The following is a 576716-nucleotide window of genomic DNA, read 5'->3' on the forward strand; positions in this document are numbered from 1 at the left end:
TCATTTTAATTTATATATATTTACATATATTAGGGTGGTCAAACATTATTTTTTTTCGCTTGGTATTCTGAAAATTTGGTTCTTAGACAACTCCATGAAAGTCTCGCCAAAGATGAACACCCAACTGTCTCGGCTACCTAAAAAAATAACTAGTTTCGATGAAAATAAAATTTTTTTTTAATTATAAGGAACACGTCAGAAAGCAGAACTTTATGTCTTCGGTGTATGCCAGCAGTTGTACACTCTATTATGAAGATTTCGCTTCTCTTTTCAGCTTTGCAGCTCGAATTATTTTCTCCAGAAGTAGATTAAAGGTTCGCACTATAGGTAGTCGCCTTGTCTGAAACCTCGTTTGGTATCAAACGGCTCGGAAGGGTCCTTCCCAATCCTGACTGAGCTTTTGGTTGTTGTTGTTATAGCGGCAGAGTTCTGCCCAGTTGGCAGCCCTTGGCCGGATAAAAATCCGGGTCCGTTCCGGTTACGTAGACCCGACTGTCGTGGATACGACTGAGCTTTTGGTATTGGTCAACGTCAATTTATACAGTTTTGCGTTGATAACAAATTCGGACATTGCGGCATAAAGGCAGCTCCTTTTTCTGCTATCAAAAGCAGCTTTGAAATCGACGAAGAGGTGGTGCGTGTGCCCCTTCTCACGAGATTTTTGCAAGATTTGTCGAATGGTGAATATCTGGTCAGATGTAGATTTTCGGGGCCTAAAGCCACACTGATAAGGTCCAATCAGTTTGTTGAGGGTAAACTTTAATATTTCACACGGTGCACTCGATAGAAAAATTTCAAATTCCCGTTAAATTTAGTATCTCATACTTGGAGAAAATTTCTTAGACACCTCTTGGAACCAAATTTTCAGAGTACTAAGCCAAAGAAAAAGAAAGAAGAAACGTTAACTTGGGCTGCTATACCCTTCACAGGTGGATTTCTTGTAGTAACTGTGTGTTCAGTTTATATGGAAAATATATGCTATAGTAATCCGATCAGAACAATTTTTTCAGAGATTATGTAATTACCTTAAGTAGTAATTCATGTAAAATTTTGTGAAGATACCACGTCAAACGCGAAAGTTTTTCATACAAGCCCTTGATTCCGATCGTTCGGTTTGTATGGCAGCTATATGCTATAGTAAGCCGATCTGAACAATTTCTTCGGAGATTACATTGTTGCTTTAAGACATAGTCTGTACCAAATTTCGTGAATATATCTTGTCAAATGCAAAAGTTTTATATACAAGAACTTTTTCCGATCGTTCAGTTTGTATGGCAGCTATATGTTATAGTGGTCCGATATCGGCAGTTCCGACAAATGAGCGGCTTTTTGAAGAGAAAATGACGTGTGAAAAATTTCAAAACGATATCTTAAAAACTAGTTCGTATACATACAGACAGACGGACGGACGGACAGACGGACGGCCAGAAAGACAGACGGACATGGCTAAATCGACTCAGCTCAACATACTGATCTTTTTTATATGTTCTTTTTTGAACCACCCCAAAAAGGTAATATATATGTATGTGCGCGCTTAAATTCTGCGCCTTTATTGTTAATAGTAAAATTTTTTTTTTTTAATTTTTAAATTTATTCGTACAAAAGATTGGGAACAGCCTGCAATAAGCTCGTCAGCTTCAAGCACTCGGCTGCTTATTTATATGATAATCTATTTTTTGCACCAACTTTGCATTGTCAACTGTCATAACAAACACACACACACACATACATACAAATATAATTATACAATTTCATATTAGTTTTTTTCGCACAACCATCCCACACATACATTAAACAAACACATTTCAGCTCACTTGTCGTCGCCCGCCGCCGCTTGATGATTTAAAATCAATTTAATTTTTTCTATTATCCTTATGTAAATGATTTCCACACAACCGAAGTACGAAAAAAGAAAAAAAAATGAGCACTTGAGCAAATGCTCATTGAAATACGTAACGGAAATGGAAAAAGCGCTCGCCCAGCCGTTTCGACAACCGTTTGTTGCCAAGCTGACTATCCGCATCGTCAGCTCCGGCGCCTGTGTGTATGCATTCATTTACGCGCATTAGTGTCTGTTGGGGCGTGGGTGTGCGCTGCGTGCAGCCCAAGTGTTGCGCAAATAAATCAAGTTGATGCTTATCTAAAAATAACTGTGAATGAATGTAAGAATTATTTACAAATTCGCAAACACACTCTGGTTCGCACAATTCGCACAGTCACTCGTCACTTTTTCACTCAGTCTGTGCGGTATACGCTATGACCGTACCGCTGAGAGCGTATTCGCAACGTCCAGTGCTTCCGATTTCTTTGAGTTTAATGCGAATATGTGTTTTTTACATTTTATTGTGATTTTCACGCACGAAAATAAACTGAATCCACTTAAGTGTTAATGCGCTTCAAATTATTTTCAAGATTTATTTATATTCTATCAGAGTGACTTTCGAGGTGTAGTGCGGCTAATGAAAGCATTATGTGCTAACTAGCTAAATATGGAGTTCAAATCGTTAAAAAATATTAGTAAAGAATCAAGAGCGTACTAGTGAATCAAATGGATATTTCGTCTAAAACTTGTGTATATACTCTATAACAAAAATGATCGGGAAGGACTTCTCCGAGCTGTTCGATACCAACCTAGGTTTCAGATAAGGCAACTCCCTTTCGTGCGACTTCTTCCTGGAGAAAATAATTCGAGCTGCAGAACTAATTAGAGAAGCTACCATCCTCTAGAAGAGTGTACAGCTGCTCGCGTACGCCGATGAAATTGATATCATTGGCCTCAAGTTAGTTCTGCGTTCTCCATAATGGTTAGGAAGCAAAGCAAATGGGTATGATAAAACCTCCTCTTCAATGACTCTATCTATCAAAAAAAAGACGCATCAAAATCCGTTGAGTAGTTTTAAAGACTTAAGCATACAAAATGTCAAAGAAAGCGACTTTGGTTTATACTATGTATTGATAAATCAAGTACCAGTAATGTTATCGGCATAAAAAATTACACAAAAAATTATTTCAAGGTAAGCAATCTCAATAGTACAACTTTTTGAAAGCGAAATAAAAATGTTCAAGTCCCTAGACACCGAATAAGAAGACCTCATTGCCTTATCTGAGTTTATACCTGTTCGGTCTTTGTGCTCAAAATAGCTAAAATCGGGTCTCACTTTCTCTATGTTCCATTTAACTCAACTTAGTTCTCGCAGTTTGTCAAGAAATGGCTCCAGCAGTATATAGTTATCGATTTTGAATTATCCAAAACATGATAAACTTAACCTACACCTTTGTAAAAGATGATTGATTTCGTTGCTTCATGAAGTATGGCCAAAAACCTTCGAAGACAGTCAATTGGAGACGTTGCTCAAAGACGTTCCGTGTCAAATGCTAGAAGAGCTTGCTGAAAAATTGTGAGTCAACCGCCAAGCATTTCCAAGCTTACATGCACTGAGAATGATACAGAAAGAAAGAACATGGGTCCTTGTGATCTAAATATCAGGCACAAAAAAGGGTTCTGCTGCATGACTACGCTCGCCCTCTCTTTTCTAAACCCTACCTGGAAACGGTTAGATTGGAAGTCCCACCCCACCAGATATATGTATATCACATATATTGCACCGCCTGATTATTATTTGTTACGTTCTCTGGCACAAGGTCTGGCTCAGAAGCAGTTCCGATCACAAGACGACATTGAAAATTTGCTTGCAGTTTTACCGTAAGGTTTTGCCAGAAAGATGGGAAAATGTTGTGACTAGAGATGAGCTATTCTTCGAATAATTCATTTGTAACCATTTTCTTACAACAAAAATGCATTAAAAAAAAATGGTGAACTTAGTTGCGCACCAGAAAATGATCTGCTAATCGTGTTTCTTGATGTCTAAATGCTATTAAATCTGGCCAATGCTATCTTTAACCTCCACATACATATATAATGTCTGGATTTCAAAATTTAGAGTTGGCCAAATTAAGTTATTTAGTAATACTCTAACGACGAAATTGTCATGATTTTCGCTACTCTAGCAGAATATTGCCGAGTATATTCATCAATTTGTGAGTTGCAAAAAGTTATTCCATATGTTTGACTTTTTTACTACATTAAATGGACACAGTTTCATGTGGCATGTGTCTTAGCGCTGACTATATGTAAATGTAATCGTTCTATGATATACATACCTTGATCAGCACCCCATATCCATACTATAATGAATTCCGACTATTTGCCTGATTTTTACCTCAAATACCCAATGCTTTAAATTTATCCCCTTTTAAAGAATTAAAATTAAAGAAGGAAAATTGTTAACCTTCTGTCCATTCACCTTTCCAGTGATTTGTGCATTTCATCACAAAAGAACTGCAAGCTGGTGCAGGCAACTCAGAGTGAATCAAACCAATTTTTGATATTCTTTTCTGATATGAATCGTATTCCAGTGACCATAACAAAGGATCCTTAAAAGGGACAAGTTCTGTGCTCCGCGACTGGTGAGACAATACTTCGCAGTTGCTGTGTTTCAAATAGCTTTTAACCGGTTTGTAAGAAGATGTAGACTGTTGTCGTTATGGAAAATTATTTCCTTTTTCGGTTATCGCTCGATTCAATTTGAGAGCTGTTTTTCCTTAATTCATGGCTTAAGGATGTTTTAGAAATTCGTAATACAGCACACTCTTTTCATCACACCAAATACAGAGAATTAGTACTATTTTTGGATAGGTTTCACATATGAGTTTTTGTGTTTAAGGTTATCGTAATGGATCCACTTTTCGTCACCAGTGTCAATCCAGTACAAAAACGACTCAATTTTTCAGCGTTAAAATACTAGTTTTGACATGTATTTAGATATGTTATATACTGAAAAAAAAACGCCAAAGACAGTAGCTTTCCAACGCATAATCGTTTTTGGCAAATTGAAAGAATACAGTTATTGGTGCCATAAATTATATTACACTAGTCAACAGTGCATTTTTCAAATATTTCTTCGAAGAGACTTTTTTTGATGTAACTGGAAAACTGTACGTGATGTTTTTTTTTACCTTCTAATTCAAACTTAGGAACCTTTAAAGATAACGATGCCCGCATAGCCAAGACAGTTGCATTTTTTCGCTTTTTATTTGTAGACTTGTGTTATTATTTCACCAAGTTTTTAATCAAAATTAATTGAACATGCAGGCCAAGGGTATTCATGGGCTAGAATCACATCAATTTTTAGTCAAAAATTCTTTGGATGGAAAAATGAATGATAGGATGAATTAATTTATGAGTGGCCTAAAAACAACAAAGCATTGACAGTCAATTGATTAATGCCTACACTTAAAGAAGACAATAGAGGCCACATGGTATGGACCTGTCTTTCTGCCGACGGGGTAGGCAAAATTGTGTTACCTGAAGGCAAAGTTAACGTATCTTTTTAATTTATTGAAAGAAGTCATCATACCTGAAGGCAGACGATTAATTGGCGAGGATTTGATACTTTAACAGGACAACGATTCCGTTCAAAGGGTAAAAATTTTTAGTCAACAAATTGCTCGAATGCCCTCACAAAGTCACAACCATTCCCCCCTTGAAAATGTGTGGGCGTGGCTATAAACTAACGTTACTGACAGAATGCCTCGGGGTTTATATTAATTTAAAGATATAATTATGAAAATATGATCAAAATTTTTGTCGGAAAGTGCAAAAAGTATTGTCTTTCGTTGCCGCAGTGCTTGCGAAGTTATCACATATCTTTCTCTACATTTCTTTATTAATTTTTGTTGTTAATAATATAACAGGTTTAATAAATAAGTGGAGCTGAATTTAATAAAAGCTATAATAAAAACAAAAATAATTTCATTAAGATTTCTATTACAAATGTTTACATAATTTTGATTGCAACTGTATGTACATACATATGTAGTGTTAAAATTTTATTTGAGAGCTCAAATTCATGTATTTGGTAGTAGTTCGAAAATTTAAAATCATTTTCTTAGAATTCTTTCAGAGGTAAAAATACTGAGTTAGTGCATCGTAGTTGTATCGGTCAATATAGGACTAGAGTCTTTTGGATGGGATTGTATTTCTTGAACGTGCTTTTTTTATAAATTCTCTTGCAAACATACTTACATATATACTTGCATTCATACATATACATATACATATATAAGCTTGTATATATGTATACGTATGCATGTATGTAACGCTAGCCGTGGCTGGCAGGGAGTGTATTTATTTCGTCCATGTTCCCACTATTTATCTAATTACTCCAACATCTATGTATATATTTTTATTGCATACTTTTTAGCGTTGCTTATCTAAACAGAAGTCAGCTGACTAAGTCGTTGGCCAAGTTCATTATGATGCCCACTTCCAGTTAAGCGAATAATCTTTTCCTCTTTCCATAGGAAGTTCCTTGCTTCAGTCTTATTTTAACTGTCAACAGCTTTGGATGTGTTTTTATTTAGAGACCGGAACTATTGTGATAGTGTGTTATGAAATATTATTTTTTATTGCTTTAAAGTGTTAAATAGTGATATATTTTGTGATGTTAGTAAATAATTGTAACTAAGTTAGATGTTTCTAGTGTAAAGTGTTCGATATGTGTGAAGAAAAACTGTCGTGCAAATTGTATGCTGCGCAGCTTCTTGCAGTTACACGAAATGGCCGCCACAACATCAGTAGTATAAGTTTGGAGAGAGGCAATAATATGCCGTTTACATATATACATGTAGAGAAGAGACTGCGCGAGAGAATTAAAGAGTGAGTCGCATGATTATTTATTTCATTTTATTCAATTTATTTCAAATGGTTTGAAAACTTGCTAATTTCAGGTTTACGTTGTAGGAAAGAACTTGAAGTAGCTGCGCGAACGAATGAAAGGGTGAGTCGAAAAATTAATTCTTTATTTTACTTTATTTTATATTTTATTTACTTATATACATACATACTTATGTAAATTTAAAAAAAAATTTTTTGTGATCTAGAAAACTTTATAAATAAGTGGTTTAACGATTTCGAAGAAGATATTTATATTAAATATACAGAACTTAATCTACTTAACTTACCTGCATACATACTTGTTTCTTACATCGGAAATACCAGTAAAAGTGCTGTGTGATTTTTGTTGAAAAAATTTAGTCGCTATTATTGTAGTCGCTATGTTTTCTAATTCACTTTTCTGGGTTTAAAATTTTAAATTAGAGTATTTGTTCTAATGAATTTATAATATAATATTTTTTGTTGCAAATGAAAGTGATCAATAAATGTCACTTCGCAGCATTTTCAACTCTTATATTTTTTAGCTTCACCAGTTTATAAACTAAATATTTGCCCTTTCTCTATATTTATGTACACAATTATGTATGCTTGGTTTAACCTCACCTGTCATATGCTTTCCAGCCAATCCAATGAATAGCTTTAAAAGTAAATACCGTCAATTATTTAAAATATCAAATGGTTTTGCTTGTTTTAGGTGACTATATTGAATGCACTATGCGCAATAACAACAAAAAGTTGAACGTGCTGAGTTAGATTTATGTGTAAAAACGTTCACGTTACATACGTATATACTAAGCGTATGTGCCATACATTGGCGAGGAAGTTATAGGAATTAAGAATATAAATTTCAGTTAATTTATATATAAAAAAAACTAGGAACTAAATGATTTGGTATTATAATATTCTAAATATGATCTAACTTTGTTTTTTACAAAATATACTTACAATAAATATTATTTTTCTTAAATACGTTTTAATTTTTTTTTACAAAATATACAAAATTTATTTTAAATATAATTTTTTTTTTTAAATATGATACAAAGCTTTTTGCAAAATATATAAATTTAAACTTATTTAGAAGAATATTTTCGTTAAAGAAATTTTGTCTAGTAAAAGGCTGAAAGATGTTTGGTAAAATTATTTATGTTGAAACTTTTTGAAATATTTTTCTCGGACATATCAATGCTACTTCCGTATACGAATATGCAATATTAAAAAAAATGGTGTTATAGTTAGTTTTCATATACCGATCAGTCTGTTCTATAAGATGTCCTTGACATTTTCATATACTCATAGCTTGTAAATCTGAACTCGATTTAGAATCAAGAACGGGTCCGCTTTTTTGTTTGAGAAAACTCAAATCTTTCAAATTACATAGCAATACAAAAGGGGAAAGCTAGTGACAATTTGATTTAGCATATCTTCATCCCTTTGATTAAAGTCTTTCTAAATTCGAAGGCAATTATATTGGCAGTTAAGGGATCGTCTCAGTGTGACGCCCACAAAACACACCGATTTTCGCGATTTTTTTAATGTTGAAATTAATTAATCGGTCCGGTTTTTTTTTTTATAAATACATTCATGACGAATACAAAATGATTTCTTTTTATATTTATATATTAGGTGTATTATACTTAAATAAATTGTTGAAATGACACGTAAAAAAAATGACAAAATTTTCAAAAAAGTTTTTAATCTGTAGGAAAGGCGCTATTGCGCTATGCAAGCTTTTTTGTTTGATATTTGAACAAAAAGTATCGAATTTGGCCCTTTTTTCGACATTGTTTCTTATAAAAATTAGGAAGATTTCAAAAAAAAGCCTCCATAGCGCGATAGTGAATGACGTTAGGAATATTCTCTCCAAATTGGAACTAGATATCTTCAAAGCTCTCCCTTTGAAAGTGGAAACGGGTTTCAAAACACCATTCTGAACAAAACGGGTGTAAATATTGGAGTTGTAGCGTTACCCAATCTGTTGCCTTTCTACACGAAACGCTGTAGCGACCATAATAATTTGAATTTCGATTTCAAAATTTGAGAGAATGTTTATCACTTATTTTACTTTATGTTTAGAAAATTTCACACAGAGACCATCCCTTAAATGTGTTATATCCATTTCTAAGTCAGAAAAAGTACCATTTTATGTGAATATTTGTTATAAGAGGAATTTTTCTTAATAACTAAATTAAAAATGTGCATTCACCGAATTTTATACACTTTAAGTTCCAATGATAAATTTTTCAAAATATTATTATTTGCTTGTTCTCGAAGTCAATCACCAGGGAGACCACCGAAAACAAGTGTCTGGTGATGAGCAAGATGTTTCTGCTTCAAATTATCCGAAATCCAAAAACTTAAAACTAGTATTCATCTTTCTCTGCGAAAAAATTTTTTTGACTCTGGAAACGACGTTTCAAGAAAAAGGCGTTTAAGGTTTTGGAAGCCTATTACACTAACCAATCTTACAAACATTCTCATATCTCCGGATTATATTCACAAATATGTACATATGTATTTGCTATGTATGTAGTATGCAAAAAGAAAAAGTCGATTTTTTTTTTACTTTACAAGTGGATATAGCTCTCTAAAAATAGGTTCGACAGAAACAATAATTGGAAATAATAAAATCACAAATAAATTTTTAAAAGGAAATACTGTTGCTAGAATTAATGGAATTTTTCTAATATCCAATTAGTTGTATTTTTAGTTATTTTTGATTTGCTTAATCATTTTTTCACATTATGGTAAAGTATTCTATTTCTACGAAGCTATTATTTCTTGCACCACTGTATTTACAATGCTGTAAATGTAACAATTGCATACATTTACCCAAAATAAATAGAGTTTGTCTAAATTGCGCTTATTTTCGCTTTTATAACAAAATTAAATAAATATTTGTTTATGCTGCAGCGTTGAGCGAGAGAATAGAGCATGAATCAGCAATTAGAAAACAACAGCAAACAGTCACTAAAAGCACACAAAATCCATGGTGTTAAATTTTCGGGTTCAAAACTGGTGAGTTACGCATTAGCGGCAGTTACTTTGTTGCTGTTGTAAACTAGGTGCAAAAATTTTGATTTAAAGCCTTTAGATATTTTTATTTAAAAAATGGAAGGATATTGCAAAAAAATTGTTAATACAAATCATATATAGTATACCCTGAACCTTGAACATGGTATACTAAATTTGTATCATCTAGAAAGAAACGACGAAGGCCCTATAAATATATAGTCCGTCTGTCGGTCCGTCCGACTGTTTGTCGGTACATACTCGCAATAGCCCCACAGTTTCTGAGTCATGAATCCGAAATTTTGTACACGCCTTTTTCTTCCAGAGAAGCTACTCATATGGCGGAATTGCCGATATTGAACTCTAGCATAGAGCTGCCATACAAACTGAACAATCTTAATCAAGTTTTTGTATGGAAAATTTTTTTTTATTTAATGAGATATTTTTATGAAATTTGAGACTCAATTGTCCAAAGCAACGGTGTAATCTCTGCAGAAATTGTTCAGAGCAGGTGACCATAGCTTATAGCTGCCTTACAAACAGACCTATCCAAATCAACTTCTTGGAATTATTAATTCTAGCTTCGATGCAACCCAAGTTATCGTTTTTGTTTTATTTCAGATAAGATTTTTACTAAATAAATCTCAAACTATGGCAGCGCCTTATGTCAGGAAATTTGTAAAGAGGCATACATTAGTAGTGTAGACAGGACTTAACCTCATTCTTATACAAACCAGTTTGGCAATAATTTCCAAAATAATTCTTAGTACCATTTTCACTACAGGGTTGCACTGTTGCAGCATCCGCATGCATATAAACATTTTACAGAAGTTACGAATACGCGCAAATTAAGCAAATCCCAGTGAGTGAGCGCTTGCATGTGCGCTCGATTGCATTTATTTTATTTATTAATAGCAACTTAATTGTATTTACTAGCTGCTGCAGTTAAAAACCACAATTGTACTTACGTATTTAATAATTCCTAAAATTCGTTAAATATTTTATTGCTTAATACTGCTGACTTTTTGCACTAATCACTGGCGCATTATTCGATAACCAATGGGTGGCACACAACTCCAACACACAACTTTTATTGCTTCCGATTAATTGAATTTGATAGCATGGAATTGAATATTTTGCCGCCAAAAAAAAACATTAATATTTTGCTAGTGAATGATTAGTGTTATTAAATATTAATAATTTTTATGTAATTGTAGTGTTTTATAAATTTGCATAATATGCACTTTTTTTTGGTCTGTTTTTTGGTGTTTCAATTTGTGTCATTTATGCAATCGAAAAAATAAATATTCGTTATGTAAATTGCTAAAATTTAAAAACATCAAATAAAGGTCTAAAGTCAATTGACCGAAAGAACAAATATTAGTTTAACACGTGAAACTTCAAAGTTCTATGTTAGTGAAGTGGTGTGCATTTTTTCAAATCGAAATATAAAATTTTTTGTTAAAAAATTCATAATCACTCATTTTTGCAAGTAAAAAGCTTTTGTTTACTTTTTTGTGCATAATTATGTATAATATAATGTAAATTTAGAATAATTATACGCTATTTTGTGGTTTGCTGCGTTAATGCTCACTTTGTTAAACTTTTGTTGTGTGAAATGATTTTTTGATAATTTATTTTTATTGAAATTGGTCATTCACAATTGAAATATTTTTGAATAAAAATGTAGCTGAGCGCTAGTCACTTGTTACTGGTACTGTCCGCAGCTCTCTCTATTACGTTTTCAATTATTTATTGAGACATATCGGACGATATAGCGTTGACTTCAGTGTAAAAGTTTGCTTTGAGCCTGTCAATGAATTGAGAATGGCTGGCATAGTTCTATCTTTTCAATTAATCCCATCAAAATAGTTTAGCAATTATAAAATCGGAAGATTTGGATAGACATTTTTTTTGTTTTTTTTTTTTTGTTTTTGAAATCAGAAATTCTAAGTATTTTAAAGAACCTATTATTGCACTTGCGAGCCGTGGTAGTTTAAAGCTCAAATCGTACTGAATTTTGTAAATATTAATGCCACCGTTTTTCTAGATTTTCGTTTTGATTTGAAAGATAAACGCTTATAGTGGGAAATGGCTTTACGAGCGCAAACAAGTTTTGGGAATTAAGAACAAAGAAGACTGTATCGCTATCGTGAGCTCACGTAAGTGTTAATAAGAGAACTGATCTCAGTGCTGCTTGAAAATATATCTATTGGCTCAATTTTACTTCGTGTAGAAATTAACTCGACCGAACCCAGCTTCCCTGATTTAACTTGTAAACCAATACATTGTTAAGTTCTGGTTGATCAGACTTCACGCGAGCACCAATCACAAAGCAATATACTTATGTACATATGTACATACTAGGGTGTGCCATTTTGAGGCAACCTTTTTTTTTCAACTGAAAAACAGGCTCAAAACTTTCGAAATATGTAAAAAAAAAGTCACTCAAAAGATGAGCTCTTAATATTAATATTAAGAGGCGCCTCTTTCAAATTTTCTGTTTTCCAAATAAATTACATGGAAAAAAAAATAATTTTTTCGTGGTGGTTTGGTGATTATTGTGCGGAGGTTATTATTACGATGGCTGCCTGTAGGGATGGTAAATGATTGAGAGTGACGTGGGAGCCAAGTCGGGAGTGCGACGACTATTTGTTTGATGACAGGAGATATTTCGTCTTGTCCTTATTCACAACCAGACCCATACGCTTCGCTTCCTTATTTAGTATGGAGACTGTCTTGCAACATGTTGCTACCGATTATAATAGTTTTGTTCACCTAACGGTTGTATGTATCACCTAAAAATAATCAAATTAGTTATGGGGTGATTTATATATACTCGTATAAGAAGAAAAAATAAGAAGAAAAAAATGTATATATTGTATATATATGTACATATAAGTGATCAGGATGACGAAGCGAGTTGAATTCCGGGTGACTGTCTGTCTATCCGTCCGTCTGCCAGTCGGTTCACCTATGCAAGCGATAACTTGAGTAAAAATTGAAATATCTTTCCGTGTTCCTTTTCAAAAAAGTGAGCACTGGTTCGTAGAAGGGCGTAATCGTGTCAATGGCACTCTTACAAAACATTATTAAAGGTAAACCTATAAATTGCCATAACTAAGCACTATCTGTAATTTGGTACAGAGGATGGCAGTTGCATGAACCACTTGTGGGCGGTAATTTTTTAAAAAGTGGACGTGACCCAATTCTTTAATAGGCTTAATGTATATATTTCATAAACCACTAAAGCTTTAATAATCAATTTCGCTTCGGTCCAGTCCATTATTTCGTGAAATACCATATTTCGGGACCTGACCGACCAATTTTGACTAAATTTAATACGTGTCATTCTTCTCATAAATATTCATACCACAGGTGAAAATGTGCGCAATCGGATTACAACTTCGCCTACTTCTCATATTGCACAATTTAAATATCTTATGATTCTTTCACTTTCCCGTACGCAAATCAAGCACCAATCAATTTTTCGGACAAAATTTTGCGCAAATGGAGCTTTTGAAACAATACAGCTGGTGTCTAAAAATTGTCTAAATCGAACCCTCATTGCTCAAGCGTTTTGCTGACTTTTTGCCAAAATTAGCGGTATATCTGTGAAATATGTTTTTAAGATTCTGGGAGATGTTTCTTTGATTATAATACAGCCTTGGGTCAATACTTCCCATTAACCCCATGTAAAGATTTTCGAACTTCCGGGAATTTCGTTCCGCATATATCGGCCAGTATGTGAGTGTGTTAATAAAATTGTGGGAGCTTATTTTTCTAAAAAAATATAGCTTCATACCTAAAATTAAACAAATAGGGTAAAAGCTAGCTCCAAACCCCATACAATGCAGCTGAAGTTATATCCCCGGGTGTGACCCTGGCAACTTGCAAGAGTAGGAAATGTTCGGTTAAACCGGAACCTCCTTAATTGTTTTTAAATAAATTTTACACAAAATTTGGTTCATATTTGATCTGCCAAATTTCGGTTATATAATTCGATAGTGAAAAAAGTAATTCTAATATACGAGCAATAACTTAAGCAAATTTAAAGCAAGTTATTTAAACATGAAAACGATTTGTCAAACTAGAACCTTCAAAACCTCTTCCATATTTATTTATCCCCAGATATTTCTTCTAAATTACTTATCACTTGTCTCTGAAACTTGAATTTCTTTACGTCTTAAGGGAAAACTTTTGAAACTTTTAGAAAATCGGTGATGTATTTGCTGAAGTCTGTCCTTCTTTAGCTTCAGTATAATTAACCAGCATAAGATCAGAAAACACACTTATTCAAGAGCAATAAATTTTACATATTGATTAATATTGCTTTTTTCCCCAAAGATTGCACTTACAATGAGAATTATATAGGTACATATGTATATGTAAGTAGCTAGTTGTATAGAAGTTCAGTTAGGATTCCTAGGTGAATTGATCTTTGTTTCAAAATTTATATAGTTGTCATAGGTTAGTTGTAGGTTTGGTATGTAAATCAAAACATCAAATTATGATAGTTTGAAAATAGTTCTCTAGGAAGATATATTTCATCGTTATCCTTTATAATTTTTTACCATACATGAATAATAGAAGAGGCAGAAAGTATTATCCAAACTATTTTAAAGAATGACGTCGAGCTCCCAGCCCAAAAATCGGGCCATATAAGAAATAGGGTTCGTTTCAGTTAAACAAACCCGAAAGTCGTGGGAATGGCTAAATACCAAAAAGAGACAAAAAGCATTTCAACATGCTGTAATATGTTGGTGGGAAATACAAAGCTGAAATAGTCGAAAAAATATAATTTCCTAGAAATTTAATTTATAGGGTAAAGGTTACAATGAAACCTTCCAATAAAAAAATTTCAAAAAAAACTCTTCGTAAATAGGTTCTGTGTGTGACAATATCAGAATTTCGAAATTAATAACACCCGAGTTTTACAATACTGTGTTATACTACCTTGTACCCTATCACTGCTTACTATCATATTATTTGGGTATCATGCGCTACTTAAAAGCTACTATTCACCCAAACTAAGCTTTGAAATTTTATGTTTTTTTCTTTCGCTGGCGAAACTTCCCACTTTGTAATTGCTTTGTTACGTTAGCCTTTGAGAAAATTTTTTAATTAATCATCCATGCCACGGCATCCATAGACTTATTGTGTACAAGACTAATTAAAACTTTGTTAAATTCATGCAACGCCAAAGGGCGAAACTAAAAATAAATATGAAAATGAAAATCGCTAAAAGCGAAGAATGTCTTTGAGAGCCGGAACTAGTTATTAAAAAAGCGTTCAATAATGCCAAAATAACAAGAGGATAAAGCTTTGCTGCTGCCCTGCGCTGATCAAAGGACATTGAGAGGACTAAGTTGTATAGGTTGGGTAAATAAAAATTCAGAATTACTACTTTTTTTCCTAATTATACCATTATTGCCAGAAATTACAAGAGAGCTGTGTTAAATGTAGTAAAATATATTATATGATACTTATAAGAATATTTATTTAAGTATAGCAAGATAGCTTTTTTCTGTGAAATAATATGAATGATCTATCAAAATGTGTACCGAATTTAAGTGGTGAAAGAAAAATTCGAAAAAGACTGGTTTACGAAAGTAGAAGAAAGCGATAATCTTAATTTAAAATAAAATTATTTTTGTAGACAAACTAAAACTGGATCGTTCACTAAGTTTCTTTCGAAGCCGATGTGGATAAAATAAACTCGTTGTTCGAAAACTCGTTGTTCGATGAAGATCATCGAATAAGACTGCTGAAATTTTGAATTTGTTTGTCAAACACGAAATTCAAAATCATCTTTAAAATGTGACGAAATTTCAATAGGCAGGTATCAAGTCGCCAGGAAGTCGAACGAAAGTTCTGGTGTATAGAGCTTCAAAACTGGTTGAAAGTCTCAGTGGAGGTAAATAAGAACTAAATTTCAATTGTATTTGAGTATAGATTAACTGAATGATAGACATCGTTTCTTCTGCACAAATGCATACACTAAAACTTTATCTGTCTCTCTCTCTTTTCCTATTTATCTCTCAGTCTTATATCACCACTCCATAAAATTAAGTTGCTGCTTCTCATAATTGATTACAATTATTTAACTGTAACTGCATACTAAGAATATACATTTATTCTATTGTACTTCTGAGAGGTTAACGCGGTTCAGAGCCCCAAAAATGGCACTGGTACGGTAGGTAGGTAGGTAAAGTGGCTATATGACGACGCTCCTAGATCTTTAGGAGGCTCATTGTGAAACCATCAGGACTAAAATCTAAAACTATATTATGCCCTCTCTGAACCATCCTGTGGTCCTGATGAAATTCATCAATGCAAAACATTTTATATCTGTAACTTCGGAGATTTCGTCAATAAAGCCTCTACCAATAATTTCACAAAAAACTCTTTTAAAATATTTCATGTTGAATTCGATTGCTTTGATCCCAAAAATTATTGTTAACTTTGCTGTCAATGCAACAACCTTTTTAGTTCACTAAAAATACTCTTTGCAAAAAAAGGAGTCTTGATTGTTTGCAAATCATGCACTACTCAAGTCAGTTAGTGGCAGAGTGAATATACGAGGAATTCCTTGATATAGCTTAAGATCGAACATCCATGATTTAGCCCCAAGCAGAGTTAACTGACACCTATATTTGCATTCGTCTATTATTTGTTGCTTCGTATTTAGCTGAACTGATTTAAAATATTTTTTAATCTGGCTTCAATAGGTTATTTAATACCCATCAAATGAGTACTTGATTTAATGAGGATTCGGAAATGTAATACTAAGAATTGTGAATATTCATATTAACTATAACACAACAATTGGAAAGTCCCCGGCCATCCATAGCAAAACAAATTTTTTTTGGCAAAATTTCTTTTTTTCTTCAATTCAACATAGTTTCCTTCATGAGTAAAATACTGATTATAGCGCGCCGCCAACTTTTCGATTCCACTTTTGTTGTAGTAAGATTTGTTCTTTGCTTCGAAATAGGTCTCAGTTCCGGCGATCAGCTCTTTATTCGACGAAAATTTCTTCCCAGCGAGCAGTCCTTTAAGGTCTGAGAACATAAAATAGTCGCTTTGAGCCAGATCAGGAGAATACGGTTAATGCGGAAGCAATTCGAAACACAATTTATGAATTTTCGCCATCACAGACTTGTGACACGGTACATTTTCTTCATGAAACAGCACTTTCTTTTCCTTCAAATGCGGCCGTTTATCGGCGATTTGTCCTTCAAACGGTGCAATAAAGTTATGTAGTAGTAACTCCTAATGGTCCTTACTTTTTCAAGGTAGTGAATAAAAATTATTCCAAGCACATCCCAAAATAAAGACGCTATAATCTTGCCAGCCGACCGTTGCGTTTTTCCACGTTTTGGAACGGGTTCATCACCTCGGATGACTGTCGATTGAACTTCGGAGTGGAATGATGTAGACATGTTTCATCCATTGTCACATATCGAAGCAAAAACTTGACTTTACTATGATTGAAAATCTCCAAACCCTGCTCCAAGTCATTAACTCGTAGCTGTTTTTATTCAAAGGTGCGCTCAAGCGACACCCACTTTGCTCAGAGCTTTCACATACCCAAATATTCCTGAACGATATAATGTGGATGTTCAGGTGATGCCTTTGTAGTGGTTTCTATATCGAATAACTTACTTTACGTTCTTCCAAAATTATTTTGTGGATTTTTTGAGATTTTCTTCGACAACAACCTCTTTTGGACATGCAATGCGTACACCGTTTTCGGTACTCATATCAGCACGTCTAAACTTACCAATCCTTGATGATTGATTTTTCTGAGGCAGTGCCTGGAAACTCGTCATCAGGACAAGTGTTTGCTTGAATTGTATGTTTTTCCTTCAACAAGCTATATTTATCAACACAATTCACACATTCTTAACAATAACAAATTAATGATCTGACAGCTGTAAAATGTTTTTATTATATTATATCATGTGTCAGGCCGGCGACTTTTGATTAAGACTGCTAACAGGATATTCGGCAAAAATACAATAATGTTAAAGATAGACTTCACCTATTCCTATTATTTTATGTAAGTTAAACAAATTATAACTTTCAAAAATTATTTAATGAATAGATCTGATTCTTGAGAGTATGAGAGTACATATGTACATAATCATTCGGTAGTGCTGAACTCCGTTCTTCTTACATTTAAATTAAAATTTCATAGTTACCGCCTTTGTTCAAAACACACTGTACACAGCTCAATCTCACTTGAGAATCGATTTGAGATTTCGCAAATGGATTGTACGCTTTTTTTTGTAAACAAAAGAAAAACAACAATAACAAATAAACACAAAAACTCATATAGAACAATCAATACTAGACAAATGTAATAAAAATAGCTACAAGCGAAAGAACAACAAATATAAATAATAACAATAATAATAACTACAACGGCACAGCATTGATTGTAGAGTACTTGAAGCAAACCACATGAAAAGGGTTCTACAGACAACAACAAAAACACCGAACACAAAGTCTGCGAAAAGTGGCGGCACTTGTCAAGGGATGCGTTGTATGAAGGATATAAAGGAATAAAGTGGGTGCAACTGTCACTCAAAACGCTGTACAGACATACATACGCACACGCGGACTGACAGATGGGATACGTATATACAGACAGCAAGACGGACATGCAGACATCAAGCCAGACACACAGTCAGTTCAAACGTCAGACGTGAAATAAGTAAATCACAACCAATAAGTAAACAATTGAGTGTGGAATGGAGTGAAGCAGCGCTGCAAGCCTGACTCACACCCACACACACACATAGTTAGTCTATGCTAAGGTGCTAGCATAGTGCTAGCGTCAGCGAAAGCTGTGCGAAAGACGCCAATTGGCTGACTGTCGTGGCTGAGTGCTCCCCTGTTGGCGTAATAACTTTGACTAGCTGTCTGCCAATTTACTATAAACTTGCCTGAGAGCTCAACTACAAATGCGTGTGTGTATGTGCGTGTGTTAAAATAAATAAGTTTGTATATTCAGGCAAAAATGGAAATATAAACAAATCTCCAGTTGTAACATCATCATTCGGGGTCACTTACCAAACTCAAGTTGCACGTCGAACGAGCGGAGTTGTTGCTTTTTCGAGTGTGCCGTTGCATTTATTTTTATATATGTATGTATGTATAAATGTTTGTGTCTCGCATACTTTTAGGGGTGCAAACGTGCTTACTCCAAGTGTTTATTTATTTGCTACTTTTCAATTTAAACTTTTCATCGTTTTCTTTTTTTCTACGCTTTCGTTATTTACCTCGGTACACGTGACGCGTGCGTCGGCAAATAGTAATAAAATTTGCAGGCTGTCAAAACTTTTTCGGCACAATTAAGGTGGGATTGTGACTTAAGTTGAGAGCGAAACGCACGACGTGTAGTAATAATTGAATGTCAGATATATTTATTGTCAATTTATGTTGATTGTCGAATATAGAATTTGCTGTGGTGGTTGGAATATCTGGAACATGTACAAAGGTCATAAGGATATTCTTTAATACATACATTTATTCTACTTTTCTTTGATATTTTATTTAAAAAACACATAAAAATAAAATTGTCAAATCATAAATTTTTAGATTTTAAGTAAAATACTAAATCATAACTTAGATTTCTTTCTATTAACAAAGTTAAAAATTATAAAATTATTTAGGAAATTTCACTATGTAACTTTGTCAACAATAGTTAAGATTGGATCATTGTTTCTTGGATGAATGGTTTGCTTATCTGACCATTATTTATGTTTAGTTAAGAACTCTAACCTCTGCAACACTTCCTTGAATAATTTCTTCTAGACTTTTTATTTTGATTTTATTACTAAATTCTCGTTGGAGTTATTATGAATTCGCATTGTATGTCAAACTAAAAATTTTATTTGCCATATGATCAAATTTGACCCGGACTGACAAAAAAATATTGCTTTCAAAATAAACTCCTGAGTTAATACACGCCTATCAACGATTGAACAAATTTATCATACTCTTATTAAAAACCTTAGCCGGAATGGCCTTCATTGAATTTAGCTTTTTTCGATTTCGCAACATATTTAAGTGATAACATGGGTTTTTTTGGGCTAAAAACAGCCTTTTTTCAACAATTTTTTTCTCGTATGATAAATCAAATATTTTATTAGAATTTTATACTGTTACAAACATGCACTATTAACCAAGAAATTCTGAAATTTTTAGAAAAAAGTATTTTAAGCGTGGCTAATGGCCACCTTTTCCGGTGACCCCTCGGAATCCGCGTTGACTGGATAACTCCTTACTGGATCATATGAAGCAAAAAACTAAATGTTTTAATTAAAACCTTAACATTGAATTTGGACGAAAAAAAAAAATTATTTTTAGCGGACATTTTTACAAAAAAAAAAATTAAATTTCAGAAAAAATGTTGGGTGATTTTTTTCAAATAGTTGTAATCCAAAAAATTTTTCATCCAAGTCTTTAATAATTATATCTCAAAGGCCTGTGTAAAATTTTATGAAGATTGGTTTAGTAGTTGTCGAGAAGTCTTACCAACCAGCTTCAAAAAAACAGTTTCGAGAAAAACGCGTTGAAAGACGGCGCACTTAGCCTAGCTAGCCTCTAGTGCGCAAGTTCTCAAGACTGTATCGTAAAATTTTAGAGGTATTGTAGAATTTAACACGATAATAAAAATTCGAGTTTTTGAAACCCGTAAGCTCATGTAAGCTCTTAAAGCATCACTCGTTAGATTATGGACTGTTTCTACGTCTTGTTCATAAGCCCATGTCTTTTCTACTGCAGTGATACGTTTGATGAATGTAAGATCCGCAGCTAGGTTGTAAAGCATCTCTTTAACGACGTCTATTGGTCAATTCATATCCAAACTATTAACCAAAATGTGTTGAGTTGATTATACTTAATAATAATAAAAGGTCAATTGAAGAAGAAAAGTCTCCGACCTGGAGCTACAAGAATTAAATATCTATGATTTTTAGTCAGCCCTAGCTTTATATAGGAGTGTTTTGGATCTTTTGCTATCTTTTGTATGCTAACACGGCGGTTTTCCAGCCCTGTTCCCTTATCTCTTTTGATGTTATCTTCTCAACGGACGACTAGTATGAACTCACTCTCAATTCAAGACATTTTCTGAATACTTTGTGAATTGCAAATAGATGTGTTCGTAATAAAGTGGACAACCAAAACACTCATTTCAGCAACATATTTCAACATTTTTTTTCTTGATAGAAGTCGCCCTTCGCGTCCTAATTGGCAGCTGCCAAAAACATACTAATTGACATATAGGTCAAACTTCACACGAACTCAAGAAAAGATAACTTCCTTCTAGAAAAAACGTATTTATTGATTGGGATTAGGAACAACCGAGTCAATAGAAAGCTGAGGTCTACACTAATATATTATTTAATACTTACAATAGATAAACTTCATGATAGCAAAAGTATTCAAGAAATTTATTCATTTATCCGAGAGGTTATAAGACCTTGCGGATAGTGAGTTTGGCATTGATTTGGAACGTTGTGATTCCTACAAATAATCCCTTATTATTCTCTGTAACATAGCGCATTGCAAAGGTATTCCAAATTACTTTGCTAACTGAAATGGTTGTCCAATAAAGCAGTATACAAGAGCTGATCTAATTTTGGGACGTTACGAATACAGATACAGATGAAAGATATTTTAGGATGACGTGATAAACTTATCATTTTCTGATGTGCGATGTGAAGCTGAACTGTTGGTGCACAGGATAATTATATTGGATTTTCAAAATGTCTGTTAATGTATGTCAATTACTCTCTTCGTTTACAATTTAAAAACGAATATTTCAATAGTTGTGAGGTGAGAGGAAGTCTTCTGTCGGTATCTCTCAATAAGCTCTTGTGCTTTGACTGTTACACCACTTTACTGTCTTTCAAGCAGAAGTAGCAGGCATCAAAGTAGCATCAGATAGACTTCTATAAAGTATGCCTTCTTTTAGGGATGCTCTAAACTCGCTGACAGAGTATCAAGCTACATCCATGTTAAACTTGTCTTGGTGCCTGATCTCTGCGGTATAGGTAGAAATTGTAAAGCATATGAGATTGCAAGAAAGGCAGCTTTATCCAAATTCCATCAAGATGGAAACGAGCTTGCGCTCCCCCGTGCAAACGTTGGTCAGCAGGCAGCAAAGTTTTCTGATTCAGAATTGAAGGCGTTATGCAATTATGTATAGAACTCGATTTCTTTTACATGGCGGCCACGGGCACGTTTGCAGAAGTCCAGACGATGAACAAAATTTTCGACGGGTTTCAAGCATAAATCGACCGATCCTGCTGCAATTTCACGATCAATATTCATGCGAAGTTCTACAATCGTCACTGGCTTGTTGGCATAGACCAAAGACTTGACCGCCGGCTCTTAAACGACATCAAAATGTAATTTTTTCGGAATGCAATGGTGACTCATTGAGTACGTGTGGATTGTTGCTTGACCAATAACGCATATTTTGCTTATTGACGAATCCCAATTCACGAACATATGACGATTCTGGTGGTCAAGCGGCTTCAGTTCTTGCGTCAGTTTGATCTTGTTACAGAGTTGTTACACAGAGATGCCCAACGCTTGGCAACGACGTGTGGGAGACTGATTTGGGTCTTCATCGATTGATGTGCCAGCGGCAGCAATATTCTCGACACTTTTAATAATTTCGACTAATTGTTGGATCGTATATCTCTTCATAGTAAAATGGCAAACCTTACTGAAGAGAAGTGGCGTCGTCTGTCGCCTATCCGTTTACTTTTGTAGCGTCCCTATTGAAAAAACCGTTACATGTATTGCTGCCATACAAATCAAATCATCGTAAAATTAAAAAAATATATATTTTTTTTATTGAGTAACCTCAATTCGATTCGCCGGACTAGTTGAACTTATGGCTTTTACTGCTTCCAAACCTGTTTATAGCAATGTCGGTTGATGCCACTGCGAGATGTAAACACCGGAGTGTATGTCAACAATTTTATGCAACTAAAAATCATTATCTCATAACCAGCAATGATTCATCAAAAGCATCAGCCATTAAAACCGGCAAGATTTACAGCATACTTAGTGTAATGCCTGGCGGTGACCGAAGCTAATAAGACCCAAAAGGGTTTCCAAATCAACTAAGGGATATTAAAACTTCAGCCATGCCACATACTTAGGATTTTCAATTAAAAATGTCATAAAACACTTTGAAGCGGTAAACATGTGAGTTCGTATGTGTGAGTGCGACTTTAAATCTACTTTTATTTAATAATAAAATACAAACGTTTGTTATGAAGAAGAACTTAATTGCATGAGTGTATTTGTGTGTGAGTGCGTTGCAAGGGCAAATGTGAATGTTGTGCGGCAATAAGTTAGTCTGCAAATGACGGACGGCACACAAACGCACTGCATTCATAAATGAAGTTTACGTACTACACACACACACACACTCACAGCAGCACAAATGTGTTTTGCGTCTGGAAGTGCGTGTGCGGCAAAGTCTGCTAGCAGGAAGCTTGTTGCACGTGTCTAAAGGATTTAAAAGTGGGCAAATATGAACCTAAGATTATAAGTAATGCTGAATACATGCATCAAAATAATGTACGCGCGTTTGTGTATGTGTAGATAGTTACATATATGTATGTGTATTTCAGTATTGAAAAGGGGGAAGTTGTTTCAGTCTGCACGAGTGCTTTGGTGTTGCAGCAAATATTTGATTAGCTGGACGACTTTTTTCAGAAAGCAACCAAACTTTGTATACAACGAACAACAAACAAATATAGTGTTGTATATTGCACGAACACACACATAACAGACAAGTGCAGACGTTTCTAGTTTTACTTTATGACAAGTGGCTGGGTGGCTGTTGAGGGTGCACTGATTCGAAGTTGGAGCACTTTTGATTACGACACTGACAAACAAAGAGTAAATTTCATTGAGGAGGAAGAAGTATGTGCTTAGATGTCACGTGATTTCGCACAAAGACTTTGAGGTAACCCTTTCAAGGCGATTATGAAAGATTGACACTAGGAAGTGCTCGCTTATCATTACTATAAAAGTACTTCGTCGATTTTCCTTACCCTGAAAAGGGTATGTTGGGTTTATCAGGAAGTTTATAGCATACAGAAGGAAATCTCTGAGAACCTATAAAGTGTATACATAAATGATCAGCCTAACAAGCTGAGCCGATTTTGTCTATCTGTTCATCTGTATGTATGTACTATATGTATATAGGCGTACCATTTCCATAGTTTGCTCATTTGCTCTGCTCATTGGAATTGGCGGAATCGCTGATATCCTTGTATGGCAAATATGTACTAGATATTGTCTCCAAGACAATGCTATATTTTCGGAACAAATTGTTTTAGTGGCGTAAGTAGTCGATTTTAGATTAGATTTACTGTGCTTAGATATATGCTTACTGTGTTAGAAAGAAGACACTCTCCATTAAGAAAAATACATGAAGTACTATAAAAGCTCAGTGTCAGCGGAGTGACAACTTAATATTGTTCGGTGCTAGCTTGAAGAAATTTAAAAATAATATGTTTGGTTTTGAGTTTAAATATTTTCAGGTTCAACTTTTGATATTTCTCGAGTAGGAATGAAAATATTAAATACTTGGGTATTTTGGCGCCTGACTTCGTCTCATAAAGACTACCACGAAGCATCGCTTGCCTTAACGAAAAAAATTATACCACCTTTCGTATTCAGGAATAAGAATAAAATTTGTAGCCGAAACTGTTGAATATAGTTTTACTAGAATATGGAGCGATTTCGCCTAGTTTTTGAAGAAACTGGAAAAAAATAGAATTACCGTATACTTTGTTGTGTATTTCAATGGCAATTTTAACACTTTAATTATGTATTTAGTGTAAAATAGAAAATCCGTATGAGTTTGCTGAATTATGAATTAGGAGAATACGATGTTAGTGGAATTATATGATTACAATGTTTGCCAAAAAAATCATTATGATAAAGGCACAAAGAATTGTTCGCCAGTAATTCCGAACACGAAAAGCCAGACGAAAACAACGCTAAAAGCTCAAATAATATTATGCCCAACGAAAAAATTCATAGCGCATCACACCATGATAATCACCTCCCCTTACTTTTTGATCACTGTAGTACAAGTAGTACCTCTCTACCCTAAAAAATTTAGGCTGAAATATAATGTATTTAAGCTAATGCTAGCTGTGAGTTAATCCAGTTATTAATAAAGTACATTTTTTTTGTTGGCAAATTTCGTTTTTTTTTCATTCAACATATTCATTCCATTCCATTCAAGGGTGATAAACTGTTTATAGTGACCCTCCAACTTTTCGATACCACTCTTGTAGGACGATTTGTCTTTTGCCTAAAAATATGCCTCCGTTTCGGTGTTCACTTCTTCAAGCGGCGAAAATACCTTCCCAGCGAGCATTCCTTAAGGATCTGAGAGCAGGAAATAGTCGATGGGAGCAGCAGATCTGGAAAAACAGTTTATGCGGAACCAATTGGATGCTCAATTAATGGATTTTTGTCATCGTTTCCACTGACTTGTGACACGGTGCATTGGCTTGGTGAAACAGCACTTTCTTTTTCTAAAATTGTGGCCGTTTTTGGTGATTTCGTCTTTCAAATGGTTCAATAACGCAATGTAACAGCGACTATTGATGGGTTTTTTCCTTTTTCAGTGTATTCCATATGAATCCCAAAATATAGGCGCCATAACCTTGGCAGCCGACTGTTGCCGACTCCAAGCTTTGAAGAGGGTTCATCGTGCTCAGTCCACTCGGATTACTACGGATTGGACTTCGGAGTGAAATGTTGGGGCACGTCTCATCCATTGCTCTATATTGGCGCAAAAACTAGGGTTTGTTACGCTGGAACCTCTCCAAAAACTGCTTGGAGTTACCAAATCGTCGTTGTTTTTGGTTAAAAGTGCGCTTGCGCTGCTTCCATTTTGCACAGAGCTTTCTCATACACAAATATTCGTGAATGAAATGATGTAAACGATCAGTTAATACATATCTTTGGAGTGCCTGCTTTCTCGAACAACTTCATTTTACGGCCATTAAAAATGATTTTGTGGACTTGTTTTGTATGTTTTCGTTGGTGATAATCTCTTTAGGGCACATATGGAGTCTTCGGTACTTCGGTGCTCACTTCACCACTTCTCAACTTAGCATACCAATCCCAAAGGGTTAATTTCCCTGAGGCAGTGTCCAGAAACTCGTCATCAAGCCAACTGTTTGCTTAAATGCATTTTTCTCTTCAAAAAACAATATTTTATCGAAACACGAAATTCCTTTTTATCAATTTTTTTTAAGTTGTTTAACTCAACATGCTATAGTTCACAAACTAATGGTCCGACAGCAATCAAATTTATATATGCGTCTTTTGAGAGTTAGAACTAACTGAAACCATAGAGTTTTAATTCTAGTTCATCTATGTGTCATGTCGGGGACTTTTCAACTGACTTGTTATTGAGCTATACCTAGAAGCTAACGAAGTACTTGCTTAGACCTATAAGTAATCAGCGCATCAGCCTTTTTCAGAGATTTCAAAATCCGTTTTATCTTTCGACTGTGTGAACTCATCTATATTTTATTTTTAGGCTAACAGTTTATTTTTGAAATTATGAAAACTTTTGCTATAAGTACTAAACTTTAAAACATTATTTAATTTTAAAGTCTTTTTTAGTCAACTTATTAAAAAAAAGTTATTAACTATTTAATTAAATGTTTATATATTTCCCTGAGACGCTAGGAACAATAACCCAAACGTTTTTCAATTTTAGGTACAAAAAGCTCGAAAATTCTTTCGAATTTTTTAGTAAGGCAAAAGCTGTTCCATAGATTATATTATATTAGATATTCCAATTATTCAGAATCGAGAGGATTATGTTTCTGCATGAGCCGGAAACAGTATTTTAGAAAAGAGCGCATTTCTCTTCTCTCTGAATTTTTCTGAGCTCTGTGATAGTTATACGAGATTTGTTTTAGACCATTAGCAGACTGCTGAAGCGAAAATAATTGCATTTTGAAACTTCTAGATTGGTATTTCTCATCAAAAACTGATTTCAAATCATTCTCTCTTTTTCTGCATACTCTAACGTCGAAATTGTATGAAATTTATATGAAATCAAATAAAATTCTCCTCTTAATACATCGCATTTGATAGACAAGCAAATTTCATATGATTAATTAAGAACATAATTGCTCTTTTAAATGCAATTACCTGCACTTTATGCCTTTAATCAATTATGTATTTCTCATTTGCGAAACAAAATATTTTATTTAAAATGCACAGACACTATAAGCTTTGCCGAAAATTGTGCATCATTACGCACGGACGCGCCGGAGACATCATTTGCATATGACTAAATCGAATAAACCGCACAGCGAATAACGGAGCAAGAAGACAAACAGTGGCGTACGCCACAGAGTAGAAATGTCAAAATGAGTGAAGAAGCCAAAAGGCAGACAGACCCAAAATTTTTACGCCGCAATGTCATAATAAAATTTTAATTTAATAATGCGCGCATGCCGCAGACACAAAGCCGCAAACACACACACACACACACAAACACAAATGTACACACATACTTATGCACAAAGCAAATTTTCGAACATGTGAGTATTTTAAGACTGGCAAATGCACTCATAAATGTAGACACATGCAACACTTTGTCTGCGGAAAATATTAAAATAACTAGCAAGCAACGGTATACATATGTATGTACGTGTGTGTGTGTGTGTGTAGTTATAAGGAAATGAGGATGGCGTACAACGGCATAAATTAAATCAGTGTAATATGGTCGATTCACTACAAAGAAGTGGTGATAATTTGGTTGCAAAGTACAGTGAGGAAACTCCGCTTGACAGACACAGATACTATATGTATATACATATGTACATGAGCATATGTGTGGAAGAATGGGTGTGCAGTGGGCGCATATTCATTATAAGTGACAAGAATGTCAAAATAATTTGCTTAGAAATTTCAGTTGATGAATTAGTTGAAAAAAGGTATGTGGATTCTAACACCCTTTTGAAGAGGAAGCAAAACAAGAAAAAACGTTAAATTTAGTTGCATGGAAGCTATAATGCTCTTCACAAATGCAAAAAGTTCCTTGCAAGAACTCCGATCAGTCAGTTTGTATGGCAGCTACATGGAGTCTAATTGACTTAGTTCTAGGGAAGAATATGACGCAGGGATAAATTAAAATCGATTTATCAAAAACTGAGGGGCAAATTTGAGTATATACAGACGTAAAAGCGAATAGACGGACATAGTTAAATCGTCACTCTGATCATAAAGGGTGATCCATTTCAAAGTTCCCGTCTTTTTTTTTAAAGAAAAAACAAAGAAACCACAAAATAAATTGAAAATGTTTATTAGCATTTGAAAAAACATTATTCATCGTATAAGAAAATTTAGCTTGGAAACGTCGGATCTTCTTGGAACTTTTCAAGAGCTTGGGAAGGTCGAGAAAATTCAGTTCTTGCACAGGCTGTATGTTGGACGCTTTCAATTTAAGATCTCGACGTAAAACCTGCCGACGTTCCATATATCCGTTCGAGTTGCTGCGAACGTCGCCGAATCGACTCTCCGCAGTCTTCGTGTACACTTTCAGCTCCGGCTGCCATATTTTCTTCACTGCGTACTGGACGTGATCGATTCGATTGAATATTATCCAATAATGTTTGCTGGGTCTCAAGATGAGTGATGTTATTGCAAATGGTACGCCGAATTATATTGACCTTTTTGGAGTTTCAAAGCGCATCCATTGGTTATGTCGACGAAATTGCATGACTGTATCAAACTAAACTCTTACTTATCCAGAATCGACTCCGACTTACCACTTCTTTGCATTCTCTATGAAACACTCTGCGTAGTTGAAAGTTAACTGAAACCATTTTTGGTTTAGTGGTTCTCACATAAGTGGGAAAGTCTTTCAAGGAGCATGCCACTGAGATTTCTTACTAATTATAGCGATGTTAAACAGCAATCAATTTCAGACCGTATTAAAGATATGTTAGATCTAAAAATATGGAAAAACCGAATAAATACTTGTCAAATTTTACTTTAAAGACACGAAGAAATGAGTATTTCAACGAATGGTCAATGAAAAATGGATTTAATCGTTAGAGAAAATGAATGATCAATTTGAGCCATACATTGATCGAATAGCGACCATAATAGGCCAGAAGACACGGACAAGTAATTTTGTTTCACGTCAATTCAGCTGCGCTAAAAGCAAAATCTTTTATGGATACAATCAAAATGCTTGGCTGGGAACTACCCCACACCTGCCGTATTCATGACATTTGGCCCCTTTCGATTACCATTTGATTTCATCAATGGGACACATATTGACTGAGCAGCTTTTTGAATCTTACGCAGAAGTCGAAAATTGGTTGTCTCATTGCTTAGCTTCAAAAGGCAAACATTTCTATTGGCATTATATCCAAAAGTTTTTTTTACTTTCCCATTCAAAATTAGTGTTTCATTTTCATAAAAAGACGGTACCGCAGTGGCGTAGCTACAACTTCGGGCGCCCGGGGCCAAGGATGTTCTGCCGCCCCCCTTTATCTACCTACCAACAAGTTTCATGAGGTGGTTCGAACAAAAGTGAATTTTTACAAAATATCTTCGATATTAAGTATATAAAATTTATGAACTAGAAGCCACGCAAATTCTGAAGTTCCCAAATTCTCACAATACGGTTTTGAGGAAATTGATAGTAAATTTACACGACATTCTATTAAAAGTCATAGAAAAAGCTGATTTTCGCCCTATATCCTGTACACTTTTGACACAATTTGCAGGAATTTTTGCCCGAATTGGAGGTTTTAAATACCATTTTTGAAAATTTGGAGAAATAAAAGTATTTGTTACATTCAAAGCAGAGGGTAACTGCGAGAGTGACACGTAGCTAGACAAAGCTAGAGAAGTCCATCTTTAAGTTCTATCACAATTTTTAAGAAAGATATAAGCCAAAAGATATGAGAAAAATTCAAAGACTGAAGAGTGTTCGAGTAAAAATTAATATTTTTCATTGTTATTCAGATTATTACATTGTGAGTGTACAACTCTTTATCTTTTATAATAAATTTTGTAAAAGAATTTGTGGAAGCATTTTTCTGAATATTAAAAACAGCGAAGATTGTTTTGTCGCCCCCCAAGACGTTGCGCCCGGGGCGACGGCCTTCTTCGCCCCCACCTAGCTACGCCACTGCGGTACCGGTTTATCCATAACTCGACGGATATGTTTATATTTTTTTCTGATATGAAACTGGTATATTTCTAATCAAAATCAAGAAATACTACTTTCATGTTCCAAAAAAACTGTCCGATAGTTTGTAGTCTTTAGAAGTGTCGAATTATGATAATATGGTATATAACATATGGGTAGCTTCAATTTTGAATTTAGATTTTTTTCAATTTTGAATACGAGTTTAAGCATCAGACATAGCTCTCACCACACCTAAACAGGTGACTAACAAAAATGTTTCCAAAAATGTACTCCTAGAAAGATCACATCACTCTTAATTACCAGCAGACATATGTATGTATTCACGTACTCACCAAAATAAATATCTGTGGCACAGACAGAAACATGCAGGCAGCAAACACATATGTACATTAGTATACATGTGCAAATGTATGTAAATCCGTCTACTGCGGTTCCGCGTACTTTGCGACACATTTTAACCAGTATCATCATCATCAGCGGCAGCCACCAAATGTCAGCCGTGCAACTTGCAACAACAGCAACAGCAGACAGACAAGTCGCCAAAGCAGTGGCAACAACAACAACTACGTAATGTTGTAGTGTCAAATGTGACAGTAATGCGCGTCTGAGTGTCTTTAATGGGCCTGAGAGTTGGGTTGCCTCTGATACATACATGTTTGTGTAGAAGCATATGAGTAATATTAAGAGTTGTCTGGCGGCGAAATGTGGTGAAAGACTGTAGGAAATACTAGTTGGCTTCGATTCGTTAAAACTTCAAAATGGTATAAATGTACAGAACACGCAAGTGGTATAAATCGGAACTGGTATAAATTACTTGAATGTATAACTTGTATAAATCGAAATTGGTATGTATGACACGAACATTCAACTAGTATAAATTTATTAAACTGGTATAAAAGAATAGAGAATGTATGGAAAAATTGTCGATTACTTCTGGGAAATATTGGTTTTATTTTATTCGTCAGAATACAGGATTGGCATAAATTGAGCGAACACACAACTGATATAAATGGGAACTGATACAAATTGATTGCGCGTACAACTGATATAAACTGAAACTGGTATAAACTGAAACTGGTATAAATTGAAACTGGTATAAATTGTAATTGGTATAAACTGTAATTGGTATAAACATAAACTAGTCAAACGCTTCGAACTTGCAACTAGTATAAATGCATTAGACTGGTATTGTTAGCTAGACAGAGAATAAAAGTAGGTTTTATCAATTCAAAGATATGTATATCCATGCGGACTCTTATAGTCGTGCTTCACGAATTCAATAACTGCTACAGTCATTTTGAATGCTGTCGATAAATTTGTTCATTACAGGGGTGCTTTTCAAATTGTTTTTTCCGAAGAATTTCTGTACAACATTTTTTCAAAATTTTCCACCGGTCCCACGTACAAATACTTAAACAGTTGACATTCCCAATTGCAGCCACTTGAGATGTGCCGCATTGAAGCGAGTACCAACTCCATCAACGCAATCAAACTTGTGCTGCCACATTCTTCCAGCATTAAATAGCAGTAAATGCAAAAACCTCAAGCAGCAGCAACAACAACATCGAGAGCACCAAAAGCAAGTACATAGCAACAACACCAGGAAGTACAACAACAGCGGCAACAGCATCAACAACTTTGTGGTGGCGCACGCAGCGCTCGATTTTCGTACTCATTCCTTTTGAAACAAAGTTGCCACTGAATTGCTGCACGCGAAACGCGTCTAACTGTGCGCAGCCACCCACCACACACCAGCCGGCGTTGTTAGTCATTTGTAGCCCTTTTTTGCGTGCGTTGCGTGCAACTTTTTAATCAAATTATTTGAAATTTTCTTTGCTCGTAATTTTTTGAAACCCGTTCGAAGAAGGGGTAGCGCGTTGGCGCTCAGCGGCGCACTCAGCTATGCACAAAGTTATCAAACATGTCATAATGTTTTTGCTCAGACGCAATTTTAAATTGAATTTTTAAGTTTGTAGAGTGTATGTGTATGTGTGCTCTACAGCAAGAAAAAGATTTTGCGGTTTGCTGGTAAAGAGTTTAGTATTAATTGCATTAGTGTTTGGTATTCTTAAAGATCGTTAAGTTTTTTTTGCTATATTCTTGGTTTTTCAATTCAGTTGAGTACCTTTAAATGCGTATGATTGTTCGGGATTTACATGATTAAATGTTGAAGTATCCCTTATACCTTTTAATGATGTAAAAATTATTTTATTTGTAAATACAACACCTATGATTGAATGCTCCTTAAATTAAATGCAGGCCTAAATTCCGACTAAGTCTTGAAAAAAGATTCGCTGTTGCTTGATCTTCAAACCGTTTATGAGGAGCGTATTAACTTCGTAGCATTATTAACTTCATATAACATATCCGTAAAAGCTTTTTTCGCTAATCCATATTAAAATAAGGCAGATTTATTGTATGATAATAAGAACAAGTCCACGAATATGAAGAAGTGCATTCGGTACCCAATAATGAGGCATTAATTAGTCTTGATCAAATTGCTATACATAGGATGAGTGGTAGTTATTGAATCATGTAACATTTTTGAATATTTATAGATGGAATTGATCATAACAATGATAGGAGCACTTCTTATTCTCGTTTTTCGAGTCCCTTCGATTATTATGTCAAAAAAATTACAAATAATGGGTCTCTTTTCTGCTTCATCTGGTTAATCTCCACATAATGACTGGTGGTTGAATGGATCTTCTACCTTCCTGCTTTGAAAAAATATTTTTTTTTGCATATTTTTGACACAGCCAGACAACAAGAAACATCTCCTATAAAGGATATGATCGAAAGTTTGACTTACGAGATATCGAGATCCAAACCACGTCGCCCAGCCAGCTTTAAACTCGTTTTCCCATTGAAAAAACTATAACAAAGTATTCGAAATCCAAAGGGTGATCCATTTCAAGGTTCATTAAATTTTAAAGAAAAAACACCGAATTTGGCGTTTATTTTTTTAAGATAATACTTTTTAAATGTTGGTTTACGTCTCAGACGGTCCATCCGTCAACCAACAACAACAACAACGTCAAAAACTGCACTTGCAGTTATGTGACTTTTTTCCAGTTTTCGATGACCCGTTCGAACATTTCGACTGGTAACTGTCGAAAGACACGCGTGATCTAATGCTTGAATCGAAGCGAGATCGTCTACATAGACTTTAACTTTACATATTCCCACAGTCCAACGGTGTAATATCACACGATATTAGTGGCCAATTGACCGGCCCAAAACGTGAAATTTTCTGCTTACCGAAGTGTTCTCTCAATAAATCAATTAATTGATGCGATATGTGGAAAGTGACCCCGACTTGTCGAAACCAAATATCGCCGATATCACGAGCTTCAATTTTAGGCATCAAGTACTCGGTTATCATTGACAGTTACGTTTTCACCGGCAGCTTTTTGAAAAAATATAAACTGATGATTTAAGCAGCCCACAAACCACACCAAACCGTTGGTTTTTTCTGGTTTAGCACCTTGTTCTCTCTTTCGCAGCTACCGAATCTCTTTAGGTTGCTCTTCGTCTCAAATGTGACAATTTTGCTTGTTTATATATCCAGATTTGAATCCGAAATGTCGGATATTCTTGGAACTTTTCAAGGGCCCATAAAGTGAAGCATTGTCGCTCAGGAAGGTCGTGTGTCTTCAGTTCCTGCGCAATATGTATTTTGTACGCTTTCTTCATGTACACTCTCAGTTCGGCTCCTGAGTCTCAAAGGGGGTGAAGCTGCTGCGAATAGTACGCTTAGTAGGCCGATTATGTTGACCATAATTTGGGTGAAGTGAAGCGAAACATATTCTATACAAAACGTGACTTTACGTAATAAAGTTGAATGATTTGTAAACGTTGTTCATGTGTAAGTCTTTCCATGAAAAAATAGCCAAAAAATACTGAACATAAAAAGCTTGACAGCTTGATGCGACTCTCGCGTAATCTGTAAAAGAAATGCTTTTAAGAAAAGTAAGGAAGGGTTAAACTCGGGTGCAACCGAACATTTAATACTACTGCAACTTGCAGAAATCAAAGCAAAGAGAATACCTTAAAATGTCGACCAGAGGATCGGAATTCAAGCAATTTTATACATACATACATACATACATACATACACTTTTAGAATAGTATAGCACTGTGTGGTTTTTACGTGTAAAAGAAGGAAACAAATTCTCCAAACTAAATGAAACTGAAGCAGGAGTCTCTCAGAAAAATATCTCAGATCCACTTTTATATATTCTGTATATAAGAGACTTACCGTTACGCAGACTGTCACTTTTGCTGATGACACCGCAGTACTATGCGTCGAAAAAACAGCTGAAAAGGCTGCACTAAACGTGCAACTTGTAATCAATGCTGTAGTTGGTTGGACTAAAAAATGGAGAATAAAACTAAACAGTGGCAAATCTGTTCATGTAAATTTGACGAACAAAAGAATCACTTATCAACTTATAAGTATTATAGACGTCTGAAGACCATATGCAAATACAGCCAACTATCTTGGCATTACGCTCAATGCTAGATTACGTTGTAAAGAGCATATTAAAATAAAAAGGGTTGAACTTAATCTGAAATTGTCAAAACTGAAAAGTCTAATTGGACGAAGTTCAAACCTGTCCATACAACAAGTAACTTTTTTATAAACAAATAATCAAGCCGGTATGGTCATATGGTGCGCAACTGTGGGGATGTGCCAATGATAGCAGTATTAATATTACACAACGTTTCCAAAACAAGGTCCTAAATGCCTTGTAAATGCTCCTTGGCACTGCAGAAATGTTCATATTTTTCGAGACTTGAGGGTGAATACAGTCGGCGAAGAAATAAGGAGTCAGGCAGATGCCCACTACAAAAGGTTTATTGAACATGTGAACGAGGAGACGTGAAATCTCTTCTGCTTCTGGTGGATTTTGTCGAAAAAACCACATAGTTTAGTTGGAAGCTAAAATATAAAGGAATTAATTATATTCCATGTATGTATGTATGGAAATTATGATAAATTTCTATGTATTTTGTTTCCAGTGATATCAAACATTGTTATAGCTTTAAAAATGTTTGTAATCAATAAAATATATACTATATATAACTCATACGCTGACCAACATAATCAGCATAAGGTTTGGTAGAAAAACGAAAATCATTTTATGTAGTACCAAGAAGTATTAGTAGGTCGATACTTTTAAGGTACCTCACACATAATCACTAACCATATGGGGCAAAGTCAGTCGCATGCTCGAAAATCCGAATAATAGTTATATGGTTGAGATAACTCAAGCATTAGACGATATATGCGGTATAAAGTCACCTGGGAGTTCATAAATCTGTATATTAGTTATATGGGGGCTGATAGAAGTTTTGACCAAACGCAACTCATTTCTGATACACAGAATAACTATTGTTAGGAACAAATTCCATCTGAATTTCAATTGCATATCACACACATTGACCGTTGTTTTCGATCAAAAGTCAATTATAGATATTGGGGTCCGCATATTCGGTACCTAGGGGCTTGAACAGTTTTTGCTGGACTTAAGTAAGCACTTTTTGATGATAAGGTGGCGAACTTTAAAATAATTATTAGTGCGGAATTGAATACCATCGCCGGCGATTTGTGGGCATGGCAATGGTCCGATTGCGCCTATCGACGAGCTCGTAAGTTTTTTTGTATCAGGGAACCCACAAATATCAAGGTATCTCAAATTTTTAGTCAAGCTAAAGTTTGCACGAACGGATGGATGGACGGACATACAGACGGTTACAACTTTTCTCGTCATTCTGATCATGTATATGTACATAATCCTATATCTATCTTCATTAGTTTTAGGTGATACGTACAACCTTTTGGTGAACAAAACTATTGTACTCTGTAGCAACAGGTTGCAAGCATATGAAAATAGGCCTGAATTATGGGCCCAGAACTCTTGGTTTTTGCACGACGATTTTGCACCATCGGATACTGCATTGACTCTTCCTGAGTGTTTCGCCAAATTTTCAATCAATATCGTGCCGGAACCACGGTATTCGCTTGATTTAGCTCTGTGTAACTTCTGACTAGTCAGAAAACTCAAACGAGCGCTCCTTGGAAACCGTTTTGAGTCAATTGAAGACATAGCAACTGTTTCGAGCATTGGATGAAACATTTGAACAAGTCCATTGTATCCAAGAGGGTTTACTTTGATGGGGACCATAAAGATTATGAAAAATAAAATAAAATTTTCAAATTATGAACAAAGTTATACTATTTCTTGCTCATAATTATATCAAAAGACACTCGTCCGAGTTCAACAAACTTGATTTATATAAAGTCTTTTATACTATGTATGTTTTATTATATTTTAAAGAATTTAGAAGACTAACAAAATTGAACTTTAACCAAGTATACGCTTCATAGAATGCCGTTTTGAAACCGAATGGATTTTTTAGCTCTACATTAGATTGCTTAAATATTTTCGAGGCTTATCAATTTATATAAACTATATTTCACACAGATATCCAACTCATTGATTTTGCACAGCTCTTTTCGCTCAAAGGAGTTGTTAATTTTTCCGAGCTGTCTATATACGATCACTATAGGACATAACTACCAAACAAACTGATACCAGCAAAATTGAGTTCTCCTACGAAAAACTTTTTGTTCCTGCTCTATTGATATACATAAGTTTCAAAAAAATATATATAACTACTTTCTACCAATATTTCAGTTATTATTTTCAGATTAAGTTTTCCCTAGAATTTTCATAAGCAATAAATTTGGCGCTTGAAAAACGAAAACCACACTTCCAAGCATATTCATAAGGAAATGAAATATGCAAAAACAACAAAAAATATAAGAAATAAGATGAAAGAAAGGAAAATATAAAATAGTGTACAGGAGCAGAAGTAACCAATTTTACGATTAATTGAACCAAAAAAATATTGCAACTATAAAAGTTAGGAAAATTTCCTGCTGATGTTTTCCCTACGCCAACCGACGACTGTTTACATCATCAATGCAAATCAAAAATATTTTCACTTGATTGCATCACTAATGCGTGTGCTGGTGTGCAGCGGTGCACACACATGCAAGCATAAGTATGTGTGTGTGCGCTGCTTCTACGTATTTGCTTATGCACTTGCAACGACAACAACAACAACAACAACTGGCGTCTGCTGTTTACTTATTCGCATATATTTTTCTTGCAAATTTCCTTACAGATTTGCTCCGCTTTTCCGCACCACCAAAGGAAATGCATTTGTCGTTATATTTATTTGTATTGCTTATGCGTGTGTGTGTGTATGTGTGGGTGTGTGTGTGTTTCCGCAAATGCATATGCAAAATATTTGAAATGAATAATTTTAGAATAAAATGCAGTATAAACATATACTTTCACGCACACACACCCATACATACGTAGTATAAACATATACTTTCACACACACACACACACCCATACATACGTATACACCCTGAAAGTATGCTTTATGAATATGCTTGCATTCAAAATGGAGTAATGTAATGTTGCAAGGCAACCGTTATTTGAGTTATTTATGGGAAAAATATATTTTTACGCTTCGATAGAAAGCAATATCAGCGTCTGCACACAAACACACGCATATGCATATGTGCCGGCAAAATTATGCAGCAATTTGTATGTTAAATATTTGCATTCCGTAAAAAAATATATAACGGTATTGACGTTGTCTTTCTAAGCACAGGTAAACATGTGTAGTCGTGCAACTAAGTGCAACTAAAGGTAAATAAAATTTGCGTGTTTAAGAGCGAAGTTCGTTGCATACCCCACACGAATACAGGAAATATGCGTGTGTATGTGTGAGTGTGTTAGTAAAATATCTAATACATGATTTGTGCTTGCAATCGCATCAAAGCGGAGGAAATGATCTACGGTTCAGTGCACAGGAATTTTGATTTGGCTAAGTTGGTGCTGCCGTTGAAGGTAAATAAAGAGTGTCCCTAAAACAAAATAAATTTCTTTGTTCTGCACACAACAAAACATAAAGGATAAAATACACAGGAAACTAATCTTTGGCTGCGTACCGATAATTGAGTGATTTCCTTTGAAGATCCTTTCTAATAAGCATTGCAAATCGGCTAAGAACGTCTGGTTGAAAAACAACAAATTGAAAGCATTTTACTCTACAAATCTTAAGTATTTCTGACAAACAAGATGATGTGTGCAGCGGAGGACCATTAGAGCGGGTCCAGCAGAGAGCCAAAAAATGGAAAAATCGTGTAGACAGAAAATATTCTAAAGACCATTCTGCACAACTGTGACTGATAGATCTTGGCCCCCAATTACTAACTCAACCGAAGGCGAAGCTTTTTAGAGATTATAACAATTTGTTCGCCGGTTTTTGAGATATCAGAATAAAATATAATACGTATGTACATTTATCATACAACCGAATATACAGATTTTTTTAAACTTCGCTTTAAAAAACGCTGGTTCAAAACCGGTTTTAGATGCATAGTCGCTTAGAAAAAGTTGTTCAGAATGATCTCTTAAACATTTACTGCATACGAGACATTATACGTACAGTAAACAGGTAAGAAAGGACCAGGTTCGGCTCCAACCGAATATATTATATTCTTGCAACTTGTAGGATTGAAAGACAAGTAAATATCTTAAGGTGTAAAACGTGAATCAGAGGATCGGAATCCAAGCAATTTTATATATTCATATACTATACGTATATAAAGCTCATACACTGACCAACACAAAAAGTTTGTTAAAAAAACGAAAATCATTATATGTACCTGTAGTATAAAGGAGTTGAGATATTGACCCGACTTTATCCATAAACTATTATCATGCCACTTTCTAAAAAAAAAAAATGTTCCCTGTGTTTCATTAAGGTACCTCACACACCATCACCAATCATATATAGTAAAGTCAGCCGGATGTTCGAGAATCATATTATTAGTTATACGGGGGTTAGGTCAAGTTTTCGCGCATTTTTTATTTTAGGCAAGAAAAAGTACTGTTATAACTAAAAAAAATGTTCTGCAATTTTCATTGAAATAACTCAAATATTCGATGATATATGCAGCATAAAGTCATTACTCAGTTTGAAAATCTTTTTATTAGGTATATGGGGGCGCAGGCGAATATTGACCCGATTCAACCAATTTCGGTTACTGAGAGTTACGGGAAGGGATTTTCTCGGAATTTTGATTGCATATCCCAATATAAACTCAACTACAGTTACAAGCGTTCACATTCTAAACATAGGGGCTTGAAGAGTTTTGTTGGATTTGGACGATTTTTAGTCATAAGATGTCATACTCTGAAGGAATTATTTGTGCACAGTATATCCTATTACTCGTATACTGATTGTTTCTTAATTTGTACATAGGAAAGTGAAAGTTTCAAATCGAATTTAAAATTGTACTATATAGAAAGTAGGCGTGGCTGTAATCAGAGTTCGCCCATTTTAACACTGTGACATAGGAATATGAGAAAAATGTTAAGGAATAAATTTAGGTGAAATCGGACACTTGCGTCCCGGCATATGGGACTTCGCCAAAAAGTGGCTGGTGCCACGCCCGTCGTCTAATTTTTACCCCGTCTCTCTCTCACACTGTCTCGGATGTAAAAATGTATGTCTCTGGCATATTTGTTTATTGACTTAGCCAGTGGCAGATCCAGAACTACTTTAAACATGAAGATTATTATATAATGTAGCCTATGTACAGTTTAATATCATGGTGGAAAACAATCAAATGTTACTTATTTGAAAAAAAGACATTAAAAATCGTGGACTTGTTGGTGACAAACTTTAATGAAATGTATAATACTGTAGTCAGTTCGCGTATTGTGTAGCAAAATTTCACAAATCAAAACGATGCGAGCCAAGTTTTCAGAATCTTTCGAGAACTTCTTCTACAGTGACTTCAATGTCACGTTGCGTGTGTAGCAACGCCAGTTTGATCAATCTATCTTGAAGCATGTTCGTACTCAGCCACGTTTTCATGCGGCGAAATGTCGAAAAAGAGGGTTCAGAGCTCGCATTCGTCACAGGCAGTGTGCAGAATAAGCGAAGAAATCTATGAATTATGGGGTACAGGTCTACATCGCAGTTCTTCAACGTTTCCAATGCAGTAGTCGGTAACTTGTTGTCTTTGGACTTTTGCTTCTGCCCCAAATGACACTGTCAGTGATCAAGTTCATCTTTGAGCTTTAAACGTCGCGCGACGTTGTCATTATCTAAAGGGTCGTTGAATTTACATATCAAGCAACCAATAAGTTTTTCTATGTCTTTGGTTTTCAAGGCACATACTGCCTCCAAAAGCATCAAACTCAAATCCATCCAATACTTCTCTAGAAAAGCTCGTCTTCAAATCTTTACCGATTGCGTCCAATAGAGGAATATACACTGAGATCCTGTAGTATTCTTCGCTAGTTCTCAGCAGAAATTTTCGCGATTTGTTTGTCGGCCACAGATTCTTGGTTTTCTTCGTCAACTTTCAGTTCTGCAGCCATTTTTTTCGTGTCTGAATAAATGGATCGAAAATGTTCCTCAGCTTTTTGTCTTCGATTTCGGAACGTGACAAGCAGCGTATCTAACATATTGATGCCTTTGCCAGATCGGTCGATTCTTTCTGAAGGATCACGCTGAGTGAATGAGTTAGATATAGAATATCACATAGGCAAAAACTGTAATTATAAATTCAAATTTGTACAAGACTGCGATGAGTATCGTTGCTTTTTTTGCTGTTTCCTAATTTTTCTAGGTATTTATTGTTGTTTCTTCAAGATGAAATGCCACAGTAAAAAACACGCCGTAAAATGTCAGAATATTCGACACATAATGGTTTTAGCGGTCAGCTGTTAGCTTATTTATGTTGGAAAACTCGGAGGATAAACCGTGGAGAATGTATCAATCGAACAGATCACAGATAGAGCTGAATGCAGCATCTATTTCTAGATCTCTATCAAGCCGCTTCGCTTCAAATTTAGTAGTTTCAGTTACAGATCTTTTCTTCGCAGTTAATCCCGAGACGATCGATACATTGAAAAATATTATTCAACGCTTTATTGCTGAGAATTGCTGCAAAAGGTGATCGAAAATTGGTCTTCCGGATGGAATTTATTCGATTTGCTATATATATAAAAGAAAGTTGTATTAGTTACACAATTTATAACTCAAGAACGGCTGAACCGATAGATGGTAGTAGTAGTATTATCTATGTATCAGCCACAGTGAAGCGTGGGCGGGTCCTCTAGAAGGTTTATAAATATAAGTATAAATATATACATATATAAATATCTAAGTGTATGATTTTGAATAAGATCCTGTGCAAAATAAAAAACAATTTTTAATGTTTCCCTCAATTTAATTACCTTTCTTTGGATGAACTTTGCTAATTAAAATTTTTCATAACACTCCACTCTTTTTCTTATAGCTCCGCTATCACATTAAACCAATTTGCATTACACTTACTCACACGCAAACTATTTAGCGCTAAGTTTGACCAGCTTGACTTTCGATGAATGACAAATTTTCACCTTACTCACTTCGCACTTTCCCATAAACGCCGGCCGACTTTTGCACTTCCTCCCACACACACACACACACACGTGTACATGTCATTGCAATTGCTGGCGGCCATTAAAAGCATAGTCAGCAAGTCAGTCAGCATGAGTCAGCCATCAACAACATTTCGACGCATCAGTCACCAAGTCAGCCACTAAGTCAGCTGAATGTTGGGCTTATATTAGAAATTTATGAACTGGCAGCTAAAATCTGGAAACTTTCGCACGACTATGCGCCTATTCTAGGTGTTTTTGATTACCATCTCTTGCTCTCTCGCTCACTCACTCGCCATCTTTGTTTGTTTTCTCCGTTATTCTTGCTTTCGTTGCCGAGCTGTCAACGCGTCTGTCACTGTAACTGATATTCGTCGTTGTTGTTGTTTGCGCGCGTTGTTTTTATTGCTGCTAATTACATGCTGCCGCGCGCATTATTAGGTGCCCGACTTTGCTACCACACCGCCCCCCACACGCCGCATTTTCGGTTTGCCGGTTGCAACGTCACCTGCCACCAACTTGAGTTGGCGCCACAGCCAAGTGGCAGCAAATGTCATGCAACAAAATAAGAAAACTTTTTTAATTATAACCTCATTCAGATTGACGTCAGCGAGCGTTGGCTTAAATGTGTCTTGACGTTTCTGTCTTTTTTTGTTTTCTTTTGCTCCGAAGTGTTTATGTGCATATGCTTTGTTGTTGTTTTTTCATTTATTTTGTTGCAAATAGAGTTAAGAATATGTGCTCTCATTTTCTTCGGAACTTAATGCCATTATTTGTTGTTACTTGTTCTTATTCTTGTTGTTGTTGTACAATTGCTCAGCTTTTCACTTTCACTTTGAATTGTTCGCTGACTTTTTGTGTCAGCTTATTTTGTTTTGTAACTTTTTTATAATCATAATTATCTTCCTTTCCGTTTTCCATCTACTAATGCACTTATGTTTGTATAAGTATGTGTACATATGTATATGTATGTACTTTTCATTTCATTTCCTCTACAAATGAAACAAAGCGGATTTCATAAAAGTATTAACAAAGTTTGTTGTAAACAAAATTTAAAGTAAGCCGGAGTCGTTTCCACTGAAATCTATATATAACATAGGATATATATATGCAATGTGAAACAAAAATACTTACTTTTATATATACCAAAAGTGTCTAAATTAATAAAAGTAAAAACATTAAAAGTTTCAAGTTCATAAAACTGAATTAGGAACCTTATTATTATTGACTTCAAGAGCTTCCCGCTAATGTATGAACATTAAGAGATCCATTAGCTCCGTTTATTTTCAATTTAAACAGTGCCTAAATCATTATTTTTTCCTATGTTCCCTAAATAATATAAGTTTTTTGAAATTTTGCATAATTTGTATGGTTTAAAGCTATATTTTATGAAAAAACCCATTTGTGGGGTGGGGGGGGGGCGGGGGGGGTTAAATTTCGTATTGAAATATCCATTTTTCAAAGTTGTAGATTTATTTGCTTTGAAGATAAAAAAAATTTATTACCAGATTGTTCAATAAGTTTTGTCGTTTGATAGGAAAACAAACGGCTGCACCGAAGCTATTATACCCTTCACAGGTACATTTCTTTTAGTAACTATGTGTTCAGTTTATATGGAAGCTATATGCTATAGTAATCCGATCTGAACAATTTCTTCGGAGATTACATTGTGGCTTTAGAAAATAATCTATACCAAATTTCGTTCTCAAATGTGAAAGCTTTCCATACAAGAACTTGATTCCGATCGTTCGGTTTGTGTGGCAGCTATATATTATGTATAGTGGTCCGATATCGGCAGTTCCGACAAATGAGCAGCTTCTTGAAGAGAAAATGACGTACAAACTTAATATACCCTGTTCAGGCTATAAAAAACACACAATTTATTGATTCAAAATACACTTTATTATACAGTATAATCTCCCAGAACATTAACACACTTGCTCCAACGATCCTCAAATCTGTCGATCTCATCCGTGAAGTGAGAATCCGGAAGCTCTGCAAAATACGCTTCAACAGCCGTTATGACTTCTTCATTTGATGAAAAACACTTGCCACGCATAAATTTTTGGAGTTCTGGAAACAAATGGAATTCGCTGTGTTCCAAATCTGGTGAATACGGTGGATGCTCCAACAATTCGAACTTTAATTCATGGATTTTAGCCATTGTCAAAATGCTCTAGTGACACGGTGCATTGTCCTCATGAAAACGGATATTTTTCTTCTGCAAACCGGGTCTTTCTTCACAAATTTTTTACTTCAACTGATCCAAAAGATTGCCATAATATTCAGAATTAATTGTTTTATCAGTTTGCAAGTAAACCACAAACGAAATTCCTGTCGCATTCCAAAAAACTGATGCCATAACCTTTTTGGCCGACTTCCGGACACGAACTCGTTTCGAAGCCGAACAAACAGGTTCACACCACTCTTTAGCCTCTTGTTTTGATTCAGTATCATGGTGGTAGTGCCAAGTTTCGTCCATAGTGATGAATCGACGCACAAAAACCTCTGTATCCTTTTTAAAACGCTCCAAATGTTGCTGAGAAAGTCGCTTTCGAATGTGTTTTTGTTCCATTGTTAGCGCGTGCGGCACCCATTGTGCACATAACATTCTAAAACCCAAAATTTCACTTCAAATATGGCTTACACTGCCATAATAAATACCTGGGGATGATATGATTTCTAAGTGTCGTTTCGGTCATTTTAAAGTGAAATGATCTGTAATTTTTTCATCGTATTTAGTAATGTTTACAATTTCATTATAGAAAGCCATACGCAAGAACAAAGTTTGTGGATTATTAAATTTTATTATCAAATAATCTAATTGCAATTTTTCGTGCGCTTTCGCCATTTTTAGGTCGTAATAATCGTCCAACTGTGCTCGCTGTAGGTCGAGTTAATAAAAATTTCAAGCGCCCGTTTTCGTTACATAATGTTCAAATGCTGATAAGACAATTAACCGCTCAAAGTAATGAAAATATTGCTGTCGTTCAGGCATGTGTTTGGGCTTGCATCCGTATATGATTGTTCTCACTCAAGAACTGAACTTTGGAGCAACTTGAAAATTATAAAGATTTTTTTAAATAAACTATCTTTTCCGATGAATCTTACTTTCATCTGAGTGGTGTGGCAAATGAACAAAACCGTCGAATCTGGTAAGAAGAAAATCCAGAATTTATTCTTAAACAAATTTACAGTTTGGTGTTGTTTTTGGTCTAGTGGAATTATCCTTCCGTACTTTTTTCGAAATGAAACTGGTGACACCATTACTGTCATTGGTGAGCAGTGTAGCTCGGTGATAACTTACTTTTTATGGTCGTAATTGAAAGAAATTAATCTTGACAGCATTTGGCTCCAACAAGACGGGGCTATGTGCCACACAGCTCATGAAACAACGGAATTATTAAAATAAAAGTTTGGAGATTCGATTATTGAATGAACTCCAAGAGGTTGTGATTTAACACCGTTGGACTATTTCTTGTGGGGTTATTTGAAGTCAATATTGAACGACTTGTTTAGTCGAAAAAGTACTCGAAATTTGGGCTCATCGAATTTGTTCCTGCAAAAGAAGTTGTGAAGGCCACTTGAATGATGTTATATTCAGAACTTAATTGTATCGATAGTACTTCACAATGAATAAAATAACATTTGAATTTCCTTAAGAATTATTGTGTGTATTTGCTTTTTAGGAGACATATCACTTTTATTGGAATAGTTATAACAGTATATTATATTACTGATGTGGTTTCCAAGAATCAAGCGCATATTCTTCAACGTTATGGCCAATTTAGGTTCTTTATAAAGTGAAGAATTTCCCAATCATTTAGTCCGTCAGTTAGAAATAACGCGCCAAATATTGTCTTTTAAGACTTCATTTGTCTCTGGTTTATTAGCGTTAAGAAGCGACTTAAATCCACAAAAAACAGTCCAATGATGTTAAATCGTATGATCTTGGAGTACACGTCATAGGGCTACGAAGCGAGATAAAACGCTCACAAAAAGGTCTCTTTAAAGTCGACCACATCAAAATCCTACACTTAAGGCACTATGACGTTTTCTATTTTTGAAAAAATATGGACTAATATGGACTCTCTGACTGATATTTTATTAATGTAACCATTCCACCAACGTTGAACAAAATTGCCTTTTGAAAATCGGGATGTGGATGGACTTCATGGTTGTTCGGCTTCCATAATTACACGATTAAGATTTCGTAAGCCCGCAAAGCAAAATCCTTTCACAAAAAATTAGAAAACTGATGGACACAGCTCCAATTGTTGCGCACAATAGCGAATGGACTTATTCGGATGTTCTTCGAAACTCTGCTCCACAGCAGCAACAGCGTCTTCGGTGTGCACAGTACGATATCTCTTATTATGTGTGTTATCCACTAAAATAAAAGTGGTGCAAAGCCAATCCGTGCTTGCTCGAATTACCCTCACTGTTGGGTGATTATATGTAGATAAGGATCAACTTTGGAATATGCATGCATACATTTTTATTGACTACCTTGAAAAACGAAGAAAAATCAATAGCGACTATAACATAGCATTATTGGACCTTTTGAAGGACGAAATCGACCAAAAGCGTCCGCATTTGAAGAAAAGGAATATGCAAAATCTCATGAATAGGGCTTCGAATTGCTTCCACATCCACACAATTCTTCAGATCTGGTTTCCAGTGACTATTCCTTGTTCTCAGATCTCAAATGAACGCTTGCTGAGATGAAATTTTCGTCGAATGAAAAGCTGATCGCTGAACTGAACTGAGGCTTATTTTGAAGCAAAGAACAGATCACACTACAAAAGCTGCATCGAAAAGTTGGAGGGTCGCTATAATCAGTGTATTACCCTAGAATGGAACTTTGTTGAATAAAAAGATAAGAATTTTATCAAAAAATTCTTTACTATGATAGGCTGTGGACTTTTCAATTGACCTCTTAAATGGAAGGACGAACGGAATTGTTTCTGCAATAAATGCTTGGCACCTCAAAATGGAGGGTCCTTCTTGCAATCGTAGCTTTAAAATTGCTATATTTTATGGTATTTAAATAGAACCTATAATGACCTATAATAAAACATAACCTCTATTTGGAATTTAATATAATTTCATATTAATCATATAATGAATATTAATCTCCGAACGCGATAATTTGACAATTATGAAAAAAAAAATATAAAAAAGCAAAAACAAGTTTTTTTGCCATTTCCCTTAACATTATGCAACTGACTACGTCTGCATAATGTCTGTACTCCCGAACAAGCAAACAATCTCATTTAAACATTCGCAAATTTGCGCTCATAAATTTCCGCCGTCAACACTTTGCGATTCATTTATCGATTAAGCAAATGACGGGCGAGTTTTGATTCATAGATGCGCATTTGAACGCAAAAAAGCCAAATAATAAATAACTAAAACACAAAGCCAAACAACAAGCACACAAAAAAACAACACAGAAACAACAAAAACACAAACAAAAGTGCAACACAAAAGCAACAACAATCATAATCGAAAAACAAAAAACCAAAACAGTCATAAAAAATAAAAGAATTAAAAATCATTCGCACACGAAATGCGCATAAAAACCGTTATATGGTGCATGGTCGACGTTGCGCACACATACACTGACACGAGCGCATTGGGCTGCGTGCGCGTGCAGCTGATGCCGACGATGAGGGCAAACGTAGTCGCAATAACAACAAAAGCAATACAACACTAAAGCAACAACATTAATAACAACAACAGCAATGGCAACACAATAGCAACAACGTCATGCAATTTTAATTACAAAATGGTAGCAATAATTGCTTTCCATGCTGCATGCATCAACATGTGGCGGCAAAGAGGGCGAACGCCAAAAAATATACTAAAAAAATTAACTGCACACATTTGTGCATGTGTGCATGTGTGGGTGTGTGTGTGTGTGAGTGAATATGACAAGAAGGTGGGGAAATGATAAAAACCAACAATAAGCATAACCAAAGCAACAAGCGGACACAAATGTGCTGCTGCTGCCATATATACGTGCATAGTACGTGCCACATGCAACATGTGCGCACATAACGGAAAAAACCGGTTGAAAACCGGAGACAGCACTCGCCCGAAAACACTTCCGCTGACATTTAAATTACCTTCACCAACACTTGATGAACCATCACCGCCATCACCACTAAAAACAACAACAACAACTACAATAACGATAACAGCAAGCAATGCTCAATGTTGCAATAGAAGTGTACGCGGCATAATGAAAAGCAAAACAACAAACAAATGCACAACAACATACACTATCTGGGCAACACCATCAGCAGCAGCGCTGCCAGCAAAACTACTGCGCCACACACACATAAACAGAAGTGTGGCATGATTGGCAACACTGGCTAACAGCAACATTGCCATAGCTGCGGCAACAGAGCAGCGTTGCGTGTATGTGGCAATAAAAATAGTTAAAACAACAAGCTTAACAGCGTGCATAACGGTGGCTGCTAAATGAACCACGTGGTGAATATAAGCGATTTAGAGGCAAAAATGGTTTTTTGGGTGTACAAATAAATTGATTTTTGGACTACTTTTACGTAAGAAATAGCAAAATTGACTTCTCTGTGGCTTAGGTTTGCTTATTTCAAGCAGATATCCTCGATATTAGATATTTTGGACACAAATTGGCTTCAACTGCAGTTATTTCCATTTTGAATTTCTCTTATATGTCCATTTTTTAATTTAATTCAAAAACAAGAACAAACCTTAACTTCACAGGTGCATTTCGGTTAGTAACTATGTGTTCAGTTTATATGGAAGCTATATGCTATAGTAATCTGATCTGAACAGTTTTTTCGGAGATTGTATTATTACCTTACAAGCCCATGATTCCATACAAGCCCTTGATTCCGATCGTTCGGTTTGTATGACAGCTATATGCCATAGTAAGCCGATCTGAATAATTTCTTTGGAGATTACATTGTTGCCTTAGAAAATAATGTATACCAAATTTCGTGAAAATATTTTGTCAAATGCAAAAGTTTTCCATACAAGAACTTGATTCCGATCATAGTTTGTATGGCAGCTATATGTTATAGTGGTCCGATATCGGCAGTTCCGACAAATGAGCAGCTTCTTGAAGAGAAAATGACGTTTGCAAAATTTCAAAACGATATCTTAAAAACTAGTTCGTATATATACAGACAGACGGACGGATGGACAGACGGACGGACAGAAAGACAGACGGACACGGCTAAATCGACTCAGCTCAACATACTGATCATTTATATATACTACTATATACTTTATAGGGTCTCCGACGCTTCCTTCTGGGTTCAGGGTATACAAATTTACCACTGGGTATAAATACATATACAACTCCGTTATGTTGTATGCATCGCATATGTGTTCAGTTTTTGCGGTGCGTGCAGCCACAACAATGGGAAACAATTTTTTGATTAATGTGTCTGCTACAAATTATAAATGGCAGCGTCCAACGAGCTGCCGCCCTGTGGAGAGGTTGCGTATACGCCACCGTCTACCACTGAAATCTGAAGAATATATAATTTTGTATATTCGTATGCATTCGTACAGCAGCGGACCACTGGATTTATGCAAAATTTTTCAAATTTGTTGTGAGACACTTCGATATGAACTCATCCTGTTGTAGTGTTTGTCGGCACAGTGCTAGAATGCGCTTTCTGTAACTGAGCACGTACAGTTATAACCAACATTTACAATATTTTCTTATTCTTAATAATAGTTTGGTTGCGGTTTGCCACATTGTGATGCATATTGTTCTCTCCTCTTTTTTTACACTTACAGCCGGCTTTGATAGCTGGGCCAATCGAGCGAATTCGTCTAGCTAGAACTTCAATAGCGTCGCTTGATATCGTTCGGGAAGCACTTGTTACTCGTATAACAGTGAGCTTAGGGATAGAGTTTATTTGTTTTGCATATGCTTTATATCTAGTGCATTTATTCATATTGGTGCTGAATACAAAATTACGGAACTCATTGCTTTTGCTACTAAAGCTCGCCAGCTGGAACGCACGTAGCCCCGATTGGCCATCATTCTTGATATATCATTATATATTTTGTTTGCTTTATCAGAAGTATATGTCAGGTGTTTTTTAAATTTTTATTTTCGTGTCTAATATTACTCCCAGAAACTTCAGTTGCGGCTGTAAAATAACGTCGCGTTACAGTATGGTGTACCTTTCTTCAACTTTCCCTTTGCTTATGAGCAAAACTTCCGTTTTATGCTCAGCTAATTCTAAACTCATGGTAGCAAACCATTGACGCAGACCATTAATGATATCATCGCATTTGAGTCGCAGGTCCTCCAGATGCTTAGCCATTGCTAACACTATGAGGTAATCTGCATATGAAATTGTTTTCACTCTTTTTGATTGATGTATCCTTAACATCCCGCCGTGCATCAAGTTCCATAGTATAGGGTCTATGACCGAGCCTTGCGGTACTCCCTTCGAGATAATGTAGCTTTGAGTGCCCTCATCCGTGTCGAATAACGTTCTCCTATTTTCCAAATATATAATATTCATTATAACTTACTGCGTATTTAGCAGTATGAGCGACTTCTGTTAGTCCGTCAATAGTTTTTTATAAAGGCGTATTTTCTTTCTGATAAAGCTCAGCGGTTTCTTATTATGCTTTCGTACACTTTACCAATCCAGTCGAGCAGATGGCAGCATACTGCGTATTAAAAATGGGTAAACATTACCCTTGACTCCCATGTACTTAAGATAAATTTATTTGTTGGCGTGGCAGAACGTGTACATCATACCATTCACGAATATTTGGGTATGAGAAAGCTCTGTGCAAAGTGGATGCCGTGCGAGCTCCATAGTACTCACTTTTGACCAAAACCAACGACGAGTTGATGATTCAGAGCAGTGATTGGAGATGTTAAACCCGAGTTTTTGTGTCAATATGTGACAATGGAAGAAATATGGCTCCATCGTTTCACTCCGAAGTTCAATCGACTGTCATACGAGTGGACTGTACACGACGAACTCTCTTCAAAGCGTTGAAAAAACGCAAGAGTCAACTGTTTAGGTTATGGCGTCTGTACAAGGTGTGTTCCAAAGTAAACAGGACCTTTTGAATCTAGCTCCCCCAGGTGGAATTTAAACAAAAAAAATAAAACAAATGGTTTTTTCGGCAAAATCAATTTATTTTATTCAAAATAGTCTCCTTCTACTTCAATACAGCTTTTTACATGGTCCAAAAGCATGTCAACGAGTGTTTTAGCTCGTTGGCCGGTATGGCCGCCAGTATGCCGGTGCAAGCCTATTGAATGGCCTCTACGTCTGCAAAACGCTTCCCTTTCATGTGCAAATGCATTTTTTCGAAAAGGAAAAAGTCGCGCGGTGCCATATCAGGTGCATATACCATGTAAGCCCAAATGTTCAGTCAAAATACGATAAGATTTGGAGATGTTCAATTCCACTTCCATGAATTTCAATGATGACTTCGGCTGATTTGTGATGAATTCAAGCACAGTTTCGATGGAATTTCCGGTGATCACGGCCCACATATTGATCGTCATTTATGTCCTCACGACCACTTTGAAAACGTTGAAAACACTTGTGCACTCTGCTACGGGATAGACAATCATCGTCATAAACTTGTTTCATCAACTGAAACGTTTCGTTAAAAGTTTTACCAATTTTGAAACAAAATTTAATATTGGCGCTTTGTTCGAAGCTCATTTTCGCACCGATAACACAAACATACTGACACTTAAAATGTAATAACTTCACTTCCAATCAATTAAATGTTATGAAATCCTCTCTGGACAATCGATAGAGATAGCAGATTCTTACGTACGAGTCGACATGGCGCCACCAAGAGGCGCTAGATTCAAAAAGTTCTGTTTAAGGTACCACACATATGTACACTCACCAATCATATGGAGTAAAGTCAGCCGAATGTTTCAAATTCCTGATAATAGTTATTAGGGCACTACGTCAAGCCTTCTATTTGATCTACTTTAGGCAGAAGTATACACTGTTATAAGTAAAACACGCTCCTCCATATTCACTGGGATAACTCCCATATTGGCTGATGTGGGCGGCAAAGGTCAACTTTTAATACTGGGGTCCCTATATTAGTACCTAGGGGCCTACACAGCTTTGGTTAGATTTGGACAATTTTTGGTCATAAGGTGGCATATTTCAAAGACATTATTTGTGCAAAGTAGTATCATGTTATATTAATTTCTTCTTGATTTGTGTATTAGATAGTGAGAGAAACAAATGGAAGTCAAAATTGTTTTGTATATGATGTAGGCGTGGATGTAGTCCGATTTCGCTCATTTTCACAGTGTAACATAAGAATTTGAAAAATATAACTTAAAAGTGGGCGGTGCCAAGCCTTTCGTCCAAGCTTTACCCCGGCTCCTCTCATACCATCTCAGGTGTAAAATTGTATGTCTCTGTAATATTCATTTATTGATTTATGGCAAATTTAGTAGTTTTTAACGGTACCGTTATATGAGGAGTGGACGGGACAAACTAAACACTTAGCGGAGTCAATCCCAGTTTTTCAAACTGTTTATCGCACATTATATTCAGTATTGAAAAAAATAAACGAATTTTGTTAAAAAAAAAATTTTTGCTGTGGTACGTCAGGGACTTTTTAACTGAACTGTTATTATAAACATCAAAAATTATTTTAAAGAACTTTTCCATCCAAAACTTTCAAATAAGGGAACAAAGACTAGCAAAAATGAAACCAGTAGTCTTCTGTAAAGAGAGTCGATATATTCTCATTCATACATCTACCTTCCCCTTTAATTATATTACTAATTTGTTGCCTCTGTCGTTTGTTTTTTGCAAGTTAATCAGAGAAATGTCACACAGTTAATTCAACGGCGTTGCGCAGAGTAAACCTGAAGAGCTACTTATCGCCGCCTCTACCTCTCTGGTTTTCAGCTACTTCAGCGGTTTCAATACTTTTTCTAATTTCGCGCTGCTTTTGCGAAAATTGCGAGATGCAAATTAAACATTTAATCTGCGGAACGATTTTGTGCGAAGTGCACTTTATTAAAAGCCAACCGGCAAGCTTCCGTTGCTGACGTTTCCGCTTCCGAGGTCCAAAGGTGACCAACATAGAAAACAAACTGAAATAACTCACAGCTAAAAACGAGCTGTGAGCAACGAGTGCTCCCACGGCTAATGCATTTACGTAACCAGCATTAGCTGCGAAGGCGGAGACCCAACAGCCGGCCCGGACATTGTGTATTGGCGTTGGCTAACCGCATTTGTCCAGCTGTCTTTTTAATTTTAATCAATTTATCTTAATATCGTTTGAAGTGCACATTAACCTAATGGATATACAGGCAAATAACGGAGGAAGTAAAATAAGCAAAGGGAAAACCAAAAACAAAAAAAAAAAAAAAACGATATCTTTGCGGTGGCTTGAGGTAAATTGAAACCCAGCGACTCAAGGGTGAGTGGATAGAGTGAGAGACAGAGAGAGGGGAGAGTAAAGTGAGGAACGCTACAATAGCTTATAAACCACTATTAAAATGTTATACAAAAGCTCAAACCATTCGTCATGTGCAAATGCGAGCTGAGCGGAAGTCAGAGTCCGTGTCGAGAGCAGTTAAAGATGGCAAATAGACAAATCGATGCTCGAATAAGCGAGCGAGCGACGAGTATGGGCGCTAAGAGGCGTGGCGCTACCATAAGCTACATGATTACACTCTTCCCGTTTGGTCTTGCGGTTATGCTCCTCTGCGTGCTGGTGTCAGCTTACCTAGTACGAAGTGCTGCCTTACAGCAGCTGCTCGGCGCGCTCGCCGAAGACAGCGCGACAAACGAAGGTCGTGGTTGCGGTGCAAGGAGCAGTGGAGACCTTTGCCAGCGCAATAAGGATGTCGACATTAACGAAAGTACGAGTGGCAAATGGACAGCTAAATGCTTAGCTTCAGCTACATTTCCTCAACCAGCGTGGTGCTTTCTAGAATGCACTGGCGAAGACATTGCGTGCGGGTTGAAATGAGTGCCACAATACGGAGCAAAGGTGATGCTTCATTTTCACATTTCTCATTTATCTCGTTTAGTGCTTTGGCTAAAGATGAATGTTCTGCACTTTGTTTAACTAGAGGCCAACATCATCTTAGCTTGACTACGATTACTTGTCCAGCTAGCTGACTGGCTGACGGGCCAGCCGGGCAAGTAGACTAGCTGACGGCCCAGCCGGACAAGTACACTGGCTGCCGAGCTAGCCGGACAAGTAGACTGGCTGACGACCGAGCGCTATTGAACGTTGCCTTAAGTCATTGGTCTACAAAGGGAGGGGGTGGCAGATAACACTGTGAAATTATTTGTTGCTTCAGCAAATTATGGGGTTGAAGGTGCTTCAAATTGATGTTAAATGTTTTATGCAGCATCAAGTGAAGTTGGCAAGCAAAATGCTCGCACTTACAGACTCGCATGGCGTTACACACACTGAAATGGTAATGAAGATTTCGGAATTTGTTTATTAATGATTTTGAACTGGCAAGCGACCGTACGACTCACACCAGCTGACCGACGAACGGCAAGCAAGTGCTCTTTAGTTGGCTCACCGTTTGCGGCAAATGATGGACTACGCATTACGTTCTTCCCTCTTAACGCACGCAAAAATGTATGTGTGGGTGTGGGCGAGTTTGAAAAATAGCCAAAGCAAATGATACCCAAGACTCATTATAATCAAATGAGAATTGATGTGCACGGTGTTGATGAGCAATGAACGGCCAAGAGGGCGCATAATGGAAATATGGTTTGATGGTCTGAGTAAAAGCAATGCCCGAACTGGCACCCTGTGGAAACGCGGATGTGTTTCACACCATGCCCACGCCCTTTCTGCTTTTTGCTGCTTTTCTTTCACAACTTTCGTTTATAATTTGCCTGCGAAGTGGGTGATTATGCGGTAACACGAGTGTACTTCGTAGTTTGATTGATTACAGCGTGTATACTAGTATTTAAAAAACTGTGAAATTTACCTAAAATTGCCTTAAAGCATTGCTTCAACTCAATTTCTACGAAACAAATGCAAATTAAGTGCACTTGTACTTAGTTTTGACAAATTTTATTACTTTGCTGCTTATTAAGATTAATTAGATGACAGCTCTTGAAATATTTTAGTAAAAAATTGTGATAGATGTGTTTAATATGGCTTGATCCAAGCAGTATGATGTGTAGATGTCTGCTCGTTTGGGTTGCATAATTTCTGGCTTTTATGTAGAGTTTTTTAGACTTGCAAGGAATTTTTTTTCAGCGTCAAATTTACGTTCAAAATGCTAATGGTCAATCTGTCAAAGGCACACGAAACTCACTCAGCTGAAAAATCATTACCAAAATTTATTACATTCTTGATACTGAACCTTCAGACTTAATTATGAAGAACTACTTATTGTGCCGATGTCTTAAAGACATGCAATATTATTGAGATACTCTTGATTGACCACAAAAATCTTTCTCAAACCATATTATTTAAAGCATGCTTCGCAATAAGTTTTTCCATCGTGTTACATTTTGAAAGTTCATTCCGTTGAAATACAATTTAGACGCATTACTTAAGCTTTACGTAACTAATAATAGCATTCCATTCCATTCTCATTCCGAGCAAGGCTCTGACGGTCGAGTCAAGGAAATATCGCTGCCCTTGCTAGCTTATAACCGGAACTTGACTCTGATGCAGAAGGACTAAACCATGGTTATCTGTAGTACTAGATTCCAGCATAAGAAGATATATCAAGCTACCTGGCTGTATCCGGCTCTAAACCCACCAACCAGATCAATCATGTTGCGCTAGACGGAAGACACGTCGCCAGTGTTTTGGATGTACGTACGCTCGGAGGTCCTACCACTGACTCGGACCACTAACTTGTCGCAGCCAAGATACGCTCCCGCCTCTGTGTAGCAAAAAACGTACGTGCACAAACACAAGGAATGTGCGATGTCAAAAGCTGCAAGACAGCCGAACTATTTTCTACTCGACTTGTACTTCTGTTCTCTGAGAGCACTCGTCAGCAACTCGGTATAAGGGAAATGGGGGACGGCATTTCAAGCTCCTTACGTACAGCTGCAAACACAACACAACACGTGCGGGATGTGACAGATAGCGAGAGTTGAAGAGGGAAGTGAGACAAAAAAGGAGGGGCTGAAATGCGTAAGTACGAAGAGCTTGGCAAGCTGACCGACAGGGGTAATGCTCGAAAATTCTACGAAAAGATGTAGCGACGAACAGAAGCTTTCAAGACGGAGCATATTTTTGCTGAACTCTCAGAGGTTATCTAGTGACTGATGACCAGAGCATACTAAAACTATAAAGGGAACACTTCTGCAGCATGCTGAATGGCGGTGATGCATAACACCATGCGATGGTGAATCTCCAATCGATTACGATGGAGCAGACGTTCCATTGCCCGACCATTAAGAAGTTGGAACAGCAATTACCCGTCTGAAGAACAAAAAAGCGGCGGTGGCCGAAGGATCGCTGACCGAGATATTCAAACACGGCGGCGAAGAACTGACTAAGTCGACTAAGTGCTATTTAATGAAATACTTTTCTTCGTAATGGTACTTTTTTCGAGCATTGAAATTTTGAAAATTCATAAATCCAGCTTAATAATCAAAAATTATCCAAGGCGGACCAAATCTATTCAACCCGTCCGCCGAAACTATCGGCAAACCATCAGCAGCGCCATCTTTCGGACATTATTTTATTCAATAGTTTTCTGGAGCTAAATTCTATTTAACATTAGCATCCTTCGTGGGCGTCGGAGATTAAGTTTTTGCCATCTTCAAGCTGTCTCTCTCAATATCCCTAGTCTAAGTACTAAGTAATTCTAGGCAGGCAATGTAATAGCGCTCACAAGCTCCACTATCATTTGCTGCGACGAATTTGTGTTAACCAAGTCATATAAAGCAGTTGATTCTCCATTTAAGCTGGTCTGCTGCTGCATTTGTATTATAAAATCCATTTAATCTGGAAATTTTAATGTATTAAATTCAACCTATCCCCATTTCCTGTATATTATCTGAACTTAAGGCAAGCAAATTAAATTGTTTAAACATTTGTGTTAACGATAAATGTGAAAATTATTGATTATTCCGCAACAGATATCTTCCTTATTCCCTTACAACATCAACTGCTAAATCCATTGTTGCAGTAATATTTCCAACAATTCCACCAATGCTAACAAAAACACTTTCCCTTGCTATTTACTTTCGCAATTATATTCCCCTTTTGACATGCCCTCTTGCAACTAATTAATTCCACAAATACCTGCAACGATTATATTATTGTATTTTAAGCGTAAATTGCAATTAAGAAAATTACCCTCAGCACCTGTGAAGATCCCATTCACAATCTCAACATTTCACCAACGGCGAACAAAAGACTTTGAAGACGCACTAATTCAGTTGATTTTTTAAGTTGCACGACTGCAATGCAGCGCTGCTGAAATTTTAATATCCTCCTTTGCGCGCTCTCTTCTGGGTGGCAGCACTTTTTGCTGCCATTTCTTATTGTCTAAGGCACTTTGGCACTTCAAATAAGAAATTTGCATAAATCCTTGCACAACGCCCTAACCCTGCTTTATTGCATAGAATAGTCAAAATTTAAAACAATTGTCCTCCATTAGCGTGAGAGTTGAGGGGAAATTCTATTTTACACTTTTACCTGGTCTTTCCAACACTTTGTGTTGTCGTTCGCTCTCGTGCTGGTAGATGTTTGATAAGAAAAGTAAACTTTTGGCGCAAATTTCGCTTTGACGCTTTTGAACGCATCGAGGCTTACCTACCCATTTTCGCTTTCTTTGTTTTATTTAGTTTATTTCTTTTTCCTAAGACGTTAATGTATGTCCTTGCTAAGTTTATGGGGTGTCTAAAGATAACAGTGTTTTGTTTTTTGGCTATAAGAAAAGTAACAAAATTGAATTATATTAATCTGCTTATCAGATTATACTTCCTATAGGTGGCCAAAATGTTTCTGAGACCGGTGGATTGCCGAAATGATCGCCAAAAATTTGGGTTGTTGTAAGGCAGATATCATTGCTGCACTTTTAGCTTTGAAAAAGTATCATTAATCTTCTGTAATTCACTTCTTTGACTAAAAGAAGACGCCTATCGGAATTAAAAAATGATCTCAACACTGCTATCTCTATCTATAATTTAAGTTGATCATTAGGTTCTGCTTTTCGTGGAAGGCTTAAGTCAGTGCTTTAATTCATTTCTTTAGGCCATCAGCACCACCACAAAGGCTTAACCATAATCTTAGGTAAGAAAAGTGAAAAACTTATATAGCTTCGGCTGAAACTAATGGTTCAGTAAACAATCGTTATTTCTGTACTGCTATCCGACTATCTTTCCATGTTGAAATGGCAAACCTTACTGAAGAGAAATATCAAAACAGTAGGAAAGAGATGGCGTCATTTGCTGCCTCTATCGGTCTACTTTTGAAGCGTCCCTGTTGAAAACCCCGTTACAAGAATGAGTTTCTCTTAAAATGCTTGGCAGGTAAACTTTACTATATGGAAGGAAAAGCAAAATAATTTCAATCAACTTTAACAATTTGGTCTAAAACCTGGGAGGATAAAATACTGCATTTTATTCCACTATATACATAGGAATATTGGTAAACGATTAGCGAATGGAAGAAACAAGCCCAGTTGCATAATTCGGAAGCGGTTCCACCAATTTGTCTTTCTTTCAAATAATGTCTGTTTGATAAGAGAGCAACGCTTTGAGATATCGAGCCCCTAAATGATGAATCGAACGCTACAAATATATTTATTTTATTCATAAGAGAGGGGGAAGGTCATGTTATAGTGGCCGGCTATCACTAGAGGTTTTTTTGTGAACCCAGATCAGGCAGAGGTTAAATTTGAGCTGAAAAATTCTTCATTTAGGAAGTCAATGCTTTTCGCAAACTTTGAGTTCGATTTGTTATCTAATTTTGATACTTCATCAAGTCTCTTGGACTGCGAAGCTCCTAGATATCTAATAAAAGTTGCAGATAAAGGTGGAAAGAAGCATAAGAGGTGTTCCAACGTTATCGTTCATAGCCGCAAAGCAGGATTACAAATTTAAAATAGAACGGCTAATATATTACAAGAAAAGGTATTTTAAAAAGGAAAGATAACTCAGAGGTTATAATTGCCGTGATAGACTTCACCGTTTCCAAATACTAAATTCTAAATAAATAGCATATTTTTACCTTTTTGTGTTTCAGCCAGTTGTAGCCTCAAATCACTAGGCTCCTTCTTTACTCTAACGATTAAATCGAAGTGTTCTCCTATCTTATAAGTTTTAAAATTTTGGAATAAAATTTACTATATGCATATTAATTTAACTATAATATTTTATTAAAGAAAATATGCAATAGCTAAATGAAATACAGTCACTGCCCACACTGAGCGCTCGACTCCCCTCCAGGTGTGACAAAGCACACACAGACGCTAATATAGTTTGTTCCAACGAGTGCTGATTATATGCGCGACTATCCGTCCTGTGGCACAGCTGAATAAATTTCGCATAAAAAAGCGCTAGTACAACAACAATGGTAGCTTGTGATTTTCGCAAACAGCTTACTCAAACGACGACCGCCAGCGAGCGAAGACTCGCTGTAGTCAAAGCGAAGCTGCTCGTCTAAGCGCAAAATTTTGTTATTTTAAAGGATTTTGTTGCAGCAGCTGCTATTACCGTTACACTGCTTTTTGCTCTACACACTATCGCCTTAAGGAACGTGCTTTGTCTCCAACCAACGGTGGACCTGTGGCGACCAGCTTTTGTCTTTACTATATCGCAAAATTGTATCTGAATTTTAGTTGAAAGCGAGAAGATGGAAAGTAATGTAAGCGAAGAAAAGCGAAAATCAACGAAATTGCAATTCAATTTGTTCGCAAGACGTGAAGAGCAACGGCCATTTGCCGCTCGAAGAATATTTAAAAAGAAGTTAACACTCAAGTTGAAGGACAATGCAAATCCGCTTTGTCGCTGCGAAGACAACGAAGACTGCTGGTGGTCGAAAGCAAGCAAGTGAGGAAATATCACGACGAACGAACGATAAGATGCAATCAATTGGAAAGTAGAAATGAAAACAAACTGAATGGCAAAATTACAAAATATCGCACGGGTATGAAGAGGTGAATATTTCTTCGCCGGCAAAGGACAACTCATCGTGAGGATAGTCGAAATTTTGTTATGCGCAAATGGGTGAATTAAGTGAAACTTGAGAGTGTTCGATGGCATTCTAAGCCAAAAAAAAACGGCAATAGTTGTCTACGTACTTTTCGCAATGAGTGTTGGACAACGAAAAAAGAGTGAAGGTTAAGCGATAAGTGTTGATTGGGTGTGGTCGAATATCCTGTCATTGAATGTACTTAATGCTGAAATTATTTTACCTTTTCACTTTTTATTAAACACTTGAGTAGTGCAATGGTGCACTGAGTATGCTTCTACTAAGAAATCAAGTATCTATTGTTTTGCAAGCAGAGATTCTTTGGAAGAGTTAACTTTTTGTTGTAAAAAAAAAAACCCTGAGTGGGTTTAAATATTTGAAGTGTCGCGTTAAAAATGGAAGTATGATTTTTTGTCAAGGCGAAGTATTGCCAATAGATCTGCGTGCTGTCTGCATTGTTGGCACATCATTAAGATGAGTACCACAAATCCATATCGCTTTGACAGCAACAGCAAAATCTTGAGGGCCAGTATGAACGACGTGAGGGTGGAGAAAGAGCATTAGCGAGATTTTGAGTCATTTGCAGATATTATAGTTGTGTTCTAGTAGTTTTCTTTGACATTCTGCGATATAAATATAGTATAACTTACAAATACACTGTATATCTGATGATAACGAATAATTTCTGGTTCAACAATCCATCCTTCCATAAAGGCAATAAGACCTTTTTTATATCTTTTGCTATCGTTGTTTTAGACGATCTCTTACACCTATAAGAGTGTACACAATGTGTATAATGTGGAAATTGCGGGGAATTGGAACTTATCAACATGGAAGGTTATCAGAGTATGTTTGTGTTTACTTGCTTGGGTACTTGAGTTAAATTATGTGATGATTGGATAGCACTTTCCTTGTTTATACTTCGGATAGAGAACTTTGGTTCGTTTAGTAACTGGTCGAACTAAACGAGCCTGTACTCTTTCATCGCAGCCTAAATATCTCCGTCTGACTACTCAATTTCAATAATCTTTGTCATTTAAGTGATACCTGGAAACATATTCTCTCTTTAGCGCTGAACTATATCAATGTCGTCATTCATCTCATACAGCTCATCGTTCCATCGGTTGCGGTATTCTCTGTTGCCAATGCGAAAAGGACCATAAATCTTCGCAGAACCTTTCTCTCTAAAACTCGTAACGCCGACTCATCAGCTGTTGTCATGGTCCATGCCTCTGCACCACATAGCAGGACGGCAATGATAGGTGACTTGTAGAATTTGGTCTTTGTTCGTCGATAGATGAATTGTCTACTCAGTCCGGCAATCCCTCGGTCGCCGCTTGATCTCTGAACCTGTTAATATTTTGGGTAATCGTACTGTATAATATGAAGTACAGAGTTTCAGGAGATATCTTTTGATTTCTATTGTGGTTAAAAATATTTAGATGTTGGTTTTGTTTTTTATTGGGACTGTTTTAGTACTGCGATCAAGTTGAAAGGTGAATTTTGTCCACTTCATTTCCTCCAAAGTAATCCCCTCCAACTGCAATACACTTATGCCAACGAATTTTCCAGTCATCATAGTATTTGTAAAAGTCCTCCGTCGTGATGGTCGTCGTGATGCCAATCATCATCTTCTTCGATTCAGCTTTTATATTCTCAATTGAGTCAAAACAGTGTACTCGGAGTGGTCATATGAATTTCCTGACGTTACACGAAGGTAAATCAGCTGATGTGGTGGTTGTTATAAATTAAAAGTTCACCTTTCAATTTGATCACAGTAATATTATCTTCAGACTCTTCACAGAGTTATAAACCTTTGTACTATATTGGGTTAGAACCAGACGATATTTTTGGAATACAAAAAAATAGTCTCAGTGCTTTAAGTTTTTGGCTTAAGGAATACAGTCAACTCAAGTCCCAGCTTTTTCCCCCCCTGTGGCTTTAATGGTAACACCTTGGTATTTAAGGGTCCGCACATAGTACCCCTTGTACACACATCCACCTTAACTTAAAATTTTACACAATGATACAGATTTCATTTAGACTTCAACACCAGAGCTGCAATATAACCAGAAATATACAAGCAGTGGCATAAAACTGAAATTTTTTTCGAGCTATTGAGATTCATGATTCATGATAGTTCTGACAATATTTGATTACCTGATTACTCCCACTGCTAGAAAGCAGATACTCTACTCAATTTGTGTATACCTTCGAAATTTCACAGCGTCAAAAACGAATTAAGCCAAATTTCGGTACCCTGTTCAGACGTGAACTATTTTACAGTACGGCATTCTGCATAAACCGAAACAAATAACATTCTGAAGAGGCAAAACTTCTCATCAGCTGTTTCTGAAATAGTTTTTGTTTGAGGTCAAACGTTGGTCTGATGGAAATTCTATTGTCTCGTGCCTAGTCACAACTTACGGCCGTGTTTCGACAATCGCTCGATTCTATTTTATGAGCTCTTATCGGTAGTGTTCACCACTTAATTTTATCCAGGTTTAGAAGCTCATAGTACGGCACGAGCTTCTGATCTCACTAATACAGAGTATCGCCTTGGCGTCATGAATTTTCTTTGGCTGGTTAGATAAATAACGTTTTGCGAGTAAGGTTGTCGTATTGGATCATCAGTAACAATTCGAAACAAAAACGGCTTTCTTTTTAGCGTTCAGGCAGCATTTCTGGCATACAAAATCGTTTTTCAACGTTTGTTGGCTTCAATTCATATGACCTCTTTTTCATATACATATATATTTTTTTATCAAAATTCGTTTAATTTTTATTCAACATAGTCCCCTTCACATTTATTGTAGCAAGCTTCCAACCTTTCGATACAATTTTTGCAGTACGATTCGTCTATTGCTTCAAAATAAGCCTCAGTTCCGGCGCTCAGCTCTTCATTCGAGTAAAATTTCGTCTCAGCAAGCATTCTTTTGAAATCTGTGAACAGGAAATAGTCGCTGAAGGCCAGATTTGGGGAATACAAAAACACTAGTTTTTACCTTCAACGCTATAAAGTAGTCGCTGTTGATTTTCCTTCCTTTTTCAAGGTAGTCAATAAAAATTATACCTTTCCTGTCGACTGTTGCTTTTGCAACGCTTTGGAGAGGGTTCATAGTGTGCAGTCCACTCGGATTAATGTCGATTGCATTTAGAGTAAAATAATTGAGCTCCGTTTCATCTATTGTCACAAATCGACAAAAAAATACTGCTCTGAACCATCGGAATCATCGTTGTTTTTGACCAAAAGTGGGCTCGCACGTCCACCAAATATTAATGTGTACACATTTACTTGGTATCGTTAGAGTGCTTGCTATCTCGAACAACTTTACTCTACGGTTATCTGAAATGGTTTTGTTGACTTTTTTTGACAGTTTCGTCAATTCATCACGTTATCACTTAGTATACAAACCTTTGATGGTGTATTTCTTTGGGGTGGTATCCGAAACTCGTCATCTAACCAACATTTTGATGTAAATATATTTTTCTCTTCAAAATGCTATATTTTATCAACACGCGAAATTCCTTCCGGGCACACTTCAATTGTACATAATAATCAAGTTACGCCAATGATTGGCAAATCGCATGAAAATAGTTATAAACCCTGAAACTATTTCACCAGGTAAAACCAGGTAAACCTTGATAATTCCGAATTAGCAGCTGTCGTGGTGGGACTACGTATATGTACCTTATGGACTCAACATGAAGGTCTGAACCATAGCATTGAATAGGCTGTAAGAGAGTCATCGTAGAGCTTATGCAAAATTTATCAAATGAAGTAATTTAGTTAGAAACATTTTAAGGCGTTAAAAAACTGAGACTACAGAATACTGCAGTTATCACAAGATCCAAGAGTTGAGTTAATAATTATGGATTTGAAAAGTGATTAAGGTTTAACGCCAATGCAAACAGAGCACAACTTGACAAAAAGGGACCACGAGGTGCCAATTTGCGTGATATTTTAAAGTCTTTAATGACATTTTGCATACATTTTATGTTAATAATTTTGCTTTTAGCTTTATAAAGTACCAATTTAACGGTACCAACCGTCTCAAATATCGTTATACACACACATACATACATCCAAAATAATTATTTCAGAAGCTCACTCAGTCATTAACAGATGCTGAAGCGCTTGTATATTCCCATACTCTAGAATAAACACAAATTCATATGAGAATTCTGTGGTCGCGTGTACCAAATTTGTCTATGTTATGTTTACTGAAATTGCATTACCTGAGAACCGTTGCAATATTGCTTGACCCCAACGCAGCACCTTTTGGCTAACAAACACAGCACTTAAATATTTATGTTTATTGCCAAATATGACCAAATATTGCCAAACACGTACGCATATCCATGCATGCATGCGCAAATATCAATGGCAAATGGAATCATATTAGGAAATCTGTGGTCAAGTGCAACACACACGACGCCACACACCAACGCACATTCACACAAACGCACTCGCCAACTCGAGGCACTTGAGCACTTGGCAGTGTGCGTGCTTTGGCAAATATGTGCAATAAGAAGCAGCCATCTAGCCAAGAAGCAAACAATTTACAACTTGCAACACACAACGTACAAGATGCAACATGCACAACATGCCAATTGCCAATCAAAGTACTTCCACCAAAGCTTGACTCAAGCCATAATTGCTAACTTGCAATTGATTGCGGTTACCCGCAGAGTTGCACTGCCGGTATGCGTTGGTACACATATTCCAATATGTTGTATTTGTTATATATTCCAATATGTTGCATATGTTGATATTCCAGTATGTTGTATTTGTTGTATATGTCAATATTACCAGCGTTTGATTGACTGGCTTGGTTAATAGGCATTGAGGGCCACTACACGTACTCTCTCTATGCAATCTGCAACAAGAAGAAGAATTTCTATATACATATGTACATATATGCATGCGGAGAATTTCAAACTGGTTTATTAAATAGACAGCTATTTAGTGCAGCGCTTCTGTGTCTCTTGACCTTTATTAATGCAAGAGTATGGTGTATTTGCATGGAAATGTCTCATTGACTCAAGAGTTATATGAATCTTCCGAAATGTACCTCCTTGTTAGATGTTCAGGTATTTAACTATTGGTATGCAATGCTCTTGCGTTCACCCAGAGGGGAATCGGAAATTTATTATACATGGAATTTTAGCTATTATGTTCCGTTAATTATGACCCTGACCCCGAAATAATGTAAGTTATATTTATGGTTATTTTATTCTCATATAAACTTATTATTTAAGCGAGGTTTGAGGTGCTTTAAACTTAGAGAGTTTTTCGAAATGAGTGGATTCATAAAGTCGCTTTCATACTGCGGCCGACTTATCCACAGCTACAACTTCGTTGTTGTGAAGATTTTCTAGGCAATGGGTTAGAAAATTAATTTTGTTTTATTTCCGATTCTTTACTCTCTTGGCTCGAAGTAAAGTAAACTTGTTACAAATTTTTTGACTATATTAATTGACAGTCATCGGAACTAAATGAAGCTGTTGGATTAAATTATTTGGTACCACGAAAATCGATGGAGTGCAAATATTCTTTAAGAGATTCTAGACTTGAAGTTGAGAATCGACAAATCAGGTTCGCTATAGACCAAATAAACAAGATATATGGTCTATCAGGAAGCAACTAAGAGTGTCATAATAAACAGAAAAATTTTTATGTATCAACCTATTTTGACAGCTTTAAAACTAAGAAAGTAGCTGATGATTGATGGACAGAAAATAAGTAATATCCTTAAGCTTCAGGTTGTATTATAAGGCTTTACTAAGCAAAGAAATATCCTTACCATAATGAGGATGATGAAAAGGCCTTGGACCTTAGAAACAACATTTTCAGCAAGATATATACAAATAAAAGCTCTCTTCAAAACTTTTTTTAATACTTTGATGCTTAAAATTAAACCGATCAAGATCAATATTATCATAAAAGCTGATCCGATCCCGAAAATACATATTTAACAGGTCCATCAATTTAGAAGACTGAAACTTATACTTGAGTTTGCTTAAAATAGGAGGCGAAAATAAACCCTTAATGTGGTCAAAAAACTTGCCAGACAGCCTCAATAGCATGGACATATTCAAGTTTCATTGCTCTGGAAACGAGTCGACACTCAACTCTGCATCTATAAGGCTCAAGTGAGCTCACTAATCAATAACCAACAACTGGAACTTGAGCTGTGTTTGGAGATCCTTCTGTGTCGGTACTCAACGTTGGATCTACGAACTTCAAATGAGCTCGATAAGTAAGACTTGTGCAGTGTATACCGAATTCCTATTTCATTTCGCTGGTAACAAGTCGGTACTCAACGCTGGATCTAGGAACCTCTAGTGAGCTTGGTAACCGTTGGTCAACAACTGGGACTTCTGCGTGGTTGGGAAATGCTTGTGAATCAGAGTATGACATATAGCATCTTCCAACTTCATTGCTCTGGTAACGAGTAGGAAGTCAACGCTGTATCCATGAACCTCAAGTGAGCTCAGTAAACTATGGTCAAACGCCGTGACTTGTGGGTTTCGAGATCCTTTAGAGTAAAACAAAAAAATTCTACTGACAACTTGTTCTTAACTAAGTTCATGTCGCCGGATTTCTGACTGGACGTTATCTAATAGGATTACAAGTAGGAGGCTATAGATATTTCGGAGTGTTAAATGCCGAAGCTGTATGCCGGAAGTCGAGGTAGAATAAACTAAGCGTTTTCTGCTTCATCGCCAAGCTTTTTCCAAAGAGACATAGACATTCCTACGGCACACCTGATTTCAATTTGTAATAAGCTCCTCAAGGTATTTATGGTATGCTCTAGGCGCTTCGACAGTCAATGAGGGTCCATATCAAAAAATTTTAGGAATAGCAAAGGACCAGAGTGCACAGCTGTCCAATTGACATCTTCGTAACATTTGGCGCTAGGATCGACACTAAAACAAAACTTTATATAGGAACAAATTCCGTCTGTTTGTTAGCCAGCTCCATCTGTAATATATTAAAAAGCCATGGCCCAATGAGGTGATTTTTATTTCTGTCACTATTTCCTTCTCTTTTTCTAACTCTCTTACTTTCTCTCTCTCTCACTGTCTGTCTCATTCTTTCATTTTCTAGAACTTAAACCCAGATTTCAGTTTCATCTGTTAAAACAGAGATATGTCGTGCCTACTCTAGCAGATTTCGGCAAGAGATTACCAATTTGTTTTCTGTTTCTAATCAATTGAAGAACTTAAACATGACACCACATATATATAATATTATTTCACAAATAATTATGCATAATTATCATGTAAAATGCATCATTAATTATTTATCAATAGCACCTCGCCGATTCTACACCAGCGCAGCCTGTTCTCAAGCCCTCAGGCAGCACCTTTGTGCGATTATGTGTGCATGACTAGTACAAGGCCAGGCTATTTGCTATAATTCAAGTCTTAAAATTGCGAAATTAATTACACTTTTGCTTTGACTCAGCCAAGGGGCAAAACAACAACAGCAACAGCAGTTTAAATGTTCTTGTAATGTCGAAAGTTTATAACGGTGTTGGGGAAATTTCACAATTTTCACTTTGTATAAGTGCGAGTGGATGGAAATTAAAAGCGAATTTAAATTGAATATAAATTGAGTGTTGCCATTGCCGAAATTGTGCACATAAATTTGCACTTTTGTCTTAAATATATACGACGTGGTCACGCCCATCAGTGTGAACCTGCCACAGGCTGGCCGCCGTCGCCGCCGCCGCACAAAGGCAGCAAAGTGTAGGCATTCGCATCGAGGAAATTTCAATTTTTTGGTGTGATGTTGGTCGTGGGGTGCTGCCATATTTTCACTTTAACGACGTTATTAGCACGCCAGCGTCACCGTTTCTGCTCGTAGCTGGCGCAGAGTAACGGTAAGAAGTAGAAATTCGTTTCACAACATTAGAGATAACTCCGCTTTTCAACACCAAACTCGAATGCCGAGGCATTCATATGCTTCGGCTTCGGTGGACGCGCACACACTTTGTGAAAGTTCAAATATAAATTAAAAAGTTTTCCAATTTTTTTTTTTGTCTTTTTTGTTTGCTTTTCGCCTTTGTAGTTGCCATCAGTTTTCGGTTTTTACTTTTGTTACGGCTGCAAAGTGAAAAGTTTCGACTGCCATTTCGGGAATACTCACAGTCACCAGAGCACACCTACTTAGTAGCGGCGCATTTTGGCGCTTCGGGTGGTCGATGTGCTGTCCAAGTTTCTTTCATTGTAGGTGCCTTTGGTCAGGCGTTTGGTCTCGGCGTGTTTTTTATCGTCTTGTGGGCGTTCTCACGTCGCCTTTAAAGTGTGGAGTAAATATATGTATTTAAGTATATATGTTGTTATCGTTGGGTGTTCATGTAATTTTCCGATTTATCTTTCTTGTTATCGATTTTGAAACCATTAAACTCCAATACTTGTAATTTTTCGTCAAATGTTTTTGTTAAATTCTTAAATGGTTTATAGACTGTAATATTTACCATAAATATATGCAATTCATATTAAGCTTCAGCACCAGATACTTTGCTAAATATATCAAAAATAAGAAATCTGAGTTTTAGCCTTCAGTTCCAATAAAGAAAACTAACTAAAATTTTCTATCGAGCTAAGCACAAATTTGAGGGATTTTTTACAAAAGTTATCGTTTAAAGTTGTTTCCAACGACTTCGTGGGTTGTAAACTCGAGCCCAAATTTGCACCCTCCACAGATATGTTTTTGTTTTACTAATTCTAAACGCTTTGAATGAAGGTCAAATAAAATAAAGCTTCCTATAAATTTCTCATAAATGCCATAGACAGTGGACGGACCTTCTAATGGCCGCAATCAGGCTATTAGAGCTTGTTCTATGCTTTATAATTGTTTTAATGGTATTATATACCTCTTAAGAGCACATACTTAAATTGTAATGTTTATATAATATAGTAAAAGGGACAAGGTTGAACTAAGTATTAGAACAATTATTATTTTCTGTTAAGAATCCCATAAAATAATTTTTAAAACTCAAGATATCTATACAAAGATTATGCTCATTTACTTGTTCTCTTGCCTTGATACTAAGAGTAGAAAAATTTTATTTAATCTTCTATTTCGTTGGCACTATAAACGTGGTTTGAACTGAGCCGCGAACAAAAAAGTTGCCCACTTAACTTTTTTCCTTTTCGAGGTACCGTCAGACAGACAAGTCACTATGCACTTGGTCCTAACCAGCTAATTCATTGAATTTTTGTGCGCTTACCTTTATCCATGTCGCTGTAGAGCCCATATATGTAGTTCGTGGTTCTATTATCTCCGATATACAGCGCTCACGCGGACAGTTTTATCTAATGCTCCACGTGCCATCTAATCTCGGTTCGTTATTGTTTATGTTATTGTGCAATATAATTGGACCGGAATTCTTCACTTTTCAAATGTGTAGCTGCCTACAGTCACATAGTTCGTAAGATTCAACGAATGTTTATTTGTGATCGCCAGACACTTCGTCTTTGTCTTTCATTTTTTTTAAGGTTGGAAGAGATTGCGCTTATGATTTCATTGTTAGGACAATATCGTCCTCCCTCAGTAGCATTATTCTTGCAGAGCAGACAGTCTCATTGGGATTCAGAATAGCGGCGCGAATCATCAATATTTAAAGGTGATCTATTTCGAGGGTCCCCACATTTGTAAAGAACAAAACGCAGAATATTAAAATTTCATGGTGAATGTTTATTATCATTCAAAAGATTATTCCTTGGTATTTATTTTTCGAAGATTGTCTTTTTTAAATGTTGACCGCGGCTATGTCTCAGATGCTTTATCCTTTGAGTCCAATTTTCGCTGACTGATTCGAGTATTTCGACCAGAATGACAGGCGTCATGTTTTTGCACCAAGGCCTGAATCGTAGCGGGATTGCCTTCATAGAGTTTAGACTTTACATATTTTATCAGGAAAAAGTCTAAAGGTGTGATATCACACGATCTAGGTGCCCAATCGACCGGCCCTAAACATGAAATTATATGCGTAGCGAGGTGTTTTTTCAATAAATCCATTGGCATTGATGCGATATGTGGAAGTGACGTTGTCTCATTGAAACCAAATGTCGCCGAGATTATGCGCTTCAATTTCAGGCATTAAATAGTAGGTTACCATGGCGCGATAACGGTCTCACCAGCATAATTTTTAAAGAAATATGGACCAATGATTCCACCGGCTTACAAACCACACCAAGCCGTTATTTTTCCGGATGTAATGACAGCTCTGTAATCTCTTCAAGTTGTTCTTCGTCCCAAAAGCGGCAATTTTACTTGTTTACGTACCCATTGAGCCAAAAATGAGCCTCGCCGCTAAACAAAATTTTGCTCGAAAATTTTGGCTCGGATGTTCTTAGAACTTTTCAAGAGTCCATAGAGTAAAGTGATGTCGCTTGATAAGGTCGAGCGGCTTCAGTTCTTGCACAAACTGTATTTTGTATCAAGTCGTTGCATACGTCAGTTCAAGTTGCTGCGAACGACGCTGAGTCGACTCTCCACGGTCTTTGTGTGCTCTCTTAGCTACAGCTACTATTTTTACTTCACTGTGTAGAATATTATCCAATACTGAATGCTGGGTCTCAAAATGGGTGATGGTGTTGCGAATAGTAAGCTCAGTAGGCCGATTATGTTATTGATAATTTGAGCGTAGCGCGCGAAACACATTCTTTGCAGAAAGAGAGTTCTCATAATAAAGTTGAACAATTTGTAAACTTGTGCTTTCCTTGATGAGACAAACATTACTGAGCAAAAATAACATGACAGCTTGACACGACACACGCGTGGTCAGTCAAACACGGCTATTGAGAAGCTTACATCTGCTTGGATCTTCACCAAATTTAGTATAGAATTGTTTCTAAGGCAACAATGTAATCTCCGAAGAAATTGGTCAGATCGGTTCACTATAGCATATAGCTTCCACACAAACTGAACACATAGTTACTAAAAGAAATGCACCAGTGAAGGGTATATTAGCTTCGGTGCAGCCGAAGTTAACGTTTTTATTTTTGTTTTATTTCTAAAAGGATTAAAGAACTTTAAAATACAATATTAATTAGTGATTATGTGATATTTCGCAAATATAAATTTAAATTTTTTAGTAAACATCCAGTGTTTAAAACAAATATCCTTAATAAATATGCAAATAAGCTGCATAAGTGTTAATAGGGAGCAAATATAGGTGTCGTAGTATAAAAAAAACTTTTAATTTTTCGATTTTTTTATAATTTGGTTGCGATTCAATAAATATAATATCATAATTTTAAATATCTTGTTTATTAGGGCAATTCATTTAATTTTATGTTTCAACACTTTTAACCCATATTTTACAAACGCATATTATTATATGAATCGCTCACTTAACAGGATTAAATATTCACAAGCAATTATTCCAATTAATTCAACTGGGCAGCCCAGCCAAAAAAAAGAAAAAAATTAAGTGAAAACAAAAATTTCTTTTGCCTTCATTACTGAGGTCTTATTCAAGCTCCCAGTCAGCGGTCAGTTCCATTTATGCCAGCACCAAAAAATAGCAAATAAATAAATAAATCAAAAAGCGTTCAACACGAAGTAGAGCAAACCGAAAAACTGGTTAATTTTTTGCCCTAATTCAAGGCAATTAAACATGTGAGAATGTTAATGAAAGCCAGAAAGGAGAAGCAAAAAACAAGAGAGTATGCAGTGAACTACATAGCAATTTGCAAATTTTAAAACCTGCTGTCATTAAATCAGCATACCAGAAAAACAAAAAAATAAATGGCAAAAAAGCACGCGAATATAATGAGAGCGTATGGCAAATTAGCGTGAGGAAGAAAGAGAGCGAAAAGATGAAAAAAGTGCGCATTGCTGCAAACGGAAAAGTATTTAGTGGAATATAATGCCAACATACATATACACATATATATATATACATTTAGCATAAATACGTGCATACATATGTAAATATGCAAAGCGCCCGACACACATGTGTATTGGTGTGGCATGCTGCATGTCCTTGCAGCACTGCACACGCTGCCGCACAGCCTGCGCCGGTCATAGCATAATTGCATTTCGTGGACAATTAATTTCGTTTCTATTGCCCATTTCGACGTAATTAAATTGCAAATTACTTCCTTTCCGACTTGAACGAATGCGAACGCGAACGCGAGCGCCAGCGTGCGCTCTCTGCAGCGCTTCAAGCCAGTGTATGTCTTCTTCGTGTGATCCTTGTGCTTGCCTGTAAAGCCGGAAGGAAGCGCACAAATCTGTGTAAGGAAAAATGTGTGCGCGCTCGTAACGGGAGCGTGATGCGCCACGTCCGAGTTGCAATGTTAAACATTATTGGTTATAACAAACTACTACACGCGCACACACACATTTACACGCTCATCCTTTATATATTATTTTTCTTCTCATTCTGTCTGTTGTTGCGGGCTGCATTCGGGCGCCTAAGATTGTCACGAAAGCAAAATGAAGAAATTAAGTTTAATCCCTGACATGGCAGCGCTGGGTTCCGCCGCTCGCTCCACCAATGGTCAATCACTAATTGACACTAATTTTCTACCAGCTGAATTAACGTAATCAGTTAGTATTTTCTTTTTTATTTCCTTTCTTGCCGCCATTAATTGCATTCGAATAGCATTAAATAAGCAACTTATTAATGTAGAAACTGGCGGAATTAGAGCAAATTAATGGCATTCAATGGAAGCATTGCCAACTACAACTTCTGCTATGTAATAAAATATGTGCGTTTCAGGTAGACGTTTATATATTTAATATCAAATACTTGATATTAGTTATAAATAGTTATTTGAATTAACCAGCTTGCTTGTTCTCTTTTCTCACTTCGCTTTCTCCAAATCGCGCTTGTTATTTCGTTCGCCTAACTCAAAGGTACTTTTACTTCTCAAACAGGTAATGGGAAAAAGATTATATAGCCTTCTCATATGTTCGTTAAGATACAAAAATATTTTTGGACTGAATTTAACTTGCCTACTGTCAAATTCAATCAACTATCCAATCATTATATACATATATAAATAAAAAACGAACAAGCATTACTTCAGCCAACTCTTAGGTTTGAACCATGACAACGGAGGTTAAGCGTTGTTTTTAAGAAACTGGAAACAGTACTCGATGAGAATTGTTGCCAAACACAAAAAAGCTCGCATCAGCAGATACTCAAGTAGCGATTTCAAAACATTTAAAAGCAACTGAGTACATTCAAAAGAAAGAAAATTTGGTGCGGTATGTATTAAGGCCAAGAGACGTTGAAATAAGATAAGATAAGATTTTTCATGCCGAAAATGCCACTTTAACACTGCAAGAAGAAGTCAGTTTTACATCGGACTGCAATTTTTGATGAAGAATGGATCCCTAAATCCAAAAATCACATGTGAAATCTGAGCAACCAGCCAAATCAATGCCCAAGTCGAATACTCATGATGCCGAGGTAATGATCTGTATTTGGCGTGACTAGAAGAGCTTGCTGTATTGTGAGCTTCTAGAATCTACCTAATGGTTCTACGTATCACCCATAACTCATCGAGAGAGATATGGTTATATAAGGCTGTCAAATATCTCTCTTCCCTAACTTTTTTGTTCTTTATTGAATGCTTTATAAAAAGTGTTACAGTGATCGAATCTGGTTAAAATATGCGCCGTTTCATTCAATAATCTGTTTCAATCTAGACGGCAACTTCATAATACCCCCCTCGTAGAAGCCCACCTCCTAATTTGCGAAGAACTCGGACAGCCACTTTTCACAAGCCTCTTTTGAGTTCAACCTTACACCAATAAGGGCGTTCGCCATGGACAGGAATAAGTAGCAGTCACTTGGCGCTATGTCCGGGCTATATGGTGGATGCGATAAAACCTCCCATTCGAGCTCCCGTAGCTTCTGACGAATCATCAACGAAGTGTGTGTTCTGGCGTTGTTCTGGTTTAACACTACACCCTTCTTGTTGGCCAATTCTGGACGATTCTGGTCGATCGCCTACTTCAAGCCAATTAAGCATCTGGCCATTGGGATAATAGGTCCCTTCCACCTTCCTGGCTGTCAATACCGGCTTGGCCACTGTTTGGGACGGTTCACCGTTTTCGCTTGATATTGTCGTATGTGATCCATTTTTCGTCGCCAGACACCATCCGCTTCAAAAATGGGTCGAGTTCGTTCCGTTTCAGCAGCATATCGCAGGCATTGATTCGGTCCAGAAGGTTTTTTTTCACTTCAAATCATTCGGCACCCAAACAACAAACTTTTTTGTGTATCCAGCCTCCGCCTAAAATGGTTTGGTGACTAACCCCCATCTTCTGGGGGATGTCACGAAATGCCGCATGCCGGTCAAACTCGATGTTTTCCATGATTTGATCGGTATTCGTTGTCACAGGTTTTCTGCCGGCTGGCTTATCTATGGTGTCGTTTTCACCAGCTCTGAATCGTCGAAACCATTCCTCCGCAGTTCGAAGTGATAGAGTACCATTCCCCAAAACACCATTAATCTTAGGGAACGTTTCTCTAGCGGATTTACCTTTAACGAAGAAAAACTTTAAAATATCGAGAATTTCGGCGTTGGTGAACTCCATGTTTACACGTCTATAACTGATGAACGCAATAGCGTAGCGTTATTTTGTAGGAAATGTCATGGTCTTTCAAAGATGTATAGTATATCCAGATACGAGCTCTGTAGCGCTTTATACATAGCCGCAAAATTCAAATGACAAAAATGCGGATGGAAGATATTTAACAACCTAATATATACATACTTGTAAATGATCAGGATGACGAGACGAGTTGAAATCCTTGTGACTGCCTAGCTGTCCGTCCTTCTCCCTGTCTCTGCAAACTGTGACTTGAATAAAAATTAAGATATTGTAATGAAACTTGATACATGTGTGTTTTGGAGGACGAGTTCGTAGATGGGCGTAATTGGACTGCTGCCATGCCTAAAAAAAAAGGCATTAAACGAAAACCTATATATGGTAGTGCCTTAACAAAGCACTAGGTAAGCTAATTTTTTTAAGTGGGCGTGATCTCGTGTCCTAGTACATTTAATGCTCATATCTCCCAAAACATTCAAGCTAATATAACCAAATTCCCTCAAGACAAGTTTTATAAGAACGTCTATTAACAGTGGGAAAATAAATTAAATTAAATCATATTTCCGTTGTTATAAAGTACTAAAAGCTCGATAAACCTATAACCAAATACGCCAGAGCCTTTAAATTTTATCACCGGAATGATATGAGAATGCTTTAGAAGAGCCAGTATAAAAATTTAACGATGGGCATAGCACCGCTCACATTCAGGTGAAATCACATAACTGGGGACGAGCTTGAGCGATATCAACGCTCTTTACATAACATTTTCGTGTTATTCCTATGTTACAGTGGCCGAAATCGCATCAAAACTTCGACTACTTTCCATACAACAAAATTTTAAATTCGATTTAAGTCTTTCACTTTTCAGAATACAAATCAAGAAGTAATGAATATGAAGCGACAAACATTCCCTATAAAGTGATTTGAAGTATTCCACCTTATTACTAAAAATTGCTAAAATCTAAAAAAAAAAATTTTTGATGTAGAAACTTATTTTAGATGTTGTGGCCATACACATAAATGAATATTACGAAATTTGCCAAATAAATTGATTTCTAATAATTTTTAAAATTATTTCAGTCTCTATAAAATTGAACATAATCGAACTGCTATTTATACTGCAAAAGGCTGTAGACATCATGAGAATTGGCAAACTTCTGAGTACACTGGGTACTAAATTTGTAATGGACGTTCATCTGTAGAAAAATGTGAAAGAATTCGCAACATTTTGATTCTGACTTCTTTAAAAATCATTGCTAATAATGGTAAAAAAAACTTAATAAGCTTTGTATATGCAGAGAGTAAGCAAACACACCTCCAATTCCAAAATTAAATATGAAATTGTCTTTTGCCAAGTTTCCAACTTTCCAGACGTATTCACCTTTTGTCCATTTGCAGTCACTTCCGTCCGGTTTTTTTGTATTATTCCACTGTCATTATGACAAATCATGCGATTATTGCGATTTCTAAGACAACGCCAGCGCCGCCCAGTGTGATTATTGCATTGTTTTTGGCTGCGCTCAGCCAACAATCCTTCAACTTTCATCCATTGCGCAAGTCACTGTATAATGCAATGTCAATATTTTCGTAATTTACGCTGCGATTTTTCGCACACACGAAACCCGCTGCTCAAAACCCAAAATGAAGGTACGCGCACATTATAATATACAATATATATATATGTATTTAAGGCTCTATGTGAATTGAAATCCATCAATGGTTTGACTGGTGCGTCCTGGCAGACGGCTGACTGGCTGCTGGAATGCTTTGTAGCAAAAAAATTTTGATCAATAATGCTCTCTAGACTAGAATAATTGTTTTTGCAAATGACGCTGGTGATGCTGATGAAATTTTACTCAGACTCATCATTGTCCCGTTACTGGATGCACCGAAGCTTGTTGGTATTTGTTGTTTGTGTGGCGTCTGCAAGGTTGGCGATGTTGTTGTTGTCCTACTAGAAAAGTAATATTGTAACAAAGCACAGTAGGTGTAAATCGAAAGCAAACAAATATTTTCGTATCAGAGACTTTCACTTGAAGAAAATCATTCAAAGGAGGATCTTCAGAAAGTTAACAAAAAGAAAAGTAAAAGCTGTAGGAACCATTAAAGGAGCTGTGATTAGCTTTAACGGTGAGCAGTGAAACTGAAATACTCGCATATATTGCTTATTCTAAATATTCGTTGAAAGCAGACGTCAGTACTACATGGCAAGCCGGGGCGTAAGATGAACATTTTATTTTATTTTTATTTTATTTTTATTTCAACGGCGGCTTCACTCGCAGTTGATTTTATTTTTGATTGATTTTATGTATTTATATGCATTTTGTGGTATGTAAATATGTAGACGCCTGTTTGCCGCATGTTTGTGTTGCAAATACATAAAAAGTGCATTAGTGTTAAACCGCAATCAAATTGCTGGTGAAAATCAGAAATATTTTAAAAGCATTTAATATTCATTATATTTGCGCTAGTACATGCATTCATTATGCATATAGTTTGGCCATAAATAGACGCATTGTAAATAAACACTAAATAATCAAATGAATTTACTTAAAACAATAGCAAAGTGCTCAGATTTTTTAATAACCTATTATGAGGCATTCAATAAAAAAAAAGTGGGAAAAAGTTTGGTTGCAAAGATTCCAATTTGAAAAAACGAATAACGATCATTCCAAAAGATTAAAAACTATCAAGATCATGCCACAAAACATCACAAAAAATTATTGTGTGGCAGCATCTCGTGCTCGTTTGTTATATGACAAAGTGCTGACCAAATGTAAAAGATGTTTGGAGTTATGGACGATGGAACTTACATTAAATTGGATTTTAAACAGCTTTTTGGTCCAAAATGTTTCTATTCCAATATTCGCGGTGATGAGATCATCTGACGCCAGTAAGGTTCTGGCCATATTTAGCTACATACCTTTTTCAAAAACTGTAATTCAGAGATACAAAGTTAGTGGCATCGATTTCGATTCAAAGGACATGAACGCACCCAACTGCCCACAACTTCGCCCATGACTCGAATTTCTACCACTTGAACTCTTTAATTGACAATTGAAGTCAAGTTTCATACGAATTTTCTTCCATCACTCAAAATCTCCCTAACGGGACATTTTTTTTTGTGGTTTATGGTGATTCGAGTTAAGCAAGTTCAGCTGTATATATGCAGTTATACATATATAATTGCTTGGCTTCCTAACCTCTGGCAAGTTCAGAGTATAAAATGTACGGTTGCACCCGAATTTAGCCCTGACTTGTTTTTTAATGCTTTTTTCTATTGGTTCTTTGGTTAACAAGCTGAGGAAGAGTTGGAAAAAATGTTACGTTAAATACTTTAAAACACGTCATATACTCCTGAAGTATATTTACAGTCTACAGTTATAAGGTCGTACTCGGTATATGGGTTTGGACATTATTTTTTTAAATTTTAATCTTGTTTTGATTGACCTTTCATAAGTTGTGATTAAAGTCCGAATCAACTGTTTTTGGACTATGCCATAAAGATGCTATACATCAAATTTCCTTAATATATATATATATAATATTTAATAGAGAGGTTTGTAACAAGGACCAATACGGCCTATCGAATATGTTACCTGATATTTATGATGTCAATTTTTGAAAGGGTTTTGCATTTCTACAAAATTTTTAGCACAGCTGGAGAAGGCAACGATTACTGCCTAATTTTTCGAGAGTTAAAATTGTTCTTTTGAATTTCGCGGCTATGTATAAAGCGCTACAGAGCACTTATCTGGTAATACTATACATCTTTGAAAGGTCTTGACATAACCTACAAAACGACGCTATGCATGATTAGTTTGGATATTGCGTTCAACAGTTGTAGACGTGTAAACATGCAGTTCACTTACGCCGAAATTCGCGCTATTTTAAAGATTTTCTTCGTTGATGGCAAATCGCCTAGAGAGACTTCCCGTGAGATTAATGGTGTTTTGAGGGAGGCTACTCTATCACTTCGAACTGCGGAGGAATGGTTTCGCCGATTCAGAGCCGGTGAAAACGACATCATTGATAAGCCAGTCGGCGTAAGACCTACGACGACGAATACCGATCAAATCATGGAAAACATCGAGTTAGATCGACATGTGGCATCTCGTGACATCGCCCAGAAGATGGGAGTTAGTCACCAAACCTTTTAAACCATCTGCAGAATGCTGGATACACAAAAAAGCTTGATGTTTGCGTGCCGCATGGTTTGACGAAAAAAACCTTCAGGACTGAATCAACGACTGCGATGTGCTGCTGAAACGGAACGAACTCGACCCGTTTTTGAAGCGGATGGTAACTGGCGACGAAAAATGGATCTCATACGACAATATCAAGCAAAAACGGTCATGGTCGAAGGCCGGTGAATCATCCCAAACAGTGGCCAAGCCGGGATTGACGACCAGGAAGGTTTTGCTGTGTATTTGGTGGGATTGCAAGGGTATCGTCCACTATGAGCTGCTCCCATTTGGCCAGACGCTTAATTCCACCATCTACTGCGAACAACTGGAACGTTTGAAGCAAGCGATCGACCAGAACGTCCAGAATTGGTCAGCAGGAAGGGTGTAGTGTTCCACCAGGACAACGCCAGACCACATGCTACGTCAAAAGCTATGGGAGCTCGGATGGGAGGTTCGCATCTACCATATAGCCCTGACATAGCGCCAAGTTATTACAACCTGTTCCTGTCTATGGCAAACGCCCTTGTTGATGTAAAGTTGATCATCAAAGAGGCTTGTGAAAAGTGGCTGTCCGAGTTCTTCGCAAATTAGGAGGAGGGCTTCTATGCGAGGGGTATTATGAAGTTTCTATCTAGATGGACACAGATTATCGAACGAAGCAGCGCATATTTGAACTAAATCCGATCACTGCAATGCTTTTTATGAAGCATTGAATAAAGAGCAAAAAAGCGGATAATGCAAATTTCATTTTTTACCACCTTAATTACATCTGAGCTCTCCTTGACGGACTCCTCATCAAGAAGAACGTCTTCTAAGAGGACTAATAATTCCTTAGATATCTTGTTCTGTTCCCTACAAAATGATGAAGAGTTGAATACCGAGTAACTGTCTGTCTGTCTGTTCGTCCGTTAGTATTGCAAATAGGCGGAACCGAACCATTGCCATGCCCACAGAATTCCGTTATATGAAAACATACAAAGTTTTAAATAACACAAAAACTAAGATCCAGCACTGTAATTATGTTTTTCCATACGATTTTTAGTTAGCCCTAACCTTTAAAAGTGTTTATAAATTTGACAGCTTTCGAATCATTAGTTTGTGAATTATATTATTATGAGTAAAGCAACTTTCGTTATGGTAAAAATGGATAAAATAATGCTTTTTGAAAGGAAAAATACATTTCAAGGATTAGTACGTACGTTTAGACGTGGTAAAATGGGCAACGAAGACGGTGAAAGCAGTAGGCGCTCAACAAAAATTGTTACAGAAGAAAACATCAATCCACAAAATTATTTTAATGTCCGTAAAGTGAAGCTGTTCGAGATAGCAGGTACTCCAAAGATATCATTTCAACGTGTTATTATATCATTCACGAATATGAGGGTATGAGAAAGCTATGGGCAAAGTCCACTGGAGCTCAATGTTGACGAAAACGAAATAATGACTCAGAGCAGTATTTGGAGATGTTAAATTATAGTAAAGTCGAGTTTTTGCGTCGATATGTGACAATGGATGAAACATGGCTCCATCATTTGATTCTGAAGTTCAATCGAGAGTCATCTGGCTTGACACGATGATCCCGCTCCGAAGCGTGGAAAAAGCCAACAGTTTGCTGGCAAGGTTACAGCGCCTGTAATTCGGAAGGCGCATGGAATATTTTTTATTGACTACCTTAAGAAAGAAAGGACAATCAAAAGCGTAATTGAACTGTTTGAAGGACGAAGTCACCGAAAAAACATTTGAAGTACAAGAAATTTTCAATGCATCATGCCACAATTCAGTGAAAACGATGGCAAAAATCCATGAATTGGGCTTTGAATTGCATTTGTATTCGTTGGAGTCTTCAAATCCGGTCCACAGTGACTATTTTCAGTTCTCAGATCACAAACGAATGCTCTTTGGGAAGAAATTTTCGTAGAATGAAAAGGTGATGGTCGAAACAGAGTTCTATTTTGCAGCAAAAGACAAATCATTATTCAAAAATGGTATCGAAAATTTGATCGCTGTAATCAATGTAGCACCGTTAAAGGGAACTATGTTGAACAAAAAAACGAATTTCGCCAAAAAAACGTGTTTTACTTTAGTAGGCCGGGGACTTTTCAATTTATCTGTTACATCGAGCTAAACCATATTTTTTCACATAGAGATTTCCGATGCTCTAATTGACATTTTTAGGTATACTCTCTATATTAAAGATTGCCCCTTTGTGTTAAGTTTTTATAAATGGAGAGAGTATAAAATATACGGTTAATAACGCTGCCAACAATCGCAGTTTAAAAATTTTAGAAATATTTAGATAATTTCAGATATATTTCAAATAATCTTGTGAAAGTCGAAACATTATCATAGCACTGAATATATGTTGAAAACAACATTCAAACCATGTCAACTACTAAATATACAATTTAATGGCATTTCACTCCCATAATACACTGCAGAGCCATACACCAAGCCGAATGCAAATGGGCAGTGACAATTTTAAAATTTAATTACAGATATAGCGCAATGCAATTTCGGTGGCACTAAATGCGCACCATCAATAGCACGACACCAGTTTTGGTGTATTGGTGCACATTAATGGTGCTGTGACGCTGATTTATCAACGCCAAAGGAAATACAAAGAGACTGTGTGATTAAACGTGTGCTTTTAACCGGGCGACAAATGACAAAATTCAAAGGATATTAAATCCTAATTATATCTGTGATTTGAGAGCATTTAGCAGGACTAAGCGATGATCTTTGAACCGAACGCATACCAGCGCAAACACACATACCATTATATGGTACATGGGACTCTGTAGAGAGAGACAGAGGCACATATGCGTAGGTAGGCACAAGTGAAGGTATGAAGTGACTGTATCGAGGCCTGAATATATACATACATAAGGACATATATACCAGTACAGACATACATACATACTTTGAAATTAATTCGCTTGTGTGAGGCAATGCAATTTCATGCCGTGCATTTAAGACTTTCGATTGCGCAAATGCACCTAGTGAGTTATATGTATGTATGTACATATGCACTTATATTTGTATGCGTTTGTGTGTATTTGCTTGTGCGGCTTATATGGTTTGACTGCTGCTGGTTTGTTAGTCAAAATTTTGTTGGCGCTGGCGGTAGCTGTGGCCATTTCAGAGGCCCTAAAGGCAAACAAACATAAGCGCGCTGGCCACAAACACGCACAAACACACGCACACATATGTACAGAGGCGGCACACTTCGGCCGACCAGCAGCAAGCAAATAAGCGCTGGCAAATATAGGCAAAATACGCTGATTAGAAAACTTCATTACAATGCGCGCACACACAGAGGCACACTGCGCTGCCAAAACGAGTGCGAAGGAAGGGGCGTGGACACGCAGGCGGACTGCTAGCTTTGACCATTTGTAATTGTAGCCGTTGTGTAAATAAGCAGAAATACAAAATGAACAAACAAAGGCAGCAAGACACACAGTAATATACTATTATAATCGCACATACACACATATATGTATATATATGTAGACTTACGTTTGTGCGCGTGCTTGTGCTTGAGCACGCTGGGGCCGAGGTCATTATTTATATTGAATTTTAGCCGTTTGGCATTTATGATTTAACACTTTAAAAATGCGTTTAATAAAAACTACAACAACACAATATAACATTACAACAACAACGGCAGTGAAATTTCCATTGAATTCAACATTTTTCTGATTTTTCAGCAATTGCTCATTTAATCATGCCATATTTAACGCCCTGCTCTTTTGCTTACACACAGACACCTACACATATGTACTCAAAGCGCCGCAAAGTATACATATTTATACGTATGTACATATATGCATGCGTAAGTAGTTCTTACTGCCCCGCCACCCCATTAACACGGTACTCATTTGTTTGTTTATTCTTGCTCATTCGTTTGTCCGCTCATTGTGGGTACGCTTTTCCGGCCCCACAGGCGGTCTGTGGGTGTGTGGCCCGAAAATGTTGATGAAATCGACAGGCAAAATGCTCATCCATTTGCCCAACCCTTTTGTATTTGTGCACAGTCTTTATGCACAAACACACACACATACTTACGTGCATATGTTATGGGCGTACTGTGGTGCTCTTTTACTGCTGCTCAGCTGCAGGCAGGACCTAATGCAATTGTAATTGCGCACTTGTAAACACGCAGTGCAACAAACGTAACACGAGTTAACACAAACACATACACACATACATACAAGCATAACTACACTGGAGTGTGTTAATATCCACATACGCATTGCCGCATTTATGCAGACGCAAATACGCATTTTTACCCGGTGAACCATTGCGTCAGATCATGCACAGTTTTTGTTCGAAGCAATGACCAATTTAAAGATTTCCCTACACAGATTTGAAGAAAATTTAGCCACATTCTGCCTAACCTGCAGAGAACATTTTAAAAGCAATATTAGCTATTTTATTACCGCACTCTAAGAAATAATAGTTCCATTATGTCTGGACATCAACCATCTCTCATTTAAGTTCTGGCTAACTTAACCAAGACTTTCTTAACCAGAACTTTACTGACAGATGGCTGCTGGTTGGTATTCTCTCAATAAATTCAAATGACGCCGAGGTCACGAGCCTTAATTTAAGGCATCAAATACTAGTCGGTTTTCATGGCATCATTTTTGAAGAAATATGGAACGATGTATCCACCGGCCCACAAACCATACCATTTTTTTTTAATAAAATGGCAGCCTTTGAATTTCTTCAGGTTGCTCTTCATCCCAAACTCCGCAATTCTGCTTGTTTCCATACCCATTGAGACAGAAATTAGCCTCATCGCTGAACAAAATTTGGTCTAAAAACGTCGGATCTTTTTAAAAAAAGAGCGAAACGATGTCGCTTGGGAAGGTCGAGCGGCTTCAGTTCCTGCACAAGCTGTGTTTTGCTTTCAATTTAAGAACTCAAAGTAAAATGCGCCAAGTCGTTCCGTACGTCAGTCGGAGTTGCTGCGAACGGCGCCGAATCGACTTTCCACTGTGTTCGTATTCACTATCAGCTACGGCTACTATGTTTTCTTCATTGCGTGCTGTACGTGGCGAATGTCCGGTCGATTATATTGATCATAAGTTGAGTGAAGCGCGCGAAACACATTCTTTACAGAACATGAATTTTCGTAATAATGTTGAACGATTTGTAAACGTTGTTCAGGTGTAAGACTTTCAATGATGAAATGCCAAGCAAAACTGAACAAAATTAGCACAAGAGCTTGACATGACTTACGCGTGACCTGTCAAAAAAGGCTATTGAAAAAAGGCTGCAGGGCCTCGGTCGTACAACACCACTTTTCTTAAAATACACATAGTCTCTTTTAATTACTCAACTAAAATTCAGAAATTTAACTTTCGGTTAGTGGTGTTTTCTACTTTGGAATCTAGGAACTATGTATATGAACCATTCTTTTATTAAATGTGTTACCTTCTTTTAAAATTTCTTCTGTCCGAATTTTGTATTGCCGGCATTCTAAATATTGAGATTTCGATTGTCGATATTAAGTTATACATCCAGTTGGATCATCTGTGAATTGCGTAAAATATTTGATATCGGATTATTAGCCGGTATTTTCATTATGAAAGTATCATATAACGAAATATTACGCACTGAACTGTAGTCGCTTCTAACTATGTATGTTTCGGACATTTGTTCCCTAAAGCTGGAATGCCTATGTTTAGTTCAGGTCAGGTTAGATTTTGTCACTGATTCCTAAGAAAAAGATCACACAAGGGCAACTAAAGACATCTAACGCTTTTATGAACAAAAACCTTCATATGCTGGCTAATCACCTAACGACTAAGAAGAGGTGAACCTTTCTTAGAGGAATATAAGTGCTTGGGCAATTTTGTATTGGCCGCAAGGCACTTTGCTGTTTTCTAAGATCAAAAACAGGAGTCTTATTTATATGTCTTCAAAAAGGACTGCATATAGTGGTTCAACTACGCTCTTACTAGTTCTTAGTTCGATCTCTGGACCAGCCATCAAACCTATGGTATATACATACATTTATTGATGTTATTATTTTTATAGTATTAAAAGTCTCAAAAATTTTTGTTTAGGAATTATTACATTAGCTTGTGTAATTATGATTACTAATTCAGAATTGTCTTTTTTTTTAATAATTTTCAGACTTGTTCCTAAAATTCTGGAACCTTCAAAGCAAATGACGGCGTTATTCGGTAAGTGCAAGGATTGCGTGTTCAAACTTTTTTTTTCTAACAATTTTTTTGTGTAATTCTTATATTAACACAAAAACCAGATATTTAGAATAGAGTCAAATTTAAAATATGTGACAAATGAATCTTCAGCCTTCTGAGAATGATGTTCCTAGCGACCTTCTTGTAAATTATTAAAAATAAATCGAAATCTTTCAAAAGACTTTTTTTGGTAAAAAGATAAATACTTTAAAAATATGAAAAAAATTGAAAGGATGAAAATGTATCTTCTGAAATGATGCAAAAAATCGCTTCTTCTTGTTAACTGGGTGCAACATGAATATATTATATCGATGCATTGGCACATTAAATGTCCAGCAGCACAGTGCTGCGCTTACGCAAATACAAATGCAATTTATTGCAACAAACACACCTGCACCAATGCGCCCACACGCATACACACATACACACAATCAGATTTCACATACAATACTCATTCCTCGATACACTCATGTGCGGACTTAAATTGCCATATGAATGCTGCGTGACAGAGCATTTTTCCAAACCACAAAAGCTTACAAATGAAACCAAACTTAGCCATATGGCTGGCCGGGCCGCCACTCAGTCGTAGAGAGGATATCGGAGCAATTTTATTTTATTGCAAATGCATTTATGCGTGCGTGTGCGTGCCGGAACTAGAAAGCGCACTTAAGAGAGCGAGGTGCGGGCATGACAGGGGAGGGAGAGAGATGTTGATGATGCCCACAAGCATGCAGCCGCACATATGTATGTACATATGCCGTTATTCGCATATTTATGCTTTGGTGCTTTGGTGCACACGTTCGCCAACACTCGATTCAGGCTTCTCCATTACGCACTTGTCTGCCGGCGGGCTTAAACATGCACACACATATGCAAGCCTTTACAAACTGCTTTACTGCACAATACACCAACATGATCGATGCAAATTTGAATGTGTTTATAATATGACTCTAAGGACCAAAAATGACAAAATGCAATATCCTGACCAGCCAAACAGCAATTGCATGAATGTCTATGTGTGTGTGTGTCTCGGAACTTATGTATATGCATACGTAAACGTATTTATATATGGAAATTTGTATTGATTGATAATTTGGCAACAAACTCACGAAGAACGCCACGGTGCATTATCTTGAAGCAAATACTAAGAGTTGTCAGCCCATCATTCCGGCCTCTTTTTAGGGATATCTTGGCGTAAACTACGCAAAACACTCAAAGAGTATTCCTGGTTGGCAGTTTGGCTGGCCGAAAGGAATTCGGAGTGCACCACAATTCGATAATCGAAATAAATGTCAATAAAACCTTGATTTTGACCTGCCTTGACCTCGTTTTTCCGAAATCGGCTTACATTCGGCCGATTGATCGTCGGTCTCCGAGTCGTAGGCATAGATCCAAGACAAATCGCCAGTAACAATACCTTCTACGATATCCTGGTAGTCGGCAAGCATTGTTTCTCATTCGTTAACCCGACTCTGTTTTTCGGAAAAATGTATTGAATTTTGAACCTATCGTGCTTTCACTTTTCTTAAGCTTCAAAATGGTTTTCACTGATCCTTCCGATATTCCACTGATGCCAGTAAGATCTCTTCCCAAGCATTAATTCCTTTATTTTATAGACGTATTGATCATCGGTTGATGTTGATGGGGTTCTTGCACATGGTTCGTCATCAGCGCGTTCTCAAACCTCTTTGAATAATTTGTGCCAATCAAAAACACTTGATCGCGACAAGCAAATATCACCGAAGGCCTTTTCCAACATTCTAAACGTTTCAAGTGCGAACTAAACGCTAATGATTATTTTGATTTGACATTTAGCACTGATATTAACAAAAACAAAAATATTTCCGCGAATCGGTTCCCACGCGAAATTTAAATAAAAAAGTGATATTACTTTTTTCTCATAATGTAACACAATTCTAAACTCCTTTTGATTCTTCCACTTCCCGGTATACAAATCAAAAGCCAATCACAGGAAGAGAGCCTTTGAAGTGAGCCACCTCATGACCAAAAATTGTCCGAATCCAAAGACCAAAGCTATTTAAGTTCCCAGATATTGAATATGTGGATCCCAGTTGCTATTGCAAGCTTTTTACCCAAAATACAAAACAACCATAAGATATACTATTGAAATTTTAAAACAATTTTAACCACTTGTAATTATTGTAAGTTTCGAGAGTAAAAAATATTTGGATAGAGGGTCCGGCACCAATTTACCACACCAATTAAAAAAGCCATAAATTCGGTTTGGAAAATTATTTTTATTTATTTAAAAGTACAAAATATGTGAAAATAATCATAAATTCAGGACCAATTCACTTTTGCTCGATATGACCACCTTTTACCTTAACTATGGTCTTGAGACGGTCAAAACACGAATCGCAAGCTGCCCGAATGTGACTTGCCGGTATTTTGGCCCACTCACGGACAATGGCTTTCTTCAGCATCTCGAGACTGGTGTACCTATTTTTTTACTTCGGACCTTGCTCTCCAGAGAGAATAATTCATTGGATTCGCATCTGGTGAATTCGAGAGCCATTGTGTGGTCGCAATGAAGTTGGGAATGTTGTTTTTCAGCCATTCTTGGTTCACTCGCGCTTTGTAAGACGATGCTGAGTCCTGTTGAAACGTCCATGGTTTGCGACCAAAATGTTTGTTTGCCCTCGGCTTCAAAGCAGCCTACAGAACACTTTCCCAATAATATGACGCATTTACTTTGACGCCAGGCTCGATGAAAACAATTGGAGAGCGCCGCCCATTTGCGGTGACATCGGCCTAAACCATTATTTGTGGCGAGTGCTGCCTCCTGGTGGCCAACCGATGACTTAGATTCTCGTATGAACGGTCAGTCAAAAAAACCCTATCGTTTTGAGAGTTTACAAATTGCTCAATTGGAAAAATTTTCATCAGAAAGCACAATGTTCGGGATTTGACTGCTTTCGGCCAAGCGAAGCAATTTCTTCGCTCTTTGAAATCTTACTGGTTGCTGCTTCGGTGTGAGATCATGGGCCTTTTGGAACTTGTAAGGCTTGACCTTGAGCTCATTTTTTAATACTCCGAGCTGTCATTCAGTATATTTAAAAACAGCTGATTCCAGTGCGACAGCTGTGCGAATGGTCTGAAGTTGGTTGCACTTCGAGTGCCGGACCCTGTACACGGTATTTTTCTGTATAGAGATATTAAAATATAGTACACTGTAAACGCTAAAATCCACTTTCGGACCTAAAATGAATGGCATTATTAGTATAATGGTTCTTAAACTATTTACCTCTGGAGTCATCTGAAAATGAAACGAACATTGTGTTATTTGGCTAATGAACACCTAACCTCATTTCATATTTGGCTGCCGAAATAATTTACTACGTATATACTTTTTTAATATTAAATAGAAAATATTAGAAATATCTCCCGAAAAGTTTTTTCCGTTTTATAGTCGGCGCAACTGGAAGGATTAGTGTGATTAGTTACGTGAACTCAAAATCTGTAATATCAAATTGCCGAAAACGCTCAAAATTTGCGCGCCTAGACAAGAAAACTTCTCTACTACACTCATTACACTTTTTATTAGCTGTGCATATTAATACCGTATACATATTTATCTACAAGCCACCTTTATTCTCATCCCTAACCTCTCTACAATTAACGTTCATATTAGTTTCTACGTTACGTTTGGGTTCCACCTTTCAGTTTGTCTACATTTTGTAGTGTCTTGTCGAAATGGCACTTTTGGGAATTGAGGAATTTCCTCAGTAAATTCGATTCAGCAGCAGACTCGACAAGTAAATTAACAGCAATGAAGTTGCTCTGTTAAGAATAGTATTTACTGCTCTACCCTCTGACATTTGAAATAATTTATTTAATCGATTTTTCGTTATTTCAACGAGTTCGGAATTGTAAATGCTTAGATTTTCTTAATCAAATGAAATACTGGAAAAGTAAACTCTGATGCCTAAATGTCCAAAGAAGGATATCGATATCACTCACTCATACTCACTCTGCCTCGAATAGCTATAAATATTATACCCTAAGTTTCTGAACTTTATTCTTGCAAAAGCACGAGACTACATAAGAAAGTGATGAGATTATTTTTAAGTAGTATATTTTTTGAAACTTCTTCGACACGTTTTTTAGGTTCCCCACATAGTCACCTATCGGGTAATTATGGGTTAAAAAACATACAACTAGCTAAATGAGTACTTTCATGAGGTCAAGAAAACGTTCACCATTCATCAGAAGAAGCCGCTTATGGTTTACCACAATACCCCGAGCTCGCAGGAGGCCCAGATCTTTAGTAATATTCCAAAGGAAAAATAGCGACATTCCAAATCATTCCTAATTTAGGGATATTAAATTTAAAGTTCAACTCATTAGTTGTGCAATTTCCTCCAATTCCACCTTAATAAAATCAGTTTACATATATGTATGTTTGTATTTTAAAATGGTTCTTCACATAGCCATTATTTTTTGTCCATTTTTCTCCGAATCATAAGACCAGAAGTCTTACAGAATTAAAAAAAAAAATTAAATATGTACCGCCAAAGACATCAATATATGAGAATACCAAAAATTCTGATCAGATATGATTTTAGGCACCAACATCATTTTGATTTTATTTTTTACAGCGCTATTAAAATGCATCATCGAAAAGAATAATATGTAATCAAGTTTTTAATTTAAACTATAAAATAATTATATTATATTATATTAGTATAACTAAAGAATTACCAACACACCCTTATGCTAAATGCATTTTTATGCGTACCCTAATTAACACTCAACTCAGCCAGAGAACATTAAACGTTCTCTGAGTCAGCACAGTCCGCTATGCCCAAAAACTCAACAGGCGGCCGCAGCAGAGACCATGCAAAAACATACACTGCATAACTACACTGCCGACAGTTATTTTTCATTGAGTAAACAAAAGCACGTGCAAAGCAATTAGAAGTGAAAATGTGTTAATAAAATGTGAATAATATAACTAATTATAAAAGTTTTATAATAAATTAGTTCAAGAAATATAATTCAGTGGTTAAAAAGTGAAAGCTGTGAAATAATCTCAATGCAATAAATGAGAGTGAACTGTGAAGATAAAGTGTGTATAAAATTATGTCAAATGCAAGTTTTCTGGTGGCTTATTGAAAATTCAGTTGTAAAAGGAGTAAATATAGTGTAATAGTGAAATGTAATAAATGCAATATGTGTATGTGAAGTGTTGTGCAAATTCTACGTTTATTTGTGAGGAGTAAATACAGTTGTTTGTGCATAAAAATAAGTTCATTTCCACTTCTTGCCGCAAAGTGCTGTTGAAGTGAAAAAATAAATCTTTACAAAAGTAAACTTAAAGTTTAATCTTAATTTAGTGTGTTTTTGTGTTAATGAAATTAAAAAATTTGTAAAATGGAGCTGAATTCTAAACAAAGGTGAGTAATATTATTATAAAAATTAATTTAGGGAAAATAATTTATTTCAAAATATTAGAAAATAGCAACAGTAAAAATAATAGAATTATCAGATAATACTTTTTATCAGCCTCAGCAGACCTTTGCTTTTTATCATTTAAAATATTAAGGTATTAATTTTAAGTGCCAGTTTATTTCAAAATTTGTGCGAGAATTACGAGATGATGAGACACCACTTAAGGTGTAGAGGTTGAAGAAATCTTTATGCGGAGAAAATTTTAAAAGAGAGCGATCACCTCTACAAAATGACAAATTGAAATATAGTACAGTTAGAAGTACGAAATTTCATTACAATCTTACATAGGTTAGATTAGTCCGGCAGGCTTTTGAGCCAATTTTGAAGACACCAGATGGAGTTCTGTTACGAAGTTCATAAGGAGTAGTCATTCTTTAGGATCATATTATTAAAGTTTAAGGAATTTTTGCTGCTGTTTGCAAAAAACATGTTCATGTTAAATATACATCGAAAAGATGAAGAAAATCACCAAAGCCGAGATTACCCTGCTGGCTGATTTCCGGTTCGAAGGGATTAAAACGTGTGTAAATAAGCCAAGACTAATGAGAAACCACATTTCGACGAAATGAACCTTCGCAAATACATCTTACCAGTTCCTCAAACAATTTCTGGTAAGCTTTCATATGTTACATTTAAAAAGTGTTCGTACATTCACGGCCACTGCATGACCAATCAGAGTTCTATACATTTCAACAAAGAACTCAGCGTTACCTTTGCTTATAAATGTGCCGGATACAAATAGCTGTGCAGTTGAAGTTATTAAATTGATTTGAATTAAAATTCTCAGGCAACGCTCTAAACCTTGGACGTCGAATAGACTAACAACCTTTTTGACTCACATATATCGAGAGTAATGCTTTGAATTTTGGTTCTCAAAGACTCATATGCTCATTAACAAACATTCTCCAATTCTTATAACACACAGTGAGAAGTATAAGTAATAGAGGATTGTTAAAAAAAGTAAATAAATTCTCTATATTGCTTCGGGAAAGTTTTTATCAGTTTGGAGATATTTTTCTGAAGTCACATGATTGTTGAGAATCATGGTAGTGATTCAACAATTCTTCCCTTCCTCATAGATGGCTTAAATTCAGACCTCAGATCAGCAAATGAATCGAGGCCCATTGATATATCACTCACAGTTATACAATATAACGTATACCAAATCAATTAACGGCTTAAGGTCTATAATTTACTGTGTCGAAGCTTAGTTCTTTGTTGACACAGTTCATTTAACCACCCAATAGGTTAAATATAATTATAAAATATTTTCAGAACTGACTACTATTTTCGTGAATTGACCAAAAACCTTATAACTATAAATACATATACAAATCGCACTTTGAAATACTTGTGTTTAGTCCAAGCGATAATCGAAACCATAGAGTTTAGAAAGCAACAAAACACCCAACACACGCACTTAATTGTTGGGGAAATTGAGTCAACTCTCATGGAAATTCGCATTCACTACACTTTGGTACAAATCGTATACGTAACGGAAGTTGCGCGGGCCAACAATCGGCTTGTTGTCAACATTCATAACAAGGACGAGTGTACTCTTTGGCAAAGCAAACATATAAAAATTGTTGTGGATGTATTTAAAGTCAATTTACATATACTTATAGGGTTTATTTAAAATATACTTATACTTGAAAGTTGCATCCCTACACATATGCTAATCATTAAAACGGCAGCTTGAGAAAATTTTATTTAAGACTATAATTACAGTTTAAAAATAACATCTCATGAATCATTACCGCAACAGATTTTTACAGAAATAAATACGAACTTAAACCGCGTGAACATCCAAAGCTCCGCAGCTAATGCCGTGAAAAAATCTCGTAATCAAACCCGCTTGAAAAGAAGAGAACCACCAGCTTTCTAAAGACATACATATGTACATATTAGCAAAAAGACTCAAGAGCTTGTTTGGTTTAAAATACTTTTAAGATTTTATTACTGATTTTTGATCAGTCTCCATGAGTTTCATTAAAACAGCCTTTTTTTTTAGTAATTTTTCGAATTTCTTATTTTTACAAACATACACTATTAACAAAGGAATTCTGAAATTTTTGGGAAAAATATTTCAAACTCGGCCATTTCGACGGAAAAAACGTGCGCCCGCGTTGATGGGATAACTCCTTGCACGATCATCTAAGGTGAAAAATACTATTGTTTTTAATGTTTTAATGTTTTAGTCAAAACCTTCACTTAGAACTAGGACGAAGGAAAAAAATTAAAATTGGATTTTTGGCAGACATTTTTATAAAAAAATAAAAACTTCAGCGAAAATTTTGCGAATTTTTTTTTAAACAGTTGTAATCGAAAAAACAAATTCTTCGTCGAAGTTTTTAAGAATTGTATTTCAAAGACTTGTATAAAATTTCATAAAGATCGGTTGTGCCGTTCTCGAGAAATCTTGCCAACCGATTTTAAAAGCGCAATTTCGAAAAAACCTGTTTAAAGACGGCGCACTTAGCCTAGCTAGCCACGAGCGCACATGTTCTCAAGGCTGTATCTCCGAAACTCACGATCACTCGGATCAACTTAGAAATTTTCGAAAAGTATTGTAGAATTTAATAGGACAATAAAAAACAATCGGTTTTTTGAAACCCCATGTAACCCCTTAACTTATTAGGGTCGGCCATGCCCACTTTTAAAAATGTTCAAACCTCCTCTTTAAAGTGATTTATTATGTCAAATTTGAATTCTATATCTTAGTTTGCGGCTTAGTTATGGCTATTTATTCGTATCGAAGTAAAGACGCGTTGTGGGCGTGGCATCTACGAACTTTTCCTTACTCTTTTGTCGAGTTTCATCAAGTTATCTTAATTTTTACTCAGGTAACAACTTGCATGGATAGACAGACACCCGGATTTTAACTTTTCTCCTCATTCGGATCATTGAAAGCTGTTTCAACATTTATAGTTTTCGATATTTAAAAGGCACCATATAAGGTCAGTCTATTTAGACATTTACAAAACTTTTGTATATATAACAACTCAATAAGAAACTTTACCATGGCTTTTAATAACCAAAGTCGTTTAAATCGTTTGGCTTTATACAAAAATGAATTGAGCACTTGCGGTCTGAGTACTGTAAATACTACTGCATGATACTAACTATCTTTTTGTATATCCGTCAAATCTTGATCCTCTGGTACTCCTCCTCCCTTGAACTGCCCCCTTCGAAACTCGTCCTCATGGAACTCTATTTTTTTAAGATTTTTGTAGTAAAAATAAACTCATACTTCGAAAACACCATTGAGGAACTAAAGATCTAAAATGTTGGTCTTAATTGCGGGTCAAGCTTTGTTTTTACTTTCAAAAGCTCTTGCACCCAGTCGGTGAACAGCTAAACCAGTTTTGTTAGCTTCAAATTGTTCTTAAAACCTGCCTCTTAACTAGTTAGATGTGAAGGTTGGTGTCTTCAGCTTTAAATAAATGTAAATAACATATATATAATACATATATATTTTAGGGAGTCTTAAGTGTTTAATAGAGATGAACTACCGTCTACCCTCAGCGCGGACTCTGTATAATAGTATGGAGGCATTATTAGAAGATATAACAGTCCTATTTCAAGAAGTAAAGAAATTTTCATCTAAGTGTGATTTCATAACATCCCCTTAACCACAGCTCCTTAGAGTAAACTTTCAACTTGAACTCAGTTCATTGAAAAAGAAAACTCCCTCCAACCCTCCTACAATAAAATATTAAATTTCTCCATCACTTCCAATCAGGTAATCGCAGGGGCGTGCGCTTTCAAAGTCAGAGCCAACTTGGTGACGCGCATCATTTGCTCAGCTTAACACGCTTCACCGCTAAATATCCCCATATCTGTGGTTTATTATACCATAATTAACATTATGCACATTTTCGTTTAATAAATACCCAGCGCTATACATAATCTGCTTTGTAGCGGCGTCCACCACCGCACCGCACCGCAACTCAACCGAAGACGAGCTGTAAACAGACAGACGCTGGCAACCGCAAAAGCGTAAGCTGCTGTTTATAAGCAAACAAGCCAAGCGTTTGAGCTGGCTGCCAGTGTGTGAGTGTAGAGACTGCTTTGGAGTGCCAATTTGAATATGATTTCGGAATTTTAAACTATACTTTGAGATGAAAGACAACGCTATTACTCACAAACATACATACATGTTTGCGTACTTTCCCTGCCTCGTATATATGCATATACTCACATATACTATATGTATGTATATATCCAATAGTATAGTAAAGTTGAGAAATTCAACGTTTTCGTAGTAAGCTAGGAAGCAAGGCTTGTTGTTGGTGGTGTGGCAGTGCCGCTTTTCACCCCCACCAAACCGCATGCCGCCGCCGCGCAGTCGGAAAAGTTCAATGAGGTGTTAAACCATAATTTGCACACCAACACATTTGCATTTTTCGCCTTTGTTCTACGTTTATAACACAAGCCTTAAAACGCATACTCACACACACACACGTACACCCACACATTTATATATGCATGTATATATGAAGATATGTATTTAAATACATTGGGTTCAAGCGTAATGCTTTTGAAGTATGCTTTCGCTCAGCGTTTTCAACGCTGGCGCTTAATTCCTCTGTCTCGGTTGGTATGTGTTTGTGTGTTCGCTAATTTCATTTGTCGAATATTCCGATGCAGCTCTGCAGTTCTGTGGAGTTTATTAAATGCTAACGTCGAAATTTCAAAGTATAATTTTCAATTCTGCGGCATCGTGCATGCGATATTGTCTGCGCTCACTCCCACAGAACCTAGAATTTTCATGTTTTATTATTTTTAGTTTTTTTTCCCCGAAAAACTACGCTATTTCCCAGCTACAGCGCAGTGATGAAGTACGTTGTATATATCTATATATAGAGTATATATATATTATATATAAGTACAGACACACTCGCTTTGTTTGCGCAAAATAAGTTAACTTTTCCCCCCAGTGCCATCGCTCAGTTGCTCACATGCTCGTAGACACTCGAGCAGCGAACAGAAACAAAAGTGAAAACGCTTAAAATTATGCAATAATAAAAAGGTGAAACTCTGGCAAATGTGTTGCATTAAAAATGACGCGCTTGAGTATAAATTTTAGCGCGCAAAGCATTCGTCGCGCTGAATGCATCCCATATACCCAATAGGAATATTTGAGGATGGTGTCTGAGCTGGAACTTTTTTTATAACCGAAACAAGGTATAGTTAGTTTGTGGCCTTCAGATACTTTGTCTTGCCCTCGGCACAACACATGACGTATGACACAGTAGCATTGTCCTGTTAGAATAGACAGTCCCACTTCGCTTCATATTAACGGCATTGTATTGAAGAAGACAAACGGGAGGGAATCACCTTGTCTACAACCTCGATATTGGAGAGACACTTCCCGATTTTGAAGAGCTGATAATAGTCTCAACGTCATTCCAAATATTCGTATGCGTCTCGAAGGGATACCAAGTTTGGACATATGTAATACTAAGAAGGCTTATCCCGCGATAATTAGCGCAGACTGCAGGATCTCCCTTCTTGTGGATGGGTCAGGGTAAAATATCCGGTGTTGTTACTTGCTGACAGTCTTCCCCCACGCCGCTTCAAAGCACAGCGGATCAAATCAATTCACAAAGCCCTGCCAATTGTGGAATGGACCTACTAACCAACTTGGTAGGGTCCGAGGCCCATCTTAGACCTCGTCCGGCAACGGGTTGCAATGCAACTCCATATTTAACTGATAAAGTGTGAATTCGTCCCGTATTCTAGTTTTAATCACAACCACTACGATACTCCCCGATAACCAGTCCGCATGAGCAGGTTGAAGCAAACTCCAAGCGCTTTTGATCCCCGTGGTACCAAAATTAATTCTCCGGTCAGACCTCTTAGCCGAAGCTACTACCAGTTGACTGCTCTGGACAGCGGTTGGACACCATACACACATAACACAAACACAAGAAGCTAACCCTAATACCCACTTCACGTGCAAAGGACCCTAACAGTTCGGCATTCCGACTAGTGGAATGCCACGGTACATTTATACTCCAATGATTGAGTGTGTATTCATCTAAATTAATTTGGAACATGCGCTTTTCCGGCTCCTCTCTGCCGGCTTCAAACAACTTAGCTGATAATTCATTCCCCCGTGGAGTTCTTAAGCCGCCTGTTTTCACCTCGTCTTGGTCGAGTGGTGGGAGAACAATGTCATTGTAGATTGTTAGTGCGGGTTCTTCTTCATCTCTCGCAGCTCTGCTTTTGCCATCTAGCAATTTTGGGAAGGGGGTCTTCAAAAATGTACGCTAGGCGCTTGTTTTCAGGTTTCCATTCCGATCTTTAAAAAGTCAGCCCCAAGCTTGAAACCAATTGCTCGCTACCTTAACTTCTTATAAAATAATGAAACGGAAGGCTGTAACCACATTCCTTAAATTGCCCGCCCTCAGATAGAGTTTCTTTTCTCACAAGGCAGTTGAAATCAAAAAATTTCTGCGTCTGTGTTTGTGGCCACCGCAGTGTATGTGTATCTTTTATTCATATCTATAAAAATTAATCGCCGGAAAATTTTCTTCTATTCAACAAGGTATGCTAATTGTGGCCACGGATGAGCTGATGCTGTCGGAAATGGCATTAAGAGCAACACCACAAAAAGCGAAAAGGTTGGGGTTGTTGGTTGGCGGCTGCAATCGTTGGGGGGAATTAGAAAAGTTGTGTAATTTATGCTCCTGTGGTTGCTGGTGTATTTGTTTTTGCAATTGTTAAAAACTGTAACTGTTGAAAAATTGACGATGTTGAGGCAGTAACGCAAATATTTAAATTTTTACAGTGTGGGAAATATTTAAAGATTCGGAAAAATGAAAGTGTATTTTTGTTAATGTCCAAATATTGTAAAATAGAAGAATTATTAAATAATAAAAGAGCTCAAAATTATTTGTAAAATACAGGGTGCATTATATGATGCCTCACAATATATTTGGTTTACATTTTGAACACATACATATATTCGTGCAGTACCCAGTTTGATTGACCACAACAAATTTGGCTGTTTTTGCCAGCATTTTCCATAACTTTTTCTAGCATCATTTGTAGGAAAGCCATATTTTCGAAAATGATCTGAAGATTGTTAGCGTTCTCTCTTTTTGTCAAAAAAAAAAAAAAACAAGATAGAGTGAGTCAAATCTAAAGATTGATGCAGCCATATGCCAACGTTTTTTGACTACAGTCATCCAGGCACTATATTACAACAAGTTTGCAATATCCTTCGTGTTAGTTGAATTTCATGTGGTAACAAATCTAAATAGCGTTTCCTAAGCAAACGACTGATGGATACTGACAATAATCTACTGGAAAGTCAAATTCAGTTCAGAAGAGAGTTCCTTCTAACAAAATTCGGCACCAAACGCTATAGTGTTACCAGATAATGGCTGTTGGCTCCCACACTATTTCAACTACATTACATTTGTACTGAATTGAAGTTTTCAAAACATGTCTAACTAATTCCTTAGTAGACATTTATTCAATATTTCTAAGCCGATATAAAAATGACGTCCTTTATCCACTCAACAAAACTGCAAAAATTCTTGAAAAAATTAAATATAAGGTAAATCTTGAACTTTATAAAAGAGTTCCTGTTCGTGATATAACCTGAAAATTGTATCTTACTCATAACCAAAAAAGGTGTTAACTTCGGTTGACCAACCTTCTTCTTTTTCTTGGTTGAAAACTTGATTTTGATCGTTCAGTTGGGATAACAGCTTTCAGATGTAGGAATACAATTTGTAAAGTTTTTTCGTTGTTTTGAACAATAATATATGTCTATTCGTGAATATATCCCATCAAGTCAGAAAGTTTTTTTAGAAGATCTACATATATTTTTATCGTTCAGTTTGTATTAGATTTACAAGCTGCAGTTGTTCCTACTGTATAATTTCTACATACATTTCTGCTTTGTCTTGGATAACAATTCATGTAGAATTTCGCGAATATATTACTTTAAGAACCCAAATTTTCCAAACAAGAACTTTATTTTGCTTGTTTTGTTTGTATCTCAGCTTCGGAGGCTCCGTAAAATGATAGTCTCTTTTGAAAAAAATGACATGTGTAAAATTTCAGACTGATATCTCAAAAGAGTTGGGGCTAGTATGCATATATACAGACACAAACAGACGGATATAGCTTAATCGACTCAGCTCATCATACCACATAACATATCTAACAGGTGAATTAAAACGTCCTTGGCTCACCACAGTAAAACAAATTTTTTTTTTGGCAAAATTCTTTTTGTTTTTATTCAACCTAGTTCTCTTCAATGATTATAGCGACCTTCCAACTTTTCGATACCATATTTGCAGTACGATTTATTCTTTGCTTCAAAATAGGCCTCAGTTTCGGCGACCACCTATTTAGTAGACGAAAATTTCTTTACAAGGAGCATTCTCTTGATATCTAAAAACACGAAATAGTCACTGAGGGTCAGATATAGAAAATACGGTGGATGCGATGGTGGATTTTTATCATAATTTTCACTGCCTCTTGACAAGGCGTATTGTCTTAGAGATTTCGTCCTTCAAACGGTCCAATAATAGTCGCTGTTGACGGTTGTTCCTTTTTCCAGGTAGTCAACTAAAATTATTCCCCCAACACTCCCTTTAAACAAAGCTTTTTCATACCCAAACATTTGCGAATGATATGATGTACACTTTCAGTTGATATCATTAGAGTGCCTGCTATGTAGAATAGCTTCACTTCATCCGAATTTTTTTGTTTGTTGACTTTTTTGATGTTTCGCCTTCATCGTCTTGGGTACCTCATTTCAGCTCGTTCAAACTTCAAACTGAGCAAACCAATTTTTAACGGTTTATTTTTTGACGCAGAATTTAAATAATTTTTATTAGTCTGCAATTGTATTTTTCCCCTTCAGAAATCAATATTTTATCAAAACGCGAAATTCCTTTTTTGCTTTTTTTTCCTCAATAACAGAAGTTGCTTTACTGAAATTGATATAATTAACAAACTGATGATCTGACAGCTGTCAAATTTATATACGCACTTTTTGAAGGTTAGGGCTAACCAAAAATGTTATGAATTGAATTCTAGTAGTGCCATCTATGTGTTAGGACGGGGACTTTTCAATTGGCCTGTTATATATTTCAAAGGGTCTTTAATTTACAATGTACGCTGCTTAGATTATTAAAATAGTTTCATGTTTGGTATATGTACATAAAACCGTCTATAATCTGTAAACCTGGATAGTGCGCATGGTCCTCGATGATCCAAAAATTTAAAAAATTTAAGGTTAGGTCTGTCTAGAGTCCTGAAACGGTATTAATCTCACAATTTTTTCTATGAGGAAGAAAAAGAGAACAAATTGATTTTGTTCAGGATTTATTGATCATGTCTTGGCGAGTTAAAAACAAATTGTTTTGAAATTTTAGAACGAAATGGCTTCTGCGTAACATTATCGGCTGGTTCAGTTCAGTTTCATGAAAAACGTTTTTAAAATTTCACGTGATGGAGCTGACTGAACCAAATGCTTCGATAGTACAGTACATTGGATAAGAAAAAAATTTGTTTTCCACTAGTCTACCATTTGAATAATGTTTCTTACAACCAAAAGTGTGCAAAAATTTAGTTCTGCTCTCATCTTTATTACATTTATCCGAACAAAATATAACATTGAAGGTCCATATGACCCATCAGGATTATCGTGGTATTAAGCCACAAACTTCCACTCGTTTACGCGCAGTGTACAGCGCAGCCTCCAATTGGCCCCATGTGCAGTGGCAATCTTACAACAACAAATACAAACCGAACAGCATCAACATAACCACCGACGACAATAAGAATTACTCACCTCGACCACCATTGTGGCATTAATATACAGAGTAATGTTATAAAAATCAACTACCCCACATAACTAGCGCCAGCGCGCCAACTTAGAGCTTGAATGCGCGCATTTAAAATGTTGAGTGAAAAAGCGATGAAACAAGAGGACAAAGACGAAAAAAGATTCATTTTAATTTTTCACTTGGATGAGTGCGAAATTAAGTCATTAAATAACAGTGTTCGCGTTCGAGCATTAAAGCATTGTGCCGTGGCGAGCATTATGCCATAACTGCCAGCTCGACTGACACCGAGGCAGCGACTGAAGACAGCAACAATAGCAACAATAACGCCGGCGATTGTGGCAATATGCGTTTGTCTGCCGCGCAAGAACAAATGATTTTAATATCATATGCTTGGGATGTTGTTGTTGTACATAACGATGCGTAACGCAACAGCCAAGGCTAATAAGTCGCCCCACCATCGAATTACTTTGCCGCCTCCTGTTGCCACACAACTGCAATTATACCGTTAAAGTAGTGTGCGTGTGGATGTGTGGCGGTAATCTATGCATGTATGTGTGTGTGTGCGTGCTTGTGAAAATGGTTATGTGTTGTATGATGAATATTTGACAGCTCAAATGGCTTCATTAGCATTACCTTTCGCCCCCAAGCGCTTCGTTTTGGTCGCCATTTACTTTGCATATAAATGGGCGTGTCATAAGTTGGTTTTTCGAATCACCATAATTATGGTGAAAGCGGATTTGTTTTTATGATGTGGTCTTAGCTAGATATGAAGGAATCATTAAAAGTAGATAGGCTAAATTAATTTGGCTGACAACACGCATTTGCCAGAAAAAATTCTGATTCAGAAAACCTCCCCAAAAATTTGCCAAATACTGTTCCCTCTGATGCTTTAAACGAATTGTGAAAAAAAGCGCCAGAAAGTACAGAAAAGTTCGTATAATACAATATTAATAAAAAAAACTGCAGGAAAATGTTCTACGGATCATTCAATAGGTTTCGAGCCGGCGCTTTTTTTTGAAGATCATCTCTCTTCAAAGATTGGCCGCCGCTATGTCTCGGCTGATCCATCCGTAGGGTTCAATTTTCGATAACTGGTTCGTCTACTGGCGAATAACACGCGTGATGTTTTGCTCCAAAGTCTGAATTAAAGCGAGATTGTCTGCATAGACTTTAGACTTTACATATCCTCACAGGAAAAAGTCAAATGGTGTCATATCACATGATTTTTGTGACCAATCAAGTGAGCCAAAACGTGAAATCATCTACCCACCGAAGTATTCTCTCAATAAATCTACTAATTGATGCGATTTGTGGGAAGTGGCGCCGACTTGCTAAAACCAAATGCCGCCGAGATCACCAACTTCAATTTGAGGCATCAAATATTCGGTTATCATGGCGAGATAACGGTCGCCATTGACGGTAACTTTCTCACCGGCATCATTTGTGAAGAAATATGGGCGATGATTCCACCGAGCCACAAATCATATCAAACCGTTATTTTTTCTGGATGAAATGGCAGCTCTTGAACCTCTTTAGGTTGCTCTTTGTCTCAAATGCGACAATTTTGTTTGTTTACATACCCATTGAGTTAAAAACAAAATTTGGCTCGAAAACGTTGGATCTTCTTGGAACTTTTCAAGAGCTCATAGAGGGAAGTGATGCCGCTTGTGATTGTCGAGCCGCTTCAGTTCTTGCACAAGCTGTATTTCGGTTTCAAATTAAGGTCTTGACGTAAAATTCGCCAAGTCGTTCCTTACGTCAGTCCGAGTTGCTACGAAAAGCGCCGAATCGACTTTCCACGGTATTCGTGTACACTTCCAGCTACGGTCGCTATAGTTTTTTCACCGCATTCTGGAAGTGACCTATTCGAATATTATACTATGTGCGGACCGACATTGAAAACATTTGAAAACACATTTGTATGTTGTGGAGTCTAAGTCGTTCGGACCGACAATGTGTGTTTCGCTGAGTTTTCCCTAACAACTATCAATAGCGGCATTCTCTTGCTCTTGCAAGATTGCACGATGACATAAAATGCTAAAATCCTATACCGAAATATGCAAAGCCAAGAGAGCACCAATTGCAGAATCTAGTGATATATGACGGCACGAAAATAAAAGTGGATTTTGGTCTGACATATTTATAGCCATTGCAAATGATTTTCTGCGTGTGTTTGTTGTTGTACCGTTGCACCAACAGGAAAATTTTGCAATTTCTGCACCGTGAAAGGTTTTGCAAGAGCAAGAGAATCCCCTAATATGAGAATATCAAGCGAAAGCTGTTTTTGTATATGGAATGTAAACAAATATCAAGTGACAAATTAGGGCCGGCAAAATATGTCTTCCAAAAACATCGATTAAACTAGAGCAGGCACCGATTATAATGAATGGAATGTAAGTTTTCAAGTAGTTTTCAGCGAAAACTGTGTTTTCGTTTGACAGATTTCATATGGACGAAAACACAAGTTTTCCTGCGAAAACCAGTTTTTCCCACGAAAACATGTTTTCGTTGTCGGTCCGAACATAGTATTAGGTGATGGTGTTGCAATAAATACACTCAGTAGGCTGATTATGTTGACCATGAGTAGCGCGAATTTTCGTAATAAAATTGATCGATTTGTAAATGTTGTTCAGGCATATACTAAACAAAAACAACTACAACTAAACTTGACAGCTTGACATGACTCACGCATGATCTCTCAAAAGAAGGTTATTGGTCTAGGGGGATCACCCTTTAGTTTAATATCCAAATACAACTATGTATTCAATTTCATTCCGATATCACAAAAAGCGACGAAAAAAATTGTATGATCCTTAGAAAATTTCGCCTTAAAAAGCGCCGGTTCGAAACCGAGTTTAGATCCACAGTCTTTTAAGAAAAGTGTTTCAAAATATTTTATAGAACATTTCTCGCATATGCGAATTTGCCCTTTTTGGCTTCCTGTAAATCGACCCGCTCTACTATATATATTATATGCATTGATCAAAGCGAAATTCCAACTTTTTTATATAATTTTGGCAGTATGTTTTGTCTTTTGTTTTATAAATATCCTTCTACCCACGATTATTCTCGTGAGGTCTCAGTATCGATGTAGCCAAACTCGAAAAAATGGTTAATGCGAACAAGAACAATCCCAATCGAGAAATTTTACATAGTTTTCGTTGATTTGTAACGCGATAAATATACGTATAGATTTATTAATTCACGTTGTACGCTTTCCTTCCATATTGTTGAAATGTCAACTATCTCGTAGAACTTCATTTTACAACCAATAAAAATATTTTTTGGCATTTTTCGATATTTTCACCTGTAACGTAATATCTTTTATAGAACATAGTTCTATTATATTTGTCTAAAAATTTTCTCCTTTTGTTTACTTTCCTATTCTCTTGGTCCTTAGATGTAATTGTTTAGAGCTCGTTAAAATAAAATAAAATCTCCACTGATCTTTCATGTGAACATTTACAAAAGAATAATTTTAAAGGCTTACATGGGTTTCCTAGGGTAAAACACCGCCTGGTTTTCAAACATCTTTTCTCAGAGAAAAAACTAAATATTTCATTAGAATTTTTTATTGTGACAAATACACACTATTCACAAAGAAACTCTAAAATTTTTGGAAAAATATTTTAAACTCGGCCATTACAGCGCCAGTTACTGTGATCTCTCGGAAAAAAGATGCCCCCGCGTTGGCAGCATAACTCTTTACACAGTCATCTAACGGTCATTATTTTTAAGGATTGTATCTCAAAGACCTTTGCAAAATTTGATGAGGATCGGTTGAGTAGTTCCCGAGAAATCTTTCAAACTGACTTTAAAAACACAGTTTCGAGAAAAACGCGTTTGAAAACGGCGCACTTAGCCTAGCTAACTTCGAGTGCAAAAGTTCTCAAGGCTGTGTCTCCGAAACTATGTATTACTCAGATCAACTTGAAGACTTAGCACAATATTCTAGAAGTGTTGTAGAATTTAATAAGACAATAATTTCTTTTAAGCCCGTAAACCCATGTAACCTAATAGTCTATTCTTTGTACCCTGAACAGGGTATAGTATATTAAATTTCCCACGAAGCTTGCAACACCCAAAAGGAAACATCACAGACGAGCTGAGTTAATAAGCCATGTCTGTCTGTCTCTATATACATATGTATATCCGTTTTTGAGATATCGATCTGCAATTCAGCAGATGAGGAGCAGATCTTTTCTCCCCAAAAAATTGATCCTTTGTAGGATTCGATGATATCGGACCTATACCTGCTATACAAAATGGTCGATCAAAGCCAAAACCTGGCATGAAAAACTTTTTCATTTGTCGATATACATATGTATTTACGAAATTTGGATTTACTGCTTTAGGTAGAGGTATAATCTCTCAGGAAATTGTGAATAGCTATAGCTGCATTACAAACTGATCGATCAAAATGCAACTCTTGTATGAGCAGCCTTTTTATTTGACAAGAGTTCTTTATCAAGTTTCGCATGTCTTATTGCCCAAAGTAAAGCTATAATCTCCGCACAAATTGCTCAAATTGGACCACTTTAGCATATGTGTCCATACAAGCTAATCGTTAAACATCAAGTTTCTGTTTCTCTTTTTTGCATTAGTGAAGGGTATTCATTTTGCTAAATCTTGTTCAGAAAGTTAATAAGTGTGGCAACACCTTTGATGTATAATTTAAATTAAAAATTGCGAGAGTAGTTTTTTTATGCATTCACAAAAAAGCATAATATATTAAACCCGTTGTATATCTTCAAAATATATTTTGTAACAGCTGGTAACTCAATAAAACATATTATTTTCTAATATTTATTAAACTACTCCTATGGCTTTGTAAAACTTTTTATAAATCAAAAATAATAATTAAAAACAAACAAAATTTTGTTTTGCTATTTTCCAATTGAATAACCGTTGAATATATGGAATAAAGTATATATGTTAACCTTTTTCAATAGCCTTGGGTAGAAATATAGGATGCTAATTTTTAGGTTTAAAATTTTCAGGAGGGATAGCAGTCAAACCAGCTGACAAAGAAAGCAAAACTTTAACACTTATGCTCATCTTACTTTCCTTATTTTTTATAAACTGATTGATATTGGAAAAAGTGATAATTGCGAGGGTAATATTGTTTATCCAAGATTCTCCTCAGGCCTATAATTTAACACGGTTATTTGTAGTTTTTGGATTATAAAATTTATTAATTTAATATTTTATTAAACTCACTTAACTTATTATAACTTTACATTTAGTTTTTGGTTTATTAAGTTCACATTTTTCACAACTTATTCTAACTTCAATTGTCAGGCAGCGGCTTGTCTGCCACTTCTGACTACTTCTGTACTTCTGTCCCAAGAATGATTCTTGCTACTATGCCCGACTATAGAGTTCGAATATTGTTCAAGTGTTGTTGGAATTGAGCATATGTTCGTGTAGTTTTTGGGCAGAGGTGCATTTAAAAGACACGTCCGCTACGTGTGGACCTTTGACCCACAGGTTCCATTCCCACATGTATATATTTCTTATTATACGAAATTTTGTGAGTTTTTTTGTGCAAGATAAAAATAAAAATCCCAAACTCTTGAATATTCGAATTTGGCACATAAACTTTAAGGTCATGAAAAAAAGCTATCAAGATGAAAGTTGTAGATCCTTTCATTACCTGCAACTTGGCTGTACAACTTTTTATCAATAAAGTAGATATATGTATGTAAACGATCAGTTTGACAAGTTAAGTCGATTTAGCCGTGTCCGCTAGTCAATCCCCAATGCTGTATATATACAAACATTCCCTCAGCTTTCGAGGCATTGATCTAAAATTTTGCGCTCGTTCTTCTCTCACTAATTGTAATTTGTCGGAACAGCCGATATAGAACCACTATTGTATACAATAGCTGCCATACAAACTACAAGATCAAAACCAACTGTTGTTTTCGAAAAATACAAAATTCCGCAACTGAGCGAGCAAAGCTTTATATTTATGAGGAATTAATACGAGTACGTATTTATCATATACATACATACATACATACATATTATACGCACCTCTAGTTTGGTCTTTGTGAGAGGGCTTCACTGTAAGTGCAAAAAATAAAACAGAAAAAAAAAGCTGAAGAGCATAAATGCACAGGCAAATATCGCTTCAACAGATTGCATTGCATTTTCACACTCGATTACCTCGAGCGAAGGGCTTACCGAACGGCTGGCTGGGGTTGACGAGCGACGCACTGCCGCCAATGCTTGAATGCCTGCACGTGCTCAATATGCGCTTGCATAGAATTACCGCTAACACTTTTGCACTTCAAAAACAAAACCCGCACACACGAAAACAAAAATAAAATATGTAAACAAAACAAATAAATACAACAGCAATGTGAGTGCATGCACAACAAAGCCGGCTATAACTGCGGGCCACGGCGTATGAGTAACACAAATGCGTAAATAAATACACGCAGCGCTGCAAATCGATTTTCTCCTGTTATGAAAGGCTGAGGTATGGTATTATATTGCGTTCTTTCTGCAAATTCCTTTTGTTTAACATTTTTTATATTTTTAAAATGTTTTTTGTTCTAACTTTGGTATTATAATGTTATTAGGGGTTACTCTATGGCATCAAAAATCGCCTCCTGACACTCCCACAAAAACAATGAATGAAAAACAAATAGAAACTGCGTTTGGCTAAAAAGTGAAAGTAACGAACGCATGCCAAACTGCTTGTCTAGCTGCTTATGTGGCGCACACGTGATGCGTGCCACACACAAACAAATATATGCTTATGCATGTTTATCGGTAGAAATGCTTTTGAACCCTTGAATTTCACTTTTCTCAATGCCTCACAGCATTCCTGCTGCACTACACTTCACTTCACTTCATATTATCAACAATTTCGAATTATTCAAACTGTGTTCAATTGCTCTGTGGCACACATACTTATATACATATCTACATGGCAACGCACACAATAATGAAAATGTTTTGTTTGCTAAAAAATTCCAAACGTTCCATTGCGACGCAATCACCAGGAAAAGTGCAAATACACACAGTGCACATAGTATGCATACTCACACATACACACGCTTAAAGCTGAGTGTAGCTGCTTTACAGGCATTTACCCGCAGGCGGTCCCAACTACATACCCAAACACTCTGGGCTCACAATCACCACACTCGCCAGTAATTCTCAGACTCACATGTGTGCAGAGGTATTTGCCTCACACCCGGTCGCACATCTTACACCCTCATTCGGCACTTGCCAAGCTTTAATGTGTTTCTGAATGCATTGATTTCGGTTTGTTCATATAAATTTTGGTTTTTGTCTGGCTTGGGGAATGCCTTCCGCTTGGTTGGTAATAATTTTTAAATCTATACAATTCAATAAAGTTTTATTACTGCAAAAGTATGCAATTTTCGATTCGAACTCACATTCATTGATTCATTTTCATATTGCCATTATTTGGCTCTAAATCGGTGAGTTGGCATGCAGTCAGGCATTTGGGCATTCAATTGGACAATTGGCTTTCAGGTTGCAGCTCAGCACAACTTGTGGAAATACAAGAAAGTTATACATATATTTCAAATACTCATAGGTAGCCAATTGAATTTGTTCGTTAAAGCAGACTTGGTGCTTTAGATGTGATGAAGAGAAAACTTTGTTGCTGGCGTGTTCAATAATTTGTCTTTGACTGTCGTTAGGCGCTTTGTTGTGTGCAAAATTTATGAATTTGAAGTGACACACACATTTACTGAAAGCACTTTTACTTTAATTTTTTTCTGAAAAATACTTACAAATAAAGTTTCGAATAGGTTACAATTGTCAATAATTTGGCTTACAAGAAATATTTCGTATGATTATATGTCTAAATCGGCCTTTTATAAATACTAAACAACACGAGTAATCGAGTTTTTAGTAGAAAATTCGCTCTTCGAAGTAAGAAGGTGAAAGGTTATGAGTATCTATGTATATTAGCTGAAGGCAACTGTGTGGTTTGTCGCAAGGGTACTAAGAAGTAAGACTTTATATGTTTCTCAGGTTTTGAGCATTCTTTAAGTGGTTCCAAGACTCAGGAATGTTATAGAGTTATTAGTAATCTAGATTGAACAAGCTGATACAACTTTCGTTATCAATGTTTATCAGCTATTTCCGATTCACCTAGTCATAAAAATATATATTATAGTTTTAGCCGGAGTACATGTTTTGAATGAAACACTTTTCATAAGCATTTGTTGGGATGGCCTTAGCAAATTTAGTTTTATCTCTTCGATGGACTGAAAACGGTTGTCACGGAGCGGCAATTTCAGTTTGGGGAATAAGACAAAATCAAATGGAGGCAAATTTGATGAATAAGGAGTCCAATTTACGGTACTATTTATGAAAAAATTCAACTTTATCAGGACGAGTCGCGTTTTGTATCCAAAATATTTACCAAAATCATGCGAACGGACTCGCGAGAGATGCCGAGCTCTCTTGCCATCTTTTTGACACTTGCCTAACGATTTTTAAGCACCATATTATGAAATTTCTAATATCATTATCAGTTGAAGAGGTTGAAGGGCGTCCAGAATGAGCTTCAACGATCTTTCGACGATCTTGGAAGGCTTTGTACCATTCGAAGAATAGCGCTAGTTACTATTTTCGGGAACTTTTTTGTTATAAGTTACTGAATGTTCTTTGGTGACAGAGTACAAGTATTTAAGCAATTTTCACAAATCGGGTTCTTGAAATGAAAGAATACTGACCAGTAGGTCTGACCTCATTCTATCTGAGGACATATGAAATAACTCTAAACGCCTATATTAGAGACAACCCTTTATTAACTAACTTATCGAAAGCAGAGCACGCCTATACGAAGAGTAGATGAACGGACGCTGCACAAGCTTAAATATAGAAAGAGCTCTAGAGCTAAGAAAGAAGCCAAGGATCTCTTTTTGATACAAGTAGAGCATTTAACAACGTTTCCAATAAGGTAATCGTTAACAGTCTGAAAGAGTTAGAGATCGTCATCAAAATATAAATAAAAGCTCTTCTGAGCTGCTGTAGCAGTAGCTCGAAAGGAATGAAGCCAGATTGTTCAGTCTGGTGCAAGGAGGAACTCCTTAGGGTGTTCTATATATATGGTCACTTGTGGCTATTATGCTTCTGAAAAACTTTGACAACAATAAAACAACTTAATGCTAGCCTATGCAGACGTCATTGCTATAATAAATGGATATACATACATATACTGAAGTGCGACATCCGCAATACGTAAGTCGCTAAAAAGATACACAATAAAATGTCTGATTGTGCTGACAGACAAATCAAGGTAAGATGGAATGCCAAGATCGCTGAGATCACCGAAGAAAAACAAGCCTGATTCTTTACTCACACGGTCTCGAAAAGACTGCAGGACGGTTGTTGGCATTATGACATGTCACAACTTACTGACATCACAAGAAATGCGGGAAATTATGCAAAGAGAGACGCTTGAATACTTTTTATACTTCTGTCCAGCATTTTCTAGAACTTGTCTTATATATCTAGGAGCTTCACAGTTCAAGAAACGTGATAAAGTATCAATATTGTTATCAATAATCAAGTTGCCAAAAGCATCCTGTAAGACGAATACTTCAAGTCAGATTAAAGTGAACCTAAATCTAGTATCACTAATGTATGTTGTGACAGCCGGCAAGTATAACCTTACCTTATGTATGATCCTTGTGAATAAATGTATGATTGTGCTTTTCTTTGAACTAATTCCAATTATTTAAATATTTTTTTTTTAATTTGCGGCATCTCTTCACGCACATTGCTTAGTCTAAATAATTATAGTAATACCTTTTTAAAGATGAATACAGCTTCTTTAAATCTTTGAAGCTAGCTCCTGTATGGTTGCGAGATCCTTATGGTCTTGATTAGATCGCAGGAGACCCACTGAACTACTTGTTGTTAGCAACGTTCATGATCTTACGCGAACGAAGGAGTTTTTATTGGATTAAGTCAAAAGGTGTCAATATGGTAAGGCTGAAAATCTTATGGACGCAAATTGCCAAAGATGTATGGAGGAAGAGGGATGGAAATTCCGGCACCTTCTCCTCCATTGTTCAGCATTAGCAAGATTGAGGTTGAAACTTTTCAGTAATCATAACTTCGGCGAACCTGGTTAAAGGGTACAAATTGATGTGAGCCGTTTCAACAAATTTGTGACGGACTCACTTTGACGCTTTGTCAATTTGTGAGGGTCACTATGATCAATACTTAGGTGTATTTATGTATCACAGTGGACCGGTGTTCTCAGTTGTCTAAGGAAGATTGTTATTGGTCTTTGACACGTCACGATGTCTATTAGAGAACATGACACTGAATAGGTTCAATGAACAGCTGTGACGTGTCATAATGCCAACAACTGTCCTGGAGTCCTATCGAGACCATGTAAGTAAACATCTTACGTGTTTTTCTTTGTTGCTCTTGAACCTGATTTCGGCTTTTTAACCTAATCTATACTCTAAAAATCGGTAGATATCTTTAAGTTATTATTCACAAAAAAATGTTTTACAGTCACTGACACATATAGTCTCTCGAGCTCAAGCACGTAGTAGAGATCTCTTCGAATCTTACAAAACCAACTTTTCATATTTTTTTTTCTTTGTATTAAACTCATTGTTATTTATTTCAAAGCCGCATTCTTTCCTTTCTCCATAAACAAATACTTTGAAGCTATCAATTTATAGTACAACCTACCCTCGATAAAATTCGTCATTTAGTTTTCGTCATTGGAAATTATATTTATTCACTTATTTTCTATAGAGGATTATATATGGTTTGATTCTTAGTACTAATCTCATGAAAATGCTAGACTGCACAACAAAGTGAGTTTTACAAGAAAGCTACAAGATTAATCCATCAAGCGCGAGGGCCACAAATTCGCACATCAAACACCAAGTATATTCCCATCTCTTCGTATAGTAGTTGCGCTTACATATGTAATCATTGCACATGCGAGTGCTGATTATCCAATTCAGCGTCTGGATCAACACTTTGCCACGCAATAATCTTACATTACTTCTTTGCCATTTTACAGCTTTTATTTCAACAACAAACAAGTCTTGGCATTGCAACAGAGCAAAGCAACAGCTTGGCGCCGAATGTGAAATCATTGCAACGCGCCACGAAATCCTTGCCACGCCACGTCACACGCCTTCGCAATACTTAATTGCTGTTGTTGTTTTATTGCAGCTAGTGCCACTGCAATTGGCATTGTTGAAGCATGGTTACTACAACGATGTGCCACAAAATTTTTATTGCATTTTACAAGCGCCAAAAATTGCGTTTATGACATGTACTGTCAGCATGCAGCGTGTGGCACGCCGAACGAGCGCTGATTGCTGGGTGCTGTTAATGAATGGGTGGAGAAAGAGAGAGAACGTGCAGTTCAACATTGCGCGTTGCAAATTTTCTTTACGTGTGGATGATTTTAGATATTTGCTCTGAGGATTATATTATAATTATGAAAATATTTTATAATTATATTTAACTCGAATAGTTCGCTGGCATTTCTTTGATTCTCCTGAAATTTTCGATAATTAATATTTTTCAAGGAACAAAAAACAATTTTTTGAAATTTTTTTGAATAAACCTCCAACACAACTATCGCAACGAACGTAAAACCATACTTGGCGACAGTCAAGCGGCACTTAAAGCAATTTCTGCCCACGATGTTCAAGCTATTGGTGCAGGTGTGTAGAGAGAACGGCTGTCGAACGTAACCAAGTGCACCTTATCTGGGTACCAGGTCACAAAACATAGCCGGAAAGGAACTAACATGGTAGGATCTGAATCCTTCATTCCATAAAGGAGTTGCTCCACAAGGATGAAGGAGTAGACAGAGAGAGGTATTGGCAACAACTCCAAGCCTTGCGTGATACCAAGTTTCTAACCTTAGATGGTTTGAATATGTAATTAACCTCTCCAGAGACAAACTCAGGCTACTTCTCACATTCTCCACTGGCCTCTGTAAACTAAAGAAGCACTTATATAACTTAGGCCTAGTTGCTTGTGCAAATTAACCATTATGAAACAGAGAATCTGTAACTCCAGAACACCTGCTAATGGCCTGCATAGCAGTCTGCAGATGCAGATCCATCGCGTCACAAGCACCTAACAATACATAGGAAATTATCAATATGCTGCGGCTAGGTGGGGCGTTGTGACTTAGGCGAGGTCACAATAAACTTTAGGTCGCGGTGCTGTCCTCATATATTTATCTTATTTACGATTATGAGAAATAAATTCAATCAAAACTAAATTAATAAATGTGATTTTTGAATAAAATATTAACCAAAGAATGGGAAAGCCCCATTTCTCTCCTGAAGAACGAAAATCATTACTAGTAATATACGTAAGCTGAAGTAATTTCTATACTGCATACATATTTACAGCCGAAAGTTCGTAAACCTTTATAATTGGTATATTGGACCTTTGGGAAGTTTTCATCCTGTTCAATCCATTCCTTAATTCCCTACCATTAGGGAATATCATTTTCGAATTTCGATAGATTTGCATTTTGAATTTCGACAGATTGACCGACATTGTCGGTACAGAATTAGCAATAGGCACTGGCGTCCCATATTCGGTATATGGGGGTTTGAATGGTATTTGTACAATTTTGACAATTTTTACACTCTGAGGTATGCCACAAAAGCACTATTTGTGCAAAGTTTTATCTTTATATGATGAGTGAAATTATTCAACAAAGGAGTTCCATTAAATTATGTGTGCGGAATCAAATTTCTGATGCCGAAACATTCAGAATGTTGAAAAGACCTTGAGAGATAATTGTTTGTCGCGAGCAAGTGTTTTTGATTAGTACAAATTAGTACAAATTATTTAAGAGTTCACCAGGAAGGGCGTCCAGAACAACCAGCCACAGCAATGATGATCAACACGTTAATAAAATAAAGGAATTGGTGCTGGAGAATTGACGACTAACAGTCAGAGATCTTATTGGCACCGTTAGAATACAGAAGGATCAGTGAAAACCATTTTGAATGATCCTTTGGGTCTAAGAAAAATAAAAGCACGATTGGTTCCAAAAGCACTAAATTTTTTTGGAAAAAAAGCATGACGTTAACGTCTGTGTAACAATCTTTTCCGACTAACAGAATATCATAAAACGCATTATTACGGGCGACGAGTCTAGGATCTATACTTACGACCCGGAAACAGACGATCAATCGGCCGAATAAAAAAAACACTTCAAAACAGGTCAAAAATCAAGGTTTTGTACACAGTTTCCTTCGATTATCGAGGCGTGGTGCACTCCGAATTCCTACCGACTGGCCAAATGGTTAATAAAAACTACTATTTGAGTCTTATGCGTCGTTTACGCGAAGCTTTTCGCTAAAGAGACCGGAATAATGGTTCGAAAGCTTTTAGTTTATGCACCATGATAATGCTGCGTCGCATATTGCATCGATTCTTTGTGAGTTTTTCGCCAAATTTTATTTACCAGTAACGTGCCGCAACCACAGTATTAGCCTGATTTAGCTCCGTGTAACTTCTGTGATCACTGCTCCGGGGAAACCGTTTTGAGTCAGTTGAAGATATTGAACGTAAAACATTCAGAAAATAGATAAAATTACAAAACAAAATTTTTTGAAATTTAAATCGCAAATTAATATTACTATTTTCTTATCATTTTATAGCATATCTCTCAAAACAAATTTATCAGACGCATATGAATTTAAAATCTGCTGCCGCAATTGATAATTGATAATCTGAAGTATATTAAGATTATTGTGATTTATATTATTACTCCGATAGCACGTAGTATTAATCAATATAAGCGATATTCAATAATTTACGCTACAGTATAAAAAAAACCTTAAGCTCTTCTTCTTCAGTCTACTTACATAATATGTAAAAAAAAACTCGCATTAAATCTAAATTGCAACTTTTCATATTTCCTCCTTTCTATTAAATAAATTATTGCCCACAATTAAATCATCCGTTATTTTTCCAAACATTAAGCAGTTGCTTCTTCCATTGAGCTGCATAACTTTCTTACTCACTTAAGCTTCGATTAACCAGCAATTACCTGTTATTAGTCAGCTAGTATTAAAACGGTATCCACCTTCACTTTACTGCATATTTATCCACATATATTTGCAACAAAAACAGTAAAATGCATTTTTGCTGTTCATTCTTGAGGCGGATAAAGTTAGGTCATATAATGTTCTTAATTAATAACTTCTCAATTGAACACATTTAAGTCTTACTGCAGCTGTTGTTAAAATCTCCTACAGATGCTCCATTACGCTGCCACAGCGGGAGTATATTCTTCTTCTTCTTCTTGCTAATTGCACTTTTATGCTGCTTATAGTTTAGGAGTTGCATTATGCCGACGTTGCCTTAAGTCTTATAGATTTACTCGTGCTTACTTGTACGTTTGTATGAATATATTTGTAAAGGGTGTTTTTTAAGAGTTAGAGTACTTGTATTTTAAATCAGAAAAGTTAATGAAGTTCAAATTTTTCAGACTTTATTAGCTTTGAAATTTATGGCAATCAATTTTGAAAACACTTTGCGGAAATATGGTCACCACGCCTACGTTATATGTAGACCACCTCGCCGAGTATTTTTCGGAAATTTGGAAAGAGTGGACCAGTAAAGATTTCGCCATAACAAATACATTAAAATGTAGCCTTTTTTGGAGAGAATCTTTTCATGCTTTTCGTGTTCCAAAAATTCACTTACTTATTAACCCTTACGTCAGAAATGTACTTCACTACTGCACACGATTTCATCGTAAAAAGTTAAACACAATTTTTCTACTGAGTTTTGGAAATACATTTCCACGATTTTCAAAGACCAGACTTGGAATGAAATGTAAAAAAAACACTTTCTACCTTGACAGCTTGTAAAGATCTAAGTACTCCTCTAAAATAACACCCTGTATATGTAGTAGCGTATTCTGACACTGATGGACTAACAGTTTGTCAATTTATTCGTAAGCAGCAGGAAAGTGATTAGAAGATTAGAACATAAACTGATTTTTCGCGTAACTACAATTTGATCGAATTAGTTGAAGGAACTCAAAGTATAGAGATGATTATATCATAATCATTTAATATATTAGCAATTAGAGAAATTCGTGTGAAAACGTGTAGATTTGTACAGCCAAGTAGACTACTTACAGCTTTTACCTATTACAAACTACAAATTGTTACTGTTACTTCAATTACCCGAAAAAATGAATGAAGAAATGAATGAAAATACAAAAGTAGTATAAACATAAACATTTGCCTCTTTATTAAATCGAAGTTTTTTTTGGAACTTCAGACGAAAAATATATGTATATTAAAAGAAGTAATAGCCTTAAAATCATCAACCTCATATTTGAATTGCGTATTAATATACACATAATAGTCATCCATATACATATGTACTATCCACTCTAATAGTTGATGTCTAAAACTACAAAAGTAGCCGTCTTCCTATTGGCTAAACATGGTGTTTTGGGGGATGGTACTCTATCACTTCGAACTGCAGAGGAATGGTTTTGACGATTCAGAGCGGGTGAAAACGACACCATGGATAAGCTAGCCGGCGTAAGACCTGTCACGACGAATACCGATCAAATTATAGAAAACATCGAGTTAGACCGGCATGTGGCATCTCGTGACATCGCCCAGAAGATGGAAGTTAGTCACCAAACCATTTTAAACCATCTGTAGAAGGCTGGACACACAAAAAAGCTTGATGTTTGGGTGCCAAATGATTTGAAGTGAAAAAAAACCTTCTGGACCGAATCAATGCCTGCGATATGCTGCTGAAACGGAACGAACTCGACCCATTTTTGAAGCGGATGATAACTGGCGACGAAAAATGGATCACATACGACAATATCAAGCGAAAACGGTCGTGGTCGAAGGCAGAAAATCGTCCCAACAGTGGCCGAGCCGGGATTCGTCAAGGAAGGTTTTGCTGTGTGTTTGGTGGGATTGGAAGGGAATCATCCACTATGAGCTGCTCTCATATGGCCAGACGCTTAATTCTACTATATACTGCGAACTGGACCGCATGAAGCTGGCGCTCGACCAGAAGCATCCAGAATTGGCTAACCAAGAAGGGTGTAGTGTTCCACCAGCACAAGGCCAGACCACACATTTCTTTGATGACTCGTCAGAAGTTACGGGAGCTTCCTTTTATCCTTCCACCATATAGCCTAGACATAGCGCCAAATGATTACCACCTGTTCCTGTCCGTGGCGAACGAACTTGTTGGTGTAAAGTTGAACTCAAAAGAGGCTTGTGAAAAGTGGCTGCCCAAGTTCTTCGCAAATATCCGTCTGTATGGAAACAGATTATGGAACGAAACGGCGCATATTTGAATATGAATACAAATAAAGAGCAAAGAAGGGAGGGAAGGGAGATAAAAAGCAATAACTAAACTTCTTGAAAACACAATGAGGATGAATTATGGTAGAATACCATTTATACCTGAGACAGACATGTAGTAACAATACCATAGTAAAGGTATCATGGTTTTCTGTTTACTACGTTGGTGACACACATGGCAATGTAGTAAACTGAAATACTACCTTTGTTTCATAGGCATTAAATATTTCAAAAACATTTTAAACAATAAATATGTAAATGTATGTTATGGAGAAAATTAGTGCAATAATTTAAAATACTCTAAAGTTAATGTATTTTCATCGCAAAAAAGCCATTTGGTTAAAGTCTCCCTAAAATCCTCACATGAAATGAGGCATTTCCTGCTTTTCGGAAGAAAAATTGTGAAAAATATTTTGTTTTCTATTTCAATAATTAATTTTTTAAGTCATTTTGACAGAATATTTCAAAGAGCTTTTGCGTAAAAGCTTTTAGCAAAGTTTGTTACCTGTTTTTTAGCTGTTTTTATACAAATACCACAATGAAACATCATATATATATCAAATATATGGTATTGTTACTACATGTCTGTCTCGGGTATTAAAAAATTAAAAAAGCAGGAACCAATAAAATACAATTTTAAATATTAATTGATCGAAAAGGGAGTTCTAGCGCGTGGTATCTTTTCAATCTTCTACGTGGTAAGCTATTGTCCAGCAGTTGAATCCAAATATATTTATTATTTTACACAAAATCAGTTATAAAGTGTTCTACACTCTTAAATTGTTCAATTGTGCCATGAAACTTTCTGAAGCCCGACTTATTATTCGGAATAAGCTGTTTGTCCCCAATACCGGCAAAGCCTACGTAAAAATGTTCTTTCGGGATAATAACCAGTATACTCTTTGGTCGGTGAGAATTAACCAGATGTTCAGATATCAAAGGTTTAAGAATTATAATAACCTCAGCACATTTCCATTGCGATGGAAAATTACAAAATCTGAACATTTGCTTAAAAAGCTTAGCATTCATGCTGATTATGTTATCGGGTAACGTCTGTCTGTCATAACCTGTTGACATTTTGTTTGTCAATGCTTTGATCTCCTCCTGCACTTTTACAGTATGTACTTCAGCAATCGGAAATACCAGTTGACAAGCATCATCCAAAAAATTGTTGAATGACGCTTTGCTGGATCCGTCACTAAACTCGTTAGGAGCAAACGTGTTGTGGAGGTGTGTGCCAAACACTTCGGCTTTCTCTGCATTGGTGCTGCATCAATGGCATCTGCTGTTTAAAATTGGTGGGCATCTAGATATCGGTTTATTATTTTGTCTAGCCGTATTCCAAAGACTATTTACTGGATCTCCTGATTCACATTTTCCACATTTTCCTCTAGGCACTTGCGATAACAATGTAATGCCAATTTGCCAACATGTCCTGTGGTAGATGCATTAGTAAGCGATAGAATATAACAACGGTCTTAGTTTTCCTAAGCGTTGGAGAGTAGCGAAACGAACAAACTTTACCAGATGCTCAACCTAACGGATAGCACTTATGGTGCAACCGTGAACTAGCACTTACTCGTACTCTCTTGTACGAGGTGAACACTATAACTTCGTAGTTGCTCATGGGCAGTCCCTTCGAATGACGGTTGATTAGACTTCGGAATGAAATGATAGAGCCACGCTACATCCACTGTCACAGGCCGATGCAAAAACTTGGGTTTGTTACTTGAATTGGAGATGTTCATACACTGACACTGCTCCGAATCATCAACTCGTCGTTATTTTTGGTCAAAAGTGAGCTTGCGCTGCACCCACTTTACACAAAGCTTTCTCATACCCAACATTCAGTTAATATTTTTACAGCGCCTACCATCTGGAACAACTTCTCTTACGGCCTTTCAAATTATTTTGAGGAGGTTTTTGTTCTTTTCGGTGGTAACAACCTCTTTTGGGCATCCACTACGTTCACTGTTTTCGGAACTTATGTTCCCACGTGTAAGCCATTCTTAATGGTTGATTTTCCTGGCGCAGAATCGAAATTAATCCAAACCTTTTCCTTAGCGTTTGAGGGCTTTGCAAAAATCGAAATCTTGTTTGTATTAAGTTACACTGTTATTCAATTAGTAGAACACTGAAAAAAATATCCTACGGTCCAATCAAGAGTAATATCTAACAATCAAAGTTAGGCATGTATTGAAGGTTCAGAGCCACTTGATAAAAATTATAATTCATTAAACATAAATAAAAAGCGTGTGTTTATATACATCAGTATGCAATAACTATTTACTCGATACCATAGAAATCATGACTGAAGAGTTTATATGAAAGTTTTCCATAAAACATTTTCATTAATCCAAACTGTGACGCCTAACTATTTGCATATAACGAAACCCAAGGGAAACTAAAATTTATAATACACTTACATATGTATGTATATCTGCTTGGCCAACGGTTACTCTCAGCATATTTAGTCACTTTGGAGCACTCTGACCGACGCTTCACAGAAACTTTCAACAATTTGATGCATGCATGCTAACCAGTGATGAACTCAGAGAATAAAATTATGAACAACAGTTTGGTTTTATTGTTTGCTTACAACATATGCATACTCACGCATGTGTATATACATATATAGTATGTAAATAACGTACTTTGTACCCACACATAAAAGGTGTTGTGTTGTTCTTTTTTTTGCCATTTTCATGTCTTTGGTCATTTTGCTTATGTATGTAGGGACCTTTGGACCTTGGTCTGCTGCTGTCTCCGACTCAGACTCGGTTGGCTGCCCAGCTGACTGACTGGCTAACATGTTGACAAGAAATTGCATAATTATGGGTTTCCGGTATCCGCTTAGATCAACTCAACCGCAACTGGCAGCAGGCATAAATGTCTGTGTAGGCATACATATAGCATATATATAATCGTATATGTGTGAGCTTAAGCATATGGGTTTGTTCGCCTGCAGCTGCGGTGAGTTGTTGGTGCAACAAATACCATTCCTTTATAACTGATGCCGCCATATGTGGCAGTGCACACACGCTTGAGTGTTTTTGTTGCTCATGTTTCGAGAAGATGAAGTTCTTGCAACATGCAACTATGCTAAAAACTAAACATCAGTGCTTGCAGCTAGCGAACAGCATGTTTCTGCAACGCAGTAATGGCAACAAATCGTGGGAGGGAATGGCCTGCCTCCACTACAAGCAAAAAAGTTCAGCACACGCAAGAGATGTGAATGTCATGAGGATGCAACCTACCAACGCATGTACGTACATATACATATATATGCATAAGCTGCTGCGGCTTGGGAGGCAGCAAACAACTATGAAAGCTAAGCAATGCTCGAAGGCAGTAAGCAGTGCAACACAATAGCAAAAAAGCATATGTGTATATATGTATTCACGGACAAAGAGACTCAACAGTGGAGCAACCAATTTATAAAATACGGTTTCTAATCTATATTTTATCTGGATATTATTAATATAATTCAAGCGTATTACTGTAGAATAATACCTATATGTTAACAACGGGAAAATGTGACCCCTAAGCGTGTTAGCTTTACATCGGGAGATATCCTTTCAACTTTTAGCAAATCTTATAAAGTGAACAGATCTATTGAAAGTCTCCGACGTAACACATATACAAAGCGCGTTCCAAAGTCAGCAGGACTTTTTGAATTTAGCGCCCCTAGTCGACTGGTGCATTAGAATCTGCTATCTTTATCGATTGTCCAGTGAGAATTTCATGACATTTCATTGCTCAGAATCCAACATTTGAAGGACGATCATTTGACCAAAAATCACATTTTAACCATTAACCACTTCCCGTATTCACCTGAAATAGCACCGTGCGACTTCTTCCTTTTCGGAAAAATGCATTTGCCCATGAAAGGAAAGCGTTAGGCAGACGTAGAGGTCTTTCAAAAGGCTTGCACCGGCATACTGGCGGCCATACCGGCCAACGAGCTAAAACACTCTTTCGATATGCTTTTGGACAATGCAGAAAGCTGTATTGAAGCAGAAAGATACTATTTTTAAAAAAATAAATTGTTTTTTGCCGAAGAGCCGTTTGGCAAGACTACGCTGTAAGCATCAGCGGTACCCACAGAAAGAGGTACCGATAGAGAAACCACAGAGTCTGTTGAAATTCGTGTCAAGCGAATCCTAAAGAAGACTTCCCCTTATGAACCTAGAAACTAAACTCCATCTGGTACCGCAAAAAACAAAAATTGACTTATCTGGGGCTCATTAGCCTACCAGACCAACCTAACCTAACCTAAACTGAAGTTGTTCCAAATAGCATGCACTCTAAAGATATCAAAAGCAACGACGAGTTGATGACTCTGAGCAGTATTTGAAGATGTTCAAGGGCAATAAACCAGAGCTCTTGCGTTCATTTGTAACAATCAACGAAACATGGATACTGAATAGAGGGCTGGCAAGTTTATGGCGTATGAATTTTGGGAAGCGCATGGAATAATATTTGATTTATTATTAGCTATCTTGAATATTAAATAGTGTTCTTGGAGCATTTTAAGGCTGAAATCGAAGAAAAATAGCCTCATTTTTAGTAAATGAAAGTGCTGTTTCACCAACACAATGCACGGTGTCACAAATTACTGAAAACGATGACAAAAATCCATGTAATTTGTCTTCGATTTGCTTACGCATATAGAATATTCTCCAGATTTGGCCACCTACTTCCTCTTCTAAATTCTCAAAAGATGCCCACAAGAAAGAAATTTTCATCGAAAGAAGAAGTGATCGCCAAAACTGAGACCTATTTTGATTTATTCTACAAAAATGCTACCGAGAATTTATGGGGTCGCAGTGTGTAATCAGTGTATCACCCGTTAAGTGACTATGTTGAATAAAAAAGCGAATTTTACCAAAAAAATTTGGAAGGCAGGTGATTTTTCAATTGACCAGTTATGTTTTAAAAATTATTTCGTGCCCGACGCGGCTAGCTCGACTATATTCAAGTCGAAAGTACCAATCTTCATCAGAGCCGTATATTAGTAACGTGTCGATTTCCTGGTGGATCGATGGCCACCTTGTTTTGGTTTCATTCACCAAAGGTGTGAGCTGTTTATTGGTCGTTCGACTTAAGTTCTTGCTCGAACTGAATTTTTTAAACTCTGAAACCAGGATGCTTCAATACCGATCCCTTTCCCATGTTTCCTCTTTCAAGAGCACTTTTTTGATAGGGTGTGGAACCACTCTAAACTTGGCTCCAGTCGCATCGGCTGTATTTTTTTTCCACATACTATTCATACTTAGATATTTTTGATTGGCACTTAAGCTATGAAAGCCGGTTCGTTGGGTGGCCAAAAAACGTACTCCTAACTGCTTGTATGGACATTCACAGTGTTGTAAGTACCTTTAGTCCTTAAACACCAACTTAGTCGGCTATATTCCAAGTATCTCCTGATTTGGACCTTCAGTTCGGTGACATTTGCGGTATAACTGTACGAAATTGATTATTAAGACTCTGGTGAATGTCCATGAAGTACAATGGGTCTTGGTATACAGCACGTTCAAGAAAAGTCAAACATATTTCACTAAAAACATCGTGCTCCAACCCAAACATCTAACTATAATAATCTTGCCATTTAAAAGTTTTTGTTTTTCGATCAAATCTTAAAATTAAAAAAAAAAACCGGAATTTTGTTGTTCTTAAATTCACGACGGCGCCGTTAGTTCTAATTTCTTCAGACTGGATAAGGATTTGCTTCGCTTCCTGTCTGATCTGATAATGAACGAGGGTAAGACGAAATATCTCCTGTCATCAAAGAAACAGTCGCCGCAATCGCGATTTGGCTTCCACGTCACCTTTGACTCGAAATCTAATGCAGAATAACTCTTGTAAACAGGTGCTACTTTGGACTGAGTACTCGTATTGAGAGGTAAAGTCCTCCCTTGATGAACAAAAACCAAAATTTATGAGTCGTTTATTATTGCCGTCTTGCTATATGGTGCAGAGGCTTGGACGATGACAACAATTGATGAGTCGACGTTGGGAGTTTTCGAGAGAAAAGTTCTGCGGAAGTTTTATGGTCCTTTGCGGATTGCGCATCCGATGGAATGATGAGCTGCATGAGATACACGATGACATTGAAATTGTTTAGCGAATTAAGAGACAGTGGCTACAGTGGCTACACTAGCCAGGTCATGACGTACGAATGGATGAAAACACTGCACCTCTGAGAATATACGACGTAGTGCCCGCAGGAGAGACAGAGGAAGATGTAGAGATCGTTGGAGATTCCAGGTGGAGAAGGACCTGGCTACACTAGTTTTCTCAAACTGGCACGAAATATCGAAAAGGAGAAACGACTGGCGCGTTGTTGTAAACTCGGCTATATCCACGTAAGAAATAGAGGAGTCCACACGAAGTTCGGCCCATTATGTTTTAATCGCGAAGTTATCAGCTGTTATTATTTAGTCAACAATTATCTCATATTCCACCCACAGTACCTACGACTAACTGCAATCCTTTTGTTTCGAGTCCACGCAGGAAGTCGAACAATTGAATTGAATAACATGAATGAGAAATGAATTGGCACACCACGGGATGGACTGAGCGAAAATGGCTTGAATGCTGACGCTTAACCGCAACACCGTTGTATGCGTAGATATGCGAGCGATTACCGGAAACAAGTGCGATGTGTGCGGTCAGAAGAAACTAAGGACGCTGTGGCCAAAGAGCTTTGCCAATGCCAATAACCCGCGACCCACCCCGTCCACCTTTTCAAACGGATACCACCGCTTTCTTCATGCAAACTAGGATGATTGCGTACAAAAGAACCGTGTGGGCGGCGGGGGTGACAACACATCCACAAAACCAAAATAAAAAAGGCAGAAAGCAGAAATGCAAATTTGAATGCGTTCAGGGCGCCGTAACTGTAAAGTTCTCATATTTACATAAGTAATGTGTGCATTAATTTATGCGAGTGCAGACAGGCGTTTCAATGGCAGCGCAAACGAGGCAGGCAGTCAGTGACCCAAAGTGCATATGCCCCTTTATACTTGCCGGTGTGCACATGTGTGTGTGTGTGTTTGACTGCTTTCCGGCCGCTATGCTTGTGACAGCGTTGCATTTGCGATTGTCAATGGCGGCTTTATTCGGTAAAATGTCATTAAATGCAAATCATTTATGCACTTTCGCCATTGCCAGCACACCAGGACACTCATACACCATTACACCAATACTCACGCACGCATATGTCTGCTTGCATTCAAAGCGTTTCCTTTTAATTTGGAGGCTGTGTGTGGCGCTTAGCTTGCTGCCACTCATTCATGCCACGCGGCATTCCTTCAAATGCAACTTAAATATGCGTAAGCGTTGCCACATCGCTTGAATGCCGGCAACTACTTGTATATGCAAACAGCGGAAATCAAATAATGCAATCCTTGACATTCAAAAGCGCCGCGCACCCACTTAACCCGCAATCGCCACATACCCACTCTCATGAAACACTCTCCCCACATACCTCCTCTCTCTACATAATCCCCTCCATATACCTTTCTCTTCAAATTTGCATCTTGACTGACGCTGTCTACCGTTAGTGAGCCTGAGTCACAGTCACACATATGGAAATTCGTCGAAGTTGCGTTGCGGTCGCCGCTGTCGCCTCCACCTTCAGCAGCACTCAGGTGGTTACGCAAAAGTTTTGCGGCGTTATTATTTTAGTCTATCTGTCTGCCTGTCAACACTGAGTTCCGGTTCTGTTGACAGCGCAATGAAATTGCATTTTACGCATAGAAAATTCGTTCGTTACAATTAGTTTGCAACTTTGTTGATTGAATGAGCCGCACCACACAGACTGAGTGTGTGGCATGAGTTGAGTAATGACTGTGCAATATGCATATGCAACAATTTTATTGTAACTTTGCACTAATTGAAATCAGCATGCTTTCAGCAACAGCTTCTATGTATTTTTATAGCAGCAACTAATGGAGTTCTTAGCGGTGAGCCGACTTGATTATGGCTTTTACAAAATTTGCATTAGGAATTGCCATAAAATGCAGAAATTGTTCTCCATTTGTGCAAATATCATGTTTCATTACTCAGAGATGAATAAAGTTCTAAAAAGCTGCAATGGAAAATATTAATGAGAAACCAGAGTTGGTATAATGTTATATAGACCTTCTTCCTCCTCATCTTTAGATAAATTATCTCTGTAGGCAACAAAATAATTATCGAATAAATTACACATCGAAGCTTAAGAGGAGTCTCGTTGGGCAGCTGCATTCATTGTAATTCCTAAAACTCTGGCTATGGATCTGCAGACCCTTATACTTATAGATCGACGAAGCGTTTCGAGCTTACCACAAATTTTTGTTTAAGCGGTTAATCTCAATACCAGATACTTAGCCAGTTTCACCCAAGGTGTGTCTAAGCAGATGTTTCAATCTCAGTATGGCAAAAGCTCCGCCGTTAAGCTTATGCCATATTGAGATTGAATCATCTCCTCAGACACACAAGACAGTTCCATGATGACGCCATTTCGCCTGTCTCCATACAGATTTGGAAATACGCATGTGAGAAAATATGCAACCTCTTCGCATGTGAGTCTATGAAGAGTCTGTGGTCAGAACATTTACCATTTTAGAGATGAATTTGATACTTGTCTTTAGCAAAAGTAGTTCAGCATACTTTTGCCCGATCCGGCCACAGTCGGATCTACATAATCTGCATTGACTCAGAATTTCGTTCGGCCAAGAACTGTTAAACCGAAAACATTTCTCCAAAATACAATCCAAACAACAATAACAAGCTCTTCTGTTCCAGTCTGGACCAGAAGAATCTCACGGCCGCACAAGTTTTGGTTGTTGACCACTGCTTGCCAAACTCACGGATGGTATATGCGTATATACAACGATGGAGCGCAAAAGCACATTGAGGACAGACTCGATGAAATTGGGATATGGATGGCCTTTCTAGCAGGCCCATCGGCCTCAATCCGCTGTGACCACGAACCCAATGAAGTCGAATAACAAAGTTGATAGAGAGCTCTTGAAAGAAGACCTGTCCTATAAACTATAACTAGACAACACTCTATTTCTTATTTACTAAAATAAATACCAATTCCACAACAAATCAAACTGTGTCGAGTTTGACGTTTGGTTTTACATCGTAGTCCTTTCTCCTCGGTCTTTTAGTCGGCCTCAGTGAGTTGCTTCCAACGGACAGCTGCCTGATGGTTGCAATCCCTTCCTCTATCTGGTTTGAGAATATCGAATGTGTGGATGTGAATTTCCTCTATGTTTTTCTTACCCAAAGCCAACACCTCTTTCTTCTTCTGCTGGTTCGGCGTGCAACTTAATATTTCGTCGACCTTGAGCGCCACTTTATTGACCTTCAACCCTTTTTATTGCCTTTTACTCTATCCCTAGTCTTTACCGCCGACGTAGTACTCTTGGCATTCCCGGAGAGCGTAACATAAAATTCCCTTCCGTAGTTTCGACGCTTTCAGCGTTTTCGAGGTTGAAGTCGTTATGGAAAGTGGAACTCTACGTTGCAAAGCGGGTTTGACAACCGATGTGAACTGCTCCTTTCAGAACAGAGGTATAACACAGCAAGTAAACTCGCTTTTTATACTTTTCGAACATGTTGCTACATAGTATAACGGTCTTTGCTCACCTTACGGTTGTATGTATCATATAAAAGTACGCGAGATAAATATAGGGTTATACATACTATATAAATGATCAGGATGGTGAGACTGGTCGAAATCCGATTGACTGTTTGTCTACCAGCCTGTCCGGCCATCCGTCTCTATGTCCGCCCTTCTATCTGTTCGTCCGTCGGTCTGTCCTTGCAAGCGACAACTTGAGTAAAAAGTAAGATATCACACAAAATGAAAATTTGTTGATCCCGACTCCACAACAAAAATCGATTCATTTCTGAAGCGGTAAGTACTGGTCGAATAGCGGTGCGCCAGCGCACATGGTGGCCAAGCCAGGACGGTCTTTAAAACTTCGCTTTTGATTTTTGGTAGATTTGGCAAATCTGTTCTCCTATAGCCAAAATACCGTTAAATGAACATTTATAAAGTGTTATAGCTAATCACTAAATAAAGACATAAAACCGTAATTTGGCAGAGGGTACCACAGTAGCCAAAGGCACTTAAAAGAGTCCCGCTCTCTAAGAGGTTTAATGTATATATCTCGTAAAGTACTGAAGGTAATAAATTCCAACCGACAATGTGAAAATGAATGAAATCGGTTGATAACTCCACTAACTAGCCAAATTGTTCCGCTAAAACCTACCAAAAGTGGGACAAGTCAATAATTAACTACTCTTGAAGCATTGAATTTTACACCTAGTGTGATACAAGAGAATTTTATAAGAGCCGGTATCAAAAATAGACGTTGGATATGGTACCGCCCACATTTCAGCGAAAAGCCATATCTCAGGAACTACTCGATCGATATCGACCAAACTTGATATATTATTTTACCTTGTTATGCCTATATTTCAATGCGGAAACAAACAAAATCGGACTGCAACCACGCCTACTTTCCATATAACCCAATTTTAAACTCCGTCGGACTCTTTCACGTTCCATTATGCAAATCAATCACCAATCAATGTATGAGGATAAAACTTTGTCTGAATACTGACTGCGCCTTAATTGGGCCACAACATGACCAAAATTTGTGTAAATCGAACCAAAACTTTCCAAGACCCCAGATACCTAATCAAACTTCCAATTGCAAGCTTTTTATCGAAAATTATATAATTGGTAGACATTCTTTTCTTAGAATAAGACGCCTATATGCCAAAATGGGTTGAATCGGATGAATAATTTCTTTAGCCCCCATATATGATACTTAATAGAAAGATTTTCGAACTCCTACTTAACTTCATACCGCATATATCGCCTTGAAAGGTTACATGGGATTCCTTGTGTAAAAAACAGCTTTTTTTTAACAATTTTTTCTCGTATAAAATATAAAATATTTTATTAAAAATATTTATTGTTACAAACATACACTATTAATAAAGAAATTCTAAAATTTTTTGAAAAAAATACTTTAAGCTCGGCCATTGCAACGCCATTTTCGGTGACCCCTTCTCCTTACAGAATCATCTAAAGTAAAAAATACGTTTTTTAGTTAAAAACTTAACTAAGTAATTGGACGAAGGAAAAAACTGAAAATGGGATTTTTAGCGCATATTAAAAAAAAATTAAAATTTCAGTGAAAATTTCGCGACATTTTTCTTCAAATAGTTGCAATCCAAAAAAATCCTTCGTCCCAGTCTTTAAGGATTGTACTATATCTCAAAGGACTGTTTAAAATTTCTTGAATATCGTTCGAGAAATTTTGCAAACCGACTTCAAAAACACAGTTTCGAGAAAAACGCGTTTAGAGCGGGCACACTTAGTCTAGATAGCCTCGAGCGCACATGTTCTCAAGGCTGTATATCCGAAACTATTACTCGGATAAAGTTGAAAATTTAGGGCAATTTTCTAGAGATATTGTATAATTTAGTAAAACAATAAATATGGCAATTTTTTGAAACCCCTAAACCTAAGTAACTGCTTAATGAGATTAAAACTTACTCTAGACCTAATATAACTTACAAACCTTTGCACCTAAAGGTGTTTCCCTGGCGTTCCTCCTGGCATGTTTACCTCAATCTCGTTCAGATTCGTCACAGAATCTGGCAGATAAAAATTTTTAAGGAAAATATCGCCAGAGCCATAACAATATACGCGGTTCTATTACCTCAACATCCTAACTCAAATTTCGAAAAATGCCAATTCCATGCATAAACTATAATCTGCATAATTAGTTCAGCGAAATAAACTTTTCGCATTTTGCACGAGTTGTGCGAAAGAAAATTACCATAATGGAATTTTATTTGTTTTCGCATCAATGCCGATTAGCACAGGGCAATACACATGCCTGCGCAATGAAAGCACTGCAAATCCCCATTTGACGGTTTATTTATACGCAATGTAAGCATATTTGTTTGAGTGTGTGTGTAAATCGTATTTAGCTATTTGTACGCTCATTTGTTTACTTGACTCGCGCCAATGTTCTAAGCCAAATTGCCAAAGCGTAAACGGTCAATTGGCGGTGGCGCTTGTTGGTGTACAACAATTTGACTGATGTTGCACATATTTACACAGTCGCCGTTATTGTTTGCCCAACTATGGCCATGTGGCAGTAGTTAATGTCGTTGTTATTGCTGTTGCATTGGTCAGCTAAAATGGCGGCAATAAAAATAAAATAAAATCAACGAAACAATAAATTGTGAATGAGCCAAGTGGCCGCGCTGAAGCGGCTGAAAGCCGAATGGTTTGCGCAATAGTTAAATGAATATGTGTAAATGCGCTATTATTTCACGAGTATACTAGTTATATACAGTTATATGCATTTATATTGGTCGTTTCGCCGCTAACTAGCCACTCGGCCAGTGCATATGTCAGTCACTCAACCGGGCAGTGGAAATTTGTGTTGCCTTTTGTTCGCAATTAATCAACGAAACGGGAGAAATGTCAACAGTGGCAATGAAAGCCACCCGCAAAACTCAAATATTGTATGTACTCGTATGTGTATATACATATACTTATGTAAATATATTTATTCTGGTATTTTGGAGTGTTTGCATGTTGAGTTTCTTTTATAACTAGTGCTCTTAAATGGTAAATAAATATGCTTTGCAGGGAAAGCTGTATTAGTTTGAAACAGGGAAGTAAGAATTGAGTTCCGGAGTAGCCGAACCTTAAATACTCTCGCGAATTTGTCAACCGTTTGAGTTCAGATTCCCTACTTTTTTTTGAGAAAACGCACAGAAACTTCAAATTTAATGTTGAATGTTTACTATCATTCGAAAGACCATTCTTTGGAATTTATTTTTTTAGGATTGCCTCTTTCAAATGTTGGTCGCTGCTATGTCTCAGATGGTCGGTCCATTGAGTCCAATTTTCGATGACTCGTTCAGTATTTCGACTGGTAACTGGCGAATGACACGCGTGAAGGCCGGAATCGAAGCGGGATTGTCCACATAGACTTTAGACTTTACATATCCCAACAAGAAAAACTCTAACGGTGAGGTATTACACGATCTTGGTGGCAAATTGACCGGCCCAAACCGGTGTTTTCTCATTAATAAATGCATTGATTGATGCGTCTTGTCGTTCGCGGTCTTTGTTCACTCTCAGCTACGGCTGCTATATTTTCTTCACAGCATGCTAAACGTGGTGTCCCAATATTGAACAAAAACAACATGACAGTTTGACACGAGTGTTAGCAACCTGCTAGCATTTTATTCACCATAACTAAGACATCAAAGACAGCAAAGGAACTGATTTACACACCAGAAATTCAATCGCTGGGATGAAAGTATGTAGTTTTCTAGGCTACACAAGGGTTGCCGTTATTTTACGCCGTCAATCTCATTCCTTTTGAACGCTGACCTCTCAGTTTATCTTTTACATGCGGAAATAGAAATAAACCCATTCGGTGCCAAGATAGGTCGATGCGAAGGACAACTTATCAAATATATTTTTTCCATGTGCAGTTATCTAAATTGATGTGTGAGAGCTCGCATTGTTGTGGTGAAGAGTGATCCGTCTCCTGAGTTTGGTTTTCCCAATTTTTTAAAAGCCAACTTGCAGAAAAATGGTTGCTTACTAGTATTGACTCAGTTTTTCCAACGAAAGTCATTGGCTTGGAAGAGCATTGTGGGTGAAGAACTTTTGTTGCATTCGGCTTTTCTGGAAACACCCATACACTCGACTGCTCTTTACTTTCGGTTGCCTAGGCGTAAATCCACGTTTTATCAATTGTCAATGTTGATGATATATTGAATATACGCTGCCTACAGTTGTCTCTATCTCAAATAGATCCCATGACAATCATGCAATACCAGTGTGCGCACAACATCAATAGTTTGGAAAAGAACGACTGATTTTGGACGGCCTTCCCGAAGTTTGTCTTGGGGTGTTTTATGACCTCGATTGAATTCACCATGCCATCAGTAAATATTGATCCTTGATGGAGCTTCATGATGAAAAATTTAATAAAGTTCATAGATGCACTGTTACTGAGTTAATCTACGTCAAAAGTTGAAAATAATAATCGTACAAAAATGTTCGCGATTTAATTCCATTTTTTGGCTGAGATAAATATTTTATGTCACTCTAAAATGCAAATAGAGTTCAAAAGTTGTGAGTTGCCAGATTGCCATGAAAGCCAAACATTGAAGAGAGAGTAAGGAAAGCATGTATCGCCTTAGATTGTTCTGGAGGAACGATTGGAAAAGTAGCCATTTCACAAATAGTGGTCTTCTGGCTCCAAGAAACCATAGCTAAGCAAGTGTTTATTGAGGTTGTTGTCTTGTGGAGGGTCCTTGAGAAACCAAGTTCCGAATTCCTTTTGCCTTCTAGCGTTGAACCTATAGTCCTCTAGTCAGCTTGGTAAGCGCTGATCAACTACGAGATGCTTCTTGCCGATATTGAACCATAAGAGGAACTACTTGCTCAATCTAATCTCAGACTAAATATTTTGCAAGTCGCTGTTTGCCAAAACGATATTAAAAAGGCGAGGTGAATTTGACAGACTGAGTGTGAAATATCTTGGTGTACACATTTTCGGCTGACCCAGCGAAATAACCAACTTGTGGTAAGCTCATCATGCAACATCAATCTATGAGGATCTGATGATCCACTTTTACGAGTTTTGGGTAAAACAAAGGACAAATATCTGTCCAGGTGTGAAAGTGAGTCTGGGAGCAACCCTCCGATCTAAACTAACCTAAACTATTAGAAAGTCTGGCTGGTCCATTTGCAAATACTTTTAGATTCCGCTACTGCATAAATCGCTACATTTCATTGCTGAAAATGGGATAAATCTTTAAAGGAAAATGTAGGATATAAAAGATATCTACTATGGCTAAATTCAATTGTTCGGTTGTTTAACTTACGTCACATGTTATCAACATATGGATTAGACGGCACTTGAACTAGTAGTTGTGCTGGAGGCAGTTAAATAAAAGTGGAAGAAGATACCACAGTTTTTAATTCTTTTCCCATTAGAGTTCTAGTCTTAAAAATTGCTTATGACTATCGATCGTTCAGTCACCTCACAGCCCTTCAGCACTGGAGGAAGTGAACATTTCCTTACAGGATGGATTTTTATTAAGATAACGGTAAATGTTTTGACAAAAAAGTACCCAGAAATTGTAAAAAAACGCAAAATATTTAATTATTCATAAATATTCAAAGTAATCCCCATCAGATGTAATACACTTTCATTATCACTTTTTGGGATGACCTTAAGCTCCTTCTGCGAATTTTGTTTCATCACTTCGATCGACTGAAAAGGGGTTCTACGGAGAGGCAATTTCAGTTTTTAAAACAAGAAAAAACACACTGTGCCAAATCTAGTGAATACGGTGGTTGATCGACAGTATTCATTGCGTTTTTGGCTTTGAATTCGGTTGATTTTTTAGGAACTTTGGCGTGGTTTTTTGTTTTCACTTATAATGCTTTCCATGAATAAGGGATCGGAGTTCGCACGATCAAGCATTTCCAGCTTTATCGGGACGAGTAGAGCAAGAACGCGTTTAATACCCAAAATATTCGTCAAAATCATTCGAACGGAATCGCGAGAGATGTCGAGCTCTCCTGCCATCTCTCTAACATTTTCTTGACGATTTTCTAGCAGCATGTCTTCAACGATCTCTCGATCGTATTTCAAAGCTTTGTACCAATCGTAGGCTTGTATTTTTGATAAAACTGAGTTACCGTGAGCCTTTTCCAATATTTGCGACAATTCCACACACGAAATTCGATTAGAAATACAAAATTTGTGACTAATTCCTTGTCGATATTTTTATCCATTGCAAAAGTCCCAACGCTCTACTGAGGTGTACCGATTTTATCAGCTGCTGTAAGCAAACTGGTTAACAGATTACGTTCATATTTGGCATAGTAATTAAGGATAGTCCTACCTACTTAGCAAAATACATTTATTTTTTTAAATATCGTGTAGCTGGGGAATTTAATTACAATTTCCGGACGCTTTTTTGTTACAATGTAGTAAATTCTCCAAAGTTTTTTTCTTCGAAAATCGTACAGTAGAATACAGCAACAATAAAAATACCCTTAGGAGCTTTGAATTTTCCTACCAGACGTATAAAGCTTAGCTGCTTATGGGTAAAGCGCTGTCAGTCACATGTGTGCCATGTTGGTGACCATCAAATTGATGGATGAATTTGGCAAATTGGTAATTTATCAGCATCTATATTGTAAATATGTTTAGCGCACATAAACAAAACACACATACTCACGCATATTTCGACAGTGCATTTATGTGTGTACAAAACAACAGTGCCAAAACGATCAAGCAAATAAACAAGCAAACTTAGTAAATATTAAAACAACGTGGAGGTCAAAAGCAAAAACAAAAACCAAACAAAGCAAGAGATAAAACAAAAATTACAACAACAGCAATACAATTAACGCTAACGAACTCTTTCGCTGCTCGAACGGTATTTTAAGGTGAGCCTGTGGCGGATGTGCAGTGATTATTGCAAACAGTTTTTGCCAGAATAACCCGCACACAAACACACCCTCACTCATATATACACACAAATACAACATAACCGAAAATACGGAGAAAATGTTTGCATGGAACTTCTGAAAAAAAACAAGAATGTGTGTTTGTGTGTACAGTAATCCAAAAAAGCTGAATGCGAATTTATTGCGGCTGCCACCTGCCACTGTCTGCTCGGCTGACAAGATGTCACAATGTTGCGCCGGCTAAAAGCCAAATCAATTGCGCTTGCGTGTGGCGCACAAATCAATAAAACAATAAACAGCAACAACAAACAATCCAGCAAAGGCTGGGTAAACAGCTGTTTCCGCTTAAGGAAATCAAGCAATGATTGGGCTGTGCGCATCTTTGTTGTTATTGCAGAAATGTCAATCAACGATGAGCAAAACAAAAAAAAAGGTGTAAATCAACTGATATAACAACAAAACAACAACAACTGCAAATTACAATGAAAATGTACACAGAAGCAAACTGGAAAAAAGCAATTGGCAACAAACGAACCGGCTAACCGACAAAAAGAAAAAAGCGGAGAAACGAGCAGCGTAATCAAGGCTAAAACACAGGTCAGAATGCATAATTAAATTGGAACTGACAAACGATTTGTTTGAATTGTACGAGGCGTAACGAAAGAAGAATACGGGGAAAGAAATCGATAAATAATTGATAGCTAAGGGGTAGGGGGAAAATGATGTCAGTATTAAAGGTTGTCAAATACATACGTACATAGTATGTATATATAAAGGATGATCCATTTCGAGGTTCCCTATTTTTTTTTTAAGGTAAAATACTGAAACTTCAAATTTAATGGAGAATGTTTATAATTATATAACCGTACTGCTTTTAATTAAAAAGCTATGATCACAGAATTAACAGGATAAGGTTCGAAGAGTCCCCGACCAAATATAGTAAAAATCTATTGTTTGTAAAAATTCGTTTTTTTTTATTAAATATTGTTCCATTCAAGGGTCATGCACTGATTATAGCGACTCTTCAACTTTGTGCTACCATTTTTGTAGTAGATTTGTTTTTTGCTTCAAAATAGGCCTCAGTTTCGCAGATCACGTCTTCATTCGATGAAAATTTCTTTCCAGCGAACATTATTTTAAGACATGAGAACATGAAATAGTTTTTGGGGGGCCAGATCTGCAGAATATAAGGTGGATGTGCAAGAAATCTGAAGCCCAATTCACGAACTTGGCATCGTCTTCCCTGAATTATGACACGGTGCATTGTTTTGGTGAAACAGCTCTTTCTTTTTCTTCCATTGTGGCGGTTATTCGGCAATGACGATCCAATAATCATATGTAGTAGTCGCTGTTGATGATCCTTCTTTTCTCAAATATTATTCCATGCACATGTCTTTAAACTAGGCAACCCATGAGCCATTATTTTACGAATTTTTCCTAATTCTGTTGGAACCACATCAAGTTTTTTCTAACTTTTATATTTCCAATTGAGATATCTTAATATAAGTTTGAAACCGAAAATAACTAATATCATAGTTTTCATAGGTATGCTCCAAGCCCTTTAAGAAGACATGTTAAAGATATGTTAAAGAATTTCGCTTTGATGCGGATTGCGGCTGGACGTTCATCAACCGTCGTGAGTGCAAGGACTCGGCGATGGAGGCATTCTCCCGCATCGAATTTGTGCTTCTTTATATGGCCCCTGTAGTAAATACCACAAGGACTTAGTCGTCTTAGTCCTTGCCTTGTCCATCGTCCTTGCCTTGTTCATCGTCCTTGCCTGTCCACTTCTTAGACGGCGGTGATGTCAGCCTTTACTATTACGAGGACATAAGCTGGGCCGCGATACCTTCCCAATTAAGAGACCCGATATTCCAGGTGCATGCTACCTAATCGTAATCCCTTATGCGTTTGCAGTGGACGTCGGGCGGTCTCTCATCTGAGGCTATTTTCTTCTTTTAATTTTTGTTTTCTATGCGGCGGGTCCCAAACCCAGCGTACAACCCTGGGGAAAGATTATAGTAGAAATTTCAGAAATTAGTCTAATGTCTTTAGAATTCTGCATATAAAATTTTTTTTATTAAATGTCTGTTGACATTCAGAAATATTTCACAAGTCTTTAAGTCTTAGAAACTGGCATGATACTATCTATCTAAACAATTTTTGTTCGTCACCACTTTCCATTCCATTTTCTTCGCAGCCACGTTTTTAAGAAACCTTAACGGTTATACTCTTACTGTCAAAATCGAACTGGGCCGGTCCATATATACTACAGCTATTTGCTTATGACGCGAATGGTTTTTTTTGCCGTTTTTCATATTGTATATTGGGTCAATGCTCCTAAGGTGTGTTCCCGTAGTGAATTTTGAAATTTCGAGAAGTGTCGTGGGGAGCCAAATCTGGCGATTATAGATGTACAGTTGAACTTTCCTAACTTAAGCCGCTACAATCTACAAAAAAAACTTCAATTTAGAGAGACTTCAAGAAGGGAAGGGAATTTGTATGAAATTCTACTTCAATTGCCAAGAGGTTGAGTTATGGAGAAATTCGAGCTATAGAAGTTCGAGTTATGGAAGATCAACTCTACTGAATTAAAAAAAAAAAAAAAATTATTTTCAAAAACTATTATACAATTATATATTTACGAATATATTCCAATTAACTGTGGCAACCCTGGCTCTATATGTACTGTAGCTAGTTATGCATAGCTCCTCATAAAGTTAGTTTTGTACAAAAAAATTTGTTTCCCTTTACCAACAGACAAGAAAAACTGATTTGAGGTCAGGAAATCAAAAAAATATTTAGAAAACACAAAACTCTGCTAACAAACAACAACAACAGACTGCTACTAACAAAAATGAAAGTGATTTTCGGCTACAAAGCGGCTGCAAAGCAAAACACTTTTCCGTTATACAAACAACAACCATCAACCGCACGACTGTTAGATGGCCCAGTTTTTTCGTTTTTAATTTGTGTGTGTGTTATGCAACTGTTCGCAAGCGCTTAATTTGCTAAGCTGCAAAGTAGAAAATCAAACATAACCGAGCGGCTAACCAAAGCTGCCAGCCAGCCGACCAGCCGAGTCGATTGCTCACAAAGTAAAACCCAACCGAATGATCAGTCAACCAGCCGACCAACCGACCGAACGGCCAACCGGCAGGCTAACCAAGCAACCAACCCAACAGCCAGTCAACCGGCTAACCAAACAATCAAACAAGCCGGCAAACAAGCGGGCGCACAACCAGACATCATTCATTCAGCGCCTTTCCACTTTCACACAAACCTACCTTTGGGCTTGGGTGGCTGTGGTATGTGTGTGTGCGTTTGTGTTTGACCAAAAGTCAAGGTGTGTTCGTAAGAGCTCTTACTCGGTCCACCACGACTTCGCACCATACACCTACTCACCGCTCGATTTATTTGCTCTAAATCAACTTTTGCATACTGTTGTTTGATGTTTTCTGTTTCTGTTCCTGTTTCTGTTTTTACTTTTTGTTTCAAAGGAGAAACCATTAAAAGGTAAACAATGTCTCTGCGTATTAGTGTCCCATCAAATGCATATGTGTGTGTGTATTCTGATGCGCTTGTATTGTGCACTGCTTTCCAGCATATGGGTAGCTCTGCAAATTTTTCTTCCCTCCCTCACTTCCGTTATTTACTTGTGTTTACTGTCAGCAAATATTGACCAGCATTGATTGTTGCTTTGCTTTTTGCAATTTTCTGCAGGTAAATTGTTTGATTTTTTTTGGTCCGTAATCGCAACTTGTTTTTGATTTTCCAATGATATTGTTATTTACGCTCTGTGAATTGTTGGAAAATAACAAAGTGTATTTAGTTTATACTTTTTCCTTGTTTTGACTTTGTACTGATTAGCAATTTCGAGTTGCGGAAATGTCAAGGAAGTTCGGTGCAATCAGCTTGACGAGTACTCTAGTAAAATCGAGGTGAAGGTTAATATTTACATATATGTATGTTTAATCTCTTTATGAGCCACATGTTTTTACAGTAATTTTAAATATGAGGAAGAGTGTTCAGTCGGATGATGTGACATTTGAGCACCCACCGTCGAGACAGCATTTCATTTTACAATATACATATATGGTATAATTTTATTGAATCATCATATGGTGTTCTGTTAGGTTAGGTTAGGTTATGAGATCGATCTTAACACGTATCACGCATGTATGGCTTAGAACAACGGACCGAACTGGTACCTAGAACTGCCATAAAATATACCATAAGGCCTTCAAAAACTGACTACCGTGAGTCCAAGCCTCAGTCTTGCAATGGCTGGACAATGGAGAAGATAGTGCCTGGTTGTTTCTACTTCACCGTCCTTCGTACAACCTTGACAACTTGCGTCCGTCAGGATTTTTAGCTTTTGTGTATGAATGATTAAATAACATAGTGTAATAAGTAGTTCTGTAGATCTTTTGCGTTATACTCTAGCCCAAAAGGATCCCAGACGTTTCTCTCCCGTCATTTGGAGACACAAATTTTCTACCTGTTGTTAAGCTAAAATACCTAAGATCTAGAAAGGCCAAATACTGAGGAGAAAATCAGGAGGCAACGGCTGTTTATATTCTTGTAGAGGAGCTATAGGAAAAAAGTGGGGACTCTTCGCAAAACTGATGTTCTATAAGTATTTGTCTGGTGCAGGGAGCTCGCTAAGAAGCTTGACTATGTCTAAAGAGTAACTCTCATCGGCAACTTTGGAGCACTGCGAATTATACCAATATTAGCACCATTTGACAAATAGCTCCCGTGAACATTGTCGGCAGGTGTATTGTTGCGAATTACTCTTTAAAGCTCAGGGAAGATGGATACATGAAAAAGTTTGTACAAGGATACGCCGAAATTCTCTCCTCCTTCAGATGCATTCCTGAAAACTTGTATCACTTCGTCGGATGTGGAAGGAAGCACTGAAAAAGAGGCGCAGTGATCTTTTTCACTGTAAGAAGGTCTCCATCATTCTTTGCTTTGGGCTACCGGACCACTGGAGCAAAGGTTCAGACAGAAGTTGCTAGGGTGGCAGTAGACGCACTGCTATGAAGTGCTTCATTTAATTGGATCTTCATTATCATCTTATGTCCAAATCTTCAAATAAAGTTTTGAAACCCTTTCCTTCTAAAACACACATCTCCAAACTTGAACGGCCCTTAGTTAAAGATTTAACGGAGTCAAAATCTTTGTGACGGCTAGAATTGTGGTCACTTTAGGAGAAAAGTTGCTTTCAGCCTTGGACTAGATAAGGTTAGGTTATGTTATACAGGCTGGTTGTCACGCCATATATAGACCAACAGTTACTTGGTGATAACAGATGGAGGTTCCGTTTAATACGAACGGTGCGTTGTGCAGGACGTCAACGCTTTTTGCGATGTTCAATCGGGACTTGTCTTCTAATTTTGAAATTTCCCCTTCAATTGCAAAGCTTGCAAGTCGAGTTCTAGATAAGACCGAACAGTAGATGAGACGTTCCAGCATCTTCCTCATGCCTACCAGCCTACACCTTATTTCCATTCGGCTCCTATTTGATGCCAGTAAATTGTGACCTGTGACTAGGCCCAAAACCACCCTGCAGTCTTTTTCTCGAGACCGTGTAAATAAAAACAGGCATGTTTTCTTATCGCTCCCTTGCACATGATCTTAGTAATACTACATGCTCTTAAGGCATTCCATCTCACCCTGTTCCGTCTGCCTTTCTTAAAATAAACTGTATATCATTTTTAGTGACTTGCGTATTTCCTGAAACGGTTCGGTAGCCAAGTAGTTTCATCGGCTTCTTCGTTTCTTGGAATACCCTTATGGTGTAGAACTCAGTAATAATCCACGCATCAGCCCGCGGCATTCACTCCACTAGCGAATTTTGATTCTTCCTAGATGTTTAAAGTTCCGCAGGTGAGTCGCGTGCCTTTGCGCCATCCACGCTTTTTTAGTATGACTTAAATTTTTCTCTCCTAGATAAAGGGTGAAGGTATGTGGTCTATATTATCCACCGACCCTCTATTTATCGAGCTATGTCCGCAGGCACTTATAGAAAATTCACTTAACGCTGCCAATTTTGCAGCTGATTCCGCTGCCGAGCTTTCCATTGCAAAGTCAAATATTTGTATGTTCTTATGTATGTTCTTTCTAATGCAGTTGTCGGAATGGTTCTTAGTGCTTCCATTCGCTCATACTTTGGATTAACTTCAAGTAGTTTTAACATCTCAAAATCAAAAATGGAAACTGCAAACTTCCCCTCTGTTACAATTCTACCAAGTTTCTAGTAACGGATCTAATAAAAAGTGTTTGATAAATACTTATCCTTCTAAGATAGTATTTTTTCTTATTAGTTGCCAAATGAAATTTCAATACTCAATCCATTGAGTGTTAGCCAAGCCTATCAGAAAGTATATGAAAATGACATAAAATTGCTTAGGTTAGGTTATTTTATTTTGGTAGGCCAATGAGCCACGCAGAGACCAGTTTTGGCCTTTTGCAATACCAGATGGAGTTCAGTTAGTAGGTCCATGAGTGAAGCCATCTTTTAGGATGCCTAAGCTTGACGCGAATTTTCCCAGACTCTGTGGCCTCACTGTCTATACCTCCTACAGTGTATAATACCCTGGAGGCCCCAGAGGCTTTCAGCGTAGTCTCCCAGTGCGGGACAGGTGCAGAAGAGATACTCCATTGTTTTCCCGATGCCTTTCTCTAGACATTTTCTGCAGTCTTCCGATCTGTTAGCGCCATTCTGCGAGCGTGTGTCACTATCAGATAGTGACCTGTAAAATTGCTTTCTCTAAGTTCCATAGAAAACTTTCATCTTGATAATACAACTGTCATAAAATATAGAATTATATATTATTATATATTAACTTCCATTTGTAGAAGCTAAAGTTATTGGCATATACATATCTTTCATATGGATCGACTGTTATCGCTCCAGCTCTTTCAAAGACTGCTAAAGGAGATCTTGCCGAAGTCTTTGAATTAAAGCCTGCGGATATTATATTACTAGATATTTATTTTGAAAGTTTCTTTCTTGACTTCTGAAGTCCTTTCACACTCCTCTCTTTTCTTTTCAAAAATCAATTAAGGCTTTGTTGGAAACTAGCAGTGCGATATACCAGAGGCACTGTTATGCAAAAAAGAAGTTAAAATTGTATCTGTAAGGTGGTGGTGGTCAAGTGGGCTTATGAGCTTCAATAAATTGGCTGAGTGATTGAATTACCAGCTTCATAAATCTTTACAGTATTTCTGGAATCGCAAATATGCACAAATTAACATAATACATATTTATGGTCGAGAGACACAAGTAATTAACAATAGTGCGAACATTATTCGCGAATAATCCAGCTAATCTGTAGCTGCTGCTTTAAAGGGGAAACTCAAAATAACCCCAAATTAGCATAGCTGTAAATTGATTGCCAGAAGCCAAGTGTGATTAATAAACACCACCGCATTACTAGGGAAGTATCATTCATATATAGAAGTTATTAGTAATAGCATAGAATTGATGTAACCTTGGAAGGACTGAGCATATGTTAGGTGAAAGGTAGCTTAGGTAGATGGCAAGGCGCTTAGGCTTACGCATAAAACCGCAGGCTAGCTCTAATGGCGAGGTGACTAATGAATTTCAATTTGATATCATGTCTAACTGAGAGGTGGGTAGGTAAATATTCTCATAAAAGATAGGGTGTGTTTAGAGGTATATAAATTCTAAGCTGCAGAACAAACTATCAAGTTAGACATTTGTTTGGAGATAAGGCTCTTCAGATTCTGGGTCAAATTGACTGATGAAGACAAAGTAATTGCAAATTTGTTCTATATTTATTTGAAACAAAAGTTATGTACACCAAAAAGTACACCCTTTATATATGTATGTTACTTTGGGTGGAATATATCTATATCAATATTCAATTACATCAGGTCATATTAGCTTATCAAACGTTGGCTACATGCATATAATTTAATTAAATACCAAATTCCTCCGCCAAACTATGAGTGTATGTAAATTCAATGAGCGTCCAAAATTAACGCCCATTGCATCAAACAAGTAACGGCAGTACAGCTGTATCCTTGGATGAGTAGGCAAAAGAGAAGTTTACTAGCGTGGGTCAACTCAAGTACGTTTCGAATGTCCTTTTGAAGTGTCCTTATCGCGGAAAGTTGCTTGTGGCCACGGAGTGAAAGTTAGAGTGCTTGAAGAAAATATGAAGTGCGAATCAAGAGAAGAGTAAATAGAAGTGTCAATAACTTAGTTACATGCCATGCATAAATATATATATTTTTCTCATACTCTGTATGGTATCTCAAAATTATAACAATAACAATAATTCAACAATATACAAATTATGTAGAACAGTGGCAATCAACTTTTGAATGACAGTTTAAGTACTTGCCAAACTAAACACTTTGTGAGTGGCGGTGTTTTTTGCGCTATTTTGCTCTACCCCATTAGGGTGGTTAGTTGGTAAGGTTCACATCATTCGAATGGAGCTTTAGCGTGCAAAGGTGGTTTTCATAATATCTAAATAACCAGAAACTTGAGTTAAATTTATTTGGGAATGAACTTGAAAATTTAAGCTCTTTCTTCATAAATAACATAATAATATATTTGAAATCTTTGTCTAGTGTTAATTTTGGACAGATAACGTGAAGTAAAACCATTCTGAAATATACTCTCACTTAGAGAACTTGGTTAGTTGTCTCATCAAAAGTTCGTCCAGCCAACCAATGGTAAGTGGGAGGTTTGTAAGAAACCTGAAGTCGAAAAAATTTGGACTAAAACGACGAAAAAATCATAAGCAATTTGATGGCATTGTTGCTGTAAAGTGCGGTTCTTAGACACCTGCCTTTTTCTGGTGAGATTAGACCAAACCCGCTTTGATTTTATATTTTAAATAAGTAAGAGTAATATAAAGGCTGAACGATTTCAAGGTTGCCTACCTTTTTAAAGAAAAAAACACAGAAAATTCAAGTTTAATAGGGAATGCTTTTTATGATTCGAAAGAACATCCTTTGGCTTTTATTTTTTAAAGATTATCTCTTTCAAATGTTGGCCGCGACCACTTCTCAGATGGTTCATCCGTTGAGTTCAATTTTCGTTGACTCGTTCGAGCATTTTGACTGGTAACTGGCGAATAACACGCGTGGTGTTTCGTTCCAAGGTCCGCATCGATTTTACACTTAACATATTTTCAGAGAAAAAAGTCTAACGGTGCGATATCATACGGCGACCAATCGATCGGCTCTACTTACCGAAGTGTTCTCTCATTTCGTTGATTGGTGCGATGTGGGGGAAGTGACGACGTCTTGTTGACCCAATGTCTTCTGAGCTTCAATTTCAGGCATCAAATTCTCAAAGGCATCATTTTTGAAGAAACGATGATTGCATCAGCTCACAAACAACAGAAAAAACGTTATTTTTTCTGGATGAAATGGCAGCTCATGAATCTCTTCAAGTTGCTCTTCGTCCCCTAATGCACCAATTTAGCTTGTTTACATACCCATTGAGCCAGAAATGGGCTTCATCGCTGATTAAAATTTGACTCGAAATCGTCAGTGATAATGAAATGACATGTTCGACCGTATTTATTCAAGATTTGACTATTATAACTTGCAAATCTAATATGTGTACTGTTAATAAACGGTTTATATACATATCTTTTCGGATTTCTACATACAAGTATATTCATCAAGGGCAACCCTAATATACGCTCATATCTGTTTTCTTCATTATTAATGTGTATTTGTCGGCCGCAATTGCGTATAGTATGCGCGTACTTTGTGCTCATGTGTGCTTATAAAATTCATATACACATATTTAATTGAAACATCATTTATCATTTTTTGACTGACTCATGCGAACTGCCAAGTTGAGCACGCAAACAAAAAGTTTCCGACAGCTTTTATAGACCTATTTGACTTACGCAAAGTCTGGAAGCACTTACAAACTTACATAAATACTTGAAATTATATGGCTAATCATGCTCACAAATACTGGTGATATTGGTGATAATCGTTTTGGATATTTTAATAAACTCGGGATCTCAGTACCGTACGGGATTATGTGTAAGTCAATATAATATTTTAGTGGAATTTAAGGGATACATGTTTATGAAATATAACTTAAAGGTTTCTTATATCAATTTACTGGTTAGAAAGCTTAAGCTAAAAACGTATGATCATTTTCATTATTACTGTCTAGAGCCCTCAAAATGGAATAAATGTGACAAATTACTCTAGGAACACAGAAAAAAGAATTGAATTTCTGTTTTCAGGATTTATACAGATGTAGTATTTAAAAAAAAAAAAGATATTTACTTTGACACTTTGTTTCAAAATAGCAGATACTGAAGGAATCTACGAAATCACCCTTTTTACGGGCGACGGAGATGCTTGAGAGTCAGTTCCTATATAATAGATCATAAGACCCTTAAAAATCTTTTTCTTTTTCACCATGTCAAAAACTTGTTGAGACGGCTAATACCAGTTTCGGATATGTCCCCGGTTTCGTCGAAGGTAAGACTGCAGAAAAGTTCCATCCTCAGTCTTGCAAAGGCAAGACAAGGTCTGTCATACTTTTACAAATTGAACGTTCGACTTTTTATTTCAGAGGACTTCGTCACAAAATTTAGTATTAAAAACTAACTACCATCAACTTATACCCTTATATAAAATAAGTTTCTGCAACCAAGTCTATTCCTAAAATTTCGAGATTTCCTTAACACAAAACGCACATCAATATCTCCCAACAAAAGCAACACAATCCTTGGCAATTTTTCATAATAACTAAGATCGATTTCTACAACTTTTCGCTGACATTACGCCGACAAAACAACAACAGCAAAACAAATTCAAAAAATGAAGCGCCAATAATTCAAGCGCAGTCAGTTCTCATTTCACTTCCCGAACGCAGCCGCTAAGAGAGCTTGTGACTTGCTTTGAATTTGCCTGAAATGTTCGCCATGGCGCGCGTCGCTTGGGCTGCGGTGATGTGGCATGTTGTGTGGTTGGAGTGACGTGTGGCGCTCTGCGGAAGTTTAGTACTTGTTATTGGTTTTCTTGTTATGCTTTCTTGCCTGTGTTTTGGCTTTTCTTGACGCGCTTCTAATTGACAACTCACGCAGGAAACAAGCGTTTATCCTGACCGTTGACTGGCGTGGCAGGCAATGGCTGTGTGAGTGACGGCGCTCGCCGTACGTCAGCCATGAAATTTATTTATTAAACATCTCTCGAAATTAGCGCCAAGTCATTTTTCTTTTTCTTGGTTTGTGTATATGTGGGATCAGGCCCACCGGGGAGCGCGCCAACTCAAACTTTCACTCTCAATGCCACTTGGCAGCTCGAGCTTCGAGTAGTTTGTTCTTCACTTAAGCGACCTACGTATGTATTCTGAATTCACTGGAAATTTGCTGTATCATAAACTGTGTAATTACTTTGTGTTATTGTTGTAGTGCTGTTCGTTGCCCATTATATTTACTGTTATGATTTGTCAACTTTGACATTTTGCTATTTGATATTAGCAATTTCACTCGTTTACGTTTACATATCCGATGGTGGACAGTTTGTTGTAGCAAAAGCGTCGGTAATTACAGATTACTTTAATCAGTTTGAGCCTTGTACTGTTAGAAATATTACTCCGAAAATTATTGATTATGTGTTGTGTACGAGTGAATGTAATAATATAGTACAATTATATAGTCGGTTTTGGGAAATCAATTGCTGCGACGAAGGGCGAAAATACGGCTAAAGGAAAATGAGATTTTGCTATCTCAGGATTCTCAAAAGAAATATCAGTCGGAGAGTTCCTCCCCCAAAAGATCAAAATTATATATTATTTTCATTATAAGTCACATTCGGCGAAGAAAATGACTCTGATTTGCAATTAAAAAGTTTTATAGTTCGCCCCCAAAATTCTGCTCTGGATCCGCGCCTGCCAAAAATGCAAAATCCAGCAAGTCCTTATCCAACCTAAAGTTGAAGATATGATTTACTTTACTTGGAAAATTAATTTCTTAGCAAACTTCACATCTCAATTTTGAGAAAAATATATATATCAGTAGGTAATTTAACGTTAGCTGTTAAGACTGATCCTCACGACAGATACTTCGACAGTTGCGGACCACTTCTTTTTAATAACTGAAAACTTATAAAAATGAATTAAAATCTTCATATATATAATCTATTAAGGCGACCAATTGCTATTCAAACTAGTTTGACCGGTTGACTGAACGCATGACATCCCTGTTATTTCATCTCATGATTCTATTGACGCGCAGAAAAATTAAGAAAAAGTGAACCTTACTGACGGGAAGGTGTCCAGGGAGAAGAAATTAGCAGTATTATGACCTCCATTCTCAATACACTACAGAATTGGTAATCGCAAGTGGGTCGCAGTTGAATTCGGCGAAAAGGGAGTTGGTGCGAGGATATACTGTCCAGAGTTAGGCGCAAGGCAGCCTTTTAAGCCGGCGAAACGCAGCAGTATATTTTCACAACTATCAAGTGTATAACTTCTTTCATCAAATAAGCCAGAAGTGTCTTGGGAAGCAAACCAACAGTAGAGACTATCGTTAGGAACAATTGACATCACTTCTACTGCGTGTCAGATCACAAAGGCATCGAGGGCATTGAAACATTGGCAAGATTGTTATAGTACTGTCACCCGCAAAAGTAATTGCCATCGGTAAACTCATGCATTGGTCTAAGCTTGGCTGAGTTAGTTAGTCGAAGAGATTGAAACCCAAAAAGTCGTCATCAGCTCATTCTTCTACTTCTTTATTGGCGTAGACACCGTTTACGCGATTATAGCCGAGTTAACAACCGCGCGCCAGTCGTTTCTTCTTTTCGCTACGTGGCGCCAATTGGATATTCCAAGCGAAGCCAGGTCCTTCTCCAATTCGTCCTTCCAACGGAGTGGAGGTCTTCCTCTTCCTCAGCTTCCCCCGGCGGATATTGCGTCGAATACTTTGAGAGCTGGAGTGTTTTCGTCCATCCGGACAACAAGACCTAGCCAGCGTAGCCGCTGCCTTTTAATTCGCTGAACTATGTCAATGTCGTCGTATATCTCTCATCCGCGGCTTGTTGCTTCCTTTCATTGGGGGTGTTTTTTTTACCTGGCGGGTCCCAAACCCAGCGCACAACCCTGCGGAAGGAATGTTTCGCCTTCTCACTTTAGCTCGCCTTCAAACGGATGTTCTTAGGCTACCCAGAGAAAACAGGGTCAAAGACCGGAAGACGTGAGCTGCTTGAGTCATATGTAAAAGAATCGTTTCTGGTCACTCCAAAGTGAATGGCGATCAGAGAACTTTCCTCACTTGCGTGAACTTCTACACATTACTCCATCCTCTAACCTCCAACCTGAATAAGCTGATAATTTACTGGTGTACCGGTATGGAATTTTGTGAAATACAAATTTTGAATGGCATTGCTTTTTGAAATTTTGGCCACCTTTCTGGCTAGTCAATAGACATATTCGTATTTTGAAGCATACTGTAAAGACACAAATTTTTCGACTTCCAATTAGGAATCGAAGTACTGCTCAGCCAATACGTATCCCATCGATGAAATCAAATGGTAATCGGAAGGTGCCAATTCTGGTGAATATTTGCAGACGAGGAAGCAGCTCAAAACTAAGTACTTTAATTGTATCTTACGGCGATTTTTCTTTGTGCCTTCTGCATGATCTGCAGCGATTTTTATTAACAATTTTACCTGGTTTTAGAAGCTCATGATATACCACACCCTTTTAATACCATAAACCCCAAAGCACTGCCTTTTTACGGAATCGATCTGTTTTTGCAGATATGATGGTTGTCTCGGAATAACCCATGATTTTCTACGTGTAGGATTCTTAAAATAAATAAATTTTTCATCGCCGCTGACAATTCCATGCAAAAACCAATTTTGCTTCGTGCTTTTGAAGCAAAATTTCACAATTTTTTTTTTTGGTTTTCCATTTGTCCTTCATTCAATTTATGTGGCACCCATTTTCTGCAACTTTGGATCTTTCCCATAACTCTAAAACGATCTGAAATGATTTGTTGTACAACATATGCTATATGTAGGCTGCCATTTGCTTTTGACTCACGGTAATATCTTCATCTAATATTGCTTGCAGTTCGGCGTCTTCAAACTTTTCCGGTGATCTTCCACGTTCTTCATTTCGCACATTAAAGTCATTAACTCTGAACCATGGAAAACATCTTTTGCATGTTGCTGGTGATAGAGTATGATCAGCATATGCCACGACAAGGATTCGATGCGACGCTGCAGCTCATTTCTTAAAATGGAAACAAAAAATTATTGCTTTCCGCAAATCATCACTTTTTGGTACAAAATTTGGCATTTTCAACACAATATAAAATATGATCTCGTTTATTCAATGATTGCAAGGTTATTGAATATGTCAACCAGACAGGAAAAATTCAAATATAAAGCCGAAAAACCAACTAGCATAAATAAATAGTTAATTTCGAGGGCATAATGGACAATTAAAAGAAGACAAACGAGAACAAAATACATTTCGAAACAAACGATGATTAAGTTAAACGAATTGCAGTTGAAGCAAAGACAATTAAATTTCAACATAAGACACAGACATTACGGCGCATAGTTATTTAATGTCAGCACAGGAAGAGCAATAAGGGGAAGGAGAGACAGAAGACACATGGGGACATACAAATTAATTGCCTGTCAACCGCAGGCGAAGCACGATACGTGTCACTCGATATGTGCGAAAAACATACTTACATATATATACACATATACACGTATACACACACATACAAACATAGATTATCTCACCTACTTATTTGGCTGGCCAGCGGCACTTGTCGACCACTTCGACTGGACGCAACCGCACTCAATCAACGCCGCTATTGCTGCCGCCGTCTTATCAATTTGCCACCAGCGGTTGACCTGAGCAACTCTGCACACGCACACATATAGAAAACATGGCGATTCGCCATTTATTGGCATTATTATAGCAGATGTTACACGGCCTGATAGTGGTTTTTGTTGTGCTTATGCAAATCTTCAGCGCTTGTAATCAAGCGGTGTTTCTAAGGGGCACCTGCACCTCCATACTTGTATGTGTGAGTGTATGTGCGTCTTTGTTTAACTGCTAGCGCACTTGTCACCCCGACGCTAATGTCATTTCAGCGCCGCAATATACACACACCTGCTGTTGTTTATTTGTTGTTGCAGATGGGGGGTTTGTTTGTGTGCCACCAACTAAATCATCATTAAGCTCAACAACTTGCAACATCAGCCGCAAACTGCTTTCTTAACGGTACACATAACACACTTGACGCCTATCAACTTTCATGCTGATGAGCAGTTAGTCCCCTGACAGGCATCAGAAATCTAATAATCACAGAGCTGCCACCTGCCACCGCCACCACCGCTTCTACTACGGTCACTCCGGCTGTGCTTTACTTGGGTTGCAATGCGTTCCATCTTCAGTTGACTCGCCGGCGGCACAATTGTCAGCTTACAAGCAGTTAACAATATGAGCAACACCTCGTCGAGCAGCTGCTTATCCACACATACTCGTACACTGCCATATACCGTTATGGTTTGTGTTGCTGCAATTGCTGTTAACTCGACGAGCCGACGTTGCAATTTGGCGGCCTAATTCGATTGCTTATTCTTGCCTTCAGCTGCTGGTGTACAATAACAAAAATGACAATATCTCGGTCTGCTGTTAAATATGCAAATCTCAGGCCGTTGGGTGTCATAATCAAGCTGAACTAGTGAAACGCAATTGCACGCCCACACTTGCTTAATCAGTTACCGTTAGGAAGGCAGTACGAAAATTTTGAAGTAACCAGCTGCTTTTAAACTTAAGACAGAAGGTAGATTTGAGAGCTTGAAAGCACGGGAGTTTATGTTGAACGGTTTTCAATTAACTAAGAAGGATTTCGGTGGCTACGACCGGTTAACGATCGTGTGTCAGGACATATTTTCTGTTTCGCCATACCTTATTGCAGAGCAATCGAGCACGGTGGCGACATCAAGTTCAGTCTCTTTAATTCTTACATGTGTTTCCTCGGGTAAAAACAGACTTTTTTCAAACAACTTTTTTCTCAAGTAAAAAGTTCAATTGTCAAGTAATTTTCAAGATGATAGCCGGACGGCACTCAATTCAATCTCGTTCAACGAATTTAAGTCGCTAGAACGGTTTAACAGCCTATCTAGTTATAACCGAGTCCGCCCGATTTGGGTACCAAGACACAAAGTTATAGCAAAATTCTTCTCTAAAGTGGTCACATATTATAAAAGTATTATTCCGGAAGGAAGAAAGGACAGAGGAAGAGATGCATTGCCAGCAAGCACCTGGGTTGCGTCAAGCTAAACAACTAATGAGAGAATACAATACAATACAATACTCAAGTAGTTCAAACAATTATTAGACCTCCCTAGAGACAAATTTAGACTCTTCCTCTCAATATACACTGGTCACTGCAGACACCTATGGTCATATTTACATTTGCAATTTATTGTTTCTGTAACATGGAAGACGAAATCCCGGAGCATCTGCTTCAAGAGTGCTCATCAATCTGTAAACACAGGAACAAGGCTTTAGGATCGACGCAACTAAGGCATCGGCACTCCAGCGGTTCATGAATTTTTAACAGCACTAGTCCTGTAAAAGAGGTAATAGCACAATAGATCATAGGTCGCAGTGTGCATATCAATAACTTTCTATACTATCTAATATTTCAATAAGCTTCAATCTATTTAGGCATTCTTCGGGAGTTCTGAACATATTTAATTACGTAACTACCTACTATTGTTAAATCAGTCTGAATACGTGTGCGAAAAGGCGAATTTTGAAAAATCTTTTATTTTGCCATTACACAAGGATTCGGACTCTCAAGGGTTGCATATAATAAATTCAGCATAGAAATAACGCTCAACGCGTTTTTAACTCACATTATCACTTAGTTCTGAAATCATCAGCAGGTCATGCAATCTAGGGAGAACAGAGAGTCTCAGCTTTATTATGTTTCTGATATAAGTGATTAAATACACTCAGTTTTGGACAATGATCAAAATTCCACAATGACGCTAGTTCAATCAAATATTCCCTCATTGTACTGTAAAATTGTTTCAATAGGCGTAAGAAGTCTTGGAAGTTTAAAAGTGGTATATAATATCTCCAAACTGAAACTGGTAGCCGCATCCCAATCAATTTTAGATAACCCTTTAAGCACTAAAGGCAGTTTAAGGTGCGGTAGACATTTTTGACTGAAGGTATTTCAAAGTTTTGATAATTTGTAATAATGTTGAGGGAATAATTTTATCATCGAGTGGTATTGAATTATTTTGATTTCATGCTGGCAGATGTGTTATCATACAACAGCTATTCTACTTAAGTTCATGACACTAAACACACCACGTACCAGTCTATGATTGAAAGCCATGCTCTTCTGCACTCGGCTCCAAGTGACGAACTTAGCATGAATGAAACGGATCGGAGATTTGTCAAGAAAGTAGTTTTAACAAGTTAATGTACAAAAAACAATACCATTAATTAAGGGTCTTAGGTATTGAAGAGAAAATAATAAGTTTCAGAGAAGGTGGCCATATTCATATGCCGCATTGACGTATTCGCTTCACTTGAAGAAACGTTACGAGTTCGCGTATTTAAAATGTAAAAAGTGAATGTTTTTACTTTTGTGCAGACATAGACGATTGTTACTAAAAAATAATTAATTTTTAATCTACCGCTAAATGCAATAACATTAAATAATTTCAATACTATCTGACATAAAAACATCATTTCTTTCACCAGCATACGCTTTAAACTACTTTAATGGGCTATGAAAGCGTCAAACATTTATCGCAAGAAATACGTCATGCATTTATATTTCCTCATTCAATTTCAATTATAAATTAACGACTACAATGAAATATATATTGCCCATTCGCGGTCGAGACATTCGCCGTCGAGACACTAAGAAAGTATTAAATTCGATTAAGTACATTCTCTGACAACGAAATATGTTTAGTAGCTAGGTTTATATGAACAGAATGCGACAGCCTGGTAGGAAAAAGTTCAGTTACCTAAACTAGCGTTCTTTGGAGACATACACACAAAGAAAGCTGATAACATATTGGTTTAAAAAAAAAGGAAGCTTTTTAAGACATATGGTTTTCAGACAAACCCGATCTCATTTTTGAAGAACTTGCTTCCTTCTTGCCATAAAGCACTCTAAACATACACAATATGAGGCTATTACGGCGTGTCAACAATGGTTTGTGTTTTATCATTACTTTAAACAACAATCTTGTTCCAAAAAACGTCGGTTATTTTCCCCACCTTTTCATTTAAATTACCGTTCGAGCCACGAGCAACCTACTGATTCTATCTTCGTACCGATATCTTCGTTAAAAATTCCATACAGTGCTTCATAACTTCTTCTGTTAACAGAGTTTTATGGGAATGGAAACAACTTACACAAAGAAAATCATCGACTAATCGACGACCATCATCGACTCTGGTTAAACCCGGTTTGTAGATTATAAGTGTAGCCTGGTCGTTCTCCACCTGGTCTTTCAGACGGAGTAGAGGTCATCTTCTTCCTCTGCTTCTCCCGGTGGGTACTGCGTCGAATACTTTCAGAGCTGGAGTGTTTTCGTCCTGACAAAATGATTTATCCAGCGTGGCCGCTGTCCCATTAAATGAGATATTCGACGTTGCTAACGCGCAAAGGCCATAAATTTTTCGCCTCGAGAACTCGTGACACCGAATCATCAGATGTTGTTATTGTCCAAGCCTTTGCACGATAGAGCAGGACAGGAATAATGATTGACTTATAGAGTTTGGTTTTTGTTCGTTGAGAGAGGACTTTACTTCTCAGCACGAAGTAACAAGTAGGTGGCAAGAATTATTCTGCGTTGAATTTCGAGTCTGACATTGTTGCTGGTGTTAATGCTGGTTCCAAGAAAAGCAATTTACGGGAGGACTCTTTAATATATTCAACAGTATGTTTGAGAAAGTATTACATTAATATTTAATAGACTATTACCTTGATTGTCTTTAGATCGACGTTCCGTTGGATTCGAATGTGTGTTATTTATTAGATTCTGACTTTTCTACACGAATAAACTAGAAGCTTAGATATAGTCTACCAAACCTCAAGCAATTGCTGTTCAAGGTCATTTGTAATAAGATTTCCGACATACACTTCCTTTTATTTTAATCATTTTCTGGATATTTATATCATTTCCTGCTTTCTATACTATTTTCTACGAACTAGTCAAGAACCAAAAGAGTGCGATACTTCAAACTCATTACTAGCAATGCCTGCATCCAGTGGAGTAAAAACCCCTAATATTTACATAAATGTGTGTAAATTTGTATTCTTCCATTTGCCACTGTTCCCTAGCGCTTAGTTGCTCACTTTGGCAATTTTTCCAATATTTGTTTTTTGCTGCTTTTGTTGTTAATGTTTTTAATCTCTTTCGCAGCGCTGCTATAATCAATTAACAATTTCATTTCCGTTCACTTTGGTAGGGGTCGCAAAATGTCTGTGCTTCGGCAATTTGCGAGAAAGGATGGCTGAGTTTAGTTTGTTGGCATGTGAGCCATAGACATTGACGGGGTCCGGGGTGGTTTGGCGAATGGCGGTTGGCGCCAACAAGTGATGACAGGGAATGCATGAACACGTCATGAAAGCCACTAAATCCATTTATGGATGTGGAAAGCGGAGCGACTGGTGCATGCGCTTGTTGCTTAATTGAACAGATTTTGACGATAATGACGAGTGATAAGCGCGCGGCACAGCGGTAGAGCGCATACTATAGCACTATAAGCGGGAAATGCGATTTGTTGGTAGTTTGTTGAGCAACTTGATAAAATTTTGGACAAAAATCTAATTTGCTAGTGAAAAAAAGTATTTTTTTAGGTTTAGTTAAGATGTTGGAAATGTTTATGCAAATTTTTATGAATAAAATCAAATCCAGTACGATTTTGCTTTAACACTCAAAGCTTTTGTCATCTGATGGTATGCAAAACCTACTTTGCCTTGTTGTTGTTGCTGTTATTATTGTTGTTTATTTTGTTATGATATTTTGTAAATCTTCTTGTTTTTAATATAATCAGAACTTTGTTTGTTGTTGTTGTGGTGGTTTTTGTTTCAAAAAGTGTTATTGTTGTTATTGTTGTATTTTGAAATTTTACCGATTTTTTGTATTTCTGTTGTATATTTTCTACTTGTTTTTGTTGTTGTATATCTCCTTGTTGTGGTGGTTGTTGTTGTTGTTGTACACAATGACATTTGGGACTGTTGTTGTTTTATTACTGTCCGCGCATCAAATTTTCGCTCTATATTACTGTTCATTTTTCCTTTTTTGAAGTTTTTGTATTTCTTTTTGTTGTTGCTATTGCGCACATTGATATTTTTCTAATGTTGTTGTGTTTATTACTGTCCGCGCGTCAAATTTCCTTCCATACATATATGGTTATAGCTCATACATAGTATAAAGCATCCTCACACACATACATACATACATACATACATACATACATACATACATACCATACATACAAACATGTGGCACATTTAAAACGGCGCTGAACTTTTACGAAAAACCGTTTTGATGGTTATTGACTTTTAACAGAAAAATTGATGTAATGCAATTAGTTTTACTGCTATTTCGTTCATGACATCAACGTTTGACGACACTACAACAAAGCTGCAATGGCCGCAACATACGAACACTTGCACACACACATGCACATACACACGTAATAAATGACGAATAAAGTGGCCGATGAAAGATAGCCGATAGATAATGTACTGTTGGGTGCTGGGCATTTCGGCTGAAGGGGTTGGGCGTGTGGCGCATGCCGAGCTTCAAAGTAGAGACCGCCAATTGGCCAGTGTATAGGCGTAGTTTGTGGGTGCTGCATTGGCGCCGTGCACGCGCTGAACTGATGACTAGTTGTCGTGTTGGCTATTTCGGAATTGCGCCCCATTGCCAGATATTGACGTTTTTGGGGTTTGAGGTGTAAATTGATGTAATATTTGAAACAATTTCAGTCTCTATGGCTTTACAAAGGTTCAACGACACGTTTTTGTTTTTGCTTTTGTTGGTTTTTTGTTTGCTGCTGACTTTTATGGGGTTGATTGTAAACTTTGACTTGACTTTATTATGACGCAATTACTCCTGAGTATTAATTAATGTGTCAATTCAATTTTGTCAATATGAGCGTTCGTAAATGTTGAATATAAAAAATTGGCTTTGGAAAACGGTGAACTTTTTCATAATTGAATTGTATGAGGTCGTGTGTTGAAAGGCTTTTTAAAAGTTGTATACCATTTTCAGCCTTTGGCTAAGTCCGATGGCTGGTATAACAAAATTTAAGACTACCTGTTCGCAATAATTTTTTTGATCTAAGTAGATCAGAAAAGCTTCAATTTGTGAGACAACTCACAACGTATGTCTTTTTATATCAGTATGCTCTTTGATGTCACAATATTCTGAATGTTAAACCGAACGAGGAACTGGATTTAAGAATACACTCTTAGAATAAGGTCCATTCTTCTCAAGATAATGGTAGTTTTTTTCCCAAAAGTAATCAAAAAGTCATTGCTGCTCTTCAATATAAGACAGGATATACTTTTAAGATCTACCAATACCATATTATAGTTGATGTTAGTGGTCTGTATATATTTTGTAAAACTTTCCTATAATTAATTATTTATATCTTTACTAGAGGACCCGTCCAGGCTTCACTGTGGCTGATACATAGATAAAACTACTACTACCATCTTTATGATTTCTATTAGTTGGATTATAACTATAAGCTAATGAGGAATAGCATTTTTATTAAGAAACTTGTGTTAGTTTACAAAAAAAATGGATCATAAAGCATTTCGTGCGTTTATAAAGTATTTGGCTTTATTTTTGGGAAAATACTGTTGAATTTGGGCTCAGGGAAATCCACCGTTGAAAAGATATTTACTAAGCTGGAAACAGGCGAAATGAGCAAAGTAGGTGCCTCGCAAGTTCATAATCCAACAAAAACAACGAATAACTGATTCTGAGAAGTGTTTAAGTGCTCTCTAATCGGAATAAAGCCGAAATTTTTCGTCGGTGAAAGAAACATAGCTCCATCATTTCCCACTGGAGTCCAATCGACAGTCATTCTAGCGGACTGCACATGATGAACCGGTTCTCAGGCGTGGAAAAACGAAAAAGGCGGCTGGAAAGATTATCACATCAGTCTTTTCTCTCTCTGTTTAAAATTGTACGCATATATTCAAATGATTCTTACAAACATGAGTTTAGAACAAATGCTTATTATTTGAAATATAGTTTTTGTATTTATGAGTTGTATTAAACTTTCACATAAAGGATAAGGGTATCCTATGTCCTTACCCTGGTTCTAAGCTACATCTCCACCATTTTTCAGCCAAATCGGTTCAGCCGTTCTTCAGTTATAAATGGTTTAACTAACACAACTTTCTTTTATATATATAGATATCTATAGTCCAGTCATTTAAGCTTAAATTAGGTAAGAATCCTACTATATATACTGAACTTACTATAATGACTAGACTATCTAACCTTAAAATCTTCAAGCTGCTCAAGATTTCCGGTCTTCGACCTAGTATCCTCTAGATAGCCAAAAATACATCCGTGTGAAGGCGAGCTAAAGCAAGAAGGTGAAACACCCCTCCACGGGCTATGCGAGAAATCAATCAAACCCAGATATATGTACATTCTCTTTTTAGATCTCACACACAATTATGTTTTTTTGTAAAATAGTAGTTGCAAACACAAAACGCAAGGTGTCGAAAAGCGGAGGATGAGAATTTATGCGAGACAATAGAATAATATTAAATTTCTAAATGAAATAATAAGTAATGATAAATAACAATAATAACATCAAAAGCATTATACTGCTGTAGATGAGTTGTAGGAAAAAGGTGGAAACTGACACCAAAGGTGTTGTTTTGGCTCAACGAAACTCCAATCAAGCCAATAATGTTCTATGGTGTATTTGACTGGTGGAGGGCACCCAAAAGAGCTACACTTGCCCACAGAACGGCTCTTATCGGTATCTCTGGTACACTGCGCTCTGCATCAACAACAGCACTTAATACAATTGTAATCATAGCACCCGTGGACAAAGAATTCTTTCAAAGACCCGACGAAACTCTCTGCACCTTCAACTGCTTTCCTGAAAACTTGCTTCACTGCGTCACAGAGGCTACTAGTGGCGGTTTTTTTCTGCTGAAGTAGAGCACTGTGTGTTCTTTTACGGATGAATCGAAGCAAGGAGGGAAGGTTGTAGGTGAGTTTTATATAAGAAGCTCTCCGTCGATTTTAGCGTTAGGCTCCCAAACCACTGTAGGGTTTCTCAAGTAGAAGTGGCTGCTATTAAGGTGGCACTAGACGTACTGCTACAAAGCGCAGTATTTTTAATAAGACTGCCGGGTGGGTATACTGAGCTCGCCAACTGTACGCTTAAAGCTAGTAAAGTAGTGTCTGTCCTTACTAAAAACCAGCAGCAAACGTCTAGATGCCTGGTCATTGCGGAATCGCTGGTAACCGCAAAGTCTACGACCTAGCCGGAGTGAGCACGCTCGTCCCACTCACATTAAAAAGGGACCGAGTTTCCTCTTCATTGGCGTCTTGCATTCTTCCACTGGACCAATTGATCTCACGTGCGCTTAGCAGGCGCTGATGGATGACCCGTTCTTGTGGCACTGCAAGATCCTTTTGGCTTAGAGTACAACAAAGGACATATTCTGAACTATTTCCTCTAAGCAAAGCTCATATTGCCGCAGGTTTAGACGTTATTACTGTATCGCTCCCATGATAGTCGGGTCTACGTAAACGGAATGGACGCCAACTCGGCAGAACTCTACCGCTACGACAACAACAACTATAACGGGTTCTTATTGGACATGAGGTAAGTCTAAGAATCTTGGCCAAGCATTTATCCTCTTTAGTTCAGAATTTGGTGTATCTATTATATAAGAGTTTTTAGGTAACACAGCGGATCGGTGTTCTGAGCTGTCCGCGTGAGATCCCGTTTAGGATCAACCTCATAACCTAATGATAGATGGCGCTATATCCAAATTTTCGAAATTTTATTTTAGCGTAACCTACTGAATAAATTAGAGCTTAAATTATATGTAGAACTCAGCTATACAAAGAATGAAAGTCATGTTTGAACCAAGCATAATCCGACCAAATCTCATTCACTTTTTGTTTTTTTTTTATACAAACTTTGAACATTGTAAATCTTATTTACTCCTAATTTTCAAACTAATGAGCATTAATGTACTGTTCGAATACCATACACATTTCTCACAGTAACTCTCGCTTCCATGTGTGTGTGTGTGGGTGCAAACTTTCGTGGAAGCAAAGTGTAAATAGTAGGTAATCGGTAGTCAAGGCAAACATTTTCCGCAGCTAATTGGAGGAAAAAATAACATTTCCACCGACTAATGGCTGATGGCACTCATCAGCTCGAGCTTAATGAAGAGAAGAGTAAACAAAACAAAATTTACTTAATACAAATGAGCAGAAGTAAATAACAACAACATGCATGTTGGTTATTCTATTTCATACAGAACAACTGAAAAGCGCTCATAAGTTTTGAAAATTTTCACCACGACTACCATCACTTGCCATTCACCACTCACACGCCTTCACCAAGATGTGGACTCGTGCAGAAATCCATCCAGCGCGCAATGGAACCCCCAACATTTTTGAGTAAGTACGAATGCCTTTCGGTATACAGCCAGGCGAATGCAAACCTGACGAGCATTTTAAACAGCAATTATTTACTTAATTCCAACAATAATAACAAAAACATACAACGAAATCAAATAAGCAATTGCAACAATAACAAAGGAAAACTGAATTGTTGTGCGTTTGCGTGCAACTTTTACAAATTGAAAATTCAGAAAAGAACAATTACAAGTGCAGAGATGTAATACTCCGAGTCGTTGGCATCAACATTTCGTACGCATAGCATACACTCAGGCGCACTAGCACATCATGGCCAAATCAAAAATATAACGAAAGGATACGGTTGGTTGGTTGGTTTTTGGCAAATTTGATGAAATTGATATTGTTATTGTTGTATTGTCTTGTTAATACTGCTCCTGTACATTTCCTGGACGAACATAAACACACGAACACAAACAAACAATGAAATGAAAAAGCAAAAGGAAAAAGTAAAAATAACAAGCCCTCATTGCACTTGCTCTTAGTCGTTCACAAGCATGCATAAAAATATACAAACAAAGCAATGGTCAGCGCTTTCGAACGAAGACCCAAACACACGCTCACCTCTTTTGTCTGGCAAGACAACTCATTTAGTTTCCTCTCAGTTAGTTTGAGCAGCGCCAGCATGCAAGTTTTTCAGCTCAAGTAGTGGTAAAATAAATTATAAGCATACTTGCGGTTACTTAGTGCTTATTTCGAGTATTTGTTTTCCTATTCTTCGAGAGCGTTGGCTTGTTTAAATTGCAAAATGCCCAACGGTAGAACGCGCTTGGCAAATTGAAAGTTTTCTTTATTTTCAATGATATGTGATATGTGCTTCTCCTTTAGAAAACAAAAGCCCTCAAGAGATAAACAGAGAGATTAATATAAAAACAAAAATAGAGAGATAAAGATTGAGATAAGAATAAACATTAATATAACATGCTAAGTTCAGTTGAAATGACTTCGAAGAACTACCATTCTTAACAAAAAAGTTTCTATACAAGAACTTGATATTGATCGATAGATCGGCGGTTTCGACGAATAATCTGCTTTCGAAAAGAAGTGGACATGGGCAGATAAAGATTGACAGCGAAAGAGATAAAGATAGAGTTGGGGTTAAAGTTAGAGTTAGAGTTAAAGTTTGAGTTAGAGTTAGAGTTAGAGTTAAAGTTAGAGTTATAGATAGAGTTAGAGTTAAAGCTAGAGTTAGAGTTAAAGTTAGAGTTAGAGTTAGAGTTAAAGCCTCTAGCTTAGAGTTAGAGTTAGATTTAGAGTTTGAGTTGGAGTTGGAGTTAGAGTTACAGTGAAATTTGGAGTTACAGTTAGAGATTGAGATTGAAACAGAGAAAGGGATAGAGACAGCGATAGAGGTAGGCATTGAGATAGACATAAAGATAGAGGTAGAGATAGATACAGACATAGAGATAGAGATGGATAGGTCTTTTCAACCAGAGCTAATATAATAATACCAATAATACTGAACTTGATATCCAAAAAAAATATATGCAGGCTATGTGAGATATTGTGCAACGCCGAAAATAAATAGATAATATTTAGACACCCTTCTCTACCACTACCTATCATACTAGGCCTGCTAAACATGCTAAACATGTTATCGATAAAATTTTCTATAGATGGCATTGTAAATTATACTCCAATTTTAACCGTCTTTCGAGTTTTTAATTGTAAGTTTTTTGTTGTAAGATTTGTATTTTGCTTCACAATGGATTTGAAATCGAATATACATATCTTGGTTGTTTCTACATTTCTTAGGAGCAACACTTCTTTTAAGAGTTTAAGTTTGGGACTTCATAGAGTTTAATCGAATGGCAAATCGTTAGACAACGGAGTAAATTAAGGTACCACGTTTCTGGGAGAGTGCCGACTGATAATATATACTACAGTTTCACGAAGTAGGCAAGAACGGGCTAGCAATAGTTCGCCTCTAATGTGGTAGGGAGGTATATAGCTAAGATCAGACTTCCTACCTACGTTTCCGTTGCTCCTCAATAGCACAACATATAGACATATTATGGTAGATAGTATAAGAGCTAGAATACGGTGCCACGTGACCCGTGCCGTAAATCAACCGTCTGGAGCCGTCTAGATGGGTCCAAGCATGAGCCAAAATAATAACAAAAATACAAATTTAAAGGAGTCCGAGGCTCCTGTAAAAAAGACGAAGGGAGCTAGTTGTTACCAGAAGACGATCTACAAAACATTCGTGATGATCTCCAAAACATTCATCTAAACCCCGTAGGCAAAAAGTGACTGCGAAGCAGAGGAAGGGAAAAAATTCTAAAAGTGTTGCTGCTGGTACAGTATCTGCCAGAGAATGGCTTAGTTTTAAAGCGGAGAATCAACTTGCTATCTAACCGCTGAAGACAATGTAGCTGCAACCGCCAACCCAGGCGGAGGTAACGAATGTGCTCCAGGAAGCTGTTAAATGCGCAAGAGCAGTCTTGCCAAATTTTAGGCTCAAGTCGCGAATAGTAGCAGCCAAATAACAGAGGTCAGCTAAAGAACCTAAACCATTAGCTAAAAGACCGACAATTAAGGTCGTCATAACAGCAAAATTATTTGCTAATGTGGTCCGGAACCGCTTTATCATAAATGAGGAAGATCCCGAAGGAAGAATTTCCAGAGCCTAATGGTGCAAGCTACGCTGACGCCAGTGGATGGATTGATGCACAGATTTCGGATGGTACCAGGCCAAATAAAGATGATAAGCTGTAATGGCGAGTGATCGGCACAGCTACATAAGGCCACAATAGCCAAGGTTGGAGAAGAGCCAGACTAGTAGAGGTGGACATGAAGTATATGAAATCCCGACCAAGAGAAAGAGTATAGATCGTGGCCACGCCTTCGCAACCGAATCAGATAAGGCAGCTTTTCAGAACCTGCAACCCCAATTTGCCAACTGAGGGATAGAGAATCGCCAGGGTCTGCAAGGGCCCCGCGGCGGAATATGGTGAGAAGAAGAAACGATCCACAATACAGATTCTGCTATTGTTAACAAAAGAATCCAAAGAAGCGCTGACGAAAAGTGGGGGGGTAGCTGGAATCTGGAGGTCGTGAGATATTTAGAATACATTTTCATTTAATCAAAAATTTTCTTGTGGATTTGTTGGACATTTTCGTTCTAAAGGGCCTAATTTCCACTGGGTTCGTCCTCTTAGGTGATCTATATGGTCATAAATTTCGAAAGCTACCACTGAATGGTTCATTAGTGTGGGCAAAGTCCGGATAGCACTCATCTAGCCACATTTTGGTTGAACCAATTGTTTGGCCTATAACTTACCATAAATAAATTTCAACGATTTGGACTAACTATAAAACATATGCATCCAATTGTAATACTTCTGTCTTATATAAACATAAAATTTGCCATGTAAAACACCCTTCCACAACATTTTCGAAGAAACTATATTTTTGGAAATTAAAGCAGAACAAACCCTAACAACATGTAGATACTTTTTCTTCCTTTGAGAAATGCGATAAGTCTGTGGTGAAAATACTGCTGTCGAAAAATCTTATAAAAACACATATACACAAAAAATACAAATTGCTGCTTAAGAAGTACAATAACAACTTCAACGTCCTACTCAATAAAGAGAGCGATGACAAATGGTGTGGGTGTCTCACAGCGAGCCAAGAAAATGAGTTATTACCAATACGAAACGAGGCGAGTTGGCAAAGACAGCGAAACTTAAAAGCAAGAAATTGATATGAGTGTATGTACATATATTTATATAGATGTAAATATGTATATTGAGTATATTTATATGCATATATAAATGAATATGAAAGACTCCGGTGCAGTGCGACTGCAAATGAACATCAACTGTAATATCAATTTCAAATTAATTTTCTTTGCACCAACTTGCACATTCTCCATCATATCGCACACACATGCACCGCACATATATATTGCGCTTTCCTCTGCTTATTTTCGCAGCATTATGCCAGCATCTACTACTTAACGCTTCGCAGCATCCGGGCAAGGCGCGCTCATTATTTTAAAACACAACCCGAAACAGACTTTTAGGCGACAGCGCGTTGACTCTCACATACACATCGATATACATATAAATCATACTATATATATATGCATTTGTGTGCGTTTTTATGCCGTTATACAATTGTTAACGAGATCATTTTTCATATGCGGAAATTAAGAATAATTGCGGCAGCCAACATTGGCACGCCAACGCCAGCACTCACACACACACACACTAATGCAGTTATGTTTATATACATTTGTGTATATTTATTCACTTTAACTGACACTTCCAACTTTCGCAGTTTGGCTTGTCGCTGCATCCTTCAACGCTGCCATTTTTTATTTGTTGCTCAAGTGTGAGTAAGTGCAGCATACTTTTGGGCGCCATTATGCAGTTACATTTGCGTTTGTGTGGCTTTTGCATGCATAATATTATATTTCTGTGATTATGTGTGTGTGCGTTATGAGTGCCGCCTGCTGTTCGCAGTTTTTATGCGTTGTTGTAGGCGCGAGTGTAGTTTATTGCGCAATAATTGCATTCATTTACACAATTGTTTCGTATTTATTATGGTCATTATCTCTATAATACACAAGGCAGCAGAGGCGAAGTGGTAAAGTTTTGTTTTTCTGGAATTTTTTGTTAGTGACGTTTGAAGAAGTGTAATGACTTGTTTAGGATGATTAAAAAAATCAGAGTTTCAAATTTGCTAACTAATATAATTACGGGCTTCTATTTCTTACATTTAACTTTGTTTTGAGAAGCATTCATTTGCAGTTTCATATACGAGATCTAACCACTTTTCTCTAAAATCTATTCAAATATTATATAAATAATAGGTTGTTGAAAAGTCTCCGGCCTGACACATACTTGTGGATGGAACTACTAGAATTAATATGATTCTTAGTTAGCCTTAACCTTCAAAAGCTGCGTGTATAAATTTGGCAGCTGTCGGATCGCTAGTTTCCGAATTATATCATTTTGAGTGAAGTAACTTCTGTTATTGTGAGAAAATGGATAAAAAGAAATTCCGCGTGTTGATAAAACACTGCTTTTGAGGGAAAAATACAGTTGAAGAAAAAACTTAGCTTTAATGGATCCGATATTTCACACCGAAGTTCAATCGACAGTCATCCGGGTGGCCTTCACAAAGCGTGAAAAACCGCAAAAGTCTACTAGGAAAGTTATGGCGTCTGTATTTAGGGATGTGCAGGAAATATTTTTTTATTGTTTGTCGAAATCATCATTGAAATTCATTGAAGTGGAATTGAACATCTCCAAAAAATTGACTTGGAATTTGACCGAACATTTGGGCTTACGAAAGGTGTATGCACGGGTTGTTTCGCACCCATTGACTGAAGACCAAAAATTGCTCAGAATCCAACTCTTGATGGACACTTGTTGCCGACTATTTGACAATCACATTTCAACCATTAACCACTCCCCGTATTCACCTGATATGGCACCGTGCGACTTCTTTCTTTTCGGAAAAATGCTTTTACCCACAAAAGAAAAGCGTTATGCAGACGTAGAGGCCATTCAAAAGGCTTGCACCGCCATACCGGCCAACGAGCCAAAACACTCGTTCGACATGCCTTTGGACCGTGCAAAAAGCTGGAAACGACTTTTGAATAAAATAAATTGATTTTGCCGAAAAACTATTTGTTCTGTTTCGCTCCGTCCGGTTCGGTCCGTCCGTCCGGAACATCAACTTAGCACAATTTTAACATTTTCTGGCAGACTGTAGTGATGATACATGACATGACGGGAATCTTGATTCAATGTAATACTAAGAAAGGATCGCCTCATATTGAAATAACGCGGCGAAATACTGACGTCTTACTTTGAGAATAGTCGTTCAATTGTGTTAAACTAAGAACCATTTCTTTCGTGGCGTAAATATAGAAAATCGTCTTCTTTGGAGAACATTTAATCAGTTTATCACCCTCCAGTTTCGGATTCTTGAAATATTATTATTTTTATGAATTTTTAAGAGTTCAAACCAGTTTATCTCTATTTCCGTCAAAACTACGGTTCTTATGAAAAAAAGTTATAAAGCAATGTTGCAGGTAATGAAAAAATCTATAACTTTTGTAAACGACTTTTTTCACATAACCTCAAAAATTATATGAGAAATTCAGATAAGCCAGTCTTTGAGCCTTTATTTTTATCTCGTTCACGAAATTTGTTGATAACTTACCATCTTATGTTCCAAACACACTGTACTTTTTTAATTTCAAATATTTACTTTTACTTCTTATATTGACTCAATATCGGAAAACCCCTAAATTTCGAAAAAAAATAATCTCAGTACAAATTTCAAACTTTTTTTTGTACATTAGTAGGCTTTATGATTGCTGAAATCTCTTCTCTTTAATTGTACTAAAAATATATGCATTACTATGGAAAAATTTTCATTGAAAATGCAAAAAGAAGACCCCACTAGAAATGCTCGAATGAGTCATGGCAAAGCTGAAAGTGACACAGCTGAAAACTGCGGCCAAAAATTACCATTTCAATTATGTTGTAATGAAAATTTTTTTTTTAATAAATACATATCTGAAATTTAGTAACTTTTAAAGCCAGTTGTTAATTTGAAATTTGCGCCAAGCCAACACATCAGCAAAAAAATGTCCCACCCTGTATACTCGATGCTTTTCGGACGTGGGCAGAAAGTCTAATTGTAATTATCATGGATCACCCTGCATTTCTGGGTTCCCTACTAAAAAAAAAACAAAAACTTCAAATTTAGTGGGGAATGTTTATTATCATTCAAAAAAAAAATTTTTTGAATTTATTTTTTTAAGGTTATCTCTTTCAAATGTTGAACGCGGCTACGTTTCAGATGTTCCATCCGTTCAGTCCAATTTTCGATGACTCACTTGAGCATTTCGGCTAGTAACTGGCGAATGACTCGTGTGGTTTTTTGATCCAGAGCCTGAATCGCAGCGGCATTGTTCGCATAGACTTTAGACTTTACATATGTTTACAGGAAAAAGTCTAACGGTGTGATATCACAATTATCTGCTCACCGAAGTGTTCTCTCCATGAATCCATTGAATGATGCGATGTGTGGGAAGCGGCGCCGTCTTATTGAAATGACGCCGAGATCACGAGCTTCAATTTCAGTCATCAAATAGTCGGTTGTCATGGCACGATAACGGTCGCCATGGACGGTTACGTTCTCGGCGGCATCATTTTTGAAGAAATATAGACCGATGATTTCACCGATCCACAAACCACACCAAACCGTTGTTTTTTCTGTATGAAATGGCTGCTCTTGAATCCCGTTCTGTTACTCTTTAGCCAATTGAACTAAGAATATGGCTCATCGCTGAACAAAATTTGGCACGCAATCGTTGGACCTTCATAAATAGAACATGGAATTCATTATAATAGTAATTTATTTGTATTAAATATGATTTGCAAATACTTTTGTGAATATCAAACAACAATATCTAATTCACTACCAAAATGTGAGCAAACAAATCACTTATTAAACAATTAAGAGGAGAAAACTGTCAGGTTTTTTTGACGTTTTCGCTACATTCGCGCCTCTTTTCACGTTCAATTAGTAACTGTCTGCGCTGAAATCACTTTCGCTGCTTGGCTGACTGCCCATTTGCGCAGAGTACACACACATATACATATATCCACGTACATACATATGTGGTATACTTACAAACGCACACATACTTTGTACGTTAGCACTGTGTGTTCGATTTATTTGCGCCTTTTTTCGTCTGTGGCAGTTGGCTAAATGTGTGCGATTGCTATTTTTGCTTCATATTTACTTTTTGGCTACTCAATGATAATGGGCCACGCCACACAAAAATTGTAACTATGAGTGCCATAGAAAGTGTTTTTGGGCCGATTGAGGCGACCGTTTGGTTTAGGTGCCGTCGCTGACTGCTTGTTTGACAGCGCCAATTTGTAGTCAAATAAAAATTTTTTGGGTGGGTGTGGGTGAGTATGGCATCTGCTTCAGTAAAGAGCTTGTATGCATTTGTGCTGCAACTAATTTGTCTACCTAGTTGTGCGGCGAAATTACTTGTTTGCTCGTTTGTTGCAACGGCTGGCATGTGGCAAGTGATTTTTTTGTTTTTTTTTTTAATTTTTTTTAAATATTTTGCTATGCAAGCAATATTTTTATACCCTGAACAAAGTATATTAAGTTTTCCAGGAAGTTTGTAACAAGAAGATGAAGCGTCAGGTACTTTATAAAATATTTTTATTATATAAATGATCAGCGTGATGAGCTGAGCCGATTAAGTCATGACCATCCGTCTATTTGTCCGTCTGTTTTTGAGTTATGGTTCTGAAATTTTGCATACGTCCGTTTCTCGTCAAGAAGCTGCCGATTTGCTGGAACCGCCGATATCGGACCAATATAGCATTTGGCTGCCATACAAATTGACTGAACCAAATAAAGTTCTTATATGGAAAAATTTCTTATTTGACAAGATATCTTCTCGAAATTTGGCATGGATTATTTTTTAAGTCAACGGTATATTCTGAGATCAAATTTTTCAGATCGGGTCGCTATAGCATATAGCTACTCTACAAACTGACCGTTCAAAATCAAGTCTTTAAATGAAAACTTTTTTATTTGTGAAGGGTATTGTTATATTTCGAAATCAAAACTGCACTTTCACTATATTTGCTTCATTTTTGAGCGCCGGCATATTTTTGCTAAATCTTTTTTTTAACTTATTTCAGCCATTCTATTTCAATACCATACTTTTACGAAGGTATAATTAGTCATGTAAATAATTGCTTTGAGGGCCCAAGAGAGAGTGAAAAGTCACTTTGAAAATAAATAAAATATAAAAAAAGTTAAAAGATGTTTTCTGGAAAAAAAAAATTTAAAAAAAATTATTAAAAAAATTTAAAAAAAATATTTTGTATGAAAAAATTGCAAAAGCGAAAGTTAACACTTTTCAGCATGTTTTGATATTTTAAGGAGAATTTTAGATAATTTTTAGACTACACTTTTCAATTTTCTGCAAATTAAGCCACTCAAACATATTTTAAAGTAATTTTTAGAAAATTTTTTCCACCTTATTTAAGTGTTAGTACTGCCAACAGATTTTAAAGTCACTGTTAGACGACTCTTTAAATTTGTAAGTAAATAAAAATTTTAATTTACATAAAATAACAACACAAATTGAGCTTAACGCCGATTTGGCTCAATTTGTTTGCACAAAAAATTAGCATCATAACCCAAGTGTTCCATAGTAATACGCGACCTACCAATAATAAAAAACTATTAACATAAATAAATAAAAAGCCCAAAAAAATAGTTTCACTCATTGACAATGTATTACTATTATTACAAAAAATTGCTTTGCTACATTAAAATTTCGCCACTTAAACGCGCCAATTTTTCAAATAAAAACCGCAGAAACGCTTACTTTCACATTTAAAACGCGTCCAAACCGCAGTTCCGTTAGTTAGCACAAATCTGCACAGTCCACAGCACTTCAACCTTTAATAAAGATGCACCTCAGCGCTTTCGTAGCAACAGCTAGCCTAGCCATACTCGGCTTGGCTACCCTCACGCGCGCTGCAGCGCCCTCCAACACAGCGGCGGCGGCCAGCTCTACCGTTAATACCGCTAGCACCGATTTGCAATCCGATCTGCGTGATTTCCAGGCGCTGATACCACGTCGCCGCATCGGCTATATTGCCGCTCGTCATTACATTGTCGATGCGCGTTTTCGCAGCGCTTTGGCATTTATACGCAGCCCGGAATTTTCCGCCACTTGGCAGCAGATACGCAATACCAGTGACTTCGCAGAGCTTCTCAGCTTAATGCGACGCGATGCTGGCAGTTTCGATGTTACCACCATCATCGATCGCATACCAAATCAACTGCGTGCCTTCAATATACCATCGAAGGTGCCGGTGAATATGATGGTTCAGCGTACGGTGTCCGATTTTCTCGGCGATGTGGTGCGTGAGTTGCCGCGCGCACGTATCGCCAGCTTAATGGCGCGCAAAGTGCAGGCGGGCGGTGAATTTTCACAGCTGTATCGTACCGTGCGCAGCGAGGAATTCGGCAGCTTGTTGCAGAAAACGAGGGTGAGTGAATTTTGGAGGGTGTAGAATTTGTTGACAGGTTCAGCTTGGCCGGTGCAATCTCGTTCCAATTTAAAAATGTGTACTCGTATTACTCCATTTTATGGGCAAGGTTCACAAAATTGTTTAAGTTTTGACATTAGCAACATAGCAAAACCATATAGATTTTGTATTCGTTTGTTGCTGATATTCACCGATATGGATTTTTAATGATTATAAATCGATAAAATATCGATTTGTTATGAATTGTCTATCGATTGCTTATCGATTTATAACTTCAAATTTTATCGATTTCATTTGTTGTAATTTTTCGTTAGTTACAATAACTTACTTTGTTAGACTGAAGTTTATATATATACATATATACTTTTAATTTTTTATTTCCAATACAAACACACATAAGCATCGATTTTTCAAACCTCTGGCTACCATGTGATATACCGGTAGGCTTTCTCAATATTTTTTTTTGTTTAATTTAATTACAACTTTTTACATAAAAATAGTTATTCCCTAATTTTTAATTTGTATTCACATATATCAAGTTAATTTTGTTATCATTATCGATTTTCTGATTGATAACTGGCAATATTTTTAGAATATATTTTAGTCAATTGATATGGTTACAACAACCTCCGAACATTTAGCTGGTATATTTTAAAAGGAACTGCTTTTACATGTCATATGCTAAAAAATATTATTGTAATGGGGTTTTCTATCGAAAATCGATATTATTTATTTTTTTGATTTGTACATCGATTTTTTTTATTTTTGTCATGAGCTCTTGAAGACAGAATTAAATAAATTTATTTTAAACGAACGAATTTTATGTGTTTGCATAAAACACAACCAAGTTCGGTAAAACGATTATTATTAACGATAATTTTCAACTTCTGTTATCAATAACTGATTTTTGTTATCGATAACCGATAACGTATTTTCTATAGTAAACATGGTTTATGTTTATATTTTCGTGCACGATAACATTATTTGACCACTATAAAACTACTTTTTTCAAAAAAAAAAAAAAAATCGATAAATCGATTTTTATTAGGAACTAAGAAGTATTTATGTTTATATTTTCGTTAACATTATTTGACCGCATAAAATCATTCTTCCCAAGAAACGAAATTCGAAAATTCGATTTGTATTAGCGATAATTTTTAATTTATGCTATTGACAATTTAGTTTTTTATCGACAAACCATGAAACAGTAAATTGAGAAATCTTTAAGTTTACATATTCGTGTACAGCTCATATTTTTGATATATATAAAATTATTTTTCATAAAAAACTATTTCACTAACAGATTTTTGTTATCGATAATTTTTAATTTCCGTTATCGTTATTTGACTTTTGTTATCGGTAATCGATAACATATTATTTACAGCTCCTTCTCGCTCACTTTATATTTATATATTTTTTATTTTATATTCTTGTATCGAAAGTACATAGATTTTTTTATCGGTAATCGTTAACATATTATTTACAGTAAGAGCTTTTTAAGTTCATGTTTCTATTTATTTCTTTATATCAAATTTTTATTATTAATATTGTTTTAAATTATGCTATCAATAGTTGATATTTATTATCGGTAATCGATAACATATTATTTATAGTAAGAATTCTTTATGGTTTATGTATTTATACATTATAAGAAGTATTTAAGTTTATCTTTCTATACATTTATTTATAATATATTTTTATTAGCGATAATTTTTTATTTCTGTTATCGATAGTCGATTTTTGTTATCAGTAATAAATAACGTACCATTTACAGTGAAATATGTTTAAATTAATATATCTTCAAAACTCTTCGCTTTTGACCACATAAAACTATTTTGCTCTCGTTAAATCGATTTTTATTATTTAGAATCGATAACATATTTTTAACATTTTATTTATAGAAGATCGTTTAAATATGTTTCAATTTCAACAATATATTTTAAATATATATACTTTTTAATTATTGCTTTCTTATTCTTTTTTTAGAAATCCTCCAATCTGGCCGCGCCCATTCGTAAGCTAAATCAAAATTTCATTGACGTTGATAATATAATCAAGATTGGATTTAGTGTACTTAGCTGGGGACCATAATTATTTGCAGACAAAGCCGGTTTATTACTTTTTAAACTCTTTAAAAGGATCAAAAGGTTAAATTATTTATTTAATACCCAAGCAAAATAATAAAAGAATTAATAATTTAAGGGATACATATTTATAAGGTGAATGAGACAATTCGACAATTTACAGCAGATATGCCCTAAATTTGTTCGCACCTATTTGGCGTCTTATATTTTTAGCACCTTTTCAGCTAAAATTTTCACCTTCATTATTTATTTTCGACAGTCTTCTTTCATTGTTTTTTCTTGCTTTCCATCACTTGAGTCCTTTTTTACTTAGATTTGCAGCGGACTGCTATTTTATGTAGTAATAAGAGCACGTTAGGCGACAATAAAATTGAGAAAGGAAAAAATACAAAATTAGGGTTTGTGTTTTCTGCAGAACTTCCAGGGGTTCCTTGGCTTGGTTACAGGAAAATTAAGCGAGGTTTTTCTTTAAGACCATAAAAAGGTTATTTATGTGAAAGACATAGCGCTCGTATATTATTTTAAATAACTAAAAATAGAAGCGTCTACAAAACAAAAGGTCGGCTCATTTTTTATTATGTATTTTCTCATACTCTACTCTAATTTTGAACAAAAATAATAATTTTTTTTGCATTCCAAGGCATCAACCGCAAAGGTATGCTTCACTTTTTCTCACTTTCGAGTGTTGTAGTCACAGGTCATTGTGGCTCTCGTAAATTTAGTTTAAGTGAAATTCGTAGCATCAGCCTACTTCAAGCTTTAATAGCCCGGTCTTGCATGGCTAATCACAAAAGTAGGCTACATATTATTTAATACCACAAGTCAAGCAAAGGCATCAAAATGTTGCTGTACTTTCTAGCTTTCCTTCATCGCACGTTCGTCGTAGGAAACGCATTTGTTGAACGACAACGCCAAGCTCGATTGCCGTCGACACTTTCAAAGCGTTGCGCTTCCGCAGCCCAACGGAATTAGCCAAGTGTAAAATTTTTTATATTTTATATTTTCTTTTGCGCACAGCGAAATTCGTCTAAAGTAATGTTGTAACCAACGAATCGTGGCACAGTCTCTAAGCAACCGTTCGTAACACGCCGCTTCCTGCCGACAGCATTTGGCTGAAGCGGGGAGGGCACACATATTGTGACGGGTTAAAAAACAAAGTATGCCTTTAGGCATTACCACTTTCTCGCATCATATAATATTATATAAATTATGAAACTCGTGCGCTGAAATTTACAAGATTTTCGCTTTTCTCGCTTTGGCTTCCACCGTTTTTTGGCACTTCATTTTGTTTTTTGCTTCATTTCTGGGTTTTGTTTGCTGCTTACGTATCATTTCGAAATAGAAAGTATATTCCCCGACCAGCAAATAAATTATTGATTTTTATGTTCGTTATAAAAATGTTGAGCCTATGGCTGTCCGCCATAGTGGTGTGCTTTCGGATGGTTACTTTAATGTTTCCTCGGAATTGAATTACACCTGACATGTGAATATGAAAGTAATGGCCGCAGTGGTGCAGAGCTGCATGCCTGTGCTTGGAGAGTTAACCCGCATAAATTTCTTGCGTAAAGGTATCTTGCAATGGTGGTTTATTAAGGTGATTTTTACATTAAGAAAATTAGATTTTCGACCATTAGAAGGGGCCGATTTGATTTCGACGTGCGTTTATGCAAATTATTCGTTTTTCAAACATTGATTTTCTTAATAGTGTTTCACTTACGTAGAGTACCGTTTAAATATAGTGTTATGTAAGTACAAATTTATTTATGTATTTCAATAACCTTTATTTGTGACATCTCTCTTTAGTCTACTATTATGCTGTGTGGCTCATAGTACATTTGTCTATCGCTGGCCTAATACAAAGAAATTGTTGAGGAAAACTTTTTTTAACCTCTGCCTTATTGAAAATAATGTCTGAAGACAGCAAAAATGTACTTTACTTCTCAATTACCTACTCAGTCCGAAGTAGCACCTGTTGGCAAGTTGGATATCGAGGCTGACATTGCTATTGCTATTAACACAGTTTCCAAGACAGACGAAATTATCGACTGCTTCGACGACTTATGACTGTCAACAATGATGTGGGAGCTTAGTCGCGAGTGCGACGACTTTTTATATGATGACAGGAGATATTTCGTCTTGCCATCGTTCACTACCAGACCCATTTGCTTCGCTTTCTTATTCATTCTGGAGAAAGCAGAACTAACGGCGAGGCGGTTGAGGCCAAAGGTATCCACATCGTAGATAGCAGCAGCTGTACACTCTTATAAAAAATTGTGCCTTCTCGATTCAACTCCGCAGCTCGAATTATTTTCACTTAGAGAAGTTTGAAGAAGCCGCACGAACGGATATCGCCTTGTCTGAAACCTCGTTTGGTATCGAACGGCTCGGAGAGATCTTTCCCGATCCTGACGGAGCTTTTGATATTGCTCACCGTCAGTTTACACAGACGTATTAGTTTTGCGGGGATACCAAATTCAGACGTAGGGGCATAAAGGCAGCTCATTTTCGTGCGGCGGTGAAATCGACGAAGAGGCCTTTTCCAAAATTTGGTACATGGTGAATATCTGGTCAGTTGTTGATTTTCCAGGCATAAAGTCACACTGGTTAGGTCCAATCAGTTTGTTGACGTAGGCTTAAATCTTTCACAGAATATGCTCGATAGAACCTTATGCGATGTTAACGAAGCTTATCCCAAGATAGTTGGCGCAGATTGTGGGACCTCCCTTTTTGTGGATTGGACAGAATACACTAAAATTTCAATCGTAGCTCATGTTTTTGTCCGACCATATTCCGCAAAGAAGCTGATGCATGCTCCTTATCAGTTCTTCGCCGTCGTGTTCGAATAGCTCGGCCGGTAATCCATCGTCTCCCGCCGCTTTTCTGTTTGCAAAACCACCAACTCCTGGTGTTATGCTTTCACTGCCATTCATCAGGCTGGAGAAGTTTATCCTCCATAATTTTAGTATGCTCTGGGCATTAGTCACATATTAAAGTACGAAAATGGGCTAAGCCGTATTATAACAACGCCTACTTCCCATATAACATAACTTTACTACTACTAAATTCCTTCTGAGTATTTTTCTTTCCAGTTTACAAATCAAAAACCGATCAATATATCTAAAAATTCAAAATCATACCATAACTGTTTAAGCAGATACTGAAAATGGGACCCCAGTGCATAAACTGAATGACCCAAAATATCGGACAATGTGTGATATATATAAATAAATTTCGTAAAGAATATCTTTCTGATCTATATGTTATATCAAAACAAAGTGGGTGAATCGTGTCAATACTTCCCTTAGTCTCCACATATGTACCTAAATAGAATGATTTAGAACTTCCGACTGATTTTATAACGCATATATTTGCCAACATGTGGGTTATATTAATAAAAATCTTCGTTTTTTTCTATTAACGGTGTTTCTTTGTGTCCGAAATACATAAAATCGGGGGAAAACTTGACTAATATCATGTTACATATATACAGCTAAATAATTTATGAAAACAAATTCACTATTTCATTTCAATATAACATATCTCTAACAAACGGACATTAATGAAACCGGTTAAATTTAGTTAGCAGCCACTATGTTAATGATGTAACAGAGGAGAATTAATATTATTATGTGTAAAAACAGTTTTCCAGCAGATTTGCTATAGCAGTGATGCTGAGCTGCTGTGCTGCTAACAACATCAATGTTAGCTGTTAACATCAAGAATGTTAATATGGAAACAAACGAACTGTTATTAGCATTTCATTAACATATCCGCTGTAAAATCAACAGTACAAGAGCGCTTCTGCGCAAACAACACACAACAAACAAACTATTCCCACCTTGTGCCGGCAGAAAAGACCAGTATTTCACAAATCAAGCAGTACTCAATACTTCGCCGCTAGTCTAACTTTCTAAGGAAGGCTTTCCAAAGCTCAGTACTGGACGCCACATATGCACTACGAGTAGCGGAGCTAACAGTGAATTGCTCACACATTTTGAACTCCGTAATTGTCAAAGTAGTGTCGCATTCGCAGCAATGCATTGTGTGTGATTCGAAATGCGCCAGTGGCAAATTGACAATCAGAATGGCTATTTATTCATTTACACCAAATTACCACTTGATTTATCGCTAATTATCGGCGCGCATAAATCTAAGATGCCGCGGGCAGCGCTTGTATATCTCTGCGCACAACAACAATGCGCTGCGTATGTGTGCCCGTGCGTGGAGGAAATTGTTGCATGCCGCCTGTGTAATGGCTCCCTTTAGTGCAGTCAAATGCATGATTGATGTCGCGACAGCAGACGATAAAATTTGCCAAAGGAAATGCTAACGCATAGCAAATGGAAAAATGCTTTGGCATTTGTGAAACCACAGAGCGAAATTCAAATGCATTGTAGTAGAAAATCAGCAAAATGGCTAATTCTGCTTTTATTGCGGCAATTTTTGGATTGTAAGAAGTATTAACTGTATCTAAGTAGTACATATACTCATAGATATATGTCTGCTTTTAGCCTCTTTTATTACTACTGAGTGCCATTATTTGTGCTCAGTGATTTATTTTTGCTTCCAAATTTTCTGGTGTGTTTTTAGAAGGTTAGCTTAGTCCGGCTTTAGTACAATTATTTACAGAATAAGAACTTTCATAAGATATTTTTTTTTATTATACATTTATAAATAACTTTGGATGAGCTTCCCTTCTTAGTGGTTAAGAAAGTAAGTCTTGAAGTTATCCTACAATAGGAAAGCTTCTCATGTTTGAGTAGCACTTTCTGATAAGTTTTGCACGATATTTTCATATCGGTTAACCATTTGATTGTTCAATATTTACCGTTCTAGGCTTTTGATCGGCCGTAACTTAATAATTTTACAAAAGGGTTTTATTCATTCAATATTATTTCAGCCATAAAATATTATCTTCCAAGAAACAATAAAGTATCTGGTCTGCGATGTGCAATAACAGTTAACTTATTCAAATATAAAAAAGTTGTTTCATAAAGAAATCTAAACTTAGGCTCACCTGATAATACATCTGATTCATATCGCGTCAAATTGCAGATAATTATTTAAAATAATTTATAGCATAGTGTTTTGGATAAAAATGAAGCAAAAATGTGGTATGATAGATTTTCAGAGGTCTCTATATAAGGCTTTTCCAGAACCAAAGGTTTCTCGTTCTGTTTAACGATGGTTTCGGTCTTGAGCTCTTCAAATGCCACGAGGATTGCTCATGTATATTCTGCTTTTGGAATAATCAAACAAAAAACAAATAAGGGAGTTGATTCTGAATATTGTTTAATGCCTTATCAGAGAACTTTTTCATAGAACTATTATCGGATTACATTAACCAAATCATTTAATTTAGCGAAACTGTTGGCTTTCAAAAAGAATATGTGGTACGATGAGAACTACCGTATCGTAGTGGAGGAAAAGTTAACTGCTCATCTCGCAATATTGCGACGAACCAGGAGTTTGAATTTCGCAGGATAGAATAAATACAGAAAGTTCAAGACTGAATCGAGACGCATAAGCAGTCGAAATACGTGATTACGAAGAGCTTGAGACGCTGATCCACGAGGGTACTGCTCGAAAAATGGAAAATTTCAAGACCGGAGCATACTCTTGTAAGACTCAAAGAGGCGATCTAGTGGCTGATGCTCACGGGAGTTAAATTGTAACAGTAGAAGATTATGAACCCGATTCCTCAATTGATGACGATGGAATTGATATTTCATTGTTCGACTATGAACAAGTTTCGAAGGACAATTAGCTTTAGCATCAGCTACTTTGCAGGATATGATCGGATGAATGCTCGAAGTCCAAGATAGAAAGACCGAGGCTCACGTCAACAAACTAATTGAGCTTTATCAGTGTGACTTCAGAACAGCAAGCCATACGCTAAATCTTAAAAAAGATCCATGAAAAGAAGATCGGCGAAAAGAAGAACTTCTACGATTTAAAGCCGTATTCGATGGCACAAAAAGCAACCACCTTCACACCGTTATGTCTAAACTTGCCTTCCTTACAAGACTTATATTGTAGTGTAAACTGATGTAAAGCAACACTAAAAAATCTCAAATCGACGCCAAACGAGATTTCAGAAAGTAAGACTCCTTATCGTGTGACTTCTTCAGTATTTTACTGGAGAAAATTATAGGAGCTGCAGAGTTAAATAGAGAAGGAAAAAAAAATTCTGCAAAAGTGTTCAGCAGCTGGCGTACGCGAATGAAATTGATATTTGTCTCAATAACCATAAAGTCTCTCATGACTCCCATCCTGCTCTATGATGCGGAGGCATGGCGATGACAACATCTGATGGCTATGATGATCCGTTCCCACGACAGTCGGGTCCAAGTAATTGGAACGAACCTGAATTTTCCTCCGGCCAAAGACTATTAACTCGGCACCATTCCTCGAAATCACTTCAAGAATGTTGTTTGCAGCTACAACAACAATAGCGTCTAGTAGGGCGACCTAAAAAGTTTTTGACAGCGTTTTTGAGGTTGTTGGTGTTATAACGGTAGCTAGCCCACTTTGGGATCGAAAGGGTTAGCCATGTTGTCATCGACGTCATCTAACGGAAGGCTCAATAAACGTGCTGTTTCGACGGGGTCAGAACAAAGGGAGAGGGATGTTTGAGGAGTTGGGTTGGTCGGGCATGCAAAGAGGCCAGTGTCATGCTGAGAATCATTGCTCCTTTGGTTATATAAAAATCCGACTCCACTCCGCTTACGTAGAACCGTTTACCGTGGAAAGTGTAATTCTACTTATCATAACAGTCGCCTCTCGCTTTAATTATCAATCTACGGTAAAAGCTACCTTAAATTCTACTGTAAATATTTCAATACCAATGTTTGTGGTATTCTATGATTCCATCTTTACTTTGTAGTCCTAACACTGTAACTATCCTCATCTGCGTAAAACGTAGTGTTCATAAAAAACTTTTTCATGATGAGCCTAATATTTAACCACTTAAGTTGCGTGTCTCCTATGTATGTGCCGCCAACTCACGTGCCACAATTATCTTTGCGAGATACTCCGCCATTCAATTTTAATTCCAAGGCGTTGATTCGTCACTGTAATTCGCTTTATTTCGCTTTATTTCGCTTAACGACTGTCATTTCCCTTTATGCCGACGCGTTTGTTTTGTTTTGTTTGGCTTAATTACTGTGGCGTGGTTTGGATTTACCACGGATTATTGCCACAAAAAGCGGATAATAAAGTGGGCCAAATGAAATTAACAAATATTTGAGTTTATGACTGGTCTACTACTTGCTTACTAACTTACATACTTACACATTTATGCGCAGACTTTTGGCTTTTCAGCAGCTGTCCTCGACGGTTTATGGTTTGTCGTTTGTGTCTGTGGCTGAGTGGCTCGTGGTTTATGGCAGCGACATTGTGTGTGTGTGTGTGTGTGTAACTATATATTTATAGTTGACGAAAACTTTTGCAATTATTGTGTTGATTAGCGATTTCAGCGTGTTGAAGTTCATATTTTTGCTCGAGTATTTGTTAATAATGGAGTTGTTTATACTTACTTATACATATGTATACATATAAATGAAATATTGTGTGTTAACAGAGTGTTTTATCGATTGTAGTTTAACATTTAGACGATATGGAAAAAATGTTTGCCTATGGTAGATATTTCATTTGAAAAACTTTTAACTAGTAGAAATTGGCGGGCTTGAGTCAACGCCACTGGAAATAACTTGGTTTTATTGAAATTGCAAATGAGAATGGCTTTAATCTGTCCAAGGAGTAGTATCTTCTTAATCTTTATACGTCATTTACAGCTTTTTGATTTACTGACAAATAATTATAGAGCAATTAGCATAAAATATTAGTAAAATCCATTTTTTGACAAGTGGAACCAAAATATTTGCATTTTTATGCATTCCACTTAGGTTCTAAATAAGACTTGACAGGAACACAGCGTCTCTCTTATGCCTACTTGCCTGCACTTACTGCATGTATCGTCATTTCTAATTCCTATCCGGCTCGCATGTGATCCGAGTAAGTTGTATCGTCCTGCAGTCTTTTAGAGATCGTGTGAGTAAAACGAAGCCGTGCTTTTTTTTCGGAGTCTTTAATATGAATTTTTTGATCCTAAGGAACATTCTGATCCGTCTGTCAGCCTTTCCAAGTCAAATATGTACCGAAATACTTGTAGATACATACCCTGTACTGCAAACTCATAACCTATTTCCCATATATATGGATCAGCTTTCCAGCATCGTAATATAATATATTAGAAGATGAGGTAAGGATATATTAGATTCGATGGCGGATCTAGGGATCTCAATTTTGACCACTATATGTAGTTCTATAGCCATATAAATAGAAATCCAGTATCAAATCTTGTAAATCAGTAATTAAGAAGGAAGTGTCTGCACCTCTTCTTCTTCCAAACAATTTCTGCTGGCATGCGGTAAGATTTTCACTCTTACAGCGTGGGCGCCGTTATGTTATGTTAGATGGCTGAACGAAGATCACACGTGGACTGCTATATGTAGAGCTTTGTGAAGCCATGAGAAGAACTTCTGTGTTCGATCTTTTAAATTAGCAAAACGCTTTAGTAGGCAATGTCATGAGTCCTCTATTATTCTGCGAGTATTCTCGCAAATAATCATAATAATTTCCCCGGGTTATCTTAAGAACGCATATGGGAAGTGGCCTCTAAGCAGTTAAGATACACTTCAGATGCTTCTTGATGCTCACTTCCCGAACAATACGTCCTCTGGAGGGATATCTGGTTGGCACATATCTATGTGAAAGGCATTAGACTGGGTTACATCCCGGACCTGGAGACGAGTTAGAGTTACGTTCATCCCGAAGACTGCTAGGAGCTCCCACGTTATGGCAAAGGACTTTAGGCGCTTTTCCTCGTTACTGCTTCGGACGATCTTGACGTTGATTCAAACCTCATTATCAGTCTTCTGTGCGACAAAGTGATTATTATGGAATAGGGCGACGCACGCGCTCCCACAAGGTAAAGTTCTCTCCCCTCCCTCGACCTGCAGGGGTATCTCAGCGTCGTAGATTAGAAGTGGTTTAGCCATCAACCCAAGCCCGAGTTGATTTTATTTAACAGAAGATATAAGATCCCGCATCCGTAATTGAGAGACATTCGTCTGCAACCGGCGGATACAGTGAAATATCTAGGGTTCAACCTGAATAGGAAGCTTTCAGGGAAGCCGACTATCTAGCAGAGAGCAAAAAAGGCATATATTTTCTTATACTGCTGTAGAGAAACCATTGACTCTCACCGAAAGTGGTTCTTTGACTCTACGACACTATTGTGAAGCCCGTTATGTTCTATTGTATATAGTAGTAATAAATATATAATAAGTTTTATTTGGCTCAATGGTAGGGCTACTTCCAATCGCCCAATTGTTTACCATGCTGAGATATCCTTGCGTCGATTTGTTGTCGGTAATATATAAGATAAGGAGTTTTCGCCAAAAATTGTATATTAAAAATAGTTGGTCCGACAAACTCAAACTGTTTAAAATGCTTATCAGTTATTTTTCCCCTTCGTACCATCCTCCCCATGAAGCCATCGCCATTTCAGTTCTATATAAATTAAAATTTTGAAACTTAAGCAATTTATATTTTTATATTTATGTATGCGATTCAGCATGCTTTAATTTTCAACAAATTCTTTAAGCCTCGTATAATCCTTCTTGGCATATTTGGTATGTATAGCGCCTTTAGCCCCAGTATATAGCTCATTTATCAGTTTAATGCCACACATTTGCGCCTTACAACGACTGTCATTGTGACAAATTAAAAATGCACGCGTCGCTTCTTATCCTTACGCACACACACACATCCACGCATGAGAACAAAATAAATACATGTAATCAACTACCACACACAAACATACACGCATGCATGCGCCTGACAGATTCATAACTTATTTTTGAGGCTTAAAGCAGAAAAAGAAAAAGCGCGCTTAAACACAAAATTATTACATGGAAAATACACACACACACATATACTATCGCAAAATGATACACATTGCAAATGAAGTGTGCTGAGCGGCGGCAAAAGAAGCGAATGCAAATGGAGAACGGCGCACGCGCAACGGATACCGCTGGTAGTTGCTGACCACAATGCAGACGAAACACGTAAACGCAATAAAGCAATAAATATCCAAATTTAACGCACTATTGTGCGCGGTAATTTGCTGCATGCAGTCGGCGACGCTGAAGGGCCACGGAGGGGACCTTAGTGTAATTGCAGCGAATCGCAAGGGTTGGCAGCTGGAAAAGGCATAAAAATACAATAAAAACAATAAAAAATGAGGAATGCGAACAAATAAGAAATATAAATACAGAATGCCTCGAGAATGAGCGGCAGCCAACGTTTCATCCACAGCACAACAATAAAAAAGCGTATGTATGTTTGTGTGCGTGTGTGGTTGGAGTTTTTTGTCCCCAGCGTATGGCTGCCCAAAAATCACCACATTTGTCAACGTCATTTGATTGATGCAGCGAGCCATGCAAAAAGCCACTGTCCACTGCCGGCCAGCGCACTCCGTTATAATTTGCGAATCATACATATACACATACACATACACATACACATATACATATACATACATACATATAGATACTTATACAGCAGTGGAAGTACATGGTGTGGTGCGATGCCTCGACATACGCATAATGCTGATGGCTCATAATGATAATGCTGATGATGGTGCTGGTGACGCTGTTGATACGACTGAACGAGTGCGGAAATGCGTGCGCTGCCCAGAGGCCACAAAGGCGACGCTCTGGCTGCAGTAAGGGTGATTCGATTGTAAAATGGCACATAAAGCAAGCTCTGTGTGGGGTATTAAAGTCGCTAGTACTTCACTTTAAAGTCTATGGGTCTACATTTAGCTGCACACAATCGTGTGGATCCAAATATTACAATTTAATTTAAATCTTTTTTGCTTAGTTCCAACAAAATTCGAGTTTAGGGATAGATTCTATAGAGAGTTCGAAGAACTCTGCAGCAGTTCCCCTTTCCCATTGTAGCCATCAGTGAACACTTAAATTAAGTTTCCGTAACTACCATTTGTCTTTTCGCTATTGCTTTGTCCTTCGGCAGAAGAATTGATACTTTGAGTGAAAATTCAGAAATTTTGAAGGTTGGGAGTGAGGTCTCCCACTAAAAGTTATGCCTTGGCTATACGAAACCTTAGTTAAATCAATGCTGTCCTATAGTATAGTCTATTTTTTTTGCTGGGTGGGCGCTCGGTAGAGCCACACTTGCTAAACAGCTATAACGTTTTCAACGAGCTGCTCTGATTGTCATCAGTGGTGCACTGCGTATAACATGATGATACTTAAAACCCTTCTACATATAGCACCCGCAGACATAGCCGGCAAATGCATTGCTGTGAAGGTTACTATCAGACTCGTGAAAACCAGACACATTAAGGGTCTGAGAGAAAGACCTTACGAAACCCTGCCTTACTTCGATTGCACTTCTGATAACTTCGACTACTGTGTCGTGGAAATTATCCAGTCAAATATCTCTCAGGGATTACTTAACTGCAGAAGAGGCGGAGTGAGTGAGCTTAATGAGAAGGCCAGAGATTGGATCTTCTGTCGGAAACTCTCAATAAACGCTTATTTCAGACTGCCTGACCATTATAATGTTTTTCAAGCAGGAGTGACAACCGTTAAGGTAAATGTACTTCTACGAAGTGTGACTTATTTTAGGGAGATATGCATCCACTCAGATAGTATAGCTCTTGTGCAGACCTTCAGCTCGCTGGCATTGTGCTCAAAGCTAGTCAACGGGTGCATTACCTCCCTCTGTCGCATCAAGCTACTTCCATATTAAACTTATCTGGGTGGCTGGCAACAGCGGAATCGGCGGAAACTGTAAAGCCAATGACATCGATAGAAAAAGCACCATTACCCGAATCCCATAAGGATGTGAACGAGAAAAGAGAACATCTGTCTTCGTGCACACGGGCGGTAGATCTATGGGCCATGCTCGAGCTTAGCAAGCGTTGATTAACATCTTGTAGGGTTGCAAAAGCCTTCTAACCCAGAGTGGAACAAAAAGAGGTCCATTTAACTTTAACTCTTAGCACAGTTTACATCGCCGCAATCAATTGGCAATTGTAAAAATTTCAGTAAGAAACATTTAGACACTTTCACATTGGACACTGTTCAGTTTTCGCCAAACTAGGGATGAAGCATCTAGATTGTCATATTTTTTACGAGCGCAGCAAATTGGCTGGGATAAATATTAGCTGCATCAATTTTTGTTAGCCTATAAGCGCTTTCTATATATATGCCATATTTTTTTACTTTCAAAAAATTAGTTAGTAAAATGAAGTGGCAATCCTAAAATATAATAAAAATATTAAACACCTTCACTGGTTTTACGAGCACAAAAAGCCGGTCTAAATTTATTCAAAAAAAAAACAAATTTAATTTACTTCAGCCTCTATTTGAACCTTAAAAGACATTTAAAGTTCTACACAAAAAACTTAAAATATTTTGGGTTTACCTTTTATCTATTTCCAATTTCAAAATGCTAGAAAGAATTTAAAAATTCATGACAGTGTTCAGTGAAGATCGTTTTCTTTAAATATTTAATAATAATATATAAATATTTTTCAGAATATTTAATAAGCTATAAGCTTAAGTCAAGCTTTTAAAATCAAAGTATCAGTAAATAATTAACGTTTCAATTAAACTATACACTCTTACAGCCTAAAAAGCTAAATCAATATGAAATGTACTAACATAACGGTACATTTTAAAGTCATTCCACTAATTATCTATAAGCTTGTAAATATTCCACCAGCCATTTTACTACTCATTTTATTTCTTTATTCACTTTAAAACATAACTGGATAGAGCCACATACCTTAAATGGCTAGCTAAGACACAGTACACAAAAACAACTAAAGCAAATAGCACAGAAAGTAAGCACAAGGGAGAGTAAAAGAGAGAGAAAGTACGGTAAATTCGTAAATAAAAGATTTCATTAACAAGAATTTAGATAAAAGTTAGTGCTGATGTTATCATTTAATATGGCATTACGGCATTAGGAGAATGTTGCCAGCGACGGTGACAGTTCTCACGCCAACACATATAAAACGGCGCTCGCCGGGCGATGGAAAGTCCCTCGCAGGAGGTCGCAAAACAGACCGTAATGAGCATAATAGCATGGACGAATGTTTATGGCTATGTATTTGCGTGGCTTAGTATATAGAAAGGGTACTTTCATTATCTCCCTTTGGCGCTAGGAAGGGTTCATAATTACTTACATATGTATGTTATACTCACATACAAAAGCCAACATGAACATGATTCTAAGCATTTCTACTAAATGTGAAATTTTTGGCCACATTTTGGGTGTAAAATAAGAAATTTCACTGATTTCCGGCAATTAATGATGCTCATGGGGCTCATAAAGTGCCCGACTCGAATGGCAAATGATGGGTAAGGTTCAAATATAAATATATATATGTTTTGCTGTGAACAAACGCCTTAACGGTATTTTGTATAATATGTCGACAGGTATATTATATAAGCTAAATTTGATATCATATCTGAAAGCAAGGGGACTATATTGTGTATTAAATGTTGTTGCTTGCTGGTGAAATAATTAAGTACTTTTAGTACATACATACTCGTACACCATGAAGTAAGCCAAAATATAATAATGTCTAGATTATGGGTTAAAATAAGCCTAAATACAGAGTAGAGATATCCATGAGAGGAAGATTTTAAGCTAAATTTGAAAAGGTGTCGGTAAGTATAGAAAGCTTTTGTAAAAAATCTATTTCATTCCAAATACCATAACTTTGGAACCATTTGGAATAATTGTTTTTTATTACGGATTCTTACAAAGCATAAAATTACTACAAAGAACTATCTCTTGGAGATTTCTTGCAATTCAAAAATCTATATGTTTAAAATCGTTTAAAGTTTTCGTTAGGGAAGAAATTTTGAAATTCGCATCTGATTTTCTCGATTTATGTAGGAAAGAAAGAAAACTAAATGTAGGAAAGTTCCTACTAAAATTAAACTGAGTTGATTTTAGCTTTAGTAATGTTGTAATTTTAGTTGAAACGCTTTTCATTACACTTTATTAAAATAACTCCATTAGTGATTACGATTTAGGTAAGCTGAATTATTTTTTACATATTTGGACATATCATTGACTCCGTTCGGTTTACTTGCATATTGCCCAATCTGCACTTTGATGGTACATATATGTTAACCTTAAGTTAAGTTAAGTTAGGTAAATAGGCTAATTTTTCGTTAGGCCACGAATAATCTCAGCTATTAATTATAGTATGAAGCTGAACTTGGTTAACACTTAATTATCTGTTTATCTTAGTTTAGTCGGGATCCAGATCCTTGGTATGCCCTTCTTGTATTGCGGCTTTATGCAGTTGAACCGACCGATTTGGCCTTGGTACCGGCCGGCAACTGAGCATGACGGTGGCGTTCGCGGATTGCTTAATAGCATCTCCAGCTTGTCAGCGTAGCTTTTACTTACTTCTATTAAGCTCTGATTTTTCCTTCGGAATCACTCGCAACCGCCACTCCAATAATAATGCGATTTCCAGCTATATCCGTAAACACTCTTAATACTCGGCCTTTTGACTGACGGCTTTATCTCTTCAGCTGATCTCTGTCTTCTGGCGTTTCTGGCACTTTTAGCTTGAAATTGGTTTGAACCATTTTGTCATCATCATTAGTTGGCAGTTGCAGCTGTATCCTTCTGAGAAAGTAGGCAGCACGATGCTTCTCCGTATATCTTACCCCAGCTGTGTCATCAACCTTAAAAATAGTTCATTCTTTGACAGATGCACTACTGCCAACTTTTGGAATCTCCTCTCCCTCGCTGCTTTAAAACCATTCTTAGACTACACGGTTCACCTCCGGCTATCGCTGAGGTTATTGCCTTCCATGCGCTAGGCTTAGCTTCAGCTCCAAAGTGTGTATCAACCTGTACATCTAAAAAAAACTTAGCTCCAGTCGAGCTCGTTGAAAATGCGGTTGTCTTATCAGAAAACCTAGTTCCTTTTGGCTTTTTTCGATGAGAGTCGGACTTTTTTACCACCTGATTATTGAACTTGGTAGATATTACGAATTATCAATAACATCGCATTATATTGCAGTACCTAAATGATTTGATATAATTTACAACAACAATAAGTAATGTATCTGAAGATACAAATATATCACAAGCCTTCACAAATACACGGTACACATGTATATTTACACATATGTAAGTATCCTAAACTTAAAGTTGTTCCACGACCATGTGCGAGGGTCACAAATAAGCGATAAATTTGCATTCCAACAATTGACAATTTTCTAAGCTTAAATCTTCCAACCGTTTACCTTCCACATTTAGGTCTTTCAATTGGCCTAACTGCTGCCCACAAGCCGATATATCACACACACACACACACACACACATAGGTTTATGGCGCTACGTACATTTATATAATGTTTCCCTTTTTCTTCTTCATTACACACAATTTTCAATGTTCGGTTGCAACAACTAAGTCCCAACTTCAACTGGCGCTCGGCACCATTTCACAACTACTTGGCACCAACAGCGTACACAAACACTCAACCTCCCTCAAAGGGCAGGGAGGGGTTAGCAAAGTATTGTCATTTTGTGTGCCCCGGAAACGACAATGCTTGGTGGCATTAGCGTTGGCCAATGCTGGTGGTTTTGCTGTTGTAAATACCCTTGCTTTTACTACCTGTGGTTCGAGGTTTAGTTGATATTGTTGTTGTAATACCTCATGTTCGGTCACAATGGCAGCAATAGCGTTAAAACATGCGTTAACAGGCGCACAGTGGGAAAATTTCAAGCGAATTTATTTTCACATGAAAATAGATAAATAGATATTTTGTCGAGAGAACCTAAAGAACGCTTGATCCATTGCAGCATCTTGTCCGACCTCTTTGACATCTTGAATAAAACCTTTAGCAATAGATGTCAATTAGCTAACACCTTTACAATATTTACTTTGATCGGTCAGTTTGTATGGCAGTCATATGCTATAGTGGTCCGATATCGGTGTTGCGAAATTTCCTGGTAAGATCGATTTCTTAAAAACTCAGCGACGAGTTCATATAAGTATATACTACATACAGGCCAATTGGAGATTCTACTGTAGCCAGGTCCTTCTCCACCTGATCTTACCAACGGAGGGGAGGTCTTCCTCTTCCTCTGCTTCCCCCGGCGTGTATTGCGTCGAACACTTTTACAGCTGGCACGTTTTCATACATTCGGACACCTTGACCCAGCCAGCGTACCAGCTGTTTAATTCTCTGAACTATGTCAACGTCGGCGTACATCTCGTACAGCTTATCGTTTCATCGAATGCGGTATTCGCCGTTACCAGTGCGCAAAGGACTATAAATCTTCGGCAAAACCTTTTTCTCGAAAACTCATAACGTCGACTCAACAGATGTTATCATCGTCCAAGTCTCTGCACCATATATCAGAACGGGAATAGTGAGTGACTTATAGAGTTTGGTTTTTGTTCGTTGAGAGAGGACTTTACTACTCATTTTCCTACTCAGTCCGAAGTAGCACATGTTGGCAAGAGTTATTCTGCGTTGGATATCGAGGCAAACGCACCTGTTGCTGTTAATACTGGTTTCAAGATAGACGAAAATATCTACGACTTCGAAGTTATGACTGTCAACAGTGTCGTGGGAGTATAGTTGCGAGCGCGACGATTGTTTTTTTAAAGACTTAAGATATTTCATTTTGCCGTCGTTCACTGCCGGACCCATTTGCTGCGCTTCTTCTTCAAACTGGAGAAAGCGGAATAAACGAATGGGGTTTTTTGACCAATGATATCGATGTCATCAGCATACACCAGATGTGTTCTTTTCATTGAAGCCTTCGATCGGATGTTTTTTGGCTATTCAGAGGATACTTGAGAGAACTCTCCTCACTTGCTTCATCAATGTTCCAATTCATTAAAGGCGTTTCCTTGTATGTGATCTCTAACTATATTTTGTTCAACACCCCAGCAAATCTTTCAAAAACATTGCGCATACTTCAAAACTGCAGTAGAAATTGGGACTAGTTTCCGGAGAAAACTCGAAAAATGTAAAAGAAATACTTAGAAAAAATTGTAGTCTTTATTTTCATGCTAAAAGCCTGGAAATATAAAAATTTCACTATAGAAATGCTTGCACCGACCCACTGTCCTCTGCTTACCCATCAACGCGCATTATGCCCGTTCAACGCAGGAAACAGGTACGAACAACCGAGCGGCCGAACGAGTGAATCACAATAACATTAACTTGGTTAGGGGCTGCCATTGTGCGTTGTGTATGAAATGTTTGTGAAATACTTTCCGGCCACTGCGCCAACAGAAGACAACATTTTACAATTGCAACAAAAGCAACAACAACGCCAACACCAAAGAAATAGCAAACAAGTGACACAAAACCAACAACATCAACAACATGGTAAAACAAATGAACCTGAAACGTATTTTGGGTTTGTCTCTGCGGGTATTGTGTCTTCGCCGTTGCTGCTGTTGTTGTTGTGCTAGTGTGCGGACATTGATTTTGCCTGGAGTGTGCTTGGAAATATTAGTACCAACTCCTATAAGTATACAAGTGTGTGTATGTGTTGTTTGTATGTGCATCTCTGTGCCGATAACGCAGTTCAGTGCGTTTAAACACGGAACACGGAGAACACCTTGACTCACGCCCACCTTTTGTTGTTGTGCTCATTTTACTTCGTTTTTTGTTTTGTTTTTGTCCAAAACATTTCTACAAAAATGTCGTTTTGTCTTGCTGAAGTTTTGTTTATGCGTTTCGGATGTGAAGTGGCAACCGCTAACAATGTTCCGGGGCCAGCATTACACCAACCAGCAACCACACACTCGCACACGCACAAACTTTAGAATCTGGGGCTTGCATGCATAAGAGGTGTACTATTGACAAAAAAAAAACAGCAACAATAATCTATTATCTCTCTACGCCTGTGCCAAGCGGCGGTCAAGCGCGCTAGATTTATGTATTTAGGAAATTAAACATCCTGTCCGCGAACACAAATTCAAAGATCCATTCCAATGCATATGTGTCCGTGTAGTTAATACTCATTTAAATGCATTTTCATTTTCTTTGGCGTTTAAGGTTTTTTTTGGAAATTTTCAATTGGTGAATAGTAATTTCAATTTTCAATTTCAATTCACATAGTTCGTCAATGTTACTCATACGTCATGGTTATTATAAAAATTACTCATACGCCGTGACTTAATATGTTTTAGAGATTTGTGAGGCTTTGAGTTGAATTGGTCAAAATATTAACCTAATGAATGACTGTCTCGCTGAAACTGTTTACTAGCTATTGCCATCATTCATTTTAAATCTATATAAAAGATTAGATATATAAGGTCTAGTAAAAAGAAGTGAGCCGTGTGAGATATCCTCTCTCAGCTGGCTGAAAACCCATGGTCTTCCACGAGCATTCCGTAAAATCAACTTTTCCAATTTTCTGTTGGATTTTAAGAGTAAGTGGCCTGGGATGACCTCTACAAGATTACTAAATTCCCACTCGGCTTGAAGTGGCAGCTTTTTAGTTTGCAAACCATTAAAAATACCTCAAATTAACTTGGTGATATACCCTGTGTGTTTCGTGTTCCAAGATCTGAGATGTCTAGAGTCCATGACTTCAAACAACCCTTGAAGTATCCGAATGGTCTAGCGCAGATAAGAAGAATTGTATTTCCAACTGACCCGAGCAGAGGAACACACGGCCTTTTCATTTCCGCTCCTGTTCCTATTTCACCCTTTGATCCGTAGGTGAAAAGGAAATTTCGCCATTGGAACGGTCGATCACCAAACCATTTGTCCATTCTTCCCTATTGAGGAATAAAAACGTGGTGTTTAATTCCTGTTGCAATGTTTTTTCTGAGACAATATCTTTTCTGCAGAAGTTTCAGATTCGAAGGGCTTTGGACGACCTGCTCTCAATGTGTTCTCTCCAGCTTAGTTTGTTATCTCGGTTAATTCTGAGATATTTGACAGAGCTCAAGAGTATAATACTTTTACCCTTAAAGAGAATTGCGAATTTTTCTTCTTCCGGAGAAAAAGACAGATTTATGTTTTCTATGAGCTACAATTTAAATTTATAAGGCTGGATAGAAAAAGAAGCTCGATGTATGCAAAAAAATTCTTAGACCGGATTTTCATCTGTGAATTGCTGGTGCTGTTTTGATAGTAACTCGACTAAAGCTTTGGCATCTTTGTATTAAGATTCTTAGGCATCCACTTTGTAGCACCGACCTGGCACCAAGTGATTACTATTCATTCCTGTTCATGGTGAGTGACTGTCCACGTTTTTTCCAATATGGACAAGGGAATATATAAGAGTGGTTTTCTGAAGATAAATTCACAATGGAAAAAAGCAGTAATATACCGAATTGCCTTCCCGAAAGTTGTGCGTTGACCCCCTTAATTGGGAATTTGCCGCTGCCCAACTGGTTGAAGTCCTCGTTGGAGTAAAAGTTGATATCACCGCCGTTCAAGAAATGCGATAGATGGGACAATGAATGAGGCGAGTAGATCTTTGTGGAATTTTCTACAGTGACCATATAAAGGACCGCAAGTTCAGTGTGAGATTCGTGGCGGGAAAGAGACTCGATCGCCGAGTACTGGCATTCACCCCAGTGGTTGAGGATGCACGTTTCGCCATAATTCGCAACAAAGCGAAATTCTTCAACATTACGCTGATTTGTGCCCATGCCCCGACTGAAGAGAAGGACGATATGACGTTGAACAATCCCAAAAGATCCGTCGTACAATTTACTGCTATAGAAATGAAGAAAAAGAAGGAAAATAGAAGGTACAATCTTCTATAAGAGTATATAGCTGCTGGCGTACGCCGATGATATTGATGTCATTTGTTAGTTCTGTTTTCTACAGGTAAGCGTCTGGTAGTGAACGAGAGCAAGACCAAATATCTCCTCTCATTAAACAAACAGTCGTCACACTCGTGACTTAGCTACCACGTCGCTGTTGACAGTCATAACTTCGAATTCGTAGATAATGTCGTCTATCTTAGAACAAGCCTTAACACCAACAACAACAACATCAGCCTCGAAATCCAACGCAGAATAGCTCTTGCCAACATGTGCTACCTCGGAATCAGTAGGCAATTGGAAAGTTAAGTAAAGTAAAGTCAAGTTAAGTCTCTCGACAAACAAAGACCAAATTCTATAAGTCACTCATCAACCCCTTCCTGCTATATGGTGCAGAGGCATAGGCGATGACAACATCTGATGTGTTGATGTCCGCGGTTCGAGTTTTTCAGAGAAAGGTTTTGCTTATGGCTTCTTTGCGCATTGGATGAGCTGTACGAGTTATACGACGACATTAACATAGTTCAGCGAATTAAGAGACAGCGGCTACGCTGGCTAGGTCATATCGGTCGAAAGGATAAAAACGCTCCAGCTCTGAAAGTATTCGACGCAGTACCCGCCGGGGGTACTTCGAAAGACTGCCATTCCATTGGAAGGACCAGGCTACAATTATAATCTCCAATTGGCACCAAGCAGCGAAAAGGAAAGACGCCTGGTGCGCTGCTGTATACTCGGGTATAACCGTGTAAACGGTATCTACGCCAATACAGTAGAAGAAGAATATACCAAATTAGCTAATGAAATTAGCTCACCGAATTTTATGTGGGAGTATTACAGCTCAGTACGTTATTTATGGCCGTGAGAAAAGGTGCGCTCGGTCAGCTCAAAGCAATCCATCAGCGCTCTAAATTCATATCCTTCAGAAAATCCCCCTTGTTAGTGGGATACAAATCTTATTCGTCTGAATCTTGAAACCCCGCTAAAACGGCACGAGATTGTGCTGTTTACATAGGAATACCAATACACCAAACGCACGCACACACTCCCACACACGTTCGAGTAAGAAAATTTATGTGCGCTTCACATTTTAAATGCTTAAGATGAATTGTAAATCTTAACGGATGTTTGCACGTCGGCTTCCCAAATTGCAATGAAATTAAAAAGCAAATAAAATCTGTAAAATAAATAAAACCACACGTACCAGCGTCTGTTAAAAGCATTAAATGTGTGAAAGTATGTGGCAACGCTGTTTTCATGCTGGCCGCCACAGCGTTGTTTGCTCAGCAAGCAACCGCTCGTAGAGTTCTCCCCACGTACGCACTTTCACTCTCTAGCCCACTCTATCTCGCTCCCTCCTCGCGCTACTCATTTGCTGTCTTTAATTGGTCGATTTATCAGCGTAAATATTTTCCAGTGTGCATTTTTAATGAGCGGCAACCATGGCGCTCGTCCACTCAGTCCGCTCGTCCGGCGATCCCGCGTTGGTTCTCATATATTACAAATTTGTACTTATAAATAAAAGCTTGATGTTTCACGTAGCGCAGAAGGCATTGCCCAGATTGGTCCTGCCGCAGCAATAAGCCGAGAGGTAATTAAATTCTTGGCAGCAAATGAATGAATTTTACAGTAATGTTTCTGCTTCGTTGTTCGATTCCTCTGGTTGTGCTATCGTACATGAAAATTTCGGCGAATCACGCACACCCCATTTTTCAGACAGCTATCTCTTATTTATTTTTTGGGAAAAAGTTTCAGGTCGAAACCTCATAAAATGAAGGATCAGCTCGAATATATACAGACAGGCGAACTAACTGGCATGACTGAATTGACTCAGCTGGTCATGCTAATCATTTATATACTATATACATACTTTATGTGAGATTATCAAAATTATTGACCGAGTCATTAATATCAGATCCTTTAACTACTGTATCATGGAAGCAATATACCGAAAAGTGTGCTCGAGAATTGTCTTGTATAGTAAAGAGAAAGAAGTATCTCTCAAAATATATTTAGTTCCCCTCGGATTCATAACAGGAAATCTCTATTTCAATCGGGATCATATAAGAGATAGAGCAGCAACAATTCACAATAAAACTCTATGCCAGATTTGGGATCCTTGCCACTAATGGTTCTGCACTCTCTCAACAATTGTTACTTACCCTTACACATCGACAAAGCTCGTTGCTCCTATCCAAAATTGTTGAGACTGTTAAGGTCGGTTTCGGCTATTTCTTCTGGTTCGCCGAAGGTAAGACTGCGAGACGTTGCATAGCCAGAAAGTGCCCGGTGGTTTTCTCCTCACTTTCCTCCACACAATTTTGACAAATTGAGTCCGACAAGATGTTTAGACATTAATACTTATTTGACAATATCCACTACGAACAACTACGATTGCAGCAAGATGATCTCCCGTATTCTACTTCTGGCCGAAAAGCGCTAGAAAGCAAGAAGCTCATGGGTTTTGCAGTTGCCAGCGCGTCTGCTAGGACCAAGTACCCAAACAAGTCTGACGATGAAGTAACTTGTAGCCGTAGTCTATTATTGGTGTAGTCTTTGATGCGAGTCCCAACCTATAGGTCCTAAACAGCTATGTAAAGCAACCGATACCTACCTTACTCTCTCGAAGTTTTGAGCCTGCACGAAGGCTTTCTATCAAGGATAAGACCCAGGTGTCTCACCTTATCAATATGTTGAAGACGCTAGCCTCCGAAAAAAGAGAGAGGTAAGTCTGGGATCATATACCTCTTAGTAAGTAAAACCATTTCAGTTTTACTTGGGTTGACGCCTAAGTCGCTTCTATTCACTCAGTTGAATACCACGTTGAGATACGCTTTGGTTCAGTTTGGTAACACCTGTCAGTCGCATTCCCCGAATTCTTTAAATATATTGTTAACCACCAAAATCCAAAGCAGTAAGAAAGTACCCCACCCTTTGGGGTGCGGCTTTCGGAATGTCTTTATCCCACTACACTACGACCGTTCTCTCGCAAAGGTCTATATACTTCATGGCCTTCTTTTTCTACCAAGTGCAACCAGGTCCTTCTCCATCTGATTTTTCCAACAGAGTGGAGGTCTTCCTCTTTCTCTGCTCCCCCAGCGGGTACTGCGTTGAATACTTTCAGAGCTGGAGTGTTTTCATCCATACGGACGACATAATCAAGCCAGCGTAGCCGCTATTTCTTAATTCGCTAAACCATGTCGTATATCTCATACAGCCCATCGTTCCATTGAATGCGATATTCGCCGTTGACAATGCGCAAAAGACCATAGGTCTTCCGCAGAACCTTTCTCTCGAGAACTCGTAATGTCGACTAATCAGATACCACTGAACCATATAGCAGGTTTTTGTTTGTCGAAAAAGAACTTTCATGAACTGTCAACTAAAAATTTGAAGTTCTGCCCTGCTAGGGCTTCTGACAAGTGAATTATAGACTGTGGTCCGAAACTCTGCTGGTTGTCTCGATTGTATCAACTCAGCTTTACGTGTTTGGCAGTTATTTTTTAAACCCATTAAAACTCAATAAACATATAACTAATATTTATGCCTACAACAGGGAATGGATAATAAGATAAAGTCACATTTTTCTGAAACCACTACTCTATTAAATTTATTCGTAGCTCTCACTAATGAGGTAGGTTCCCTCATTAATTGCACTAAACTAATTTTGCTTTCAACAAATTGACATTAGTGATTCAAAGCGACGCTCTCCGAGTACACAAATGCGAGAGAATTAAGAAAAAACAAATGAAATTCAATTGCATGTAAGCCAGAGTGGGATGTGTACTTGCACAGAAATTTAAATCTTTCTGAGAAACTGATATTAAACACTCATAACGGTGATTGTATTGCGGCATGCATGGGTTCGATGAAGTAGTTCACAAGTCACTCACGTTCGACCGGCAGTTCCAAGTAAATCCTGAGTTGGTATGTTGCGACTAAAGGAGCAGAGGAAGGAGCAGTCGACAAGGGCAGCCTAGCAGGCAGCCAAAAACACTGACTCCCCTGCTGCGTGCAACAACACAAAGTAAAATCTGTTGCATGGCCGCCGAACCTATGGTACTTCGAGTACGTGTCACTGGTCCTCCTCGGCTTTTAGCTTGAGCATGGAAAATTAGCCTCTTCACTCATTCCCGCTGCGGGTGCTTGTTTGGCTTGCCTTTGTGCGTGAGTCCATGGCCGCTTGGTATGCGACTCATCTCCGCGCTGGCAACATTACACCAATTTAACGATATCACGTACATGCGTTAACTAATGCTAACTACGCAGTTAAGCAGTCGTGAGGTAACGTTGACTACACCCACACACAAACATACACACACATAGATATATATACTTAGGGATAGTTAGTTACAGAGCGCAGCTTGGCGCTCGTGCGTCGTGGTCGCGCAAAATTATGCCACAAGGCTAATGAAGGCAACTAGTTGGCCGGTCCACCGTTGGCTTTGAGTCGTTCAAGCGAAATTGTCATTTTCAGTTAAGAACTTTCAACTATGTAGGTTTAATGATACTGCTGATAATAGTTAGTTAGTGGCAGGCACGAAGCATTAAGACGGAAAGCGTGCGTGTGTCAACTCATAATCAATTTACATTTGTTTTTATATATTTAGTATGCAACTATTTATACGAAATGCTAGTGAAATAGCTAATTAGGCTACATTAATATATATATGTATATATATATATATCTACCATGCTTTCCGTTTCCTTCCGTTCCGGATGAAAAGTTACAATTTCGTCGGTCATTATGATATGAAAAATATTTTTGCAATTTATGGCAAAAATATCTGCTTCAAAAGAAAAATTCTCAAAAATATTTTTTATTCGCTAAGCTAAAGCTAAAATCTTTACTCTTAAGACGACTTTGAACCAGCCAACTCTGCTATTAGTTGAGTTCCAAGTATAACCCATTCAACAACACGGTGGATTTCATAAAATTGGACGGCTTATTTCTAGTTGCCCAATTTCTTATAGAATGGAACAAATTTAGTCTCTTCTAACGCGTTAGAATATGAATATTCCCAGAGGTAATGATCTAACATTTCCCCAAACTTTGCTTTCAGTCTGTATTCTGCAGATACTACATACTTAGCCTATTTCGGAAATGAGAACTCTGGAATAAGTAAATCATAATGAGATGATCCCTACCACGTTACTCTGTTTTTTTCTTTACCAAATGTCTTTATAATCTGATCACATATTGATGGTGTTCCAATGTTCCAATACCCCAAGTATTCCTTTATCTTCCATCGCTACAAGTAACCTTGAAAGGATCTAAAAGGTCTAAGACAGCTCTCAAGTTGAACATTCTTAACATTAGAATTTCCTTGATAACTTCCTGGTATGTGAGATGATAAGAACCTTATTCGACATTCAGTTTATTTACGTTCGCTCTGCTTCAATGAGAATGTATTTTTAGGCATATGTTACTCGATAAAGTCAGGGATGTCTGTTTTATTCTCGATTTACCCTTAACTCCGTGATCGCGATAATTTTATATATTTTGAAAAGGCACACGGCAACATTAAGGACCTAAGTCTTCTATATAATAAGAAGGGTGGTTGCACTTACTAGAAGGAACAGTAAACAGATACTTCCAGTAAATAGTAAATTTATTTTCATACAAAATTCAAAGTATTAATAATTTACCCAAGAATATAGAATTAACTTAAGTTTCATTACCGCAGATATATGTGTTCTTGTATAAAAACAGCTCCAAGCAGATCAACTCCAACATGGAAGTGTATGTATCGAATGGGCACACAACTCCTATTTGCTTTCCACTGACTTGTCCTATGCTAGTTGCCTATACACCTCCGTTAATGACGATGGCATCAAAAAAGTTGAAGAAACAGTTCTCGAAAATCATCCTATTGTCATCAGTGAGATAGCAGAGGATCTCAACATCGATTCAACACATATTTCTTTATGTTTTTGTTATGAAGCGATTCGTACTATAATCGGTGAATCATTTGCAAAAAACGAATGGAATAGAGGCCATAGAGTTGGTCTCTTTGGCAGTTATTCCTTGATTTATACTCAGTTGGCCATTTCTAAATGAACAGAATTACTCAGAAACATCATCTATAGCGTTCAAATTTATTACCAAATTAATGGTTTGATTCTACTGGTATCTGGTGAATGACATGCATGATGTCCAAGAACAAAATTTGGCTCGAAAACGTCTGATCTTCTCGGAACTTTTCAAGAGCCTATAGAGCGTAGTGATGTTACTTGGGAAGGTCTAACGGCTCCAGTTCTTGAACAAACTGTATTATGTACGCTTTCAATCTCGACGTAAAATGCACCAAGTCGTTCCATACGTCAGTCTGAGATGCTGCGAAAAGTACCTCTACTTGGATCACCCGTTATTTCTTCTTGAAAACATCATGTATAAGATTACATCATTTACTACATATGTATGAAGGCTAAGATGTCATGAAATATCAATAGCGATTAAAGGAGTGCCATTTCGTACCCAAAGTTCTTGTGACGTATAAACTTATTTTCTGGCCAACAACTACTATAACATCTATGTTTACTGTTATAAACTGTTTCACATATTTGTTGTAACAATAGAAATGTTACACATCTTCAAGAAACTCATTAAACTCAGCACGGTATTCAAGGAGGATTTTATTTGTAGAAGAAATTTATTTAAACACGCAAACTTCCCGCGACTTACCGGTGAGCAATGGCGTCAGTTAAACTTCCTGTGACTTTGTGTCCCCGTCACTACTGGCTAATATTGGTACGAAATGAATGCAGCAATTAAAGTTATGCCAACATTTAAATCACATTTAATGAGGTAACAATAAAAAGGCAAAAGCAATGAAAAGTTTTGGAAGCGCTCACGCTGCCACCCAAGCGTCAGGCTAGCGGGCTCTCGGGCAGTTAATGTCATCGTGCCAGCTGTCGTGGGGGCAGCTCGTAAATTAGCTCCGCGATAATCAAACATCGTAAATCAGTGAAATTGTGCCCGTTGGACCGACCCCAACCGACCCGAAAATAACTGTACGTTCACCCTCTCTACAGCGGCGGCACATTCCAGCTGTACTTTTGAATCCGCAGTCGATGCCGCCAGCTACACGGGGCACAGGTGTTGAGTTCACGCGCACCGTCACGATAATTTTGCAAAAATATGCATGAAAAGGTAAAAAAAGTATAAAAATAAAGGCGTCCAATGTGCGTGGAGAAAATGGCATGCGAGTCTTTTATTTTTGTCATTACATTTAATTATTTCATTGCCTACAAAAGCGACATTTATGATTAGCCTTTATTAGCATTTTAAATGCGATTCGGCGGCTCGTTGAGCAACTTTTATGCCGTCTAATTAATATCCTCGTCGAAGGTGTGAGCCACAGAGAGTTCATAAGTTTTGTATGCTCAAACCAGGACTTCAATATGTGGTTGGCTTTGGGAAAGTCATGAAGATTCCCATTTGAATATGTGTGACGAAATATAGAACATATAGATCCTCATATTAAGAAGGCTAATTTCAATAACAGCCGATTTGCTATTCCCATGGCTTTCCAAAGGTATGACTACCGAGTTATTTAAATCTCAGTCTAACGAAAACTGTAAAGTTAAGGAAAAGCCACTTTGAATATTAAAGTAGGCCTTATCTTTTGTCTCATTGCATGTGTTCCAATGGGACAGTGACTCGTTAGAACTCTAACAATGGCGATATTAACCTTAAAAGAACAAAGAATTAATGACCGCAAATTTCAACCAAAATATTAAATTATGGAAGCACCATTCATAAACTGTCAATCTCTGAGGTTGTGCCGTCAACGATCAGTTCAAACTGAAAAGAAACATGTACTTAGCCTTATAAAGGAACAGCGAGCACTAACTATTCAATATATGATTTAAAAATTTTTCGGAATACTTTTCTACACTCTCGGCAAAATAAATATATTCTTGCCAAGACGTACGCAGGCTAGACCTGCTATTGTCAGTAGGCGAACCATTTCTAATAAATTTTTGAAAGAGGTTCCATACATTATCTACAAACCCTCCTTTAAGGAACCGTCGCTCACCCTGGAACCGGTGGAGATTCTGCTTTTTTCGGCGTAACCCCCAGTTTTCTTCGCTTTCCAACATGACGCAAATTACATTGTTTACGTTTATTGGGCTAACCAGGTCTTCTACGGCGTTGCGTTTTCGTTGCCACCGCATATATTTAAAGAAAGTTGTTTTCTATTGGGTCGTTGTGTAGGCATGACGGCTCTTCGATTTTTCACATTTTATTTGTTTTTCTAAATATCCGTGGCCTTACGCCGATTTCCCCTTTGCCCAACAAATTGCTGCTCCATACAATAAGACGCTGTTGGTTGCCAATCTTAAGAGCTATCTCTTTTCTTTTGTGGGCCCTGCTAAGATGAGAGGTGATTTTCGCTGCCTTTCCTGTGGCGTGCTGAATTTTCATCCAGAAAAGTAATCTGGGGTCTAGGCCTATGACTAGCTAGCTTACTGCTTTTTGTGGCCTGAGAATATGTTTAAATAGTCTTTCATAGACCTTACCCGCTTTGTCGGTAGCTAATGGCAGGGGTTATCTGAGATATCCTTTTTCATTGCTGATTAGGACCAGTCGTTGTTTCCTCCAGACTTCAGGAAATATTTCAGCGTCGAGGCAGGCGTTGTACGTATTTATTAGGACTGTTGGTCATTCTGTGATTGTATTTCTGCTTAGATCCCGTCCGGGCCGGGCGATTTGGTAATTTTGAGTTTGCGAGCGCCCAATTGCGGTATCTCGAAGGTGAACTGGGGGATTTCTGAACATCTTATATCCGGTTCTGATTCACTGAATCCTTTTGTCGTATGAGGGAAAGAGTTGGTTTACGATGCCATCCATTTTAGAAGCGTTTAAAGCAGGTGTTGAATACTGACAGGTGTAAGGAAATATTTGTACATATTTAAAGAAGAACCGTGAAATGTTTAAAAGAAAAAAAATTTTTCGAATTAAAAAAATCTTCTTCTCCACTGGCGGCGGAGAAGTCGCTGAAACCTAAAACGGTAATTCTTGACTACCTACAGCAGAAGAAAACAACAAAAATTGACAAAATTACGACGTTTAAAAAATAAAATTGAATTTTACTCAGAATTTTGAACGTTTTTAATTTGCAAAAAAAAATATGTTTTAATTAGATGAAAAAACTGGTACAGAATATTCAGAAAACCATTGATTGCGACAAGATAATATAATATACATAATATAGCCTAGAAAACACAGTTAAAGATAAATATACTGGCTGAGCTTATTGAACTGAGCCTTTGGAAAAGTCTACAACTCAAAAAATATTTTAGAAACTCTTTCAAAATTTTGGTGCATTATTTTGAAAAGCATAGACCGTTAATATATGCAAAAATAAGAAAATCAATTTTTTCGAAATTCATCCAAAACCTTTTCCTAAACTTATTATAGCAACAAACCCTTAAATACAAACAATTTTGACAACAAATTATTTTAAAACATTTTAATTACGTCTTTAAAACTATAAATTCGGTCATATCTACATATGTATGTATGTATACAGCTATGTACATACATATGTAGGTGTACACATACAACTTGTAATTTATATCTCATCAAAGTTTTTATCGTGTTAACCAAGTTTTACACCTTTCATAATGCTTCACCCTATTTAAATTTTCCCCCTATTTCCGCATAATCTATCACATATCAGTTTTAGTTGCATACTTTTTAGAGCAACTTATCGAACTAGCTACGCAAATTAGCCAAGTTCATTAAGATGCCCACTTCCAGCAGCTACGAATGATCTTTTCCTTTGAAAGCTTTACGAAGGAATTTGCTGCAGTCAGTTTATTTTTTGCTTGCGTATAGGTCGGTCGGGTTTGTGTAACGAGTGTAGTGAGTGAGATAGTGTATTAATATAATCAAATATTTTGCTATGAAAAGTGTTAACAAGTGCGAAATGTAGTATATGAGAGTGTTTATAAAAAATAATTTCGACAAATACACCGTGTTAAGTGTTTGATGAGGGAAAAAAGATTGTGCAAATTCGATGTGCTGCGCAGCTAAGTGACGTTTCACAAAATGGCTGCCGGAGAGAGAGTAGCTGCAGCTTGCTGTGATACGGCAGAGAACATATACGTTTCGTGGATGCGGCTACTCACCGTATTTACAAATTGATGTGCATATATTAGTACGCATGCTAGCACATACATATATGTATACATATGTACATATGTAGGTGCATGAGCGAATTGTAGGGTGAGTCAAGTAATTAAATGTTGCGAAAATATTTATCTAAGCATATTTACAAGTATATTGTACTTTATTTATTATAAATATATACATATTATTAAAAAACGAATATTTGATAAATAATTTAATTAATTCAATTTTAATTAAAAAATTCGTAAGCAATAGAAAAATATTAAAATGAGAACAAAAAAATTAAAAATGAATAACTTTCAAGCGGAGAAGTAGTAATAAATACTTTACTGCATCCGGATTGAAATACTTATTATTTATTTATGTAAATTGATTTTTAATTCCAGCTTCCAGGAATTAATAAATATGTATACGTGAATTTGGTGTACTTTTAAAGGAGGAATTATGAGAGATAGACGGTGTTAGCCTCTTAGTTCAGGCTTCCGTCAAAAATATTGAAGTTTTATTTTGTTTTAGGAACTTGATTATCCAGCATTATCATTATCATTAAGCGTAATATTAGTTGATAAAAATCACATAAAACTTTTTCGTACAAATATGAAAAGGTATTGTAGACATTGAATATTTTAATACTAAAAAATTTAAAAATAATATAAATTTAATTTTAATTTAATTGAAATTTATTAAAATATATTAAAATAAAAAAACGTGTGCTCTTCCGATCTAAAATATATATTTGGAAAAATGTAAATGATATTAGTTAAAATTTCAATTTTAAATAAAATAATTTAATTTTTTTATTTCAAATATATATGTTTTATTTTAGAAAGACCAGATCATCCAGCACTCAGCGATAACATCAAAGAACAGGTTTCGATTACAAATATAAAGAAGTCATTCTCAAAGATTGTTAGTTGAATATAACAAAATGTAAGTTTTTTATATAATTTTTTTTTCAAAAAAAATTACTTAACTTCTTTCCAGAACCAGACACCAACTATGCAATTGTGGGACTGAACAACATACACAAAATATAATAAATCTTCGATTAATGATAAAAACGCCGATTACAAAAATTATAAATAGATTTCTTAAAAAATGTTCATCCGGTTAGTCATTGGTAAGTTAAAAAGTTCATTTTACATTTATAACTATTTTTTTTTTTAATAACATGTTTTCATGTTTATATATACATATTAAGTATACAAAAAATTTGATTTTTAATAAAATATTGCCAATTAATTAAGAAAAAAAACATTTTAAAACGAAGTTTACAAAATTTTTACATATAATTTAAAGTTAAGTGACAATGAAGGAAAATTTAAAATATAAAAAAAAAATTGTAAAAGTTTAACGAAACTTTTTTAATATTAAAGAGACAGCTTACTTTTTTCGAACATTTTGTGTTCTATAAAAAATATGGTAGTTAAAAAATTTAATTAAAATGAAATTTACAAATAGATATTGAATTGTAATTAAATTTAGATGTAATTCAATTTCAAATTTTTAAATTATTTATTTTTTTAATGGTTGATGCATTTTATAAATATTACAATTTTTATCAACACAGTTTTTCTAAATCAAAATATATTAAAATTTTAATTGAGAAAATTGAGAAAACAGAATTTGCATCGAATTTCATATTCAGCTTATTCTTAAAGCTTTTTCATTGAAAAATAACTTAATATTACAACTGTTTTAAAAAATATATTGTCAACTTCGTAAGAAGTAATTTAACAAAATTGAAATCAGAGTGGCTTTTGGCAAATTAATCCACTAAAAATTTAGTATTCAACTAATATATTGAAATTGCCCACTATAAGATGGCCACAATATTCCAACCGTGTCATTTCTTAAACTCCAATCGATTTTCGAATTATTAGTGCAATTGACTCAAAGCAGCAGAAAACAATATAAAAAGCATAACTCAAAAGTGCACATGGATGCTCATACAGTAGTACATAACCATACATATGCCCAGCACTGGCAATAAAATCATATTCCATAAATTGCTACTAACAAAATTCAAGCAACCTACAGCTTGCCAATAGCTTCCAAGCACTTTCCATGCGTGTCTGTATGTGTATATGTGCGTGTGCGTGGATTTAAGAATGGCAATTGCAGGCGCAGACATTTTAATGTATCTGCCTGTGTACCAACAGCGACAGCATCAATTTCAAAGCAGCATGCAATTGTCAACAAAGACCACACAGCCACAGCCACAGCCACTTTTGCCTTTCATGTTTATTCATAAATATAGAGCTCCCATACAGCGCTTAGTTGAATGCAATATCTGCTAGTAAAAGCAAAGTGCCGCCGAGAGCCATGCCAAGTGATAAAAGTGAAATAAAATAAATTGTCAAATTCAAAAGTTAAGGAGTTTATATCTGTTCTTCCTAGCGTTTATGTGTGTATAATCATGTGCAATATCTATATACATACATATGTGTGTATTTTTGCCAAAAATCTGCAACCCAAAGAATTTAAACAAAAGAGGAGCTCAGTGTGTTGCATGCTTTTGGCATTAAACAGAAAGAGCAAGCTAAGCAGGATATCGGGTATTATTGGAAGCAAAAGCTGTTCTTATATGTATATATTTTTAGTCTATATAAGAACCAAATACTATGTACTGTGGTGTCATATTTTTAAATATTTTGTTGCCAAGAAATTTCAAAGATGTTTTCTCTCGCTCCCTTGGCCGTTGTCAAGTGCAATATTTTAGCGCTACAAAGCCACTGTCAGTTAGCATATTTTAAGGTTATGTTGAATTTTATTCTAAGTTGTATGAAGGACGCTTGCAAAAGCATGAAAAATACCCATTAGTCATATAACGTTTTATATCGAAGAAAATTTGTTAAGTCTTTCTAAATCTGAAGTACAATTAGGTAAACTGTTGATTTTGTTCGATTCACTAGTTGAATTGATATGTTCGCAGAAATTAAGTCGGATCTAAAAAAATTCATATCTCAGTTCAATTGCAAGCATGAAATTTAGTTGATCTTAGTATTTTGCAGAGATAACCTAATTAGAATATAAGTATTTTGATATCACATTGTCTACAAGATAAGGCTGAAATGCGTTCTCAAAATGCTCACCTGATTAATTTATGTAAGCGTCTAATTATCTAATACCTGCTCGTATTATGTCTTTAAATTATTACTAGCGAATGAGCTGAAGTATTTTTCTTATTTAAGGTATTTTTTTAGATCTCTGCCTACCTACTATCTCACAATGTGTGGTGGCAGACGGACTAATTGAGTTCAAAAACACATTTTTCTTTTTCATTGAGATAAACTTTCCTTCCTAACTCATATGCAACCTGATTTCTTGAACAATTCAGAACTAGAAGCTCTATATTGGTTTTTCTAAGATCATAAATGGAGAAGATTTCTCTCTTTTATCGTCCTATACGGCTGGTACTATAGTTTCAGTGAAAACAGTGATACGTGAAAATTGTGCAGTTCGGGGACTTTCGAAACAGTTTTTATAATAAATAAGCTAGTGATTTTTGAATTTTGGCATTCGGATACTTCTGTTATCCTCGTTGGATCACCTAACATTTCTTGGATGAAACATTTTAAGGGACTGCAGCTTATTGCTACACTGAGTCTTCGCTAAAATTGCTATGAAGTTTGTAACACCCAGAAAGAAACGTCGGAAACCATAAACAAATAATCTTCTCCTTTATTGGCGTAGACACTACTTACGCGGTTATTGCCGAGTTTACAATAGCGCGCTAGTGGTTCATCCTTTTTTACTGTTTGGCGCTTATTGGAAATTCAGACTGTAGCCAGGTGCTTCTGCACTCTGTTCGAAAGATCAGATGGATAGATACACTTTCCTTTTACTCTGCCTCCCCGGGCGGGTACTGCGTCGAATACTCTCAGAGCTGGAGCGTTTTGTTTCCATTCGGATGCATGAGATAGCCAACGTAGCCGCTGTCTCTTATTTCGCTGAGCTATGTCAATGTCGTCGTATATCTCGTACAGCTCATCGTTCCATCGAATGCGATATTCGCCATTGCCTCTGTGCAAAGCACCATATATCTTCCGAAGAACCATTCTCTGGAAAACTCGTAATGTCGACTCATGAGATGTTGTCAACGTACATGCCTCTGCACCATATAGCAGGACGGGAAGGATGAGTGATTTGTAGAGTTCGAAAGAAAATAAATATTAGTTGAGTTGACTTAGTACCTTCGGGCTGAATTATCGCTGTAAGCGCCATTTGGATAAAACAAACTGGAACATTTCAATGATGTCCGAAGGTGACCCATTTTATAAGCAATCGCCTTTGAAAATTCCTAGTGAATGTAAATTAGTTCTCACGACGAATTTCATGATAGTAATACTGAAAATCGTCGGGTTCATCTAAAATAAACAATATCTCGTCTGTAAATATGACGGATTTTCACTCGGTATCCCAATAAAGCAACTTTTCAGCAAACGAAAGGCGCGCCAACTTATACCTAAGGTCCCGGTGCAATCTTCATCTATGTATCTTTCTTATCTTACGTTCTTCTAAAATACCAATCGCATGATTTGTCAAACTTCTTTCTATTTTATTAGGATGGTCGGCTAGTTCGAGGTACTTTAACATAGGTTTTGGACAATTTTCGATCGCATTCTTGATCATTTTCAGCCTCGTAGCAAGTTTTAGTATGGTCATTCTAGTTTTTTTGAATGCCAATAAGGAGGTTGTTACGTAGGTTGCTATATACATATATTTCTGGCCTAATAATGTAAATAGGCATATTTATTAACGAAAATGTTTTTTTTGCTTTTTTTTTATTTTTATTTTTTTTTTGTCGATTGCTGTTTTGTTTCGGGCTCATACGCATAGATCCATGATTCGTCACCTGTGACGATCTTATAAACGTCTATTAAAGCACCGCGATCGTATTTGTTCAGCATTTCTTTACACCAATCCACACGAGCCTTTTTTTGAGCGATTGTCAAATTGAGCAGGATCCAACGAGAACAAACCTTTTTTACGGCCAGGTGTTCATGCAATATCGTATGTATGCTGGTGGGAGAAATGCATAGGCATGCCTCTATCTGAAAGTATGTTACATGACGGTCTTGCATTATCAGTTCACGTACGGCATCGATGTTTTCTGGCACAACGGCTGTTTTTGGACGACCTTCGCGGAATTCGTCTTCGAGCGAGCGTCGGCCACGATTGAATTCGTTGTACCAGTTTTTCACAGTGCTATAGGATGGTGCTTCATAGTCATACACACATTTTAGTTCATCGATGCACTCTTGTCGTGATAATCCACGTCGAAAGTTGTGAAAAATGATCGCACGAAAATGTTCACGAGTTAATTCCATTTTTTGGCCGAGATGAATTTTTTAATTCCCTGTAAATAAAACAATTCACGATTAAAGGACAAAACGTTCTGAGTGATGTTATGCTAAAAAATGTCAAACTTTCCAATGGAAATGTCAGATTGCACCTGGCAACACTTAGTTTTGCCCTAGGCCAGAATATATATAGCAGCCCTCATACCTCATGGCATTTCTGTATAAAAATTTGCATTTCTAATATATTGAATTTCCCTTTAAAACTTTCTTCAACTCGCGACAATATATGTAATCTCTCTTTCAACTTATTTTCATATGTATTTAAATATATGTATATTTATTTTATTTCACATTAGCTTATGATAATAGTTATAATATATAATATATTGCAAATTCACATATAATCATTTAGCTGCCACATTATTATAATGGATCGATATCGGTTTCTTCTATTGTCGACTTTCTAAATTGCAAACGATCATCAATATCGATGAAATATGTCGGTATGGAACCGCGTCCTTTAACAAATGTTACGCCTCTGTACACACAATGGATGTTGTGAAGTGTCAAAATGTTGGCCGTTTCCTCAGTGACTTGAATTAGGTTAGCCACGCCAGTGGAGTCCATGCGCGCCGCCATATTCACAGCATTACCCCATATATCATAATGCGGCTTAAATAAGCCAACGACACCGGCCATAACGGGACCATTCGCTATACCTTATGTGAAGCGCAAGTCAATATGTTTATTTTGTCATTCAAATGATTTAAGTACTTATTACCAATGCGTAAATCGCCAATAACTTGACTTTCGCTGTCGTGATAGAAATTATTTTTGTTGAAATTGTCCATGGCACGCAACAGACTCAAACCAAAGCGCGCCATTACGTAAACGACGTCGTCATCGGTGATCGGCTCCTCGCCATCATTGAACATGCGCACCGATCGGCGTCGAGTGGTGCCGCCGGTCGTTGAAGACTTATCCGCAACAGCGCCAAATAAGTCACTAATGTTTGCTGTCCTGTTGGCTTGGTGTTATGCAATAACAATAACAAAAAAATTAAAATTAGTTAAATCAAATTTAAATACAATCAAAAATTTGCTTACCCAAATGATCTCTACGCCAATTGTAGGCGAATGAGAAAGCACTCGCGCGCTGTTCTAGCGAGCCTCTATGCCCTGTGCCGGTGGTATTCAGCCCACAGGCCGCCATATACGTCCAGCCGGCGACTTTGATTTTCTCAATTTTATGCACGCCTTTGAATGAGCTTAACTATATATTGAAGATTGTCCAAGTGATTATTAAGGGCTACAATATAGAGCAGCTTACCACTTCATCGAAATCGCAAATGATTTCGTTCAAAACTCGCATGCCGACAACTTCAATGTCGAAATTCAGTATGGTCGCAAAGATGACAGCCACATTCGAGTATTCCTCGTAGTAAAGCTTGTTGGTCAACTGATTGTCCATATAAATGTCGACTAAAACAAAAAATAAACTGTTTGAGTGCTAAAAGTAAAAAAGGTTAGGTTGGGTAGAGAACGACCGAAAAATATCTTTCATTACCGAGTCGAATCGACTACCAACCATAACACGGACTATTTTGCCCCAACATTCTCAGTTTTTAAATTAATAAATACTAGTTGCACTTGATAAACTTTCTAGTTCTATCTAAAATTCTGGATCGGTGGCGCTGTGCTTAAAATTCTGGTAAAATAATTTTTTTTAGGTCTTTAGACCAAATAGTTTCATCATTAAGCTTATTGAGATGTTATTATACTTATGTAGATCTTCAAAACCCTTATTACTAAAGGTTGCCAAAACTGCTTGTTGATCGACTACCCATAATTCCCTTACTAATCAACCTAAGAAGCACATAAGAAACCTACCTTTGAATGCACAAGGTGAATATCGGCATACCTGAGCCTCAGTTTTAAAGCATGATTGCTAAGTGAGAAGAGATAAGTACCCTCTAACCCAGCCCGATTTATGCTGTAAGGCTACAAATTCATTCGGACGCAAACTGTATTAGTTGTATAGAAGAAGGTGAGATGGAAACATTAAAGCATTTTCTCCTTCATTGTTCAGCTTTTGCAATGACGAGGTAGAAACATCTCGGCAGTTATAACCGCTTGGCAATTATAGCGCTTTGTGGATTCATGTGGGTTCCTGTGATCAATTGTATAGGAGTTCAAGGTACTACAACGGACCGGATTTAAACTGCCCGGGTGAGATACTTGATATTTTAACCAACTTGACTTATAGATTTTGAGATTTTGGAAAACATGTGAAATATTTTTACCCCCAAGATGGTATGAGAGGACTTTATACGAGCCGTTGTCAAAATCGGACGATGGGCGTTGCACCGGTCACTTTTAAGTAAAGTCACATTGCAAAAACATTTCATGAATAGTACCTTTGAAGGATGCCACCCTAATTCCAGAAATTATGCGAATCGGGCCAAAACAGTTCAAGCCCCTACATACCGAATATGTTGACCCCAATAATATAGTTGACTTTTGACCAAAAATATTAGTGAATGTGAGAGATATATAACTTAAATGCAGAGAGAATTCTTTCCTAATGATAATAAGACTGAATATTTTTGTGATAAAAACGGTTAAAATTGGGTGAAAATTTAACCTAGCCCCCATATACCTAATATAAAGATTTTCCTACTTCCGGGTGACTTTATACCGCACATATCGGGAAATATGTGAGTTATCTTAATAAAATTGATCCTTAATAAAATTTATCCTGATAACGGAGCGTCTTTGTGCTTAGTATGAATAAAATCGGGTGTAAACTCGCTCTTGACCCCATATAACTAAAAAGGTTTATGTATCTGAAGGTTTTTCCCTAACTTAAATGCTTGCAAGTTGCAAGAGTATGAAATAGTCGGTTAATACCCGAACTTAGCCCTTCTTACTTGCTAAACATATATTGGATTTATCAAAATTTTATTAAATCAGAAAATTCCTCACCTATATGCGATGGCAAAATATTACTGACCAATCGGGAAATCGTCTCATTTGTTAGTTTAGCATTTTCTTGTTTTTTCTTCAATTCTCGTTTCCAACTAAAAAAAGGCAAATAAAAAGAAGAATATACAACAAACACCATCTAAGGCACTTTCACTTAACGGCACTTACTAATAATCCACCCTGGAAATGAACTCTTTTTGCCGACTGATCATGTTGATTACGATGAGCGTCAGGACGGACACAAATATATGCGAATATTCGGGATAAAGATGAGTATTACAACTCAGGCTGCGTTCGTAGACAAAGTCATACAAAACCGTTACGATAATTATGTAACTAATGAGTGTGAATAGGCCAACAGCTATTTTAATAATATAAGTTATGCCCGAGAATAGGAAATTTAGAAACAGATTCATAATAATGCACTCGGTGACAGCCTGAAAATATCGTTAAGAATATGAAAACATAAAGATCACTGAATATCAAAGAAGCACGCACCCAAGTATTGAAGCACAGTATATCCCGGGTGCCATCCTCAAAAAGCAGAATCTCGATTTCCTGATTTTCAATTTGAAAGCGATCGCAATCTAACTGATTAAATGTATATTAGACGAAAAATGATTTAGTCTCACATACAATCAGTATGACAACCTCTATGAATTACTTTGCTTACCAGTTGTATTAGTGTATAACTTAACTGTAACATTAAAATGCCCAAATAAATGCAAATGCGTACATTGAAGACCCTTTGCGTGAATTCGGAAAGTCCATAAATCCAACGACTGACTTTATTGCGCGGTTTCATGTGAAACCAATTTTTTCGACAGATCTCCCACAATTTCTTGTACCAGACCAAGCCCAGAACTAACAACATCAATATATTTCCAATAGCCACTAAGACCCAAAATTTTAGGCTTTGTCTGAAAATGAAATTTGAACCGTTACGAGTATATGAGGGAGAGTATTTTAACTCAGCTCACTTACTTGGCATTAATGGCCTGCATGGCAATTGTACACAAAATAATTATATATGAAACCAGCACGCTGTACTTAAGTTTAATATCCGGTTGGAGCATGTAGTTGTGTTCCCAGCGCCAATTCTTGAAACACATAAACCACCAGGAGAAATTCATACGAAAGTTGTGCTCTTCTCGCTCGAAACGCGTGAGATGTCGCGATTTTCCGAAGAATATGCGATGGAATCTGGAAATCGGAAATGATTATAATGGTTTAAGAGTTAGAGTGGTTAAGTTTCTAAAAGAGGACGTAACAAGTAAATCATGAAGCCAAGGAAAAATGATATTATACAAAACAAAAATAAACAATAACAAGTAAGTAAGGGCTAAGTTCGGGAATAACCGAGCATTTGATGCTCTAGCAACTTGTATAGTTGAAAGCCGGGGAAATACCTTCAGGTCCTGGCAAGATTTGTATTAAGTAATGTTGCAGAACATTTCAACCTAATTAACTCAATTGAGATATTAGTGATATAAACTCAGTCAAAGCTAAATTGAATATATGCCTTCTATGGAGATTACTTCAACCAAGGAATGAGAAGACCCAACTTCTTGCTAACCTAATGAAAATCATTATATGTAATATAAAAGAGTTAGGGAATATGTGAATCAATTTCGCACATTTTCAACATTAAAGTATGGTACATCCAATAATATACTTTCATTTAATTTTGCTGGATATTTTGCACTTTGACCGATATGTATGGTGTGGTTGCCTTTGAAATTCTTATATCATTGTTATCAACTTACTTTATCTTGAGGTCTCGCATTATTCTGGTAGAACACTACATATTTTCTAATGATCCATTCTGGTCTCTTCTATTCAAGTTCATAACCCAATTTGTCCAGCTGAACACAATACATTTCAGAATTAATCGTGGTATGATCAGGCAAAGGCACAAAATAAACGATACTTTGAATTACCGTCAAACTTCTCCATCCTTTTTGGACAGTGTTTGCTTGAACTTTACATTCTTCTGAACCTATTTTCGTGACCAGTAACAATGCGTTTCAAAAATGGATCACCTCTTTGGCGTTTGATGAGAAAATCATTGCACTTAATGCGCCAAAGCAAACTTCGTTCTGTAGAAATAAGGTTAACACATATGCCTAGCTTTGAAACTAGTCCTATACGTTTCTTGTGCCTGCGAATGGTCGCGTTAGACAAATTTAACCTTTGAGAAAGCTCTTGTATTAGGTTTCGACGATTTGCATAGACCAACGACTTTATTTTATCCACATTGGCTTCAAGAAACCTTCCAGGAAGGTCCCGGAAGGAAATTTTGCGAACCAATTATGGCATTGGCGTTCGGTCAACTCGTCTTTATTCGTCGAAATATTTTTGTCTAGGTTGGTTTGACTGTCAGTGACACCTATGCCAAATGTCACATCAAAATAATCATTACGTCAAGTGAATTGGGCGATTTTTATGATGAATGAAATTAATCCACAAAGAAGTTCTATTTAATTTTTTGTTCAGAATGTTGGAAAAGCCTTCGCGATAATTATCACCAGCAAGTGTTTTTGATTGGTAAAAATTATTCAAAGGAGGTCGAGAATGTCTTGACCACGAACCCCGTCCAAGACGGCAATTTACAACAACTGATGATCAAAACGTTAATAATATAAAGAAATTGGTGATTCAGATTCAACCATTAACAGTTAGAAACCTGCCTAGCATTGTTGGAATATCGAAAGGATCAGTAAAACCATTTTAAAAGAAAGGTGACAATCAGGTCACTCAACGTTTTCAAAAAACAGCGTCGCGTTAACGTCTGTAAAATAATGTTTTTCGACTACCAGGATATCATGAAAAGTGTTATTACTGGCGATGAGTCTTGGATCTATGGTTACGACCCGAAAACAGTCGATCAATTGGCCGAATATCGCGGCAAAGATCAGCCGATGCCGAAAAACCACGTGAAAAAGGTCAAATGCCAAAGTAATGTTGAAAGTTTTCTACAATTATTGAGGTGTGGTGCACTCCGAATTCCTTCCGACTGGCCAAACTGTCAACAAGGAATACTACGGGAGTAGCTGTAATACCGGCTTTCCTGGAGCGCCAATGCACATATATATGTAAGAAGTTTCATAAAGATATCTAAATTGTTACTCAAGTTATCGCTTGAGTAGACAGGCAAACGGACAGACAGTCACCCGGATTTCAACTCGACTCATCATCCAGTTAATTTATATATGTATGTATATATAAACCTATATCTATCTCGCTTAGTTTAAGCTTATACCTACAACCATTAGGCGAAGAAAACTATTATAGTTTGTGGAAAGATGTTGCAAGAGTATAAAAAGTTTAGATAATAATTCAAATCTAAGAAATGTTGCAAAAACATTGAATTTCTTGGTGCTCACTGTAAAGTTTCGACCGGAATGCTCGTACTCTCCCGGCGCATCTCCATATCCACCATTCTTTGTATTATGTCACCGGAATAAACGGTTTTCAGATCCTGCACGACAAATATAAAATCGAAACATTGGTATAAACTAAAAACATAATACTGAAATATTAAGCTAAATCATACCGCTGCCGATCCCAGTGGTGAGCCCTTCAGAAACGAAAACCTACTCATCAGTGTATTATTTGATATCGTCTCCCTATATTTAGTCTGTTATGAACAAATTCAGCACAATTATTACTAAATACAATAAAATCTCAAAGAACTTACCATTGGAGGCGGTATAATCAGATACGTACGTATGCTGTGTTGTTGTAATAGTGGATCATTGATGGCCTTCTCTGTACCATCTTCATATTGGAATTCATCATCTAAACGTTCGAGTGTTTCACCGCTAATGTGTACACGACCGGGTACGCCGGTATTCTCCAAACGATTAGCGATCTCAACATCTTTCGAATAAATATCGAATTTCCATTTAGTGGCGCCAATCACGCCCGATAACACGCTACCCGAATGCACGCCAATGCGTATGTCCATTTCCAAGTCCCTGGTATCGCTGTAGCATGTAACATGTACATATATATTAGTGTGTTACCAGAAATTTTACAACAGTTAAGGCTCACCGCTCCGTGTGGATCTCCTGTATCATGCGTAGACCAAGACGCACACAAGCATTGGCGTGATCCTCATTGGGTATCGAGACATTCGCCACACAATAGTAGCAATCGCCCAAAAACTGTATTCTCAGCACATCCAAATCCTGTAAGGGATTAAGTTCTCTTGTGATTAAGTTCTTGAGTGAAAATTAGTGGTGTAACTACCAGCGCTGCATCATCAAATCTAACGTAGAGATCGTGTAGCGTCTCCACCAGTGTTTTCACATCCACAGTTGTGGTTAGTTTGGTATAGTTGACCATATCAGCGTAGAGTATTGTCACATCGTCGTGTGTTTCAATGAAGAGTTTTCTATATAACAATCTATTTCATAAAGAGTAGATAAAAAATTACTCCTTTGTAATTAAATTAAATTTTTATCACAAAACTATCTTTTCAGACTATTTTTCTAGAGAACATTATAAACATCATTCTATATAAGTATATAAAGCCTACACTAAAGAGAAGTTAAAAAATCCCTGAAGATGAGACATAAAAAGTTTATCTGTTTAACACAGTATCTGAAATCCTATTGCTTAATAAGCTTTACTTCGCCCCAATAGCGTTCAGATCAATTCTCTTGAGTCAAAGTTAGAGACCCCAACATTTGCCAATGGCTTCTCTATAGCTATACTAGGCAATCGATGCATTTTTTTCTCTTCAAAATTCGGCTTCCATGAAAGTTTCCTATTCAGGATGAGCCCTAGATATTTCGTATACATTCGCGGCAGCGGTGCCGACAGGATCTTGTATCTTCTAGTGAATAAAACCATCTCGGTTTTATTTCCTCACCCTTCCAAATCAAAGATTTTAATTCAAATTCGGGAAAACTTGACGAAGTAACTGAGTTCAGTAAATTTTAAAAAATTCTAATAGTTAAAAAAAGGACCATAGTTACTTCAGCGGTACTAAAATTCATAAGAATATAACAAATTTTATTTTAGAATGAAGAGTTATCACCAACACTCTATCCTCTAGAAAATTTGATGCAAACTCCATAATATCTTTAGAAAGAAGTTGGGACATTGGCATTCACTCAAGTGCTTAAAAGTGCTGGACACTCTCAGCTGCCAACTGAGCGCTCAATCGTGTTTATCGAGAGCGCCGGCATATATTTTCTCTTCAGCATTCATACTCACTCTGCTTCTCGCTGGAAAGACGAGCGTCTGCGCGAAGTTAAACTCGTGCGTGTTAAACGCAATTTTATATCCTCCTCTATTTTATCAGCAATTGGTGCCGGTATCATGCTTAGTAGTAATATTTTCTATGCAAATGGAAAAATTATAATTTAAAAAACACGAACTTTTGTGAAAAATCCAGTTTTTTTATAAAGCACCTCTTGAGTTTTGGCAGCATGGAGCAGAAGATCCTCTTCGACACACTCACGCTTGTCTATGAAGGTTTGCCTTATCACTATTTCACGTGGTAAGCGAAAAAATAAACCCAATAAGTTGAGCCCCACCATAAACATGATTTCCGATATGATTTTCTCTTCGTCCATATTGGTGCCGCCATCAACTTTCATGCGATGCGTTATCGTCAGGAATAATACAACATAACACAGTGATATTGTAACGCCCAAAATGAATGGATGACGATGATTAAAAAACGGCATATATATGTAAACTGAATAGATAATGAAACTATAAAATATCGGCACAAAGATCTCATAACGGGTGACGGCATGAAACACCGGCACGGTTATATCTGCAAAGATGGATAAAAAACAACACGGATTATTTGTAATTAATTGTAATTTCATTTGCATATTTCTATTTCTTGACTCACCCATTGCCGTAAGAAATATTATTGACAGAACTGCTACATAAATAATCCAAGCAAATTTCGTAATCGCCCGCTTCCATATGCCTATATAAATTACCACGACAGACAAAATCGTGAATACCATATAAATTGATATGTCAGTTGCCGCCTGAAATCGAATTTATTTAGAGAATATTTCAATAATTATTTTTATTGTGTAAAAAAATTCATTCAACCTCGTCAGAATTGACCAACAGCACACAGTAGATGACCGTTATGGTGATGAGTACCGTCAAAAAGGTGGTCAATTGTATTCTTAGCAGGCGCGCCATGTAGGTTTGGTAAATCTTCTCCACGTCATATTTGCGGCAATATTCCTGCAAAAAAATTTCAGCACCTTTTACCTACAGTCCATTTAAAGTTTATGCTTTGCGTCTTACCCTCAACACACCTAGCTCATTTTTGCCCTTGAACTGATGTGTCACATCGTCTAATATTGTGCCAACATTGACCGAAGCTTTACGATTACGATCGTAAGGTGCATACATCGCTTTGAGAAAAATTAAATTATAACGAAAAAATCATAATGACACTCTCAGCTGATATTATTGATAATTGAATTGTCGTTCGCTTTTCGTTTTATACTATTCCTTTCATATTTGACGGAACACACTCTCTATTTCGTTTAACAAGTGTTTACATTCATGCTTACGGAACTGTAAGAGTATAAAGTTTTCGAAATACCGACTTCGAATAAAACAAGAAAAATGTTAACTTCCACCGCACCGAAGCTATAATATCCTTCATAAGAATATTTTTCACAGCAAATTAGGATTTAAAAAAAAATTTATTTTTATTTATATCGATCAATATCGAAATAATATTCGTGAAGATATTCCGTACTAGGATTTGAGTTTGAGCGGTCAGTTGTATGGCAGCGATATACTATAGTTCGGATATAGTAGCTTTGTCTTGGAAAATAAGCCATGCCAAATTTTGTGAATATACTTGTATATTGTCAAATAAAAACCTTTCCATACAAAGACTTGATTTTCGCAGTTCAGTTTGTATGACAGCTATATGTTTTAGTGATCCGATCTGAACAATTTTTTTGAAAACTGTAGCGGTACTCTAGAAAATAACGTATGCCGAATTTTGTGAAGAATTTCTGTCATATGAAAAAGTTTTCCTAAACAGGACTTAACTTTGATCGATCAGTTTGTATAGAAGCTATATGCTATAGTGGTCCGACATCGGCGGTTTTGATAGGAGAAATGGACGAGTGCGTAATTTCAGATCAATATCTTAAAAACTATGGGACTAGTTCGCGTATATACAGACAAACGGGGATGATAAACCGACTGGTTAGGTAAGGTTGGGTTATACCTACTAACCTTTAGTAATGCCAGATGGTGGTTCGTTTTAATTTGAGCTGAAGTATTTTTCCTATAGGAAGTAAACTATTTTTGTGATCTTCCAGAGCAACTTGATATCTAATTTTGATACCTCACATACCCCTTTGAACTGCGAAGCTTCTACATGTTTAAGACGAGTTATAGATATGGATGTTTAGAAGAATTGGAGGTGATTAAGAGTATCTCTGCTGCTTACTTCCCTACACCTTCTGCATGTGTCCTCATTACCAATGTCCATTCGACTCGCATGTGATGCCAGTAGGTTCTGGCCTGTCACTAGGCCAACAACTATCCTGCGATTCATTCAAGGCCGTGTAAGAAAAAAACATGCGTGCTTTTCTTCGAAACTCTTGCACATGAGCTTGGCGATCCTGCATGTTCTTAAGGCATTCCATTTCATTCTGATTCTTGTCGGAAATTTCTTTACGTATCGTTTTTAGCGACTTGTATTTTCCTGAAACGTTTCGGTTGCCAAGCGGAAGTCACTATTGGCAATCTCATCGGCTATTTCGCTTCCCGGAATGCCTTTGCGGCCTGAAACATTCTAAGGACATTCTCTGACGCAATGCATTATAGAATTATTACCTCAATTGCCGCCTTGCTAGCGGCATATGTATATATTGATCATCTTTATGTTGTTTCCTGCATTGTTACCTATCTCAGCCACTTTCCTCGCGGCAAAGACTTCCACCTGAAAGATACTGCAGTATTCTGGAATCTTGAAAGGTCGCCTGAGGACTAGCTCCGAGCAATAGACTTCGGCGGCCTCTCCATTAAGTCGTCACGCTGGTAATTTATTCGTGTATATAAACCTTTCAGGTCTCCCACCTAGCTGTAATAAACTATATACATTATGTAATTCGTGGTATATTAAGTTTGTCTGTTTGAGGTATAACTAGAAACCACAGAGGCGAATATTGCTGATGAGGGTTACAATAAACCAACGGAACATACGTCTTCAACTCTCATTGGAAACTTACTTTTCCTAATAAGATATTTGAAAACTGTCATATACACTGCTCAATATTGACTCTCTGTGCTTTTTAGTAACGAATGAAATGACATTGTTATACAATATGCACATATACATGCTACAAGTATTTGTGTTACTTATATCTCCGATCACTAGTTTTAAACCTTTTTATTCTCGACCATTGGCCACTCAATTTATTAATGATCTCATACATCTCATTTTACTTTAAGCATTTACAAATATTACTTAAGTTAGTTATACAAATTTATGCCGTGTCAATATCAAAGCCGGTTTCAGTTTTATCACTCGTTCGTCGCACGTAATTCAAATCGTCATCAATTGTTACAAAATAAGTTGGAATAAAATCACGCCCCTTAACATATGTCTGTCCTCTATATGTACATTGAACATTGAAAGCCTTCAATATAAGTGCTGTTTCTTCAGTAACCTGAATTGAATCCTCTAAACCGGTAGAGTCCATACGTGAGGCCATATTAACCGCATTGCCCCAAATATCGTAAAATGGTTTGTACAAGCCCACAACGCCGGCCATAACAGGACCATTCGATATGCCTGGAATAGAAGTATTAAAACATAAATGAAGGCTGAGACATTCGCGATGGAGCATTGATAGGAAAAGCGCATTAAAGCTTATTAACTTTTTTTATTTATTTTCTTTAATGAGTTTTTCTTATCCACACACTATATAAAATTTGTTCTTAACAATGAATTAGTATATTACCAATACGTAAAGCACCTAGGGTACGCTTCTTATCATCACTTTGAATATTCTCCTCGTTGAATTCTTTCATTTTTTGCAGTAGATCCAAAGCAAAGCTCAACATAATGAATACAACTTCATTTCCCGCAGCTGTACTATCCTGATTAAGTACAACACTTGGAGCTACATTTAAGCCTGAGAAGACACTTCTCGATAAAGCTGCATTCATACCGTCATCTGAAATAAATACCAATAGATAAGGATCCGGACATTAACGAACTTTACTCGTAGAATCAAGGACTTGAGTTGTACACAAAATTTTGACGTGAGATTTGACGTCATATTATAAGATTTCATACAACGCAATACTGAAGGATTATTGTTGTAGTTTTGGCAGCAGAAAATTTCGAGGAATGCTGCCCAGTTGAAGGGCCTTCCTAAAATAAAGCGGGTCGGTTGTGATCACAGTTACCGAATGCCGCAGGAGCGGTTATTTGGAGTCTCATGAGGCCTGGGGGAGTCTCAAAAGCTGTGCCGCATAGCCCAGCTTTGTTCAGCACTTTCAATAATAATCGACTAAACTTTGGTAAAATTAAAGAATCTAGTGAGTTGGTTGTGATCCGACTTTGTCCATTTCCAAGCTGAAGGCGTAACGATGGTTTAGTCCCACGCTTTTAAAGAATGCTATACTAAATGTGTGCCTAATTAAATGTATGTACTTTCAATGTGAACGAATGGGAAAAAAGACACTTCGTAGCCTGTTAAGTGAGTATGATAACTGTTTTAGGTACATATAATAGCATGCTTACCGGACGATGTTGTGGAGAATACTCGATTTCTTTTAACCATTGAGTTACCGGCATTCAAACCACATGCAGCCATATATGTCCAACCAGCAACTTTGATTTTCTCAATCTTATCGAGACCCTGATAGGTGCTTAGCTATTTTTTTTTAATATCATTCATTTACTCAACTAAATACAGAATAAAGCAAATGTTTCTCTCACCACTTCATCAAAATCGCAAATAATTTCATTCAAAACACGCATTCCAACCTGTTCGGTGTCGTAATTTCGTATGGTCGCAAACATCACTGCTACGTTCTCATATTCCTCATAGCAGAGCTCACTCATCAACTGATCTTTCATGTAAATATTCACTTTACGAAAGGAAAGGATAATTAAAAATGTGATTTAATTTATTTGTACTTATTGAAGAGAGGCTTATATATTTGATATGATAAAATATATTTTGTGTAGGGGAAAAAACAATTTCATGCTTAGTTTCAATTGAGACTTCTTAAGAACTCTCATAAAATTAATTATGGAAAACACAGAAAAGGATTGAATTTCTCTATGAACTTGTGGAACTCTGGTGGAAAAAAGTACATACAAATGTATGTGAACTTGTCAAACTGGTCAAAGAAAATATGTATGTGAACTTGTGGAACACTATACACTGGTCAAAGAAAACACATATGTGAACTTGTGGAACACTGGTGGAAGAAAGTACATATGTGAACTTGTCAAACTGGTCAAAGAAAATCCATATGTGAACTTGTGGAACACTGAACGTTGGTCAAAGAAAATATAAGTATATGTGAACTTGTGGAACACTGAACGTTGGTCAAAGAAAATATATATGTGAACTTGTGAAACACTACGCACTTGCCAAAGAAATGTCATATGTGAACTTATGGAACAATGTACACTGGTGAGGCATTAGAAAAAAGTTTGGTATTTGCCTTAAATATTCGTCCGAAATTACAAAAAATTCTTATATCTAATAACTTACCTATATGAGATGGTAAAATATTACCAATCAAAATTGAAATGGTTTGGTTTGTAAATTTTGCATCCTCCTTTTTCTTTCTCAACTCATGTTTCCAACTGTAAGAAAGGAAAAAATGAAAAACAATGTTCCATTTAGCTCAACAACAAATCATCATTTTACTCACTTAAAGTCCATTCGTGTAATAAATTCAATTTCTCTGTTCATTATGTGGAATATCCAAGCGGTTCTACACAGCACCATTATATGTGCGAATTCGGGAAAGAAATATGGATTGGAACTTACGCTATATTCATACAAGAAATCATAGACCGCAAATACAACAATTACATAAATTATTGTCACCGAGAGAGCAATAATCCATTTTAAAACGTAAGAAATGTGCGTGAATAAAAATATTGTACCGACATGTATCACCACAGACTCGGTGACAGCCTGAAAATGTGGTATGTATATAGCATTGGTGAGATAGAGATTTATACTTCATTTGTGGTGACTTACCCAAGGCGTAAAGCATACGTTATTTATGTCATTCTGATTTGCATGTGTCTCGATAACTTCATTCACAACTCGGAACTGATTGCAATCTAGCTAAAGAAAATACATATATGTATATAGAACTGTAGTAATGTAGTCGAAGAGTATATTATTGTATATGTTATTCTCTTTCTGATTTGCTCGTCTCTTCTTGAAACATGTTTTAAAGTTTTACATATCCTGAACAAAGTGCACAAAGTTTGCCACGATGTTTGTAACAAACAAAAGGAGATCCCTCAATTTTTAAGATATTGATCTGAAATTTTGCATACGTTATTTCCTTACCAAGAAGCTGTTCCTTTATTGGAACCGTCGATATCGGACAACTATAGCATATAGCTGCCATACAAACTGACCAATTAAACCTAAGTCCTTGTAGGGAAAACTTTTTTATTTGACAAGATATATTATTTTCTTAGATATTACTATAATATCCGAACATTTCAGATCGGGCGACTATAGCATATACATAGCTGCCATATAAACTGAAAAATCAAACTCAATTGCATATTTAGAAATCTTTTTATTTGACAAGATATCTTCACCAAAATCGGCAGAAACTATTTTCTTAGACATTTCTGTAATATTCAAACAAATTGTACAGATCGGACAACTATAGTATAAAGCTGCTATACAAACTGACCGATCAAATGCAGGAAAAATATCTTTGTCTACAGGGTATGCTATAAAATATGTATGTTGAAGGGTATTATAGCTTCGGTGCAGCCGAAGTAAACATCTTTCTTATTTTGACAGTGTAAGGTGTTGAAAACAATCGCATGTGTATACGTTACCATTTGCATTGTAATCAAAGAGAATTGTAGCAGTACTATTAACAAATATACGACGGTACGAAACTTGAAGTTTCTTTGTGCTCTATCCGATAGTCTGTATAACCAGTAGCTGAGCCGTTGTTTGGGTCCCGATATTAAAGGTGAACCATAAAAGTAGGCCCACACTTTTCTATACCACACCAAACAAAAGATGAATAGGAACAAGATAACTGTGCAAATGGCCAAATCCCAAAATATAGAAATTTGTCTGATAAAATAAGCAATTGCTATTACAACAATTTACAGACAGACATATATATATATATATATATATATATATAAATACACTTACACTGCGTTGTAGTATTGTATTAGTATAATGGCCCAAGTGACTAACATGGCTACCAGAACGCTGTATTTGTGTAGTATATCGGACTGTTGCATGAAGTTATACTCCCAACGCCAATTCTTGTAGCACATAAAGAGCCATGAAATGTTCGCATAAAATGTGGACTTTTCACTTTCACTCCCCCTGCCGCGTGAACGTTGTCCAAATATCAATTTTCTATATCTGTGTGTGTACAGGTGGGAAAAAAGTTTTGTACTTTTATTCATTTTTTTATAACGGCATTAACTTACTGCTGCACCAAACCGAAAATCGGAAATTTGCAACTCTCTTGATTCATCTCGAAATGCACCAGCGTTCTCATTTTTTGCGCTGAATCAACATCTTTAAATTCCTAAATTTTTCAAAGTGTACGAAAGTATTTTAAAATTCTTAATGCAGAGTTGTGAGCTGTTACTTGCCTCATCAGCGGACAGTCCTCGTGTAAAGATGGATCGTCGCATTTGTGTACCAACAACCTTTGGATATAAAGAAACAAAACAAAAACGTTAAATTTGGATACAGCGAAGCTATAATATGTATACTATAAATAAATAAATCTTAGAACGAAAGTCGACAACAGTTTGCATTCTAAAACGGGTTGCTTATCCCCGTTTGATCGATCTAGTAACCTACGGTTAGGGTACTGGTAACCTAACCGTAGGTTACTTATTGAGGACAAAAGTTATCTTCGGTTGCCCAAAACCTTAAATACTCTTCACAAATGTAAAAGTTTTCCAAACAAAAGCTTTACTTTGATCGTTCAGTTTATATGGCAGCTTTATGTTATATTCATCGGATCTGAAATTTGTCTTTAAATATTATAGCGCTGCCTTGGAAAATAACCCTTACTATATTTCAAGATTACACCTTGTCAACTAAAAAAGTTTTTCGTACAAGGAATGGGTTTTGATCGGTCACTTTATATGGTAGCTATATGCTAAAGTTGTCCGATATCGACGGTTCCAAGAGTTGAGCAGGTTTTTGTGGAGACGATGACGTGTGTGAAATTTTAGATCGATACCTCAAAATGTGAGGAACTAGTTAATATATACATACATATACATACAGACATACAGGGACAGGCATAGCTAAATCAACGCAGCTCGTTACACTGATCATTTATATTTATAATTTATAGGGACTCCGTACTTTTCTGGGTAATGCAAACTTCGTGGCACATTTAATACACCATTTTCATCTAGTTTTACATTCCCCTCTCTCTCACACTCACCACAGGTTTAATGATTAAGAATGTGGTGATTTGGTATCTTCGCAAGAGCGGATCAAAGCGTGCCGCCTTTGTACCCGGTTCGTATTGAAATCTTTTATCCAGCCGTTCCAAGGTTTGCTTGCTTATATGCACTCTACCCGGTAAGCCAGTGCTTTCCAGCTGATTGGCGATTTCGACATCTTTCGAGTATATATCAAATTGCCACTTGGTGGCACCGATTACGCCCGATAAGACACTGCCAGAATGGACGCCAATGCGCATATCAATACCTAAATTTCTATGCTCTCTACAAATACCAAATGTCAGTTATGTAAAATTGTTATTTTTGTTACGCGAAATATTTGAAATAAATATGCTTTTATTCACCCCACTTCGCGTATGTCTTCAATCATGCGGAGTCCGAGTTTCACACAAGCTCTGGCGTGCTCTTCGTTGGGTATAGAAACGTTCGCAGCACAATAATAGCAATCACCCAAGAACTGTATTCTCAAGACGTCTAACTCCTGTTTATTATAGAGTTTAATTAAAATGAGGGTTTTTTGAAAGTCGGTAGAAGAATACGTGTCCTCACCTGTGCGCCGTCATCGAATCGCACGAAGAGTTCGTGTAGCGTCTCCACAAGCGTTTTCGCATTCAAAGTTGTTGTAAGCTTGGTGTAGTTGACTATGTCCGCATAAAGAATTGTGACGTCGTCGTGAGGCTCTATGAAGAGCTTTCTGAAAGAATATATATTTGAGGTGAATTAAAAAATATATTTGTATGTATATTGAAAATATATTTTCAGATTTATGAAGATATTTTAGAAAGTAAAGTTTAGAAGATCTTCCTTCTTATCGAGATCTCGATTAATTTAGATATCAGTTAGACATATTTAAGACATGTAACAAAGAAAATCAGACATACACCAAAACTTTGCCGAATAAATCAAAATTTTAAAGACTTCATAATCCTACTTTTTCTTATAAGATTTTGCGATACAGCTTTAGGAGCCTTTAGCTCCACAAATCCTTCCCTGGTAACTTTGCATTTCTAATAAGATTATGAGATACTGCTTTGATCGTCTTCAGTTCTACAAAAATCCACCACAAACCAAACCACTACCATAGGTTTGAATCTGGGTGACTTTTTGTGAGTATTATATGGCAAAAATAAAAGTTATCACCAAGTAGAAAGAGTCCTTAACTTTTGGAAACATGTCTCTTACAAGTCAAAGTTCTGTGAGGGATTGTCATCACTATTATGGATTTTATAATAAAGCAATTATTTAGCTCCTTTATCTGAATAAAGTATTTTGAAAAGGTGGCAACTTTTCTGTATAATATGTCCGCCAGATTGCTTTTTAAAATCCATATTGCAATAATTTTCTTCTATTATTATATTAAAATATGCATATTTAACTTATATATTTTTAAATCTCTTTAATTTGACATTTATATTGTAATCAGTGTTTATTAAATCAATTTCTGGGAAAACATTTTGAACAGGTGGCAACCCTGCCTAAATTTTTTTTAGTGGCAACTCTGCTAAATTTTCTTTTTAATTTATAAATGCCTTTCGATTTCCTGCCTGATTATTTTAACGTTTTACTCAAAAATTTAAACTACATAGGTGGTAGGCCTTAGTAGGCGAAAATGATTCCAAAAATATTTTTAAACGTAATTATTCTACAATTCCTCTCATTTGATATATGTACATAATGCAATCAATGTTTATTTAATCAATTTCTGAGAAAAAAAAAAATTGAAAACAGGTGGCGACTCTGCTCAAAAATTTCTTAGTGGCAACCCTGCTAAACTTTTTCTCAAATTATTAAATGCATTTAGATGCCTACTTGTCTGATTATTTTTATATTTTACCTAAAAACTTAAAATACATTTGTAGGTGGTAACACTTAATGGGCCAAAAAATTGCCAAGAAAACTTTGAACTGTAATTATTCTTAAATCCCTCTCTTTTGTTATATGTATTACAATCAAGTCTATTGAATCAATTTCTGAGAAAAAAATTTTGAACAGATGGCAACCCTGTCCAAATTTTTTGTGGCAACCCTACTATACAATTTTTCAAATGTGTAAATGTATTTGAATGCTTACTTGTCTGATTATTTTTGTATTTTACTTAAAAATTTAAAATAAGTGGCAACCTTTTTATAGTTTTGTTAAAACAAACCAGTATTATATTGAACCATTCAAAATAAAATAAGCATACCGAATAAGTCTGCACTTTGTTGGCGCTCTGAAAATTGCGAGTGTGACGGAATTTCGTTGCGGAACACTATTTCGTTGCGGTTGATCGATGTTACAACCGATTTGGAAGTAGTTAAAAAATTTTAAAACAAACATTTTACTGAAAAAAAACTTTTGAATGGTTTTATTGCTACCATAGCCTAGGACCTTGAAAGACTAATCTAGATAGTGTTTCTCCAAGCAGGAGATTATCCACTCTATCTCATTAAGCGCGGAGCACAAACCACAAAGCACCAATTTTTAACCGTACACCATTGTTTTAGAAAGTAAACGAGCATTCTACTGTACCAACCTTATTTTCTCCAACGAATGCGCATAGTCTGGATGTTTCATAAGCTCAATGCGCAGCTTGACATCTTCCTCCATTTGTTTCGCGATCTGTTGTGGAATCATACTCAATAAGAGACTTTTCTATAAACAAAAAATAATACATTTAAATTCGTAATCTCAACAACTATAATCATTTCATAGATACCTCCTGGTCTTTAGCAGCGTGGAACAGTAGATCCTCTTCGATGCACTGACGTTTATCCAGAAATGTCATGCGTGTATTCACTTCGCGTGTCAAACGCATAAATATGCCAAATAAATTCATGCAACACATCGCTATATATTCGCTGGTGCCTTTTGTGTAGTCGAAACTTTTCGAACCCTGCTCTGTCCAAAAATAGACTTGTAATTTTAGAAAGACCACGTAAAATGCTGTTGACAAAAGTCCCAATATAATCGCATAAATATCGCTGACAATCGGCATGAAGCAGTATATAGCGAATATGATGAAATTCATATAAACCGGTATGGTGATGTTGCGCCTAAAGGTATGCAGAAGCGATACAGAAGCATCTGCCGGGACGGAAGTAGTATGAATTATGAATGTTTAGCCGTTATAAATAAAATAGTATGAAAAACTTTGAATTGAGTCAAATTTTGTTTCCTTATTCCACTCGCTCACCCATTCCAATGACCACTATGACGACCAGTAACGATATCACATTCGTCCTTATCGTATACGATTTTTGTAAATTCCGCCTTAAGCCGATCGCTAATATGATAATTATCAGTAAGGTGGCGCCAATATATATGCACACATCTCTGTAGATCTCTTTTCTTTCCTAAAACGTTTTTTTTCATTATCTTAAATTCAGTAAATAATATTCTTTACAAGCAATGGCCGACCTGTGACGATAGTGTGGCGAGCAGCAGTCCCGCGTGAATAGAGGTATTAAGCACGAGCATTACCATAAACGAATATAGTTGATTTATATGCAGGCGTCGCATATAGCTCTTATAGAACTCCTCCACATCCTTTTCCCTGCAGTAATCCTAAAGCACAACAAAAAAAATTAGAAATTTACATAAGAAAAAAAATTTCAAAATTGTTGTCTCTGCATATCGTGCCGTTTACCCTCAATATGCTGAGCTCCCATTTTTTATTGGCCCTCAAGTGCTCCGACATATCTCTAGAAAGTGTTACCGATGAAATTGTCTCATGACGCCATATTGATCGGCGCGCCATATTATATAATTTATTTTAAATATTTTTCCTTGGCCTGAAGTAATAAATTTACACGTCTCTTTTCACAATGAGCTTTGTATGTGTTTTGATTGGCTTTCTTTAAAAAATCGAAAAAGAAAAATTGGAAAAAATCGAACAAAGCAGACGTTACATGCACAGGTGGAGTCACGTGAATTATTATATGATATAGACGTTGCTATAATATATGTATCAAGTAAAGTTCAGACTTAAAATAATATGTTCTCTTGAGTAGTTTATTGTTGCTGGTGAAGGGCACTGGCACTCTGATTTTTTTAAAACTTAATGCCGCACTCTATTTTGGTTTAAGTTTCGTGAATGAGATTGACAATGAAATGCATATTATTTGTGTGGCTCTGAAACTCCAGAACTGGCTTTTCAAACGCTTGGAACTTCATTCGGTTACCATTCCGTTCAGCTAAGTAATGGTTGAAAGCCAAAGGATTGAAATAAATTTTAAGCCTACGTAACAGGTCAAAATATCTGACAAAAAGCTGGCGCTACTAGAATTAAATCCATATGATTTTAAGTTAGTCTTAACCAAACTCACTTTTGACCAAAAACCAGGATGAGTTGATGATTCGAAGCAGCATGGCATGTAGTCCAATCGACAGTCAACCCAGTGGACTGCACACGATGAACCTATCCTAATGACGCTAAGCGTGGAAAAACGCAACAGTTGTCTGGTTGGTATTTTGGTATGGATAGCCTTTATTGAAAGTAATGTCCATCGTCAGCGACTATTACATAATGTTATTGGACCGTTTTAATGGCGTATTTGAAGAAAAGGAAAGTGCTGTTTCACCAAGACAATACATCACGTCACAAGTCAGTGAAAACGGCTTCGAATGGCTTCCACATCCACCTTATTCTTCAGTTCTGGCCCAGCGACTACTTTCTGTTATCAGATCTCAACACGATGCTTGCTGAGAAGAAACTTTCGTTGAATAAACAAACAAAACAAAATGATACCGAAAAGTTGAAGAGTCGCTATAATCAGGAAATCAACCTTTAAGGCCGGGGACTTTTCAATTGACTTGTTATATAATACAATTAATTCTTCGATAGATTGACAGATCTAACGATATACCTTGAAAACCGAGACTGTTAGTGTGAAGCATTTTGAAGAGACATGAAAAGTGAGACGCTCTCTGAGGCTTATTTTCCCCAACTTAAGGAATAAGTTATATCTTTGGTACATTTACTTTTCTTAACTAATAAGTACAAAGATATCGAATTTGAAAAAAACTAGCTCCAAAGACACCTAATTGTGTTTGTTTCTACATTTGTTTAGTTTCCGAATTTCACTGATGGATTGTATCAAGTTAGGAAACTTATTTTATTTAGCACTTCATAATTTGTTGTTGATAGTACCAGAAATATATTTAGCCAGAATTGAAGTTTACGCTTAGGGTGCCAAAAACGAATCCAACCAACTCTTAAAAGTATTTTATTTTAATACTTTTTATAAAAAGTTTAAAATTTAATTAATTCTTTATTATACCCTAAACGGGATATATTAGGATTGTCACAATTTTTATAACACATAAAAGGAATAGTCGGAGATCTTATAAATGTAAATATAAATAAACAGTGTAACGAGCTTAGTCGACTAAGCCATTTTCGTCTGTCTGTCTGTATATACCTGAAATAGTCACTCAGTTTTAGAGATGTCTATTTAAAATTTTGCACATGTCATTTCTTAGCAAAACTTGCTCAGTTGTTCGAATCGCATATAGCTGCCTTACAAACCGAACGATCGGAATAAATTGCTTGTATGAGAAACTTTTTTATTTGACGACATCTGTTGGTGGAAACAATCTTCCACTTTCTCTGCGAATGCCCAGCTCTAGCACAGATCCGACACAAAACACTCGGAATCCACCAAGCACCAAACCTTGAATGGATTTCCACCAAAAGCATATCGGACATAATTAGTTTCATCGAAACCTCAAAATGGTTTGAGAGAGAAGGTGAAACGTAATAGCAGATACAGGAGGTTCTACGAATAGTGTATCAAAATGGCACATCAAGTGCTAATTGAGCCCGATAGGGCTGCACTCCTACCTACCTACCTACCTGACGACATCTCCTCACGAGTTGCTGTCCAGATCTTTGTTGAAAGCAAAAGTATAATCAGCGAATAAATTGTTCAGATCGAACTGCTATGGCATATAAATATCATACAAACTGATCGATCAAAATTTAAGGAATTTTGTAAGGAACATTTTGTATTTATGAAGGGTATTATACAAGGTTTTCCAATAAGAGTTAAAACATTTATTTTTAAATAAATTCAAATGTTTTTTTTTTTATTTACTGTGAAATACAATCGAAAAAATTAAGTTCAGAATATAACATCACTCAAACAGCCTCCATGAATTCTTTTAAAGAAACAAATTCGATGAACCCAATTTTAGCATTTCCAGTACTTTTTTCGCTAAATTAAGTCGTATGTCATTTATAGTACGTTCAGTAGTGACTACTAAAGCTTGAAGTCTGAGGAGAGTCCGGTTTGGTGGTTTATTGCTAAAGACCAATGACTTCAAATAACACCATAAGAAGTAGTCTAATAGTGTTGAATCACTACTTCTTAGGTACCATTCAATGTCACAATTTCTTGAAATAATCGCATCTACAAACTCATCTTCCAATAATTCGTTTTTTGCTCGTCTTGTGTGCCACGTAGCCCCATCTTGTTGGAACCAGATGTTGTCAATATCAACTTCTGCCAATAGCGGCTTTGAAAATTTTGTTATAAACTATCAAATTGTTTTAGCATTCATCAATATTAAATTTGTCAACTTGTCAACACATATGCCAACAATTTTTCCATTCCTCGAAACGCTTTTCATAAGCACTTTTTGGAACGGCCTTCAGCTCCTCGGCGAATTTTGTTTTATTTTTTCGATAGACTGAAAACGGGTTCCATTCCGATAATTGTTAACTGTTTTTCATGTCAAACTCATTAACCTTTATTTTATATGCAGTTATGATGTTCTCCATGAATGTGGGATCGGAATTCGCATGATCAAGCATGTCCAAAGAGACCTGTTTACAATAGTATTTAAAAAAAAATTCAGCTTAATCGGGACAAGTCGACCAGGAACGCGTTTCATACTCAAAAAAAAAACAATAAAATCATTTGAACGGACTCGCGAGAGATGTCGAGCTCACATGCCATCTCGTTAACACTTACCTGATTTTTTCGAGCGCCATATCCTTCACATTTTTAATATTGACATCAGTTGGAGAGGTCGTCCAGAACGAGGCATATCTTCAACGATCTCTCGACCGCCTTTGAAGGTCTTGTACCACTCGTAGGCTTGTGGTTTTGATAAAATTGAGTGACCGTAGGCCTTTTCCACCATTCGAAAAAATTCGGTTAGAAATACAAAATTTGTGACTAATTCTTTGTTCGATATTTTTATGCATTGTAAAAATCGCTACACACTACTGAGGTGTACCGACTTATGCATGAATAGTTTGTGGATTTTCTTTGCACCAGAATCACACCACTCAGATGAAAGTGAGTCTCATCGCAGGAGATGATTTATATACTTAATAAAATCGTTATCGTTTTCAAGTTGTTCCAAGGCAAAACCAGCAAAATCACGAAGTTAACGGTGGGCCAATGGCTTTAGTTCTTGAGTGAGAACAATTTTATTTGGATAAAGGATCAAATTCTTTCTCAAAATCCGTCAGGTTGTGGTTTGAGGGAGTCCCAATTGTTGAGAACGTCTTGAAATCGACTAATTGCGATTTTCAGCAACACTAGCCGGAACGGCAGCAACCTTTTCATAACTTCGAGCACTTCTTTGTCCAATTGTCCTATTGAAACTTGATTGCATTATGTAAAGAAAGTGTACGCTCAAGATTTTCAACAATTTCACGAATAACGAGCGCCGGTGGCCGATTATTACGACCATAAAATGGCAAAAGCACGCGTAAAGCTGCAATTGGAGATCGTTTACTTTGATAATAAAATTGGATAATTAGTAAACGTTGTTCTTGCGTACAATGAAAAAAATACAGATCATCACTTACTAAAAATGATACTTAGAAATCATCCCTATAGGAAAACCCGTGTTTTTTCCTTTTAGTAAACATTTTGTTGAGTTCCTATAGAGAATGCAAGAATAAGCCTTGTGAATAGTTTCGACAGCTTTCACCGAGTTCGAGGATTCTAAAATTCTCTATATAAGCTAAAATGAAACTCCTTTGGTATATAACTACCAAATCGTACATTCTGTACTACAATATGCAATGCTGAGTTAACTTGAAAGCATAAATTATTTCGGGTATAAATTGAAAATTATCGAAATAATTAACCAAATACACACATATTTATGAATGTTCAACTGACAACGAGACTTGCGAACAAAATTCGGAAAGCAATTAATTTTCGCTCAAATAACAAGACAATAAATCCCAGAAATCTAACAGTTAAAACTACATATTTGTGCCACGGGCCGCTGATAAAGTATGTAAGTAATAGATTGAGGCATTTAAATCAATAAAAGCGTATCAGTTAAACGCACAAGCCCATAAAACAATTTTCAAAATCACGTTTCACAACAACAAAAAGTATTTAAGATATGTGGGAAAATAATCTGCCTTACAAGGACAAAAACTAGGCTTGATAGTTGCGCTTTTATTGCTTGACGGCTTTTAAACGAGCATACATTTATGGATATAGCTGTCAAAATGCATATCGTCAAGCCATTATGTGTGTATATGTTTGTGAAAACGAAGTAAAGTGGCGCTTAAGTGCAAACCTGCCAACACAAAAAATCGATTAAAAGATAAGCTCTTCATATCCGTCGGATCATATAGGTATCCGATTCATATCTTCACCCACAACAACAACCTGACACGCCATAACTCGAGCTTTACATACCACTGTGTGTGTGTATGTATGGGTGAGTAGAAGCACTTAACGCTAAAAAGTCACAACAAAAGTTTGAAAACCAGCTTTATAGTTTATATAACGTACATATATATCCATTTTAGTTGGCCCATTGATGGTTTGACGGCTTGAATGGAATTTAAACACAATCACGCATACACATGTAGGGTCGAAGGTGTTTGCTTTGTCAGCCGCTTTGTTGTTGGTTACGCTTGAATGGCGCGACAGCTCATAAAAAGGATTACATTTTGGCGAACACTCACACATAAATACAATTACGCGCACAAGTATTTGTGTAAGCCGATACAAAGAGTGCGAGCAGCACACCGTCACACACACATGTGCATGGATATATGTGTGTGTAAGCACAAAAGCGTCAATTTTGAGCGCTTCTCAAAGGTTTTTGCTTAGCTTACTTGTCCCATATTGTTGTTATTGTTGTCGTATTTGTCATTAAGTGACGGCGTGGATGCACCTTTGTTATTAACCTGTTGACGGCACCCATTTTACAGCGATTGTTGTTGTTGTTCATTTCGTTTGTTAAAAAAGTGAATCTGCGACAAAATTGACTTTCAACGTGCGCGAACCCAAGCTAACAAAACACGTCTGGCTGAGTCTGCTTACAGCTAACAGCAACAACAAATAGCAAAGGCTTTGAGAAGCTTGTTAGCAAATCGCACAGCAGGTGTGCGATATGAAAAGGTTGTGCTCCATCGTGCCCAACTTACATTTTGTTGACTTTTTCTCTGCATTGCAAATATTTATACCGAAATGCAAATTTGTTCATAAAAGGATACTTTAATTTATTGCTTGCAGCTTTAAGAAATCCTAAAGTGGCTCGGGTAGAGGTCACTTATTCAAAGTAACTTTTTTTAAGAAACTTTCTATAATACATATAATATATATATGTATTATAGAAAGAATAATATATATATATGTATTATAAGGTCAAGGCAATAAGTAAAAAATACTGAAATTCATTCAATAATGATTTTTTTATAACATTAGAAAGAAGACAATTAAATACTTTCAAAAAACAGCCGTATGGGTTGACCTCATTCTTACGCCTCTAATTCTGGCTAGATAAAAATTTTGAATTGAAAAAAACTTATCCCTTACCTTCAGTTAGGCAGGAATGACTCAGTGGCCTGCCTTAATAAAAATCAGAGGTCGAAGGTACGTTCATGTACAAACTTCAGACTATCAAGAAGCAGTGTTTATATCCTTGTATACACCTCTACATCTATATCACAAAATATGGTATGGATGCGTTCTTTGTTGAAGCCAATGTAAAAATATATATGCCTTCCGAAAAACTATATTTCGATCAGGTCTATTGATACAGTTAACTGCTGTTGAAGCATAATGTGAAAGAAAGAGTAAGGAAGGCCTTAAATGCAAGGCAAAAAAAGACACCTCACCACTCGATGAGTGCATTAAAAAGAAGCAGAGTGCCAGAAAACCAAGATTATTGGCTGCAATTTGAATTGGAACAGAGACGTTGAAAGCCGAGTTTGCATGTCAGAAATGCTGCTTGAACGCTACGAAAAGAAGTCGTTTTGCTAAAGAATGTGGCGGGCGATGAAAAGTGGTCCATTACGACAACCTGAATGCAAAAAAAACGTATATGATGGCTGTGTCAATCGACGGCGACTCACCCGTATTAATGCTCAGACCATCATTTTTCAGACTACATATCATTTGTTTCGTTCAAAACACTATTCCTGGTATACGGTTCTAATCAGAATCAAAAATTATCATTATTCACTCTTGGCCGAAAAGTCACGGCGAGAAAGATAAGAATATGTTCTAGCTTCAGATGGGCAATACTATTTCTTTTTTCTATATCTCTAGGATTCTGTAGATTTTCAATTAAAATTTATCGCTTTACTTCAAATTTTCCGTCCTAGGAAACCACATTGCTGATACCGACAACTTAGCAGACATTGTATGAAGCGAATATAAAAGTAATGTTCTTGGAACTTTCTTGAAACTTTGCCGTGATTATTATACGGGCTTGGATTTGCATTAGTATATAGTAAGTTTTTTCAGCTACATCACGTTCTGGATCATCTTTGCATGCTGTTTTTATTGTTGCTGAGAAGATATTCATTTGGAAAAGGCCGATAATTTTGACGCCCTAGGCTTAAAAACTGACGGTTTCATATCTCTAGTGTTAAGTGAAGCGATATACATATGTATTTAAATGCGAATCGAAACTAATATTGCTGAAGACTAGTCGTGTGGTAAACTTTTTCCTTATCAAATTCATAAAATTAGACTTAACATCATAAAATAAGACCTCTAATAGTCAAATACCTTATTAACTTATTTGAAATAAGTAAATATAAATATTCTAAAAGATGGTTATCGACCTACCAGCTTCAGAACTATTGCAAATCTAAGGGTAGTACCACACTAATACTAGATTTAAAGACTAAACGATAGGGTTGTTGGGAGAGCTTTGTTATCAATCCACTGATTCTTAGATTGGAAAAGTTTGTTTAGAGACTATGTAGGCTTTCTTGACTTGTGAAGCGAGACCTCCAAAAGAAAGCAAAACACACTTTGAAGGTCCCTCACAATTCTGGCAATCTTATATCCGTTTAAGTCATTTGGGTACCATTAGTTCTGATGATATCATTCAAGCATTACTCAGATATCAGCAGCAATTTTTCACTCGCATTATCATGAAATCACAAACATACATATCCGGATTACGGCAAAGGCAAATGCAACTTTAACTGCTTGCGAGTTAAATTACGCTCACACCTTTCTGCGAACGCTTAAGCACATAAAGTACAGTGGTTCGTATGTACGTGCGTACAATCAGTACTTAACCACTCATAAATTAATCCTGACAACAGGAATTTATGTTCAAATAAAACTAATTGCTAACGTCAGTATGAAAAGTTTTACTTGCGGCTAAAGTGCGCTCAAAGAAACTTTTGCCCACCGCAGCAACGGCAAAAACAACAGCAACAAACACAACACAAAATTACAACACCAATTACACTAACAACTTGACTGCAGGCGGCCCACAGCATTTTTTTTTTTTGGCTCTGACTTATTCTGCAAATGACTACATTGTGATATATATTTACTTACACATCCATACATACCTATGTATATACAAAGTTGCGGGTAATGCATAAACCATATATGTATGTATATATGCGTGTTTGTGTGTTTTTTTCGGTTACTAATGGATTTAAGTTCAATTACACTGCGGGATGTATTTGCCCTTTACTAACGCATTAATCTGTACTTAGAATTGGCCCCTATGATGAGGCGTACGTTTAGGCGGGTCTGCGCTGTTAGTGTCAAGAGAACTATCGGTAATCTGAATTTAGTTGCTCAAGGTGTATTTATAGGTGTTTAATTTAATCGGGGTAAAAATTATGGCAAAATATTTGAAAAGGTCTTAAAAATATACATACTTCTTTGTTATAAATCGTTGATAAAATGCCTCATTGTTAGGAAATATTGGCTTGACTTTGCTAAAAAATACAAATGTTGTCATAATATTTTGGATAGTGTTATTTCGATAGTGCGATATGTACCGACATATTATGCTTCCCTCTTCCTCCATCATCATCTTCGGTAAAATCACAAACAGATTCTTGTTTAAAATATATAAATTAAAGTCAATTTGAATACAGATTTTTTCTCGATATCTTTAACCATCTGGGTTTCTTGGTATCTTGACTTCCTCAATTAATCCAGTTCAGGGATTACATTCGCTTCCTCGGGTAAAAACAGCTTTCTTCAACAATTTTTTCCTCATAAAAAAATGAATTTTTTATTGTTACAAGCAAACTATTAAAAAAGAAATTCAGAAATTTTTGGGAAAAAAACATTTTTAATTCGGCCACTGGCATGGCATTTCCGGTGACCCCTCGGAAAAAAGATGCGCCCGAGTTGGCAAGATAACTCCTTATAAGATTATCTAAAGTATGAAAAGAAAGTGTTTTAGTTAAAACTTTAATTTAGAAATTGGACGAAGGAAAGAAATTGAGAATTGGGTTTTTGGCAGACATTTTTTCCAAAAAATTAAAATTTCGCAACTTTTTGTTTTAATAGTTTCAATCGAAAAAAATCCTTCGTCTAAGTCTTTAAGAATTGCATCTCAAAGAGCAGTGTAAAATCTCATGAAGATCGGTTGATTAGTTCTCGAGAAATCTTGCCAACCGACTTCACAAACATAGTTTCGAGAAAAACGCGTTTAAAGGCGACGCACTTTGCCTAGCTAGCTTCAAACGCACAAGTTCTCAAGGCTGTGTCTGTTACTCGGATAAGACAAAAAAAAAGAATTAGATGTTTTGAAACCCGTAAATCCATGTAACCCTTTCATCAGCATAAAAAAACTGCCTTGCTGAGTAACTGGTGAAGAATTCAGCAACATTTCTCAATATATTCTGCCAGCTGGATATGAGTAGTGGACGATTTAGCGATCATTGATTAACTAGAAAAATTAGTTGTATACGAAGTAATTCTATGCAATGGTAGATATTCAGTTGTAGACGCTTTTTCAGGATCAGCGTTCGTCTATCTGTTAAGTTATTACAGTTCGAAAGTATCATGGATACTCAGGGTTATTCGAACCACGCAATTTCTGATAATCTCCTAAGCTTTGTACGGACTTAGATCATTGTATTACAGACTTTAACTAAAGTGGAAGAGGAATATCAAGTAATCTAAGTTTAGAAAAGAATTTTTGTGGTCCAGATCGTTTTCCGAATATATTTTTTTGTTGAATTATTTTAAGCTATTCAGGTTGATAGATGCCATAGAGACTCGCGATTATTCGAATCCCACACTTTCCGAGAACTCTCCTCTACTTTCAAAGGTTTCGTAGGAATTAGATCGAAGAGTTCCATAGCTTAACTACTTTCAAAGATGTGATGATATTAAGAAATCTAAATTTTTAGAATATTTTTTATGATTGCTATCGTTCTCCGAATATATCGATTCACTAAGATTTATTCGGATTTCATTATATTGATATTTAATATAACTCACCCTTATAAATGATATAAAATTGGGAAGGACGGAGATTCTACCATTCGGCTTTTGGATGATAGTTTAGGCTAGATTAGTTTAATTTGGTAGTCCAATAAGCCACGCATAGACTAGTTTTGGTCCTTTGCGATACCAGATGGAGTTCAGTTGATAGGAAAAGAAGGGTAGTCTTTCTTTAGGATGCCTGCGCTTGACGACGATAAACATAGCTCAAATAAAATTGGTGCTAGTAGTAAATAGTACTTTTTCATACAATCTGAAGATCAGTAAAATGAGTTAATAACCACGTTCACTTCGAAAACAACAGATATGCTTAAAACTATTAAACCACCCTCGAAAACGCCAACAGAATAAAACTTCACAACCAAGATGGTGTGGAAGGATTTTATAGGAACAGGTATAAAAGGTGTGCAATAGGCGTGGCACCACCCACCTCTAGGGGAAACAGTATATCTCAAGAACTACTTAACCGATTTCAAGCAAAATAGATGTGTAAGGTTACAGAAAAATTCCCATCGAAAACTATCATGAGTGAAATCCATATAAAAAACTTTCAAAATGCAATTCAATAATGTTATCAGGATGAAATTTTGCACAAATAGTTCCCCAAGGTATACTATACATATCATATAACGCCCAAAAGTTGTCGAAATCGGACTATAACTTTTAAAAGATTCAGACACGAAATGTCTGGATTCCAATGCATTTAGCTGATTTCTTACCGAACATATCCGTTAGTCGGTGAGGTCTAGTATTGAAATTTTCTTGGCACACTTCCACTCGCCGCAATTTCTGGTCGTCCGTGAGTACTTCTCGATAAGCTGTTTGATCATATCAATCGTCTCTCTCGCATTCTCTCTCGTATTTTCCACAAAACATTTTTGTGAAGACAGCATGCCTTGTGCCAAAAATGGGTAAAATAAGTTACCTCCCACAGCTCCATACAGGGTTTGTCCGGAAAGTAATAGGCCTGATTTTCTTCCGCCGCGACTGTACAGGATTTGTCCGGAAAGTTATAGGACTGAGTGGATTTTAAAAATTTACAAATTCTGTGTGAAACTCAGTAAATCTGCGAGAGAGACGATTGATATGAATAACGTAATCACTGAGTCATGGATCTTTGAGTATGATCTCGAGACTTTTTTTGGTTGCCTTACTTGAAAAGGCCGATGAAAGGCAAGCATTTTGAGACAATAAAGAGGATCCAAGCAGCATGCACCTCGGCTCTCGAGGCTATTCCAGAGAATGCCTTCCGTGACGCCGTCAATGCTTGGAAATCGCGCCGCAAAGCTACTTAGAAAGTTTTTAAAATATTTTAACGATTGGTTCAATAAATTTTTTTAAATCGACTCAGTCCTATTACTTTCCGGAAAAATCCTCCGTACCTAATGGAAAGATTTTCGAACTTCTGGTTAACTTTACACAGCATCTATCGGTCATTAAGTAAGATATATTAATGGAATTCAGGATCTTTTCCTAATAGTATTGTATTCTCTTAATTAAAATTGATGAAATCATGACAATACTTTATCTAGTTCCATATATCTAATATTTAGACTTATAAACAACCGATTAACTTAATGTCCTATTTATTGGTCGGTCTGCGAGGTTTCTTAATTGCAAGTTGTGAGAGTATGTTCGGCGACTCTCAAACTTATCCCTTCCCCACTTGTTTTTAGATTGAAGTTATCGCAAATAACTTTGTGTTTGCGATATCTGTATCAAAGTAAAATTATGTACTACAGAAATATGATACCTTGAATTGCGCTAAATAACTAAAAATTAGCAAGTGAAGAGTATACCCTTTTAGCCCTCATGATAGAGCATGATTTTGACAAGGTATTGATTAAACGATGAGTCCACGTTCGCTTTTCGCACAATCTAATAGTTATGTACACCAAGTTTTGCTTACATGGATATTTGTGTGACTAACATTAAAGTGCGTGTGTGGTTAATAAGTCCCCTTGAGAGTTTAATTTAATAATAAATTTAGCCGAAATTTTAATCCATCCACTTTAATATCAACAAAAAAAATATAACCCTGTATTATTTCCTTTTCGAATTTAACAAAAGGTTATTATAAAACATCTCATAAAACAGCTTTTGCTTTCACTTGTTTTCACTTCACCTGGCATTGCGCTTAATACTCGACCCAAACTCCAGCTAACAAATAAAAAATACCGCTTCATGTAAATGAGCCAAACTTTTGTGTTTCTGGTATTTCGGATTCAAATATTCCAATTCACGTGAGTGTATTTATTGTAATTCATTGCATGACTGCCGCTGCTGCTGCCAGCACGGCACATTCGAACCGTTATTTTCATAGCTACGTGTTGTTATTGTTATTGAAAATTTATAGCGCGCTAAATACTTAAGCTTTTAGGCTGCTAATCTACATACTTTCCACCTAGATTTGCATAAACAAAGTTGGGCCTTGCGTGCGTGCAAACGGTTTTCGCCTTTTCAGTGGAACCCCGCTGGTAAATAATTTCTATAGAAAGCGAAAATGGGATATAAATTATTATTTTTTCATAGCTTAAAGTTGTGAACTAGAAACTGTTACGTAATAGTTAGAATATATGGCACGTGGCATTTTTTAAAATAATTTTTGCACAATTAAATACATAATTGAGCTGGTGGATCAGCGGGAGAGAGTGTGTATTCGTGTACTGTGTGTGTTCAGATATGATTTTTGGAAGGCTATTTATTTATTTGCAAAAACATATATTTATTGTTGTAGTTCGCAAAATTTCAAAATGTTTTTCTCTAATATTAAAAGGTAATTAATTAACTTCACTGTTTCACAATTCTGAATATTCACGCATTTAATTGTTCCTACAGGGTATGACGTGGGTGTACTGTTTGTAGTAGTAATTCTCTGCAACATTTATTTTAGGGATCAATATCAACAATTTCGACCACGATTGCTGTTATTAGCTCATTTGTGCTTTGAATAGTGATCATATTTTCGCCATTAACCTATTTCAATAAACATTTAGTTTTTAATTCAAAATTTAGTCGGTAGAAGTCGGAATTGGGCGCAAAATTTAATTGATATTTACAGCTGAGTAAGGCCTAAAAGTTAAGCATTGTAAGAAACTAGGGTATGAGATAACATAATAATTCTAGTAAGGCCTATTAAAAGCTACTTACGAGTTCATTATCAGAAGGATGATTTTTAAGAGTTAATAAATATTCTGAATAATGTCAAATAAGCTTTAGAGTAATACCTTAGATCTTAAAGATAATGTTGAGCTCAAAAAAGTAAGTCAAGAAGAAATAGAGTCATTGGAGAACTAAGGAAACTTAGGCCGACTCTGAACTGATGTTTTTTCCCAAAATCAGAGACTCTTTTAGTAAAGGATAAGTTTAGGTTAGGTGGCTAATTCCTCAACATGGTGAGGGTTCATACTTAAACCTATGCACAATAGAGCGGGTAAATTTTTTCTATAAAATCGCATATGCGGGATATGTTCTACGAATCATTCTGATAAACTTTGCCCAACAGACTATGGGTCTAAAGCCGGTTTCGAGTCCGAATCAGTTATCCGATTGCGACAAATAATCAATCCGTTAAAAACTCACCTTAAATATCGCTGGCTCAAAGTCGGCTTAAGACCGAGACTATGGCAAAGTTGTTGATTTGTAGAACTTTTAGTGTTTGTAAAAATTTGGCAAGTTAAAAACCTCGTATTCGTACCATGACAATCTCGCCCTTAATATAGTTTTTCGAAATGCTAGGGCGATTAGGTAGATCGGTTTAATTTTTACTATTTAGTCGCAGGCTAGAGGAGTTAGAAAAATAATTATACCTCGCAGGACTCAGAGCCCTTAACTTCAAGTCATTTTTTTCAAGTATTACGTGTTTGATAAAGTAAGAATAATTTAAAATTTCAGACAATTTATTAAAATATAAATTCGCAAAAATATTCTCAAAAATTACGCGTAGGAAAATCCCGAAAAATACAAGTATATAGATAAAAAACTCCAAATATATAGATATCTTCAAAAAGTCTCGTAATGAACACTTTGCTACTACTTATCTTCGTCATATTTGTCATCTTTGCATGGATCGTAATATTCTTCTTCGATATTATCTTTAGCACATGGATCATCATGTTTGCTATCTTCGCACATTTTCTCTTCATTGTCTCTATTTTCTTCTTCACTTCGGAATGGATTGTAATACGGAAGAGCACCGCAGGTCTTGTCAAGCTTGTTCTTATCTTCTTTGGAACGATCCTTGGATGATTTGTCACTTTTGGGATCTGCAAACATCATGGTGAAATTGTTTTTGTCCTTTATTATATCGGCTCCAGCTTTTGGCCTCTCTGCGTCATCACACGGTTGTGTTTTTTTAACATCTTTTGGTTTAATCACTTCCAAAGTACATGGCTTAGTATCAGATGTAGTCTTCTCCTTTGAATCAGCTGCTTTCGAGTGCGGTCCAAAACTGCATGGATGCTCAAATACGCGGGTCTTATCTTTACCATCTTTAGGGTGCTCATTTTTTGTCGTACTCTTACATGAATCTTTTTCGTTTTCCGGTTTTTTCTTCACTTTCTCGCACTGTGAAGTCTCTTTGTCTGCTGCTTTAACATCTCCTTTTACCCCAGCGCCAGATCCAGCATTGCATGGATCAAAGAAGACCCTGGTGCCTTTTCCGCCTTTAGATTGATCTTTTACTGAGGCACTCTTACATGTATCGTTCTTGGCGTCAGCTTTCTTCTTGACTACATCGCACGGGTGTGATGTTTTAGATTCCACTGGTTGTGATTCAGGCTCTGTTTTAGGTTCAGCTTTTACAAGCGCTGGCTTAACATCTGCTTTCTTTCCAAATCCAACATTGCATGGATCCATGAAAACGGAGGTACGCTTCGCTTCATCTTTATAAGGTCCCTTAGATGCAGTATTGCAGATGTCGTCTCCTTTAGCGGTGGGCTCTGGTTTCGTTTTTACCAAATCACATGGGTGCGACTTCTTTCGCGGCTCTCTTTCTATATCAACTTTTTGTGGCTTCTGTTCTTGGGGTGGCGTAGTGGCTTCAGCTTTCTCTTGTTTTGCTTGTTTTTTGATTAGCCCGCATGGATCAAGTTTCTGTCTCTCCTCCTCTGAAATGGGTTTACCTACATAAGGTTTTGGTTCTCCTACACTTTTTGAACTAATTTCTTCTGTGGGCTTATCCTGCGGCTTTTTTTCTGACTCAGCTTCTGATTTGAGTGCCACAATTTGGTGTGTATCTTTAGATGGTTTCGCCTCAATTTCCCTGAATTCGAAACTTTCCGTGCTGTCTTTAATGTCACGCGGTTTAATAGGCTGCCTACCGCCCCTACCACCAGAATCACCTCCTCCGCGATCACCGTCTGCTTTCGGCAGACCGACCGGTCCAGGTGTCTGTTCGTCTGGATCGTGCGGCCAAAAGAGAGGCTTACGTTGATGCGGTATATAATTTGAGCACTCAGGGCGCAAGTTAATAAACTCTTCCATAGTCATTGATGAATAAGGTTTCATTTTACAAAGTCGTTCTATTTCAGCTTCATAAGCTTTCACACGTTCGTTTGATTCAATGATGTACTGCTTCACTTGTGCCTAAGAATCAGATTTACGAGTATACTAAATACACAAAGAAATGACTAGGACCCACCTGCACTACTGCTCTCTGCTTTTCCAGCTCTTCGTAGTATTTCTTCGTGTCCAATTTCACACGATCATCGAACACCTTATTCAACTCTTCGTATTTTTTCTCGAATTCATCCACCATTTTAATGGCTTCTATCCTTACGTTCGTGCGATAGTAATCCCAATCGATTCGTGGCAACTTTTCTGGGTATTTATTCACGCGCCTAACAGTAAACATATCTTTGATAGGAATGGTATGATTCTGGAGCTTCCACGCAACTTACCTTTTGTATTCAGTGTTGAGATCGAGAAAATGACGAAATTGTTTCTTTTGATTATTTGGCACACGTTTCGCCAATTCGCCTAACACACTTTTGGTGGCATTACTGCCAGCCATTCGCAAAAATCAAATTCAGTAAATATATTTAGTTATAAAATAATATTTAAGTCAAATTTTTGTAGAAAGCTTGCAAAATATAGTTTTGTTCAACAAATTTTTCTCAATGATAAATGAACTGTAGAATTATGGAAGGGTTTCAATAGCAATAAAAAATGAACGAGTAACATAAATTTTTAAAACGGCGTTATGGTAAGACATTCTATTTGTACCTCAGACATAAAAAGCGAATTTTATTATAATATATATTTTTTTGGCAAAATTCTTTTTTTTTATTCAATATAGTTCCCTTCAAGTGCGACTTGTGAACAGGAGATAGTCGCTGGGGGCCAGATCTGGAGAATACGAAAGCGGAAGCAATTCGAAGCTCAATCCACGAATTTGTTTCATCGTATTCACTGTCAGACACGGTGCACTGCGTTGGTGAAACTGCACTTATTTTTTCCTTAAATGCAATTTTTTTGTCCTTCAAGCGGTCTAATACTGTTATGAAATAATAGCTGGTGATGATCTTTTACTTTTCAAAATGGCCAATAAAAATTATGCATGCGCATCCCAAATACAGACTCCAAGAACTTGTCCGCCGGCTGTTGTGTTTTTCCACGCTTTGGCCCAGGTTCATTGAGTGCAGTTCACTCCGAAGACCGTCGATTGGAATTCGGAGTGAAATGATGGATCCATGTTTCATCCTTTGTGACATATCGACGCAGAAGTTCCAGTTTGTCAGGCCTGAACATCTCCAAACACTGTTCCAAATCATCAACTCGTTTTTTTTTTTTTCAAAAGTGAGCTTTCGCTGTACCCATTTTCACACAGCTTTCTCATATCCTAATATTCGTAAAAATCTCGAAAAACCCGTAAAGTGAAAGTCATCCAAAACTTTTTTTGTGAACTGTGTTGATGTTTTCGTCGATAACAACCTCCTTTGGGCGTCCACTGCGTTCACCGTCTTATGTGCTCATTTCATGACTATGCATAAGGTAAGGTTCAATGTCTGATCCAAGGATCATACCTAGAGCTCTATATGCAGTCCTTTGATAAACCATAGATATATAACTCCAGTATCCAATCATATAAGTCGACAAAGCGCCTGGTAGATAAAATAAATTTGCCTAGGCGATTAATTCCACCTGCTCAGTGGGAATATGTTCAAAACGTGTGAGGATTTCTTCTGGAAATGAAACTTTTTGTCACAACCTCTGTCTGATTTTTTTTGGAAACGGATGAGCACGAAATAATAATGGTTGTTACACTTAGGTTGAAACATTTCTGAAATCTCGAACCTTTTCCAAAATACTAACATATATACGAGGGCTGCTATATATATTTCTGGCCTAATAATCAAAATAGGAATATTTATCAATGAAAATGCTTTTATTGTTTTTCAAAATATTCTCTATCAAGATTTATACAATTTTGCATGCGCTCAAACCAATTTTCGAAGTACTTTTTCCACTCCGATTGAGACACCTCCAAAACATGGTTTTTGAATGCTTCAACAGCATCTTCCGGCGACGAAAATCGTTGACCACGCATTATTTTATAAGTATAAGTATGTATAAAGGCTCAATGTCTGATCCAGATCCAGTGTGTACTTAATTCTTTTAATTTTCAATTCCAGCCTCTCAATTTCAATACTTCCTTTTATGAGGAATCAAAAAATGAAACAATGATACTAATATGTATATTTATTTGTATATTTCTTCTCAATATTTTAATTGAGATTAATGAATTAATATAAGTAAAATTGTTAAAAAAAAAATTGAAATTGTGTTAAAAATATAGGTTATGGTTAATATTGCATAATGTATATAAGAAGTGAAAGAATCTGAAAAAAATTCTTTTTTATGTAAAAAAATAGGCTTCCTTCAAAATCATATACAATTCATAGAACAATAGGCTTGCCGAATAGCACAAACTCTGCTCAGTTACTCTTATCAGCGCTAAGCATTAGGGATCTCGGTATATCAGCATCAGCGACACGCAAGGATACAGCAGAATCAGTCATCGATGAGTCATTTGACAGCTTTTTATCAACTTCTAAAGTTTGTTTAGTAGATTTTTGTATATTTTCCCTCACTTGTGTTGGTTTCGATTCATCAATAGATTTTGTTGCAGAGGTAGATTCATGTGTAAGGGTAGTCTTCCTGTTGCTTTGCAATAAAAAATCCTGCATGTCGCCTTTCAAATCAAAAATGAGTTGAGGTCTATCTTTAGCAAGTTTACCCTCTTCCATCATCGTTATAGAGTCTATATTTTGATATTCCGTTTTCCGTGTATCATGTTTAGTGGCTTCCCTGTGTGGCAAGTAATCACGTATGCGTACAATATCCCTTTCCAATTGGCGTATACGTTGTTTGGACTGAAGCATCAGCTGTTGTACATTACGCTGAATATTATGGAAATAAAATATTGATTATAAGAAATAGTTTTTTTCCATCAAATTCATTGAACCTTAGCTTGTTGCAGTGATTGCTTCCCCGTTGTTGGTACTTTGCGGCCAAGCGCTTGAAAGCCAAGTTCCACGTCATCGACTAAACGCTCCATTTTCGCTTGCAGTTGCTTATAATAGTAATTCCAGCCGATTAGTTGCCAAAAGTCAGACACTTTCTGAACACTGTTGCAGATAAATTAATTATTTTCCAAATTTTTATTATTCTTTTTTTTTTTTGTTTGAAATAACTTACCTTTTATTATTTTCTGCATTTTGCTTGTTGAAATTCAAATATTGCTGGAATTCGCTTGTTGTGAAGCGCTTACAGAATTCCAATAAATTGTTTTTGTTAAAATATCTGCCAGCCATCGGTTTTCGTTAATATGTTTGAAAAATATATTTTATTAAAATATGATTGCGTTTTCCAAATGGATTTTATTTAATTGACGTAGAAATCATAAAGATTGACAATTTATTATTAAAAAATTTTTTGTGAATTTTTTGAAGGTGATCGTGGTGAATTTATTTATTATTTTATATGTGAAAAAATGGTATGAAAAATAAATCATAGTTAGATCTAGGCCCAGTGTTTTCTCTGGATTACTTTTTCGCTTATTGAACAGACACACAGATTTCTCTAACTGATGATTGATTTCCTATGTAATACCACTTACCAACAATTCCAACCATTTACTTTAATATATAGCAATGAAACGAGTTCTACATTTTTGTCAAAAAAGTTGCTTGTAAAAGCGAGAACAGACATCTCTAGTTGAATTTATGGAGAGTGTATATATATAAACGATTTGTCATTCTACATACATCTAATTGAGATGCTCGTCTATTGCATTTAAAGCAGCGGTATGTTCGATTCGCCACTCCACAAATGGTTTCGCATCATAGGAAGAAGGCACATATATGTATATAGAGCAAAAGAAAGGAATATATTTCTGGTAAAATGTAATTCCTGTGCGGTATAAGATATACACAAGTAGTTGAGGACTATTATTTTATGTCAAATTTCATGACAAAAACTTGTAAAAAAGTTTGCGAAACAGACTATATTTTGATCAATAAGTTTGTATGATAGTTATATCATACATTGGTTCGATATCGGCGATTCCGACGAACGGGAAGCTGTTTTAAGAGAAAATTACGAGTTTTTCGAAACAGAGGGAGTAGCTCGCCTATATACACACAGAGAGACGGTCTGAAGTATACACAGACGGACTTGTCGAAGTCAACTCAGCTCGTTATGCTGATCATTTATTTATTTACTTTATAATTAAAAAGTTCCAATATGTTGTTAGTAATACTAAATAATGTATTTCAAATTAATTGAAATATGAAACTGTTAGCACTTCAGGCCGCAGCTCGAGAAGAAATTCAGATATTTTAAGTCAAAAAAAAAGAAGAGAACAATAAAAATGGTCGATATTTCATTTCATGACCACATATCACTCCGATTTCCTACTTTATAAGAGCCATTTTCGAAATGACTAAAAGAGGAATAAATGCCTAAAGAAGAAGAACAGCAGACGTCTCAATCGGTCAATATTTTTCTTAACCCGAAAAAACTGTATGGGATTTTCTCATTTATCACAAAATGTTAGGCACAGCTACTATGACAGCTTAAAAGGCGAATAAATAGATATAATTGTATTGGTTTACCTGTGGTCGACAAAAAATCGATAAAATTTAATTTCATCTAAAATTTTGGTCGTTTCTGCCATTACGAAATTCTATTTTCAATTTGATTTCAACATGATGATCCAACTATTGTATGCAAAGTTCTATATTGGATTTTTTTTTTGCAAATTTTTTTTTTTCAGCGATGAAACTTACTTTTAGCTGAATGCGTCACATTAGTCCGCATTTCTTTAAAATTTAAGCCGGTAGTAATGTTATGTGTAAATGGCGAATACTATAGAGATGGGAATAATTAGTTTTTTTGTGCCTGAATTGGTGAATAGATTTGTCCGTAACCTCAGTATATATCAGACTGTATGGTTGGCTTCCCCCTGCGGGTACGGGGGGACCCCTCTGGGTTCGAGGGGAAACCGAATATACCCGCGGTAAGGCATGCCTGTCGTAAGAGGCGACTAAGATCCTGGCCACCAGTCCAGGGCTGTATGGAGGCTCAACTGGTCGTAGTTTCGGCTACAAGGTCAATACCAAAGACTTTAACCTGGTACCACGGGGAGCAGTGGCAGCCCCTGGAGTTCGGGCCTCCAGTCTGCTCATTGGGTTTGGCCCTTTGTGGAGATTCGTGGTGGCTGTGGTTAAAACCCAAATCGCTGTAAAGAACTGACTTTGTCAGTCGAATGTGAGTTGCATTGCAACCGGAAAAGCCGGACCCAAAGTACGGCAGAGGTTTTAGATGGGCCTCGAGCCCTACCAAGGTGGTTAGTGTGTCCTTACCGCACTGCCAATTGGTACTGAAAATCCTTACCCAATTTTCAGGGCGCTGATCGACGCATTGTATTGATCCGTTGTGCTTTTGAGCACCGTGGAGTTAAGCTTTTCATAAGCAGGATCCCACGTAAAACACATTGACAGTTGTATGGTTGGCTTTATACCGTTAGTTAGTTAAGGATTTATCTCCTTAACAAATAACATTTGGAGTGAATATTTCTCGCTTTTGTTGTTATTGTAGCGGCAGAAAACATTCCTGAAGTGTTTTCGAGGCATTGTTTGGCCGATTGAAAATCTGAGTCCGTACCGGTTACTTAGATCTGACTGTTGTGGGTACGAAATGATGGGAACATTTCTCTTATCAAGGGATTCATAAACAAATATCATAAGTATTCATACATATATGTATGTGCATAAAGTTTTCCCTGCTTCGGAAGCACTAAGAAGCTGCTCGTTTGCCAGAACTATCGATATCGGAGCCTTAAAACATATAGCCGCCACTCAAATTGAACCATCAATTGCAACTTTGACAAGAAACCTTCACATAATTTGGCATTGATTTTTGTTTGAGTCAAGGGTGTAATATCCAAAAAAAGTTCTTCGCATCGAAGCATATAGCTGCCATACAAACTGAATGATCAAAATCAAGTTCTTGTAAGGAAAACCTTCTTCACGAAGCTTTAACGTGTACTATTATACAAAGCATCGCCACAATCGCATAATTATTATTTTTTATTTAATTTCCGCATTTCTACACTTTAATTTGCCAGCTTTTTACAGCTTTCATTAATACCTACGAATAAGTAAGGAAGGGCTAAGTTCAGGTATAACCGAACATAACATACTCTTGCAATCTGCAAGTATCAAAGCCGGGGTAATACTTTCAGGTACATAAGGCTTGTTAGTTAAATGTGGTCCAGGGTGAGTTTTCACGCGATTTTACTCAACTAAGCACAAATATGCATCGTTATAAGAAAAACACACATTCACAAATTTTTTGAAATCAATCTCGATATAAGTATGTGTTTTCACCCAAAAGTGGGCGGTCATCCATTTTCACACTGTCAGTAGAAGGTCATATAATATTTTCGATAGGTAAATGTGGTTGTTGTAGCTTAAGTGGTCTAAGAGACATATACATTAAACTTATTAGAGGGCGAGGTCACGCCCACTTTTCCAATTTTTTTTTTGCCCACAGCTGCTCCTTGTTACTGCGATCTCCTGTGACAAACTACAATTCAATATCTTTCTCTAATAGTTTAGCGCGTAGTTATGGCTTTTATGTGTTCTTGGTTTATGGCGTTTTGTGGGCGTGTCCAGTGGTTCGATTACGCCCATCTACGAACTCATTATTTTTGTGTTACCAAGGAACGCGCATATCAAGGTTCATCAAGGTATCTCAATTTTTACTGAAGTCACCGCTTGCACAGACGGACGGACAGAAAATCAGTCACCTACGGCTTTTTCGCTAAGTTTTAGGTGAAACGTGCAACCGTTAGGTGAGCAAAACTATTATGCCCTGTAAAAACAGGTTGCAAGAGAAATGTACATTCAATGATTGCAGTAAATAAATAATTCACTTATTTTATCGAAACTAATTATTATTTTTATTTTTTATTTATACCCTACACAATGGCTAAGCAATTTAACTTTATAATTGCGACTATGTACGCACTAAGCCAACGGTGCGCTTTAGTTATTCCCTCGGTTAGCTGCATTGATTGCAAAAAGCACTCAGTAAAATTGTTACAAAATGTTGGGCAATAAAAATACTTTATTGCCAACGCATCAATATTCATGCGCTTAAACACACACGCACTCGTACAAACACAATGTAACGGGCAAAACTTCATTGTAAACCGCTGCCATGCAAACGTCCACTGCAAGCACCAGAAATCAACAATTGAATACATTTAGTTTTACACCTCTAAATTGTTGCAAACAAAGGGAAAAATAGAGTCGAACCAAAGATTTGTAATTAAAATTAAATGCATTGTATCGAATTCCAGCGCAAGCAAGTGACAATAAACATAAAAGAGGCGCAAGAAACGCAAGAGAGCGTGAGCAGGGAGGGTAACAACTAGAGCGATGTATTGGGAGTGCTGGTCAGGGGTAGTGAAGCAAAATTACAGTTACAAAAGTTACGAGTTTGGGTTGGGTGAACGCACAGGTAATAAGGTTGCCTGATTGGTGCTGCCACCCTTTGAGAGACGGCTAACGCAAAAGAGTCGGGGAGAGGTGTTAAATTTGCGATTACGCTTTTAAGTGCACGAATTGGCAACGAAACAGCAAAATGATACTAAACTACCACCGCGCATGCGCCGTAACTGTCAACTCCAAATGACAGCTGGCGAAATATCAGCGCGACGTTGCGGTATTTGCGAAACACAATAAAATGCCAAAGTGAGCTATCCTGCCCGACTGCAACAGCTGTGGCCGCTGTCTTGTTTGTTTTCACTTTTACAAGCAGCTCATCTCCCAACAACCCCCAGCATAACAGTAACTGTCTTTTGCAAGTATTTTGACAGCTTCCGCTCTCGCTAAGCGCGCTCTCTCGCGTTCGACGCTCACTAAATGGGAATGAAACAACTGTCGTATCGTGCAGCGCTGAAATTTGTGCGGCAGTGAAAAATTTCTTCAAAATATTTTTGCAAAACTTTCAATTTTTCTATGAAAACTTAAGCGGTTTCGCGTGAAAAGTGTTGCTAATTACAGTTAAGTGCCGCTGACAGCCAGTGTTGTTGAAAATTATTGCGTAACTGTGAATTTTCAGTGTGAATTCGTGTGAAAATCGTGCGTGTGCCAGTTTCCTAAGCGCGTGTGTTTGTGTGTGTGCGTCGCTGCCCAGTTGGTTTTCGGTGCAAACAAAACGCTGGCGCTCGAAAGCCTGCCAGAGCAATTGCGTGTGTACTTACACTTTCGCGTGTTTAACTAAATCGCATTTGATTAAATAATGGACAGCGAATCGGCGCTGAATTAGCAGTGAAATAATCGATTACCCAAGTGATTACAAAGTAATGCAAAGCGGCCTGTATGTAATCAAAGTTTGTATTTTTCAGCTATTTACCATTGTTTTTGCATATACATACATAGAAATGCTTGTATATATGTATGCACACATGTAAGTGTATCTATGTTTGTATGTGTGTGCGCTACATTACCTTTCCTTCATATTTGTATGTAGGTACTAAGCCATTGAAGTCCTCTTTTGAGTTTCTGCCTCAATTTCCATTTTATGTAATGCCTCGCTTTTGCTGTTTTGAAATATTTTTTAAGGTGTGTTTACCTTGTTGGTTCACCAACGGCATTGCCAGCAGAACATTGCCCATGAGAATGTGAAGAACATAATACGCTTATGGCTTTTGTGTGCTTGTGTATTTGTGTGTTTGCAATTGTAAACATCCACCAGCAAGACACAGTTGCCAAAAATTGTATACAAGTACCGAATTTCATTTTCGGGTGTATAAGTGAAGGCATACAGCAACACACACACATGTACATATGTACATAGGTGTATAAAGCAGGGACCCAAATGATGATTAATGTTGCGTTATTTAACCTTTTTCGATGATTTTTATAATATTTTTTTTATATTTGCTATATTGGTTTTTTTTTGAAGATTTCCATTTGATTATTTTTTTAATATAATTATGAAAAAATAAAATTGATTAAAAATAAATAAAAATCATATTTACTGATTATTATTACTATTAGGATTATAATTATGATTATTATTAGAGTGATCGACGCTAATGAACAACTTTGAAAAATCATTAATTTTGTAAAAAAAAAAACATTATTTTAATTTTAATTATTAATAAGTAATCATTACTTAAAAAAAAAAAATAAAAATCTGAAATAATGAAAATCATAATAATGAAGATATATAATTTTTATGTTCTGTCATCAAAAGTAATGATTACTTAATAATAATTAGAATCGCAATAATGATTTTTTTTATCAAAAGTAATGATTTTTCAAAATTGTTAATTATCGTCGATGACTCTATTAATAATCACAATTATAATCATAATAGTGATAACAATCAGTAAATATGATTTTTTTTTTATTTTTGATCAATTTTATTTTTTCATAAGTATATTAAAAAAATAATCAAAATCAGTCATCTTCAGTGAAAATCTTCAAAAAAAAAAAACAAATATATAAAATATAAAAATTAGTGATTTATTATAAATATATTCAAAACTAATCACTATTGGCGAATAAAACCATAAGAAGTAAGGATGGGCTAAATTCGGGGAAAACCGCACATTTCTTACTCTTGCAACTGGCGATAAATAGTTGATAATAGGTGCATAAAGATTTAAAACAAGTTTTTATCCATTTTAGGCATCATTATTAGAAAAATGCGCTCTTCTAAGTTCATTTAAATAACTAACTTATTGCCCGTCATTTGCGGTATAACGTCACTTGGAAGGTCGAAAGTCCATCTAAATACTTAATACGGGCAGTAAAAGAAATATTAGCCCGGCTCAACTAATTTTTAACTTACTGGCATACAATTATCACAAAATGAATATATCTGAATTTCTATTATATTTCGCACTGATTGACCTATATTTTCGATGAAAAATTGGTAATTTCAACTTTAATTCACATATTTGATATCTGAAGGCTTTAATAGTTTTGATCCGATTTGGACAATTTTTTGTAATAGATCTAGATTAGATTATCTCAATACATTCACTGTTGTTTTATACGCATTTTGGAAAGTGAAAAAAGCAAATGGAATTTTAAATTGTGTTTAGTAGACGTGGAAAGTAGCCGTGGTTGCAGTCCACCTCTGATATATTTACTTATTGAATTATCGTACTTTTAGAAATTTTGAATGGAACCGTTATATGTAGAGTGGGAGTGGTTATCACCTGATTTCATACCACCTACAAGTAAATCATTCCTTTTCTGCCAAAGAACATTTACATTGTATCCCGGGAATTGTAAATAAAACGAAAAATATTTAAATAATTATTCAACAATATTTATTTTGTCGCCTTCAAAATAATCCCCACCAGATGATCTAAGCACTCTTTGGGATGGCCTTCAGCGACTGAAAACGGAGAGGAAATTTTAGTTTAAAGAACAAAAAAAATCACAAGGCGACTCATAAACCCATGTCTCATTGGCAATTATTATGCTCTATATGAGTATGGCATCGGAATTCGGAAGATTAAAACCTGTTTACGGTATCTCGTTCGAAAAAAAATCCCCTTTATCGAAGCGGGTGCACCAACAACACGTTTCATACCTAAAATTTCAATCAACATCATTCGAACGGACACGCGGGAAATGTCGAGCTCTCTTGCCATCTCTCTAACACTTGCCAGTTGATTTTCCAGCACCATATACTTCACTTTCTTAATATTTACATCCGTTGAAGATGTCGAAGGTCATCCAGAAAGTTGCTTTGAAGGGTTGGTACCACTCGTAGGCTGAAGTTTTTGATAAAACTGAATCACCGTAAGCCTTTCCAACATTTACAACTATTTTGCACAAGAGTTTTGGTTGGAAACACAAAATTTAAGATAAATTCTTTGTTCGATATTTTTATTCATTTTTAAAATCGTAACGCATTATTGAGTGGTACCGACTTAAGGCTGCTCTAAAAAACTGGTTGATATATTGCGCTCATGTTTGACACAGCTTTTAAGGACAGTCCTTTCAACTTACCAAAATACATATCATTTACCCGTGGAATATGTTTTACTATTTTCGTGTACTGTTTTATCACAATGTTAGGTAAAAAACCTTTTATTCTCTGTAGCAACATGTTGAAAGCGTATAAAAATCTATAGATAACCAATATTATGTGATTTCTACCAAAAAGGTTCCTGGTATAAAGAGAAATAGGCAAAGGTATACTTTTGGAATCAAATATGAGAATTACCGGAATAAAGTTTTAACAATGTTTGGTCTAATTTTTATCTTAAGTCTATTCGTTATAAAAGCTCAGAATGATGTTGTTACTGATTTTTTTCTTATGTTTGAGATTGTCGATGGGAATAATTCCCTTAGGTATCCTAAAACTACTAACTCTGCTGGCCGATTGTATTCAGATAATATAAGATTTGAATATCAGAGATTTTTACTAGTCACTATTTAAAGCCCGAATATTTTATTTAATATCATTCCTCCGCCCCCAACGCCACCAACCGGCTCGTTATGAGGTAAATTTTTGGTTACTCAGTGAATAAAATTTCGTTATGTTCCGAGGTGGTTTGTTATTAGCGATATAAAATGGCTATGTCGCATCAGGTTTGGTAAAACTTCTATTACAAGCTGGATAGATTATGGAAAGAGGTAAACAAGACGGAATTTCACGTCATTTGAAATGACTTAACTCAAACTGTATCTTTTTGAGTGTGTATATTTAATTTTTCTTGCTTGTGAACTTAAATATGCATTTTACTTTATTATAATCCGATCGATTTTCCTTTACCATAATTCATATATATCTATCATTATACAAATAACATTGAAGTTGCCAAAGTAAGACTAAATTTGCGTTAAAATTTACCGTCGAAAGAAATTCAACTTCCACAAATACATACATACTTATATACTTCCCCTTTAATACATTCTGCAAAGTTGTATTTACAAACAGTTAAGTATAGCTTTAGGCGCTTTGGCGTTGTTTGACACGATTTTCCATTTAACGCTTCAAAGGAAAAATTTTAAATAAAAAAGTAAAGAATAGAGAAATACACGAAAATAATTTTAAAGCCGATAAAATATTTAAAATTTTTAAACATATTTTAACTTCATAAGTCAGAAGTCTTGTAGGCAACTTGCACAAAATTTTGAGCGTTCAATCTCTTGCTAAGACATAAGTATAATGTCGAACTTACTTATTGTTTATATAAGCGGATTTAGGAATTGCTTAAGGACATTACATTAAAATATAAATTTTTATATATATTGGCAATGCCAAAAAATATAATAATAAAGTAAATATATGCAGACGTATTTAAAAATAATTTTTCTTATATGTATTTTTAGAGACAGAAATCAATAGCCGATGCTTTGAGCGTATATTTGTTAATACCCAATTCGTAAATGAGCATACAGAAGCCGATTAAATTCTAAGACAGTATTATTATTTTTTTTTTTTTTTGTTTCGTTATACGAGTACAATAGCTAACCATACTTATCAACTGTCACATTATAACTGAATCTATCTAATGTACATATGTACACAATATATTTCGTCGGATCAGCTCAATCTATTTATAATATTTGTGTACCTCTCGCTCTACTCTGCTCGCGCAACTTTCTCACTTCAATTCGTAAGTATTTGCTATTTCGTTATTTCCTTGAGTGAGGAACTGCTTTAACGTCATCTTCCACAATCGATGTAGAACTGGCCCTATGAGAAAATTGTTATCTTATTAAATTTAGGTGGGTATTGGACTTGCTGTGGTAATGTAACTGTGGAAATGATATTCATTTAGCTTGAAAATATTAGCTTGAGAAATAAAAAAACGAGAACCATGGTTTTCGTGTAATGGAAAGGATATGTTTCAAGATTTCATTTCAGAACATATTTTGTTGTACTCATTATAGAATATAGTGCTAAAATAATTTAAAATGAGGGACAGACCCCTAGATATTAATTGTAAATAATATAGCACTTTATAAAAGGTTTAATTGTCATTTACAGTTGTTCAGTATATTAGTTATCAATTGATTAACAAGTTTCACAGAGCAGGACATCAGTTGAAGGTGTATGTTATGCTGCAACTGAAAATACAAACTAACTTGACATAAAACCTTTGACTTCGAATGAGTTAGAACGTTATAATCTCTATAACCATTATACCAATTGGAGCAGTGCCCAGCCAACAAAACGAACCTCGGGTAAACCAAACAGCAGAGAATCAGTGCTGGTCATATTTTGATCGCTTAATGACGGTTAATAATAAAAATTTCCCAAGGGGCTAGTTGCGGAACGCTACCAACAACAACTCTTCAAACTGAAGTGAGATATTGCCGAAAACGCCCAAAATGTGTGACTAGATATAATTCAATAACTTTCCGTTATGACAACGCTCGGCCCAGGAGCTTGAGCACTGGCGTGGCTAGGGGGAGGAGGGGGCGAAGGGGGCCGTCGCCCCGGGCGCAACATCTTGGGGGCGGCAAAACGATCTTCGCTGTTTTTTAATATTCAGAAAAATACTTCAACAAATTTTTTTTTCAAAAAATTCCATAGTTTCTTTAACCGAAAATATTTTGAGAAACCAACGGATATGTCACAGTTGAAGCATAGGGCAAACTGTGAGAACGACACATTGCGACGCAGGAGTGACAAAAAAACAGTATCTTTATTTTTACTCTATCGTCGCGACGTGTCACTCTCACAGTTACCCTATGCTTTGAATATAAGAAATACTTTTATTTCTCCAAATTTTCTAAAATGGAATTTAAAAACTCCAATTCGGGCAAAAATTCCTGAAAATTGTGTCAAAAGTGTACAAGATATAGGGCGAAAATGGGCTTTTAATAAGATGTCTTGTAAATTTACTATCAATTTCCTCAAAACCCGTATTGTGAGAATTTTTGAACTTCAGAATTTGCGTGGCTTCTAGTTCCTAAATTTTAAATACTTAATATCGAAGATATTTTGTAAAAATTCAATTTTGTTCGAACCACCTCATGATACTTGTAAGTAGGTAGATAGAGGGGGGCGGCAGAACATCCTTGACCCCGGGCGCCCGAAGTTGTAGCTACGCCACTGAGCTTGAGGCCGGTTAAAACTACATATCTGAAAAGCAGTGGCTGGAAAATCTTGCCTCACCGCATGTAGCCCAGGTCTCGATCCTGCCAACATTCATTTGTTCTAATCGATTCGAAACGCTCTTAGAGATATAATGTTCACATCAGAAAAGGTTATACAAAATTAGCTCGAAACACTTTTGGCCGCCAAGGCAGAACAGTTCTTTTGTCTTGGAATCCAAAAAACTTTTAAAATAAGAAAACACGTTAACTTCGGCTGTACTGAAGCTGACATACTCTTCACATGTGCATTTATTTTAGTAACTATGTGTTCAGTTTATATGGACGCTATATGCTATAGTAATCCGATCTGAACAATTTCTTCGGACATTACATTGTTGCCCTAAAAAATAACCTGTGCCAACTTTTGTGAAGATATATTGTCAAATGTAAAAGCTTTCCATACAAGACGAGAAAACGACGTTTGGAAAATTTCGAAACAATATCTTAAAAACTGAGGGACTAGTTCGTATATATACAGACAGACGGACGGACGGACAGACGGACGGACGGACAGACGGACGGACAGACAGACAGACGGACATGGCTAAATCGACTCAGCTCAACATACTGATAATTTATGCTTCCTCTGGGTGTTACAAACTTTGTGACAAACTTAATATACCCTGTTCAGGGTATAAAAATAGGAATATGTTCCAGCTTCATACTCCTATATAGTTATATGTTGACCCAATAAGTTACAATATTTTATTGTTTTATATAATATCTTCACTATTCTCATCATTCCAAAGCGCATCCAATTCCGTAAAAACCGAATTCTCTAATGGGCAGCCACTTCGCACCAACGCACCCTTCACTACCTTTCGCTCCTCTTCACTTCTAGAAAGGTATATCTTTTTGCTTGCCTTAGAGCTTACATTGTAATAGTAGTTGTTGTTATTCGCAAGTGATTTTATGCTAATATTATGGGTCATTGGGATTTGCAAACATTTAAGTGCTTGTTAAACATTTCATTAGTGTCGGTGTGTAAATGCCCGCGGATAACGTTTTATGCGCCGTTGCGCGTTGAACATATGTACCGACCATAACTAGGTATTTACATAACTACTACATGCGTATAAACGAATACAATTATGCGTGATACGAAGCAACCGAGCTTTGCACTGTTAACTCCTTCGAGCGCCTTTTTCGTTGCTTTTTACTTTCAGCTTAGGTACACTAGCGCTAACTATAGTTGTAATAGTATTTTAGTTTCAATATTACCGTTATACTGAGTATTAGTTCCTGCGTTGGTTTCTAAATATAGACACAACTGTAAATGCAAGCTGTGAATTTAGAGAAGGTGTTTAACCTGGCTTATTTCCTACTCAATATTTTATGTTCTTGAATTTCTAGTCAGGTGAAATAGTTTGCTGAAGTGATGACTCGGTAATTTGAGTATTTTATTTAAGCGTTAAACGAACGTTAGTTTATTGGAATTGGCTTATCTGTGCATTTTTTATTAGAGGTAGAATTGATGAGTCATTATTAGAAGGCCGTCCACAGATTGTATTCCAAATTGCAAAATCTCTTTTATGCGAACATTTTCAAGAAGTAAGAAAGTTCAAATTCACATAGAACGTATTAGAAAGCTTACCAGGATCATCAGAATTATGTATCCATAAGGTGTAACTATAGAAAAAAGAAGTCCAAATGTCGAGAATATTGATAAAATGATGAAAATTATCGAGACCGATCGTCAAAAAAGCACTGCTTCGATTTTCGGGGAGCTAAAAATGCACAAAAAAAACTTTTGAAACCATTTCCATAAAGTTGGATGGGAAAAGAAGTTCTACGTTTGGGAGCCACACTAGTTCACGAAAAAAAATTTCTTGAATCAAATTTCCTTTCACGAATCCACGAATCGAAATCGATCCGTCTCTGATTACTGATGGAAAGAAGGCGTCACTTGAGACAACGTCAGCAAAAATAGTCGTGGTCGAATCTCATTGACCTGGCGCAAATGGTCCCTAATTTACTATTGATGGTCAGGAAGTATTTGCTATCTATTTGGGGAGATCGCCGGGGAGTCATCTTTCGGTTTTCCTACCACTAAACTTACAATTGGGATCTTAGATGTTAATTATTGGACCGTCTGAAGACAACAAATCCTCAGAGGCCAACAGCTTTGGCCAACAGCAGAACTACTGTGTTTCATCAGGACAACGACAGATCACACACATCTGAAAGATTGCTAGGGAGGTTCTTAAGCATCTACTTTATCGCCAAGTGCTTACGATCTGTTCAGGAAGCTAACAGAGTTAGTGTATAAGCGATATGCGATCAAACACCAAACAAATTTATGGTTATATCGACAAAGTTACAGGCCTTCAGCTTGCTGACAGTGAGCTCAAAGTTAGTCAAGAAGTGCATAACCTTGCTATTTGTGGCATTAAGCTACTTCCATATTGAACTTGTCTGGGTTCCTGGTCAAAGCAGTATCGTTGGAAACCGTAAAGCCGATGAGGTCGCTAGTCATACTTCCCCAATTTCCATTAGTATGGGAACAAGCCGGTGTTCCATGCCCGAGGGCGCTGGATCTATGGGCCGCTCGCGTGGTCTGCAGTTATGGAATTGCGAGAGAAAGAGAGAACTGCATTTCATCGATAGGTCAACTTTCGATGTTGACCTAAATTGATACACATTCCTCAAAATTGGGTTTTTGGAATGGAATAAAAAGCAAATTTAATATTATAACTCTCAGTTTTCCGTGGAAATCTTCAGAAATCTTTTGAGCTACCATAACTAATCTGTCTCCTCGTTCAATCAAAAAACCTTAATAATAGTAAAGAGCTTAACAGAAAAATATTTTCAATGTTAACTTATTGAAAAATTATTATCACTACATTAATATCATAAAGAAATATAAAAAGCAACAAATTTAAGAATCACCTCAAGTACATCCAAACTGTTTTGAACATAGAATAAAACCCATTAGTTCAATATCCATCGTATACACGTTTCTCAAGGCATACGCACATGTGCCACTGACATAATTTGCGAAAAAATGTGTCAAATTGTCTGCGTCAAAATAAACCGTTATGAAGTGAACGAAAATAGAAAGCATAAAATAAATGAAAATTCAAAGGCGCAGTTCCCCTATTTTTAAACGTTCACAGCTGCAAATGAAAGGGAGCCTCAAATTTACAAGAGCAGAAAAAAAATAAAAAAATGTGGGTGTGTGGAAACGCAGGACAGCTTTCTTGCTGTTTAACAGCTGTTGTACAAATATGAAATTTAATGAGCAAAAGCTTTAAATTTTACTTTGAAGTTGAAAAATTGGTTGGAGAAGAGGCTATATACATAAACTCGTATATACATATGTATGTAATATGTCAGTACATGTGTCTACACATGAGTATGTTGGTTTTTGGTTCATTGTCCTGAGAAGCTATGTATAAATTTTCTTCTTAAACATATGTACAAGTTCGTTGACTAAGCTTCTGCTTATTTATTTAAATATATGAGAAAGAAATTATTTGTGTTTAAGTACTAGAATGACGCATACATTTTTTTTAGATGATTCTTTTGGTAAACTATTGTTGAGTAAATGAACGAAAACTATCATACACACCCTGCAACTCATAAGGCCTTTGCCTAAAAGAGTATGAGTAATCACACATACATATAAGAGAGTTTGGGTTAGATTTGTCAATTGGGCCTTCCGAAACTCATAGAAACGTTAGCAGAAATATCTGGTAGTGGTATTAGGTAATTTACCGGTTACTTACCGCTTGCTTGCAGCGTAGAAACCCAATGTGACTATTATTCACTCATTCATTTTCTAATTTGCATTTTTCATAATTATTATAAAATGTTGCATAATGTTACGAGTATATTTTAGAAAATGTAAAAAAGTACAAACTCAATTTCGAAGCCTTAATAAACATGTGTCAGCTGATTGCAAGAATTCCAAGAGAAATGTGAGTTTATGAGATGATTAAGTGGAGTTAGTTAGAGAGAAGTGGATTCAAGCGACCTGAAAAAATGCACTGTTATGCTGAACTATTGCGTAATCATTGTGATATACATAGTTAGATGATAGTTTTATATTGATCCCAATTGTTGACGGATGTTCCATTGTGAGGTTCGAATAGTAATTACCCGCCTGAAAAACAATAAACCGGCTGGTGTCGAAATATTGCCACCCGAGCTACCCAAATACGCCTTCGAAAAACTGGCAAGGTGCATGTATCAGCTTCTTTGCAAGATATGGTCGAATGGAAGCATGTCCGACGCTTGGAACCTAAGTGTGCTCTGCCGAATCCAAAAAAGGAGACCCCAAAATCAATTCCAATTACCGTGGGATAAGCCTCCTTGTTATCGCATATAAGGTCTTATCGAGCGTAGTGTGTTGAAGATTATAGTCCACCGTCAACAAACTGATTGAATCTTATCAGTGTAGCTTTAGACCTGAAATATCCATTATCATATATAGGACCCGAGAAAGGAAGATCGTCATACACCACCACTTTGTCGATTTTAAAGCCGCCTTCAACAGTACGAAGAGGTAATGCCTCTGTGTCACTATATTTAAACTTGGTATCCCCGCAGAGCTAATACGGTGGGTAAGCTGCCGCTAAGTCGCCTTAGTAGTGTTCGAGAGAAAGGTTTTTGGCGAACGGCGAGTATCGCAGTCGATGGAACGAAGAACTGTACGACATATGTATGTATACAGCGGCATTAACATAGTTCATAGTCCGAATGGAAGATCACACTCCAGTTTTGAAGGTTTTCGATTCAGTATCCGCAGGTGGAAGCAGAGGAAAGGAAGACCTCTATGGCAGGCGTTTTAAATTGAGACTCTAGGTATAGTGTCAGGAAGAAAGCAGGATGGAAAATTTTTATACTTTCTTCACTGTGCATATTTTGCTGGAAAGAACCGGTTGAATATTATATATTGGAATCGAAATCGAAGATAACCCTCTCAAAAGGTATGTGATAAGCCTACAGAACTTTATGGCCACATCGGATCCTAGGAATCTGTACCTGAAAGGTTTTAGTGCGTCCAAACGTGTTTCAACTTTCAAAATTCAACTAATTTTCCTAATTTTTTTTTTATTGAAACGTAACAAAGATATGGTTTTACATTTCATTCGAATTGCAACTAGTTACAAAAGTACTAACAAGCAATAAATTTTCTTAATGAGAATCATCCGCGAAACTTAACCTAATCGAAACTGACTTTTAAACACATTTTGCTGGACTCCCTTTCATAGCATTTTTCTTAATTTAGCGTCTACTTAGGCCCTAATGAAGCAATTAAAATATTTCTACCTGTAGAGATATATAAAAACTTTCAGAAAATAATATCATTGAGAACATTTTTGAATTATTATTTAATCATTAGTACAAACGTCATTTTCATTCCCAATTATCTGCGTCTGATGTTTTCGCGCACTTCAAATCATTAATTTACTTTTATGCTCTTTTCAAATTGAACACCACTTTTTATACCTACAATTTTTACTCACATAAAAAACGCTTTATTCTTTGTCAATATGAAATATAATAAATGAGTTTTCCACCCGCTCCCTTAAATATCTCTGTTCGCCCACGGTGCAGTCCATCGCTTAAACCACCACCAGCCACTGACAGCCGTCATACCAGCTGGCTTGCGGAATAGGTTCGTTCGCTCCAACTACTCGCCTTGCCTGTCATTTAGTCTGTTAATTCGTTAGCGTGCTCCAGCTGCGACCACGACGAGAAGCTGTCAATTTGCCAAATATTTGATGGATGCGGTTGACATCCGCCGCTGGTCTATGGCCACCGACTTGCGTGTCCAATAATGATTAAAAACGCGGCTAACTGTGTGAGGGAAATTGTCTCCTGCTGATTGCAAGCGTGACAACTTGAGTTTTAAGTAGAGAATGAGAAATTGTTTCGACATTTGAGGATGTTGCTTATCATTTAAGGCATTTTGGGAGCAATTTGGATATTTTTATATATAAAATTAAGTAAGTTTTTTAGTATTTGAAACAGTCAGAAATGAACAGAAAAGTATGCTAAAGACTTTTAACATGATAAGTGTTACTCAGAGTATGCTATTTTTAGGATCTAGGTCACAGCTTTACTGTTTTCTAATTCGTATGACATCTCAAACTGAGTCTCAGAATGTTGACAAAGCCATTAGTATACCCTTTTTAACAATATTTTACCATTAAATTCAACAAAGCACTTGTTTTTCTATCAAATTCCCATTATAGAAACAGCAAAAGTAACTTTAGTATATTTCTCAACTGAAAAAGCTCCATAAACAGCTGTCAGTTTGCCATTGTTATTGTGTAAATGAAGCACTGTCAGCTGTTTATAAACACATATAACCACACACATATGAAACTACAGTTATCCACTGTGTCTTTCCGCATAGTAGCAACAACAAAATGCAAGTCAGATAAACGGAAAAATGCAAATTCAAATGTGCTTCGTCTGAGTCACATGACTTTCGTTTTAAGTATGTGTGTTTAGCTTTTGCATTTGTGGTTGAAAATATTTTCCTTATTTATAAATGTCATCGCAGAGTTGTTATTCTTCGTATTTTATCTGCTCAGCAAAGTTTTCTGGTTTATCTGCGACTGTCAAGTGTGTTGAGTTGGCTTAACAACGAATTGCAAGCCAGATTGTGTGGGGTTGCTGCGGCTGCACAAATGCATTTTAATTATATTACATAGATTAAAAAATAGAGCATCGGATACTTATTAAAAAAATTAAAATTTTAAAATAAATTTCTGAATATTTCATTTTTAGTTTTGCAAAGGTTGTTTTAATTAAGTGAAGGTAATCTTCGCTTTCTCTTCGAAAAATCACTCCATTTCACTGGAACTATATAATACTTACATATGTTTGGCAATCGTTTTCGTGTCCCTCTGACCATTGGTGAGATGAAAATTGATTTCAAAAAAACATGAATTTATAATGCCTTTTGGTTTCAAACCTTTTCAGATAGTAAGTTTTTCTCAACGCAAAAGAGTCTGAAATGTAATTTAGTTTGTAATTTGTCATCTTAACTTAAATGTCAAACTCATATGTTTGCTCTTACAGCTGATTTGACAATTGTCAGTTTTTAGAATAATTCATACTTTTAATTTTTTCATCATATAGAACTTATTTTCCATGCTGACCCAATTAGTTTCCCAATTTAAGCTTAATGAATTTCAAATTACTTTGAGATTTTGGTGGAAAGTTTTTAAAAGCCAATAAGAATTAGTTCTTTATATTTTATTTTTAACGGCCTTTTGTAAATGCTTTTTTATAACAATTTTTTATGAGAATTTTTTATAGCACTTTTGGTCTGTTCCTTTCGTATATTAAATTAGCGCTTCGCTCCTTAAAGATTGTTGACCCCATACCATTGCATACATATCGTCTATTGCTATTACATCTTAAATCAGTTGAAAATCAATGCTTTTCATTTGTTTTTAATGTATTTAATAGAGGTATTGACTGTCCCTATTTATTAGGAAAAACTAATTTCAATACGCCTCAGCGATGTCTCAGATCTATTACCTCATTTTATTGTCAAAAGTAGAATTCTAAATTTCATTTCGGATCAGCGTAAAGATGTAGCGATATGTAATCCCCCTCGAACTCAATATATTTAGTCTAACGGTTTTTTCAAACCTCAAAACAGTTTTTAAAGTCAATTTCCGGAATAACCTTCAATGCGCGTAGCTATTCAAGTTTAATGTCGTCGGTTGACTGAAAGAGTTTCCCCGAAGCGTAAGTTTGAGTTTGCTGAATAGCTAGAAGTCACACGGAGCTAAATCCTGCGAATACGGTGTTTGCGACACGATTTTGGCAACATAATTTGCCGAAAATCCAAACTCCGACCTACAAATAGTTTCGCGCAAGCGGCGCATAACATTCAAATAGTACATCTTGTTGACAGTTTGGCCGGTCGAAAGGAATTCGGAGTGTACCACGTGGTTTTTTGGCGTCGGTTTAGCTCTGCCTCGATATTCGGCCGATTTATTGTCTGTTTCCGGGTCGTAAGCGTAGATATTATTTAAATCTACGTTTCAGGACATCCTGATGGTCTGAAAACATTGTTCACGCTCGTTAACGCGGTTTTTTTTCGACTAAATTGAGTTCAACGATGCCAGTAAGATTTCTGAATATTAACTGTCGATCCTCAAGCAACAGTTCCTTTACTTTATTGACTGTTCATCATCAGTTGATGTTGATGGCCGTCCTGGACGTGAACATCGTCGAATGCACTTTATACAATACAATTTCCAAGACATCTTGCATTCATAATGTAATTGTTCATAAACTCACGAAAAACAACGCGCTTAATAGCCTTTCGCACTACTGTCTATTCGATTAATGTTAAGTTCGATTAACGATCATCTGTTAGACTTGCTTATGTTCTTAATTTTGTGCTTTTCTCTAAGGATTAAAATTAATCAGCTGATAGCTATTTTGTCAATAAACGCAGCCAAATTTACAGCTAGCAAACAACACAGTTGTATTCTTGTTTATACTCGACTTTTATTTAAATAAGGATAATTGTAGTAAGATATAATTTTTTTTACGATAAATCGATCTAAAGTAATGCTTTAATCGGGCAGAGGCCGGTAAATTGATCAATTAACTCCAGTGCGAAAAGGCCATACAACATTTACATACATTGCCTCCCGGAATGAATCATAATAACTTATAGTTCGAGTTTATTAAAGTTTTCAGTGAATATTTAATAAGCAGCTTCAAAATAGTTTATTAAAATTGTAATTTCCATTCAACATTTGACGCTAAAATTAATTTTAAAACTTATTTTCCCACTTCTTTTAGGCGCTGGAGTGTCAAATATTCAACTAAAGTGAGCAACTAAAAAGGTGAACACGAAAATACATTCGCAATTTCAATCGACATCAAAGTGTCACATTGAGAGTGTAAAAGAGCAGGTCAAGTGCCAACTGCCAACTGCTCGAATTGTCCATTAAGAACAAAAGTGGAAAGTAGAGACTAGAAGCATAAGGAGATAAAACGAGAAGCACGAAAAAAGAAATTGCCGGAGAAACAAAGAAATTGAAAGTTGAAAACTTCAACGAAGCACTTTAACGGCAATTCACAACAAAAACTAATTGTTGTATTTGTAGTTGTGTGAAAAATTTGTCAAATTTTTTTTTTTTTAGTGTGAGCAATCTGTATTAAAAGCAGTGTAAATTGTTGAAAAAAGGTGAAAAACAAGCCAAGAAAGGAGAGTGAGTGTGAGAGGCAAGTCGAAGGACAAACAAACAAAAGTGACAAAGTGAAATTGCACGGTTGCAACGAAAATAATAAAAGCAAATGAAAAAGTTGCAGAAAACTAAATAAACTGCAATATAAAGAACTTAAACACCGCCGCACACATACACACTTACCCCTGCGCGTGAGCAGCGTAAAGCATACAAACAACAATAAAAGTGAATAAAGTGACAGCAAAGTTGTTGTAAAAAAAAATAAGTAGAGTGTGTAGCGTGGAAACATTTGTTGAACATTGCCATATAATAATAACAAAAACAACAAGTACCGCCAACCAACCAACGAAGTAGCCTTGCGGCATACTGAGCAATGGCAGCAGGTGCAACGCCAACAAAAGCAATTGCAACAAATGTTGCTGCCGCTGCTGCTGCAGCTGCAATCGCGCAAGTGGAGCAACAGCATCGCCTGCAGGCACAACCACAAAGACATCAACGGCACCAACCACAATGGCTGCTGGTTGCCGCCATCATATTGACACTGTTTACCGTGTCCATTCAGGGCATTACCGAGGAGCTGTCACCAGGTAAGTGCACACAAAGCGTTAGCATAAGCCCCTCGCCGTCCCACGTTGAACGCGCTGCGTCCCTCGCCCACATGGCATTTAAATGTAATGGTCGTGCAATATATTTTTCCTCGCGTCATGTGTGTCACTTCGGATACTTTTTGGTTTGGTTACTCATACGCCCCGTCGCACATTCAATGAACTGGCAGCGGTAAAGTTCAGTTAAGTGAATGTTTTAAAGAATTAAAAGGCATAAAAATGAAATAAATAATAACGTGCCAGCAGTAAGGTAGCTAGGCTTTGTTGGTGCAACCACTGAAGTGCTGAATATAGCCCTTTATTTGTACTTTAGCTGAAAAGCACCGAATTCGGCACTTTGCAATAGCTTGCACTAAATATTTTTTTATTTTGCTGCTGCAGGCTTCAAACTACCGCTTTGCAACACTTTTCACCTATATTCGGTTGTTTGCAGTGGCATCTGTCCCCACTTTGCTTGACATGTGTCTTTTGGCCTCGGTCGCATTATTCATGATTTCCGCTTAATGGCGCTGTTTGTCCCAAATATCGGCAGTTTATTTTTATCTCTCTTGATGTACTTGTATCGTTTAATTCTACTGACAGTGTAGATTGTTAAAAATCTTGCATGCTCTTCCATTAACATTGCAGTTAAAGCGGCTCAAGTAAAATAATAAGCTAAGTAGGGAATTTCAAACTTTCATGGTACTCAAGTGTTTCCTAATCTTCCAAGCACATGTGTTCATGTATGCATTTAGTGGCCAAGTCTGCCAAGAAAGTAAAAATACTTATACTCAATAAAAACATATACATATCTCTTTGATATATCTTTCTTTTTTCAGTCACCTTCTAAAAATGATGCTAAGCTATACTGTGCGGTGAATGTCAGCAAATTTCAATCATTACATTTCAAAATATGATTTTCTAATGCAGAACATAGCATTGATAGGTTTTTATCCTCGCTGCTAGTGTAAAAAAAAAACTAGTTGTTTTTTTTTTACTTCCTATTTGCTCCTTAAGGAAAGGTTACTTACTTTTTTCGGAATTTTTCAGACCTGTGTGTGCCAATACAACAAGAAATGTAAGGATTTTAAAATCTTTCATTCATTCGAATTTCATTTCAGTTAAACACACTTTTTAGTATCGGAAAATATTGAGATATTTTTCATATGATCGCAGTTGATCCGGACTAATAAAAAAAAAACCCATTTTGATATATTTTAATACAGGTCTTTATTCTCGCAGTCAATATAAGCTTTTGCGCTGATTCAATCATGCCAATACCTAACACTATTCGCCATAAACTTGCTAATAGCCTCGGCAAGAATAGCTTTCAGTGTCTTCAGCAAAGATGACATATTCATAAACCCACTTCTTGTCACCAGTATTGATGTGTTTGATGAAGGTAGGGTCTGTAGATCTCCCTCCAAACTTTTTGCTACGAAAACAATCAGGTGTGAAAAACACACTAATTTTCAATGGAGAGCAAACCTAACACGAACATAGAAAAAAGTATGCTGATACAGGAAAGACATGTTTAAATTTATATTTAGATAAAATGGTTCAGTATGTCATTGGATACAACTACGAATGTATAAAATATTTCATTCCGGATCAGTTTTGATCATATATTATATTCCAATCGATATATGTACATATACATGTATAAAGGAGTTCAGTCCGGTTCAAATTTGATCATATGGTATATTGCATTGGATACAAATATACATTGTAAAAAATTCAGTCCGGGTTAAATGTGATCATGTGGTATATTTCAGTAGACACAAGTAAAGATGTATCTACAGTGCTTAATTTCAAGGTTAGCTCTATTCGTGATACTAAAAGTGACATACTTGTACATATGTTTACCAATTATGTAGCTATGCGAAGTTAGTTCTGTTGAAACTTGACCTACCAAGTTTGTGATAATTTAGCTGGCAAATATATGTATCTATCAGTATATATAGGACATAATGACAAACAAATATATATCGTTTGGTATGGTTTTCCAAATAGTTTCTAAACGAGTAGACATTATAAGGTCAAGCGTTCTCAAGATGGAAAATGATTGCCTCGTATTTAACCGCAAATTTCAGGCATTCTTCGGCAATCTGTTGGCTCCATTTTTTTTTAAAGCTTGTTTGAGTGACTCCCAAAGATTCTGTGAGCTCGTCCTTTGTTTGGCAATAATCGTTATCGAGAAATGATTTCAGTTTCTCATCAAGTCACCACTTTTAAATCGTCCAAACCATATTTTGCACAATCCATTGGCTAGAGCTTGACTTTTGGCTGATGTTTTTTTTATATTATAGTGAGGAAGAAAAGCTACCCACAAAAACACTGTTTCGAAGACAAAGATCAACATATTTGAGTGAAAAAATTAGTACGGTTGAAATGTATGACGCACAAGTATAGTATCAGTCCAGTATTCCAGGAATATTAGAATACTCATCAAGTAACGCCACATGTATGTATACATATTGATCAATCTAGTTCTGATTCAATATTTCAAAATAATATCGTAGTTCCTTCTTAATTGCAAAGACTCAATTTCGTCGACGCTTGACAATTGCTAGTTTGATATTCAAAGATGTGTTGATAGACGGCTTTTCAAAAAAATTTTTCCAGTTTTTTATCTAGGCCCCTTTCCAATTGACATGGTTGTCTGTGCGGTCAATATACCGATTATAACGATATTCAGTTTTTGAAATAAGTTTTATGGTACATGACTATATGGTCTTCTGCTTCAAAGTAGGTCTCAGTCTCGGCAATTACTTCACCATTGAAAAAAAATTTCATTCCAGCGATCATTCTTTTAGCATTAAAGGAGACAAAGGGCTTTGAAGCCAATTCTTGGAACTATTTTCATTGAATTGTAACACGATTTACCATATTTCAATCCTGAGGATATTCTCTATGAGCATTGGGTTCTGTACTTTTCATTCCCATCTGAGCTTTCGATTTCCATTGAGCTTTGGTAAACGCATTTTTTTATGGTAATAACTGCTCTTTTAATTTAGAAACTCTACGTTCTCAGCTCTACATTCACGGAAAATTATTTCCTGAATGTGTTTACTCTTCTCTCTTTATACATAGTTATCCACTGGACAAGTGTCGCTTAAGACTCACATTACTTCGTTCCAGTAAGCGTGTCTGTTTAAGCGATGCTCCTCTCTGAAAATATTAGGATATGCATTTCAAACCCTCATTATTCTCACTTTCACCAAATCCGTTGCTTTACGATTCAAACCCTTCCAAGTACTCTTGGAGAAGTCATATACAGAAACCATCTATGGTTTAGGGAAGTCTACTTTATTGTGTCTTTAAACGCTATAAAATTTTTACTCCAACCTTGCATTTATACTTAATATGTGTACTCAGACAATCACAGCAAACCAAACACTTAATCAACTCCAAACAACACGAGACACTTCTTTAGTAAAATTAGGAAACTGACAATCCAAAAAGACTACATATGTACTATATATGTACTCGTATGTGTATAAAACCAACAAACTTAGTCATAAGTACACCACTCCAAAAGGGCACTCAAGAAATTAACTTAATTCTGAATAATGTTCACACTTGTCGCTCGCATGTGACACCAAATCTGAGTGGAGCAATTCATCTTGCCAGCAACAATTGTCTCCGAGAAGAAGCGTGTGACTGCTGTCACTCTGCGACGCTGAGCATGTTATTGTCTCCACTGCGGCTAGATAGTCATAATATAGCAACCCGAGAAGGATACTCTTAACAAACCACTAATGAAAGTTACAGCCGCACATCATCTAAACCGCAGCCGTCTGTCAAAATGTGAGCTTGGTTTCGCCCAGCTATGGAAGGGGTTGGCACTCGGCTTCGTTGGTGTGCCGCTTGCGCCGAAATAACGCTGACGCCGAGGCTTTAGCTATCTATTATAATAAGGGTACTCATTAGCTGTGCACAAATTGTGCCGCAAACGGGAAACTCAAATCGAATCAAGTGAAGTCAGCAGAAATACAGTAACAGGCTGCGGTGGAGAAACCGTTTTGCATATACTTATATATTGTATATATTTATTTGTTGTTATATACAAAACAAAATCTTGACGTTTGTCAAAATTATGACTTGGCGTCGAAGCAGAAGTGCCTGTGTAGTGCTTAAGTATTCTTGTGTAAATGTGTGGGAGTGTCAGAGGGTTGGAAATTTACATTTTCTCGAATTTAAATACAATTCAAATGGTGAAATGTGTATGTATGTATATGTGTCTTTCATTGAAAGTATCAAGTTAATATTCCTTGTCTAAATAAAATAACATTATTTGCAATTATTATTGTTTAATAAGTGTATAAGATTCTTATCCTCCCTCTGATGAAAGATGAAAGCGGCAACCGCGCAGACATTTTCATCTGTGTGAGTGCTTATGCTTACATAAAGTAAAAAAGATAAATGATTTGTGAATGCTTTGCCAAGACGGAGGCCATTCGGCGCAGACATAGTAGGGGGGAATTTTAACGCAGTGGAAGTAAAGTGAGTAAACAGTGGGTTTTATAAAATTTAAAGAAAATAAATATGGTTGCCAGAAGAAACGAGAGACCGGAGAGCTATACAAATGTGGTCTCAGTGTTAATATCCTTTTCAAAAATGTTAAACTCCAAGCAAGCTGCCAAGATGCCTGAATTCAGCATCTAAATAATTCAACTTTTTTGAGTTTACGGGATATGGCGCTGAGGTTATGGTTTTAAGTTTTACAACTGGTCTCAAAAATCCTAACAGACCACAAAAGAAATGAGTGTCGAATGGTAAAGTGGTCCTATAAATATTAATCACGCTTCCAGCATCTCTAAGGGATCCAAAGATTACTGAAAGTACTTTCAGAATCTCCGAGAAAACTTACAACAAACCGCTTTGAAATAACTGTTATATCCCACTCAACGTCCAGTGTGTTTAACGTGGGTACCATCGGATCAAATTAATGTGTTGATCAGCGTCCTGAAAATATGAATCATTTCCAGTACCAGTTGGCTGTGTGGAATGGACCCAAGGTAGGGTTCGAGGCTTGTCTAAGACCTCTGCCGTACTTTGGGTCCGGCATCCGGTTGCAATGCAATTCCATATTCAACTGACAAATTGTCAGCTCTAACACCCACATACTGCAATTACTGCACCCAGTCCCCTCCCCACAAAAAAAAAACCGACTTATCAGGTAGGTGCCTCTGATGCAAAAATGCATTGAGAGGTCCATGCCCCGTAAGCCGAAAAACCAGACTCAGACAGAATCTGAAGTCTGGGTTACCCACAACAAACCTAACGTCTCGAATGTATTCTTAAGTCATAAGGACTATTGTGGACTATTGCCACAACAGTCTTGCCACTTATACCTGGTCCTGTCATCCAGAAGCCTCCTGCTCCCTAGATATTCCTCCCTCTCCTCTTCTTCATCGGAAATCCAGTCATTATATCTATCTAACAGTAAAATATATTCCTCTCTCTAGCTTTGTAGTATAATCATAAAAATAATATTTTATTTTGTTTAATCGTTCAGATTCCTTAAAGTATCTGCCTAATTTGAAAATCTCATATTGCCGGTAAAAAAAATCACTTAATTGAACAAAAGTCGAGAACTTAAGTTTAATATATTAAATAGGACTTCTAACAAGTAAGGAAGGGCTAAGTTCGGGTGCCACGGAACATTTTATACTCTCGCATGATAAAGTGATAATCGAGATGTCATTATACGTCATTTACATATTTTTCAAATACCGTATTTGTGTAAAGTTTTATTCCGCTATCATCATTGGTTCCTAATGTATATACTCGTATTATACAGAAAAGCATCAGATGGAATTCAAAATAGCGTTATATTGGAAGAAGGCGTGGTTGTGAACCGATTTTACCCATATTTCGAACATGTCATCAGGGTGTTAAGAAAATATTATATACCGAATTTCATTGAAATCAGTCTAGTGTTCCTGAGATATGGTTTTTGGTCCATAAGTGGGCGAGGCCACGCCCATTTTCAATTTTTAAAAAAAGCCTGGGTGCAGCTTCTTCTGCAATTTCTTCCGTAAAATTTCGTGTTTTTGACGTTTTTTGTTAGTCCGTTAACGCACTTTTAGTGATTTTCAACATAACCTTTGTATGGGAGGTGGGCGTGGTTAGTATTCGATTTCTTCCATTTTTGAACTGTATATGGAAATGCCTGAAGAAAACGACTGTGTAGAGTTTGGTTAACATAGCTATAGTAGTTTCCGAGATATGTGCAAAAAACTTAGTAGGGGGCGGGATCACGCCCACTTTTCTAAAAAAATTGCGTACAAATATGCCCCTCCCTAATGCGATCCTTTGTGCCAAATTTCACTTTAATATCTTTATTTATGGCTTAGTTATGACACTTTATAGGTTTTCAATTTCCTCCATTTTGTGGGCGTGGCAGTGGGCCGATTTTGCCCATCTTCGAACTTAACCTTCTCATGGAGCCAAGGAATACGTGTACTCAAGTTTCATCATGATATCTCAATTTTTACCGCTACAGTCTTATTTCGACAGATTACGGACTGACAGTACGGACAGGACGGACGGACGGACAGACAGACATCCGGATTTCGACTCTTACTCGTCACCCTGATCACTTTGGTATATATAACCCTATATCTGACTCTTTTAGTTTTAGGACTTACAAACAACCGTTATGTGAACAAAACTATAATACTCTCCTTAGCAACATTGTTGCGAGAGTATAAAAATAGCCAAACAACTCATAAATAAAGTGAGACGATAATCCCTGTTCGTTTTCTGAAAAGCATTATAACCAATAAAACATCCTAGATTGTGAAAGTCTGCTTTTCAATGAGGATGAGTTGAAATACTGCTAAAAAAAACCGTTGAAATATCTGTCTACTTAAATATCAGAATAATCTTACTCGATTTTAGGCACGGCTTTTATAATCGAAGCAGAATGGAGAAAAAGCTAACCTTGAGCCAGATAAATTTGACAGCATCGTGAAGTCCATCTCAAGTAAGCAACAAAAGTTTTTTTAATCTTCTTAAAACGAGTTGGATCTAAATGACTTTGATTCAAAAAGGTTAGAAATTCCTGTGCCTTAAAGGTGAAGGTATTATCTGCAGATCTTCTCGGAAGATCCAGAAAACCCACTTCTTTAAAAAAGTATAAAATAAATTCCTTATCTTGAAAATTTCTAATCTAAAACTGTATTTTGTGCATTGAATCCTCTTCGAAGTCAAAGAAATGTATCTATGTATATCTATCAAAATTCTGTGTACTTATTTCAAGCTTGCTGTTTTCTCATATTGTGCCACGATGCAGTAACCGCCAAAGGAAAATGCTATAAAATCTTCATCCTGTCAAGTAGAAAAGCAGCTTCATCATCGCAGAAAGCCGTTATAGCTCTAAGAAGTGCGAAAAATAATATTTCCCTAAAGAACAAAAACACGAGAGAAACACACACACACACCTAGGGAGTGCTTGTGGCTGAGTGTGCGAGCGCGTGGAGTCTATAACACCAGACGAGCGAAGCTGGCAAAACCGAACGTGCAAGCATGCCAAATCAGAAATCCTTATGCTTCTATGCTGCTTAACGCTGCTGTCAAAATTATAATAAGATGCTTCATAATCAGAAATTTTCAATTTTCCATTTGTTGCGCAAGATTTAAGCAAAGCCAAGAAAGTAGGGAAGCAAGTAAGTGTGGACGGGATACAAAAGCTGGAGGTGTGAGAGAGATTTTCCTCAAAATACACACGCATACAAGCATACGGAAACATAAAGAAAGCACGTTTTACGCTTCTCCTGCCACCCAAATGAAATACCCTGAAGTGGGTTAAGGCAGAATCATAAAAAATAAGCTATCAAAATGAAAAGCAAGAAATAATCGTACAAGTGAAAGTGATTGAAAAGTCAAGAGGGACTGGATTTGTGGTGAGAACTACTCAGTCCATAATAAGTATTTCAAAAACAAAAATTAAATATATAAAGGTAATAAATAAATACAAATTTATGCTTTAAAAAAAGCTACAAATTATCAACAAGCCTACAGCAAAAATGCAGAATTAAAACAGAAGTACAAAAATCTTTGCATACATTGCGGCTCCTTTATTGAAGAAAGACAAACTACTTTGCCAAGGAGCTGCTGGCAGCCAAAGCAATAAGAATCAACAGACTCAGAGTGCAAAAATACCTACATTGGTACAAATGATAAATTGACAAATTTATTTGGGTCACAGTGCGAAACATTTATCATCATTTGGTCAGTGTTTTGGCTCACAAAAGTATGCTACATAAAATTGTGCGTCGCCTAATGTACTTCAATTATAATGGAGATGTTGAGTAAGAGACTGAGTCAAATAAAAGGCAGATATGGCATACGACGTAACGTAAAAGGAAGTAGCAGAGAAGAAGTTGAAATAATGTTGAAGTTGTACTCTGCTTCTACAATGAAATTACTAATTTGTTTATTTGAGATTTTTTTCTGAGCAAATCAGTCCACCGAGATCTGTAGTTTATCATTTACCGATGAAAGTCTTTATTTTTTGAGGTCAGAAAAAAAATGGATTTCCACAAGGAAAAGCTGGTGAGAAGAATAGTTGTCCGTTTGTTGGATGAGTTTACAGTGAAACTTTTCTGGAATGGAGTGTAACTGAATGGAAAATAAAGAAACTTTATTAAGTTTTGGCATTTTATATCTTTAGACACCAAATATTACCCAAAACCTCAACCTTGTCTTATATGTTTTCATATGTGTTACCGACTTTTCGATAGCCTTTACATTTTATGTACATCAAAATAGCCGAGAATTGGAGATCTGATAAATTATAAAAATCCTATTCTTCAAATGTAACAAACGTAGAATCTATATAAAGTCTAGTAAAGTACTTTGTTTTTGGTTTAAATTGAGGAATTGATTAAGTAAGATTATAAGATTTAGGTGAAATATATACCGTTGTTGGCATTTTGGGGTTAATTTCAAAGAAATATTCGTGCGCACTGCAAAAACTGGGCATTCGCTTTTCATAAGCTTCTCTTGAGGTGAATTTTTCACCACCAAATCGTTCGTCATCGACAGGAACTGGTAGTAATCGCTGAATTGTAGGTCCAAATTGTCATGTGGATGCATGAAATAACCGAACTGGGCTACTGGCTCTAGCCCTAGCCAGCTTGCCATTTCATTTGCTATTATCCAAGGATTGTCGTTTTTAGTTGGAGATCCGAATTAAGAATTTGATTGTAGACGATGAACCCATGGTAGATGGTTTCCTGCCAATAACACCAAACACACTGCAAACTCTTCCTGATAGTCAATCCTGCTTTGGCCAACGTTTTCACCGGTTTCCCACAATTCGAACACGACTGTTTTCACTTGATGTTGTCATAAGTTACCAACTTTTCACATGGGGTAATGATCCTCTTCAGAAAAGAATAGATTTTGTTACAACTTTCAGATGGAAGTTCGGTCCATGAGATTTTTTGCCTTGACTCGTTTGGTATCCATATATTAAGCTCAGTTTGATATTCAGCCTTATTTAATTGGCTAAAATTAATTTTTGTGTAATGCTTAGCTTCTGGACAATCGAAGCTGTGCCTACATTATGACCGAGCGCAACAATTTCCGTTATTTCACCGATATTTTCGATCTTTGCTCTATCATCTTAATATCAAAATTACGGGAACCGTATCTAAGTAAGCGAAAGAAAAGCGCATCACTGGTTTTTACGATATCCGGTCTATAGATACTGTTTACAGCTGTTTAAAAATTAAAAATATAGACTATATTCTTTATGCTGTTTTGTGTTCAAACAATACTGAGCTTAGCAATCACAAAAATGTTCACAAATATTTTTTTGTACGAAATCGTATCTTTCTCATGCTGCATTGTGTAAACCAATGCCACTCATACAACGCAGGAAACAGATTACTAAAATCATCTATTTGAAAAAGAATATATCTCTCTTTACTAGGCTTGCTAACCTTATGCGAGATGAAAGCACGTACAGGCTGTCTACGTGCCTTCTTGAAAGATCACTTGCTGAATCTGACCTTCAACTTTGGTCGGCGGGGGAAGAAAAAGCTTTGAGATAGCACTACACGAAGAACTTCTTATACCACCAAGCTTTTTTGAGCTTTTATCAGCGCGCTCTGTGAAAAAGCGCTACATAAAAATTCCGCTATTTTATATCAAAAACAACGCTCACTTTAACTACTGTATCTAACACTACTGACACACTGTTGCTTATGCCGCTGCATGACTATATGGCACATAAATCTATTAAACCGAAAATTGGCATTGTTATACACTAATGCCATCATAAGGTAGCGCTGCTTGCAGTTCAAAGCTGCGAAGCTCTTTTTTGGTTCCATCCCATACTCGTCTTCGTACAATCCAATTACGCTCGAACACTTTTAATTTTCTTCCGCAAGCATTTCGGCTAGGCATGGCTAACCGTATGTAACTACTTTTTTTGTATTTCCTAAGATGATATACTGCACAACTACATGGACATCATTTGCTTCACGTTGTCTATTACTTGCTTCGTCCTCCTTCCTGCAACTAGCACGTTCTGCGAACCAATGCCCTGTCTTCATTTGCTGCTTTGCCTTTCCGTTCATCCAGTCAGCTTTGCGGTTATAGGTCACGGGCAGGATTTCAATCAAAATTATATTTGCAAAAATGAAAATTAATGCGTCTTAAGGTTATGCGGGTCGGTCGTGTTGTCATGACACTTGGCTGTGACAGTTTCACTGACAATGCCCATTATATGCATTAGCGCTATACTTGAAAATACACTTCGACGCTACTGCGGTCGCCCTCGCACAGTCCTTTTATATTGTATGTGTGGGGATATGTATGTACATGTGAGCGTTTAGTGTCCTTTGTGATTGCATGCGCCTACTGTGGACCGTGATTGCGGCCGAAGATGTGCAGCCGTCTGTTAAAATACGCACACGCTACAATGGGGAAAAGGTTAATGTTTAGAAGCTTATTGAATTGAATATTAACAAAGAGTAAATTGTAGCCATTCATTATAAATACTCCATTTAGTGGATGTGTGTTTGTGTGCGAGGGCCTTTAATAGCATTATTCGTAAATAATAAGATTTATTGTAATTTTTTTTGGTTACAGTTCATTTTTGATTGCGCAGATTTGCATGAAAGTAAGGAAGATAAATTTTAAAGTGGGTGTGAGGAAGCTTTAAATTTTTGTGTTGAAGTTTCATATATCTTTGTTAAAAGAACAATTCTTAGGCAATTTTTTTAATTTTTGGGAAAATGGTTGTTGAGGTGTAACCTTAGTAGGTTGGGTTAGATAAAATGACTGATCCAGGGATCGTACTTGGACTAGTATATGTTATGCAGTTCTTTGTGAAGCCTTAAAAATAGAAGTCGGCTAGGCGCCTGGTGGCTGGTGGTCAGCTTGGTGGGGTATCTGAAAGTGCGAGCTTCCAAGTGCTTGAGTCTTGAGCCTGCAATGACGGGACAATTAAAAAGGAAGTTATGAAATGTTTCCACTTAGTTAGTCGTCTTCCATATAGCTTCAGCATCTGGTATCTTGTGAAATTATCTACCTTACAGTCTGAACTACTATGGAGCAATGGCCCCCACAACTCGGGAAAGGCTAACCTTATAACTCCTCTTCGTACAAAGGGCAAAGATCTCACTGGAACTCTGACGATTGGTCTTGTGTGAAAAGATATTGCAACATCACATGAACTGAAGATAGCACAACGTTGGCTAAGCTCCCGTGAGGCCCATATATCAAGTAGTACATCATACGAGAAGGGTGAAGCATCGACCCGTTCCCAATTTACTGATAGTGGAGTATCTTACCTTGCCACCTTTACAGTTACCTGCGATCCCCTGGAACCCATACTATTCTTACCAGATGCCATTGATAACCAGCCTTGAACACGCCGACGACAGCTTTTTCCATTTAAGCCTTAGATCAAAACAATGCGTTGATCAGCACCCCAAATAACACATACTTCTTGCAAGTTTTACTTGATTCCAATTGATCAGGTGGAAGGGACACCTTTTCCACCTTGGCGGAACTCGATGTAGACACAAAACCTCTGCCGTGCTGTGGGTTCGACTCTCGGCCGCAATGCGACTCTACACTAAACTGAATGTCCAATTCTACCTGCCTTTAGATTTAAACCAGAGCCACCTGACTGGCCTCCGTCCTATCAGATTTAAGTCTCCGTTGAGACCTCGTAGGTTTTGCTACAACCAGTTGAGCACCCATCAAACTCAATGACTAGTGACATCTGTCGCTTGAACTTCAAATGTCTTTTCATTACAAGGAATCTCATTCAAAGTCTATAATATCACCTCAAGCGGAGTATTATAGCACTATTTCTGACAAGACTATTCTGAAATTTCAAGGCAAGTGAAATAAAAGACATAGGACATTCGATTTTAGTCGTCTCTTACGACAGGATACCTTACCGCGGGTAAATTCGACCCTTTGCCCGGCGGCGGAAACCAGCCATGAACGTACTATTAGCGGCTCAAGGCTAGTCTCACCGCCACTCTCTCTCACAGAGTAAGAACAGCAACCTTGCTTTGATTCCTTAAGCCGCCGGACTTTGGTTTGGCAACTCTATGACCTCAACGAGGCAGTAGGTAGTCAAAGCGTTCGACTATTTCCGAATGAGCAGACACATGTTCATTTAGAAATCTAGATTCTCTGAGCCTGATTGCAACTTTCGCAGCCATACGCCTTCCGGCGATATCTATGGACACTATAAGGTATTCAAGTATGCATTTAATGTCAGAGTTGATGTGGATCTTAGTGCTCCACACATGTTGACGAACGCCATTTGTTGAATGCTCTCGAGCTTCCTTGCAAGTGTGGTCGCCCTCCACACAAACACCCCATGTGTATCAAAGCGGAAGAAGATCTCGACCGATTTCCTTAAGTTTTGACATCATATTCTGGAAAATATGTTCTGGTTTTAACTAACATACTAACCAACGGGGAGTATGGAGATCATTTATGTACATAGGCAGCGGGCTAGGAATAGGCTGGAATTGATTTTCTACACTTTATTGTCAATTTTCTTAGAATTCACACATTGTTATTTATCAACTTTTTTTACCTTAATATCGATTTGCTATTGTTATCGAATAGCTTTAAAGGCTTTTTCTTAGAGTCTAATATCACTCATCTTTTGAAAATTTTAATAATTCGGCTAACTTGGGCTTAAACTAAGAATAGTCTGAAAAAAAAAAATGAAAATATTCCACAAAAAAATATTAATACCAAACGATTCGAGAGTAATATGTAGAAATATCACATTCCCCGTTAGAAATTTTCAAAAGCAATCCTTTAGTGCAGCGTTAGTGCCGAGCACATCTTCATTAATTAAGCATCAATAGTTTCCGTAAACATAATCGCCTCGCCTGAGAAGTTTAACTCGACCGAGGTGATTTTTATTAATGACAACCAAGCGAATAAACAAAATGCCTCTTTTCAGTTTAATCATATACTCGCAAACACATAAATGGCTATGTATGTAAATAGGTAAATAAGGGGCGGCCGCAGTAAATGATAAACGATGTGACGGCAAGAATTCCGTAGATTATTAACTTTGAAGGTGGCAAATGAAAATAAATGAGATATAAAGATGAATCGATAAAGACAAAAGGGGATGCTGCTGGGCTCAATGCGAAATTACCAATAATGTCTCTGCAATGGAAGATTTTCTCTTGTGAGTATATGAAAAGGTAAAGTCGAGCCTAGAAACTCCAAAAACCGCAGCAAGTGACAGCAGAACAACACTTAAGTTATTATTAATAGTCGCTCGGCAGTCGAAGGGTCTGCAATAAGTTGCGTAAATATATTGAAAACCAAACTAGTGGAATTCTGTTGTCTTTTGTGAATCCCTTAACAACGCACACTGACACATGAACAGTAATAGTTGAGGGTCATGACCGAAAACAAAGAGCGATGCTGGCGAAAATTATAAATTTCCTTTGTCTTTTACGGGGTCGGGTGAAATGAGAAGGTCGCCACAGACGTACATCTATATACTGCTTTGCATGTATGTGTATGCTTCTAATTTATTTACATATATGTATGTGTTGGACATTTTAGGTTTGCCATTTGCCCTAATGAAACGGAATTATTAATAACGCCTACAAAGCTAAATGAATTGCAGTGAAAGTGGAAATTAACACAGACACACGAACACATGCACACGCAAACACAATCATACACTGACATACACGGACTACACAATCAAAGGCGCAAAATGTCATTTCGATGAACACAAAGGTGAATTTTAATAGTTAAATAAGGGGGTGTTAGGATGTCAGGGTTGCTGTAACTCTGTTAATATAGAAATTAAAACTTTGTAGAGACACCAAATAGACTTCAGAAAAAGCAACATGCGCAATGAAATGTCAACAGAAATTTAAAATTTCCAAAAGCATGAAGCAGTTGTTTGTCTCGTGAACCCGCGACTTGTTAATGGCTTGAACTATTATTTTGACATTTCTAAAGTACAGTAATGTTGATTAATCGTGAGGCACGTGACTTAGATGACATTTGGCTTTGACAGAATATGTAAGGAATTGAGAGAAAAAAGAGTACATGAAATATTACAAAACTTTAAGGAGAATATTAAAATAAATACAAGCGAGTAAGGGCTAAGGTCGGGTGTAATCGATCATTTCATACTCTTGCAGCTTGTTCCTGACTTGAAGATACTTTAGGTATTGACAACACTTTATTTAAAAAAAAATGTTGCGAAAGAATTCAAAATTCATTTTACGACGACATAAAAATGATATGCGGTCTAGCGTAAGTTTTCACCCGACGTTAGCCATTTTAGGCAGAAAGTTACTTGTGAAACATACTCTCTAAATTTTATTAAGGTCGGTCATATATTTGCCGATGTATGGCCTTTTGGCCCAAGATTGAGCGCAGGAGATCTAGATATCTCTTTGCCCTCAGTAAGGCTAGCCTCTCTCTAGTTGTGGGGCTTTTAAATGGCTATTGCCCTATTTGCGTATATGATGTAAGGTCGGAACCTTACGAGAAGCTGTTTCGAAGAAGATGAGGTAGAAACAACTCAACACTCCTTTTTTGACTGTCCCGCGCTTGGGAGGTCAAGACTTAAACACTTGGGAGCGCATCCCAGCACATTGGCGGTAGTTGAAATTAAGCGCCTTTGCAAATTTGTATTGGCTATTAAGCGTTTTGCTAATTCATAAGTCCGAACACAGGATTACACTATGACATCACAAAGGACTACATATAGTAGTCCACGCGCGATCTTCGATCAGCCATCTAACCTAACGTTACCTTATCTAGATAATCTTTTAACATTTTTGACCAAAACCGTTATTTGGGGAGTGGGCAGGATTATCATCCGATTTCAGCATTTGAGCCATTTTCACACTGTCAATTGGGGTGCCAAAAAGCTTTGTCCTGAGAGAATTTGGTTTTTATAGCTTCCGTGATTTGTGGGGTATGTATTCACATTAAACCTTTTAGAGGGCGCGCCATTCCCATATTTTCCAAAAATTTTTAAACTGCGATTGCCGCTCTCTTATGGCAATTTATTGGTGACAGTGGTTCGATTACATTCATGAACAAACATTTCCTCTCTTTTTGTTAAGGAACCCGGGTATCAAATTTCATTAGGATGTCTCAATCTTTTCTGAAGTTACTGCTTGAGCGATAGTCACTCAGAACTCAACTCGTCTCGTTCATTCATGGACAATATACAACTGATAAAAATAGTCCCGAACTGGCCAAAAAACTAATTTTCAAGTCTTCGGATGGGATGGCCAGGTTTTGATTAATTTTCAGAGTGCCATTCGCTAGATTGTTTTACATCTTTCCGTCACCATAAATTGTGCTTTTGATACATATATGGTCTTTATGATAACATGTATCTTTTTTTCTACCTTTACTCGACATCGTTTTGCGTGGTGGACTTTTGGTACGAGTCTAGCATTGACATGCTTCACACCCAGAACAATAACCCAAAATTTGCTGAAGCAGCTCATAAGGCCCTGCTAACTCTTTGATGCCGAATGAAGCTTAACTCAATACTTTCTCCCACCCAAATACTTGTGCTCGTGACAAAGTAGACTCCCCAAAACATTTCTGTAACATTTTTAATGATTCCGAAACCGTGATTGGTCAGATTTCAGGCAAATCTTTCGTATCATAAATACACAGCGATCAGTCAAATTTGCTCAGTTGGTGTATATTTTTGGGATCGTTTAAACAGTGAGTTTAAGCAGTTCAACCGCCAAGGAGATCTCGATCAGCGTCAATCTGAGAAAGTACTGTGCAAAAGTAAAACCTGATTACCTTTGAAAATTAGAAAAAATTCAAATTCAATAAAAAACGTTTTGATAGTATTCACACCCCACAGAATATTTGGCTATGAAATTTCTATGTTAAGTGAGGAACAGTTTGAACCTAAAACAATATACCTAAAGCGAATAGATGATCTTGAAGAAATCGGCTTTTATTGAAAGCTCTGAAGGCTCTTAGCTGGTGCGCATTAGATCCAAGAACTAAGAAATCTTTTCATTGTACTCTTCGATGTATCAATTCCAAAGATTTTTGTTTCGATTTTTCCGATTTCTATTACAACGTTTCCTTGCGTTCCGCAGTAAATTTTTGTATTCTTAAATATTACTAAGCTTTTCGATATTATCTTATAATTGGAATTCTTGCGTTAGAGACTTGACTTCATCAGATCTGCTTAGATTCTGAAAATGTTTCCTTAGTAGAGAATTTCGACCACATTGTGTGGGAGCATTACTACCGCTCACATTTAATAACTAAAATTGTGGAACTTTTTAATGCAATGTGAAAAGCCCGAGTCTCCAATTACTTTCAAGTTCATAAGAAATGGACCACAACTAACAGTATTCAACTGTGGTTTTTTAAAAGAGGCTTTATCTTTTGAAAGCACATCGTTAGCTGACCTAACTTACAGTCATACATTGTTAGGTTCTACCCTTCTATGAGTCTCCACCTAAGATAATCGAAAACCAATCTATATAAAGAGTGTAATTTATTACTTTCCAGTTAGAGGTTTCTACTAAAGATACAACCAGAAAGCTCTCTTATGTTCATGTGAAGTTTTTTTATTCCAGAGTTGCAGTTCGAGCTTTTTAATCGCTTTTTTTTCGAAATAACTTTTTTATGTAACTCAGTATACATTCACATAACTCTTTGAACAATATTGAACAAAAAACAATAACGTTAAAATTAAATTAAATTAAATTAAATGCAATTAAGTGTTTTAGGAAAGATGTTTTTTTTAGATTTGTATACATATTCTATCTATATTCTATCACGAGAAACAATTATTTTCAATTAAATAAACCACGAGTATACAAATACCCACAAAAGTGCAATTGAATAAGCGAAGCATGCGGAAGCTTTCCGCGCACCTGCAGCTTTGCAATTTATTGCCAAATTGGTGTGTCGTTCAAGGTAGCTGGCTAGCAACCAGTAAGCCAACGCAAGTGCTTCAGACGAGCCAATAAATCCACATTTCACACTTCACAGAAAGCAGCTCTGCAGCGAGTATACGCTTTTTTAGCACGATGCCATGCTTTCGACGCTTTTAAAAGCTCAGTGTTTGGCATGAGCGTCTTTGTGAGTTCCATTTTGCTTTTTATTTTATTTGTTATATTTTTGCAATGCTTTATTTTGTTTATATATCAGCAGACTTTTTATGGACTTTTTGGGTATACATGCAGCGCACCTCACCCGCTTTCCACTTACCGCTGCTTGTTTCGTAATTTAATTCGCTGTCGGTCTAAGCCAATAATTTTCCTTAGACTGCATTGGCATTTTTCGATTATTGGTTTCCTTTCATTTGATTGCACATTGCAAATTTTGCACCTTTTTGCGCGCCACCAGCTTCGCCTCGTCATTGCAGCCGGCAGCCACATTCATCTTGATGGCAGCCAGTAAGTTCACACCTTGAATCAAGCACTACTCGTTTTTCTTCTTTGCTAGTTTATGCAATTTTGTACTCACGGTACTCACGAAATGCTTTTATTATTTCACTTTTTTCTAACTATTTTGCTGTTGACTTACACACTCACACACACACACACACAGTTTGGCAGCCGAAAATTGCATTGGCAAAAATGCAGTTGGCAACGCGACCGAAGCCACTGGCAGCCAAGGGCCGCAGCAACCATACTTACACCCCGCTCAGGGTAAGTTAGTTGTGGGTAGTGCTGTGTAAGGTTGATAGTCAGACAGTTGGCGCGCGCTGGCAGTCGGTGGCAAGGCGTCGGCAGTGAGCTCATACATTTTGCTGAAGTGTTTTCTACTTGTCACCAATTTCTCACATTGCAAAGTGTGTTGGCCACGCTCACCGTTAGCTGCCGTCACCATTGTCGTTGCTGCCAAATCGTTTGCCTTCGAGTCAAACACCAACAAAAAAGCGGAGCGCGTCCAGAAAATTGAAGATGAAGTGACAAATAGAATGCCGAAAAAACATTGAAGAGAATTGTAAAAAATGTGCAAAACTAAGTTCTGAAAAATTCTAAATTCTATTTACTACCGTTTGCCAACGCTGTCACTCGTTGTAAAGCACGTTGTGCGCTTGTGTTTGTGTGTTTGAGTTGGTTTAGGTGCGACAGCGGTGTTCGTTTCTTATTTCCTCTATTATTTTGATATTTCATGACAAATTCACGCAATTGTCAGTTGAAAGGCAAACAGGCAAGCTGCTCTTTGACAGCGGCGGATTGGCTTACAATCGAGTAGTAGCCGAAACTAGAGTAAAGTTAAGTCTTTTACATTAAGAAAAAAAACACAAAAAATAAAAAAAAAATGTTTTTTCCCTCTTCATTTGCTAAATTCTGAGGACTCGATTAATATAAATTTGGTTTGTATTCGCCATAGTATAATTAACAAAGATCAAAATAGTCGAGAGGAGCAAACCAAGTCTTTCAGAGAAGATCAACTGCTCCTATTTTGGCGTTATTCTTCTACTTTTTCTTTACTGGCGTAGACACTGCTTACGCGGTTATAGTCGAGTTTACAACAGCGCGTCAGTCGTTCTTTCTTTTCGCCAATTGGTGATGTCATGTGCAGCCAAGTCCTTCTTAACCTGATCTTTCCTACGGAGTAGTTGCCTTCCTCTTCCTCTGTTTCCCCCAGGCGGGTACTGCGTCAAATACTCTCCGAGCTGGAGTGTATTCATCCATTCGGAAAACATGACTTCATTTAGTCGCTGTCTTTTCGTCGTAGGAACAGGTTGATGAGTTACTTGCAAAATTTGGTCGTTGTTCGTCAAGAGAATTTATTTCTCAATTGCCAACTTAGTCCAAAGTAGCACCTGTTGGCAATAGTTATTTTGCGTTGGATTACGAAGCTGGCGTTGTTGTTGATGTTAATGCTGGTTCCAAGATAGACGAAATTATCTACCACATCGAAGTTATGACTGTTAACAGTGACGTGGGAGCCAAGTCGCGAGTGCGACGACTGTTTGTTTGATGAGGGAAGATATTTCGTCGTTCCCTCTACTACCAGACCCATTTGCTTCGTAACCTTATCCAGTCTGGAGAATGCAGAAATAACGGCGCGGTCGTTGAGGCCAATGATATATATATCATCGGCGTACGCCAGCAGCTGTACACTTTTATAAAAGACTTTCTCTAATTAGTTTTGCAGCTCCAATATTTTGTCCAGGAGTAGATTGAAGTAGTCGCTCGGTAGGGAGTCGACTTGTCTGAAACCTAGCTTTTTCGTTCGAAATGGCTCGGAGAGATTCTTCCGGATCCTAACTGAGATTCTAGTATTGCTCAACGTCAGTTTACACAGCCATGTTAGTTTTGCGGGGATACCAAATTCAGACATAGCGGCATAGCCGTTCCTTTTCGTGCTGTCAAAGGCGCCTTTAACCCGACAAAGATGTGACGTGTGTCGATTCTCTTTGACGGGTCTTTACCAAAATTTGCAATGTGAATATCTGGTCAGTTGTTGATTTTCCAAGCCTAAACCCACTCGCTAATAGTGGACTTCTGCCTCTATTATGGTACTATTATAGTGAATATACTATGTACGACATATAAACCCTTCCAGATCCATCCTTTTTATACAAAGTTTCAACAATGATGGGTTGTCTCAGGGGTTAATAACCAAAAAGAAAAACTGCAACCTTCTGCTGTTAAGCAAAACCCCACTTCACCTATCCAACCAGAGATATTTCTTAGTGCACTATATTACTACGGGTTTTACAACTTCCTTTCGGCTTTAGCAAAGAGGATGGTATTTTTCATTTCATCTTTCGTAAAAGTTTTTGTAAAGTGATAAAGTAGGTTGTATTTCCAAAGTCCACATTTTGTTCGTATCCCGAAAATAATCCGCAAGCTTCGACCTGGACCAAGGAACTGTGTCCTACGCTCAAAACCTATTACGAGTACAACTCAAGTAATATAACTAAACGTTTAATCGCCACTGATTTATTAGAGCAAATAAGGAATTAACTGACTAGCAGAGATTTCTCGCGCGAGCAATAAGATCGCTACTTCGCCCTCAGCTGAGAACTCTTTGCAGTAATTGCTTAAAGAATCCGTATTCAGCTTTTGATTATATTCCGTTACAGCAAATGCCGCTTTTTAAAATTTAATGGAAATTTCAATAGCCCTCGTTATCATAGCACACAACCTTCTTAACGGAGTAAACACGCAATTGAGTTATAAGGGGTTCCACATAAAGTGTGGTAGAAAACTCAATTCTTCAAATTTTTTGTGCGACATCCATTTTTTGTAAGCTCGTTTGAAACTCACTTGCTTTTCGAGACTCGACTTAATAGATAGTTTTTGTATTTGTGTGACCCCAAATATTCTCACTATTGTTTAGTGGTAGAGAACCTAGGGATCTATTTGGATGACATCTATAAGCTATAGTGGTCCGATCAGCACAATATATTCGGATAATGTAGGTATGCCTTGGATAAAAATATCTGCTAAATTTGCGAAAGACAACTTGTTTGCTGGCACCCCTTAATACAAAGTATAATTTTTTGTTTAAAATATTCTGAAATCGCTTTCTTAAAGTTCAAGAAATCTCGCATTTTGTCCGCTCAATCGTTCAACTTCCTCCCACTCCTCTCTCGGTACTATTTTAAATTGTTTTCTTCACTCAAACCTCACCTGCAGCGCATGCGATATGCAAAAATATTTGACTTTTTAGCAGACTACGAATCGCCAGCCATATGTCTGGCTGGCATTCCAATAAGTCTCTCACTCCTTACGCTCACTCGCCTCTAACGATTTTTGTGGACAAACTTGCCGTTGGTCAAAAGCCGGTAATAAATTATGGTGAAAAAACAATGGTAGAATAAATGCAAAACGAACAGAAAGGTAAATAAGAATATGATAAATGTGTTTAATTACTCGTTGGAGTTGTTGGAGAGGCAGGAATTGGGAGGAGAGTGTTAGACGGAACTAGCAGAGAGGAATGCCACATACCGGTCGAGCTGTTGTAGGGAAATAGATTCCATTTAATTGGGAATTTAAAATGCAAACAATTTGCTTGACTTAAACGGTAAGGATACATTGCATAAACGGAGAAGGATATGAAAAGACGACAAACTGAAAAGCGATTAGGTAAATAAAATGCAGGTGGAAGTGATTTTTTGTGATTTGCTCGCATGTGGGTTGCATGAAAACAAGTATTTAAATTTGTTTTCTAACTTGTCTTTAGATATTTATTGAAATTTTTTTTTTTTTATTACTTAAATGTTCTCCCATCCACAAGATGTGACCATGGGCCTCTGTTACAAGCGCTTAAAACGCATTTCCATATCACTTTCATCTTCAACTCATCGACACCAACAAATTTATCCAACAGCACTTCACTTTGCTCTCCAATTATACGCTTTGCAACGCTGTGGACCGCCATACCCAATTATATAACCTCAAAATATGCTGTAAGCCAAAACAAAGAAATAAAATACAACCGTTATCTCTATGCTGGTGTGCACTTAAAAATGCTTTGTCCCAAAAATTATTAAATTAAAATGGCGCTACTAAAAGGTTTCAACCTCAAACATGCATTTCATGCACCTGCATGCATACAAACACGTGTTGGAGTAGCTCCGGACCGAATTTTGAAAGCGGCATGGAAATTTTGTCCGTAATAAGTGGAGTATCTATTAGAGAAATAGCATTATTCAGTAATGGAAAGCCATTAATGTCAAGTCAGTACCGTTTATAATAATCATAATTGAGGCAAAGTAATAGCGGCCGGTGTTGAGCGATCGAAAATGCTGAAGCTATCAGGTTTTTGCTTATTGCTTTTATGGGGGAACTCTCCGCTGAGTGTGTTAAACAGAGTTTGATGGGACATAGCATATGTATATGTGCCGTTACAAGATGTATTTTTATAATTATAGTCACATTTTGAACTACTATATTAGGACTCTTATCGTGGTTGAAGTAACAAAAGTTGAGTTAGCACCGCTATTTCGTAAGCGTTGGCAAAAAAGTGCTCGTTTCTATAATGTTATTTTTGTTAAAAAAGAACGCTGAGACCAAATTTTTGTAACTAGGTCAAAAAGTAAGCGATGTGTAAACTTACGTTGAGCAATACCAAACGCTCCACTAAGCCGTTCGATACGAAACGAAGTTTAAGACAAGGCGATTCTCTATCGTGCGACTTCTTCAATTTTTTCTTCTTTGTTGGCGTAGACACTGCTTACGCGATTACAGCCGAGTTAACAACAGCGCGCCAGTCGTTTCTTCTTTTCGCTACGTGGCACCAATTGGATATTCCAAGCGAAACGATTCTTTTACATATGGCTCAAGCAGCTCACAACTTCCAGTTTTAGGCTAAGAACATCCGTTCGAAGGCGAGCTAAAGTGAGAAAGCGAAATATTCCCTACACAGGGTTGTGCGCTGAGTTTGGGACCCGCTACGTAAAAAACGCCCCAATGAGAGGATATCAACTGCCTTTTTCTCTAGTTTACTCCTGGAAAAAATAATTCGAGCTGCAGATCTAAAGAATAGAGAAGGTATAATCTTCTAGGAGAATGAACAATTGCTGGTGTACGCTGACGAGATTGATGTCATTGGTCATAACTAGCGCGCTGTTAGTACTGATTTTTGCAGGTTGGACAAAGAAGCGAAGCAACTGGGTCTGGTTGTGAAAGAAGGAAAGACGAAATATCTCCAGTCGTCAAACAAACAGTCGTCGCACTCGGCTGATAACTTCGAAATCGTAGATAATTTCGTTAATCTTCGAACCAGCATTAACACCTTCAACAATGCCTGTCTCGAAATCCAACACAGAATAACTCGTGCCAGCAGGTGCTACTTCGGGCTGGGTAGGCAATTGAGAATTAAAGTCCTCTCTCGACGAACAAAGACCAAATTCCACAAGTCACTCTTCATCCCCGTTCTGCTATATGGTGCAAAGGCATGACCGACGACAACATCTCATGAGTCGGCTCTGCGAGTTTTCGAGAGAAGGTTCTGCGAAAGATTTATGGTCCTTTGCGTAGTGGCAACGCCGAGTATCGAATTCGATGGAACGATTTGCTGTAGGAAGAGGACGCCTCTACTTCGTTGGAAAGACCAAATGGGGAGGAACCTTGACTTGGAATATCCAATTGGCGCCAAACAGCGAAAAGGAAGAACGTTTGGCGAATTACTGTAAACTCAACTATAATCGTATGAGCGGTGTCTACGCCAATATAGAATAAGAAAATACATCAATGTGATGCAGAATGTATTTGAACTACTAATCAGTTGTTCCTAAACTAACATAGAGGTATTTTTAATTACAATTATTTGAGTATTTGCGGAAAATCCGGTTTCTAAAATCATCTCTTCAAAAATAAAGATGCATATTTTTTTTCTTCCTAGCGGCTATGTCCAGAAATGAAGGATATAAGAATTTATAATGTTCTGCTTGCTTAGCGCAGTCCGTTTAGCTAGAGGTGTCACTAGCGTTGCAACGTCGGCATGTTCATGGCGTACGTCTACGGATCTAGTTGCGTTCACGCGTATTCTATCCCTTGCTGCATTTATCTAGTTCCAGCGCAAGCTGCCGATAATGTCGAAGAGCTCGTGTAATTTAGATACTCTTATAATTTTCTGTCCTTATTTAGCTAACTTCACCTCATTCTCTTCTGCTTGCATCTCTAGAATAAATTCCTGCCTTGGAGAGTTGTGTCTATTTTCGGAGCTTCGGATGGTAGACAGGTATTACTGTCGGTTTCTTCTTCAAAAAGACTTTGGATTGCCCTCCCGTTTCTCATCAAACCGTTAGCTTCGATCGATTATGCAATTGCATTTTCGGTCCCTGTGATTATCCATGCATTGCAAGGAGGCCACAAGAGGCTCTTATTATGGGAATTCCTCATCAGAGCAAGGACACAGTCCTGAAAAGGATTTAAGTCAACTAAAGTCTGTACCACCAACATATTGGCGACGTAACATCGAATGTACTTGAAGTCTTGCCTTGGTTTTAATGATCTTACTTCATTGTTTATTATTTTAGTTCGTAATTTGTTCATTATCCGCCATCTGTGACCGCAACTGAGCTTTGCAATTGCAAAGCTTTGTCTAACGGCTTCCCTTGTAGCGTCTCTGCAGCTTAGCTCTAATGGGCAGATGTTCCCTTGAGGTAGCCGTTTAGATATTGTGTATGCTTAGTTTGAGGCGGCTTGGTATGAAAGCCGTTTTAATGACATTGATTTATCTTAAACTAATCTGTTTACACATAATGAGGTAATGGCTCTACTTTCGCCCTTTAATGTAAAGTTTTCCAATAGCTTATCAATTTCTGTATCCAAATCCTGTCACTTCTCATCTTTCTTAACAAACCAATTGCTCTCCACTAGTCTAGTCTATTTACTAAAATTATCTTGGTAAGTAATTCATGTTTCTTCTATGAATGTGAGTTTCACCGATATTGTCTCCTTACAGCTCCATAACTAACCGGAGATATTGAACATTTAACTATTAAAGATACAAATTTGGGATATATGTATAGTACATACATATGTATGTACATATATACTGAATTTTGTTTTGAAAATCGTAGCGTTGAAATTTTAATTAAGAACTCACCGATGCTGGCATATGAGAGGAAAATGAGAGTTATAAAGAATTATATGAATACAATATAAAAATATATATTAAAAGAAAATTTAATAATTCAAAATTAAAAAATATTGTAAAATGAAAACTAGCACTCATTTAAATGCGATATTTCACTGACAACCACTTGTGTTGATCCCCACTTATTTCACCCTTCAACGGCATGAAAAGCGAACACTCGACCAGCATTTGGCCACATTTTAATTTTACTTTTTTGTCAAACCGAAAAAAATTCTACTAAAAGTGAACTATGAAAAGAGCAAAAAATAGAAAATAAAATAAGCGCTGGGAAATGCATTGCGAAATGGCCGAAATCCTTTTAACCAGCTTTGTGGCGCAACAACGTTGAACATCCACTTAACTACGCCCTCTTTCATGTTTATTCATGCTGTGCTCACCTTGGCCGCAAGTGGATATCAGGTATGACCAAAGAAAAACAAAAATTAATATAGCGCATAAAAACCGCTGCGCAGCCAGCAAAAACAAACTAAATAAGTAGACAAGCGGTCGGTCGGTCGTTCGGTTGGTCCGGCAGGTTGTTGGGAAAAAATTTGAAGCATACTACTTGGCGCAAGTGTATAAAGTACCAAATTTTGTATACAAAGTTGCGCTATTGCAACAAATGAAAAATCGCACAAATGTATGTGTGTGCGTGTCTACACTTGTGAGTGCTTTAGCTACACACACACATGAACACAGCCGCTTACGCACACTTCAACTGCCCCAGAGGTAATAGTGCTGCTGTGAAAAAACTGTTATTTTAAGCGCCAAAGTGCTACAAATGGATAGGCATCTACAATTACACACGCACACACTCACATGCGCAAACAAATAAAAATCTACTTAACGAATTTTTACGAAAAAAGATGCTCTGTTTCAATGTTGCACCATGCACCGAAATTCAAATAAAATATATTGCACTTCTCTTTGGTACCGAGCGTATGCTTTAAGTTCACCTATTGTTGTTGCTGTTGTTGTGTGGCGGGAGTAAGCAGCCAAGTTTTGCTGGATGCTTTGGGACTTGGTGGAATATATGAAAAATATTTATTTATGCACATGTATGCAAAGGTTTTATTGGGAATTTATCAGCAGGCTTATATGGGATAAAGTGATATACATATGTGGCATCACCAGAATTTAAAAAATAATATTAAAATTTTTATCTGGCTTTGGCAAAGTAGTTCTTTAGAAGTATTTATAGCACACGTCAGCCGCCAAATGTGGAATTAGATAAGTTTGGTATCCTCTATATAAATATTTTTTATCGATTTTCTTAACTGTGGCCAAAGTGTGAACCTACTACAGGATTTTTCAGTTTTTCGAGTACTTTTTCAACTCAAATAAGTCGTGTATCATGAATTCAATTTAATATACACTTTGAAAGCTGGAAGAAAGTCTGGTTTATAGCTAGACACCAATGACTTCAAATAATCCGACAAGAAGTAGTCTAATGCTGTTAAATCGCCACTTCTTGGAGGCCAAACTTATCTGGCAATAATTTGGCTGTTGCAAGTACTGTGTGACAGGTAGCTGCGTTTTGTTGGTAGCCTGAAGTTGTCCAGATTCACTTCTTCCAATCTCGGCCATAAAAATTGGTTATGAACGATCTATACCGGTCACCATTAACAGTAATGATGTAACCAGCTTCATTGCGTGAGAAGTATTGACCGATGATTCCACCAAGCCAAAACTCACACCAAACTATCAATTTAGGTGAATGTAATGGTTGTTCGTGACTGATTTGTGGATTTTTTTCGCACCAAACTAGAAAGTTTTGTTAATTCACCACACCACTCAAATGAAAGTGAGCCTCATTGCAGAAGATGATTTTCTTAAAAAATCGTTCTCATATTTCCAAGCCAAAATCAGCGAATTTAAGATGTTTACGGTACTACAATCCTCAGTTCTTGAGTGAGAGCAACTTTATATTAAAAATTCGATTCGAAATAACACGTTCACTAAACTTGGTTTTCAATAAATCGAATGTGACATTCGCTGTTTGGCTTGTGGCGCCGTCCTGATGGAACCACATATTGTCCAAGTCCATATCATCCAATTAGGGCCAAAACTATTTGGTTATCATTGAGCAGCATCGATCCCCATTCACAGTAACGAGCCGGTCTTGAACATCACAGAAGAAGTACGGCCCAGTGACGCCGCCGCCCAATAAACCGCACCAAACCGTAATTTTTTCGGGATGTAATAGGGACTCTTGGAGTACGTGTGGATTGCTGCCTGACAATAAAGCATATTTTTCTTATTGACGAAGCTTTCAGCTAGAAGTGATACTGATATTTTCAAGTTCTTTCTCAGCCCTATTCATGAACATCAACGATTGTGTTGGTCAAACGGCTTCAGTTCATGCATCAATTTGTAGATCTTGTAGACCAAGTCCTTTTCAAAAACTTGTGACGTGTGAGAGACCGATTTGGGTCTTTCTCAATTGATGCGCTAGCGGCAGCAATATTCTCGACACTACGAGCACTTCTTTGCCTCACTGGCGTAGGAACATTTTGTACTCTGCCTGTGGATTCAAATTTTTCCACTAGACGCTCAATTGTTGATCTGGTAGGACGATTATAACGACCATAAATTGCACGTAGCACTCTTAAAGTGGAAGCCACTGACTAATTTCGAATCGTTGTTGGATTGTATATCATTCCATTGAGTAATGGTAAAACTTACTGAAGAGAATTGCCAAAAGAAAGGAAAAATATAGCGTCGTTTGCTGTCCCTTTCGGTTTACTTTCTGTAGCATTCCTATGAATATCCTTTATTATTTATGTTACATGAATTCAGGTTTGAATTTTCTTTTCATAAACTGGACAATTTCCCTTAAATGTTTCACTATGAAGGATGAAGACAAAATATTTATATATGGTTTAGTATAAACTGCCTACCTAAAAGAAAACTTTTGATGAGGTTTCTTATAAAGTAAATATTTAAATGATCAGCTTGACAAGCTGAGTTGATTTAGTTATGTTCATTTGTCTGTGTATATGCTAAGCAAAAACTTTCGCTTAGTTTTTGTAATATCATTCTGAATCACCCTTCTTTTCTCACCAAGAAGCTGCTCATTTGTTAAAACGCCCGATAACGAATCACTACAGCATAAGGCTGCCATACAAACTAACCGATCCAAGACCTCGTAAAGAATATTTTATATTTTTGAAGGCTATTATTATAGCTACGGTACTACCGAAGTTAACATTTTTGCTTGATTTGCTTGACAAGTGGTTCGTATTTTCATTGTACAAACTTTGCCATGGAAAATTTCACCGAAGTTATTTGACAACAAACAACTAATTGGCAATTAGCAATGGAGCTTTTGTATCATATATTTTGACTTAAATAAAATTGAAATAAAATTTTAAAATCTTTCATATTGACGGAATTCGGTTGAAAGTTCGAAAAGTCTCTTCAAAGATATTTTTCTCAATATAAAGCAAAAATTTAATGAAAAGTAATTGGTTTTCATTAGAATTCATTAAACTATTAAATATTTTTTAATTGAGTAGCTAAAAATATTGGCAAAAATATAAAATATTAATTTAATTTAAATGAAAACTATTTGAATTTATTTTTAGCTTTTATTGGAGCAAGTTTCATAAACATTCTTACTGAATTTGCTTTTTTTTCTTTTGTACATAAGTTCTTTTTTCATAATTTTGCAGCTGACTCAGGCATTGCACTCATTAAGTGAATGAACGGCCATCGATGTGAGCTGTATATACTTACTTACACAGAGCCTACGGCAACTGTAAAGATAAACAAATGCATACATATATTTAATGCAAATATATGTATGTTTGTGCAACTGTGTATGACTACTACAATTCTCGTGATACACACACTCCAGCACTTAAACAACTTTCCGACTCTTACGGATTCTGCCACTTGTACACTGACCATTATGCACTTCACTGCTTCCTAGAGAGAGCACTTCAAACACTACTCAACATACGGGATTATAACAACAAATAGAGTGTGGGGAATATGTAAAAGGCTGCTCTAAGCAGTTTGAGGCGCCAGAAGTATAACATAAACTGTAAGCAAATGCCTGTTAAGGCATATATGCGGTAAAGCCAAAAGCCAATGCGTTGGGTTGTTAGCTTGATTGTGATATTTGTGGTATTTTCCAATATAAATGCGCCAAACATGGTGAATATATGTACATATATACATACATTTGTGCATATGCATTTGATTTTCTTGATATTTTTCCGAAATCGTTGAACATATACATACCAATAGTTATGCGAAGCTGTTTTCTTCGAACAGTAATTTTATTTTCTAACAGCACACACACACTCACGCTCACACACACAAATAAGGGAGCTTGTTTTGCACTTAACAAGCTTGTTTAGTACCGACATTTCCCCAGCGTCCGTCTGTCTGCCTCCGCTTGTCTGTCCAACCGACTGCCAAAACACTCTTCAGCTTGCGTCGCCGTTGCACCTTAACACCATTTAGCCAATGTCCTTTCAGGCTGTTTGTTGCCTGTCCATATTCGGTTGTCCAGGCGGTTTCGCTTGAGTTCAGCTGCAGTCTGTGTTCTGCTTACTGTTGCAACACATCTCTGTGCCTGCTGTCAGTCGGACTGTCCATCAGCCGCCGCAAGCTTCTCCTCTGACACTAGCAATGCCAGAGCAGCGCTAGCGAGCAACAGACAGTTAGAAATGGAGCTGAGCAGAAATTTTGCGCATTTTCTCCACAAATCGAAAAATGTTTGCTCTTGTTGTTTTTATAGTTTCCAGCTTTCGTTTAAGTTATTTTGTGGCTACCCTGTATTCCCAGAAGTGTTTAAGTAAAAGGATTTCCAAATTTTATTTTGTTGCTATTTTTGCATTTCTGCAATTTTGAATTTTTCCCATTGGTCACTGCTTCGAAATGCATACTCGTGCTTATGCCGTTACTTTTTCCCTGCATTATGTAGCGCATCCTTCTTCATTTATCCGTTAGCTGAAGTTTCTCATATCGATAGTGCAAAAAGTGCAGTTGCATTTAAATGAAGAGCAAATTTTTTTGTATGCAAAATTGCTTGTGTGCGCACCTTTTGCAGCTAAGTTTACGCTTGTGTGTTGTTATTGTTATTTTCTCTAACAGGCTTTTGGAGCACTCAGCCCAAAATACAATGCAAACTTATTTTGCAATTTCATTTTTGTTTTCTGACATGTAAATGCACTACAAAATAATTGATTTTGCTTGGTGGAAAAAAATAAATTTAATTCAAACTAAAAAAAGAGAAATTTTAGACATTCCAGATACATTTTTAAAATTGGAAATTCCTTCTAAATTTAGCTTCTGCTAATGTACTGATAAACTCTGCTATATTTTTTTTCTTTTGACCGACAAGACAGGGTAAATAAAGTGCGTATTTTAGACATGGGATTTTCAAGAAGAAATGAAGCACGTATAAATAATTTAATACCATGGCCAGTAATTTAACATTATTTTATAAGGGTTTACCATTATGTTTTAAAAATGGTTTTGGAGAAGTCCAATTTTCCACCACTTTTTGAAGCAATTGAGGTCGAATGTCAGCAATAAAGCGCTGCTTATTCTCCTTTTTCTTTCAAGATTCTCGTCAAAGTCGTCTCTGGTATATCTGCCTAGACAAGCGACTTAACATAACCTCACAAATAATAGTCCAGCGGTGTCAAATAGCACGACTTTGGATCCCATATCGCGTGATAATTCGCTTACCAAAAGTTTCCTCTAATATATTGATTGTTTCATTGGTTGTATGGTATGTAGAGCCCATTTGTTGGATCCAAAAGTCGTCACATTAACATCCTCCAATTCAAGCTCGAAATAGTAATTAATCATGGCTCTTTAGTGTTCTCCATTGACTGTAACATTATAACCATAGAGTATACCAAACAGTAACTTTTTGAGGATGTAACGGCGGGGTGTGGATCATCGTCACTCCAATTCTGACAATTTTGTTTATTAACGTACCAAAAGAGAGATTCATCGTTAAAATAAACTTTGTTTGTGAAAATCGGAATCGATGGTCATTTCATTTTGGGCCCATTCACCGATCCTACGACGCGCTGGATCGTCGTTTGGCTTCAATTTCGGCACGAGTTTGATTTTATAAGCCCGCAAACCAAGGTCCTTCCGCAAAACCTAACATAAAGTGCGTGGTCATAGCTACAACTGTTGCGTGCGATGGCGGTTAGACTCATTCGGGTCTTTTTCAATGCTTGGCTAAACCTGGGCTGAAGTTGTTTTCAGTGCCTTCAGCGGGCTTTGGTTCTTGCGGTTTCGCCTCAATTTCGGAGCGCCATTCGCTGGATTATTGAACTATTTCGTCGCCATATTCCTAAATCCACTTCTCGTAAACAGTAATGTTACGTTTGATGAATGCACCATAAGGCCTCCAGAAACGTTATCAAGCATTCCTTTTGCGTTCTTTCTCAAGGTCGTTTTTGCAAACGATTCATCAGCAGTAATAATGAACTTGTTGAATGTAGGGCCATCAGCTACGTTGTGGTTTTTGTAAATGATTTCATGTCCACCATTGGCTCTTTTTATACCCAAAACATTAACCAAAATATGTTGAAGCGATCTATTAGAGATTTTGAGGCACTGTTTCTTTAACTTCGTGATGTTAATGTCACTAATATAAGTAGATAGACGAATCATGAAGATCAGACTTCACGCGAATATACAAGTATAGAGTGATCCATTTCGAAACTCCCTACTATTTGAAAAAAAAAACACAGAAGCTCCAAATTTAATGGTAAATGTTTATTATTATTCAAAACAACATTCTTTGGCATTTTTATTTTGAAGACTATCTTTTTCAAGATTATCTTTTTTAATATTTTGAAGATTATATTTTCGCGGCCTCGTCTCATAAGATTCATCCGTTGAGTACGATGACCCCTTCGAGCATTTCAATTAGTAACTGCCGAATGGCATGCGTGATATTTTATATGGAAAGTGACGCCGACTTGATAAAACCAAATATCGCATAAAATAGTCAGATATCATGATGCGATGACTGAGCAAAATTTGTCTAGAAAACGTCGAAGCGATGTCGCTGACGAAGTTCGATGGCTTCAGTTTTTGCACAAGCCAAGTGATTCCATACGTCAGTCCGAGCTGCTACGAACGGTACCGAATCGACTCTCTACGGTCTGCTTACACTCTCAGCTACGGCTGCTATATTTTCTTCAATTCGTGCTGGAAGTGGTGTTTTCGGTTGAATATTTCCAATGATGAATGCTGGATCTCAAGATGTATGATGGTGTTGGGTATAGTACTCTCAACAGTCCGATTATGTTTACCAAAGTATGTTGTTGGGGAAAGGCGCGAAGCACTTTCTTTACAGAACGTGAATTTTCATAATAAAATTGAACGATTTGTAAACCTTGTTCTGGCGTAAGTCTTTCCATGACGAAATGCCAAAAAATATTGAACCAAAATAGCATGACAGCTTAATATGACTTCCGCGAGATCTGTCAAAAAAGGCTATTCAAAGAAGTCCCTCTATTTGCATCACCCGTTACAAATCTCGAGAAATTCAAATTGAAAACTATTTGTCAATAATTATAGAATTAGAACTTTTTTCTTCAAAGTTACTTCAGTAAATTTGTATCTAAAGGTGATCCCATGGTCTACTATCTATTGCTTAAAATATAAAAATTCTTGCTTCAACATTATAACTTAATATTTACCTTTCAATATACCTAAAAATATACAAATATGAAGCTTACTTAACGAACAACTATTTTTATGAAAATAAACTCCGAATGTAAACTTAAACTGCAGCGAAAATTGAAAAATGGAATAATTATTTGCCGCTTGAATAATTCGCAATTAAATTGCCAAAACTTTTTACGTGCTTATGTCTTACAATCTAAGAAGATTCAGGAAAATTTACTAACTTACCAATGCTTACAAACATCCACACACACTCCCATGCGTAAAAATGTACATATTTGTAGCACAATGGGCTTCTATTATTTTCTATTTAATGCTCGAATGATTTTAATTTTGCTATAAGCTCGCTGTCAAGTGGTCGAAACTGCACATATCAAAAGTCAAAGTTTTCAAATAAAAAACAAATAACCAAAAATTCAATGAAAAAATAATATAGCATGCTCTTAAAGCCCACACACACACACACACAGAGGCAAGAGAGTTGCATAAGAGCATAAAGGCATGAAGTGGAAGATGCTTCAAACAAATGCGTACAGCAAATAAACGAATGGCAATTGTTGCAAATAATCTTTCTTATAATAAAATAAAAGTCAGACAATGTAAACCGTTCGACCCTCAATTGTGTAAGTTACAAACGTAACGGTAGTAGTGGTGGTGGTGAGGGATCGCAAGCCGACTATGCAGAGACTTAAGCAAATAAATGGCATAAAAGGCGAATCATTAGCAAACTTAAAATTTGTACAAAGATTAAATGCCGGCAAGTGGTTGCATTGTGTCTGCGTAGCATACTTTTCAGCGCCGCCAACATTATTAAATATATTTACGCATGCCCTTATATTCCAAAGCGAAGAGCGCAATAAATAGTCGAAGCTATTGTCTTTGCGCAACACTAATTGCATGAAATGCATGCATTTGGTAGCCTCGCTACCCCCGGACTCTTCTTTAGTGACGACCAGCTTGTCAGACGCCTTCTTGTGGCACGCCATGAAAGGGCGCTTGAAAGTTATATGTATTTAGTTGAGGAATTTCTCTCAAATGTTTGATTATTGTTGATTGTTTGACTGCCGGCATATTTGGCCGCCCGTCTGGCCTTCGCATTATTGCTGCTGTTGTCTGTTTGGCTGGCTTTTGACTCGAATTCTGGGTTTGATATTCTTAATGTGTGCCCGAGCGCCCCTTGACTGAATGGCTACCCAGCGATTGTAATTCGTCTAAAGCAAACAATGCGAAACTTAAGTCTCTATTCGTTAAGTTCGGCTAAGGCGTAGGGGTGAGGGGGAGGCATGTCGTATGGCGTAGAGTTAAAATTAGCAAGTGATTTACAGAGGGGAAGAGGCGTAACAGCAATTTTGCTTCTACATGTTGTCATAGTTTTGCCCTTGTCAGTCCACAGTGTGTACGAAAAGGGGAGTTTTGGTCCACTGCCAAGTGCTAAGCTTATTTGTCGACGTATTAACGCTTGTCGGCAGGGCATAAATGCTGAGTTGAGTAATTAGGAATTCAAAGTGTGTATTTCTATGTAATGAACAAATTTGGGAAAAGTATTTTGTAATTGAATGTAATTTTTCATTTAAGAAAATATTGCTTTATGAGAGAGTAACACATTTAAAATGTAATATACAAATATTGGTGTTAGGAAAGTTCAGGTTAGGAGTTTATTACAAAAAAAGTTACACATATACAGGAATTTGATGCGAATTGGATAATGGATTTTTGGAGTGGCTTTCAGTCCTCCTATAAATCTTCTTCCCATATTTAAATTAAGGATTTAAAGTATATTACTCGAGATTCTAACTAAAACTTAAGTTGTTCGAAACAACATTGAGTAGAAAGGGTTGCTAAAAGTAGTGATCTCCAACCAAACTGCCATGAAACAAAAATCGAAAACTTAGACTTGTCCTGATTACACTTCAACTCACAGTTCTTCATACATGGTCTTGACTTTGATCGTATGTGACAGCTAAATGCTATAGATTCTTAGCAGTTACTTGGAAAGAACACACGAATATGGTTAAAATAACTTAGTTCGTCTCGTTGATCTTTATATAATGAGTGATTCATTTCGAAATTCTCACAGAAACTTCAAACGTAATGAGGAATGTTTATTATCATTTCTTAAACATTCTTTGGCATTTATTTTGTTTGATGATTATCTCTTTCAAATGTTGGCCGCGGCTACGTCTCAGAAGGCCTATACAAGGCCAGTTTAGAAGCGAGATTGACCGCATAAACCTTAAACTTTAAATATTCTCACAGGAAAAAGTGCAACGGTGTATATCACATGATCTTGGTGGCCAACCGACCGACCCAAAACGTAAAATTATCTGCTCGCCGCAGTTTTATCTCAATAAATCCTTTGATTATCATGGTGCGATAACGGTCGCCTTTTACGAATATGTTCTCACCGGCATTATTTTTTAAGAAATATGCACCGACAATGCCACTATTCCACAAACCACACCAAACCGATGTTTTTTTTCTAAATTGGCAGATTTTTTGAATTGGCAGCTCTTGAATCTCTTCAGGTTGATCTTCGTCCCAGATCCGACTCGCTTGTTTACATACAAGGGCCCCACCGCTGAACAAAATTTGGCTCAGAAATGTCGGACCTTCTTGAAACTTTTCAAGAATTCATAGAGCAAAGCAATATCGCTTGGGAAGGTCAAGCGGCTTCAGTTTTTGCACAAGCTGATTTTGTACGTTTCCAATTAAAGATCTCGACGTAAATACGTCAAGTCGTGTCGTGTTATACGTCAGTCCAAGTAGCTGGGAACGTCGTCGTGTATACTCTCAGCAACGGCTGCTACATATATTTCCTTTACTGCGTGCTAGATATAATCGAATATTATCCAATAATGAATGCTGAGTCTCACGATGGGTGATGGTGTTGCGAATAGTACGCTCAGTCGGCCTATTATGTTGACCATAAGTTGACTTTCTTTACAGAATGAATTTTCATAATAAAGTTGAACTATTTATATACGTTGTTCAGCCGTAAGTATTCCCATGACGAAATGCCAAACAATATTGAAGAAAAAATAACATGATAGCTTGACACGCTTGCAAAAAGTACCTCTACTTGGAACACCCGTTATAAGTATATTTTCTATAGTTTCCGAATTTAAATTATATTAATAATATACTCTATTTAAGGTAAATTATATGTCCTTCGATCAAAATAAATCTGTTGAGCTTTTATACAATTATTAAGATAACTTAAAAAACAAATAGTTTTTATTAAAATAAAAACATAAAATAGTGCTACTATTATAGTAAAGTAGTAGTATAATAATTACACTTTCTTAGTTTTCAAATAGAATATTATACTTTTGACACACAAATCGCGCAAAATAGTAACTTTTCCTAGAGACAAAGGACCTTCAACTACTATATGTTCAGAATTTCACTCGTTCGTTCCAGTAATTTTGATTTCAGAAAACCCCATTAATCGAAAATATCGATGAAATAATAATACTAATCGTAGAGTCGGGCCGTCATATAAGTTCTGTTTCTTGTCGAGGAATTAAATATAGCACAAAAAAAACAAGTTTTTAAGTAATTACTAAGCAAGGTTGGATAAATAAGTCTGATATATGGATGCCACAGAGGTTACCGGACTCACTGGTCGAAATTCCTTCTGCGAATCGCTGCTGAATCCAAACAAAATTTTTCTATCTATGGTTGCTGATGGTGGCTTAACCAAAAAATTTAAAGAGATTCATATTTTTTAATAACTTAACTTCTACTTAAACTAAGAAAGTTCCAAAAAAAATGTTTACTATATGTTGTTTAAAAATATGCATACATTTTACTTTTCTTAATTTTTTGAGTTTAAATAGGAGATAATTTAGTGCCAAAAGTAATAAACTTTGTCCCAATTCTTCTATCTTGCCCAATTAAGAAAAATCGTAAAAATTAATAACCGAGAAATCGAGCGTCAAAGTTTTCGCTTTCTGCCCAAGCGCTGATATACCTGCTAGACGCTCGTCCACTATTTCCCATCTAGCTTCGACAATATTTCGTATTCCCATCTTTAGCTTTGGGGACATATTCGCTGATAATTTTTAAAGAAATTTAGGCAAAAAAAAAATCGATTTTTTGAAGCTTCTAAAGCAGGTTCCCCCCTTAAATCGACAGTCCCGGTGTATCATCAACGATGAGGAAGGTTTCATATTAGAGTCGTATAATAAAGTCATCTTCAAATGGCAAACAGTGCTTCCAATAAAACAGTGCATAAATCACCTACGTAAAATAATTCCAATTATGCGACATAAGCCTTGAGTTTATTGGAAAATTCGTTTTCTTACTAGACCTTAGTTACGGCGTAAGTAGTATGTACAAGTGATAATTTGTTTCATGCTCGATCTAGCCAAAAAGTCTTCATATATATAACTTCAGTCAACTACTGTCAGTTTAGCCCTGATTTTAAGCTCTGCTTAATGGGAGATTTAATCATTTTACGAGCAAAGTATAAATAACCTTTTTTGGACTTTCTACGAATAACTTGTCGCTGATTGAATCCCCAAAGTGGTGGTATCCTTTGGCAATTTTTGGATTCATTACAGCCTCTGAAAATAGTTGCATTGTTTTTAACTGATCGATCTTATACCAAACCAATTCAGCAACAGCATCAAAAAAGTAATATCTTATGTTGGTCACCCGCTCAACAGACAATGACAAATCGCCAAGTACCTTTCTACCATGAAAAGGCCTCTTAGAAAATAAATATGCGATATTTGTATATTACGTAACATGAATTTGTGTAATAGGCTCAATATACATACACTTAGGTATGTTATTTAAATTTCGAATTCCCCAAACCTTTTCAATCTTTTATATCGCACAGTACTTGAAACAAACCGAAATATTGAATATATATGAGTAAGTTTGCATATGCTCGTTAAAATATGTCTTTTAACCTCTTGACTTCATTTCCATTAAGCTCTAATTCAATTACAGTTTCCACACTACAGAGGAAAATAAATTCTTCGGCTCCGCCAGATAACTGTGGAGCCTATGGCTACAAGGCACATCAACCAAATACCCTTACTAGCAGACAAAGATATAATTGATTGAAGTACCTCTTCATATTTGGGTGTAAAAAATTGGAAACAAAGCGATATAACGGTTGTACATAGTTCTACTCCAATTCGGTTGGTAAACCGAGGACACACAACCAAAGAGATATACAATTGCTTTGTCACATAGGCTAACACGTCCGGCAAATATTAGAAAAGTGTTGGCTGAGCATTGCATCAACTAACTGAATGTGGGAGTAAAGCCGTTGAGGAAGCGAACATAGTATATATAGTATATTAAGGAGGTGCTTTAATGTGGGAAAAAGTTTTATGACGTGTGTTTGTCACTTAGTCTCAACGTCTAATCTGTGGATTTACATGAAAATTTTAACCGGTAGGAAATTCATAATTGCGGAACCCGGTTTCGATCAAATAATTAAAAGAGCTTGACTGAAATTTTTTGAGATTTCAATATTTTAATAGTATCTCATCCCAGAGAAATGCCCTCAGGTTCCATATACCGAGTTGCTGATAAGAGCTCTCAGGGAGCACGAGTGCAAACACTGAATGATCGATCTGGTGGCTTTTCGACCCGGAGACAGTTAGGTAGCTTGACAAATTTTTGTTTCCGGCACCGGCGAAGTCGATCAACCTCAACCCATTTGGTGATATTTCATCATTGAGGCTGAATTTACCGACCTTTTTGCCAAAGATATCTTCTTTGCCCACCCTGGCGTTAAAGCCAGCTCTTATAAGTGCGCTCCAAGCGCTCATAGAAGGCATCTTTGGTCACATCGTCCTTTTCTTCCATCGGGGTGTGGGAGCAAATCAGCGATATGTTGAAGAACTTCGCTTTGATGCGGATTGTGGCTAGACGTTAATCCGAATTGAGTCTGCGCTCCTTTATATGGGTACTGTAATAAATGCCACAAGGACGTACTCGTCTCAGTCTTTGTTCCGTCCTTCGTATTTCTTAGACGGAAGGCTTAACTCTAACAAGGACATCAACCAGCTGGGCAGCGGCTTTTACAGTTAAGGGACGGGAAATTCCAGGTGTATGCCCTTAAATCATAATCCTTAACACGTTTGCAGGGTTCGTCATCAAAAGGGGGTCTCTTATTTCAGGCTGTTTTCTTCTTTTAATTGGTAGGCTTTTTTTGGGTTCCCAAACCCAGCGCAAACCCTTCCTAATTTAGCTCATCTTCAAGCGGATGTTTTTTGGCTTCCCAGAGGATACTTGGTCTAAGACCGGAAGTCGTGAGCTGCTTGATCATATGTACTATGTATGATATATTCGACCTCTTTTGGGGAAATAATGCAAAAACATACATACAATTGCTTTTAAGGATCACCTTATAGTACATTCTGACGCATATTTCTCAATGTTGTAAGAGTAACGTAAAACTGAGGTTAGAGCTGTTGATGTTACTTAGTTTTTGATTACACAAACGAGAACAAGTAGGTGCATTTAGTGCTTACACATAGCGGTATAGGCAAGTAGAGGAGTGCTAACACACTAGTAGACTTAGTAATAGTCACTACTGAGCAGATATCATTGCCACAAAGGTGGTATACAATGCTCTTCCCTTCGCTTTCAGTGCTGAGCAGTGGCTTCATATTTTCAGCAAACACGGTAGTACCTGTGCTTTTGGAGACTCACATCCAAGCGCTGGGCTTTAGGTGGTGCGCTGCTTTTGCCAGATATCAACATACTCGTATTGTCTTGTCAAAATTCCAAAGTTTGACATTTTGAATTAAATTTGCTTTGTGACTGTAATACTGCTGAATGGCAGCTGTTTCTCGAAGGCAAAAATATACGAAAATTTCAGATTCGGTCAAATGATTTATGTGGCATTCTGTCGACAAATGAAATAACTGTGCTTGCTTGCAATCACAAAAACCCAAACATATATGTGTGCTTGTGTAGATGACTAGAAGAGCAAGCATGATATGTTTGTGCCGGCAGTTATCGTTGGAGGCGGTGTCTATGAGTTGCAGACACACGCATCCGTTGGAGACATTTTCTCAATGAATTGTAATGAAATTTCATTGTCACTGCAGCCTATACACTTAAAGTCAAAGCAAAAGTTTGCAGGCGCACAAAACCAAAAAACACACAGAAACACGCAGAAAAGTATAGAAAGGCATAAAAGTACACATAAACACATAGAAACGCATTGAGCTACATAGCACCAGATATGCCTGCGGATAGATCAGTCAATAGCAATGCCATGCAGCGTTGATGTAGACTCTTAGCATCTGCACCATGCTATGCGTATGTGAAATACACACACACACATACATAGAAAAGTGAAATCCTTTGCATTTATCGAAGTTTGCTGTGCCTCTGGCTCTAAGCAGCTGTTCTAAGTGCATTAGCATTAGTTTTCCACCTGCAAGCCACAACAATCCAATCCCACTTTGGTTTTTGTGCTTAAATATGTGCTTTTCTATTGTTTTGTTATTGTTTTCACTTTTTCTGTCATATTCATCTGTTGTTGGCACATATGCATTCATTCGATTTCGCATTGTTTGTCTGAAATTTATTTAGCTTCTTAGTCACAAATTTTATAAAGCATCAGTTAGCTGCGCGTTGGGGCATGCTGATGGAGCTCTTTGGGTCTTTTGATAAATACCACTTTGGCTCAGGAACGTGTTGATGCGTGTGGCATTTGTGTGTGTGTGTGCGTTTGAAGATTTAGAGATTTTCATTGTTAAGCGCCTCTTCGAAATGATTCGATTGCATGACTTTTCGGCTCTTCTACTTTGCGACTTTGGTACGTAAACCGCTTTCATGCAAATATTCCTACTTCAAAAAGTGTCAAGAAGAGTAATTGAATTTTATATAAAGTTATACTCTTGACGAATGGATTAATTTTTGGAATATTCATTTAAATTTTTGGTTTTATAACTTCAAACGCATCTAAGCATACCGGAAATACATACATAGATATATACGTATGTATATTAGGGTGTTTTTTTTTTTGAACTATTAATTTTTTTCAATCCCGTCACAAAATTTCCTTGAAAATACCTCAAAAAAATTCCCTGAAAATTTTAGCCCTTAATATTAACATTAAGAACTGGGCCAAGGCTTGTAAAAATTTTCCATAGAAAATACACTACAATCGTTATTTTTTATCTTTAAATTCCTACAGATCAGAAGTATTTTGTGGCATCGCTTTGACTTTAGATGCATATTTCTCAGAATTGTTCACTCTACAAAAGTGCACAGCACACGAAGTCGTAACTCACACCGGCGAGGTCGTACGGGGCTCTAAAACTGACTTTTTCACGAAATTCGCATTTTTTTGTATATATCTCATAAATGACAAGAGCTATAGAAAAAATGTACACGACAAACTTTTAGTAAATTTTATTTGCTAAAAAAAAAGTCCATGGTCAAAATGGCTATCATTAATAGTTCTCGAGATATTTGGCCTTTTAAGTAAGGCTTTATAGAATTTTCATAGATGGTATGTAATAAACAAAATTAAGTGAATGCTTTTTCTGTTCACACTTTTTTGTAGAGCGACAAATTTCATACAAAACTATGAGCTTTGCGACTTAAAATCAAACTATTCCTTAAAATAATGAAATATATATTTTAAACGGTTAGGTTTACGAAAAAATCATTATGGATCTTTTCTGAATAGCAATAAATTTCCACAAACAATTTTTTCATGTCAATGGAAACGAGATACAAATTTATCTAATGGATAATGGAGGAGCTTCACGTTACAATAAAGGGTTCCAACTTGAAGGGTTCTTTTTTTGAGATGTCCATCAATCAATTTTTCATAGTACCAAGCGAAAAAACATTCGTACTTGTTTGACCCACCCTAATATATACATATGTACATGTGTACATAAATAAGAAATATGTTATATGATATTCTAAATGGTACATTAAGTATGTACCACATATTGCATGTCTGAGATGGAATTCTTTCGATCTAACACACAAATTTGAGTAAGATTGAATAATCAGACAGTTTTAATATGATTTTTCTAACAATCTTTCTATCAATATACATACAAAAATTCGATTATTATAGTTTAATCTTCATATACCTCGAATCTTTCTGAGGTCTCTACAATAGCAACATGTGAAAGCTATTATAGCAAATCTAACATAATCTTCATGATATATTAACTGACATACCTTTTTCATAGTATCAGACGTTTATTGGCTATCTGTGCAGATAATCAGGAGCATCTTGCACAGAGAGCCAAGGACATGTACAAAATTAGTATTTCCGCCGGGGATAGCTGACCAAACAACTATTAAACTACACTAAAATCAATGGGTATATTTAACGGATAGCTAAAAAAAAAAAAAAATCTACCGTTATTTCATTGGAATGAACTTTTGGTAAATAATCACACCAAGTAACAAGTTTCTCAACCCATGTCATATGATTGACCTCTTTTTAACGAAATACGTCACATGAACAATGGCCAGAGACCCCAGTCAAATGACAATAAATCATATCCTAACTCTCATGAAATTAAGTATCTTGAGTTACTAAATTATCTATATGTCCAGTTCTTACTCCAGTCATTATTTCTACTACAGAAGCGTATTGGTTATTTTAGCATTGTTAATACCAGTAGACCATAAAACCCGTTCCATTTCTAGCTATGGTTATCTCTTCATCTTTCGAACATACTATACTATGTTGTATTTGATATCAGAAACCAAGACAAGTTTTTTGTGGCGAGATAAAAAAAATTAAGCTTACAGTTTCACGAATAACCTCATTTTGCAACTGTTTTATGTTCCTCAAGACTTTATATAATATCTGACTCTATGTACTACGAGGTACCAAGGGCTGCATATTAAATGTATGTAATATACGAGTACATAGCTCATTTTACTAATATTTCGCACAATTTAACTAAAATCTGATTGGCGTTATTAATAAATGTAACAGTTTTGGAATTTAGGAGAAGACAAGAAGAAATTATATCCATATATTCACATTATAAATATCTCAGCAATACAGTGAGAGAGTTCGTAAAAAAATCTTCGCTCATGTCGATCAGGTAGTTTGTGAGACTCAAAACTTCACCAAAAAGTGGAATATATCAGGACAGTTGTTTCATTTTTCTCCTGATATACACAAAAGCTGTCTGCGTTGAATCATCAGACTAAAGCACAAACAGATCGACAGATCTCGTAATTTCAATTCGCGTCGTAATTTAATAAGTTTTAAAACGTTAGTCTTATATCAATCTGTCTTTATTAGGTTTAGAAGTTACAATCAACCGTAGTGGGAAGTTAGGGGCTATGGATTATGGTCCATAATCTATTATGTCCTCTCTGAATCACCCTCTTGTTGATTTTGGATCATCATTTCAGTAAGATTTGTATGTACAACTTTTTTAATTGCATTCACATGGAATTCCACATTCATACGATTCATATTACATTCAGAAAATGTTTGCCTGCCTCTTGAATCAGTCAGGGATTGTTTGCACCGAACAAGTGAGCTCAGGCATATGTATGTATATATTTCACCTTTATCGGAGACTTAGTGTAGCGAGGGACCTGTTCTGACTAGTTCATCTGCTTGACAGCTACCAGGAATATGACTGTGTCCTGGAACTTATAGCAGATTTATCGACAAATAGTTTATTAGATCAACAAATAGGTTAAAGCATTTTTTCACTATCTTCGATGAAATGCTCAGAGCCTTGTGATTTCTAAGCCGCTTGGCTAACTGTGGTTATAAATAATATATTTCGTTTTGTCAGCGCTCTCTTTGTTAGAACAAGAAAGCTATCTTTAATGCTGTGATTTCCGTTTGAAAGACAATGCAGGGATCTAAAATTTGGACGGTGATTCTGGCATATAATTTTGTTAAAAAGGCACGACCTTCCACATGATTATCCAGTTTGGACCTGTCCAAATAGTTATTTTTCTCTGTGTCAAATAAAATTATCAATCATCTATTTAAGAAACTGTAATATTCAAATGCGAATATTAAAAATGGTATATAGTACAAGTTTTGAAAAACGCGTACATTAGGGTGATACAATACGGTGAAAAATCAAAATTTTGTGAGCTGATTGTCTCAGTCTCAGTATCTACCCAGAATATGTTAAATTTTTAACTATCTGTAAATATTTTTTCTAATGAAAATTGGTAATTGGGGAATGCAAAGGCAGCTACAGCTTATATTAGTTCAATAAAAGGTACCTTGATTATTTCGAGACTTCAAAGGATTAACGAAAATTTGTAAAATGGTGACTTAATGTTTTCTCTACGAAATCCTCTTGGTAATGTTATCAACGCTTTGCGTCTAACACAAAAATTAATAAATTATTTAAAGGCATCAATGCAATTACCTTTCTAAGGGAAATTGTCAATTCCCCCATCCAAAAAATGTTATCATAAATTTTATTTTAGAATATGAACTTTTCCCCAACCATAAAAGAACCGCAAAATTCTTAAAAATCTCGCAACATGTCAACCTGCATAATTAAGAGTTTTTCGCTGTGCTTATTTTTGGCCCAAACGCCATGAATGCTAAGCAATTTTACCACCTGCTACTTTCAATATAAGCGTGCGCTTATAGAAAAAGCATACATATACTTGAGAAAAACTTTGCGAGGGGTAAGCAGCCAGCGAGCGAGTATTGTATCGACAATACACACACGCAACTACACATATTTGCACGCATGCAGGCAAGAAGGTGTCAGAAAAAGTTAAGCTGAAGGAAAATTAAAATGTCAAATTATGTGAAAATAGCTCACACCTTCAGACAAAAGAAAGCGCTGCAAAATTTCGGTGGCGTGGAAAGAGTAAGGTGTGTGGTAGAGTGGCTGAGGTGAGTTTGTGTGGCTATACCACAGAAATGAGCTGTCACCTTCACTGACACTATTATATTATTTTGTACGTTATGTCGGTGGAAAAAAGTATTTTATTTGAAGTTTGGAAAATTTTGGCTGTGAAAAGCTTTCAATATGCTAAATTCAGTTGAACTATGTGTGGGTAAATGCAAAAAGGTGTAAATGAAAAGCAAAGTGATACAACCAAAACGCTGCAGCTATGCGCTTACTTTACAAATTTTATTTAATTTTCCTTTTTGCCACACTCTACTTCGTTTTTTATTTAAAAAATTTAATTTTTTTTTGTTGTAGCGGAAACGGTTGTACCCAAAGTGACCGCTCTGCATTAGACGCGTTGGCCAATCCTGTCGGCCATGGTTTTCCGTTAAAAAGGTAGAAATTTTCAAAGTGACCACTACTTTTACCGCTGTCATTTTGACATGTTCTCCACCTCTTGCCTCTCTCTCGCCCGTCACACTAACTACCATAATGCCGTGGGTTACCAGCGTTAACGCGCAACCTTCGTAACGGACAGGATCAAAGCGCAGTCAGTCACTCTCTCATACACTGCTGCATATTTTATGGTAAATTTGGTGAGCATGTGACTGTGTGTGGAACGGTTGTTTTCGCCTTTTTTTTTTGTGCGTCAAATGTGTGACTGCTGAGTTCCTGTGTGGTTGGCGCTGAAAATTTGCTACATGAAAGGCTTTTTAGCTGCGGTTTTGCATACACTTTTCGCACAGCTCCGCGCTGCGGTCTGTGCACTCGTTCTATTTTATTTTAACTATTTCTTTTTTCGGCGCATTTAATTTTGTTTTATGGCTCGGCGTTTGTTTCTGATTGCTGGTGAGTACTTAAAATGGTTAATTCCCGCTTTCAACACTTTCGAATTTGAATATTATGCTTGTCTCTGAATATATTTTAATTCGCTGTACATAAAGTTTTGTATTAATATTCTAAGTCTATATTAAAAATAGTCTTACGGTAATTGTTGTGGTTTCATTCCCCTCAAATATTTTTTTATAAGGGATTTTTATTTTTAATTTCGGAACTTGTATGGCATATTATAACGAGTGATCCAAATATAGGTACCTTTTTCCATAGCCTTTTCTTAAAAAGATCACGCGTGAGTTGTGTCAAACAGTGGAGAGTCGATTCGTCTCTGTTCACTGCAACTCGGACTGACGTATGGAACAAGCGACATCGCTGCATACTTCCTTTAACTACTATATACCCATAAAAATGTTTTCGAAGTTCCTGGGCGGCCAATATATGAGTAGTCTCATTGAAAATTAAAGAGTAGGCTGTACTCAGAACAATGTAGCTTTGTGTCCAAAATCCTTAGTCCTTATTGACTTGTTTTAATGAATTATTTGTAAGCCAAATGAGGATGTGTATTTGGAAAACGTACCCGGAATTTATCTCACTCAAAACATGTTAGGTTGAATTAGGTCCAATCCTTTGTGGAGCCACACGAAAACTTTTGTAGTTGAATATCATATATCGGCAGAGTACCCTAAGGAAATCACAAATCCCAATTAAAACTTCTACTTGCAAGGTGGACCTTGCTGACAGCGAAGAGTTCCTTAGACCTCTTGCTATATACCATGGTCTGGAAGAACTTTGCGATTACGCAGCTGCCGGTAGTTGGGCTTTCTGATCTGGTCTAATGCTCAACAGTCTAGTAGTGAACCACAAGGAACAACGGATCTTCTAACCGTTCCGATCCCGCAGTTATTGAGACTGAATTAACTGTGCTAACAATCCCATAGTTTCGTTCGAGTTTCTTGCACTATAGCTGTGATCAGGCACGCATACGAGTCACATAATAAAATAACTTGATGCTAGAGATAAAAAATGTAGACATTCTTTCACTAGTAATCAATGAACTTTCCTTGTAGTCAGTGAACTCAAGGCTAATATTGCTGTCCTACCAACCGAGTGAATATGTAGTAACCGGTCTGAAAGAGGCTGCGGTCCGAAACAGTCACCTTCGTTTGGAAGACGCTGATTTTGTTAGGTAGTCTAAAACTGCACTTGATGGAAATTCTCTGACAGTAGTCTTCCTCGCTAGCTTCCATCCATAGAACAGCTTACAAACCACGGCTAGACTCGTCGACGTAATAATGCAAGTATTTTGGTACGAAATCAAAGTGTGTGACGATTCCATAGTGTCCAGGCTAATAGTCATCACTCGTTAGCTGAACTTTTTCAATTGACACAAATTTGGTGCAGCTAGTATACGGGAAGAAACGTAACAATATTAGAGTTATTTCTTACTCCTCTTTCATATACTATACTTTTTGTACATCCAAAGATATTTATCTTAGCTTAGGATGGCCAAAAATGCACATAAAAAGCGTTTTGTCCTATAAATTTGTGTTTTGTTTCAAAATGAGACTTATAATTGGGGCGAAACCTTTCTTCAGGGAATGGAAAGATGTCGCGGAAAAAAGATCCGAAGAACCACATTCAAACAATTGCAAGATGTTTTAAGCTCTCACTTTGTTTTTATTAGACGTCTGGTTTGTTCGTTTTTCCTGGTATAAGCAGCATTTCCTTTCGATCAAAGCATATTATCGCATTAACATAGCAAATTAACTTTTCTGTAAATTTTTCAAAAGTTATTTATCTATTGTCTCTCAAAACAATATCTGTTCTGAACCAATCATCCGATATATGTACTACTTTTGTATGTTTTGAGGTTGAGGCTAACTACTAAATACAAAAAAGTATCCAGAAATTGTAAATAAAATGCAACATATGTAATTATTCATCAATGCTAATTTTGTCGCATTCAAAATAACCCCCATCAAATGTAATACACTTATGTGAACGAGTTTTTCAGTCGTTGAAACACTTTCCATTAGCACTTTTTGAAGTGGCCTGCATCACCTTCAGCGAATTTGGTTATATATTTTCGGTCAACTGAAAACGGGTTAAACCGAGTGGCAATTTCAGTTTGCGGAACAAGAAAAAATCACATGGATCTAAATCTGGTGAATGCGGTGGTCGATGGCTTTAAATTCAGTCACAACTGTGGCTCGATGCGATGGTGCATTATGAATTCCGGCCATTTTCGACGACTGTTCTCAGGCAAACGCCTCAGTGGAACTCCCTATTGACCGTCTGCCCTTCCGAAAAAGAATCGTGATACAACAAACGAATATTGACAAAAAAATGAAGATCATCTTGATTTTTGAGCGGCTTTGGCGTGGTTCTTTTTTGGATTCAACTCGTTGATTGTTTACTTTGTTGCATGTAAAACTCAAAAACCCATGTTTTGTCGGCAATTATAATGCTCTCCATGAATGTGGGATCGGAATTCGCATGATCACGCATGACCAAAGAAATTCGTTAACTGTACTCTGTTTGAAAAAAAATTCAGTTTTATCGAGACGAGTCAAGAACGCGTTTCTTACCCAAAATAGCCACCAAAATCATTCGAACGAAGTCGTGAGAGATGTCGTACTCTCATGACATCTCTATAACATTTACCTAACGATTCCCAAGCGATATACATACATATCGTTCACTTTTTTAATATTTTCTTCAGTTGAAGAAGTCAAAGGTCGTCCAGAACGAGTCATGTCTTCAACAATCTTCCGACCGTCTTTGAAGGCTGTGTACCACTCGTAGGTTTGTGTTTTTGATAAAAATAAAACACAGTACGACTTTATCAACATTCGCAATGATTCCGCAATTTGGTTAGAAATACAAAATTTTAGACACATTTTTTGTTCGATATTTTTAAATAAGTTCCCAGTTATATCTATTGTAAAAATCGCACTGCACTAATGAAGTATACCGACTTTAGGAGCTGCTGTAAACAAACTGTTTGACAGGTCGCGCTCATATTTGGCATAGTGATTAAGGACCATTTTACCAACTTAACAAAATAAATTATTTTGAAATATCATTTACCCGGGGGAATTTTACTTATATTTCCACAATGTTTGTTGTAAACAGAGTACCGTGTATAAGTTGAGTCTTAGCTTCGAAGTATATCACATAAATATTTTTTTATTTCTAAAATATATTGTTTGTTTAAATCTTAAGTTAGCTTCAAGAATATTTAATATTCAAGTTTAATGGATGCTATTATATATAAAACAACAAAAATATTAAAAAAATTACAATTTTCTAAAAAAAATTTATCACCATTGAGCAAAATATATGTTGATAACGGTAAATGTGATCTAAATAATGTTTAATTTTATACAAATAATTATTTGCTTAAGCAAATACCTTAAATTTTCTACTCGCAAAGACAAATTTTATTTACACGCTGCCGGCCACACATTTTTATGCGCAGAGTCTTTCTTGTCCACAATTTTAAAGTAGAAATAACAACTTCCTCAACAACATCCTGTCCGCTTGTCCGGTTGTCGGTTGATTTTCTTTACTGCTTATGGCTTACTTTAACAAATACAACTTTATGCGAAGGCTTTTGTTGGTGTGTGTGTTGATGAGGGAGATTTTGAGTGTATGTGTGGCTGTAAGTGTGGTGTGGTGTGTCACTATTTTTCTATATTTCACTCTCTTTCATTCTTTCGCTCTTCATTCGCAACTGGGAACTTATTTATTTCTATATGCTTTCCTTACTTTACCGTTATTGCTTTATTCTTACTTACGAGCAAAGAATATATATGTATATATATATATATTTTCTTATTTTTTATGCTCAAAGTAAAAGTTGAAATTGTGACCAACATTGCTTCCTGTTTTCGGGTGATTGTTTGTCGTTGACTCTGCACGGCGCTTCGACTAAGGCAAGTACTACTATAACTACAACTACAACTGCAACTTCAACTAAAACTACAATTACAACTAAAACTAACACTACAAATACAACTACAACTGAAACCACAACTACAACTACACTCACCTACTCCGTGTTCGGAGCATAAACTTTGCTTTGCTGCTTTCGCCAAGAGTTGTGGGTGCTGTTGTTGTTGCCAGCGTTGCGCTCGAAAATCTCTGCTGGTCAAACAAACACTCTGTCAACTTGTTGGTTGTTTGCTTGTTTAACTGAGTTCTTGTCGTTGCTCTTGTTGTTGTGGGGCAAGAAGTTCACTTTAAGTTTACATTTTCCTAAACGGAAATGCGCTACAAAAACTGCAAGCCAGCGACAAACTATGTTGGCGTCAGGCAACGAACAGCAACAACAACAACACAAGCATTTGTGACCAGCAGTTGCGACTCGAGCAGCAATTCCAAGTATGTATGTATGTATGCAAGCTTGTCTTGTGTTTGTTTTCGTTGCGGGTGCAAGTGTCCAGCGCGCGGTCAGCAACATATTGCACTAATGACCACCACAATTGCCAAGTAGCGACTACTTTTTCTCGCTTACCAACTTGCTTATATGTTCAAGAAAGCCATTACTCGCTTTTTATGATTTGCAAGCCGAAGAAAGTGCCGAGAAAAACTATTGACTTAACTAAGAGCATTTGGTGCAGCATAAATTTGTTGTTGTTGTTTTGCACTTTTGTTTATTTCTTTCTTGTTTTTGGTGGAAAAACAACTTTTTCAGCCGACATTTCAAGTTCAATTAATTTGAAGTGCCGTTTTTGTGCATTTGCAAAGACACTGCTGCGTTTCTTCACGTTTCTTTGCGCGTTTTAATTTGCAATAACTTACTGTTATTTTTTCTTCATTACTTAGTTTGTTGTTATTGCTGTTGGCGTTGTCATGCCATGCAATGTCAGCGTCGCCATAAAAATAACCCGGTGATTGCGCCGTAAATTATGCAACCAATTCATTGCCGTGCGACAGGTGCATGCACTTTCCACTCAAACGAAATTGCAAATTAGCCTCATTTGTCTGATTGTTTTGTTATGTAAATAATTAATCACCTGATTTGCATGAGTGGCCGTTTAAACGCTTTGTTTTCTGTGTATTTGCTATTCACCTAATTCGCTTTTTGTTTCGCATTTGGCTCGTAATGCAATTTGTTTGTGGTTTTCAGGACAAGGTTGCATTTAAGTGGTGGCACAAAGAAAGTGCTTTGATATAAAAAAAAAATGTGTAGAAATTTGATTTTGAGTCTATTAAAATAGTAAATGTGATGTAAATTTTCCCCCGATTAACCCCAACTTTTACTAAAAATGCCAAACTCTATTCAATTATCGGAATTTTTAAATGCTCTCTGAGCGCCATTCACTTGGACGGAAACCATTTGGTTTTTCATATGGTTCAATCAGCTCAGGACAGCCGATCTTAAACCTAGTATCCTCTGGGCAGCCAAAGAGCATTTTGAATGCGAGCTAAAGTGAGAACGCGAATTATTCTTTGTCAGATGTGGGCTTGGGATCCGTCTCGTAAAAAACACTCCCCATGAAAAGGAACACCGTTAGGATAGGGAAGGTTCTCTCGGAGGCGTCGACATTGACATAGCTTAGCGAATGGTACAGCTCCGAAGGAAGACCTCGCTCCGTTGGAAAGACCAGGTGTTCAAGGGAAGGACCTGGCTACACTTTGAATTTTCAATTGCCGCCAAACAGAGAAAAATTAAGAACGACTGGCGCGCTGTTGTATACTCGGCTATAGCCACTTGAGTGATATCTGCGCCAATAAAGATGAAGAAGATTGCCTCTTTAACCAGCAGTTAGTTGCCTGGTGACCCAAATATCCATCGCAGAGTGTGTACGAGCGTATACCAGCACCTCTGAACAGGGTTATATGCTGCAGTTCAAATGCTTCTCCTGCCTCAGAGGGAAAAGATGCTAACACTGCATTCATTACCAAACGGAGTGGTGGGACTCAGAGGCGCCGTCTGGTTACCGTAACTTTGACTAAAAGCGAGACAGCGAAAATACAGCGACATTGACTAAATCAGGAAAGACCGCACAGCATTAGAGCTAACAAATAACGCCTTAGGAATCACGGAGCACCATACGGTTTACCGTATTAAATTAAGAATTCACAGGCTGACCGGACACCAAATTTTCGCCCCTAGTACTTTACCAATGACGTAGAGCCAGCGCAAATACATCTTACTATGCTCTAAAAGTCAGGGAGGATGACTCCCTCTCAACTAAACTGCGGATACTTTGGTGTCGGAGAAGCTGACGGATCTCTAGGAGTATATCATGGATGAGATAAATGGGGGTTTGAATAGTCCACAAAGTTCCATGGTATCTACCTCAAGGCAGGACTGCTGCTAGTGAACTGAAAGGATGCAAGGACTACCACCTGGCTAAAGAATATCGCTCCCAAACTGCACAAAAAGCGCATCATGACAGTGTTTCTCATCAGGATGGCAGGTAAGCCATACGAGTTCACTAAGATGAAATCAAAACTTGGATATTAATACCTCAGTTTGGCGGGTTATTAACATCAGCATCAGAACGCCAGATGGAGACTCAACATTTGTATCGATAATGAGCCTTACAAACTTTTTCGTAAAGAGCGGTTTCTGCTAGAGACCGTGAACGCCCAAGACTACGGCAGAGAAACTCGAACTAACGACAAGATGCTGTTTTACGTAGAAGCTACTCACTCTGGCACTAGTGCGTCCAAATAGCTGGCTATTGCGCCTGTTATAAGCGCCTTTCAGCACTACCTGCTACCCTTCACGCAGAAGATCTTGGAAAGACTAAACAATAGTTGCATTGAGACTAGAAAACACTCATAATAATTTTCAAAATTTTCGAAGAATGTTGCTGTTCCTAAAGAATAACCTATGCCATATTTCTTGAAGATATTTTGACAAATAATATATATTTCTATATAAGAGCAAGATTTTGGTCTTTTTACAATAGTCCGATATCGACAATTCCGGCAAATAGTAGATTCTTGGGAATGATGGAGGGACTAATTAGCATATCTATGGACAGACAGACAGCCGTACAAGGAAAAATCGACTCAGTCATGCCGTCCATTTACAAACAACTTTTATAGGGACTACGACGTTCGGGATGTTTCAAACTTCGTAACAAACTTAATAAACTCTGTTCAGGATATAAATTTTAATAAGTCCAAACGTTCACCGAAGCTTTTTAAAGCTAAGTACTTTGAAACGTCTACTAGCCTGAAGTCAACTCTTCGCTATGAGTCTTAAATAGTTAGTTACTTACGTAGATGACACCAGTGTAACCAATTAAAAAAAATGTTAATTGTAAAATCATAGCCAAAACACAACAAATGTCAAAGGATGTTGGGCCTAGCATTCTTTTAAAATATATTTTGGTCAAACTGGGAATATACCATTCTAAATTGAATTCTAAAAATTTTTCTGATAAATTCGTTGAGTGAACAAAATTTAGCAGTACCCCTACAACCAGTATCACATGCCACACCGTTCAATATGAGAAACCGGAAATAAGTGGAAAAATATATCAGAACCGCACCCCAAAAATACAATCAAACAAAAGGCTTTATTCGGAACAGCATAGAGGATTTCCCTTTGTTCATTTTATTAAGACTTCATACATTTTATTAATAAAATTCCCAAAATCGAGACAAAAGTGTAGTGATTCCAACAGATAAGCCAAACAATGCGCAGCTGTTGCCGTTTCGGATTGTTGACTGGAATTTGAATTAGCGCAACAGCCGGTCTCCATCAGCATAATGTCGTCTGCAATGCACTGGCTTTTGTCTTCATTAAGCTACCAACCACCACCTTCGAATATAACGTGGCGCTTATATTTAGGAATATCAAAAAATGAGCACTTAGACGCTTAATCGTTTTTGGAAAACAGCAAAAATACGACGATATCAGCTTAAGCGCAACCACAAAGCGGCAGCATGCAGGCGAGAGGGTTTCGCTGCTGTTTGTGTGTTGCATACCACATTTGCGGTGCGCCAAGCGGAACTGGTAATTGTTTTGATTGCTACGTAAGCGTACCCCAACCCAGCAACAACAACAACTGTACTTCCAATGGTACTTAGTACGCCTGGGCTCTGCCAGCACCGCCTGGTTATTGTGGGCACTTAAGCGCATATGCTGCGCCGCAGCGGAACGTGCGTTTCATGTCCGCAATATTTATGTAAATACTTTTGCATACTTTTGGGCGCATTCACTTACGGCTTATTTAAGTTGTGACGGCAATATTCCAAACTCAAATACGAACTTGAATTAGCTGACTGCAAAGGTGAATGTATTCTGCGTTAATGTGCCGTTGTAAGCCACCAATGGGATACCATTGAAATTTGTGTTTGCTTACAGTTGCGTGTCTGCGCCTAAAAGTATGCATTTAAAATTGTTTTAATTCAACAATTGCCCACACCCCGTCCACGTCAACTCGGCATTTATGCACAGACGGCTTCTAGTCTACTGCGTCTTTTCAAGAACTTTTCACTAAACCGAAAACACAAAAAAAAAAACAAAAATGCTAACTAAAACAAGAAGTGCATAAAAGCAGTGTAAACAGTGAGCTGCAACAACTACAACGGCCAAAACAATTATTGCACATTTGAAATGCAACGAATTTTGTGCCGTCTGCTGCATTTGCATTTGGCGACGCGTCAACTTCATTGCAAATCCGACCCACAGGCCAAACTCCGGACAAAGTCAAGTACGTCGTAGGCGGCGGCAGCGTTTGGCGTGCGGCGGGTGTGCGACAGCATGCAAAATGCTTTTTTAATTATCCACACACACACTTACACACATTTAGGCACACACAGTTAGACATCCATCAGTTGCAACTACTTGCTTTTTGCTGGATTCTCCTTGTCTCGGCTGACTTCCCTCTGTGCTTCGCGCTTCCTGCTCGCCTTTTTTACTCGTTCATTCGTTTGCTGTTCGTCGGTTCGGCGCTTTCGTTGACTCGTCGGACGAAAATTGTAGAACTTTTGTTATTGCAACACAACTTTTCATAGAGTGAAGCACAACGGCACATAGACGACAGCTAGACAACTTCAACCTCCGTCCGCTAACCCGTCGCTAAATACAGTGCCACTGCTAGTGGTTGCTCTTAAAGCTGCCTCCTCTCATTTATTTGTCGCTTTCTATGCTCTCCATGCATTTTCTCGCCTGCCACATGGCCGTATGTTGGCATTTGCCGTTATGTGTCGTCCTTGTTGTTGTTCGCTGTCGTGCGTCAGAGAACGCGGCAAATGTCATGTTTGGCGACATTAATCTTTGTCGTGTGTTCATAGACTGTTGAGTGATGCATGAAAGTCAAGTTGTTGCCAGTGTTGCTGCCATAAACTTTCCACTGCCGTTGTTTTTATTTGTTTATTGTTATTTTGTCGTGCCGTTCGTCTGTTGTTGAATTATAGGCTTAGGGAAACTTGCGCACTGTTCATGTTAGCTGGGAATTGTGGCGGGGAAATAGTTGACTTGGTGTGGAAAATGCACTTGAAAACTTTTCGTTGCATAGCTTGGTGTTTGGAGCATTACTTCAAACGTATAACGGTTTATTCATTCATGTTGCTTTTTAACCAATTTTTAATTTGTTTTCATTTATGGTAATCTTCTTTTCGACTGTTTTTTTGAAATTTCGGTCAAAATTATAATTAGGACGATACTTCAAAATTATCTTGTTAAACTTATTTTAGTTAACTTTATATGCTGCTTTCGAATGAGACTTCGAATTATTTTTTTTAGTATTTATCCAACTATTTCCTGGCTATCATTCTCTATCAAATATTGAAGAACAAATTAACATAAAAGTATTAAAAGTAATATTGTAATTCATGCCTATGAACTGAAGACTTTTCCAGTACTGTATACTTAATTACATATATTGTAATGTTATTAACCTAAACATCTGCTGATATGGTACTTTTAGAGTTGATGATAACCTGATGATAAGTTTGAACCCAATTTGAAATCAGCGAAAAGCTTCATAACTAGCTTATATCCTTTATTCGAAATTTCTGATTATATTATCATTTTATTGATTATACTTATTTATTATATCAGGCTAAGTTCAAAAAATTGTCTTCACAACCCACAACTTGTATCAAAAGCAACGAAAAATAAGAAAAAGCGTTACCATCCGTTGCATCGAATCTATAAAAATATTCACAAATACAAAATATTCCTTTCAAGACCTTTGATAATTTAGTTTGCATGCTGCTCTATGTTACTGTGATTGCATTTGATCAATTTCTGCGCAGATTGCACCTCTGTTTTGGGAAATAACCCACATAAAATTCGATGTAAAGAAAATTCGTCTAAAGAAAAAGTTAATACAAGCACTTGATGCCGATCGTTCAGCTTGTGAGGTAGCTAAATGCTGCAAAGTTTCGATATCGTCCGTTCTGACAAATGAGCAGCTTCTTGGTGAGAAAAGGACGAGTGCAAAGTTTCAGATCCACTTCTCAAAAATTGAGAGACGCTGACGTTTCCTTTTGTGTTTTAGGTTTAACGAATAGAACAAATCATGTTCAACCGAAAACTAGATTTGGATTCTTTAGTAGACTTAGAGTTCACCTACTTAAAAATGTGGTAAGCTAGCCTCTCGTCACTTCCAAATCATATTTTCAATAACAATGCTGATAGTGCGGCAGAAATTATGGATACACAAAATGATCAAATCTTGGATCACATGTGATCTTCAAACTTTCCAATTTTGACTTTTGGCCATTGCACTTTACCTTAAAATATAATAATCTCTTACATTCATTTCAAATGAGCGAGAAGAGTTTCTTTACATCGCTTAGTTGGTTGGCTGAAAAAGGAGGTGTATGTTCGTAGGGATAATGCTCGAACGTCTCATCATCGTCCGCGCATGCTTTTCATTCCGCCGAATAAACTTTTCCCATATTCTTAAAGTAAGACCTTAATACTCGTAGTTGGTGCTCTGTGATGAACCTTACTTTAAAAAAAAAGTTCCCTTCTGCCTATAAATATAAACTTTTTGGACTGTACAAAATCAACACTATCCCAAAGTAACTTTGTGATCTGCATTGTGTTGTCAGTGCTCCAAAACCTGGTTGTTCCTAATGTATTTATTGCTTCGAACAACCTGAATGGTATGCAGCTTATTTGAATTGTATTCATGTGTTCAAGCTGTATGCCTTTTCATTTCCTTTTATTTCTATATGACTGGGTACCAAGATGATATTAACCGAGTCTAGTTATTGCCTGCGTGCATAACACCTAACGCGAGAGACTTAGTGAGAGCACTACGGATAGTAATAATTGCTGTTTGTTTATCCACTAGGAGGCTTATGAACTTGCTAGTTGAAGCAAAAGCCTACTTGGCACCTTTTGTTATACCCACGTTTTTGGCTTGAAAGGCTAGTTGTTGTCATTTAGTTTAAAGCTATCTTCTTAGTATGGATCACTTCAGAAGAAGCCTAAATCTTTTCCTGTTTCATCTTCTGATTTCTTGGTGAATAGGTAGATTTCTCTGTAGGAGTTGCCGTTTACAGAACCAGTGATCCATTCTTTTCTACCGGGCAATCAAAACGGTGTGTTGAATTTCTCGTAGAATTCCTTTACTCGGCAGCGGTGGATTTAGCAAAAGTTCATAAACAAAGTCGGGTTTAGTTAGTGACGACGAGTCTGGCTGCAATGGTCTAAAATTATGAGTCGGCTGCCTGTCAGCATTGCGTCATATTTCAAATGAGTATGTATTGACAGGATATCAAGGATGTCAAGCCTTCGTTGAAGAGGTTTTCAATGCGTCCGTTATTTCCCCATTTTAATAGGTAAAATTATAGCACTCTCGACCCTAACAGTTTAGATTTTATTGAAAAATTTTCGTCCTTCTTGTGAAAGGATAGATTTCTGTTTTCTCCAGGTCGACAATTAGACCGTAATCATTCGCTTAATAGACCGCGTAGCAAATGACCTTATGGTTTTAAAACCAATATTAAAGTTTTTCTTTATCGAAATTTTTCTTCGTTCGATTTTTGATAAATAAATAAATATGAATTCATCATATCAGAAAGTTCTTAAAAAGTTCTTTAACAGTTCCCATCGGGACTCAAACAGTAGGATTGAACGTCTTAACGGATGCCAGCTACATCAGGTATTTGGAAGAAGATGAGATAGAAACATCTCAACACTTTTACTTCGAATTATCCACTTTTGCCCGAGCAAGGCAAACAGCTTGAATCTGATACACTTAGTCAACAAGGTGATATAGCATAAATAGCTATAAAACAGCTTAGCAGATTTGTGATAGGCTTAGGGCGATTTGCCTATAGCTAATTTCATTCATATCAATCATGAATTGGAGAACTCTTTATCTGTACCAATACAACTTTATCTACGCTTCTAATTTGCTTGCTCAAATTTCCTAAGTGCTTATCGAATACTATATATTAAATATATTATTACGCGATAATTCAAAAATTAAATTTTCCAAGTACTTAAATCTAACTATTTGCACAATCAAACCGAAAACCATATTTCAACAACCTCCAAAACAATTAGCAAACAATTAAATATGAAATTTTCAATAAAATATAATTGCTATATTTCGTAAGTACAAATGAAGTTCGAACAAAAATTAATTAAAAGCAAGTGATTAAAAATTTATTACATAAATTTTGTGGTCAAATTTATTATTAAATTAGTTATGCCGGTAAACTCGCATTTATTCCAATTAAATACTATATTTAGGATTTTGAGGGTGAAAACGCCTGAAAGCATGCTAGCAAAATAACGATTATTTTTGCTAAGTCGTGCTTACTTTTAATTGTACACACACAGTGAGCTGTAAATGTATATGGATGTGTCTATGGTTTATATATACATATATGTGTGTAGGTACATATGTGTATACATAGGTGTGTCTGTATGTGTATGCGCTTGCACGTGCATTTCAATCGAATGAACACCAGACAAATTACTCACACCAATAGGAAATAGAGCATTTATACAACAAGCAAATACACAGTTAGAGTGTCAGCGTCGGTGTCGGAGTCGGAAACCAAAAACCAGAAACCAATGCCAATGCCAATGCCAACTCATTATGACAATAAAAGCGCAACGTTAGCACTATTGTTGTCACTAAATGACGGCACAATTGTTTGTTATTGCTATTACTGTTTGCCACCATGTCTCTATGTGTGTGTGTGTGAGTGTTCGTATGCGAGCGTCTGGCAAAGGATGTTGTGCTGCTGTATGTTTGTGCTTCATGTGGACTCATACTTATGGCAGTGTATGTGTGTGCGTTGTGCGGTAGCATTTTGCTGTTCTCACTATCACTTTGCTGTTGTTTCTGTATAGCGTTTTTTTTTGTGTTGTCCTAGTGGTGACTGCAGTAAGTGTTGGTAAATTAAACTGTCATTAAGGGCTTAATTAAAGGCCTTTGTTGAAAGTTGATGTGGCATCACTAAATGAATTGTTTTAGATGTTTTTCTCACACTCACTCTCTTCCCACTTGGCTCAGCGCCGCGCTGCCACTTAGCGCGGCGTAGACACTCATGTGTAAGGGAAAATAAATAATCATGCTTAAAGGATGTAAATGTAATCGCTCGTTTAGAGTTTTTGTTTTGTGGTACAAAGTGCATGAAGGTAAAATATTTAGTCAGTATTTTTTAACAATTTTTTCTTTTTTTTTGGTTTCACACTCTACTCAAGTGAGGTGCCAAAATAGTCGCTCTCCACTCACACGATTTCTATTGAAATTTCAGCATGAACCTGAAATATTTCCGTAAAAATGTTAACGATTTCAACGAACATCTGCATACTTTCAGGCACTTTCTATATTTGGCCGCTTCGTGTGCGACCATCGGCATATTTGTCTGCATTATCTGCATCGCCGCCATACCGAGACGACAGTTAATTACCGATTGTCGCAAGGTGTAGGCAAATGCTGTGGAATATTTAGTGTTGGCAGTTTCGGGAAATGGTATAAATGCTGAGGCAATGAAAACTGTTTGGTTTTCGGTTTCATGCCCAGAAACTTGTGCCAGATTTTAAGTTAGCGAGGCATAGTTACATAAAATTATACAAAGATATAGTCTATGCTATGAAATTATTTTACTTTTGTGTCTCAGAATAATATTATATATTTTTTTCTTTTCAGGTAAGTGTTGTGCTAAGTATTAAGAGCTATTGATAGAGTAAGTATACTACAATATACGATTTTATACACTTATTATAAAATGTTCATTATTACGAACCAACCTATTTACCATACCTAATTATGGCACATATTAATTATCTGATAAAATTTACCAACACAAACTACCGTTAAATGTATTTTAATACAATTATTTATTATCGCCTTCAAATAGGCACTATTCCAAATTTAAAACAATTTATATGCGCTTACAAGTTGCGTTCCAAAGTAAACAGGACTTTACAAAAAAAAACAGAACACATAGTTTTTTCGGCAAAATCAATTTCTTTTATTCATAATAGTCTCCTTCTGTTTCAATACAGTTTTTTGCACGGTCCAAAAGCATGTCGAACGAGTGTTTTAGCTCGTTGGCCGGTATGACCGCCAGTATGCCGGTGCAAGCCTTTTGAATAGCCTCTACATCTGCATAACGCTTTCCTTTCATGAGCAAATGCATTTTTTCGAAAAGTACGACGCCGCACGGGGCCATATCAGGTGAACATGGGGAGTGGTTAATGGTTAAAATGTGATTTTTAGTCAAATAAACGGTCACAAGCGTCCTTCGAATGTTGGAATCTGAGCAATTTTTGGTCGTCAGTCAATTGCGGAACCAACCATGCACACACCTTTCGTAAGCCCAAATGTTTGGTCAAAACGCGATAAATCGATGTTTTGGAGATGCTCAATTCCATTTCCATGAATTTCAATGATGATTTCGTCTGATTTTTGATGAATTCACGCACAGTTTCGATGGAATTTGCGGTGCTCACGGATTTTGATTGGCCCACATGTTGGTCGTCATTTATGTCCTCACGACCACTTTGAAAACGTTGACACCACTCGTGCACTCTGCTACGAGATAGGCAATCATCGCCTTAAACTTCTTTCATCAATTGAATTTTTCGGTAAAAGTTTTACCAATTTTAAAACAAAATTTGATGTTGAAATTCTCACTGGACAATCAGTAAAGATAGCAGATTCTAACGCACCAGTCGACATATGGAAGACGCCACCAGGAGCCCTGTTTATTTTGGAACGCACCTTGTATTTTAAGCCTCGGTTGGGATGACCTTCAGATGAAAGTAGGGTCCTCAACATCACCTTTCGGAGCGCTACTCGATGAGGTTTTGTAAAACATTCAGTTATATTGCTACTTGTCAAGCATTGGCAGAGCACATGGCCTAAACATTAACCAGAATAGTTGACTCTGTCCGTCAAAGACATTAAGATATAGCAGAGTACATACCTCTCTAAAGCAAACACTTTTCATGCACTTTTTTTTACCTTGTTTGATGCAATCATTAGTGGTTATTTTACTGTGATGATGAAAGTTTTCAATGGTTTTACCACTTTCATTGAAAACTTTTTGTCACTCAAATCCATGGTTCTTGATAAAAAAGGGACTTTCCAAAGCACTTCTATAACATTCTCAGTGATTCCGTACCCGTGATTCCATTGGAAAAACAAAATATCAAGCAATCTCTTTGTTAAATTTTTTTTATAATAAAAGTTGTCAGGCAAACTTTTTTCGTCGAAAGCACGCAGAGCACCAGTGAATAAAAATCTTTAGTGAATTAAGGGGTATGTTAATTATGAAGTGTGATCACTACACTTAACCTAAAATGTTCACATATTTCGAATTATTCATAATACTATCTCTACTAGTTGTTCTTACAGTTCTTAGTGGTCTTAATGCATTAGATTCCATTATATTTGTACTACAAGTATATATAATCTTAATAAATCAGACACTAAAATCAATTTTAGCGAAAATCAACTAACCGTATAGCAATCAGTAAGCGAGATGTGATCTAACATAGAAAGACAGTGCTTTTCATTCTGCAAGTGCCCAGCACCCATATAAGATAGGATAAATATTCTGAAATTACTATTAAAACGCTCCTTTGTTGATAATATCAGGTTCTTTGACAATTCAGATTAGTTTCAGTCCGGAATCAAAACAACCTGATATTAGGCCTTATAAGGTTCATCAAAATAACGCTTCACACAATGAAAATTCAGTACATCATATTTCCAAGAGAACTACACGATCCACATCCTTCGATTTATCCACTTAGCTATCAAAACTTTTGAAAAGTACACTTATTGATTTGGACCTATTTAAAAATAAGTTGTAGTTTACTATTTTCTAAATAAAATCTTAGAAATTACGAAGCTACTTAGTTCTATTAACTAAAATCTTAGTTCTATTAACTAACTATTAACTAATGGAGTTATATTTCAATAATTATTTGAGTTATTTAAGATTCTTAAAAGTTCCTCTTGAGATCTTCACGCATATCTAGAGCAAAAATCTTTCGCTAAATTTATGAAAAAAAGGCATGCCTCCATCCTAGAAATAGTAATATACCACTACACTGATATGAAAATCATAAAAGCAACATTTATACTCCAAAAAACTAATGGAACATATATACACCCAACATGGAACAGAATAGTTCCTAAAAACACCCGAAAAAAGTTAAATACTTTTAATATGAAACCAAAACAAGGTTAACTTGCTCTGCACCGAAGCTGTAATACGAAGGTACAACACGCGCATTTTTTATTCCATAACGGAAGTTTCATGCTGTAGCTGTCCGATGTGAACAATTTTTTCATTCAATTATCTATGTCGAATTTCGTGATGTTATCTTATCAAATAAATTTGCCTTAAAAGTACTTAATTCTGATCGATGATGATTATATGACAGCTACGATATGAACGATATAGTTTTCCGATAGTGGCGATTTCCACACATTAGCGCTTTTAGTGAAGAAAAAGACGAGTGAAGATCGTTATCGCAAAAAGAGACACTAGTATAGGTATACACAGACAGAAAGACGGACTATGTTAAGCATTTATATATATACTTCGTAGGATCTCTGAAATTTCTTTCTGGATATTACAACCTTCGTTGAAAACTTTAGGTCCTTTTCAGGTTACAAAAAATGCACTTGAATTTGATTGGGCTTTCTTGGAGTGTGGCGAAACGAACAAGCAACTGGTATACATACAATAAACTGGCATAATTGATTAATAGTAAGAGATAATCAGATAAAAAGCCAAGCCGACTATGAGACTTTAATACGGAGTGGCACATACAATCTTACACTGGATTTAGGTTAGGTTAGGTTAATCTGGTAGGCCAATGAGTCACGCTTAGACCAGTTCTGGTCCTTTGCGATACCAGATGGAGTTAAGTTACTAGGTCCATGACGAGTAATCATACTTTAGGATTCCTGAGCTTGACGCAAATTTTTACAGGCTCTGCGGCTTCACTGTCGACACCTCCGCCAGTGTATCATTCCGTTGGGACCACAGATGCTTACAGTGTAGTCTTTCCAATACGGGAAACGTGCATAAGATATGCTTCATTGTTTCCCTGGTGCCTTGCTCTAGACATTTCCTGCGGTCTACTGGACCTGTCAGCCACATTCTGCGGGCGCGTGTCAACACCAGAAAGTGAGCAGTTAGCATTCCGATAATGGATTTAATATTTATTTGAAACCAAATTTATTGTTCTTTTCACATCTAAATTTTTTTAAAGAAACAGAGCTTAATTAAAGCGAAAAAGGCCTGAAAGACAGTTATTATAACATTATCATACGCTTCTGATGAAAATTTCATGCATATATTTTTCTGTAATGCTTTAAACCCTTTACATACTTTTAGCCCTTTGCATAATTACTTTCACATATTTTATACTGCAACCAGCTGCATTAGAATGCATGTAAACATGCTGTGGAAAGAAGAAGAACCGGCGCAGGGAATACCCGCAAGAAGAATGCCGCCTTAATATGGCATAAGTGCTTTTGTGCAATAAAAAATTCACTATCTTTAACCTTGACTAGACCACTTCATACATGCAAGTGAAGAGCACTCATACAAGCATAGCGCACACACATACATATGCATTAGTGATTGTTGGCTTGTATGGTAGGTGCCTGTGTGAATTTTAATCGCGTCGTCTGCGCAACCACAACCATGGCATTGTATAATTCATCCTGTTTTTTCTGCGAAACTCATACACACTCATACAACAAGCTTTGAGTTCTCATCAGCACAGCGGCACACTCCACTCCAGACCAGACAGGCCAACAGACAGACACGCACATATATTAGTGTGTTTGTGTGTATGTGTGTTTAGTCAGCGTCAGCGTCAGACACTGCTGAGCTGGTTGCAGCGGTGGCACCAATTGGCATTGATATATGTGCGCCTGCACACATACATACAAACAAATGAATCTTTGCGCTCGTTTCACACTTCGCTCCGCTTTGCCAATATTGCACAGAGAAACAAATGATGCAGGCAATTGCATTGAGAGCGCTTACTATGCGCTTGTGTGTGTGTGGCGCATTCAAATTGAAAAATTCCATGGCAGCCGGGGAAAAAGTATATAAAATAAACAACAACAAAGAGATGGAAACAAATAAATACAACTGTTAACTGCCGCAAATGGGAAAGGTCGCCAAAAATACAATAAAAGGTAGAAAAAGTAAAAAAAATACAGTCGTGAAGGAAAAAGTAGCAGCAACTAAAGGCAAATTGTTAGCCGCCAGTAAAAATAAAAAAACAACAAATTTCACCCAGACAACAAGCATCGGGCTACTCACTGCCTTGGAACGTGCCGGCCAAACAACAACATACACACACACACTCACTCACTGGCGCACTTAGTGTAATTATTGTTGTGCAGCAGCTGTGGCCACTGTTGCAAATTTTTCCACAAGCAACAAAAAAAAATTTTATGCAGCGAAAGCACACATAAAAGGAAACATTCACTTGCAGCGACGCCGCACCCTTCACTCTTACTAGAAACTGTGGCTATGCAACGTGCAGTATTGCTGGTTATCCTGACCATGGCTGGTGCCATAAACGGTGAGGGCGGCTGTCGGTGATTTTTGCCTGTTAGTGACGCCCACTTGAACTGTCTGCGCCACACGCGCTGAAGGTTATCACGACGAGATTGCTGTGTGGCAATTGCCGGCGCCGAGATTATGCGATCATGCACGATTGTCCTTCTTACGCGTATGCTATTACACTATGCTACAAAATTTTACCTCTTTCGGTTTCAAGGACACATTCTTTTTCCAATGATTTTTCAATTAATTCTTCGCTATATTCAAAATTGATTTCCTTCGTGTATATTCAAATAATTGCAGTCGACTTCGCTCAAATTCTTCAGTTCACATTTCTGCGAATTAACCTTTAATTAATTCACCATCCTTCTTCGAGGATAGCGACGTCAGTAAGAAACAAGAAAAACCGGGATTTCACCGAGGATACATATTATACAATAATATTTGAACGTGAATTTCTTACGAGAAATATATGTACATATACCCAAATCTTGAACGTAACCATTCAAGGAAAACATTTTGTAAGCTCTTTCTACCATTCTGTTGAATATGCAATATAAGCTATAGCGGTCCGATATCGGCGATTCTGAGGAATGAGCAGTTTCTTGGTGGGAAGAAGACTTGTGCAAAAATTTAGATGGGTATATCCAAAGTTAGGGACTAGTTCTCATTTATACAGACATATGGATAGCATAACGGACGGAGCTAAATTCGTTCAGCTACTTCACAAGCTGTCCGTTATAAAGGTGCCCTGTTCGAGGGTACCAACAAGGCTAGACTTGTTTTACCATGCTTTCTATATTCATCACGAGTTTTATTAATAAATGCGCTTCATAATGCAAACAAATGATGTGGTAAAATGTGAACTAGATGGATTGATTAATATTCATTCATTACCTTGGTAAAATATTTTCAATTAAAATTGTAATCAATTGGTATAACTAAATATTAATTTTAATACTTTTTTCCCTTTTCATAAACTTGCCACAGTTTTGTTCACCTTATGGTTGTACGTATCAGCTAAAACTAAGCGAGATATATGTATACAGGGTTATACATACAAGGTGCGTTCCAAAGGGACTTAAAAAAAAAAACGGAACAAATGGTTTTTTCGGCAAAATCAATGTATTTTATTCAAAATTGTCTCCCTTGCTTTTTGCATGGTCCAAAAGCATATGGCCGCCAGTATGCCGGTGCAAGCCTTTTGAATGGCCTCTACGTCAGCATAAAGCTTTCCTTTCATGGGCAAATGCATTTTTCCGAAAAGAAAGAAGTCGCACGGTGCTATATCAGCCGAATACGGGGATTGGTTTATGGTTAAAATGTGATTTTTGGTCCAATAATCGGTCACAAGCGTCGATCGATTAGACGGATTCTGAGCAATTTTTGGTCGTCAGTCAATTTTTGCGGAACTAAACGTGCACACACCTTTCGTAAGTCCAAATGTTCGGTCAAAATGTGATAATTCGATGTTTTGGAGATGTTCAATTCCATTTCCATGAATTTCATCATTTCGACTGATTTTTGATGAATTCACGCACAGTTTCGATGGAATTTCCGGTGATCACGGATTTTGATTGGCCCTCATATTGATCGTCATTAATGTTCTCAGGACCACTTTGAAAACATTGAAACCACGCGTGCACTCTGCTACGGGATAGGCAATCATTGCCATACACTTTTTTCATCAATTGAAATGTTTCGGTAAAAGTTTTACCAATTTTAAAACAAAATTTAATGTTGGCTCCTTGTTCGAAGCTCATTTTCGTACCAATAACACAAACATACTGACACTTAAAACGCAATAACCTCACTTCCAATCAATGAAATGTCATGAAATTCTCACTGGACAATTGATGAAGATAATAAATTCTAACGCACCTGTCGGCATATAGATGGTGCCACCAAGGGGCGCTCGATTCCAGTTTACTTTGGAACGTACCTTGTATAAAAATGATCAAGATGACGAGAAAAGTTGAAATTCGGGTGACAGTCTGTTCATGCAAGCTGTAACTTCAGTAAAAAGTGAGGTATACATATGTATATATTGATAAATCTTGGTATGCGTAAACAAAAAAAAACGAGTTGGTAGATGGACCTAACTGGACTATTGCTTCGCCCATAAAACGCTATTCACCGAAAACTTGTAAAGTGCCATAGCTAATCACTAAAGTAAGTCTAAGTAAGAGGATAGCAGTAGCAAGGGTGGGGCAAATAATTTAAAAAAAGTAGGTGTGGTCCCGCCCTCAAATAAGTTTAATGTTCATATCGCCTAAACCACTAAAGCCACAAAATTCAAATTTACCAAGCTAAAATATTCTAAGAACTCCTATCGACAGTGTGAAAATGGATAAAGTCTGTAGATAACACCGCTTACTCTCCATATAACGGTAGTTAAAATGAGTTAAGAAATACTCAAACCGCAGTAAATCATTAACTGAATACGTCAAAGACATTTAATTTTATCTCCGAGATTGTATGAGAGCCGGTGTGAGAATTAGACGGTAACCCCGTCCACTTTTTGCTGAAATTTCATATATCGAGATCCGACCGACCGATTTTTACTGAATATGCTTCTCATATTCATATGTGACAGTGTGAAAATGGGCGAAATCGGACCACAACTACGCCTGCTTCCCCAAAAAACAATTTTAAATTTCATTTCATTCTTTCACTTTCCAATACACAAATGAGAAGCAATTGATATACAGGCTAAAACTTCGCACTAATAATTGATTTATAGTATGCCTCCTTATGAACAAATATTCTCCAAATTCAACTGAAACTTGACAGATAATACTGGTCAATGTATGGGATGTACAATTGAAATTCAGAGAGAATCCTTTCTTGACAATAGTAACTCTGTCAATCAAAAATGTGTTGAATCGGGTCAATATTTTGCTAAGACCCCATATATGTACCTAATATAAGGATTTGCGAACTTCCGGGTGACTTTATACTGCATATATCGGCCAATATTTGAGTCATCTCAATGGAAACAGAGCGTGTTTCTTCACAAAGGCGTATCTTTGTGACTAAAATACATTCTTTACAGAATGTGAATTTTCGATATGTAATCGCGGTTTCGGGCATAAGTCTTTCCATGATGAAATATCAAACAATACTAAATAAAAAAAACATGACAGCTTGAGACAACTCACGCGTGATCTTTAAAAAAAGGCTATTGAAAAAGTACCTATTGCATTAAAAGTTGTAGTTGCAAAAATTTCTAGAGCTTATGCTCGGTTTTTCTTCCATTTGATTCACAATGTTTCGATGTACATACATAGGTTTTACTATAATTAATTTTTAACTACCCCACTTTAGCAACAGCCACCAACACAGCGGTTTAGAATTAGTATATTTATTATAATTTATTTGCATGCATTTAGGCGCTGGTTGTATTTTCTGTTTTTTGTTATAGTGAAACTATTTCGGATTATAGTTCAACACCAGTATTCTTGTGTTTCATTAACATTTCTATGTTTCGTTAACACTTGTACACTGTGCTGAAGAATATTTCAGTTATGCGTTTTCTTCTGGTTGACACTTAAGTAAAAGGTGTAAAAAAATTAAAAAATATGGATTGTAATTAAAAACAACAATAAAATAATTAATTAATTAATTTTAAATCCGTATGGCAGCACAGCACATGAGCATTTTAAGAGAGACACATCTGATAAATGCTCTTCAGACTGCTTACGATTTCTGTATACAAGTTGTTCTCCAATTTATTATTACAGAGTTAAATACAAATTTTTTCTTTTACACTTCTTGTACTCAATTACTTCAATTAAAAGTAATTTATACTCAAAATTATTTCCTTTAGCCAAATTCTCTCATTAATTATGGTTGCCTGTTGCATTTTTACTGCAACGATCGTTTGACTTTTGTTTACCTGCTCCGGCGCTCCCACGCTCTCTTACATGCTCTCATACACTTTCCAAAGGCTGTTGCTTGCCTACCATCAGCTCGCACAGCATAGCAAAACAAACTCTATTGGAATTTACTTCGTTTGTTGTCTTCTTGTAATTCCCACTGGAACTAATTGGAAGCGAAACAGTTCTGAAGATCAGTAAAAACACTGGACAATTTGTGGCTGCAGAAATTTGTATTTGTTGAAGCGGTTCAGTGATCTGAGCAGTGTTGGTACATAGAGACGCATGTTTTGTAGCGGATATTGAAGATTTCGTGCGGTTTACACATACTTAAATACAAGTTGTATATGTGTGCTCATACAGCAATATCTGTATGCATTTTTGTTTAAAATGAAAATATATTTCTTTGCGTGTTTATTTTAAATTTCAGTGAATTGCATATTAAATATGTATTTCAAATGTATTTTTTATATTTTTGAAAGAAAGTGAAATATATGAGGCTGTGGGATTGAAGAAGCGAAAAGCAATTTTTAGAGAAATATTTAATTGCAAAGAGTGTTCAATTAAAGTGTGTTCGAATTTGAATAAAATAAATATATATTTTATGAAAAAATTTAAAAAATCGATGCCACTTAAAAATGGAATTAATAGTTTCTTATTTAACTTTTTTCTTATTGTGAAGAATTTGCCATATGAAATGTGTACCTATTTGTCTTGTGGAATTCATCAGAACTCTCTTTATTTAGCAAAAGTAATATGCAAAGTTGCCAGATGGCATCATTGTAGGCGTAAACGTCTTCTTTAAACTTTAAATTTTTCTTCGTTTTATGTGAAAAATCAATGAAAACGGTTTTCTAATTTCAATATGTAAAGATACGTTCCTGTATATAAAGTAAAGTGATTTCAAAAGTCCGAGGCTGTTTAAACTGTTTCATTGGTATTGTTTTTTACGTGGCGGGTCCCAAGCCCAGCGCACAACCCTATGTAGGGAATGTTTCGCCTTCTCACATTAGCTCGGCTTCGAACGGATGTTCTTAGGCTACCCAGAGGATACTTGGTCAAAGACCGGAAGTAGTGAGCTGCTTGAGCCATGTGTAAAAGAATCGTTTCTGGCCACTCCCAAGTGAATGGCGATCAGAGAACTTTCCTCACTTGCGTGAACTTCTACACATGACTCCATCCTCCATTAAGAAGAAGATTTCAAAAGTCTGCTTTCTTACAAAAAAAAAAAAATAAAAAAGAAATTTATGGTTTACAAAAGTATTAATTTATTTTAAGCAATGACCTAACAAATATCAAATATTCTTTAAAATAATTTCTGTTTTACTTCCATGGCTACTTCCTACATTTTTTCATCTAATTGGCAACTCATCCTATACAAATATAAACACTGCTCCCTGCTATTCGCTCTCCAATGGGCACGTCTTTGTATCCGCTTAAGCGCTCCCATTTTATCACCATCTATGCTTCCATATGTTCGTATACATATCTGTATGTATATACCATATGCACCTTATATACTCGTGCCCATGTACACATTTCCTTTGCGGTTAATTGTTGTGTAGGCATACGCATTGTCTGAAACCAGTTTTCCGCTGTGCTGTTATTTTTGTGCCGTTTCTTTATTCGTCTGTCATTGTGGCTTGCTCTTTGACTTCTTCCAGTGAAATTCAAAATAAAGAAAATTTCAAAACAAACAAAATGCAATAAATGGGTATACAAACGCGTCGTGTCAGCTTGGAGTCAGTGGAGTGATGTTCTTCAAAGACACCAAGAAGTAGAAGTAGCAATAGAAGAAACAAATATTATTTTTCATATGTATGCATAGATAATTTGCTTACTCTAAATATGGTTGTAGGAGTATATATTCAACGGAATCTGTAGAAATATCTCTGGCGTTGTTTACTCTAATTCAAAATTTTTAATTTTTTCAAATATGCTTCACCCTGCGTACGATAGATTTAAGTTTTCTACGAAACACCAGCCTCAACACAAATGTAAGATGCACCGAATGTTACAAAATATTTTCTCAGGTCAATGCTATTTTTATTTATAAAACGAACAATTAGTCATAACAATAATGTGGAAAATATATGTATGTCAGCAAAACCGCCCCTTAAGACTCTGCTTCAGCACAAATGAAAGGTTTTATGGAGAGATTTAAGCCTAAACCTATTTGCAATCTACTCCAACTGCCATTGCAATGTTCTCATTCATTCATATTTCAGAAATAATTTATATAAATAATGAGTATTTCCACAAGTGGTATCTAAATTTTCGTTTAAGAAAAACTTTATATTGAGTTAGGTTAGTAAGTAGACCGATATTCGTGAGACCACTAATAATCCCACTTGGACTGCTAGAGATGCTTGTTCGTTGTGATGGCCAGAACTTCTAAGAATGGTTCAAAACGAACAGACGAAAATTAATTAAGCTGGCTGATATCTAATCCAGCCAGTTCGCCGATATCGTAGAGTATAACAACCGAGATGCTTTAACCTTAATTGGACGATTGCTGGACAGTGAACGATAAAGTGTCTAGATTTGACAAGTTGCATCCTCAAAAATATTTAACCTCACCACGTGAGTGTCAATAATATCTAGTTCCACTCTGGGCCAGAAGGTTGTCGCAATCCCCATCAGGCATGTTTAATATGGAATTAGCTTGACGCCACAGATAGCGAGGTCATATACTTCTTGACTAGCTTTGAATTCACTGTTAGCGAGCTCAAGACCTTTATGGCAGTTCAGCTCTGAACAGTTCTTCAGTTCAGTTCTGTTCTTAACATAAGCTGCGCTTCGTTGAATTACATCTGCTGATACCATAATAGCTGCCAACTTCTGCTTTAAAAACACTACAGTGGTCTGGCAATCTCAAACAAGCATTTTTTGAGAGCTCCCGGCAGAAATCTCCCCTTCCAATATTATACTTAAATATGTATCGAAGTATGTGTGAAAAATCTTACTGAGCCTCTTCTTTTGCGACTATGCTCCACCCATATAAGTAGCTATCGATCGAATGTGCGGCTAGGAGTAGGTTCAGGAGAGCAGGGTTCCAAGTTAATAGAGATGCAATCAAAGTGCGAGGATGTCGGAATGCCCCACACTGAAACTTTTAAGCTGTCCAGATTTTCCGAGTCTGATAGCAACCATAGAGCAATGCATATGCCAGCTATGTCGACGGGTGCTATACGTAGAATGGCAATGGCATTAAGTGCCATCGTTGGTGTTGTAAGTAGTGCATCGCTGATGCCAATGAGAGCCGCTCGTTGAACACCAGTTATTCCAGCTGTTTAATAAGTGTGGCTTTGTCGAGCGCCCGCTACTAGACAAATACACCATAGAACAGTATTGGCTTAAATACGGTTTCGTAAAATCAAAGCACCCTTACAATGAGGAACATATTATTATTTTCCTTATAATTTAGCTTATTAACTCTCTGAAAATTCTTGTGCCTTCTGGGTGCTCATATAACTGGTAACCTCCAGTGCTGTGAAAACTAAATTTCGTTATTTTATACTGAAACGAGGTTCACGATACGTGGGGCGACTCTTATCTTCATCTGACAGAATAAACTTCTGATCAATTCTAGCAAAAATCCCAGCTGCTGTGAGACTTAAAAAAAATAATACCTTGAATACCTTTTCCCTCTTAATTTTGCACCAGAAATTTAAATCTTATCTAAGTTACTAAAAGTTATAAAATCTCCAGAAAAATAGAGCGCAAAGGTCACTGAGTGCTAGTTAAGAACTCGAGTTCCATAACTGTTCGATTCGGCACTCTCTAAAATTTAATTTATGATAACTTATTTTTCCTTGTTGACATTAATGATGTTGACTTAAAATGTTCAGATATGAGAGTTGAGATTTAAATTGATTTTTTTCCGCGCTCTAATCTCCGTGTTACTCACGTATTTAAATGCATACTTAAGCGACTTAAACATCATTTGGGTTTATGCACTTAAAAGTTGCTTTTAACCACCCACAAAAATCACATAAGAGGCTATTTATCTACACCTCTTTCCCCCGCAAAATTAAAAATTGCAAGTATGTACTTATGGGCTTTTAATGCCTTTTGAATAAATATATCACCTTTAATGCCATCGCAATATAAATTCACTGATGAACCATAATGAAAATTACAAAAATGACACAATAATCAAATATTTATTATCACTGCACTGTTCAACGCGCTACCGTGTAAAAATTGAATAAGCAAATAAATAATAAAAATAACAGTGAAAAGCAATAGCAACAACCAAAGGCAACGTGCCATATAATAATGCAATAAATAATAATATCAATGAACGGCATTTATTCGTCTTAAATAGTAAACAAATAAATTTAATAATAATAATTCATTGGCAAAAAAGCCCATTTCAGGCAAAAGGCACGTACGCAACGCGCCGGCATTAAGGTAAAAAGGATCAAGCATAAATTTCAGATGCACACACCCACACACATACATGCACGTGCATACGTTCGTGGCATGCAGGCAGCGAAAACATCATAAATAGTAATATTGTATAAATAACTGGAAAACAATGCGAGCTTAATGGAAAACAACAATAACAACAACAGTGTGTGAAAAAATTAAAAATACATAAATGTATATGTTTGTGTAGAAAAAGTGCAAATAAAATGTAAATAAATATTATAAAAAATTATATTCGTACTTTCATTAAGAGCAGATAATACAACAACAAATTAAATTAAAAACAACAACAACAAAGGGCAAAAGCACGGCAATAAAATAATTAAAAAGATAAAAACACCAAAATAAGTGAAACAATAACAACAAAAAATTAAAACAACTACAAACACAAAATAAGTAGAAACAACAAACAAATAAAATTACAACAAAATAAGTTTAAACAACAACAATAACAACAACAACCAACAACAAAATAATAACCAACGCGCGTAAAAAACGTTGCGCATGCAATACGCGCAACAACAACAACCACCAACTAAAGCAACTAAAACAAAAAAATGCCGCCCACACAAAATCCCAACACCACAATAATCCAATTGCGGCGACCAGCAAAACCAACTAGAGCAACAACAACCAAATCAGCAATGTTGTTCTTCTACGCTGCAGTTTTGTTGCTGTTGCAGTGTGTGCCGCACATATCCTGCGATTATGAGAATACATGGAATTTTTACTACGAACAGCCGTGCTGCAGCAACGAGGTCACGAATTATGCCAAACACAAGAGAGGTAAACAAAAAACATACGCCAAATACACATGCATAGAGGGCATAAACACATTTAAATGTTTGCTTGGTTCTTGTGTGTGATTAATTTTTTTATTAATGTTTTTTAGCTTTTATACAGCTTTTTGTCCGCCGATTGTTCGGGTTCTGCTGTTGTTTTTGTTTTTTTTTGTACTAAAAGTGGAATTCACATTTGTGTAATATTTTAAAAAGAGTTTAACGTGCAATTTCATTTTATTGTAATTTATTTGCGAAATTTCTTGCATTTTTGACAAAAAAGCTGTGCAAAAAGGTGGCAAGAGTTGTAGGGCACATTTTTCATTTTCCCACACCGGTTCGCTTTGATGCCAAAAAATGGACATGCAATAAATGAGTTAAACCGGTGAAATGGTATAAAAGGCGCTTAAAACTGGTCAATTGAAAATTATCGTGTAAACTGTGCGATTATGCAAATAAATAAATTTAAAGCCCAATCACTGGGGTAAGCGTTTTAACAGCTGAGCTGAAGTATAATATTAAAGTAATTGTTTCACATATTAAGTATTCTATGAATGTTTGAGGTGGCAAACGGTCCAATTGTGCTTTAGTTAGACCTCAAGCCCACCAATAACAAACCTTAAGTTTAGCTGCCATTTGAAGTGTGACACATTCCACATTTGGTTTTGGCTTAAGCTAGACCTCCGGCACCGCACTAACGAACTTTCTTTGAGCTTTCTGTAGAGTTTTTCAAAAAGATTATAAATGATTTTGAGCTTCTAACGCCTAAGCTATTGTCCATAGGCTTCTGGAGCTGCTTCCATACAGATTGTTGTAATAAAGAATATACAAAACATATGTAAATATTCGTAAAGAGAAATTGGACCAGCCAAGGATATCTTTGAAAACTGCAGATTTAAGCTCGAAACTCGTTTTCGAAAATTTCAAATAGGGCTTAAAGTAAGTAAGAGAAATAAAAAATATTAACTTCAGCTGCACAGAAACTAGGATATCCTTTATAGATGGATTTTTATAGCATAAAAAAGTATATCCATATCCTGATATGGATCGGTCATTTTGTATGGAAACTTTGTTATACTTGTATGCTCCAGCCGTCCGCTCTGAACAATTTTTTGGAGCTTGTAGCTATACCGTAGACAAAAATTCGTGATAATAAAAAAGTTTCTCCTAAAAGGCCTTGAGTTTGTTCCGTCAGTTTTTATGGCAGCTATTTGCTATAGTGGTCTGATCTGAACAATTTGCTTTGGAGATTCTAGCGCTGCTTTATAGTAATATTAATGCGCTAAATTCCATGAAGAGCTCTTGTTAAAACAAAAAAAATTCCATACGAGCACATACTTAGTTGTGATCGTTGAGTTTGTATGACAGCTATATGTTTTAGTAGTCCGATAACGGTGATTCTGACAAAGGTTTCCTATTATCTGTTAGATCGTTGGTAACCTACATAAGACGTTGTTGAACTGTAGTTTTAGCATATATGTTATAGTTTTTAGTTGAGTTCCACCCTTTGTGAAAGACTTTAAATTGAACTGGACTCTCATTGCTTATGTATTGCTCCGTTATTTCTAGCTCTTTTTAATAAATACGGTTTTATTAATATTTCGCTTAAGTTTGGAAGCCCTTTAAAATAAATAACTTTGTTGAAGAGTTGATTTCTGATAAACTGATAATGTCCATATTTAAGCTGGTAATCCGCGATATTTACATATTTCATTAATAACTAAGTTAAAAGAACGTTTATGAACATTGGGTTCATACAATTGAATCCGATAACTCTTTTACAATACGCTCACTTTCGGTAGATTTTGTTGAATCACAGCTTCACTGTTTCATAGTGACGTCGCGCACAGTTCCTGAGAATAGAAATGATATCCAAATCATTGGAATTTTCGAAAAGGCAACACTGGCGATGTTGACAGCTGCTTGGTCTTATTTCCAGAAGTTAATATTAGAGTAATCGTATGAAGCTTCGAAAACCTCTATACTGTAGGGGTATTTTTAAGAAAGAAGAATCAGATTAATATACATAGGATCCAAGAATACGATGGTAGTGAAATCATTTCCAAACTCAAGTTCGGTCTTCCCCTTTTACAATCAACCACAATAACTTTTTCTCTTTAGTTTTATCGTCTCAGGCTCACATCATCCATTCGTATAGGATAAAGCAAACCACGACAAAAAATGGTTGCTCCGACTAGCCTAGAGGGAGTAGAAAAAACTTGTTTGCTGCTGTTTAAGTTTACAAAATTCTTCGCCGAACTTCGGTATATACGACAATTGTATCGAAGCGGTATTTTGACATCGTTTCAAATTCCAACGAGACGAGCATAGTTGTATTCAGCTGGTCTAAAGTCACCGTTAACTATCAGCAGCTAATCAAAAAATAAAATTAATATCAAGCTTTGCTATACCCCACGAACCAATTGGACGACGACGGAAAATGTATACACTTGTCTTTTGAAGGTGAGGTCTAACTACATCCCACACCGAATTTGCACTACTTTAAATGGCCACTGTAGTAAATGGGACAAGGACCTACTCGTCTCAGTACTTGTCCCGGCCATCACACTCTCGGACGCGGGGTGATGTCATCTTTTGCTCTTACGAGAACATCAACCAGCTGTTCAGCGGCACCTTCCCAATAAGGGACCGGACATTTCAAATGTATGCCTTTAAATCGCAATCCTTATTGCGTTTTCAGTGGCCGTCATCAAAGGGGAGATGTCTCATTCGAGGCTGTTGTTTCCTTGTCATTGGGGGCGTTACATGGCGGGTCCCAAACCCAGCGCACAACCCTTGGGATGAACGGTTCGTTTTCTCACTTTAGCTGGTCTTCAAAGGAATGTTTTTTGGCTATCCAGAGGATACTTGGTTTAAGACTGGAAGTCGAGAGCTGCCTAAGCCTTATGTAAAAGAATCGTTTCTGGCCAATCCGAAGTGAATGCCGCTCAGAGAACTTTCCTCACTTGCATGATATTCTACACATGACTCCATCCTCCCTAATCATTAAAATGTTTTTTTTTTTTTTTTGTTAAACCGGCACGAACTTTCAGCCTGTATAACATATTGATCCCCTGAACTACCTTTGGAAAAATCAACACTCCATAAAATGATTGGTTCTGTAGAAGACGCTCTCATTGACCATGCAAATGTTGTATCGCGATTTCAGACACGTCTCGCCGCCATTTCATTTCATTTCACACACTTTAAGTAAAATGTCCTTCACAGGTACATGAGCTCGTAAATCATAAAATTTCTTCTCGTAACTGATTATAAATAAGCTATTAGGCTTATCAGTGACTCCAATAATGCAATTTCATATAGCTCAAGTTATATCCTTCCTTTAGCCTTCCACCCAAATAGTCCAACCTGCTATTAGCTTCCTTATTCCTCGTAATTGTTTACAAAAGCTTATTTTTAAGCCAAATGTACGCATTAATTTTTTCGCTTGCATTAAGTACTTTTGAAATAATTTTTATATTCTTTTCCACAAATATTATGATTTTACCCAGAATTATATGCTTTTAACATTTACTCAATTCGACATCAGCGCGCTTATCCCTTAATGCATATTTAATAATTTAATTGCAATATTATGCATTCTTAATACTGATGCCTTAGTGAAAAAATAGACTCTTCACTTCACTTCACCGACCTTACGTGTCACCCAGTACACGCATAATCCGAGCGCTATCAGCGACGCAGTCCGCATTTCACTATAACGGCACACAGGCAGATGGGTAATCAATGCCTTGACAACATAATCATGCGCATATAATGTACGCAGCGCTGACAGCGACCTCGAGGTCAGCTGCTGAAACATTACTGTTACTGCCTCGCCTCAACCCAGCTCAACGGCGTCTCATCTCATTGTTCGGCTGCGCTGTTGCATTTCATTAGCGTGTAATCACAGCACATTATGAGCAATTTAATTATGCATTGGAGGCTTAAATTCGCCGTGCACGCCCGCAGCTCAGCATCAAATACGCGTAGGTGTGTACACATGTGTGTGCTTATGTGTGTTCGCATGTATCGCCCACATGTTTTTGCCAGTTACATAATTAAATTTGCATTTTTATTTCCATTACACTTTAATATATTTGCGCGTGCACAACAGTTAATATCAACGCAAATTTCACTTTATCAATTGACCAGCTGTACATCAACACTACACACACATACAAACATACAATTTGCGTGCATATGATCAGTGTTGCTTGTAGCGACAGCTGCGCATGCGCGTCGTTGGCTTTCAAATTGAAAATTAAACCCAACATAATCATAATGAATGACAGCAAATCGTTTAAGCTGGCATTCAATTTATAGGCAAAATAATGAAGTAATTATTTTAATTAATCGCAGTCAATTTGGAATTGATTGCAGTTTGAGTGCAACAGAACAAAATAATTAATACTAGCGAGAATTACTGTTTGAGAATGGTGCATATTTTGAAAGTTGATAGATGTGATATTTCAAAAAAATGCACGCCGTATCGAATTTAAAAAAAATTTTATGGGGTAAATGCATATAAGTATGATAAAAAAGTAGCCGAAAATCGTTTGTGAGTTATAGCTTCGCAAACATGGAGTAAAATAAAGAGAAAATACGGCATATTTTACAGTACCACTACGATAAAAGCAAAAATGCATCTCAAGCCGCCAATAAAATTTGTGCAGTTTATGGACCCAATACAGTTTCCATTTCCACCGCACAACGATGGTTTCAACGTTTTCGTTCTGGTGTAGAGGTGGTCGAAGATGCGTCACACTCCGGAAGGCCTGTCGTCGAAAATTGCGATAAAATCGTTGAATTGGTCGAAAGAGACCGGCATAGTAGCAGCCGTAGCATCGGTCAAGAGCTGGGCATGAGTCATCAAAAATTCATTTCAATTTCAATAAAAATAATAAATTCATTAAAAATACCGCAAGACTTTTTTGACAACCCATTATATTGTATCGCCTTCAAAGTAATCCCTAACGCACTTACATATGCCAACGATTTTTCCAGTCCTCAAAGCACTTTTCATAAACACTTTTTAGGATGGCCTTCAGCTCCCTCAGCTAATTTTATCCCTTCGTTCGACTAAAAACGGGTTCCACGAAGGGAAATTTCAGTTTGGGGAACAAAACAAAACACAAGGAGCCAAATCTGATGAATGCGGTGGTTGATCGATGGTATTCATTACGTTTTTGGCCTTAAATGCGGTCACATTCGTGGCTCGATGCGATAGTGCATTATCATCATGTAAAATTTATGAATTGTTCTTTCACAGTTTCGGCGGTTTTCGACGGATATTCTCACGCAAACGCATCAATACGGCCCAATATAATTCTTTATTGATCGTCTATCCCTCCGGAACAAATTCGTGTTGCACCAAACCACAAATATCAAAGATTAATTAGCGTCGCCTTGATTTTTAAGCGGATTTGACGTCGTTTTTTTTTTTTGGTTTCGTCTCTTTGTTTCCCTCCATTCTAAGGATTGTTAACTTGTTGTGTATGTCAAACTTATAAACCCATGGGATCGGAATTCACACGATCGAACAGCCCTGTTTACGGTACTCTTTTTTAAAAAAATTCGGCTTTGTCGGTACGAGTCGAGCAAAAATATCCCTCAAAATCATTCGAACGGCCTCTCGAGAGATATTGAGCTTTGTTGTCATCTTTTTAACACTTGTTTGACTATTTTCAAGCACCATATCCTTCACTTCTTTAATGTTTTCATTAGTTGAAGAGGTCCAAGGTCGTCCAGAACGTCTCTCGACCATCTTTGAAGGCTTTGCACCATTCGTAGGCTTGTGTTTTTGATAAAACTGAATCACCGTAAGCCTTTTCCAACATTCGCAATAATTCCGCATATGAAATTTGTACAGAAATACAAAATTGGAGACAGATTCTTTGTTCGATACACTACAGATGTGTACCGGCTTAAGCAGCTGCTGTAAACAAAGTGGTTGGCAGATTGCGCTCATATTTGACATTGTGTTTATCCGCAACAAATCCATCGTACGTTTTCGAGCTATGCTTGCGCGTATCTATCATAATCTTACACCAAACATCTTTTTCTATGTTTACCTTGAACCTTCCTTCTCAGTGGAAAAGTGGGATCATGTAGTCCGTGTTTGCCAAACCGACATTACCTGCCGAGCTTTGTGCGAAAGTTCTATATATGTAAATTCTCCTGCAGTCAGTAGTCGTCTCGCCTATTTTGCTGCGCAGTTTTCTGCGAAGAGGTCTATAGGTAGAAGGTTTAGTATCAGTTCAAAAGCCGCGGTTGGAGTTGTTCTTACAGCTTCCGTTATGTACAGCTCAGCTAACCTCTGAACCTTTTCCATTGGCTTCGGGTAGCTGGATTTCCGTAAGAATTGGTCTTACAATAGCTATGTAGCACCAGTACGTGAGAGAGTGAGAGAGCTGCAGGTTGTGCCGAGCATCTACCTATACACATATAAAGCATTGCTAGTTTTTTTGACTCTTTCTTTCTTTTCCAAAGTACTTGGTGCGGCCCTTGAGAGAGAGTTGTGTCCCATTTATCGAAGGGAACCTCCATAGACGATTTTTTTACTTTCTTATGAACACAAGCAGATCCGTTTTCTCCGGCTTCAACCCCAAACCTGCTTGCGATGCCCAATGCTGAACTGTTTTGAGAGTGGTGGACGTAATACCGTTAATGGTTTGTAGGCACCTATCCGTTATGAAGATGGCAATGTCGTCCGCATGTGCCTCTATCTTTAGGGTTTTGCCGTTCAAGTTTCTTAGCAGTTTAATAAGAATAAATTCCGTAGAGACATTTTTGGACGCTTCATATTTCAAGAGCCTATTCCTTATATTAAAGAGCCCTTTCAGTTCCTTTAAAATATACACATCTTATTTATACCCGTACTCCTTATTTAAATATGTGCTTTTATTAATCTATTTCCAATTTGATAGGATCGGACAGTATACCTTCTCTCAAATATGTTCACTTTGAATGTCATCATAAACCTTACATCTGATTCAATTTACATAAATATTGTTGATAATATAAGCTGCGGTATTATAAATTTTGACTTATGTCTAAGTTATTTATGGCAAGGCCTTTTAACACTAATACCAAAGTGCCACGATGGGTCCACGTTTAGTTGCCTATATACATATACGGTCCATGTATGCTCAAAGCGGCTGCTTTTCTCAATGAGTACCGCATAAAATAACTCAGAATTATTTTTCACCCTATCGAAATGGTGCCGCTATGGTGCTAAGGGCTCGCATACCGAATTTATTTTTAAAAGTTTAAAACGCACTCGCTTCCTTGCTACCAAACATTAGTATATTTCTACCACACATACACTTATATATGCTTACTCATATTTTTATAGATACACATACATATGTATGCGTACTCCTAAAATATTTCTAACTTCGAATATTAAAGCGGCAGGGCAATATGTCCAACTTATTTACGACTTCATAAAAATTTTTCAACGAAACAATAAAATTTTCAAAGTATTATTAATCTCACAGCTCAATATGTTGGCATACACACGCACAAAAATGCATAAATTTACAAGCCAATATTTACGACTGAAGTGACTCGAGTCGCGGCTGTCCGCTAATGAGCTGCAAACACATGGTCCAACGCCAGGCGCGTTCACACAGACCGCCACCGCGGCAAAGAACTGGTTATATTTATAGAAGAAAGGCGTTTCGTGTGTATTTACCTTTTATATTGATATGCTTAAATATGTGTGTGTGTATGTATTTTTCATGCTACCAATCAAGCCACCTCGTACCAACCGCAATATTGAGTCATTAAACATTTCAATGAGCTGACCACAAAATACTTTATAGGCAATACGAACGTCGATAAAAAAGCAAGAAGCAAGGAAGGTGAAAAATGTGGCGCAGTGGAGAAAAATAAAAAAATGACGATTAATCAAAATTTGGCACGGCGCTGTTAAGCTTGAAAAAAAAACTGATATGAGCATAAAAATTAATTCGATTTTTTATACACTCAATAATTGCCAAGCAAGATTTGTGCGGCATCAGCAAGCGAAGTGAAGTCGAATAAGCATTTTCAAGTAAATAAATATCTTAGCGGAAGCACTGTTGCCAACTCAAAAAAAAAACACAAAACAAAACAAAAAAAAAAAATTGAAAACCCGCCACAGTGCCTTGAACTCGCGGAAAACTTGCTGAAAGCATTCAGTTTTTAATATGAAAGCTCAATTTTTGCTACAAAGCTTTTAATCGCCGGCCATAAAGGAATTTTTTATTTCAAAACCATTTCGAAAAACTATCGTAAATGTCTACATAGCAAATTTTATTTTATTCCAAATGCTTTTCCTACCAAATTCCTGCGATATTTGGCACTCGAATTGCGAAAGTTTTACGCCTTGCGCCGCAAAGCTGTCTTTAAACATTCTTCGGCATGACAACTGCAAGCTTGAACCTTGACGTTTCGTGCCGGCATGCCACAGTGCTCTTCAAAATGTCTATACACCCCGTAGTACTTCTTTATATGCTGAATTTTTGTTGCACCGCCACTTAAAATGTACTCATATGTACTCGTGTGTGTACGGATGTGTGTTGGTGTATACGTTTTGCTGCAAGTGTTGTCCTGAATAATGTATGAATTCGCAGTCTGCTGCAGTTTTCAGTTTTAAAGTTTCCATTTGGCATCGCATATATTATTTTTATTCGATCAGCGGTATGCAGACACAAGCAACACTGCGCTGTGCATAGTTTTATGGTGATAAGATGGCGCTTTTTTCGTCCTTTCTTTTTTTTGGAAATACTATGCATGTAAACATTCCGTGGAGCAATGTGCATGCCAAACTCAAACTTAGACTTATTTGTGTAGTTGCATGTAATAAATGCTTCTACTCAGGCGGCACTGTGTGTTGAAAGCAGTCAAAGGCTAACAAAAACTATATTATTATGTAAAATTAAAAATAAAAAATTATAAAAATTATTTTTTACGCCGACCTTATTGTAAATCTACAAGTAGCTATGCTCCAAAGTTCTTCTGGAAAATTCAACTAAAGTCGCAAAACTTGCAGCGGATTTCACTGCCGAACTTTCCACTGCCACTGTGAATTGGTGAGAGGTTGAATAACCTTTCAAGTGTAGCCGTGAGAGCAGTTCTTAGTGCTTCCATTATGCAGAGAACAGCGTTCCAACGGCCTCTTGTATGAGATTTTAATGGCAGCAACATGAAGATTTGAAAAAAAATATTTCTCCCCATGGGCTACTTTTAGCCCAATACAAGTAACCCAGCGATATTCTAATTTCTTTAAGCCGATAGAAAACTAATTTTTTGGAGGTTTTAAGAATACGTCTCTCAGGCGGGGCATGGGTCTGTTCGACCCAAATTTTTGCACTGGGAGCCAAATACGGAGAATATGATTCGTTTTCCGTGGCCTGATTCGATAAAGCTGGCTGTGGCTATGGCGACCCAGTGCATTTTAATTGTGAAACAACACTTTCTTATTCGAAAATAGACAACTTTTTCTGCAAATCCTATCAAAATGTCCCACTAATTTGGCTTTTACCCCTTCTCAGGTAGTCAATATATTTAAGTCACATTTATGAGTCCCTGGAGAGTCTTTGCCTTCTTCGAAACAAATTCGTCTGATGCAGTCCACTGTTTCGACTATGTCATGATTTTTGGTGTGCAGCAGTGCCTCCACGTTTCGTCGGCGATCACGACAAAGCTTTTCAAATTGAGTTTAAAAACGATCCGGTCAACAGTATTAAGTAGTCTTATCTAGGATGACCAATAGCTTTAAACAGAAATTTTCATATAAAGGATGATCCATTTCCCTACTTTTTTAACAAAAAGAAAAAAAACAGACACTTCAAATTTAGTGGGGAATGTTTATTATCATTCGAAAGAACAATATTTTGCCTTTATTCTCTTATGATTATATCTTTAAAATGTTGACGTGGCTTCGTCTCGGACGGTCCATGCATTTTTCGACAACTTGTTCGAGCATTTTGACTGGTAACTGGCTCCAAGGCCCGAATTGAAGTGGGATTGTCCAAATAGACTTTAGACTTTCCATATCCTGACATGAAAAAATCTAACGGTGTAATATCACACGATCGACCAGCAAGTGAAAACCGAAAAGTGAAATTATCTGCTCAGCGAAGTGTTCTCTCAATAAATCCATTGATTGATGCGATATATGAGAATTGGCGCCGTCTTGTTGAAACGAAATGTTTTCGAAATGGGCCCTCATCGCTCAACAAAATTTGGCTCGAAAACGTCGGATCTTCTTGGAACTTTTCAAGAGCCCATAGAGCAAAGCTATATCACTTGGAAAGGTCGAGCGGTTTCAGTTCTTGTAAAAGCTGTATTTTGTACGCTTTCAATTGAAGATCTCGATGTTAAATGTGCCATGTCGTTCCATACATCCAACACAATGTACATTGCTCTTTGCCGAGAATGGCACACTACACCTTCACTTAGAAATTCCTTTTGCCACAGTAAGCGTGCCAAAGTCTTCAAAGGATTTGTGACCAACATACACAAATGCATTTTGAGCCTTGTGGCACATATAACATGCAACCGGTGTTGTTGCACCACTGTTTTGTTGTTGTTGTTGCTGATGCTGTGGACGTACTTGCTGCTGTTTGTGGCTGCTGCTGCAATGTTGCTTTGGCATTTACCGTGTATGTATTGTGAACCACATTCAAGAATGTTCTGTTGGTGCTGTTTCCGTTGACGTCCATGTAGTGTCTTAAGTTTCGCAAGAGTTGTACTTGGGTGCGCTGCAGCCGCTTGTTCATGTCCAGTTTGCGTGTTTTACGACTGCACGTTCAAGTATGCCTTGTGGCATTTGAATCGTCAAAATGCCTGGAAACGCATGCATGATAATATTGTTGCAACTATCTGAATGTCTATTGTTGTGTAGTAGCGGTTATTGTGGCAGCAGTCGAAACACTTATGCCCCAGAGACAATTGTCTCGGATATATTATTTTAGCAGCGCAAAAAACTATTTCGACATGTTTATTTTCGTGTATGCCTCAGTTCTACTAAAAATATCATTTTTCCCTTTATTTGTTTTTTTTTTTTGGGCTTTATTTATTCTTCGTTTTGCTCGGGAGGGTATGCATGCAATTTTTGCATCATCAAAAGCCTCAAGTTCTACATTGACTAAAACACCAACAATAACAACAACAACCTTTTAACATAAAAAACAAATTGACAACACAACAACAGCAAGTTGGTGATAAACTTCGCCTTTTATGCGCCTTAGAAGAAGCAAGGCAAGCTCAAGTAACAAAAAAACACGAAGCGCAGAAGATTCAAAGTATTGCCGCTGTACTGCAATATCCTGTTGAGGCGCTCGCCGAAACGTGATGCGATTAGAAAAGCGCTTAAGTTGTTAGCGCGCCATTTGCTCGAAGCAACAAACACGTTCACCTGACCTGAGTACACCATGCGCACATGTCTCGGATAAATATGGATCTTCTTGTATTTACGACAACTTGTAAGTTGACACACACACACACACATACATACATACACTAGTAAGCACGTACTGAAGTTGTATGTCAATCTTTCAGCTATAAAGTCGCATAGCTGATGTTCTTCGTTTCTCGTACGTCGAGCTCAGACAGGCGTACTACTTTGGTCTTCATAACATCAATATTTCATGAGCAGTGCATTTAGTACTTTGGTCAGTCAAAAGTGTATTGCCTGCGCACAATAACAACAATGAAAGACGGTGCCCTTTCAACATACATACATATGTACATACAATTAGTATACATATCCCGTTGGTCCTTTGCCTGAAGTTTAATGCTCAACAATAAAATACGGCTGCTCGTGCTGGAAGAAAACCGATTAGTGCAGCAAAGATGTAGTGTCTTTAAACTAGCGGTAACTTAGTTCAAAGAGACAGGTTGGATATATCGACATTAAGGTTACAAAAAGAGAACAGTGAATTTAGTGAAAATATATAGTTTATTGTCAAAAAACGTTCGCTGAATCCACTATAACGACGACGGCGGAGACAGGGACAGCTGGTAACAGATCGCCCATATTGCGGTTGGGAGGTTTCTAGCTAAAGTCTGACTTTTATGCGTCGCTCCTCAATAGCACAGCATTCAAATGGAGAGTCGTAATATGGTTGGTGAACAAAAAGGGATAGATAAAGGTGTCATGCGTCCCGTGCTGGGGATCAATCTCTACACTCCAAAATATGAACTACAACAATAAAGGCCACAGTACTAAAATATTAAAGAAATTCGACTCTGCTGATAACAACTGGAGAGAAGTAGTTGTACCAAGAAAAGGCCAGCGTTTGTAACGAACTCAAAAACAGCAGCACAAAGACAGACATTATCGTGGATTTAGGAGCTAAGGCTTGCACTAACTCTGTAGCTGAAGGCAACAAAACCAGCGGCAGACAGAACTAAAACCTGTAGCCATAGTATGGCTACAAAACAGAGAGGGGAGAGAAGAGTGTTGCTGCTGGTAGGAGCTTAGGATTGCGCGAAAGCGGTTCAACAAAATTTTAAGCTTGAACCGCCATCAGCGGCAGACAAGAGGCAGAGGTCAGCTGTAGAGTCAAAAGGTTCGAAGACAAAGGGCTTCAAATGTCGAATTTGAGAACATGAGTTCGTGACGAAACGCGATGAATCAAAGTATTTACCTAAGGGAACTAAGCAAAATGTCATGAGAGAAAGACTCGATGGGTATAATTATAGGAAAATTGACAGACAAAAAACATGAAGCAGAGTATGTAAATTTAAGAAGCCTCCTACTGCTATGTATCTGGAATCTAAAACTAAAGCTTAAGTCTCGGACACGATAGAAAAATATATATAGGGTGATACAGTTCGAGGTTCCCTACTTTCTTAGAGAAAACACAGAGAAACTTCAAATTTAGTGGGGAGTGTTTATTATCAATCGAAAGCATGCGGCGATTTTGCTTGTTTACATACCCATTGAGTCAAAGTCATCATGACTGAACAAAAATTTGGCTCGAAAACGTCGGATCTTCTTGGAACTTTTCAAGAGCCCAAACAGCGAAGTGATGTCGCTTGGGAACGTCGAGTGGGTTCAGTTCTTGCACAAGCTGTATTTTGTACGCTTCTAACTTAAGGTCTCGACATAAAATTTGCCAAGTCGTTCCATACGTCAGACCGAATTGCTGCGAGGGGCGCAGAATCGTCTCTCCGGTCTTCGTGTACACTGTCAGCTACGGTTTTTTTTTTTCTTCACTGCATGCTGGACGTGGTCTATTCGATCGAATATTATCCAATAATGAATTCTGGATCTCAAGAAGGGCTATAGATCTAGATATTTCTAAGATTATCTTCTCTGACAGTTCTGAAAACTCGTCGCTAAAATTAAGGAGTGTTTCTAAGGACTATAAATTTTACATATTCTTTAAGGCTAATGATCTCTATGAATCTAAAATAGAATTCATCTCTTATTGCATTTTTAGAAAGCCAACTGGCTTTTCATTATTTTTTATATGTTTTATCGAGTTTGCCGATATTTTGTCTCTGCCTGAACTAGTTGACTCACTAGTTAACGGAGATCCGAAACTGTACTTATGTTTCATTAGCAGACATTGATTGTATTGGAGATCTTTCCACTTGGAGCTTGCATCCGCTTTAGAAAAATTTTACTTTCTGCGGTTTGCTTTTTTAAACGACAGAGATTTTACAGTAATCATTTTTGTAAGAAAAAGGCTAGTAGATTACAGAGGTAAGTTTTTAAATATTATTTCAAATTCATTTCAATAATTATTTCAAAACAAAATTGGTGACTACAACTGAAAGTTTCCCACTTGTTAATGCCACTTTGTTATTAACCTCATTTAAGTGTTTGACTCCCACCATTAATCACTACTCTTCCATTTTTTGCCGTTGTTTCTTCTACGAACTAAATTTGGGTCAAATTTCAAAACGAAAATGAGTGATTTTTCACTAAAAAACTACTGAGAACATAAATACCATATACAATTTCTAAAAAGATTCATGAACTGACCCTGCCCACTTATGCCACATACATACATATATGTGTGCTCAATTGTTTGTAGTTGCAAAATCCGAATTCCTAGAACACTCAAACTGACTGCATACCCTCCTCGAAAGAGCATTGTTGAAATGTGAAAATAATTAAGTAGCAAAGATTGTTGATTGTGCATATGTATATAAATGAAGAACAAGCTAACATTTCACATCATGCTTCAATATGCTCTCAAGCTGCCCATTATCTGCAATACGATCGTCATCTCTTACTTATGTAGTCATTCGTACATTAAAATGAGCAGTGAATCATTTTATCGCCGCACGACAGCGATACATCAATTGTCGGGCAATAAATAACCGAAAAGACAAGAAATTTGTGAATGCCACATGGCGAGATAAAGCGTTGTGGATAATCAAGAGCAGCAGTTTACTTCAGAGATGAGCGAATGGATATGCTATAAAGAGAAAGAAAGTGTGTTAAGACACGCCCATTAGCTGAGCATCGATAGGGAAATAAAATATATGTATGTATTTGTTTACTATACTCTCCTTCCATACGATTTGCGAGGACAGTTTAAATAGACTCGCCAGAGTTGATTTCTATAGTGTATAGATTTTTACTTTCTTGTAGGTCAGGTCTCAGTTGTGAACTGGTTCGATTTAAGAGTACTTAGAGACATTACTGATTCGCTTGGCATATTATTGTATATATTCTCTATAGCTTCAAATTCGTCTGATATAGTCATCATTCGTTGGTTGGTCGATGAAGTTGCCGATAGAGCAAAAGGAAGATATACATTTTACGTTTAACGTTTTTCAAATTACATACAACCATCGGAATAAGAAATCTGCATCATCGTTTCAAGAAATCGCGTTAACTATTCTCGAATCTATACATTTGGAGCGATTCAGTTAAACCCAAAAATTTTAAAATTTTCTCGAAAGTGCACTAGTTCACAACTAGATACAAATTCGATCATTTTAAGCTTCTCTACAAGGCTCCTATTTTCTCTGCCGGCGCCGTAAGATCACACATTTCTAATTCTTTACTACTCTCTCAGTAGTGGCATTGTAAGTACCTGCTATTTTTTAGAAGCGTCCAGCTGTTTGCGGCATGCGATTTTCAGCTGGCGGTGCACCTTTGCCCTTTCAACTAATTTCCCACTCGATTGTTTTCCTATTGTAAGTAAAATTATCACTTTTCTTGCTTTGAAATTATTTTCTTCCGCCTTTAGTATCATTGCTCTATTTCACAGCGCTTGCCAGAAAACTAACACATTGTCGTTTGACAACTTCATTAAACAACAAAAGAGATTTAGCTATTAAAATAAATTTTTAAAAGTACGAAAAGGTACAAAGCAAAAGTAATAAGTAGCCGGTGTGTGAATTATAGAGCGGTTGGCTCAAATGGGTGCTGGTACATAATTATCTAGAAAAGTGACTATTGTCAAGCGGAAAAGGTTGATGTTCTCTTCGGCGACAGCAGGTATACAGGTCTAACGAGCCGGTTTTCATACGAAGGTGTACGCCTATGTCCTCACCTTTTATACTTACATTCTTTTATATACCGTGTGCAGGTCATTTGAGATTTTAATGTGCTTGCTTTTGTTGACTTATTCTAGTTAGGCATTAGTAGCAGGTGTTGAGGTTTTAACAATGTCATTTAATTAACAAACTAATAACTTCATTAGTGTGTATATTACGGTGAAGACTCTTGAACATAGACTTAATAGAGTTGGTTAATGGAAGCTGTAGAAAAATGTCGACCAAATAAATAAAAGAAATATAAATAGAAGTATATAGTAAGTTAGTTCAAAGACGAAGTAAATGCTTAAAATTTATTGAACTGCGGTTGTACCGAAGCTAGAAGGCCTCTCACAATTCAAAAAATTACCATACAAGAACTTTGCTTTGACCGGTTTGTTTATATGGCAGGTATAAGCCATAGTAATTCGATCTAAATTACTTTGGAGATAGTACTGTTGCCCTGGACAATAATTTTATGACGATATCTTGTCATATTAAAAACTTGCGAGAACCCAATTTTAATGGTTCAGAGATGGACAGCTATAGCTGATTTAAAAAAAAACAGAATCGCATATATAGACAGTTGGACATGGCTTAAGGGGTTACATGGGGTTTTTCGGATAAAGGACAGTCTTTATTCAACATTTTTTTTTCATATAAAAAATTAAATATTTTATTAGAATTTTTTACATACACATACACTATTTACAAAAAAATTCTGAAAATTTTGGGAAAAAAATTTTTTAACTCGGCCATTTTGACGCCATTCCTGATGATCCCTCGGAAAAAAGTTGTGCCCACGTTGGCAGGATAACTTCTTACAGGATCATCTTAAGTGAAAAAACACGTGTTTTGGTTAAAACCTTAACTTAGAACTTGAACGAAGGAAAAAACGGCAAATTGGATTTGTGGCTGACATTTTTACAAAAGAATTAAAATGTCAGAGAAAATTTCGCGACATTTTAATTTTAAAATAGTTGTAATCGAAAAAATAATAATTCATCCAAATCTTTAAGAATTGTGTCTCAAAGACCTTTGTTCTCGAGAAATCTTGCCAATCGACTTCAAAAACACAGTTTCGAGAAAAACGCATTTAAAGACGGAAAATATTCCAGAGGTGTTGTAAAATTTAATAAGACAATAAAAAAATTGATTTTGTGAAACCCGTAAACCCATGTAAACAAAGATTCTCGTTAAAAATGGAATGAATTTTATATGCTCTGCAATCAGTCTTAGAATATTAGTGTATCCCGATACCCTACAATATTTTGGAGCGTTTACAGTGAAAGCCTAGAACTCAAAAGCACTCTGATACTGTAAATATAGCAAATTGTTAATAGATCAGAATCATAATCAAAAATTGTATTATGTTGCAATTAGCCTTTCCATATAAAAGGCTACTAGCACTTATAAGGCAAACCTCTAGTTAGTTTGGAGATAAACCAATGCTGCTATACAAAAATTGATGCAGAGAATTAATTGCATTAAATTAATTCAGGTTAGAATGGTTCAAATTAAGTCAAACATACGAGCTGTTGTTCGACTTATTTGTCAATTTGAAGGTAATTTCTTAATACCTTAATGCCACTGCCATATCAACTCCATTTCCTATTGCCAAAAATCTGCGACGCTCGACTTTCACAAGTTTCTTCTGAGGCAAATTTTTGTATCAGAAAAATCATTTGCCAAAGATAATAAGAGGTAGAAATGACTTGGTGTCAGGACCGGACTTAAAGATGAATATATGAGAACCTCCTAATCAAAGTCCCGGTGCTTCTGACTGGTCACCATCGAAATATTACCGCCAGACTATTCGTGTTGTGACCCGGAATTATTTCAACTAATATTACTCGTATTTTTTTGGGTTCGCATTATCTCTTTAGAGGACTAGAAAACCCGATAAATGTAGGAAAGTTAAAGAAATTCTGTGAAGTTGTATAGAATCCCGTAGTATTGAAAATTCAAGATCGGATATTAATGAATTATAATCGTTTGTAAATCTAAACGTCTTTATTTTTCTTGTTTATTGGCGTAAACACCATTAACGCGGATATAGCCGAGTTTACATCAGCTAGCCAGTCGTTCTTCCTGCTTGCTGTTAAGCGCCAATTGGAGATTTTAAGTGTATCCAGGTTCTTTTCCACCTGGTCTTCCCAATGGAGTGGAGATCTTCTCCACGTCGTATACTCTCAGAGCTGGACTGTTTTCATCCAGACATTTCACAGTCGATGGCCTTCAAATTCCTGACTTTTGACACCCCTAAGCTTTTAGGTATTATACTTGATAATCTATGCTTCTTTTATCATATGACCGCGATCATTGCCAAAGCACAGAGCCGCAGTAAAATTCTCAAGTCATTGGTTAGCTGCAACTGGGCAAAGGACAAAGTAACTTTGTTGGCAGCATACTTATATGGCAATCGGTCGACCGATCAAAAACTTTCGAGTAAACTATCCCTGTCATGGTCTGCTTGAAACAGAGCCGGCTCTTAGGGGCAATCTAGGTGTTTCTTTAATAACATCGACAGCATCGGACAGTACGCCGACCTGTCTATGTCCTCAACAAACTGTAGACACGCATTTATAGCCATTCACATCGGATCCATCCACATTTTCACCGACTCCCTCCCAGTGGATGACGTACTTTAGGTTAAACCACCACCCATTGCAGACGAAGAGATCGAGTTTCGACGAGAATGCATCTTCGTTCTGGATAATGTAGCAGGTTAAATTCCTACTTATCCAGAACCGACCTCAATATACTAAAAATAGCCCCAGCGTTTAATGAGTCCCCTCATGTCTCTAACTACCTTTTTGCATGTCCAGCGAACCACACTCATCTAATACACTCCCTATAGTCCGACCTCATCGAAACAGTGCATCTTTGAACCGCGCAGAAGAGCATTTCTATAACAACCAACTTAAACCTTACCACCCAAGCGGTGATTACGTAACCGATGCAAAAATAACAACAACAAAAGATACTATACCTATAGAAATAATAGCGTGTGATATGCCAGTTATTAAAGAAAACGGAGCTGTTCTTATAATTAAAGCATAACTGTACACATTTATATACATATAGAAGCACGTACGAATGTTGCACCAAAGAAAACGATGATATAAAAACATCTGGTCCCATATTCCTGTATACCTGACGAAAATTTATAAAATTCTCGCACCAATAACGAAAATGTCAACAATAAAAACCTACTGACACGTTTTCATTTCGTGAGCTCCGCCCGCACCCTGCTGATGCCCAACGCTTGCAGGTGACTTCGGAAATTCCTTTGGTGAGCTGAACAAAATCACTGAACGTAAAGGAAGATTTTGAATGTGGCACGCACCCAATTATTGCTTGTTTTCGCACAAAATGCGTGGCAAATTGTTCAGGAAGTGCGGATGGAGTTGCGGGTCAAAAAGGAGCACACAACTTAAATTGGAGCTTATAAATGAACCTTCGCGCGTTGCTTACTTACATGAATCTATATTTGTATGACATACATAAATATTTATGCTTTTATATGTTGTCGGTCCACCGACGGTAACAAACGACAGGTCAGCCGTTGAAATATTGGCGGACTGGGCTATGAAGATGTGTCCGTAATGACAAGCGCCACGGAAGTAAAGAAAAAAGTCAAATGAACTTCCTCGCACACACCATTGGTAGTCTGCGCGAAACGAGTGTTAACTTTGCGACTACGTAATACCGAAAGTATTGACCATGTCATGTCAACGCTGGATATTGATGGGCTTCCAATACACCGTCCACCGTCCGTACACCTTTTATAGCATTTTCACCGCATTTGTGGAGTGGCAACGGGATCAGAGGCGGCGGCGACGTCCGCAATACCCATGGCGGTAAAGCAGCTAGTTGTTGCCCCACTTTGATGCCGCAACGCGTGCTACCAACTATGTGGCGGTGGGCGCTATGCAACAAGGATGCGACCGTGGAGTTCACACATTGCACGATTGACACATTTACATTTACAGTTATATGGAATGTGTGTCACTATGCTGACGGCTTACGAATATGGTGTAAATAACGCCTTTTATTGACTCTTTCACACATGCACAGCCGCCATTACCCCGCCACACCACATCACACCCCATGTGCATCAACAGCATGTAAGTGTATTTGTATGTGTGCGTTTACATTCATTCAACCGTCCACCGATTACCGTTTCGCATTGCGCTAGGTGCTAAAAGTGATAATGGCATCGCAGGCGTCCATGTCGGCGGCAATGACAGTTGTGGCAGTGTATATCGTTACACTGTGTGTGAATGTGGCAGTTATTCGACTTCTACATGCGTTTATTGCGCGGTTTGGGCATGCGGCATGTGTGTTACTCTTGCCATGGCATATGTAGTCACTCGTTACGCCCATTTCATGTTGTCCTCAAGATTGCCGAGGCATGCTCCAAGTCATCCATTTAGGGGGCGGCGGTTATATGTGTACAAAAGACATGTTTTAGCACTATTTTATTATCTACTAACAATAAGTATAGATTGTTAAGCGCTAAAGATGTTTTACACGTTTCCGAAGTCTTTATTAATTTGTGTGTTTTATGTACTCACCTCTCTCTTTCTTTTTCTCTTTTGCAGGTGAGTTTCGTAAACTGTTCATGTACAAATGTTATGGTTGCCGGTAAATATTATTATGTATGAACTGTTACAAAAATTTTTGTAAGTATAAATAATAATATGTTTTGATAAGTAATTTATCAAAAAACAAGGTAATTGAATTCTATTTTGAATTAAACTGAAAACAAGAAAAACAAATAATTTCGGTTGTACCGAAGCAAGGATACCCTTCACAAATTAAAAGGTTTCATACAAGATTTTGATTTTAATCGGTCGGCTTATGTGGAAAAGATATGCTAAAGTGGTCCGAGCTTAACAATTTGCTCACAGATTCTACCGTTCACTTCAACAATAACATGGCTGATCTCGTAAATACAAGGTTTTCCAATAACAGTGATATATATTATTAAAAAAAAAACACAATTTGTTAATGAAATTCAAACTTTTTTGGCACTTAACTCGTAACACGTTAGAAATAGTTATTGGCACATATTGAAAATAAGTTTAGTGGTGACAGCGCCCTGCATTACGAAGGATAAGAAGATAAATTGTACAAAACTAACCTAACTATGATTTCATCTCTATACACTTTAAGGCTTCGTAGAATTTATAGCTTATTCAATTCGATAACCCATCACTTTCGTAAAAATATGAGGTGGCGATTCGTTAACACGCCCTGATCGATTTTTGTATTCGCAATATAGCAGACGCGCCTATTCTGCTGAGTTCAGATATATCTAATGTCAATATTTTTAGTTTTCACAGCAAAAAATTTCAATCGGATTGCATAAGTTATTTTTTCATCAAATTAAAACATTTAATGGCTATTCTCTGAGAATTCATTGCTTTTACCTTTCTCAGTAGCGAATTTTTAATAACTCAAAACTGCTACAAATGAAAATTTCTTTGGCAGAATCATTTCTTTTTTTTTTTTCAAAAAGTTTTTCTCAAAATATAATATAACAAATTAATGGAGAAACCATAAGACGTTTACTGGAAAAGCAGTAACGAAATTCAAAGTCATATGAAGTGAAGAAGGGATGATTGATCAATATTAAATACCCTTTAACTTCATTAAGTGATTTTTTTGGTTCCTCTCTCGCTCTATATCTTTCTCTCAAGCTTTCTCGGTCTCACAGTCTACCATCGTTACCTGATTCCTCATGATATATTTTAAGAGATGGTGTCGCTGTGGATCAATTTTGATTTTGATGCGCCCTGATGTAATTCCTTGGATATCTCATTTCACTCACTGTATTTAACATAATCAATCAGTGAAAAAGTCTTTGAAAAATATTTTATGGACAAACTGAGGTCAGGAAAAGGAAAGGGAGAAGCATAATTGAGTTTTTAAGCGTTGAAATCGCTTATCTCGATTTCCGTCCTATAGGCCCATAGAAAATACTTATATGGCAAATTGTAGGTAATGAAAGGACGTGAATTTTTTGTCTTTACACTTTTTCTAATAACCGCGAAAATGTTGGAAATGCAAATATCCAAGTTTTAGTTTTTTTATTTTTATTTTTATCTTGTACAAAAAACTTCTTTGCCGCAATTTGGTGCAAACTTATTTTATTATGTCTCGAACATTTGGTATTTTTTCTATTTAAATACATTAGATCAGGCTAGATTATTTTTTTAAACAAAAAAATCATACTACGATAAAACCCATCGGAACTGAAGTACTAAATAATAAACATTAAGGGAAAAGTAATTTACGGGCGACCCCATATCGGGGAAAAGGAAGGGGGCTGGTTGAATTTTTAAGGTTTAAGAATGGGTTATCACGATTTCCAGTAGAAGTACTACTTTTATCGAACTTTAGTCTATCGTCACCTTAAATGCAAATTACAGGTTTATGCATGCATATGTATATAAAATATACACTACATCGTAAGCAATAAAAAACTCAATTTCGTTTTTTTTTCGCTGAGACGTTGTTTTGCATTTTAAGTGATGATGTAGGTCGTCTTTACATAGAAAACAATATCAGGAATGATGAAAATGTGTTTTCAAGTGGGTTCATCTTTTTTGGCCCACAACCTTTCCACAGCCCTACCTTTAGGCATCAACTAATAGATTGCCTACATTTGGCGGTGTTAAACGATTGCGTAATAAATTATGAACCCACTGCCCAAAAGTGGCTGGCAGCAAGACTAACCATTCCTTGCAACAAAAAAGGTGACGCCTGCAGTTGGAAGTGTGTCTACAGCGCGCTGCTGTCGCTGCCTACAGTTCGGCGCTGAATGCTTAAGCCGCTCAAAAGATTCGCAACTTAATGCAACTATGCAGGTGAAGTATCTGCGCGAAACTTTTCACCACCTCCAAGTGTGTGTGTGTGTTAGCCCTCTTCACCTTCCTCGGCACACACATGCGCGCTCACCTTGAGTCTATACTATTTCGTGCAACACTTTTGTAATTTTTAAACTTTTGCTCTTTCGCCACTTTCTGCTACAATCTTGCGCTGGCACTTTGACTTGAACCCAGAGCTGCCAGCTTCATTTAAACTTTTTAAGCGCAATGAGCTCATCTCGCGCGCTCTTAAAAACAGAAAAAAAAGAAATAACTTTTCAAAACACTCAAAACATAAAGGAGAAAGAGGGCAAAGAGCAGAAGAGTTAAAATAAAAAAAAAGGCAAAAAACAATCAACGCTCGGAAATAATGCGAGATAAACTAAGTTTCGCCATAAGTTGCAAAATCGGCGAATATCTGTAACTTTAATAACAAAAAAATGTTCACAACTCGTGCCAAAGGTGGGTTGACTGTACATATATATGTGTATGTGTTCAAAGTTGAGCTTTAATGGCTGCTTGCAGTCGTTTCGATTATGTCCACGTAATGATGCTGCGCATTGCAACAAATTGCAGGTGAATTGTTGATAAAATGTTGCACGTCCATCTTTCACTGTGCGCTTCTACCCATATACTCTATATAATTGTGTATGTGTGTGTGCTTGCAGCACATATACAGGGATCTCGCCTTCATTTTAATTTTAAATAAAATTCTATTTACTGCTAAGTTCGGTCTTTAGTGCCACTTTTCGTGTTGCGAACTACTTTTATTTTTACATACTGCTCGAGCACACAGACAAAATGGCGAAATGGCGTGCTGCTTGTACGTTTGCTGCTGGGAATTTATGAGCTTTCACACAAAGTTCAAATGACATTTTCGTAGAAGAGATCAAGTTGCTGAATTGAAAATTTGTTTCGAAATTGAAATAAAAAGTTTCAGCGCTAGAAATGAGTATTAAACATGATAATAGAATATAAATGCGATTTAAATTTGGACGAGCTTAAGTTCGTGTGAGTTAAATTTCCGAAATCTTGGCACGACTGAATTTTTATATCCTGCGCAAGGCATACTAAGTTTGCCACTATATGTAACACTCAGAAGGAAACGTCAGAGACCCTATAAAGTATAGTATAGTATTTAGCCATATCCGTCGATCCGTCTGTCAGTCCATCCGTATATACACAAACTAATCCCTCAGTTCTTGAGATATCATTCTGAAATTTTGCACTCAACGTTTTCTCATTAAGAACCTGGTAATTTGTTGTCAAAACCGTAACACATAACTGTCAATTAAATTGATCGATCAAACTGAAGTAAAGAAAACTTTTCTTATTTGACAAATTTAGCTTAAATTGATATCAAAGGTATCAGTCCAAATACACAGTTCAGACCGGATAACTATAAATTATAGCTGGCATTCAAACTAACCGGTAAAAATCACAATAAAGATCTTTTCATATTCTTTTACGCCCAAAAAATTCACTTGTAGATGGTTGTTTGTTGCTTAAAATGCTTTAACTAAGTATAATAATAAATAATTTGAAACATCATATTCGCCGAAGATGCTCACTTTCATCTGAGTGCGGTTAATAAACAAAACTGTCCTTTCTGGTGCGAAGAAAACCCACAAATTATTTATGAAAAACCACTAAATTCACCTTAATTGAACAAATGATTGCGAGAAAAATTTGGAGATTCGATTATTTCAAGAATATGCGATATTGAATGACCTTCAAGAAGTAGTGATTTAACATCAATAGACTACTTTTTGTGGGATTATTTGAAGTATGTGGTCGTTTGCAATAAACCAGACTTTCTTCAAATCACTTGAATAATAAGTGCACGAGTGGTTTCAAAATCAAAATCCGTGATCACCGGAAATTCCATCGAAACTGTGCGTGAATTCATCAAAAAACAGCCGAAATCATCATTGAAATTCGTGAAAATGGAATTGAACATCTCCAAAACACCGATTTATCGCATTTTGACGGAACATTTGGGCTTACGAAAGGCGTGTGCACGGTTTGTTCTGCACAAATTGACTGACGACCAAAAGTTGCTCAGAATCCAACATTCCAAGGACGATTATTTGACTAAAAATCACATTTTAACCATTAACCACTCCCCGTATTCACCTTATTTGGCAACGTGCGACTTCTTCCTTTTCAGAAAAATGTATTTGCCCATGAAAGAAAAGCGTTATGCAGACGTAGAGGCCATTCAAAAGGCTTGCACCGGCATACTGGCGGCCATACCGGCCAACGAGATAAAACACTCGTTCGACAGGCTTTTGGACTGTGCAAAAAGCTGTATTGAAGCAGAAGAAGACTATTTTGAATTAAATAAATTGATTAAGCCGGAAAAAACATTTTTCTATATACTCTTACGTTTAATCCAGGTTTCGAAACACTTTTGCAACTCTCATTGAGGTATCTAAAAAAATGCGATTGTCATGGTGAAGGTAGATTTCTCTCTACCAACCAACACGCGCTTTGTTTTGAGCGATTGACAAATTATGTGGGATCCAACGTGAACAAATTTGTTACTCTACAATCAAATGTTCAAGGTGACGATAGGTCACATGACGATCTTGTAATATGAATTTGCGCAGATCATCAGTAATTTCAGAAGTAGCAATTGATTTTGGACGACCTTCACGAAATTCGATTTGGTTAGCTGATCAGTCTACTCGTAACTGCAACAAATATACCTATACTTTTTATAATTTTATTTTATTTGTAATTTAGAATTCTACTTCAACCATCTACTTATTTAATACCTGTATTTTATAGTCTCAATGAGAAGTTATAACAAAGTTATTGTGAATTATGTTAATTCAATACACATTCCTTCGCACTAAAATAAGTATCCAAGAACCATTATATCTCATAAGTAGTCAATAACATCATAAAATACTGCTAATAACTCCACTGATATGTGCGATTCAATTACACATTTACTAACCTGAAACACCACTGAACCCATCACATTTCCTTGGCGGAAGTCAGAGAGTAGCGCCTGCTATGAAGATATAACATCCGAAATGTTAACATAAAATGTTAAAGTAATCAAAATATATGAGATCATATTAGCTTTTACGATATTACAGTCAACGGTGAGCAGTGCGCGCTGAGCACGCAAGCTGAAGCTGCCACAAAGGGTCCAGCCGTCAAGCACACATGCGCACGCTCAGCAACAACACACTAACAAAAGCAACGCTGTTTGGCACATTGATGCAATGCAATTTGTAGGCTGCCACGGCAGCATGCGAATACCTACTTTGCCGAGTATCTGCATTGTGGGCAATGAATAATGCATAATGTATGAAATTCGAAATTCGAGTTGAAATAACTTCATCACCAAGATGTGGTGTACTTAAGAAGGCACCAAGATACTCATGTACATGTGCTCATGTAAACATTGTATATTTATGTACATATATTTGGCACACAAGCACAAAAATCATGTTTCTTAGTTTGCATGCATTAAGCGCCTGTTAGTATGCTGCTTCTAAATGCATATAATATTCGCTTGTAGCACTTAAGCGCTTCCGTTATGACTACATACTTGCTTAGAGTCTTACTAACTTAATTACTTATGAGTGCTTATGAATGATTGCAGAAATTTTATTAAAACATTATAATTTAATTAAAATTTAAAATTGTGCTGCTTTGATAATCTCACAAATTTTCTCATGTTATGCTTGTACTAAGTATGTGTACATGTGTATGTATGTGTGCTCATAATTTGTTTGTGGTTTTAAATAACGAACCACAAAACCCTTTTAATATGCAGATAAGAAAACGGAAGTAGTTTGCATGCGGAATGATTGCGCTGCTGGGAGATTTAATAGCTTCGATAGTTTTGTTGTTATTTCGCCATTAAGCAATTACGTAATACCATCTAGTTTCGTAAACAGCGAAAATATATGGATAAATAAAAATATGTATATATATTTAAGTTTCATTTTAAATCATCTGAGCTGTAGATGTATTTTTAGGGAGAATTCGTTTAAGCTGTTCCTGAATATTCAATTCCTTCAGTGGTTGTAGAATGCAATGGACCCTAGAGGATAAAGTTAATTTGGGGTAGTGTTGATGGTGGATAGACCAAAAAGCTCCTACTTCTAGGCAAAATGGAACTTTGTGTGTAGGTGTCATCACATCTTATGATCTTATGAAGGGGATTCAACGGAGTGACGAGCATCCCCAGAAGATTATTATACGCTGGAAAAATACTTTTGCGAGTGCCTACAAAGCACGCGATGGCAAGCCAATAAAACGGAAAATGAGGCAAACTTGGGTTATTCTTCGGAAAAATTTAGAGAAATTCAGTTCCATTCATTTTTGGTACCAAACCACATTATTTTTATGAAAAATATTAATTTAGTAGTGGAGTTATTATTTTGGTTTAATGGGGGCTGGTGAATCACATACCTAGTTTTGCTATATTTTTGTAATAAAGCACACTGCCAAAAATGTATGGTTTATTAGTTTAATTAAGATATTTCTCATATTGATCACCTTATATGGAATAAGGTCCTACAGAGAATCGGCCTAGACAAAACTATTATTTTAATATATTCACTTTAGTTTGAGCTCGGCTATATAAAGAAAAAGATGAAAATTGGGTTCTCTATTACGGCAGTTTTATACTTTGTGTAGACTGTTGTGATTATACATCTGTCTTCGATTGACCAGTTTTTTGCTAGCTTCTGCTCTCATATCAAAAAAATACATGTAAATGCAACAAAAAAGATATCGAGTTGAATTCGTACAAGAGTGTGTGCCTATATCTCAAAAAAGTGGTAGTTATAGCCGCTAACTTCAACGTTGCCAAATTTGGTTTTGCATATTTAAGACCAACCTTACTATCGCGCATGGTTGAAATGACAAATGCGACTACAATGGACAAATGGTAGAAAGCAAAGACAAGGGCAGCAACGAACTATACTCTCCGGGTTAGCTGAAGTTAGCACACATATTGAACGATGCATTTAGTGGAATGGAAGTTTGAAGATTCTTCTTATATTAGATATCTAGTATATCTAGTATTAATCCGATTTTCACCATTTTCAGCACAAGCATAGATTAAAATAATAATTATTACCAGAAAACGCCGTCTTCTGTATTTTATTGAAATAAGTCATATTGTCCAATATTTGTGGTACTAAGTTTATGCTACTTCCAAAGTAGACGAAATTATCTGCAGCACGATTTATTTTCTCTAGTCTTTTTGCCTGAAACCTAGCGGCATAGAAGCAGAAGAGGCGGTGTGTGTCGATTTGGCGTATGGTGAAAATATGGCCGATTGTAGATTGTCCAGGTCTAAAGTCACACTGATAAGGTCCAGTCAGTTTTTTGATGCTGGGATTTAATCTTTCACACAATATTCTCGATAAACCTTATATATCGAATATACATAGTATATTGTGAATTCTTCTTTTTTGTGGAGTGGGCAGAGCACACTTAAGGGGGGAGCCTGCTTTAGAAGCTTCAAAAAATCGATTTTTTTTTTTGCTTAAATAAATGTCTTTAAAAATAATCTTGGAATATGTTCTCAAAGTTTTAGAAGGGAATTCGAAATATTTTCGGAGCTAGAAGGGAAATAGTGACCGAGAGTCTAGCAGATATGTGAGCGATTGGGCAGAAAGCGAAAACTTTGACGCGCGATTTCTCGGTTATTCATTTTTACGGTTTTTCTTAATTGGCGGGCAGGATAGAAAAAAAGTAAACGTCCCATCGAAACGAATCAAAATGCGTTGTATCTGGAATTGAATTCTCTTCTAGGTGAACCTAAAATACCTTAAGAAAGTTAACACTAATCCGGTTTCCAAACGATTTAAGGTAAATTTTTTTTTTTATGCGCTTTTTTTTTTTAATCTGCGAAAAATTGTTGAATTTTTCACTTTTTGTTGAGTTTTCTTGGTTCACCTAGGATTTACACTATTGAAAATTAAAAATTTCTTTTGTTTCAGATGAAAATTGCGACCTGCATCTTACCCGCCAGTTTTGAAGGCAATAATTGTTCAGTTTTAGTTTGATCTCTTCTTTTGATTTTATATTATACTTGATTCATGTAATATAAAGCAAACTAATTAAATTGACGTTGAAGTTCTGACGTAGGTATGTGAAGAAGGTCCGATTTCGACCCTTTTCACTCAGTATGAGGAATTACTAGGGAGACTTGCCCTCAAAAAATTTGTTGAATTGTGAGATTTGCCCGTTAGAATTATTCGGAGAGAGAGAGTCACGCTCACTTTCTAAAAACTTTTAAACCACAGATGTCCTTCAAAACATCAATCCCCTATACCAAAGATATCTTAACTTGCTGTTCAGTTATATAATTTTATATCTTTTCACTAAACGGCAATTTGGGGGTGTAGAAATGGTCAGATGCTCTCTAATACCAACCTTCCAAGTGTGTCAAAAGGTAGCAAATTTATTGAGATATCTCAATTTTTAGTCAAGTTATCGCTTTCATGATTATACAGATAAACGAATGGACATCATCCTGAATAATATGACTCGTGCCATCCTCCTGATTACTATGATATTATTACATATATAACTTTATATCTATCTCAATTGTTTTTAGGTATTACAAACAATCGTTAGGTTGAAAAAGCTATTATGCTCTGTAGCAACACGAAAATATAACAAATGATTTTTAATTAATTTAAAAAAATTATTAAAAAAAAATATTTTTCAATGGGAGTAAAGTGTAGTCTTGCCAAATTGTATATCACTGAATTATCATCCCTAATATAGAACACATATACAACAATAATTTAATTGTGCTACTGTTGCCTTGTTAGTTTATTAAGAGCAGGAAGTATTGAAATGCCAGAACTTCTGCTCTTCAGATCGATATTAGCAATTGCCGGCATTGTTAATTTAGTGGCTTGGCTTGAAATTGAAATTTAATTGACGTGTTTGTAGGCAGGCGATTAGGCGCAGCGCTGCCAGTGCAATTCTCTTAGTCAGAGCGAGATGATAAGGTAATAAAGCGCCAAGGAGCACTTGAAGAAGACACAAGTGTACAGAGAGCTTTCAACTGCAATGGGGCAGAAAATGCATTTGCGCTGAATGCAACGGGAAAACAAGTCGCTAGTACTAGATATATGCATATTTGTACATATGTATGCATGGATTGAGTGCACTTGTTGTATCAAAGGCATTAAACACAGCACTTAGCTAATCTACTTAGCAGCAGCCGCAATTAGTGCTCAGAATTACGAATTTGTAACTATTTTCAAATCAAATTGTACACATTCATTCAGTACTCTCTGTTTGTAGATATGTGCTACTAATAGTTGCTTAGATTTAATATATGCAATAATCAACATTTATTGCACTTGTATGTATATATGCTGAGTGCTAATAATTTCCGTTTCTAAGCTACTATTTTACATATTCATATAGATTTATCTATACCTTCGAACATTTCCTTTTAATATTCATTAATAAATTCTTATCATGCTGGTTGAATACTGAAGTTAATTCATATTGCATAAGTTATGCAATATTTTCAAGTATTTCTGCTGAGTAGACATACGGAAATATATATATACCAAGCATGTATATTTCTTACGTAAATTTACATATACATATGTACAATACACATACCATATATAACCTTATATGTAAACAACCAGGCTTATCAGCTTTCCTGACCTGCATTCGGTTGCTGTGTAATACAACTCAGCTTGTGGAGCGCGCAAACTGCGATAAAAACCGTCTTTGTGGCATACTTAAAGAAATTAGCAAAAGTTCTGGAGTGTAATTGAACAAAAGCATTATTTTCACAATTGGCGAATAGTTACTGATGAGAAAGAATACCATTTTTATGCTCTTAAAAGGGTATATTAAATTTGCCACGGTGTTTGAGACCCTCTAATGATCACTAGTCCTAGTTAGTTTTTGATATTTCGATCTGAAATACATCCCTAATGTAAATACTATTTTTTCGGTACCGCCGATTCCAGAACACTATTGCATAGAGCTTACATAAAAATTAAACGATCGGAATTAAATGTATGAGGGGAAAACTTTTAATATCACAAGATAACTTAACGAAGTTTAGCTTGGATTATTGTCCAGAATTTAAATAGAATAACGCTGCTACACAGAATGACCAATCAAAATCAAGTTCTTGTAAGAAATCTTACGCATATGTGAAGGGTATTATAGCTTCGGTCTTAAAGGATGACTACTCATCATGGACTTAGCAACTGAACGCCATCTGGTATTGCAACTTGTCTATTCGTGGCTTATTACTCATACTTAATTATGACTAGATGACTAGAGAAGCAGAGGAAAAGGTTGTGAAAGTTAATGGTAATATAAGAAAATAATTTCTATATATTATTTAAACCGATAAACATTAACAAAATACATCAACTTATCAATTTTCAGACTATTAAGTAGAAAGTCGTATGTCGTTAGGAACCCGAACAGAATCTTCACCATACGACTACTTTAAATGTAAATTCCCGTCAATATTTTAAAACCCTTCATACAGGACAACTTGTATTAAAAGTTCTATATATTAACTTCCACGTGAGCAATCTATACTCAGAAAAGACAATTAACTTGAAGGTTACTCTTAGCAGCGAGGCTGAATGGAATGATTCCACTCTCGAGCTACTGCTTAGGGATAGTACAATCAAGTGGTCTAGCGAAACATTTCCAAGTGCACCTCATCTGGGTGCCCGATCACGAATACATAACCGGGAATGAACTGGCGAATATGTTTGCACACCCTGCAACATCCACTAACAGGGTACTTGTCGCGTTCAACACTGGCCACTGCAAGTTGAGGAACACTTATACAACATGGGCCTAGCTGCTTGCGAAAATTGCTGGTTCTGCGACAGGGAGCCTGAAACTCCAGAACACCTGCTAATTGTCTGCACAGCAATCAGGATAAAGGCTCTGAGATTCATGCTTCCAAAGAGGGATCACATCACATATTTATCAATATGTTGGGGATAGGTGAGTCTTTGGGATTTAGGAAAGGGCGCAATAGACGTAAAGTCGCCATGCAATCCTCGTCTTTCTATCTTATCTTATATGAGGGATAGCTAAATGCGCAAGTCTCATTATCTAGATGATGTCGAGAACTTTGCACAATACAACTCAATCACAAACTCAAAGAAATTAATAGTTACTTGAGACTTATTGCTTGTTTTAACTTTCAGCTGGAACCAATTATCACTGCTATCACAAATAATTTGTCTGGACCATTTTCCATTGACAGTTATAGTTAAATTATGTTAGGTTAAGTCAAAAGGTCGATCGTAACAGAGATCTCACTTGCGCAACTCAGAAAGCCGTTCCGTTGAGGAACGTAAAACTCCTATATAATTCATGATAAGGATCTCACAAGTTGGCAAAGCGTATTTAGCCTAACACAAATTTGTGCCATTTCATAAAGTTAGCCAAAGGAAAGGATTTCGCAGTCGAACAGGAACTGGTCGTCGATCAACGCCTCCTGAACGCTCGCGGGATCTATGATCCAGTACTAGAACACAATGTGATAATGTAGTTTCGGCTCGTACCCATTCCAATGTAAAGGGGGAAAGTGTGGATTCTTTAACGTTGTCATTGGCTTTGCGGTTGCCAATTATTCCGCTGACCAGGAACTCAAAAGAGTCTGATGTTGAAGTAACTTGATGCTATTCTAAGTAGGGTCACACTCTTTGAGCGCACATTTAATGAGTTCAGCGCTAGTATTGAAGCTGAGGGGCTGCTCGCCACTCTTATAGAACATGCTTCTGCCTATAAAACACTACAGTGGTCCGGTGGCCTAAAGTTAAGATTGCTAGAGAGCTCTTTAAAGAGAATCATCCTTCAATAAGTTTCAAGAATGTAGTTATGGGAGGAGAGAACTTCAGCGTGGCATTGTTAGGACCCCGGAGACTTAGAGCACATTTCATAGAGGTAGTAACTGAATTAATTTTTAATTTAATCAAATATCCACCAACTTCAAATCAAGAAATCTAAGAACTAGTTTCGGAATTGCGTCAGAAAGCTCAACTAAATATAATTGCCAAATATTATATATCTTATGATTGCTATCCTTCTAGAATATTCAAAAAATACCTATGAAAAATATTATACACCTCATAACTATTATTTCAATGCAAAGACTTATAACAATATAGAACGAATCCATCTCAAAACCAAAACAAAATCTCTGATGTTATGGTGGCATTTTGGAGTAAAACTCAGAATAGTTTTGCATCTTTTGACAATTTTTTTACATGGCTTCCAATTCACGGTTAGAAATGGAAGGTTTTCGGCACAACAGTTTCCCGTCCCATATTCTCACCCAGTTCTGAAAGGTCATTTAGACCCCACGTGTGATTCCTGATTTTCTATGCGTCGAAATATAATGAGTGTCCATGGTCAAAGGAGTCAAGATGTGCCTTAAAATGGAAGGAAAGAAATTTACAAACGAAGTCTGAATACGTAAAAAGGAAGATACATAGCCATACATATAGGCTCCCAACAATTTGCAACGTTATTGTTGTATGTAACTCCTATTTCGAAGCCAAACTCTTTGATATACTACCTAAACGACTACTGTATTTGAACTCAATATTTGTCTCATATATGTTCCACCAAAAATATTTTGTAGTTTCCCATTACAAATTTACGACTGAGTTCCATAAAAACCTTTAGTCAATATGAAATTGTCCTCGCAATTAAATTATTTATTTGTAATGGCACATTATGAGCGATAAACCAAAACATAAACACAATGTTCGAGTGTACACATATGTAGTTGTTGTTGTTGCAAATGTGCTTTGCTCGCAACATGTGAGACAATTCATGTGTGATGCATGCGCTATGCTCAGGCGCCTATATGTATGCTACCATTTGGGCACATAAAAGCACGAATATTTGCCTATAAATTTTGTCAGTTCACCTGAGCTGTCATAAACTGTATTACAAAGCGCAGAGGTAGATAAATGCGCCAAAGAGGCGCACACGAAAGAGGTGAGCACGCTTTTTCTGTGGTGTTGTTGTTTTTTTTTTGTTTTATTGGGTACTGGTTTTGTTCATTAATATGTGTGCTTTGTATGCCACGGCATTCCGGTACACCTTATAGGTGAATAATAATGTTGCGTTCGTGGCAGTTATTGCAGCGGCACTACTCTGTCATATGCACAATTATGTGTGTGTTCGTGTTTGTGTGTTCGCCTCATGTAATTTGCCAGTTTGAATGTATGATGCGTGTTTACAGCCATTTCGCCTGCACCACATTTGTTGCCATCGACTTTATCTGGCGCCTCTTTTCGTATGTTCATATACTCCGAGCGTCATTGGCTCTCTCCGGTACGTAGTCGGTGATTTTCGAAGGCATGCAGCAGCATAAAATGAACTTGCACAATGCCACTTTCGCTCGTACTTAATATTAAATAAGGTTGCATGACACACGCAAGCTCACACCCACGCACACATACATTTACAGACTCACCTAAGGAAACACATACACGCTAAAAAACACAGTAGCATTTTATGTGGCGACTCTCAGTGATCCTGCCGGTAGTGGTTGCAAGCTATACTCGTGCCACACGGTGGAAATGAATTTTTATGATTGCCATAAATTTCAATGCATTCAGCGGTGGCAGTAGCATAGTGGCAGCGTTGCATTTATTGTCCCAATTGCCCAAAACATTCCAACGACAGCACCCGCATGTAGTCTCCAATGATCACGAGTATGTAGTATGTATGTATCGGGTGGTTCATACTCTTGTTGAAAAGCAAAATTTTAAGTTTTTAGTCTTAAACTAAAAACTAATAGAAAGCCATATCCTAAGTACTTTACTAGCAAATCTTATGTAGATTTAGATGCCAATTTTTATTTTAGTTCAGTTAGCACGAGCTCCTCATCGGGGACATCTTACAAAACGCAATTCCAAGTATTGGCTCAGTAAAAACTATTTCATTCCAAAATGTCAATGTAAATTTGTTTTTGCGCTCAAATTTGTTCAATAAAATCAGTAGAGAGACATTCGATACTTTACCCGAACTTTCAGATTAAATGGTCAAGTTGAATCCCTAATCTGTACTATATAAAGATAATGGGATCTACCATGAGCGCTACTGCAAAGACGTATTTTTCGTCACCAAAATATAGAAACATGCATTTGAACAAGATTTCTTCTAAGCAGAAATATGAACTACATATATGGTAAATCCCGATCTTTTTCGAGTCAAGAAACAAGAGGCTCGCATCATCGTCTTTGCGGTTTTAACCTTTGTTAATGACGGGTTCCTGACTCCTTGGGTACAAATGTAATTATCGCGTAAACCAACAAAGCTAAGAGTACATTTTCGTAAAATAACGGTTACTAGGAAATATAGGTTAATTTTTCACTTATTTTTTTGTAATTTATCCTTTATTTATATTAAAAATTTAACATTTTCAGTATTTATTGGTTCAAATAGAAGAGAAATATAATATTAAAAGAATATTTATCCCAAATTTCAAATAAAATCCGCTGATTACAACTTGAGATATAAAGGTGTGTGACCTCATTATCAATAGCTTCAAGTCTTTTCCATATAAGACTTGTATGTACACATATGAACTCGGTCATAGTAGAATCGCCGGAAACTGCAAAACCAATGAGTTTGCTGGGAGAGAATTTCATCGAAATTCGTATTGAAATCGAGTCTGTTTTCCAAATTTCTTTACACTCTAGCGCTTGACCTATGGACCTCCAGTGAGCTCGGTAAAAAAAAAACTTGTGCGTCTGCAAGATATTTATGCACAAAGCGAACCGTAAAAGATCTTCGGAACTATTTGCTTTCAACCAAGCCGATCTCTACACAATTGTAGGTGTACTGACTGGACGTTGTCTAATAGGAAGAAGGCAAGGTGGAATCATTCTACCCATTTCTCCTATATTGTCCCGCTTTTACCATATTTCAATCTCGGTAGATACACATACGGCAAACCTAGCGCACCGGATGGGATTGATATTAACTGCCTTAACAAATTAGTGATAAACTCAAAATGATTCATTGTATGAAGATCTGGTGATCTCTACGACCTAACCTAACCTATTTTGGGACCGCATCCAAAAATTTTCGATTTTCTTCATGTTTTGCACAATAAATCCTTAAGTCGAAACTCTAATAATACCTTATGATCGACAAAGAACTTGTTTCCTTTCTCCCCCTATATATTAATACCAGCCTTTCACAACACCAAAACCAGCCGAACCAAATGAAGAAAACAATACTTTTCAATAAACAAAAATACAATATACCATGCATATGCAACACCCGGTATTTGGTTGGATTTTTTATTTCCACATAAACAGCTGCAGCAAACTGGCTGGTGGACTTATGTTTATGCCTTTGTTATTCACATAAACATTTAAACTCGCATTTAAAGCAGGTTAATAACGCGCTCAACTCCAGACACATATTTACAATTGCATTCGAATGCCTTTGCATTTCACTGCAACACATACACCGACTCGGCGGATCCTTGCCACGCGCGCCGCCCGCTACTATCGGCACTGAATTTTATGGTTAATTCATTTTTAAGTTGGCGAGAGTATGCCACACACACAGACACAGCTACTGTGACACCATAAGAACAACTTTCAACCTCACCGTTGCGATTTTTTATGCTTGTCTGCGCCGCAGCAGCAATTTTATGATTGCGCTTCCAAGCTGACTAAGGTGCACACTCCATGGAGGGATATGTGAATATGGCGGAAAATATTATTAACGTTGTAGTGTTGTTATTTTTATTGTTAATTTTTTTTTACTCACTGTTTATTTGTTATTTGTTCCTGCCGTCGGTTTGCAGGCAACCTCAGGCCCAGGTGAATCATATTTTTTTCACATTGATGCCTTAAGTGTGATTGGATTAAATATGGTTGTGTGTGTGTAAATGTTTGTGTGTGTATGCGCCTACAATGGCGTTGCACCAGCCGGTCGCTGTGACAAATAAATTATTTTGCCACTTTCATGTGCATTCTTGCAATAGGTTATTTGTGTGCAATGTCGCAGGAGAAGGCGACAGCGACTTTTACTCATTCCCTCACACAACCTCTCATCTTTGTATGATTTATTTGTTTGATATTTTTATTAGTAAGAATATTATAATTGTTATTTAGTATGATTATGTACTTAATGAAATTTCTAATATTTTTTTGTAATTCGTGGTACATTTAAAACTTGATCGATGCAAATTTTCCAAGAGATTTGCTTTTTTACAGCCAGTTAAGGGTTTAATTTTTAGTTTCAGAAGATATGAAATGTTAAAGAAATTATAGTGTACAAAAATAAATTTACACATATACAGCGATTTTTCTAACGTCTAACGAATATGGAGGCTAAACCGCCTTTACAGGACAAGCCAACTTAAACCTTAACAGTTGCTACCGGCAAAGTACGCAATGAATATTCTTCTTATTCTTGCTGTTATAGCCGAGTTTACGCCGATAATTTTCCTTTTCGCATTTCGCTGTTTGGCGCAAATTGGAGATACCAAGTGCAGCCAGGTCCTTCTCGTCCTGGTCTCTCCAACGCAAAGAAGGTCTCCCTATTAATCTGCTTCCACCGGCGGGTAATGCGTCGTCTCGTGTAAATGCATAATTTTTTGATGACAAGCATATGTATTTACTTTCATTGTGAACCATTAGGAAGCTTTGAACCTAAACTTTTTTCGTGAAATTTACTTTAGTTATTCTGTGAAATTAGTTTGTTCTGAAGATTTGAATAGCGCAAAAGAAAAACGTCCAAAGTTTTATGACTTTAAATTCGTATTTCTTGGTCTGATCTACTTTTTTTTAAGAAAAATATCGACAATGAAATTAATGAGAAAATAACCTTCTATTCAATAATAGTTCATCTATTTTATTGTGCTTTTTTATATTATTTGAACCGGAAAAAACCATTAAAATTATTTAGATCATGTGATCTTTTGAAAGTCAGTCAATTTGAAGAAACACTGTGGTAATAACTTTTTAGTATAAGAGCTCTCGCCAGTCTTTCCTTTAAGTATTTGATTATGGTTCCACCAAATTATATTACCAATAATATCATATATATATTCTTGTTGATTATTTTCCAAATTTGGGGTTAAGTAAGCTGCTTTGTTGGAAATATGGCCAAAACATTATGTCTTATGAACAAAGTGACAATAACAATAAAATTTGCTTCGGCCTGCAGATATTTTCGAGACCTCCTTATTATAAACAAAAATATTATTAAATGATTCATAAATTTCTAATAAATATTGTGACTTCTAATTAAAGATTTTCCTGTTCTTCCTGCCCATACTGAAAATTAGTGGTTACCTCTTAATATTATACAAGATACGCACATAAAATGAAAATAGCTTTTTATGTTATTTAGCTGATATTTTTCTAAAATTATATGCTGATTTTTTCACTAAGAACAATATGTACATATGTATATATGTGTTTGCTTTCCCTTAGTTATTTTTTGAATAGCCAATTAAGTTATGTCTAAAAATCATAAACGGACTTGTAATGGATACAAAGCGCTTTGTCGAACTTTAAAGTTTAGTTAGGCTTGGTTAAAAAGATAATCGCTCAGACTACATTTAGACCTCCTCCTCTTAGAACTCCTATAGTTGCATCGTTATATCGCAAAAACATCCTGTATCTATCACAACCCTCCAGCGGAAAGTTAGAATTTACACGCCGTATGGTATGCTTGTCGTAAGAAACGACTAAAATCCAATATGTAATATGTCTGTTATTTGGCTTGCCTCGAAATTTCAGCATAGTTCTTTCAGAAAAGTGCTATAATACTCAGATTGAACTGATATTACTTTGAAAGAAATTTCTTCTAATGGCAAGAAATTAGAAGTTCAAGCGACAAATGTCACCAGTCATTCTGTTTGACGGCTGCTCAACTGGTAGTAGCAAAAGCTACAAGGTCTGACCGGAGATTTGCATCTGATACGAAAGGAAGGAGTTAGCCCTTGGTGTTTGCTTCAATCTGCTTATTGAGTTTGGCTTTTCGGGGAGATTCTTGATGGTTTCGATTTAAACTTAGTGCAGGTAGAATTAGAAATTCTATTCAGTGTAGAGCCGCACTGCGGTCGGGAGCCGGGCGCATAGTACGGCAGTGGATTTAGGTCGGCCTCGAACCCAACCAAGGCAGAATAGAACCGAACAACCAGGTTCACACCACTCTTTAGTGGTACAGGCACCAAAATATACTTGCAAAAAGAATGTATTATTTTGGACGCTAATTAGCGCATTGTTTTGATCTATGTGCTTTTAACCACCGTGGGGTAAATTCGACGGCAGCACTCTAGTAAAAATACAACGACCGTTGTACCTATCACAAATCTGCTTAGGTGATTTATTTCTACGTCCGTTTCCATCTCAGAGAAATTGAGATTGTGTTACTTGTCCAAGTATGACCTACAGTTTTTTACAATACCGCTATAGACAGGCACCCAAACCAGTCGTATTATAAGATAACTCGATGCTAGAGATAAGGAGTCTAGCCAACTTTTCACTAGTCTTGTGCGTACAGTCAGCCAATTCAAGAATAATATGGCTGCCCAACTATTGGACCACTCTGAAAGAGGCTGCGTCATGGAACAATAGATATACTGCTACCTTCATGGCAGCCTCTTCGGCTTGGAAAACACTACAGTGGGCAGACAGTCTAAAACTGGAACTGATGGAAAGTTTCCGACTGTATTCTCACCCTCCCCGCTTAAAGGGTAAGGAAATGTGTGAGAGTTCTAAATGGAGTTTTCCCTATAATCTATTAAATCAATATTTTTGGTACAAATACTACTACAGATAATAACTAAGTAATAGCAAAGATAGAAAAACAAATCACTGTTTAGATTAAAACTCGTTGACAATATTTGAAAGGAGAGTTTGGAAAAAAACGTTAAAGTTTTGTGTTTCATATTTGAGATCCTATTAATACTATTATGTGTATCATCTTATCTTTAGAATAGATGTAAGTTGGGACATTAATATTAATGTGAAGAAAAATTTTGTGTGCTTGAGGTAAGCTTATTCGAAACTCCAGTAATGAGTGTGGCATCGAAAATATTTTCCTCAACAGTTTGTTGAAAAACTTCAAGCGATTCGGCGGTTCATCATTTATTATGTCTCTTCATCCATGCCTAACCGTTTCTGACAGCACAAAGGACCGTTCAAGTGAACCGTTAATTGCTCAAGTAGAAGCCACAAGATTACTCTGTCAGAAATCTAATTTAACCTAAAATCCTTTGTTATAAAAGACATTCTCACGACAAAAGAAAATAATATTTAATTTATTACCAAAAAATAATAAATATTTTACCGCAAACAATACCAATTTAAATTTTTTTTTATTTTTAGCTTTCTTTTGCTCAAAAACCACTTAGCTTTTCTTATTTGAAATAAATGTCCTTTTCTTGCAAAATACCTTGACAAAGCAATTTGACGCTGCAAGTTTACGTGTTGAATGTACAACAAAAATATAAATCAAAATCATATTTTTGTCAAACAATAATGTCGCACAAATAACGCTTAATGCGTTCTATATAAGGTATTTGGCTTTTGTTGCCACTCTGTGTGTGTTATAATAATCTTAAAATGACTTTTATCCTTTTCACAAAAGGTAACACTTTATAAATACTATAAATTGTGCACGCACACACGTGCATAAAGTATATGAGTATGTCTGCATCAAGAGATCACACAGTTTTTGCATAAAGGAAAACATTTTGCAGATTAAAAGTATAAAGTCAACACAGCACGCGCCTGGGCAAATGGCAAAACGAAGCCTTTTTGGCAAGGCTGCCATGTAGAATTGGCTGCAAATGACAGCTGACAAGTGAAAAAACCACACTCTGGCATATAAGTGGCATATACGAAATAATATATTAATGCAAATGTTAACGAAAGTATGCGAATGTGTGTGTCTGTGAAGATATTTGTATGCGAGCGCCTGCTGGTATGCTAAGAAATGAAGTTGCGCTGGCAGTATATGTTTTATATGACGTTTTTTTCGAGATATTTGCATACAATTCTACACATTTGTGTGAATTTATGCGCTTGTAAGTGCTTCATAACCATTTCGTTTTATGCATAATCGAAATCTGTTGAAAAGGTTGATTTTCTTACAATCAGTTTTATGGCAATTTTTTCTGCTTTTTTTCTTGAGGCAATTTTGTGGCATCTTTTGAGTCAGTCAGTACTGAGGAACCCTCATAAAAAATAAAAAAAAAAAATTCAAAATTATTTGCGCATATTTTTTATAATGGTATAAGCAGCACTCATCATATACCCATTCAACATTTTATTGGTGTATTTGATTAAGTTGTGCGGCTTCTTTCAGTGCACAATTTCCATGCCGACTTACGTATCTACCTGCCTGTGGAAGCACAAACTGCCTTGCCTGTGGCGCTTTGACAGCCATGCAACATATTGCCGCGCACATTTATGGACCTCATAAAAATTATTGACATTTCCCAATCAGCGTGTGTGATGAGTGATGGATATTGGAGTACTTATGCGCAAGCATATAAATATATATATGCACCTATATATATATATTATGTTTCCGTGTATGTGCTGCAACATCCACTTGCCTGTGTTGACATTTCCAATCGCTTTTTGCGTTCGCTTCTTTAACGAATTGCAAATTTGACAACTCGCCTTTCTACAACGCAGAAATTGCCTGAATTGCTGTTGTTGGCAATAAATGCAATTTGAAGTTGATTGAAGTTTAATAGATTAAAAGCACATAAAAAAAGATTGGGGAATTAAATTGCAAGGCGGGCAACCAATATGAAAGGAGTGAGGATTTTAAAAATCGGAGTGTGGCTGAGTGAAAAATTGCAATAAAATGTTTGCAATGGAAATTTGAGGTATAAACCGATGAGCGCAGCAACATAAGGAAAGATCGTAAATTAGAAAAAATATCACAGAATTGAGCTGAGATCATAAAAATAAATACCTCAAAGTTAAAAGTCGCTTTTATTGAAAATTGAAAAAGCAAGTTGGATGAAGAGCTGTTAGAAAGGCATAGATTGACCATTTAGAAGGCAATGAGGCAACTCGCCAGCAATATAAAGTTACTTTATACTAAAATATAAACATTTGTATGTGTATAAATATGTACATATTATATACGACTTGTTGGTATCACCCCAGATTATTGCGCCTCAACCGCTTGCCTCTTCCAAGTGCTTTTATGATTAACTCATAAAAGGTGCAAAATTTTATTGCTGCCCACTTATAGGCATTATGTTCGAATATAGGCATTATATACGGATACTTGCTTTTGATTTTATCGCCGCTATTTATTGCTAGACTTTTTAAAGGATTTTATGATCCAGAAACATTTTATCGTTTTCTAAAGCAGTCAGCATATTAAACTGTGCCGTCGAGTCATCGGCAGCAACTGGGCGATAAGATTATAAAAATCTCCTAAATCCATGATACATATGTTTTTATGTGCACATTAAATCGAGATGTGAATAAGTATTTATTAGATATAAAGTTACTTACCTTTGATAATTGGCGATTTTAAAATGATAAAATCACAACCTGTGAACGCTTTGAATTCAACGCTGTAACATGAAGTCTTAGTAAGCTCTGAAAGACAGAAATAATTTACGATGTAGATTATATTGCAACAAGATTAGTCACACCCTCTTATTGAAATTGCAGCTTTGCAGCGCTTAAAACTTGATACCAAGAACTTTTTAAGAGAAGTCCGATGAAATATTGTTCCACTTTTTAACTATAAATTTTTCAGATAATATATAACATTTTTCTGGTTTTTGCTTTGCAATCTCTTTCTTCTTATGTTCAATCGTATTTAAGTCCGGGGTTTGTGCGGGCCAGTTTAGGGCCTTAATTCGATATGTTGGAGCCACTGGACTACTGATTTGTATTTTTCGGGTTTTTATCAAGTTGAATCGTAAATGGCTCTGAAAGGCCGATATCCTTTGCGCCTAGGACGAGATTTGTTCTCAAAATAGCCCTGTACTTTTCTTTGTTAATAATACCATCTTCATCGAATTTTCCTACATTCTTCCTTGACATGCAGCCCCATAGTAGCGTTTCACTTGGTTTTAGTCAATAAAAAAAGGACATAGAAGGCAAGTTTCATAACTAACTTGGTTTATTTCAAAATTCACTTTCACCGGGTTTTACCGTAGGACGCAAACAGTCCACCTTATATATTTCTCCATGTATTTTTAATGCCCTCAGACCCGATTAACATGATTTGGTTTTCATCAGGCAAAGTAATATTTTTCCAATCATTGAAAGTCCTTATGGCTTTATCTGATGTCTATTTACGCTTAAAAAATTTCAAATTTGTTTAATAAAAGGCTTTCTAATAGTGATTTTTCCTTTAAAAACTGTAGATCCAATGCGATACCCGACAATCTGGCTTCAAATATTAATGCTAAATGTAGAATTTATTTTAGCAGCAATTTTTGGAGCAGATTCTCCGCAATTTTTCATGACTTCCCTATATATACTTCTATCTTCTCTTTTCGTTTTCAATAGTTTTAGCTTTTTTAAGCTTTTGTCACTTGATTAAAAAAAAAGTTCTAAACGTAAAAATATCGTTAAACAGATTCATAACTTTATTCCGGAATTTACGTATTTAGAGAGGAGTAGGAATAGTGTTTTTGTAACAGGTCAATTGAAAAGTCTCCGGCCTCATGCATAGAGATCGTCACTAGAAATAAATCCATATGATTTTTAGTTAGCCCTAGCCTTAAAAAGGCGTAGGTATATAAAAAGGCGAGTGGCCGGACACTGCCCCAGGAAAACCAAGCATCAAGTACTAAATATGCAGCGAAAACGGCAAACAGAGTGGAATCAAGGTAGGTTGTTACCGACGAAAACATTAAACAAGTCTGGTAAATACTTTTAGATGACCGTAATGTGAAGTTATTTGAGAAAGCAGGCACTCTAACGATATCATGGTGTACACGATAACATACACGAATATTTGAGTAAGAAACAACTCCATTTGAAGGACGAAAACGATGGCAGAAATCCTTGAATCGGGAGTTCTGCATCCATCGTATTCTTCAGATCTGGCCCAGTGACTATTTCCTGGTCTTCAATCTCAAAAAACTGTTAGCTAGAAAGAAATTTTCGTGGAATGAAGAGGTGAGGGCCAGAGTTGAGGCCTACTTTGAAGCAAAAAACAAATCGAAGGACAAAAATGATATCGAAAAGTTGATCACCCCTGAAGAGAGCACATACTATACTAAGTATGTATATGTGGATTAAAAAAAAAAACAATTTTTTTTGCCAAATTATTGTGTGTTACTATATTAGGCTGGGTACGTTTCAATTCATCTGTTACATTTTGAAGCTTTAATTATTTGTTTATCTGAAGTCTATTAAATTGTTTTGAGATTAGGTCCTAATATGGTTATCATGAATGTATATGTCCGGCAATATATCCTTATTGTTATTTTTGATTTTAAGTTGGCAAATAAACTTCTTATTTAAACACTCGCATTGACAGTGAGTTCTGATCACTCTAGCTAACTATAAGGAACTGATTTGCAGCATTCGGCTTAACTTTATATTTACCATAGTTCACTCATATGCATGAATCAAAGCTTCTCTCTATAAGCCTTCTAATATCAGCAGCCTATGATCAGACCTCACTCAGCAGCAGAGTCTCTCCCTGCCTCTATTATCAGGATTTACACTTTAAGGCGTTTCCTAGTAATGAAGACACATAGAGAAACTGTAGCATTGTTGTGGCAAATGGTAGCCACGGAGATTTATCTGAAACTGTGATCATGATAGTCGCCACAGAAATTAATGTAAAATAGAAGTAGAATAGTCGCAACAACAATTCCTGTAGAACTGCAACATAAATATAATGATTTTGAGTTATTCTAAAATATACATATATGCCCATATTTAAGGAGATATAGAAAAATGCAATGGTAAAAGGAGGAAAAAATATATTCATTATATATTAAGTCAAGAATTTATTTAGATTTATTTTCATAAATATAAAACATCGTAAGCAATATTAAATTAGACATGAATCTTCATTGTCTACATATACTCGACCAATTTCTTAAGCAAATCTCGCGGTATTATTAAAATTGTCAAATATTTTTTTTTTAATTATAGTAAAGATTTAGTACAGCATATTTACACCGAATCAGTTGTCATGTCAATCCTTTGGCAATCATGTTATTAGATGATAGCAATGAAATTACTAGACTCAAAAGACAACATATTCTAGATCTCCCATTTAGGAATTAATAACATACATATATTACTACGGTATTAAATATTAGTATTAAGTTTGTTAATATAAGCACTAGAAATAAGAACATTTGATATGAATATTGATATCACTGGATATCAATAATATAAGTCAGATTTTGATTCTGTTATCTCTTGCATTTGTCTTCACTTTTCTCAATACTAATTGAATTTGTACTCAATTTATCTTAACGCCAGCAAACATATGCTTGAACACGCCAAAAAATATGTTTTTGTCACGACAGCTTGATTACCCGCTTTTCCTGTCGTTTGACTTTACAATACATACTTACACGCACTTTCATAAATTACTTCGCTTGAATTCCGTTTCGGTTGAACGCTGAAGATTTGACTTTCCGGTTGCCCAAATTCAGCAAAAGCAAAAAATACTGAGGCGCGGATATATTGTAAGTACATATGTATGTGTGCTCACGCAAGCATTTGCAAGACTGTAGCATAATTCACGGATCAAAGCCGCTTCCGCTGCTAACAATATGCTACGATTTGCTTCCGTTTCATTTGATATTTATTATTATTATTGTCTCGTACATGAAGAGATTTGGCGACAAGCACATATACACACACACAAACATGCTTAAAGACATTTATGTTAATATAAGCCAACTCGACCGAATAGCTGCAGCTCTCGAAGAAGCTACATGCTTTGCCTCGGTGTAGTTATAGTTATATTCAGTTATACATATTCATATGAGGATTGAATTGTCCTTTCCTTTGGCATGCCATGCGTGCTTTTTCTTCACCCTCTTTATGCATATTTCTACGCATTTATTGCGTTATAATATTTTTATTGACTCAACCCCACTGAGCAAATATACAAAGACGCTCTTACATATAGAGAGTTAGCTGGAAAGGGGAGGTGAAAAATTACAACAGCGTCGACATATAGTTTATGTTTCCGCCACATCGCTCCCATACCAATTATCCGAAGAGGGGGCGGAGTTTGATATGTGATATACGAATATGTGTTATTTTGCTTGTTGTTGCTGTTTTCCGCCAATTTTTTCGTTATAAGCTTTTCTGTGCGAATTTTGAGTATTTTTCTAGTAAACGTCGACATTGAATTGGTGAATAGCTGGTGGATAATCATAACTATCCAACGAGAATTTGCAAGCTAATGACCGCTAAATAGTGCTAGTGCAAACAAGCCGAGATATTGCTTATAGGAAATAGGAACTTACTTTCTTATTAACGGTTTCAAAACCATAAATGAGTTGAGTCAATAAAAATATTATAATATTTAGATAATTATACTCCGAACAGTTATATTAAATTTGTCATGATACAATAACTACCAAAAAGAAACGTTGGAGACCCTTTATCGTCCATTGGTCCATTCAGTCATTTATTTACGCGATCTAACCCCTCAGTTTGTTAGATATCGCTACTAACGTGTATTAGTTACTCCCCAAGAAGCTACACATTTATAGGAAACGCTGATATCGGAGCACTATAGTATATAGCTATCATACAAAGTGAGAGATCAGAATAATGTCCTTGCATAGAAAACTTTTTTATTTGACGAAGTATATTAGCAAAAATTGGGCACAGATTGTTAACTAAGGCAATATATCTGCGAAGAAAATTTTGTGATCGAACAAATTTAGCATATAGCTGCCATACAAACTGAAGGATCAAACTTAAAACCTTGTATGGAACAATTTTCCATTTGATGAGGTATCTTTGTGAAAATTTACAGAAATTATTGCTCAAGGCAGCGCTATAATACTGCATGAAACTTTTTCAGATCGTACTAATACATACATATATCATATCGCTGCCATACAACCTGAACGATCTAAATCAATTTCTTGTATGGAAACTAATACTAAGACTAGTTTTATATTTGTTTGTTTGAAAAATAGGCTAGGGAAAAAGATAATTTTTCAAGTACAAGTAGTATTTTCAAAAATGTGGCAACATCACACTGCCAAATTGTCGTGAACTCTACTGAATTTTTGTGCTTAATAAATTGGGTAGTCGAAAAAGTCTCTTCGTATTTCTAATCAAACTGCAACTTATTTTTTTTATATTTATAATGAACTTTAATGACCAAGTAAGTACCTTTTGGTTGACCACTTTTTGCCATTTTACCGCTAGAGACATTATTCCACCAGTGTAAAACCTTTCTGCTTTCGCGGCGAAAAACTGCGACAAGTAATTTCACAGGCTTCTCTTGATGCCAACTTTACTCTTCTAAGGAAGTTCTGCATTGACCGGAACAAATGGTGGTCCGATGGGGCAAGGTCAGGACTATATGGTGGATTGAACAAAACCTCCCAGCCAAGCTCTCCCAGTTTTTACCGAGTCATCAAAGATGTGTGTGGTCTAGCGTTGTTCTGAAGGAAGACGATGCCCTTTCTATCGAGCAGTTCTACCCGTTTTTTTCAATTGCTTGCCTCAATTTCATCAGTTGTTGCTAGTAAAATGTAGAATCAATCAATCGACTAGGCTGGAGCAGCTCATAGTGGATGATTACTTTCCAATCCCACCAAAAACTCAGCATAAAATTTCGTGGGGTCAATACTGGCCTTACGAATATTTGTTGCGCTTCACCATGCTTGGACCATGATCTCTTTGCACATTATTGTCGTATTTGATCCTCTTTTCGTCTTCTGTTATCATTCGCTTCAGAAGTGGTTCGATTTCATTTCGTTTCAGCAAAGTATCGCAGATGTTAATTCGGTCCATTAAATTTTTCACAATTCATGTGGTATCCAAACATCGAGCTTCTTTTTGTAGCCAACCTTTTTTAAATGGTTCAAACCCGACTGATGATGAATGTTAAGTTCCTTAGCAAGTCAGTTATCTTTGTTTACTTGTGTGAGTATGAAGGTTTGACAGTTCTACTATACCATAAAGCTTGTCTTAATAATTGAAATCTGTCATTTTTGGGCACAACATCTATTAATGCTCACAAAATTTTTATTTTGCTTTAATAAAAATTAAACAGAGTCTTTTCAGTAAATTTGTATGTGTAGTAAATATTTCCTACAGGGCATGATTAATATAGAATACGAATAATATCTTATATAAGTACTTTATATGAATTTCTATAGACCTTCTTGCGTGCATCTGTTTCTGCGCGAAGTCGTCTGGTTTTATAGAAGGCATTCAATTTCTTTATTAGCGCTTGGCTCGTTAGCATATTTATAGGCGCAATGAAAATATGCCAAACACCAGCTCGTAAGTCAATTAATTTATTGCTTTGTTTTTATTATAAACACATTTGTTATGTATTATTGTTTGCGTGGCTGTTAGATGTGAATGTTGATGTGGAGTTTTATTCACTCAAATAAGGGTGAAGCAGTTGCCAATTGGTTTGTAAAAAAATTGAGAAAATCTATACAAAATATATACTGAAAATATATTTACTGAAAACTATTTTGACGCAGCTTGCAAACAAATCAACTCATAAGTGATTTTGAACTACTTTTTCTTATATAAATCCCTCGCATATTAGAAAAAACCGGCTTTTCACAAATCCCTCAATAGAAAATATAAAGTGTTAATCAAGAGCTTTCAAAAAAGAAAATCCACAAAATTCAAAAATTCTCGAAAATCCTCGAAAATATAAAAAATCAGCAAGCAGAGTCCAAAAAATCAAACAAAAGCTGTTAGTTAACACGCGAAGAACAAAAGAGTTCTTACAGGAATTGCAACTTACACATATGCAGCTGGTAAGCACATCCTAAAACTATGCAAAAATATGCAAATGGCAGCAAGCACATGCACACACAAGCCGAAGCTGTTCGCTTATTCAACAACAGTGATAAGAGTTCCTAATGATGCACTACCTCATAATAGTTACCTTCAAAACAATAACAACAATGACAGTTGGTACACGAAAATGAAATACACCTGGCGCTGCTCAAAGCCTAGAGATTTCTCATTTGCAGCGCTTGTGCTAGCAATCGCCGCTGCTGCCACTCCTGCCACAGTAGCGCTAGAGGCGAGCTTCGTGTTTTGTATTCCTCCGCCTACCGCCTTTTGTCAATGCAACTGTTGACATTTCGTAGTGGTTGCGCTCGCTGTGCTTGTTGTACTTGTCGACAATGATGTTAATGGCAAAGTTTTCGTCATTGTTGTCTTCGGCACTGGGCTTTGTGTGCAGTGCGCTGATAAGGCGCCAAGAGTTGCAACTCCAGTTGGTTGTTTTAGTCTGTGCTGTGCGTTTGAGGTCTCGAACGCTACCCAAATGAAGGCTTTGTTAGTGCATTTGAGCAAAGGTGGCATGATGATTCTTTGTACACCTGTTGTTGTTAGTGTTGATATACGCAACGTAACTGGTAACAATGGTGGTCATGTTAGCTGCAAGGAACAAACCCATCTGTTAATGGTAATCGTTTTAAGATGCGTGTAAAGTTGTGTGTGCTTATTGGCACAAAAGACAATGTGTGTTTTAATGACTGGCCGATATATGAGAGGTTACAACGCTGAAATAACAGAACTTGGGAGTATAAAATCAGGGTAAAATTTGGCAACGAAAACCGGGTCTTTGACCTTTGTATATCAAAAAACACATCGCCATTTAACGAACCTCCGCTCTGCAATATGTTTATTTTTAAAACCCTACTCCATTTTGCTCGATTGCCGAAGCAGAAAGTTTAGGATCTAACGTGGCAATCCCAACAACTTAATCTAGGTGTTAGTGTTTTATTATAGAAAAGAGAGGTTTTAATAGTACCGAAAACAGTATTTATTTTTTTAACACACAAAATTGAACCTAAAATCCTAATTGCCCAACTATTTGTTTAAAAATCCAATCTTGGTATTTTGTACTATTTCGTATTTCAGTGATAGAAGTTGTTGATTCTTGCAAGAATTGACCAAGAAGATAGAAGGAAAACAACGCTTCAATTAAATACCAATCTACTCTTAATTATCAAGTAAGTTAACTAAGCTCATTTATTGGTGTTTCAGACTAGGAGCCAGTCAATTAGAGATTTATTTATATATATGTTTCGCTATAGAAATGTTAATTAGCCACACTAAGGGGTTATCGGACTGCAAATTTAAGACTAAAACTGAAAAATTAATGAAACATGATTTTTAATTGACTGAATCAAGGTAGTTATTTAAACTGATCGCTTGAAATAAATTGAAGAACTTTTACAAAAAATCATAATGAAGTTATCAAGCGTAATATTTGCTCAGTTGACCTATCTTTACCATTACCGTATTGTCAGCCTATTTGATTCATTCTTGTTATTGCTCAAATGCACATAAGTCAATTCTCCACTTAAGGGAAGTTGTTTAATATATTCCAAATTTATGTAATATATAAAATCTTCTTCTTCTTTACTGGCGTAGATACCGCTTATAGCTGAGTTAACAACAGCGCGGCAGTCGTTTCATCTTTGGGCAACGTGGCGTCAACTGGAAATCCCAAGCAGAGCCAGGTCCTTCTTCAAGGCTGTTTACGCTTTTTCATTGGTAATGTTTTTTACGTGGCGGCTCCCAAGCCCAGCGCACAACCCTGTGGAGGGGATGTTTCGATGATTTCTGACTACCCAGAGGATACTTGGTCAAAGACCGGAAGTCGTGAGCTGCTTCAGCCATGTGTAAAAGAATCGTTTCCGGCCACTCTCAAGTGAATGGCAATCAGGGAACTTTCCCCACTTGTGTAAACTTCTACACATGACTCCATTCTCCAATAAAAATATATATCCAAAATAGCAGTAGTTTAAGAAAAATATATATTATGAGCAGAGTTACCACCTGTTTAAACCCTATTATTCAATGAAGTCGTTATAACTAATAAATTACTGCAAAATTGGTAAACAGTTCCGCTTATAATTGAGTTAACTTGATGGAAAGGGTTGCCACCTCTTTGAAGTATGCATACCACAAAGGTGATGAGATCAAAGTGTCCTAATTTAGGGCTCTCAATATGAATGCATCAATGATATTTACTTTCGTAACTGAACATTTTTTATAAATTTTTAAATTAACTAATTAAAAAAAATATTAATAATTTAATTTCATAAATTTGATGAGATTCAAACTATAATGTTCTTTTGAAAACATGAATAGTTTCTGATAAGGGTTGCCACTTGTTCAACATTTTTGCTGTGAGAGCTGTTAGCATAAATAACAATTCAAAATTGTAATACAACATATGAAATAAAAAAAATAGGTGGCATCTCTTACAAAATTTTTTTTCATACTTTTCAGAAATGTTATTTAAGAAACATCTGATATATTTATAAATAATTTACTTAGAAGCTTGCCACTAATTTAAATAGTTAAAGTCAATAAATTAAAAAGGCTATAATGGTTTCTGTAATATCGATTTCATATAATTTTAATAATTTCCATTATACTGATTTCACATGTGATTATCGTGAAACCAAAAATACGTACATATGAAAAAAGCTGCCTTCCTGTTCAACATTTTTTCTTGAACTACATTGATATTGCAATATATCGAACTCGATATCAAACCTAACAGGCTTAAAAATATTTTTTTTTTTTTAGATAATTTTTTTTTGTAAAGCTGCTACCTATTTGATAGTATTGGCATTTATTTTATCACTGGTATTAAATAAAAATTATTTGAGATTTTCTCTATGTAGGCACATATTTTAGAGAATCCTCTCTATGTGACCTAAATTACTCACCGTAGGGCGAATTTAGTTTTCATTGATTTAATATAAAGCAGCTGGTTGCTGCTAATACAATGTCTGTTGACGGCGTTCCCGGAAATGCAATTTCAGTGTGATGCTCATTCCCGCACATCTATTGCCACATTGCTTCTTTTGTTTTATAAAATTGTTGCTTTCTTCGTTTTCTTCATCTTAGCTTTGGCTCATTTGTGCAACTTCACGTTGCATAAAGTCATTGCGCGTTGGTCGTTTGAATATTTATACCATCAACAAGACATACTAAGCTTGCCACGAGGTTTTTAAGATACAGAAAGAAGCAGCGGAGATCCCGAAAAACATTTTTACAAATAAAATAAATGATCAGCATGATAAGCTGAGTCGATTTAGCCATGTTCTCTATGTTTATTCAACGAACTAGTCCCGAACAACGAACAGTTTGATAGATATCGATATGAAATTTTGCACACGTTCTTTTCTTCTAAAATAAACTGAATATTCTCGGAACCACCGATATCGGATGATTATAGTATATAGCTTTCATACAAATTGAATGATCAAAATCATCTACTTCTATGGAATACTTTTTTAGTAAAGAAGATATCTTCACGAAATTTCTCATGTATCATTGGCCAAGGCTACGGTTTCTGCGAAGAAATTGTTCAGTTCTATTATAGCAAATAGCTGACATACAATCTAATTGATCGAAATTAAGTTCTTGTATGGAATCTTTGTATTTGTGAAGGGTATTCTACGTTGCAACCGAAGTTAAGATTTCCTATTGGTACTTACTTGGCTTTGTTGTTTTCGTTCCACTAATGCGCTCGTTGTAAATGTTTCCTTTATAACTTAATTCAACTCAACGCCTCAAAATGAAACGGCAGCTGTCACTCTCGTGTTGTTTCTTACTCTTGACTTCCCCTCTATCTCTGCTACTTGCTAAAGTTGGTTGGCAGTAGAAAAGATGTTGCCACACAAGCACTGCTGCTGCAACTTAGTGGTAGCCTTTGGATTTTTATGAATATAAGTGAATTAAAAAATTGCGGCCATCAGTTTTTATTGAGGTTTTTTAGTCTCTAATATTTGCTTATACAAAAGAACTATATATATATCACCTCTCAGCAACATGTTGACTAACTCTGGCAACCCTTTACATTTTTCATTTGATAGTCAATAAAGGCTTCGCTCTTTTTTTCTCCATGCACTACATTTTCCGCTCATTATTTTTTCTCTTCGCCCATGCTTTACGCTGTCTTTCTAACGCTGTTTGCAACAGCGCACAATTTTCATGTGTTTCCTAAAAAAGCAGAACATGCTCGTAAAGCAAATCTTACAATTTGTAAAGAAATGAAAAAATAAATTACTAAAAAGTTCGCATGAAAAATGCATACAGTAACTTTAATTAGATTTTTTTTTTCGCATGCGATTTTTTCCTCTCAAAACCTTTACGTGTTGCTCTGTACGTTTCTGTGCGATTTTCAGCCAAGCGTCGAGTTAAATTTAGCCAGTCTTCTTTTATATTCTTTTAGTTATAACTCATTCTTTTTCCGACGCTCATTTTCAACACTCTGCTGGTGTTATCTGCTGTTAATTTGTGCGCTTGTTCTCAAGGGTATTCGCTTGTCAGTCACTGCCGTAGCAGTTGAAGTTGCGGAATATAGTAAAATGCACGCGATAGTCAATTGCAGGTCTAAAGCGAAATGACAGGTCTACAGATGAGCGCAAAAACTAAAATAGAAGCAACGTTGAACAAACAAGGAGGCAAGTACCGCTTTAGATTTGTGTCACTTTTCGCTGTTCCTTACACGCATACGCATACCTACGCTTTTAAGGACTCACATACAAACATATTTTGTTTACTCGTACAATTTTCGTGCATCTGCAGCTTTAGGGAGTGCATATACAAGTAGACCTGCATGAACTTGTCTAATTGCGTTGCGCCTGCATGTATGCTTCTGCAGACGACGTGAGCTGCGTTTAGCACACACTGCAGTTAAATAGTTTAATTAAGTACACGTGCTAATATGCTAGCGGCAATCTAGTTTTAAGGAATTTTAATTTTTTTTCACTTAATTATTTTGTCGTTTGGATTTCCTTTCACATTTTCGCACAATTAAATACATGTGTCCGCTTCTAGTACCGTCAAATAAGGTAAATTTTTCAACTTTTTTATGGGAGAATAAAAACCGATCACATCCGAATTTTGCTCATATTGTAAGAGGTATTATTGAACTACAAAATAAATTTTTATGATAAAAAAATGGCGGAAATATGAACGATTGATATTTTTTGCGGCCGTCAACTTCCTGACTGGGCTTCTTATTTGAAATGAAAAATTAAATTTTTTTTAATCAAGAGAAGCTTTTATCACGTGCTTAGTAGAGGGGTTTTGAGAATTTCGAAAAATTGGGGAGGTAGGCCGGGATATTCTAAAAACTGCCATTTTTACCCTTGTTTTTTGACATCAATATAATTAAACCACTGTCAAAATGCCATTTTTCTCGGAAAAGCGCTCTATCACGCACTTGAGTATAAAATTGTCTATAAAATAAGCTTTAGTTCTAGTAAATCGGTTAATAACTCGCTCGCAGTTTTGACAACCGGATAAAAAAAGTTAATTTCGAGGAAAAAACGAGGAAGTTTTGGTACCTATACTGCCGCTGCATAAAGTGCAGTAGCCTATTTCTTCGAAAATATTCGGAGTATACCATTGAAACTTTGGGACTATATTTTTGAATAGTTTTTAAACGGATTAGAGTGAAAAAAACCCTTAATGTCGTCAATTGACTCAAAACGGTTTCCCCGGAGCGGTCGTTGAATTTGCTGAGTAGCCAGAAGTCACACGGAGCTAAATTAGGAGAGTACGGTGGGTGCGGCACGATGTCGGTTGAAAAATCGGCGAAAAACTCACGAAGAATCAATGCAGTATGCGACTAAGAGTTGTCGGCCCGTAATTTCGGCCTCTTTTTACTAATAGCTGCGCGCAAACGACGTATAACCCTCAAATAATATGCCTTGTTGTGAATTTGGCAGGTCAAAAGGAATTCAGAGTACACCACATCTCGATAATCTCACTAACGAATAGTTTGTAGCAATCGAATCAAAATTCAAATTTTGATGGCCTTTGAACCGAGTTGTTGACCACATAGTGAACGATGTCCGGACACACCTCTTAAACATTCTCCATATAGTTTCATACAAAATTATTCCAAAAAACATGTATACGTAAAATATAAATATAATATTTTCCTTGCAGTTACTCTCGTAAGTTGATAATGAAAATTTGATAGAATGTTTTTACCATTCTCTAGCAACAACAAACCTATGGGCCATATTAATATATGTACACACTTCAAAAAAAAAACATGGGAAGTTTTGAGAGTACTGTTCTCTAATATCTTTACTTTAATCAGAAAAGTTCAATATATAAATATAAAGGCAAAAGACGCTTAAATCGATATCAAGCACTACTATGAGGCAGTTCAAGGAGCCAAGACAGTTTCACTGTGCTCTACCCCGCTTAAATATAACATGGCTTACAACAAAATCAATATATTTCACATTTCTACTATGTTGTCAAATGTTTCAATTTTTATACACGACTAGTTAACAGCTACTGTCGAATTCTTTACACGAGCGATTGTCGTTGGGAGAATTTAGGCTTCGAGTTCCGGCAGAGAAATATGTTTAAAATTTTTAGAATTTTTTTTAATAAAATTCGGAGCGAAATGCTTTCTTTATCTCTCTCTTTCGCTCAGCTCATGAGATGATATGCACTAAAGCTTGGGGAGCAGTTTATAATTAGTAAATTGCTCTATTAATTGGAGAGCATTAATAAGTAGTTGGGGAACAACATTAAACTGAAAATACCGTGCTCCAACTGTTTGGCCTAATGATGTTCAATCGATTATCAACAAACGGTACTATTTTCGACTGATTTCCTACCATTTTGGCGGTAGTTCAAGGAAATAATTCCTTTCTAAAAGCTACTACGGAAAACCTTGCCACTACAAATTGGTGTTCTGGGTCACCTTAGTATCAGGTGTTTAATTATATAGCCATATTTCATATACTGCCACAAATCGACGCAAAATCTCATTCGTATTGCGTTTTACCAGTGCTGGGTTGTTCGTTTAGCTGAAATGTCATAAACCATTTATACACTACTGTGATCAAAAAGTAAGATAAAATAGCTTCTTTTGAATTCTTTTAGTTATAACTCATTCTTTTTCCGAAATATTTTTTTCTAGATTACTTAGACTATCTATAACATTGGCAAGCGTCTGCTTCTCAAAAGGTTTAACTAACTCCGATTCTCCCTTGATTTGGTGATGACCAAAAATGATTTTTTCGATTTTTACAATGGTTGATGTTGTTGAGTACAGAAGTTGTTTTGTTTGCGAGAGGAATATCCTGGTGAAAATTGAAACTATTGCGAAAGGAATTTGGTGATCAAACTATGGCACAAAAGAATGTTTATAATTTATAAAGACGAACTTTGGATGATCATAAAGCTCGACCGATGTGGGCCACGTTCAAAAAATCAAAGATGCCAAGTTTGAAAATCTTTGCAAGACAATTAGAGACCTCACTGATAGTATTGGAATATCATTTGGCTCAACTCAAACTATTTAGAAGATTGTTTTGTGTCTTAGCGTTAAATATCAGGCATTATCTTCTTCACGATAATGCATCATTTCATACTGAATTCGTTCTTTGCGACTCTTTTGCCAAAAACTGGGCTCAGAGCCTACCGCAACTACAGTTTTCGCCTGATTTGGCGCTGCCCGACTTTTGGCTATTCAACGAACTCAAAAGGTCAGTGCGATTACTGGCTTTTGTCACAGTTGAAAAGACATAAACCGAACAGAAGAAGGTTTTGGTTGCTACATCGGATAAACGCACACTGTATGCAAAAGTGTGTTTAATCCCACGAATATTACTTTGAAGGTATCGAAATTGATTCAAAAAATAAATGAAAAAGTACGTTTTATAAAAATAATAAGCTCGCTTTTTCATCACAGTAGTACAAACCAATAACAAAAATTGTTTATTTGTGGCGGGTAATATTAATAAAAATTAGTGAATTATATTATCCGAAAGGAGGCTTAACAAATAGTTTCCTCAATACAAAACAGTCGACGTCTTAAATCTATACAAAATTTTATTCGAGAGCAAACAAAATGCAGCAAATATGCAAATGTATGTGTGCACAAAAAGATTCTACGCAAATTTATGTTTGTGCTTATGTGTGTGTGTGTGTTTGGGTTGTTTGCTTAGCAAACATGTTTGCACTATATGAATGGCTTGCAATTAACGAAGGACATCATTGCAACAACAACAGTGGCGTTATCGTCACGTCAACAATTTACTTATTGTTGACATGCACAATATATAAATGGGCGACGTATAAACAAAAATTAAACACAAATTACAAAAAAACATGCTAAATATAATACATACACACACACATATTTGCTTTAATATAAAAGCAGCAGCGGCAAGAAATCGTGTAAGCTCACCATATTAAGCAAAGTAAATAAAGCGAAAAAACAGCCATGTAAGTCTGTAAGCGTATGTGTGTATGTATGTGTTTGTGTTGGCTTATTTGTTGTGTGATATGACCACGCAGGACATTGAGGACAAACATGGCAGGATATTAATTGCTTAAGTTGTCGTGGCATGTTTAATTGTGCGATTTGCTTGCTCGCTTTCCGTCAGCAGACATCCACTTACACACACGTACAATTGTACGTTAGTATATGGTGTATATATGTTAGCAGAGAACAAACATTGTGCAAATATTGGCATTTAAATGCCTACGTTTGCTTAACGGCTAAGTGCCTGTATATACACATATTAAATATATTTGGTTTCTCTTTAACAAATTCGGTATGGAAAAATTGTGTGGTTAGCAGCTAATATTAATTATGTTAATTAAATGGTTCTTTTAGTGTTTTTTTCCGCTGAGTGCTGTGTTTTGGGTATTGGTTGACCTTTCAGCCAAGTCGTCGCCAAGTTAGACATTTAATTAGTGAAGTCTGAAGAAATATTGTAACAAATGATTGCCACTAAATATTATATTTGAAAGCTGATGGCTGAGGATAAATGATGAATTATGGTGAATTTGTTCATCTAAATTGGTTGGATGAGTTGTGTGACTTAATATTTGGCCGTCAAAGTGATGTATTTCTTTGTAGAATAAGCATCTAGTAAGCAAAAATGCAAATGTTATGAGGTATGTAATTTAATGCGATTGTTTTTTTTTTTTATTTATGCTTTTTGACAATGAAAATAATTGGCTTTGAAGAATCCGTTGATATATTTTTCCTTAATTCTCTGTGAGTAGTTGTGCCTGTTCGGTCCTGCAAATCAAATATGTATGTGTCGCGTAAATGGTAGACCATTAATGTTTAGTCCACATGTCGATGCAAAATGCAGAGCTTCGATGCTAAATTCGTATTCCTAAAGATTCATACAGCTTCGCAGCATAGTGTACAGTGTAAACTCCTAAGTATTTACAGCATTAAGTAAGTTTAGTATTATCGATTTATCCCTTTCAAACAGACCTAACTTCATGTAAGTGCAAAAACAGACGATTCTTGTCTTGTCATATTTTGCACATACTTGTACATATCTCATTCGCTATTTTATATTTGATTATCGATTTCTATTTGTTCTGAGATAAGTGTTCAAATAGTGTATTAAGTTCCCTTATTTCATCCCCAACGGGCGCGATATTACCTTTGTCTGACTTTTGTCAAGAGCTGATATGGTTAAGAACTCTTCTTTTTTTACCGAAAATGCTCCTGTGACCAAGCACAAAATAATGGAAAAGTGGATTTCATTCACTTCATCCTTCCTACATTTATTGACTACATACGGTGGAATTAATTTTTAGCGACGACAAGGCTAATAATCTCGCCTGATTTTCGGTTTATGGTATATTGTAGCCTCCTGAATCCTTTCGTAGTTATTCAGCAGCATTTCAAGGCCTTCTCTAAGTCTAGTACTTCGATTTGAAGGATACTATCTGTGATGGATAGATAGAGTGAGAGAGTATTTAAGGGGTTACGTGGGTTTCCTCGGGTAAAATACAGACTTTTTTAACAATTATTTTCTCATTAAAAAATTTATATTTCATTAGAATTTTTTATTGTTACGAACCTACACTATTTACAAAAAATTCTTAAATTTTTTTGGAAATAGGATGCGCCCGCGTTGGCAGGATTACTCCTTACAGAATCATCTGAAGTGAAAAGTTGGAGTTTTAGTTAAAACCGTCAATTTGAACTTGAACGAAGGAAGAACAAAAATAAACTGAAAAATCGATTTTTGGCAGACATTTTTACAACAAAATGAAAATTTTCGTGAAAATTTCGCAACATTTTTTTTCAAATAGTTGTAATCGAAAAAAAATCCTTCTTCTAAGTCTTTACGAATCGTATCTCTAAGACCTGTATAGAATTACATGAAGATCGGTGTGGTAGTTCTCGAGGAATCTTGGCAACTGACTTTATAAACATAATTTCGAGAAAAACGCGTGTAAAGACGGCGCACTTACCTTAGCTAGCCTGGAGCGCATAAATTCTCAAGGTTGTATTTCCGAAACTATGACTCGAATAAACTTGAAAATTTATGACAAAATTCTGGAGGTATTGTAGAAGTAATTAAGACGAAAAATATTAGATTTTTCGAGACCCGTAAACCCCTTAAAAGAAGACCAAAGGTTACATAGTCTGTAGCAATCCTGTTGATTTGGTGTAAAAAGTCCGTTAAATTATTGATATGCAAATTTTACTTCGAAAATGCTGGTTGTGGGTTATATACGAGTAAAAACGCTATTTGGGGAATTTTAACTAAAGTTAAAGTATAGACAACAGCTGTACCGAAAAACAAATTTTCATTAATTGGCTTCAATGATTAGCATCTTCATTTTTTTTAAATGAGTATATCCTTTACGTCATGAATAACTCTTTTATTCTAAGCAAAATATCTTAAATACTATTGCCATACACATTTTTTTCTAGATAAAGGAATAAAATATTGAACTCAGTGAGTCTAAGTGTAATTAAAACACAATATTTTTCGTTAACTTTAATATCAGTTCATGCTTATACCTAAATTATTATTTTAGAATTAATTGATGTTCGGTTAATCATACGCCATGGACATTTTCCCTTCAATGAATAAGAATCCCATACAAATAAAAAAAAATCCATGGCGTATGAGTAACCAAAATCACTTAAAGGAGAAAGTCTCTCAAATAATTTTATTAATTAAACAAAAAACTACAATTTTTCTTGCTCTTCAATTTGACCAGCGACCATACCACCCTGCCACACATACCACAGAGATATTCAATTTTTCAAACTAATGCCTTTGGCTATTTGTCAATTGATTAGAATTTCAATTTCATTCTGTCCGATTTTGCGGGACATGTTAGTCCGTTAGTTTTTATGAACTGCCGGAATGCACACTTTTTCTGCACCTTTTTTGTACAGAAACAAATGATAAAGGAATATAAAAATGCAGATATTTTATGTGCCGGGCTTATGTCATATGTATAGGAATATGTGTGCTTCTATGTGTGTGTGTGTGTGTGCGTTTGCATATTACTCTGCCACTGCTGCCTGCAACTCGTTTTCATTTGGCAATATTTTATATCGCTCCTCTCCGCAGGTTCTTTTACCAACATTTTCTGCACATGTATTGAAATACAGTACCGTTACGGCTATTCCAACAGCGTTGACGGCCATATTCATTTACGAACGAGTGCAGCATATCAATTTTTCATTTCACATACTACAAATACTTTTATACAAATACAATGGCATAGCCGCCAACTGCACACAAACCGGTGTGTAGGACGCCGAAAATATTGTAGAATACAAAAATGAAGTGGAATAAAATATTTTGTTCTCCAAATCAATGAATGGTCAGCTTTGAATTTGTTTGACCTCTGCTTGCCTATGAAGTTGGGCGGATTTTGTTACTTTTTTCCAGCTGCAACTGGTTATTTTGTTCCTTTGCTAGCTATTGGCGCATCCTTAACTCATTTATTGTTGAAAGTACTCAAATCGTTTATTTTCCTGTAGCAGTATTTTCTAGTTTTGTTTGCTTGTTTCGCTGGCGAAATATTCATAGCGGTACTTTGTTCCCGTATATCAGATTGCTTTGGTAAACTGAACTGCGATACTTTAGAATTTTTTCGGCTGAAAATTTTTGCGTTATCATATTTATTTACCTCCATATATGAACTAACGTTCCTTCGTTTGAATTCAAAATATTTATTACATGTACTTTGTACATTTATGATTCAAAAACATTTTTTTTTAACATTATACTTATAAAATTTTAGCAAAATATCGAAAAAAATCGTAAGCCACAAAGTTATTAACAAAAAATTTTATTTTTAAATTTAAAAATCACTTTTTCTTTTTTTCAACACTTCAATTTCTCACTATTTGCTTATCCTTTGCGTTCTTTCTCCCTCTGCATGCTGTTTTTCATTATCATCCCTTACAAAATAAATTATTTGCCATTTTTTGGTCTCAGTTTCTTTTCGTCTTCAGCAACAAAAACTGATCAGCAAAAAAAAAAAAAGTAACGGAGTTGAAAAAATGCACTTTATACATTATTTACCTTACACTTTTTTTAATCTGCTATGTTTAGCGTTTTTTTGAGTCACTGGAAATGATAAACCAAATATAAGAAAATCTAGTGACAAAGTGAACTCAAACAAAGTACAAAGTGATTATGTTGTTTGCCATTTTTATTACTGTACTTAATTTTCTGCTTTTGCAGTAGATTTTGTTGAAACTTAGCTTTTGCTTACGAAAAATTGCATTTTTTTATCTCATTCATTCCCATTTTCATAGACGAGTCTATGAAAAAAGAAGATTATTGGTCATTTTAAAAACCAGTACCGACTGTCTTTGCTTGGGTAATTATTTTTGTTTCCAACATGAGCATGATTCCAAGCAATGGGCTGAGTTTATACGACTTTGGCTTTTTTATGTTATGCCCCATTTACTGCTGTCGGAAGAATGGAAGGAAATCGGGGCCAATGTTACAAAAAAAAAATAAAACATTTAACGCCCAATCGTTGCCAGGAGAGTAAACGGAAGGGATTGCAAATAAAATAAAACTATTTTTCTTAGCAATTTTTGGAGTTTTTGGTGTTTTTATCTTAAATATTACGTCTGATTTTTATTATTTATCGCTTTTATCACAAATTAATGTATGGAATATATTTCATTGACATATAAAGTAAATTTTTATATTTTGAGCCTGTACATGAACAGCTTGTTAAGGGACGAATACTTTTATCTACTTTACTCTATCGGTGTATGTAACTAAACAATATGAATTAAAGTTAGCTATTTGTTACAGAGGTCCCATCTTTACAATTTATTCGCAGATTCCAGGTTTGTCTTGAAAAATAGTCTCAGGCAGAAGCATATGACTATGTAGGAGTATATCGACTCATGATAATTGATATATAAATTTTTCGTTATTATACTAAGACTACTACAAGTAAATGAGACTAATTACCTATGGACTCAAGTAATGTAACTTCTTGACATGTAGCTAACTTAAGATTGTGGAATTGTGCTTCAATATATATAATTATGAATATTTTCGTAATTTATTTACTCTGTAACTTGATTACAATATCAATCACGAGACATAGAAAGATAAGTCATAGCCCAATGACCTCTTTAAGCTTTTTTCAGTTACCTTTTCGTATACATGAATATTCATTGCGTTAACTTCGGTACGAGTTTTCGGCTTGAGATCGTTGAAGTCAAAGAATTACTTAAATAAAAAGTGTTTTTTAAACATATATTCAAGAAGAAATATAATGCATATCATTTAATGTTATGGCCAATTATTTAGCTTTATGGTAAAGATAAGGGTTTTCCATTATGCTTTCAAAGCAATTTGATGGCTTGATAAATTCATGACGAGATCCTCGATTTTCGAGCTCTTTTTGCAGCAATTGGGATAAGACATCAGCAATAACAATATTTTCTTCCAAAACGTCAATCATCTCGGGCTATATGACATATAGCGACGTCTTGTTAGAACCAAAAAATATTCGATAAAAAAATTTTTTGAGATATGTTGAACACAGCGCCACCTATAGCCAAAAGTATTTATCTTGGTATAGCTTATTGTCCAATATACGTAATTGGGTTACTAAGTAACATAACAAACATAAGTTGAGAGATATTTCATTACTCTTGTTCTTAATACAACCGTTAGTCGGTCTGAGCCGAGATCACAAAACTTGACCTGTTGCCTCTATATTTCGCGAGTTGACGTCAATTTTACATCCCCAAGAGCAGAAAGTTCCTTATGCACTTGGCCTTTCTTTTGAATCTGTCCTACAACAACCTAACAAACATCTGTCTCAGTGTTTTACAAGCTAAAAAACTAGAATTATTAAATTACTATTATTCATATTTTTATTAAAATCATTTATTCCTAATTGTTTGCAGATCATGTACGCGAATTCAACTGTGGCAAATTATATTACCGGACTTTCCATATGGATGAGGTGAAGGACACGCTCTACGTAGGCGCTATGTAAGTAAAATATGGAAAATGAAAAAAGCTTCACCGCCTTGTGGTACTGGTTGAGTTTTTTATCTTGTTTTGCACAAAATTTTTTGTATTTATGAACAAACCACCCTACCACTACATAAAATCAAAGTTATGACAACAGTGAGGCACTTTTTATGCGAAAGCAATCCCAATAAGCTCAATACCGACCACAGCGGCGGCGATTTATTGGTTTTTATCGATATTAACTGATTTTTATGTCTCCACAGGGATCGCGTGTTTCGTCTGAATCTGAAAAATATTTCGTCATCACAATGCGATGTAAGTATTTTTGTATATGTGCGAGAACGATATATGTAAATGTTTATTAAATACCAGTTATTAGCTGATGGACTAAAACAAATGGCAACAAATGTAAAAAAAATAGTGAAATATGACCGCAGTGGCTTTTCGCAATACTTACAGCCATAATTATTAATTGATGAATGTTTTAGGCTGATGCGCCTAAATGTATGCTTTGTGAGCTTAGCGCACGAGCGCTTTGAAAGCACTAAGCTGCTGGCAAAAAAGTTAATACTTCTGCAAAAAACATAAAAAATGTAAATAAATCTATGACAAACAAAATTTCCACTCTCCGCGGCACATACGCCTAAAAGTGAGCAGCGACTATTGCAGCCACAAAACATAACTTATTCATTACTATTATTATGCGGCGCTAAAGGCGAGTTTACTCGCCTATAGGCAAGTGAATAAAAACAATGTTGAGAAGGTAGCACAGCTGAGACTAAAGCTCCGCGACTGACATAAGCACACTGGAGATTTATGAACATCGGAATAAATTTTATCAACAAACTCACAACTATATTTTTCATAGCAAAACTGTGTGTAAAAAACAAACAGAAAATAAAACTGAAAAAAATAATAAAATAAACTCGAAGCGAAATTACATAAATTTTTAATGAAAATGCCTCCCAAGCGATACAAACAACCACAAATCCAAAATGGTGCGGAAGCACACACAAGTAAAATTTGTATTTGGCATTCAACAGTTCGCATGTGTTTATTGTCTCCAAGCACCTTCTGAGCGACAGTGTTGTTGCTGTAGCCAGTATGTTTTTGACGCAACTTTTTTCTAATTTTGGTAGCGCAGTTTTGGACTTATATTCAAGGGTCGCGCTTTCAGGATGTAAGGTTTAAAAATAAAAAACGAAAAAAGTTCGAAACGTGTTTAACCTTGAGACACAAAGAGCTGGATACGATTGCTCAGTTGGAAAATATATAATATACAAACAAATAGATTTTGTAAGCGCAAAAAATAGTTCGAGTAAGGCAAAGAAGTGTAGCATACCTTAAAGGGTTATTTATTTAATTCTGTGAATTTCGATGTTATGGGTAAAATGATTTGCAAAACTCCTTATAACATATTACAGAATTCTTATAAACAGTGTCTTAAGCATTTTAAGACTTTTAATAGGGAATAAAATTTGTGGCATACACCAATGCAGTCTGTCGGTAAAATATGTTCGAAATTTTAAGTAAACTGGGTGAAAAATTCTCATAAGGAAAATTTAATGTGAAGATTAGTAGTTAGCAAATAACTATATATAAAAAAATATATCTTCTAAGTGTCAGAGATAATACGAGGGCGGAAAAGGAATATAGCATACCTTAAGGGGCAATTTAAGTTTATACTTTTTTGCTTTCTGAGGTCTTCAACGTATTGATGGAATGATTCGGAACCCTCTCATAACATCATGTAAAAAAGAATTTTCAATAAAATATACGAGAAGTCTTATTAACTGTGTCCAAACCACTTTAAGGGGAAATATTAGCCTAATAAAGTACTTATATGCAATTAGAGCTCCAATTAAGAAGTAAACTGTTTAAACTGCAACTGAAATCTACTCTGAGTTATGATTCCTTTAACATTTTGTGCACTTACTTGAAACATACAAACTATTTAGAAATATTACAAGTAAGTAAAATTGTTGTAGCATAACACAAGGATGTTTAGTGGATAAAGCAAGAACTACGCTTAGATAACATTTTTAAACATATACATATTTCTACAGATCTAAGATATCTAAAAAATATCGGAACATAATACAACTTGGTCAAATATTTATTGCATACATCAGGGCGCATTTTTCCAGACAGTGTCCATACTGTTATCATTTATTCGAAAAGCTTTAAAATACTGTTTGCAGACATACATTCATATATATATATAATTGTACACAAAAATATTAGGAGTCACCATGTGAGAAAAACGAATCTTTAACTTTTCATTAACAAAAATGTTTCTTTTTTCAAAATTTGTGCACAATGTCCACATTTCATATATTTCAAATAAAGATAAAGAAGATTTTATATCGCAATCTATATCAAATACTTGAAAAAAACTAGTTCTACATAAAATTTCAGTGTTAACTGAGAAGTTAAATTTTGCAATTGCGTACTATATTGCTATCGTCTGCAGTGGATATGTTGCACTTTCGTCCACGAATTTAATTTTTACTTTTATAATATAAGACATTTGCCACTATTTGAGGAGAGAATTTTACGACTTATTGGAACTTTTTATAAGCTTTTCCTAGTTTTGTAAATTTGTTTATAGTTTCCCGCTTTTTCTCTGTTCAATGCTTTCCTCCCTCTACCCACAAGAGAAAAACCCTATGATTCAATAAAACATTAACTAACTAAAATTTCTGCTAGAAAATGGAACTATAACTACTTTTTTAATTTTGTCAATATGTTTTATGTTAAAGATTATTTGGAAGCGAAATATCCATCACTTCTAATGTTTTGTGGACAACTGTACAAAGAAACCGAATTCATTGTCTAAACTAAATGGAAAAGGTGCAACAACTGATCAACCATTATCATATTTTTCCCTCATAAAAATATATATTTTCACCCACCATCTATGTATTTTTCCAAAATAATATCATTATCTACTTAACGGTAAATTTGTAGCACACCACTGAGTACATATACATAAATTTAAACACAATATGGTTTTTACACATTTGAAACTCCCAACAGAATTCAGCATAACCATCAAAATTCTATTCCGCATGTGCTGCAAAAAGACCAGCTAAAGGCACGAAAATAGGCAAGCCGTAAGATATTCAGTGGAACAGCTCGGCAGGCTTTAGTTGTCCTGTGTGACTCATGGTTTAGCGTACTTAGTAGTAATACTTAGTTTGCGCCTACTTTATTATGCCCCTTAACGCATTTCCACACATAACCAACGACATTGAGTGCCTGAGTGAAATACCGACGAGAAGCTGCTGATGAGGGCAACAACAACGTTAGCTGTCATTTGCTGAGTTTCGCTCTGAATATTTCGACGCTGAACGCGCAGCAGCGAGAAAATTTGATTGTGGTTGCTTGTACATAGTGTTTGGGAAGTTTTAAGGCAATATGACTGGGAATTTTGGATTATTATCAGGGCGTGGATCATCAAAGGAAATTTATAAATTATCGAATTTTTTAAGAAAAAATTTAAAGATTAATGTTGGACAGTAGTGGTTTTAGTAAACTTAGTAAGATACATTAGCAGTCTTATAACTCAACTTTTGTATAACATCGGTGCTATAAAGAGTAAGAAATATATTTCTTGACTTCTTTTAAGTTGTTTTTATGGCTTTCTCGCTGATTTTCGTTTTTTTCCACGAAAGGTTACAAAGTTGTTGCAAATTGTTATATCGCCTTCGCCGGACCATGAATTTGTCAACAGTTAATAAAACATCATTAATTTGTGTTTTCCGGCATTCAATTCATACTATCACACAAACAACAAAACAAACTAGCAACTCTTAAGATACGCAATATATTACTTGCGGTTTTACCTTTAACAGAACTCAGAGAAAATATTTAAATTTTTTTAAAACTTTTCTTCAGTGATCATTTTTACCATATAAATAATTTTGTGAGAAAGATTTGTTACTTACGAAAAATTACGTTGAGAAAAGTTACTCATACGCACAGTACATTCATGCAGTGTTTGCGTGGTGCATAAAAATCGAGATATTTTTTCAACTTTATGGGAATGTGTGTATTTAGAAATTGTATAAATCAGTTAATTAAAATTAAGAAGACAATGAGTTGGAGAGCTGGTTTGAGAGAAAAATATAATGTAATATAATATTATATTTATTGGCAAACAATACATACATTTGAATTTTGAACTTCCGTATGTAGCACAAAAATTCATTTCGCTATAAAACTACATAAAATATTGAAATATAAGTATTTATTCATACAAACCATATCCTTTAGAAGTTTTCTGATTCAACTTTTATATGAAATATCAATACAGTCGCCTCCAAAAACAGCTGAATTTGTCAACAATCAAAAAATAATCCATAAATTTCTAGTTTCTGATGTGTGAAAATCCCTAAAAGGCAACCCGTATATCCATACTTCATTAATATTTATTTTCAGAAATCAGTTTTTCAATAAAAGTTCTTTTGTGAGAACAATTTTTTACGTCCAATAAAACACGTTGCCAAAAGTTACTCATACGCACGGTAGCGTGCTTGCGTAGCAGATAAAAATAGACATATTTTTTAACTAAATAAGTACATAAAGGAAAACTGAATAAACGAAGTGTATTCAGATTTAAATTTTGTATGTTTATTTATACTTTTTATTAAATTAGATTTGCATAATATATAATTAAGAAGGCAATGGGTTGGAGATCAGACTTGAGATAAAGATATTTTCTGGAAAAATAAAACAATGTAAGTGAAAGACTCACGGAAAACCAAATTTTGAGAGTTTTAAATTAAGAAAATATCACTGAGAATTATGATCACAGGTAGATAATAAGAAATAATTGAGGCCTTGACTGCGTTTAACAAATTTTTAAAAATATACGATTTTTTTGAAGAGACTTATGTCAAAAATTAAAAGTTTTACGAATGCAAATTTTTTTGAAAACTTTATCTCTAGCTGCATTTTACATTAAACTGAAGCACTGTAAGACATGAAAATTTTCAATGCTTGCACTTGTATAAAGCTTAGTAAATCATAATTTTGATTTAGAGCCTAAGCAGATTTCCACACATGACACATATTTATGTCAATTTGTACATATGTTTATAAAAACATATATACGTAGACCTTATTATGCAACAGTAACTGCTACACATATGCGTAAGTGTATCCCCTGTGTGTTGAACACTTTGCAAGTCACGCAACGCACCTGCCATCCACGCCACCGCTGTCAGCCGCGACACATCAACACTCATCCCACAGCAGCGCTAATGCGTGTCAGTGTTACTCGTCGTTGCCCATACTTTGCGCCGCCACACAAGAAAACACAAATTGCGTAGCGCTGACAGTAGGAGAAACCAACGCAGCACTCTTCGGCTCATTATGCGCACTTTACTTTGTCTTTGCATTATGTGCATTACGTGATTTATAAATCAATTTCGCTGAAAGCGCTGTGTCATGCGGGAGAATTTTATTTTTCCGCCTACCCTACGCAACTCCCTGCCGTTAATGCGTACAAAATGTTTGCTTTGGGCGAAAGTAGTGTGTTGCGCCTACATGTGTGCTACGAAACTCCGCAGCCTATATGTATGCTATTAAATGCCTACCATATATAATATTAAAATGTACAAGTGTGCCGCCTAGTTCAAAGTGAGCAGCGAGGTTACGCATACGAGATATTCAAAAGCAGCACTGAGAATAACAACACATGTCAATGCTAATGCACACACACACACACGCGTGAATGCGTGTTATCACAAACCGAAATGTGTGTCATAAATATGCAGTTGTGCAGCGACCGCAGCACGCTCACACTCCAATTGCTTAAAAGCCTCGGGTTGCGCGGTGCATACACAAACAAAATGCACAAAAAAAAAAAAATCGCACACACACAGCACAGCTGCCGTTATGTGGCACAAACTCTTGCCACTCATGCACGTTCTAACTGCGCCAATGCACATTTATGCGGATTTGTTAGTGAAAATATTTGATTTAATTTTCCTTATTATGGCACGCATTCGAATTTATGCTCAGCGTTGCTTTTATTGAAAAGTTTGCAACTGTGGCAAGTTGGTTGACTGCCATGGCATGCAGCAACAACATGCCCCATGGCAAGCCCTAATACGATTTACAACATTTGCATGCAAATTATGTATAATTACGGTTTATTTACTCAAATTCAATTGCCGCTGATTCACAAAACACCACACGACCACACAACCACACATGCACAGTTGCCCACAGTTGCAATGGCATTACACACGCTGGCGCTGCACGGCGCTACGGTTGCGCGATTCAAGCCAATTGTGTGCTTCTGCTCCGGTATGCGTGCGGCATACTTTGTTGATTTGCAGTTGTGAACTGCAATTGACTGCTGCTTTCAGTGTTTCATAATTTTATTTGATGAATTGGAAATTCGCTGCATGTTGCTGGTAATCGCATAAAACTATAGTAGTTGGGGTAAGGAAGCTAAAATTTTATTTTATATCTTCTGAACTCCAGCTGGAATAAAATAAATAAAACTGAGCCCTCGCAGCGAATCTACATATAATTTACCGCTACTTTGTGTTATTGAAATAAATAATTGGAATGCAATAATCAGGTTCTTCATTGCATTATAAGCAGAAAGTTTGGAGCTATATTTTATCAGTAAGTGTCTTTTAGTAGACAAAAAGCAAAACCGAAAGCCTTTAATAATAAATTTCAGAGTAAAATAAAATTCTGTACGAACTGTCGCTTATAAAGAAATCATCATTCTTTTTGTTGGTATTTGAATATCTTGTAAAGGATTATTTAATTTATATTCAATTTCATTCTTTCCAAACTCAACTGGTTATCACCTAAATGCAGTTGCCATCAAATAAACTCCTCTATTCACAAAACCGATATCTCAATCGCTCTGCCTTTCTCAAAATTATTTTTATAACTTTGGGGGACTAGTAGGTAGGTAGGTAGCATAAGTTTGCTAACTTGTTTCATGGTTGCGCTAAAAACACTTGGTGCTCTCAATGAAACTACCGCATTTATGCCTTTTGTGGGCAGCTACATATTCTAGGTTTAGTGTCTGATGGCTTCCAACTATTCTCTATCTGGCTTGTGATAGAGCCGCTGTGCATTGAAAACACAAGTGGAAAAAGTATCTATATTACCTTCTGGTTTGAAGCAGCAACAAACATTGTTATAGGCCACACCCACTTTTAGCGCATGCTTTCCAAAAGGCCTCTGCTCCGTTAACGTAGCTGTAACGTTTGTAAAGACTATTACTGGACCTATGCCATAAGCCCGTAGTTCTAGTCTCGTTACCATGCAGTTGGTTCTTGAGTTTGATTCTGAACTACTTGTTCTAAATTAATATAAAGCTCTCTTTTGATGAAGCCTAAAGGGCAAGGTTAATTTTGCCTCGGATTCGTCTACAGCGGCTTCTAGTTTGGCCAGCTCGTCTACTTTTTCGTTTGTGAAAATGTTACTGTGGCCGAGAACCCAAATTATAGATGAGAGGAGATGGCCTATCGGTAACTTCAAAGCTTTCCTGTAAATATTTTACAACTTTAGAATTAAATGCTGCCTGTATCCTCCCCCACAGGCCTTCTGAATACCTAGTACTGGTGTATCGGTATAAAGTAAGCGTTAAGATGCAAATGTTGATTTGTGGAAAACATTAATTTTTTTGTTTTCATTTGAAGAAAAATATTACAGAGTAGTTTCGTATGCTAATCGAGGCATACAGTGATCAAGATCTAACAAAAACAGCATGCAAAAGATGGTTTCAACCGTTCAGAGGTAATAATTTTGATGTGAGAAATAAAGAACGTGGAAGACCACCAAAAAAGTTTGAAGACGCAAAATTACATACAACATATTGGATGAAGACGATACTTTGACTCAAAAGCAAATGGCAGTCATATTAAATGTTGCCAAACAAACAATCTCAGACCGTTTGAAAGCTAGGGGGAAGATCCAGAAGTGTGGAAAATGGGTGCCACACGAATTTAATGAAAGACAAATGGAAAACCGGAAAAACACTTGTAAAATTTTCTTCAAAGACATGAAAGAGTTCAGTTTTGTATCGAGTTGCCACTGGAAATAAAAAACGGATTTATTTTAAAAAGCCTAAACGGAGAAAATAATGGATTAATTCGGGACAATAATCAACATCGACTGCAAAAAAAAGATGGATTCGGTAAGAAGGCAGTGCTCTGTGCTTGCTAGGATCAGAAGGGTGTTGTATATCTTGAGCTTCTAAAACCTGGTGAAACTGTTAATATTAGCCGCTATAGACAACAAATGATTAATTTGAACCATGCATTGCTTAAAAAACGACACGGTTAGGTTAGGTTAGGTTAGGTTTGATGGCTGATCAAAGATCGCACATGGACTATACGTAGTCCTTTGTGATGCCATAGAAAATAGAACTCCCGTGTTCGGACTTACAGATCGGCAAAACGTTTGGTGGCCGATACAAATTTGCAAATGCGCTTGATATCTACTCCCACCAGTTCGGTAGGATGTCTGAAGGTATGTGCCCCCAAGTGTCTAAGTCTAAACCTCCCGAATGCGGGACAGTCAAGAAGGAAGTGTTGGCTAGTTTCTGCCAGTACACCAGTAGATTTGTGTGATGTAGCATTGCTCTGTTCGAACACAATTCCACTTACATTGACCAAAGCGGCCACTTCTGAGGGATTGCTTTCTTCAAGCAGCCTGCATCAAGAATTCGGCTTGTAGGAGCAGCTTTTATAAAATGATTATCTGCTAGTCCGGCCAAGACTATATTCGCTTGGCATTAACTTAAGTGACCCAGTTTTTTCACCAGTAAACATGCCCTTCAGAAGTAGATTGACTTTGTTGCGATTGAACAATGATTGGCAGAGAGAAACTCAATCCGGTAGATACATTGAGCATTTTCTTCTTATATCCAGTCATATGTATATGCTTCCAAAGGGTTTTGTTTGCAATGTATAGCTTTTAGGTAATCAAAATAGTGATTGCACTGTATGATAGTGGGACTGGATGATTTCCACTATGTTTTCGATATTTTCGACAATTTGCTTTTCACAGTGTGGTGTATAATAATTAATTTCTTTTGCAAGAAAGCACCAAGCTATTAGTCATTTTTGTGGGGAAATACCTCTCTTCCATTTTTTCCTCCAGGTTGTATAATTTTATAGGCGATATTAACTAATCTCAAAATGGTGCGGCAACCGAAAGGTGAGTTCCACGTCGCTTCCTTGCTGATGAAATCTAATATTATTTGAAAATTTTCCCTACACAGTTCAACATTGTACTGATTGCAATAGTGTTTCTATGGCGGCTGTCAAGGCTCACGACGCTTTCACTGTGTACACCGTCACTCTTATGTAAAATTGCGGCCGATCACGGCATACTGAACTATTTTTTCGTCATTAAATTATTTAAATTTTCATTTAGATTCACCTAGTCCGAAGTATTGTTTATTACTAACTAATATGTCGCAGAAATCTACTAATGTTAGCACTTATTCCTTTAGTTTTGAAATCAATGCTTACCTTGCGAGTAACAGACCGCTTCCCGTGGTGGTTCTCGACAGTTCACACAAAATATGGTTTCTTCAGTATTCTTAATATAGCAGAGTATTGTTACCAATTCAAAGTCTTACTATTTTGTGCCCACATTATACAGATGGACTGATAGATGGCAATGTCTTCATAAACCCTGCTCGCCGCTCTGATCAATTAAATATATAGTATAATTTGCAGGATCTCCGATGTTATTTTATAAGTGTCACAAAGTTCGTGACAAACTTACTATACCCCGTTAAGGGCATAAATATAGTTAATAAAGTGCCAAATACTATTCTCTCTTAAGTCATTCCCACATTTAGTTTACAAAATATTTTAGGCAAACTTTATACTTTTGTGAAGCAGATTGACACTCGTAACAACAAAACAAACCAGAGACCTCAGGTAGTGCTGTGGACCTTTTAAAGTAAAGTTTGACTAGAAATTTCATGTAATGCACACAACCACAAACTCATGTACAGATAAACATACATATATAATTTCAACGATGTGTCTGCTTAATAGATTCAAACAACTTTTGGAGCTGCTCAAATGTATTTTTCATGTTTTTGCCAAATTTAAGGGACAACTAAATGAACTACATAGCAATTTGAGTTGCCGCCAGGGTTGCCAAGCAGTACACATCGGACCACAGATAATGTTAATAAAATAATTCTGTACAATATTGCAACTGTTGTCTATACATTAGCATATACACACAAACTCTCACTCACTTAGATTTATATGGCTGCATATTCATTCGTTGCGGTGTGGTCTTTAAGTGTGTTTGTGCATAAATATTTATGACAAAACACGAGAGAATTTTGTGTGTGTGTGTGTGTTGCTTTGCGAGTGATTTTTACTTTGTTTTATGCGAGAACATAAAAAGCGTATATGCACAATAATAACACTTCTTGTGGCCAAACACATGCAGAAAGTTGTTAAAATTCTCACTCACACACACATATAAATATTTTTAAAAATAAACACATGGCCATAAGTATGCAACATACATATGTTATTGGTCTGAGAAGTTTTTGATGTTTAGTTCACAAATTCACATAGTCATGACAGTTTGATGATTTTAGAGTGAGTTAATGAAAAATGGACAAAATATGACCGCATACATTGAATGAAAAGTTTACAACTATACGCAAATATGGTAAGGGCTCTTGTTCGCTAGGTTTTCAGTATTTTAACATAAACTTTGAAATATTTTTTAATGTGGAAGAACACACTTTATCATATAAAAAGTATTGGTTTTTAGCTAACAATTAATTGATATATAAGGCAACATGTCGTTTAGAGCGATCTATCAGCGTTTTGATATCGGTTTAGTAGTACGATTTGTCTTTTGATTCAAATTAAGACTCAGTTGAGAGGATTTCTTGAGTTTTTGAGTAAAAAAAAATCTACTAAGGTACAATTCTAGATTATGCGCTGCATGTGGAAAAAGCTCGAAGCCAAGTTCCTGCAATTTTGCCACATTTTTAATTGATTTGCGACCAGTACCTATGATCTCGATCGTCACCCATATAGTAGGGCAGGTTTAAACCAATCGAAAACGAAAGACCAAATAACATTCATTAAATGAAAAATAATTTCAATTTATCTCGATTTCCGGCAAAACTACAAGTCTTATAGAAAAATGTTTAGAACAATGTGGTTGGTAATGAAAATATATATAACCTTTGTGTACACCCTTTTTTCACCCAACCTCAAAATTTACTATGTCAAAAATTCAAATAACCCGGTTGAAAGATCGTTGAAAACATGACTCGTTCTGGATGACCTTCGACCTTTTCAACTGGTAGAAATATTAAAAGAGTGAAGGATATGGTGCTTGAAAATCGTCAGGCCAGTATAAGAGGAATGGCAAGAGAACTCGACATCTCCCGCGAGTCTGTTCCAATGATTTTGGTGAATATTTTGGGTATGAAACACACTCTTGCTCGACTCCTCCCTTAAAGCTAATTTCTTTTTTCAAAAAGCTTAAGATTGTTAAATCCCAAAATGTAACAAATACCATCGTATCACCAGATTTGGCTCCGTGTGGTTTTTATTGTTCCTCAAACTGAAATTGCCGCTCCGTGAAACCCGTTTTCAGTCGATAGAAGAAATACAACAAAATTCGCAGAAGGAGCTGAAGGCCATTCCAAAAAGTTTGTAGGAAAAGTGTTTCGAGAACTAGAAAAACTTGTGGGGATTACTTTGAAGGCGACAATATAAATATTGATGAATAATTTAATATTTTATGTTTTATTTACAATTAACGGGTACATATAAAGTGCAATAACTAAGCACTAAATTGAGATACAAAGCTGTAATTTGGCAAGGAGGATCGCAGGAACCAATGGGCAAAAAATCTTGAAAAGTGGGCGAGGTCTTACTCTTTAATAAGTTTAATGTATGAACATACATATCTGCTAAACCACCAAAGCTACAATAACCAAATTCACCTAACATAAACACCATAACAACTTCTGTTGACGATGTGAAACTGGATGAAATTGGATGATAAGCACGTGTGCAGCCCATATAAAGGTACTGTTAAAACTGCTAAAAACACAACAAATCAATAACTAAATACGCCAGAGACATTAAATTTTGCTCCAAGTTATTTTTAGCTAAGAACTCTTACCTCTGCAACACTTTCTTGAAAAATTTCCTCCAGATTTATTATAAATATTTTATTTCTAATTTCTCAAGGAAGTTATTATGAATTTCCAGTTTATGCCAAGCTAAAAATTTTACTTACCATCTGATCAAATTTCACCCGGACTGGCAGAAATTGTCGCCTTCAAATTAAAATTCTGAGTTAATACAAGCATATCAATGATTGATTCAGTTTCTACACTCTTTTTAAAAACTTCGGCTGGGATGGTTCTCACTTTGGCTTTTTTCGATTTCGCGCCATTCAGGAATTATTTGGTCGCCGTCAAAATTGTATGATGGGAGGGTCAGTTTTAGGAAGAATCACATATCCTAGGACCTGCTTGACCGATTTAAACCAAATTCGGTGTGTAATATTATTCTAGCTCTTTTATGTTGGAATGTGAAAATGGACCGCTTACTTCCCATATAACAAAGTTTTAAATTCCATTTGAAATTTTCGCTTTTCAAGAATCAGTTAATATACAGCATAAAACATGGCACAAATAGTGGCTTTAAGGTGTGAAACTTTTTGACTAAAATTGAGAAAGCGTATTTCTATTATAACGGTGCATCTTTGTACTTAGATTGAAAAAAATAAGGTAAAAACTGCCACTACAACCCTTATAACTAAAAAGTCTTATGTACCTAAAGGTACTTCCCTGTCTTTAATCTTAGCATGTTGCAAAAGTATGCATTTTCGGTTATGCCCCAACTTAGATATTTCTTACTTTTTTATTTTTATCTTCTTCAACCAATTTTTTCCCACCAAATTTGGAGTTAACTTTCCTTCTAATGTCCCAAACGCAATGTATTTTTTAATTTAAATTATTTATTTTTCCCCGTGACCTAATATTAAAAAAAAATTTATTTTCAATAGAAGATTCTCACGAAAAAATATCGATTTTTTTTTAAAGTGAGTATGCTTTATGTACGTTGAAATATCTACTTTCTATTAGTATAAAAACATTATATCTATATTCACAAAACTCTAAAACAAATTTCCAATATATTGTATTTCCTTTTCGATGGGTTTCAACCTACTATGAATTCATTTTCAAAGACTTCTGCACTAGCATATACAAGAACATTACCAAAAATCTTCATTCCCATATTAATTATCTGAAGTTAAGCGTTAAATTTAAAATTTTTGAAAGGAAATTAAATAAGATATAAGCATATTAAAGTAATTCACTCCAACGTATGAACATTTAAGGCAATTCGATTGCAAACGAATACCCTCCAATCGAAATTTTAAAAGCTTCCACAAAAGCACTCAATGCAATCGCAGCAAAGCGGCTGACTTACATCAAAAGCAGACACAGTAGTTGAAAGGCGACAAAATCGCTGCACAAATATAATTAATTTTTAAATAACATGAACACTACGGTCCGGCGCATGCTAAAGTCGTTGCGCCACCGCAACAAAGTAACAGCAAACAGTACAGAGACAGTAGACAAGTAGAGAAGAGCACATCAAAAGCGGAAAACCGAAAACACAAACACAACATTCGTGCAAAGGCGAGCCGAGTGCTGAGTCATTCATTTGCAACACTGAATGTCGGAAAAATTAAAAAATCGTATTATAAAACAGAATAAAAATCAGATTTGTTAAGTAAACAAAGTTTACTTTTATGTATGTCTGCTGTCTACTGTCTGACTAAATATCTAACTGTCAGTCAGGCAGTCAGATACTGTCACCGCTGTGCACAAACATAAGTCTGCTGTTCATCATGTCCATTACAAGTCCGACGCTGTCGCTTCCTTGCCACTCTTGTCACACACACGCGCACACATATATACATATATATGTGTGTGTATATCTCTGGTTCCGCTTGTGTTTGTGTAGTGGTCATGTGAAGTGTTGTGCATTCGTTTGCGCATGAATTAACTTTATTTGCTTTGAGTAAATTAAATAAACTACTCATATACACAAACTATAGCCGAGGTGGGTGTGGTAATTTTTCGCTGCAACTTGTGGATAACTCGGATTTTTTCGAGTGGTCAAGCGGAGTGGGTGAGTTTGCGACAAAGTTTAAATTTTATGTTCTTCTACAACTGTTTAATAGCTTGAAACCTATTTGTATTCGAAATAATTTCGAAAGAATCTTGGTCCCGCACATCAATATGGGTTTAATTGTAGCTTTAAATAAAAACTAGACACAGAATGTACGTAACCACACCAAATCATTCCTTTTTCTGGATTAAATGGCAGCTCTTAAATTTCTTCAGGTTGGTTTACGTCACAAATGCGCTTTTTTGTTTTAAACATATCCATTGAGCCATAAGTGGGCCTCGCTGAAAAAAATTTGGTTCGGAAACGTCGGAACTTTTCAAGAGCCCGTAGAACGAAGCGATGTTGCTTAAAAAGGTCGAGCGGTTTCAGTTTTTACTTAACCTGTATTTTGCTCGATTTAAATTTAAGATCTCGACGAAAAATGCGCCAAGTCGTTCCATATTCAGTCTGCGTTGCTGCGAACGGCGCGGAGTCGACTCTCCTTAGTCTTCGTGTACACTCTCAGCTACGGCTGCTAAATTTTCTTCACCGCCTGCTCTATTCGGTCAAATATTATCCAATAATAAGTACTGGGTCTCAAGATGAGTGATAATGTTAGGAAGAGTGCGCACAGTAAGTCGAATATGTTCTGCATAAGTTGAGCGAAGCTCGCGAAACACATTCCTTACAGATTTCTGTAAAGGTTGTTCAGGCGTAGATGAATTTCCATGATAAAATGTCACACAATACTGAACAAAAATAACATGACAACTTGACACGAGTCACACGTAATTTATTTTCTTTATGCTTCTAACTTTAAGATAATTTTTAATTTTTTCATTAAATCTCAACAAATACGGGTTGTGTTCAAAATATTACAGGGAAGCTTTAAGCTTGTATTAGTTAAGTCATAAACCTTTTCTTTCTTTTTAATTTATACTGTGCGGATAAGAAAGGGTAACAGATATATCAGAATATAGTTTATATATGACAATCTCTTTTCTTTAGCGAATTCTAAATAACTTCTTCAGCTGAGTAGACAAAATATGGTACCTAAAAATAAGTGAAACTTTATTTGTAGTAGTTTTACAGCTTTCTGTGTATTTTTATGACAGTTTCCACGAAGAAGTAAAATATTTACGAAAATTCCGCATCAATTTCTCTCACAACTTTGACCCATAAGCGAAATTACATTAGCAGCTATCAAACACTTTACTATGTTAACCTTATGTTCTATTTCGAAATAAGGTTAATAGGAGTGAAGTTAAATTTAAAAGCTCAAATCCCAGCTTAACACACACATGAAACCACACATAACAGCGTAAAAAGTATTATTGGCTGTCCTCGCCACATATCGGGCAATTCATCTATGTCAGTCGCTTAGAAAGCAGCACCGGTGCTACTTATGCATTTACACTCTATGATGCCAGCATAAAAGATGCAGTGAAATACTATAGTGTGAATACAAAACTAAGCGATTGAACATAAAGCCAAGGTAGAATTGCCAAATGAAACTGTCACAATCAAATTGAACTGTCAGTGTGAATGAAATGAGCAGAGAGACGACCTGCAAAAGTATTGCGAAAAGATTAAAATGTTGACAGGGACTGGGGGGAGAAGTGGTGCAGCCGTGGCACACACGTACACATATATTGTTGTGCAGAAAATGTAGAAAATTTCAAAAAAATCCGAGAAGTAAGTTGCATTGTCATGCAATATTCCATTAGCAATAATTCTATCTGCATTGTAGGTCATAGATATTAGTATATGCTTATGTGAAGCAGTTTTAAACGCTTATGTACTAGTTTTTATTTCCGCTGTTTTTTTATTTTTTATATGAACATGCTCCAATTTTATACAACCTCATCTTATTCTCTTCTTTATACTTTACAGCGCGATGTTATTAACTTGGAACCCACACGCGACGATGTTGTCAGCTGCGTCTCCAAAGGCAAGAGCCAGGTAAGCCAAATCCGCACGTGCACAATATAATACTCACATGCAAACCTATTCATACTTGTATATATATAATGTATCACTAAGTTAAGGGCGTAAGCCGCTATTTTATCTGCTTTGAACAAGACTATGCCGCGGTTCAATTCAAAATTTCGCAAAGCCTCTCAAAGCACAGCACAAAATCCACTTTTCTAGGATTTCCCAAGCGGTTGACTGTCAGTGGTGCGCCACCAGTAGGTTGGTAATTTTTCATATGCGCAAGTACATAGTTTCGTACATGCTCGGCAACGCATATTCCAATTGCAATCTACTTAAAGCCAAGTCATTCTTCTTTTTCATTTGTACCATTTATCGCCGTTTTTCAATTTATATCAAATTCTAAGAGTTTATATGCGGCAGACTTTAAAACTGGTAGGAGAGAGTAAAGGAAAGTCTCCTAAATATAGGTAGTCGAGCAAATGCAGTATCGGTTTTAGAGGGACGAACCGCTAAATACTTTGCCGACAAAAATATGTTTCTTACGTGGTACTCATGTAGTTCGATATATTTGAACCAGCGTTGCTTAAACTTTTTAAACCAGTCTGAAAAAGCTTTTCTGAAGGTCTGTGCTTGGACGCGTTAACCTCCTCACTTGAATCAAATTTCTACCCAAGAAAATTTTTTGGCATATTTGTAAGCACAAAAAAGTCTTACGGGATAAAAGTTCTTAGTCTAATTCGACTAATTTCGCAGTGGCGACTGCAGTGGTGTTAGCCGCTGCCTTGACATGGTGAAAGGGCCACTTTATTCGTCATATGGGGCGATTTTTTTTTCTTAATTTTCTTTTTTAATAGCCGATATAAATCTCACGTTGTGAATTCCAGAAAATTTTGCCCCTCAATTTTCTGGCAGAACAGTCTTCGCCTTCTTCGGAACACGTTTCCCAGGGAAAGTCAATTGCTTCGACCTTGTCCTGGTATCCGGAGTATACCATAAATCCGTGTGCCATCGACGATCATGAAAAGTCGTGGAAACTTTCAGCTTGCGCTTAAATACCATCAAACACTGTTACTGTAATGTAGTCTTATGGTTGTACTGTTTTCCGAAGTGAGCAAGGCTGCCAACCATAGTGCTGACAGTTTTGTTGTAACGCTTATCTAGTACCCGTTAGATTGGTACAATTCAGATAAGTTGTCATCGAGGTCATCAAACGGTAGGCCCAGAAAATGTACTGCTTCGACGGGGTCGGACTATAAGGAGACGGGTGTCAGATGTATATGCTTAACCAGTCATGCAAAATGGTTATTAGAGTCATGCGGGGACGCGTTGCATGCTAGACATACAGTTGGTATGTCTGGGTCGATTCAGGATAAGTAGAAGTTTAACCCGCTACAGTGTTCAGAACGAAGCGGCGAGATCTCACGTGATCTTTTGAGATGCCTACTATCTCAGCTACCTCACATCTTTCAATCCGTGGAAGATCAATATGGGTGTCGCACAGCAAGGACCGTGTTGAAACCGATTGCACACTTTTCTGACTATCACCATTGAAAGAGAAAAATCACAGAATTCAGCATTCAAGTGGACTTTAATTTTACTAAACGTTTTACTTAGAACAAGCAAGAACCGAATCAGCGAACTGTTTCTACTTTTCTGAAATCCGTCCGTTGTACGAGTCCCATTTGACTAACAGTAACCGTCTACGAGATGGACTAAATATGAGTATTTTTGTCTTGCGATAGCGGCATCAGCGAGAGCGAAGACTAGATATTTATGGTTTACTCTTGAAATCCCCGATATTGAGTTTTCAAAACATGTCTTTTGCAAGGGGTCCGCACTCCGACCGATCCAACATCAAGGACATATCGATTAGAACTCCTTTTCACAGAGACAGTCTTTAATAAACTTACCCTGGCCGATACAATACCAGAGCATCTCATCACTTCTTTCGCTTGGAGCAATTGTTTGAGTTTGGAAATTTTTTTGTATAAGAGATAGAATTTTTGGGGGTTTTGTGTCGCTTCCAATATTTATTTACCTTCGTAAAAAAAATTTAACAATATTGAGAGTCTCAGTAGGTTTGGCGTACTGTTTGTAAAACTTTATATGGGCGCGGCAATAATCTGCGTTTCGAGAGTATAGAAATCTCAAACTTACATAAGATCGGAATACTTAAAACTTAAAAATGTAATAACATTCTTATTAGGATTAATACTTCAAGAGATTTTTCATTGTTAAGGGGTTATACTTGTATACAGTCAGAAGGCCAAAAAAGAGAATTTCCAGAATTTTTTCTGAGAATTGATTGAATTCAAATACTTTACCGACGAAATTTAAATCATTAATAAATCAAATATTCATAAATATGCCCTCAATGTAGCTGAAAGAATTCACAATTATTCAAAAGTGCATTAAAGACGCAACCGCACTGCTATTCATTCAAATACTTTGCAGAGACAACCATATATGGGGCCGCTTATTCAGATGCTATTGCGAACTAATAAAAACTAAAACCCCAACTTTTCACTATCTGAATTCGGAATCCCGTCAAATAAATGCGTGCGCGCATCGCTTCATTGCGGACAAATTCAATTTTTGCTACTTTACGAAAGCTTCCGGGAAAGCGCACGGGAAGTGAGCAAATACACATTTACCCTATTACTTAAACACACATGAGTGCTTATTTCTATACATGTGCATATGTATGGGTGTGTGTCGGTGCAGTCAAGTCAATTTAGTGCACATATCCTTTGAGATCGACGCACCAACACATATGCGAACCCATCACACGCAACCGATTTACTGTGACTTTTTGCCTGCTGCGCTTTCCACAAGCATTCGTTGAAAAACAGTGAAAAAAATGAAACTATCGCGGGCGGCTACCAGCAATTTGATTGATTTTTATATCATCTTCAGCGCGCGGCAAATGTCTGCGTAATAGAGCAATTCCTCTTCACACCCGCATTCGCATTTAACGCGACGTCATTGCGGTTGCCGCTGCTGCTGCTGCTACACACGTACACATCAATATATAGTCGTAGGTTTATATGTTGCTGCTTTTAAAAAATCTCGTCATCTTATTTGTAACTTGCAATTTGTGCACATTGCCTCTGCCCTCTGTTCTCTGCTGTTTGCAACCATCTGCTCTTGGCGGAATCCCTATAATGCGTGGCTGGCGCTGCCCCAATTGACAGCGCAACATCATGCAATTTTCCTCACATTTCTCTATAGTTGCTTCAATGGGTTTTCTTTTTCTCTTCACCCTTTGCCGGTGCGTGCCACAGTACGTTGCTGAGGATTATTGTGCGAAATATTGCAGAAAATTTGCTATTTTATATTTTGCCCGCCTTTATGATATTTATTTATATGCATTTTGCTTTGTATTTTCTCCAACGCATCTTCTTTTCCGTAACGGCATATTCAGCACAATTCCTGCAACATTTGCTACTTTACAGTGTTGCAACATAATTTGCGGCTTGCAATTTTGTAATGAGCAACTTGTTTTGTAAAGAAATTTGATTTCGTATTTTACTTTGCTGCAAAGCCGATTGTTTCTCTGTTTATTAATGCTCGGAAACGGTATTTATTTGTTTTCCAATTTGAGGTAATAGTGCTGCAACATATTTTAGAAGATACTAGAGGGCGTTCCCGCAACATATTGTTGAGTAAGAAGCACAAAAACTTTCGAAGTTGGAAAATACAGTTGAAATGTATTCAAAAAAAAAAGATTAATATTTTGAAAAAATCATAAGCTTTTCTATATACAATTTATAAAATATGGTTTCTTTAGAGTTATATTACCTTTAAGTGACCAAAGTTTGGCTTCACTAGTTCTCAAAAGCCAAATCAAGGGTCATCATAACACAATCTTATGAAAACAAATTAAGCCAATTTAGCTCCATTTGTGCCAGAATTGTCGTCTATAATAAAAGACATTCTTCGAAAACATCAAAAAAGTCCGCAAAATAATTTGAGATGGCTATGAAGTGAAATTGTTAGCGATAGCGGGCACTCTAGAGATATCAACTGATCGCTCACATCGTATCATTCATGAATATTTAGGTATGAGAAAGCTCTGTGCGAAGTTCACCTGTGACCAGACCCAACGACGAGTTGGTAATTCGGAAGTGATTTTGAGAATTTTCAAGCGTAATAAACACGAGTGATGAAATGATCATTTCACTCCGAAGTGGATCAACCCGCTCCAAAGCGACTATCACAAAGCTATGTTGGACTTTGGACGAATAAAATCACCAGAAAACGTCGCTTTTGAAGAAAAAGGTAGTGGCATTTCACCAACACAATGCAATGTGTCACAAGTCAGTGAAAACGATGACAAAAACCCATGAATTGGGCTTAGAATTGCTTCCGCAACCACCATATTTTGCAAAACTGTATCCTAGCGACTATTTTCTGTTCTGATATCTCGAAATAAAGCTTGTCGACAGTAAATTTAGGTGAAATGAAGAGATGTTCGTCGAAACTAAGGCCTATTTGAAAGCAAATGACTAAATGGTATCGAAAAGTTGGAGGGTCGCTATAAAGAGTGCAACCTTTGAAGGAAAACGAATTTTGCACAAAAAAAATGTGTTTCACTAAGGTAGAAGACTTTTCATTTGACCTGTTAGACAATCGAGTTGGAGGCCGTGTCTTTTCGGCAAAAGTAGATACCAGCATCGCCTTCCTACCACCAAAGCCCGAAAATTTCTTCAAAGCAGAGATCGCAGCAAATAAACAAAGCCTTTTTGTTTTGATAAATATTTGATATGATGATAAATTGTTTATATATACAAGTAGCCAAGATACTTGGAAATCACTAAAGCCTCGTAGGGTTTTATCCAATATGAGTGAAATAATGCCTTCAACTCTTAGTGGATTTAGCATCCTTTTTCAACCTACAAAGAATTTCAGAACATAGGCATATACCCGGTAACTTTGAAGCAGTTGATCTAGCCAGAGCAGACACCACCCCGCAATTAGACTACCACCAAGAAAAAATGGAAAGTTATGTGCCCTGGTTATTACTACATATTTAATAAAAAAACATGGTATATTTACAGCTTGTTTTGGTAGGGTGTATCCTTAACTTGCTCACCAAGCAGGAAAACCTGGCATGAATGGAATATGGATCGCTTAGCTCGACTATTTCAAAAAAATAATATAGGAACTTTAGTGGAAGTACTTGCAGGGCACTGTTTGATTGCCACACATGCCAGTGGACTGGGTATAACATAGTAAGGCTAATGTCGAAGCTGTCGAGACACAGAAGATGCAAATTCTATAAAACACCTTCTATGCGAATGCAAAGCTTTGAATAGGAGAAGAATCGAAACTATCGGTGGAGAACTTTCTCAGATGCTCAGGTAGGCTTAGAGAGGACTTAATGGAGTGAGGGTAGTTTGGTTACGGTGATTTCTCAATGGGATTCCTAAAAGGCCTAGGTGCATAGTCAGACATCCGCATACCTACTTATCTATCATTGCAAACTTACAAAGAGCTCATTTCCTTTTAGTCAGTCGAACTGTATTAATAAGCATTAAACACATGACTTAAGTGCTGAATTGAGTGACCCAACTTTTTACATGATTCATTGACCAAAAGCTGATTCCAACACTTTGATGTTTCGCGATTCATAAGAACCAAAAACAAAAAAAACACAAGTGGCTATCTCTTGAACTTTAAAAAAAGTATAGACCAATAAACCCTTTGACATGAAAACGTCATCAGACAGCAAATTTTTAGATGTAAAATGGTCTGGCGGGTCTCTTCCGAATTTCCCGCTCTACAAATTCGCAAAATTTATTGACGGCTATCGCTTATGAGCGTAAAGTATTCTATAAGTTCTTTAGATTTCTTCACGAGTCTCAAAAATAAATGGTCACTCTGTTTAGTTGCTGTTCAAGTAAATTTACATATTAGTATTGTGGTTTGTATAAATAAGTAAATTTCATTTAAATGTCAAACACATTTTTTTGCTTTGACCGCAATATTTCTATAACATTATATAACTCGAAATCCTTCCTTTATGAATACTTGCATATAAATATATAACATAATATAAACTGCGTTTTCAACTATTATAAAAAAATATGTATGCAAATTCTGAGGCTTCCTCTCATATGTCTCAAAAGTTCCCCGATAGTCTCAGCTGCATCGTAGTTTATTTCAATTTCCATTTGCTTGGAGCACATACCTAAATTAAATGCTTTACATTACACAGCAACATATTTCGGAGTCGAACGCACTCAAGCAACCTGTCATAATTTGCAAATGACAAAATAAAAATCGAAAAGAAACTAAAAACGGAAGTTAAATTGAAATAAGGTAGGAGCAAGTTTGGGAGGAATCGAACACAAGCTAATCAAATTTGTTAGAATTATAAAAAATTTTGCTCTTGTATATATACATTGTATTTAGATCGTCATTGAAAAACAAATTTTAAAACATATATTATATGAATGAATATCGTATACCATACCAAGTTTCATTTTATTATTTGTATGGACAAAACAACAACAATTTTAACACTAACTGATTTCAGTTTTGACTTTAGTTGCTTCAATCTCTACGAAATCATAAAGATCTGAAAAAGATCTGGTGTTATTTTGGTGCAGGAACCACAAGTTATTTCCTTATAGTTCTGGAGTTTTCAGGCTAATACTTAATTGCTTCTAAATGATATACTAACTTGCTCTGATAATACTCCTCATTTATATGTGGCAATAACATGGAAGAATAATAATTGTTCTATTATTCCGTTATCATTGTTGATTATTCTAACAAAATTAGAGAGAACTCAAAGGCAACAAATAAAAAAACTTAATGTACTTTTTGTTTCAAAAATATTTTTGAAATCATACATGTTTTGGAACCTTATCGAAAAAGAGAATCGCAAAAGTCTACAGTAACACACTGCCGTTAGAAAAGAACCCCAAAATAAACTATTTCTATTCTTTCGCCGGTAGACAAGGTTAAGTACTTAAGGCTTATGCTTGTTAGGAAGTTATCATGGAAGCCAGCCAACGAGCAGAGAGTGAAGAAGATTAGGAACAGGAGATGGTGATGATCTAGCTCTATGAAACCAAAGCGAAACCAAGAATCCCTCATGGAGTCGTTGTCTGGAGGAGGATAATCGGATAAACCACACTATCTAAGGAGCTAAAGGGTGCCCAAAAAGTGGTCATCATCGGTATTTGTGGTGCACAAGAATAACACCAACAATGGTACTCATTGCGGCGAAGGTTGCTATTAGACGTAAGGAGTCTGAGTACATTAGGTGTCCGTGTAGGAATAGCCTGAAATTCTCCCCAATTTCATCCGATTGGAAACATGTCGGGTTTCCTATATTCTTTGCGTTCGAGCGCTTGAGCTTTAAACCTTCAGTGAGCTCGCAAGAGTTGGTTAACAACCACAACTTGTGTATATGCATGCTGTTTCTGCCCAGACTGAACCGTAAGGGGTCTTCCAAAGTACTTACCTAAAGGCAATCTCATTAAATTTATAGGTTTTCTAACTTCATACTGTCCAATAGATTCTTACGCGGTACGGCCATATAGTTTATCGTCGCTTTTTGTCAAACATATGTATATAGAGGCGAGGAGATCATTGTTACATTCTCTCCTACCAGTTTTTGCCAGAATAAGATTGAAATATCTCAGCAGACACACCTTCGGTGTACCCCGCGATGGGGACAAATTTGTAGAGAGCCCAATTTACCATACCCAACCTGACATTACCCTAGACAACTTTTGAATTTTAGTAAATAAATTTAAAATTTTGGCTAGACCAACATTTGCATCCAAAATCGTTCGTTTGGCATTCTCATAAATTTGGAAACAGCACTATTTATAACTCGTTTTCCGCTGGAGCTTTGACGCTCAGTACAAGAAGTTCTCACTGAAGCTTTGAAACAAGCTTTCCATGTGAAGAGATTACAAAACAAACAATGTACCAGCCGAGAAAACACCCACAATCATAGATCTGCTTTTAGGACCGAAAAATATCCGTAATAAATTCTTTTAAAATTTAATAAAAACATTGGTTTGAAAATGTAATTGATTTGGATCTTGCAATCAGTTTTGATAGGCTTTCTTGGAAAATTAAATCTACTGTTCTAATATACATGCGTTGGGTAAAAAAATTGTTAATAACTTCTTGCAATATGCATGTGCAATCGAGCAAGACATCGGCAACAGCTGTGCAACTACGCTTCCAATCGTGCAATTTGTTGTTTTCGCCGCTATTTATTTATTCACTGCTTTTTTGCTGCGAGTAACAATTTTGTGGCGATAAATGACAGAGACTGAAGGAAAAAATTTTGAAAATAATAAAATATTGCAAAGTGCAATATGCAATATGTAGAAATTTCCCTCACTCAACACTTGGCATTACATAACAAATTTTGCACGAGCTGCATGAATAGTTTGTTGATTTTTATTCATTTCACTGATTTTTTCTATGCACTTGTTTTCTTTTATTTCAGATTTTCGATTGCAAGAATCACATACGTGTCATACAATCAATGGAAAACGGCGACAGGCTTTACGTTTGCGGCACAAATGCACACAATCCCAAGGATTATGTCATCTACGTAAGTATCAATAGAAATAAACACCAAGTTGTAGACCAAAAAAACATATCTATATACATATATACATTTGTAAAAATGCAAAGTCATAAAAATAACAAAATGAAAAACATGTGAAAGTTTCACAGGTGCAGCAGTGTGGTTGCAGAGATGGCTGGGAGAAGGGCACTGCGAGCGATAGCTTACAATCTAAGCATTCTTGCATTTTTCTCGTGGCTGCCAATATGCACACATACATACAGACATTCAAACACATATGTGACACATCTGATAAAATCACTTTTTTCCATTTCACCAAATGCAATTGTCCGTCTGTCCGTTGAAAGCGTTTATCTGTGCGTCAATAGAACGCTTACTTTCCTTTCTGGCGAAATCAACTTGCTTGCTTCGTTTGACTCGGAACAGATTGCAGTTATCGCAGTGACTCACGTAAAAAGCAGTTTTTACTATTATCCCAACTCTTTGTGTTTGTCCTTGTTGCAGCAAAGTGAATCCTCAACGGTTTTTAAGACACATACACATGCTTCAGAAGGATATTGTTGACATAAGCGGCAAAAAAACTGTGTTTGAATTTTTTGCATTTGTCACATATAAGACTTGTGTGCTTTGTCATTGCATGTGTCCCTGCATTTTAGGTTATGGCGCTGGGTGATAAATGGCAACGGCGACCATATGTTTTCCTTCAATTGACACATATTTTTATGCGAATTTTTCTTTTGTATTTGAGTGGTACTTTTTACTGAAGTTAAGATGCATGTTCATATATTTACTAGTAAAAAATTGGTCAAATGTATTAGTGTTTATTATTCATGATGATGCTATTTGATCCAGACTAGCTGATTTTTAAGTTATGAATTTAAAATCATGATTGCTTTCATCGCATACTCAATATGGGAAAAAGAGACTCATCTAATGGTTTATTCTTTTATTTTATTGAGTATTACTTAGGTTTTTATTCCTGTAAGGCTATAAAATATTTTCAAAATAATTTTGCAAAATTCCATGAATCCTTCGTTCAATATTGGTATTCATGCAGTAAGGCTAAAAGTTTCGAGGGACACAAGTTGGTCGCATGGAGAGAGAGGTGAGGAGAAAACATCCATGCATTTTATACTTCTGAAGTTGATACACATCTATGGTCTTACCTTCGCTAACCAAGAGACAAAGCAGAAACTGACACTGGCCGTCTCGACAAGTTGGTGACAGGCTCAAAGCGTTTTGTCGATTTGTGAGGGCCATTTGGTCAATTATATTGGAGTTTTATGCAACACAACGCACAAGCATTCTAAGCTTCGAAGTAAGATTCCTGTTGGAATCGACACCTTAACCTAACCTAATATAATCTAGCTCAATATAAACCGAGGTTCAGTCCGTGTACATAGATCCAGCGGCTGTGAAACTAAAAGAAATAATCAGTAGTCACTCAGAACGCATTTTGAGACCAGATCAAGTATATCGTTTTATAATCCTAGGTAGAGCTCGTAAAGGCGCACGAATCATTTACTTGTCTTAAATCGCCAGTATAATGCTTCCATGAAATTACCTGTGTTTCTTATGCTTTTTGTAGGCAGCCATCAAAAGTTTGGTGCTTATTGGATTTAATATGTATATTCAGTTTGTAGTTTGTGATAAACTTGAACATTCAAAGGGAGAGAGATAAATGGTCTTAAGGTCTATAAATAATATCTCACGATATTTTTAATAAGTCCCTAGTTCTATCATATCTACCTCGTTACCTTGATTTGGTTATTAATTTCCATCTACTCTGAGCCATTTGTTTGAATTTAGTATAAAGGTCTCTTTTGAACCTTCTAAGCGATTATGCTAATAACTCTGCATCGTCTCAAGAAGCTCTTAGCTTTGTCAATATGTCGTCGCCGAAAATGATCTTTTGGCTGGTAACTCAAATTATGGACAAGTGGAGTAGACCTGACAGTGAGCTTAAAGCCTTTCTGCATTCGTTGACTACGCTGGAATTAATATGAGGCGTCAACAAGCCGACAAAGTAATCCAATCCGTGCATATGGTTGCTTTTTGTATCCTCCAGTATTTATTCAATAGAACTCCACAGCCCATCTCAATCTCAAGTACCTCCGCTTGGAAGATACTGGCGGAGTTTGGTAGCCGGATAGATAGAGAGAGAGTTAATTCGAGCATATAGTTTGGTTTCATCGATATATATGGAGGTTGTAACATCCTTCCCTACATCTCCTTTCCCTATATCTCATCCTCATTCACACCCGAAGCGTATCCTCATTCTAAAGTGACTATTTAAATCTAACTTTAAGAGGATATTGTCTGATTTTCTTAAGTTTAGCTGGTCCAGAATGGTGCTGCGTACATAATCCTTCCACTTCAACTTCCTAATAATTTTTTCTTATAGCAGAACTTGCTGCTGCTTTCCGAGTTAAGACGTCTATGCTTAGTTAATGCACGAGCTTATTAAGTGCCCAAGTCCGACATGCCTTGATAGTCACGGTAACCCCTGCGCAGATTACACATGTCTATATTTGGTTTAAGTCCCCAGTTCTTGCAAAGTATTCTAATGCAGGTTTAATAAGTCGTATTTATATACTCCCTTTTCTAATATTTCCAATTGAGTTTGTTATCGATTTCAACACTTAGTTATTTTAGTACTAGTATCGAAATCGAGCGTCTGCATACAAAAGCACGATCTGTTTTCAGTACCGAAGTAATTTTTGATTTCCGGAAACATGCTGTTGTTGTTCTACAATTGATACAGCTCATAGTTTCGACCCAAGATATTTTATTCTCTAATGTTGAAAAAGTTCTCTTATATTCCAAAAGTCTCCCAATGAAATGTTATCAAAGTACACCTAAAGAGTAACACCGAAAATCGATGAAAAAGGAGTATAGACTTCAAATAACTACGTCTTACGCAAGAAGTGCGTTACCTGGAAATCTAATTTTTATTTCATAGAAAATATGTATTTAAACGAACTTAATATTTTGAGTCACAAATAAACTATTTTATAATCATTTCAGTCCAACCTCACCCATCTGCCTCGCTCGGAATATGTGATTGGCGTTGGCCAAGGCATCGCTAAATGTCCCTACGATCCACTAGATAATTCAACTGCCATTTATGTCGAAGAGGGCAATCCTGGTGATTTACCTGGTTTGGTAAGTAAACATGTGTTTGCTATTAATATTTAATATTTTTGTTGAATATGATAGTTTACAAATTTATATTTTGCGATTATATTTTAATTTAATTTATTTTTAATTAAAGTAGTAAAAATGTTAAAGTAAAATTATTATTTTCATTACGTCTGTAATTTCAAGTAATACATCATTAATTATGTTTTACTGTAAAATATTTACTTAAAAATATATTTGATAAGTATTTAAAATTAAGCTAGCGACTATATACTGTCATACATATAGCAATAGGGTGTCCGCAATTTCACAAGTATTTTTTTTTTTCTTTTTATTCTTATTCCAATTAGAGTGACATAAGTGAAATTCAAACGTTTTTTATTTAATTTGAAGCACAATCAATGCAATAAATATAATTTCATTCAAGTGGCTTCCACGACTTTTTTTGCGGAAACGAATTTGATGAACTCAATTTTCGAGTACTTTATCCACCAAATCAAGTCATATGTCATGAATAGTACGTTCAATATTGACTTCTAAAGCTTGAAGAGATACTGGTTTATTGCTAAAGACTAATCACTTCAAATAACCTCTCAAAAAGTAGAATAACGGTGTTAACTCACATCTTTCTGGAGGCCATTGAATGTCACAATTTCTCAAAATAGTCGAATCTCCAAACTTTTCCCGCAATAAATCGGTTGCTGCACATACTGCATGGCTCGTAGTCCACTCTTGTTGGAACCAGATGTTGGCAAGATCAACTTCTTCCAATTGCGACCATAGAAAGTTGATTATCATTGATCTATACCGCTCTCCATTAACAGTAATGGCGTCATCAGCTTCATTTCGAAAGGAGTACGGACCGATGATTCCACCAGACCAAAAACCAACCAGAAGCTGTCAGTTTATGTGAATGTAATGGTTGTTCATGAATAATGTGTGGATTTTCTTTGCACCAGAATCGACAGCTTTGTTTATTTACCGCACCACTCAGATGAAAATGAGCATCATCGGAGAAGATGATTTTCTTAAAAAAAACTTTAGTTTTAGCAAAATCAGCAAAGTTTACGGCAGTCCAATGTTTGTGTTCTTGTGTGAGAACAATTTTATACGGTTGTAAGCCCAAATCATTTCTCAAAATCCTTAGGTTGCGGTTTGAGGCATTCCCCATCCTTGAGAACGTCTTGCGTTGCGTTGTTGTAGACTTCAGTAACAATATTTTCATTACTTTGAGTGGTTCTTTGTCTTATTGGCACCTGAAAAATATATAACGAAAATGTATGCTCAAAATTTCAACAATTCGACGAATAGCGGGCACAGGTGGACGATTATTATTACCATAAAATGGCAAAAACGCACGAAAAGTTGCAATTGGAGAACGTTTATTTTGAAAAAAAAAAATGTAATAAATTGTAAACGTTGTTCTTGCATATATCTTTCCACGATTAAATAGTAAACATTACTGAATATAATGAAAACTACTGAGTATAATATATTAAAAATGGCCTAAATGGCACTTATAAATCATATCATTCCTATTGGGATATCCGATATTTTATATCTTTCAGCCAAATAAATCTAGTATTTTGAAAAAGGAATATTCCAATGAAAAATGTTCGCTCTATAAAAAATATTTCAGATTTTTTTCATAAAAATGTATTTATAAAAATGCTTCTTTAGAATCTCTACGCAGTTAAAATTATGCTTCAAATGTACTGTATTGATAGAGTGCGCCACGCCGTATGAGTAACATATAATGTACAAATCACTTATACGAGTGCTCAGGGCATTTGATGTATGTATAACTTTGACTCCATATAACTTTCAAAAGTATGTTTTGTATAAAAAAAATTATAAAAACCTTTATTATAGATTGATGATTTTTGGGTTAGAAGGTCACTATTTCGAAGCTGCGGATTTATTGGCTTACTGTCATATATAAAATAATCCAATGATATAAAATTGAGAAAAGAATTAAAATTTAACACGGTTTAAAAAGCTCGTTTAGAATGAAGCCTTAATTTTAGGTCAAAATCGGAAACTTTAGAAGTCGTTTGCATAAACGCATTCAACTTGGAAAAAACGGACACCTTAATATTCATACGTACATATATACATAATCACCTTTAACTCGCCTTAAATGCTTCATGCTATTTTTGTTCTCATTATTCATTCATTCATTTATGGACTGCTATTGTATAAATCGTATAATACTCTCTCTATATTACAGTACTCAGGCACCAATGCAGAATTCACAAAAGCAGACACTGTGATCTTTCGAACGGATTTATATAATACGACAGCAAAGCGTTTGGAATATAAATTCAAGCGTACACTTAAATATGACTCCAAATGGTTGGACAGTGAGTACAAATAATTATTATAATAATAAAAACTCTGTTAAATAATAAATATTTATAAAAGCAAAATTTAAGTAAAAATCATAAATTCAAGTATGGCAAAATATGAAAAATATTTCTTTAATTTTAGTATGCTTATCAGTCACCAAAACAAGTTTAAGATTTTATGCCAATACTAATGTTTATTATTAGTTACACAAATCGTCGAAAAACTTTCTCTCACATACAATAAATATTTAATTTTAAAAAACTTCGAATAAGCTCAAAACTACCAAAAATAGTATAAATTTCGTCTTAATACCACACGAACAGTGCAGAAAAGGACAATTGAATTTCGCCATCACACAAAACTTTGCAGACATTATCGCAACATTCGACACTTTGCCACAAATCGGCTTAAAAACAAAAGATATTAAATTTGCATAACTTATTTCGAAGATTGTCATGAGCAGAAAACGGCCAACCAAGGCAAGCGAGCAGTGAAACATTTCAATTTAAAAATTTATTCAATTTTCTTTTGAAAAATTCTAGTCAAACTAAACCCAAATTTCCGTAAATTTATCTAAGAAATTTAGTTTTTAATGAAACTTTCATTTCCACAAAAATGAAAGTTATGAAATTTTGTTTCTACAGCGAAAATTCTAATTCCAAGGAAAACCTAATGAGGTAGCTGGCATTTTTTCGAAAATAATTGAATTAAGTGAAATATACAAAGAAAATTCATTAAACGAAATTATACACGCACTCGTAGTTACGCTCAAAGAAAAACGAGAACATGACAAAAATAGTTTTTCGAGTTAACCAGAACATACTTATTAGTGTTTCTTCATTAATATGGCTACAGTTGTGTTGAAGATCATATAATTGTATAATATTTTGCGATTGCTTGGCTCCAGTAAATTCGTCGAACACCGGTCCTCAGTAATAAGAGTTTGATAATTGCTTGAATATCTTTGTGTTTTATAAGCGCTAGGATACCTAATTTTAAAAATCGTTACATCAAATTATTTTAATAACTTTTCTTAAAATACTTTATAAGGTTAAGGGGTTACATGGATTTCGGGTAAAAAAACAACATTTTTTCAAATTTTTTTTTCTCATATAAAAAATTAAATATTTTATTAGAATTTTTTATTGTTACAGACATACACTATTAAAAAAGAAATTCTGAAATTTTTGGACAAAAATATTTTATCCCTCTGAAAAAAGATTGGCAGGATTACTCCCTACAGAATCATCTAAAGTGCAAAAAAACGTCTTTCAGTTAAAACCTTTACTTAGAATTTGGACGTAGAAAAAAAATTAACTGAAGATCTAAGTTTTGACAGATGTTTTTACAAAAAAAATAAAAATTTCAGTACAAATTTCGCGGCATGCTTTTCTTTCATATAGTTGCAATCGAAAAAAAAATCCTTCATCCAAGTCTTTAACAATTGTATCGCAAATACCTATGTAAAACTTCATGAAGATCGGTTGAGCAGTTCTCGGGAAATTTTGGCAATCGACTTCAAAAACTTAGTTTCGAGAAAAACGCGTTTAAAGACGGCGCCCTTAGCCTAGCCAGCCTGGAGCGCACAAGTTCTCAAGGCTGTATCTCCGAAACTATTACTCGGATCAACTTGAAAATTTAGGAAAATTTTTTGGAGGTATTTTAGGATTTAATAAAAAAATAAAAAATTGTATTTTTTGAAACACGTAATGTTATGTGAGACAATAGAAGCCAGAATCTGGAATCAGTTCCACATTCAAACTAAAATTCTTTTCAATAAAGTGTTTAAATTTTAAGAAACAAATATAGCGGCCCCAGAAATTAGTTTTATTGTAAAAATAAGGATTATGTCATTATGCTTTAAAAATGACTTGGAGCAAATGACCGCTCCGGCTGGCTAAGTCCAAAGAGGCTTAGTTTTCGAACTCGTTTTGCTACAATTGAGGCCGTAGGTCCACAAAAATGCACCGAATATTCTCTTTCAAGGTTTCAATCACTTTGGACTTATCTGCGTAGGTCGTGTAGGCCACGTCATATACTCACAAGGCGAAATAAAGCTCTCATCATATGTTTACTTCAATAAATTGATTGCATCGTTGGTTGATATTTGTCCCTGAACCAATATTTAAGCAATAAATTTGCCCCGAAGTAAGTCTATTTATTATAAAATAACAAATCAAACGTGAAAAAATCACAACTCTGAATACAAAATTGCCTTATTGAAACACGTCCAAAAGAAAACAAACCGATATTTAGTCCTACATTAGCCGTGAAAGGGTTGAATATACGCTCGAGCTACGATTGGGAATAAAGTCGATTCCAGAGTTTGGTTCACTGTTCTAGTATTCCGTTTTTCTGAACGGCTGTAGAGATTTCAAACGAGCAAATAACTAGAATGTTGTATCAAATAAAATTTATTAAAAATGGTTTGGGGTCTAGTCCGCAATCTTCAACAACTTGAAACCCATCAAAACCCAACCCAAAGTTGCATTTGCCGGAGAACTACCAACACATATGAACGTTGATTCCTTTGCTTTATATTTTTTAATTAATTTACTACTAATGAAACAAAGTTTCATTCAATAACAATTTATAGCTTCAATAAATACTTACTTAATAGCAGCTTGATTTTTTCTTACCATTTCACCGTTACACCGCTTCAACTATCCTTAAGTCTTCACCTCACCAACTCACAATAATTATATAACCAAAATATTAACACTTAAAAAGTTTACATAACAAGACTCTCAATACAAAATGTGAAGATTGAACAAAAAAAGTATACAAAAGCATGAATTTTATTAAATCACAATTTTCATAACACCAAGGAAACAGGCAAGGTACCTTGTGCAGATCCTTGAAGCAGACACCCACGCCGCGTTAAGCCACGACGGAGCCTAGTGCCTACACAAAAGTAGTGGCGGCAGCGGCACAAGCGACTTGCCGCATCTTACAGTCTACAACTTTCACGCTCACATCCCTTTCTCCTCATAGTTGCTTTCGCTTTACTCGCTTACTTATTTCAGTTTTTTTTTTGTTTTCCGTAGGAACTGTGTTGTAGGCGCTTGTGTGCGCGCATAGTTGGAGGCACTCTAAAGCTGCTAATACAATTAAAGTCTTTTCAGTTCAGCTTGAAAATTAATTAAAACTTGTATTGCAGCAGATTAAAATGAAAGGCGGCGCTTTGTATATGAGTATATATAGACACAGCTTAAAGAGCAGAGGTTTGAGACCCGAGGACATTATGCCTAAACACTATGCTGCAAACGAGAAGCTTTGGGCTTTGGTTTGTGAAATGTGAATGGTCAAAATCTTATTAGTCTCACGCTGAATGGCGTTCAAGCAAATTTTGTTAGCAATTATGTAGATAAATAGTGAGATTTAAGAGCGATAATCAAAGAAAGCTCATTTGAAAGCAATTGAACGGCAGAATTTATTTACAGTTATTTGGTAATAACAAGATAATATCCTCCCGGCGATGGAAGTGGGAGCGTTTCAATGGATATTGAGGAATTTTAATATTATGCTATGAAGTGGCAGAAATTATATAGCTGGAAGAAATTAAAAGCACAGCTTTAGAAATTAATGGAGTTAATTTCTCGACATTTTCAAAATGCAACAAATTGAGTTCAAAATATTAAATTGGTTGATTATGGAATGTTATTTTAACAATAATTCCATAATCCCGTATTGGAAAACCGCCGAGGCTCAACAAGTTAGAGTTAACCCCTAAAGATCATACCTAGTACCTGAGAGTAGTTTTATAAAAGCGGCTGAGATAGCCAACAATGATAGAAACAAGAACATTATCGTATTGCATCAAAAAAAGTCCTAAGACGCCGGAAGGGCGCACCGGGAAACGAAATATCTGTTGAGATAGCCAAATGTGGCGTCCGCTTGGCTATGGAACCAGTTCAGGAAATACGCAAGTCATTCAAAACGATACATAATGAAATTTCCGAAAGGGCTGACAGGCGGAACAAGGTGAGAAGGATTTGCTTAGAAGCATGCAAGGTCGTCAAGATTATGTGCAACGAAACATAGCGAAAAACACTCAAGATTTATACTTACACGGTCTATAAAAGCCTGCAAGGCGGTTGTTGGCCTATGGTCACAACTTACTGATATTACTGACAATGATGGATTCAGAAAGTGAAGTGAAGTAAGCATGAGAAAAACGCTGTAAAACCTCATCTGCTTATGCCCGGCCGTATTTAGAACTCAGCTTAGATATGTATGAGCTTCGCAGCTCAAGCAACTTGATGATATATCAGAACTAGATATACAGTATCTTTTAAACTTCGTAAGAAACGTTGACGTCCTACACGACGTTAGCTTCAGCTCATATTTGCACCTGGCATTACAACAAATCTGTAGGTTTAACCTAACCGAATAATACGGATATTTCATGGCCGTGGCTGAAAAGTTGCAAAAGTATTGCACTAAATAGAGACCAGCATTGATTTTGGAGTGGTGTTTTATCTTCGAAAAATTTGTTGAAAAAATTGTTCGTTTACTCGCTTTGCGTGATTACATTTGCCATTCGAAAGGGGTTCAGTTTGAAATCATTTGATCGTTTTCTTCTAAAAGCAAAGCATTTCCGGTTCATTGTCGGGTCTAAGTAAAAGAAATAAACCCTTCTGTCTTGAAAAATTAGGTGTAAAGGATACCGGGCTGCATTGTGGAATATTGTATTTTTTAATAAAAACAGAAAGCTATAAATCAGTTCTCTATGAGTTACCCTGTACTTGCTAACAAAATAAAAGTCACTGCAAATTTTGTATATAAAAATATTTTTACTATATATAATAATTCAATTATTATTTTTAAATTATAAAACAATATTTTCTTTTAAACTAACCGCCTACCTGCACTATTTTCTCACCCACAGAACCCAACTTTGTCGGCTCCTTTGACATTGGCGAGTATGTGTATTTCTTCTTCCGCGAAACTGCCGTCGAATACATCAATTGCGGTAAGGCCGTGTACTCACGAATTGCACGCGTTTGCAAAAAGGACATTGGTGGTAAAAATCTGCTCGCACACAATTGGGCCACCTATTTGAAGGCGCGTTTGAACTGCAGCATCTCCGGTGAATTTCCATTCTATTTCAATGAAATCCAATCTGTATATCAGCTGCCAACGGATAAGACACGTTTCTATGCGACATTCACGACCAGCACAAATGGCTTAATCGGCTCGGCGGTGTGCAGTTTCCACATCAACGAAGTGCAAGCCGCTTTCAACGGTGAGTAAAAGAGAGTGTATTAAAAGAGATTGAATGAAATTACAACGTGGGAGTGCGTGAAAGCGCATGGGATTAGCTGTGTTCTTCATATGAGCGGCTTAAGAGGCTTATGATTTAATTGATATTTGCTTTTAATTAATATTTTACTTTTTTTTGTAAGATTTGAAGCAATTTATTTTGTGATTGGAGAACGTGATTTAAGTGAGAATATGTGTGGTATAACTACTTGTACATTTAAAAATGGAACTTTCATGACTTTTTTCCTATAATATTTTACATGTATATTTATTCAAGTTTTGTTTTTTATTTTATGAAATTTAGGAACGCATACAACGCCCTGAAAATGTTCGCTTTTGTATGCGATTTTTGCCTAAATTATTCATATTTCGCTTGAGCCATATGGTGCAAGCTTCAAAGGTTTGGTTTGCAAAGAAAAGCAAAAAATCTTTATGTGTACTATATATTCAATATGTAAATCTTATTATTATTATCTACATAGCTTTGAACTCGCGCTGCTCACATGCCTGCGGTTCAGTTAGTTGCTCTAAAAATGTTGTTGCTTTGCGCGTTATTATATTTAGTGAACTATCGAGAAAATTTTTTTACTGAAACCCAATATTTTAAACATATATGACCATTATCCTCCGCTTTCCAACACATCCATCCTTATACTCTACACACAAATACTCATGTATATCCGTCAAAGTGAGCAAAAGAACGAAGATACTCGTAAATCGTATTAGAAAATCCATTTTGATAGATTATGAATATCCTGTTGAAGCGGTTAAGCTCATCAAATGCCGCGGAAGGCGATATGCACATGATGAACTCTTCACATATAACTAAAAATGGTATACTATGTCTATGGAAAAGTGTGCTGGCAGATGTTATACTTAAAAGTTTAGCTGCACACTATTTTAAGAGAGCGGGTTCGAGTGGACGCGCGTTGAACATTTTGTGAACTACAACTTTGTTTGCTTCTCTATCTTCTTATTGCGGTTGCCCGAATACAGAGAAGTGCATTTCAATGTTCGTTGACGGTTGATCCACTTGTGTGCATAGTATTATGCTTAATTTTACTAGGTGATTCGAGGCCTCTTATTGGCTTATTGATTTAGTACAAAACAACTCAACTTGTTTTTATACTTATTTAACTTAAACATAAACTTAAACTTAAATTTAATCTTAAACTTAAACATAAACATAAACTTAAACTTAAACTTAAACTTAAACCTGAACTTAAACTTAAACATAAACTTAAACATAAACTTAAACTTAAACTTAAACTTAAAACTAAACTTAAACTTAAACTTAAACTTAATCTTAAACTTAAACTTAAACTTAAACTTAAACTTAAACTTAAACTTAAACTTAAACTTAAACTTAAACTTAAACTTAAACTTAAACTTAAACTTAAACTTAAACTCAAACTTAAAATTAAACTTAAACTTAAACTTAAACTCAAACTTAAAATTAAACTTAAACTTAAACTTAAACTTAAACTTAAACTCAAACTTAAAATTAAACTTAAACTTAAACTTAAACTTAAAATTAAACTTAAACTTAAACTTAAGCTTACACTTAAACTTAAGCTTAAACTTAAACTTAAACTTAAACTTAAACTTAAACTTAAACTTAAACTTAAACTTAAACTTAAACTTAAACTTAAACTTAAACTTAAACTGAAACTTAAACTTAAAATTAAACTTAAACTTATTTATTTTTCGTATTATCTCTACTTTTTAGGTAAATTTAAAGAACAATCCTCATCCAATTCAGCTTGGCTGCCAGTTCTAAACTCACGTGTACCCGAACCACGTCCCGGCACCTGTGTGAACGACACCTCAAATCTCCCAGACACCGTATTGTACTTTATACGCTCGCATCCGCTTATGGATAAAGCTGTGAATCATGAACACAACAATCCAGTTTATTATAAACGAGATTTGGTATTCACTAAGCTGGTTGTTGACAAGTAAGTTTACTTTGCTTATTTATTTTCATGAAGCGGTATATAAATTATTATATGCAAATGTGTGTATGTAATAAAAAGGTTTGAATGGAAATTTTGTTCAAAATACGTTGTTTGCTATATCCATTATCCTCTCTAACAACAATTGCAACTTCTTTACGTACGAACGCAGCAGTGTGTGTGTGTGTTGATTAAGTGCCGTGTTTGCGTGAAATGTTATGTGGGTCCTGTGTGACCGTAGGTAAGTGCTAGTTTTTTTGATTACATCCGGCTTTGAGTGCGATTGCTTGTCAATGTGGTTTTCACTCGCTTAGATGGTGTTATTTTGGCAGGAAGTAAACTTGGAGAGTTCCAAATAATTCAATTAAAAAATTATAGTGAAAACATAAGAGCATACGTGTACTATACATACATTTGGATGTATGGGAATCTGTATATATGTATACACTTTCAAAACATAACTCAAAATGTTCCCTAAGGATTCTACATTTTAAGATATACATAAAGATGTTAATTAACTTCAATAACTCAATATACATAATAACATAATACAGATTACAATTTTTTACACTTTTCTGTACATATTACTTATATACATAGTATATGTATGTAAACTTACTATAGATACATCAGTCTGCAATGTATGACTGCGAATTTGTGGCGCATTGAAAAGTGCGTGTTGCGACCATTACTTACCGGTAATTACAATTGCAATTAACAACAAATGGTTAAAAAAAGTTAATCTGAATTCTATTGGCATCTGAGTGGTGTGAGAAATTTACTTATTAAAGATTTATATACTTATGTATTTAAGGGTGGATCCATTTCGAAGTTCCCTACTTTTTTTAAAGAAAAAACACAGAAACTTTAAATTTAATAGAAAATCTTTATGATCATTCAAATTATTTTAAATGTTGGCTGCGGCTATGTCTCAGATGGTCCAATTTTCGATGACTCGTTCGAGCATATCGAGTGGTAACTGGCGAATGACATGCGTGATGTCTGCACCAAGGCTTGAATCGAAACGGGATTCTCAGCATAGACTTTAGATTTAACATATCCCACAGAAAAAAATCTAACGGTGTGATATCACACGATCTTGGTAGCCAATAGACTGACCCGAAACGTGAAATTATCTGCTCGCCAAAGCGTCCTCTCAATAAATCCATTGATTGATGCGATGTGTGGGAAGAGGTGCCATCTTGTTGAAACAAAATGTCGCCGATATTACGAGCTTCAATTCTGGGCAACAAATAGGCGGTGATAATGGCGCGATAACGGTCGCATTAGTGGTTGATTTTATAGATGAAATGGCAGCTCCTGAATCTTCTCAGCTTGCTTTTCGTTCCAAATGCGGCAATTATGCTTCTTTACATACTCATTGAGCAAAAAATTGGTCTCATCGCTGAACGAAATTCGGCTCGAAAACGTCGGGTATTCTTGAAACTTTCCAAGAGCCCACAGAAAGAAGCGATGTCGCTTGAGAAAGTCGAGCGGCTTTGGTTATTACACAAGATGTATTTTGTACGCTTTCAATTTATGATCCTGCCGTCAAATGCGGCGTCGATACATGAAGGTCCCTGATTCATATCGAGGGATTTTTTTTTTTTCATAACAAGAACGAGTATTTTAGCTATTAAAATGGAATTCCCAATGCGGCATAAGCCTCTAAATCAATAGTAAAGTAATCTAAATTTCCCTTTGATATATTTACTAGTTATCTTGCAGTTATTTTTAATACAAAATTTTTCTTTAAAGAAACCTGTAGGGATTTTCTTATAACTAAATCATAAACTTTTTTAATTAATTCTTAAGCGAAATATTTTTTTTTTTGGTTTTTTTGAAAAAATTACTTTATCATTTATCAATAGCTGTAATCATTTTTCCCACCACCATTCGCATTTTTTACAGTAATTACATTTCCGCCGCACCACTGACAATTTTTTCAATTTCGCCTCAGCCACAGACGCATTTCCATAATTGCAATATGTTTGGAAATCTTCATCAAATTATTTTTTAATTAAATTTTAGCTCATTTAAGTGCAAATATGGTATGCGACAAATGGCGGCACATTTTTTTCACGGTTTTTATTCGTAGTGCCGTGTAACTTATTTTATTATAGTGTCGTGTATTGTATATCTACATTCCTGAGGTTAATTTTGATGCGCCGCATTGCAGCAAATTGATTTTTAATGTGATTCAAATACAGCGCACATTTTTAATTGTGTGCGCATACATTTATGTATATATATAAATATATTTTAATTTGTGTGGATTTGTTGGAGCCTGGTTTTCAAAAAGCTTCGCTGAGGCATGTGTGCCCGCATTTAACAAGGGCCAGACAATGGTAATTTTACTCGTTTTCACTTTTTGTTCGATTATTTGAACGCATGACGAACACTTTGACAATTTATGCAAATATTTGTGGCGAGCGGAATCAATGAAGCCGGAAAATTCTGAGTTAATATCCAAATGCAATTAAATTTTGCTCATACACCATAGCTGACAGTTGAAGCGAGCGCATGTAATTTACTCAATCAGCTGAAATTCAATCAAAATAATATTGCCAATTTTATAAGCACTTGACAAAAAAACCAGAAACAACAATAATAACATAAAATACAAAGAACCTTGATGGTTATGTGGGTCGCTCAAGTACATTTTGTTATCTATCTTACCAAACTTTTACTTAGAGTGCCAAAGCCCTTTTGGTTGGCAACACTTGTGGGTATATAACGGTTTTTTTTATAAATGTGAAAATTTTAATTAAAATAAAATATTGCGAAATTATATTATTGTCTTTATTAGGTTGCAAAATTTTAAATATTCAGCTTCACTTCGTTTTCGAGTGTATAAAGTATAGACCAACAATAATTTTGGCATGCAAATCACACCAGACAGTATTACGTGGTTAATTTCGAGATTAATTTGACAGCGATTTAGGGAGAATCCTTAGTAACAAATCTCAGTAACAAAATATACCTAATTGCGTGTCCACCAAATCAGAAATATGTTTCATCTCTTATATTTGCAAAGTGATGTATAAATATGCATCTGAGAATGCGAGTTTCCACTATTTTTTACATTTTTTTCGAAATATTTCGGGGAATACTTTACGCGAATGACATCACAATGTTGCTAAAATGGAATTTCAAATTCAGCGCATTTGGTACGAGTGAAGGATAAAAACGATTCATATCCAAGACATAAACCAAAATGGTTGAGTAGATCCATAAGGGATGTTGAGATCCTCTGGTATCTACCTATTGCCAAAACGAGGATTTTCAACCAGTATTTTTTTAAATTTTTCGATATTATTGTCACTAATAAATGTGGAACCACTTTTAGGTGACTCCACGACCTTCATTGAATGCTTCGTGTCTCTCAACTTCTTGTGTTTGTGTTCGTGATAAAGTTGATTACCCAAAACACTTCTTCAAACTTTTCTGGTAGCTTGCCATTAGAACCACAAAAATTCAACCAAATTCCTTAATAATTTTTTACTTTTTTTTATTGATTTTATGATGTCGTGTTCAATTTTATCTTTTGTGTATATTCACTTTACCCTGAACAAGGTATATTAAGTTTGTCACGATGTTTGTAACACCCAGGAAGAAGCGTCGACTATAAAGAATATATGTATATAAATGACAATTATGTTGAACTGAGTCGATTTAGCCATGTCGTTGTTTTTATTGCAAATCTTAGATATCCAAACACATCCCGTATAAACAAAGCTCTTCGATTCTTTGAATCGTGTATCTTTCCATGATGAAATGGCAAACCTTACTGAAGAGAAAGTCAAAAGAGCTGGAAAAAATATGACGTTGTTTGCTGTCCCTATCGTTGTACTTTTATAGCGTTTATATTAAGAAATTGGTTAAATGGTAGCATAAATGTATATCCAGTATTCAATTTTTTCAGTTTCGAAAATAACTTAAGAAGTAATGGTTTTTAACTTCAAAATGTATTGTCTTTCAATACCTTGTCTATTACAGTGGGTTTCTGATATTGAAAAGTTAGTAATAAATAGGGAAACTAAAACATACAAATTAACTGCACCATAATGAAAATGGTAAAAGCAAATTAATAGAAGCTCAAAAATATTAACAGCTACTGATAATTTTCATTCCAAAACTGGTTCTTCCTGATGTATAGGCGGCGATTCATCAGACAATATTTTTAATAACGTTTATGAAACAAATTGTAATAAATTGGGTTCAGAGATTAATTAAAAGTATAAAAATCAATCACAGTTATGAATTCGGTACAGTAGAGGTGTAAATGTTGATCCTGACCCCCAGAAAATGGTAAACTTCGGCCGATGGGACAATCTCCGTTTTTAACGCATCACCCTGGAGTTAGTTCTTTCGAAAATTTCTTGTTTTTGTTATGTATCAGTGGATCCATGCTTCATCGACAACATTGAGAAACTCCTTCAAAGCAGCGTCAAACACTACTGTGAAATAATCCAATTTCTGCATTTATTATCCAGAATGAGCCACCGTGGCATCTATCGGGCCGGCGACTTTCTCATGTTCAATATACTATGTAATTAGCGCCACAACTCATTAAAACAAATTTCCGTCACTATCGAAGGAAGAGGAAAGTCAGTGATACAGTATTCGAATGTTTTTTGATTTCTCTATGTTATTTCTCTCAGTTTCGTTGTTTCTAATGTTTCGTTTTTAGATTTATCGTTGTATATAAAAAGTACGTTTGTTACATGACTAATAGTATAAAACGTATATCACATCATCACGTGCCCGTATCCCCTAAGATTAAATATATTATAATATATGTATTTCTCAGCAGTCGCAGTTTCTAAAACTAATTTCATTAACCGTGTCTTCATAATTTTTGGATAAAAAATCTGATACAGATAATCAGTACGAATTTTGGAGATATTTCGGCCATAGCGCCACCTATCGGATTTTATCTTTTAACTCACATTTAATTCACGAACCCACACAGTCGATATTTAGTATGAATTTCATCCAATTCTCAACTTTCCTCTCATCAAATTATTTTACTAAAATGACGTATTGCAACTGCTTCTGTCTACAGTTCCCAAAAATACGATTTATTGTCCACCGAAACACTGTCTTCCCGCCGCCCAACAATTCATCGCAAATCTGACCGCACTATCGCATTTATACCGACCGCGAAGCGTGTAATAAAACGAGCTGCCACATTGAATTTACAATAAATAATTAAGAACAGAAGTGCACAGCCGGTGTCCAAAAGCTGCCTCAAATGGCCACCCTTAAGCCATCACACACAGCGCCGGCGATCTTGATGCGCTCCGGTAAACTTTGCGCCACTTCTTACTTGTTCGCGTGCGACGAAGGGCTCAGCTTTCCGCGACAGCCAGGCATATTAAAATGATTGCGGCATCAGTGGCAGCAATTATATTACAATGCTAGCGGCGGACACATCTAGGGATTTTCATTTTTCATCTCGCTGCCACATTTCCTTTGCTGTCACCCTTCTGCTGATATATATATACTATACATATATGTATACGTACATAGTATATATAATTTTTAATAATTCTTCGGCCATTCGCCATTCGCCACTTGTACGCTTAATGCCTTTGAGCGCCTGTAAGTAGGCAACGGCAATAAATGCAACGCGCTGCAGCTGAGTTTGCGCTGCTTGATTTTTGCTCGCCGTCAGGACGCTTAAGTCGCACACTCGCTCATACTCGTCTTAATGAAATTGCGAGCGAAATGCGCAGCTTTATGTGATTCATTTTAATTTTTACCTTCAAGTGCGTACATATATATATGTGTGTGTGCTGTTCTTTTCGGCTGGAAATAATATCGTGCATTATACGCTCTTCGCGGCGCATTGAAAAGCTTCGCACAATAAAATTGATATCACCTTTGTTATTAAATATGCACACTTAATTCTTGCTCAACCGCCGTCATACTAGTGACATGGTTTGCCAGCCTCATTACTGTTGTTGCGGCTTAATTATTTTATGCGCTGTGCATTTTTGATTTCGCATCAAGAAAATTTTAAACGCACACAATGGCTGCGACTGCCGTGCAATGCACAGGTGTGTCTTAATGGTGTGGCAAGCTCGCCTTCAGTGGGTTGCCGCTGCCACTTGGCTGCAGAAATTTCGCTCGCACTGTAATGACCAAGCGCACGTGTTGCGCGCATCATATTAATATCCATTTTTAATGATTTATTAATGCCTTTATTTATATGCACAACCACTTAAACGCACAATGCAAGCATCGACTTTTGCATGTATTTTTTGCCGTTGAAACGCTTCAGTCATCATCAAAATAATCCCGATCAGAAAACAAGCATTTCATTGATTTCAACAGCCGCATAAAAAACGGATAAAACACTCCTTTCTTTATCGTTTGCGTAAGTACTCAGATCAGCGATTGATTTAATTGATTTCTTATTGAGATTCGCATTTTTTAGTTATTGAACGAGCGCAATACATGAGTGGATATGGTAAAAAATAAGTACATTCGAGCGGCATTGAATGAATCATTCAAAACTTAGTATTTAAAGTTGTGCCAAATATCCCTTGAAAATTAATTAAATCAATTTAAGCGCGTTTCACTGATAATTTATCTATCGGATTTGAATCTGGATTTTGTGCAACTATGTTCATGCCGAACATTTTAAAGGGACTGTTGTTGGCAAGAGTTATTCTGTGTTGTATTTCGATGCTTAAACTGTTGTTGCTGTTAATGCTGGTTCCAAGATCATTATGACATCGAAGTTATGACTGTCAACAGTGACCTGGGAGTCAAGTCGCGAGTGCGATGACTGTATATTTGAAGACAGAAGATATTTCGTCTTGCTCTCGTTCACTACCAGACTCATTTGCTTCGCTTATCCAGTCTGGAGAAGGCATAACTAACGGCGCGGGTGTTGAAGGCAATGAAATCAATGTCATTGGCGTATGCCAGCAGCTGTATATTTTTATAGAAGATTATACCTGCTCAATTAAGCTCTGCAGCTCGAATTATTTTCTGCAGCAGTAGGTTGAAGAAGTCACACGATAGGGAGTCGCTTTGTCTGAAGCCTCGTTTGGTATCGAACGGCTCGGAGTGGTCACTCCCTATCCTGATGGAGCTTTTGGTATTGTTCAACGCCAGTATTAGTCTTGCAGGGATACTCTTCCGAGGCTGTTTATTGCTTTTCATTGGGGTTGCTTTTTACGTGCCATGTCCCAAACCCAGCGCACAACCCTGGCAAAAGATGGTTCGCCTTCTGAAGTTAGCTCGCCTTGAAATGGAAATTTTCCGGCTACCCAGAAGATACTTGGCCTCAGACAGGAAAACGTGAGCTGCTTTAGCCATATGTAAAATAATCGCTTCTGGCCACTACTACGTGAATGGCAATCAGAAAAAATTTCGTACTTGCGTGAATTTCTATACATAACTCCATCCTCCTATTTTTTTTTAATTAGCCAAAAATAAAAATAAATTTTCACAAGCTTCTCTTGAAATACGCTTTTCACCATAGACAGGAACAAAAAGTAATTACTTGGTACCGGATTCGGATTATAAGGAAGCATCTACCTTATAATCCGGATTCGGCCCTTTAGAACCTTATTTTTTTAAGTTCTTCATTAAACACCATTTTTATACACTCAACATGTTGTAACAGAGTATAGAAGCTCTGTTCACCTAACGGTTGTTAGTAACACCAAAAACTAGCTAACACTAAAAACCAAACTTGCTGAGAAGGAGCACCTTAAAACTTTTTTATACACTGCGAAAATGGGTAAACTCAGATAATAACTGCACCCACTTCCTTTATAACATATTTTTAAATTACATCTTAATATTTCGCTTTATAGCATACAAATCAAATATCAATGAAGGTATTAGAAAAACTTGGTACAATTAGTGGTCTCAAGATATATTATATTACTCTCAAAAATAAGATAGCAAATTTGATTGCTATTCTTTCAGAATTTTGTCGATCAATGAATATTTAATGTTTTCGCAATAGTTTTTATAATAAAGTTTTACCAACACCTGAAGGTATTTCCCCTGGTTTGATCCTTCCAAATTGCGAAAATATGAAATGTTCAGTTACACTCAAACTTAGACCTTCATTTTATGGTTCATAATTCGTAATTCGTTTAGTCCAAAGTTGCTTTGGACAATATACTATATAGAAAACTGGAAATTATTTCTTCATGTGTGCAGTGTTGTCAATTTGCTAATTTTTGTAACACAGTGTTAGTACTAACTTTTTCTATTCTTCATCCACAGAATTCGCATTGACATACTCAACCAAGAATATACCGTCTACTATGTGGGCACCAATTTGGGACGTATCTATAAAATCGTACAGTACTATCGCAACGGTGAATCGCTGTCGAAATTGCTTGACATCTTCGATGTGGCACCGAAGGAGGCGATACAGGTGATGGGCCTCAGTCAGGCACGTAAATCGCTCTATGTTGCCACAGATCATCGCATCAAGCAAATCGATTTGGCGATGTGCAATCGACGTTATGACAATTGCTTCCGTTGTGTGCGTGATCCCTACTGCGGCTGGGACAAGGAGACGAACACATGCCGTCCATACGAATTGGATTTGTTGCAGGTAAGCAGCAAGCAAATATACTTACAAATTTTCTGTATGTCTGTGAGTGTGTGTGTGTGAGTTTGGAAATTGCTTGTGACAACAACTCAATATAAATGCGTCGGGCGCACGCGTAAATCAACGTTCTTGATGCAAAGCAACCGGTTGTTAGACAAACAGTCAGCGCGGTGCAGAAACCGATAAACAGTTATTGAGACATTGAGTTAGAGATGCAGACAGACAAATGGCGATATGATAGACAAGCGATGTCGGATCTGTTGGTGGCAAGATGAGGCACATATACATGTATACACACATCCAAGCGCAGCCTTAGACTGCATTGGCCGGGAAGCAGTTACAAAGTTCGTGCAACAACCTTTTTTGTGTATGTCTACGTTGCATGCGGCAGCAATTTTCGAACACAACACCGCCTGCAATGCTGCGTTGCATGCAAATTTCTCCGATATCCTTTTATGATTTCCCGTATTATATACAAACAGAGTTATTTACATACATATAAACTATATTTCTCTTCCACCCGTTGCAGGATGTTGCCAACGAAACCAGTGATATTTGCGATTCCAGCGTGTTGAAGAAGAAAATCGTCGTCACCTATGGACAGAGCGTGCATTTGGGTTGCTTCGTCAAAATACCAGAGGTGCTGAAGAACGAGCAAGTTACCTGGTATCATCACTCCAAGGATAAGGGGCGGTACGTTAGCAGTTTCCTTTCTAATTTTATAGCATTTTTGTTGTTTTTTCACCGTGTTCAAAAAGCATTTTTCTGTTGTGAACCACTATTCTTGCTTTCTTCACACAATTTTTGTTCTTTTTGCCTTCTCACAGCTACGAAATCAAGTACAGCCCCACCAAATATATTGAGACCACTGAACGCGGTTTGGTTGTCGTATCGGTGAATGAAGCGGATGGCGGTCGCTATGATTGCCATTTGGGTGGCTCCTTATTGTGCAGCTACAACATCACCGTCGATGCACACAGGTGAATAAAATTACATTTATTATCCTTTTATTGTAAATAATGTAATTTTCTCTCGAGAATATTCTAAAACTCACACTTTTCGTTTATACAAATTTCAGATGCACTCCGCCAAACAAAAGCAACGATTATCAGAAAATCTACTCGGACTGGTGCCACGAATTTGAAAAATACAAAACCGCCATGAAATCGTGGGAAAAGAAACAGGCGGTAAGTTTATGTCTACGTAATATGCGTGTGCGTAATAATTTGATATCCGTGTAGGTTTATAAATATTTAGACATTTCGGACAGGCGGTCATTTAGACAATTATTGCGTAGGGAACGTTGTTAGGAAGAAAATCAATTATTTACACTGGTAAAAAAATTTAGTAACCTTGATATGTTATAGACAAAATATATGTCTGAAGTTGAAATTCAAGCAGTCGAATTAGCGGAGGCAATTAAAACCTTAATTGACTCGATTTTAATTTGGAAAAACTCCAGCTGTTAAGCCAATTTCTTAAAGTGCAAATATGTCGCGAAAATTAAATAACAATTAGTAATACAATGTACGAATAGTTGAATTAGTTAGTAGCTTTTTCACAAAGCTAAATTAATTTAGTAAATGAGCATTATAATTGAGAAATCAGTTTTTATCTCTCATAGCCGTCCACTCGATCAACAATCAGCCTTTACACTTGCTTGTATACTTTATTTTGTATATTTTCTAATGATTAAAATTCATCAGCTGATTGCTGTTTTATCAATGTACTCAACCAAGTTTACATCCTAGACAACAACCCACAGAGTTGAAAACAGCCAAATTTAACCAAATAAAAATCGATTTGAATTCCATTAAGAATTAATGTAATTAAATCAAATTTTGATTTTGTATGGTAAATCGATATAAATTAGCGCTTTAATTGAGCATTGGTCATTAAATTGATCAACTAATTAGGTTATAAAGCAACAAAGACATTTATTAAACGAATTTGGTTAATATTATATATTTATATATATAATTCTATATTCTTTATAATTAGTTAAGTAAAGAAAACCTTATGCTACATACAAGCATACAATATTAAGCAAATTTCAGTAAGGTTAGGTTAGTCTGGTAGGCCATTGAGCCACTAGGTTTGGTCCTTTGCGATACCAGATGGAGTTCAGTTACTAAGGGAAGTCATCCTTTGGGATCCGCTCTCCGCTTGACGCAAATTTTAACAGACTCTGTGGCCTCATTATCGATACCTCCTCCAGTGGAGATTCCAGATGCTTACAGCATCGTCTTACCAATGCGAGAAAAGTGCACAAGAGATGCTCAATTGTTTCCCTGGTGCTTTGTTCTAGGCATTTCCTGCAGTCTTCTCGATCTGTCAGCCCCTTTCTGCGGGCGTGTGTCGTCAGCAGACAGTCACCAGTTAGTATTACAATCATGTTCTCTTTTCTATCGAGTGCCAATAGAATTTTGCGTACTTTCTGTCCACCGCTTTGCACATGACTTTTGCAATTTTGCATCCAGGTAGCTCACTCCATCGGGTTTTGTATGGACAATGTAGATATGGGTTTCCCAATGTTGATCATATTTTCGGGTGTCAGCCATTCTTGACGTTCTAATCTACTATTTTATTGCCCTCAATGCCCTCGTGGCCTGGCACCCAGTAGAAGTGAAGTTGCTTGCTTCTGACAACACTTTCCACTTCTACCCTGGACACCTTTCGCCGATATACGATACAAGGTTACTGTTAAGATCAAAGAGCATATCACGGAAATATAATATCAATTAGAAGTAAATTGTTCATATATTGTGGTGAATTAGTTGAGTCAATTAAGTAATTAATTGTTTCGTTTCAAATAAGTACAGAAAGTCATATGTGTTATTATGCAAATTTTATTAAATATCAAATAAATGCTTCGAATTGAATAACAATTAACACTAACAGGTTCAAACAAATGATTTAGTGGAGACAATTAAAAACTTAATTGACTCGTTTTTGTTAGGTATGGAAGGCATTGGAAATTTTATTTCATTTAATATATTCACATACTTGTATATACATACATATGTAACTCGAATTGATAGCAATTATCTATATAATGCTCAAGCGAGTGAATTAATTAAGTCAATTAGGATGTAAATTGAATTACCATGTGATTGTCTGCAAAATCCATTTATTTTATTCCTAAATATTTCGATGCAATTAGAATGGATAGTAACTCAGTTAAGAAAAAATTATTATTGAACCTTTCTGGTCAATAGTTTCGAGTTTAACGGTGAGAAAATGTCTGAATACAAAACGTGTCAACTGCAGAGCATTATTGACAGATTTTCGCTGGTGTAAAACTCGGCTGAATTGATGGTTGTATAGTACTCAATAATCGTCTACAAAAACTAATTTTGAAATTAATAGTTTTTGCAGAACAAGTTCTTAGAAAATTTTTTCTTCTATCTTGCCAATCATTTTCTGTTTGAATTCTTCTCTATTTTATAATAATTATATTTCATCTTAATAATCTAACTTTTTGATAATATGTTAATTAATTTTATTCTTTCTTTAAACAGACCTTGCAAGCACTTATATATCCTTTTACTTTAATTTAGTGCCAATGAAGTATTAATTAGGCAATAAGTTGAATTATCTATTATTTCCTAATTGAGAACAATTACTCCAAATTTATTTAATTGTCTAGTTAATAACATGATTCGTCGTATAACCATTCACAGCTTCGGTGTTGTAATTCACTCAATAGCAATAATAGAAGCTTGAAACAAACTGCAGAAAACTTAATATTTGATTTTCTAATGATCTGTTTCTGAAATATTTTAGTCCTCTTGCTCGTTATCTTCTCGCCCTTTTAAAAAGCCTCAAAAAAAGATCCTTCAACTATTTTGAAGTTGTTTTTCTTAAACTAAATATTTTCTAATCAAGCATTTTACTTCTTTCAAATTCCAAAATGTTTTCTCACGTAACCTATTCGCAAATTTTGTGGTTTTTATGTATGGTTCTTGAATGTTAGTAGAACTTTTGTACTCGCTTCACATCCAAAGTTCGAAAAGAACACTCGATCTCTTAACAAACCGAGTGAAAATCACGCTCTAAACTAACTTGCGCGCTGAGTTCTGTTAGTGGAACCTATAATATTTGAGAAAAATTCATATATAATCTTAAATAATATTCTGTACGGAGAACATTTCACCTATTTTTTTCAAGTGTACTAACAATTTGCATGTCACTACTCTTAGCAGTAGGTCGAAGCGTAGCTTAGCAATTATTTTAAAAATGGAACAGCTACCCACTTTTCTCACCACACTTACACTGACACCTTAATCACCACAACCCTGCAACTGGAAAAATTGCTGCACACTTGGCCAGGTGTTGTCGCAACACCCGTCAACGGCGTCACCGTAGCGCTGTAAATTGGTGAAGGTGTGTCTGTGATGGCCACAATTGCCACTTAAACTTGTTCGGATTTTATCGCGAATGTTTCATAAATATTATATCAGACTTTTAATGCCATACCATAAATGCCACACATTTTGTGGGTGTACCACGCTATGTGGCTGTAATTGTAGACGAACGCTTGTGGGTCAATATGTCAAATACACGTCAAAGTATTAAATATTTAACGCAGGCTCGTGTAAATACCTAAATGTAACTCTGCGTTTATTAAGCGGCTTTTACTTCAGCTGTGGTATAATGTTGAGAGTATTATCTGATATATATTGAGAAGGGGTTTTAGCACTAAAATATGAAAATTTATTTATAATCACAGCAAGTTTTTGTTACATATACACCACGAACTTAAAAGCAGGAAATAATATTGAGAAACTCTAGAAAAAATTTTAATTTCTTCAGTTAGAACAAGCTCTTAAGAAATTGATAATTCAACGTAAAACTTGAAAACCATAAGTGTTTTTAAGATCTCGACCATACCATATACTAATTATTTTAACATTATCATGTACTTTTTGTACTATATCATGTATTTTATCATAATCATGTACTCTAATATACACTTTATATTTTCTCTCTTCTTACGCTCAGCAATGCTCTTCGCGCCAGAACTTCAGCAACCAGCATCCCAATGAAGTTTTTCGTAAAAACAATGTCTGATATCAAGAAAATCAACTGCAACTAACTTCCATAAAACTGCATCTATAAGAGGTAAAGCTGGCGAACTGAGCGGTTAAAATTGACATGTTAAGAGACTAACTAGCGACTGGTAATAAAGATGTAACGTGAGGAGCTTTCATATATAGTATGTCTAATATTATGAAAGCTTGGCAACGGTGAAGAGGTTTAAAATTGAGTACTAGATATGGCACCAAAGGGCGGCGTGCGTGAAAGCTTTTAATATTTTAAGTTCACAAGATCGAGAAACATCGATACTACATTAGATACATACTTATAGACCAACATTCAAGCGTTCATGAAAAGTTAAAAATTTAATTAATGACATAAAACAGTTATAAAATAAAATTTAACAAGCATAAACAAAATTAAATACACTCAAGCAATCGCATTATAGCTAAAAAAATACAAAATATTAAGTTAAAAAAATAACAAAAAATTAATACTGTAAGATACTTAAAATTAATAATAAACAACTTAAAATGAACCAAACAAAAGCAGATAAAAAACACAAAAACAACACAAACATAAAGCAAGCAAAGCAAAAATCTACAAAACCAACGAAAGTTCCCGCATTGAAACATGGTTGAAACACACACTTTGAAACAAGAACATAAAAATAATTAAAGTAAAAATAGCACAGGATTACAAGCATAAAGGCGATCCTTAAATGCGTAAAGCAAAAAAAGCTTAAACAGCCATACAAATTCAAAAAAATGCAATTAAAAAACACTCATGCATGCATAGACCAGCATAACAACAACAAACAGTAAATAAATCATTTACACAAATGAAAAAATGTGAAGCGCAATGCAAAAACAACAAAAGCACAAACAGATTATTGGTAAAACAATAAACACAAAAGCAACGCGGCTTAATTTTTTCGCAATAAATAGGCGTTAAATACATAGGCTAATAAATATTGACAGTAATAACAATAATTATACGCAAATTAAATCATGAAGAAGGCGGGAAAAAAGGCAAGCTGTGTAGCACATGCAATTGGCAACAATTCAAATTCAATAAAAGGCAATACATTTTTTTGAAGAGACCGTAAACAATTGGCGCCGAACTGATAGCATTAAGTTACCATTTTTTACAAGCTCATAATTTTACAATAACAACAGCAAGCAAATCTAGCAGTTGAAACAAAGTTTAAAAGCAGGCGGTTTAAGCAAGAACATAGCGGTATAAGAATGTAAGTAGAATCATGATACTACAGTTTTTAGCTTTTGAGTTTAGTTTACATTTTTCAAGAGTTTTCCAATGCATTAATGGGTTAACTTAACTTTTATATTGTCAACACGAATTACTCCTGAGCCTTTCTTATAAAATATTAAAAATGAAAGAAGCTTTTATACATACTTTTCTATTCTCAAATCGAGTTACAACTGAGCTTTTCGTATAAAAGCTCACACATTTTTAAACATCAGTATTCTATTAAGTTAGTACAAGTGATAGCGTCTGTTAGTTAGGAACCTTGAAAGATTTTATTCAAAATTTCGAAGCTTAAAGCTTAGGTCAAAGTTTACATTTTTTATTTACTGTACATACATTTGTGTATGATACAAGTAAAAGCATCTGTAACTTTTTGAGCCTTGAAAGCTTTTGCTCAAAATTGTGAGCTTAAAGCTCAGGTCAGCACTCGATCAGAACCCCACATGTTATTTGATATGATCTTTGATTAGTACAAGTAGCAGAGCTCGTAATTTTATCAACCTTGAAAGCTTTTGTTTAAAGTTCCGAAGCTTAAAGCTCAAATCAGCACTTCACACGCCCCTACATGTTATTCTGTGTTTGAAACAAGTGATAGCGCCTGTTACTTAATGATCTTTGAAAGCTTTTGCTTAAAATTTCTCAGCTTAAGCTTTCTCAGATCAGCACTCCATAAGAGCGTATAACTTGCTACACATATTTTTGTCTTAAAAATTACGCTAAAATACTGATGTTAACACTCTTGTCTCAATATTCCATCAATATCTAAAGCTTAAATAAAGTTTTAATATCAGTCACGGACAAATATGATATTCTATAACCTTAACGTAGTAAATATTAACACCACCTATCTCTTTCGCAATAAATACAATCATGTTTCAAATATTTTCAGCTATATTTAACGTTTTTGCTTAACGAAAAATTTAGTTTGAAAAAAAATATTCTTGGCAATTTGATATATTTTAGATTTTTGTTTAGAAAAAAGTCCGAAAGCTCTGAGTTGAATATTATAGAAAGAGGCAGAGACGAAATTGATCGTGCAGTTTTCTAAAAACTTTTTTGGTTTTTAAAATATATGCAGTCAACCATAAAAGCTTTTTTTAGAACTTAAAGTTCACTGAATTAACTATTTCAAGAGTACGTGGCAGAAAAATATCATGCGATTTTCTAAGTAAATTGTAGGTGTAATAGAAACAAATTTTTTTGGAGCTTAAAGCTTTACACGGTTCTCGAGAAAAACTGTGGTTAGCAAAATTCTGAAAATCTTCTACCAAATTGGCAATAAGTTAAAAACTACAAAAATGTTTTCTTGGAATATTATTTACAGTTACATAAAAGTTCACATTATCGAAATATAATTCAGGTCACTCCAAAAGCGCTGCCTTAAACTTGTTCAGTTGTTGATATGAAAAGCTCTTATGTATTCTTTACTAAATGTTTCCTAGAAACAATTTAATCTGCTGAATAAAGGAACACTGAAAACTCTTGGGAAAAAGCTTAAAATATGCTCAAAGCTTAGACCATAAACTTCAAGCGTTTGTAAGCTATTACAAATTCACTTTAAATACAAAAAATCGCAACAACAACAACAGTTTTATTTTGCGCCTACGCTTGAAACTGCGTTGAAGGAATAATACTTTACAGGTTGTCCCAAATTTAGATTTTCCGCTATTTCAATTAATCTTCAGAGTTGACGAAGTTGAAACACTATAAAGATCATATTTTGTTTGAAATTTTCAAACTGCGGCCACCAAACTTTCGTTGCTTTTGAAATATTGATCAATAATAAAGACACATTGTTCTATTGAGTAACGCTCCTTTTTTCTTAAGCCTAAACTGTCAGCCGTCGCTTTTTTTGGGGACACCTTGTATTCAGTTCCAATCTTGCGTTTACTTTTGGAAGCGCTTTATACAAGTATATCACCATGACTTTTTTCTGATTAAAAACACATAAATTTACCGCTTAACATACTCTATCGCCAGCTCAAGTCTATAACTAAAGCTCACATACTATACAGCGTCACCTAAAATGCAAAATAACGTATCATCATATTTTAAAACGAAAACCCAAATTTTGTTCCAATATGAGTAATTTCTATTATAACGATTTTCCTTCGCCTCTAAACTTTTGAAAAATGATGCTACGTTATTTTGCATTTTAGATGACGAAATACTCTTCAGACCGTTTGCGTTGCCTTTAAACTAAACTATCTATTTTCCTTTCAATGAACTAGTATTAAACAGAATTTTGAATAAATGCATGTGTAGACGAAATCATAAGAAATAAATTACGCGTATTAAAAGTGAAAATCGACAAGCAATGTGATGTTAAGTTTGAATGCATTTAACTATTATTGAGAGAAAAACAACTGTAACTATGAGCAATTTCGCTTGAAACCTATGAAGTATTTGCTACATAAAAGTAAAAAAAAAACTAATGAAAATTTAACCAATGCACCTTAAGTTACTCTAATATATTTTTAATCTCAAAATACATACTTTAAACATATAAAATAAAATAAAACATAATCTAACAAAAGTAAATGAAAAGTAGAAAAATGCGCAAAAGCAACAGCAGTCCATAGCTTTTAAGTCAAAGTGCATTCGACTATTTAAATGGAATGTTTAACAGCAAAAAGAACAAAAGGGAATCAATTCCCTTGGTCATTTTATATAATTTCTCATGAAAACATTTTTAGTTTTGCGTAATAAAAATTTAATAAATCAGTAAATACTTGAAAGCGTATTGCCTTTTTTACAATACGACAAATTGCAAGAAGAATTCCTAGCAATGCATTTACTTTTTATTAAAACAAAGTATTTCCACTAAAATAACGCAAAATCGAAAAGCATAATATTATTTTAAAATCCTGCTCTTCACTTCATCACACATTTCTTGACTTGTTTGGGAACCACTCGTACTTATCGTAAATGTTTGTTGCATTTTATTCTCATAAAATATTTATATAAGCAAATAGCAATCTAAAAGTTATATACATACATACATATCTGTTCGTACATTTGTGTGTGCATTTCTGTAGTTAAGTTAAATTTTTGATAGTACATTGTAATTTAAAGATAAACAAAAAGCAAAACAAAAGAAAATAATTTTAAATGCATGTTTCTCTTATTTTCATAATTTTTTTAAACTAGTACTTAAGTGCTTAAACGTAAGAAAGATTATTAATGAAATAAAATAAATATTATTAAAAAAAATAATAAATTTTAAATTGTTTTCAATACAATCAATAGTTTTTAAAATTTTGAATTAATTATTAGAAATATTTTAATAAATATATATTTAAATATTTTTTCTACAAATTTAATGTCAAATAACTTTGACTTTTAACATAATACAGTAATGCTCTCAGCTTTTTTCACAAATTTGGATACTTTGTTCTAGGAGCCAATCTTCAAGAGGCCCTAGAGAGGAAGCAAGATCTGGTGGTGAGCACGATTTCTCTGCTTAAAATTATCTTCAATCTAAAAACCGATATTAGAAAAAGTAGCAAGACTTTGTTCATAATTTTAAAATTCTTAATTTATTTTCGAAAATCTATGTCGACCCCAACAAAGTAATTCTCCATGGCCAATACGCTTGGAATGAATGCAGTATGCGACCCATAATTCCAGCCTTTTTTACGAAAAGCTTCGCGCAAACGACGCAAAACACTGAAATATATTTCCTGATGCCAGTTCGGACGGTCGAAAGGAATTTCAAAGAAAGAATGCACCGCACCTTTGACCTGCTTTAACGTGATTTTTCCGACTTCGGTTCACCTTTGCCACGATATTCGGACGATTGATCTTCTGTTCCCGGGTTGAATATAGATCGAAGACGCATCGCCAGTAATAATACGTTTCATGACATCTTGGTAGTCGCAAATTGAGTGAATTTTGAAACCAATCGCCCTTTCACTTTTCTTAGGACCAATGATCCATTAAAACGGTTTTCACTGATCCTTCTGATAATCCAACGATGCCTGTAAGATTTCTGACGGTTAATCGTTGATTCTCAAACACCAATTCCTCCTGGACGTCAACGCGTTCTCATCCCTCTTGGAATAATTTATACTAATCAAAAACTCTTGCTCGCAATTAATTATCACCAAAGACCTTTTCCAACATTCTGAACGTTTTGGCACCAGAAATCTGATTCCGCACACAAAATTTAATCGAACTTCTTGCTTGAATAATTTTACTCATCGTAAAAAACCTCGAATGCACTTTATGTAATTCAGAAAGACATGCGTATACTAAACGCTATTTTGATATGACATTTGGTACAGATGTCACTGACAGTTGAACCAGCCCAGAAATACAATATTTCGACAAATGAGTGGGTTTTCGCACAAAACTTAAATGAAAAATTGTTTGCCAACACATCGAAGGAAATGTATTTTTTTAGTTTTTGTGAAGAAATCTACAATTGAAAGTAGCTTAAAATCGTGTTCAGAGGTTCGAGAGCTTTAAGAACCGCTCCTCCGCGGCTCTTGAACTTGTGCTAAACGTGCGATTAATGGCTGCAGGAGAACTTACGCATAGAACCTTCGGGCATACTAGGTCAATTGGTAATAACAATTTTAAAGTCAACATCTACGTGAATAGCCAAGGAGCGATCGAGACTTTAATCTCGTTTCGCATATTGGTCAAAAATGCTTTGGAAAAAAGGGCAGTGAAGAGGGTTGTCAGAACCAAGCAACTGTATGTGTACTGGATTTCAGGTCACAAAGGCATCAGGGGCAATGAAATAGGAGACGAAATTGCTAAGAGTGATCTACGGTTGTCTCCCAAAAACATAATCAGCATGATCAGTGGGTCCCCAGAATCTATTAAAATTCGCGTTAAGTGCAGGCATCTTGAAGGAGACTACTCCATATGAGCTTTGTAACGGAGCTCCATGTGGTATCGCTAAGGAAAAAAACTAGTCTTTGTGTGGCTCATTACTATACCAAACTAACCTTACCTAACCTTAGTTTCGAGCCTTACCTTTCTTACAAATAACTATAATTTATTTCAAGTGTTGCGTTTTGAAAACGTAAAAAAATTGTATAGTCACCGTTTTTGGAGTAATTTGTCATATGAGCCATTCAATAAGATAAAACTGGTCTAAACTATGTAGAACACAACTTGCTAGCATTCTCAAAGAAACCACTATATTGAAGCATCTGCTTACTTTTTTTATCAATTCAACTCGTTAACTTTGCAGTTGCTTTTGCATGTCAATTCTTTGTCAAAAGAGTAGTGCTTAAAGTTCGCTATTAGAAAATGGCAAATCGAAGACAGCTATTATTATATGCAGGATGGGAACCACTATAATTTGAACAAATATCACATATCTGACAATTTCTGAGGTTTGGTGTTGGGATTACTATTTGTATTTTGTAGCTTTTGATTCGATTTCTTAGTCATTTTAGTAAAGTAAACAAATAACGTTCGAATCTCAGTGCGTCAAATTCAATGACAGTCAAAATCAAGCCAGAGAGGTTGTTAGTTAGGTTACACTTTTTGATAGAAGAGAAAAATCAAGTATGTACTTAGCAATAAAGTTCCTTTGCCATCACAATTCATATTGACAGCATTTTTCATTTAAAAATTTTACTACTACGAGTATCAGTTTAGCGTCACACAATTTGACATTATGGTGGTATAATGAACACCTGGCAATAGAAGAGCAATGTGACAAGGACAATACGAATACAAGGTTTCATATAATAGGTCTTCACATAAATTCTCCATTATATCATCGTTAGACTGTCCCATTTAAAATATTTTTTTCATAATTCCTTTTATAAAGTATAAGAAAGTAGTCTCAGCAATCACGTGGCTTGTTTCGGTACACCGGAGAGAGGCTGCTCTCCAATTGTTAAATGATCTTCCGCTTAATTCAATTATAACTTATTATTTTCATTTTTGATACATTTATAATGGAATACCCGTCTGTTTGTAATGTCAACTCCGAACCTTCACTGTAAACTCTGCTTAACTTGTTATACAGTATTATAAGTTAGTTCTGTTTCTGCATATTAAAGGTGCTGTTGTATAAAGGATGCTGCTGCGTTGTCTTTAAAAAAAAACTCTGTGTTTGTTGTAAGTGGTGCTGTAGCAAGCCAAAATGAGTCAAGTGAGCTACAACACGAGCACTCCTTGTTTAAGGTATAACACGACTGCCACACCATCGACCATATTTGATCGGTATATATTTTTGGGTTACTTTTAGTCTCTTCGATTGTGACTCCACGGAGTATAAAAATGAAAATTTGTTAATGGGACGGGACTAATAATATTCCACTCAACCAGGAACTGCAAATAATCACCAATGGGTAAAATGAATAAACTTTAATTTACGCACATGTCCCTTACTTACAAGAGCGCAATTCAATTACTAAAGGAACTTTATTATACACATTAGGGGGTTTCTTATTATTAAAAACACAACTTTTGCAATATATATTGTACCTAAACTTTGCCTCATATCGGTTTAACTTTTTCCAACGCCTTGAGACATAAATTCTAGAACCTACCGCTGAAGGTGAAGAAGTGTCATAAAAGTGTCAAAATCCAGAACTCGCTAAGAAAACACGAACAAAACAATGTATATGTATACTCTGAATCGCCTTTAATAAATAACCTATAAAATTCCATAACTAAACACTAAATATATATTTTTTAAATAGGCATAGCTCCGCCCTCTAATAGGTTTAACGTACATATCTCCTAAACTACCCAAGCTTTATACAACAACCCACTTTACTAAGAACAAATCCTTTAAGAACCCCTGCCGACAGTGTACAAATTGGTGAAATCGGATTATAACCCATATAACGGTTTGTTAAAAACTAATAACTTTACTTGTTTCTTGATTTTTTATCACTTAGTGTCCGAAACTAAAATTACTCTAGGTGAATTATCCCATATCAATACTAGGAGCCTTTGGAATAGGTTATGGCATTCCGAACCTTAACTTTTGAACCGCCTTAACACACACACATATATATTTAAAAACGAAACAATTCGCCCTTTCTCTTTTTCATTTTTTACGCATTTTTGTCTGTTGACACATGTGGAACATTTCCCATTTCTTGCGAATTGTCTTACGCCAGGACCAGCAGCCACAGTAGCAGCGGCAATAGCAGCAGCTGTGAATTGTCAAAGAATGAGAAATTAATTAAAACTCGCATGCACATAACAGCATAAGAAAGCCAAAGGAAAGAGTTTTACATGGTAGCAGGGGCACTGTCTTAAAAACAGGATGCAAAGGTGTGGCAAACGCACACATTCACATTATATTTGTCGCCGTGCAGAAGACATGAGGGAAATTACAGTTCAAATGTCATGCAGTTATGTTTGTATAGGAAAGGTTGTGCATACATGTGTGTGTGTGCTTTTTCTCGCGCTTCACGGCGTATGAAAATTGCCTGCTGTTGTTGTTACTTTCCATTTTTATTGCACTTCCTCCACTTGCTGGCAAATACAAGTAGAGTGAGAGTAAGATAATTGCAAGAAGCGCACAGCACTGCAAAGAATTACCGACAAACTGCAGAATTGAGGCATTGATAAAGTTTCGGGTGTGTTAATGCATGTGCGTGTGTGTGTGTGCTCGTGTAGTTATAATTATTTTCATCTCTGTCGCATTGTGGTTGGTGTGGAAGCGCTTAAATGTTTTAATTTTTTCCGCTTTCATGCCAGACACGCAGTGGTATCTTGACTCTTGAGTCTACGCTGCGTAAAGGCAAAGGGTGTTATTTTCATTGACATTCAAGAATTATTGCCAATTAAAATATTCTTGCCAAGTTGGTTGTTATACCAGCCCCAGCATGTTGCTAACGAAGAACTAGGAGACTGGTGGAAAGCGCAATCACTTGAGTAGATCAGGAAATGGAAAATTTATCTGAAATATTTAGCACATCTTTCAAAGCGTATATGTAAGTTTTGACATTCCATATAAAAGAAAGTGCATTGATGAATCCATAAAACATTTTTTTTATCGTTTGCTTCTTCAAAAGGCTTTAGCCCTAAAAACTTTTACTGGCCGAGTCCACAGTCGATTGCGGTTGGAGATAGTATAATTCCACACTTAACTTTTCAAAGCATCTATCTATACAGATAAATGTACTAAATTTGATTGTTTTCCGAACTGCAACAAAATTTTCGATTTGAATAACGTGACCAAGGAAGCCGATATTGGAGTAAATTTACTATTGATGGTAATACAGCAGCACTGACAAAAAAAAACCTTTGAGAAAAATAGCAAGCTAACTTCTCAGTCCACCAGATTAATATAAAGCTATCGCATTATTTTTCTTTATTTCAAAGATCTACCTAGGCTCATTGTAAAACATCTGGTCTGAGGAGTAACTTCTTTCAGAGAAAAAGCAAAATGCAAAATTTAATATCGATATCTCCTAAACAGTGGACTATTTCGCGTTTTTATTTTCAGACGGGCATGTCTAAATCGATTCTACTCTTCATTTTGATTATTTATACTACTATGAACAAATAATAATAAGACTTTGTTAATAATGTTAAAATGTTTAATTTATTCTTGAAAGTCATTGTCGGTACCCTCAAAGTTATCCCCCATGGCCCCAGTACACTTGTGCCAACGTTTTTTCCAATCCTCAAAACAGTTGTTATAGTCAGTTTCGGAATAGCCTTCAGTAAAACAGAAAATTTGGCGAAAAACTGATGACGAATCAATGCGGTACGGAACGATGCATTATCGTGGTGCAAAAACCAGGACAGTCGACCCACAATTCCGGCCTCTTTTTCGAATAGCTTCACGCAAAGGACGCATAAAATGCAAATAGTATTCCTTGGTGACAGTTTCGCCGGTCAGAAAGAGTTCGAACAACATAACCTAAATTTTTGACCTGTTTTGACGTGTTTTTTCTTTGCCACAATATTCAGCCGATTGATCGTATGTTTTCGAGTCATAAGTCTGTGTCCAGGCCTCATCGCCAGTAATAATACGTTTCATGATATTCTGGTAGTCGGAAAGCATTGCTTCACAGATTTTCTTCAGAATCGTGCTTTCACTTTTCTTCGGCCCAAATGATCTTTCAAAATGGTTTTCACTGATTATTTAGATATTCTAATAATGCCAGTAAAATCTCTGACTGTTTATTGTCGACTCTCAAGCACCAATTTATTTATTTTATTGAAGCGTTTATCATCAGTTGATGTTGATGGCTGTCCAGAACGTGGTTCGTCGTCAACGCGTTCTCGACCTGCATTGAATAATTTTTATCATTCATAAATACCTGGTCGCGACAAATAATTATTACCGAAGGCCTTCTCCAACATTATTTATGTCTCTGCAGTAGAAATTTGTTTAGTGCAACTTCTTTTTTGAATAATTTTTTCTTCTTCTTTAATGGTGTAGAAATTTAAATTAAAAAGTCTTACTATTTCTTGCCCACAGTAGTGTATATTTTTATAGGGTCTCCGAGGATTCATTTTGAGTGTTACAAACTTTGTGGCAAATTTGTACAGGGTACAATGAAGGTAAGATTTAAGTGGCTGGTGTTGAATATGATTAATTATCTTAAAAAGTATTATTACCATTCTTAAAAATATTTATTTGAAGAGAAAAAGAAGTGCTAGTAAGAAAAGATAACGCACCAACTATATTTCGCTTGAAACACCTGTGATAGTTTTTGTACTCGTGCAATTATGAAATATACAAAGAGTTGCAATTCTCGAAGAATTAGAAAGGAAAAATTATATATTAGATATTGGTTCTTAAAAGAGTCCTAAAAATCAGATTTGATATATTGTGAAGTTTGGTAGAGAAAAGGCAGTTAACTGGAACGAAACAACTCTACGTACTTTGAAGTTAGTCTCTTGAAAGGGATATCATGAATCGTAAAGAACAGATTCACAAAAGAGCAACAGCAAGAAATGTTAAAATAAAAAAATCAAGTTCAAATTTTCCTATAGACTCATAATTGTCCTTACCCATTTCTTTTCGGTATTTGCATATTAATATTATTTCCACTTAACGGCACAAATTTTCTTAAATTAATGAATATTTTATGCAAAAAATGCTGAGCTATTCATGGCACCTCGCCTTCTGCTCGCGCTCAATACGGCACGCCAACGCCGACTTGCGTCATTTGTGGAATGAATCTAAATATTGATGCTTAACGGTGATAAAGAGGGAAGGAAATTTAATTAATAAACACAATGTGGCGCCGCAATAATATGAAGACTGAGCTGCTAAGTGGGTGAGACGGAATGGCACGGTTGAGTCTAACAGGCGGTATAGGTGGGATGGAAAATAAACGTATAATGAGTTAATTTCCATTGGAAGGCAAATTAAAAAGGCGGCCTGTCTATTGTGTGCTCTTAATTGATTTTTCTGATTTAATTTTCTATTTCCGGCAAGGAAACTTAGACAGGGTTGTAGACATATACTCGAATATTGATTTAAGAAAGTATTGAAGTTTAGTGGGGTTAAGGATGTATTCTAATTCATCAGTAAACCAGATAATTTTAAGAAAACTTGTCCAATTATTAAAATATCACACATCTTGACCAACCTGAACAGTTGAAATACAGGTGGAAAGACCGAAATCATTTTATGGGGTATACTTTCTCGCCTTCAAAGTGCTCCCAACCAGGTGTAACACACTTATGCCAACGATTGTTCTAACAATCGAAACATGAATTGCATTCCGATGATTTTTGACTTGTCCGCATGTCAAACTCATAAACCCATGTATCATCGGCAGTAATGTAGAGCATATGAATGTGGAATCGGAATTCGCACGATTAAGCATGTACACAGAAACCTATTTACTCTTTTTGAAACAAAAAATCAGCTTTATCATATCCAAAATATCCACAAAAATTGGTCGAACGGACTCACGAGAGATGTCGAGCTCACTTGCCATCTTTCTAACGCTTGCCTGATGATTTTCAAGCACCATATCCTTCACTTTTTTAATAGATTCATTAGTTGAAGAGGTCGAAAGTTTCCAAAGTGAGGCATATCTTCAACAATTTCGGCTTAGAAGGCTTTTTATCAATCGTAGGGTTGTGTTTTTGATAAAATATAAAACTCAATCACCATAAGTCTTTTTCAACATTCGCAACAATTCTGCAGACGAAATTGGGTTGGGAAGTGAAATTATCAAAAAGAATTTTAAATTGCGTTTTATGGAAAGTAGGCGTTTCTCCGAATTTCGCACTGTAAGATAAAATGTAAGTAGAATGCTTTACACCGAATGTGGTTGAAATCGGTCGAGCAATTTCCGAGATACTATGTGATTTTACCTAAAAGTTGACGGTACCACGGTCACTGTCCAATTTTGACCCTGGTTCCTTTAAAGACCTCTCATACCATTTACTGTCCCTAGCGTATTTAGTTATTGGGTTATCGCGCTTTTAGTAGTTTTGAATAGTACCGTTATATGGAGAGCGGGCATTGCTATCATCCGATTTCATCCATACGGTGTAGGTAGGGGTGCTTATGGAGCTTTTTTTAAGCGTATTTGGTTGTTTTAGCTTGAATGGTTTAAGACACGCTAAATTTCTTAGAGGGCGGGGCCACAGCAATTTTTTCAAAATTTTTAACTCACAAGTGCCATTTGCTAATGCGATCTCCTGTTCCAAGTTACAGTTCTATATCTTCATTTAGTGCTAAATTATCTCTTTCAGAATAGCTTACTGCGTCCAGCATGCTTTTTTTCTTTTCTTTTCTTCTAGCCAGAAAACTTTACTCGTGCCAAAAAAATACAGCTGCCAAACACTCACTAAATACCAGCCCTGGTAAAACTTGATCAGTATTATTTTATAATTATATTTTAAATCAATTATTTCATCCATTTAGTGAGTCTTTCAAATATTTTTTCCTTAATTGTCCTGTGGGACTGGCAGTTCTTCAAACCAGTTCATTTTCGTTAGAAATTTACCTTCGTTAATATCTCTTCGTTTAAAAGCCGACAGTGAAATGGGCAAACCGAAGATTACAAGGAAAAACGCTGAGAAAGCAAAGGATTAACACAAATATTCACAGATAAATTTCACAAAAACAATAAATTTCTGAGAATACCCGTTAGTCTAAATATAAATGCGGAAGCAGAACCCTTTTGTTTCATTTCATAAAAAAAGTAAAAGTAAATATGTGGATGGACAGGCCTTGCGCGTTGCACCCAGCGGTCGTTTTCTGCCATTGACAATGCCTTGCAGCTCACCAAAAAGCCTACATACATACACACACAAATGTTGACCGACAAGTCAACTCGTGAAAAACTTGTTGTTGACGGTCCGCGAAGTGAGCCTGGGGACGCGAACACATAAAAGGTGAATGCGTAAATTGTTTTGCTACGCAAAAGTTCATTTGCTCTTTCACACAAGGAAAGATGTATCTATCGCGACGCTTAAAGCGGGCGTAAATTCTAATGAGCCGCGCTAGAGGTCCTTCATTGGATAGGACACCTAATCGCATTTCCATCGCACGGCGAACTTTCGTTGCGGATGTTGCGAACAAGCGACGGAGGCCGTTAAAGTCCAAAAAGATAATGAACCATTCCGTCGAGGAAATTGCTTTGCATTTTAGCCTTTTAAATGCACCGTTAATTTGTGTCTTTTGTTCTGCGCACGAAGCAACGGCTGTCAGCAAAGGGCGAGGCATGAAAATAATCGCATTGGAAATAAATTTCGTCGAATTCGTTCCTCTGATAAGAAGACACAGTTTCGCACATACACACACATATTCACGAGCATAAAAGCGCAAACGCGAACTTAATTTACTGGGCACGGAAGTAGCAAATTATTTGCCCTAAGACCTACGTCAACACTTTTTGGGTGAGCAGCGGGCTAAAGCCAGTGTGTATGTATGTATTTGTACTAAAATGCTAATTTCTGTCCTTTTCACATTTGCCTGCCAGCTGTTCGAACACCTCCTTTTGACATCAATTTGCTGTGGAAGTTAAGTTCCAATTTTGTACGTGAATTATTTTCTGGCATATTTTCCAACTCATTATCTTCGAATTATTCCAGCGAAAAGTTAACTTTACAAAAATGTCTCTCGGGGGTCATCCACAGCTATAATCTACATTTAGCTACTTTCTAAGTGGATTTTTGATTTCATGTAATTATTATGTTCAATCCATTACAGAGCAAACTCAAAGGAATAAGTTTTTTTACCTACCAAACTCTTTTTTTTATTCAATACCATTAAAATAAGACAGAATAATGTTGAAGGTGCAATCTATGGTAGCTGTAAATTGATATTTTAGATTAATGTTTAGGTTATTATTAGGCATTTTTATACCCTGAGCAGGGTATTTTAAGTATCCCACGATAGTTGTAACACCCGAAAGGAAACTTCGGAGACCCTATAAAGTATTCATTGTGACAAAGTTACCGGAAATTGTAAATAAACCGCAAAATATTTAATTATTCTTATATTGCTAATTTACTTCGCCTTCAAAGTAATCGTCACCAGATAAAATACATTTTTGGCAACGCTTTTTTCAGTCCTCGAAACACTTTTCATAAACGCTTTTTGGGATGGCCTTCAGCTCCTTCAGCGAATTTTGCTAAAAAAAACAATGAGCAACACTTTGATTTTTGAGCGGCCTTGGCCTGGTGTTTTTGGTTTCAGCTCGTTTTCTTCCTCCATTCCGATGTTTGTTGATTTGTTCACATGTTAAACTCATAAATCCATCTATCATCGGTAGTTATAACGCTCCCCATGAATGTGGGATCGGAATTTGCACGATCAAGTACGTCCAAAGAGACTTGTTTAAGGTACTCGTTTAGAAAAAATTCAGCTTTATCGGGACGAGTGGTGCAAGAACGCATTTCACACCCAAAATATCCACCAAAATCATTCGAACGAACTCGGGAGCAATGTCGAGCTTTCTTTCCATCTCTTTAACACTTGTCTGACGATTTTCATACCCTCCATATCCTTAACATTTTTTTTAATATTTTCATCAATTCAAGAAGTCGAAAGTCATCCAGAGCGTGGCATGTCTTCTGCGATCTCTTGACCGTCTTTGTAGGCTTTGCACCACTCGTAGGTTTTTGCTTTTGGTAAAACATAATCACCGTAAGCGTTTCCCAATATTCACAACGAATTCATAGTGAAAATAGCAATGCCGTACTGAGGTGTACCGACTTAAGGGGTCACGGTGGTTTAGAATTTTCAAAAAATCGATTTTTTTTTGATAGTTCGAAAGTATAGTCTTTTAAGAATATACTGTATATACATATACAAATATACTGTTTGGAAGGCTATTCACATTATTTTAGCTTCTACAGCCCTTTTAGCAGATAGCGCGCGGTCGAGGAGCTCAATGAATGGATGCTTTGTATATACGTCATTTATCTCAAAACTACTTTTTTCGGAGTGCCGTTGATGAAAAAAAAAACTATACATCCGAATCACTTAAAATTTTAATATGGTGTTTATAAGATCAATATCTATCGCTGGGACTACGATTAAATTTTAATTTTAAGAACTTCGATTTTCTTCGATCTAAAACTTGTCCAAAATAGCTGTTTTCAGAATCTGAACTTCAAAAGAGCGAAATTTTTTTAATTTTCAATTTTTTTTTGATTGTAGTCCCAACGATAGCTGCACTCCTACTGATTAAGAATTTATTTAGTTTTTATGTTTCAGATGTTCAGAAGAGTCAAAAAGTCAAAAGTGATCTTTTAAGATAGCTTTTTTAGGACGCCTTTTTTAATATTGTTAAAATTTTTTTTTATTTAACAAAAAAATATTTTTATACTTTTCATAAATGTATAAATAAACTGTAAAAATTTTAAATTGATTGCTCTTTTTTTAAACCTTAAAAAAAATCTAGAAAACACCCTTAATTTGAGTGTTCTAGATTACCGGGACCTCTTAAGCAGCTGATGTAAACAAACTGAAGCAAAGAAGCTGCTCATTTGTCGGAATCGCTGGCATCTAACTTTATCTACATAATGCAACGATAGCATATAGTTACAAGATCAAAATCAAATCACAGTTGTTAATGCGTTGAAGCAAATTTCGTTCTGTGAGAACACTAAGAACCCATATATCCATATGTATATTTCATTCATATAGACTTGAAGAATACTTCCAGGACGTGGTGTATTCTCAAGATCGAAATTGGTAAAACGAACTTTTGCAAACCAATTTTGGCATTGGTGTCCAGTAAACACATATTCTCCCTGCACATCTAACAATCTTAGCCTTGTTTGAACTGCATTTTTAACATTTTGAAAGTAAAACAGTAAAATATGCCGAAAGTGTTGTTTTCGGTATTCCATCTTCTATAGGGTAACAAACAAAAAATATTCCAAAAAGTTAAGAACTTTGTTTTTTAACAACACTGTTAAGTTGGCTGCAATAAAATTCAATGCGATCAGCTGTGGTTATCAAACGAAAATACTTTGTGAACGCCACAATATTTTTACAGCTTTCAACAAAAATGAATTAAACCATACGACTGTGCGTCTTCGTTATTAACGCATTTTTCTTTGCCATGCGTTAGCTACAACTCGGCGGTATGACAGTGTGGATGATGGGCTTTCAACATTGGATAATCATTTGAAAAGAAATTACCAGCGTCGAGTTTTCATACATACATACATAGTACATATATATACAAAATAATGGTGGGTATAAATCGAAGCTGCCGCCTTTTCAGACTTTTTTGATACTTCATGCAACCCTCAAAAATTGCGCAAATTATTAGAAAAAATTAAATAATTATTTCGCTTTTAATTCACGCTTTTGTTATTCACGCATTATCATTATCCGCTTGGCTGCTCAAAATCTGAAAAATCTGAAATGAAAAAAGAAAAAAAAACTTTTTCATAGAATTTCCTTTTGAGTGAATTTTTCAGCACCACCAAAACGCTTAGCTCCAACGCGCTTTTGTGGCCAAATGTTGTTTGTTTTATTCAAAAGCCACCATTTGTTATGTGCATTGTTTTTCTTGTTACTTTTTCGCGCCAAAGCTCCTTCTTCTTCACCCGAGACTGGTCAAGTGATTTGTTTGCATATTGCCGGTGCGCTGGGAAATGAAAAAGTACGAAGAAAAATAAAAGGAAAATTAGAATGAAAACCGAATGCAAAGTCAAGCAGCATAAACTTAATTTCATTACAGTTAATTTCATTCGGAAGTGGCTTGCCTATTGCCACATAGCGGTTATCAGCGTGGCAACAGCAGCGCCGCCATAATCCCAGCCAGCCAAGCTTAGCAAATAAATAAACAAATCTGTGAAAATAATAAATAAATTTGGTGCGCTGTTGTGGGCGAGTTTTGCCTGCCGCCGATTTAATGCGCGTTTAATTACCGTTACAAAAGTGAACGCGAAAGTAAAGCAATTTTCATATTTTATCAATGTTCGTACTTCATTTAATATGCACGCCCCGATTGTGGTAAACACGAATACATATTTACATCACAGTCGTATATATATGTATATACATACTTATATGTATACACGCACGTATCCACACTTATACATATATACGCATATTTATTTGCACATTGCTTCAACTTAAATTTTATAATGCTTTGTGCGCTTGTTGTTAATCCATTGCACATTGCATTTACGAAAATGACAAAACCGTTATGTAAAAGTACCGTTAATCGACGTTGCATGTACACGCATTTATTATAAGCGTTGGCGGTAAATTTAATTTTCCAGTTAAATGAGTAGAAAATTATTCGCCTGTTGTCATCCATTGGTGGCCACTTATTGGCTGCCCATACATTGATCCATTCTCGTGTCTCTGTGTTTCCGTGCGTCTGTGCCGCCTTCATACAAATAGCAATTATTGTAATTTTTCGCGGGAATTGTGCACACGTTGCACACCTGCGCATCAGTGCTTACACACACACACATACACTTTGAATGTATGTTTTTGATGTTCGCAGGCAAATGTAATCATCAATCAATCGTTGGAAAATACTTACGCGCCACTAAGTGTTGCATTTGTGTGTGTATGTTGGCAATTATTATTAATTTTTGCAAATGCCAACAAAGTTATTATTTATATATTATTCATAGGTATTAATTTTCGAATAAAATATTCATGCCGCTAAAAATTATGTTAAAGATATTAATAGGCACAAATGATTGATCTGCTGTATATTTTTATCCGCATCTGGTACATACTTATGTACATGTACATACATATATGTACAAGTATTTGCGAGTATGTAACGAATGCTATGAGAGCGAACTGTTTGATAGCCGCTGATGGCCAAGTTGAAATTGGGAACAAGAGTGTTAAATTGCATTTTATTTTAATATTAATATTTGGTCCTTAAGTCCTTCTTTTTTATGATGCATACGTTTTGACATGCTTTCAACAAGATTTAAGCTACCTTTGCCTTAAATTTTCGTGGCTTGAGGAGCTGATTGATATTGTACCAATTGTACTTTAACTATTGACCAGAAATTCAAAATTGGGTTAAGGTCAGGGCTTTGAGAAGGCCACTAATCAACTGGAAATTTTTTTCAGCTTCGTTGTAAGCACAGCGATTATACTAAAAATATACCTTCTATTTTGTGCAAGTGCTCCAATGTTCCATCAGGTGAAACAGCTCCAAACAATTACATGGCCTCCAACGTGTTTTATCGTTTGTTTAACGTGGTGTCATTGGTCGGATTCACGGGACCGACACCAGCAATATTGTTTTCCATTCCATTTGACCAAATTACCAGGTTCCAATTATCTATGGTCCAATTTTGGTGCTGTCTGGCAAAACTTAAACGTGTTTTCACATTTTTTCCCACAATGCAAGTTTATTTCTTTTGACTGCTGTTACATACCCTAATTTTTTGAAGTGCTCTTCGTGCATCGCACTCACATCTTTATTTATCTCTAAAGAATCCACCTTAGTTATTAAGAACTAGTCTTTTCTCATATTAGATATAAAATTTCGAACAGCCGTATCTGTTAAAAGTCGATGACGGCCCTTAAGAGGGTTCTCAACCGAAACATGAGGCCTTTCTCCGACGCGTATGCCCACCGACGATTTTTTTCATAATAATATTATTTTGGAGAGTATCGGAGAACACCCAAATGAGTCCATCCGCCATGGCGTTCAATAATTGGAGCTAAGCACCTTTAGTTTATGGAAGATTTTGCGGAAAAGTCTTGGTTTACGTTATAAGAATTGAAGCCGAACGACTATCAAGCGCTTCGCGCGTTTTATGAATAGCACAAAACGAGTTCGCCACCGATTCCGATTTTCACAAGAAAATTGTTTCAGCGATAATTTCACTTTTTATTTTTAATAAAAACAAGAAAAAACGTTAACTTCGGCTGCACCGAAACTAATATACACTTCGCAGCTGCATTTCTTTTAGTAACTATGTGTTCAGTTTGTATGGAAGCTATATGCTATAGCAATCCGATCTGAACAAGTTTTTCGGAGATTATATTATTACCTTAAACAGTAATCCATGTGAAATTTCGTGAAGATGCCACGTCAAATGCGAAAGTTTTCCATACAAGCATTTGATTCCGAACATTCAGTTTGTATGGCAGCTATATGCTATAGTTAACCGATCTGAACAATTTCTTCGGAGAATACATTGTCGACTTAGAAAATATTCTATACCAAATTTCGTGAATATATCTTGTCAAATTTGAAAGTTTTCCATGCAAGAACTTGATTCCGATCGTTCAGCTTGTATGGCAGCTATATGTTATAGTGGTCCGATATCGGCAGTTCCGACAAATGAGCAGCTTCTTGAAGAGAAAATGACGTTTGCAAACATTCAAAGTGATATCTTAAAAACTGAGGGACTAGTTCGTATATATACAGACGGACAGACAGACAGACGGACATGGCTAAATCGACTCAGTTCAACATACTGATCATTTATATACATATATATTTTATAGGGTCTCCTTCGCTTCCTTCTGTGTGTTACAAACGTCTTGGCAAACTTAATATACCCTGTTCAGGGTATAAAAACTGTCGAATTTGGAATGATGTGAGTCCTCAAGCCATTTCTGAAACGCCATTATATTCTCAAACATTCATTGTTTGGTGTGCTTTGAGCGCAGAGGGTGTCATTGATACATATTTCTTTAAAATTGAAGTCAACCATAATGTCAAAGACAATGGAAAACTCTATAAGCCATACTTAATGACTTTTTCGTACTTAAGTAAATTGGAAGAGGTTGATGAGGATGACCTTTGGTTCCAAACAAGATTACTATATGCCGTATAGCCAACGAAAGTATCATTTTTTTGAAGGAAACTTTTGGTGAGCGCATTATCTCGCGTTGTGAGCCTATGGTACCTCTAAGATTGTGCTATTTAAGTACCACTGCTGGACTATTTTTAATGAGGTTCTGGGAAATCGCTTGTCTACACAGATAAGCCCGAGACTATTAACGTTTTGGAAAATAATATTAGTCGAATCGTCAACTTCCTGGCTACTCGACTACTTACTGCATAAATTTTCTAACCAGAGCAAACTCCAACTTCGGCAAAAATTGCAATACATATCCCAGCTCCGACATCCATATGGCTCCTTTCGGTTATACAAAGAGGAAGAGTAACTGATTTGCTGATTTTGAGTTATAGTACGTGATGCTTTTAGAATAGTGGTGATTTACATGCGCGACAGCGGTTCTTCTACGTCAATGTACAATACCAACGGCTTCAGAGCGCTAAAAGAGTATGCTCCTAAATTTGAACCTAATATTAATATATAACACTATATCCTTTTGTATTAATTGTAACTATTACAAACACCTTTATGGCTTACTCTTTTTACTATGTTGCTAGGGTATAAAAAGAGGGATAATCAAAAGGAAATATTTCGAATTCGTTGCTTAGGACAGGAATGCAAAAGTGTGTGCCCATACTTGGACTTTTACAGAAGTTTTTGATTACTCACAGTGCACAGATTATTTTAATTTGTATATTCAGATAATTCTCAATGACAACCATACTAAATTACTTCAGATGTCTGGTGATACTCCATTTAATGATCTATGATCTGTTTTCAACGTTATTTTCATCACATACTAAAAAGTTCAAATGTTTCCAATTTAATATTTTCAATTTTTAAGCAAACAAATCTCTAGTTATGCTTAGGTAGCAGCGATTTGATTGAAAACTACCCAATTTTTCATTAATTTCTTTATTTAATAAATTCGATTAAATTACATTTTAACAATTGAAACTCAACACACCACCGACAATTATGATAGAATGCAAATATAAATTCGTGAATTTAAGAATTTCATATTTTAGTGCGGGTAAATACAAATTCGCTCATATTTGTATGCACATAACCATATACATACATATGTATGTATAGTACATATATTTGTAAATGAAAGCTTTTGGGCATTTAACCTGCAGCAAAACTTTTCACCATTGAAAATGTGCTCTTATCATTGCAGTCATTTGCAGATTACGCTCGAGTGAACAGCTGCATTAGTTTGTAATGTTAATTTAAATAAAATGCATCTGAATTCGCCAACTTGGCAAATATTTTCTTATCGACCAAAAACTAACAAATTCTGCTAATCCCGACGACAATATGTCACTTGTTTGATAAAATTTAAGGTTTTGCACACCTTTTGTGCGGCAACAATGTGTAAATGTATATGTGTACGCAATCTCGCATAAATGTGTGAATTTGTGAATGTGTGTGTGAATAGGATAGCAAACGAAAATCGTTGCGAAGTGGATGACAATTAGAAAGGAGCTGAATTATAAGTACTTCAAAGCATACAGCTTATGTGAGTGTGTGTTTGTGTTCATATGTAGAATGATAAACGAATTCAATTATCTCAAAGGTGTTAAAGGAGATTAAATTACACTGAAAAAATCATAAGTTAATAGAAAAAAAATCAAAAACGACTAACGTTTGAAAACAGCAAATTTAAGTCGGCGAAGAATATCACTTAATAGTGGGCAGAGATCCGTTCAACAACCGTCCACGTGAGCAAATTTCTGTCACTCAAGCTTATTATTGAATTTGAAATTGTGGATGCGGTGAGTTGCTTTTCAGAGCACCACAGCTAAATTAGCAATAGAGCTATGCAAATAATATACAATTTGACTTAAGTATGTATAACTTTACCAACAAACTGCACATACATAGATCCCATTCAAACTGACTGCTTTATGCATCATATAGTCTGATCTAAGAGTTAAATACTTTTTTATATAAGGATTAGTAGAATATGTAGACGATTTCATTAATTTTATGTCAAAAATTGTAACATTTGATCGAACTTGACTCCGACTTGAACTATTTAAACTGTGCCCGCCAACCGAAGCGAAGATTTTCTTTTATTTTTTTGGATCCACATATGTCAATTAGTGTGTGTCTCAGAGAAGAGACTTCAGGCATCGAAAACTTTTCTCTTGTGTGTCGCCAACCCATTTCTTTTAATAATGAAAACTTCGAAAAAGTTAAAAAAACCATTGCTTTAAAATCATTGATTGCTGGCATCAGAGAAATAGCAGAGAATCTCAAAACCTCTTTTGCAATGACTCAACAAGTTTGTGCTAATGTTTTGGGTGTAAAGCGTGTCAATGTTAGACTCGTAACAAAAAGTCTAAATTTTTTTTACGCAAAAGTAATCCTCCTATCAGAATTATAACTGCAATAAATTTTGCAGTTGACCTCTAATGTCAGTTCTGTTTTGACATTTGTGTAGTAAACATATGCAAAATACACGTAAATAAACAATGGTACGCTACACTGCTCCACAACGCGGGTTATTAGTGATTATTTATTTGACCATTAATCGGTCGGTGACTTTGGCACAACGAGAATTTCGTCGCACATTTCCTGGCCGTCCGACGCCTACTGGTGAAACACTGCGACATTTAGCCGCTCGCCTTAAAGAGGCTGGCACAACACGTGATCCTGCCAAGCGTGGCAGACCCCGGAGTAGCCGTTCTGCAGAGAATATTGATGCTGTTGCCGAGGATGTGATGAAAGCGCCGTCGACATCGACCAGACGACGTGTCACGCAAATGGGTATCAGTCGACGGTGTTTTACATCAAATTTTGGTTCAATAAAAAGTCCAGCTGTTAGCTGCTGACCGCCAATCGCGTCTAACATACGCTCAAACCATCCTTTTAATCACCACCTAGGGGAAGATGATTTTTTATCAAAAATAATCATGAGTGATGAGGCCCATTTTCATCTTAGCGGGTACGTAAATAAGCAAAATTTACGCTTCTGGGGCACTGAAAATCCGGTTGTAATCCAAGAAGAGCCATTACACCCGCTCAAAGTCACTGTATGGTGCGCTGTTTTCGCTGGAGGAGTCATCAGATCTTTTTTCTTCGAAGACGTCGCGGGCCAAACTGTTGACGAATTGGGATTGGTAAACATGTGGTTCCAACAGGATGGTGCAACGGCACACTCTGCACGTGCCACAACCGATATGCTGAAGGATGCATTTCCTGGGCGCCTAATCTCCAGCTTTGGCGATTTGCACTGGCCGGCAAGATGGCCTGACCGCTCCAGACTTCTTTTCGAGGGGCTTTTTGAAGTCGCGGGCTTATGTCAACAAGCCTCAGACTCTTGCATCTCTTAATGACAATGACAATCATATTCTCGACTTGATGTAAAAAAATTTAAAACTCCAAGTAAAAATAATCCACAAGCTGAATCAAAGTTTAAGCGATTAAGAGTAGAGATCGCAAAAGAGATGATTGACAACGTCACTAGGAACCCTACAGTCACCAAACGCATCAATACGGTTGTCGAGATGTTAGTGTATGAATATGATGTCGAAACTGTTCAAAAATCTGTCGAATGGAGTTTCTAAAAATTTTCGGAAAACGAAAAACCAAAATCACTGAAGACCATCGAAGAGCAAGTCTTACAACAAGTGTATGCAAATTCAATTAATCGTTGGCCTGCTTGTATTAGCTCAGAGGTCTATGCTGATGTAGGCAGCAAAAATTTAGATTATAATGCGTTAAAGCTTAATTAATTGAAGCTAATTTTATCAAAATACATATTTCATATGGCATTATAGACTGGTATAGGAGATCTTACATCAATTTGATATATGTAAGGAAACAGGTTATGTGGAAGCTAGAAGAATGTATGTTTATGCCCATTTTATTTCATTCAGTTTGAAAATGTTGTTTAAGAAAAAAAGAACATTATTCATATATTCGATGACTATGGAATAAAGCAAATATGGACCGGCTTTGAATATTTTTTGGATCCGAGTCGCTACAGGTTAGGTGTTCGAGTTATTATTTGTGTTCAAGATATAGGGTTGTGTACACATAAATGATGAAGTAATGATAGGAGTTGAATTCCAAGTGACTGTCCGAAAACTAACTGAGCGATAATTAAGCTGAAACACGTGTTTCTTGGAGAGCGAGTTCGTAGATGTACGCAGTCGGACCACTGCCCCGCCTACAAAACACCACTAAATGACCAAAACTAGGCAGTATATTAAGATATAAACCTATAATTTGACTCTGGGTTCGTGGTGGCAAAGGACACCTGTGGGTAACAAATTTTGAAAGATGGGCGTAGCTCTGACGTCCAAGAAGCCGAATGTATGTATCTCCTAAACCACTTAAGATACAATAAGCAATGTATAAATGGTTTAAAACCGGTGATAACCCAGCCAATTTCTCATATAACGGTTCGGTTAAGAACTACTAAAAGTGCGATAAATCAACAAATAAATTCGTCAAATAAGTAAAATTTTACATATATGATGATACCAGAGGATTTTAGTGGAAACAATGTCAACAACGGGACTGCATTCCGGTAAAAACCCATATTTCAGGACCTACTTGACCGATTTTGATCAAATTTAGTATAAATTATTATATTGACAAACATAACAGCCGTAGTTGAGAGTATACGATGGAGAGTCCATTCGAGGCCGTTCGCAGCAACTCGAACTGATGTATGGAAGGACAAGGCGCATTTTACGTCGAGATCTTAAATTGAAAGCGTACAAAATACAGCGTGGGCAAGCCGCTCTAAGCTCTTGAAAAGATTCAAGAGGATCCGATATTTTCAGGTCAAATTTTTCAACGATGAAGCTCACTTCTGGCTAAATGGGTATGTAAACAAACAAAATTGCCGCATTTCTGAGGAACAGCAACCCGAAGAGATTTAAGAGCTGTCATTTCATCCAGAAAAAACAACGGTTTGGTGTGGCCTTGATAACTGACTATTTGATGTCTGAGATTGAAGCTCGTGATCTCAGCGACATTGCAACAAGACAAGACATTCAAAGTTTTTGAATTTAATTTTAAGTTAATCGATATTTTTCGCAGTGTAAAAATATTCCATTTAAACATAATTTTTATTCATAATACAAATAATTTTGTGCAATTGCAGACGTTTAAACAATTCTTACACAAAATCAAATTTTCCAACGACAAGCATATATCCCATGTACATACACATACACAAATATGGCGAACAAATATCTAAAGATATCTGCACTTTTGCATTGTCCCAGCTTTGTGTGAGTGAAAAAGGTGAGAATGGTCGTAGACTTTAATCTAAATCTTGGATTCAATCAGCATGCCTGAGGCAAGCCGGCCGAAGGCACTAAACAAACACTTAATGCAAAAATTGAAATATGCAAATATTTGCACACAACTATGCGTGTGGTAAATTATGCAAGCGCATACATACACCTGTACTTGCAGACATGTACGGATTTAGCTTTGTCTATGGATGAAAAGTATGCGAAGCATTACCTTTTGATCAAGCATTTGCTGAGTTACTTTCAAGAGCAAATTGCATTTACTTTTGAAAGGTTTGTATACATACATTTACATATGTATATACATACATATATGGACTTATAACTGGGTATATCTATGTATAAGCGTTTATTTATACAATTTCAATATGTTGGTGTTTTCCTTGGCATTTACGTGTTCAACAACTGGAAAAGTATAATTAGTTTTTAAGACCACAATTACATTTATTGAATTTTATTCATATTTGCTAAGCTTTTGTGGCCAAAAATTGATTTGTGTGTGTGCGTGGATTGTTTGCATTTTATATTTATTTGTTCTATTTGTTTGCCAAAATAAATGGTTAACAACAATTGCCGGTTTTATAAAATCTGATAATTATTTAAAATTGTACACAACGCACACAAATAACAACAAACATATAAATGCTTGTCAATATTTCTAACAACAAAAAAAATAATTTGTGTATTGAAGCTGGCAAACAATAGCGGTAATCTTGTTGTTTATTTCTGAATGTTACATAAACTGCAGATTTTCTACACAGAAATTGATAAAAATATCAAGAAATGTTATTCAATGTGGCTTTCATTTTGCTTTGATATTAATTTGCAAGTAACAAGCAACGTAATAACTGTAAGTTTTGCGATACAGTTATTTATATTTTAATTGGAATTTCTTTTGTATTTTCCTATCAGTTGATAGATTGTTGAGTTTTTGACAAAATTATGTAAACACTTTTTATGTCACTAAGAGCCTAGTTGTTGAAAATATAATATTAATTAAGGGAAATGTTACCGAGAAGTATAACATTTTAATCAAAAATAACATATCCAGAGAGAAACTGTGTTTAGGATGCTGTCAGAAACTTTAAAGAATATTAATTCTAATTTTTTTGAATAAAGCAAAAATTTACAAATTGTACAAGGTACATGTGCAAAATTTATTTTAGATTTTTTTACATGTGGTGTAAAATTTCGAGACCTTAAGGGTACATGACTACTATGAGCATAAAATGGTACAAAGTATTATCATAATTTTAAAATTCCTCATTTATTTTTCAAAATCTATGTCGGCCCTCTCAAAGTTATCCCACTCGGCCCCAATACACTTGTGCCAACGTTTATTCCAATCATTGAAACAGTTGTTAAAGTCAATTTCAGGAAAAACCTTAAATGCGCGTAGCAATTCGCATTTAATGTCTTCAATTGACTCAAAACAGTTTCCCCGAAGCAGACGTTTGAGTTGCCTAATAGCCAAAAGTCACACGAAACTGAATCCGCTGAATACGGTGTATGTGGAACGATATTGGTTGAAAATTTGGCGAAAAACTCACAAAGAATCAATGCAATATGCGACTCTGCATTATCGTGATGCAAAAAACAAGAGTTGTCGGCTCATAATTCCGGCCTCTTTTACGAATATCTTCGCACAAATGACGCATAACATTCAAATAGTATCTTGTGTTGAAGGATTTCGGCGTGCACTACTCCTCAATAGTCGAAGATAACTGTCAAATAACCTTAATATTTGACCTGCTTTGGGGTTTTCGGCTGCAATCACCTTTGCCATGCTATTCGACCGATTGATCGTCTACTTCTGGGTCGTAAGCATGGATCCCAGACTTATCGCCAGTAACAATGCGTTTCATGACATTCTTGTAGTCGGAAAACATTATTTCACGGACGTTAGCGCGACGCTGTTTTTCGAAAAAATTTAGTGATTTTGGAACCAATCGTGCTTTCACTATTCTTAGGCCCAAATGATCTTTTAAAACAGTTTTCACTGATCTTCCGATAATCCAACGGTGCCAGTAATATCACTGACTGTTAATTGTTGATTCTCGAGCTTAAATTCATTTATTTTATTGACGTGTTGATCATCAGTTGCTGTTGATGGCCGTCCTGTTCGTGGTTCGTCATCAACGCGTTCTCGACCCTCTTCGAATAATTTATACAAATCAAAAACAATTATCCTTTTCCAAAATTCTGAATGTTTCGGCAGCATAAATTTGATTCCGCACTCAAAATTTAATGGAACGTCTTTGCTGAATGATTTCACTCCACCTAAAATAGTCCAAAGCACTTTACATCTGAACTATTCGCTGTTTCTTTATAATTTTGTATGCCAAGCTGCTACATGTCTGCCTCGAGTTCGTGAAATCGTCTTGATCTACCCTTTGCTTTAGTCATGAATGTCTCTACAATTTTCTTCTGCGCTCTCTTGTTCATTCTCGTTAAGTGTCTGAGCCATCTTAGTCGCTGCGCTTTGATAAAGCGAATAACATTTTCACTTTTTAAAAGCTGGTCTAATTCATTGTTATACCTTATACGCTACTCGCCATTATCTTCGATTGATCCAAGAAATTTTTTTACAATATTTCTTTCGAAGTTGAATAGCAGATATGTATATATGATATAGCTGTCTAATTTGAACAATTTATTCAAAGATTGTAGCATTGCTTTCGACAATTATATAAGCCAATTTTCCTGAAGATATCTTGCTATCGACTATAGTGATACGATAACCCCAGTTCTAAAAATAAACAGGCTTTTATGAATAAGAACGTATGTAAAATTTCAAACCGATATCTCAGAAACTTAGGTGCTAAACGTTAGACCTGGACGATACAATATATACATATACTACATATACATATGACGACATTTTATTTTCAGAAGTCTTTGAAAATAGTAAGAGATAATTAACGTAGACAGCAGGAAACCTATTGGAAAATTAAGATAAAATCACAAAACTGAAAGGAAAAGTTATTATCGTGCGATCTGAAGTCGGCAAGAGGCGAGCTTGAATTTTTAAGAATTAAAAAGGATTTATCTCGACTTCTACCAAAACTAGGTGGGAGTCAAACCATGTCAAATGGACCCTAAAAATTTCACTAATCACCGAATTCGAAAATTAGCACATCATTAAGCGAGGGCTGAGACGCATACCGCATGATATACATATTTCGTCAAAATTCAGTTTTCTGCAAATGTTATTGAAGCTTGAATTATAGAGCACGATAAAATTGTAAAATTATTTTCTCATAAACTCCTACACATGAATCGATGAAATTTTGTGTATAATTTTCATAATATTTTAGATACATTTACTCTAATTTTCATTCAAAAATTTCCAAGTCAAATTTTCAGACTTTTTCAAAAGTCAGGGTTTATATTTATTGAAATCTTTACTTTCTTATGATATGCAAAGTATATATTTCTTTTTAAACCTTACAACAATAACTGAAGATTTGTTAGATCTGCGGTTAGACTGTTTTTTCATGTCAAATAATAATTGCATTTGATAAGCTTGCAGCAAATATAGCCTCCGTATATAGTTTAAGAGGTTCATTTGCTAAAGCGTACTAGTAAGTTCATTTATATTCTCTAATAGTTGCTCAAAAAGCAATTGTAACCAATTTCCGTTGAATGCATTTTCGTTTTTCACCTTTCTCCTGCAGAGGACGCTTCCACTTATTCATCGCTATTAAAAGCATTGTAAATGTTTGTGTTTACCGTTACATACATATATATGTGTAGGTATTAGCAAATGAATTCTTTTACATACTTATATGTTAGATAACTACAAACATACATAAGTTTTTACTATCATGACCAAAAAATAGTAAGACTTTGTTCACAATGATATGCTCACAGTAGTATGTATATGTATGTACATGCATACATAAGTACGATTCTCAACGTGCAGCCAGCTCCAGGTCCGCCAACGCCTGAGTATGCAGGCAAATATGTGCATTTGTATGAATGTACTTTCAATTAGCTGCGCTCCACGTTGAATAATTTGCTAAGTTAAATTCTTCCCCCATTACAAGTACAATAACAAATAGTACGCAACACCTTCAACCGCTAACTTGCCAGCGGAGTATAAGTTCAATTGTATTAAGCGCTCTGTGCCTATAAATACCTTGCGTGTATGTGTGTGTATGTGGCCTCCTCCTCAGCCAGTTAACTTTTCAATTTATTACTCTCTTACTTGAAACACTCACCAATAGTGCGCAGCAAGGCGTTTACACTGCCTACAACCGAAATCACACGCACCCAGAGCGTAATACATATACATATATGTACATATATACTTATATAAGTATATAGTATATAGCAATTTGTATGTTTTTGAGTGCATCGTGTGTTGCAAGTATGTATGTTTGCTTATGCGAAGGCAACGTTGCAAGGCGAGCAATTTCAATTAATTGTGTGCGCTGAAACACCTTTGTACGCCTTTCGGCAAAAGCGCCCAAAAGTATCCTCATATGACTTAATATCGCACACCATTATGCTTGGCGCGAATTACAAAATATTTTCGCAGAATATAGTATAATGCACGTCCTCGTGGAAGGAAATGCAAAGTGCAAAATTGTAACTAGTTACAAGCGGACTAGTATTTAATTGACGCCTGTTAACATAATCTAACCTAACATATTTGAGTCTAACGGCTTTGTTGAGATTTATAATTCGCCTATCAATACTAAAAGATTTACTTCGTTTTTGTCAAAAATATCGCTAGCTAAAATAAAGTAAAAATAAGAGAAAAAGAAGACGAAGACGAATACGAAGAAGTTTGGTGTAACAAATCCAATAATTTTTAGGTCAGTAAGATACGCATGCACTCGTCAGAAATGCTGTTACCAGTTTCCAACCTTCGCCAACACTAACTTAAAACTATAAATATATCTTTCCTCCTCCACCGAACCTCTCTCCTTACTGCCAGAGTTGTCTTATCGACAATTGTTAAAGACTAATAAATTGTAATTTTTTGTCTTTAAAAGCATCTTCTAAGGCTAGAAGCCTAAAATATAGTCGGTAAAGTCAACGTACTACCAAAGCATTGTTTTAACATATTTCGTGTTGCCGTTATTTACTACCATATTTCTTTTTCTTGATTTCTCTTCAAATTCATTGAACCGTTTATCGTATTTGCTTGGATCGCTGTTCTCGATATTCCCCAGAAATTAAGTTAAAGGTTTTTGGAATATTCTCCGTAATTTAGGTTATAACTATCGAAAGGACGCCCTTTCTGAAATCATTTCTTTTCAATCAACTTGGTTTAATACTTCAACTCTGATGGAGTAGTAAAATCACAGGATGCAAATACAGGTTTCTGAGGTCATACAAGAACTTCTATTCAAATTGATTTAAGAAATAATAATAATAATAATGTTCGGTGAATCGGTAAATATCTGGAATTAACAAATATTTGACCAGTTTGAAGTTCAGATCGGAACATGGGTACAAAAAATGTTTCGCAATCGAAAGCTATATCCCTGAAAATATTTCAATGGCCTTATAAAAAATACAAAAGATGTGTTCGGAACAGTTCCTATTAAACCCCGAAAACAACTGCAAAAAGTCTACTTAAAACCTTTTTTAAGGACTCACCTGAATTTGCGGGTTTAAAAAAATCCAATTTTTTATTACCTTATTAAATTTTACAACATCTCTGGAATATTGTCTTATATCTTCAAGTTGATATGAGTAATATTTTCGGAGGCACAGCCTTGAGAACTAAGTGCGCCGTCTTTACAACTTAAAACTTTTCAAAACTGTGTTTTTGAAGTCGGTTTGAAAGATTTCTCGAGAACTACGCAATTGACCTTCATGAAATTGTATTATTCTTAAAGAAATGGACGCAGGACTTTTTTTATTGCAACTATTTGAAAAAATACAAGAATAATCGTTAACTTCGGCTGCACCAAAGCTAATATACCCTTCACAGGGGCATTTCTTTTAGTAACTATGTGTTCAGTTTGTATGGAAGCTATATACTATAGTAATCCGATCTGAAAATTTTTTTTCGGAGATTATATTATTAACTCAAACAGTAATACATGTCAAATTTCGTGAATATATCACGTCAAATGCAAAAGTTTTCCATACCAGCATTAGATTCCGATCGTTCAGTTTGCTTGGCAGCTATATCTTATAGTGGTCCGATATCGGTAGTTCCGACAAATGAGCAGCTTCTTGAAGAGAAAATGACGTTTGCAAAATTTCAAAACGATATCTTAAAAACTGAAGGACTAGTTCGTATATATACAGAGAGACAGACGGACAGACAGACAGACGGACAGACGGACAGACAAGTAGACAGACAGCCACACAGACGGCTCAGCTCAACATAAGAATATTTATATGTTATTATGTTCAGGGTATAAAAATAAATGTCGCGAAGTTTTCACTGAAATAACCATTTTTTTGTAAAAATGTTTTTTTCCGTCGTTGAAGTCTAAGTTAAGGTTTTAACTAAAACACGTATTTTTTCACTTTAGATGATCATGTAGGGAGTTATTCTGCCAACGCGGGCGCATCGTTTTTCAGAGAGGTCATCGGAAATAGCGTCGCAATGGCCGAGTTTAAAATATTTTTTTTTTTTCAAAATTTCAGAATTTCTTTGTTAATAGTGTATTTTTGTAACAATAAAAAATTCGAATAAAATGTTTTATGTTGAAAAAAGCCTGTTTTTCACACGAGATACCCCCTTAATCGGAATCGAAATTAATCGACACCCACATTCTCAACTGGGTACTCTAGTTAACAATTTACTCTGAATATTTGGTTGACATCTCCTTCAAGAGGTTGAAACAATATAGTGCGTCTTTTGGTCAAAGATCATTTAGGTTGAACCTTTCTCCAAATTCTAAAAGCATCTCCAGCTCTTCAAACTCACGCTTGCCGAGTCCTTTCACTTTTTTTCGAAGAATACAGCCAGCTTCGATGTGATACGTAAAGTGTATATATTAGCCAACTTAATAAGTTTATTTTATGCGCAAATCTCTTAGTCGATATTTAAGATCTGTGTTCCTTATCTAGAAGTTTGGAAGATCACCAAAGATCAGGGTTCACGGCTGCCCAAGTGAGATTACATTAATCATCCCCTGCCACACCTGCTACCTAACCAAATCTAACCGCATATATACCAGATTTGGCTACCGCCTCTTGTGACACCTAAGGCTGAAAGAGAAGTTCAGTCTCTAGATATAACACAAGCTTCTCAACTCAGTTTCACCTATAAATTCGCTTAGTCCTGCAATTACTTTGTTTCATAAGGCGACTATGAGCTTAAGACAAACAACGACAACAAAAAATATCCGCAGGCTAAGCAACACCAACAGACACACTTACAAACAAAAGGTGGTTTAAATATGAGTAGTGTGGCAAGCGTCTTTAACATACAGTTATGGCACCTACATACTGATGTGTCCACACACTTACTCGTTTACTCGTTTGTAATTATTTGTGTGTATGTGTATGGGTGATACTAATGCGGTAGTATGTGTACACTTTCAGTGATTTCCACAAAGTTTGCAGTGTTGGCGCAATAACAACACTAGTGTCAACATGAAAACCAACAACAACAGCCAGCGCTCTCGTAGAAGTGCCCGAATAACGATTTGCAAAATGTACAACCAAATTGAAAGCGCCAAAGGAAACTAACACTGCCGTTAAGCGAAACGTTGCAATGCAACTGAGCACAGGATATCCCGTTAAACATAGCTATGTATGAATGTGTGTATGTGATCGTAGGTGTTGCTGCATGCGAATGTGGAGGAAATCTAAGCTGAGCCGAGCATAACACACATCATATGTCCACAAAATTTGCTCATTCTGTCGGCGAGTAGACAATTAAAATCAGGAAGCATTTTAATCCGCTTAATAAGGGATTTTTGAAGGCACGCAAAAGGAAGTGCCAACTAAACGACCGCCGCATTTGTACCTATGTAGTATAATGGTATATGTGTGTAAGCGTACATATGTGAGGAACACCTAACACTCCTGTGTTACTGTTCTGCTTTGCTCTTAGCCTCAGTTGAAAGACTCAGCTGGTTTTATTTGTTGTGCTTTCGTGGTATGCAACCAATGCGGCGGAACACATATTTTAACATAAGGTGCTGATTACCAACACACATGTATGTTGTAAGCTCCTTGGCATGTTTGCTTAAATTATGGCCTTCGGGTTACTTTTAATGCGGCAATTTATTTTCGGTTTGTTCTAGGAAAATGTTGAAGGAGTTTCTCGCATTTCGTAAGTTGGCAAAATAAAGAGTATGTGCAAACTTCTATGCGCTTTTCTTCGAATCACTTATAGTGCAGCGCTCCGTTAATGGCCACTAATGGCATTCTTAGGTACATTAGTGTGCATTTCTCATTAAACATCCGGAATGTTGAAAGAAAAATCATTAAAGTATTCAAACGACTGCAAAATCAACTTTAAACTGAACTCTCTAGGCAGTACCCTTCGAAGGAACGATTTGTTGAGACCCCTCTTAAAGTAATGCATTTCGGTAACAAAAACGCTTTAAATAATCGAGTTCCATATTTCCAAGTACGATATATTTAATAAAGATTTTGATACCGTCTCAAGTCACTATTTTCCAATTGAAAATAATTGGAATGATGCCAAACACAGGTGGTTATTCTTGTATTAATTCAATTTCTTGATATTAATGATATTTAAATGAAGAAGTATAACATGATAGTTCTGCAAGTCCTACTATACAAATTGAGTACCTCGCTCATATTTGGAAGCGACTTTTGCGACTTTTACTCACCACGGATCGCCCTCATTTAGTGGTACAAACTTGTTGTATTTTTTCGCATTTTATCTTTGATTTATGAGGCATGTTTGTTCGATTCGCTAGTCTCGAAGTATTAAGAAACCTAAATTAGCTAGTATAAGTTTGTTTATAGCTTTATTAAGAGTAATAAGTACGAACCTTTCAACCTTTCGATGACGATGGAGCGAACGTTCCATTGCCCGACCATAAAGAAGTACGAATAGCAAATACCTGCTTGAAGAACAACAAAGTGACGCAGGCCGATGGATTTTCGGCCAAGCTTTTCAAATACGGCGGCGAAGAACTGATAAGGAGCATGCATCAGCTTCTTTGTAGAATATGGTTGGACGAAAGCATGTTCGACGACTCCAATTGCAATTCATAAAAAGGGAGATCCCTCCAACTACCTCCCCAACATCACATATAAGGACTTAACGAGAGTATTGTGTGAAAGGTTAAAGCCCACGGTCAACAAACTAATTGTACCTTATCAGTGTGACTGTAGACCTGGAAAATCAACAACCGACCAGATATTCACCATGCGCCAAATCTTGGAAAAGACCAGTGAAAAGAGAATCCACACACCACCTCTTCGTCGATGTCAATGCTGCTTTTGACAGCAAAAAAGGAAGTTACCTTTATGCCGCGATGTCTGAATTTGATATACCCTCAAAATTAATACGGCTGTGTAAGCTGACGTTAAGCAATACCAAAAGCTCCGTCGTGATTGAGAAGTACCTCTCCGAGCCGTTCTATAACAAACGAGGTTTCAGAAAAGGTGACCCCCTATCATGCCACTTCTTCAATCTACTGCTGGAAAAAATAATATGAGCTGCAGGGCTTAATCGAGAAGGTGCAATCTTCTTTAAAAGTGTACAGCTACTAGCATACGCCGATGATATTGATATCATTGGCCTCAACATCCGCGCCGTTAACTCAGTTTTCTCCAGACTGGATAAGGAAGTGAAGCAGATGGGTCTTGTAGTGAACGAGAGCAAGACAAAATATCTCCTGTTATCAAACAATCAGTCGTTGCCACCAACAACAATGTCAGCCTGGAAATACAACGCAGAATAACTCTTGCAAACAGGTGATACTTCGAACAGAGTAGGCAATTGAGAAATAACGTCCTCTCTCCACGAACAAAGACCAAACTCTACAAGTCATACATAATTCCCGTCCTACTATATGGTGCAGAAGCATGGACGATGTCAAGATCTGATGAGTCTGATAAGAGTGATGAGCTGTACGAGTTATATGACGACATTGATGTAGTTCAGCGAATTAAGAGACAGCGTATACGCTGGGTCACTTCGTTCGAATAGATGAAAACACTCCAGATCTGAGAGTATACCATGAAGTACCCGTCGGAGGAAGCAGAGCAATAGGAAGTACTCCACTCCGTGGGAAAGACCAGATGGAATCTTCAACTGGTGAAAAGAAAAAACGACAGGCCCGCTGTTGCAAAGTCGGTTATACTCGTAACCGCGTAAGCCATGAACATTTCTTAAATTTAAAATTCTTAAATAAAAAGAGAAACCAGTGTTTTATGATAGTTGTTTATTCTATACAACATTGTTGATCAAGTTCTAGGGATGAGTTATGAAATCAAACCGTTAAACCTTTCGAAGAAGTAGTTAGTCAGATAAATGTGTCTATAATCATATTGTTGTCAGAAGGGTCAAGGTATAGATTTAATTGCCATGTTGCAAAACTTCCTTCAAATAGCTTTAAATGGTCCTGCAACATGACACCGAGCGTTGTCTTGATCGAAAATTAATTCCTCGTGAGAAAATCAGGATAGTTTTTGTTGGTATCATTCCCTATTAAGGCTTCCACCCAGATTTAGATTACTATAACATAATAAGCTCTTCCGATTCCACCAAACCGCTTGGGCGGTTAGACATAGAATATTTTGCATTCGAATTGTCATAATACATTCATTTTTCACTACCAGCCACAATCTGATACAAAAACTACTTTTTTTGTCGCGTTCAATCCGTTAACTTTCTTTATCTTTGAAAGAGTTTGAAATGGCTACTTGGGTGACTTCCAAAGCTTCTAGGAGTTCTTTTTGCGTTTGTTAACAAACTTCATTGAGTAATGCCTCCAGTTTCTTAGATAAAATTTTTTTTTTCCCTCATAACATTCCTCTTTTAAAGTAGAGGAGTATGGATTTTTTTTCAAAATAGTATTGCCGTTTTTCAATTTTCTAGAGAATAGTTTCTTTTGTGAAGAACACCTTTACTTGAAGGCCTAAAGTTTATAATCTAACTAATTAACATGAGTTAACTTGTAGTGTATTGTAGTGGCAGAAAATATTGCTTAGGTAATTTCGAGAAATGTTTCTAAGTTGAAAATCCTTTACCAGATAATAACCTGGGTCCTTCGTTTCTTAGAAAATATTTATTACTTAATCGGAAATTAATTCTCAGTATTTTAGAACATGTCTGATGGATACTCATACACTCTTCTATATGAAAATATATTCTATTACGCACTATTTTTTCCATGACAGACCAACACTTACTTTGATGGAATGACGCTGACGAGTTCAGTAGAAATAAAAGAGAAAATGGTAAAAGCCCCTGAAGCCCTCTCACTTTCTTTCAACACCTTTGCCTCCTTTCGGACTAGAGTCGTTCATTTTTCCAAAGGAGATCATATGCAAGTAAAATACCTAACATTAAATTCAGACAGTAAATTATAACTGTATACCCTAAAATATAACCAAAACACACTTTACCAAACAAAAAAATACTTCAACAACAACCATATGAAAATATATAAAAAAGTACTTATTTACTAAATTTAATTACCTGTGAATAAAACAATAATAGTTGTTAAGTGCCAAGTCAGCTTAACTTTTTCAGTATTCTCAAAGTTTGCTTCGCGCACAAAAAACACTTTGGTGCACCACACCACACTTAACTGCTTATGAAAATAATTGTAATAAAAGGTAACAAACACTAAATCACCAATGGAAAAACAACGCAACTCCAAAAAAAAGTCGTTCTACACTTATGTATATACTTAAAAAGGATTCACATGCAAGCAGTCAGGTATGCGAATGAGAAGGAATTACCGGCGCAGTATTCTATAAAACCGGCAAGAAAAACTAGTTTGCAGCTGCGAAATCAGCTTAAATGATGTTCACTGCAGTAGAACGCACACTCAGTGGCTTGGAAAATTAACTGAGTGCGTAGACAAAAAGTGCTGTGGTTAACTCTGAGAACACTGCAACACTACTTAACTCGCATACGTGTGCTTTACGCTTACCAACAAGCGCTTACAGGCTCATCTTTCTGCACACTGCGTCAACCGAAATCCCACGTTGAAAATTGCAGGCATTGTAAATGTGAAAATATAAACAGACAAGAAAATTTTTAATTAAAAATCATGCGCAAAATTTGCGAAATCCTGCAACCTTTTCAACTCTTCTACGAGCGGTTAGCGATAAAAAATGAGACGACCTAATAAGCTTAAGTAAATCTGTTGGTCAGCACAACACTGTGTAATATAACTAGCGAAATGGAAAAACAAGTAAACAAAGAGGACTCAGCTGCTGGCTAGACTAATCAAATGTTATGTAAATGTCTGTGAAAAATATTTTAACCTTTCTTGTTGTATGTTTAAGGAAGAGTCAAAAAAATAGATGAGGACTGCACCGCGACCTTAGTTATATTGTGCCTTCAACGAAGTGTTTGGGGCATAAGTTCTCAGCATATTTTGTGATTTGTTGGTCTCTTGTTGCTCTTCCAGTATAGTATAGTGAGAACTGGTGCACTCTGAGGAACAATCTGAGCCTGACACCATTCTCAACAACCACAGTCTTCTACAGCAGTCGTTTCAAGGCAACTTATTATTGAAAACCTCGGAGTATTTGAGTCAACAAATCGTCTTTCTTTAAATTAAATAAGGACAAAAGAGGACTAAGAGATTAATCGTAAATAAAAGCAGTCAAATGTTGCCTGTCCGGAATCACACGAGCACTTCTTCCAGTTAATAAATATTCAGGATCACATTTGAAAATAACTCCGCGTAAAATTAGTGATAAAAGCTAGGAAGAAATATTAATAAATGCATTACACCCACATGAATTTTCACTGCCATAGTAGATGTAGCTACTAATCCGTCCATCATTCAATAAAAGTATTAATTGATCAAACATATTCCTTATAATATTGTTGCCGGTATTTTGGATATTTTCAATAAAAAAGTATATATTATTTTCTAAATGTTGAGGTATCCGATTTGATATTGCTTTTCTTCAACGTTCATCATACGTCTGGGTGTCTCCAATTTTCACAACACTTTTAAGTATGCACAATTATATAAAAATCACTTCTTTTGGCTTATAGAGATTTGACTTGCTACATCGAAAAATACTATATATGGATATATATTTATTGTACTTTTTCAAACATTTACAAATTTAGGTTTAATTACTCTCGTTTGGCTACAATCGTATTGCCTCCCATACACCAATATTGGTGCTCAGCGTTACCATTTACGTAGTTGATGAGGAATAGTCAATCGTTAGTATGCCGCTTTTTCAACAAGTTCTGTAGCATCACTACCGATAGCTTTTCCAATGTCTCATACCGTGCATCAAGCGTTGCCTTGCAAATGCGAGACAAGTGTAAAAAGATGCTCCATTGTTTCACTAGTGTCTTCATCTGGACATTTCTTGCAGTCTTCTCGATCAGTCGGCCTTATTCTGCAGGCATGCGCCGCCATCAGACTGTGACTAGTAAGTGTTCCAATAATGTTCGTAAGTCCCTGATAACGAGTGCCAGCTGTAACTTTGTGTTTTTCAGATCTATCATTTTATGTAATTTTGCACCTCGGTAGATAACTTTTAACCACTATTTCGATAATATTATTATGGTTGTTTTCCTTAGACGTGTGACAACGTTTACTTTAGTGTATAATACGATTCGATTTCGATTAAACTAGGTACATTATTCTCACCTTTTTATGTTACAGTGCGAAAATTAGGGAACTACAGCCACGGCTACTTCTCATATAGCACAATTTTAATTTCCACATGATTCTCTCACTTTTCTGTATACATGACATAATTAATATAACGGAATAAAACTTTGTCCTAATAATTGGCAAAAATTTGCCCAAAACCAAACAAAGTAGTTCAAGTCTACATATGTACTGAATATATGTATGGGCGCCAGTATGTACATATAGTCGACTTTTGTTCGAAAATATTGGTCAATGCATGGGATATACAATTGAAATTCAGTGAAAATCCTTTCCGGACAGTGGTTACTCTCTGTATTTAAAGTAGGTCGAATCGGCTCAATATTTCCCTGAGCACCTATATATGTAAATATGTACTTAATATAAAAATTTACGAACTTTCGGATAACTTTATACCGCATATGTATATCGGTCAATATGTGAGTAATCTCAATAAAAACATGAGAGCATATTTTACTGATACTCGTAACAGTGTACATACATATCTTTGTGCCTTAAATGGGTTGGGCACAAACTTGGCCATATAACAAATATCAGGATTTTCGAACATCCGACTAACTTTACTCCATTTGATTGGCGATTGATACCTTAATGACATCCAGTGAAATTTTTTTTAGTATGTGGCATGTTAATAGTAAGTGTTACTGGCAAAACTAGATATTATCGGTTTAATACTACCCCAAACTTCCATAACTTCTATATTTTTCTGAACGAATTTAGTGGACTTTGATTGTCGCAAGTTGCAAGAGTATAGAGTATAAAATGTTCGGTTACACCCGAACTTAGCTCTTTCTTACTTGTTAAGACATCGAACATATGTACATACATACTTAACTTTAGACTAAAGCTCGTTGGTCATAACGTAACTATCTTCGTTATAGGCACTGTTATTATAAATTTAAGGTACTTATTTACATACTTATGTATGTACATACATATATCTTAGGCTCAATGCCTTTAGGTCAGCTACAATGGTATTTTAAGTGCATTTGGCAGCTGAAATGCTTATTGTTGTTGTCTATAAAACACATTTATTCATATGTACATGCAATTAACTAATCTCTGAAGACCTCCAATGGACCATTTCCAGCCTGATGTTTATCTATTTATGAGTGCGAACTCGCTCAGCCGATGTTCTCTTATGATTTCAGATGCATTCAAATGTGATCATTTGTATATGAATGCATGTTAAGGCGCATAAGAAAACATATTTCGCACATGCTAATGCGCATTATAATATTTATATTTATGTTAAAGTTTATGTTTATGTTTATGTTTACGTTTAAGTGCAATGGGCAGATATTGTGAAATTACTTGTAAGTGCATGCGTTTGTGCTTGGAGGCAGACAACGACACTATCAGTAGCTGACGGTATATTTATACATACCCCAAAACATTTATTTATGCACATGTTAATCACTAATAACATGTGTGTGTGCGTATGTGTTTGGTGGATGTGCAAATGTTATTTACACTAATGCTAATGATGACCCCAAGGAATACTTAAGTCTCATACCACAACAGGTGACCGGCTATAATTGCAACTGATTGCATTATTGTTTCGGTTGCAGCATTTCCTATGCTTTCACGCAGATAATTAGCTAATGGACTAGCGGAGTGTTGTCACAAGTCGCAGTCAGCAACTGTTGCACTTCCGCCTCGAAGCCTCAAAGTGAGCGTCGTAAATCACATTTAATCCTTTAACATTTAACACTACTCAGACAAATATACAAAGGCATTAAGTGTTAAGCCAACAAAGTGTCCGCTAACCTACAAAACTAACCGAAAAAACAAAAAAAAAACGTAAAAAAGAATTGCAGAAGATAATACAATTAGCCAGCATTCCCAGCTTTTATCCCACAAAAGACTTTTCCTAATGCACCGCAATTAAATGTTAAAGCTGCTTGTCTCCCGTTTTTGTTGTTGTAGCTTTTTTGTGGCTGCCACGCGGGTGAGTGGTGTGTGGTGGTCACATACATAAATCCTTAGCACTTCATCAAATTCGTTATCAACATCTCAGCGACAAAGTCACTGTCACCAGCAACAACTGTAAGCATCAACAGCATTTACAAGCATCGTCATCACCAGTAACCACAGAAAGCAGCAGCATTCGTAGACAGCACCAGCATCTATAGACAGCGCAACATCCGTAGATAGCAACCACACACACACCAGCCAAGCTAGCTGACGAAGCCAACGAAAGCGCAAACCGCCTTTGGCTGAATGCGCGGCAGCTAGCCACCGCTAACGAGCAGCGAAGAATGTTTGGGCAGCCCTGTTGTTGTTGTGGCTCTTGTTGTTTTTGGTGATGATGGTGATTTATCTTATCTGTAGTTGACAATCGGCGCCTCTGTCAGTCGAGTCAAGTTGAAATTTTAGCACGACGATCGCTGCTGTATGACAATTGTCAGCTTGTGGCTGCCACATGTTTGGCTTAATGCGCTACAACTGGTTTTTTGGTTCATTCTTTTGATTAAACTAAAATAAAAATTATCAAAAAATGTTTATTTAAATTTTCCACTTGGTCTTCATAACTTTTTTTTTAATTCTTGTAGTTATCTTCATAAATAAAAAAATAATGTTGCCAGATGTATTTAATAAATAAATTTTACATAAAATCAAAAACACAGAAATATGGCATAATAAAATTTTTTTTGATAAATTTTTGTTGTTGTTTTTTAATTATTATTCTTTTGGAGTTGCCATCTAATTTTTAAACGCATGTTGCAAATTAATGAGTCGAATATCACTTTTTACGATTCATATAAGCGCACGTGGTTTTATGTACACAGCACTCAAACTAGTCTGATAATGAAGTAGCTTAATGCTATTTCTAGGCAGAACAGGCACACCTTGACTAGTTTCGCTAGCGAACTTAGCCTTAGAATTGCCGCTTGTCAGAGTGAATGTTAACCTTCCTAAAAGAGACTACACCTCGTAGCAACACGTCGGCAGCTATCTTATTAGCTGTCACTTTTGCCTGAAAACGCAATGGTCCGTTAACCTAAAGCTAAAATTGACGGCGAACTCATTACAGACAATTTCCCTTCCAACTTTCCCTCCTATCTTCGACCCAACCGAGAAAAAGCTCACTGCCCTATCCTCGTGCGACTTCTCTATAAAAAACACCTTAGATAAGAGTCCCCACCTTTCATATACATATATCCTCTACAGAAATATAAGTGAGCCGACGGCGTTTTAACTCTCCCTTCTATATTTGGCTTTCTATCGCCGATGAATCCTAGGTATCATCTTATCTACAAGTTGAAAACGTGCGGCTCAAAATGAGGTAGAGGCACATCTGAGATCTTCTATAAATAAGTCAGGTATATCAATAAAACTATTTTATATTTTCCTAGTCGGACTTCGGTTACCTCGTAGACGGTATTTAGAAATGTTCCTTTAACTAGAAGAACAACGCCATCATCATAAGCTGTCACCCGACAACCTCATTTCCCGAGGTCCTCATCGACCAAACTCTAAAGCAGTGGCGAAAGTACGCCACCCATCGGGTTCCTTTGTTAACCTTTCGCGATGTCTTTGCACTAGAAGTTCGATTCCACTTCGAACTTCTCAAAGGCTTTAATCACCGACAAGTTCCTCGTGCATAAGGACTTCCTCCAACAATGACACAACGTCGTGTAAAGCGACAGATCTGCCTTTTATGCAGGCAAGCTAAGCTTTATCAGTTTATCGCTCTGCATTCTGCTCCTGAATAGGGATCCGTAAGAGTCTCCAACGTTTTCAACAGAGACGAGCATAGTCCAATGGGCCTAAAATCCTTGGTACCGACGTGAAAGCTCTTTGCGGCCTTCGGTGTAAGCACCACCTTAACCAATTTCCAAGTCTTGAGAACATGGTCTAATCTCACAAATTTCAGTGTAAAAATTTATTAAAATTAGTATCAATTAGTATTTTTAGGAAAATGTTGCCAATTACCTTGAAAGAAACTTAAGTATGCCGCACCGAAATGTTCGCCTGGATGCAGTGAAACGCAGACGAGGAAGCTCCTAACTTGTCAGAATACTACCCTCCTAACTACGACAGCATGCCTCTTGATGTCACCCATCGTACACCGTAGTGAGGCCTTTATGCTCCAAGTTAAGGAGCATAACAAACACCTCTCCAAGCCTCCTAGGAGCTTCAAGAGGTCATTCCTCAACTACGTCAACGACATCAGACAATACGCCAACCAGACTTCGGATGCAACTAACTTCCGACAAGCACTGACCGCCATTCACAGTGGAACCATTGACGCCTTCACCGACTCCCTCTCAGTGAATGGCGTACTTGGAGTCAAATAACTACCCTTTGCAGACGAAGAGATCGAGTTGCCGCGAGAAATAAGTGTGACCCTTGCGCAGCTTCGTTGTGGATAATGTAGCAGGTTAAACTCATACTTACCCAGAATAGACCCTGACATATCTAATATGAGTCATGCCCTGCCAACCATACTCATCTGACACCCTCCTTCCTTTGGTCCGACTCGTCGTTTCAGGGGCCTTCCGTTGGATGACGTCGAGAACAACTAGTCTAATCCTTGATAAGGTACCCGTTACAACAACAACACCCTTGGGAGAAAAAATATTTTTTTTAATTTTCAGTAAATAAAAATATTTTTTTTTTAAGTATTTTAGAATTGTTAAATGTAAATTTAATTATTTTCTTTTTTATTTATTTGTTATTACTTCTTTTTCCAATCGCATATGCCACCTTTAAGGGAACAAAGTAACGCAGTCGTACGTTAAATTTTATTTTTAATGCTTCTTATTTTTTTCAGTTGCTTCGGTTCATTTGCCCGCTGGCGTCGCGAAGTTTTCCAACAATTTTTATTTTGGCTGCATTCTTTTTGGTTTCAACTAGAGTTCTCTTTTCCAATGCACACGTCAGGCCAATGTTGTTATTGTTGTTGCATGTGAATTAACAGTTACATTCTTGTATGCTGTTTTTCTACGCAACACGCCAAATGTCAGTTGATTTTGCCATTGTTTTTACCCCACACGCTTAGCACGCGAGTCAAACCCAGTGTCACATGCACTGTTGCTGTTTTTTCCAGCGCTGTGCTGACAATGCGCAGATTGCCAATTGTTTTTGACGTTGGTTTTGTTTGATTTCATTGCTAATAGCATCGTTGGCAATTTTCAACAACATTTGTTGTTACAATTTGCTGCCGATTTCACTTATTGTTGTTATTGTTTTCCATTATCTTTTTTCGGGTACTTTTTGTTGACAAACATATCACAAATGAGTAGCGGCACTCGCGATATACTCGACTAGCGTCTACTTGTCGTCTGCTCACATATCCTGCGAACGGCGGGCAATTTCACTGTGGGTCTTCCAATAGCCCGCAGAAACTTTGTTATCTTAACGCACTGCCAAAATTGGCAGTTCAACGCTCGCCAGCCACAGCCACTGCCACCAACGTGCTGATATGAAGCCAACAATCAGCCATGGGCAAAGAAACTAAATCGTTTGCTAGCATGTGTGCGTGTGTGTGTGTGTATACTCGAATGATAGAGTGTTTTTTCTTTGATTGTGTGTGTGGCGCTGATTGAAACATTAAATTCAATTTGTTAAACTCGCTCCGGTTCTTATTTTATGGCAGCGAATATTATAGATTCAGTGCTTTATTTGTAATTTTTTTCTATTGTAACTGAAATTATTTTTCAAGCTTTAAAATCATTTTTTTTTTACTATCATCTGAAATTTGAGCTATTTTTTAGTGAAATATATTCCCTAAATTTAGCTTAGATTAGATTGCTGATCCAACAAGATGGCGGCGATCAGACTTAGCATGATGAATACTGTCATTTGTGAAGCCAAGTAAGAACTTCTGTAATTGGTTATTAACACTCGACAAAGCGCTTGCAACCTATCAAAAATTTTATTTTTATTTCCACTCTTCCACCTGGTTGTCGAAAACTATTAGATTCGAGGTATTTTAGCTTTTATCAGACAAAGGCAAATTCAAGAAATTAAGATGGTATCTCATCCGCTTCCAAGCAGTTTCTGCAACTGGCATTCCGTAAAATTCTCACTGTTACCACTTGAATTCTTATCCGAAATTGTTTTGTTTGAACTCCTACAAGGTGCATTCCAAAGTAAACAGGACTTTTTGAATCTAGCGCCCCCTGATGGCGTCTTCTATATGTCGACTAATGCGTTAGAATCTGCTATCTTCATGAATTGTCCAGTGAGAATTTCATGACATTTCATTGATTGGAAGTGAAGTTATTGCGATTAAAGTGTCAGTATCTTTGTGTCATCGGTGCGAAAATGAGCTTCGAACAAAGAGCCAACATTAAATTATCCCCTGAACAGGGTATATTAAGTTTGTCACGAAGTTTGTAACACCCAGAAAGAAGGATCGGAGACCCTATAAAATATATATATAAATGATCAGTATGTCAAGCTGAGTCGATTTCGCCATGTCCGTCTGTCTGTCTGTCTGTCCGTCTGTCTGTATATATACGAACTAGTCCTTCAGTTTTTTAAGATATCATTTTGAATGTTTGCAAACGTCATTTTCTCTTCAAGAAGCTGCTCATTTGTCGGAACTGGCGATATCGGACCACTATAACATATAGCTGCCATACAAGCTGAACGATCGGAATCAAGTTCTTGTATGGAAAACTTTCACATTTCACAATGTATTTTCACAAAAGTTGGCACAGGTTATTTTCTAGGGCAACAATGTAATCTTCGAAGAAATTGTTTAGATTGGTTTACTATAGCATATAGCTGCCATACAAACTGAATGATCGGAATCAAATGCTTGCATGGGGAACTTCCTCATTTGACGACATATCTTCACGAAATTTGGTATGAGTTATTGTTTATAGAAAAATGTTATATCAGAAGAAATTGTTCACATCGGATTACTATACAATATAGCTGCCATACAAACCGAACGATCAGAATCAAGGGCTTGTATGGAAAACTTTCGCATTTGACGTGGTATCTTCACGAAATTTGGCCTGGATTACTGCTTAAGATAACAATATAATCTCCAAAAAAAAATTGTTCAGAACGGATTACTATAGTATATAGCTTCCATACAAACTGAACACATATGTAATTACTAACAGAAATGCACCTGTGAATTTAGTGTGTATTTAAGTAGCTTCGGTGCAACTGAAGTTAACGTTTTTTCTTGTTAATATTTTCAGCTGTTGAAGAGGTCGTAGGACGTCTAAGATAAGCATTTCTTTAACTCATACATTTGTCCCGGGAATGTAATCACACTTTCCGGGTGCTTTTTGCTTCAATGTATACAAAACTTATAACCTATAATTTGTTTTTTCTTTGATCTCAAGTACTTTTTTCCACATAATGGATATTGTATAATATTTAATGTGTTATTTTTATTGTTTTTAATAATGGTTTGAAAGTAATCACTAACGAACTAAAATATAAAATTGCATTACTTTAATTTCGATTTAATTTCAACAAATTATAGCGAAAGATTTTTATAAATAAATTTATATTTTATATAAATAGTAAAATTCAATTTTCTATTGTTTAAATATTATGTATCACAGGCTTGTCATCATGGTCATTAACGAAATTTTAATTTGCATAATTTTTTCAGAAATAATATTGAAACTTAAAGTAAATGTAAAACTTTTGGATATATGACATTTCTTATTTAAACGAGCCTTATTTAGAATAAGAACTAAAGTTCGAAACTACTTTAACTATTCCATAAACGTAGTCTGCAGTAATTTATTTAAAGTGATGCAAACATTTTGCATTCCCATTTCATTAAAAGCATATACATTAAGAGCAAAATGTCACACAAGACACAATTTTTACAAAAGTCACCACCTGAATTGTAATATGGAGATTGTCAAAATATCTGCAAACTAACCTTCAAACCACTTTATCTCAATTTTAGCTTTGAGAAGCTTTTAAAATGCTACACCAGTACAGCCAATTAGCACAAAAGTTGTTCATTTCTTTTCTATGCTCGGTTCCATTAAAAAGTTGCAATAAAGTTGGCCCACATTTGCCGAAAATGAAATGCCAACCGAATTTTAAATTTGCAACACACACCTCACTCACACCTGTAAAGAGACGCATAAGAAGAAATGAATATGTATATTGTGGGTGTCTTTTAGTAACAAGCTGCACACTTTTGTGCTTACTTCGTGTTACTGTTTGAATAAGAAGGAATTTTATGGACGAATTATATTTGAAAAGCTAGGTTATGTAACCGCAACACATTTATGAGGGCCATGCAACAAATCTCTTCATGTTGACAGCGTTACCACTGTTATCACAATAAAAGTTGAGCATCATTCAACAAGACTACATCTCATATGAAAAAGTTAAGCGCTTACTTGTTGGACATTGGTAGGATATACTCGTACTGTGTATGTATTCAGTAAACTTTATCTAAAAGATATTAAATACGTACAATATTAAAACGGCTAGTGAGTAATGAATAATTCTCGATATAAATTCTACTTTTCTTTATTATACGACACACAATATTTTATTTGTCTAAATAGATACCCATTTCGCTCATTTCCACAAAATCAAAAAGTCATTCCGATCGCATGATTTACTATTCTTAATTAACTTATTTCATTGTCTTGAGCAACAGCATTGTTTGGAAAACGAAACAATAATAGACGCTTTTTATCTGGTTTTGTAACTTTACTAATTAATTTTCGACTTCCGTCAGAACACAATATAAGTATTTCCATTAGTGACTACTATATAAACACAGTACAGTAAATCAAAGAAAACAGGATCTGCGAAAAGCTAACAAGTTAAGTTAAGACTTAGAATCGTCTAGTAAGCACTAATTATATAATATAATATATCCTACAACATGAATACTATTGTGAAAGAGAATGTTTGCAGTTAAATTAGGGCATAGTAAGACTCACCACAAGTCTGTATGCCGATCATATTTGATTGAATTGCCTTTTAGTATAAAGTTCTTGGTTTCCTCTCTGCTCTGCTCTCTGTAATTATTTAAGAAGTTTTTGAATACACCTTACCTTTTGTAACGACAATATTATGATGGTTTTTTGGCACGAAACTATTAGGTTCACTATTTCGGTGGTTAAAGAGATTATTCCTTTCCTTTATGTTAAAAATTATAGTATGTGCATAAATTATATATAAGGTTTAGTAAAAAGAAATACATTATGTCTTCACTAGATTGCCTTAGCAATCTGCAACTTGCGTTATAACGGGGGATCCAAGTAGGGGTACATTTCGTGAGTCGTGTCAAGCCGTCATGTCATTTTTGTTCAGATTGTTTGGCATTTCAGCATAAAAAGACTTACGCCTGAAAAACATTTATAAATCGTTCACCTTTATTACGAAAATATACGTTCTGTAAAGAATGTCTTTCGCGCGCTTCGCTCAACTTATGACCAAGGTAATCGGCCTACTGAGTGTACTATTCGCAACACCATCACCCATCTTGGGACCCGGTATTCATGATTGGATAATATTCGAGCGAAGACGCTATGTCCAGCACGCAGTGAAGAAAATATAGCAGCCGTAGCTGAGAGTGTACACGAAGACTGTGGAGAGTCGACTCGACGCCGCACAAACTACAGCTTGTGCAAGAACTGAAGCAACCCAAGCAACATCGTTGCGCTCTGTGGGCTCTTGAAAAGTTCCAAAAAGATTCGGCGTTTTCGAGCCAAATTTTGTTTAGCGATTGGGCCCATTTCTGGTCCAATGTGTATTTAAATAAGCAAAATTTACGCACTTGGCACAAAGAGTAATCTGAAGAGATTCGAGAGCTGTCATATCATCTAGAAAAAACAACGGTTTGTGAGCCGGTTTAATCATTGGGCCATAATTCTTCAAAAATGATGCCGGTGAGAACATAACTGTCAATGGCGATCGTTATCGCGCCATGCTAACCAAGCTCATAATCTTGGCGACATTTGACGGCGCCACTTCCCACACATCAATCGCATCAATCAATGTATTTATTGAGAGAACACTTCGGTGAGCAGATAATTTCACGTTTTAGACAATCCCGCCTCCATTCAGGTCTTGCAGCAAAACATCACGCTTGTCATTCGTCAATTACCAGTCGAAATGCCTGAACGAATCATCAAAAATTAGACCCGACTGATTGACCACCTGAGACGTAGCCACGGCCAACATATGAAAGAGATTATCTTCAAAAAATAAATGCCAAAGAATGTTCTTTCGTACTAAAAAAACATTCACCATTCTCTAAAAAAAAGTAGGGAACGTCGAAATAAATCACCCTTTATAAAAATAAATTTTGGTTTTGTCAATTCCGTTCCAGTAGTTTTGATGTCAATGAAACAAAATTTGTCATATCAGTCAACGTCTGAACGATCATGTTCGAAAATTCCACCAATAATGTTGCTGGTGGAAGAGTAGTTTTCGTTGCCAACAGAGACAATGATTTTTATGAGAGAGGTGTTATTGGTGTTACCTTTAAAATGACAAGAATTTATCGCACAAACCCGTTTTCTATTTGATTTAAATCAGAGAATTCCAATTATTCTAAAGAGAACCTTCTTCAATGAATAAAGAATATGAATGAGAAAATCCGCTTCTTTACATACGCTTCTCGCCACTTACGCTTTTTAAAGAGTAGGTTGTTCTAAAATTTATATTTTCGTTATGTGTGTTCCCCACATGTATATTTATACACTCGAGCGCCACCTATCGAATTTAAACAAACTCGAAAAATTCTCTTTCATTCAAAGACTTATGGTACTTTATATAGAAGAACGCAAAATGCTTGGTTTTATTGAAGAAATGTTTTTCAAATGACATATGTACATATTTTAATGGAACAAATATACATAATTTTCAACTTTTATAAGCTGATGCAAGATTCCACCACGAAAGTATTATTTTTCATATGATATACCCAATTGAAATCAAAGAGTTATTGTTTCAAATATTTTCCAACTCAATTCACTTCGTCAAATTCACACCCAAAAATCTTAGCAATATTTCTTAACATCGCCATTTACTATACAACCGCTCCTACACATATGGAGCTTATACTAAGTATTTAAATCAAATGCGTGGGAGAGGAACAGCTGCAGTTGATTTTTCTGCAGAATTGACTCGGATCAAAGCGAGCATTAGAGTCATTTGTCTAAGTCAAATTTGCGCAAAACTCGAATAATGCGCGTTAATGATTTTGTTGTTGAATTTATTTGTTTTTTATTGTTGTTGTTGTGTAATGTCGAATTGATTGAAGCGCAAATCGAATCAAATCAAATTTGGCATAATCATTTAGTCTTATCAGTGACATTGCAGGCACCATCTTAGGAGTCAATAAAAGCTTAATGCCACAGCCGTTTGAGTACAATCTTCTATTTGCCATACGCCAACATACTTACCTACAACATACATACAACATATGTAATTCAATTTGTTCGCCAGCTGACAGCTAAACACATGTGATTTCAGGAAAACTGTTACTCATGTGCATATATCTACTCACTTTACATATGTATTTATGTATGTATGTGTGTGTGAGAAAATTAATGCACCGACACAACTGACGGTAAGAGTAGACTTGTGTATTTACAGTTAAGTGTTTACATAGGTGCACAACACTCTTGGGGCATATACATACATACTTATGTATGTAAGTATATGTGTAGTATTAAGAGCTCAAGCTCATTGATTGACATCTCGAGTGTTGATGGTGTTGCATCTTAAATGTTCTTTCAACACAGACTAGGATCGGCGGTAATTGATTGTAAAAAGTTGCCTTATAAGTGCTTAAGGATTTGCCTAGCAGCAGGCAACTGCCGTTAGCTAACTGTGGCTTGTGGTGTGAATGCCAATGAGATTACAAACACACACGGAGCTGTGCTTTCTGAGTGTGTGTGGTTATTGGTGCTGCAAGGGTACAACCATTCTCTCACACGTGTAAGTAAATGAGCGTTTAACGGTCTATCTTGCAACACACTCATATAATTATGTTGCTATATGTACATACATATGTACATACATATATTATAGTAGTAGTAACATTTATTTTTTTCCATTTGGTTGCCTCTGGCATCAATGACTTTGAGGTTTTTGTAGCAAAATTTAGTTGAAGTACATAGGCATTTTACACAATTTATTTGCATCTTCTATGTACATAAGTATACATATTTAAACCAACATTTTCTTTGATACTTATGTGTACTTAAGTAAATAACATAAACGTCCTTTGACAATTATATATGTATATATAAACATGAAAGCACTTCATTTAAATATACATACATATGTACTTATTTGCTTAAGCATTGTCATTAATTATCAAAAGGAAGTATACCATAGTTTGTGAATGTGTGGGTAAAGGTGTAATTAATACTGTTGATGATGTGACTAATATCAACAATAATAACAAATACACCAAATATTTAATATTAAATTTAAAATTCTGTTTATTAGTCAATTTGTAGTGTTAAGCGCAGTTCATTGCCCCGGATCCAGTTTTTATTGTATTTTCGAAATATCTAGATGCGATTTCTAGACGGTATAGTACATATTCATAACAACAACTAAACTAGTGCGAGTTTTAGATCTCAATTTCAGGGGATGCTCCGCTTTTATTTCTTCCGTCGTCTACGCATTGGTTTCTGTGAATAGTTATTCAGATGGGAGCTGGATATAAAAAATTTTAGATCATCAGCACTAACTTTACGAAGACCTTCATATACATAACTGGCTCTTCTGCTGGTTAGGTTTCTTAAGGCGAGTACTTTATGAAATGATTTTATGAATGAGAGAAAGGTAGCGCAATTAAACTCAGATATATACAACAAGACAATATGCACTGATACTACAATATCAAAAAGTTTTAATACAAGAACATGATTTTGATTGTTCAATTTGTATGGCAGCTTTATGCTAAGATAGTTCGATATCAGCGGTTCCGACAACTGAGAGAATGGAGATGGAGAGAAAAAGACCTAATCAAAATTTAAGAACGACTACTGTAAAGCTTAGAGACTAGTTCAAGTATATTCCGGAAGGGAAATTGCTTTTGATGTTTCCATCTGGTCGCCACAAACTTCGTGGAAATTTATATATACCATTTTTATTAAATACAAATTTGTTGATTTCCTCCTTACAATTTACCAATCCCCTGAAAATATAATAACTAAAAACGTAAATATTATAGTCCACTAATTTAACACAATATAGAGACATATAAAACATATAGTCTTGCACAGAGTTGGCATCAGCGAATACAAAATACAAAATCACTTATTACCTGAAATTCAGTATGGGCAAAAAATGGAAAGACATTTTAATTTAACTTTCGCGCAAAATCCCATTCGTCAAGGTGAATTTATTTAACAAAAAAATTTCAATAAATTCGGAAAAAGTCCTTCGGTGATTCGGTGTCGTGAGCAAGTGTTTTTGATTCGTACAAATTATTCAAAGAGGGTCGAGAACGCGTTGATCAACTCGTCAATAAATTAAAGAAATTTGTACGACGATTAACAGTTAGAGGCCTTACTGGCATCGTTGGATTATCGGAAGGATTAGTGAAAACCATTTTGAAAAAGTGCCCAAATTGCCTAAGAAAAGTGAAAGTCACTAAGTTCGCGTTAACGTCTGTGAAACAATGCTTTCCGACTACCAGAATGTCATAAAACGTATTATAACTGGCGATGAGTCTTGAGTCTATGTTAACGACTCGGAAATAGACGATCAATCGGCCGAATATCGTGCCAAGGGTGAGCCAAGGGTGAGCCAAGCCGAATACCTTCCGACCATTTAAACTGTCAACAGTTAATACTATATGAGTATTATGCGTCCTTTGCGCGAAGCTATTCGTAAAAGAGGCCGGAATTGTGGACCGACAACTCTTCATTTTTGTACCACGATAACGCACCGTCGCGTACTATATTGATCTTCGTGAGTTTTTAAACAAATTTTCAACCAATTTCGTATCGCAATAACCATATTTGCCTGATTTAGCTCCGAGTCAATTGAGGACATTAAATGTGAATCGCTAAGGGCATTTAAGACTATTCCTGAAATTGACTTTATCAACTGTTTCGAGGATTGGAATTAAGGTTGGCACAAGTGTATTGGGGCCGAGTGGGATTACTTTGAGAGGACCGACATAGATTTTGAAGAATAAATAAGGAATTTTAAAATTATGAACAAAGTATTACAATTTTTATTGATATTACTAGGCTGAAAAGATGTTGGGGTCTAACTTTGATATCGACGTCCAGTCAATCCAATAACGCACAGTATTATATTTAATTTATTGTTCGAGGTAAATAGGTTATGTTCGATGCCTTATCCGCAATATGGAGATCGCACTTGTACTGCATTATACAAATGAAAAAAAGTTGACGTTACTGTCTCTATCATTTGTGCGAATAGCGTTACAACGAAAATTATAGAAGTTATTTTTTGTGAAGATCGTTCAGTTAAGCCCAAGACTTTTCAACCTATGTAATATATATTGTAATATTCCTGCTGTCTATGTCTTCTACCACCTTATCATCAGTGTAAAGCAAAATTCTAATATATTTTTTCCATTTTGGCCGAAAGAGCCCACATTTTATATTTAATAGCTGTACACACGATTCCAATGCCGATTTTCTTCTTCACCTACATTTACATAAGATATAAGAAAGCATAAACCTTGGAAAATATGTTAAAACAAAATAAGAAAGCGTGGAAAAAATTTAATAAGACGACAAAACACATTCGTTGCGCCTGATTTGTGCACACCTGTTGTTTTATTATTTGTCGCTCACTTTCCCTCGCAGCGAAATGAGGGCAAAAGCTAATTTGACAGTCTTTCATACCTCCGTTTCATATTTAATAAACACATTTACGTTTATATTTTTCTCGCTTGGCGAATATTGTATTTTGTTCAGCTTGCTTTTTCTCGTTTTCATCCTATTCTAAACGATATTATTTTTCTAATTTTCACCAGCAGGTGTCTCCATTTGAGGGGATAAATATGCATAAGCAGTCGGCTGCAGCCAAAGGAAATTGTTAGTATAATATATGCAAGGTAGCTTTTGGGCGTTTGGTTGACTCTGATGTTTATCTTAGTATAAGTTTTATCGACCTTGACTTTACTAACCAAAATTCAAATTTAAATTCGGCCAGTCCAGAGTCTTCGAAAAAAACTGTAAACTTGAAACTTTAACTTTAATGAAAATGGAATCCAAATATTTATCTTTGAAAATTTATTCTTTATAGAATTTGCAATAATGACCCGTTAAACTACTAAGTAATAAGCCACCTACTTCTTTAATACATTCAAAACCAAATTTAACTCGGATGGCTCATTTTAAAAAAAGAATTTGCGTGGTTAAAGCATTCAATGAAGGTCGTGAAGCCATCGAAAACTCGCTTAATGCATATTCTCCATTCACCACTGTAAATAACGAAACAGTTAAAGAAACATCGCATGAAAATTATCGTGTTGACTTCAGAGATATAGCACAAGTACCTCTGAGGACCTCCTATGGTTTGACTTGAAACATTTTGTTTAACGTTTTGAGTATGAAATTTGCAAATGTGACACCTGAATCGTTTGCAAAAACTACGACAAGTAGAGGGCGCAAAAGAGATGATTGAAAACATAGCTGAGGACCCAACATTCATTAACAATAACAACATTACACGTGGTAAAATTTATGGACGAGAATATGAGGTGAAATCCATCAAACAATGAAATATTTCAGTGACAATTTCCCGACTTTTTTTTCAAATAGTTGTAATCGAAAAAAACCCTGTAGAATTTAAGAAGACAACAAAAAAAATAGATTTTGTAAGACTCTTAAACCCATGTAACCCCTTAATAGAAGTGTATAGAAAATTAGATTAAACTTTGTCATGCTCGTAATCTCTCAAAAGCAGCCTATTTGAATACGATATTAAAGAATTGTATTTAAGTTCGTTACTCATTTTGAAAGTCCGGACTTGTTTTGATCAGATATAACAATATCAATATTTCAAAAGAGTAATTACTATGATATCTGATTCAGCTCAGACCGCTTCGGCAATCATGGCAAACCTCCACATATAGTATATCTTCGCAATCGAAAATACTTTTTGTAATAATCAATCGATCAGTCAACTCAAGATGACTTAAAACTTGTGGGAACGTCTACTGTCTCAGATGCATCAAGAAAGTAGTAGCAAATAAATTTAGGCAATTACTTTCATATTATCGTTGCTATTATCGAACTGTCTTTGTTATCGAAAAAACATTTGGTACCCAAAAAGCATACAAAAAGTTGACTAATTTTTTCCCTTGTGCCTAAATTAAGCATCACTGAATATTTTACTAATACACACAATGTTGACTACTTGCTTATGCGCATACTTCACAACACCTTCAAAGCAGTCAGCCAAGCGAAGTAAATTCAGCAGTATGTGTATGTATGTATGGAAGGATACTTGGTATGAAAAATATTATATAATAGAAAAGCGAGCCAAGCAGTGGGGCGTTCGATGACATCTTGTGCCAATTTTCTCAGCCATCAGGCGCCATGGCACCGAAAGTGAAAAACAAAATCAAGGTGTGCATATGAGCGCTTGTGTGTGTGTGTTGTTGCAACACTTACCCACATTGTTGTCATTAAATTTTGTTTATAGCGTTTCATATGTTTGCATATAAAGTGAAAATTCCTGTTAAATATGTTGTAAAAAATTTAATAAGTTCACTCAAAATGTTGCATATCGCAGACTTTGAATTTCGCTGCATGGCGCGTGTTCTTCTGAGAAAAAGAATATAATTGTAGTCGTAGAGTCAGCTTGAGAAAATGTTTTTGCAATTGCCGTGCGCTTTTAATAATTCATAAAGAAAATATAATAATTTTCGATGGGTGTGTGGTTTACGCGCCCTTACGTTTTTATTTTGAAAGGGTGAGGTGGTGTCAAACGTGTTGGTTTTTGTAAATTGTACACTGGGTTAAAAGTTATTACTAGCAGTTGTTGTTGCAGATGTGAATTCCATATAATACCTAACAGATCTTGCAACTTCTCGTTGTTGCTTTCATTTTGGGTGCGTGTGTGTGTAAAGCAGGTAAAATTAAAATGGAATTTTGTCGCCATAATCCAACACATAACCTCTGAAGCACAGGAAATGGTGAAAATAACAAATTCAGAGCAGCGAAAGTGAAAGGAATAACACTTCCATACACATATACATACATATACATACATATACATACATATACAAGCATATATACAGTTAAACAACATGAAATGAATTTTCAAGCATGCCATCGCCATTTCTTAATCTTCGCCAATTCCGTTTCCTTTACATTGCGTGAATATCAAAAGACACGCTTGATTAAATTTTTCAAACCATTTAACAAATAAGCAATAAAATCTGCGAAAATTCATTTCATTTCGGCTAATAGTAGGGCAAAGAAAACACAGTGAAAATATTCAAGCAATGACGCGTAGCTAAAAGGCAATCGCTGACGTTTGTGTTGTGGGGTCAACGAGTTAGCCCTTTGAAAGCCCGCCACCCCTTTCGAGACCGCTAGCCCGTTCGCCAATCGACAGTTATGCTTCCAACACGCTACAACCACACACAGCGCTAAAAAATTAGCTCTCCCATTCCGCCTGTCATGTCGGCATATAAATGGTAACTTCTTGAAAAATTTCAAATTTGATGGCGCTTCTTTTTTCTTGCTACTTTTTGCTAATTTACAATGCAAATTGAATTTCATTTTAATTAAATTTGTTCTGCAGCGTTTTGCCTGCAACTTTTCGCTCTGCACACGCCCAAAACTATTCGCAGATTGAGTTATAATTTTTCCATCAGTTGCAGATAGTGGTTGTTGTTGTGATTTCTTATTCGACATGCAGCAGTTAACGATTTGTTTAAGTTTGCTCATCAATTTGGCTATGTAAAGTTAAGAAGGAATGCAATTATATAAGAAAATTATAAAAAAATGATTGTTAGTTCTGTGCTGATTGTATGTCATCGTGAAGGAAGTACTGTGGACCGATTTATGATTTTAATCAAATCAGTAAGAATTAATGTTTTCAGCATCAGGGTGAAGTTGATTAGAAACACTAGGTCATATTTTTAATATCTGTCCCAAATGGTCTTGGCTTAAGTCAATACAAGTGTGGCAAAAACTACTCTCCATAGACCTCTGGGCTAAGAACGATCTTGGTTGATTTGTCGAAAGGGAAGCTTAGGAGCGCTAGATAGCAGGCGGCGGCAGTTAGGCCATTATTAGAGCCATTGTGCTGCTCGATGGCAACCAATTTAAGCCTTATCCAGAAACTTAGTGGATTTGATTAAAAAAAAAAACACCTCAATTGTCTAAAGTCTCTTAAGTTAGAGAATTAGGAGCCATGGAGTGTATTGGTGGAGTTATTTCAGCTTATTAAAGGCTGAACATACGCAAGGGTTGCATTCCAGCGTCTCATAACCCCCCGCGCATGCTTTGCATTCTTTGCATTCCACCGAATCCATATCCATTTATACAATTGAAGTTACGATTTTAAAGGATGTCTGTACTGACCCCTACAATAATATCAGTTTCCTTTTAACCGGAAGTAGCCGTTTTTGATCTATCCACCATTAATATTGCCTTTGCTTTGTGTTGCTAGTGGTCCAAGGCTTGTTCCTTTAGTGTCCATTACTTCAAACAAACCTTGAAGGAACTGAAACATTTGGAGCAGTTTAGCAGATTTGTGTTCTCAGCTGCCCCTAACAGGTTAACTCATATGTTTTATCCTTTTTTTCTATTCCTCATCACTGGGTATCAAGATGATATTCATCGAGTTGTCTACTGAGATTATAGTTGTTGCTTGTACACAATAACGCAGTCCGGCTTAGTAATTGGTTTCCCTCATTTTCGCTTGATTCTCCTTTAGAAGATTTATGGGCTTGCTAGTTAAAGCAGAATTCCACTTTTCGCATTCTGCTATGGTAACAATTTTCGGATGAAAAAATTAGTTGTAGTCATTTAGTTTGAAGCTACCTTCTACGTATGGATTACTACAGAAGAAGCCCACTCCGGTTCCTAGTTCATTTTTTGATGTACTAGATTTCACTGTTGAAACTATCGATAACAGAACCATTTGCCCACTCTTCTCTACAATGGAATGAAAATTCCTCATGGATCTTCTTTTCTCCGAGTTCGTTAACAAGATCAAATACAATAACATGCCCGTAGCGTTCACGAGTTACGAGACGGCTGGCCGCATGCTTTGTTTCATCTTTCACTTGAATAATATTATGTTTTATACGGATCCTCCGATAGAATTCGCAAAGTTATCTGAACAATATTCTCTGTCGCAAATATCACATGGAAAAGAAAATTATCCTATACATCTCATATTCGTATCACTCCCTTAAACAGTACGAAGTATGACGCAAGAAATGGTGATATAAATATCTCGAGATAATTGGAATCTAAGCGTTTTAAGAATTCGAACTACGTCCTCAATATATCAGATTAGATTAGATACATAGACGAGGGTTGTCTCGCGACCTTAGGTGTATTGTGCTCTCTCCTAAATCGCAAAGACTCACCTAGCCCAACATATTGATAAAGTCAAATATACTGCTGGGTGCTAGTGAAGCGATGTGATCCCTATTTGCAAACATGAATCCAAGGACCTTTACCTCAGTTTATAGCTATATATTTATATATAGTAACAGCTTGTCTTGTTCCAATTTCTCTGATTTTCTTGTGGGTTTATTAATCTGAGTGGGTTATTAGAGCACTTTTCTTATTGCAGTCAAAAAAAACTTTGCTTCAGTGTTTTGGAAATGTGCGGTTGAGACATATTTTGCTTCAAATAATATTTCAAGAAATAATTTTTAATAAACAAAATCTCCAAGCAAATTTTTTTAATTAATTTCTTCCCAGCAGCGTGCTTTGCTCTCTGTCTGCAGATGCTTTATCCTACGATTTTTTAATAAAATTATGTAAACATGTCCTATGCTTCTAGACGATTATGCAAATAGCGAATTTCAATAAATTTCACCGCCGAGATTTGCATATTTCAAAAATTTTCGCAATTTCGTTTAAGCAATATATATATTTCATTTGCCACAAAAACAGCAATAAAGCAATGACAAATGCTTCCAACCAGCTGTGACCACACTTTTAAGTTTACACACACACACACACAAATATACACAAACATCTAAAGAAAATATGAGGTTATAACTAAAGAAACTCATTGATGCGTCCAGTTTCCGCGACGATTAAGAAATTTAATTGCTTCTCGCCGGCGAAATGCCACCAGGCGTTCGTTCGAAGGACAAGCGGCCGTCACCTGCTTACTTGCTTCCTAACGTTACATGCGCCAGTGGGCCGCAGGCAATAATTTCCTGAACGTCAACTTTTGCTCGTACCAACTCGTACGTTTCGCTTTTTACTTGCACGAAAACTTTTCAATTGGACTTTGTGGATTTAGTGTCTGCGTTTCAAATTTTATTTGCCTACACAGTTGACACAATCGGTTTTGGCCGCCGAAAAGGTGACTGCCGGCATATTGTTGTTGCCACATAAATATATTTGAGGTTTTTCAAAATATATTTCAAGTTTCTACCGAGCGCCAGCAAGGCGTAAGGAAGGTGTTTTAGGCATCTCGGTATGGTGTTGCGTAAACTTGGTCCTTCGGCATTGACTCGACGGAGTTTTGAAAGTTTCTTTTACGTAGTAATTCAGTAATGCGCCAAGACATACAAATAAACGCGGTTGTGTGCATGTGTGCGTAACTTTCTTCAGTGACAGTGGTGGCTTTGGTAAATTGGTTATATTGGCGATTGCAGCCGCGATGGTGGTGTGTTGGTGGCAGCGTGCAAAACTTGCTTGCCTGGCATCTGCGGCACGCGAAATAAAATCAGCAAGCATTTGAGTGCATTTACTTACTTGTGTTAACACATCACCGCATACAATTCGGGCTGACACAGGCAATCCAGCAATTGTCTAGAGGAATTGGCCGTGTTCCTCATTGAAATTTGCAAACTTTTCCACCACTTTGTCTCGGGAATGAGAAATGGTGTCTTCATTTTGAAGCATGTAACATACTTGCGACTTCATGTCAAATAAAATGCCACTTTGGTCTGAACATAATAAAAATTATTGAATTTGCGCTTACAAATTGAAACAATAATAATAATGGGAAAACTTAAGAAAAGTTCGGAATGCAGATTTGGGAGACTCGTCGATTATGATTGATGCTCTGATGTGGGAATTTCATAAATGTTTATGTTTCGACTTGTATTAGATTTTCACCTATATGGAAACAATATACATATATGTAAAACGTATATTTACATATTAATTTTGAATTCTGCGAAACAGTCATAAAGTACCACTTTAATTTGATGTCCATTACTTCTGAGAGAAGAAAACTAAAAAGACGATTAATATACTCTACTCTGCTGTTTTTGAGCAGTTTATGGGATATCTCAGCAAAAACAAATACAAATACCACTTTACTTCATTTATTTCAAAGTATTTTCCTTATGTGATAAGGAAGACCGCGCTATTCATATACGGCGGCAAAGAATTGACCAAGTCGATGCATGAGCTTCTTTGCGATTTACGGTCGCATGATTGGAACCTAAATGTACGCTGCACAAAAGATGGACTCCACAATCTGCGCCAATTACCATGAAATAAGCAACCTTAAGATTGCAAATAAGGTCTTATCGAGCATAGGGAAAAAAGAAGACGGCTTTAGACCTGGAAAATCTCGTATCGACCAGATTTTCACTATGCGCCAAATCTTGGAAAAGACCTGTCAAAGGGAAGATCGGCACACGTTCGTTGATATTAAGACCGCCTTTGAAGAATAGGAATTACCTCTACGCTGCTGTGTCTGTACTTGGTATCCCCGCAAAGCTGTATAAACAAACGTTGAACAACACCAAAAGCTCCATCAGAATCAAGAAGGACTTCTTCGAGCCGTTCGGTACCAAGCGAGATTTCCTATCGTCTAACATCTTCAATCTATTGCTGGAGGAAATAAAACGAGCTGCAGACTTAAATAGCGAAGGAACCATCTTCCATAAGAATGTACACTGCTGGTGTACGTCGATGATATTAATATCATTGGTCTCAACTATCGCGTCGTTAGTTCTGCTTTATCCAGACTGGATAAGGAAGGAAACAAATGGGTTTGGTAGTGAACGAGGCAAGACAAAATATCTCCTGTCATCAAATAAACGGTCGTTGTGCTCGCGATTAGGCTCCCACGTCGCTGTTGACAGTCATAATTTCGAAGTCGATAAGATAATTTCGTCTATCTTGGAACTAGTACTAATAGCAACAACAATGTCAGCCTGGAAATCTAACGCGTGATAACTCTTGCCAACAGGTGCTACTTTGGATTGAGTAGGCAATTGAGAAGTAAAGTCCTCCCTCGACGAACAACAACCAAACTCTACAAGTCACTCATTATTCCCATCCTGCTATTTAGTGAGGAGCATGGGCTATGACATCATCTGATCAGTCGGCCTTAAGAGTGTTCGAAAGAAAGGTTCTGCGGAATATTTATGGTCTGTTGCTCATTGGCAACGGCGAATACCGCAGTCGATAGAACGATGTACAAGATTTACGACGACATCGACATAGTTCAGCGAATCAAGAGACAGTGGCTACGCTGGCTGGGTCATGTTGTCCGTATGGAAGAAATCACTTCAACTGTGAGAGTATCCGATTCAGTAACGTATAGTAAGAGCAGAGTGAAAGGACGACCTCTACTCCGTTGCAAAGGTCAAAAGCACTTATATCTAGTCAAAATGGATTCAGTTTTTCGTTTTAAAAAGAGTATGAGTATTTTGCAGTATCAAACCTCGACTTTAATGAGAACCTTTAAGATTTTAGTAAAATAATATTTGAGCATGTGGACAGACTTTTGTTATGTTCGGGTTTCAAACAATCAGTCCTACTGATTATAGTACCAGCTTTTTCTTTTAAAAATATTTTGTGACGAATCTTTTCAACCCAAATTGGCCACCTGATTAATTCAAATTTGTGTTATGAACCAGGTTATGTTAGAAGGCTTGTCCCTCAAGATTTCGAGGATCACAGTAAGCTGCTATGACTAATCTACGGCAAAACGCCTTAAGCACAAATCTGCTTAGGTACTTTATATCTACTTCCACAATTTCAAGTCAAGAAGTAAGTAGTCAGTAAGTAGACATCCCTTCATTAGTATTGAGCGTACAGTTAGTAAGTCAAGGCTAATATCGATACTCCGCTATTGAAATTGATAATCCCCACTCTGAAGGAGGCTACGCTGCGGAGCTGTAGATCTAATGCTATCTCTATGACAGTAACTTTCGTGTTGTGAACTAAGTTAATTTCAAAAGTCACTGCAACATAATTTAGCCTCATTAAATTTGACTTGTGTAAAGAACGGATTATGTTATACTTAAACTTAAGGCAAACTGAGGTTAGTAGCCATAACATGAAACTGAGTTAATATGTATAGAGAAATAAAATTTTATCACACTCTGTACTCCACCCTAACAATCTTAGTCCTTTATCCTTCATCCTATTCACTATTGTATTAACTTCTTAACGCACCTTTGACCGGCGTTACAGTCCACCTATTGCTGCTGTGCGTATCGCTCATTTCACCTTGCTCTGGTTCATTTGGCAATCAATGGAGCTGCTTGGCACTACCAAATGCTACTTCAAACGTTTATTGCTGCTCTTCACATTTGACATGAGGCCGGGAGACTTGCCAATGCAATCCACCTGTGTGTGTGTGGCAGCAATAAGCTTCAGTGCACTCACCCAATCTGTTTCAGTTGGCGCTTTGGCTTTATGCGTTTGTATTTGTGCTCAATGTTGCTGTTGTTTAGTGTTTGTTGATTTGGAGCATCAATGCTGCACCACAGGTAAATACTCACACATGTGCATATGTATTTACGTTTATTTGTAGACAAATGTAAATATCCTGAGGTGCTGGAAGGAGTCGGTTTGCAATTTTGAAATTTCTCAGTTCACATTCATTTGCTGCTTTGATTAATTAATGCTAATTTACGTAAATTTCAATTTGGTACGCAAATAGCAGCATCAATAAATACATTTGCACCAACACACACACACATACACATCCAACTTTACATATGAATATATTTATTGCCGTGTGTCTTTCATTTGTTTGGCCTCCAACTCCTTGCCTTCATAGCTGATTGCTCGCTTGTGTTTGTGCATGCAGGAATTTGTTTATTTGCCTGCTGCTTGTTTGTGTGTATGTGTGTGTGAGGTTGCTTTGAAGCCGGTGTCTACATGCGGTTGCTTAGCCATGTTATGCTAATGAGCACATCTCACATCCGCTTTCTTTGTCCTTCATCACTATATATGTATGCATGTATGTGCATGTGTGTGTACTGTTAATCCTTTACGAAATTAATTTGTGCAAATGCTTTCATTAATTTGGTCGACAACATTGTGCGCCCATTTACCGTTTTTCCTCCAACGATTTACCAATTCAATAAACGTTACATTTTGAAGTTGTTTACATCGTTGACAGTCGGTTCGGAATGTCAAGTTGTTGAACACAAAGGTAAAAGGCAATCGACAATCAGTTCCACCGATTGCAAAGGACTTCTAATACACATGCACATATACGGAGATACCTATTATACATACACATAATCGTATTTGTGACTTGTTTGCATGGAAATGTTTGAAAGTTATGTCAATAGATACGGCGATGCGGTTGGAATATAAAGTGTTTGATGATTGAGTAGACATGACACAAGGTTAGATTAATAAATATTCTTCCTGGAAGGACGCGTTAAGATTTCCAACACGAGGACTGAGCTTTAATAAAGAAATTTTGTATTTCATATATAGTACATTTAATTATTAGATATCATTTTGTGACCTTAGAAATATGTACCCAAAATAGTTAAATTACTCAGATAACCTTACTTTAGAAAAATGTCCATCGCTTTCCCTTCCTTAATTAGTAAGTCCTCCGTAATACGAGTAACATCTCTCTGTATGCAAATGTGCCACCGGCAGCATACCATCACATCACTACTAGCTAGCAGTTGTCTCTTAAATTGCTGAACTATGTCAATGTCGTCGTATATCTCATACAGCTCATCGAATGCTTTTTCGCCGTCGCCATTAAGGACCATAAATCTACCGTAGAACGATTCTCTCAAAAAAACGTTGGCGTCCAGGCCTCTGCACCATATTGCAGGACGGAGATGATAAGTGGCTTGTAGAGTTTTATCTTTGTTCATCGAGAGAGGACCTTACTTCTCAATTGCCTACTCAGTCCGAAATATCAGATGTTAGCAAGAGTTACTCTACATTGGCTTTCGAGGGTGACGTTTTTGTTGGTGTTAATGCTGGTTCCAAGATAAGTGAACTTATCTACGACTTCAAAGTTATAACTATCAACAGTGACGTGAGAGTAATGTCGCTAGTGCGACGATTGATCATTTGATGGCAGGAGATATTTCGTGTTGTCGTACCAACTTAGCACAATGCATATCATTTGCTATAGGGAATTTAGTTAGAATTTCCGGATGCTTTTTTGTCACAAATATGAAAAAATAAATACCCGAATAAATTAAACACGTACTTGAATGTAAATGGCGGCCACTCGGCCAATCTTAACTTAAAAAACGCAAGCCACGATTGCACCGAACCTATAAAACCCTTAACAAATACAAAAGATTCCTTTCACAATAGTACTCGTATATGCCAAATTTCGTGAAGACACCTTGGCAAATAAAAGTTTTCCATCCAACGATGTGAGTTTGATCGGTCAGTTTGTATGACGATGACATAGTGGTCAGATTTGACAAATGAGCAGCTTCTTAGCGAAATATCACATCGATAATTCAAAAACTGAAGGACAGACTAACATGGCTAAATCGACTCATCTCATCATGCTAATCATTTATATGTACTATATACTTTATAGGGTCTCTTATGTTGCCTTATGAGTCTTACAAACTAACTGGTAAATTTAATATACTCTATTCAGCTTATAGAATCCCGCAATTAGAATTACACAGAGGATTCTACTAATTGATTAATTCTTAACGAAGCCCAGTTTTGTTCATAAAAAAAAGCATCAAGTGTAAACTACAAAAGTCTCTCAAAGCAGCTTTATTTTTATGTAGTGTGGTTAAAACTAAGTTTGTACGTTTATTATACTTTCTAGAACTATCACTATTTTAATTTTAATTTTAATTATGTAATTCCACAGACTTAAAAAACATTACAGACTTGCCACTAGGTATAAAAATATATTTATCTAAGATATTATGAAGAACCCTACAAAATTAGTACCTGTCCTCAAACTGAAAGCAATTACAAGACAATGTTTCGTTATTGATCCCAAAATATTCACATATTTAAGACAATTTTTGAAAAAAAAACAACTTCTTTAATTTAATATTTAATTTTTTTAAACCTTTATTTTACTATATTTTGCTTTTTCCTTCTCTTTCATTGTCTACTTCACCGCATTACCATCAATTTCCATTGTGAATACACCCGTTAGTAGTTAAAGCGCAGTCATAGTTGATTAAATGTGAGTCCTTAAGCAGACAACTTGCATTCACTTACTATTTTCTGGGCAAAACGCACAAGCCAACAAACTAATAAAGTAGTACCCGTATATTTAGAATGAGTTTCATTAAATTTGACAGTTGAGTTGACTTTTATTTATTATTGCACGATTACTTCTTTGTTTATTCGCATTTTTCACATCATATTTCTTCTTCTTTTTTCGTAAATTTATTAACGAGCCCTTCGCATTTCTTTTCAGAGAACCTCGTTCTTACGTATGCAATAAGGGCTGGGATTATACCCACGTTCAAGATGCTTAATAAAAGGTAATTTGATTTTGTTCAAGGCATCAATTTCTATAAAAGCTATAATGATAAATATAGAAAATATGGGAACATCTACTTTCTAAGTTACCGTTTATTTATGCTAAAATCAATTACTTACATTTTTGATTACGCTTTTTCTTATGAGGCTTAAGTAGCTCTGGAACAAAGTTCACTGAAACATCCTTAAGAACCGAAACATTCTTATTTAAGAATTGGACTAATTTCCAATATTTTCTCCACATATTATATCATTTTCACCATGTTGGGATCCTTAAGTACCGTTCATCTTTTCATTTGAGTATCATTATGCTTAGTTTAGGCTTATTTTACTTAGAAAAAACTAACAATAAATCTCTATACTATAGCCAAGGGTTTATTTAATTTCATTTGATCTCTCAACTAGTCTAACAAATAAATAACCGTTCCAAATCTTAATATCTTCAATATATGTTAGTTATGATTGTCTAACGCTTGGACAAACCTAAAAAGTTTTTATTTCGGAACAAAGCATTTTCGATGCCAAAATATACATAGCAATCCTCACTCTGAATAGGGTATATTAAGTTTGATACGAAGTTTGTTACACCAAGAAATAAATGTCATAGACCATATAAAATTATATATAAATGATCAAGCTGAGTCACTTTAGCCATGTTATTTTGTCCGTTTATCCGCCCGTCTGTATATACGGGAACCCATCTCTCACATTTTCATATATCAACCTGAAATTTCCCACACTTCCTTTTCTCTCCGAGAAGCTGCTCATTTGCCGGCAACACCGACATCGAATGACAATACTATAAGGCTATAAAAACTGAACGATCTGAATTAAGTGCTTGTATGGAAAACAACTTTTTTTATTTGACGAGAAATCTTCAAAAAATCTAGCTTGGAATATTTTCTCTGTTCTGAAGAAATTATACCTATCAGATCACTGTAACATATAACTAAACAAACTGAAGGAACTGAATCAAGGGCTTCTATGGAAAACTTTTTCAATTGACAAGATATATTTACGAAATTTGGCAACCGCTACAATCTTCAAATAATTTTTTGAATCGGTTCAAGTTCTTGTAAGGAATATTTTCTATTTGCGAAGGGTATCATAGTTTCGAATCAACTAAAATTAACGACTTTTCTTGATTTTTTCAATCATCTTTAATGCATTTTTCCGCCCGAATTAAACTCTCTCTTACTCTATTTTGTTTATCTTCTTTTTGTGTGAGCATAATGCTCGGTCAGTAGCAAATCAAATTAGTCGCTGTGTGAATAGAAATGTCATTTGTTGTGAACTCATAAAACCAGAAAAAGTACATGTTGAAAATGTATATAAAAAGTACAAATTAACTATGATGTAATAAGTTAAGGAAGTAAGGACTAACCTTAAATATGACGATACCACCAGCTTCTCTTAAGCTTTGAAAAAAGAAATAGAAATGTATAATATTGTCATCACGGTGACTCTTCACATTTAGCGCACTTGGAAATATTCATATTAAATTGCATAAAAGGAAAACAGCTGCTGGAAGTTTTATTGAGTAAAATTGCTAATAAATTTTTAAGTGCAATTCCAGACAAATCAGAAATATGAAACTTGAGGTACTATAATGATTGACGGAGTCTAAAAGTAGACGTAGCCACATTATTTTTGTAACATATACTTTGTTGTGGCAAATGTTCAATGTAAGCTATGCGGTGTGTTCAAAAACCTATTTTAAAATTAAAATTTCACGGTTTCAGCGAGTCCAGGTAACAATGTTATTTTATTATGTTGAAGTACATGCCCCTGAAGTCTCTTTATTACAATAAAAATTTCAGCTGCATTCACTGCTTACGAGTACTATGTCTGTAGTATGTAACCGCTATGGTTAGATAAGCTTTTATGGGCTTCGCGATTTTTATTTGTTAAAATATATGGATCATTGAATTGGTCCGTGAATTCTTGACCAAAGACAATACTATAACGATGTCCCAGCCTCCATATTCGCCAAACATGGCTCCGGGCGAAGTTTTTCTATTTAAAAAGAAACAGTGATGAAGGGTCGTTTTACAAGTTAGATCAAAAATTGATTTTGGTATGATAACAAGCAAAATTGCCACATTTTTGACGAAGAGCAACCTGAAGAGGTTCAATAGCTGCTATTTCATTCAGAAAAAAGAACAGTTTTGTGTGGTTTGTGGGCCGGTGGAATCATCGGTCCATATTTCTTCAAAAATGATGCCGATGAGAACATAACTGTCAATGACGACCGTTAACGCACCATAATAACCGACTATTTGATGACTGAAATTGAAGCTTGTGATCTCAGTAACATTTTTCTTTCAACAAGGCGATACCACTTCGCACACATTGCTTCAATCAACGGGTTTTCTGAGAGAATACTTCGGTGAGTAGATAATTTCACGTTTTAGGCCATTCAATTAGCCACAGATCGTATGATACACACTGTTAGACTTTATTATGTAAATATGGATATGTATAGTCTAAAGCCAGTGCGGCAATCCCGCGTCGATTCAAACCTTGGAGCAAAACATCGCGCGTGTCATTCGCCAGTTATCAGTCGAAATGCTCGAACGAGTCATCGGAAATTGGACTCAACGGATGGATCATCTGACAAATAGCCAAGGTCATTATATGAAAGAGATAATCTTAAAAAAAACAATGCCAAAGAATCTTCTTTCCAATGATATTAAGCATTTCCCATAAAATTTGAAGTTTCTGTGTTATTTCTTAAAAAAAAGTAGAGAAACTGGAAATGGATCAGCTCTTATATTTTATTTGCTACATTTATGGCTCAGGTGAAATAATAAAATAAAGATGTTAACAATTTCTAAAAACATTTGGTGAAATTTGAGAACTCTTCGACGTATCAAAATTGTTTATTTCTTCTTTATTTGTCATTTCATAACCTCAAGGCATCTACACATATCATTCGGAACTGTTCGCCCAATTTAAATATTTAGCTACTGGCTCCGTCTGGGTGGATAGCGAAGTCCAACAATCATACATATAAGCCAAATAATGCTATCAGCTCTTTGAACTGTTATAGTATCATCATTCCAATTTCTCATATATGTACTATATATCAAGTTTGTCCTAACAAAATCAAAAAAAAAACACTTCGATGTCTTCAAACTTTTAAACAAAGTTACATTATAATATTAAGAAAACTTCAAATTTTTATTAAAAATACGACAAATACATAATATCTTAATGTAAATTTTTTTGAGTACATCATGAGCAGTTCAAAAATTCTCAAATCGCCTTTGAACCTATCATTTTTGCAACAATTTTCACCAACTGCGTAATTACCGTTATATTTCCAGCTATATAAAAGATGCTTTTTATCACTTCTTAAGGCAAATAATATCAAAAATAATCATGCTATTATATTAAGGAGTATCTTTTATAGGAAACTCATATACAAAATAAAAACTCTGTCACTAAAACGCAACAATGAGACCATTTTGGGCAGTTAAAAAGTCGCGCTGCTGTATCCAAATTCCCATTACCCTCAGCGCCCAAGAAATAATAAAACAAAACAACAAAAGCAAAAAGCAAAAGCAATGAACTAAAAACAATATAAACGAAAATCATTTAATGGCCTTTTAGCAAATGGCAACAAAAGCAAGATTTTGTGCTTAATTTTGCGCGTATCCACCAACGTCAACATAGTTTAGTTCAGCGGTGCTGCAGCTGAGCTGCCATATACTGAGAGAAAATGTTTGAAAGTCCAATAAAATTTAAAATAAAGTCATTTGATGCACACAATTTCATCATTTCTAGTCACTATGGTGAAGTGGTTTGAGCAAGTCTCAAGTCTCGTGGGACTGAGAAATTCATACACTTTTAAAACACTTTAAATGTTCCAATACTGCTATGTAATAATCTCTATTAGTGAGTGTGAGTGTTAGCATAATATCACCCATGTCCCATGTTTCAAAAAATAGATTTCACTGGTACTAAACATGCCAACAATAGACCTCTTCGCTGTAAACTGCGCAGCAAAATCAATGGGAGAACTACTGGCTGCAAGAGGCTTTACATGTAAAACCATAGGGCATAACTCGGTGTATAAGGGCGGTTGGGCAAACACCGCCTACATGATTCCACTTTTCAGCTGGGAAAGAAGATTCAAAGTTAATATACAAAAAGATGGCTGGCGTAAAGGTATGTTAGCTACGCGCAACATTCTAAATATCTATGTGGATGGCTCGAAAATGGTCGGTGGAGTTGGTGCGGGAATACGAGTATACTGTCCAGAGTTAGACATAATGCAGCATTTTAAGTTGCCGAATCTCTGCAGTATATTTGAAGCTGAGGTCTTTGCTATTACGAAAGTCGCAGGGCTGGCCTGTAATGTACCCGCAAGCAATTCTAGAGTCAACATCTACGTAGACAGCCAAGCAGCAATCAAGACATTAACTTGGTCTTGGGAAGTAGGGTTGGAATGGGAAGTGTTGCCAGAAGTAAGCAAGTTCACTTTTACTGTGTGTGGACAAGATTGCCAAGAATAGTGTTCGGCTAACATCCAAAAAACGTAATCAACATTGGGAAACACATACATTGTCTATACGACGATTTCGAAGAGACTGTAGGAACATGATGGACATAATAACTGGTCACAGTCTAGTGGCGATACCCGCCAGCAGGATGGGACTGACAGATGGAGAAAACTGCAGGAAATATCTAGAGCAAGGCACCAAGGAAACAATGGAGCAACTCTTGTAAACTTGTCCTGCATTGGCAAGATACGCGTAAGCATCTGGGGTTCCCACGCTCCGATTCACTGGAGGTGGTATGTATAGTGAAGCCGCAGAGTCTGTTAAAATTCGCGCAAGTACAGGCATTCTAAAGGATGACTACTCCTTTTGGACCTAGCAACTGAAATCCATCTGTTATCGCGAAAGATCAAATCTGGACTGTGCGTGACTTATTGGCCTCTCAGATTAACTTAACCGATACAAGTCATCTTGCTAACATATGTGATGAAAGCATAACCTCAGAAATAATAAAAAACAAGAAATTCTGAAATATTCTTTATAATAATAAAATAAACCAACTAAAAGCTTAAACTCAAAAATTTCTTCACAGTGTAGTTAGGCACCGAAGCACACGCCACTATGACGGCTTTCACTTCTTAAAATGCCATAAATTTCACTCAGTGTTGCATAAAAGTCGCATTTTACATTTACATTTTGTACATTTTGTATTGCCATTTAAATTTTTGAAATGTAACGAATAAACGTCCACCAAAAAGCGGTAACTGCAAACAAGAAGCGCCCCAACGAACAGCAGTTTGGTTGAGTGTTGGCGTTCGGACAAACTTTGCCTTTGTTAATGTGCATGAAAATTCGCATCACAAACTTTGCTCAGCCATTCTAGCGGCGAAAGCCCCCATTTGGGTTTCGTCCTGCCAGTCTGCGCCACAACAGCTGCTTAGCATCGCCACGCGTAGCATTGCCAAAAATACATTTTATTGTATTTTTACATTATTACAGGTGAGTTTGTTGTCTTGCTGTGCTTTTACGACTCAACCGTCGTGTAATCGTTGGCGACTAGCAGCTGCCATGACACTCAAATGGACCCATACTCATTCGATCTGACATTGAACGTGATGCTTCTGCACACGCTATTGCTAAAGCTCCGAAGCAATCGTTTAAGGTAACATTGTTTCAGTGCTTTTATTAGCGTTTTGTGAAAATGATTGTTTCTGTTGGTTGTGATTTTTTTTTGAAATTTCCACACGTTTTTCGGTGTCCAATGCTTTTTATAGTTTTGCTTCGAAAGTATTTTTGCGCCTACTAAAAAGTCCATTTTGCGCTTTAGGCATTTCATTCGCTCAACGTTTGAGTATTTTTATGCTTATTGGCGGCGGCTCAGCTGTTAAATTTTGTCGAAGAAAAGCTATAAAAAACATTAATTTTTGTTTTCACTTTCGATTTCTCGCATTCAAGCGTAGTCTTCTTGAGTGGCCGCTCATACCCTTTAGCTTTAAATGTACTTCAACTCTACGCTCGATTGCCCAACCTGCCTTGGTGTCCGCTTATGAGATGCCTGTATCCTTTTTCTTTAACATTCTTCAGCATTAGCGCTGTTCATTTTCATTCGTCAGTTAAATACGAGGGGTGCCTTGCTCAGTACTCGCTCGTAGCTGTACAAATGTACATACATACGTAAGTTTAGACACACAGCATCACAAAGCAGCAAATCGAGTTTGCAAATAAATGAAATTACTTTTCGGTCTAATGACCATCATCTGCTGATTTTATTATGTTTTTCTTACAGAAGTTTCCTTGCGTTAGATATCCTGTAATTTTGTTGTTGCTCATCTTGTACAAGTTTGTGTATTGTAAATTGTCAATTGCATTGGGTGAAAAATCTGTATACAAACATATGCAGTTTTTGATCATCATATGAAGTGTAAAAAAATCCGAAATGAATTGATAACTACAGAGAATACATAATAAATATTTTAAATAAATTGGTGTAACTAACCTTTTCGGTGTTAGGTTGAAGAAATCTGTATCTAACTGGAAAAGATTTGCCAAAATTTGTTAACTTAACACATTAAGATTTCTCAGTTCCAGAATCGTTAAATATTTAATTTTACCCTGAGTGGGTTATATGGTATTAAATTTGTCATGAAGTTTGTAATACTCAGAAGAAAACGCTAGAGACGTATACATATAGAAAATTATCATCTGAGTCGATTTAGTTATGTCCCTCTGTATGCCTATCCGTATATACGAGTATGCGAACTTATCCCCAGTTGCACAACTCTTTTTCTCCCCAAGACCCTAACCATTTGTCAGGCCTACGATATCAATAGAAGAGTTTGCCACGCAAACTGCAATTTCAGGAACTCAAGAAACTGAATGGAAAACTTTCTTTTTTGACAAGATACCTTCGTGCAATTTGACATAGATTATTATCCAGGATAATACTATAATCTTTGCATAAATTTTTCACCTCGCACCATTATAGCATATAGCCACCATACAAACTGAGCAAAATCGATATAAAGATATTTTTATAACCTGTTATGCTATCCCCGTCAGAGTTTCCATATTTTATCAAATTTATTCGTTGGTTGGAGTGATGCAAGTTAGCATTTTATGATAAATTTCATCTAGACGGTGCCTCTATTGCTCTGAATGTATCCGCCATTGCAAAACTGCTGCTTTATTTTTGCAGACTTAGAATATGACCATTAGATAAGAGATGGGCGAATACTAGAATGGAACTATTTTCATACCAACAAGAGTAAAGGGACTTTGAATGAAATAAAACACTCAAATTTGGTCAAAATGAGTTCCTTATTATGTTTTTGCCATGCAGAAAGTTTCATGTCATTTATGACTTGAACCAAACGTCGGCCAAATGGCCACTGCAGCTCCGTTTGTTTAACTTCGCTTGTGTTCGCCAATTTTCGATGACCAGGTGAAGCATTTCGGCTGGAATTTCTGCTATAGCATAGTGCGCTGAATGTTCTCCTCGAGCATTACTGTTTGATTGGCAAACCTTTGATTTAACATATCCCCCGAGAAAACACTCTAAAGGCGTTAAATAACAGGATCAGGAAACCTATTTAACTGGACCATTTCTCGAAATCAAAGAGTCGCCAAAATTTCCACATTAAATGGTGCACTGTTAGAAGCAGAGATCATTCGCATCGAATTCAAAAACTATAGGAAAAAAATCAAACAAACCATCAAACGGTCCACTTTTGGAGATGCTATTGCGTTCCCTGAACGACACGAGGATTTGACGCAATTCAAAAGCCACAATTTTTTTCGTTCCCGAACATAAACCTGGTAATCTGAGATCAGATGTTATACAAAATAATCCATTATTTTTACAACTTATGGCTTTAGTAATCTGTATCACGCCATGCGATCTTCTCAGAAAGGTTTTTGACTACTTGGCTCAGTTTTTTTGAGCACATAGCAGTGATAAAGTATTGTTTATGGTTCTGACACTATAACAACCAACTACAAGCAATTTTGGTTTCCTCAATTATTTATGGAATAAAAGTTCATTCCCATATATTCATTTCACTAATCGAAACATCAAACGGAAACGATTGCCAACCAGAACTTATTTCGAACCTGTCCTACCACCAATTCAGCCAGTACTTGAGCACTATTTTTCTAGCAGTATATCGCCAGACCACACATTTCGATAATGACTCTTCAGAAGCCTAAGGAGCTTGGTTGGAAGATTATGCTGCATCCACTAATAATATGCGGACCTTTTTCTATGCATACGGAATGATTTTCTTGGTGTAAAATTCGCCTAAAAAAAGGTAGTGAAAATCGATTTCGCCACTTTTTCCGAATGAGTACAGAGTTTTTATGAAAATTGTTTTATGAAATAATTTCTTATTAGGTTAGGTTAGGCTAGGTTAATCTGGTAGGCCAATACGCCACGCATAGATCAGTTTTGGTCCTTTGCGATACCACATGGATTTCAACTGCTAGGTCCAAAAGGAATAATCATCCTTTGAGATGCCTGCGCTTGACGCAAATTTTAACAGACTCTGCGGCCTCACTATCGATACATTCTCCAGTGTATCATACGTGGGAAACAAAGATGCTTACAGCGTAGTATTTCCAATGCGGGATAAGTGCACAAAAGATGCTCTATTTTTCCCCTGATGTCCATCTCTAGACATTTTCTGCAGTCTTCTTGATCTGTCAGCCCCTTCCTTCACGCGTGTATCACCACCAGTTAGCATTCCCATCATGTTCCTACAGACTGGCTTTGGCATCGTCCATTTTAAAGCCATCCGTATAGATGTTTAGAGTGTTGCACATAGCTAACATACCTTTACGCCAGCCATCTTTTTCTATATTTACTTTGAACCTTCTTTCCTAGTTGAAAAGTGGGGTCCTGTTATCGGTGTTTGCATACCGAGATATACCCGATTTTGATGCACAATTTTCAGCGAAGAGGTCAATAGGTGGCAGGTTTAGTACCAGTTCAAGAGCCGCCATTGGAGTTTTTCTTAATAATGGGAACTATGCAGCGATCATCTGAACCATTTCCATTACCTTCCGGCAGGTGGATTTCCGTCCGCCTATTCACCATGCTACAGCTGCTGCGTACAGCAGAATTGGTCAAGCAATAGCTGTGTAGCACCAGTGCATGAAAGAGGAGAGAGCCCTCAGGTTGTGCCGAACATCTGTCTATTTCTTATTACTAGATCTTATATTTCAATATCGCAGAAGTGTATAAATAAGCTTGATAGCATTATTTTCAATTATTCAATATACTGAAAGCATACCATATTATAAGCATATTTATAAATTATTTCATAATGCCCTTAGATACCAGGCTTAAGCATTAAGAAATATCTGACTATATCATTGCAAAAGCTATTACACCCAAGACTTTATCAGCTGATTTTTGCACACGTGGAGGTTCTGTCGTTTAGCGAGTTACTCCTCCACTCTTTTTTCCAAACCGCTTAACTTTAAAAAATGTTTTATTGAATTCGTGGCATAATAAAACGCTTTCTAAAGCACAATAATATTCTGAAAGATATTAAAATTCATGCTTTCAAATAAATTGTATATTACAATTGTCTATGAATATGTTATAGTCAATAAGCTTGTATGCCGTAATTTGTGGTCGCCTAACCGCCCACAGAGCCAAATGAAATTGTAGTATTATTAATATGTTGTTAATATTCTAGAAAAGCATGGAATTCGTGAGGCTATGTGCGACAGTGCCAACTAAGCAAAAATGCGTTGCAATCTAAATAAATGCAAATATTTTGATTTATGCCAATAAAACGTGGCACAGAGCGGCATGACACCGAAATATATCTACAGCTAACAATTTATATAATAAAATATTGCATAGTTGCATAGTTTCATATGTATAAACGTATATAACTGCATAACTGTCCGTTTATTTTATTCAATTTTCGCGAATATTTGATTTAATACTGCTGGTATTTCAAAAATAGATAAATAACTAGTTTCAAATGCAACTGTCTATTTGTTTGTGTAAAATATTAGTATACACGAATAGCAAACTATAATTTGCCATCAATAGTCATGCGATTTTAGACTCAGTAATAATACATTGTCTAACTCGTGCAAATAGTATATTTGGCTTAGAGATCAGAGTTACACGCATCGGCGAAAGTTCACATTTAATTAGAGTATTTACATTTCGATGCCATTTAATGGGCTCATAAATGTGAAATACAAGAGATTTGCCTATATTCCTATAGATATTACATAAATATACAATTTTATATTTATTGCTGATATTATGTGGAAATTCGAGAGTAGTCCGTGCAAATATGCCTATAAATATGCAAAACAAGCAAAATGAGTAAGAGGGAAGCTTCAAAATTGAGTGTACATTTGAACGTTTTCAAAAGAAAATATATATTTCAATAAACGGTATTAACGGGATAATTTGTAACTGTAATGACGAGTCAATGGTTATCGTGTTAATTAGCAACATGTATTGAAATAAGTGAAAGCAGCAGGTCAATTCGTAGAAAAAGGCTCATTAGTGAATTTCACGGAATTCATCAAATTAAAATTAAAAAACAGATGTTTACTATAAGCTTGTGTTAGAAATCTAATAAAAGACATACAATTTCATATTTTTCTTTTCATTTCGAAGCAAGAAATTTCAAATTCTAATCAAGGATTAAGCCAATCTAGAGCTGACAAAAATTCTATAACTTAGACAGTTGATTCCGGGTGTAAGAAAAAAATAATCGAATGTTTCTTCTTCCGGTCTTTTATTGTAATTATTTCGTCCCTTTCAGATTTATTTCAGTGAATAATTAATTTTTCCACAATTCTCCCAATTCAATATTGTTTTTGAAAGTAAATGTGAAATTCAAGCTAACTCTTTCCGAAAAATTCGAAGTAACTAAATACGACATAGCTGCACATTTCAAGTTAGTTCACAGATGTAATAGATATGTCAAAGATTTTCAAAATGCATTAGAAAAACTCAAAAATTTATTTTCGGACTACGAGCGCTGTCTCACGTGGGCTATTAACTCTTTTAAACGGGGACCCTACGGCATTATAACTGCACAGCTTTAGCACGCAACAAAGGTATCATGCAGTATCTACGCAAACTGCGTTAGATGGAGTCACATTTAGGCGGCTTGGATGCAGGTAAGGGGGTGTGCGTCCAAAAGATCGGTAAAAGCTCTCATATCACTATTAAGGACTTAAGGTCTATTATTTTTTTAGTATTAGGTTTTTCTGATTTCAGTTGAAAATCAATTAGGAGTAGAATTCCAATAGACGGGCTATTAAGCGCTCAGCATGCGTACTGCAAAGGCAGGTCAGTTGATATTGCCTTGCACGGCAGTGTTATGACAGGAGGGAGCCCTTATACACAAAGACTGTGCTATGGGTACTTTTCTCGATATCAAGAGACTTTCAAGAACGTACGGTCTGTGACACTTAATAGAGCTTTAAATATATTAGAGTTTGAACGGTTGTGGCGGAGTAGGGAAGGGCACGGGGACTTAGTGAAGTATGTAGGTGCACCTCACAAGGTGGGATCCGTTCCCACTTACTCTGAATCCGAGTAGTGTACGGCCTCTTAAAGGAACTTAAGGAACGAGGCTGCCAAGTAATTGCCTAAGCAGACTTTGTATCTTTTTTGGTAATATGAAAATTCCTGACAAACATTTACGATTTAAGCCAAGGATATCTAAATATATGTAGCTACATTAGAAATGTAGTTTGCAGAGCTAGTTTTTCTTTGTAGAAGACTAAACTGGCTTCGAGCTCGTCGACTACGCGCTCACAGCTATTCAAAGAGTGCATGACTTCATTAGAAATAGCAACTAGTTTCTTCCATATTATACATGTATGGGAGCCTGGTCACAACCGAATCACCGAAAAATGTACAACTGTATAAATGAGCTTGCTAGGGAGGCCACCCTCACCCCAATTTCATCTGATTGGAACAAAGTCAGTTTTCCGATGTCTGGTTGTGTTCTGGCACTCGACCCTTTGATCTCCACTGAGCTTAGCAAGCGCTTGTTATCAACCGTAACTTGTGCGACTAGCGATTCTGTCTGATGCTCTTTGCCAAAACTGTATGGAAGAAGGCGAGGTGGAATCATCTTGTCACTTCTTGCCCAGCTTTGGTCAGACTGAGACTGAAATATCTCGGTAGACATATCTTAAACGAACCTAGCGAAGTGGCTTAGATTGACCGAAACCGCCTTAATAAACTTGTGGAGAGCTCAAAACGCTTAGTTGATTTATGAGGATCTAGTGATCCACTTTTTAGAAGTTTATAGGTAACACAAAGGACGAATATATGTTCAAATGAGATCTATCGGTTGCGGATCAACCCGACGACCTAACCGAACGTAACTTTGGCATATATAAAGCTGTGATAAAAACTGTTTGACAAAAAACCAGTTCTAGTAATGAAAACCTTTTTGACAAGATATCTTCATGAAATGTGGCATCGATTATTGCGCAAGAAAACGGTATAATCTCCGAAGAATTTGCTTAGATCGGTCTACTATAGCATATAGCTGCAATATGAACTAACCATTCCAAATTAAGATAACATATCTTCTTATATCCTCATTTGCTTTAAAAAATTATCGTTTGAAGAGTATTGTAGCTTCGGTGTAATTCTTTCTTAGTTAAAAACTGATTAAATTTTGTATTTTTTTTAATGATGAGTATATTATAAAGAATACTTATGCCTGATTCCTTTCTTCCTTTATAATTTGTAATAGTACTTTGAGCTTGAAAAAATCTTCGCTCCTATCCTCACTTGCTGACATCTTACTTTACATTTTATTTGCAAACTTGAAAATCCAAAACTTCCGCGTAAATCTACACTTATGTGTATGAATATGTCACTCATACGCGCCGCAATCCACATTAACAGAGCAATTGCATTAAACTACTTATACACATTTTCTCCACTAACTCCACTTCATTGCCACAAGCTTGCCAAGCAATGTTAATTCAATTGATTTCGTGATTTATCGAAGCGGAGTTTATCCTGACACTGAAGCCGCATCGCAGTCAAACGTAATTAAATTTTTGTGTTGCACTTCAAATGCCAGTCCATACAACCGCATTCGCCACATTCACCCACATGTACGTGCACTAGCTGCCTGCTAAGTGCTCGTCTTCAGTACGGAATTCCGTAACTACCAACTATCGACAACTAAATACATAAGTTACAACAGCAGCAACAACAACAAGAAACCAATGTTACCACAATTAACTAACATTTCGTGTAGCTAACTGAACTTAATGCCACAAACACACACAGGCACACGCACTCGCAGCAAGTGCCAGCAGTTATCAACAAGCAAACAACAAAACGGGCGCAAAGCATACGAATAACGGTTGTGGACTGTGCTTTTAAGCGCTTAAGCTGCGAGAGTGTACTTGTAAGCAGCGACTGTTATTATTTAATCTTGTGTTGCTCGTTGGTTTTCGCTGTGTTTTTAGCTAACTTCATTAAGTGGCAAGCAAAAATCTCCACAACGCTTACATAATTATTCACCTATGATTTAGAAAATCTATACAATTATACTTGATTTTGATTTAGGTGTGGCAGCGTGCGTGTAATGATTGCATTATTTCATAAACTTAATCCATTTTGTATATTTTAGTTCACCAATGACTCTTGAGATTGCACATTTACTGAAATGTATTAGTTAAAACGTATAAAAAGCGATAAATATTGCACAATAATTGCAAAAAAAAATGTTATGTTGATTGCTACAAATGTACAAAATGGTTAACAAATACTTTCATTATTACTATTATGTATATCAAGTGATACCCTCAATATCCTCATACGATGTTAATTTGTGTTCATACCTAGGACAATTATTGTTAGTATTTAACCAAATTTATTAAATATTTTTCTCTTCTGGTTCTATTTTTTTTTTAACTAAGTATACGATCAAAGTAATTCTCATAAAAAATTACACTGTAACTTGTGCTTCGGATACTAATGATCCAAGGAGAGTTGAAGAGGGAAGCGAGACGCATTTGCGAACAAAAAAAAAGAGAGGCCGAAATGCGTGAATACGAAGAGCTAGACAAGCTGGCCGATAGGGGTAATGCCCGAATATTCAAGGCTTCATTACCGGAGCATACTCTTATAGAACCAGGAGTGATCTAGAAACTGATGCGCATAATGAAATTATTTAAGGAACACTTCTCCAGCCTGCTGGATGGCAATGAAATCATAACACCAGGAGGTGGTAAACCCAACTCTTCAATCTATTAAGATAGAGCGAACGTTTCTTTGCCCGAACATAAAAAAGTTTGAAGAACAACAAAGCGGCGGGACCGATGGATTGCCGGCCGAAGTAATCAACAACGGCGGCGAAGAACTAATAAGGAGCATGCATCAGCTTCTTAGTAGAATATGGTCTGACGAAAGCATACCCGGCGATTGGAGTTAAGGTGTGCTTTGCCCTATCCACAAAAAAGGAGAACCTAACAATTTGCGCCAAGTACCGTGGGATAAGCCTTCTCTACATCGCATATGAGGATCTATCGAGTGTACTGTGTGAAAGCTTAAAGCAACCGTATCTAGTTATGTTGTGGGAAGTATTAGGAGTTAAGTTTTATAAAGACTTCAAATTCAATTTACAAAAAGAGCAAATTTTCTGTTTTCGTTATCAAAACAAAGCAACTAAGTCAGAACTCTTAGCAGACACTTTCCACAGATTTCTAAGCCGCAGAAATTTGGTCTTACTACAGAAAAACAACATTTCTCTAATCAAAACTGAATACTATAAATTCTAATGATTTTCATTGACTAATGACATTCTCTTCTAGCTGCAAATGTCGAATCCTTTATTCAAAATTTCTGAAGCATTAAAATTCTCATTTTGAAATTCCTTTCATTTCTCTCTCTCATTACATTGAATTTAGAATGGAAATTCAATTAGTTTATTATTTAATGCCTTTTAGCAATTCGTTGCATTGCATTTAAACTTCGAAAGCGTAGAAAGAAAACGGTTACCTTGACTTGCCACTTGCCCAAATGCACTTGCAACATTAATGGCAGTTGCACGTAAATTGGTTAACATTTTTTACATATGCTCAATTAGTGGTAATTCGCGGCTGTAATTGACTGGCGGCAATCAAAGGTATATGCGAGCAAATTTACACTCCTACACCGTGCATACATGATGAAAGTATGCTTTAAGGGACGAAAGTGCTGATGTGAGTGTGTGTGAGGAGCGCTTTCGCATTTACGAAACTGTGAAAATAGCTTTTCACTTGATGGCGGGTTAAAAGCTTTATGTGGTCGCTGTGGTGTTACGAAATGTTGCTTTTAAAGTGAATATACATACAAATACATTTCATATATATGTATACGTATGCACACTATTACAGTAAATATATTTTTTTTGTTTTTGGTGGAGAAAGGCACTTAAATACGCAATGAGCTTTCAAGTCGCGCTTGAGTTAATTAATGCATTGCAGACGTAATGTAGCAAAGGAAGAAATAGTGTAATTAATTTAAAATGAGCTTTGGCAGCTTGAAATATTTAATTAAGAAATTAAAAAAAAAAAAACAAAATCAGAAAATATTTTTCGTCTAATAAAAGTACCTACCAATCTGGTACGTTGATGGAAAAATAAGTGAATAAAATCTCGCACGACCCAGATATTTAAAAACACAAATGTAAAATAGTTTTGAGGTAATACGAGGGTTGCCTTTTATATTTCGGGCTTTGAAAACCAAAAGCAAATATTAATCATCGAAAATCGCTGTATTGTTTTTCAAATATTCTTCAGTAAAATATATACACTTTTCATAAGTTTGAACCAATTATCGAAGCACTCTGATTGAGGTGTCTCCAGAGCATGCGTACTGAACATATCAAGCGTCATTACAGTTGTCGAAAAACGTTGAACTCTTAGTTTATTTTTTAAGAATGGCAATAAAAAGAAGTGATTCACTGCCAAGTCAGGACTATACGGCGGATGATTCATCAAATCAATGTGTTGAGTGGTTAAAAATGCAGTTGTTTTAGTCGACGTGTGAGAGCTCGCATTGTCATTGTGAAGAGTGATCTTCGGTGGTTATGTTTCCTGAATTCTTGAAAGACAACTGGCAAAAGGATAGTTGTGTACCACTCAGAATGTACTTATCAGCGTTGTTCTGGTGGCATGGTTGTGACATGCTTGGAATTGCTTCCTGCGAGGATTCGGTTAATCTGTCGACTGTTTTTTTTACTTTCGGCGTAATCCGCATAAATCTACGTTTCATCACCGTATTTCGAAACCCCGCTATCATAGGCCACAAATCAGTTTACGGACAACATCATTAGTTTCCGGAACAACGGATTTTGGACGACCGACCTTCACAAATTCCGACTTGGAGTGGTCTGCGACCTCAATTGAATTTACGATGCCATCGCTAAACACTGGTCCTTAATGAAGCTTTATCGGCTAAAATTAAATTAAGTGCATCGATGCACTATTGCTGAGTTATTCCATGGCGAAAGTTGTAAAAAATAATCCCTCGAAAATATTTGCAATTCAATTCCATTTTTTGTCGTAGATGAATTTTTAAGTTACTATAAAAATGCCAAATTTTACGATAAGGTTTTGCAATGCCAGATAACAATACTAGGCTTGCCTAATCTCGAAATATATGTAAAAAGCAACCAACGTTTTAAAAGTTCAAAGTTTAAAATCATTCATTATGATTTCCATCGAAAAAATTTGTTAAATGCCGTCCCAGACTAGAAGTTTTTACTGATTGAAAAAATTAAATCAGCCAAAAAGGCTTTTTAAGGGACATACCAGCATTCGTGCGCAAAGAGCGTTAGCAACAAAACCGATCAAAGAAAATGCTTTCCATTCCGAGCCACGAAAAATTATTTATAGTTTGATTTTAAGCAAAATCGGTAATGCGAAAATTCAGCAAAGGCTGTCACGAGTCATCACTTGTCCGAAGGCTTTTGTCATCGAATTTAACTCGACATTCCAGGCAGCATTCCAGACAACATTCCAGAAAGAGTTACATATTCTTCGTACAATGATAATTCGGAGCGTTGTGTAACTTTACAAATTCCAGGCGTTTTTCGGCAACCTTGGCTCCACCTGGTTTTAGAAGTTCATACTTAGTACAAAATGCCCTTCAGATCGTCAGCACTCAGTTTTATCTTTGATTTGACTGTATTTCCTGTTTTCATATATGATTTTATGTATTTAGGGTTTCCATAATAAATCCATTTTTCATCAACAATCACAAACCGATGCAAAAACGACTTCATTTTGCGTTAGCGTTCAAGCAGAATTTCTGAAATTTAAAATGGTCTTTCAATCATATGTCATCTAATTGTCTTACTCTTAAATGCATCCTTGCTTTTAAACATTTTGAAATTGCTATTTGAGTCACTCCCATAGGATGTCCTTGTGTTTAACGAGGATCTTCATCGCTTAATGCTTCCAGTTCCTCATTTTCAAACTTTTTTTTCATTATCCAGAAAAATTCATAGGTAAAATTGTAGAGTTCACAACGTTCGCAATAATGTTTTGTTGAAACTGTGTTGTAGTTGTTTTTTTTACCATTATTGTACCTTTTATCTCAATAAAAATATCAAAATATCTAACTTACTTACTTACTTACGTGCTTTATTATGACCAACTTTCATCAAATACAACTACAAAGCTGGCACCAAACTATTAAATTAACCTCAGAACCACTTGGTTACTCCTCTCATTCTTTGGGTGTTCTTTCTTATTTATCTAACTTCATACTAACTTTTATACTAGACGGTCGAAATTGCAGCAAAGCAGAAAGTTGTCATAATACTTGACTGGCATTCCGAAGTTGTTTTCGTTATTATGCAGAAGAATTCGTGTTTTGACAGCTTTCATCTGCGACAATCAGCGACCTGTGAAATTCCAGCTTGTAGGGAGAGCAAAATGCCATAGGAAAGGCACGATTTCGACTTCTTATATACTCATTTACTTCCTACTGAATATTTGGGTGCTTAATTACATTATTTGGGCATGAAAATAGGAAAGCAAATCTAAGATGACATATTTTCGTGCGAAAACTTTCTTTGGCATATTTACACTAATATGTATTATTAACTATACATAATCTACTGTTATTAATGATTTAATTAACGTTTATAGTCATATAGTACATATATGTTATATAAATATGTATATTAGGGTGTGTCATTCTGAGGCAACCTTCTCTTCAACTGAAAAACAGGCTCAAAATTTTCGAAATGTGTAAAAAAAAGTCACTTAAAAGATGATCTCTTAATATTAATATTAAGAGGTGCCTATTTCAAATTTTCTGTTTTCCATATAAATAACATGGAAAAAAATCATTTTTTGTGGTGGTTATTGTGCGGAGGTTATTATATGTGCACGCGATGGCTACCAGTAGGGATGGTAAACTCGATTCCGATTCTACTCGAGAATCGAGTTTTCTCGTAAAATAATCGATTTTTCAAATGTCAAGAATCGATTCTTAATCGACTTCGACTCCTGAATGGAAGTTGGCATTGAACTAGGTTGTCTAGGTTTTTCACAATACTCGAAAACATTTTCAAGAATTTTTGCGATTTGAAGCTGGTATTGAGGTCATGATGGGCGTAAAGATAAATTCACAGCAGGATTGCAAATAATGCATTAAAAAAGCAATTCAATTAACACTTATATTAATTTTTTTTTGTTTTGTAATCTCAAAAACGTTTATCAAACATTATTTTATATGTTTTAATTCCAAATACCAGATTGAAAAAAAAAAACACTAATGGCAAATACGGGATTAACAAAAAGTATTTTTAATTTTAAAAATTAAAAAAAAAAATATTAAAAACAATATTTGTAATTTTAAAAATTTTTTCTAATTTTTTTCAAAAAAGCGTTGTGGAAAGCAAAATAATTCTAAACATATTATTAATATGTAAAGTTTTTAGAATTTTATTTTTTTTTACGTTGAGTACTTTGCGTCCTACCACTATTAAATAAAACTCCCACAGAGCCATCAACTTCAATACCTTACTGCACTGGTTGGAAAAGTTACACTTTCAAACAATTTATATTTTTTTATACCGACTTTGGGATTAAAACTAAATTTCCAATTTTTACTATTAAATTAAGAAATGCATATTTCATTTTTTAATTCTGCACATTTGGGAAATCAGAACTATAAATTGAAAATATGTATCGGGCATGCGATTTTTTTATTGCGGAGGCTTTAGACTAAAAAATTTTATTCTCAAATCGAAAATTTAATAACAAATTTACATACTCCATATCAAAATAAAACTAGTCATTTAAAACTATTCCCAACATCCGCAAATCGGAACTAAAAATCTAAATTGTAAGCCAAAATTTTTTAAGCAAAAATGCGCTGCCCTGATGTATTACATAACTTATTGGAAAATGTAACTTTTAACATTTTTTGCTTTGGAATTTCCATTAAAAAAAAATACTGAGTGCAATGGTGATAATTAGTTCTAATGTAAAGTGCTAAACAAAATTAATTGCATTTCATTGAGTTTGCCCTGCATCAAGTACACGCTATAGAGGCGAAAAACCAATTTCTACCAACCACTACCAATAAATTACTTTGCACAACGTGCCGTGTGCCTTTATTTAACTATTTATTCATTATTTACTATATACTTCAATGATTTCGCATTGACAAAGCCTTAGTTTAAATAAAGTAAAGGGCTTTTTTTCAAAACGAAGTTCTTAAAAAAAGTGACCACTTCTCAGGCTTCGCCAATGTCCACACTGCTGTCCAATTAACTGAGCATTTTCTGCGCATAAATCAATTACTTTTCAAGCGGCGCCATTGAAAGGTCCGCAAAGCTGTAAACTACGACACCGCGTTCAAAAGGACACTACCCAACACTACCGCGCACCGCTCACTATTTACCCACTCACTTCCCTAACAAAGCGCGCTGTTTCCTCTCAATGTTGCAGCTTGGCCAAGCAAAGTTGGTGCGAAAAGCGTAAGCGCGTAAAAATTTAAAGGAGGCAAAAGAATAAATACGCTAAACAAATGGAATAAAAGCACAAAGTAAAATACAGCAATTTATCGCTAACAGCGCAAAATTGTCGCAGCAATTCACGCAATTGTTGCGACGCGTCGCGTACAGAACGGACACGGCCCGCCATTGGCGACAGCGCCATTAATACTCGTAAACGCAATGAAAAGCGGCAAATGAATTAAAACTACTGAAAGCCCAGAAAATAGGGAAGTGCGAAAAGTTGAACGACAACAACAGCATCTTCTCTTTTCCTTTTTTTCTTCGCTTTTTGTGCCTTTATGCTACAAAGCTTTGCTTCCTTTTCGTTCTTACAGTTTGATCAGTTCGTTTTTTACAAAATTGCAGCAAGTTGATTGCATAGAATTTGCCACAGTCTTCTACTGCTGGCCGTGCTGCATCCATAATAAGGCAACAAAGTGACACTTTCGGTCTGCAAGTGCACAACTAACGGTGATACGCTTATTTATTGCATTATTTCTTTACTTTTAATCAGCAACTACTCAAAGACTGGCATTACAATAGCCAAAGGCTGAATCTATTTCCTGTTCTGTTCTTTTTTTCTTTAGGCATTCATTTTGTTATATTGTAAACCTTTCTTTGAGTTACCAGATGCATACATATATACAACTGACGTATAAGTAAATTTATAAACGAATCAAATTATGAATGTTTTACTTATAACTCTAAGTAAAAGCCTTTCAAAATGCTTAATTAGAGAACGGCAGAAACAGAAACTATGTGATTTTTTGCTTTATTCAGTAATTCCACTAGGACGTAGATTAATCAAATTAAGGCATTTGTGTGTATGTGACGTATTACAGAGAGCAATTTTTATTATAAGCTCTGAAGTACTCCGTACTAAACATGGTTTAAGGGTGTACAGCGGATACATAGACGCAGACGTTCAAAAATTGCTGCAAAAATATCTGGGAGAAATAGTATGAATCTTCGATTTTAGAATCGTTTACTTTATATCGACATATACCACAAAATTTAGAATATATGTATGTCTGTAATTGGAAATAATCATTTCTTTGCTTTACGAGGAAGAATTTGAATAATATTGAAACCAATTGGTTACGTCGAAACCAATCTCTGACGAATGAGGTCACGTTAGAATATAATAAGTGTTTTCAACCATTCGGACGACATAACTTCTCCAGCATAGCCGCTGTCTCTTTATTCTCTAAACTATGTCAATGTCGTCGTATATCTCTTGTCATGGTCCATGCCTCTGCACCATACAGCGGGGATGATGAGTGACTTGTGGTCTTTGTTCGTCGAGAAAGAACTTTATTTCTCAATTGCCTCCTCAATCTGAAGTAGCATCTTTTTACAAAAGTTATTCTGCGTTGGATTTCGAGGCTGATATTGTTGTTGGTGTTAATACTGATTCCAAGATAGACGAAATTATTTATGACTTCGAAGTTATGGCTGTAAATACCTGGGAACAAAGTCGCGACGACGGTTTGTTTGATGTCGGCAGATATTTCGTCTTGCCCTCGTTCAAAACTACACCTATTTTCATCGGTTCTTTATCCAACATTAGCGTACGCCGGCAGTTGTACACTCTTGTAGAAGATCGTACCTTCCCTATTTAGCTTTGCAGCAGATTGAAGAAGTTGCACGATAGGAAGTCGCCTTGTCCGAAACCTCGTTTGATATCGAATGGCTCGGGGAGGTATTCCCGTTCCTGACGAGTCAACGTCAGTTTGCACAGACTTATTACAGTTCAGGCGTACCAATATAAAAGTAATTGCCAACGACGTTATGTATAACGATTATAGCAATCTAACAATTTTTTAAACCATTTACGTTTAATATTAGAGTAAAAGCTCTTTTCACGGGTCTTTTACAAGATTTGGCGCATGATGAATATCTGGTCAGTTGTTGATTTTCTAGGGCCTAAAGCCGATGCTGAATAGGCTTATCCCACGATAGTTGGCGCAGATTGTAGGGTCTTAAGCTTACGACAGGCGAAATAAGAGATAAGGTGAAATCTCATGAGATAAATATCCGATCGCTGTTAAGCTTATATATTGTAAATATGTTTCGAAAGTTAGGGCTAACTATAAAGCACAGGAGCTCAATTTTAGTGAAATTTTTTATTGTTTCCACAAAATTTCAGATTTATAAAGGGAAATAATACCAAAAATTCACGCAATCGGTTCATTTCCTACCCATTCCACGTATACTGAACTTACTGATTTATGTATTGCCAGTTGATTTTAAATAGGATATCGCGAAAAAGTTTGGCTCACAGATTTGAGTAATAACAAACTCTAAAAATATTAGCCACTCCTTAAATTTATAAAGTTACAATAACGGTAAATAGCCGACATAAGTTTTTACATTTTTACACAGAGACCAGGGTATAACATATTCAATTTCCAATAAGTATGTAACGTCCCAAAGGCAGCGACAGAGACCCCATATGTGACGAGCTGAGTTTATTTAGCCATGTCTATTTGCATCTGTCTATATATACGCAAACTTTCCTTCAGATTTTGATATATCACTATGAAATTTTGCTCAATTGTCGGAACCGTCGATATCGAACCAATCTAGCGTATAGCATACCATACAAAAACTCTTGGTATTCGACTAATCAACTATCCAGATTAACGCCTGGGGCATTATTCGGATTGCAGTATCCAGAGAATCGTAAATCGTCCACTATTTGATTAATCTTTCGTTGTCGACTATAGGATTAGTTCGTACCCGGAAATTGTAAATAAAATGCAAAATATTTATTTAGTCATGAGTATTTATTTTGTCGCCTTTAAAGTAATCCCTACCAGATATAACACACTTATGCCAACGATTTTTCCAGTCCTCGAAACACTTTTCATAAGCACCTTTTGGAATGACTGCAGGCGCTTTCCGCGAGTTTTCTTTCTTCGATTGTTATTGAAATGTTTGCATGAAAAACTTATAAACCTTTGTTTCATCGTCAGTTTTAATGCTCTCTATGAATGTGTGATCGGAATTCCCACGATCAAGCATACCCAAAGAAAAAAGAAAACCAGCAAGATATTTTAAGCTCTCTTGTCATCTCTAAAACACTTATCTGGCGATTTTCAAGCACCACATCCTTCAATTTTTTAATATTTTCATCAGTTGAAGAGGTCGATGGTCTCCAGAATGAGGAATTTTTTCGACGATCTCCTGACCGTCTTTGAAAACTTTGTACCACTCATAGGCTTGTGTTTTTGATAAAACCGAATCACCGTAAGCCTTTCCGCAATGATTCCGCACATGAAATTTGGTTGCAAATACAAAATTTAAGACAAATTCTTTGTTCGATAAATTCGATTCTGTAAACAAACTGGTTGACAGATCATGCTCATATTTAGCATAGTAATTAAGGACAGCCTTACCAACATAGAAAAAAAAAGAAATTTTTTTGAAATGTTTTTTACTCGGGAAATTTATTTACAAATTCTGTGCGCTTTTTTGTTACAATGTATATATAGGCACATTTGCAAAAGTCTATAATGAAATTATTTTAACAAACAAAAAATATTTCTAAATACCTGTACGTTATTTTCGCATAGAAAACATGAAAAGGACTTGTCAAACAACGAAAACAACAACACAAAATGTTTATGAAACTAATTTCAATGCAAATATTTGCACGCAATGGGTCAAAACATGCGTCAAATGTCCACTTAAATGGGGTTAATAGTGTCCAAACAGTTTAGTTAAACGGTTAAATAGTGCAGTTGCTACTTCCAGCATGCTAAGTGGACAGCTTACGAAGCATTTATTATGTGTTATAATATTATTGGCCATTCGAAGGACTTTAGTCATAGCGAGTGCACTACCTAAAAGTACGGGCTTTAGTGAAAACCTCGCAAAAGATTTGCTAAAACTTCTCGAAAACGTGCGCGAGGAACGCGATTATAATACCGTAGCACTTTGCAAGACACGAGCACAAGATTGTATTTTTGAGCAACTTCTTCCAGAGCTGTCATTACCGGTGGTGGTGATGAATAAACGGTTGACATATAAATACAAATCAACATTTTCAAAAGAATTAGTCATTGTACTGTGTCTCGAGCATGAAAATATAGGCGTAGCGTTCGAGGAAATCAATGTGTTTCATGGCTTAAAGCAAACTCGCATCGTTGCCTATGCGGCACATGCGACAAATTTACAGCTAATAGAAGAAATCTGCAGCAAAGCCATGGCTAAAGATATTTACAATGTATTAATAATACAAAATGATTTTGCTGAGAGTAACAAATTTTATACATGCAATAAGTTTCCGCTTGATGCGCCACGCTATAAAGAGAGGATTCTAGCTGCTGGCTTTAATAGCGCGATCTTTGAACATCAGTTTCGCGATATGCATGGCACGAAGATGCTGACGTACCCCGATCAGCTGGAACCACGCACGATGCTTTACTATAAAGCGGATGGCAAGCTGGAAATGGAGGGTTACGTCGGCAGATTGGTGAGAATATTTGCAGGCAAACTAAATGCAACGCTGGCGATTGAACATCCCTTTGAAATAGGTAAAACTACGTACTTCGGTGAATTATTGAAGTTGGCGCTTAACAGCACTGTTGACATTGCTGCGGGTTTGACTTTTCCAATGTCTATAGCAGACCAGGAAGAGATGTCCTATCCAGTGCATCACTTGGATTATTGTTATATGGTGCCGTTACCCGAAAATGTGCCAATTAATGAGCTATTCGTTGGCATCGTGCGTTTACCAACACTGTTTTGTATCTTCGTTTTTACTGTGATTTTCGCCGCTTTACTTACACATCTCAATCCGCACATGAAAATCAATTTTATTAATCTCTTTTTGAATGATAAAAGTATACGCGGCATTTTGGCGCAATCCTTCGTGCCGGTATTGAAACCTAATCTAAAAGTGAAACTTATCATATTCTTACTTTGCTATATGAGCATCATCACTAATACGACATATCAGGCTTATCTGCAATCCTATCTAACGCAACCGCCTCTAAAACCGATGTATCGCACTTACGACGACATGGAAGCTGCTGGTCTCAAAGTATTGATTTCTGCCAAGGAAAAATATATATTAGATATGAACAGCAGCGTACAGGAGCACCCTGACCTCTTTGAAATCATAGAAGACCACAACACATGGTTGAAGCATCGTTCTTCGATGAACACGAAGTATGTGTATCCCGTATCGAATGCCCGTTGGGAGGTCTTCGAGTTTCATCAAAGCCTCTTCCATCGCCCAATATTCTATTTCAATGCCGATCTTTGTTTCTTTAAAAGTTCCATAATTTCTTTTCCGACGCGCCCAGATCTACCTTATCGTGATTTATTAGATGACGTCATATTACGTCTACATTCGTCGGGCATTATAAAAGAGTGGATATCATTGAACTTCTTTGTTTTGGCCAAATTGAAGTTGGTGGTATTCGAGGATTTAAGTAAGCCACTAGATTCTGGAAGACCCTTAGTTTTAGACGATTTCTTCTGGATATGCATTCAATACTTTGGCTGCTTGACTTTGGCACTAATCGCTTTTGTTGGAGAAGTCTTGAATTACCGTTGGCAGTATCCGAAACATGTGGGACAGACCACGCAATTAGAGTACTGTAATTAATCTCAAAAATATGTTCAGCAAAAGTCATGTTTAAAAAACTTCTTGTTCATGGATCATCTGTAAACTTGTGCTGTTTTGGCTTCAAAATAAATATACATAATATGTAACTGTTAAGTTGGTGAATCTTCTTTTTTTCGTACTGATACAGACTTCTAAATAATATTAAAATCATTTACTAATATTTGACAAATGTCTACTAATTCTAAAAATTGTCTTCTTGAAGATTGTATCGGTTGATCTACATATGTACATAGTACTTAAGAAAATGTGAATTTCTTTTATTTTGCACAGTTCGAGTCCGTCCGTTCCGGAGTTCATCTTATTTCAAACTAATTTATCTTCATATTAAGCTTTCTAGTGTCAACTTGATCTTCCATGGATCTTAGAAGAAATTTCCTAGAACCTTTCTTGTGACATCGCTACCTAATAGTGTCGATTATACTATATTAACCATAGCTGCACGACGTTTGGGCTATGAAGTTTATTACTAAGTCCTTAGCGTTAAAATCACTAGGCACTAGGTTTTAAAACAAAATTAACAAACTTATTATTACCTGAATGTTCCCGCTCCGATAGTGACAATGGCCTGGTTCAACTACGTGTTAACTTATCATTGGATTATAGATCTTGCTTCAATATAGCATAATGTCGTCCGAGCAGAAGAGTGTAAACTCAAGGGTGCGAGCAAAAAAAGCAGAAAGAAGGTTATAACTTCTCTGAAAATTGTATAATTCCAAACGGTGGTGGACAATTTCGTACCCCAATCTGTCATCAGCTATTCATCTCAAAGAACCAGTTGGGTTTTGTACCAATATCAAAGGTTTGTTGGACATATTATTCAAAAATAAATTTTGCTTCCCAATGGCGGTTTACACACTTCCATTACTCTCAGTCACTCAGCACATCTCAACGAAACCTTTAAGAACTTTGAATTATAATTAAATTACAAATTAAAACATGAAGACCAGTGTGCTGTGATTTAAGAAAATTAGGCATATCCCTCTGATAACAAGCAGGCTTTACCAAATTCCTTTGCTCTATGTGTTTTTGGGATATTAGAGACCAAGCAAATTACTGAACCAAAAAGTGTTGGCCTCTTAGGGAGCTAAAAGTTGGCGAACGTCGTAGATGAAACTTTGGTGGCTCCTCAAAAAGTTATATACCGCCCCTTCCCGTAAAGCTGGGATTGTTGAAATAATTTGAAATGTCACAGACTAGGGATAGAAATTGATTCATATACTTAGTATTAAAATTTCAAGGTCTGTCGAACATAGAATTGAAGGAGCCAAATATTCGACGCCTGAAGGAAGATCCATAGTTCGTCACAACGACGGATACTCAAAGAGAATTGTGGATTGCCAATAAAGAAGTCAAACAGAAATTTTCAGACAACTGTCTTTGTAATTAAGTGAAACTACGAACAAATCGTCAAAAGAATTTTAAAAGCATTTCAAGCATTAGGTTACTTTCTAAAATTACATTTTCTTCATTCCTACCCAAAGTACTCGATACATTCAAGAAAATTTATTAGATGTGAGTGAAAAGCAAAGTAGATGATTTCACCAAGATATTAAGATATACCATAATAAAACACATTTTTTTGGCAAAATTCGCTTTTTTATTCAAGATAGTTCCCTTCAAATATTTTTATATTGATTATAGCGACCCTTCAAATTTTTGATACCATATTTGTAGTCCGATTTGTCAAAATAAGTCTTAGTTTCGACGATCACCAATTCATTCGACAAAAATTTCTTCCCAGACAGCATTCTTTTGAGATCTGAGAAAATAGTCGCTGGGGTCAGAACTGGAGAAAAATATAGATGTGGAGGGCATTCGAAGCAATAACCTTCTCATACCCAAATATTCGTGAATAATAGGACATGCACTTCCAGTTGATATCTTTATACATACATGTTAACTAAAAGTTACATGAATTTAGTTCTAGTAACGTCATCTATGTGGTAAGTCGGGTACTGTTGATCTGGTACAAAATGTCCGCTAATTTATGAAATACATAATGGTTTCAGGACCCTAATCTGTACTTTGGGCAAAGTTTGATTTCTTGAAAATGCTTGTCGGGCCCAACCTCCCAAAAGGAAAACATCAATATTATTATTTTATGACATGAAATAATGCCTTCATACCTCGGTTACTTGTTTACTCCCCGCTGATGCAATTGTCGTTAGTAGAACAAAACTATGCAACTTTACGATCCAGTAAAAATTTTAGTAGAATATCGACAATAAAAACCTTTGTACTAATTTATACGAATGTGTATAAAAACATAAGGATATGGTTCTACTTTTAATTTCATGTTGCTCACACACTTGCATCCCTCTATGGTACATATACATATGTTTGAGTTTAGCATATTGCACTTGCAACATTTCGCGGTAATTTTCGCATGCGTGAAAATGGTATACATTTTAATCTGCTGTGAAAATGCGTGTAATTTTGCGCCAGTCACGAATTGCTAAACTGCAAATAACAACAACAAACAGGCACAATTATAAGTACTGGGCGTTGCATATTGCCTGCTACTGCAAATGAAATGTGGTCAGCGGCAGAAGTGCCGACGGCAGGCGAATGTGAGTGCCACGCATTGCGGCAACAAAAACTGTAACGGTAGCAGTAGTAGTACCATAAGGAGCGTTCCAAAGTAAACAGGACTTTTTGAATCTAGCTCCCCCTGGTGGCGCCATCTATATGACGACTGGTGCGTTAGAATCTGCTATCTTTATCGATTGTCCAGTGAATTTCATGACATTTCATAAATTGAAAGTGAAGTTATTGCATTTTAAGTGTCAGTATGTTTGTGTCGTCGGTGCGAAAATGAGCTTCGAACAAAGAGCCAACATTAAATTTTGTTTTAAAATTGGTAAAACTTTTATCAAAACGTTTCAATTGATGAAACAAGTTTATGGCGATGATGGCCTATCCAATTGCAGAGTGTACGAGTGGTTTCAACGTTTTCAAATCAGCCGAAATCATCATTGAAATTCATGGAAATGGAATTGAACAGCTCTAAAACATAGATTTATCGCATTTTGACTGAACATTTGGGCTTACGAAAGGTGTGTGCACGGTTTGTTCCGCACAAATTGACTGACGACAAAATTTGCTTAGAATCCAACATTTGAAGGCCATCATTAAACAGGTCAGAAAGGAAAAAAACTTTCTTTACAATATAGTGACTGGTGATGAGGCGTGGTGTTTCCAATATGATCCCGAAACGAAACGTCAGAGTGCTGAATGGAAGGCCCCGGACGAGTCGAAAAAATCGCGCATGGAGAAGTCAAAGGTGAAGACATTGCTGATTTGTTTTTATGATTCCAAGCTTATTGTCCACAAAGAATTTGTTCCACCGGCCAAAACGTTAACACGGTATTCTACCTTGGAGTTTTGAAACGTTCGGTGCGCCGTATTCGACGTGTTCGGCCCGAATATCGCGAAGATGAAAGTTTGCATTTGTTGCACGATAATGCGCCGTCTCATCGATCGACACTTGCGACCGATTATTTGACCAAAAAATCACATTTTAAACATTAACCACTCCCCGTGTTCACTTGATATAGCACCGTGCGACTTCTTCTTTTTCGGAAAAATGCATTTGCCCATGAAAGGAGAGCGTTATGCAGACGTAGAGTCCATTGAAAAGGCTTGCACCAGTATACTGGCGGCCATACCGGCCAAAGAGCTAAAACACTCGTTCGACATGCTTTTGGACCGCGCAAAAAGCTGTATTGAAGCAGAAGGAGACTATTTTGAATAAAATAAATTGAAAAAACATTTGTTCTGTTTTTTTTTTTTAAATCCTGTTTACTTTGGAACGCACCTTGTAACAATATTGTCGAGAATTGCGTACAAATAGGCAGTGCAAAAACAGTTATTGTCAACAATTTTAATTTTCATCGCGAAATGATTCTGTGTATTCTGTGTCTGAATGGAGAGGATCAAAATGGGTTCACACACGCGTAAATACGTGCGCACACGTAACATATATTTCTTTATTTATATGAGCCGTTATATACGTACACAGTGTTGCCGTTTATGTCGGTTGCAACATACGGTTGGGCTACTGGGGTGTGCACCCGTGACCGCATAATAATGACGGTGATGCATGCAAAAGCTCTAATATATGATTTTCGCAATATTATTCATATTTACAGTTATTCAGAGAAATTGTAATGAACTGCACTGTTGAGAGATCTAGCGATTTTAGTTTTTGAGTATGATCCAAGCTGAGAAATTGCGGTTAGGGGTTAAATTAATACTTTATTTAAGCCCAAGCTCTCATATTGCACTATTTTTTATGGCTTGATGACTTAAGAACTAACATAGTGTTAGAATTCCCAATTTTCTGTAAGAAGATATGGTTGTATAAAACAAACCTGCCGATTGAAAGTTCAATCCATTTGAACTGTCATTACATAGATTGCGCCATCTAGCGTTAAGCATTCTTACGAATAAAGCAAGAAGCATCCACGGAATTTCTGAATGAATATTTATGACCTTCCGAATCAGCACTTGTAAAATATTTCCAAGTGCAGGCAAAATAGCGCCCATCTCGTCAGAATCGGAAAGGACCTCTCTGAGCCGTTCGATACAAAACATGGTTTTAAACAAGGCGACTCACTATCATGAAACTTCATCAATCTACTGCTGGAGAAAATAATACGAGCTGTAGATCGGAACAGAAAAGGTACGATGATATTGATATCATTGACCGCAACCGCGTGTTAGTTCTGCTTTCTACAGACTGGATAAGGAAGCGAATCAAATGGGTCTGGTAAGGAATGAGGGGGAGACGAAATATCTCCTGTCATCAAACAGTCGTCACACTCGCGACTTGGCGCCCGGTTAGAGAAATGTTCTGCGGAAGATTTATGGTCCTTTGCGCATTGGTAACGGCGAATATCGCAATCAATGGAACGATGAACTGTATGAGATATTCGACGACATTAATATAATTCAGCGAATTAAGAGACAGCGGCTCTCCATCTAAGTCATGTCGTTCAAATGGATGAAAACAATCCAGCTGTGAGAGTATTCGACGCAGTTTCCCCGTCAGGGAAGCAGAGGAAAAGGAGAAAGAGGACGATCTCCACTCTGTTGGAAAGACCGGGTAGAGAAGGACCTGTCTACAATTGGAATCACCAATTGGCGACAAACAGCGAAAAGGAGGAACGACTGCGTAAGCATTATGTACGAAGAAAAGAAGATGCTTGGTTTCCTTTATCTACCCTCCCCTTTGACGGATATGATTAAAAATCTTCAGAACTTTTATGACTCAGCAACTGCCGCCAAACAATAAAAACAATTATACCATTTTGTGTGGGTCTTGCTTTAGTCAAACCTTTTGAGAAGTAAAATCCGCTTTTGACTAATAATACAAATAGTAGTTATCGCTCATACCATAGTCGATTAACTATATCATCTAAAAACGCAAATCCGCTGTGATGGCTCTAGAAATTCTGCAGTGAAAGATCTCTTTAGAATTATGAGCTGAACGGACTTTAAATCGGCCATAAAACAGTCGCTACGTTAATTTGTACTTGTCATGCGTATGGATGCTGAATCTCCAACTTTCAAACTACTAAATTGAAAGCTAAGAGGGGTAATGGAAAAGAAGGGCTTTTTGGATAAGCAGCTAATTTCACTTAGTATTTTGAATCTTTTAAAACCCAGTTCTTTTCTTTCGAATAGGGATTTGAAAACCGGTTAATTTTTTTTTCTGGGAATGATCAACATCCATCTACCCCTGTAGTCAGCACTCGGCAAATAAATAAATATTTCGTTTATAGTAAACGAAGTCACTGTGTGTTTACAAATACTTGTATACAAGTAGGTGCCTTTCAGTAATGAAAAGGCTTTGCCATCATATTCGCCGCTGATTATGCGCCTCTACGCCATTTTATGGTTTGACTGTTGTTGTGACAACGTCAGTCAGCCGACCACACTGGCTCGAGCTTCAAAACCGATGAGGGAATGAAATTGCAATGGCATGATCTGACACACACACATATACAAGTATATACATATATCATTCAGTCAAATGCACCCATTTGTTGTTGTTGAAAAAATAAGTTTGTGGTTTTATTGCATGTCGTGACGTGGTTTTTTAATTATGAATTATTAAAATTTGATGACAATTTCACGGAATTTGCGCAAATTAGTTAATTTTTAAAATACATGTATTTTCAAGTGGCAATTTCAACCAGAAAGCCAGTTGCAAACGAAACGAACGGCAATCGCCGTGTTGAACTGCATTATGTGGTGACAACAATCAGTATTGCAGTGAAACTTGTTTTTGCATTTCACTCATTTTGTTGCGGAAAAAATTAACACGTACGTGATTATTATAGCGACAATTGTCAATTGCATAACACATTCGTCTCTGTTTTGGATTTTTTGGTAATAAATTTTAATACGGGTGCTATTGTTTGGAGCCATAGGGGTATAATTGATTCCAACAAGCGGCGGAATTCCCATAAATAAAAGTAAAATTATTTAAAATTTATATGATTATTTTGCTAAATTTTAAATCATTAGTTTTATTTGCACAAGATCACTTTCATTTCAAATCGAATAATTATTTGAATTTTTTCATTAGAGCTTATTCTATTGTGAGAACGTTTTCAAAAAAAAAAATGTATCTTAAAAATTGTTAACCTTTTGATGTAAATGAAATTAATTCATATCTTAAAACATAATTCAATTTCAAGCAATGTTGAAACATTGCCAAAACTTTCTTTTCGAGAATTTTCGTTTGTGAATATTCTCCTCGTTTCTAAGAAAAAATGATAATGTGAACGTAGAGTCTGGTTGTCTCAAATTAGTATCGTGTTCCTTATCCTATTATTAAGGTCCTGTAACGCTGAAAAGCTAAAGTATTAGAGCAAATTGTCCTTCTAGAGAGCCCGCTTCCATGTTAAGATCTATACATATATGATATATTAAGAAATGGTATCAAAAAAGGTTATTTTTAAAATTTGTTTGCAGAACTTTCTTTCTTCTTCTTCTTAATTGGCGTAGACAATTCTTTACTTAGAAAAAATTACAAATTTTTTTTTGAAAAACCTCAACATTTCTTAAGAAATAAACTTCCAAGGGCCTTTATCGATACGATTAGAGTTACTGTATATGTTTATCGAAATTTTAAAACATTATACTTGGATGATCATTGATTTTGAGTGACACGCTGTTCCGTACTGCCTCAACTGCAAGAGAATGCAACAGATTTTTTCTAGATTTCAATAGTCCTGATGGTGCTTATTAAGTACCTCTAATACTTTTATTTGGTTATTGGGAAATATGCAAGTTTTTCCTTGGCAAAACATATCATGTATTCAATAAAGAGACCTTATCTCAATTTTTCCAGTCATCTCAATCCATCAGTTCCATATTATGGTTATCCGACCATGAGGCTAGTTTAAGCTATTAGCTGAAAATGTGTGGGTCTATGTTACGTATGCCGTTGCACCAGAAGCAGCATACCCCGTGATATAAATATTTCATCAAAATTCTTTTTTATTTTCTTAAAGTTATTGAAGGTTGAAATTTAGAACACAATAAAATTGCAAAATTATTTTCTCATAAGCTACTAGAGATAAATCGATGAAATTTTGAGAAATCAAGGAAAAATGTTCCTGCTACATTAAAAATAATTTTTCATGATCTATTTGTTTAAATAATAGTATTTTGCATAATTAAACTAATTAACATAATTAAACAATTGAAATTTTTCATACAAAAGCCTATACAGCCAGTTTCAAGCCTCGTTTAGTAAACACTTTTACCACATTTACCTTTTTTTTTATTTAATTTCCATTGTAACTAGTTAACAGAAAATAAACCAACGAATAATTTGTTTTGCTTATTGTATTGTACGAAATAATTAATGCTGCTCTGCGAATAAATTGCAGAGAGTCTGGCTATTGTATAAGGTGATACGGTTTTTTGCGCATAAGCCTTTCTTTCCATTTACTTTGAACGACAAGAGCTATGGCTTCAGTCTTCACATGGTCAGAAAGTCTTTCCGTATGAGACTTTATATATTTTTTGATTGATGCAGCAACTGAATCAATCAGAAAGATCGCGTTCAAGATCGTGACTGGAACATGCCAAGGCGTATTGATAACGCATCTTAAGACTTTGTTTTGGAATCGCTAATGCACCAGTATCAGCTTCCTCTCTTCAACTATGTTGTTAAGACGCACAGCAAAAGTTTTTCCAAAAGCTTTGAAGTGTTGGCAGAAGAGATAAGCGCCGATACGAAGTAATGTCATGCGCTGGCTTAACAGGTTTATTGACCATAATCACCTCTGCAGTTTTCCAGTAAATAGATACATATTGTAGATTAATAGTAGCGTTCATTATAGCAGTAATTTAACTTATAACGTTTTGAGGAAGCTGTTTCAGTATTTCGCTGGTAAAAAGGTCAATGTTTAGCCATCAGTTTTTTTATTCCTACATAAACCTCATCATTAGTTCTTAGAGGAATTTCGATGTAATTAGCGTAAATATGAGGTTCCATTTCTGTTGCATTGGTCATATGGTTTAAAGAGACCTTCAAGGTATTCTAAAAACAACATTTGCTTTCTCTATATCGCTCTTGGTCCTTGACTGATCTGCTTTTCTGATGGGATAATGCTGAGTTACGGATCGAGAAAATTTTGCTGTACACTTCGAAAGTGAATAATCATGGTCATTGGATAAGCTTTTCAGATAATTGCCGATAGTTATATATTTAAATGCCTTTAAAACAACGTTTGTCAGATTGAGATCTTGTTGCCACTTTCGGCGCAATCGGCATTTTTCTGTAACCATTTATTTAATTTCTTTGATATACTTATGACCAGCTGTGACGTTTCTTTTAATTGATGTACTACTCCAGGCCGCATATTGAATTGTGTTTGTCAAATTCTTGATTTCTTTATCTAGCTCGCAATTACAACTTTTTTTACGTGATTATTAACAATGGATAGCATTTCCTCAGAGTATTCCCAGTCACTGTTTTTATTTGCTAGCGTAAGCGGTGGTACCTTGATAACAACTCTTACGTGTAGTGTTGAATATATTGGTGCATGGACAGAAGTCATATCCAAACCGTTTTCTATGCACATATAATTTGAAGAGATATGTTTGGTAATGAAAAAATAATAGTAAACATTATACTTCACTCAGACATTTTAAGAGCTTTCAATAACTCTCTGCCCTTTATGGTTAGTGAGTATGTTAAGCATTATAATCGCCACCCATAAAAAATCGGTTTTTATGGTTATTGATCAGTTCTACCACATGAGAAGAAGAGAGATGCAGGTCAGCCGCTAAACAGATTCGGAGATGGTACTTTAAATCAGTCCGGGTATACCACAATTTTAAAGGACCATGACTTTGTATCGGGCAATCTGCTTTTTCGAACTGTAGATTGGATTTTACGATACGACAAGACGGCCTCGGCAGAGCCCCGATGTAAACATTACTGAATATGTTTGGGCATTCATCAAACGTCAGAGGAAAATTGATAAAGACCGAAAACGTAATGAAACAATTGCTGAAAAATCCGAAATTTGGCCAAAATCGGAAATTTAAATTTTATTATACATTTTTGTTATTTATTATGCAAATATTAATATTATTTACGAATAGGTTTCTAAGGACCAAAATTAGCTAATCAGAATTATTTTTGTGCACCGCATACCTGAATAGAAGGATTTGCCGATAATGAGTTGTCACTCCTCGTGTGAACGAAGTCTTAGTAGGATGTAAAATAGTTGTGGGCAGATATCAAAAAACTCGTTTACGGTTTCAGGATAGAAAACCGAAACATCGTTCTCACCAAATGTGACTTTAGTTTATCGGGAATATTTTGGAGTCGGATTGATCTCAAAGGCAACGAACTTGTTTAATAAATTCATTGGCTATATTTTCCCCATATTTTCACAACTCTCACCTCATAAGTAAATAGCTTTCTACAGAGATTTCTTAAAGTGCTTCGCCATCGAAATAGGTACGAAGAAAACAACATCAAAAACCAACAACAACGAGCCAAAAATTATGCACAGCAAAGTTAAATTAATTTTCACTAAACGTTAATTAAAGTGTAAATATATTGGCTTATGCCGACCTGAGCTTCTCATGGTGCTAATTAAAAGTTTTTGCTAAGAAAATAACGCATTACGCAACACAAATCCAATACATAAACAACAACAATGGAAAACAATAACAAGGCGCAGGTAGTGAATTAATGCGAAATTGAATGAATAAGCGGAAAATGCGCTCAAGAACAACAAAAACATTAACAAGGCGTTAAAACAACACAAAAACCGCAAACTGAGAATTGAGAAAAGCCGAACTACGCCAACGGAAGTAGGCAGTAATAGGCAGTGCACACACACACGCACAACCACACTTGCGTGAAAAAAAAACAAAAACAGCGGAAGTGAAGTTAATTAATGCGATCTCGTAAGATTTTCGGCAGCATTAGCGCGCCTACGAGTGTGTATTTTGGCTTCGAGTTGCGAGGTGTGAGGATTGCAAAGATTTGCAATTATTTACTTTACACATTACGACGGATAAATGCGAAAGTAATGAACTGCTGCGCAATAGTGTGAGTTTAATGGCAACAGCGTATGCTGGTAATAACTGGAATCGATCTTTGAATGCGGCGTTAATGAAATGTTGGTTTCTGCCGCGTATAATAGCCGCACGCGTGAGTGCATAGGTCAATAGCAGTGAATGATTGTGGTGTATACGGTGCCTAAATGTATGCATTAGATAATGGAAATTTTTTTTTTTATTATATTAATCTAAGCAACCTACTTCTCGCAAACATATCCCACATACAGTTAACTAATGAACCCATTTCGGACATGGGAGATTTAAATATTCTCAATGGACGCAAAATATTCGCATGCCCAGCAAATATAGTTGTTTGACGAACTTTTTCAACTCAATTTCCGCCACCGCGCGCCACAAAAGCGCTAGTACTCTGTATAGCTTATGCCTAACGCCTAAAACTATGCTATTAGGTGAAATGAAAAAAGTTTTTCTTCGCAGCAAAAACTATGGAATTAGGTGAAAAAATTGCAGTCATTCAAAGGCAACCACACATATTTTTCTTTTCGGCCTTTTGGTAATCTACAAATGCACTGTAGCAAACACCTTCATTTATCTTTATTTGCGTACGAAAAGTTGGCCGTGCGTGGGGCTGAGGCGCGAGTGTTGAGGTGTTATTTATGTTGCAAAGTTTCTTGAGACGCCTGCACATGAAAAATAAACGGAAAACTGCTAAATTATCGATAAGGTTGGGTATAATGTTATCTATAAAACCAAAAGAGCTTATGCAAAGCTGTGGAGGGTATGAAAGCTGTGCGGTTAATAAATTCACTAATGTCGGCATTAGTTTTGTGGCTGTTGTAGGTTTATGTAAATTGCCACTTCCTCTTTGCTGTTTACTTATTCAATTTTTAGCTTTATAATTTACCTTTTTTATTACTAAAGCGTAGCATGCCTTTTGGCGCAAGCATTATTTTTGGTATGCAAATACACCTTACTTGTTTATTTAACAAAAAATATATTTTGCTTTTCACGAAATTTTTGAAATTCTGCAACATATCTTTTGTTTGCTTTTTAATCAGCAATTTTCCTTCGATTTTCTTTCCTTCTCCTTTTTTTCAAACATATTTAGAACCTACCAACTTTCTATTTACAATATTTTCAAACTAATTCAACACATAAAAAAGTTTTGTTTATCAAGCATTTTTGTTGTGAAATTTCACGAACAACTGAAATCAAAGAATCGAAAAGGCAAATGCCAATCCTCAGGCTAAAGTAAAATTATGACTACTTTGCATATTTTTGGGTGCCAACAAATTGAGCAAAGTAAAAGTTTCCCGCTCTTATTGCCAATGTTGAAATTTACGGGCATTAATAACAGCCACAAAACCAACCAACGGTTGCGCGCCTAAAAGCGCGTAATGATAACGCGCATTACTCTACATCGTTCTTGTTGACTTAAAGAGAATTATTGACTTTGAAATCAATGTGATTTGTAGACGAAAAATTTGTTGTTGAGTTACAAATGCCATTGTTGTAGCTTACTCGGTACGAAATTATTGCAATATTTGTTTATTGCGGCTAAAAGTATGCAAAACTTTTTTGTGTTCTGCTAATGCCGAAAAAGCAAACTTTTATGTAGGAGCATAAAAGAAAGTAATGTCAAGTACAAGTATAATAATGCTCAAAGGCTGCAAATAGTTTTTTTAAAGAAACAATGGAAATTTTTCGTGTATTATGAGCGCTATTAGAGGTCAAAGAATGGATTTCGTGGAATATATGAACAAAAGCAAGTTTTGCTTCGAAATTTTGTTAATCTTTCATGATTTTCTCCTTCTGTTAGTCGCCGCATCTTTTCGTAAAATTTTCGAGCATTGCTGTCTTCTCACTTGTCATACCTTCGTACTCTTCAACTCTCGGTATGTAACCCATCCCGCACATGTCGTGGTCGATTGTAACGTTGCGTGGAAAGTAGTCTGTTTCCTCTCCACTGAACACAGCATTCCTGACCGTTTCAACTTTTTTTTTCTTTTCCGAAAACTTATGGTTTCATTTGCAGATGTATGTAAGGAGCTTGAGATACCGTCTTACATTTCTTTTATACCGAATTGCTAATAAGTGCTCTCAGAAAGCAGGGGTGCAAGTCGAGCATGAAATGTTCGGCTATCTGTTGTGATTGCAGCTTCTCCACTTCGTACCTTCTTTATGATTGTTGACCTACATATTTTGCTGCATATAGGCGGCTACCTATCTTGGCTTCAACAAGATAGTGATCCGAGTTAATGTTTGACCTCAAAGCGTACGCATCTCTAAAACACTGGCAACAGCCAGGTAGCTTGATGAATTTTCCTATGCGAGTCTCTCATCCGAGGCTGTTTTTTTATTTTCATTGGGGGCTAGGCGTGCAGTATAGAGATTTATATATCGAGCCGCTTATTTCAAAACCGTCTCCCGTTCACCGACGTACCTTTGGTGAACTTACGCTGCAATTGGATTTCAGTGAACCCTTAAACCGAATATTTCCGAGTGACTCCGCTGAATCTTCCTCTCTTTTAGCCGTCCATGTGAGATTGAGCAGCGAGGACGCAAGAGCAGGAATTTGGTATAGCTCTACGACTGTATCTGCTTAGCCAGAGGCATGACGATACCCCATAAATAAATAAATAACTACACCCCTATACCCCATTACAACCCCTGACTTTAATGATACTATATACTTTCTGGCGTTTAAGCTTACCAATCAATGTTTATTAACTATCTATATTATAAAAATATGGTTCTGAAGTCTAATGATGGAAGATTTCAGTGAAGTTTGCTTGATTTTATTATTACTGCATACATACAGGCGTATAACCCTATGCATTAATTTTATTGACTATTAAGACTTATTTAAAATTTTTTTTAAAAGTTTTGCGGATATCAGAAATTTATTATATCTAGCTATTGTTTTTGGTATAAATAATGAAAAACTTCTACAAAATTGAAGTTTTCATAACCTCAATATAGATTGTAAATATAGTCATATAAAAGCGAAGTCAACTATGACATACACCGTTTTTCTTATACCGTTCTACAAACTCAACTAACTGTTAATTGGTCTGTTCGCCACCTGAAACTCTGATAAAATCTCTTCCTTTTTTCTTCAGTTTTTAGTATAATAATACATAATTTAATAACCTTTTTAATTACAAACAGCTACAGCGATTAACCTACTGCCAAAAATAAACATTATTAAAATTATTCCTGCAAGAAGAGTGAGCCATCTGTGGGTACACAATCATCAGGTGCTTAACATCACTACATAACAACTAAAGCACAAAAGCTCAATTGCAAACACTTTGAAAATCACTTGAACAACAGGTATAAGCTTCAAGGAAACTTTTCTTGTCGGAGTTTTTTTGGGAAGTGAACTTAACGGTAAACATAAGCCAAAACTTGTTGATGTTTGATAACCTATCATTGTGCTTTTTTGTGCAAAAGTTTCAAAAAATTCGCCATATAAAACTGTGCGGTATCCAGGCTATTGTGGTTTTTCTTGCTACCAAAAGAGAAATGATATTGTGTCTTTGATAACTGCCGTTTCTTAAAGTAAGGCATGTTAAAGTAGAATTTTACTAACTAACATTATTGCGTAAATAAAATACTTAAGTTTCGTGGTTGTTTGCCCCGCTTACAGCACCAAGAGAATTCTTTGGCTTCTCAATAAATTATCTGGTACTTAAAAACTCCTAGGCCTTTCCTGTATTTAATTTGAATGTTATTAAGGAATTATATATTTTAAATGAAAGCACACAATCGGTTTAAGATTTGACACTCTCAGGGATAATGATCTACTATAACACTTCGCTATATTTTTCTCTCCACTCTGTTGATTCCATCTGCACCGGGTTTTAAACAAAACTCAAAACTAGCGAGTAATTTTAACACAAATAATTATTATAACTTTAAAAAAATTTTTTTCTTTGTATTTATCAATATTTATATGGATTTAGTGGGCTACTTGGAATGCCTATTTTTGCCCCTACTCCTACTAGATGATTAATCCAAAGTCCGGGACGACTAATACTGATGTAATTTTATTCGACTTTAACCACAAAATCTAAGCTGATGAACTTCCTAGATGATACACGCCTGAATTCAAAATCCACAATATTTTTCTCAAAGGCAGGGTCAATTCGTATTAAACTTTCTTTTAAGAAAGAGTTGAAATCTCTTTTCAAAACTCAATGTTGTATTATAACAGGTTTTCCAAAAAGAGCGCTGCAAAACGGTTTGGGATATCAATGAAGTTCTTTATTCCTGTAAAAGTATGTATATTCGATGCCACTTTGCCGATTTCTTTTGCATGGCCACCACGAGCACCCTTGCAAAAGTCCACACGTTGAACTCAATTTTTGAAAATTTTCTGGCATAAATTGGCCGATACTGCTGCATTTTCACGTTCGATATTTATACGAAATTTACAAATCGTCGCTGGCTTGTTGGCATACACCATAGACTTGACGTAGCTCCACAGGAAAAGTCTAATGGCGTCAAATAACACGACCGAAACGTCGACTAGGTCATTTCGTGAGATAACACGTTCGACAAACTTGGTTTTCAATAAATCGATTGTCATTCGCTGTGGCGCCGTGGTGTTAGAGCCACATATTGTCCAAGTCCATTTCAACCGATTCCGGCCAAAAATATTCGATTATTATTGAGCGGTAGCTATTCTCATTCAAAGTAACGTCTAGGTCTTGATCATCACGGAAGAAGTACGGCTCAATGACGTCGCCGGCCCATATACCGCACCAAACCGTAATTTTTTTTTGTCGTGTTTTGAAGTATGATATAAAACGTTCATGAGCCAGGTATATAGTATATTGCAATTGCTATAGCTTCGTGAACTTTTCCAGGTTCGAATTGAAATTCGTTTAAGATATATTCTACAAAAATATCAAGCGCAAATCCAACATTATCCACAAGAAGAATGTAAGGTGTCATCAATATTAATGAAATTGGAATGATTTTGGATATGAAACACGTTCCTGCTTTACTCGTCCCGATAAAGCTGAATTTTCTTCAAAAAGAGTATCATAAACAGGACTCTTTGGACAACCTTGATTATGGGAATTCCGATCCCATATTCATGGAGAGCATTATAACTGTCTATGAGACATGGGTTTATGAGTTTGACATTCAAATAAGTCAACAATCATCGGAATGGAGGAAAAAAAACGAGACGAAAACAAAAAACCACGCCAAAACCGCTCAAAAACTAAGGTGAAGCTGATATTTTTTGCAATATTCGTAGTTTGGTGCATCATAAATTTGTTCCGGAGGGACAGACAGTCAAAAAGGAGTTCTATTTGGCCGTATTGAGATGTTTGCGTAAGAACTTCCTTCGGAAACTGCCGGAATTGTGGAAGAACAATTAAAGGATTTTACGCGATGATAATGCACCATCGCATCGAATCATCAGATTTGGCTTCATGTGATTTTTTCTTGTTCCCCAAGCTGAAATTACGGCTCCGGAACCCGCTTTCATCGATCGAAGAGATAAAACAAAATTCACTGAAGCAGCTGAAAAAGTGCTAATGAAAAGTGTTCGAGGACTGGAAAAATCATTGACGTAAGTGCATTACATCTGGTTGGGGTTACTTTGAAGGCGACAAAATAAATATTAATGAATTATTAAATTTTTGTACTTTTTTGCCACAGTGTATATTATATTTATAAAAAACTATTTGGGAAAAATCTAAAATTTATACTTTTTATGAATATGGGAATATATTTCATATAAATATATAAAAAAATATAAACAACTAATTTTCAAGTCATTATTTGTGGCGCATATCTTTTAATTTTCATATACACCTTTATTTTCTAATATTTAAGGAATATTCTGGATTTCTCTATTATATAATGATTGATTTCCATTTGAGCTGTTTTCGACTTATTATAATATCTACTCCATTCAATTCTTTTTCACTCTTCTCTACTCTCTGATTTTTCTACTTTCTATATTTAGCTACACTGTGGCAACACCAGGTTGCTTCGCTCACAGATGGTTGCTGTGTTTGCCCAACTGGTCGTCCCCAGCAAACATGTCGTGAATTGCGCAAGAGAATGTTGTGCGAGGCCAAGACAGCGCGTGAAAATATTATACAGTTGCAGTTGTTGGAAGGAAAAAAGTTTAAGGAAACAAGAAAATATTTGCAAAATTCATGAGTTCAAGTGAATTAAACTTCAATGAAATGAAGGCAATTTTATAATTTTACAAAGCAGTGTTTAAAAAGTGTGAGAATTAGCAGGAATCTTGTGTGAAGTGCGAGTTTATGTTATTACGCCAAGGAATCGCATAAAATGTGACCCAATTTGTTGTGTGTGCGTGTGTTGTGAAGGTAAGAGGAAATGATAGTGGAAATAGTGGAAATTTAAGTGGAAGTAAGCGCAAATTATTTTTAAAAACAAGCAAGTGCTTTTGAAAATTTATTGCGAATAAAAATTAAAAGTGAAATGAAAGAAAGAAAATAATAAAAAATTAAACGTTGAAAAATTTAAATAAAAGTAATAAATAAATATTTTTGCACGCTCAATTGGCTCCGCTTGCATGCAACACAGCCTTACCCATTAAAGTAACAAATACAGAGGCAGATATATTAGTATAGATCCATTAAATGTGCGTGTAGATGTGTGCTCATGTGTTTTCGCGTTCAGTTGAGCAAAATAAGCGGCAAATACAACATGCAAAACCGCCTAAAAGTGAGCTAAAAATGCGTTGTGTATATTGTGTTCATGCGTGTGTGTGTTTGAATTTGCCAATTTTCATGTGTTACTCCTCATTCTTCACCATTTCCTTTCGATTTTATTTTTATCACATAATTTTCCCAAATGTTTCAAAACAATATCCTTACCATTCTGACAGCTGATTGTGCGAGCGCATCAACCACAACAACAACAGCAACATAACGAATGAACATAGGAAACATAAAAGACAATTGAGAGAGTAAACGCTATAGCGTGAGTGTAAAGCTACCCAAGAGCGCTATCAAAGTAACACGAGCGTACTCGTCGAGTGGGCTGTGCCACTGACAGCCAGCAATAACAGTAACAAACGACAACAAAACACGGTATATTTTCAATAGCAGCCTAGCCTCTGACGGCTGTATTATTTCGCGTCCTTCATTTATTTACGCCAGTGGTAAGTACAAGTAAAAATGTTTGCTCGTTTCTCATATTCTTTGGTTTCGCCTATGTATTTATGGGCGTCCGCAAGAAGTGCGCGTCGAAATTTCGCATATTCCTTTAATCATAAAAATTAAGCAAAACATTTGGGTGTTTACGTAGAAGTGTATGTGTGTGCTGGAAATACTTTTGAAATGGGTATGTGTAATGTATTGCCGGTAGGTGTTCGCTGCTATCCCTTTTTTTTCATTGTCTCCGCGTTGACATTTAAATTATGATTATGTTAATTAAGAAATTAATTAAAATGTTTCGTAAAGTTTGCGCATAAAAACCTTATAACAAATTCAAATACAATTTCTTATGAATTTCACAGTATGTAACTCATATTGCGTTCTGCGCTTATGATTTGTACTATTACTATCTGATATTCTCAGAATATTTATGATTTATACATTATAACTATTGAGAACTTTATATATGAATGAAATTTTTATCTAAGGGATATTTCAAAAATTTCCGTTTCTGAGTGCGAAGTAGTGCAACATTAGAAGCTCGAAGCAATTTTAGCACAATGTTAGTATTGGCCGCATTGGCACTTGACCACCAATTCAATTTCTGCTTTTCGTAAAACCATCAAAACTACAAGGTGTGTTCCAAAGTAAACAGGAATCTAGCGCCCCCTGGTGGCGCCATCTATATGTCGACTCGTGTGTTGGAATCTGCTATCTATATCGATTGTCCAGTGAGAATTTCATGACATTTCATTAACTGGAAGTGAAGTTATTGCGTTTTAAGTGTCAGTATGTTTGTGTTATCGGTGCGAAAATGAGCTTCGAACAAAGAGCCAACATTAAATTTTTGTTCAAAATTGGTAAAAATTTTACCGAAACAAGTTTATGGCGATGATTGCCTATCCCGTAGCAGAGTGCTCGAGTGGTTTCAACGTTTTCAAAGTGGTCGTGAGGACATAAATGACGACCAACATGTGGGTCAATCAAAATCCGTGACCACCGGAAATTCGAAACTGTGCGTGAATTCATCAAAAATCAGCCGAAATTATCATTAAAATGCATGGAAATTTAATTGAACATCTCCAAAATATGGAGTTATCGCATTTTGACCGAACATTTGGGCTTACGAAAGGTGTATGACCGGTTTGCTTCGCACAAATTGACTGACAACCAAAAATTGCTCAGAATCCGTCTCATCGATCACCGCTTGTGACCGATTATTTGACGAAAAATCACATTTTAACCATTAACCACTCCCCGTATCTACCTAATATGGCACCGTGCGACCTCTTCCTTTTCAGAAAAATGCGTTTGCCCATGAAAGGAAAGCGTTATGCAGACGTAGAGGCCATTCAAAAGGCTTGCACCGGCATACTGACGGTCACGAGCTAAAACACTCGTAAATTTGTTTTGCCGAAAAAACCATTTGCTCTGTTTTTTTTTAAGTCCTGTTTACTTTGGAACGCACTTTGTATGATCAAAACAGTACACCTCTGCCTGCAGTTATACATTTGGACAAAAAAGCCCCCGGAAATTGTAAATAAAGAGCAAAATTTTTAATTATTCATCAATATTTATTTTGTTGCCTTCCAAGTAACCCCATCAGTTGCCAACGACTTCTCCAGTCCTCGAAGCACTTTTCATTAACATTTTTTGGGAGGTCTTTCAGCTCTTTAAGCGAATTTTGTTTCAATTTTTGTTTGAAGAGGTCGAAGGTAGTCCAGGTCCTTCGCAACGATTCCGCTCACGAAATTTGGTTAGAAATACATTTGTGGGCGTGGCAGTGGTCCTATTACGCCCATCTACGAAGTCGTTTCATTAGATGTATTAGTTATTACTGAAGTTATCGCTTACACCGACGGAGAAATAGACGGTCTCTTGAATTTCCATTCGTCTCATTCTCCTGCTCATTTGTGTGAATAAAACTATTATACTTTCTAGCAACATGTCGCAAGAGTATTAAAACTAATTGGCACCTGTCACCCCTACATTTTGAGAATAGAGGAAAATGCTTTTGGTTAGAAGGTGACATTCTAAGAAAAGAGCAACCAAAGCTAACAAAACTTTGATAAAGGAACATGCAACTTTTACATCGCCATCATGAAGCAGAATAAATGGTGAGAAACGAAAGTTAAGAAATTATCAAAATATTTAGTTCTGTTTTGATACATATGTACCTTCAATATTGCTTTACATATTTATTATAAAGTAAAGAAAGCTGTCGAAGTTTAATATGTCAGTGGTTGTTGAATGGTAAATGTCATTTCCAATCTGGGTCAAGCGGATATAATGTGAAGCACTATTAACTTGAGTTGGTTCCATATCGATTGTTTGCACTATATCTGGAGTCTTACGAGATATTCACCATTTATAGTATTAGTGAGGTAAAATGGTATAAAAAAGTTCCAGCCGGAAAATATTTTATTGCATTATTTGCTAATAAAATAAATGATCTTTCATTATTACTAAATAGAACTACTAAAATACCAATGTAATAATAATGTTGGTAAATTTGGTGCTTAGAGCACACACATTATGTCTATAAAAACTCTCTTCGCCGTAGCAAATTTCTTACGCCTTGACTTATTACAAAGAAAAATTGTCATACTCTTTTAAATTCACTTATTACAATCTTTCATTCTAATCAACTAAAATTTAAATATCTACAGAAGCAGCAAAGGAATTCCGTCAACCATTCACACGCATTCCACCAAAACCAAATCTAACCCAAACGATATTTAGTCTGTTTTTGTATTAAACCTCATTAGTCGATTGTGGCATGAATAATTGTGTATTTATGCACGCATCAACTACGCCACGTTCACTTATCACCGCCTGCCAATAGAAAAAGGCGAAAAAAGTATTAAAACACAAATAAACTGCCTTCTATTTGCAATGCTCATTTAATTTGTAGCTTGCCACCAACTCACCGCGCCGCCCACAGCGTTTACAAAAGTGAGCAATGCCAGTAATGCATATACATATTTACATAAATATATACTTATGTAGTAGAAGTGTGTAGTATATGTATGTATATATAAGCTGCGTGTAGTCCTTATAAATTACTTTCCACGGCGCGTGTCCATAAAGTGTCTGTCTCTTCGAATGACGCCTCCCGTTTTACGCAGCCGTTCGTTGAACGCAATTCTATTAACGTTTTATTTATTTGTCAAACAGCACGTTTTGTTCCATACAACAACAACAACAACGCCAACAAAAGGCTTTTTCTATTGCCTGCTTGCTTGCGGTGTGCCTTGGTATAAACGGCTTGTTTGTATGGGAATGTAAATATATAGTATATTGGTGAATATATTCATATCTATGAATATCTGTGTTGTGTACTTAGTGTTTCTGTGCGTATAATATATGTATGTATATATGCACGTATACTAGGTCTGGCATCAATTGTTTTCGTTTTTTTTTTGGTATTGTTGCCAAGCCAGTTTTGTTGTGCACAAGTCATTATCCCACACTAAATTTGTTGCGGATGTCAAGGACCTTCAAAATGCAAACAAAGCCGTAACAAAAATTCTGAAAAAGCATTGAATTAAATAAGAACAACAAAATGCGGGTATCAATATCCAAATGCCTGAATGGGCTTTGTCTTTTACTTTTCTCCACAATTGTTCAGCTTCACTGATTAATGCTAAAGTAGTCGTGATTCGTTACAATTATTGTCAGCTGTCTGAATATGTGCTGATAATTTAATACGAAGCTTGTTTTGTGCTCATTACAACCGTGCTTTATTTAGTTCCACATACAACTTAGATCTCAACATTGAGTGAAAACACTTTCACTTATAAAAGTTTCCATTAGAGCTGAACTTTCATTCTTTGGATCATACAGGATCAATTTATAGCATTTTGGAAACCAAAATTACTTCTATAAAGAGGCAAAACTTGTATTATTGGCAATATAGGATATTGACAGACCGATCGTATAGATTAATCATTTATGGTATGGATCGCATTCAAGAATTCCTCATCTTATCATCTGCGGCTATTGTTGTTATGGGTCCTTTAAGTTCAAATCTTTTTTCGAATGACCTGACAAAATTAAAGAGACTAGACGGAATACTTAGCAGCCGTAAAATTTACAATGCCACGCGGTATCTAGCTATAGATTTATCAATATTATTAATTTATTTATTATACATTGTGACAAAAAAACATTCGAAAATTGCATTTAAAAAAAATGTATTTTGCTAAATATATAGGACTTAATTACTATTTATGTCAAATATGAGTCCGATCTGAAAACCAGTGTGTTTACAGCAGCTGCTTGAGTCGGTACACCTTAGTAGTGCATTGCGATCTTTACAATGGATAAAAATATCGATCGTAGAATTTGTCTAAAAGTTTATATTTCTAACCGCATTTCATTTGCAAAATTGATGCTAATGTTGGAAAAGGCTTACGGTGTATTCAGCTTTATCAAAAAGATAAGCCTATGAGGAGTACAAATCCTTCTTAGACGGCCGAGAGATCGTTAAGGATATGCCTCGTTTTAGACGAACTTCAGGTAGCTTTCATCATTCGAGTATTATCATATACTTGTAGGGCCTGAAAATTTCCAATAACCTCTATGGTAAGGCTTAAATATAATTAATAAATAATCGATACTTATATTTTTAATCGGTAAATATAAGTAAAGTTCACCGGAGTGACTACTGGGTAGTTATAATAACATTAAGGTTAATTATATTCTGGCTTCTGTTATATTATTAATATATCAACTATTAAATCCTAACCGCTTATGAATCAGTCACTCAGCCATTAAACATTTATATAGGTACACATATAGTACAAAGGTATCTGTTAATGTACCATACAAACATATTTACCAAAATTTTGCGTACACACGATTTCGAGTCTGTTATGAAGAGTATATCTATATTTATATACATATACATACATAGATTATTCCAAACCATAATTCGCAGGCAACGTAACTCTCTGCCACTACATACTTGTACATATGGAAGAATTCGCCAAGCATTTGAATGCTCCAAGACATATTACACACACACACTTATAAATCATGGCAGTAGAATGATGGCGGCAACGATTCATGTGCTAGCTTGGCGTTACAAATGCACACATATACACACAAACACCGTTATAACCACGTAAATAGCATTTAATGCCCGGAAGCTGGACCAGTTTCAATGGCTTAATGTGTTCACACACACACACACACTCATACACAAACATACATATGCTTGTACAAAGAACGTTGTGCCCACCGCACCAACTACTCAGCTCTGGCAACCACAGATCGAACTACATACAAGCGGAACAGCAGAGGCTGTACGCTAATACGCTTATTTAGTTGACTGGTTCGGCTCTCCGGAGTCCGAGTCGGAGAACAGCTGCACAGTAAAGCAGCGCACGACACAGGACTCGCTGTGATACGGCAGCATGCTGTGTTCTTGTATTCCTCTACGCTCAGTTTATGTTTAATTAAAGTTTATAATGTTGGCATGGCGTGGCGTTGCAACTGCGGTGGAGGTAGTCGTCCTAGTAGTAGTAACACACCCAAGGCGCCACTGTGATAGCATCTGTGATAATATAGAGATATCAGTGTGTGGATGTGTGCAACCTGACGAGCAAACAGCCAGCGAGCTACACACACACACAACTCGGCAGCAATACAAGTAAGCGGTGGTAAGATTGTAATTTTGGGCAGCACAGGAGGTGGCTTTATAGGGAAGTGGAAAATTTATCAAGCTGCCTGCCGTACACGCGATTACCATCCAAAAGCTTTTATTAGCACCCGTTAGCGCTGTGGGCGCCGACACTCATCGTATGTACTCCTGCAGAGGTTAGAGACTGGCTGGCGCTGTGCCTTGTCCACACGGCAAACGTAGACCTTGTTTACAAACATAAAGATCTACATGAAGCGGGAAACCTATGTTTGACATTGGTGCGTTCCTATTTCACGTCGCAGCCATTCAATCGTCTGGCGTACCCGGTGATTGGAATGATTGCACGAGCAAAGCAATGAATATGCGAACAAATGAATGAGCGCATCGACGAGCCAACAAATTGACGAAATGTAGCACAGTGTGGTGGAATCGAAGGAGTTGTTTCTATTTTTATTTTTCTAATTGAAGCTATAGACAACATTTTTTCGATATTTCACTTTGTCCAATTTTTTCTAGGTTTGGAACGGTTACTTATCTTTTGCCTAGATGAACCTTGTTTTTTAAATGTCAGGGACCCTACAGTAAGAAAAAATACACAAAGTTCAAATTTAATAGGGAATGTTTATTATCATTCGGCTACGTCCCAGAAGGTACATCCGTTTGAGTCCAATTTTCGACGACTCGTTTGAGCATTTCGACTGTTAACTGGGACTCACAGGGAAAAATGTAATCACACCAAACCGTTGTTTTTTCTGTATGAAATGACTGCTCTTGAATCTCTTCGGGTTACTCTTCATCCCAAATGCGGAAAATTTGCTTGTTTTCATACCAATAATGAACCTCATCGTCGAACAAAATTTGGCTCGAAAATGTCAGAACTTCTTGGAACTTTTCAAGAGCCCATAGAGCAAAGCGATGTCGATTCGGAAGGTCGGTTCTTGCATAAGCTACATTTTGTGCGTCTTCAATTTAAGATTGACGTAAAATGCGCCAAGTCGTTCCATACGTCAGTCCGATTTGTTGCGAACAGCGCCGAATCGACTCTTTACAGTCTTCGTGTACATTCTCAGTTACGGCTGCTATATTCTCTTCACTGCGTATTAGACTTGGTCTATTTGGTCGAATATTATTCAACATTGAATGGTCGGTCCCAGCCGGGTGATGGTTTTGCGAATAGTACGCTAAGTAGACCGAATATGTTGACCATTAGTTTAGCGCGAAACATATTATTTAAAAAACGTGAATTTTCGCAATAAAGTTGAACGATTTGTAAACGTTGATCTGCCAAAACATGGCCATTGCACAAATTACTTCTACTTGGATCACCCGTTATATATATTATCAGAATGATGAGCAGAATGAGTTTAGCCATGCTGTACTGGCTGTACATCTATCAGTATATACGTGAAGTTTTTGAAATATCGGTCTGAAATCGGTTTCCTATCACGAAGGAGCTACTCATTTGCCGAAATCGCCGATATCGAACTGCTATTGCATATAACTACCATGCAAGCTAAATAATCGGGATCAAGTTCTTATGTGGAATTTTTTATTTATCGAGACATCTTCGCGAAACTTGGCATGGATTATTGTCCGCGACAAAGGTACAATTTTGGAAGAAAAAGTTGAGATCAGACAACTATAGCATGTAGCTGATATACAAACTGACCGATCAAATTCATAAAAAAAATCTGATTATACATTTTATGCTATTATAAAAGATCATGTAGTAAAGGCTATTATAGCTTCAATCTTGACTAGACTCTGAGCGCACCAGTTATGTTATGGGTTCAAATGTCGATATTTAAAATCTAACTGGCTTCATGGAGGATATGATCATTAAGTTATTCTGTCGAAATCTAACAATTTTATAACTGATATGTAACCAAAAACAAAACACTGTGCTTCTAAAACAAATTCGCACACAATTTCATGCAACTTGTTTTGAAATTGTTCGCCAGTCAATGCCAAGTGAATTTCAGCACACGCAACGCATACACACACACACCTTCACAAGTTTTTATTCGTTTTTCGGAATGCAAAAATTGTCTGCGACATGTTTGGCATTCCACTATTTAATTTTGTGTGCAATACTGCGTTGCACACTTCATTGTTTGCAGCAACGTGAAATGCGAAAAGCTTTTGCGTTCCAAGTTTGTTAGCTCCACCAGCGCTGTTATTGTTGTTTGACACAATTATTGCGAAAGCCATTGTTTGTTCCACCGAATTCTATTGCTCTCCAAGCTGCTTTGAAGCGAACGCTTCGATACAGTTTTGCGGAGCAGACAACCGACCGTGCAAATGAAAACAACAATGACAATCATATAACACACATCCATGCATACACGCGAGAAGCAGCTTCATTGGCACTGAGGTGTGATAGCGGTGTGGTGGTGTTATAATTTCGAACGAAGTGCTGACATGACTACTAATTCCTGCCGGAATATACTTTTAATATGTATGTGTGTGCATTTCTTTCTAATTTTTGTTGCTATGCCTGTCTGCACCACAACAGTTTATGTGTGTTTGTCACAACCACAACAATAGACAAGCGTGACTTATCGCTGGGAGATGAAGCTGCAAATTTACGCGTGCAATCTTTGCTCGATTGACTTCAGTCTGCTGTGCTGCTGATGATGATAATGAAGTCACTCTGAAGAATGATTTTTCATTTGAAAGAAGTGTAGTGAAATGTATACTGCTTTGTTTGGTTGCGTTCAATTATTTTATTGATATGTTTTTTAAATATTATATTAGAGTTATACCAGGATCAGACACGTCACTGAGGGAAATCAAAAAGAGGGTTGCCAGACAATTACATAGCCGGCCGGTGGCACTACTCGACAGACAGAAATTTGAAGGTCTTCACAAAAAAGCTTTTTCTGATGAGTTAAACAACTCGGGCCTTCGCTGGGTCTAATAAATCGAGTCTTTTTTCCGAAAATTTCAATAAAAAAAAAATTATTTATTTCGAACTGGTAACCTATAATTAAAAGAAAATCAAATTTCATGAAAACCAAAAAAACGTTATTTTTGGTTGCTCTGAAGCTCTAATGCTCTTCACAAATACACAAGATTCCATGTAAGAACTTGATTTTGATCGCTTGTTGTTGTTGGAGCAGAAAAAAAATCCTGAAATATTTTTGAAGAATTCTGTCGTGTTCATAGTGTTTGACCGGACAAAATTTCGGGTCCGTACCGGTTATGTACAAGCGACTGTCATGCTTCTTGGATTTTTATCGATTAGTTTATATAGCTTATATATGCCACAGTTATCTGATCTCAACAATTATTGCAAATACTATATCTTTACCTTTTACCTTAATGAAGATATCTCGTCAAATAAAAAAATATTCCATATAAAGACTGGATTTTGAAAGTTTTTTGTGTACTCGTATGGCTGTATGTATGGGTGTAGCCTATCATAGTGCTTCTTGGGGAGAAAATTATGTTTGAAAAAATTTCAGATCGGTATCTCATAAACTAAGGGGCTAGTTCGCGTATATACAGACAGACGGACGAAATAGATGCAGCTCATCATGCAATCATCTATTTTATAGGGTCTCCGATATTTCCTTCTGGGCGTTACAATCTTTAAGAAAACTTAACAGTGTATTTTTTTTAATAAGCTTGTCGTTTAGGCAAACCCGAAACTTCTAAATTTTGAAAAGATTGGTTTTTATTTAAAATAAATATTTTTTTTATTATTTTTGAATCCGGTATTTAGGAATAAAGTTTTAATTTTTAATTACTTTATCCGATTTTTGGGGTTAAAAATATATTTTTAATTTTCAATACTGTGTATCGTATTAAAAATGTTAAAACTATTTTCAATTAAGATATTCAAGATTACAAAACCAAAAAAAAAAATTTTTTTTAATATTAATTCAATTATTTTTTTTAATTCATTATTTGCAACGCTTTTCTAGCACATAATCTGTGGTAATTTACTGGAATCAATTTGTCATACTAAATTTCCGCTTCCGCTACGCTAAGTCATGTTCTGTTGTATTAATTTTGTGCTTGTCACACACAAATCCGGCAAATATTGCAAAGCCCATTCATATACTTACCAAATACTCCGAAAGCACATAAGTTAAGCAGAACAAATAAGCAAGAGCAGAGCAATTGTGTGACTGAAGATAACCAAATACAAGCTACTAAGCATATACACCTGCAAATATAAGATAAACGCTTGATGGAACAAGATGTGCAAAGTTGTTGTCGAATTGAATTCACCAGCAATTTACCGACAACCGCACTTAACAAGTCAATGCTTCAAATTTAATTAGAGATAAGTATGTATGTGCTTTCAGCCGTATAATTCCCACAACACAATTGATATCTAGTACAGTCGGGTAATTTGAGAACCGGAAACAATTAGATATCCAAAGTAATGCGCTTGACCTTTGAAGCTGGATAAAATTACATATAGATTTCATTAAGTGGCCAACACATAAAACACATATCTGTATAAACATGAATATATTATTATTCCCAATGAGGTGACTCTTGACATGCATTAATTAAACCTTTAAGTGCTGGAAAAAGTTTCTTAGGGTTATTGATTTATTGGTTTCAGAAGTTGGAAAATATACGTAAGTGAGTCACCTGTTCAATCAAAACTCAATTCTTACAATATTAATTAACCATTCGAAATCGACATAGAATTTATAGCACCCCCGTTTCTCGGATAAAGTCAAGTCTTATAATTCAAATTAGGGGAGAACCTAGTTCAAACAACTAGCAGAAATTTAGATATCATCTTTCCGATCTGCTAGAACAAACCTTAAATGTTGGAGCAACAAATAAATTATAATAAGGTAATCTAATAATTCAAATTTTCGCGAAATATGAGCAGACTAAGCAGAGTGAAGAAAATAAGACAAAAAGAAAAATCAAAGGACATTTAAACTTTTAAATAACCCAAAATCTGATGAGTCAGCGTTACGAATTTTCGAGGGAAAAGGCGGAGCAGCATCTGGCTACACTTAGAATCTCCAATTGGCGCCAAACAGGGAAAAAGAGGAGCAACTGGCGCACTATTGTAAACTCGGCTGTAACCACGTAAGCGGTGTCTACGCCAATAAAGAAGAAGATGTTGCCCATCTTCATATCGGCTTCGGTCACTCCAAAGTTACAGATTTATGAATGAGAACATGCTTTTTCCAATAATTTGGAATATTTGTTTTGTAGTCAGTAAGTTTTTTAGTTATTTAGTATCTTCTCTACTTCTCTCACGTACTGAGGGTGATAAGATATTAGAGCTCTACCTGTATTAATACTCAGTCTGCCGTCGATTAAAGCCGTATATACGTAGGTATCTTTCACAGCTATATACCATACGTAAGTCCGAAAGACATTGAGCAGCTAGGACAAAAAAATTTACGAACTTTATCAAATCAAGCAAGTTGTTGAATGCGCTTGGTTGGGACAGAATGAATTTAAGAGGCTACCTGATGTGACAGCCTAAAACAAAGACTATTTTTGGTAATTAAAAAACTACTATAACAATTATTATAATTTTCAATGGTATGTTTAAAGTTATTTTAAGAATACACAGCAAAATTTTAAATATTTTTCGTGTTACTCGCCATCTTCGCCAGCGCTAAAAAATAGATCCTCCGGTACTGTAATAATTTCAGCCTTCTTCGTGGTTCCTAAAGCAAAACTCTCTACCAGAAGATACTGCACCATGACCCTCGGTGGTGTTTTACCAAAAATTGTAATCGTTTCGGCCTGCCTGCTTTGATCAGATCAAAAAACTGAAAATATCAATGCATGCAGAACTATAAACGGAGCATGTATAAACAATCTGATAGTGTTCGGATCATATGTCTTTGAGTAATAACTGCAACAAATTTTAATTATGCTGTTTAGAGAAAAACGAGTTTTAAGACAAAGCGATGTATTGAGCTTCTTCTGATACTAAGCAAATGATCAGATCTGGTACTAAACTACCACAAGCCACTTAATTAATTCAACTCATTACTAATTGTTGTTTAGATATACATATGTAATAGCAGTTTAGCGATAAATAAACACATAACCGCTTATTTTGATAGACTTATTTAGTACATAATCATTATTTTCATATTAAAATAGACTGAATGTGTTAGACGGCTTCCGGAAAATGCAAAACGAGCTCACTAGTAACATATTGGCTGGAATATCGAAGCATGACATGCACAAAAATGCAACAAAGCATGCCAATATTCGCATATAATCGATTACAGTAAAGTCACAGTAAAACAAACATTTTTTTAGTCTATCCGAACTAAAGTTAGGAGAGTATACTAGTCTAGAGACCGAGCGTTTCGAGCGTTTTTTGGCAATTGATTCTCTACTTTCGTTCTGGCTATAACTTTGAAACCTATTAGAATTTTAGAAAATCAGGTCAGAGGGATATTTTTGAATGTCTAAGCTATCAAAATATGAAAAAAAGTCAACCTTTTCAAATAGTAGACTATAAGAGGATGTGAGTAAATAACAAAAATTGGCAACTTCGAATAATTGCTAGTATCAAAGTCCCTCATCAGTTGGTTCATGCTATGCGGAGTACACTGTGCACATGTTTTTTGATCCGCAAACCACTTATCGTATGCAACGCGGAAATTATAATGCACACAAAGCGTTGCATCAAAAATAATATTTGATTATCATAAACATCAGCACACTAAGCGGCAATGCCCCGTGTTCGATACACGTGTCCATATGCTGGCATGCTGTTCATTGTGCGCCGATAACAACATGATCAGAAATTAATATAGCACGGCACTCGACACCACTCAAAATGGAATTTGTAAGCTGATGAAGCCAGGTGGCTGCACATTGCATTTTACACTAACACACACATAACACATACATATGTACATGGTATTATAGGCATTGAAGCAAACTCATGTTTGCTGCTGCAGCGGTACACTTCCGCCTAAATTCAAATTCAATTTCGAGCAGCTCGAAAATTTCATTGGACACAATTTTATTAGAACTGACGTTCTAAAGAAAACAAGAACAACTCGTATTGTAAGTAGTGAAGTAGTGGCTGATGCTGATGATTAATAGCCAGTTGATCCTAATCCATTGTTGTGAACTGTTGTGGTTTTCCTAATTTCTATACAAAAGTCATATAAAAAATAAATTTCCGAAAAAGTGTTCTCAGAAGATTCAGCTTGACAAAAACGTGTATTGATGGCAGGTAATTTGAAAAAAGCGCAAAATTAGTGCTTACAATAATAATGATGCCTGAGTGATAAAAAGTAAAATTCGGTTGTATGAATATTAAAAAATTACAAAAAAGAAGCAGTGTTGGAATACTTAAAAGCTAAAAATCAGTGTTTGAAGGATAAATTGAACAAGTTCCTAGTAATGAAAAATGGAAAAAATATACCTTAATTGGAAAGTTGATCTGAAAGTGCCTAAGCTGAAAATACATGCCAGCGCTACAAATAATGGGATCGCTCTCTAGAGATTTCTTCTAAAGCAAGAGATCGTGAAATAAAAGCCGTGAAACCATCAATTTGATGAATAGACAGAAGCATTAACAGAGTCTGCTCGCAATTGCCATAGGAACGTGTTTTTGTAAAATATCCTTGAACAATTTTGGCTTAAACAGTTAGACGGACAATTTTCTCACTAAAAATGTCATTTTTCTTTGACTTTTTGGTAATAAAATAACATAAATTATCTCGTCCTTTCATCTCATAAATTGATTAAACCCATTCGGATTGACAGTTTGAGTGACACCAATAGGATTTTTTTGCCAAAAGGACCTTGACGTGAAAATCTCACAGACGGAATTTTGTGAAATAGTAAGAACGAAATTCATTATTCAACCAACTCGTACTCTAGGCTAATATCCATCCAATATTTACACCCTAAACAGCGTACTGGCAATCCCAAGAAGGAACGAAACATCAGAGGCTCTACATATAAATTATCAGAGAAACGAGCTGAGTCGATTTAGCCATGACGTTTGTTTGTCCATCCATACATCTGTAGATTTATATGCAAATTATTCTCTCAGGTTCTAAGATATCGATCTGAAATTTTGCACATGTTCTTTTCATCCTAAGAAGTTACTCATTTGTTATTGTTGTTGTTGCAACGCGTACCTAATCCCTGTTAGGATGGCAAGGATTAGATAAGTTGTTATCGACGTGATCGAACGGTAGGCCCAGGAAACGTGCCGTTTCGACCGGGTCGGACCAAAGGGAGAAAGTTATCAAATGTGTAGGGTTAGCAGGACATGCAAAGAGGTGGCTAGAGTCATGGGGGACTCATTGCATGCTGGACATATGTTTGATATATCAGGGTCTTTTCTGGATAAGTAGGAGTTTAACCTGTTACAGTATCCAGAGCGTAGCTGCGCAAGGATCACTATCGATTCTCTAGGCAGCTCAAGCTCTTCGTCTGCAATGGGTGGTGGTTTGACTCCAAGTACTCCATTCATGGAAAAGGAGTCAATGAAGTTATTATTGGATCCATTATAAGCGACAGTCAGTGCAGGTCTGAACTTTGTTGCGTCCAATGTCTGGTCGGCGTATTTTTTATGTCGCCGTCGTAGTTGAGAAAGAAATGCATTTGATGCTTCTAGGAGACGGTTCCACTCGAAGCAGGTGACTGCAGAGTTGATTTCTGCGAAAGTACTCCCACAGAAACTGCTTGGAGAGGAATTCATTATGCTCCTTAACTGAGAGCATATGAGCCTATTCACTGTGCAGGTGATCGATGGGAGACATCCGTTTCACTGCGTTGAGGCAACCATTTGACGCGGCGTGGTTAAGGACTAGCCGGAACCGCCAGTATCGGAATTATAGAGCTAAAAAAGCTCCCAATCAAGCTGATCGAACATAACCAACTCCTTGTATGGGAAACTTTTTTATTTAATCAGATATCTACAAAACATCCTTATTAAGTAACCTTAACTCAACTACAAGGTATTTTTCTCGC

At 36.3% G+C, this 576716-nt stretch overlaps 8 protein-coding genes and 1 long non-coding RNA gene across 11 annotated transcripts in view; 5 read left to right on the forward strand and 4 right to left on the reverse strand.

The window, feature by feature from the left end:
* Positions 1 to 89654: 89654 nt before the first annotated feature.
* LOC120772988 lies at positions 89655 to 200880 on the forward strand. 2 transcript variants are annotated; one of them, XR_005705118.1, is made up of 4 exons: positions 89655 to 90116; positions 169700 to 169727; positions 200647 to 200750; positions 200805 to 200880. XR_005705118.1 is itself a non-coding variant. In XM_040101902.1 (4 exons), exons 1-2 carry the CDS (start codon positions 167129 to 167131, stop codon positions 169802 to 169804), a joined length of 690 nt encoding a protein of 229 aa, XP_039957836.1. In that variant the 3' UTR covers positions 169805 to 169860; positions 200647 to 200750; positions 200805 to 200880. The 2 variants fall into 2 exon arrangements, 1 of the variants encoding a protein (XP_039957836.1); XM_040101902.1 differs by lacking the exon at positions 89655 to 90116 and adding an exon at positions 167129 to 167713 and having other exon boundaries at positions 169700 to 169860.
* A 4669-nt stretch (positions 200881 to 205549) lies between these two features.
* Positions 205550 to 214509, reverse strand: LOC120769981 (adenylyl cyclase X E-like). Its single transcript, XM_040097056.1, is given in 19 exon segments — positions 205550 to 205845; positions 205908 to 206153; positions 206215 to 206398; positions 206456 to 206607; positions 208111 to 208205; positions 208279 to 208547; positions 208609 to 208701; positions 208784 to 209030; positions 209095 to 209364; positions 211497 to 211591; positions 211667 to 211750; positions 211811 to 212099; positions 212167 to 212303; positions 212365 to 212521; positions 213337 to 213461; positions 213534 to 213904; positions 213986 to 214130; positions 214198 to 214338; positions 214402 to 214509. Coding segments are annotated over 19 exon segments (3504 nt in total).
* Positions 214510 to 216614: 2105 nt separating this feature from the next.
* On the reverse strand, positions 216615 to 225551 carry LOC120769982 (adenylyl cyclase X E-like). Its single transcript, XM_040097057.1, has 19 exons — positions 225441 to 225551; positions 225212 to 225358; positions 224988 to 225147; positions 224511 to 224878; positions 224328 to 224446; positions 222362 to 222506; positions 222157 to 222293; positions 221785 to 222076; positions 220979 to 221035; positions 220811 to 220911; positions 220524 to 220742; positions 220193 to 220439; positions 219363 to 219452; positions 219028 to 219296; positions 218865 to 218959; positions 218078 to 218229; positions 217880 to 218012; positions 217092 to 217307; positions 216615 to 216922 (listed from the first exon to the last, which is right to left on the reverse strand). Exons 1-19 carry the CDS (start codon positions 225549 to 225551, stop codon positions 216615 to 216617), a joined length of 3366 nt encoding a protein of 1121 aa, XP_039952991.1.
* Positions 225552 to 239535: 13984 nt separating this feature from the next.
* LOC120772986 (THO complex subunit 2) lies at positions 239536 to 241579 on the reverse strand. Its single transcript, XM_040101899.1, has 3 exons — positions 241404 to 241579; positions 241145 to 241343; positions 239536 to 241089 (listed from the first exon to the last, which is right to left on the reverse strand). Exons 1-3 carry the CDS (start codon positions 241514 to 241516, stop codon positions 239536 to 239538), a joined length of 1866 nt encoding a protein of 621 aa, XP_039957833.1. The 5' UTR covers positions 241517 to 241579.
* A 1733-nt stretch (positions 241580 to 243312) lies between these two features.
* LOC120772987 lies at positions 243313 to 244322 on the reverse strand. The gene is made up of 3 exons (XM_040101900.1): positions 244204 to 244322; positions 243971 to 244133; positions 243313 to 243905 (listed from the first exon to the last, which is right to left on the reverse strand). Exons 1-3 carry the CDS (start codon positions 244317 to 244319, stop codon positions 243441 to 243443), a joined length of 744 nt encoding a protein of 247 aa, XP_039957834.1. The 5' UTR covers positions 244320 to 244322; the 3' UTR covers positions 243313 to 243440.
* A 4688-nt stretch (positions 244323 to 249010) lies between these two features.
* LOC120772985 (semaphorin-2A) lies at positions 249011 to 452655 on the forward strand. Of its 2 annotated transcripts, XM_040101898.1 has the most exons (15): positions 249011 to 249396; positions 263946 to 264921; positions 401265 to 401352; positions 401598 to 401649; positions 417405 to 417473; positions 425929 to 426036; positions 429040 to 429177; positions 431384 to 431516; positions 436394 to 436750; positions 438497 to 438725; positions 446982 to 447318; positions 447845 to 448008; positions 448143 to 448295; positions 448394 to 448502; positions 452320 to 452655. In XM_040101898.1, exons 2-15 carry the CDS (start codon positions 264708 to 264710, stop codon positions 452386 to 452388), a joined length of 2220 nt encoding a protein of 739 aa, XP_039957832.1. In that variant the 5' UTR covers positions 249011 to 249396; positions 263946 to 264707; the 3' UTR covers positions 452389 to 452655. The 2 variants fall into 2 exon arrangements, with proteins under 2 accessions (XP_039957832.1, XP_039957831.1); XM_040101897.1 differs by lacking the exons at positions 249011 to 249396; positions 263946 to 264921 and adding an exon at positions 338153 to 338476.
* A 242-nt stretch (positions 452656 to 452897) lies between these two features.
* Positions 452898 to 456377, forward strand: LOC120772989. Its single transcript, XR_005705119.1, has 2 exons — positions 452898 to 454947; positions 454985 to 456377. It is a non-coding gene; the product is annotated as an uncharacterized LOC120772989 (long non-coding RNA).
* Positions 456378 to 518688: 62311 nt separating this feature from the next.
* The window catches only part of LOC120772502 (gamma-1-syntrophin), a 134337-nt gene continuing 76309 nt past the window's right edge, over positions 518689 to 576716 (forward strand). Inside the window, exons 1-3 of the mRNA XM_040101149.1 lie at positions 518689 to 518732; positions 560950 to 561322; positions 561847 to 562122. The gene's annotated coding sequence lies outside the window, so the exon portion shown is untranslated. The remainder of the gene's footprint in view (positions 518733 to 560949; positions 561323 to 561846; positions 562123 to 576716) is intronic.
* LOC120769985 lies at positions 542964 to 544373 on the forward strand. The gene has a single exon (XM_040097065.1). The coding sequence runs from the start codon at positions 542964 to 542966 to the stop codon at positions 544371 to 544373; it is 1410 nt and encodes a 469-aa protein (XP_039952999.1).

The sequence above is a fragment of the Bactrocera tryoni genome, chromosome 3, assembly GCF_016617805.1.
Source record: "Bactrocera tryoni isolate S06 chromosome 3, CSIRO_BtryS06_freeze2, whole genome shotgun sequence".
In the NCBI taxonomy this organism is placed as follows: domain Eukaryota; kingdom Metazoa; phylum Arthropoda; class Insecta; order Diptera; family Tephritidae; genus Bactrocera; species Bactrocera tryoni.

Bases quoted from the DNA above. Each gene is read 5' to 3' on its own strand.
- LOC120772988 (XM_040101902.1), top strand. From the start codon at position 167,129: ATGCACCTCAGCGCTTTCGTAGCAACAGCTAGCCTAGCCATACTCGGC. The intron at 167,714-169,699 runs GTGAGTGAATTT...TTCTTTTTTTAG, and splicing joins GCTTGTTGCAGAAAACGAGG to AAATCCTCCAATCTGGCCGC.
- LOC120772986 (XM_040101899.1), bottom strand. From the start codon at position 241,516: ATGGCTGGCAGTAATGCCACCAAAAGTGTGTTAGGCGAATTGGCGAAA. The intron at 241,344-241,403 runs GTAAGTTGCGTG...GTTTACTGTTAG, and splicing joins CTCAACACTGAATACAAAAG to GCGCGTGAATAAATACCCAG. The intron at 241,090-241,144 runs GTGGGTCCTAGT...TCTGATTCTTAG, and splicing joins AGCAGAGAGCAGTAGTGCAG to GCACAAGTGAAGCAGTACAT.
- LOC120772985 (XM_040101897.1), top strand. From the start codon at position 338,248: ATGCCGCCCACACAAAATCCCAACACCACAATAATCCAATTGCGGCGA. The intron at 426,037-429,039 runs GTAAGTATCAAT...TAATCATTTCAG, and splicing joins CCAAGGATTATGTCATCTAC to TCCAACCTCACCCATCTGCC. The intron at 431,517-436,393 runs GTGAGTACAAAT...TCTCACCCACAG, and splicing joins TGACTCCAAATGGTTGGACA to AACCCAACTTTGTCGGCTCC.
- LOC120769985 (XM_040097065.1), top strand. From the start codon at position 542,964: ATGGCTAAAGATATTTACAATGTATTAATAATACAAAATGATTTTGCT.
- LOC120772987 (XM_040101900.1), bottom strand. From the start codon at position 244,319: ATGGCTGGCAGATATTTTAACAAAAACAATTTATTGGAATTCTGTAAG. The intron at 244,134-244,203 runs GTAAGTTATTTC...TATCTGCAACAG, and splicing joins AATGCAGAAAATAATAAAAG to TGTTCAGAAAGTGTCTGACT. The intron at 243,906-243,970 runs GTTCAATGAATT...CATAATATTCAG, and splicing joins AATCACTGCAACAAGCTAAG to CGTAATGTACAACAGCTGAT.
- LOC120769982 (XM_040097057.1), bottom strand. From the start codon at position 225,551: ATGGCGCGCCGATCAATATGGCGTCATGAGACAATTTCATCGGTAACA. The intron at 221,036-221,784 runs GTGAGAGAGAGG...TTATATCCAAAG, and splicing joins TCATTAAACCTGTGGTGAGT to GTTGTTGGTACACAAATGCG. The intron at 218,013-218,077 runs GTGAGAGAAACA...AAAAAAAAATAG, and splicing joins TTTGCGATTTTGATGAAGTG to CTAAGCACCTATCAGGGTCT.